Raw genomic sequence first — 525,999 nt, 5'->3', positions numbered from 1 at the left:
CGGCCGGGGCGAGGGCGGCTCGCGGCCCGCCCGACTCGGGGGGAAAGGCGGGAGCGCGGCGGCGGCCCCGGCTCAGGACGGGGGTCCCCGTGTGGCGGCAAGGCCGGGGCCATCCCCCACCCGCTGGCGGCTGCCGGTAACTTTCGAGTGACTTCCAAAAATAGTGGCAGGCGGGCGGCCCCCTCCCCCCAGGCGGGGGCTCCCGCAGCTAGCGCTCCCCTCCGAGCCGTGCCCCCGACCTCGCGCACCTTCCGCGGCTGCCTGCTGCCGGCATGCGGGGCCAGCCAGTCAGCCCGCCCCTGCCTCCCACCGTGATTTTTAATTTTTTAATTTTTTTTTTTTTTTTTTTTTTTAGTATTAAAATGGAGCACGAGGCCATTGAAACGCATCCCCGCGGAGCGTTTTCCGCGCTCCGAGTACCGCCGGGGCTAAACACGCAGCATCCCGTGTGCCCGCGGGGATGCGCGGCCGCCGAGCCCGGTTCAACCCTCCTGTCTCCCGCTCGCTCCCCCCACGCACACACAAAGCTGGCAACATGGCTACCTCCACTCTAACAAGTTCCTCGCAACTTGAGGCAGCTCGCCGCCTCGCCGATGGCGGGGAGAGGCGGCGGGCCCGGCTCGGCGCCCAGAGCGGGCGGACACCGCCAACTTTCCCCGGCGCCGGGCTCGGCGGGAGCGGCACATCCCCTCGCCCGGCCGGCACATCCCCTCTTCTCGGCACGGCGATGCGGCCGAGGTGGAAAGACTGCTAAATTGTAGGCGCAGGCCTGTGCAAAGTTTAAGCCTTAAATGCCCCGAGCTCAGAGCCCGGGGTTGCAAAATCCGTATCGGGGAGAAAAATTCTACTCACCTTCAGACAGGTCCTCTATGCACTCGAATGTGATTTCGAACTGGAAAGGATTGTAGAAAGGAGAAGGATTATCCAACACCACTACATTGTTCACCTGAACCTTTGCCATATTTTGGAAAAAAACACAAACAATAGGCAGAGCGTGTTAACGCCGCGCACTAAAGTCCTCCGTGCCGGGCTCCCGCACCGCACAAGCCCCCGCGCCGCTGCCCGAGCGAGGCTGCAGGGCGGCGACTTCCACAAACTTTTTTTTTTTTTTTTTTTTGCGCCCCCCCTTTTATTTACACCGGGAACGCTCCACACTGTTCGCCGCTTTCCCTATTTCGCTCAACTACAGCCCATTCTGCCCCTGCTCGCCGCCAGCGCCCGCCCGGATTGGCCACTCGCCGGGCGAGGGCCCTCCCTCCGCGGGCACGGCGGGCACCGGAGATGATCCGGGCGAGCTTGAGGGGCGCGCGGAACATCTGCTTCTCTGATTTCTAGGAAAAGGAATGAGAGCTTATATCTTTTCTTCTTATTTTAGTTTTTTTTTCTTATTATTTGTTTTCCTTTCTTCTGTGTGCATTAAAATGCGAGCAAGGGGAAAAATCAGGAGGAAAGATCTTATCACGCAATTAGTCGTCTCTCCATTCATCACCAAGAGGGACTCTGCCTTAATTCGAAAGCTGTTGCCTTGCAATGATTTTATTTAAAAGGAAAAAATTAAATCCTAAGATGCGACTTTATTTCAGTTGCTGGCATATAGCTTATGGGACTGTGTTTATCCTGCTTACCACAATAACTCTTATTAAAATTGATAAGGTTTAGATTCATATATAGAAGATACATCGTTTGTCAGTATATTGTATATAAAGTTATGAACCCTATGAGCTGAAGAAGAAATTAATTTCCTTTGAAAATGTTCATTGTAAACAATGTAAGACCACATCCAGCTTGGAAAGTGCCCTAAGCTGAAAGTTGAGGCTGGAAGAATAGTAGGGCAAAATACCATAACTAAATTAGAACCATGGGTAGAACAGGGACAAAACATAATCTCTTGTCCATTCAATTTAGACAAAACATTAAAGAAGCACTGTATCTCAACAAAACAAAAAACTGCTTGCAACTAGACCTCATTTTAAAGTTTTGTTTAACCTTATTTATAAAAGGGAAGATTCAGAAGTGTTTAAAAGAATCCTAAATGGGTTTTTTGTATGCTAAGATTGTGCAGTATTGTATAAACAGCAACTGTAATGCTGGCTGCTTGGGAAGAGTGAAAAACTACTCTCAGGCCAGCACTCATGATGAAATTGTTCCCAACACCTCCCAGAACAAGCACTTTTGCTGTCAGAATGCACAAAACGAGTCTAATCAAGTAGGAAGGTGCATTAAGCTTTCAGCATCCCCTAACAAGAATGAAAGCAGTGATTCACAGGCTAAACAACCTTGCCTGCGGGTCTCCATCAGGTGCGGAGGGGCACTTTCAGTTTGGGGCCATTTCAGCCCTTTGGGTTTTTGTTACGCTTTGTTTGGTGGGTTTTTATCTTCCTGTTTCTGTGCTGATTGTGCTGGGTGCTGGTGGGGTCTGGGTGCCAGGAGCACCCCCAGCTCAGGGCACTGGGCCTGGGCAGTGGTTCCAGGCTCTGAGCCCAAGCCTGCAGCCCACGGCAGTGACCTCTTGGCCGCTGGCAAGGGATATCCGTGCTGGGATTCGGCACCTTGCTGGCTGGGGAGCCCCTGAGCACAGCCAGCTTTGCTGGTGGGCACTGGGTGCCCCGGCTGGGACGGGCTGCCTGCACCACCCTGAGGGCTGCTGGAGAGGCCACCCGAGAGGGGCTGGCCGGGAACCAAGCGTGCCTGTCACAAGACCCTGCTGTCAGGAAGCCATCCCCTTCCTCTATCTGTAGAATGCTTGGGTGCCCTGAAGTGCTACGAGACAGGACATTTTGCCTGTGCAGCAGCATTGCCGGTGAGAGAGGGCCCTGTGTGCAGCAGGGGAAGCCATCCTGTGTGGTACATTTTGCCTGTGCAGCAGCATTGCCGGTGAGAGGGCCCTGTGTGCAGCCGGGGAAGCCATCCTGTGTGGCGGCAGGAGCCTGCAGCAGAGGCCATCTCATGGCTGCCATTCACAGGGGACAGCGAGGAGCAGAGTGACACTGCACTGCCAGTGACGGCCCTCACGGCTCAGGGCGAGAGCAGAAAGTGCCCATGGCTCCGGGGTGCAAGTTGTGTACCCCCACCACAGGATATTCAGAAATAAATGCATGGCCAGGCTGTCGTACTGCCTAGTACTCTGTGTTTCTGTAATTTGCTGTGTGATTGATTGCCCACGGCACTCGGCACACAGTCCAGGAAAACCAAGAAAGACTGGACACGGTGGAGCGAATTCCTTACTACAAGTTGAAGTACATATTATGTTATCAGGAAGCATTTAGTTCCAGTAACTTTTTGCTGGTCATTTGCAAACAAATAGGTACTGTGGTGGGCTGCACAGTGATGAGAAGGTCTTTGCAGCCTTGAGCCAAATGGTGAGGCAGGGGGGATTCTTGTGCAGGCTTTGCCATAGAATTCCAGGGGATTTGAGGCTGGTTGCAGCTTGTAAACTACGAGGATATTCTGAGCTGAACACTGGAATGGAAAAGAAGGGCTAAAAATAAAGAAGCAGGGAAATAGGGAATAGGATTGGAGGGAGCTGCACATACTTGCTAATGAGTGGTCGTTTCCACCATTATGCAGGAGTTTTGCCTGGCTATCCACCCAGTATTTTATCATATGTAGATTTACTGAAAAACTTTTATTTTTTTTTTTTAATTTCTTCCTTTTATTTCACCCTTGGTCATCTTTGGATTTTCATTTTTTCTTAATGCTTAGAGGAAACCAAAAACTCATAAAGAAATTTAATTTCCTTAGTTTAAGGGAAGAATTTTACTTTCTGGGGCCATGAGCTAAATGACAATTTAATTTTATTTTTTTACCCAAGCTTTGATTTGCAGCTCCAAAATTTCTGTCCATTTTAGGAGTTGATGTGGAGTCCTGAATGGGTCTGTTCCATGATTTTGCAATCTTTGCCTTTGCCCCAATTTTCAGTATGATCTGCCAGATCTAGTCTTAATACACTAATCTCTTTTGTTCATTTAACAAAGTTCTAAGACAAGTCACAGTCCAAGCATGGGAAGCTTAACAGAATCTGCTCCATAGCTCCAGGCTAGCCTACCCCAACACTAGTGGGATTGCTTGCTGGTAGCTGTGAAGTGAGTTATGTGGTAGAAGTATATGATGGAGCTTTCCTGCTGGTTTGCCCTCTGTCCATGGCTCAAGCCGCTGTGCTGGGTCCCTTTCTTTCCCTCAAGTTTACTCCTGCATTTTAGGGAAGAGACTGACTGAAGTATTTGATTCTTCAGGTTTGACAGTGACTGCTGTGAAGGAATTTGGGGAGTGGAATTTGGAAGCTGGAGCACTGGTGCTTGCAGATGGAGGCCTCTGTTGCATTGATGAGTTCAATAGTATCAAGGAACATGACAGAACCAGTATCCACGAGGCAATGGAGCAACAAACCATCAGTGTTGCAAAGGCAGGGTAAGTGGCATGTTAGCACATGTGAGAAAACAACATGAGATTTTTCTCTTGTACTTACATGTTGGAGGGATGCTGATTAAATATATCTGTTTTCTTCACTGTATGCAATAGTTTTGTTGTCATCAATATTCCTAAACTATACGAGTCAGCATTTCAAAGGACAGTGCACTGGACCAGAGGCTGCAAGCAATCAGAATAAATACATACCCTCTTCACTGCTGGGTTTTTAATCTACTGCTATAGGCCAGGGCACTTTTCTACAAAGACTTGGCATCCTTTTTCTTGCCCTTTGCTGCAAGTGGCTGTAATAATCCTATGTGAAATGAGAGGTTTTGTGACTTTTTTTGTTGCAACTCAGAGAGTGGAGCTTCATTTTTCCAAAACCACAAAATCACAGAGTCATTAAGTTTGGAAAAGACCTCAAAGATCATCAAGTCCAGCCTATGACTGATCACCACCCTGTCAACTAGACCACGGCACTAAGTGCCATGTCCGGTCAATTCTTGAACACCTTCAGGGATGGTGACTCCACCACCTCCCTGGGCAGTCACTTTTTCAGTGAAGAAATTCTTCCTGATGTCCAGCCTGGACCTCTCTCGGCACAGCTTGAGGCTGTGTCCTCCTGTCCTGTAAAATCCAGTAATATTGCTTAGTAACCAAAGCACATCAGGAGATTTCGAGGCTGCTGTATTTTCCAAGAGATTTGCAGGCTGCTGAATTTTATATGTTGGGTGTGGCATAAATATAAACTCCTGCTTACTTTAAATTCCTCCCTTTCTTTTTTCAAAGTAGTGTGTGTTCAAATCTGCTATCCCCCCACTACCCCTGCCCACCACTTGGATCTTTGAGCTCATATTTCAATTTGTCAGTAATATGCAGCTCTTATTCAGGCCCAAATTATTTCCTGGCTGGTATTTCTGAAATTTCTGCTACTCAAAAGGCACCACCCTTTCCACATTCCTTCTTGTCACCTTCCACTCAGCTCTTGCTCCAGTTGCATCTTGACTTCTCTAAGTGATCATATCCTTCCCTTATTCTGAGCATCTCCATCTTCTTCATCAGACAGCAGACAAATAATCACAGAATATTCTGAGTTGAAAGGAACCGACAAGGATCATCAGATCCAATACTTAAGTGAATGGCCTGTGTGGGGATTAAACCCACAACTTTGGTGGTTTTAGCACCATGCTCTTACAACTGAGCTAATCTCAGGGTCATGTTGCCCTCACCTGGGTAATTACCAGCCTTTGCCAGCTGGGCACAAATACTTGGGATCAATATGGTCCTGTCTCCTTAGTAAGGCAGGGACATATTTCAGCTGAGTTCCTTGTTGCAGTTGTTTAGATTTGATAGACTCAAACACAGTTTGCTAACTTGCACATAGATGCCCAGTTGCTCACTTTTAAAGACTACATATAATGAGGATTTTTTGAATAGTAACTTAGCACACATAGGTTCAGCACCTTGTTAATTTAGGTCTTATTTTGGTGCATGGGAGAATAAGTTGTTTTTTTTCCTGCTGGGTATAAGCTAGTGGAAGATCTGTGGTCCTTCCTCTCAGTTACAGAAGAACTTTGGACGTGAGGCAGCAGTTACTCGGGAGCTGACTAGAAATAGCTCACTGACAAATCAAAGTTAGAATGCTTCTGCTGCTGCCTTACCCAAAAGGAGTGCATTTGGACTACTAAAGCAAAAATAATCTCTCCCCACATCTACAAGCACATGCTAGGACATCATGGTTAAGAGTAGAAAATGGCTGTTTCAGTTAGTATGGCTGCCATCACTGCTAACTTGCGTTCATATTCTTGTTTATACACAGAAATAAAGCATACATTTATATCACATTTTATTTTGCTCTCTTAAAATGTGAATTAAGCAAAAGTGTTGCTTTCCAGCATTCAAAAGTGTTTGCATATTGTACAATCCTGCAATGTAATATTTATTTCTGAAAAGTAGTGTTGGTTTTCACTATTTAAGGATCTAGCTATATACAGAGATTATTTTGTGGCAATGTTGATTGGTGCCTTTTGGTATCCAGATCACTGTCTGTCTAGTTGCTGTTATCTGACTGAAGAATGCTGTACATGTAATAAATACTAATACAATAATTGTGTACATTATTTAGCTGTTATGGTTTTTCAAGATAAGATGTGCTCTTTATAGGATAAAACCACAAAAGTTTTTAAACACTTTGAAATCCTTTCTCCTATCCAATTTAATTCAACCATAATGTTCACCATACCTTTCTCTAGCTTGGTGTGCAAGCTTAGCACGAGGACAACTATCCTGGCAGCAACAAACCCTAAAGGCCATTATGACCCCAATGAGTCTGTCTCTGTCAACATAGCTCTTGGCAGTCCCCTGCTGAGCAGATTTGACCTGGTTTTGGTATTGTTAGATACAAAGAATGAGGAATGGGACCACATAATTTCATCCTTCATCTTGCAGAATAAAGGTAAGAGGAGTCTTTCTAAATCATAAGGTGTTTTGTTGGGTTGGGGTTTTTTGAGGGTGGGAGATTTTTGTTGGTTGGTTTCTGTTTTTGTTGCTTGTTTGTTTGGAGTTTTTTTGGTTTGTGGGGTTTTTTTTTCTTTATTTTCATCCATTGTTTAGTTTGCTATTCTTGAATCTTTCAAATGAATCAGTGTTTACATTTTTGTCATGGTGGTTTTCTGCTGTATGGTTGTTCTTCAAGTAGATGACTAATTAATTAAGAGGGGTGAGCTGAGAACCCTCTACTTTTACTCTGGGATCATTTGTAAGAGATTTCAGCCCAGGCTGCTCAGTAAGTGGATTGTTTCCATCTCACACCTTTACAGTGTTTGATCTGCAGATTCTATATGCCTTGCTGTTAATTAGAAACTTAATTCAGGCAGAACAGATCAGAGATGCATGTGCTGCAGGACTCAAAGAATGAGCAATAGCATTCCCCATGTGGAACTTTGTCCTCTGGAATGAGGGAGGGCAGTGTGATTTGATTTTGACCAGCCCCTTCCCCATCCTCATCACGGAGCATGGCTTTGATCCCCTTTACAGAAGAAGTGGTTAGAGGGAATTTCTTCAGCTAGCTTCCTTTCCTTTCCAAAATATTTCCCTACAAAAAATGTTCAGAATATGGCAGGTAGCTCTTGGCTCCAACAGAGGAGGTAAAACAGCCAGAGGAAGTGCATACATTTGTGTAGCATCTTTCATTTTAGGGAGTTCCTGAGCACTTGGCACTGCCTGTACCATCTGGTGGGCAGTGAGGCCCACAGCAGTTCTCTAGAAATTACTGGTGGCTTTACCGTGGATTTTGATAGTGGAGGGATGGGATGGTGTGTAAAATTCTGCACTGGAATTTAACCAAGGCCTTGAGGACTAGTGTACAGACAGCCAGTGTGCCCCAATAGTACAGTAATGTGTCTTTCATAGTCAACTGTCTATTTAGCAGGCGTTCTTAGGAAGAAGCTTGGTGTCTTGTTATAGAATTACTGACAAGGGTGTTGTAATGCAGGCTGCCCAAGCCAATCAGAAAAGCTCTGGAGCATGGAAAGGATGAAGACCTACTTCTGCCTTATAAAAAGCATACAGCCAAAATTGTCTGATGAGAGCAACCTGATCCTTGTTCGCTACTATCAGATGCAGCGTCAGAGTGACTGCAGGAACGCTGCCCGCACCACCATCCGCCTGCTGGAGAGCCTGATACGCCTTGCAGAAGGTAGGGCCTTGGCATTTTTATTTTTAGGCTAACAATTAACCTTTATGAAAGGAATAGAACATTATAATTATAGTGTAAGCAGAGTAGCAGCTTTTCTGTGGAAGTGGGGATAAGTGATTCTTGTATGATCTTGTTTTGTCCTCCTCATCTAAAAAGCCTCAGGGTTGGAGATTTTGAGTGTGAGAAAGGGTGTTACATTTAGACTATCAAAACCATTTTTAATTTTGATATTCTCATGTATTCAATAAATATTAAAACCTCTGGAAAAAGTCACATTCAAGAGAAAAATCTCAGAAATTATGTTTCTTTATAGGAGACAATCTCAGCATTTGCTTGGCTTCATTTGAGTCAAATATTTGCTTCTACTCTGAAATTAATATAACAAAATAAGGGTATTTTTTAAGTATTAATAATCCTAAAATTAATATCACATAAAATATAACATATTTTTTGTTTCTTGAAGTATTAGTAGTCAAGCCCATATTTTGCCATACAACTCAAAAATTTCCAACTCTGAGTTCAAGTCATATTTCATTTATAAGAAAGGACTCAAAGGAAGCAGTAAGTCTCTGCTTATTTTATTTTATAAAATGGTTTCATTTTCTAAAATGGCATATCAAATATTTTCAGGATGAATTTAAAATAATGTACTTTATTTTGTATAGCAAGCATAAATGGCAGTGTAGCACCTCCTACTTTAGATGTTTGTGTTTTGTTCTCTATTTTGAGGGAAAGACCTTCTCCATTTAAGTGAAAGACATTCCTAACTTTTCAAGATTCACATGTAGTTTTCCCATTCAGTGTTTCTTCCCTTCTTATCAGTTCATCAGACTGGGGCTTTTAGTAGGACTTTTTTCTTTCAAAGTATTATTTAGATGCTATTAACAAACCTGTCTTTCTATTGCTGAATAAGAACCGACTGTTCTTCCATGGCCAATTAGGAAAAAGGCTTCATGTGGTAGATTATTTGCATTATATCTATTTACAAAAATCACTTTTATTTTGCTGACTGATGAAAGAGAGGGAAGAAAGAAAATAAAGCTATTGTAGAGAAAAGCATTTTAAATAATACCAAATCTCTGACACAGACCAGGCAGAGAAATACATTTTTTTCTGACCTGTGATGAAAATTAGACCTTATTTTTTACTCTGTGGTGATGACATGTGCCTACGTAGATAAGGATATTTCATATTGCACTATTTGATGTGATATCCAACACTTTTCATTTTTTAACTGCAGAATTTTAAGCATCTTTATTTTGTCACTGTAACTGCAATTTGAAAATGCACCCTGTTGTTCACTAGAAAAACTAATCCTTCCGGTCTCTGTTGAAATGGACATTGAAATAAAAATCATTGTATTTATTTTTAAGTTATGCCCATACATGAATGTTTGAGGGCTGAAGAGATTTGAAGAAATATCTTGTTCCTTCTAGTAAAAATACAAAAAAAAATTGTTTTTTGACTTTGGTAACACTTGCACCCATTTATTTTTGATAGCTCATGCCCGGTTGATGTTTAGGGATACTGTGACTTTGGAAGATGCTGTAACTGTAGTGTCAGTGATGGAATCTTCTATGCAGGTAAGGTTTCTTGCAGACATTGCCATTGCTGCAATACCACATTTAAGGGATTCAGTTTTACATATAGACATGTGCCAGCTCCCTTCTTCTCTTTGGAAAGGATTCTATGGATTCATGCAAAGTAGGCAATCAGAGACTTTGACAAGTCTTTTCTAGTCCATCTTGATTGTTAAAATTCTTAAAAAGAGATTATACTGAAAAATCTGGAGTAGGATAAAGGCCTGCTACCTTTTTTAAACACTATGCAGTCTAAGTAAAGTTTTGGCATACTGTTGGCTTTGGTAGTCTACATTTTAAAGACATTTTGAGGCAGGTTTTTCTTCCGTGATGTTGTACAGTCACTCATTAATTAGGTATGAGAGAATCAAATAATTCTTTGGAGCAAGTTCAAACAGTTTCCTAGACCTACAAATTATTTTGCCATTAAATATTTTTAAACTATGTTGGTAGTAATAGTAAAACTTGGAATATTTAGAAGACAAATTTTATTCTTATAAATCTTAAAATTCCAAAACTTTGGTTGGTCTAGAAATCTTGCATTCCAATTATCACATGGATTTACGTAATGTTTCTATGCAAAAAAGCATTGAAAAAATGTGAAGGGTTAGATTTTAGTTTACTGTTATATTATTATTAGGATGTTGAAAAAGCAGCACATTTAGAATTAGTAAAATAAATGTGAATCTGAAGAAGGGGGTTTTAGTAGAAATATGGAAAATTATATAGACACACTTACTTCAGACAGAAGATTTTTAAGATAAATAAATCTTCAGGCTTTGGAGTAGGACAAAAATTACCATAAGCAGATTATCCAAAGTTTTATGCATGGGGTTTTTAGCACATCTGAAATGTTTGGGTTTGGCTCTCTCAGAGACGATGTACTCAGCTACTCAGCTGGCTGGCCTGATCCAAAATGGCATTTCCTATGTTCCTGTGTAGGTTGATTTAAATAGTTTCAAATAAAAACAGTTTTACAGAGCACCTATTAGTTCAATAGGCCTGAAAGGCCTTTGTGGAAGTAGATATGCTCCTTTTTTTGGAGTCAAAGCTCTTCAGAAGGTAGAGCACTTGTGGTCTCCCTTGTCCTTTCAGTGAGGGTTGAGAGACTAATTGCAGTTTGTGCCACAGATAATCTATTGCACAACGTTGCAAATGGAATTTATCTCAAAATTACTACAGGGCCTGACCTTATTAAGTAGGAAAATTATTTCACTGTCTGCTGCACTTCATCTTGCACTGTTTTGAAGAACTCAGCTCTGCAATGACAGCACTGCATCAAAGTTAAAATATGAAGCTGTTGAAACTGCAGAAGATACCACATTACTCTTCATTAGCTGTAATTAAACCTGTAATTAACTGGATGGAAAATTGATTGGACGATGGTTTCAAATTAATATGGTTTTGAATATAAGAATTCTGAAATACTGATTTTTTTTTCTTTTTGTAACATCAAAAAGTTAAACCTATGTATATAATAATAATAATAATAATAATAATAATAATAATAATAACAAATGTATCCCCTGTGTGTCTCTCTCTACCTGATCAGCACAAGTAAATGTAAAAGAATTGTATTAACTGTGGGTCACCATTTCATTTTTATACTGTCCTGCACTCAAGGGCTGCAGGTTGACCTGGCCAGGGTCAACCCACTACATTGTGTAACAAGTTTTTGTCTAATAAGAGTCAGTGAGAAGTTTGCCTGACTTATGACTGCAGAAGATTACCTGGGGGTACTTGGTATGCTTGCCATCTTTGTTCCACTCTCAGCTTCGTATGAGCAAGTAGGCAAACATGTTCGTTTTTGCTAGGAAAATGCAAATTTGAGCTTTGCTATTTAAGGTCAGATTTTACTTTCCTCCTGATAAGTATAAATAATCACTCAAGTAGTTTATTTTTGAAGGAAGTGGTTTATTTGTTTTATTAAAAAAAGATAGAAATAGTATGCAAAAGTTTATTTTCAGAAACAGATTCCTTCTCTAGAAAAAAAAAAAAAACCACAACATTTTGTACAGATACATCCTGTGTTTGCTGATTAATTGTCAGTCTCTAGAATGAAGTTGTAAATGGGGAAGTGCCAGTATTATTCTGGAAGGACTGGCTGCCACCTTTTAGCTCAGCAAACTCCCTCTTTGATGCTGTCTTTGCAACTTCTACAATAAGTCATGTTCCTGCCAGTATAAAATTGAAGTTCACAGTTCTTCTGTGACTGGGTATTCCTTGTGACCTCTGTTGGGAAGGAAGAATATCACATTTTCATCATCAACCAACTTCACTGTAGTTTTTGTTTTGTTTGGCCCTCTACTTCACCTTTATATTTCTCTTTCCTATTTTGTTTTTGTGAGCATGTTCCAACCCCCCTGGCTTGATCTTTTCTTTGCATCATTTTCTCTTGCTAGCATCATCTCCCTCCTTCTCTTGGTCATGTTTGCATCCTTGGTTTATTCTCTTTCCAATCCCTCTCCTTTTACTCCTTTTTATAATTTGTCTTTCCATCCCTAAGCATTTTACACCTTTCCTTTCCACTAACTTTTCCTGTAATACTTTCTCTGTTTAAGATCCTCTGCCCTCAGTTTGCAGTGGTTTTGTCATATGGTTTCCTTCCCCTACTCAAAATGATATCTCAGAATCTCAGAGGGGCAGGTATCTCAGAGACATGAGCTGCAGCACAGGAATTGAGCTTCACAAATGTCTTAAATTCACTTAGAATTTCACATGCACACAGAGTATTTAAAAGAAACTCCTTGTGATGGCCAAGCCAAGGACTGAAATGCCAGTGAAGGCAAGACATTATTGTAGCCCATGGCTGTATATCTCAGGATATACAACCACATAGTCCTCTTTTTTTTTTCTGGGTCCTTAGGTCACATGTTGACAGTACTCAGCCTGAAAGCAACTATCTTTTGTCAGCATTTTGCTCAATATTTTGTTTATTACCTGCTGTTGTAAAGGTAATATTCTCAATTCTTAACGTATTTTTCTTGGAATTCATCTCCAGTGGCCTTGAATATTTCAGAAATACCGATTCACCTATCTTAACACAGTCCTTGCGAAGCTATGAGATGGTGCTACTCGTCTGATCTGGAGCTGAATTATGTACAGTCCAGAAGAAATTGTCCACTAGATCATACCCCTGAGAGACCCAGTTTCAGAGTAGTAGCACTTTGAGTGTTTGAGCACATTTCCTGTTGTCCATAATTTCCTTCTGTGCACATACCACGTCAGGATCTCACTTAGAGATTTCTTTCTTTTCGTGGCTCTTTCTGAATCACAAGAACTGGAACCATCAGAATCTGGTCCTCCTTGTCTGCTTTTTATTGTTCTAACCAAGAGCCTGAGTCCCTGCCTCATTCCCTATGAACCTTCCTGAAGAAAATGCAGCAGGTGGATTCTGCTTTAGCCTTTTCCATGCCAAGAGACTAGTGCTTCTATGTGGAACAAATGTATCATGTTTCTGAAGTGATGGCTGAAAAAAACCCCCAAGTGGTAACTTCAGTGGGATGCATTAAAGGTTGCATGGACAGCCTTAATTTTAGCATGCTGTAGTTTTAGAGAGCTTTAATTAGCCACAGAGTAATGGTTTTCAGTGTAATTTTTTTAATGTAATATTTTAACATTGCAAAATGGAAGAACTGGAAATTACCACAATTGAAGATGTGTAATCCATGTGATGCCATAGGTAGCAATTTCTGGATCTAGAGACTTCAGTGACTTTTATTGTTGTGCCCATGGCACTTGATACACATCTTGTTCATTAGTTGTACTGAGCTTTCTACATTAGACAGGAATGGTCAGTCTTAACTAATCTGTGGCAAAATATAGGGTTTGTGGGGTGAGGTGTTTTTTTCCAAAGAACAATTAACTACAGAGCTATTCTAGATTATTTGTTGTGGAACAAATCACTGTGCAGATGCTCTGTTCCCAATAAAAACGAACTTCATTTTTACAAGGTACAGCAAAAATTGTCCCACATTAAAATCACTTACAATTCACTGGAATTATTCACAAGTAGTAAGTTATTCTTAAAATGCTATTCAGAAATATTTCTGCCCAATAATTTACCCTGTGTTGATAAGTCTTAATATCCAGGTCTTTTCCTTTAAGAAATTAGGCAAAGCTAATGAAAACTTCTAGCAGTCAAAACTTCTTCAGATAAAAAAATCCTCACATGAGCACAATTTTCACAACATATTTGGAAAAGATCTTCATTCTTACTTTTAATTTTCAGTCATGATATTCTCAAGCTTTAGGTGGACGTCCCATTCCGTATTTCAATAAAAATAAACAAGTATGAGTTAACTGCAGTCTTGATCATGTAATTGCTTTATGTTTATGAGCAATTTTGACCATGTGAGCAGATCTAATAGAATTATTTGTATAGATACAGTTAGAAAATATTTGCTGCCTTAAGCTTTAAAATATCTAAGAGAGAATAACATGTCTCTCTTGTTTAAATTTGGTGCTTAATAATAAAGGTAGTTTCCTATTTTTATTTTTTTTTATCTCCTTGGTGCCATAGGGGGGTGCACTTCTTGGAGGCATCAATGCCTTACACACTTCATTTCCAGAAAATCCAATGGAGCAATACCGAACGCAGTGTGAAATCATATTGGAGCGGCTGGAGCTGAAAGATCTTCTGCACAAAGAGCTACAAAGACTTGACAGGTTGTAATACACAAAATAACAAACTAATGCAGAAGGGAAACAGAATTTGTTTCACAATAATATCTACAAGGGACTCCTTCTTTAGAGGACATGGATAATCAGGGAGATTGTTTTAAAGTAGCACTCAGAGATTGTCACAAGATCACTTTTACCTCTGGGTTATAGAATTTACAAATATTTTAATGAGTTCCCAACTCATATCTTAATATTATACTCATAAGTTTCAAAAGTGCTTCTTAGAGTCAAAATACTAGGTTCTGTAGCTGAGCAAATAATTTTATATAACTTTTTGCTACTTGTTTGGTAAAATACAGCAGATTTGCTTCATGATTTTTTAAGCCACCTTTTGTATTGGGCTTGTCAGGATCCTTCTCTTTCTGTTAATAGAAAATGTAAGCCTGAATCAAAGTTCTGTTCTTTTGGGTGATTTTTCTTTTTTACATGCTGGAATTTTCACTGTTACATCTCTAGTTTTCAGCTCACTGCAATAACCTTTGGGAAAGATATTTGTTGTTATTAAAAGGAAACTTTTAATGAAAACTTTTAGCTTTTAACCTGAGAAAAAAACCCTAGAATTGGAAGGAAATAAAACTACAAAAAAAACAAAAAACAAACAAACAAACAAAAAAACCCAACCCCCCCCCCAAAAAAAAAAAAAAAAACAAAAAAAAAAAAAAAAAAAAAAAAAAAAAAAAAAAAACAAAAAAAACCAAAAAAAAAAAAACCCAAACCCCCCCCAAAAAAAAAAAAAAAAAAAAAAAAAAAAAAAAAAAAACCAAACAAACAAAAAAACACTAAAAACCCAAAAAACTAACAAACAAAAACTCCCCACATTTTCTTCCTGAAATGAGATTAGGCTTTAAAGAAACTTGTTTTTTCTTACCATTAAAGGAAGATAAAATATTAATTTTGTTGAAATTAATGGAAACAGCTGGCAGAATTCACTTTTCCGTTGAATATTTTTGAAACTTATTTTGTAACTTATAGTAATGATATGTTAACCACAGAGTCAACAGAAACAGATGAAAGTGAGATATCTTCAACAGACATACAAAAGCTAGTTTTAAAACAGAGGTAATTCATAGGGGTCATAGAAATGCAGGATGGGATGGGAGATCAAATACAAAGAGAGGATCAAGGCTGCGTTTGACCCTCCTGGCAGGAGCTCACATTATCTGCTCTGAAGCCTTCTAATGATGAGGATTTTGTGTTGCCATTCTGTAGTCTCTTCCATGATTGCTCCACCCAATGCCCATAAAGGTTTTCCCAATATCCCACCAAATGGCCTCTGCTGCAAATTAAGCTGATTTCCTCTTCCCTCTCTTAAGCAGCCTAGGGAATGTTAAATGCATGTCCTCTTTAAAACAAACTATCCTCTATTGCAAGACTTGTTCCATGCATTCCCCCTAAACTGTATTTCAATAAAACAAGCATGTATCATATATCTCATCCCTTCCTGATGAGTCATATAATTTCTGCCACCTTCCATTTAAAAATTTAAGAATATACATGTTAGTAAACAATTACAGTAATTATTCTAAACATGTCTATACATGTCTGTATAGTGTTGTATCTCTCTTAGAGCAGAGAAGCTGTTTAGCAAAAACCAGATTGCTGTCTGCCTTGGAAAATACATGTTTAGGTACAATAGACAGAACATCAGCTATTCTGAGATTGGAGGGAACTCTCACTCAAGCACCTCTAGTTTTGGAGGGCCCTGATAATACTGTTAGCCAAAGACAGTGGTAATTAAGATTTGTAAGTGATTTGAGATGCTTTCATTCTATCATGTTTTTGACGTGTTGAGAGTAGCGATTGTGAGGGAAATCCAAAAACAACCACTGTTCCACGTAATACCCAGGTTTTCTACTCCAGTAACTCATGTGAGACTTTACCTGTCTCAGGATAAGATTTAATTAGGTTCCTGTTCTAGAAGGTAGACTTACAGAATGTGTGAAACCTGTATGGGATTCTAGCAATGATTGTAAGTAGTGCAAAGCTATTTGTTTCATTTTTATTTTTTTCTGTTTGGTTTCCCAAGGAAATGCAGTTTAGGTGGTTGCTTTCTCTTTCCATCTGCCTGCCTTCTATTGGGGACACTAAATTCTGCCACTTACTGTCAAAGGTGCTGAAAGATCACAGACTGCAATACCAGCTTTCAGAGCTGTATGTGAAACTTAATAATGTACTTTCGTGACCTACATTATTTGTAGCTTTCCACCAGTCATGCATATTACGTATCACTAATGCAATGAGGAAAGAAAAAGGAAGAAAATTTATTTACTATTGTGTTTTTTTCCAATGTGTAGATTGCAAATGGAAAATTCATGCCAGCAGCATCCTGAAGAAACAAATTCCAATCCTACCATAAGGTGCTCAAATGAGGATGCCTTTGGGCAGTCAAAGCAAAGGTCTCAGTCAGAACCTTCAAATCAAGACGGGGATAACTCTGGGCCACAGACACCTTTGCTTGAAGGCAGCTGTGAAGAGAATATTCATCTAGAACCTTTGTGCAACCCAGCACATGGTAATGACAAAAATGCAAGCAGCCTGGCATGGTTTGACAGCATGGAAGAGAGCAGCATTGATGCTGAAGAAAATTCTCAGAGGAAGTCTCATGTGCCCAAGATATCTCCAAATAATTTGGCTTCAAAAACTTCAGGTTCTGAAGACAGCTCTGCTTCAATACCAAGGAAGCAAAATGGAATAAGAGAGTCACCAGCAGCTGTGGATCTGCATGCTCCTCTGAAACAAAAGGACAACGTTTCCAAGTTAAGGAGGAAAAGGACTGAAGAACGCAACTATTCTTCTTCAGATGACAATATTGCAGACCCAGCACCAAGTGCTAGTGTGCAGGATTCAGTTATTAGACAACATGCTTCTAGAAGCTGGAAGAGGCTGCACAGGGAGAAGTCATATGGATTCTTTACAAGTACACAGGACCCCGAGGCAAAGGCCCTTCCTTCAGTATTACCTGCCTCTGGTCTGCCAGATCTCTCAAGTGATGCAGATTCTGTGCTAGGAGAAGAGAACAGCATAGCAGTAGCAGCAAAAAGTACAGCAGTTTCCATAAGAAAAAGAAGTAAAGATCAAGTAGTGAAGGAAACAAAGGTAGTCAGTTCCCATGAGCAAGGAAGTGAAAGTCCCCCAGCTGCTAAACTAGCTAAATTTTCTTTCAGACCAAGGACAAAGCTTGGTCATTCTCCAGAGAAGACAAATGAAGAATTTTCTCATTTTCCAAGTGAAACTATTTTTAAGCCAGGAGAGCAGCTCCAGGGAGAGCAGCTTCCAGAAGAATGCTGCCCACCTGAGAAAAGCAAGATGACATTGACTCGCTTAGGAAAATGTGGTTTGGAAAAAAGATCAATTGATAATAAAGGGGAAGAAGAGCAGCAGAGTCGGGCCTTAGGGAAAGAGATCAGAGAAATTGAAGCAATGCGCTCTGATGTCAGTTTTGGTGCTGTGTCACCTCCACCCACTGAGAAGAAAAGGGAGGCAGAGGAAAAACTGGGTGGTCCAAGCACCGGGAAGGTGCGCTCCAGCACATTAGCTAAGCTGTCCACATTCTCCTTTGTATCACGTCCTGAGGCAAAATCAGAAACCTCACCTGCCATTAAGAATGTCACCAGCAAGGAAGGCCACAGCCCATCGCTGCAGGTGCACGTGAGCAATCCTAGCAAAAGGAGGAGTTTTGCATTTGGAAATTCTAGTACAGCCAGCGTGGTCACAAAAACATCACTGTTCTCCATAGCAGAGCTGGATGATGCTACATTAGATTTTGATTGGGATAAAGAGGTTAGGAAAAATCCAAGCACGTAAAATTTCTATGCTCCCAGTTATTTAACATGCAGTTCTTAATCTTCACCCTTCTATCATTTGTATCCATGGTTTTCAAAACATTTCAGAGAATCATCCTGGACCTGTGAACATCTTTCTTTAAGGGCTATATACTTTACAGAAACAAGAACTGCTTGTGCTGCAGGCCTGATTTGGATTTTAGTTTTCTAAACTCTTGCCTGTTTATCTCAGTTCATTGTTTTGATTGAACTGATGAACCCTAAAGACTTGAATAGCTATGTTGGTGTGTTCAGAGTGAATGATCTTGCAGAAAAACACTCTTAATTGACTTTGTCCTTTATTTCATGTAACACTCAGAACTACACATTATTCAGCTTGTCCTTCCAAGTGACTGCCACTTAGAGAAATGATGGCGCTCAAGCTATGTCATTATATTTTGTTCATCTGTATGTGCAATTTGTCTCAGCATAGTTACCAATATTGTGATCTATCATCATGCTATGGTAAATGTTTCTGTATTATGAATATCATGACAACTTTGCTTCATCTTTGATTTGTCACACAGCTGATGTTGAAAACACAGATTGAGAGCTTTTTGTTTCTGTTTTTTACCTTTGGTTTTAAATACACTGGTTCAGATATCTGTGTCTGTATTCTGGGTTATTTTATCAAAGTCCAACTCTGTAATAAACACACTGTTCCCCTCTGCAGAGACAATGAATTTCAGGTGATTGAATGGGAGTTGTCAGTAACCAGGGTAACTTTAATGCAGGCATTAAGCCCTGGAAGATAAACTACACTTCAAACCTAGCAGCACAGTGAAGAGCTTCCCTAGTGTAGCTGAGTTCTGAGTCAGATAATGTTTACTTGGATATTTTAATTATTATTAGAGTTTTACTGCATCTCATATGTAGTTTTTCTTCTGTAGCATGCTGCACCTTGTGTCCTACATTTGTTTAATGGGAAGTTAATCTACTAATGCATTACATGTTTGCAGAGAAAGGCAAGCCTTAATTTTCTTCTAGTGACTTGCCTGGTATGTTTCTTCTGTGTTTGAATTCTCCACAGAATATTCTTGTTATTACCTGCAAGGTAAACAGAGAATAGAGTGGTTGCTTACTGCAGAGTAAATCCCTTGGGAGACTTACTAGCAGAAAGATCTGATTCTCTCTTGATTTGCTTAGAAGTAGATCCTTTGAAACCAAGTGAGTTAAAACACTGCAGAATTTCAGAGAATTGAGGGAGTGTGAGGCCCAAGTACACCAGAGTGGTACAGGGAAATTGTGAGAACACTAAGGACGGTGTTGGCTTACTGTTCAGAGTTCAGCAAAATGACAGAAACATTGCTGTCCAGATTGATTGTGTGGTAGTTCTTCCACTGGAAACGTGCCATCTACCAAAACAAGTGGAATTCATCCACCTCCCTCCGAAAGCAGAGAGCCACCCTGTCATATTCCTCCTCACACCTATGCCAGGGTGAGGTTGACGTGCACCCATGACCTACTGCCCATGGAAATCAGATGTATCCTACGGGATGCTGTGTCTGCACTGAAAGAAGGGTCAAGAATTCTGGACCCATGAACATTTGTGATGGTCTTCCTACTTGAATTTTTTTGCATCAGCTGCCTGCATGGTGGTCTCTTACAGTCAGAAATCCTCTTTCCTAGTTTTTGGGTTCCGTGGGTGTTACTGGCTGGCCAGTGCAAAGCCAGAACATAGCTACTGTCTTTACTAGCCAAGCTTCCAACCTTCAAAATAATATGTTTGAGCACATTAAGATGAATTTGATAATGCCCTGGAGGCATTCCAATCTTTCTGGAAAGAGCATGGTTTGGTCACTATCTGCCACCTAGATGTGTTTTAGGCAGCTAAATCCAAACATAGATTGTAGAATTTAGGTAGAGTGAATTTGTCATTTTTGGTAGTGTCTTGCTGGTGATTAGTTTTTGTGGGATAATATGCAACTTTTCAGACACTCCTGATTAGAAATAGTCAGTGTACTACTTTATGAAATGGAACAGTGATTCTTTACTGAGCAGAGGTTTTTGATATTTCCCATTTAGAAGCAAAGAAAAGGAGGGAAAGGGACATTCCACTGAGCTTGCAGAAAGGCCCATCTTTTCTATACTGCTGGAGGAAAAGTACTGTTGCCTTTCCAAACTGTCTGCAAACAGGTCCTACTCACCCAAGTGTGAGGGGTAAGTAACCAAAGAATAAATTTGGAAAAGCAGATACTGCTGAGATTGTTCTTTACCAGACCAGTTGAAATACTACTGTTGTGGTACTGCTTCTGATTCATAGCATGAATTTGGAGCTTCCAAGATAAATGAGGAGCTCACAGTAACAAGAAAATGATACCTGCTGCTGATTTACTCTCTCCCTCACTGTTGCCATTGCTACAGAACCCATCTCTCAGTGCTTTGGCAGGGAACATTGCTAACTTCTTTCCTTTCCCGTTATAAACCGACTTCCCCCACAAATAATCACAAGTTTTAATGTTTTTTGAGTGCTACAATAGCCCAGTGATTGGAGAATTTAAAGCACTATGGCAGTGACAGTCTGCTGGGCTAACCTACAGATGAATTTTCTTTTTGAGTGCTTTGTGCAGTCAAGGGGCAGATGAGTCACTTCCTGCCAGCCTGTCTTCCTGGCCACGCACTGAGCCATTATCTGTTTTATCACTTTCCTCTCTGAATCTATGGTCTATCAAATAAATTATTATTGAATACACTTGTATTTTATTAGGCTGTGTCATGGAAGGAGAATATATATGCCTGGTCATGCAATGTCAGTGCAGCTCCCTCCAAAGCTCCCCTGCCCATCCTATTAAGGGACTTCTGGTGCAGATACCTAGTTCTTAAGCTTGCAAAACAACCCAGAATAGGAATCACTTGCCATGTAAACATCTTGCAAAAACAGCCTTCAGTTCTTTCCAGCAGTGTGAAAATTTTGAACATGTCACAAAAAATGTGGCAGAAGTTGAACTGAAAAGGGAGTGTGTGCCATGTGGCTGAGCTCCTCTGCTAACATGTTCTTGTGCTGACCCCCAGCCAGTCTTATTCCCCTTCATATGCTGCTTTTCATTCTAAATAGCTGGCAAGCAGAAGAAAACCCTACATGGCTGAGTTTGTGTGTTGTTCATGTTTTTCTTAAGTAGTCTGAATGTTGTGATTCTTGTTCAATACATGAGTTAATGAGTTAAATATCATAATGTGATGTGCACCAGGATTACAAAACCAAATGAGCTAAAGCCAAAGACAAGGCAAAGTCAAACTGAACTGAAACTTCTGATTAGTGGATTCCATGTGAACAGATGTCCCAAGTGAGGATATATAATATCCCATTCTAGAGAGAATGTATTTATTGATGGGAAGATGAGGTAGATAGAGTATTAAGTGCTCTGTATTTCATGTGAATGAGGCAGTAGCTTCATTAATAATGAATAATAATTATATCATCTCCCTTAGGTATCTGGTGGGCCTTTGCTTGTCAATACTTTTCTTCCTGTTAGATAGAAGAATATTAATAGTTCCAAGGAATAACATTGTCCTTTACTTAATAAGGAGCACTGCTATTTTAGAAAAGAGTGAAAATGTGTTTTTTGTCAAGTTTGACTATTCTGAGCCAATGTGTGCAAATACAGTTGTGCACATAATATTTCTATATGTATTACTGTAGAACTACATACACAAAAATACATGCAAAACAAGGCCATATTGTTTAAAAATGCATAAATAAGATGTTGTGCAAATGTATAAATAAGATGTATTGTTGCAATGCTGTTTACAAAGAGATGTCCTTTGGAGCAGTGACTTTGCAATCAGTAACATTTCCTAACTTAAACTCAACAGTCATGAGAGAGTTACCACATGTAAAAAGTCAAGGAAAGTATGTGTCATCACAGTCCCCAACAGAAAAGCTTGTACGAGCAATACCTGCATGACCATGATCACTCACAAGGTGTTGGAACCTTCTGAAAAGCAGGCACCAAGTTCCAAATCATCCTGTTTCTGCTGTCAGCATTATTCCGTTCTCCCTGGCAACTGAAAGCAGGGGTGAAGAACAGTGGGAGCTGCAAGTTCTCTGATGTAGTCATCTTCTGTGTTCAGCAGCATCCTTATGCTGTTTATCTTCATTGCCAGATCCTAGGTGAGTGCACCACATTTTTCCAGAAATGTTACTTGTCTTTCTCTGGAAGGGTTTTCTTTCTCCATTCAAGGCACCTACTCGCCACAACCCACTGTTCATCTGTCAGAACAAAACACCACAAGGAAGAAAAGGAACACTTCTGTGGCTTCAACATGAGAGAGGCAGCCAGCAGCTTGAGCAGCTGCACCTGCAGCTCTGCTTCTAGTCCATCTCAGTCGTCTGGAAGCACACCTCTACTTGAAGGAATCATGCAGCTTCACCAGCTTCACTCCCACTCAACACTAGCAGGACAGCAGCTTTACTCCATTCCCACTTTCACGGCAATATGGAGGTGTAAAAATGTCTTTGAATGCAAACGTCTGTGTGCTTTACAGCCGTAATTTTTAAGAGGCTCTTTTGGATCACAGATTGACCTCAGAAACTTTTGTAGTCAGAGTTAGAATAAATCTCCCCTAAACTTTCCCCTGAATTTCCCTATGGCAAATTAACTTTTTTGATAAAAATACTTTTTATTGTGTCTGGCTTATAGTTTCTGAATATTTATGTCTGACATCTCTGCTATACTCTATAGCTAGTGATTAACAGCATCACTGAAAGATCTTTTTAAATAAACAACAAAGACCCAAAGAATTGTAAGAATCTCAAAATTATTTTAAATACAGCATAAAATGTTGGGAAGATTGAAAACTTTAGTCACTAGTGGGTTATTCCAGTTTTTGCCAGAATCAGAAGGAATATTTCCAGTGACCACAGTGGGATAATTTTCTAATAATCTTCACAAGATTCAGCTCAGCAGCATGTACTTATGGGTCCATTATCCAGCTTTCTAATCTTTTGAAAGAATGCTTTTCTTCAAGAAAACTGGAACTGGAAATATTCTATGCTATCTCAATGAACATAGAGAAAATAGAAAGGGTTTTTTATTCTATATTAGCAATTAAAGAAATGTAAATTGAATTGTTAAAAAGTTGAAAGTTAAAGTTCCATCTCTAGTCACCTCTCAGTGTCACTGAAATGATGATATAATCTAATATAATCATTAGATTTGAAATTACCTTATTCTGTTGAGTGTTATCTTGATTTAATCAGCCATTCCTGTAATTACATTATTGCTGTCCCATTAATATTTTATCAGCCTTATTGAGAGCTGTATACCGCCACTGTTAACATTTCTTTTGTAGGATACAGTTGATGTGCAGAGCTCAGGTTCGTTGGAATTTATGGCAGCTTAACTGTGAAACCAGTGTGTTTTAGCTACAAGAAAACAGGAAGAAAAGTTGTGCAATCTATTTTCAGGCACCATTCAGAAAATACTTGGATATAATGAAATTTTACCTCTTAAAGTTAAAGACCCTGAGCTCTCTTTAAAGGTAATGAAGACAGTGAAACCTGAGCAATATCTTGGACAAGGTCTGTTCCTGATGTCTGTGTTCTCTCTGTTGTTTGGCTGGTTTTTAATTGGGTGCACGTGAAATACCCATGTGATTGGGTTGTGTGGCATGGTGAGCCATCTTAGAACAGCAAACTGAACTGAAACCCTATAGTGCCATTTACATACATGACAGTAGGAACATGTTTTTTGCATAAGAATAAGGGAAATTCCCGGCCATGTAACAGCTAAATGAGGTGTAGAAAGGATGATTTTGTGCTGTGTTGTGCAGTGTTTTCATGAGTTCTGGCTTCCTGGTTTACCTTGTTTGTACTTAGTAAGGCAGACTCTAACATGTATAAAAGCAGTCACATAACATGAATGCACACATATTAGGAATCTGTAGAAAAATGGAGTGATAGGGATATATGCTCCCATTAAATACTTGCATGACTATGCATTTGCAAATTCTGAAACTAGACATAAAAAATAAACCTTTTATCTCTTTGTTAGAGGAATGTCAGATTTTTCTCCAATATAACATCAGCTACCACAGACACGTGCTCCAATAAGCTGTGTAGTAACTTTAACTTCAGGTATTGTATTAAAAAAAAAAGAAGATAATTATTTAAATGATAATGAACAATCAGAGAGAAGGAAAAATGATTGCCTGAAAGTTGCCATAGAACCAGCAGAGGGAGCTCCAAAATTTCAATTCTCTTTTTGTTGAGGGAAACGTCCTTGGAGCCGACTGTTGAGAAAAATACTCATCAGTCACTGAACACGATGGCTGTCTGCGCTGCTTCTTCCCTGGTCCCAAGAATCACAACAGCAAAATTTATATCACATTTTCTTGGGTAGGAATACTCTCCTGACATGCTAAAAATGTAATTTAAAAGATCTCAGAGTACTACTGTTTGTTGGAAGAAATAATCATAGTATAATTGTAAGAATCTCAACTTATCAGAGGATATGCTAAACTCTTTCTTAATGTATTGCATGACAGCACTGCCCTTGTTAACTGAAACCATTGCACTTAACAGTAAGCCGTGATGAAGACACAAACTTTGACCTTAAATACTCTTTTCCAAACTAAGACGTGATATTTAAACAGAGTGCCCTGGCCTGGGTCACACCATAATTTCTTATTTTTAGAATTAGTTGCAATATTATGAGTGCACTGAGGGAACATGGAGCATGGAGTCTGCTATGGAGTGCTTTTGTCATATGCTACATCAAAAGAAGAGTGGCCAGCAGGTGGAGGGAGGTGATTCTCCCTCCTTTTCCACTCTGGTGTGACCCCACCTGCAGTGCTGCATCCAGCTCTGGGGCCCCCAGCTTATGAAGGTTCTGGATCTGTTTGGAGCAGGTCCAGAGGCGGTCACAAAGATGATCAGAGGTCTGAAGCACCTGTCCTCTGAAGACAGGCTGAGAGAATTTGGGTTGTTCAGCCTAGAGAAAAGAGGGCTCTGGGCAGAGCTTAGAGCTCTGTTCCAGTACCTAAAGAGGGGCTTCAAGAGAGCTGGAAAGGGACTTGATACAAGGACAGTAGTGACAGGACAAAGGAGAATGGCTTCCAACTGAAAGAGGATAGATTTAGATCAGATATTAGGAAGAACTTGTTCACTGTGAGAGTAGGAAGCACAGATTGTCCAGAGAAGTTGTGGGTGCCCCTTCCGCAGAAGGGCCAAGTCTCAGCTGGATGGAGCTTTAAGGAACTTCCTGAACTAGTGGAAAATAATCCCTGCCCATTGCAGGGGTTTGGAACTAGATGACATTTGGGGTATCTCCGAATCCAAACCATTCTGTGGTTCTATAATCAGGCCAAAAACCCTAATATACCTCAGCAGTTCTCCCTGGCATGGACTCACACAGACCTGGACATTTGGGCATTACACCTTCCTCCGCTCCGGACAAGAAAATGTTTTGACCAAAGAGGAACATTACTGGAAATTATTTCACTGTCAAAATCTCAGACTGAAAACCCACGTGATTGCAGAATGAGCTGGTCAGGTATTCTCCAGATCTCTTTGCTAATGCAGTTAGCAAATGGACTTCTTCTATCCTTAATTATTTCTTTCAGGGAAAGGAACTGGAGAGACAATAAATATCCACTCACCACAATGTGTTATCACTGGCAGCTGCACAATTTTAAGCTTGTCAGCAGTGTCCAAGGCAAGGATGGCTTTGGTATCTCTCATCCTTTCCTCAATAACATGCTTATGCATTAGCATGGGCATTAAGCTGATTAACATGAGCTTAATTGGTAGCAATCCAGGATCAAGCTGAATCCTCTTGAAAACTCATTCTCCTTGAATACTATGGTGGGAGATAACTTTTTTTTTTTTTTCTAATTTTATTTTCTTTTACTGATACCAGCCCACAAAAGTTTCTGAGTTACAATCAAACAGCTTTGACCAGTACTATGATCCAAGACCTTAAGAGGGGTGTTGCCAACTTCTCTGTACCATATGTCTTTGCCAACTTCCTTCTTCCAAGTTAAGACAATAGTAACATACTTTCTGTACCTGCTAATATTTGTATTCCTTTGCTCCTGGTTTCTGGTAAAGTAGCTAACACTCCCCAGTTTTCTGGTGGCCCATGTATGTTTTAGCTAAGGAGTCTGTTACTGAACCCTAATACTTCTCCACCTTTTGTAGGTGATTGTTTGGTAGGTGATTAAAACTCCACAGAATTCAGCCAGTTTGCTCCCTGCCACACTTATCTAACACCCCCAGAAGTGATGACAGTCGGCTCATCAGCAAGGCTGGGCTGGGACCTCTGGGATCTGGGGACAGCATTATCAAGGCTTTTGCCTTGCACTAATGTGAGGTGTAAATTGAAACTCCAGCATCTGGATTGTATCTGTAATACAATCCTGGTTGCTTTTAACTTCACTTTAAAAGTTTCAACAGTTTCTTGATCAGTGGGCCTTCACTGCTTTGCTGGCAGTTCCTCCCAACAGGCACCCCTATCCTGCTGGCTGAGCCTGCCTCTCAGCTGTGCTGGGAACCAGCTGTGCCTGCTGCTTTGGGCACCTTGTGGTCCAAGCTCCAAGGAGCAGAGCCTGTGTCTGACACTTCAGCACAGGTTCCAGATATTCAGGGGAGGTTCAGGTTGGACATCAGGAAGAATTTCTTCTGAGTGGTTAAGCACTGGAATGGGCTGCCCAGGGAAGTGGCAGTGGCACTAACACTGCAAGTGTTCAAGAAATGACTGCGTGACAGTGCCATGGTCCAGTTGATATGGTGGTATTCAAAAGCTGGACCTAATGATCTTGAAGGTCCTTTCCAGCCTTAGTGGCTCTGTGATTCTGTGTCACATCCAGGTGCAAGCCTGAGGACACTGCTGATCTGCCCACCAGCAGATCCCTGAGGAAAGCTTTGTGCAGGTGCTTCCAGCACAGAGTTCAGCCATCAGTGACCATAGAGAGACTGTGGCAGTGTCAGCACTGAAGGTCTGAAATTAGACAAGGATTAGCCTGTCTTTGAAGGGGGCAGTGCACCACTGGGGTCACTCCAGAGATTCCCTTCCTCTGATGAGGGAGAAAACATAAATATCACAGGTGCCTGCATATATAGAAGTATCCCAGTACAGATAAACCTTTAGGTGCTGTATCCCATTGTGCTGTGTATTTGCCAGCTGTGTGCCTTGTAAAAAGAGACACAAGTTGCAGATTGTTCAGTTCATTATTCATTCACTGAACAATTCCCATCCTGAGTAAATGAACTCTGTTTATACTCACTGTTCAGGATGCAAGATAGCATGGTTTCTTTTGAGAGTGTGAGTTAGTGTGCTTTAAAGATATTCCTCATATATCCAAGTTAAATTTATGTTCCCAACAGGCTTTATTAGAAGTTCATGAGTGATGGATATGTTAACTTCAGATCACTAACCTTATCTAGTTTATTAAGAAATGTCTGATTTAATCTAATCATCACACACATGTGTGATGATTAGATTAAATCCACATATAATCTTTATTTTTAGGCTTAACATGCTGAATTCATATCAAGGAATCTAAATTACATAAAAGCAATTTATTCATTAATTCACAGTGTTCCCAAGTTGATATTGCTGATAGATTCTTGGTCTAATTTAATTTTACTTCTTCATCCAAACTGCCACTGTTGGAGCCTCCTAACTGTTCTATTTGAGATGTCTAAACCAGACAAACAATACAAGTAATATTACTGGTTCCTATTACTGCCACAGAACCACCACCCTCCCTAAACTGAGAGTGTTTGTGATGCCAAAAAGCTTAATTGGGTCATGGTGTCAGTTTCAATTGTATAGGAGATGAGCATTACATGTTTATTAAATTTAACTGTCTGTTTCTGGATCTGGAATGTCTGTTTGCTAGGAGAGAGCAGAAGCACAGACACTGGGTTTTAAATTAATCAAAACCACTATTCTGAAATTCATGCAGAAAATGAAGTGTCAGTCAGAATCACACTATTTATTGTATTACCTCAATTATAAGACCAAGCAGAAGCTGAAGAAAGGGGTGGCTTTCCAAACTGATATTCTGCAAGCATATAGATGGCTTGTTCTGGCTGCAGTTTGGAAAAAACTGACTAGATAAATCATAAAAAAGTCATGTGAAAGAACATTTTTGTGGTGTATGCAACACAAATTTGCAGATGTTCCTTAGGTACTTTCAGCAATGTCTAAATTATGGGACATAGGAGCACTTCTATGTCCTGAGTCTAGGAATGTGCCCCAAAGGCATCCCATCTTTGTCCTGTTTAGATGTTAGCATGCACCATCCCTTTCATTAGTCCTTATGCTTGATTTTCTGTGAAAAATCTGGATTCACCCCTGAAAGGCAGCACTACAGGCTTCTGTCAGGAATTCAGCTATGAAGTCCCCTGAAACATAGAGGTTAGAGCACTCCATCATAAAGTGAGATCTTGATTAATAATACTCCTTCTTAAGATTATTACACAGTCCCTGAGAATTTATCATCTTTTTTTTTTTTTTTGGTTTTGGGGGAAATAAATTTGACACTTAACAGTGTCAAACAGCCTTTCTGCCCCAATGTGGCTGAAGGCTGAGGAGAGAAGTGCGGAGAAAGTGACTCCACTGGGAACCTTCTTGTTCATGATATTGCAAGGGGAGGTCATAGGAAATCTGTTTCCTTCACTGCAGCTCATAACATCTTGGGATGTGAAAATTTGATGCTTTCTCTCTTGCCTCATGTTGCAGAATGTCCTGGTGACTAGGCTGGTGATCTTCTGGGGAGAGAATAGAGGTGAACTTGTGAGAAATAAACTGGAAAGGAAGAGTAACTTAAACTCAGCTAAGTTTAGTTTTAAAAGCTTGATGGAATCAGTAAGAATAGCAGTTAACATGTTCTTCCTGCACTAAAGAGATTTATTTTCTGGTACTAAATATTGTGCATGGGCTTATTTTTAGACAGCATTACGCAGTTTGTGCTCACTCGGACAATAAGCTCTGGGGCATGATGACAAAAATGGTTGAACTAAAAATAGATTATTTTCCTCTATATTCTTTCAGCTTCTTGGAAGTGGATGTTTCTTAAAGAACTGGTGTGAAAATAAACCTGCCAAAGTGAAAAGGCCAGCAGTCAGCATTTCTCTTTCATGTGAGCTGATAACTTGCCCAATGTGGACTCTCCATTCTCTTCTTCCAAGGTATGTTCTACACAGTGTAGTCTTCCAAGACTTGTAATCAGACAGAAGCTGCTGATATATCAGCATCTGATACCAGCTTCCTTAAAGAATTCTTGTCACTTATTGTCACACATATTGTCACACTCTTTCTGTATAATCCTTATTTTTGTTAGTCAATATCTAGTATGCAAGTAGGTACCCTTTGCTTTTGGTGTCTATGAAACAGAAAGGAAATTATTGACAAGAAATAAATCAAATTTAGCTGTTGCTGTATAATATGACTACCAGGAATTTACCCTCTGGACATGACAACAACAGCAACAAGAACAACAACATCTACCAGTGAACTGGCAATATCTATTTGCCTCTTCTGGCTTTTCAAAAATAACCAGTGTAGGCCTCAGTTGATCTGTTATGAGTTTGCACAGCTGTCATCCCCGGCAGAACTTGAAAACAAAGCATCCTCCCCATGCCAGGGCCTCTCTGAAGAATACCCACAGTTTTGGGGGGCAGCAAAGTAGAATACAGTCCCACATACAGGAGCCTGGATTCAACATCAGGTTGGATGGGACTTTAGCAACCTGGTCTAGTGGAAGGTGTCCCTGCCCATGGCAGGGTACTTGGAACTAGATGACCTTTAAAGTCCCTTTCAACCCAAAAAATCCTATGATTCCATGGATTTAAAGGTCAGTCCATCAATTAGCATTCAGGCTCTCTCAAGCAGATCAGTTTCCCGTGCTATCCCACCCACAGATTTGATTGAGCAGGGCAAAAGAACTCCCAAAGCCAGATGTGATGGAAAGGCCATGCAACAAAATATAACTCTCTGAGTCATTCTTGTATGTTGGAAATAGAACATGGTGGCGGGAAGTTAGGGAAAAACACCTGTTTGGGAACAGCAGCCTTCTGTTCCTTGGGGCTTTCTGGTGGCTGTGCTGTGCTGCTCCAAGCTGCAGTCTGCCTGAGCAGCTGCTGGCAGCTGCAGCCACCAGCTGTATCCAAGGGGATCCCAGGAACGGACCCAGCTCAGCAGCTGTGAAAATAGTACCCTGAAGACATGAAGCAATTCTTAGTCTGCATGCTGGAGAGAATCAGTACTGACTGAAGGGGAAAATGCACTCTTCTGACTCACTTTATGTATCCTGTTCTCACCATTTGTGTTCATTCTTCTCCTGTGATTAAGTATCAAGGTGATACTTTTAATAGTTGTATATTTCTTTTGCACTTAAAGAGAGAGGAAGGATTAAAAGGATGAAACTCCTAGAATTAATGCACATTGACCCCTAATCTTAAGCAGTGGCATGACCCTTCTGTAAGTCTATCCTCTGTAAGTAACTGTACCCAAGAAATAAATATTAGTCTTCAACAGCTGTCCTGGAGATTACATCCCTATTACTACTCATCTTGAACAGAATAAACTAAATAAAGTTAAATGAATTGATCAGACGTGATCTTATAGTCAAAGAACCAGTGTCACTAAAATAACACTATAAATTCAGCAGTCTAAGGTAATTATTAAAGTGGAATGTGGTCTGTTTAGTAGTGTATTGATTTTAGCCACTCTCTCTTAATTTGTGCAGTAGCACAAATTTGTGCAGCATCAGTGCCTTGGCTGGCAGTGGGTTGGACCTCTTGGTATCTTTACATCTTGGTCATCATCTACAATATAGCAGTGAATAATGTTAATGACCAAAATTTATCACACGGAGTTTTCAGATTTGCAGCAAAGTATTTAAACCCCACATTAAAAGGGAAGGCCTGTACTTGTGGGAATAAATTATGAGAAGTAACAAGAAGCTAGAAAGCATGAGGCACCTCTTTTTCTTGTCTAGAAAAGAAAAAAAGTAACTTCTCATGATCCTGTCTGTGTAGGTTGATGCTGGGGGAGAGGGGGGAGTCTCAGAAAAGGGACTGTGAGATGTGGTGGCATTCTTCCTTTGTCCCTCCTTCCTGCCTTTGCTGTCCCACCTTTAATTCCTTGTCAGTGACCCCATTTTTCACTTTTCACATAATTTTTCGCTCTTTAGTGCTGCCCTTGTAACCTCAATCTATGATTCTGTGCTTTTATGGCTCTTATTTTTACATAGCTCTTTCCACCCTGGATGACTCCTGAAAGCATGTACCTGTGCACATCCCCAAGAATTCTCTTTCACTTCTCATCTCTCCCACCACGGGTTTGTATCCATTCTATATAGAATGCACACACATATATTTGTGTATATGCTGGATCTCAGACGATGATCGTGCTGGGTTTTTTAAAAAATCCCTGTGAAGCTGAGCATCCCCAGGCTTGCCAGTGAGCTGTGCCAAGTGTGTGGCACACCAGCCTGGTTAGGCAGCCACTGAGCTAAATGGTGATGCTTTGAGCAGAGCAGCTGATACATTGGGTAGCTGAAGCCAGGGCCTTGCGCGTCTGCAGATAAAAGGCTGGAAGAAAAAAAGGACAAAGCTGATAAAAACTGACAAAAGACCTTGTTGAGGAAGGCATTTAAATGCATTTTGTGGTTGGTAAAGAAGAAATCTCCTTCCACTGTGTGCTTCATCCTGTTCTAAGACTGTTCAAAACACCCTGCCTGAGCTGATGCGCTTCCAATGTGCTCCAAGCTCTCATTCCAAAATGTTAGTCTTGCAGGGCACCCACAGCTAAACCAGGCATTTGGGGCACTTCCCAGTTACATTTACAGATACAATTTTAGGTGTGAACTTATCACAACTGTGTCAGCTCTGCTGCACGACTGCCATGAGTTATTGCTCATGTGTAATAACAATAATTGTTACTCATGAGTTGTTACTCATGTGTAATAATTACAGTGTTTGGCATGATATTTGCAAGGCTTGTTCCTGCAGCAATGTTATTGAGAATGTCCTTTTGTATTTTTAAACAGTAATTTACTGTTTAAAAATTGTTGATTTGGTACAGAGAAAATAGAGGACCAGGGTTGTGGTGGGAGAAGCTTTGTAAGTATGAATTCCTATGTTCAAAAAAGAGAGAAAAAACAGCTAAAGAAATCCCACAGGTAGTACAGTCAATCTTTAAATCCTGTTTGTGTTTTTTTTTCCAGTTGTGAAGTGAGCAGTACTGGTTTATGTGCATTTGATCTTCTTGGGTAAAGAGGAAAGAAAACTCTTCTTCCTTGATGTCACACGTAAAGTGAAACGTGCAGTTTATTGCTGAAAAGGTGGTGGTTTTTTTAAGTGTTCGTGGTAGGTGCACCGGGGGAAAGCAAACGAAAAGAAACTGCTTCCAGCAGAGGGAGCTCCAAAATCTGTTTTTATTTATTGTTCCTTTTTCTTTTTTTCCCCCTTTTTGTGTATGAGCGTGACAGATGGGGCTTTTCTCTGAAATACATGATCTTTGGTAGAATCCTATTTGTTAACATATAAATCCTTTGACGATTTTTATTCCCTTCTCTTAGGAATTCCTCTCTCTCTTAACAATCCCGAACACTAAAATGATATCAGAATTTGTCACTGCATAAGGATATTTTTTAGACTGTCCTAATATTTTAAAGCAATTTTTATATATTTAAGTTAATTTCAACTTAAATTTTAAGGCAGAAGTTGGCATAGTTTTTTTGCATACCATTTATTTAAAGTATTTCTGTTCAGCTTTTCTAGGAAAACAAATGAAATCACAAGAATTATTTTTGTGCATTTTCCTAAATTTCCATGTGAAACTTCTTCCAGCTCAGCAAATCAGCAAAGCTTATTCCATTATATGAATTCCATTTCATGTGTTTAATCTTCTGGTTAGTCAAGTCAGCTAGTCCCAGTTGAAGCAGATTGTATAAATTTAAACTCTCTTCCTCATTGTCCAAATCCATTGAACAATGCTTGCAGATCTTGATGCCACTTTCTTGCTTCTGACACTGCTTAGCTCCTAATCTATTCATCTAATCTGAGGTGTGGAAGGTGCTATTCATATGCTACAGCTCTCACAAATGTCCTGGAGTAAATATGTTTTATTTCAGTTAGCTTTGGAAAAAAATTCAGTATCTTCTTCGCAGCTCTTAAACCTTTGTCTCTGTGGAGAAGCAGATCCCAGCCCTCACTGGCCCAGTGACAGAAATGTTGAGTAAGTGAAGTGTGGACAGAAAACCCTGCTTAGCTCTCCCTTTTGGCTTCGTTTTAATTTTCTTAAATTTCCCAAGGCTTTTTGAGCATCTGGAACTTGTAGAAAGCCATGTCTGCTGCCCTCAACTTCTATCACAACAAAGACGGAAGACATATGGCATTTTGCTCCTGGTCACGTCATGCCACTAAAATATCCAGTCTGATGGGGATTCTTCTTTTTCTCGGGTGAGACATAAGGGGAGCAAGCTCCTGAGGACTGGCTGTGCAGTCCTTCATCAGCTGCTCTCTGTGTACGAGGGCTCCAGATGTGGGGGTGATGAACGTCCTTCTGAGGCAGCGTGGCAGTGCCCTTGTCCTGCCGAAGAATTGATGTCCTCCTTGCTGTCCCTCCGTGTTCTGCCAAAGAATCGACGCCGTGCTGCACTCCTTCACGGCTCTGCTGGTGCTGAGGCAGCCCCAGGTGCAGGGGAGATCCTTTTGCAAACAAGAGGCAGTAAATGTTTGATTTGCTGCCTCCTGCTCGATATCTGCACACTCTGCTCTACAAAAAATAAAAAGAGAGCTGGAAGCCATTTGTGCAATTTGGAGCTTCCCATCACCAGCTCCTGATTGCGTGGTGACTGCGTTGCGCCCAAATAATCAGAAAGCACGATCTGCCTCCAACAATCTGTTTTGTTCCCCTCTTCCCCTACCCTTTTGATTTGCTTCCAAGAGCTTCCTCTGGAGTCAGGATGATGGCTGGGCACCTTGGATATCTCAAAAGCATGCCACTAATTTAGGTGTAAATTTAGTGCTTTAGGCTTATTTTTCAAGATGTTTACTGATGCCTGGGCATGCAAATATTGAAAGATTATTTGTCACACTGCAAAGAATAATTGCTAAACAGTTAGGATCTGATTTTTTGTGCATTTAAAATGTGTTAAAATTCTGTCACAAACTATTTCTTTTAAATATGGTGCTTTCCAAAATCAGCCTTTCTTACAAATAATGGAGAAGCAAAACTTCCATCTGATACCTTCAGCTAAATGCCTGCTCACGTCCCAGCTCCTCTCTCTCTGACATGGTGCCAGACAGAGCTGGGAGATCAGATTAATTCCTGGAAGTCCGTGTGGTCTCAAACCACAGCTGAATTCCCTCTTCAAGTGCTTTTCAACAAGACTAATTTCAGGAATTGGTTGCTCAAGGACTCTGTCTTACATCATGTCTGCACAAAGGAATATTTTTTCTTAAAAATCAAGGTGTTTTCAAGACCATTTTTCTCTACAGCTTTTCCCTCTCTCCTGCTTCCACCATCCCATCAGTCCAAGATCAGTGTTAAAAAGGCAAATGTTCACTTCCTTAGGTATTTTCTATCCTTGCTATTTTCTCTTCCTGCTCCTCTTTTTTATCAGTTTAGAGCTTTGTGCCTGGTTCTTACCTACTTTGCAGCTGTGTAATCTCCAGTACTGCAATTTTCCAGCTCACTGTATCTGAAATACTCACTTCAACAAGCCTGCCCTCTGAGCACAGGATTTGAGGGAGAAACACACAGCAGAGACCTTGCTTTGGATTTGTCTCCTCTTCTCTTACATTCCCACATTCTGACCTGAGCCCGTGACAAACGTGGGCTCCAGACTCGCCCCGCACAGGGCACAGCTGGAATAGGATCCCTATAGGTGTCTCCAAATGCCACCGTGCCTCTGCAGGCAGCCCTGGCTCTCCATCCCAAGCACCCCCAGATGGAGTACTTTCTGACTGTTTAATTTCCATTTTTCTTTCCCCATGCATACCCTCTTACTCTGGGAATGTGTAATTTAAAAGCTTTCAGCAACCCACAAACCATTGCACTAATGCACTTCAGGCCTTTCAGTGGAGAAGCTCCTGCCCTTCCTGAGGGGATATGGGCTGTGCCTGTGGCATCAGCGCTGGTATCATGGAATCCTAATGGAGTTGTACTTTTCTTTTTCCAACAGAATGCAAAAGGTAGATTCAAAACTGAACTGACCCTTAATAAATGCAATTAGGCACATAGTTTTTCTATTATTGTTCTCGCTAGTTTTAAGCACTAAGTCTAAGAAGCCCACAGAGGCATAGATTTGAGGTTTTCAAAATGAGGGCATCAATAGTCTGAGAAGCTGAGGCCATTTTCTTGGTGGTAAAGCTCTTCTTAAATTCAGCAAGTTTTGAATCCAGCCAGCAATTTGTGTGTTAGCAATATTGCCAGGAGAATGAGAGAATTGTATTTTATCCATAATTATTTCTGGTCTAGAGAAATACAGAAAACCAAAAGCTCAAAAATATTTCAGCTTTTCTCCTTGGTTTCTATATAACTTTTTAGAGGTTATAGGAATACGCAAAATTGTGATTAAAAAAAACAACAACCAAAAACCAACAAACCAACCACATGTACAACATCCAACAACATGTGTTTTTCCAACAACATGTGTGGGTTTAGCAAAACCAGCTGGGGGTGCACCTGTAATATCTCTGGAAGGAATGGGTGAATGGGGGGATGTCTCTGCTGGAGCTCATCATTATGACAGGTCTCTGCTGTTGCAAGTATGTTAACATCCTAACCCCAGGATCCAGTGGGGACTGTTCACCAAAATTATCCCATTTACTTCTTCCAGTTCCTTCTCATTTCCAAACCTCTCACAGACTAGGCAGCCATGGTTATTAGTTGTTTTCTAACATAGCTTCCTCTTTGGTCATTTGACATGGTTGATGCGTGATACTCTAAGAATTGTTCATGGCTCAATGTTTTCAAGTGAAAGAAGCCCTTTATCTATTTATGAGTGAGATGTAAAGCACTGCTGTTTTCTCAGGCAAGGTCTGAGGACCCATTGGTGTCAGCAACTAAAGCTGATAAAGTATGAGAGAGCCCCAGAGAGCCTTTTAAAAGGCTTTAGAAGGCCATAGAATGCCCATAGGCTATGTCTCTGTACTAGAAAGTAGAACAGGACCAGGGCACTGGTCTGCAATCATGTGTCTTGTTTAATTGTTACAATGCTCCGTGGGACAGATTTGGTCCATGCCAGCTAGCAATATTGCTGGAAACAAAAAGGACTGGATGCCTCAGACCTTTCCTAATGTGTGTTCAGATGTGACCATCATGTCTGGAGGCAAAAGGGAACGGTGCAGATTTGTGTACGTGTGCCAGGCCATGCTGCATTGCTTCAGGTCATGGAAAAGCGTCTAGCCTGTTTTATTTACTACTGGGGATGTAGCCTCAGAGTTTTACTCTTAGTGCTGCCACTCATTTTACAGAACAGCATTGGTGTGGGGCTCTGGACACCTGTCATGCTGTTACTAGGCTGCTGGCATCTTTTAATGCTAGGTTAGATGCATCTGCAAAATATGAATCACAGCAATGCCTGTACTGTGGATTACCAGCTTGCTGGTAATCTTCAAAAGGTCACTTTATTTTTTTTTTTTCTGCATTATTCTCTTTATTATAAACCTCTTTGTAACTGTAAATTCCTTGGTAGCACTCTGCTGTAATTCAGTCAAGCTGGTAAAGAGATTCCCCATGTAGGAACACAGCAAGTCTGCAGAGAACAGAGCCACCTCCATAATTTGTTCCAGACAGACCTGCCAGGAATCAGTTGGTTTGTCCTAGCTTTGGTAGCTTTACCAAAAATCAGGGAAATCTGTTAGAGTTCATATAGTAAAACAGTGGTAAAACATTGTTAACTACTCACTTATCTAGTAGTGAAGAAAAAATACCTCTACTAACTAAGGTCCTGCAGAGAGAAGTGTACTCACAGCAGAGGCTCCCTGGGTTACAACATGGAGATTTCAGGTTTGTGAAACTTGTCTGTGTTAACACTCAACATTATTTTCCCTTCCGGACCTTAAAGGGAAGTTTTTTAGAAACCATTATATCAAATAAAATGTTATTGTGACTAACATTTTATTTTATGCCTCAAGAGAGGCAAAGATGATGGATTTTTGAAATAGACAAGCAGGGCATGAATTAGTTAACCCTCAGTGCCTGGTGGTTCCTTCCCTGGGAGAGAGATGTGTGTGTAGCACTCTGGCAGAGCATTTTCCACCTCCCGCAATGGCCCTGCATTCAGGGCTGCCAGTCACATGGCTGTGTCCCTTTTGGAGCCCTCGGCAATGCTAAAAGAGGTTTCAGAGGGAGATTTTCAGCCTTGCCTGGCCATGCTCCTTGGCACACATCCCTTCCTCCTGGGGAAGGGCAGCCAACTGGATCCCCAACAAAGGCACCACTTCCAAAGTGGTTTACAGGAGTGCCAAAGAGAAGGACGGTTTTTCCCAGACATGCTGGGAGAGACTGAAGAAAAGAAAGGCCAAAATGTCTGTACTCCTTGTTTTCTTGCTGTAACTGCTTGCAGGTATGCAGGGACAGAATGAAGGGACCTGGAAGGGTCAGGGACAGACATACATTAAAGCAGTGATGGAGGACCTGACCAAAGGCCTGGCTACCCCAGGCTTTGTGTGTCAGCGAGCTGAACAAGGCCATTACAGAAGGAGTAGATGCTGCAGAAAAATCAAAAACTCTGAGAAGGGAAATAGCTACAAGATGTCAACAAGATGCCCTGAGGTGGTAGAGAGTCAGTGAGTTAGTGCAAGTGCTTGCTCCAACAGGCAGACAGAGGCTGACATGTTGTGGGAGGACCAGAATATGGAGGACCCCAAAAAATGGATCTGCTTAGGCTAGGAGAGAGTCCTGCTGTGGCAGGAAGCAAATGAACTGGAAGAACTCCTGGAGAGAAGCAGATGAGAGGCTCAGAAGTTTACAAACAATGGACTGGACATGGGCTCCATCAGATGGTGAACATGCCCAAGAACAACATAAAGAAAGGCTCATGGGGTGGGATAAGGATGGGGCAGATCACTCATCAGTTACCATCACAGGCAAAACAGAGCAGCTTTGGTGTACACCTGACACCCACACAGGGACCACAGCAGAAATATAATTGCTCTTATGATTAAAATAAACTTTGCACCACAAACAAAAAACCTGATGTGCAGGGGAAAAAAAAATCTACCTGCTACTTTTTGGTATTTGTTTGTTATGGTATAACGACCATCTGCTTCCCAGAAGCTGTAAAAAGTTTTCTTTCTGGACATGTTTTTATTGCAATGGATGTCAATATGTTGTCTTTCCTGTTATCATGGCATTGGACTGTATTATCTGTTACTACTGCAAACTGATTGGTTCCTAACAATAGAAAATAGGTCATAAATGAATGTCCTAATTTTTTTCTGAATTGGGTACCAAAAAAGTGGAGCAGATTTAAAAATACTCATAAGGTTTATATCCTACAGGGAGAGATGGTGGGGATTTTTTTTTGGGCCTAAGCTGCCTTAAAATGTTTGTGAGCATGTGAAATTTTTGGCTGCTACTGATAAATGGCTAAAAATCTGTTTTCCCTTGTTTAAAGTAAGGAAATAAGGAGGTTTAGATTAAATATTAGAAAAAGATTCTTCACCCAGAGGGTAGTTGAGCACTGGCACAGGCTGCCCAGGTAAGTGGTAACAGCATCAAGCCTGACAGAGTTCAAGAAGTGTTTGAAAGGCACACGGTGTGATTCTTGGGGTGTCCTGTGCAGGGCCAGGAGTTGGATTTCAATGATCCTTGTGGGTCCTTTCCAAGTCACCATGTTCTGTGATTCTATGATTCAAAAAGAGGTCCAACTTTTAGGCTGCTTGGATGGTGGTAGTCACCAGGCTGTGCACAAGGTTTTGCTTGTTTAAGACATCAGGATCTAAGTGTCACACAGCAAAGTAGCAGCCTCTGAAGCCCAGTCAATTTGAAGTTTAGTACATGAAGAAACACTAAATTGTTTGAGATTTTACTGCCCCTCACAACTGACTGAATTGATGTGGAGCAGTAGCTCACTGCTCACCAAAGGTTTGTTGAACATTATTGTATTTTTTTTATAAAGTGGAAGTCTACTCTTTAGAAAATCAATAATGGTAACTGCCAAGGGGAAAGAGAGTATTTACAAGAGCATGTAGTAACAAGACAAGGGAGAACAGCTTCAGACTGAAAGAGGGCAGGTTTAGATTAGCTATTAGGATGAAAATCTTTACTGTGAAGGCAGTGAGGCTCTGAAACAGGTGGCTCAGAGAACTTGTGGATGCCCCATCTGTGGAAGTGCTCAAGGCCAGGTTGAATGGAGCTCTGTGCAAGGTGGTCTAGAGGAAAGTGCTCCTGCTCACAACAGGGGTGTTGGAACTAGATCTTCAACGTCCCTTCCAACCCAGGCCATTCTATGTTTCTCTGGTTCTGTGATTCTGTGATTCTATGATTCTTTGATAAATGGCCACACCAGAATTTCAGTCTCTCCTTCTCCTGTGCTGATGCAGAGGCAAGGAAAGAGCAGACAACATGCAGCTGGAGCCCAATCAAGGTATTTGTATATGGAGAAGCATCACTGTTCAGCAAAACAAATGTTTGTTTCCACCTTCCTTTAAAACCACAGAGCAGGGACAACAGTGCTGTTCCTCTCAGTGCCTGCAGGCACAGAGTAGGGTGGGTGGAGGTGTCTCTGAAGAGCCAGGAGGCTGCTGGGCTGCAGTTCTGTGTTGGAGTTCAGTGCCAGGACCTTGCTGCTTTGGTACAGTCACTATGAAAAGGAATCCTGAGTGAATGGTGTCCTTTTCATGAGCCCCTTTTCCTGCCCATATTTCACAGGCAGGTTTTTCAGCCATTTGTGTCTGAAGCTGTTTTCTTGCTCTTTGGTTTCCTTCCAAGTATGATCTCTGAAAGCTCTTCACTAAGCTCCCATTTGTAGGCTGTGAAATACATGGCAGGTAGTGGGGAAAACAGGAAGTTTCAATGTAATCCCCAGAGGTGATGTGTGGGATTGAAACCAAAAACTGTTTTATGTTTGTTTTGGCTGATGGAGCTGGAACCTTGTGCTGTGGAGTTATTAATGTGCAGCAAAACATTCCAGTGAGTATGCACCCATGAACCTGCTGGCTTCTTGTTACTGTATTTAAAGAGATGCTGTAGAAAATAAAACCTAGTTTATCCAGTGAACTTTAACAGCACTGCATCTGTTCAGATGACGCAGTTTCTAAGAATATGCTTTTTCTAGAGCTCCTGTTACTTATCTGATCACTCCATGGGCCAGGGCATAGAATCCTTCATGCAAATACAGTTTCCTACATTCCCTGCTACTCATTTATCTGACAGGAGGAAAAGGGAGAGTAACAACTCTATGAATTCACCCTCTTCAGGACACTGAAGATTCTTCTCACATGGAGTCTTTCCTGGAGTTATTTCCTGCCATACAGCATGGGCTACACTCCAGCATGGTGGAATTTTGTATTTGCCCTTTCATCCACTTTGGACCTCTCTTTGCAAATGCTTTTTTCTGCCTCACCTCCTGTTAAACGATACTCTAATTTCTGGCATTTTTTAAACCAGAAAACAGGAGTCAGTGTCATGCATGTTTTCACTGCTCAGCTCTGTGGCCAGCATGAGAGCATGAAGCAAAAAGATTGGCAAACAAAAAGGACATTAGCCAATATCAAAGGCAAAACTCACTCTGGTCTGTAATGAAATCATCTCTAGAAGTTCTCTCCATCCCCAGAATTAGAGTCTGGGCTCTGTTCTGAAGCATGAGGAGGCAGAGATATAATCCTCAAGTTATTCTGATACTGCTGTGAATTAGGGTCTGCCTAGAACTGCACAGTGAATGTCAGCAGTTGGCTCCTGTTGGAGACTAGCAATGTCTTGTGCCTGTCCAATGGAATTTCTGTGGCTAAAACCTCATCCTGGATTTTGAACTATTTTTCCAGTGATGATTACATGAAAGTGTACCCATTACATATAATAACTAGCACTCATTCTGCTACCCTCTGAAGCATTTAGAGCTGGAAGCCAACTAGAACTTGCTAGCCCTTTTGGGAATGGTAGCACTTTGGAAGAATGTATTTTAATCCTTCCTGTTCAAGAAACTACTGGATGTGGCACTTAGTGCTGTGATGTAGTTGATATGGTGTTCTGTCAAAGCTTGGACTAGATGATCTTGGGAGTCTTTTCCAACCTTAATGATTCTGTGATTCATATTTTTTTCCCTCAGCTCTATACTAATGCCCTGGGAAGGTGTGAGAGATAATTGAATTTTGGTAGAAGGTGGCTAGAAACTGGGGAAGGAGGGTGTTCTTTCATCTTCACTGCACACTGCACAGTTATAAATAGTAATTGGTATGAGCAGTTCAAATAAAAAAAAAAGATATGCCCTACCACAGCTTACCTTAAGGTTTTTACCTGCTAATTGAAATTTATCTTTCACTTAACTGCCTTTCAAAGTCATTAGCATTGTTCAGCTGGGGAAATAGCTAAATTGTAACTGAGACTGGTGGACATGAGAGACAAGCATAAAAAGCAATCAAGCTCTTTTCAGTAACTGAATACCCCAGGCTTGCAGCAAAGTTTAAACTAGGTGCTTAATGCTGGCTGATGAAAATGTCTAATATTGCACCAAGTCCTGAGGTAAAGGGCAGCAGAACTTATGGTGTTCTGTGTAAACAAGCAGGATACTACCAAAAGTTGAATAAGCAAGAATAAGCAGGACTGTGACAAAATATGTTGTTATTGCAGTTGATGCAGGCATGCCAAAGCCATCTTAAAACTAACAGCTTGACAACTTTCTGAGCTTCTCCGGTAGATATTGCAGCACACATTAGTTTCTGCACTTCCACAGCTGTCCTGCTAACATCATGAAAGCATCTAGTTGAAAACCAGGTCTGTCATGGCCATGGCACTCAAAGTTGGAGTACAAAACTGCTGGTTTCCCCAGACAACTAAAATGACCCTTTAAATCTTAAAAACTAGCTTGGATGTCAGGGCAGAAAGAGATTCTAGTCCATACACACATTTGTGGGCACTCCTCCTGCTCCCACCAAAAGTGGGAGCTCTGTACCAGATTGGCTAAGTCTTCCCTTCTTAGCACTGCTATGTGTTTTGAAGAAGGAAAGTCCCCAGGATGTACCTTGTCAAAGTCACAGAACTTCACAGCCACCTCCAGACTGGCAGGACACAATGCTGGTATGCCCATCCTTTATTTCAATCGTGACCCTGGGCCTGGTTCAGAGAGCTGGTCCTGCGCCAGTCACTCATGACAGTGAGACCCAACTTCCTTTGTGTGGATGCTCAGAGGATCCAGTCTGAGGGTTGCAGCATTTCTGAGTGTCTCCAGTGCCACTGGTTCTGCTCTTCCAGCTCAGCGAATCTGCTGTTGGGCCACGTGCCATTTCTAAAAGTCATAAAAACATGTTCATGGATGTGCAGGCAGCACATTTCTAGTTTCGGATAAGGATGCCTACTTTTCAACTTTCTCCCAGGAAATCCCCTAAGCTGCTGCAGAGACTGTAGTTTGAGGACTTCAGTTCGCTTACAAAAAAGGAGATGGGGGGGCTGGTGGTGCAGAAGTTACTATTTTTGCTCCAAGGAAACCAAGATTTTCTTGTAGTCTGACTCCATCCAGCTGACCTTGCTGCTGTCCTCATCTTATCACAGGCTTGTCTGAGTGACCTCAATTCTTGTCCTGATTGGAGAATTCCTCATAGTTCTGTCATTAGTTACAACTCAGGTCATAGCCCCAGGAGAAACCACAGTGGAGACACTGCAGACAGCTGCTGGTCTGTGACATAGAGGACCATGTTCCAAGACCAGTTAGCCAGCGCTTCTGCCTCAGCTTCCTCCGACAGATGTGAACAGCAGCATTTATTTCCATCCCTGGCATACAGCTTCTTGTGTTGGTTTGAGTATCCTCATCTCCTTTTCTTCTCATTTGTTCATATTCTCCCTTCATTGTTCACGCTTTTTTACTTGTGTCAGGTAAGCCAGCACAGTAATGCTCTACATAAAAGAATTCTCAGACTGTGAGCACTCCAAATGTGGCAGCTGTTAGTGATGCATCCTCCTAAAAATCCATTCTTAAATCCATAAACCCTCAGACATTCAGCAGAATGCTGGAAAGTTTTGCTTCAGCATGGATGTTTCAGTGACACCATCTGGGACTTCTCTAAATGTATGGTGTTTTAAAACACTTAGCTCAATTTTATGCATTTTACCTGTAGGTCTTGAACTATTATAGCATCTTTTCTCTCCTCCAACACTTTTTTCCTATGCTCAGAATGAGAACTGAGGGCAAACTGTGCTTGGTTAGTGAGTTGTTGTGAGAGAATGAAAGAGCAGAATGAGAGTAATTTTGAGGAGTTCAGGTTATCTGTGTGCAGGTGCCTTGGATAATCTGGGCTTGTTGATGCTTCCAATGTACCCCTTCTTGCTCTGTCCCACTAAACTGAACAAAATGCAGCATCATAATTACCTGTATGTGGCGTGGTTGAGGTATTAAAGGAGTGAAGCTGCAATATACTTTGCATCATTTGCATCTTTTCATCTGAGGAACAAAGTCTAATTATACAATCTCATTTATAAAGCCTGCTCATCCCTACATAGGAAAAAAAAAAAAAGCCAAAAACCCAACCACTTTTCATTTCTGTGGGTTGCAATAAATAATACTCGGAAAGGAACTTTAAAACTGTACACCAAATTCAGGTCCCATGTCAGTGTGCATTGCTTCTTCCAAAGTAATAGAGAATGGATTTACCTACAAGTAAATCCTGCCCCTATATGGCTGAATTTGGCCAGAGACTTCTGCAGCCTCTCTTAGGTCATCATTCAGGTTAGGCAGAGCCTTTGGAGACCACGCCAGTGGAGTGTGGGCAGCAGCAACCAACACTGTGCTCCAGTTTCACAGAGCCACATGCAGCAGCAGGGGAAGCAAAGATGACAAATCACACTTGCTGGCACTTCAGTGAAAAGATTAGTATTAATGGATTAGGAATCCAATTAGCCACTCCTCTTCTTTTAGCAAAAGCTGGCATGTCAAAGGTTGCTGTCTCTCATGAGAATAGTGGGGTGCAGATGGCTGAAAATCACGACATGCTTTGATGCAAAATAAAATTTTGGCCCCACCTTTTTGTTTCCAGCTTTGGACCTCCTAAGGAAAGCAACCCTGTCACTGGCTGGCTGGGCTCCTCCACACTGCCACTTCCATCTGTAGCCATCTTTCCATGCTAATCGAACAGATTTCTTCTCCAGATTGCTATCTGTTTGCCAGACAGTGTTACAGGGCTGTCAACAAATGGACTGCAAATCAGCTTTATATTTGTTTAAATGAAGTTTCTTCTCTTGTCTTTCGCACATCTTCAATGAAGCTCAAGGTCAGCAGTTAGATGATTTTTTTAAAAGAAAAAAAAAAAAGGGTTTCTTTTCCATTTTTTTTCTGCTTTCCCAATTCTTTTTTTTTTTTTTTTTTTTTTTCAGATGGAATTTAATGCTGGACTACTTTCAATATAGTATCTATTACATAGCAGTATTTCCTATTCATCTGAGAATTCCCTTGTACCCTTTAATGAGGAATTCAGAGGGCTTTGTATTTTGTTAAATACGTGATAGACCAATAATGACCAGAAAATTTGCAGAATTCCTAGATGTTAATCTGGCCTCTGTTGGGCTTTGCAGTAGTTGCAGAGGGATTTGTCAGAGAAAATTAGTGCTTCAGTCTGTCACACAGAATGCCTCTGGCATCTTGGAACTCCAGAAGACAATGGGCATATCTTCCCCATTGTAGATCGAGCGTCTTTCCACAAAATGCCCAGTTCATTGCAGATTTTTCTCCAGATCTTAAGGGTGATCAGCAGTGACATATGATTGGTGGTGGGAGGGAAGAGGGTTGCTTTCTCCTTACCTCTTTTTTTTTTCTTCTTGCTTATATTGCCCAGATGCTACAGAAATCTTCAGAGTATCGACCTGGATTTGTTAGCAGCTGCCAAATCACTTTGAATCATGGCTTGTGTGATGTTACTGATATAGTGGGGTACAGGTAGGAATCTAGAGAAATCTAGATGGTTTAACCCCAGCCAGTCCTCTACAGAGAACTAAATTTGTGGAGGTATTCTCCAGGAGCTCAGAAGGGAATTAGTAGGCATATCACAATAGAACTTCATAGGCAAAAAACCATCCCAAACATGCCATGGAAGACCACCAAGTGTTTACTGTTACTTTAACCTCAGGTTCAGGTATGAAATAGGGTCTCTAGCATGGTCCTTGTTGGCTGCCAGCTGATACCAGGCTCACCAAGGAGACAAGCTTTCAAATTCTCTGATTTATCTTTTTCGCATACAACTGATGAAAGGCACTGACAGAGGGTGCTGTTCTTGGAAGCAGTCACAGTGCCTTATTCCCTTTCCATTTTCTCGGTATCTGAAGAAGATAAAACACTGAAAACTGAATCTCCTGAATATTTCATTTGTTCTGATCTTTGTTCAACTGTACTATAATCAGAGATTTAAGAATTACTTGAGTCTGACCAGACTGTCTCCTACACCTGCTATTAAAACTGACACTGACTTTTGTAGAATCAGATGCAGACTGCAGTTGATCTCCCTCAAAATACAATAATACCATGCCATTTAAAAGAGAGACATTATTTTAATTCAAATGAGATCAATTTTCTAAACCAGCTATCCATGTACTCCACAAAGTTCTATGACCATGGAAGTGCTACGGAACAGAGTGGATCCACACCAGCTGTGCTGCCTAAATCTTTCTAGGCTGCAGTTATCAGCATCCAGAGACCTAACAATGCCTTTTTCCTGATGGTCATGGCCAAAGACCATCAGAATTGTAAAACTGATAGAAAAATAAATCTTTAGTTGATGGCTGGGGTAAAACCATGACAGCAGTGCATGGAAAGAGGCCCTCCAAGGTAGTAAAAAATGAAAAGCAATAAACAAAACAATTTAGGATGAAAGATAATATTTAACATGTTTTTATTGTTTTGGTTAAATAATCTGTGCTGCAAATTGAACAAATTCTGTATTGAACAGCCAGTAGTATATCCTTCTTATAGTCTCTAAAATTGATATAATTATATATTCTTGTAATTATAATTCAATATCTGTTAGCTTGTTACACTGTCTTTGGACAACTCAGACAAGAATTAATAATGTCTATTTAAAACCTAATTTAATTTTCAGTGATTAAAAAATAATTAACACCAGTTCAGGCAATCTGCACATCACATTTCTTGCCATCACTTTAGTTTTCTTGGAACTGAGAAAAATAACAGCTTTTTAAATTAAATAAAACAAATGTTGCTTTGGTCTTTCCAGGCTGTTCACGGAAAGTCCCACTATCTTCATGTTTGTTATTAGCTGCAATAGTTTCAGCAAAATCCCTCACTTCATATTTAAGCACCACTGCCATCCCATTCTCTGCAGGGGGGTTGTGAGCTCCTCCTGGGCAGAGCCCAGCAGCTGGAAGACATGGACATAAAGTTCAATACTGCTATTTTTACCCTTTTTTACAAGCAGAGGATTTGACTTCTAGTTTATCTTTTTTGTTCCTTTCTTGTCTGTCTCCATTGTTTCCTACTTACAGATATGTGTGTTATGATGACCACTTTTCTTTGATGTATATCTCCTTCCTTCTTTTCTCTTTCTTCCTCTCTCTCTTTGTTTCGGTTTTTCTGTTCAGGCTTTGTGTGATTGTAACCAATTTTGCTTACAGCGATTATGTTAAACCACGCCACCGCCCCACACATCAGCCCAATTTACTGCCAAAGCTCCAATTCTGGTTCTGTTCAGCCCAATTTGCTGCCAAATTCCAATTTGAAACATGTCTTTGATTCCAGCAAGTTTAATGTGACGCTCATCTGTACGAGAGGAGAGACCCATGGCTATCCCAGCAGCCTCCCACTCTGAAATCCCTGGGACAGCAGTGTCCTGCAGAGCCCTTTCACACCACAGAGTAACAACAGGGACCTTGAGAGCAGAACTGGGCCTTTGCTGCCAGAGCCTCTAGAGAGAATTATCTTTTTCATTTTGTGCCATACAGATGTAACTCTTTTTGGTAGCACAGAGTTTTTAAATGTTAAAATACATTTTAAGCAGCTGATACATTTTCTAAAGGAGTCAGCAGTAATAATTGCTCTGCAAGCAAATACCTTTGCTAATAAATCTTTCCATCCATGTGCTCTAGGAAACAGAGAAGGAAAAGGACCAGCAGACCTGATTCCTGTCACAGTTGTTTTTATCACTGTCCTGCAAAATTATTTCTGGTAAGTTTTTTCACAGCCCTTTTCTGATCAGATTTTTGCCAGTGTAGAATAAGAATTCCCAAATGGCACCATTCTACTTATAATACTGCTAGTAAAATTGTTTACAGAGAAGGTCCTCAGACTCAGGGGATTCATTAAGCAATAAATGTGACTTTTACAGCTGTTGGGTACAGGCTTTTTGTCATCTGGCCATTAAACCAGATGATGAAAGGAGTTCACCAATGTGGGACTCTCTTTAGGAGTAACTTGCATTTCATTTTGATGGTCTTCCTTGGCCATACACTACAGAAATAATGGCCATTCCTTACATGGAAATAGGTATGTTTGGAAATGTCAAGTGAATATATTTGATGTGGTTTAATCCCCCCACTACCAACCAAGCCCCACAAATCTCCAGGGGGAGACGAAAGAGAATCAGAGGAGTAAAAATGAGAACTTGTGGGTTGAGATAAAGTTTAATAGATAAAACAGATAAAACAAAAGCCGTGTACACACAAGGAAAGCAAAACAGGGAATTCATTCACCACTTCCCACAGGCAGGAAGGTGTTCAGATACCCCCAGGAAAGCAGAGCCCCATAATATGTAATGGTTACCTGGGAAGACATATGCCATCACTCTGAATGTGTCCCCTGCCCTTTCTTTCTTCTTTCCCTTTTATTTACGTGCTGGCCATGATGCCATGTTGGATGGAATAACCTTTCTGTCATTTGGGGTCAGCTGTCCCAGCTGTGCCCCCTCCCCACTGCTTGTCCACCCCCAGCCTACTCACTGGGGGAGAGAAAGGCAGAAAGGTCTTTATTCTGTGTAAGCCCAGCTCAGCAAATAATAAAAAAATTCCTCCTACCATCAGTAGTGATTTCAGCACAAATCCAAAACACAGCCTCACACTATATACCATGAAGAAAACCAACTCTACCCAGGCCAAAACCATTACATTCTCCACCCCTTATTCCATACCATTTACATCCGGTCAGATCCCACATTATCTAATACATTGTCATTAACCAACATGCCCCTTCCCATCCTTTGGTGTAATGCACAGGTATCATTCCTTTAGTTTATGGATAAACCCTGTAAAATGTCCATAAAATGTCCACAAATGTCCACTGAGCTAATTTAGTCCATGGTTTTGTGCTCCCTTGGTTATGGTGATTGCTCAGGGTGGGGGAAGTGCTGTGGGTTTGTTGTGTGGAGTCACTAGGCACCAAACTCAGCTTGGGCTGGTGCCACTGCTGCACTTGCACTTCTTGTAAGGCTTCTCCTCCATTGTTCAGGTGGGTTTGGTACAGTAATTCCTATAATAGCAATTTAAAGGAATATCCATTACAAGCTCCGTTCCTGGTCCCCTTGGACCACGTTACAGGGCTTAACATTGCAGTGAACACTCACCAGTAAACCACAAAAGTAAATGTCCAGTAGTTAAAAGTAGTTAATTTTCCTGTCTTTCTTTGTATCTGTAATTGGGCTCTGAGGACTTTATTGCCCTCAGGCAGAGTGCCTGTCTCTAGCAGTTGCACAAAGAATCACAGAACCATTTGGATGGCAGAGGACCTTTAAGAGCACCAAGTCCAGCCATTAACTGAGCCTGACTGTCTCCAACATGCACATTTCTTACTGTTCCCACATCCTGCACTTCCTAGTTTCTTTTCACGGCCCATTGCTTAGCAATTGATTTTACTTCACACTGTGAATTCTCCATAAACAAAAGGTGGGCAATAACACTTTAATATAAATGGTCAGTTCTTGTGACTTTTCTGTTTATTCACTTAATCAATAACTTACAGCTGGTAAAAAAAAAATCATTGTCAGGAAGTTCCTGCACTCCCAACCTGAATTTATTCCCAGCAGTTGCAAAAAGACCCTACAGCCAAGGGTGAGCAGTGGGAGTTACAAGTGATTGCCACAGCACCCTGTCTTTCTTTCTTTCTGACTTACCTCTGCCTTGAAATATCAACTGGCAGGCCCAGAGTGAATTGGCCTGGATAGGTGTTCCTGTATTCATTTATGTTGATGCCAGAGAAATCATGATCTCAAAAGTCAGCCTCTTACTTAGGCAAAACTACCTCAGCAGACAATGCTGGCAGTACTGCAGACAAAGTACCACGTACTGGGGTGTTGGCAGAGAGAAGCTGCTTCAGGCTGCAGCAAGACTGCTTTTTAAGTTAATTGCTTCATCTTTGCCACTGCAGGATCATGCACAGCAATTTATGCCATCATTTTGTGTTGGTTATTAGTGCTAAAATGTGACTTTTGTCACTTGAATAACTTTCACATGATTTGAAGCATATGCTATGAGTTTGAAATGCAAGGTGTATCTAAAAACCAGAAATTACTGTCACTGGGAGTTAGTGGAAGAGGGAAGCAAGCTATTGATGCCAAAATTCCAATGATCTATGCTTTAAATCCTTGGTATGATCACTTGTTAATATTTATTGCTTCACTTTGAAGCAATATTGTCCAATGCTAAGAATCTCAGGGAACAATGATAAACAGAATGTGACTGAAAAATTGGATTAAATATAACAAGAGAAACATCATAATATTTTATTAGCATATGACTTTGGGGACGAAATTTTATCTGATATTTTTAACTGATAAAAGGTATTTGAAGCCCTGATTCAGCAAAAGCCATGTAGTCCTTCAACAATGAAGAGAAACATAGAATACGCCTGGATTTAGAAATACAAAATGTATTTTTTAATGTTTGAAATAAGATGGAATTTGAGATTCTCTATGTCTGTAAATATTTTTCCTACGTCTCTTCAGAGACCTAAGTTCTGACAAAAGTAGTGGGTTGAGAGAAAGAGTGGGTTTAATTGGAGCATAAGCTTTTCACATTAAGTTCACATTTCACATTAAGTTCTGCATTTCCTAGAAATAAGCTTTTATATATGGTAATAGATCCTACCTTTAATTTTGCTACACCATAAAAGAATTCCAGCACCTAAATATGTCCTATAGGTAGCATTTTGTCATCAGGTGAAGTGGATATGTATGTTGAAACAAATTTGATCTCCATGTCTGATATTACCCCATCAATTCAACACCATTTCTTAAGTCCTTATGGAGATCCATACATAAAACCCCCTCACAGATATGAATAAAAGTGCTATTTAATAGACATGTCTTCTCTGAATCATTACTCTACAATTTTAGGTTCTATGTTTGCCTCCCACTAAAAGGGAGTTTATTCTACTGAATCAAATATTACGGGAAGAAACACAAGAATGGGCTGCCAAAACACTTTGGTGCCTGAATTTTCAATGAGTTTTCACAAATTGCCCATAACAATCAAATATGTCTTTCAAGTGAAGTCATACTCAAAAGAAGCCTGGGGAATACTGTGAGTTGCACTGGTTCCTGTAAATTGCAAACAAAAAAAGACCAAATTAAAAACTTTTTCATCATACACAAAGTGGAGTAGGATCAATGATTCCTTCTCTCTCATGTGGTCTCCACAGGTCTCAAGAAATTTAGGAAAGCACAAAAACTTAAGTTGTCAGTGAAAACAGTGTGATTAACAGTGCAAAGAGCAAAATCATAGAAGTGTGGCCCTTCCTGAAAACTTTCTGTATAAAGACATCTTTTAAATGAATGGAATTTGAACTTGTGCTTAGACTGAAAAAGGTCAAAATAAACAGATACATAACAAGCAAAGTGAAATAACAGAAATATAACAATCTGACATTCCACATTTTGTGTTCTTGCTGAGGTCAACAAAAGAAGTGGGATTTATTTTCTTTGTATTGTACATATTTTTGCATCACAATGTTAGTGTGGCCACATTTCTAAAAGTCACTGTAATTTTTTAACCATTCCTTTACAATGCTCTGAATTATTCTAGTGAGACAAGCCTTTCTGCTTTTCTTCCTTTCTTTCTTTTTTTTCCCCTGTAAGATGAACTGTGGGGATTCCTGCTAAATGAGTGATTATTTCCAGCTGTGTTAATAAATTTTCTGAAAAGACGACAATGAATTGTTTAGATGTTGTGTTTTAACTGCCCAAAAATCAATTTTGAATTTTTCAAGGAGGTGTCTCTATTGGTTCCAAAGAAATAGCAATTATACTGTGGGAAACAAATCTTTATGAGGAATGGAGAAGGAGCAGCAGTGAAACATTTCTGTGATTCATATCTTCTTCAGAAGTCTTTCCTTAAGAAGGGCACTTCAAATGAAAATCCTTCCCTTTTTAAAAAAGTGCAGGACTTTATGCCATGTTTGGTTTTAAACTTACCCTTGTCTCTTCCCCCACAGTGAAGCCACATGGTTTGAATTAAAGAAACAAAGTACAAAGCAATAACTGTATTTTTAAAATGTTGCTCAGGAATGCATCCATTAATGAGAATAGCTAATGTAAAGAAAAAGCTTCACATAACAAAAAGGCTGAACTCCAAAACAATTCCTTATCCATTCAAAAAGTAAACTTGTATAAACACCTATTTTCTATAAATAGTACTATCAGCTCCAGAGAATCAAGATTTTAATATGAATTCCTGTGGTTTGCTTTTGTTTCAGGCAGTGTTTATCAAATCAGACTGTTTAGAGTAATTATTTAGTCCACAGATATTTGTGTCTGCATCCAGTGAACTTCTAGAGTCTCCACTTCCAGAGGTAAATTATAGACCTGAGATCCAGCTCTGCTTTAGGTGTTTTAACAGAGAATGGTTAGAATTTGTTCCAAAGAAAAATTTGTTCCAAAGAATTCGTTCCATTTGTTCTGGTTGTATTTGCAGTAATCTTTATTTGGGTGAGGACAACAAGGTGTTTCACCAAGTGAAAGGAATTGTATAAATGCAGTGGAGGGATCCACAGGCAAGTAATGTCTTAACATTACCCAAATGCAATCAGTGGTAGCTATTTCAATATTTATCTTAACAATAATTATCTGAACAATTGTCTGGATCCCAAGAGAAAGTGGCAGTGTGTAAACCCCATTAATCCCATGAGGAGACGTATCTACTAGCAAGGAAACATGTTTCAGAGTTTCACTTAGCCTCAAGAGTATTGCATCAGAAAAACAAAGACTTGGGTATCAGAGTTAAAAATTTATATCTTCAAAACCCCTGTAGTACTTCTATACACCACAAAAGGGAGTTCCTCCGTGCCAATTTTCCAGCAGAGAAGTTCCCTCAGGAGTTAAGTGTATGTTTTGTGTACAGTCTGTTGCTACCTAGTGCATGTAGCTAAGCTACACTGAGATCTCTATTTTAAGCAAATATCTACTGAACTCAGTGGTAAGACCAGGTACATTTGGTATTCCATGAATCTGGTTCAATGTACAAGATAATTTGCCCTTTAAACAATAGTTCAAACACCTGTGTTCAAGTTCATTTTCTGGTCATGAGTTTTTGAACTCACATCTATTATGAATGCTTAAATTAGCTACATAATGCTATAGGATGTAGTTTTAACCCTCTCATTGCAAAATGGGATGGCTTTATATAGTAATTAGAGAAAGGCAATAACTTCAGGACTAGACCAGTTGTCTAGATCGGGGGAGGAAAAGAAGACTTAGGTTCTTCCATCTACTCTTGTGAATTATTAAATATCCAAACAATAATGGGTTTACCCAAACCCAAGTGAATGCTTAAACATCAAGAGTAAGAAGAGACACAGTGTAAATGTCTAAATATTCAATGCAAAGAGCAACAATTCCAACACAAGGAATTAAGAGAACCTCATCCCATGCTGAGGCCAAAGTTGGTACCTCTTCTGCAGCTGTCTTGGCATCTCTTCCCTGTGAACTGAACTGCTTGTAACAGTTCAGGTGCCTTTTCCTTTAACTGTTGGGGTTTTCATGCAAGGATTAGATCTCTGAAGTTAAATAGAAAGCCAGTCATTTAACATCCAGGGTTATTTTGGGAAGCTGGTCCCTAGTATGTTGCAGCTGGATCCTCTTTCCCCTGTCCTGCTGCAGGTCAGCTACATTCCTGCAGTACAGCTCAAAATAACTGGTAATGCTTGGCCAGAGTGATGGGCTGAGAGAGAGGACAGGACAGCTGGGTGAACTTCCACAGAGGGTCAGCAGTGTTAAACTGAAGAAAGAGAAATGATGGCTATACCTGAAAAAGCTGGGGGGACAAGGCGAGAGGGGAGAGAGCAATCATGAAGATTGCATTATACTGTACATTCTGAAGGGAAGAATATGGGAAGAAACAATCAAAATATATAATGGCTTTTAATTTTACTTTTTAGTAGGGCCTGTAGCAATAGGACAAGGGGCAATGGTTTTAAACTGAAAGAGGACACATCTAGATTGCATATAAGGAACAAATTTTTTATGGTGAAACATTGGCACAGATTGCTCAGAAGGTGGTGGATGCACCATCCCTGGAAATAGTCAGGGTCGGGTTGGCCAGAGCTCTGAGCAACCTGCTCACTTCAGGGCGTTTGGACTACATGACATTTAAAGGTGCATTCCAACTGAAACTGTTGTGTGATTCTAGGAATAAGAGAGAAGGGAGGAAGCTGGAAAATGAAGAGTCACTTGAAAAAGAAAGAGAGGGTTAAGGCAATAAGAAGAACCCAGACAGGAAAAGAAAGGTGAAACTCAAGAATAAAAGGACCTTTAATTCTGGATCAGTTACAGAGGTGTCTGACTTGTCAGGGGCCAGCCTCTTCACTTCAGTCAGTGAGTAATATCCACCATTCTTGTCAAGTCATCTGCTACCATTATCTGCTGATAAGACTACCTGTAGTAGAGGTGGGAGGAAATTACTACTTTTTGTTTGCGTTTGCAGGTTCTTCAAAAACTGGCAAAATTACCAAGGGTGTCAAATGAGCCACACAGCAGGTGTGCTTGGTGCAGGCAGGGGTTCTGTGGAGGCTCAAACCATGTTTTTCCGGACACTGCTGCTCAGACTATCAGCAGCAAGGAAAGACTTTCTATATTTAATGGGAAAAATGCAAAGAAACCAGATGGATTTCTACCGAAGGTAGGTAAAACTTCTCCTCCCGTGCCTTTTGACTTGTGTTGTGCAAGACAGCATTGCTAACTTGCCGGCACAGATGTTTCCTTTTACATGTGTGTCTCCAGTGGTTTTTAGTCTGACATGTAGCTGTGTAAGCAGGACCTCCTGGGGTCTGTGTCACACAGCTGACTCAGCTTGCAAGCAAACACTTTTCCCTATTCACCAACCCTGCAGAGTCAGATGGAGTTCCTGGAGGAATTCTGCAAGTTTCTTGACCCGTGCCCAGAAACACAGGTTCTGTAGGCTAGATTTGCCCTTCAGCAGTCCTGTATTACAACTGCTCTTTTCTGTAATTCTGACGTCTTCTGCAACCACAACATCTCTGCAAGATTTTTCAACTGTTCTTGCAGTTATAACTTAGTTGTCAACATTTCATCCACTTGCCTGAATAGTTTGTTGCTCTGCTGCTAATCTCTACCTTATCTAACTATTCAGTGGGTATTAAACTGAGAGACAAAAATGCAGAGCTGAAAGTATAAACCCTGGTGAGGCAATCCAGTTATCAAAGACACGTCACATGCCTGCAGTATGTGATGCTATCAGAGCTTTTCCAAGAGTTCCCCGTCTTACTTGCATATTTCTGTGAGCTGGATATTAGTGGCAGCTTTCTGCATCTGTCAGATGCTAATTCAGAAACAAAAAAGAGATTGTAGCTCCTGTCTAAAAGGCTGTGGGACACTGGCAAGGATTCAGGGAGCTGTCTGCCCTACTGTGAAACCCTGTTTAAGAAGGTAGAAGCGGGGTCCTGATTAACTTATGGACAATGTTCTGCCTCAGCAGAAAATGCAAGGGCATGTGGAGATGTCTGTGGACCTATTCAACCCCTGAGCGTGCACATCTCTGCCACACTGCAGCAAAAGGCAGGGCAAGAGTTCATCCCTATGTGATAAAGAGGAACTTAAGGTCAGTATTACCTTTAATAAAGACTGTGAACACCTGTCCAGATAAAATCGGTGTTAAACAGTAGCAGTCCTGGGGTTCTTTTCATCTGTAGGTCTCAGAGCACTTCACAGAGGTAAGCACTGCAATCCTGAGCACAGAGCTCTGAGCAATAAAGCCTTTCCACAGACATATTTCTAATAGATCTTTGTTAAAGTCACTTCTCTCCACACGGCGTCAGTTTAAGATTTACATGAAAAGCACAAGAAGGAGGGGAGGCGGCTGCCTGTTGTTGTTACCAGCCCCGTGCTGAGTGCCTCTGCACTTTGCAGAGCGGGGTGTGAGCTGCAGCCGTGCAGCTCTCCCGTAACCACCACCATTTCCTGTTGCACTCATTTGAAAAGACAATGTTCCTGAGGAAGTTATGAAGACGGCAAGTAAGTTGCTGCCCTAATTTCTGTGTGTTTAGTTAAGAGTGCTTTCTTATTTATGCTGGTTAGAGCTTATTTATGGTGCTTCTCAAACATTTGGAGGGATGAGAAGTTTGTGCTTCCAGGGAACATATGGGCAAAACTGTGTATTCTGCAGTCCCCTCAGCATGTCGCTCAGAAACAGCTGCAGAAGATTCAAGGCAGCTCTTTTTTCACTGGTGCTGAAACTGTGAGGGAAGTGACTTAAATATTGAGTTGCAAGACACTGCTGCAGCTGTGATGTCAGATAAGAAAATGTAACTATTGGTAAATCTGCTGTATGACAATAAATGTTTCTTAAAGGCAGTAACTGGAAAAAGCAATTTCACGTTTAAACCAGCACGGGTTTTTTAAAGTGCTTAATTATTTACGCCTTCAGATGGCCTCTCCCAAGAGTTGTGAAGTAGAGAGCTCCCTCGCAGTTCACAAAACAGGGCTCTCACTAGGAAGGATGTCTGTACCTTTTTGCTGACAGCCATGGCTTCCTGCCTTTGTTTGGGGAGATGATGCAGTGGAGGGAAGCACAAGTTTGCTGTCTGCCTGAGGAGCAGATAACCTGCACAACTTGCAGCGGGGATCAGGGGACTGGTTTGGCTTTGCCTGCCCTCTCTGTCATGACAGCAGTTGCTTTGCTGGTTACAGCTCCCACGTGTACAGCGGGCTGGACACAGCTCTCGAGCAAGGGGATTATCCAGAGAGAATATTAGGTGCAATCCTTTTTTTTTTTTTTCCTGGGCACACAGGAAATGTTGTGGGAAAAGCTGAGTTGCTAGGCAGTTGTTTTGCTGGTAATGTGGGAACTAAGCCAACACAGAGCAAGCCACAGAGGGGCCGTTCTTCTCCAGCCGCAGAAGAGCAGAGCCTCAGCGTGTTCTTTGCACTCCCAGCTTTCCTCTGGCTCTGAATGCCTGGAAGCCCTGGATGCCATGTATCACCGCTTTTAAAACTGATAAATCAATTGTGGCACTCTTCTTTCCACTCACCAAGAAAGTTTTAATTTCTTTAACATGTGTCTGATCACTTTTAAGTTTCAGTTTGCTCAAGCAAATCTGTTGCTACTTCTAGAAAAAGTGAGACTTAGAAAAGGAAAGAAAGCCATTAACTTTCAAAGTGGCAAATGCAAAAAAAAAAAAAAAAAGAGAGTAAAAATTATTATGATCTTGTGTGTAAAATTAATAATACAGAAAATAAATTTAGCTGTATGCTCATCAGTGATACTTAAGGTTTTGTTGCAGCATCATCACTTTAAGGATTCATTCTGCTTAAGGTTAAGTAAAGTAAAATACTCCCCTAAACACACTAATTTGAGCCATGAAGTGGCATGTGAAGGCCCAAGACAAGCCCTGTAGTTTATGTGAAGAATTGCAAAATGCAGAGACTTATAATGATAGTCTTAGTAATGGGCACTAATTTCCATTTCTGAGACCAAGTAGAGAGAAATGCACAGCCCTTGGGCACCACAGTCTATTTCAGTGAACTGTAAGAATTGGGTACTTCAGCTGCAGAACTAGGAATACAATGCCAGACAATGGGAAGCCAGGAGCTCTTCAGGAGAGTCACAGACTGGACTCTCTGATGTGAAGAAGAGAGTTTTTCAATGTCACTGCTCATCTTGTCTCCCCTGTCTCCTGTGAGTGTCTAAAAGGCTTTGTGTAAGAGAAACTACCCTTAGGTTTGGTGCTCGTGGGCATCACTGCTGACTGTGCCAGCAGGGTCTCATGGTCAGACAAGTGTGGAGAACAGGATCTTGCACTCTGAGTCACCTTCCTGCTGCCTGGTGGCAAATTTTATTTTAAAGGATTATTGTAGCCTAGCATTGGTGGTGCCAGCCCAAATCTCGGTCATTGCCAAGCCTGGCAGTGATGAGAAAGGTTTGCCATGAATGCTCAGGAGGAGGATGAGTTTCATGCAAAAAGGAGCTTTCATTCCTGCTGCCTTTAATGCACAAGCTCTTTGGCAGCCTGAGAAACCAGAAGCTGGGTGTCACCTTTCACCATTACTATATGCAACTTCCTTCATTTGCTTTGATGTGCTGCAGTCAATATTTCCCAAGCAGTGGCTAAGAAATTACGCCATCTTTTCAGCTCATGTTTGTTAGTTTCAATTTTTGCTGGCATAGTAGCTGAATATAAAACCTTATTTTCTCCACACAAGATTTCAATTTCTTTCTTACTTCACTTCATAAATAAGTCAATGTATGGAATTGTATTACAAAAGCCCTACTAAATAATAAATAATGCATTTGGTCTGCCACATGATTCTGTGCTTGTCTCTTTGCCCAGTGCTCCTCTAATTCACAAAATGGGTTGTGTATCATAGTGCATGTAAGTTTAGATTCTTTGCTGTACCTTTCATAAAACTCATGCCTGCTGTGAACTAGATGCTTCTGCTAAGCATTCATACAGAGCAGTATCATACAGAGTGAAAAAATCTTTATTTATTTTACAGAGTCTCTCTGAAGTTTTAGTTATGTGATGTACTTGTTTTTTGGGGTTTTTTTCTTATGAGATAATGAAGTTTGGAGTTGGTAAGCCCTCTGACTCTGCCACATACAGATTCTGTTTTGGAAGAACTTGTGAAGGTGCTAGAGGAGCCCAGAGTTTAGCTGTTCTGTGTCTGTTGTGGGCCCCATCTATATGAAATCCATCCATATTATCTGTGGGCTTCAGGAGACCAAATGGCTTTGCTGCAAGGGGTCTAGAAAGCAGTTTGAGAGAAATGTTTGTTTGCTGTTTGAACTATGCAAGTGCTGAGAGCTTGCAGGGGTAAGTGCAGCTGAAACCAAAACCCAGTATGTGAATGATTGTTTCTCTTCAAAAGCTTCTACTACATCATCTACATTTGCATTATTATGCTCAAACTAAATAGAAAATTGATCTGAAAAAATCCATCTGCTATTGACAGTGTCATGAGTGATTCTTTCCTGAAACTCACTCGACTCTTGTTTATGTCAATGACAAAGGTTCCAGCAGATCTCCTGGGGCTTCATAGCAGCACAAGCAGCGAGGGGAAATCAAGGCATTAGCAGAACATGCCAGAGATACCTATGACAAAACTGGACTGTGAGAGGATGGTGAGCCACAAGCTTTTGGCACAAGGCCAGAACAACATGCAGAGGAATATCTAGAGGTCCTTAAAAAGTTCTGTCTTGAATATGCCATGAAAGTGATTAAGGTACCCCCAATAGTAGAAAATATCCTAGCCTGTGAAAAGGCAGAGGCGGGAACACGGTGAAGGGGCATTCACACTATGAGTGGGAAAACCCCCCAAACTTTGCAGAAAATGCAAGCAAGCAGATAAACTGGAAATAAACTGGATTTTGAGGAACTTTGAAATTGCAGAAAAAAATCTGAAATTGCATCTTCAGATTTTTCAAGGTGAGAGAGGTATTCAAAGTAGTAGGGACTAATAAGGAAGCACTACAAGGCAGACCCCAGAACACGAATGCTGAACAGCTGATATCTCAGGAAATGACACTCTAAAGACAAGATAATATTCAAAATATAGAAGTCTGCAAGCAGAATGATGATGAGGAGATTGAGGATGTAGCAGTGAAAGTTAAGAGTGCCATCCAGAAATCAGTGAAAACAGAAGGTCCAAAGAGTGGGTGGCTCTGAGCAAAATGACCCAGGGGAAGAGAAGCTGGTCTGTTCAGGAAGGTACATGGGCTATGTAATACACAGAAAGATAGGGAAAAAAGGAATTTTAAATAAAGAATGAGAAAAGTCAATTCTGCTGTTAGTGCCTAAGAAAAGTGTGCTGCTAAGTTGCACAAGCCACCAGAGATGGCTAATCGGGGAAATTAGGTCCTTTTCAAGCAGCTGTGAGCTGTTCGGTCACACTCAGCTGTTAGTGAAGCACTTTGTGCTTCACAAGCACTGCTGGAATCAGTAGAGGCAGGTAAGCTTGGCTCCCAAAAACTTCTCAGGTGTGGTAAGATCAGTGATCTTGACAAAAAAACACAAGCAATTGGTTCAAGGTGATAAGTAGCACTAGACAGGATGTCTGTTATCTCTCAGCACCTTCCCAGCCTTCTTGGGGGAACTCATTAATGGAGTTAAAGTGGCAGAAAGGGTCCCAGTAGGAAGATTTGTTTTGTGAACACAGAGAATGGAGGTTTGAAGAGTAAAGGCAACAGCTTCTGCAGACTGGTGAGTTGAAGTACTGATCAGTATGTAGAAACCTGGTAAAAGCAGCGACAATGGAGAAATGAGAATTACATGGAGAGTAACAAGGCAGTGCTGTGGCTGAGGTGGATCATCTTTTGTGCAAAGGCAGCTTGATCACAGAGAATGGAAACTGTTTAAGGAGACCATGAGGGATTGTACAGGGGAGGTTTCTTGACTTCTCTCCACAGAGGGAGAGATTACCAACTTTCAACCTGTGGTTTACAAGTCCCTGGGAATTCGTGGACTAATGGGCACTGGAACAGGGAAATGGTCACAACACCAGCCTGACAGAATTCAAGAAACATTTGGACAACACTCTCAGGCACATGGTGTGACTCTTGGGGTGTCTTGTGCAGGGCCAGGAGCTGGATTTAATGATCCTGATGGGTCATTTCCAGCTCAGTTTATTCTGTGGTTCTGTGATTCTAAGTCCATGCAGCACCTGTAAAAAAGCAAGTTTCACTGTCAGTGAACTTAACATTTGTGAATGGTCTTGAGAAACCAGAGAAGAGGATTAACAAAAAAAGGATAGAAAGAGTGGCATGTGTTGCAATTTAGTTCCACCTATAAATTACTGGGGCAGATCTGTTAGATCTTGCAACTCTCTCTGGACCCTGTAACAAAAGTTGCTCTAATAATACAGACCTAGTGTTTGCTTTCAATCAAAAATGTTGCTACCAAAGATTTTACAGACCTTTTTTAATTTTTCAATGTGTATCATCAGTACCTAAATTGGGGCTGCACTAAACAATGCTTTCATCATCCTCCATGTCATTCCAGGCACTGATCTTTCCTCTGTCTCCTTCTCAATAGCCTGCCAGGAGGTAGAGGATCTTATCCAAAGACTGTTGCATCTACTGCTGACTCTGATGGAAATACAATAGCAATATCTTTAAAATACTGCTGACTTGTGAGGCAGGATAGCATTTGTTAAAGTACTCTTCTGTCTTATTTAATTAACTTGTATTACTTAGTGTTATCATAGTTTTAATTTTGCCATCTGCTGCCTTTAGATTTATGGGCAACAGTATGGTGTCCCTTCTGAAAGAATTCCTTGGAATAGTTTGTGCAGTGATGTCTTGTGAGGAACAAGGACACAGGGCACTGAAATCTTGTTAGTCCTCACATAAGCTGAAGTGTCTTCTGAGAGCTTCTTAAAAGCAATAAAATGTCCATACAGCAGATTGGTAGGAGGAGCACATGCTGGATGAAATGCACAGGGGAGAAGAGACTGCACAACAAAAACCTCAGTGAAGTGCTAAGAATTAAGTGGAAGTAGCTACCTTCCTTTTAAGCTTCTCACTTTTATAACTCCCTTCAAGCAGAGACGTAGTTTTGCCCACTTTGTCCATCACCATTTACATCCAGAGCTGCTTGCTGGTGGTCTGAGCCATAGCGTCCCTTTCGAATGCTGATAATGCATTTCTGCTCTCATTTCCTCCTCTGCACACACATCTATCACACACAAACACCCTATGGTTGTATTCTGGTGAATCCTCCAAGATAAAATTCCTTCCCCTACCCTGGGGAAGGAATGAAATAAAATGGCTCCAAGGATTGGAGCCTAAAGTTCCAAACAACAATAAGAATTTAAAAAGTGATGCTAAGGGAAGTAAAGACACTTTAGAAAATTAGAAACTGAGCCTTCATTTCTGACTGTGGTTTTCAAAGCAATAATAAAGGGTTTCCTTCCCTCACTCTTCTCAGCACATTAGCACGTATTTCCCTCAAAATAGCAAATTATGATGACTAGAGTTCAGAGAGAGAGCCAAAGGATTTACTAACATATATTCTATGCATACCAGTGGTGGTTATGTCATAGAGAAAAAATGCCGGGGATTTTTTTTCCCCAGTTTTTGTAGCAATAACCAACAGAGGTCAGGGCATTTCCTAAAGATTTAGGGACTGTTTGGAGTTAATATCCTTCACCTTACTTATGGACCACCATTTGCTGCCATCCAGTCATTAATCTGCTGGAAACACTCTGCACAACAGTCACCATTTCCTATGGAATAGCAGCAAAAATCAGTAAAAATGGTGTTTGGGCAGCTACCCTGCACGTAAAATGCACGTCATGTGCAAGAATAAAGGCAGGAAACAAAAGTCTCCTGGACACAATCCTGTCCTTCTGCTGGATATTCAGGGAAACTGGTTCACCTTTTCTGACCCCTTTTTACATAGCAGCCTCCTCACTCAGTGTTTCAAATAACAGAATTCAGTTTTATTGTAATTTAAATAACAGAATATTATAAAAGGTTAAGCACAAAAACTCTTGTAAAAGAGCTCTGTTTTCAGGCCAAGATGTGTCTTTGCTCCTGCAGAGGCTTTGATGCTGTAGAAGTGTGTCTTTCCATCTTATGTAAACTGCCTGGCACCTTTCAAAGTGATGCTGTCCACACTCATTAATTCAGTTTTCCAAAGCTCCTAGGGGCAGAGCTGGAGGAGAGCAGAGAGGGCCATCAGTTCAGAGGTCCCATAGCAAGAAAAGCTTGTCTGAGCAAACACCCAAGCAAGGCAGGTGGGGAGAAGGTGAAGGCATGACTGCAGAAAAGGGCATCCAAGCAGAGTGAGGAGGAAGCTGCACAGAGAATGTGATTACCTAGAGGGGCAAGGGATGGGGAAAAAACAGCCAGGCTCATAAGAAACAGAGCAGAGAGAAATATAATGAAAGGGTTAGTCTCAAAAAACATCCATAAAATACATGCTCAAATGATAGAACTTCTGGTACATGCCTGAATATTTTGAGCAGTTATTTCTTAGAGTATTGAATAAATATTTCTAAAATCCAATAGTATGATTTTGCTGTTATTATCTTATTATTTAAAAGGTTTTTGTTTAGTTCTTCTGGACAAAATCCAAATAAGATTAGTCATGTGCATTTAAATCCTTTGTTTTGGAAATTATCTTACACACGTGAAAGAAACATCTCTGGTGAACAGTGTTGCTGGAGATGGTGAGGAAGGTAGCCCTGTGCTGGTATTCCTGCTGGCACTACTCCACAGGCCCCAGCCAAGAGACTGAGATTATACAGACACAGGGTGTCAGAAAGAGTCTGCTTTGGAGAGGGGCTTTTATTCTCCTTTCATTCCATGCTTTTAAGCCTGGGAAGCAGAGCAGATGCCATAAGAGCCACACTTCCTGCATCAGGACTCATGGCCTGGCGCTGGCATCTGGAGAGGCACACATCCCAGGCTGGAGGCCAGGGGATGTGTAACACCTCCAGGGGGTTCTGTGACTCAGTGTGGGGCACCCACCTCACCCTTCTCCCACAGGGCCAGGAACCACTGAGATCCCATGGCTGTGGGAACACAGGGAAAAACTGCATGTTATGTGTTAGAATATGGCAGAAAATAGTATTCCGAAAACTTGAAGCAGCATGCTCTAGCGTGGCAATGTATTCTGGGACTGCTCTGGCTGGATTCTCTATCTGTGTGTCCAGCCAGCACAAATGTCCACTCAGACTCTCCTTGGGTTTAACTGATAATTTCCTGGAATTTTACATCAGTTATATCAGGAGGAAAAAACTTTTGACAAGCATTAAATCAAAGATAATTAAACCCTCTTAAATGGAAATTCTTTTATTTGTTTAGCTGCGATGATGATAGGGCAGTTCAGTGGAAAGTCAGGAGGCGTGCAGGAAACAGGCTGCTCTGCTGGGCCAGGCTGGGGCCATCACTGGGCTGCAGCAAGTCCTGAGGAAGCAGGGAAGTGAGTGGACAAACCAGGGAATGGGGACAAGCTGAGCCATGGGGCAGGACGCTGAGCTTTGGTGCAGGGGAGAGCAGAGGGAGAAGCTGGGTGGGAGAGGAACTGAGTGCTGGTGCTTGTGTGGATTACTGGAGTACACGTCCCTCCTCTCCTGTTGCTACCTTAACCTGTTAGTGCTACTGGTTTTGTTTTTGCCGTGGCACAAAAGGAAACATGGGGTTCACCAACTCATATGGTTTCTAATTTAGGTTGTACATTAATGCATGCAACAAATAAGTGAATACTTAGCCAGGAGGTGAATGTATAGTTCATTAGCTACTTTGAACTATATTTTTATGGGTGTTCTTAGTATACAATATATATTACAGTAAATAACTCTGCTTTCCTAATGGCTATGCAAAAGCCTTGTGCAGGTGAATTTGTGGGTTGCAAATTCACACTCTGGCTACTGCACACTAAGTTACTCACTGCAGACAGACCCCAACTTAAAGCAGCAGCACTCCTTTGCATAGATTGAATTAATTTGCTTGAGCTTGTAGTTCTGCTATGATCAGGCATCAGCTGCAGTGGGTAGCCCTAAGTGCTTTCAAAATAGAAACAGAAAAATAACAATAACTAGTTGAAACTGAATCCATTTCCATTGATGGTCTTGTCAATGTTAGGTTTATGGTTGTAGCTGATGATCTTAAAGGTCTTTTGTGACCTAAATGGTTCTGTGGTTTTGAATTGGTTGTGTCATTGTAGGTGTCCTGTCAAGATGAGCTTTGGCAGCTCATAAATGGAGACACACAAAGGCCAAGTTCCAAGTCTTTCATAAGGCACATTCAGGACGCCTGTCACACCTGAGATACAATGTTCCATCAATGTTCAAGCAGTATTTTGTGTTTTGGCTGGAGCAATCTGCTATTTATGTTTCCTGAGCCCTTCTTGTGCATCAGGGAACTTTTGGCTCACATTGACTTGAAGAAGTAACTGTGAAGCTCAGACAGGAAGCATTTTTCTTCAGCCTATTCTCAGTCTGGCCCAAGCTCCTGGATTTGGAGGACTTGCAGAGCTAGAGAGCAAGAAAGCTTCTCTGGAGGCAACCAGTCCCTCCTTCCTCAAACTTATGAAGAGCCATTGCTTGGAGGCAGTGTTCAGGGAGAGGATTTTAGTGGGATAAGCAAGCACCCAAAGCAGTTCTCTGTATTGAACATAGAAGGAAAATAAAGGTTAACTTGTTGGAATTAATCACAGTTATAAAGGCTGAGATAATTAACTCTGTGTTTAATTAGGAGATCATATCTGTAAAAAGGGAGGTTTCATGTGTTAATAGTTTCCTGCAGTGCATAAATGCTGGGACCAAATTAAATAGCATGGTAAAAGTAAATCCTGAAGTGAAGGGGTAAAAACACGCAGTATGTAATGCACATGGGCTTGTGGTAGCAGGAATTTATTTTGCCATGGAAAATGACTGAAAAGGCTTAGGATGGTGCTGTGCAGGGCTGGAGTGGGACTTAATGATCTTTAATCGTCCCTTCCAACACAGCTTATTCTGTGATTCTGATGAGTCCAACTTGATCAGTAGCATGAATGGAAGTGTAACACAGTGGGTAATTCCTTTTCCATGTAGCCAAAAGGACTTCCCAAGTTCAAAATATGTTCCATGCAGATTGAAAAATTGCTACCAATAACTGACCAGAAGAAAAATAAGAGAGTCAGAGAATGCAGTATGTATTTACATGTATGAACTAATGATTTTTCTTGTCTCCACTACCTGTATTTGTGTTGCAAACCTTGTGCTGTGCAACCTCTGCTTGAATGCACCACCCCAACACAATTCCACTGGTATACTGCAGAACTCCACATCAGAACTGCTCCAGCTGTGAATGAGTTGTGCAGGTGTGGTGTCAAAAACAAGCCAGGTTTTAGGGCCTGTCTGTCCTGTTAGAAATGTTTGATGGGTCTAACATCGCCTAGTGAATCTATGAGATGGATCCATGCTCCGTGACAGAGGCTATGGAGAGTGCTTTCCAGAGGGAAAACATTGGGGGCAGTGCAAAGCAGTAAAATTCCAGAGTTAGTATTGAGTATTGTCTCAGATAGATCTCAGGGGCTTGATCTTGGTTTGTCTTACTTGGTTTGTCTTGGGTTTGTCTTACTTCATTCCTACTTTTTTTTGCTGCTAGGAGAAAGATACTGCCCTGGACTGGGCTGTTATTTTACAGACCCCAGGTCAGCATATTGAGGTTCTGGAGTTCCTTGAGAAGTGCTAGAAGCTGTATTCTTCAGGACATTTGAGACAATGCTGAAGGCAATAATGTTCAATTTTAAAAAATCACTTCTTTTTTTTTTTTTTAAGGGGATTAACCATGTCACCAAGTAAGTTGCTTCTAGATATACCTTTTGTGTTTCTTTGAGCCAGAGAACAGGACCCTAAGTGAAAACAATATTATAGAGCTTTTAAAAAAAGGTAGTATTTTTTTTAGTTCCAGCAGTACTAAAGAAGATTGAATGCGAAATTGTAATTGTTGCCATCATTGTTTTTTAACTGAAGTCATACTGTAGCTAGCAAGACACTTATGTAACACTGTCTAAAATGTCTTTGTACTCCGAAAAGGTCATAAGTACATGACTTTGAAGCTTAATCAGTGGAAGTACGTAACAATTTCTGAATTTCATTACAAATCTAGTTTAAATGCAGTGAAGTCAGCAGAGTTACTTGGGATTTACAGCAGAGTAAGTGTGTGCAGAATATGGCTCCATGATTTTAAATGTTTTATTTCCACTGTGCAGATATTATACACTTGTCAACAACTTGCACTGAACAATTTTAAATAAGAGACAGAGCATGCAAACCCATAAAATACTAGCTATAGGACAAAAAAGTGGAAACCTTCACATTGTTTCATATACAAAAATCTTTTCTAGTGTTCCTACAGCAGTGTATAAAGCTACTGAACATTTCATGTAGGGATTACAGTACATAGTTTTGTATGTAGGGCATTTTTGAATAGGATGTAAGAGTAGATACCTGTTCTCTTTAAAGTTGTGGTTATCTTCTTGATCCATTTTATATATATATATATATATATATATTTTATGATCTGTAGAGAAAGACATAAATCCTTTGGAGGAGGAGCAGCTCTCCACAGGACCCTGGTTTATGTTCCTTTTGAGCTAGTTTGGATCCCTGGGTTTGCTGGCTTGGAATTTTTGGTAATCAGATGACAAAGCACTTTCACCACCTCACCACCTCAAATAACACAGAAGAAATGGCAGGGCCCTTCCCTTTGCTTCAGGATACAAATGTGCCATCGATCATGCTGGGCAACCAAAGGCAGCAGGAGGAGATGACTTTCAGCATAAGGGGGTCTGTTCTTTTTCTGGAGCAGCTGAAAATGAAATTTGATTTGAGGTGTAAAACAAATCCTGCACTTCTGTATAACTGCTTATGAAGAACACAGTAAAAGGTGCAAATTGAACAAAGAACAAAAATCATAGAAGCATAGAAATCACATTTGGCTTCACAAGTGTTATATGTAGGTCTGCACCAAAACTTTCACAGGAGTCTCGGAATTTAGATCCTGGTTTTTTAAGCCTGTTTTTTTTCAGTACTAAGAGGAATGAAGTAAAATATAGAAGAGGGGAAAGCAACCAGAAAGTGCAATAAACACTATTAGTGCAATAGACATGTAGTCCATGTAAAACAACATCTCATTCTTGGGATTCCTGCATGGCTTTCTCTAGATTGGACCTATGGAGTCTTACCACTGCTGAGCAAACTGCAGCTCCTGCCTGTCTGCACTTCCTGTACTGTACACTGTTTTATTACAAAAAATGCTCCAAACCTGGCCCTGGAAGTAAAAAATAAAATGACAGGAAGGTTTTGTTCAGTGCACTTGTTTTAAGAGATGCTTTAGGCTGTGCAGAATTCAAAGAGTGGTTTTTCCTGTTTATTTTCTAATGATGAATGTTACAGTGTGCAAATATGGGAGGTGCAAATATATGAGGTAATTTTTCCTGCAGAAGCATCATGGAACAGGCAGATAAAACAGTACAGGAGTATTTAGGAGTGTTATTTAAAGGTAAAGAGTTGAACAACACAAGTGACTGTTAAATTCATTGCCAAACACAACAGCTTTTGTGAGTGCTCCAGAACAATAATCATAGAAGTATTTTTGTGAAATCTCTTTTGTTTGTATGTTTTTCTAACTCACTACAAATTAAAAATAAAAAAAAAAATTAAAAATTTAAAAAAAAAAATCTCTTCCTCCTGGGAGAATTTAGTGTGACAATCACTTTTTGAGACAGACCAGTCTGGAAGACAAGGTGCAGCTGTGCACCCTAAGGAGCAAAGAACAGTTCCCAGGCGTTTCCTGGCCCAGGAGCAGTACGACTCCCATTAAACAGCCCACTGCTCCAACTGCAAAGCTTGTCCCTCTTTTGGTTGGACACCTTTCTACACCACAGTGGCTCTGCCAGGCAGCAGGAGCAGTGCTGGGGTGCCTTTCCAGTAGGAGAATGCTTGATGCACTGGCATCGAGGTTTTCCACAGCAAGATGTCCACTTTCAAGTTCAGCAAAGAAGCAAGTGAGGAGGCAGCCTGGCTCAGAAACTGCCTTTACTCGTGATGTGGCTCTCTGCCTGCTGGCTCAGCCTGCTGCCAGGCCACCCATGCTCCAGTGGGCATCCAGGCAGCCCAGGGGGCAACTCTTCCCCTGGAAGATAGGTCAGGAAGGCAGCTGTGGGGAAGCTTTGGGACCAGGGACTTTGTCAGGAGCCAGACTCCCCAGGACCCTGTGCAGCTCAGGGAAAATGTTATCTGTTATGATACCCAGGGATCCCCCTATCTCACCTGAGAACAAGGCCACATCCAAACTGATCCTGATTTATTTTCTTCAGCAAAAAACCCCCCCAATATAATTAAGTGTTATCCCACTGATGCTAGGCATCAATAAGGGCACTAATAATGCAAATCTAGGAATGGGTGTTGAACATTTATCCCTCTCTTTTCTAAGATTAGTCTAGTCCTCCTACGCATGCAACACTTTCTATCAGTTACTTGATAAGCCATCATTATGAATTACCCAGTGATTTGTTGATTTGGTGTGTATGCAGCGATTCCTCTGGTAAAGCAAGCCAAGAGAATTCATTTCTGACAGGAAGTTTCTGAATAACTAGAGATGGAGTGCCACTAGACATGTATTCAGCTTATTTCCTTGTGAAATAGGCAGTAAAAAAAAGTCTTTTTTTACTAGGCTTAATACTGTATTTTCAATGCTGACATGGAAATCAGATTGAATTTCATTAAAGGTCTGAGAGTTTTGTTGATAGTGATTCTTTGTTTTAATTACAAGAACATCAATCTACATAAGTATATGAAATTGCTGAAAACAAAACAAAGCATAAGAGCATCAGACACTTGGGTCTTGTCTGCGTGTTCTGGTGGCAGGGCTGGGTACAGTGTGAGGAACATGACCAGAGCAGCTGGTTTCTGTCAAATAGCATCATGATGGCATAAAGGAAGGTGCACTGGGCCCTGCTGGCTCTATCATTCGTGCTCTGCAGCTCAGTTGATGTAATTTTCTCTGATGGTTCTCTCTCCTCTCTGCAGTGTCCTGGAGAGCTGCACGGCATTGCCAATTCATGCTGCATTTGATGGATAGCAAAGTGAACAGGAGTGCACCATCCAAAAAGGCAGCAGTGCTGCCTTCCCATTAATATTCCCACGTATCCTTCTGGGGACCTCTAGGGGTAAAAATCACCAAGTCTGGAACTTGTTACCTACTAGGCCTGGAAAATGTTACTTTACAGATGTGGCAATGTTGATGTAAGGCCTTGTGATACTACAGGCTTTGCAAAATAATGCCATCTGTCCACTGGAAATGAGGCTAAGATTAAACACACGTCTCTCTTTATAGACCAGTGACTATGTGTCAAGGGCAGCATCTTTTGTTCACTGACCTGTAACGTGATTTGTAAATGCATTTGTCTCATTTTATGTTCATGGGTGTCCTTTGAGGGTTCTTCTAGTATACCAGGACCTATGTAAATACACTTAGTGAAGCAAGCACCTTGATTAGATTTTGGCTTGTGTAAATATTTTATCCTAAATTACTTCTTCCAAATAACCACATTTCCTTGCCTGTCCAATATAAAAACTTGCCTCACACGCTGTTGCTTTGGTGCCAAATTACTTCAGCTTTAACTCTCCCACAGAAACATTTGTGTGCAGAATTGGTTTTGTGCATGTTTTAAAACTGATCATGCAGTAAACTCACTGTTCAGCGAGTTCTAGAATTTATTTAGCAAAAAAAAAGTGTGAAAAAATGTAAATATTAAACAATTATATGTCATTTAAGAGCCAAAGCTATACCTCATCATGATTCACCAGAAAAATTTTGTCTAACAAAAAGCCAATATGTAATGGTATACTGTAATAATGACATAAAGGAAAGACAGGAACAGAAATTTCTTAACATAAATGAAAATAACTTCTGAAAGTCAAATCCTCGATTGTTTCTGCTTAAGTTTCGTCTTCTTTAAGAACAGCAAAAAATTTTCACTAAATTCCTCCCTCTCCTTCCCTGAGTTGTCGAAACTCTGAAGGAAGCAGGTTTTAAATAAGCTGTTAGATCATTTTTCTGTAGCCAAATAATTATCTTTTGTTTAGAATCTGTAATCAAATGAAACTGGGTTCTTTTTTAATCTGTGTTGTCAGCATGAAATTAAATATGGCTGCTGTAAGTAACATTTATAATGGATGGTACTGCAAAAAGAGCAATTTTGAGTGTCACCTTGACTGGCTAGATATATTCCCTATTTTTCAGTATGAATCAAATGAGAATGCAGGGCATAAATGCTCAACAGATCTTTTAGACAGCAACTTTCAGTCTAATTGCATGAAGAATTACATGCAAAAGATCATTACACAACACATCAGTCAGAAGAGCGTCATCCTCATGGCATTGCTAAGGGCAGATCACAGCAACCATCTTGTGCCTTGTCTAAGCTCTTTATTTTTATTTGGCTCTGGCTTGAAAGATGTAAAAATTCTAGATTATAAACCCAGTGTATTTTGCTTTTGTGAGTAACCCAGGTTAGTTTTAAATTGCATAGGTTCTGTGGCTTGTTCTGTGCATCCTCAGATTATCACCTACAAGGATATAAAGGAATAAAGCTGTGGGCCCCTGTGCACGTGTCAGATCCAGAGCAGGTCTGTGGCAGGCAGAGCCTGGAGCTGGCCCCTCTCCCCTTGTGGTGCCAGTCTGTGCACACAGCGGCCAGGCACACACACAGCCTTTGGGATGTGACCCAGGCTGTGAATTCCTTTTTAAAAGGTTGCATGGTGGCAATTGTCTTCAGCTGGGAAAGGGTTTGCTGTCTCAGCAGAGGACACTGAGCCAGATAGACAGAAAAGCATAGTCAGGTGAAGTTGGTAAGTGATATAAACCTGGTGAAAGGGTGAGTGAATGCAAAGTCTTAGAGCCATACCTGTACAAAGAGCTTGTGTTGTCTCCTGGGAATGCAGTCAGACACAAACCATGGACACCATTCTCAAGGGAGGTTAGAAAAAAAAAAGGGGGAACTTCTGGTTCAGATGACAGTACACTTTCCAGCCTATTGACTGTCTTCTTGCTGCAGGCTATAAAGCTGCATCTAAATACAAATTAGTCAGAGCAATTAGATTTTTCCATACAATCTGAAATCAAGCATCCCAATTTACTTTCTTATGTGGAAAACTGCACGTTTCCCAAATAAACCCCAGCTGGGTTTCTGGAACTCTGCTTGTCAGGAAGGTTTTCATTGGTGTGCACTGAAAATCTGGATCCTGTCATGCTCAGTGCCCATACTCTGTTTTATAGCAGGGTTTTTCTTTCTTCAGGCAGAGCTGGGAACACTGACATTCACCCAGCATGTTTCCTCTGTGCTCAATTCCTCTACGTTGAATGACTAACAAGAGACCAAGGAACACTCTGAAGATATCTTTTCATTGCTAATGCTCAGCTTTTCCATTCATTGCCAAGACACAGCATCCATTTCCAGCAGTAAATGTCATGCACACAATAGCTCTGCTGTCGGTGTGAAAACCTAACTTAACTAAAGGAGGAGGCATAAAAGATCAGAGCATATCCTCTGTGTGCAAATCTGTACAGTCCAAAGTACATTTCAAACTCCCAATTTGAAATAGATGGATTAGACACGGTTGTGTCCTAAGGTTTCATTATCTGCCTTCATCAAATGTAACCTTTCTATTTTTTTAATTTGAATCATCTTTACATGTTGAAGCATTAAAATGGATTATGGTCCTTATTTGGCCAAAAGAAGGGAGCATTTGTAGGAAGCTTTGCAGACTACAGACCTGACTGCATGGTCTTCACCTGGATGAACAGTGTTTGTGGCAATGTTAGGATTCTTGTTCTTAGCTTGGAGAAGACATCCCAGAGACTGTGTTTAAGCAAGGAGGAGATACCAGGGATGGCAACAGAAGATAACATAGGACAGAGGAAAGCAGAGCCAGCAAAGTCTCAGTGAAAAGCAAATGTTGGGGAACACGTCTGAGGTCAGTTACTGAACCAGAAGCAAGACCCAAATCAAAATCTGAATCTGCCTTGTAGATTGATCTTCAATGCATAGCCTGTAAATTGATTCCAAAGTGGTATAATTCCTCAGTGCAGAAGTGTTCCATGTGCATGAGACTATTTTCCCAGCTTTATATAGTCAGAGACAGATAAAATCTGATTTGAAAATAATATAGCGTGCAGTGAATAAATTATATGCTCCGGCATTTGGTGGTGTTTGTGAGATATAATTCTATTTCTAGTGCAGTGTAGGCTTAAATAGCCAAATGGTGTTTATAGGAGATGGGCTGCTGCATTCCTTTTCAGTTTGCTAATATGCACTCGTCTGCTGAAGCAAACCAGCTCTGCACCGAATAAACACATGGGACTCTCTTCATCTGTGGGATGATGTGAATAAACCATCATGTCTTCACTGGAGATCTATGCATCATATCTTAAATTGTGAAAAAAATCAAACAACTTAAACTGACTATGCTATTTGGATGCACTTTCAGTCTGTATGCTTTAACTTACTGAGTTGAACCTTGAACTAAAAATAATCTGTAGCTGGAAAATCTTTATGATGGACACTAGAATTCCAGCAAGATGGTTGAGAAGTGCAGTTTGTTTTTGTAAAGGCTTTAGGATCTTTGTTTTAAGTGTGTTTAAACCACAAATGCTATTAAGTGTTTGTTTTACTGCTGTTCAGCACTTTCAGGGTTGCATTAGGAAATGGGGACATGTCATTTTGACTTGATTACCATGGAAGACTTTATTTTGTACAGTCCTCCAGGCAGAGCACTGAAACATGAGTTCTGTGCTGAAGAAGTGGGGCTACCTTGCTGTGTAGTGCCACCACCAAGCAGTAAAGAGGTAGGGAAAATATAATCTTTTATGATTGAGCTGACGACACTCAGTCACTGGGAAAAAAATAAAGCTAAGCCAATGGAGCAAATGTTTATGATTCTTCTCTTCAACATAATTTTCACTGCTACAAAGTGATTCTAAACATAAAGCACTTTGGGAGATTGTGATAAAGATTTGCTCTTGGTTTTAGAGTGGTTCTCTTTCTCTACAGTGATCTGCACAATCCCCAAAACCAATGTTTGAACTTGTGTAGCTGCAGTAGTTATTGCAGTTTTAGAAGGCATCAGGCTTTATTCAGAATCCTGCTTTCAGTCTCCAAAAATTCAAATTCTGTCTGGATAAGGAAGGTGCTGAGCCAAAGCCCTTGATCCTTTCTTCTCAGATCTTGCTAGGGTAGTAGCTCAGTGTAAAGCTTCACCCAGTTCTGCTCAAGCAGCTCCCCCCTGCCCTTTTACTGAGAATCATTTTAGCTGAGATTGTTGGTGTGATCAGCTAATTAAGCCAGACAGAAGCAGGCAGAAAGCCAAGGCATGATTTTTCACTTGCAGCATCTAGGTCTTGAGAAGGAAATTGTTAACATGTGGTTGCTATCTTGCCACTTGGAAATGAATAGTTGTGCTTGAACACTGTTTCACTATGGAGGGGGACTCTGTAAATGGAATTGCAAGCCTTCCTAACAGGAGCAAGGACAGATCACAAACAAGGTAACCAAAGTAACTGCTTGATTCTTCATACGAATGCCCAGAAGGGAATATGTCTATTAGGGTTTTTTTCCATGGCTTTCTCTATTATCTTTCTCTCATTTAGCAATGATCCGTATACAAGTAAGAGTATGGACAATGCAAGTTAAAGGAAGGAATTAACTGTCATTAAGCAATGTCCTTTTGCTTTCAGACTAGCTGGGATTGTTCTTCATCTTTCTCAGAAATCCCTGTGTATAGACAGTGAGCAGGGCTGGCTGCTTGGTTTGAATTTCTCTTTGTTTACAGTGATAAAAAAGACCTCAGCCTGTAAGCAAAGCACTGAGCAAGGATGTGTCCTGAAGGACAGGAACAGCTGGGGCTTCTGGAAGCTCTGCTGGGTTGTGTGGTCTCCAGGCCAATTTTGCTTACAGTATGCGAATTATCTGCATATCCAATTTTATAAATTATTCCAAAGAGGAATTAGTATAATGTTACTCTAAACTTCCCTCCTACCCTCTCCAAGCTGAAGCAAATCTGAAGGTTTTCAGAGCTTTCTTGTCACCCTTCTTCTGTTTCTCCTTTTCTCCTTTCTTTCTTTCTACTGACTGCCCAGACTTCGTGAAAGCAAGCAAGAAAAGACTTATCAAGCTACTTATTATTCTGCCTAAAACTTTTGCATCAAAGAAAGTTGGAATAGTTTCTGAACTGGAGTTTTTGAAGAGAACATGAAAAGTCCAAAACTTGATACTGTCACATTCCTACTACTTCATGGTACATATATATGTTTCTGCGTAGCATCCAGAGCATTACATTTGACTGTTGCTATTTACTGAGAACTGACAGCACACTTCATGCTGTTCAAGAGGCAAATGAAAATTCAGACCTCCTACCAGGAGCCTGTTCCTTATTTCTGAAAAACTAACTATGCCTTAATTTTAGTCTGGGAGTTCAGAATTGCCTTCTTAATTTGCATTATTCCTCTTCTGCAGATGTGGAAAATTACCTTTTTTACTATATCTCTCACGACTCTCTTCATTACCATCTGCTAAGGTTCCAAAATCTGTTATGAGCTTGCTGCTATTTTCAAACTCCTTTTTTTTTTTTCTTTTGGGAAGAAAACCAAAACCAAAGACCAAGTTTCCCCCCTCAAAACCCAAAGAAACAACCCCAAAAAAACAACCCAAACAAAAAAACCAGTCCATCTGTATAGCTGCTGAACAACTTACCAGCAGTAAGAAAGAACTCCTTTCAGAGACCCAAGCCAATACTTCTGCTTAGGTCAGCCAAGTGAATTGTCTTTTCTTGGGTACATCCTATACCCATCTCTTCTTTCCAAGGGAAAACAGTTTTCACTAGGCAAGGCTGACACTCAGCCAGCCGGAAAAACCTGTGCTGTTTGAAAAACTAAAGCTGTCTTTAATAAAAATCTTCTGTCTAATATAACCATTCTTTCTCTATTAGCCATCTGGGTAGTATTAAAGGGTTCAGACAACAGTATTTAATTGTACTAAGAAAACAGTAATTTTCTAAAAAGTGCATTATTTTTAAATTGTATCTGTTCTTTGATACTTTTTCTAACAGCCGTGCACAGCATAAAGGTATCTGAACTGCTTGGATCCTCCCTGTTCATTTTTAAAGGAATTGAAACTGGTTAATAATAGTGACAGCACTGTTACAACAAAATCAATTTTAATCAAAATGTCAGTTCGTTGAGCTATGAATAAACAGATCTATGGGTAGTAAACACATTTAGCACAGTCTAACAGGAAAACATTAAAACTGGAGAGCCCTGGACTCCCTCCCTAACTCCATGTGGGCTGCTGTGTGCTGTTTTCATCATCTTTGAAATGGCCACAGCAGGATTCACTCCCACAAGTTTGGATGTGATGTCTGAAACTATAAGGCAGAATAAGAGTGAAAGATTTTGAGGAGAGGCTCTATACCATGAAGGCCTGAAGGAACAGATATTTTACACCATCTCTTTGAAAGCCTCAACACACACCCACACACGGATTTTCATGAATAACTCTGATGATGCACTTGCCAGCTATTCTGCAGATACAAGCAAGCCAGTAAATGAGTTGCCTACTCACTTGCAGTGGTTGAGCAGGACTGAAGCTGCTGGCAGTGCCTGCATCAAAGCTGAAATATGATGAAAGGATTTGTGTCACATGTCCTGAACAGGGGTAGCCTGCATCACGCTCATTTGCTGTCCAGCAAACGCTATTTCCTGACACCGTGACATGCTTGCAGGGGCAGGTCTCCCTCTTTGCTGTGCCGAGCAGCAAGTCCAGCCAAGTCTGCCGCTCTTGTGTTTAATCTGTAACAGTGTGACCAACTGTCAAATCTCAGGAGATTCTATGGAGCTAGCATTGTATTTAAAAATAGAGCTGATAAGAGTGTGGGTGAGGGAAGAGCACATTCAGAAATCTGGCTTTTTGTTCTTCATGAGAACTCTCTCTCTCGCTCTCTCTCTCTGACAGATTTTGCAAAGAGCTCACCATATGGGGGATGAGGGCTTGGGAAAACCTTACCCTGAATTCCTTCAATACTGTCCTCTGCTGGGGTGGTAAACTGTATGATTTAAGTTGCACAGCTAAGTGGATTATATGTTCTGTGGCCCTAATGTGCTTATTCATCCTTCATACAATCATTGGAGTCATTACCAAGGTCCAGTCAGTCAAATTGGCAGCACAAAGGGTGATGGCTTTAAACGGACAGAGGGCAGGTTTAGATTCGATATTAGGAAGTGGTGGATGCTCCATCCCTGGCAGTGTTTGAGGCCAGGTTGGACAGGGCTTTGAGCAACCCAGTCTAGTACAAGGTGGCAGGAGGGTTGGGACTAGGTGATCTTTAAGGTCCCTTCCAATCCAAACCATTCTGTGATTCTGTGGTTCTACGAAATTCCTTTTCAAGTCTTTACAAGTAGGTATGCAAACCCTGCATATGTATCAAGCAGAGCTTCCCCACAGACCAGTGGGGAAATATAGGCTGGATATTAGGGAAAGTTTTTCACAGAAAGAGTGATAAAGTTTTGGAATGGTCTGCCTGTGGATGTTGCGGAGTCACCATGCCTGAATGTGTTTAAAAAGAGACTGGATGTGGCACTTGGTGCCATGGTTTAGTTGAGGTATTAGGGAATGGGTTGGACTTGATGATCTTGAAAGTCTCTTCCAATCTCGCCATTCTGTGAATTCTGTGAATTCTGTGAATTCAGTGCCACAAGGACCTTGAACCCTTGCCCTCTTCAACACGGAACCAGTAACTCTTCTATCCGCCCCTTTTTCTCTGGTAAATCCAACCACAGGACTTGTAAGTCCATATTGTGCTGCTCTGCATGGAATCACCACCAGGCAGGGAGGACCTGCAGTACACAGCCTGAGGCCTGTGTTATGGAAATGTTTGATGTGGCTGAGTTTCAGGGGCTGTAAAACCCTATATTGCAGTCACTACTTGGAGAGCAAAAAAGATTTCTGTGAGAAATCCTTGCAGCTGGAGATATGGTTGATCAGGACTCTACGAAAACCATCCATTTCAGTGACTGTTCACTTGTATTTTAAATAAATGAGTCTTTAGCGGAGAGTCTTTTACCATATGGTCTAGTCTGAGTACCTATATATACTTCATGTAAAATTATATTTGAAAGTCATATGAAAAATTATGCTAAAAAAACCCAGGGAAAATAAGGGACTTGTTAGATAAGGAAACACAATTCACAACACCTCAAATTAAATATCTGGATCTGCTTATCCAACTTGGCTCACTTGCCAGCTCCATGGAAGTTACTGTATTTACTAACTTATCTTCTCTTTTTAAAGAGGGAACTAATCTTGCAACATTTTCTTTTCCTCTCTGCTCATACAAATTTGAACTCCCAACAAGTTCTGTTTCATTCATGATGGTGAGCTCCAAGACAGTTTCAATATATTTTTGTTCTTTGTATTTTTTACATTGGGAGCATATACCTGATGGAAACAAAATACTGATAATTCATCTGTACTTCAGAAGTTCTTTGTGCTTGAGAACTGATGCAAATATTTTTCAAGGTGAAGTGTTATTCTGAACATTCAATGTGCCTCATTATGGCATTTTTTTCTGGTGATTTTTCAATGCTTTTGTGGAGGCAGTTTCAGCAATTAAAGCACGACACAGCAAATACTAAATATAGATTTGAGTGGAATGGCTGGTACTTTTTGTTTTACACAGCTCAGTTTCCTTATCTCTGTGCAAAGGAGACTGGTTTACTTAAATTGGAATGTATAAGCTCAAAGATATATAGCATTGAGTACATACAGTTATGTTGTAGAGCCTTTAGAGTTTGTAACGTACTTCTAGGGCTTAGATATTTCAGTTTACTCTAGAGGTCTGTTAGAGTCAGCTTTCAGAGGTTATGTGTTCCTGCCTACCAGTAACATCTGACAGCAGTAACATAAATGCAGCAAATGTGTTTTGGAAATACTGACTCAATTTATCATTTTTAAAATTAGCTCCTGATTTCCTGATTTCTATCTTAACATGATGCAACATGCATGGGTTTTGGTTTTTTTCTTTCTTTCTTTCTTTTTTTTTTTTTTTTTTTTAAATCCAAATTTTGAGAGTTTATCTTTGCTGCAAACATCTTGGTGAAAGACAAGGAGGATTTTCATGTATTTCAAGATACTTCATTATAGCTGCCTTCTTCTTATTTCTTTCTTATTTTTCCTGTTCTATCTGTTAAATGCAGTGGTTGTGCTAAGTAAAGATCTTGTCATGGTGAGTGCTGGGGCTGTGTTCCAGCAGGGCCAACACCATGAAAGGCTCAGTTAACATACTGTCAGTGGTGCCATTGAGCAAGGACTTCCAAGAATGAACTGACTTCATGGAGAATTTGCTGGGGCAATGTGCAGATGGGAGTTGTGTGTATGACTGCCTCTTGCACTTCCTTAATGAATTTTTGTTGCTCTCCATTTTGGCTTCCTGACTGCTTACCATCTCTTATTTCAGTTTTTTTGTTTTGTGTGTGTATGTTTTTTTTTTTGTTGTTGTTGTTGTTTTTTTTTTTTTTTTTTTTTTTTGTTTTTTTTTGGTTTTTTTTTTTTTTTTTTTTTTTTGTTTTGGTTTTTTTTTGTTATTTTCATATTGGAAGCTTGTGCATAACATTGTTTCTTGGGTTTTTTTGGGTTTTTTTTTGGTTTTTTTTTTGTTATTTTCACATTGGAAGCTTGTGCATAACATTGTTTTGGAAGGATGCAGCCAGATCCAGATTTTTAGTTAAGCTATTTATCTTTTCCTATTAATGCATTTTGTTTGGGTCTTCCAAGCTTCTTACCTTGTGAACAGATGGCACTTTTCACTCAGAAGCCCTGGAGACATTCTCATGTTTTGTGTTGATCTTCTGATGCTTGGCTCAGAAGATAGCAAGACCAAGAACTAAATGGTCAAAGTATAGATATTTGTATCATACTGTCCTGCACTAACCAGAAAATTGCAACTGTGATTCTTCAGTTTCATTTTAATTGATTTAACTGGATATTCTTACTCACAATATTAGAATGGTACAGCAATGCACTGCATGATGTGCAATTCTTAAACCATGGGATTCCTAAATGAGTGGGACTGTCCCCAAGAATCCAAGCAGCAATACTTAAACTTCTATGCTTCTTTTACTCATATATATTGAAAGTTTCATGCTCACTTCGGAGCTTGATTTCTTGTTGTTTTCTAAGTGACCAAAGATCAGGTTACATGTTTACTCCTCCCAGATCAATTTGGTCACTCAAGTAATGTGTTAAAAGTAGAATGATCTTACAGCCAAGCCAGAGCCGCAAAGTTACTTTTAATAAGCACTCTTGTCTGTGTTAATTTTAAGTCAAAAGCAAAACAGGCTGAGGACACTGTGGTGGATTCATACATGTCATATACTAATCCTGAGGTGCCATAAACCAAATCTGATAGGCACTGTTGGTCAGTACAAACCAGTACAGCACAATTTGTGCATTTCACTAGTTTTCTACCTTCTTGGGTAAAAAGGGTTTATCTAAAAATGTGTTTTCTATGTGTTTATTAGTTTACTGCGGGAAAGATACAAGGCACAAGACATAAGCAAATTATGCTTTACAGAGGTAGGCATATCAAAACCAGAGTGTTTTCTAAGGCTGCCTGTCCTGCACATCAGGCAGTTCCCAGCAGAGCCATGGCTGACGGCTGCTGGTCCTTGAGCATTGTACAGGAAACAGCCTGGTTCTGAGACATCTGTGACATCTTCTGAGACATCTGAGACATCTGGTTGGGTGATGGGTGGGTATAGAAGTGCCCAATTAAACTGGATTTTATTCCACCAGCATACAACATCTTGTCATTTTAGCTATGGAATTCCCACTGCTGAGAGAGAAAAAAAAAAAGTATTGTAATAGTGATACATTATTGTAGCATATAGTACGTAATTAATTGTTCTAGAATCAATGTCAGTGATTTTTGTAGAATAAAAGTCAATGGAGAAAAAAATGGGGTAGGGAGCCTCATTAAGTTGTAGTATTTATAGTTACAGCATGAAATAAATTTTTCCATCCGACTTTTACGTATGGGCATATGACAGTACTGAGCTGACTAAACTAAGCACTGGCATAACTCCATTGACTTTACTGAAATTTCATCCCTTTGCAGCAATATTGGGTTTGGCTCAAACACAAGAGACCAGATAATATTCTGACTGGTAATGCTCATAGCTTGTATTCCTGACTTCGAATAAACAAACAACATATTTCAGGCTATAAGCAGATAATGACGGCCACTTGGAAGAAATTTCCATTTTCAAGTATTCATACAACATTGCATCGCTGGCTGGTTGTGCTGCAGATTGTTCGGCCTTCCTGTAACAGTTACTTATCATTTAAAATTCTGATTTACTGCAAAGTTATATAATTCACCAGGGATGTTTCTTGCAAAAGGAAAACGGGACTTACTCCTTTGAACACTGAGGCAGAAAAAGGCCAGGAACCTGAACTACATGGTATGATCTATTGTTTCAGTGACTGCATACAAGGGGTTGCTTTTTGATTAACCTTTAAAGCAGGTAGGTTTAAACAGCTCAGGCTAAATGCTGTTTTTGTGCTTCTAATACAGAAGTTACTTCATATTTGAGGTGGAGTTTAACATGCATAAAGAAGCCTAAGAAACCCTGCAAATTATTGTGTAGTGATATCATCCAGTTTTAGATGCATCATCCTTCTGCACTCTTTTGTTTGTGTGTAACATGGAGTCAAACAAGTCTGCCTTGAAGAAAAATGCCAGCTATAAAAATTTGAGCATTGTCAGTGGGATCGAAACCCTGAACTGCAGCACTGCTGGGGCTTCCTGGGCTTTAGCATAAGTTTTAGCACAGAGAAACAAATACAAAAAATATTGGTGCTCCTAAACTCAGATTTCTGTGTGTTCACAGAAAGTTAGAGTAACTTAAGGGGGCTCAAGAACAAAAGAACTTGAGATTCTGTGAAAAAGTAATGCAGTAGAGTAAAAGAAACTTTTTTTTTTTTTTTGAAAGCATAATGTCTTGCAAGAAAGCTGGATATGTCAGTGAGTCCAGGGGAAGGGAAGAGGCTCCCTGGCTGCTCTGCTAGATGCCCTTAAACTTTATAGGAACCAAACTGGAAGCCTGGAGAAAACCTGCCTCCAGCCTGTTGGTTTTTACATATTCTCTCCATCTGCTCCCAAACCATTTATATTACCTCTTTTTTTCTACTGCCTTTGGGAAGGAGGAAGGATGGAGGGAAGATGGAATAGCAGAACTCAAAAAATTTCCCCTTGAGAAAAATATACTTGGGAAAATCCTGTTTATCTTCATAAGTTACTGGTTAAGACACCACTGGATGCCACTCCTGCATTTGTTCTTCCTGCACTATCTAGTTGATAACAGAAAGTTGATTTAATTCTCTGTAATTTGTTTTAAATTAATATGATACACACACATACACACACACAAAAAAAAGAAAAAAAAAAAAAGGAAGTCAAAAATTCCTGACACCAAAGGGTCTTTTAGCAATGATGTAAATAATTTCTCAGGTGAAAATCTGACTCTGAAAGCTGGAACATTAAGAAGAATCTGCAGTTTCAGGATGTTGGTAATAAACCATAGCTATGTTTATAGGTATGGCAACAGCGAGCTGCTTGGTTTGACTCTCTCCCACAGTGTAAGCTGTTCGTAAAAGCACAGTGCAAAGCCAATTCAAACCAGTATCAACTTGTGCTCCTCTGTCAGACATGTGCATTATTTGTTTGTAGAAGGCAAAAATAAGAACATGGCATACACAGTGTTACTTCATGATGCCTACTTTGCAGATGTTAACAATTTATTGTTAAAGCTGTGCAGTGCACTCTGTGTACTTTGAATAAAACATTTCAGTCTTTTATAGGCCAGCATGCCCCTACCAGCAGGTGTGCAATTTCATAGGTAAGCTAATCTGTTCTTAATTATAGTGACTGCCAATACATAGTTATTTTTTGGAAAACAAGAGAAATTGTTCTAAGGCTTCTTAAAGGCTGCTAAGACTTTGCTAGGACACAGTGTTCAACTGTAAGAGTTGTGGGTGGAGGGAAAGAATTGCTGTACTTAGTGAAGCAACTCAATAACTGAAAATTTGTGATTTTAATTTCAAAGTAATTTACAATGTAGATATGCTTGCAGAAATACCGCTGTTGTTTTTTGATAGAATGCACACATGCCTAAAGTCTTAATTAGATAGGGGAAATGGTCTGCATTCTCTTAGAACAATGTTTAGGTATTTGCATTTGGGCTTTTTTAATAATACTTTAATTTTATTAAATGTCAAAGCAAGTGTGTAGAACAAACATTGAATTTATTTTTGGCTTTAATCAAAGGAAAATGCTGCTTTCACAGATTATGCTTCAGCTTATTTCCACTTCAAGCATTACATTTTTACTGAGGGGGAAAAAAAGAGATGTGATTTCTGAACCTAGATCCACAGACCATTGGATAAAACATGCCCCAGCTGACCTTAGTGAGACAGCATCTGCCTAGCACCAGTGCTTAAATTGTTACTTTCTCTTGTTGTTTTCCTCTCTTCATTCTGCCAAGAAGGTGGAGTTTGTGTCAGAAAAAAAGGAGGTGGGGAGAAGGCTTTTCAGACACTAAGAAATTGAGTCCCTTCACTGTCTGGAGAATCACATTTCACAATAATTACCTGGGGATGCAGGCTGTTTCCACTTACAGTTTTATTTACGTGTAAGGTTACATGAGTTTCCCCTCATACTCTGCTGCTGCTTTCCATGAGTATCAGGACCTTGATACCCCTCTTGACTGAGGCAGCACTGAAACACAGATTGTCACACTCCTAATTCTTATCAACCCAAGAGATGTAAGAGGTGACAAGCTTAGCAGTTGAACTGGATGATCTTAGAGGTCTTTCCCAGCCTTAATGACTCCATGTTTCTACTCTCATGCAAGTCACCTTAGTGGAGGTGTAGGTACACTCCCTTTGGACAGAGGGACAAAGGCACGGCAAGTCGACCAGAGCCACTACATCCCACCCTCTGCATGGCTGGGCCTCGCAGGCAGGACAACAGACATGACCAGTCATCATAATTTTCCAAGAGATTTTTGAAAATCTAGAAGAAATACTGCTCTGGGTCTAGAACTGTATACAGAAGCAGACTGCAGCTGTAAAACATTGCTGGATAAAGAATAAAGCACTAACAAGATAAAATTTATTTATAGAGTAAAATTACTGGCTTCAGTTTGGCCTGGTTTCCAGACAGATACACTGTGGTCAATTGAAGTGAAAAAGCTTTAAGAATTACACTCAGTTTCTATAAAAATAACTTAAAATCCAATCATAACAATGAAAGTGTCTCAGGTTTTCTTTATCTGATTGCTTATACTTGGTTTTATACAGCTGGTTTTTTCTTTCTGCTCTGAGCAGTAGCACTGTCTAAGCACGGATGTCCCGGTGGGGACACCTTGGAAGAAACATCCCTGTGGTCAGAGGGGATTCAGCCAGGCTATCTGGCTGTGTTCTGCCACCCTCATCTTGGCCATTTTATCTTTTTTTTCATCTGTAGTATTGCTCATGGCTAGACAGGAGATACATAAGGAACTGTACAGCTTCCATGAACGGCAATACAAATTACATAAAACCACTGCAGTGACATTTATTAGACGATAGAAGAACAGTTACCACACCTTTTCCAGGCATGCAGCTTTCCTGCAGTCATGATATGCCTCTGGATTCTTGCAGCTGCATTTCAGGACAGCACCACAAACTCCAGAGCTTATCAGTCATGAGGCAGTTTTTCTTCTCCCCAGTCTTAAAATTCAGTTTCCTTACAGCTCATCGTATCCTCCTGTAAATATGGTAAGTACTCCAGCTAATACAACAAAGTAGTATGCTACAAATGTTTACACATTGTCAAGTCCTTTAAAGAGGCCTTGAAATAAGCTGTTTATGTGTTTCTTTGTCTTCAAAGTTTTGCAATATACTTTAGCTTTTATTTTGTCTTCTGATATTCACGTTTACCTACCATGCATCCCTCTTGCAAATATTCTTCAATATTAATGTTAGCTTCAGGGTTGAAGGCTGGACACTTTCACTGAGGTGGTGTCAATGAAAATTTAGTTCCTGCTTTGGTGTTCTGCTGTAAACCAGTATTTGTGGCTTCTTGAAAATGCTTCTGACCTTTTACCATTCAAGGACTTCTAGCAACAGTCTGAAGGTTTTGACAGGATCTCCTGCAGTTTTACTATTTGGGTTTTTTATTCAGTATTTGGTAACATTTAAAGTCTGTGTTTCTACAACTCTGCCTACAGAACACCCACTGACACTCTGAAGTTAAAACAAGCTGGTGAGGAATGCACATCATGTCAGGTCTTTGGTGAGTGTGCAAGGGCTTTATACAGATAAGAAAGAGGATGAAAAAATAACATTCAGCATTTCTACATGCTCATGCCAGTACTTCTGAGGCCTGTTTTACTGAGTACGTTATGAATACCAAGCTAGGCATAAATAAAACATGTATTGTGCTGAAACAAAACATATAACTTTCTGAAGAGATAAAAGCTGTTCTGTGATCATTAGCTACTAATTAAAAATGCATTGGGTCAGCAGGAAATGTTTGAATAAAATTTTATTTATTGATTGTGAATGTCTCCACGCAAACACAGAACGTATCCTGTTTCACCTCACCTCCCTAAACTATGATGTCCATGATAATCTACAGTGCTGTCTGAAGCATCGCTTTTCTTCTTTTGGTGTGTGTGCATTTTGTAATCTTGGTATGGCTAAGCTGAAGTTAGAAGCTGACCAAGTGCTTTCTCCTTCTCTTTGTCTGATAAAATGGATTGCTGGTTGAGTCAGGGTCTTGTTCAGAAAGCAGTTTACACGGGGACCACTGGGCTGCAGTTGCAAGCAACAGCAACAGAAAAGCTGCTATTGCAGAATTATCTTTTGAAGTATTTGGAACAGACTCAAAGCAGCGTGGAGAGGGGATGCGCCTCTTACTGGGTTTTAGTTATTGCTGACAAGAGCATTTTGTTCCCAGTCCTGTGGCTTAAACTTTTTGGTGTTACTGTGGATCTTTTGGTGGAACTGATCGTTCAAACGGATGTCACGATTCTTCTTTATTTCCACATCGTTTTCTTACTAAAACAAACATAAGCAGAGGAAAACAGTGATTTTATTATGACCTCTACTTACTAAGGTCTGTGCATACTGGCCTTGGGCATTTCCAATGCCGCAATTCTGGAGTCAGGCATTTCACTTTCCTTTTCCGATTACCTTTACATCACGCTAAGTGCTGTCAGTTCAGTGTTTTCCCCGGGTACGGGCACACACCGCTGCACAGAAGCCCGTTCCCAGAGCCCAGAGTGAACCGGCGGCAAATACATGGGCAAACGCCAGCCCAAAACCACCTCCACGGCCCGGCCCGGCCCGGGCCGGGTTGGGTTGGCCCGGGCCGGGCCGGGGCGGCCCCGGCAGAGTCGCCCCCCGCCGCAGCCCTCGCTGCAGCTCGCCCCGTGGGCCGGGTTATGTAAGCGGTTCGTCCCCGAGCAGCAGCCGCCGCATCTGCGGCGCTCCCGCCCATGTCCCCGCCCCGCTGCCAGCGCCGGAGAGGCAGGAGGCGGCGGCGGCGGCAGCGCAATAGAGCAAGTTTTGTCTCCGGCGAGGGGCGGCCGGGTCCCACCGCGCTCGGCAGCGCCGGCAGCATGGCCGCGCCCGCGCCCCGCGGCCGGAGGGGGACGTGGCGCCCCGAGGGGGCGCGGGGGCCGGCCCGGTGCCGCTGGCGCCGAGTCGGCCCCAGCCGGGGGATCAGCGTTTCCTTAGCTGGACCTTGAAGCGGATGACAAAAGCTGAGCTTAACCTACATAATCCGTTTCCATGTTTGAGCTTTCTCTTCCATCCCCGATTTATGGCAGTATACCCTTAAGCAGAGTCTGGAAGCGTGCTTCTCTTGTAAATTTCGTTGTAAATTTAGACCGGAAAAAACGGGTCGAGTCCTGTTTTGTTTTGTTTGTTTGTTTTTTGGGATTTTTTTTCCCTTTCCCTTTGTTTCTCCACCACTTTTCTGTCTCTGGATTAATTAGAATCTAGTTCATGCGGGCTGGCAGGGATGCGTTGAAATGGTAATGCTTGGAGTTAGGTTGTTCCAGGGGAAACACCTCTGTGCAAGCGATGGGCTGACTTCCCCCGTCACGGCTGTCAAACTGGCAGAGCAAAAGCAGTGAATTGGCTGCAGAGCCGTGTGAGCATTGCTTTTGGGCAGGTAAGGCAAGGTACCGGCCCTTTAGGATGCCTTTTTTAGGATTTGAAAATACTACCGTCTGTATCACCTGTCTTGCTCTGGCAGGGCTTCTGCAAATATTTTGTCATGTTTTGATTTATTGAAGCAATTGATCACAAGTGGAGGTCTGTGGTTTGGCTCTGCCATTGCAAGTGCAGAGTGAGTAGTGCTGTTGGAGTAATTTCTCTCCTCTAGAAATTTGGATTTATATTTTAATGTTGGGTTCGCAAAAGATGACTGTATAATGTCTATACAGTTAGCTGATGTATTTAAATGGCGAGATTGTTTTGCTTACGACTGACAGGGTTTTTTTTTGCAAATACAAGAGCTGCTAAGATATTCTCAGCAGCTGCCTGAATCTCTACAAGTAGGCTAATGTTCATCCCTATAAGGTGAAAGAAGGCATTGTTCTTTTTTTCTGTACTGTGATTAAGTTATTAATTTCTGTGTATAATACGTTTGCCTTGTTGAAGCATTTTAAGAAATTATTTAGTGCTTCCTGCAGAAGAATGGAGTTACATTATCTTTGTACTACAGCTTGCAAAGATAGTGGGTATTCTGAACAATAGGTGTGGAGATTTCAGTTAATTTAATGAAAGCTGCAGGAATTTAGGGTGTTCCAGTTCTTGATTGTTGTCTTTGGGACAGAAATATTAAAAGGGTATATCATCACCATATAGTCTGACACTGACCGTTACAAAGGTTGTTGGTGTTCATTTTTCACTTGTTTCAGAAAACTTTAGATTGTGACATTTGATACATTGTTTTCCCTTTTGTTTGGGGTCAAATAAAGTGTTTTAATGTTGCGTTGAATTAATCAGCAATCCCAGTGAATTATTGGATTAATGTTTTGCTTTGCTTGTTTGTCAGAATTGTGTGTAAGACTGGAGAACAAATTATGTGTATTGCTTCTAGTTCCTCCTCCATCCCTTCTTTTCTTTTGAACTTGTGTTAACCCTGAGTGTTTAAATGTATGTGTCTCTCTAAGCAGTAGAGGTGTAAAGTAGCGAAACTGGTAGAAAAAAGATCTAATTTGAGATAACTGACAGAAAGTGGTGGTTAATTAGAAGGCAAGTAGGTAGGTTTAACCTTGAGGGATGATGTCTGCATTATAATTTCCAGCTGAGGAGTGCCCTCCATCTCCCCTACTGGGAAACAGTTGAGAAGTTATTTTGTGTGGTTTATAATCAGTCTGAAGATGTGGAAGTTATTGAGCTCCATGCAGGTATTTTTATTGAAGGAATGACAGCTACTAAGCTCCTATGCTATTGTTACTGCCATGTTAGGTGTTTTTATTTCTTTGTAAGGAAGCTGTCCATGGGAAAAGTGTTTTGTAGCATAAAAGCAGTGTCCTACTAGGAAGCAGGAGTTTAGATACTTATTTCTTAAGCTGAAGGAACCTTTCTTCTGCGAAGATATGTTTAATTCTTCAATGGCAATTCCTTGATGTAGATTCCAGTTGGTGTGGGAGTATAACAGTTAATGACTCGATAATTCTTGGTAAACATATTTTTATAGTGAAAAGTCTTCGGATTTGCTAGTTGGACTCAGTTATTTGTGGATATAGGTATTTAAAATCTTACTTTTCGAAAATCACTGAAAATCATACAGGTGAAAATCATATAATTCCCTTACAAAGCTAGGTGCTTGCTGAGTTACAGTATTTACACAGGGGAATTACCAGTTTTTTAGTAATAGATGCAGATTAATTCTGGTTGTCTTAAAATGTAATAAGCAAGGACACTTTTGGAGCATATTTAATTTGTGACCTTCAGTTTTTCTCTTTCTTCTCATTTCCACATGGTACTTGCTTTTTGGTTCAATAGGAGTGCCTTCTCTGAAAAAAAAAAAAAAAATTGCCGTCTTGTTTGTATCCCGCTGAGATTTTTTCTTTTACATCGGTGTTTCTTGTATAATCAGTGAATTTAATGACACAGTTTGCTGCTCATGCAAAATAATTTCAGCTCCTTACAGTCTCAGTGTCTGTCCTAAAAAATTAAATTGCTGAAAAATTAAATTTGAAATGTGATTGACTCAAGTCTTTCAGTCTTCTTATACATGTGACTATTTATGAAACCCTTGCAGCATAGTTTGTACCTCTGTAAAGACAGCAGTTACTCACGTGCTGTAGAAATTTAGCTGCAGTGAAGGGCATACAGCATTTAAATCCCTTTGCTTATTTATCTAGACCAGCCTTTGAAAGGCACATTTGGTTAATAACTCTTTTAAGACTATGAAAGTGTTCATCATAGATGTGGTTGGGCCATGTGTGTCCAACAGATGCCTGTGGAAAGTGAAAGAAGCACTCTGAATTGAATTACTTTAGTAAACTGTGCCACCTCTAGTCAAGCTTCTTTCCACTGTTCATTATTGCCTGTTGGTAATGTTGGACATCAAAAGGATTTTATTGACACTCTCTAAAAATAGTAGCCTGCACCTCTCTGCTCCTGGAGCCCTGGCAGTGTGATTTGCCCTGTGTTCCTTACTTGAGCCTCACTGGCAGCGTGACATGTGGGTCTGAAAGATTATTTAATGATGTCACAAGCAAAGTGGCAGCAGCAATAAGGTCCCACACATTGGAAAGCCCGTGTGGCACTGCTTTCTTGGGGTACATGTGGGCTTCAAAGACAGCTTCCTAACTCAGCCAGGATGCGGAGGATAGGGCTGATGACACTCGTTTTCATCCTTTGAGGTGGAGGAAGAGACAGAAGTCCAGTGGTTTTGTTTCTGTAACAAGTTTTCTTGCTCTGCTATTGGAGATGTGCAGCCAGGGATGGTGCAGCTTTGGAAGTATCTTGGAAAGGCAGATTTATCTTTACAGGCTAGGCAAGGCAATAAATGGTGAGTTAGTTCAAGAGTAGATTTCAAATTGGTTACCAGTAATAAGTGCATAAATGTTTGTATGTGGTGTATTGTAAAGGTTGTTCACCCAGACTTAAAGATGTAATGTTCCAGCTGCAAGACTGGCTGCTAGAATGGCCTCTGCTGTCTTTCACAGATTGCTGTGGGGTCAAATGACATTCTGTGTTTGAGTGATGGTGAACAGGATCTACTTAGTTCCCTTCAAAAACAACGTTTTTATATTTTCCTTCCTCCAGGCAACTCACTTTTATGGATATAGCATCCACTCTTTTAATATATGCGGAACACTTATGTCTTAACTGCTTGGCAAGAGAAGAATGATGGATGTAAGGGTTTATTATAGTGTTGGATTTGGAGGTTAGCAGTTATTCTCATCTCCTGTATGTTACACTTTAACTGACTGAATATAGACTTGTGATTGCAGTAATTCTTTGCTTTTAAAATTTTAATTAAAGGAAGTTGTTATTACTTGAGTAATTTTGAGAAGAATGCATTTGTTTTAAGGAGTTTTACAGAATAAATATGTAGTAGAAAGCAGCCTGAGCCTTTCTGTCTGCCCTAGTGGGAGGTGGTGAAGGAAGTGCTAGTAGGAAAACAGCACCCGTAGATTCTCCAAATAATGTCTAGAATTTATGTCAATCAGATATTGATTCTTACAGTGCAAAATTATTTATGCTAAGATTTTAGCCAGGCACTTAATAAAATAAATGCCTGGCTAAAATCTTAAAGAACCCATGTATTTCAAAATATGATGCATGGTGGTAAGAACAGCTGAAAGCCTCCTAAATTGCATGACTTGAGGTTGTAGCCGGAGGTGATCATCTACCATTGTTAAAAGCAAAGCTTGTTTGTTGTAGACAAGTTAGTTAAGGAGAAGAGAGATAGAGCGGTTGATATTGAACAAGAATAGTACTTTCTTCTGTACTCTTTGGATGCTTGTTTTTAAGATACAGCTTGCCTGTGGTTTAGAAGTTAGAGAGTTAAACTAATTGTCATTTCCTGTGCTGGTGGTTCTTTGGCTGAAAAAGTGCTGACTTGCTCGTAGTTGTCAGTAATCTCTTGGGTGGCCAAATGTGTCTTAGAATTTTGTACACTGACAATGAAACAGTCTCATTGTGGTTGTGAATAGCCTTAAAACACATTCACTGTGATTCAAAAAGTGGCTTTCGTACTGGCTTTTGCCACGGGTTAGCCTTGGCTCACTACTCAGCAGCTTGCTGCGCCCAATCCTCAGTGAGACAGGAGAGAAAATGGGATGGAAAAGCTCGTGTTGAGATGAAGAAGAGAGATTGCTTGCCAGCTGCTGTCACAGGCAGAGCAGACTTGGCTGTGCTGTCAGTCCATGTCAGCTCCTCTTCACTCCTTCCTTGTGCTGCTCCATCCCTTGCCCTGCTCCATCCTGGTCTCTCTAGAGCCTTACAGGGGATCTCTGATCAGAGCTCCTGCTCCTCCTCCTCTGCCCCTGCTCTTGCCTCTGGGTCCTCAGGGCTGTTTCTCACACTGTTGTTCTCCCTCACTCATTGCTCATGGGGAGTGTTTTGCTCTTTCTGAACAAATGCTTTCCCTGAGGCACTGCCATCATGGCAGCGGGGCTCAGCTGAACCCTGCTGTGGCTGCCTTGGAGCGGTCTGGAACTGGCTGTGTCCATTGCCTGGCAGCCCCAGACACTCCTCGCACAGGCCTCCCTGCAGCCCCTGCCAGCAGCTGGGCAGCTGCACTCCATAAAACTTCTTCAGGAGGAAGCCATTATATTTTGATATTTCTTTTCTGGAATAATCTAAATATAGTGTCCTGAAATTTATTCCTGCCAGCACTGAGGGAAGGTGTACTGAAGTATAATAAGTTCTGGCTCTTGCCTTATGCTCCTACATGAAGTTCCTTGCTGTCTTGGGCAAGTTGGGGAGGCACTAAATGTGGCCTGTGGGACGCTGCAGATCAGCTGCAGAGGCCTAGGCTGGAGAAGAGGAGGAGAACTTGCAGCAGGGAATAACTCATGTAAATATGCTCACAAGTGGGTTAGTCCTGACACATCATGCCTCATAGTCCCAGAAAGTGCTGAGCCCTGTGGAATTGCCCCTGAGGATGCTAGCTTTTTCCCTAGCCACTGAGCTCCACTGAGCATCTGGCTGGGTTGCCTGGGTGCGAACATCCTATTGATTACACAGCCACGCTCAAGTGACCTATTTCTCTGCAGCCAGCCGTGCTGTAAATGACACTGCATCTTTCTGTTCCTCATTCCCCAGGGATCTCTGCTGTTTTTTGAGATTTGAAAGACCCATCTGTAAAAAGAGCCAGTAACACAAAGAAAAGAGGCTGTGTTTTGAGAATTTTTTATTATTTTTCCTTAAAAGTGTAATAGTCTATGAAATATGGGAAAATATGGCAGGTAAACTCCCCTTTTTGCCTGAAGGGGTGTATGCAGGTGGATTTCAAGGTGTGATTTCATTTTGCAGCTGAAATAATCTAGTGAGTAGTTCCTCCCAGCTTCCTGTGTATCTCCGTGCGTATGCCTCCCAGGTACCTACTGTAGCACTTGCTCAACTAACTGGGGAAGCTGGACCAGGAAAATACTGAAGTTAAATGCTGAATGAGAGATTTACAGTTGACAAGAATCTGCAGGAAACATCTATAGTGTTGTCTGGCAGGTGTGGGATATTTACAGTGAAATGGACTAGCTCTTCAATCAGCTGGTGGACAGTGGAAAAATCTCCCAACCCAGTCTTGGTTTGCTGCTGCAGATGACATCAGGAAGTATATAGTTAATCCCCAGACTTACCAGGAAGGTCAAGGAAGGTTAAATGAGGATCAGGAAAAAGTGACATTAATTCCATTGGACAGTGTAACTTCCACCAATTAGTGGACTCACAGGTTTAAGCAAGTCCAGAATAATGGGTAATGACTGAAGAGGTGGTAGGAGGCTCTTGGCCTTGCTGAGGAAGGGCAGTGCAAGTGGTGATAAATAGAGGTCTTAACTGCCTCTTATTTCTTAAAATACCTGAAGTAGTCCTAGCAAATGCATTTAAAAAAGAAAAGATGCTTTCAGCTTTCTGATACGTTAGAGACCAGTGGTGTGGTATTCAGATGAGAAACATTCTTGAATGATCCTGGAGTCAGATTTGAGATTCCTTATAAGGTATCCTTATGTTTTTAATGTTTGTTTTACTCCTTTCCTAGCATAGTTTCCAGATGGTGTGGAAAGCTGCAACTTTTTTGAATGTTTCAAAACAAATTAACCTTTTTTTTTTTTTTTTTCAAGCCTGTCTTTATTGTAAAAGATGGTGTCTTCTCTACCGAGTGCCTACCTTCAGCATTTCAGCCTTTTGGCAATTCTCAATGCCTCTGGAGACATTCTTATAGTTAAGAATTAGTGCTTTGTATAAAAGTTCAGTGGCTAACACTGATCAAAGACCTGGTGATTCTGTGGGTAATAAGAAAACAAAGTATGAAGTGCACTGACCTAACTAAAAGCACAAAAAGACATTGGAAATACTATTGCTCAAAAATTTATCGTTTTTGCTACTTAGCAAAACCAAAGCTAATAGTTACAGTCTTAAATCCTTTCTGTTCTCCTCATCATCTGAAATTACCAAACGGATTGAGCAAAGGCTTTTGTGTGGTTGGTAGAATTATTGTAATGTAAAGCTTTACATAGAAAGTGATTGTAGTTGTGAAAACAGAAACACAAGTGCTGGTTTTGACTGAAAGTATCCTGAATAGAGTTTTTGGCGTATTGTGCGAAGGATTATTTTTTTCTAACTACTACTTCTCAGTTTCCAGGGTATTGTCCTTCTTTATGTTGAATAGGTGTGAGAGGAAGCTGTAAAGCTAATTGTGGGGAAAGGTTGTGCTCTGTGACATGGGCACTGGAAGTTTGTAAGGAAAATCTCCTCATGTTTTACACGAAGAGAGAATTTCATCCTTTCCGCTGAAATGTAACAATGTGGGAACTCCCTTACGTAGTTCTGTTATTCTGTGCATACTTCTGTTAGAATGCACAGAAACCTATAGCCTGAAGGCTCAGTTTTCTGATACTTGCACATTAAAGTAGGTCCTGTTGTGTTTATAATGCACATTAGACCTCTTTAACAGTGCTAAGTTTTTTTCCTTCATTTTTCATACTTGAGCAAAATATTTCAGTGAAATTTTATTTTGGGAGAGTCTCTGTCTTCTCCATTTATTTTAGTGTCAAGAATATATTTAGAACTGATATTTGACTACAAAGAGAAGAGAAATTATGCACTTTTCTAAAGTAAGACTGTTAGACTCTTATTTGTTCCACTTTGCAAGGTGTGAGAGCTACTTAAAACCATTTAGTATTTTTTGACTCATTTTAGCAGTTAGGATTACTTCACTTTTCCCCACGCACAGAGGAGATTGAATTAAGCCTTTAAACAGAGAGAGAGAGGACAAAGTAATTCTGTAAGAAGAGTGTTAGCATGACAAACAGCTTGGAGAACAGCTTACCTGGTTTTGAATACCAATAAAGCTAAGCTGTAAGAAGGGGTGAAACAGATGATAACTTATGATCATTACATTTTTTTCATAGGAGGATTGAGCTGATTAACTACAAGTGCACAGCTTTTTTAACAGACCCTAGAAACTGACTGCATATCCTGAGGACTTGCAGTTTAAAGTTTATATTAACTTTAAGTATAACTTAATGTGTTTATTTTCCTAGGTGTTCCCCTCTTCATACTGCAGTTGATAAACTTTCCGAGTTTGAAAGGTAGCCTTCTCCTCTGTAGTTGCTATATGGAAGTGGATGGAAACTAGAAATATCATTTTGTGTTTCCATGGGGTGAATAGTGCATTGAGTCCAAAAACAAAGAGGCAAGCCAGCATAGCAGGCATGAGGTAATAGTTGTAGTCTGTGTGCCAAACATGAAATAAGAAACATCTGCAGTTTGTATTTTGAAGTTCTGTTTTATGCAAATGTTCTGTCTGGAAGCAGAAAACTCACAGGAGTGCCATCAGCAATTGGGTTGAGTTTTTGGTCTTGCTCCTGTCAGTGATGAAATGAGAGCAAACCTCTTTCTTTCCTGTCAAGACTGGAATTTAATCATTGGTTTGATGCTAAATAACTACAGCTAAATGCTGTCCATGTATGAATTATAAAGTGTGTTATGAATTTGTGTTTGGTTTACATACTTGCTAGAGTAGAAGTCAAGGAAGGCACGGCGCAATATTACATACCTGTGTCAGTTTAAGGATTTTGCCATCTTTTTAGTTAACAGTTGAACACAGCTCTCTGCTGGCTGAACAGATTTTGTCCTCCTCAGTGAAGGCATAAAGAGATTTATGCATATCTAGCTCCAGTTTAGAATCTGCCTCAATGTGCAGTTTGGCAGTAGGATAAGCGGTTGCTGCTGGGCATCAGACCTGTATGTTCCCTCTCCCTCCCTGGCATTGCTTCTTGTCTGATTTCTGGCTGTGCAAGCTTATAAAGTCAAATTAGCAGATAACCTTTTCCATGAGCGAGGACAGTTTGTTCCTGACCCACTTGCTGTGGCTCTGGAGTGGCAGGGCTTACGCTGGGGAAGCAGGATGAGTGTGTCTGGGCAGCGTGAGCAGCCTTTGCGTAGCAGCTGACCAGTAGGTCCAGTTAGCTCTGATGTCAAACAGCATTCCCAGATCAGACCCATTTTAGCCAGCAGCATAAGCTGGCCAGCTGGACTCTCTGATGGAAAGACAGAGCTGTTCTCCTCTTACTTTCTGTAGATTCTGGTGGGGGGTGGGTTATAGAGAGTGAGCTACCTTCTCAGAAGCTCATCCATCCAATTGAATTATTATTTTTAGTTACCATTGTTCCTTTAAATTGCGTACTTTCCTGCATGGGATACCTTGTAACTTGTTGTTGTACAGTCCTGTGCACATTTGTGTAGTCATAAAAATCAAACCTTGTAAAGGTTCACTTTGAAATACTGTTTTGTGTAGTAGACAAATGTTTTGTAGTTGTAATTATCTATGATGAGAGATTGTACTTGTAGCCACTTCTTTGGGGAAAAAAATCAAAACTATTTAACCTTTTTTAAGGAATTTGAGAGGCAAAAGAAGCTGGAGGTTTGGTAACAATCTGCTTAAAATTTAGCTCACAGGAAACTGAAGCACAAGTTTATGTTCATTAAAATATGACCATAGCCTTTTTTTGTAAAGGCAGTTTTGATACTGCCAGTCAGGTGTATGTGTACTTTGAGGATTGTATTTTGAATATTTTCTTTTTAAGGTTTCTTTCTTATACTTTAATTTTTTTCCTCTACCATTTTATGTTTTTCTCTCTCTCTAGTAGATGAATTCTTTTGCACATTAGTAATACAGAGGACAGGCATAAGCCTTTGTATACCACACTGTGTTATCAGCCTCTATAAGTGAAAATGTTGATAAAAAAGTCTCTCTCAATATTCTTCTGTTTAAGCTCTCACATTTCTATTTTTCTTCTCCTGTTTCCCTCTATATCTGTGCATTTTTATCTTTCTTCATGCTTAGAATTGTTCTAATCTGTTTGTAACTGGAAAGCTATGAGAACTTAGTTAAATAGCTTGCAGGCTCTGTCAAGAAAGCACATTAATAAAGGATATGAATCCTTAGGATGAATCATACTTCAGCTATCTGACACTGTACTTTTGAGAAACTGAAATGTAAAAATTAAATAGTTCAGGCTGTCATTTCATCCCACTTTACCCTGCTTCTTATTGCACTTTGATTAAACGGCATCATCCACCTACTCTCAGCTGCATTTGCGTGAGAGGAGGGGCTGGGACCTTCTGGTATCTTAGTTCATGGCCAGCTGGTAGAGCTGTGAGTTTCCACCACCTCCAGAGCATTTGTAAAAAAAAGGATCCTGAAACTGTCATCTGGCCACCTTCCCTGGAAGCATTAGAAACCTCTATTCCTAATGTTCTGCTCACCCTGGAAGAGAAAAGCCTGCATTGTAGACCTGGAACTTGTTTTGGACATTTCTATTAAAAAAACTTGCAGTTTGTTTTGCAAAAGGACCATGGAGATGAAGTGGACCTATGAAGTATGTGTCTAGGAAGTTAGAGTTGGGATGCCGTTTTTTAAACACTATTTTTGGAAGAATTTATGAAGTAGTTACTTATCAAAGTAAGGGGTTTTTTTGCCTGTGTGTGGAAGGAGCACTGACATGTCAGGATCTTTTTATTGTGTCAGCGTACCAGGCTGAATAACTGCACCTTATCATTCACTTCACCTTAGACTGAAGGAAACTGCTGTCACACCATTTTATTGCTAGCTCCCAGCTTTTTTAAAAGCCCTGTATAAATGTGTTAAAGTGTGACATCTGCTGTTGTCTACTTTTAGAAAAGCTTTTTAGCATTTTGGGTTCCCCTGCCTCCATCGCCTTTTCTCACTGTGTTGTCTTTCCAGCAGTTAAAGAATATTATCTATGAAGGCTTGTGCATGAAACACACCCCAGAGTGAGATTTTCTTTAATCTCGTGGCAGTAATCATCTTGCAGGTATGATGAGTAAACAAACATTTCCCAACCAAAGTAAATTTTTTCTTATGATACATCAACTGCATCATTGAGAGACCATTTATGGGTTTGTTTGTAGACTTTTTCTGTATGTGTGGTTATGCAGCCCTATGGTACAGGAGAGAAAGTGAAAGAGAGGCCATTACACCTTAAAGAACTTGTTGAGAAGGGAGTGTGTAGAAGATGCAATCGGAATAAGTTCAGCAGTTTCAGTGGATTATATGAGTGGATGTGGGAGAACTGGCTTGAAGGTGGGGTGACTTCTTTCAAAATACTGTCATGTGATCTTTGTGCACAATTAGCAATGTTTTGGGTAAAGGTACAGATGGTGAGGGTAAACTAATTAACTATGGCAATGTCTTTGGGCTGAATGCTGACTCTCTTTCCTTGCAAGGGCTTCAGGCAGACTTCAATGCCATCCTGGCGTGAAATACGATTGTACAGCCTGGTCACATCCATGATGACCAGAATGAGCTTTGCGTAGTTAGTTTTGATAGTACTGTAGAGAGATCTTCTTCAGAATCCTTTGACTGTATAAATTTGCCCTGGCTGTCATGGGTGTTTCACTTCTGGTCACAATCCATGTCAGTCATAGTGTGGAATAGAAAAACCAGTATTCTTAGTTCAGGATGTATCTGCTGTGAAACCCAGTTAAGTCTTTTGCTGTTGCTTTCCATTCAGTGTCTAGGTAAAGTAACAGTCTCATAGCTGTCACGTAAAATAACAATCTTTACATTCAGGCATATTAGAGGTATTTTAGGAACCAAATGTAAAGATGCTAATGTTATTATTTTGCATAGGTACATCACAGGGGGTCTGTGCATGCCACTGAAATTAGGCATGGTAATGATCCAGAATTAACTGTGAGGCTTTCTGACAGCAATAGATGTCAGCATTCTGTAACACACAGAAAAAAGCTACATGTTTTTGTGGAGTGAAATATCAACAACTGTTCCCTTTTAAAAAATAATCTACTTCCTGCCCTTTATATACTTAGTTGTAAAGGGATCTGTTTTAAATGCCTAGGCTGAAAACAGAGGACTATGTTGGTATATTAAACTGACCAAATTTAAGGATGTATTCAACCGTTTGTATAAACAAGGCTTATTTTGAGATTTGTTTGGTGATCTTATATGTATTTTGTCATGTTTTTTGGTGGAAATTGCAGCCTGGTAGGATGACACTACTTTTTTCTCTCCTAATGAATCCTATGAAAGGTAGATTTTTCTAACCCAGTAAAGAATGATCCTAGACAGATGCTAATACGCAATTCAGCAGCACAAATATTGATTAGAAATTTTTGCTTGCTTTTCTTACTCCACTCAGTATTTTGGGCAGATGGATGCTGGCTGTTGATTGGCAGGTTTGAGATCAGAGCAGCAGGGTGAGGCAGGTGTGCTGGCTGAGCAGTGTGGGGGCGACTCCTGTGTCAGACTTGGTTCTTTTAGTGTAGACTGTTTGCTGTATGAAAGATCCTGCATTTGCTGAGAGCTGTCCAAAAAGGAGATGGGGAGCATAGAATGGGGTGCATAGCAACTGGGGATTCCTCAGGACTTGGCTCAGAAGGTGAGTTTCAAATAAAGAAAATAATATATTAATTTTTAAATAATGTCTTGGACTAATGAGGTCTGTAACATCCTATTTTATGGGTTACTTACTGTTGAGGGAAGTAACCCATAAAATAGTATATTTGGGTTTCTTTTTACTGCCGTGGTGCTTGTATTTGGTTGTTTATGATACAGCTTTTCAAAGGTGATTGAACTCACTTTCTCATGCAGACACTTGCATATTTGTAATGGCCTTCTCTGACATATAATCTCCATTAGGTCTGCAAGGTAACACAATTGCGTGGATGTGCCATGAAACATTAAAAACTGCAGACTCCTGGATTATGTCATTAGCTGTCGTTTTTAGAAGAACAAAAAAGGATTATGCTTCATGTCAGGGGACAAAGAGAAAGCATTTTTTGAAGGACACACATGGGGCTTGGTGTGTCCCCAGGCTGTCTGTGTGTAGGTGTAAAACTGAGAATAGATTACAGCAGGGTGTTTTGTGGTGCCTGTTACTTTCTCTCCTTACAGTACCTGCAGAGATCCCGATGGGAATGACTGTCTGCCCCCTCTAGTATGTTAACCCTGTTTGTTAACTGAGTCTAGTTGCACTGGCTTGTTGCATCTTTTGGGGTATATTGCAGCAATATGTTTGGAACATGAGAGACTCTTGAGATGTTTGGAAAACTTTTTTGGAATGGAGGGTGGTGAAATGCTGGAGGAACCAGAGAGGCTATGAAATCTGTCCTTGGAGGTGTTCAAGACTCAGCTGGATGGGGCCCTGAGCAGTCTGATCCAATTATCTTGCTTTCAGCTTAAGGTTAGAGTACGTGACTTCTTAAAGTCCTTTCTTAATTTACTCTCATTCTGTGGTATTTTTAGCTTTTATTCTTCAAAGTTCCACCAGAGTGAAAAGTAGCTCTCCCTTTTGAGTGTTTGTATATGGATGGTTGTAGGTTCACATGCTGAGCATTTCTCTAAGAGATCTGAAGGGTTTCACACTTAATACTGTCTTATTGCTACCACTACTCCATATTAAATTATCTGGTGCATTTCTTTTAAAACCTCTGTAAGACCGTAAAAGCTGAAATGTCACCAAAGAGTTGTATAGTGGAAAACGGCATAAGAAGGGGTGAATCCATCTAAATTTCTGTTCTATAAATGTATTTTAAAGGTCTCCTAAATCAGAACTGTCTCTGATTTAATTAGCTTGGCATTCCATAAGTCAGTTTTACTCTTGCTTGAATAGCTAGATGCAGCTTGAGAGGGATGAAGTGGAATTCTTCTGGAAAGTTGCCCTGTTCAGAGGGAGGTGTGGTAAAATTACTGTTCCTGAAGTAGCCAGAGTATTAGTGAAAAATGTTCTGGATGAAGAGAAGCAGAAATGTCCCAGTTTCCACTAGCTGTATGCAAAACTGTCACACTTGAGTACATTAGATGATGACACAAGAGAGTGTGATAGGAAGGATGACACCTGGAGTGGTATTCCATTGGAATCTTGGCTGGGACCCCTTTACAGGGTGTGACTGGTAAGCCATGGGCACGTGTGTTCATGTCTGGCTCCTCTGGTCTTCCCCCTCACCCGTGGACTTGAAAGATACTCACTGGAATAGTTAAAGAGACTTCTGGAGAGGCAAAACTAAGCTTAAGGAAGAGAAGGAAATACATTGCACAAGGTGTGGCTGAAGTAGAATGGAGGGGAAGGAGAACTGGGTGATTTTGAATTACAGGGAGAAAAGGTAGGCAAATATGCTGAAGGGAAGAAGAGGCAGTAATCTCAACAGAGAATGAAGTTGAGGCAAATGAGATGGACAGGCATATTTGAGGTCTCCAAGAGCCTACCTACAAAAAAGACTGTATTAGATGTCATGTTCAATAGCACATGCCATAAGGAATTTAGTGTGTAAGTATTTGTGTTCCTCAGTTTTCAGCTGGCTTGGCAAGCAGCTGTTACCACTGCAGGTCTCTAGGTCTAGTGATTTGGCTGCTGCATGGGAACCATGTATATATTCATGTTTGTGGGAGTGGGGTTGTATATGTACCTACATATTTAATTTTTGCATTGTTTTCTGAACTATTTAATTTACTGGAAAACAAGTACAGCTGGAAATAGCAGATGTCCTTGCAGAGGCAAATTGCTGTTACGACTTCAGATGGACACTGCTGAAAGTGTTTAAATGATATAAAAATAACGTCATGTAGCATAAGAGACATTATATGTGAGCTGATACTTCTTCATGAATCATTTCCTGCTGAAAGTGCTATACAAAGCTAAGTGCTAGAGGGGCTGTATGTATGTGATTGTATATAAATGAAGAGCAGCCATGCTTTTTTCCATGGTTTGTTAAGTGCCTGTGCCGGTTCAGAGTATGAATGTGGTGATCAGTATTCTGCCTTTAAACAATGCTCACATTTAGATACTGGCTATTGGAAATTGTAATGGTCTTCTGGGATTGTACTCTGTGATAAATTTTCCCTTGAGGTTGGCTGTGAGAATATGTGGCCTACTTTAAAAACTCCTTGAACAGAGGAACTAGTTGCTGCTCTAAATTATGTTTTAAAATGTAATATTTTAGCGATTATTTAAATGAAAAAAATAACCAAAATGAAACAAACCACTAGATGGATACATGTCTCACAAAGGCAGTTTATGTGCAGCTACATAAGGAATTACTTTAGATATCAGTGTTGGCAATTTCATTGCTGGCTTTATCACCTAGGTCATGTGGTTTATGTACAGTAGAAAAGGACTGTATCTCAGTGGCCGAATGTTCAACTGGTTTCTGTCCTAAAATTCATTGCTTTGTATTTGAAAGCTTGCAATGCAAAATTCTGCTGTGAATTGAGAATCAGTTCTAGGATAGGAGTCGTATGATAACTGTCTTGTTAAAGAGTACAAGAAAAATTTTAAGTAGTAAAAATACATGTGTTGGAATTTTGGGGAAGGTTTCATCTAGCAAAAAGATTTTACTTAACAAAAAAAAAAATCTCTAAGACACATGCACACTCTGGCTCAAGTTTTATCTATGAAACATAGGTTTCAGTTTTCATCTTGACAGGTATTTTGTTGCTGAGCTTTGTATTGTATCTCCAATGACAGACTTCTGGCTTTCTCTTTCGTAGGCTCGGATTATTCCTCCGTGGGATGGTTACCTGGTACTGAATCCCTGTGGCAGTCCTCAACAATTTCATCAAGCAATCAAAACAATCCTGTGAGAAGACACAGCATAGCTTCTGACAGTGGGGACACTGGGATTGGTACCTCCTGTTCTGACAGTGTGGAAGGTGAGTTGACACTGCTAAAGTTTTGTATGTTTCTGAGAGAGAAACAATCCAAAATGTTTTAAAGACATTTTGCACAAGCTAACCGTACTTTTGCAAAGCTGTTGAGCACATGCAGTTTTTTCCTTGCTGGAGCCAAGTAATTGTTTTGGTAAGGATTGATTAATTTAGTTCTGCATGAATTGTATGCATTAACTTGCATCTCTGTCACAAAGGGGGTGCTTGTGTTACATGTTTTGATAATTGCAGTTGCAAGAAGTGCCAGGTTTCTACAGAGGAGTCATGTCCTGTACTACAGCTCTTGATAAACAAGTGGGGGAAAAGCAGAAACTTTTGAAGGGGTTGATAAGAGGACAATGCTTTCTGGTATTCATTGTGTGTGTCACATAGTGTATGTCAGAGCAAAGAAAGTTTGCTCATATTGCGTGAGGAAAGTGTGTTGTCTCTTTTCATCTCCTCTTCTGGTGGGAAGGAATTCACATGTTATTGCATGGCATTTGACATATAGTTAAGGATCTTTGAGAAGAATCAACAGTGTCTAAAGATTGTCAGAACTTAGTTTGGATTAAATCATTATTAGTCAAAGGTGATCTTACCAGGGAGGGGTACAGCCTCTACAGTGGCAGTGTTTCCATAACATTGTCACCCTCCCTATGCAACCTGTCACTGGAATTAAGCCGGAATGAGAGAGATGTAGTGAGACTTAAGGTTTCCTTCTTGCATTGACTTATTTCCCAGTAAGATTTTCGAGACAGATAATGAATGACAGCAGGACTGTGATATACTTTTCTCCAGCAGCTTTCTATGCCTGATAAATATTGCAAAAGGGGTAGCTGGAATGAGGAAGAACAGGAAGAATTAGTAGAAATGAAGTAAGGAATGCTGAATTGGTGTAAGACAGAAGACTCTGTGGAGGGGTGAGCATTCCTGAGGAGAGGTCCAGATGCCACAGTTAAGTCTGTCAGGCCTCTTTTGCACATGAGAAAATCCTTTCCACCCTCTTTCTGTTGCATCTGTCAGCTCATAACTTGTTTTCTGCTTCCTTTCATTAGTAAGCAGTTGTTGGCTTTGGCAAAATAAAGGTTTTGCTCAGATATTCAAATTCTTGGGTGGAAAACTGAAATAGTAAATGGTTATTAATGCAGAAGTTTTTTGGTATTTTTTTTTCCCCCAGAGATGTAAGGGGGATGAAGTACTCTCATGGTGTGTATTTATATATAGCGTTAATCACTCCCAGCCAAATGCTGCACAATAGTATTTTAAGATGCAGCATTTGAATTAAAACCATGCCCTCCCCTCCCCGCTTTGGAGGGCTTCCCCATTTGAGGGGTGGGATGAAGGAGAGGAAATGAAACAGCAGCTCCTCATCAGATGGTCTGTTCTCCTTTGTAGGCAAGAGAATAATCTGTTCAGGGCTGGGTGGGGGGAGACTAAAATAAAGAGGAGAAAGGTTGCAAGGTTGCAACAACGGATAGTTCGTGATGTTTGTCTTTGGCAGTGCTTTACAATGGTCAGTTCTGCTGCATCCTTAATGTTACACATTTCCTACCAATTTGTTTGAAAAACTTAAGTAGCAGAAAAGAAAGTGTTAAAGAAAAAAGGAGGGATACTTAATGGTGAAATGAAGGTTAATGGAGGAATCATATGACAGGCCTGGCAATTGATTGTATATTTTTAGTGGAAGGGGTTGATGCCTATGATACCTAGTTGTCTGCATCTCTCAAGCTGCCCCCTGCACACATCCACAAAAAGAAAAGAGTATCATTGTCATCTGTGGAACTGTCAGGCCAGACTGGTAATTGCAGTCTTGATGCTGGCCATCTGCTCTCGTTGTGGTGCTTGGGAAGAAGCTCCTGGGGATTTTTCAGAGGGGAATTTTTTTCACAAGTTGGCAGATTATTACAGTTTTTAGCAATGCTCAGATAATGAATTGAGACCTTGCTATTTCCTTTCTGTTGTGCCCACTAAAAATAAGAAACTTAATTTGAGAATTAGCATTAACATCTCCTTTAATTCTGAAGGCTGCACCTGAGTTAGTTTGTACAAATATATGGTTGCTAATAAATACGCTCATGCAGGGAATGGACTGCAGGTGCATTTAAAATATATTTTTAATGAGATTTTTTCATAACATCTTAAATGTTCTTTCAAATTAATCTTCTTATTCATACTTATTTCAGGAGCATTCATTCTCTTTGAAAATGCAGGGTTTAAAAAAAAAGACAAGTAGCTCTTGTGTTTGGCTCAAACCTGTGTGATTTGGAGGGGAGATGGGTTTTGACAAAGACAGGAGAAAGAAACCTTTAATGTTAAAATGTATTCAGTTGATTGTATATTATGCTGTGCAAAGGTAGGAAAATTAGGAAATGAAATAGGGAATGGAGTTGAAATTGAATGATGTTCATGTGCACTGTGGGACCTGAGGACAGAAATTTATAAACCTTAAATGTGGGGATGTTGTGGTTTGGGTAGATCTGACAATTTTAATTGAGAGTGCTCTAAATTTAAAGACTAAAAGGCATTTTATATCTGTTTAAACTACAGTTATTTCTGTTAAAACTACAGTTAATGTGTTTGGGGTTTTTAATGTTTCCTGTCAGTTTGTGTCCTGTTCTGGATTCACATGAGCTTTTGCGCTTCATTTTTAGCAACTGTTGTTAAAATACCTGTGTATAACCATTCTTTCAGTAGCACTTACAGAAGAAATACGAAGTTTATATTTTAAGTGTTTTTGAGACTTTTTTTATTTGGTTTACCTAATTAGAGAATCAGGGACTTGGCAGAGATTAAATGGTTTCTAAACCCCAGCAGAGCTCTTTCTCTTGTGCACATTCTGAGTTTAGCCTTTTAGAACAGGAGTAATAAGAACCAGATATTAATGTAAGATACAGGGCTCATGATTCTTGCAGAACATTTTGCTTCATCAGATAAGCTTGTTGTGCTGTGGAAAGTCCCTACATCTTTCTCCCTTATTGTTACATGCAATTAATTTAATATTTCGGGTTGCAAACTAATAGTGTGAAAATTCATAGAACGTTGCTTTCCTGGAAGAAAGAGATTGGACACAGATAATCAGAGTTACTACTTTTTTAGGAGTTGATGTTTTGCCAGTTTAATAAATCCCCTTTTCTAATAACCTTCCAGCAACTTCTCTGGAATGCTTAGCTGATATAATTGGAACTTGTTTTGATGTTATGAGACCCAGAGGTCTATCATTGTCTGTCATTTTTAAGGGAATATATTATCTTTTTAAGGATTTAAAAAATCCTAATTACTTCAGTTGAATTGTAGCATTTCTTCATATGCCAAGGATCATGGAAAACAAGAATCAATGTTACTTCGTTTTCCTCTTTCAAGCACTCTTTCTTCTACCAGGTCCCATTCATGGTCTTCTAGTGCTTTTTTTTTTTTTGCTTTTTTTTTTCATTAGGGAGAAAAAGAAAAGTTAATAAATATAACTATTCAATGTAGTGAAAGGCAGAAGTGAATTTCAGGAGGCAAAATTTAATCATGAAGTATCTTGAGGGGAGTTTCCTTCAGCTGCTAAAGATAACAGGATTGACAATGCGTAGGTGAAATATGCAGATTGTGCTATCAGTTTGGTATCACAAAAGTGCAATAACACAAGGATCCTAGATCTTGATAGCTGGCAGTGCTCACTCTCTACTGTGTTCTGTGATTTTGGAAGATGATGGATTTTCAGAGAAGTTCCTGATTTTGACTGAGTTGAGGTTAATCTCTATGTCTTTGGATCCTGGCAAGTACTGGCATATGTTTGGTGAAGTAGCTTGATTATTTGGAGGGTAGAAAATAATCGTGTTTGAGGCATTTTTCCTTGTTTCCTTCCTTTCTGCTTGCCAAATCTCACGTTATGAAGCGGTGTCCAGCCCTCTGTGAGTCACAGTTACCCTGTTACTTGGATATTATCTACCCTGACAATCAGAAATGTGCACTGCACTTAAGGCTGTATTGGTCTCTAGTCCTTGTAAGTGGTATTGCCATGCTTGCTAGAATCAAGTGTCTGTATAGGTGAGGAAAATATAAAGATTTATGCTCAGAGTTTGGCTGTTAATTTTCTTGGAGGGGGGGTAGGATTAAAAAAAAAAAAAAAGGTTATTTCAGATTCTAGTAGCCTATTCCCAGGATTTAACAAATAGGAAAAAATTATGCTAATAATTTTCCACTAAAATAAGATGGAGAAATTACTTCAAGTAACAGTGACATACTCCATGTGAACTTGTGTACTCTGAGTTTGAAACTTGCTTGAACTAAAGGCTAGTTTCATACATGAATATTCTGTAGATACAAATAGCCACTGATTTAACTTCATATTTTGCCTTCTTTTGTGACGGTTTCCCCATAGGAACAAGCTCTCACGGTATGCTCAGTTTTCCTCACATAAAAAATACCAGCAGGACTTTCCTCCTGCTAGTGGGAGTGTTCTGCACAGTGAACTTGGTGCATTTTGCCTTCAGCTAACATCAGTAGTTGTTTCTCAGAAAAATTATTTCTGTTGTTCTAATTGGAAATAACTCTGTGAGAATAAGTTCTGCTTACTTAGAATTTAGTGGCATTCTCTTGGTTACTGTGCAAAAAGTTATTTCTGTCATACGATGTATTTTGGAGCTATGTCACTGAGTTGTACCAGAATGTTTTAATGCTGAGATGGGGAGAGGATCAGAAGGGCAAAAAAACAAGGAAAAAAACTCCCAAACTTCAGGTTTGAGATGAAGACAGGTTAATAATGAAAGAAAAAGTGAGTGAACATTGTGATGTAAATGCACCACAAGGAGACTGATGCCCAGCCAGTCTCTGAGTGACAAATACTTTGGAAGAAACCTGCCCCTTAGTTACATTGCTGAGCATGACATTATATGGTATGGAATCTCTTTGGTATTTCAGGTCAGCTGTCCCAGCTGTGTCCTCTCCCTTGTGCACCCCTCACTGGGGTGGCAGAGGCTGTGGTGCCGTGTAAGTGCTTCTCAGCAAAAGCAGAGACAGTGCTATGTTCCCAAAACAAGCACCATAGGGTCTGCTGTGACAGAAATGACCTCTCTCCCAGCTAAACACTGCAATTTCTGCTTCTTATTCCAGGTCATTTGCATCATGCTCAGGTGAAATATCAGGTAGATGTTTTTCATGTCCTGTAATCTGTATTTTTTGAGTGTGGTGGGTATCTGGTATTCTGATGAGAAAAACAAGGAACATCGTACAGATCTCTCACCTGTACTTAGGTTAATATCATGAGACCTGGGCATGCTAATTATTATGCGTCTTTGCTGGGGGATTTCAGGGAGGACCTTTCACTTTTCCTTGCTACTATAGTGTCAAAGAAGACTCTCTGGCCTGTGTTCAGCAGTTCTGTAGTTCAGGTTTTCATGAAGGGGAGCAGGAGTCAGATCAGTTTCAGAAAAGCCACAGAGAGGAACAGTTGCAGCCTTAGACTGTTTTTCTGTGAACACTGAAACATTCTGTGGCTAGTCAGTATTTAATGTACATATTCAAGCAGCCTTTGCAGCCTTATCTGAAGAAGTCATAGGACTCATTTTTAATCCTTTCCACTGTAGAAAGAATAGTGCACTTGGTGATGGACTGTAGGCATTTGGGATATAGGCCACAAGTTCCTTGCAGCCAGAAAAAACCCATTGCCACTGCCTGGAGTCCTAGCCTGGGGCTTGACAAAGCAGATTATTTGTATCCCCCATAGAAAAGTTCTTAAATCTCTGGTTTTTAACAGTTTTACAAGACTATCCATTTCTGGAGGGCTTATACTGCTCTTTCTTAGTTTTTATTCAGCAGACCTGTTTCTGCTATAGTGTATGCACAGATTAAACTTTCTTCTTAGTGCAAAGTCCTGTTAATGTATTTAATGTCATCCTTTGTTTTAGCCATGGTTTCAGTGTGCTGATAATAAGTGATTTCTGTAAAAGTTCCCTTTGAAGTAGCACATAAAAGCTCACTGTTACAGAAAACCTTTTTCAGGGCCTTGCTTGTGTTTCTGTGATAAGTCAGATGGAGTTTTGACATCAGTTTTGGCAGCATGAAAGCAGCAGTGAGGAAGAACAATGTGCAGAGGCCACTTGTGCACAAAGCATGGTTACTCCATCTCACTTCCTTAATCTCTGACTTTCTTCACGTTAGGGGAATGAGGGGTCTGTAAGAGGAAGTGAGAAAAACGCAACAAATGACAAGTCTGATCAGTTAGACCAGGTTTGGGGTAGAATGAAACAGTTTGAATAGTGGGGACTGGTAATGGAGGGGGCAGGGGTAAAGCCTCAAGAATGCTTGCCTGTCTGCTCATGGGGCATTTGTTTGCAGTAACCTCACTTGGGCGGTAGTTGTTAACAGCTGCCTGGTCTTTTTCAGGCAGAATATGAGCAAGTTTGTTGCTTTTGATATGTTAAATTCCTTTGAGAAGTGTGATTGGTTTGTTTTAAAAGCTATTATTATTAGTATTAGTAGTAGTAGTATGGTGTCTTTTTTTTTTCCTTTTTACCATCTTAAATGCTTCTTACCCCATCAGATTTAGAAAGAAAACTGGTGTGGGTTTTTCCCAATGCAAAACATGGTGAAAGAAATCTCTTGAGGTTTTTTCCTTCCTCTTGGAGGGCTGACAGTTAAGATTTTGCTATGACAATGACTCTGTTTGTGTCAGCGGCAGTCATGAAAGTCAGCATTGTAGAAGTGTTGTCAGCTACACAGAGGTCGCTTCTTGGCCCCTGGAGCGTGTTCTAGTATAGTTGTCCTGTACAATAGGTTAAAAAGATTATGCCTTATTCGGCTTATATAAGTAAATACAACTTACACAACACATAGCTTTGTAGTGAATACTCAAGCTTTGTCTGCAGAAAAACACTTCTGAGGCGTCCCAAGTAGGAAATGTTGGTTGTATAAGTCTAAACAGTATTTTTTGTGTATGGGTGTATTGTTTTTAAAATGTCTGTTAAGTAGCAAGATCAGAAAAAAAAACCAGAAGGCAGCTTAGGTGTTTGTGTAGGAATAAAATGAAGTCTGTCCTTGAAGGCAGAAGGACAATTGGCAGGAAAAAAGGCAGTGTTCAGTTCCCTCTAATGCAGAAAAATGTCTCTGACATCAGTCCTCTTTGCAGTTCTTTCTAAGTTTTTTGTAATAACAATGAAAACCGGAAAACATACTGAAGTAACCTTTCTAATTTTATGTTAGTTTCTTCTTGGTTAGTTTCCAGAATTCCTGTGATGTTCAGGAATTGCACCCTCTTCTGTTCCCGGTTCCCTGTGCTGCTCTTCTTCCCGGCGCTTAATCCTCGAAACAGAAAAAGCAGTAACAAATATGTTTGGAAGGAATTAGTTACATTTGTGAATGACATAAACATAAATTAGCATCTCCCTCCATGTTAACTGTTATTACATTACAATTTATGCCTTGTTCCTCAATATGACTGGATTTTTTTTTTAAACTCTTACTGCATTGAGTAGAAAGTTTATAAGGGTGTTGCTAAAAAATTGAATGGCTTGCAGAGGTTCCTGTTTGTTTTGGTTTTTTTCCTATGAGCTTAGTGTTCCAGAAGAAATGGCATTCCCATTTTGAATTTGCCCTTGATAGTACGGCCCTGAAAAAGGAATAGGATTGGAAAAAAATTTGCTTTCATCTTGCCAGATAATAATACAAGTAGCAGTCATGGCTGTCATCTCTTAAATAAATGATACACCTGGTCCTGAATGCCAGTGTCATATTCTACCTGGTTGTAGGTTGGCTCCTTGTAACTCAACTAGTATTTGATAATTTAAATGCCACTGCCTAACTCATGTGAAAATAGGAAGGAAATTGTTTAGTTCAGATATTTTTAATGCAAAATTAATAAGGATTTTAGCCTCCTTGAGAAAGAGTTAGTATATTTTCATGCTATTGAATCATAGAAATGTGGAGAAGACTGCAGGAGACTTCTGTTTCCAGCCCTATGCTCAGAGCAGGATCATCACTAAAATAGACCACGGCAGCTCTGACTTTTTCTGGTTCTTGAAAACCTTCCCAGGTACCTCAAAATCTTTGAATAACCTTGTCCCAGTGCTATAAGATGTCCTTGTGAAGAATTTTTCCCTGGTGTCCAGCCAGAACCTACCAAGCCATAGTTTTTCTGTTGTTGGCCCTTATTTTTGTCTGTTACTACCAGGAATAGTATGTCAAATAAATTTAACCAATTTAACTATCTGACATCTCTGTATCTTTTGAGGAGCAGGGAAACATGTGAGAGTGGGTTGTTATTGGTTTTTTTGGGTTTTTTTGGTATTTTTTTTGGGGGGCCAAAACTGTGTACCAGTTCATATTATCTCCTGTTGTTTTTAGCAAATCTAGAGACTACAAACCAGAGTTTAAATACATGTATATATTTTTGATATATCTTGCATTGAATGTGTCCCTGTGTTTGGGCTGCTATTTTTAAGCGCACAGGATGATTCTAGTCTTGATGTTGGTCTATGAATCAGAAGACTGTATTATGTGCATTTTTCTTAAGTTGTATATCATAAACTCTTAGTGGCACATCCTTTCCCATCAGGGATTAGTCTATCCCTGTCAAAGGCTAAAAATATTTTGTATTTTCAAAAATAGAACTGTCTTTCTTGGTTGATTTAAACAATGGCATTTATTGTATGAAGTGGCAGGAGGTTTTCGTTTTTTCTGTTTGTAAGTTTTAACTTGTAGGAGTACCTAGAGATTCTACAGGAATCCTACAGGATTATAGTTTATTGTTCTATCTTACATAAAAATTCTGAAGAAACACATACTTTTTAACTGGGTGAGAGGTGTTTCTGCAGTAAGCTTTTCTTTAGAGAGGTGATATGGTTAAAAGTACTTCTTTCTTTTTCATTGCATCAGCCATCTGTATGCAGTCTTACTTTGCTGTTGAGAGTGGTGGCAAGGTTTTAATTCTAATTAGCTCAGCTAGAAAACTGAACTAAAAATATGTTCGGAGTGCATAGAAAGGGAATTGGATTCACTAGGGCATTCATAATGGGGTTGTGCTTCTCCTTGTGTGTTAGAAAAATCTTCATAGACAAAAGAAGTCTAGTTGATAAAATTTTGGAGACTAATGAGAATTCAAAAAAGATGTACAGAATTTTTGTTTTTTACTATTATACCTGTCTTAGTTTGAAAAGACAGGTGTCTGTTAAGGAAGGCAGGAGGCTTCCTTGGAATGGCAAATGTAAACCCCCTCACTCCGAATTATTATAATTTTGAAATTAAGAGGCTCTCAGGCAAAGATATGGGAATAGGAATAACAGTTCTTTACTGGGAAAATTAAAAATACAAATGCAATAGTACAAACAACAACAAAGAAAACCCCACTGACAGAGTCAGAATACAACTTGACAGCCTGTGGGTCAGGGTGTTGGCAGTAGTCCCATTAAATGGTGGCTGCAGTCCTCCCGCAGTGACAGATGTGATTCTGTTGAAGCAGTGATCCTGTAGAAGGGTGTAGTTTTCCTCCAAAGGTCCAGTGGTGGTGTAGATGGGCTGGGTTTTCCCTTGGGAATCCAGTGGAGAAGAAGGCTGCTCCTCTGGGAATCCAGTGGAAAAGGCTGCCTGCGGTGTTCCAAATCTCAGGTTATATCCAGGTAGGAATGCTTGGCTCCTCCCTCTGGGTGGAGCATCTCACAGTGGGATGATATTATTTTATCAGTGAGACTCAATGGCCCGTGAACAGCAGATATCTCTTGGAAGAGCTAAAGAAAAATTGCCCAGTTAACAGAAGATAACTGCCCCACCTCTAAGAGATGAAAATAGAATACACACCTCCACCATCCATCTTGCAACCCAGGACAATGCCCTATTTAGACTAGGAGAAAAAATGCTCATTATAAAGAAAAAAAAAAGCCCCATGTGAAGAAAACACACTTCAGAGAGGGTGGAACAAGATCATCTTTGAGACCAAGACGTTCTCTGATTCTGTGAAAACAGTGCGATTTTTTGCGGTGGTTGCTTGGATATCTGTTGTCTAATACAGCTTCTGAAAGGTTCTGAGTGAAATGATTCATGGCTTTTGTAAAACTGAAACGTGCTCTCCCTGGGACATGTCTGAAGGGAATCTTAGGTTGCTTTCTCTCCTCAATTCATATCAGTGTCCCCCGGTTTGGTATTCCTTTTCAGGTCTCGGTATTCCCCTATCTCCTCTCCTCAGTGGAGTTCAGGAAGAAGAGCGGGAAAACAAATCTGACTTCAGCCAGCCCACAGAATAGATATGCTTTCCATGTTCAGGCCTTTACATGAAATCTTTCTCACCTTGATCAGGTATTCAAATGATCTTACTAGCTGACACTGAGGAGGCTATGACAGAGGACTTCAGTACAGGAGGCCCATATGGCTTAGTTTTATGTAGACAACTGCTCCAGTTTGTTGGTTTTCTATTTTTTAGTGTCAATCCCCCACAAAAAAAAGAAAAAAAAAAAAAAAAGAAAAGTACTATAAGGTTGTTCTGGCCAAGTTCCTGTTTTAAAATCTGTGATTTCTGCTGTTCCAAATGGCTCCATTCTTGTAACACTTGGGTCTTCACTTAAAAAGAACAGTATGTTATGTAAATAAAACAAGGAACAGTCCGTGATTTATACTGGTAGTATTTCAGCTTTTTGAATATCTTTATGAGATGGTGCAGTAGTACTTTCTTCCTTCTGTTCCTGCTGAATTTTTCCTTTTTCCTTTGTGAAATAAGGTCTGGGATAGTTGCATTGTGTTTTCTACATATTAAGAATGATATCAGTAAGTGATGTAGCCAAACTCTTGTGGAATACGAAGAAATGGTCTATATGTAGACATGATGAGTGAGTGGCAAAAATTGTAGGTTTTGCGTTTACCCATGAGATTAATTTAATCTTGTAATGGAAATCAACATTTATTTTATCCTTAATGGAAATTGTAATGGATTCTTTTGGAAGGAGGTGAGGAATATGAAAAATTTAGAATCTCTTAGTTATATGCTTCTGAAGTTTTGGAATGAAATGGGAGTTCAAAAGTAGGTGGGAATGTTATGACTATATATGAGTATTTACTTTAGTTAGTTCTGGCAGGTAGCATAGTCTAGTAGAATTAATAAAACATGTGACTTATGGCCAAAAGTTCATGTTTATGTGGTTCTGGGAGTACTGTACTCCTATAAGAGTAGTATAGCCTTAATTTACTGTAAAAGTTAAAGAACATTAATTAGACTGATGCTTACATGGGTGAGTGTTATTTCAGCTGTTGAGAAGTAAGTGTGGGACTTGATCAAGCAGGATACGCTTGGTGGAGTTCTCTGTTTCAGAAGTTTGATACCAGACTTGAAAAAGCATGGATTCTTTTTTTTGTTTGTTTGGTTTTTTTAGTATTTTTTTTTCCTGAAGCATACTGATTTGTAAGGCTGATTAAATCAGTTTATTTTATTACATGTGCTTATATAAACAGATTTATTAATATACTTTATACGAGAGTTTCTGTTTGCATATATATATATATATATATACACAACACTTACCATGCTTGTTTTTCCAACATCATTAATGGTTTTGACCTATAATAACTAAAGATATAAACTAAAATCTTAAAATAAAGTGCATTACAAAAACACAGGGTAAATGAAGATATTTGGAGGTTCTCTTAAGAAGCCATTCTTGCATTCAGTGTTTATAATAGTTATTGATGCAATTATTTCTGCCGCTTCATTATTTCAATAATGTAATCGTGTCTGATTTGCCTATAAGTGTTAGCCCAAGATGAAAAAGGGAACAGTGTGTGATGATAAAAATATTCTGTGCAAGGTGAAGCCTGGCAGTTTTATGATTATCAAAAATCATTTGTGTTGACCTCTGTTGTGAAGCTGAAGTGCATCAATAACCTTACACCACTTGAGCAGGGATGTGAAGATCTGTCTGTAGCTTCTAAAATTGCTACCCTTTGCAGAGTTTCAGATTTCATCCTGGTAGCTGGGATGTGGGCTGAATGCCATTACAGTTTGCTATGTTAGGGATTTACTGGTGCTATTGGGTAACTGATGAACACTGTGGGTACTGCATTGCACAAAATTACTGTCTTGCATTTCTCTGGGGTGGAAGATGACTTCAGTTATTAACATAATTAGACAGACTTAATTTTTTTTTAATTTAAATGCTTTCTGTAAGTATACAATTTTGACTTTATTAGCTAGTGGTTATGGAACTGACTTTATTTCAGAGCCAGAGATCAGGTCTCAAGTCTACCATACTAACTTTTATGACAGACTTTGGTCCCTGCTTGTTCCAATCAAAAAATAAGATCTGAAGTTGAGCCTACCTTTTGAAAAGAGTTCTGTTTCTAACTACTGGAATGTGCTGTGCTGGTAATACCTTAACTAAGGTGTTTCTTAATAGGCTGGAGAGCGGAGAAGAAACTGTTTTGTTTTGTTTTCTTTTCTTTGTGAGGATCAGAGCACTGCTGATGTGCTTGGATGCCATAGTGATAAGTACTATAAATATCCAAATGTATGAGCCAACAACTGGAAGTAAATTTGTAAACACTAAAGTCTTTCCATTATCAAAGGCAGCAATTGAAACATTTTCTGCTCTCCCACCTCTTGCTCTGTACATTTACTTGGGCACATCACAGAAGACAAAAAGGGCATAAAAACTCTGTCTTCAAGTATTTCTGGGGAACAGAGAGAAGTGATCACTAAAACCATTGGAGGAATGTAATTCAGATCGTTTGTGTCCAAGCTTGTTAGTTGTCAGTAAACAGTGAACCACGCTTCTGTTTAAATAAAGTCTAAAACTAGGTGGCAGTACAGGTAGTAGCACTTAAAATAGCTGCAGTTTTTATGTCATGTGATATGCTGTGTGTAAGCATGATGGGCTATGTTCAGTGGTGTTAGAGATTCCGTGGGTACTTGGGGAGGCGTGTTGGCAGTGAACCAGCATCCCCATTCAGGTGCTAGGTAAACCTTGCTGTGGGAATTGAGATGCCAGATTGGTTTCTAAAATTAAGGTGATCAAATCCCAAACTGCACCAAGGAAGGACTTTTTTTTTTTTTTTTGGTGTGTGTATAGCATCTTCTTTTTGTTTGGAATGCTTTAGCATGTTTTGTCTTAAATGACTGCTGAGATCAACTCAAATATGCAAACTGAAGTTGGGTTAGAGTTCTGTTATCTACAGTAGATCAAGTCTTTTCATCTGGGACTGGTGATATAATTTGTAGCAAGTAGGTTTTATTCCAGGGAGGATTAATTCAGTGGACCAAATGGTGCCTGACATACATATGATTTGGCAATGGAACGTCTGGTCTTTCAGGATGAAAAACGTTCTGTTAAAGCATTTTTCATAATTAATTACTTATATTTTCTTGCTTTTATGATTTAGTTGAATTTATTGCTTTCATTTAATTAGTGTGCTAATCATAAAATTTTCCAAGTCGTTGTAATGTCAGGGCACTAAACTCTTTTGGCATAGGAAGTGGGGGGAAAAACAACTTTAGAAATTGATTACAAGTGAAAGAATGGGGAAGTTCTAAACTGCTGTTAATTTTTTTAAAATTTATTTTAGAAATTATTTACAAAGCTAAATCTCTTCAGTAGGAAGAGCTGTGATAAAAGACTCTGCTGGTCATTACGTGTTTCTCTCCTGATTCACTATCAGTTTATTTAAGCATTGGTTATAGTTAAAATCAGATCTTTCAGCCAGTCTTGTCAAAAGGTATAAATGGCCTTTAATTTTCAAGATACTTCTAAAAAATGTGACATACACATTCATTTTAATAGTATAGAACTGTCTTTATGTTACAGACAGACTACTTGCAGTGAAAACACTCTTAAGAATTAATGCATGCATGAAGTTTGGGTTGTTTTTCCTCCAGCCTTTAAAATTATCCTCCATGGCTTCTTTGTGGATGGACATATAAGGAGGTAGTAGTTCCCTTCTGGAGTGGAGGTTTGTTTTTTACAGTACAGAAATGCTCCAAAGAGTGTGAGATTTGGTTCTAAATACACCCTCAAAATTAATGCACTTAATTTCACCTTTGTAACATTAATTTTGCTCAAACTGTCCTCCAAAAAACAGCAAAAATTAAGTCTTCAGGGTGTGTGAAGGTTAGAGGTCCTGGAGGAAGAGTTGTTTATGGACAGTACAGAGCTGTGAATCCCTCTCCTTTGTTTTCTGCTGTCGGTAAATTCTGTATTGGAATTGGAACAACTCTGTTACTAATAGTCTTAGTGCCGTGGCTCCACAGGTGTGCCTGAAAAAATAGGATGTTAAAAGCTGGAGTCAAAAGAGTGAAAGCCAAATGGTGCACAAAAGCAAAGGGTTTTCCACATCTGTTTATTATATTGTAATCAGTTTTGTGGGATGGAATGCAGAAACTCTTTCATATCTTCTTGTTTTGTTGCCACTGTTGCTTTAAGGAATGTTTCTGTTAGTAATAGGAATCTTGCTTTAGGAAAATGGTGGGAGTTCCAGGTGGGTCTTGCACTCCTTTCCCCTAAGTTTATTATTACTTTGTTTTGCTTGAATTTGTGAAATTTAAAAAGCTAGCCAGGGTAGCCAGTACCACTCAGTGTAAAGAGCAGTGGGAGAAAGCAGGTAAAGTTTATAAGTGACACGAGTCTAATTGTTGTAAGAGTTTGTCTCCTTTTTTTCCATTTGTTTGGAAAATGCAGATAATGATACTTAATTTTTGAAGTATAAAATGTGACTTCTTCTGTAGGATATAGAGCTGTGCAACAATCCAATTTAGCGTTAATCCTCTGTGACCTGAGCTGAGTTCCAGATGGTGACCTACATGCGGAGTAGGCTGTTAATTTGTTATCAAAGCCCTGATGTGTCTAACAAACTTTAAGGGAAGGTGGCATTAGTGTATGGTAAATGAAGGGTAGAGTAGCAAAGCTAGGAATATAGAGGTTAGAAAATAGAGTGCTAAAGCTGCTTCTGCAACATTGTATTGTACTTCTTTCTGTATTTCTTTACATGGTTTTAATATATTTTTTTCCCAATTCTTATTTAAATTTCCCCCATTTCTTATTGAGGTTTTCCCCAAATCTTAGTAAGTAATTAAGTAGACTGCTAGGACTGCAACAGACCTACTCCAGTTGAATATTAGCTACTCTTGACATATTACCATCTCTTTTACCTTTTGGGGATCAGCATCAAAGAGAGAGACTTCCCCAGTGAGTTAAGTTACTCTCGAGGCACCAGTTGAACTTTTGGGGTTGCTAGGGATGGTTTCTGTCCCTTGGAAGGTATTACTGCTTGATGCAGGCATTCCCAAAGTGTATTAACTAAATTGCTTGTGGCCCAAGAAGTGCTTCCAAGAGGTGCACAGCAGCACCTCGCTGCTGCAGTGCTGCAGCGAGGCAGGCTGGCTGTGCTTGGCGACCTGGGCTGACCTTGGTCTGCAGCAGGAGGAAGGAGTCAGACAGGGACAGTCCTGCTGTGAAGCAGGGAGGGCCAGAAGCAGTATCCTCCTGCCTCACTGGACCCATGGCAGCCTCGCTGGTGTGGCTGCTCACAGCACCTGCTTCTGCCTGTTAAAGGATTTCTTTTTCCATCCGAGTAGTGTACATGTGTTCTAATTGTACAGAAGTCTCTGTGATACTTGGAAGAGTCACCAATTAAAGGGCTGTCGGATACTGGAACAGGCTGCCCAGGGAAGTGGTTGAGTCACCATCCCTGGAGGTTTTCAAAAGATAACATGTAGATATGGTGCTTGAGGCCATGGTTTTAGTGTGGAACTTGGTAGTGCTGGATTAATGGTTGGACTTAATGATCTTGAAGGTCTTTTCCAACCTAAATGATTCTGTTCTATGGTTATGGGTTTGGGCTGGGCTTCTGAAGTGAGAATACAGAGGTAAGCTGGGAGGATGACTGCTTTGCAAGGCTCACAGAATGGGAGGGAGATCAGTGGAGGAAATGAAGCTGAAGTGTGAGATTGGGAGCAAAAATGAAGGCGTGTTCTCTCTTGCCTACTTTTGTGGCCGGGCATAAAATTGAAGTGTGCTGCTCCTGTTTAGAGCTATTCCTGGTGGGCTGTGAAGCAAGAGATCCACTGCTCTGTGGTGAGGAGAACAGGTACCAGTTGAATCTAAATATTTTAATATTTAATTAATTTTTAATTATTTCAATATGAAGTCTGAGTAGAAAGAGGGATTAAACTGTCATTAGTGGGTAATTATCTCAAAAACATAGCCAGAAACTCCAGTGTCCTTGAAAGTGAGATTTAACCGTTTAAAGTTACTTGACATTGAATTGAGGGCTCTGTTTCTACCTGTAGTTAAGAAGAAAATGTGGGTTGTTGATACATACCTTGGTCAGCCACAGAGTTTTAACTCTCTGGAATTATAGTGCTCTCTGGGAGCCCTCAGGTTTTGCTCTGGTCTCTTGTGTTAGAGGGCGTCTCTTAATGTGAGTTTGTCTTCCCTTAAGCATCCTTTGCCCTTCACAGCTTAGTGGAGGTAGTTTTGCTGCTGAAAGGTATCAGCCTAGCTAACCTGGGAATATTGTTGTGGGAGATGGTATCAGAGGCAAGTTGAGAGTTGGGGTAATACAAATAAGTTGCCTGTGGAGACTGAGAACGCACAGCTTGCGTCTGTCTTGGTATAGGAAAGAGTAGGTATGTTCTTTGACAGAGAACAAAAACACCTAGAATTATCCCCTCTGGAGGGCAGGGGTGGATTTCTGTTCTGATGGGCTAAGGTACTCTAATTTTTTGAGTCATCCCTAGCTGGGGATGAGAAAGTAATGCCAGCAAGAGGGGGGTATCTGATGGCTGTTGAAGTAGGTATTTGTGGCATGGCTATCTTGCAGATAGAGAAAGGAAGGAGAACAGATATATTGTGGCATCCACTGTATTTTTTCCCCTTCAGCCATTACTTTTAAAGAAGGTCCTAGGGGGATATTTGATTTCTTTATGTCTTCACTGTTAAGTGCTTGTTGTTGGAAAATGGAATTGGAAGCTGTAGATGGCCTTCATAAAAGGGCAAATGCAAGTTAAGATCTAGATTTCTAAAAAATGAGACAACTAACTACAAAAGAAACTCCCTGTGGCAGTATAGGTTTTCAATCATGCTTCTGTTTCAGCGAAATCAAGTTGCCCGTTGACGTGACTGCTGTTCTGGAATATTGCTTCATCCTCTTATCTGGGGGGGTGAAAATAGAACCCGTTAATCTAAAAATTGTTCTACTTAGTTATATAACTTTCTTAAAAATAGCTCTTAGATGGCTGGAGAAGATAGGTGCTGTGGGATTCAAATTTCGCTTGGTTTGTGCTCTTCTGCATAGAGCATCCACATCACATGCATAGTATTTTTTACTATTTTGTGGTGGCCAGCTGCATGTAGCTCACGTGTTCACACAGGGGCCTGTGAACATCCTATAGCACAGTTCTCTTTCAGGTGCCATACATGTGTGGCTGCAAAATAGCGCCAAAGCTGCAGCTGAGTGTAGAGAGGCACATCAAGAGGACACATTGAAGATAGGATGTTTCTTTGTGTTTGTGTTTCACTTACTGCTGGGAAAGTTTAGCTTTTTGAAAGTGGTTGTTCAGAGCATCCTTTATTCTGTTGTATTTCTAGAAATGGCTATTATATTTGACAGTGGGTTTGTGATATCCTTGGTTGAAGAGGCAAAGTGCATAAATCAAAAGGTTTATTGTACTCTGGTAAAACAAGTTCATTCTTTTAAGACATTCTTCTATCTTAACATGCTCAGTTTTCTCATCTAAAGAGATTTTAATGTAAGTTAGGTTAGCCTTTCTCTTTACAAATTAGCAGATGGCCATTGCAAGCTTGGACCAGTAGCAGTCATAAATAACTTGCTTTCAGTGACTGATATGGTGTAAAAATTTGCTCTTGGGCTTACCTGCTGTTTGCTTTAGACCATTTGGTCAGATAAAATCTGTGAAATATTTTCTGCTTCAATTAAATATCCCATGGTATTGCATTTGTCACTTGTTCTTTTAATGAATCTAACATTTATTTGAATTCTCTAACATTGGTATCTGGAATAATTGAGTAGAGTAGGGAAAACAAGAATAGAATCTTGCAGTAGTTGACTTTGCTGCAATTTATTTTTCTCAGCTGAATAATCTTTTCCTATGAAACAAATTTTGCCTGCTGCTCTTTGAAATGTCTGCCTGTTCATCAGAGCTCCCTTGTTGCACAGGACCGATGCCTCACTTCATTTTGGAGTGGCAGCATCTCACCTCTATACACTGCTACTTTCCTTTACAGTCCCCTGTTATATCATCTTCGGAATCTGGGTTTCATTTAAGTGAGCTAAGTTGACCCAGATCTGGCTCAAGAGTTACTAAATTTTTTTGAAGATGCTTGTCTTTTGGAGTTGTGGATTCCCCAGCTGAGTATTATTAGCCTACATATTGCTGAGTAAATTGGCAGTTCACAGAAATATTAATAGGAAGTACTCTTTTTTTTTTTTTTTTTTGTGTGTCCTGAAATACCAGTTACGCTAGATCCCTTGGGCAGGACAGATATACTTGGTGTGTATCTGGTATGTTGGGGGCTTAGGGGTTTTCTTTTTACTCTCTGCATATATATTCCTAATGAGTGTTAAGACCTCACATGCACTTGCCTTTTTCTGTTTGTTTGTGAAGTTTGTATTTGTTTTCCCCTATCAGAAACTGTTGCACTGCCTTGGTACAGTGTCCCAGAAGTCAACCTTCGCAAAACTCAAACTGATGTTGGAAGCTTTTGTTAAGCTTTGTTTGTTGAAACACATGTAAAATTTTATTATTTGACTCTTATAATTGGTACTGCCAAACAGCTAATTTAAAGAAGTTTATTTTAAAGCAGAATGTGGATCATTTTACCCAGTATTTTCTTGCACAAAAAAAATTTGAAACCCAAACCAGCTATATAAGTCAGGGAAATGTGTATTAGCTTTTAATGAGGAATGTTTTGGATGACAGATCATTCTACCAAATGTATTTTAATGTCAATTAGTACTGAGAACTTTCACCTCAAATCTGACTGCAGTGGCACATAGGAGTAAACAAACACTTTCTACAGAGCTTGTCTCCTGTGTAGTGATTTTAAATGATCAAGTAGGATCAGAAAAGCAAATGTTATATCTCTGTGTGCTTCATTTTGGTGGTGATTTTGTTTTGATCACCCCTGTGCAGTTCTTTGGGAAGATGCTCAGATTGCCTCTTGTCATCCAAATTAAGTGATGGAATTGAGAACCTTGGCTCTTGAAATAGGATGTGGAATGCAGAGGTTGATTTGTAGTGCTAAGGTGAGATCATATGAAGGTGTGGCCCACTGTGTTACTTAGTTGTGTGCTCTTGCTGCTAGAATCTCAAGAACTTTGCTAATGAGGTTTTTGCCAGGTCTGCTATCTCGGAAGGCGTGGTGGGAACCTGATGTTAAGGTACAGGGATGACCTCTCAAGCATGGGACAACACTCTTTAAATAAATCAAAGCTGGTGAGTGTTGGCTGTGCCCTAATGAGACTTGATCAAAGCGCGGATTTGTGAAAGAGTATTTCAGTACCAGAAATACTACAGCTTAATACAAAGTAGTAGCTCCTCTAAGGCACGTTCCTTGTCAGTACTGTGTGCTAGGGAAAATACTGTGTTTTCAGGTAAATCTAAGTGAAGCAAGGCAACCTTTTACACAGTAAGACAAAAACAGGATGGGAATAATGTGAAAATAGGGAAATACAAGTTGTTTTCTTTGAGTAAGTATTTTTCATTTGCTCAGTGAGGAGGTATAATTTTCTCTTGTTCAGTGACAGTTTCTTTGTTAAGCTTTAATAAATTTTAGAACACGTTTCTCACTCGACCTTTTTTTTCTATTATTTGCAAATTGAGAGTGTTGTCCTCATTACTTACTCAGAGTATGATTGTTGCTACCCTGTTACCTCTCTGTCAAACAAGGGAGAAGGTATGTTTGCCTCAAGGCTGTGGAAAAGAATAAGAAGTCACAAGGGGGGGAAAAGCAAATTCATTAACCATAGAGGAGGAAGATAAGGAAGATGGACACCAAATGGCCAGGTCTTAATAAATTAGGTGGGATATGATAAGTTTCTATATGTTCATATGTACACAGCATTCCCTTTGTTTGTAAGGATGTCTAAGAAGCTGTTTGCCATTTGCTGGAACTCTGTGTTACCTCTGCAATTCTTTCCATAAGTGTGGATGCCATCCTGGTACTTACGAGTGCAGCTTTTACTCTTTCCAGCATGGCTTTCTGCTCTGCTTACTAAAAATCCTTTAAGCTTGCCTTGTAATATTTTTGGATATCTGTACGTTGTAGGAGGCCTGTGAGGCTGTCCTACCATTTATTCCTTCTTCCATATCTCTGTAATTAACATTGCTGAGGAATAGTACCTTTACCAGTATTTCATCTGAAACCAAGTCCTAAAAGCAACAAAATTGCTTCAGTTTTTGAAAATCCCAGCTCAACTTCAGGCTTCTAAGTTCACATTCATATTACTCAGCATTGTACTGTTCAAATTATTTGTGAATTACATAGCTTTTAAATTCCTTCACCTTTTAAAACTAGCAACTTTTTCGGTACAACTTGCATTCCTTTGGTATGCAACACAGTAGATTACAGAAAATCCCTTACAATTAATGTGAAACAAAGTAGAACTGACTTGGAGTTTGCAACCCACATCTTATGTAAAAGAATTCTGATTGATACTGGCACTACAGTGATGGTGATGGTGGAAGGCAGTGAACTTCCTTCTTTTTTTCAATTGACATTAATTGGACTTGCTTCTAAACACCACATGACTGTTTCTGCTTTGAAGGCATAGATGTTTTACTGGCAGTAAGTATTTTAGCATTTAATATTACTTAACATTAATTACAGTTAGTGTTACATTTTTCCTGTAGTAAGTTTTTTGTTAGTTATTCTTTTATACTAGTTCCTTAGTTCAAACACAGAACTCTATAAACAAGTAATGTTTAGGAATTCTTTCTCATGCAAAACTTGTTAAATGTCTGAACAGTTCCCTGCTTTGTCTCCAGTGCTTCCTTTTCTGCCACAGCTTTCTGTGATGCATCTTCTGATTTATTCTTTGGAAGAGAGTTATTTGCAGAGATTCCTTCCTTCATTCAACTCATATTTTGATATAGTAAACATGAAGTAATATGAAAAGGGCCTGTAAAAAGAATGATGAAGAATTCTGGACAGTACCAAAAAAACCCCAAAACAATACACCCAACAAACCAGCCAAGCCAAACTGTTCCTGTGAGTGCTGCTGCACCCTGGAAAGGCATGCTTTTGCTTCCAGATGCTGATGAGTCAGTCTGCTTAGGACTTTTTACAAGAACGGACCTACTTCCTGGCCACTTTGAAATGTCTCATTTGGCTCATCAGATTATCTCTGTTGCATTGAGGCCTGTCCATTTTGTGAGTAGGTAGGCAAGGAGGAGCACACATCAATAAGCATCAATACTACTATATTGGCACATCATCCCAATGTCTTTGTCTTTCAGCCAAGTCCCAGGGGAGTTAGACACTTCCGTTGTTGAAAACAGCTGTTTTGGAGATTTATGGGAAGCACCCACATGCTTGCATGGTAGATGGAAGTCCCATGGCTCCTTCAGTCCTATACTGGATGCTGGAATTGTTTGTGGCCTGTTGCTGGGGTCCATGCAGTTAAGAGCTACAGAGCAGTTCAGAGGAACTGAGGCCCTATAATGGATGCCAGAGCTTTTGTTCACTGAACCACAGCCAGATTCAAGACCTTCAATTCGTATAATGGAGGCTTGACTTCCCCTGTTTATCTTCTGCTCAGTTAGTAAGAATAGTTCCATTTATTTTCCTGGACTGGAGTAAACTATGTCAGTGTTTTGGGGAGGTGGGTGGGAAGGACAGGAAGAGAAGGTCAGCTGCTTTTAATGCTGATGTTTTTCTCCATGATCAGGGCATTCTAATTATACCCTGGATAAAATATCAGATTTCAAAGTCCTTCGCACAAGGAAGGTTCACTGATTTTCAATGGCATTAGATGCACATGCATCCTATAAACACATGCATCAGATACATTTTGATTTTGATTAATTGGGTAACTGTATTAGCTGATTACTCTGCTATTGTTTAGTAATATCTTACCTGGAATAGTGAAGGATTTGTCAGAAGTGTATCTTATATGGGAGTTTGCATAGTACTGTATAATTTTGGAGCTTAAGAAGTTGTTGAGGGTTGCAGTGAACCTTTTCTGACTTGTGTGTTTTGACTGACTTTTGGGCAACAGATAAGGATTTTAAGTAGCTACATGAGGGTGGTGTGTCTGGCCTGAGAAATTACTTCAGAGGTTTTTCTTCCAGTAATTTAAAAAGCATAGCACAAGAAAATGCAAATGAGTAGGAGGTGTTCATTGACTTTATACTGAAGAGTTTCTTTCTTCTACCCCTTTTTCATAAGAAAGTGCCTGCTGTGCTCTCTCTTTGTGATTACTTTTTTATTTAGACCAAAATTGGTTCTGTTTCATAATTTTCTATGCCAGATAAGCAGTAATTAAATATTTCAGAAGTGTAACACAAGATGGTAGGAAAGCCATAGGAAATGTTCTTAATTTTTTATTCCATCTGCTGTTATTGTATCATAGAAGTCTTGTGATGTGTTTTTAAAATAGCGTGCTTTCAATTCTCTTGTTTATGTGACTTTGGAAGTACTGGATCAGGTATTAAAATGTCATGCTTACTAGAAAAGTACTCCAGGGAGTTTTGTGGTGGGCACCAAAAAAAGTTATTAGGATGATTGAAAAGAAAAATTGTCATATTTATGCTGAAAGGAAAACCAGTAGCATCTAGCTACTTTTTTATCCCCATGTCGCTTTTGGCTTTCATTAAAAAGAGCAGTTTTAAGCTTTGAAAGGCTCTGGAGACACACAAGCCATGTTTGAGAGTGTTTGTAATCTTCAAATAAATACCAGATCAGTGAAGTAAACCCCAAGTAATCCCAAGGAGAGAGCGCTTTCAGTTCTGAACTGGCATTTGCGTACCCCTGCCTGTATGGAAGGGGAAAACCTGCTGCTTGGATGAAGTTGTCTCTGACAGGATTTGGCCAGTTGGAGCTTATTCCTGTGTCTACAGATGAAATAATGTCTCTTAAGTTTCATGATGCTTTCTGTATTCTCTCCTATTTTCAATGAAATCTACGAATTTCCTGCTTTTTGTGTTGTGAGATGTTTCCAAAGGCAGACTGGTTCTCTTTCCAGCTGAGCCTGCAGGCAAGGCAGACTTAAGCAATATGCTCTAAGAAAAAGTGTGAATTTTCTCATATGTTTCAGTGAGCGTTAATGGGAAGACTAATTAGGACAACTTGAAGCCAAAATTACTGTGTTTCTCTTTGAGACAAATTATTGGAGACATGCATCAGCTGTACTTGGCTATAAGTGGCATTCCAAGTTCAAATCTGCTTGAAGAGTTTAGAATTGGAAATTAAGGAGTTTAAATCTTAACTCAAAATTAATTATTTTTAAGTTTAATTAAATTTAGAAGAAGGAAAAATAAAAATCTACCACATATTAAGAAATCTGTAATCTAATAACTGAAGGAGATAATGTATTTCTAATTATTATTGGTTTTAATTTCAGTTTTAAAACCATGTATGGCTAACACTAAGTCAGTATTTTAGATGGAAAATGCTATATTAAATACTATTATGTATTTTTTACTATTTTAAGTTTTACGGATACATGTATACAGGATTTCTTTTACCTGTCCCTTGCATATGTAACATTTCTACTCCTAGAAATCTGCATAGCCTGAAACACAGGTCAGTTCTTTTTGAATCCTAATACATTCTTATTTTCTTTGGATATAAAAAGGCCTGGGACTGCTGCCTTTGCTGGACTGACTTTGTGCTGTGTCAGATTCAGCTTCTGGGTAAGGTTCAGTACAAAGGTTAGTTTTCTTGAATGTTACAAAGCCAGCAACCTCAAGCTAAGGAGTTACCTATACAAGAGGAGATGCATTTCTTTCTTCTGTGCATTTCCATCCCTCCTTTCCCTGACACTCTTTTCCTGAAGAAAAATATTGTAAGAAAAGTAATGAGAAATAAGAACCAAGAAATGTGCAAATGAAAACAACTGGTGACCCCCAGCTGTCTGTTGCCTGAGCAGCAGCCCCCCAAACCAGACTTCTCTCCAGTTTTATTGCTGCCCACTATTGTTGCCATAGGATACAGAATATCCATTTGGTCGGTTTGGGTCAGCTCTTCCAGCTGCATCCCCTCCCAGCTTCTTGTGCGCCACCAGCCTGCTCGCTGCTGGGGTGAGAAGCAGGAAGGGCCTTGACTATGTGTAAGCACTGCTTAGCAGGCACTAAAATATCCCTAAATCACAAACACAGTCTCCAGAACAAATTCAAAACATAGCCCCATACCAGGTACTGTGGAAGAAATTAACTCTTTCCCAGCCAAACACAGCACAGGAAGCATACTTGGAAATTGGTGAGATCCAGAATGGCTGAATAACTCTGTCCATTAAAAGTGGACATTTTTAAGTCCACTTAAAAGTGACCATTGTTAAACTGCCTTGTCTACAGCACTGCCATTTTACCAAGTGCATTTATTGAATTGTTCTGCCTTCAAAAAATGAGAATAGAGGTGATGGAAGAAGAACCAGTCTTGGGGCTCCTGAACACCTCTATTGTTTGTGGTATAGAAGCTCCTTACTATGTGTGGGGTGGGGGAGAAATCTATCCTGCCACCTTAAAGCTGGCAGTTGTTTCTTTGGCTCACAGGCTGAGAATTCTGTCTGATGCTTCTGTTGCCAATGCTTAGTGCGCTTTTCTTTTTGTTATCATGATACCTGAGCAAAATAAACTTGAAAATCTCCCACTTTAATTAGTTTCTATTCTCATGGTTTATAATGATCTAGAAGGCCCTATTTTGTCAAGAAACGTGTTACCTTCTATTTTTGCATTTCACCTTGAATTTGATATTTTGTCCTATCTGAACTAATGTTAATGAGCTCTGTGTTGCGCTTACTTATGTGATAAATTTCTCTTCACAGATCATTCAACTTCAAGTGGTACATCATCATTTAAGCCCAGCCGATCACTGGTTTCTATTCCCACTGCCCATGTGATGCTGTCTAGTGCCAGCTCTTCACTTTCCAAACACAGGGAAGCTTTCAAGTCTGATGGCTCAAAATGGAGTACAAGCTTTGTACGGTCAGGAGGAGGCAGAAATCAGGGAGCCCTGGACAATTCTCTTGACATGAAAGATACAAGACCTGTGAGAAAATGGTCCTCCTTGTCTAAACTCAGCTCACCAAATAATTTCAGCCAAGATGGAAGTAGTCATTCGGTGGAATACAGGGCTGGTACAGACAAAGCTGTGCCACCTCAATTAAGGACAAATGGGCCAAGTTGTTTGCATGACAGCATGGAGCTGCTAAAAATTGAGGACAAAGAAATGGGGAAAAAACGATCTTCTCTACTGGACTGCAAATACAAATTTGAAACGTGCAGCAAAGACGACTTTGTTTCAGATTCCCCAAGTAGGAGACATGCCTTAGACTTGACCTACAGTGCCTTACCTGAAAGCAAACCTGCGGCAGGCGGCTGCGAAGCTTTCGGCCAGAGATACGCGACACTGGGACAGCAGGCTGTGAGCGGGGCTCCCATACAGCCGGCAGTGAGGACTCAGATGTGGCTCAAGGAGCAGCTACGGGCAAATCCCCTGGACTGCAGGCCTGCTGAGGAGCCCTACGGTGTGCCTGCATGGCACATGCAGCAGCTTGAAGACTTTAGAGTAGCAGGTGACCAGCCTGTGCAGGTAAGGCCAGAGCTTGGTGTTTGCTGCCATCATGTGGCATCCTGTGTTGTACCTGAGGAATAACAGGCGGTTTTTAATGAAACAGGAGGCTGTTGCTGCTTGTTTCTCAATATTAGTTGTTTGTTGGGTTTTATTTCATTTCTGCTGTGTGCTTACAGTTTACTCTGATTCATTGTGCATGTCCGCATGGGACTAACGTTTTCATGTGAAGATGGGCACAGGAAGAGGTTCACCAAGTAGCCTTTCTAGTAGTTTTAGAGAAACTCTATAGTGGGGGAAATGTGAAGGTGTTTTGATCTGAAAGGGATTACAAAGAAGCTGCATTTATGCATTCAGCAAAGTAAGAATGACTTTTGTGTCGTGCAAAGGTGAATGAGTATTCAATCTCCTTATGAGATTGAAAACAGAATTCAGTTTGATATTACTGCTTATTTTTTAGCTAATAAAAATCAACTAACAATAGTCAATGAAGTTTATTTAAATAAGGTAGTATGTGTGGTTGATGCATCATACTTGAAATATTTTTATGTCAAGCACATAGTTTTTAGATATAGGCAACGCTTTCTAACATTGCAATTTGCAGTCGTTGTTTCCAGCTCTTCCCCTAATGGGGAAGTACAGTTTGTGAAGGAAGGCATTATTTAAAATCTACGTGTTCATGTTTACCTGTGTAGTAAGTTTGACTTGTCTTGACAAAAAAATCCCAATATACAATATATAAATATATATTGTATACAATACATAAATATTGTATACAATATATAAATATATATAAATTTATATATATATAAATTTCTCTGAAAGGCATTTTAGGGTTAGATTAGGATGTTACCTCAGCAGAGATAATCTAGCAGTATGTTCAGATTTCCTGTTTTCTTCAGCCTGAAGTATACAATGTAATTTAGAAAGAGTTATGCTCAAGTGTTGTTGCTCCTTTTGTTGTATATTGATGGAAAGAACGACAAGTTTAGAGATTGTTAACATGCAGTTTTGCTCTTAATGGTGGTTTGGTTTTGGATTTTGGTGGCAAATTGAGTTTTTGTTATGTTTTTGTGGGGTTGGTTTTTGTTGGTTTTTTTTTTCTTTTTAACTAAAGATAATTAAAGCCAATTAATATGGCCAAACTAATAGTAATCTCTAAGGGTTTGTCTAAAAACTTGACATTGTTACAGCTAGCCACCCTTTACTGCTGCAGAAACCCTCATCTTTCTCTAAGCACTTCAAAGATTCTGGTGCTGATAAATTCCCCAGGGAGGGATGTGGTCCTCTCAGAACCCAAGTGACAGAGATGGGCTCAGTGCTGAGGCTGGGCCCAGGGCACTGCCAGCTGGACTCCAGGCAGCTGGCACCTACTGAGTGAGGGACACGAGGGGCTTGGGAAGCAGCAGCAGAGTACCATGAGGGAGCTTGCTCTATCCATTCATCCAAGTCTTCCCAAACACCTGAGATGGATATCTGGCTGCAGCCAGCAGTGGTGCTATCTGTGAGATTTGTGATCAGGTTACTGTGCCTGGTGGTTCTCTTCCTGGATTTAAATATATTGAATGACAGAATATTAAGGATTGGAAGGGACCTTAAGATCATCTAGTCCAAACCCCCTCTGCCATGGGCAGAGATGCCTCCCACTAGACCAGGTGGCTCAAAGCCTTATCCAGCCTGGCCTTGGACACTGCCATTGCTGGGGCATCCACAACTTCCCTGAGCAAGCTGTTTCTGTGTCTTCACCCTCACAGTAAAGAATTTCTTCCTAATATTCAGCCTTAAGTTTCCCTTTTTTCAGTTTGTACCCATTACTCCATATCCTATCACTACAGTTCCTGTGAAGGAGCTCCAGCAGGCCCCCTTCAGATAATGCATGGTTGCTGTGAGGTTTCCACTCAAACTTCTCTTCTCCAGGCTGAACAGCCTCACCTTCCTCAGCCTGTTTTCAATGGGGAAGTGCTCCAGTCCTTTTACCAATTTTGTGGCCTCCTTTGGACTTGCTCCAACAGTTGTACATTCTTCTTTGCGCTGGGGATACCAGACCTGTATGCAGATGTTGTTTCACAAGTTTTATTTTCTTATTTACTTCATTTAGGCGTAGGTCTCTTCATCATCTTATATGTGCCTTTAAAGGCACTTTGTTTAGGATGGGTGTTTTAGAAATTTATTTTTAAATCAAAGGATTTAAAAATAAATTTTAAAATCAAAGGAACTCCCAGCTTTTGGCCTTCAGGTCTCAGAAGTGCTTTCTCCCTCTGATCATGTCTAAATACAGTGTGAAGGCAAAGTTAAATGTTTGAAACAGATGAAACCCTGTATGTGTTATTACTTTCATCCATGCAGGCATTGCTACTGAGCTGTGTTTGGAGGACAGAGCCAGCAGGGGGAACACAAGCATCATTTATCTTTGATTCAGAAGCAGTGCTGGACCTTTCCAGCCTTTTGAGATTTGACATTTTGCCTAAAATTGGATTGTTTTGTTTTGTGGGGGTTTTTCTGTTTGTTTATTTTTGGGGTTTTTTGGGAGTTTTTGGGGTGGTTTTTGTTTGTTTTTTGGGGTATTTTGTGGTTTTGTTTGTTTAATTTTGTTTGTTTTGGGGGTTTTTGGGAGTTTTTGGGGGGGTTTTTGTTTGTTTTTTGGGGTATTTTGTGGTTTTGTTTGTTTAATTTTGTTTGTTTTGGAGGTTTTTGTGTTGTTTTTTTTGTTTGGTTTGGGTTTTTTTGGGGTTTATTTTTTTTTTTCCACCTGTAACTTCTACATCTCTGTAGAAGAAATTCCTTATGCCCTTAGCAAGCACTTCCATTGGCATGATCTGGAGTCATATTGCTGAGCCTTGAAATGGGATCTGTTCTGTGTCCCCAAGTGAGACGTGGTTGTGAAGTAGGACCCAGTGAAGGTTAAAGTGTGTGCCAGAACAATGAGCCTTTGGGCTCTTAGAGGCATCCCCTGCCCTCCTGTTTTTCTGACAGAGAAGCACCTGTAAGGAGGAGAGATGCCAGAAGCAATGAAGGGAATGAGAATGGTTCTTCCTGTCTTGACACCTGTTTTTTAAAGAAACCTCAGCATCATTGTGCTGTGGCCTTTGGTCAGAGATCATGTGTACGTGGGAACTGGTATTTTATTATTTCTGAGAAACCAAGAAAACTGCAATTCCAAGTGGAATATATATCTAAGAGATAGACTAGGAGACATAAGAGGAAGCTGATGATTTATAAAAAGGGCAAAACCCACAGCTCTATGTAATTTTTTAAATTATTATTTTCCTTTGAGGATTACTTTTGCTTTTTTGCTTTTAATATGTATATATTCTGATGGAAATGTAGTGATTTTTCTAGGACTGAAAAAAATCAGTTTATTATTATTTTTCTTTAAAACTACTATTGCCATGAACAGAGAATACAACAAACTTTGCTTTTAACTGTTAACCTAGAGCAGCTTTGTGCATCTTTAAGATAGCTGAACTCTGCAGCCTCCCCTTCTTCCAGCCTATCACTAATGAAGTAAGAATAGACAGCAGCAATTTTCTGATTTGGTTTTGAGGATTGATGGTTCAGGAACAGGTGTTGGACTTAATAATACACACTACAAATGAGTTTTTATGTCCTCACAGACTAGTATAGACAGTTGACCATAGAAAACACAAATTAAGAGTTGATTTTTTAATCTTTCTATTTGTTTACTCTAAAGACTAATGGGAAGTATAATGTAACACCCAGCAAAAGCTGTTCCAAGGTGAATCACTTTCAAACTTAAGAGTCTCTGCTTCCTTAGCAGTCTGAAGCTGACTGAACTCAGTGGTTTTTCTTATACTTTTCTTCCCAAATTATAACACCTATCACGTGGCTTTTCCATTCCAATTGGAAACCATGGGCTGTAAAATAAAATTTCCTGTGCATTGTAAGGGAAGCTTGAAATGTTGGGTAGAAGATCTACAGCTGCATTGTGGTTGTCCTTCAGGATGTGGTCAGGTTTGCAACTGGAGAAAATGTGCTGTGGAACAACAGAATGCCTCTTGGAGAAGGTCCATTCTTCAGCTGGGGGTGTGATGTTTGTGCATTTCGGAAATAAACCTAAAGGAGAATCTGGTCTTTGGTTATTGTGTAACATCATGGAGTTGCATCTGAAAATTCATTTCCTTAGCTAATGTGAGTTATTTAATGCATGCTTTTTGAAAATAAACATTCTCCTACGCATTTCCTAGGAACAGATTTTAACAGTTCTTCAGTTTATGGAATTCAGTTTATAACAAAGAAATATTGCTTTAATGAAAACAGTTTCCATGCAGAATTTATATTTCGCCATATACTTAATTGTTCAATTGTTTTCTATATGTAGCTGATTTTTGGATAAGGAAATGTGTGATAAGGACTGTATTAAAAGAAAAAAAGCTTATAATACACAAAAATATTTCCCATTTACTAAACTTGGAGGCCATAAAATTTAAATTAAAAGGCTCTGTTCTTTCAAGCAGTGGCATTTCTTAAAGTCTGATCCTATTATATATCCTATTATCTGAATGCATGTAGGTACATGCTGTGTGCTAGTCCAAAAATTAGATTTAAAATGAAAGCATGCCATGGAGATCATATAATAAGAAGGAAAGCTTCAGGAGATTGCATATTGACATATTAACTTTGTGTGGTGTTGCAAGTATTGCAGTATGAATCGCTTTATTCCAGTGTACAGAGCATCTGTATCATTTCTGCATGGTGTGCTAAATTGCGTCAGAATATTGCAGAGATAATAGGTGCAAATTACTTAAGTGCATCTTTTCTCTTTAATGTACCAGGTTTAGTGGGTTTTTTTAATGAGGAAAACATTGGATTGATCATACCATGTATATAAAAATTGCTGGAAATTAAGTTTTAATGCAGTGAGAAGTTTAGAGTTATTAGAACAATTTTCGTTGCAATGCAGTAAAGGAAGAAAGTAAACTGCATGCATATCTAAAACTTGGTAAACAAAGCTGTAAAACTTTAATTGAAAGAAAAGTCATAACATTCGTCAGGTAACATTGTTGCCATGTAGAGTTTTGTTCTTAAATGTCAGCTCAAAGCTAGGGGTTTTTTTTACAATCGTGTCAGATCAGAAAATTAAAATTATTAATATCAATATTTTTCCTATATCACATTTTGCCGATACCATACTTTTCAGGAATAGAAAACTTTTTAACATGAGGCATTATCACTTTCAGCTAGCAGAGTGAACTCCTTTACTGTGAGCCATAACTAAGCTTCTATGGTCTATTCCTTTTGCTGTGAAGTTGGTAGCCCAGCAAATGGGATTCCATTCTCTATAAGGTGCTTGTAGGTTCAGTCTGGAGTGCTAGCAAACAGCATGATCGGAAACCAAACTTGGACTGTGCTTGGTTGCAAAAAGAACCTTGGCATTAGTTAGCGGATAACTTTGCCAGCTTTATATATCATCTCTGGAAAATGCATGTTTCAGTTTCAGCAGTGTGTTTCAGCATTTGTTGAGGATTCTATCATGTTCATTGCTGGCTGAGAGGAGGCTCCTGGGATTGTGTCTGGGGATTGTTTCCCCATACTCTGACAGCAAAGTTTCTCATGGACTTCCTTGGTACGTCATTTTTGATCTGGAAATACATGCTCATTGGTGGCAGCTGGCTCATCTTCCCCAGTTTATTAAAAAGGAATATGTGATTTTTTTTGTTTTGTCAGCTGGTATCACAGTGGTTCTTCTAAGATAAAGAAACTTCTGAATATACAGAAGGTCATATAGACAATAAACTTTGGGTAGTCCCAAGCAGTATCAGTGAATAACCATTTAGTTGGGAAAACTGTTCTTACTCTGCTTTGGGCTGGAGTGGGTTTCCTGTTTGTTTTAGTGGTTTTGGTGTGCTTTGAACCATCTGTGTCAAGCATCAGCAGGAATTCCTCTAAGTAATACAAAACTATGTAACCATTACCACATATATCTCTGGTATATAAATTTATAGATTTTTTTTTAAAAGGACAATATTTCAAGATTATAAAAATAAATGATGAATTGCTTATTGTGATGTAGCTGTGCAATGTTTTCTGCTTTAAATGCAAACAGCTTGGAATTCATACTACTGTGTATAACAGCTTCAAAAGTATGGGTATGTAGTTTGCAGAAGCCATTTCAAATGATTAATGCACATATTTCAGAGCAAGTGAGAAAAAAGCTTTTGTTTTAACTATCTGTGCTGCTCTACGCCATTGTGCTGGTTTGGCTGGGGCAGAGGCAATTTCCTTTGTATTAGCTACACTTGGGACTTGTACTAATCCATAGTCCCATGCTAACTACTATACCATGAAGAAAATTAACTTTATTCCAGATAAAACCAGCACACTGATGCTCTGTAAGCTTTGGAGCAGGTAACATAGAGTGGAATGTGGATACTTATTAATGGCAGGACTTCCTTAAGTTTTCGGGTTTGCTGGGCATACTGCCTTTCCTTGTGAAAAGTGTGTTCATAGATCCAGTTTAGATGAGTCTCCTGCAGATAAATGAATAACAATAGTGATCATATGGAAGTTCTGTGTGTGAACATGAATAGGTCAGCTCTATAATGCACTCAGCAGTATATGTGCTGAATCAGGGCTGTGCTGTTGGCAGTAGGAAGCTGGAGCTTCCCCCCATCCATGAAACAACATCTGCCTTTTTTGCATGTGTGTAAATATGCATATCTATGGCAATAAATTTACTGTACAGTATATATTTTTTGGTGCATGCATGGTGGTTTCTGTGGTTGGTTTCTGTGTTTCACTTGGCAAAGTGAGATGCTAAGAGAAAGTTGTTTGGCTCGAATGTGATGTATGAAAATCTGCATCTGGTCCCCTCCTTTCCCAGCACTTCTCATGTTTTTAGCTCTACCTTCTGGAAAATCATTCCAACAGAAGTGTGCTCTTGTTGGTCAGTCTTCTTCCCAGGACCCTGTGGGAAAAGTACATCACCCTTTAAAGAGCCACAAAAGCAGGTCCTGTAAGAAGTTTTTGCTGCATGCTTAGAGGTGAGGACAGGCTATGGGCTGATGATTGCACTGGCAAGTAACAAGTGGTGTGTCAAATACGGCTGGAGGGCTCCCACACTGCTCACTTGACCTGTGCATAAGTGGTAAATCCCCTTACTGAAGCTGTAATGCATCTTGGGTTGGTGCAGCAGTGCCTACTGCTGGTGTATGTGCTGGTGCTGAGGGTTTCCTGGCCAGAGTTACGATAACCCTGGGTAATGGCCCTTTGTTTTTCAGTTGTTTTGACAGCTGCTTCTTTTGATATGATGGATAACAGAAGGCTTCTTGCTTTTAAGGTGTTGCAGTGAACCCACAGGTGGTCAAAAAAAGGTCTAAATAATAACGTTTTCATATTTGACCTTCACTTATCCCCATCCTCTGCTACTGCAAGTTGCTTTTCAGGGATATCTTTGTTTCCATTCACAGCATCTGTGCTTTTCTCTCCACAGGTAATTTGATGTGTGCTGTCAGCTCAAAGCTGGCGTTTTGGTTTGCCTTCGTGCTGTTATTTCCAATTAAATATATGTACTACAGAGATCCCGTTTTAAAAATTTGATTTCTGCTGTCCCCTTTTTTGCAGAAATTGTTCCTTGAATGCTGCCAATAATTTGAAGATCTTTAAATAAGAATCAGCTGTAGCAATGATAAACTACAGTATCTGCTGAAGCATTCTTGGGTTTCTTCAGGTATTCAGTGAGGCTGTAGGTGCTTTCTTCTCTCAGAAGCAGGTGCACAGCTTGTGCACAGCTCTTAGGATTGCTTTCTGGTAAATTTGGGTGTGAACGCATTCTCTGTAACTGTCAGATAATTCAGCCTCTGCAGTCTTCACATACTTATATTCAGGTAGTCTAAAGTGTCTACATTATCATTGCAGAATCCACAGGGCCAAATCTGAAAAGGCAGCAGGGCTTTGCAGATGTTCACATCAGCTTCACAAGGATAAATGCGAGCACTAGAACCAAGACAATGAGCAGAAAGTTAAGTAGCAGGTTGAGACCTCTGTTGTTGGCGAGATCCATAATGTGCGTCAGTCTGCCCTCTTGTGCCTGCAGCAGGCTCTTAATTGTAGCTTAGGGCTGCTCCTTCATTAGTAAGCCTTGTAGATTCACATGAATTTCATTGTGTCCGTAGCTCTTTCCCTGATTTTTAGTTTCTGCCACTTAAGAAAAAAATTGTATGCTTGAAATAGCTAGTTGCTTGGGGTTTTTTTCTGGAAAAGTATTCTGGATGCTCCTACAAGCCTTTTTTCTCAAATACCTTAAAAATAAAATGAAATAAAATTAAGGTTAATGACAACTTTCATTCCAGTACTGAAGAAATTCTGAAAAACTAATAGTTGGAGGAAGGACTTGAATTTTCTTACACAGTTTGGCACTTCATTGACTTTATTAGTGTGTATGGTACTTCTTAGGCCGATTGAATTTTCGAAAGAATGAATGTTCTCAAGATTTGGTCTCTTTCAGCAACAGACTGTTGAAAATTTACTTCTAAAATACCTCTGTGAAACACCCCTCTGCCCCCTGTTTTCTTATCTGGGCAAAATGTCTGTCCGTTATAGAAGTATTTCCTACCCTTCTAGGGTTTGGCATCGTGCGCTGCAGTCATGTCTAGCTGGCAGTGTGCTTTGTACGGTCCATTGCAGTCTTGCAAATGCCTTACCAAGAATCTGGATTGAGCTGGCAGAGGATGTGTCCTTAGTGCTTTTAATAGCACGTATGCAATTGCTTATTTTAAGATAGCATTAATAACTTAACAATTGGGGTTTATTTATAGAAATATATATACATAGGTGAAAGGAACACATAAACCCACTCAACCCTAATACTGCCAACATCTGCCAAAACTTGCTTGTTATAATCAGCTACATTTTTAGGGAAGATCACAAGAGGGCAGTGTTTTGTAGTTTTACATTTTATACAAAGGTGTAACTTCTGGCATAATTTTGCCTTAAAAAAAAGGAAAAAGCATATAAAGCAATCAATTAGATATTACTACAGTAAATATAGGGCTTGTGTTAATTAATTTAAATTACCAGGGTTCTTAATGAGGGTAGCATCAGTTTTTAAAAGAATCCTTATAAATATGTTCTGAGTTTTGGTTTGTTTTTTTCTTCTTTTTTCCCCACTTTTTATCAAGGAGGTCAAAGCTAAAAGGATTACATTTGTTGTTAATTAAGACATCTCTAGATCTTGCAGGATTTAAAAAAAAAATCCAATTGTATTCTAGGCACTATTCATTAATAGCTGTACAAATACAGGTATCTGGTCTGTAATCTATAGTGTGTTTATGTGCTTCCAAATATAAATGGGAACACTCTCTAAATGAATGTGTTCAATTACTCTGCTCTAATTTTGGCAGAGAGGATATAGTTAAAGTATGTTTCAGCATACATTAAAAAGTGTATACATTTTTTATGATTATTGTTCTGTCTGTATCCCAGAATGGATAAGGTTGGAGGGGACTATCATCTTCCTGCTCAGGCAGGGTCATCCTACAGCACATGGCACAGGATTGTTTCCAGGTGATGTCTGAATATCTCCCATGAGGGAGACTCCACAGCCTCTCTGGGCAGCCTGTTCCAGTGCTCAGTCACCTACACAGTGAGGTTCTTCCTCACATTCACATGGAACTTCCTGTGCATCAGTTTCTGCCCATTGCCTCTTGTCCTGTTGCTTGTCAGCACCCAGCAGAGCCTGGCGCCGTCCTCTTGGCACCCTTTCAGATTGACATTGATAAGGTCCCCTCTCTCATTCACTTCTTCTGGAGGCTGAACAGGCCCAGCTCCATCAGACTTTCCTCATAACAGAAGGACTCCTCCAGAGCCTTAATGATCTTTGTCATCCTCTGCTACAGGACCTGCTACAGGACCTGCTACAGGAGCTCCATGTTTCTCTTGTACTGAGGAGCCCAGAACTAGACCTGGCACTCCAGCCTCACTGGGGTGGAGTAGAGGGGCAGGATCATCTTCCTTGACCTGCTCTTCCTAATGCATTCCAGGATACCACTGGCCTAGTTATACCATTGGCCATTGGTGTAGTTGTAGCAAAACTTAGATACACATTTTTTGTTCAGGGGATGGACAAACATTTTGTGCATGTGAATAATTTTGTTTAAGGCTGTTTTACTCTTGTCTGTACAATTGTGGTTCAGTTCTGCCAGGAAGGGAACTTCTTGCTAAATTGATGTAGAACAGTTATTAAAGAAATGCAAATATTGGCTGCCTTCTAAAACACCTTCTGACTAGTCTTGGTCAGATCAAAGTTTCAGTTTTTAAATGGGTCATGTTTTTACATATAGACTAGTATCAGTTACTCAGTTACTAAATCAATTGTGTCATTTTTTGCTGAGGAGCTGGCTGAGGAAACACATCTTTAAAACCAGTATATTATGGTTCCTGATTCAGCTCCTTCCCAGTATAAAATTGTCATGGAAGTTGGTAATTTTTTTTTTTTTCTGGAGGAAGAGTAATACCAGATTGTTGCCTGTTTAGCTGTCTTTATTCTTTATTAGTATGTAAAATGACCTTAGTAAAGAGATTCAGGCTTGGGTAGAGTGGAGCAGAGAACTAAAAACGTAATGAAAGCTACTTGCTGTACATGTTTGCAGTTTTTATTATGACTCGTAAAAGTGCTAAACTTTTTGATTACATTTGCAGAAAATTAATTAGGGATAGTTACAAGCACTAGCTACTGAGTGGAAATCAGGTACATGTAAGTGACCTTTGTAAGGTCACAGTGGAAAGACATTGCAAAATAGTAAAGATTACTCCTGAAAACCAAAACAGAATAAATAGAGATTTAGAGAATTAGAAAGCTGGGTGATGACTAGCTTCTTTTCACGTAACTTTAATAAGTAAGTAATAGAATGGATGCTTCTTTCTAAACAATTTGATATATTTTATGCATTAATATTTTTCCTTTTATTAAATAAAAATACTGTAAATACTATTTTTTAAGCTTGCGTGAGTCTACAAAGAAGACAGTATTATGTACAAAAGTGTTTTTATAAAATTTCTGCGTTCAGTTGACAATTGGTGATACAGAGGATAGTAACAGATTTTTTGATCAACAGGAGCCTAAGACACAAATGAACCATACAGTATATGCAATATATCTGCATTGCTGTAAAATAGCAGTAAGGCTTCCAGTTTATTGATAACTTGGTTTTGTTCTTGTTTGGTTATTGTTTTAAAATAAGTTATGGGTTTTCAGGTACATAAGAGGAAGCTGGAGGGCTTGTGTTTACTGGGCTACATTTTTAGCAATGCTTTTTACTCTGATTCCTTTATACTATTGGGTTGTGAAACCTCTAACCCAAACATGTCCTCAGAATGCAGTGCTGATGCTTTACTCTTAACATTTTTTCTTCAGCAAGTTTTCAGTAATGTTAAACTGTTGTCTATTTCCAGTTGAATCTCTTGAAACACGTCCAAAGCAAACTAAAGCTAGAAACTCTATCCATCACAAAAATACAGATTCGAAAAGAGAAGAAAAGCAAGAGGGATTAAAAGGGAAAATATGCTTGCTAAAATGTCATGTGTTTGTGAGAGTTGTCAGAATGCATGAAATGGAAATTGAGATTTACACTGATAGTTCAAATCAGTAATGTTCATATACTAACTTTCAAGTGTGAGGGTGTGTTGCCAGTCTCATCAGTGCTCACCCTACTCCTCACACAAGCAGCTGTCTTAATTTCCTCTAGTGGGTAACCTTACTTCAGAGTCTGGTCTCAACACACCTACTCACCAGATAGGAAGTTCACCACTGGATTTGCTTGCATTCCATTGAATAGAGTTTTTTTCAAAGATCTCTTCCCTTCCTGCTTAGCTATTCATTGTCAAGTTCTACGTTTCTACTCGTGAAATATTAAGTCTTAAAGGCAGAATACCAGATAAACTTGTTTCGATTTTCTATCGAAAATTCATCAGTAAGAATGTTTACATAGAATGGAATAGAAGAATATCTCTTTAAAAAATGGATGTTTGACCTCTGTCTGTTGATTCTTAAGCTTTCTTTAAATTTGAAAAGTGTATCGAAGTTCTGAGGATGTTGCTTAATACCAGCAACATGTAATAGGGTTAGTAGGGTTGGAAATCTTCTACTCAGTCTCGTTACTCACAATTTCTGGAGCAGAAGTGTCATCTTTTTTGTGTATAGTCTATGGTTTACATGTTGAAAACATATTTCTGCAGTGCTTTTCCTTCCTGTGCATAATTATTTGCAATGAACTTTTTAATCTGTCATTTATTTTACGAAAATGTTTACGTATCCTCTATCAGGAATTTGCAGCTGAAGATGGGGATTTAACTTATATGGTGCACTTCAGTCACAACAGTAATGGTGACCTAGACTTTTCTCTTTGCCACATGAGGTGTAAGCCACCTCATGTGACATTTGCAAGTTCCAAGTTTTTAGTAGTTTTAAACTAAGGAAATTACTACATAAATTAGAACAGGCCTTAATTAAGTTGTCTAAAGGCAAATGTTAAGAACTCTTGAGAATCCAAGTTGTGCCAGTTGTCATGGCAGTCAAATGACTATGGAAAACAGTATTTTTTATTTCAGTTATGGTAGTGTCAATTTTTGTCTGCAAAACATAATGGAAAATCTTTCCACATGTCACGTATATAAGATCCCCTAAATAGGGAAAAAACCATATGAACTAGTTTTTCCTTTCTGATTTAGAAGAGATTTTTGGTTCATTCTCATATTCCTTTGAAAAACATTAAAACAATTTGAAAGCCTTCAGCTGATAGTGCAGAGGTGCAGCACTTCGCACTAAGCAAGAGCAGAAACTTTCCCAGGATGTGTTGTGGGCTGTGTACCTGTAAGCTCTTCTTTGGGTAGGCATGGATTTGGAACCCTTCAAAGGGCTTAAAGATTTTCAAAGAAACCTAAAGGTACTTAGGCCCCACAAAGTGATGGTGGTGTTTATATGACTAAAACTTTGAATTTACCAGCTGCTGGCTGTTACTGCTCAGAGTAGATAATCTGATTTACTGATACATTACCCCATGTAGTGAAGACATCTCTTGATTGAGATGGACAAATTGAGTCATGCACAACTTGGTAACTACAGGCTCTAAACACTGTTCTGCACAGAAAACGTGTTTTTAATACATGTAGCAGGCAGTAAGATAACAGAGCACTGGCTGGCACACGCTCTAGTCCAAGTGCTAGCCCCTGTCACATGAGGATCCTTGCACTGGGAGTTGCACGTGTAGGTCTCTCTTCCCCCTGGGGTGACTTTCCTAGAGGACAGGGCAGAGAAGTGCTGGAACTTCAGAGAAGCATCACAATGATACAGATCAGCAAGAGGCAAATTAGAATCAGGCAGAAATTCACAAAGAGCTCTTGGAGCCTTTGGCGTGCTTGTGGGTTGACCTCAATAGTTGAGGCTCTCCTCAGAGCGGAGCGGGTCATGTGTTGGACCTTCTCCATGGCAACAAGAAAGCAGAGGGCACAAATCAGAGGTTTTAGGAGTGCAGGAAAGAAGAGCAGTGGTCAGGAACAGTGCAAAGTGCTTAATATCTTCTCTTTGTTTTAAACAGCCTTTGCGGAGCTGGAAAGCAGGAAAGCAGAGAATTAGAAGTGCAGAAGTGTTTTTGAGTGTAAATAGAGATTGTAAAAGCAATCTGATTATTTCATACTTTTTAGAACTTTAAAACAGCAGTGGCTTTAGGTTAAAACTGGATTTTAAAATTTTGGGGTTTTAATTTTAGATTTGTGCTGTATTGTGCTTCTACTGAAGGCTACTGAGCGCCTGCTTCTTAGCAGTGTTGAGTAACTGTACTATGGAAATTGTGGATATCTGGGTTTTGCCCAGATTATTGCTTTAGATCCTAAGCTCTCTATCTCATGTGGTCTCTGAAAAGGCTGTGGCTGATTGCCTTTCCACACACACCTCTCTGCTTTATTTGTTTGTGAAGGCTTGATGATAAGAGTAGGGTCACAGACCTTTCAGCCATGAGATCTGGATAGTCCTGCTGATTGGTACTGACAGGGCAGATAATCTGATTTACCAGTACCCTTTGCTGGAAGGGAGGAGAAGAATTCTTGTTGAAGTATTTCCATTCCAAGAAAAAGTTCTTTATGGTGGGCAATTAAAACCTAATGCATCACCGCTGTAGGGAATTTTTGTAGCGTACTTCTCAACAGACAAGACAGAGTCTTGTCTTTTGTCAACAAAAGGACTGAATCTTTTTTTATGCATGTTGGACAATGTGTTATAAATGTGTGTGCAAAGGCAGAGGACTGCTGTGAGGAACAAAACAAAGGATTTATGCAACTTTGTATTTATGTAACTTTGCTACATTTAAAGTGTATTTTTCCTCCTTTTTAGTGGCAGATGGAAGGACAGGGTATCAGTTGTTTTGAAACACCAAATAAGTAGTTGCAACATAAAATCCTCCTGTACAAACCTTCCATATCAAGAAGCTGGCTTTGATACATGCTTGTTTAGCTCATGGTGAGTTGGTTTCTGAATGTAGGCGCTCAATGTGAAAACTTGGTTTTTAAAATAATTATGTCCTCAGATACATGCATCTGTCAGACTTTGTTCCTAAAGCTGCACTTACCCCTAAACATTTTATGAATTTATTTGTGTTTATATATTTCACAGAAGGCCTCTCCTTGTCACCACTTAATTTTGTTTTTCCTTTTAATAAGTTAAATTATATATGCCACACAGAGGAAAACAATTGCTTAGATGTCTGCTGCCCAAATTACATTACGATCCTGACTGAATCAGATATTTTGCCTATGAATTTGTCTCTATATGTGGCTAAATTGAAAAAACCTTAAAAGGAAATGAAAGTGCCTTTCAGACTCTTCCTTTTTAATCCTTTCATGTTGGGCTGTGGAGTGAAATGCTACTGTATGAACAGAATGCATGTGTTTTCAGTGGCATTGTTGGTATTTAAGAGTGACTTTCAAAAGCAATCCGATTGCATGTGGTTATTTTAATACCCTTAGAGGACTCCATGTGATGACATCTTCTCAAACTGAACTTCAGATTTTGTTATGATTTTTTAGCTTTAGTTGATCTTAAACTTTATTGCAAAAAAACCACACCAGAACATACTCTTATAGTGACTACAATTTTTTTCATCTTTGTTTGACTTTTTGCTGTACCTGTTTTTGTCTATTTCAGCAGTTAAAATGCTTGCCAAGTATATTCTGCTTAGCTCTTTACTAGTCATGGTCTGTCCCAAGTGCAGGAAAAGCAAGACATGCACAGGAATTCTGAAGTCTCTTGGCTGAATGCACATTCATTCTCCCAGCCCATTACAGGCTGGAGTGCATTAGACTGTTTATCCTCTTGCAGACAAGCCCCAGTAGATGAGCCGCAAATGGATTTTCTTGGATAGATAGAGAGGAATTTTTGTAACCAGCTTCTGTGACAGACACTGCCCAGAGAACAGAATTTCCTGTGGATGACTTCATCATGGCATTCTTGGTCATTTTTTCAGTGTCAGGCGTGTGCAACTCTTGGTCTTTGGGCTGTGTGTGACCTACTGCAGCAACATTCATCTTTCCAGTTTTGTTTTTTTTTTTTTTTCTTGGGGCCCACAGAAGGATTGGAACAGCATCAATGTGTACTTGTGCACATGCAGAATAAATGTAAATTCCATTAGATTAGGAACTAATGCAACCCTACTGCATTAGGTGTAACGCACTTGTGCTGGCACTTGTACTGCAGTGTTGCTGCGTATGTTTCACTTGCATGACTCAAGGGGCAAGGCCCTGGGGCTCTGAAGTGCTTCCACAAAAAGCAATATTATCTGGTTGGGCATCATAGATGTAAGGCCAAAATAGATATTTGGACATAGGTGACCAGAAGGGGATACAAAAGCATCTTAAAAAGTTGAAGTTAGCATAAGTTAAAAATCTCTGTACATCATACAGCTAGAAGACATTGTAGAGAAGGGATGAGGAGAGAACAAAATAGATTGAATTTCTTGATTTAATAGTTGACATGGTTTTGGAAGTTTTTGAAACATCTGTGTGTTGTTTAACCTCCTACACGTGTCTGTGGGGTAAGTTTTCTTGTAAGCAAAGGAAGCCAATTCTATGTCTGTATTTCAACAAGTTTGTCTTTACAAGTGCTCGAGTTCAACTAATAAACACATACCTTGCTTGTTAATCCTCCATGGCGCTGTCACCCACCTAAAGCATGCAGAAAGAGAAACAGATTCAGTAACACAGCTGCATACAGGCTATCAGGGTCAAAATGGACAGCTTGGAAAATAATTACACAGAAACAAAGACTGATCATTGTCACAAATAGTAGCTGCTCTCTGCTGTTCAGTCCCAGGTGTTTTAGGCCAATATAAAGAAGAATTGGACATGCACACGCCACTTCTTGAAACTAAAGTGCAGCAAAAGGGCAAATTATATTTGATATTTTTTAGGAGACACAAAGTGTGACTCACGTGACAAGAATGAACATCACACAAGAGGAGCAGTTGGCTTCATTGCTGTGCAATTTTGTTTTATATGTGCTGTTAATGGATGCGCAGAGCTTGTCTTAGGCACAGAGTGAATCTGCAGGAAGATGTCTGGTGGCTGACCCTGTATGTTACTATGTAGGGAATCCCCTATACTTACAATCCCCTCATACTTCAGAATGAGTCACTGATCAAAATTATTGCTTCCCACTTCACTGACATGTGACTGTTTCCCTGATTTGTATTAGGTTATTTTTATCTTTGTTCCTGGGTGCCCTTCACAATGAGAGGGGGTATGTGACCAAAGTGAAAACTGTGGGCCATGCTCATTCCTGGTGCAACTGCATTGACTCCTTTGAAGTCACACGGGATAAATTTGGCTCCCTTGGAAATGCCACAGCCTGTTTCCTGTCATATGTTCACTAAATGCAGCAGTGATATCAATGGAATAGAAGAAGTTTGACTTGCTTGAATTCTTGCAGTTCCACATGACCAAGCGAAGCCGTGAGGGGCTGTTAAAGTTACGTTGCATAAGTCTATTACATAGATTTTTAAAATGAGATGTCCCAAACCCCCAGTAATTCACTTCTATCCATTAAAAAAAAGTCTTAATAACCATAGGGATGGAAAAAGTACTATATAATATATAAAGTACATATATAATTATGTTGATTGAAGATTTAGGCACTGATTTCTGGCATATAATGTTATTTTCCAATCATATGGAGACAGCATTTCCTTGGGATGGGGAAAGAAGCAACAATTCAGTTCGTAGTCTGAGAAATGCTGATAACAGGAAAAACAAACTAATTTTATCTTTACCTTTTGTCAGTTTTGTACTGAAATGTCATGTGTGTTTCAGAGAGCATAGGGGAACACTCACACTTCAAATTATTTTTTTTCCCTCTCTTACAAATTCATTGTTTCTACAATCTTCCTTCTGAGCAGCTTTGATGTTTTTGGTGTTCTAAGAAACAAGACCAACTGTAAGAGCCTCTACTTGTATTTCAAGTCCATGAAAATGTGAACAGTGTACGTGACAAGAAATTACAATGATGAATAGTTGAACACACCAGTAATTTTGGGTTTTGAAATTTATCTACATATCTTGTGGATAACTGGGACGTCTATGTATGCTGGTCCATTAGAGTAGCCTGGGAGCCAGTGCTTTGGGCTAGTTTTTAAGTAGGTTAAATTCCCTGCAGCTGCTGCAGGACCATACCGTGACATCTTGGGCAGGTTCTTCAGTTTCCATACTCAGGGGTTCCCCTCATCAAAATAAAACATGAAATAACTGTATACCAGTTCCAGTCTATTGATGTGATCTGCCTTTTACTTAGTAAATTTCTTTTAGGAAATTAACTCCACCTTCTGCTGTGTTCACTGATTACCTAGCAAGTTGTTTCATACTGAGTTTTAGCTATGGTGGTTCATAATGTCCCTTTAATAGGAAATAGTCTAAATGCAATTTGAATTAAAGTAAAAATTGAGATAAGTCTAGCATGTATAAAAGGTGGAATTGGAAGGAGATGTTCTAAGTTTTGTTTTTAACCTTCTAGCATGTCAAGGAACAATGATATGGCATTGTTTGAGAAGAGTATAATAGAAAAATTTACTTCTGAGAAGTTACTTGATGCCAGGAAGGACCTGTTCAGCCTTTTTTCAATCTCCAGAAAGCAAAAGCAATCTTCAATTCTAAAGTGTCTTCTAGTTTTAGGGAACAGAACTTTACTTCCCTGTGAGATTTTTTATTTCTACAGCTGGGGTACTTTTCTATTCCTAAATCAAATTATTCTTAAAGCAAACAAAAAGTTCCTGTGGTTCTGTACATGTATAAATTTCTGTTTGCTGATGGTCTGAGAAAGCAGTGAAAATCACCTTTAAACTACCAGTTACAAACTGATGATTTCAGTGACTTTCCTGTTGTACAGAGGAACTAACTTTCTCAGAGGATGAGAAATAAATGCAGCTTTTAAAAATAAAAATGTGGTAATACATGAATTTGAACCTCTTTTAAATAACAATTGCATTGTTGTCTTGACAAATGAGTAGCAAAAAAAAAAAACCCCAAAAACAACAACTTGCGTGCTGTAAATTAAATGCCTAATTTCACATTGATTTGTAACACTTATCACCTGTCCTGTAGCACATGACTGTAGGTTGTTTCTCAGGGTTTGGATGTCTGTGACATGGGATGTTATAAGTGTGAAACTTTAAAATTTAATTTAACAGCTGAGCCACTCCCTCATCTACATTAAATTACTGAACTCTAACCAGATAAAATTGAGATGATGGAGCAGCTGACCTGCTGTAGCTATGGGATGCATTCCAGTTTCCAGGGAAGAGCTGCCCATAGCAGTTAAGTGTCAGTGTGTATGTTCAATCTGTGTGTGTACTTTTAAAGGTCTGCATATGCAGTATTTCTAGTAGAAGATAAATATTCTCCGGGTGGTAGAATACACCTTAACTCCTCTGTTCACTTGAAAATACATTTTATGTATAACTTCAGCCTTGAAAAAAATGTCTTGGAACCTTCTTGCTTTTTGTAGGCACTGGGAGGTCTGAAGTGCTGCTTCTGCCTACTTAAAACAACTCCTAGAGAACTCTGGACCAGATTGTTTGCCTTAGGAGTAACAGCATGTTCAGACATTTCTCTCACTTGAGTAGTCAAAACTGGCACAAGGCTGCTGAGCACAAAACCAAGCACCTGGATCTATCTTTGTCTGATGCCTGCTAGTCACTGAAAGGAAAAGGTATTAGGTGTATCTATTCTCTAACAGGGAAAACATGCCTCACAAAATTACAAGTCTATATTAGGTTTGTCTCTTCTATAACCATATGTAGACATAAGTAGTAAGGTGTCAATTGATGAAAGGGGGGAGCAAGAATGTAAGGAGCCCAAGTACCTTAGAGACATCCATATTCAAGAATCGTATTTATTTTAAAAATATTTGTTTATGTAAATACTGTATGTTCTTTATGTGACATGTTTCTCTCAGATGCACCTTATTTCAGTGATTTTAAAGCTGGGATTGTATTTCATTGTACAACATGTCTGTGCTTCCCTTAGAAATAAATGGGTTCTTTTCTGCATTTGAAATTCAGTTCATGATGTTACAAATCCTAGCTGAATTATTTCTCAGTTATTAGAAGCAATCTAGGACAAGTGTTGTGTTAGTTACAATGAACAACAGGAGAAAATAAAATTTTAATGGATGTCAAAGCAAAAACACTGCATGGATTCTGTAGCTTGAACTGCACTTAGAGTAATATGGTATAATTTTAGTTCTAGTAGTGCTATAAATCAGTTAAATTTTTTAATTATGGATAATTTTTCATCATACAGAAAAAAAAGGTTTGCTCTCTCAATGTGTTAGATCAGAAAAATGTTTTACAGAGTTAATGGTGAAAGAGCTTCTTTACACTTGCTGGTCTGTGAATAGGCAGCTTTGGGAAAAAGAATGCCTCTACAAAACTTTAAGAGAATTATTCTCTTTGTAGATTTTGGATTAAAAACCAAGACCAAACAGACAAAAGAAAAAACAAGCAAAAGGTACTAAATTGGAAAGGAAAGACAGGTGTGAGAAACATGATGAAACCTTCTCACCTTCTTGTGCAATACCACCTGTATAAATCATGTACCCAAGGACAGCGGGTGTCCTATGAATATATAGGAAATTATGTTGCCTTTACTGTTGCTGAAAGGCTCCCCACACAGCAGTATATGTTTGACTCAGAGCTGTAATGCCTATATTTCCATATTTTTGATAAACAGTTAAAACCAGCTGTTAATTTGAGTAGAGGAGGTTTTTGTAGAAAAGTACAGTTACAGCGTGCCTTGCTACAAGATTTAAAAGATAACACAGAAGAGAGGTTCCTTACCCCTGGTGTGACAGTGAAGCACAGATGAGCTTGCTGCAGGCTGTGGGACGAGCCTGTAGATCTCTGGCAACTTTTCCGAGTCTGTGACCAAGTTGTGGAAACAATTGAAGTAGGCTGAGGGGAAAAAATAACAAAAGTTTCAGAGGCAGGACTCAAGGTGTCACTCAGCAGCTCACAAGTTGATTGGTTCCATTTGCCTTCTGACACGGGCAGTGGCTCCTCTAAACTTGTTCCCAGCAGTAATATATTAAACATGGGCAGCACCTCTCTTTTTGTGAAAGGACCTGTGTGCCAGGGAGACCACCTGCTCAATCACAGGATGAGGGAATCTGGGAAGCTGCATGCTTCAGTAGAGTGGCAAAGGGAGCTGTTCCCTGACACACTGCCTTTTTTTAAACAGGAACTTAAATGGGAACTTACTCAGGGAGCTGCTTTGGATGTGTTATTTTTGCTACTTCTGTTTTTTCGTTGTTAGGAAACCTAAATACTGAGGGCTGACACATTTCTTGTGGGTGTTTGACTTGGAATTATTTTCTTTTGTCCAAGGTATTTTTTAAACTACACTTTCAATAATATATAGTTACATAGCTGGTATTCAGTTTATAGTGTATGATGAATGCTTCCCAAGATAATCTTTCTTCTCAGAGTGCTTAAACTGAAATAACTTTTCTGTATTTCATGTCTCTTCCAAACACTAATGGGTGGGGTTAGAGGATTTTTTTTCCCAAATTTGACATATGTAAATTCATCTCTGAAATTTATCATTACTATATATTTTGAAGTATTTATCTCTCCTTTAAAACCCACTTCCACATTTTTTCTTCCTCTCCCACTTTTCTGTGGCTGGAAACTATTTAAGTGAATTTTTTGAGAACCCTTTCTCTTTGTTTGGATAGGAGTAGCAGCTTGATGCTACTTTACAATTTATCTTATGTATACTTTCCTGTGTTGAGAAGTGACAACATAGTGTGTATGCAGAGTAGGTTTTGTGCATTGGGGAAGTGAAGGATTTACTGGATGCAAAAGGATTAAGCTGTCAAATGAGAGCATCCAGCATCAGGCTTTCTGTGTGGATACAACGACAGCACGGGCCTTTTCCTCATTGGGAAATTGCAGGCAAAAATACAGAAGCTCAGCCAAACTCTGAACACTTAGAGATTCAGTTTTGACAATAATTGTTTAGCATAGATGAGTGCTTGGCTTTAAGCAGGAACCCAGACAGGGTGGGTTTTTTGGTTTAGTTTGGGTTTTTTGTTCCCTGGAAGCCCTGCTGCAGTACATCATTTAAACCAGAGACAGAAGGGCTTTGGGGCTGATGTACAACCTTGTTTCAAGTTGAGCTCTGTTTTTATTTTTGTAAATAGCTCTTCTGCAAATTGGTTATATCACAGTTGAAGTTAGCAGCTTGGTTTTAGTATCATAAATCTGCCTGCTTTCAGTTGTCCTTTAGTATCAAACCCAGGCAGTCTGGGATCACATATTTCAGTTGAAAGTTAATTGAATATCTTTACAGTGAGGAGTGATGGTTCTTTACTGGTGCAAAGTGTTTCATAATTTACTTATAATGGCATTATTAATGTTATAAATCTCTCACAGTCAAGCAAACTGTATTTGGCTTTTTTATGAGGGAAGTTCCGTGTTTTTATTGTATGCTGTCATCCAAGAGAAGTGCTAGCATTTGATTGTTTGCCTTTTTTATGAAACCTGTACTATTGAAATTCACTGTCTATATTTTGTTATGAAGTCCAACACCCAGCACTACAACAGCTGCAGTGCCGTTCCTCCCTTTTACAAAATTGATGTAAAATTGTCATGTTATTTAGTTACGCTACCCCAAATTCTTGGCTTTTTTTTGTTAATGCATTGGAGCTTTGTAGAAATGAGATACCTTAAGAGAATTTGGTTTTGTCTGTGAGCTGCTGACACAGTCGTAGCTTGGTCTCCATTTTAAAGTGATACTTAAATATACAAATTAAGGCACTGTAAAAATACTAGGATTTCATCAGAAGCATGATACACATCTTCTCTAAATGTCAACTCTGATAAGAATTTTAAGATGGAAAATGTATTCGCCAAATAGCAGTAACATGTACAAGTTCAGACCATGTGAGTGTTGTTAATGTTGTATTAATGTTGTTTCTCTAAAAACAAGCTTGTTTAGGAACACTCTCTTGAGAACATTTTTCTAGTTCAGGTTAGTTATAATCCCTCATGTAACTCATGGAGGTTTTGGTGGGATTCTGAGGCAGATGCCAAAGTACTGCTTATGGGACATGTCAAGTCTGACAAGTACAGACACGATATATGAGCACATCATTGTACTGTTTTCATTCACTCCTGGGTGAACAGGTCCAGACACCCGTGGATATGAGAAAGGAAAAGCTTTAAAAAAGGAATCTGTGTTGAAGGTTTTGGTCTGCTGCATTTTGTTCTGGGGAACAAAAATGTGCAGCTGTTGCCTTCTTGACCTTAAATGGAGATGATCTGGGCTTTCTCCAGGGGAATTAGGAATCTACCACTAGAACATGTTTCTTCTCAGAAATTATTTAGAGATCCGGTTGATGTTTGGGATAATGTCTAAAAAGAGACGTGTTATACTTCAGCATACGAGCTCCTTTATTTAAATAATAATTGTGAGACTTCTATTCACATTGTTAATAATTTCCTGGATTATTTTTGCCTTTCTTGTGCTAGTTTTCAAAATTCCAGCTGTAGACACTGGCCACCTGTATAATCTGTAAAGAGTTTAATGTGTCACTGTCTGGTCTGCTGATAATCATGACTCTGTATAGAAATGGACTGTCACCCAAGTCCAATTGTTTGTAATATACTGGTAAAGAAATTCAGCAGTGGAGTCCTGGAGTTAGTGAGTTTTTTCATGATGCTGTTGCAGTTTTCTCTCACACTGCAAAAGTGCCTGTGTGATCTCACACAGCAGAAGTTCTTGTGTTGGCATGTTTGGTTTAACAGTAACAAAAAACACACAGAAGGGAGATGTGGATGCTCCCACAAATGTGCATTAATTTGTGCGTATGTGGGACAGAGTAGCAGAATTTGGTATTGAAGCTGAACTCTAAAATGAGATCTTTCCTTTTTATATCCAGTAGTTTTCTGACCTGATTCTGTGATGGGTAATTGCTTGCAGCCATTCAGGTGTTAGCAGATGTGGCTTACAGGACCCTTTTTAAGGTTCTCTAAAGAGGATGAACCCAGCTAATGTATCCTTCCGTTACATTTGTGCTGAGAGCCTAATACACCCTAAAGGAAAATGAGTTTTTCCCTCCTTCAAAAGTACAGAAAAATCAGTATTTTTAGTGCTGATGTGAATAGCATTCCAGAACCACACCAGACAGGGTGACAGCCTAATCAATTGAGAGAGAACTTTTTTAATGCATTTAAGGTTTTTTACTTGAATTTGATTGACTTACAACCTGTTTGCTTATATGTTTTACCTGATGCCTCCTTTAATGATTATCTGACTTAAGTGAATCTTACTCACATCTGTAGTCTCAATATCTATTTTCTGGATTTATGTGTAGGAATTTGCCTTTCTGAGGCTGCAGGTGTTCCTGCTTTTTTGTAGTGAGAGTTATGGTCTTTGTTAGTGTTATAGGAAACAGCTCTGCTGAGAAATCTAGGTTTTGCATAATGGTATTTTCCTCTGGGACAAGATGTATTTACTTTTCCTAACCATTGGACAGATGTTAAATTAGTTTGGTCTTCACATTTTTTTCTTCTATACAAGAAAGATAAAATTACTTTTTGAGGCAGCAGCTTATAAGGCATACCATTGCAAAGTGATTATGAAAAAGTACAAAATAAATTAGTAAAACTTGGTCTGAAATATTTCTCCTTTTGGGAATGGTGAATGCTCTGGTGGTACTAGTCATCGGATTTGTTACTGACCAAAGACATTTTTTGAAAGGTCATCTTGAATGTTTTTGTTTCATTTGCTGTTACTGGCGCAAACCTTACACTATTAAAGTAGATTGCAGGGTGCAGAAGCCTGTCACGCCTGTTTATTGTCTTTGGTGCTTTGACCCGATGTTAGAAGAGAAGGGAAACAAGAAGTTTTGCCTGGCTCTCACTCTGAAAATCGGCTGTGTCCTTCCTCTTCCCAAACACCATTAGGAAACACTTATTTCTTGTGGAGACAATACAATTAGCACAGATTTGACCCATGCAGATGGTTTATTTTGCAACTAAATATTGACAGCACAAAAAGCTGTGTTCTTGTAAATACCTGGTGGCTTTCACAGTGATGAAGTTTACCTTTTTACTAGGTTAATGAAGGTCAAATAATATACTAGTAGCAGTTATCTTCAACGGTTCAAAGTGTCTTCAAAATGGCAGCATGAGGCAGGATAGGAAATTCAATGATCTTCATTACAGGGAAGGTTCTTTATTTCTATGAAATGCCTGGGAACACTGTATTTAGTGCTTACTGGTGTCCTCAACTGGTTAAGCTGAACAATGTGCCTTAGGTGGTGTGCCGAGATCCTTATACCTAAGAAACTGTGTTGAGTGTCTTTCAGATAAACTGTTCTGGGAAGCACAGAGATTAGTTGTGTTATTTGACATGTTGTGAGTGATAGATGAACAGCGGGACAAAGGCACATGAAGGAGAGATAAAGTTGGAAGACCACGTTTCAGTTGCCAAGTGGTGGTGCTGGATTATCTCCACTTGAAAGCGTAACTCGAGAATTGAGGAGAAATTATTGGGCTTTAGATTTTGCTGCTACGTACCTTCAACTGAAAGTTGTCCTAACAGAAACGCATAAATATTGCCCAAATGAGGAAAGTTTTGGCATAATTTAGAAGTTGAAAGATTCTCTTGTGCAGACTGTTGCAGTGAACACCCTCAGGTAGTGTGGAGGAGGCAGCAGGTAGACCAGTGGCCTCAGTGGGGACCTTGCCACCTGGGGCTCTTCATTCAAATCAACATGGAGATGGCATAAATCAGGCTTTTAAAGAGTTTTCAGGCTAATTTTCATGTGGCTCTACTTTGAGAAGTGGGAGTCAGCAACACCTTTATTTCTCTTACTTGGTGTAACAGAATGGTGTGTGTCTTTTCTTCGTTTCTTTTGTCAATTGCTCTGAAGTTTGGTGGGTTTTTTTCCCTTCCCTCTATTGAGTGACTATAAATAAGACAAATTCTCATGGTGAGCATCAGCTATCTATTGCTCCATATCTTTGCTTCATGCAATTTATAGCTAAAACAGGGGGGAAAGCATTCAGCAAAAAAGCACCCTAGAAAGCTAGGATCCTGAATTTCATTACCTGAGAATTTGAGGTACAAAACCTCATATTTTTCTTTATTCTCTTGCAGAATATGCCAGATACAGACATGGCTCTACTCCTTGGTTCAGACCAGCTCTGAATAGCGAGAACAGATTTCCTGGTCTTGCAGATATTTTCTGACTATGTATTCTGTTTCAGGCAGCTGCTTTCTCATGGAAGTTCTGTTGTCAGTCGCTGGAGCATGGAAGCTTTGTCAAGTGTAGTGTCCAGACTGTTTTGTCTGTAGCTTCCTGAGCACTGAGGAGATGTGGAGAGCCTTTTTCCTGCTTTTATGACTCCATTCTTAATAGAAAAAACTATTTGCTTTTTTCCTCTTTTTGTGGCATTTATTGAAAATTAATTGGCTCTGTGGTTTTGAAATACGGTCTTCCGTATCAATTGGTTATGTGAGTACTTGGTATAACATTATTATTGACATCTCTGTGAATTAGAAAATGAAAACAAAAGTAGCTCATTCTGAAACATGAATTTTCCCACCTTCCAGATGAGCCTACTTCAATCAACATATATTATTTTTCTTTAGGTAGAGATAGTCTCATTTGTGTTTGTTAAAAGCAGTATTTTGCTTACAAAATAGTTTCCACACTAGAGAATCTGCTGTGTTTTGGTGCTTTTTGAAGAGACCAGTTGTCTTTGTTTTTGTCTCACTTTCCTCTCTGTGGATTAAGTCTAGTTTCTTTGTAAGAAACTTGGAGACCTACAAGTGACGAGTACTAATTGCTGATGATGAAAGTGATATTTATTTTTTTTAGTGTGAACTTCTGCCTTTTCTGCCTATATAAAGAAGGTGCTAGGGCTCCCCCGAGTTTATCTTGTAAGGAAGGAAAACACCTTCACACACTGACACGGATGTTTGGATGCACCCTTACATCATACTGCTGCTTTTGCTAGAGACAAGTGTGTTTCAAGTACCCCTCATAAACTCAAGTGGAAAAGGTTCAATCTGGATTGAAGCCAAACAGTTCAAATATCCGTCACTTACTCCACACACAAATTATGTGACTACCTTCCATGGTTGTGTGGTTGCTGCTTTCACACGCTGTGCAATGTTAAATTAACAGCATTTCATCTGTTTATCAGTGATGCAGATGTTTCAGGTTTGGATTTTCAAATGTCTGACTTTGGAGATTCCAGGATCCGATTTGCCAGAGGTGCAGAGCCTCTGTAAATGCATCTAAAATTCATAGAGTCATGCAAGTACATGGTGTCTCCTTGTGAGTTAAAAAATATATATATACAAAATTCCTTTTTTTTGTTTTTCAAAGTTCTGGGGCAAGTGACTGAATTGTCTGCAGGATGATATATCAAATTTGTGATGCTGTACACGGTGGTAGAATCTTTGCTTGAAGCAATTTAATCTTCACAGTAGGTCCATGTGCTCTTCTGCTTGGTTTGCTGGCTGATACAGCTAGTTCTGTCTGGGAAGAATTCCTGGAGTTGGGACAGAAAACATGAGTATGCCTCTAATTTTCCCATCCATGGAAGTTTTTCAATGTAGTCACCAATAAATGTGAATGAATACCCTACTCACATTGTGCAGTGCTCTGATGGCCACAGATATCACTAACTCTGCATGAGACTTAGTAGAGAACTTGGTTTGGTTTTCCAATCCCCACTAAGGCAGCTTTATTAAGTCCTCCACTTGCCGCTGTTTATAGAGTATCCTTGTCTTTTTTTCCTTGTTTTTTAAATCTGCGTTTGTGGTAATAAGAGCTGGAGAAGAACAAAGGTGTGTGTGAGAGGATATCTTTGTTACTGCTAACAGTTTTGGTTTTTCAGCCTAAAAGGAAGTGGAAAAGAGTGTATTATCTAATAATTTCTTCCCCATCAGCTGTAACATGTGCAGAAGTTGAATGTGCAAAACTTGAAGTGTGCGTGTTCCAGTAATTTCACTCCATTTTTTCTGCAAGTGCTCATAGAGACCAGTTCTGAATTATTGTTTTTAAATGAAATGTACTTTCTTGAGTTTGTGAGAATACTTGGATTTGTTCTAATATAAATGTTTCTGCTTTATTTTTGTGAGGTTTTTTTTGTTTCTTTTAAACTTCAGTTAATTGTGCTGAGTATTACACATATGGCTTATGTTTCTTGTAAAGTCCAGAAAAGCTAAAGCAGATGGAATGCAGGAAAGGAGAGGCTCAGTTTTCTGGTTTAGAGGCCAACACCCTCCACAGAATCTCAACAACTTCAATTTGAAAAGTCAAGACCCTGGATAAAGAAATTGCAGAGCATCGCTTTTCCCCAAATGTATGCTCTTTCTTCACATTAAATTCATAGTGGCTTCCCTCTCTTTCAATATGTTTGCATGTTTCATTAAGAGAATTTGGTGCTCTGTGCTTATAAGGTTTTTCTAAGTTTTCTTCTCCAATTACTGCGTAAGTATGGGTTGTTGGTTTTTTCCCCTCTAATATTCATCCAAGTTGCACTCTCTTTTTGTTACCTTCTTGTTACAGGAGGACTCCAGTTAGTTTCTGTGCAAGATTGATGGCCAGCTCTGCTCATCCTTGCAAAGTTTGTGCAGGCTGGCAAAAAATAGCTGCTTTTTTGATTGCTTTCTAGGTCACTTTTTGTATCCACTTTAGCCATGAGCAGGCATAGTGACTAATCAATGAACAATCAAGACTGGCATTCAGTAAACTGGTATTTGTAGGTATTAGCATTAGCATTAGTATTTTAACTTAAAACTTTTTATAAATGATCACAACTTGGTTGAGGATGTCGATTTTACATGTCCTTCATGATTGATTTTTGCCAGCTGTTCCTTTTTTGTAAGTTACTTCTGTCTTACTTGTACAGTTGATAATTTTTTTGTAGTGACTAACATGCCCTGTATTTATTGAGCACATAAAACAATGGTCTTTTTGAATACCTGTAGTCACTTTGCTTTCCAGGATGGAATAAGAAGCAAAAAGAAATAATGAATTTACCAGTGAAACTTCAACTAATAGTCTTAAAAAAAAAAAAAAGTTGTTCTTGTGGAAGTTCCCTTTCATCTCCAGATGTTTAATTTTTTTTTTTTTATAGTAAAGAACATTTGAATTTCAATGCAGTGGGAAGATAAAATGAACACTTAATAAAACAAGTGCTTCTATACTTAGGAAAGACCCAGTTGTTATCAGTGGAAAATTCCAGGCACTGTTGCTTTTAACGTCATATTAAGTGGCACCTAGAAGTGTTTTGTGTTCATAACATTTGCCAGAATATAAATGGAAAGGATTTATGACAAAAATAATATTGGTGTTGCATGGAGTATGAAGGAATGTTATAAGAACATATAAAAGCAAGCGAAGTGTGGCTGTTCAGGGGAAGATAAGCAGAGGAGGGTGTATCATTATCCTGTGTGCAGCTCCGGGAGTGCCGGTCTCACCCTTCAGGAACCTAGTGGCTTAGGGGACAGAGAGGAGGGGTCAGGAAAGTCTGGGAGGACTGCTGAGTGGCTGCAGCCTCTTCTAGGATACTGCCCTTGTCTCTGCCCCAACAACGTGCTAGGGATGGTGCAAACTCTTTTCAGAGTTAATCTGTTGCTTTGTCGTTGGAGACTTTTACACAGTACCATCAGGGATGCTAGAAGGAACAAAACCTTGCCGGTTAAGAATTCCAGTTCCCTTCCCTTGCAAATGCCCTGCTATATGTCTGCTTTATTCAGGATCCTCTGCTGAATGCAGATTTTGAACACATAAGGATCTTACACATGCAGTCTCTGACTGTAGGCTAGGACTGTGCCACTGGTCCTGGGTGTGCTGTCATAATTCACAGAACCAACACAGGGAGGATTATTTTGAAAATAAAGTGCAGGAGGCTTTTGGTTTTATTCTGTTATGCCATCTTAATTTGTAAGTTCCTTTTCTTGAACTGATTGCTTACCTAAACACCAGGTCTTGGCCAGTAACTTAATGTCATTGCAACTGTATAATACGGTTTTTTTCAGAAGCTTAGAAAATACTCAGTCTATATATACACTGATACTTTGGAAGGGATTGGCAGTGCCTGTAGTTGAGATAATTCAGCTTGTGGTCGTGTTCACGCTAATCCAGCACAAAGTTGTGCCACTGCAAAATGTGTTGTCTTGTACACTCCTGTCCCGCTTAAGAGTGTGTGCAGTGCTAGATCTCACATGGCCTTCAGTGCAATGAATCTGATAAGAGTCTGACCGAGATGCAAATAACCTTCATGTGTGTAGGATGGGGGAAGAGTGTGGGACTGGGGCTGTCAGGAGGGAGCTGAAAGGTATGAATGTTTGAAGTGGTGAGAAGAGGCAGGAGAACAGGCCCCCTCCCTTTGATAGCAGCGTACGTTTATGCCACATTTAAGTGACCACGCAGTTGCTATCAAAATCCTGTAACTATGCCATCAGTAAAAAATCTCTGCTTGTTTGTTATTTATATAATTTTTTTTTTTCCTCCATGGTGAATAGCTACCTGACCTTAGCTTTTGTTTTCTCCCATCTCGTTGTATCCCAGCAACCATGTACTTGCTATGCTTTGCTCTTAATTCATTTGTAAGCTGTTGTGCAAAGGGATCATGTCTTCCTCCCGTGTTGTGATTATCAGACCTGACCTTGATGAAGTTCAGAAGCCTCAGCTGCAGTATAAACAATGTTGGGGAAGAAGTAAATATACAAATAACAGTAAATTGCAGGACTGTCAGATTTCTCCCAGGCTTATGAGAGTAAAATGTATGAGGACTGAGTTAAGTGTGTTGCCCTGTCTGCAATGGGAATTTCATTTGTGATGGAAGTTTGAACAAAGGTGTTAGTAAAAGTGTAATGACTAGAGGGAGTGCTGCCTTTAGGAGGCATGCGAATGCTATTACTGTTTATTCTTCCGCATTTTGAAAGCCTTCCACTTTTTCAAAGTTTATGATGATAGTGGTGGTGTCTGTAAGTAGCATTAGCATTTTAATTTTTTGTTGGAAAAGCATTAAAAAGTCATACAAAAGATGTAGCATCCATGCAGTTCAGCTCTGGCTATATATCTTTGAACTGATCCTCATTTTAAAATGAATTTTGGTTCTTGAATTTTTGTTGATGGGGTTGGTGCCTAACTGTGATTGTTCTGCTCTTGGCATAGTGTAGTCAGTGTGTTGCTAGTCACAAGAATGCATAATTTAATCCTAACTCAGAGGAAGTCCTGATGTGTCATCAAGTAGGAACTGGCTTGCCCTTTAATTCCTAAGCTTCATCCAGTGCAGATTCTAAAATCTTAAAATTTGGATCTTCTCTCAGTCGTTTATGATATACTTTTGCTACTTTTCTCCATCTCTTTAGTTGGTTTGATGAACTTCTGTTGTTTGCTGTTTTTTGTTTGTTGGTTTTCTCCAACATGAAAATTGAGATATGGCAATCTGGGTTATCCCAGATTGCCATATCTCAATTTTCATTCTCTCAACCTTAGTTTGCGTGGTCTCTCAGCCTGGAAACAAGGTATTTGCTGTCTGATTTCATGTCTCTTCAGCCTTTGTGATATTTTGCTCTTTATCATAAATCATTCTGAGCTTTTTATCCGTGAAAGTTTATCTTCTTTGGACATATTTTACTGTTCCAGTGACTTTCTGGTTCCTCACATTGTACTACCAGACATACTCTTGCAGCTGGGTTTATGCCAGAGCTGTTTAGAGTCACTGCTTTATCCTTTCCCTCACCCCCTTTTTCTGTAACCTGACATCCCATATGCAATCCTAGCTTGCATTCAGCTGATTTTCAGGCAGGTTAAATCGTCAACTCCTGTCAGGTGTATTTTCCCTGTTACTTGTGGTCTCTCTTACATTAACTACTTTGCAGGCTGCATGTCTATATAAAGTATGTGTTTGGGATTTTTTTCCAAACCTTACTGGTTTTTATTTTGCTGTTAGCAGTGCTAACCTCTCTACAATACACGTGTATTTTTGAGTACCTCATCGTTTGATGGTGTTTCAATGTTGATTTTAATGATGGTTTCCACATTAAAGAAATTCCCCAAAGAACACCACATACCATGGGTGGAATGAAAGTGCAAGGGCATGATTAGATGTTCTTTCCCCTGTGACTGCTGGAAATTTGTGAAAGCATAGGCAAAATGTGATACAGCCTAGGTGTTGCTGCCAAGAATTGTAGTGATTATATCCTGCTGGGCAGAAACACTATCTTCCCTAAAAGGCAAAGATAGAGCAGAGTACAGCAGTAGGTGGTGAGGTACAGATACCACAAATTGTAAATTCTTGTCTGTAGTCTTTAGCTCAGAATCTTTTACATTGTGGAGAATTCAGCTTTTTAGCTGTGTTTCTAGTGCATTTCTGCAAGGCACAGCCTTTCTGTATAAATCATTCCTTAAAATTAGGGCCTTATTCCATGGTTGCAGCCTTCTGTAGCTTTTCCTGCCTGACAGCCACCGTCCCTGTTTCACCTGCAAAAGGATAAATGATCTTTTGAGATTGTCTCAATTATGGGAGCTGTTCTGACCTGAAACTGATATTAGGAAGAAATCTGTGTGGGGAGGAAGCGATGGGTTAATTGTTTTTCCTTACCCAGGGTGGGGAGCAGTTACAGAGCTCCTCAGTGGCTGCTGCTCTGCCTGTGCAGATTAAACCTTTTCCCATCACAGGTGACCCATAGGCAGGAGGTATCTCCATGACAAGAGTGCATTTGGCCTTGCTGCTGCTACATCCACCTCTTCTTTCTCCCACATTATCCATTCAGTGATGTCCCTGAGGCACAGCCTTAGTGGTCATCCATATTTGTTTCCTCAACTGTCAGTCAAAAACGGAATTCTTAGCTCCTGCTAACATTGCTTGTGTTGATTCTTTGCATTGGATTAGCTGCAGATGCAAGGAACTATTTTTCTGTTGAGTAATGCCTGTTAAATGCAGCAAGAGAGGAATGATCCCTATGGACAGGAGTTTATGATAGCATAGGGCAGTGTAAGCAGTTGTCCAGAGGGAATCAATCACCTGGCGTAATTCTTGGTGCTCTGCTAGTTGTTAATAATGGACTGAAAATTTACAGTTGTAGTATGGACAGCACTAAATTATTTAAGCTGCATCTTTCATGAAAAAAAACTCAATTCCATTGTTTGTTTTTGGGGTTTTTTTGAGTTTGTTTGGGTTTGTTTTTTTGTTTTTAGATTAAGTATTATATTGACATTTTTGGACTTCACCTTTACTTTGTGATGTAGTAAATGACATCATTTGACACGATACAGCATGTTGCACATGGAATGCTGAGCTGCTCTGTGTGCTGAGACCCTGATCCGCTTCAGGCAGAAATTTCAGGCATGTTTGAGAAGATAATTTTAATTAGCACAATTAAAAACCCAGCTGTGTTTGACCTAAGTTATCTAAATATTGTTAAACTCTGTCCACAGAAAAATTGTTTTTCCACTGATAATAAGCGTGAAACTATCAGTCAGCAATGTCTGTTCCAGCAGTAAGTATTTGCATCTGGGTTAGTACAGCAAAGATTTCTTATTTTATTTTTTTTTTCCTCAGCAGCTGACTTTGCCTCAACAGTGACTTGAAGGTTTGCCAAGCCTCTGTCACAAAACAAGCTAGTGAGGACCTTTGGATCTCACTGTGCAAAGGATACTGTTCTAACTGAACACATGTTCTCAGGACAAGGCTGATACTCTCAGAAGAGGTGCCAGGTGACAAAAATAGTTGTATTTTGTAGGACAGATAGAAAAGAATGCTGTGTCTTTCCAGATGGTATTTTGTTTTGTAGTTGCAGACGATTCAAGTTAAGGGCTCAGAGTTGTGGATGGCTTTCTAAATATGACTCCTGGAAGTGTATCTGGTCTCATTCTTTGGTTTGATATCCTTAGGAGACAAGATACTCAAACGTAAGCCGACTGCCTGTGTGTTACCATGCAATTCAAAGCAGCTAGAAAGCTGTTTGTAGTAGTCAACACCATGTGCTCATAAATGAGTGAAGTGTCTTGTTATTTTGGGAAGTGCTAAGAAGTATTTTTAGTATATTCTTTTTCTTTTTTTTTTTTAATTGGATGAAACATGATATCAGAATCAAACATTTTTGTTTGTTTTCATTTGTTCAGAGTGAAAAATAGAAGCACACAATTTTAATACAAAGTAATATTTTATTTGCTGTTACATATGTGTATACAGCGTGTGTATATACACTCAACAGGATTGGGTATATTCCAAAGTTTAAGCATCTCTGTGAGTAATCAATGGAGGCTTTATGTTTTAGATTTAATAAAAGCCCCAAATGAACACACTATTGTTGGGATATAATTCACAAAATATCACTCTGTTCTTAACTTTGCAAAACTCATTGCATTGCTTTTCAGCAGTTGCAGTATTTGATTTGTATACTTTCTTATTGTACTAAATTTGAAGGGATTTTTTCTGACTTCAGTGCAAATCAATGTTTGCAGAGGTGCTAGATTGAAATAAAGCATTTGCATTGAAGAATTCTCTTAAAGAAACCACCAGTGAGTTCCAGAATGTCTTCATTCTTAAATAGGTTTGTATTTAATTGCTGTCTTTAATCTCTTCATTTTTATAGTTCAGTTTTAAAGACAAAATTAATCATGCTCAAGAAATTGATTTGGCTTTATAAAGCCATATATTTCCTGTTCATCATGTCAAATGCGTGTGAGTTTTCTCTTGAGGAGAGAAAGAAATTCTGGCTCTGAAAAGTAAAGATCAAATCCGAGCTGCAATGAGGACTCTTTCTTTCTTCTGACTGTAGTGTCATGGTGTTAAGGTGGATGTAGGAAAGCATTCATCAGTACTATAGTGGGAAAAGCAAAGGAAAAAAATTCATAACATGAAGTCCTGTGATGGTTCCTGATGTTGTCACTTTGTACTGCATGACATGGCATGGGTCACTGAGAGATTTTAACTGGAGTAGGTTTGTGCTGGTGCCTCTCAATTCAGCCAGTCATATGTATAACTAATACAGGGCAGTATGTGAGAATCCCAAGGTATTCTGTAAGCACCAAAGATGACTTTGAAGTGATGTGGTCTGGATGGAGCAACCCAGGCAAAATAAACTTTAGATTCCATAAGCTGTAAGACTTTACATATGTGTTACTTACAGGAGGAATCCTGACTAGGTGTCTTTCCTGAGTTTAGTAGATCACTGCCCAAACAAAAAAAAAAAATATTATATCACCAGTTCAGATTTTGTTTTTAATTGGTGTGCAGTATTTAATGTATAGAACTGTTGATGGGTTTTGTGGTTGTTTGTTTGAGTAACTCATAACTGGTCTTACTATTGAAGCTGTCCAGTTTGTTAAGCAAAAGAAATATTCCCTCAAGCAGATAAATTGGACCTGGGGGGTTGGGGGCTGTGGTGGGGGTGTAGCAGTCTTGAAAGATTTTTAGAAATGGTAAGTCTTGTCATCTTACCTGGTTTTAGGTTATAAATTAAAAGAGAATAAATGTGCAGAAACACATCAGTGATCAAGCTAGGGATTGAACTGAACTAAACTGAATGGGAAGAAATACTTTTTAAAGTTACAAAAGAGGTTATAGTTGTGAGGAATTGGCTCCAGACTTTAGTACCTCATGGTATTGGGGTTTAAGCAATGAATTCTTTCCATTCAGTGTTATAATTCATAGTAAAACTTTGACCAAAAGCATGGAGTGCTTGGCAATTGTTTAACTTACTTTAATTGTTGATCATATGTCTTGATCCTAATACAGTTTGTTGTAATTTCAGATGAAATTTAAAACATTGTGGCGCTATAAAAGAAAAAAGAGTTTAAAGTACTTTTTTTTTTTTCTTAAATAGCCATGTTTTCACTTTTTTTCCTTCTGCTCTTTTTCAAAAACATAGAAAGACAGCATTGTCCAGGATGCCTCTCAGAAAATAGAGAGAGTTACCTTTTTTCAGTGATTAAAAAAAAACTGGTGGAAGATTGAATGATACTTCATGGCAGCTGGTGCTGGGGCCCCTCAGTTTGATCTCAGAAGCTCTAGCTTAAGCCTTCCCTTACCTGAATTCCTGATGCAAATATTTGTAATAAATGCTTTCTTGATAAAATGTCCCAGTTTTTTTACTTTTCTTCCAAACCATGATGTTATTGGTTCATATTTAGTTCAGCTGTTGTCCTAAGTTTGTTGCGACACATGAAGCCTGGCTTTTGTGAAAATTAATAGAAAGCCTGAAGCCTGTTACTTGTGAAAGTTTTGTTCTCTTACAATTTAGCCAGAATTATATTCCTATATTCTGTATTTTAAGTGCACACACGTGAAGGGAAGCTTTTCTTTCTCTGTAAAGCAACTGTCAGAGGTGGGAGTTGAACGGGGCAGTGGCAGCTGTTACCTGCCGTTACCTGCGGGTCTGAACTTACCCAGCCCTGTCCTTTGAAGTGCTACAAGGATTGCAGCAGGTTATGAGCACTTAGCGGGCTTCCCCTTGATGAGGTGGTTAATTCTAAGTGAGCTTTTCATTCCAAACTGCTTTCAGAGCTATAAATTTTTTTAGTAGAGAAATGATGATATCAGTAACACTGGGCTGAAGTTTGTTTCCAGAAATTTGTTTAGAAATCCAGTTGTTTTGTACAAAGCAAATCTGAATCAAACTGAAAAGCAGTCCTTAGAGCAAACTGCTTTGTAAATGCTGTAATATGTAGCACATTATTTACTTTCACTGTTTTGGGGCCTAATCCTACAATTATTTTATGCAGGTTTCACCTGGAACATCTCGTTCAAGTTACCCAGCTACAAGCTATCAGGACTCCAGCAACTGGGAATCTCTAATGAAAATCAAAGAAGGGCTGCTGAGACAGAAGGAGTTTGTGATTGATAGGTAAGTACCCAGCTTCTCCTGCATTAATCAGATTAAATGAAGTAAAACCTACAGTGTAGAAGCTGGTTTTCAAGGAGAACTACTTACTTAGTAAAGTTGTTAGGTTTCAGTCCAGCCACTATTTATGCACAAGTATGTAGGAGCTAATCCTGCTAGGAGAGAAGACTGGCAGCTGGCCTGAAGTCTTACACAAAGTTGGAAATGTATTTCGGAGGTTTAATGCCTCTGGAGTGGAAAAGGAGCAGTGAGCCCAACAGCACTTCTGCTGTCAGGTTCCCCTCTTAGCTTCTCACCAGGCTACAGGTTTGTAAAGGACATCTTTCTGCTTGCAAGGTTTTGGAAGTGACTTCCAAGATGAAAATTGGTCAACTGCATTGTGCTGATTTTCCTTCCCATCACAAGTACAGAATTGCATTATATTTGAAGCCAGTTGATAAAGCTTTGAGAAACTGCCCTTTGTAGTAATACTCAGCAGTACAATCCTCTTCAAGTCCTCGTACAAATTGTTCCAATAAAAAAAATTAACTCATTACATCCAGAGTCTTTATATCAATAAATATATAGCCTCATACTAAAACTGCTGTCAATATGAATGGGCCTTAATAGCAACTCACTGCCCAACTCACAGTTTCTAGTACCAGGAGGTACTGAATCTTGCTTGTGCAAGATCTGTTCATTCCTCTCCTGCAACAGAATGAGGAATTGCAGTGGCTGAAGGTGTTTCTGTCCCTCAACACTCAGTAGCTGTGGTGGCTTTTCAGTGATGGAAGTTGGCACTGGGTTCCCCAGTTGGATGTAGCATGTTAGTGTGTGTTTGCTGCCTGCTGCAGCAAAGATGGGACAGTTAGGAACCAAGGCATGGGCTCACCATCCCCCTCTGCCAGCTCTCCTGTGGAGGTGGTGATCTCCCAAAGGAGTGAGAAGTTAAAATGGAAAAAATCTTTAGCGGTTGTTTACATCTCCTCTCTCAGAGCCTTTTGATCAGCTGCTTAAAGGCCATCTAAATTACAATGTTTTTTTTTCAGGCTTGCTATGTCAGTAGTAATGCTGCAGTAGCAAACCTACAGCCCACCTCCAGGGGGGCCCAGGCTGTCAGCAGTGTTTGTGAGTGCATTGCTCACGATGGCTGGGGTGGTCTTCAGTGCCTCTGCTGGGCTTGCCATCCTGAGCACTCTGCATGAAGGCTTGTTACACGCTGGCAGCTAAAAATGCAGTTGGTGTTGCTCTTCTCACGCTGAAAGTGTGTTTACAGTTCAGGGAGAATTTTCTGCAGTGAATGTTTGCAACCTGGCTGCCTGCTCGTGTTACCTGATACTGTCCATGTGGAGGAAGAAAAGCTATTTCTTGATACCCAGTGACAGTGTGCTGGTCCTTTTCTTGTACAAGTAATTTCTTTTGTGTGACTTTCTGATAATGAATACCGTTCTTTCAGGATTTCTCACCAGAAGTCCATTAAGATAATTTCTTTTCATTCAGCTGAAAAGGCAGAATACAGTTTTGAAGCTATTGAAATGGAACAGACCACTCAGTGATGTTACATATTCAAGTAGATACTTGGTGTTAAATATTGTAATTTTTAATAATGCAGTGTAACAATGCATCACAGAACAGCCTTTTCTTCGAATATTGAATTTCCATTTGAGCAAAATATTAGCCTGAAAAGGTATTTTAAAATGAAAATGGAACATCTGTGGATTTGTATTTTCAAGATTAGTACAAATTGATGTTGCATATTTACAAAATTTTAGCAACAGATTGTTTATTTTAATTTTTTTTTAAGAAGAGGTAGTGATTTGGTTTCACCCATGAAGAAAATGGTACATATCTGATGTGCAAAAACCTTGAAATAGAACTCCACTAAAAAGCATTAGTGTTACGTTTCTCATTAGATGGGGTGTTAATAAGGCTTAAGTGTGAAAACTACCTTTCTTCAAGACACAAAGCAGCACTAAATGAAAATGTGGTGTTACACCACATTTAGCACATGGGAACACAGGGTCTTCTTGCACTGAGCTCGGAATGGTATTTGGAAGTAATCCTAAGTATTCCAGCTCTTGGTCTTCCTGAGCTTAATTTAAACTTCTTTTCAGAGTTTAAATTTCTTTGGGAATAGTGAACTAAAATTAAAAACATAAAGTTTGCTAAAGTGTAGTTAATTGAACATGGTGGTAGCTAAATTACAGAATAAAATTTATGCTTAGGGGAAGTGGAGAAGAAAGTAATTTGTTGAATGAGGTTAGGTAGGAGGTTTTTGCTGAGAGGGCTCTTTGTGCCTGTGGTTTTCCTGGAGTTATGAAAGGTGTAGTCTCCTTAAGTCGTATGCTGAATTTACAAACTGGTAGTTGAGGGGGCAGAAGCTCAGGAGAGAGGTGTTAACCTCCTGCTGCCTGGTAGCCAGAGGAGTGGGACAGCAGCTGGCATGGTGCCCCAGACCCAGCTGTTTGCTGCTGGCAAGTACAAAGAACAACTGGGTGGAAAGAGGCACACCAGGAGTGCCTCCCTCTGGCCCTTGTCACAAGCCTCCCTTTCACCCACAGGGTCAGTAACCCTTTTTTTTAAGGTTAAATACTCTTTTGTTGGGAATTGTACTGGTGTCCCACTTATTGAGGAAGTGGAGGAGATTAACATCACACACCTTGTTCTTCATTGCAGTGCTTAAATCTGTTGATAAGAAGGAAATGGATGCACTGTACAGGCTGTTGTACCTTGGTCTTGTTAAAAAAGGGAGGAGGAGCAGAAGAAGGAAAGTGAAACATGCTTCCTTCCTTTCCTTCTTTCTACACAAAGATAAAAAGGCAAAAAAATTCAGCCCTTTCAGACTAGATTATTAAATTTCCTTGTTTTGTATTGGAAATCTACTAGATAGGAATAGTTACAAAAACAATTCAAGGAGTAATACCTAACAGTGTGAATCATAATATTTGGATACTTTGTTGTGTCACTGGAAATGGAAGCATTTTTAAGTTTTTGAAATCCCAAAAAGCCACCTGAGCCTGAGAATACAACAAGTACTTTGATTTTGATCTATATGCTGTGTTGAACGGCAGATTTAGTAATAGATAAATTAAACTGATGTATTTTGTGTAGTCTGTTTAGCACTTATTTAAGTAATACACAGCATAAATGAATGGGTTTTAAAGTGGTTTTGGTTTGCTTTTTAAAACTACTCTATCAGTCACTGCTAATTTAATAAGTAGAAACCAGAAATGCTTTTTAAGTCTAGTCTTATGAAAATGAGGGGAAGATTCTACTTTCAGGCAGTGGGAACACAGTGCAAGAAAGCGAGCCTGCTCTGTGTGTGTACCAGAACACAGTGGCATTTCTTTAAGGTGTGTCTCATGTTTTTTTTACATAAGAACTGTTGCACAGTCCATGAATGAGGACTTAAGGATTTAGTCTGTAAGAGGAAATTTCCTGCTGCAACACTTATTACTGTAATGTCTGTCACCTGCTGTACAAAATAATTGGATTATATTGTTGCCTTATTTCTCTGGCTGCTTAGTATGTAACACTGCATTATATTTAGCACCAGAGGGAGCCAGCAGTGTTTGCATTGGTTTAGAAAATCACAGCATCACATTTTAATTCTTCATGTTGCTCCTCTGTTCAGTACATTACCACCACTGAAATGGCAGTGTTCGGTGCAATGCTGAATGTCTCTTGAGGCTGACCTGCCACTGTAGATATCTCTAGTGTGGTCCTGGCAGAGTTTGTGTGGCAGGGGCTGCATGAATAAATGCCAAATATCTGGACATATCACATAAGCTGCTGAGAATAGTGCTGTGCATGCAGTGTTCTCTTGCAGACAGCATAAGAGCATTTGAGCAGCTTTTTCAGGAAAGGTAGGTTTGGAAGTACAATTTTAGTGAATAACTGTTATCCCTCAGAGTGAAACAACATATACATTCTTAAAACACTTGCTAAATCATTAACTTTTAAATCCAAATCTGAATTAGAAGTTTTCACTGAGACAAGAGACGTAGATTTTCTTTGTCTTGTATCAAATTGTCCTGACTTCAGTAGATGACGTGAAGTGCTCTGATAGTGCTCATTTTGATGCTACTATAAAGCTGTAATTCTTTTAATTTTAAGTCACTTGTTAAGATATGCAGCATTAGCATAACCACCTGAGTGATAATTTGATGCCATTTTTGAGAAACCTGAAGCTTCATACCACCCATATGGTGAATGCATGTTTGTATAACAGGGTGTCCTGTGCAGAGAGTGGGGCTGTAAGGAGCCTCCTCAGAGCGCTTTCCTGTGTAAGATACACTTTGCTTCCAATAAAAGTGTGAAAAAGATGCCTTCATCTTTTTCCAGTATCACCAATCACCCAGGTGACTTGTGGATGAGACTTCCCTATGTCTTGAGCTGGTAAATGTTCAGGAAGGTTTTGTTACACAGTAGTTATTTTAGCTGTTTTAAAAGGTCACTTTTCCAGATGTGAATGCTAGTTACATTGATGAAATTAGTTTTCATCTAATAACCTAAATCTTAGCAATAAATAAAGGATGTAGGGCTAGAAAGAACCTATTTAACCTGACTACCAGGCTAGGCAAGCAGCAGTGCTGTCACTAGGTGCTTACACTATTGTATGTGTAATACCAGGTGTTCTGTAGCCTTTCTGGGTTGGTCCGTTTGGTGATTGTCTCAGACATTCGAAATTTTTCCTGATATGACTTAGTATTGTATGTGTAATACCAGGTGTTCTGTAGCCTTTCTGGGTTGGTCCGTTTGGTGATTAATTGTCTCAGACATTCAAAAATTTTTCCTGATATGACTTAGTCTTTCCTCCTGGGTAATGCTTTTTAGTAATCAAGTAGTTTTTGTTATTCTTTGAGATCTCTCCAGCTGATGAGCACGTCTTCCCTGAGGTGTCCAAACTGGCCATTGAGGCTTCCCTCAGGCTGAGTGCTTGTCTCTCACCAGCCGTGGTTGAGTGGTGTTTACTTTTTGCAGTACAGCATTGGGGAGTTTTGGTCAGATGCTGTCCCACATACTTCTCTGTGGAACTGGTGCTAAACCACTTTGTATTCCATAGATTTAAATATTTGTATGAAGTTCTTGTATTTGGCAGAGAACTATAGGGGAGGTGCGAGAGTTGCTCTGTGTTTGTCCTGGCGGGAGACTACAGAAGTTGAAGAGCTCCCGCCATGGGAGGGAAAGTGCAGTCCTCTCTGTGAAGTGACATTTGTGTCTGTGTCCCTCTCATTCCTCACCCCCATTGCAGAATTTATGCAGTTCAGAAAAGTCATTCAAAAATACCATGAAAAACCAATCCATACAGATCAGAAATCATGTCTTGACTCCCAAAGGTAGTGCTCCCCTCTTTCCTTCAAGATAAGTTCTGCTTTGACTGGAAGAAAGGTTCACTTAGAGCAATTTCACAAAAAAAGGAGACTTTATTGCATAGGAAATGTGAGATCTTTTCTCATAAGCTTTGCTGATGTTGGCGTTCTTTGGCATTATCTTCTGAATTCCGGAAAACGTATTCACATTGTTTTTAGGACTTTGTGTACTAAGGATCTCTTTCCCTATCAGTACTCTGCACACTTGGACTTCTGGTCCCAAGAGATCGTGCCTCTAAAACAAAGGGATATAAAATTTGCATCCAACTTGTTAAGCAACAAAACAAAGCAGCGTACCTCCAGCTGCAGTATGGAATAAACTTAATACCTGTAATTCAGAGGGATCCATGTTGTATTTTACCTTGTATCCTGATTCTGAAGAAATCTGCTCAAACATTTCCACCTAAAGCAGCAAATTCTTGTCAACTTATGACTTTTGACGGTAAGCATCAATTTTCATTTGGTTTCTTAACAAGTTACTAAGTGTCCCCTCTGTGGTGGGGGAAGCTTTGAAATCCCTGAATTGTTTGAAGATACTGATCTTAGCTTGACTTGAAGTGTGGGACTTAGGTTTATGCTAATTTAAAAATTAAAATTAAGAAGCATAACTTAGCAGTTGGGGGGATGAAGTGCTTCTCTGGCATATGTGGGTTTCTAAAGGCTCTTTCATGTTAGAGTAAGTAAGGGATAAGATTGGCTTATGCAGAATGGGTGAGCTGGTCCCAAATTTGAGAAATACGGTTTATTTCTAGATAAATGCATATGTGAGTGTCTGTATAAGCATGTGTCCATGCTTGTCCTGCGTAAATGTGAGAAAATTACGTGAATGTAAATTATGTCCTACAAATAATTTCGAGACTTAAGGAGAAGCAGTTTGTATATTAAGCAGTTTGTTAATGCTGGTCTCTGAAGACAGTCCAGGCTTGTGCACATTGAGCTAAGTGCTGTTCTCTGCTATCACATCCTCTGCACTGACTTGAATTTTCAAAGAGGATTGTTTGAGCTAAATGACAGAACTGCAATTGAATAAAAATAGAGACCTCCCCCTTATTCCCATTGATACTTCACAGTTATGGTTTCAACTTTGTTTTTGCTCATTTCAATAGAATCAGTTAGGGTCAAGTAGCATTAGAAGTTTTCCTCTGAATTCTCAACAGCTTTGTAGAGTCACAGGATGGGGGATTGCGAATGGAAGTGTCTGTGGCAAGCAGAAAGACAGATAAGGAGTACTACTCTCCTTAAATGCCAAGGAAACAGTTACACAGAATCATCATCTTTGATAGCCTAATCTGTAGTGTTAGGATTTCTTGTAGGGGTGGTAGTTGGTAATTCTGGGAAAGGCGAGAGAATGGTACAGTCTGCCATGACAGGTTTTCAAGTTTTTCTTCCTAACAAAATGTCATTGATCTGAAGTAGTGAAACATGACTGAAGCCTTGAAATTTTGTTTGCAAAACTAAAGAATGTTGAAGGTAGTGGAAGACCAGGGAGCAAAATACATGTTTATAGGACCTGGAAATAAGCCAAAGTCATTACTTTGTGAAAATGATAGGGTTTTCTGTAAATAATCTAGCTAGAATAGCTAACACATGGGAACTGGGACATAAATCTGGTTCAGGAGACCACAGAGCAGCACACAGCCACCACCTGAGTCTTGTATGTTGGATAACCTGTCACTTCTGCTGAGTTCCCGCAGAAAGAGCGCACCTAGGAGCAGTACAGGGAGGATTTGATCTCAAGTTATTTATAAATGGCTGAAGGTTCTAAAAAAGGGGTGAAAAGGCATAGTCCAGTATATCGGTGAAATAAAAAAAAAAAAGAATATGAAAATATAGCAAGCAGGTGGTAGCTTCTGAAGGAAAAAAAATCCCTTTAGATCATTATACCTGAAGAAAAAGACAAGATGTCTTCAGTGCAGAACTCTTCTGTGGGTAACTGTGACAGTTTTCTGTGTACCAGGCAGTCTTTTCCTACCTTGAGAGGCGTTTAGATCCTCTTTTTGTCAGTTTGTTTCTGCACTGCCACCCCCAGTTTCTGGAAATAATATTACACCTTGAGGGACAGTTGGAAAGATTCGTGTCAGAAGTGTTTGTGAAAACAATGTTATTAGTCTCATGTTTGCATTAATTGATTAGATAGACTATTTACAGTTTATGCATCATTTAATGCCATTTCCTTCTGGAAGATCAGTTTAAATAAGGAACACTAAAATGTCCCTTCCAAAAGGATGGTTTTTGTTCCTGCCTTTTCTGATTTATTTTAATTTTTTAACTTTTATTTATTTTATTTGAACAAAATTCTCAGCTCTGAGTCCCTTTGGTTGGTTGATGACTTTGGATCAGGGTATTGCCTCCTGTTTTCTTCTACTTCAGTCTGAGTGTTAAGGGAGGGGATGTGTCAAGGCAGACACTTCAAGTAAAATAGTGATTTTTGCATTTGGACAAAGGGGCTGAATGAAACCATGTGAAAAATGCCATGACACTCACACAGTACACCAGTAACTCTTCCTTTGCTGTTGGCATAAAATTGTAACATTCACATGTTACAAAAAAGTAAGGGGGAAAAAATAAGGACGTTGTGAAGGAAAGCAGTTTCCGTGGTGCCTAGTACGGTATTTTCACTGAACCCGCTGTGAGCTGGGGTCTGGTTTATGTGCACTGGAGTCTGAAGGCTGGATTCCTGTCAGATTCCCCCATGCCCAGAGCTCAGGCCACAGCCTGTGCCCACTTGTACTCAGATGGCTTCTGGAAGCACTAAAGGTTGAGGAGCTTGACAGAAACTTGGAGGCACCTAAATGCTAAAGGCTAATTGTATTTGGTTTTGCTTTTTTAAAGTGCTGGGCTGATAGATTGCTAAGAGGGGGGCTTCTGGGGACAGTGTTCCCACTGTAATAGGCAACCTGTGTTTTTGAGAGCAACTGAAATTTCTAAATTCCTTTTGAATACAGCTCGGAGTCTCTGGTTATGCAGCAAAATGTTTGTTTCTGAGTGCCATGAGATTAATGCTGTTTTCATAGAGGCAGTTAGTTATGTGAAGAAGTTATGGGGTCTGCACATAAACATTTGTTAAAACATTTGTAGAGAGTGTTTTTTTTGTTGGCAAGGTTGTATAATGAAATAAAAAAAAAAAAGGATGGAGAGTTATATAATGATGGAGAGTTTCATGCTTTGCAGAGGGAAAAGAAGCAAGCAAGTTAAACTCTGTGTTCTGTGTCATCTTGGATTGACTTGTCACACTTTTTTTGCAACAGGGATTTGGTAGGGTAGGGAAAGGATTCTGAAAATAATTATGGTAATGTAGTTCAAACTACACTGATAGTTCAAAAATATTTTAAAATGTATTCTCCAGGCTGTAGTGTTCAGACTCTTGAAATGCTGCCTGGGAAGGAAGGCACTGCTAAATTACAATCGCCCATAAACAGAAAATCATATAGTGCTTTCAAGGGGTATATGACAAGTGAATAAATAATTTTCAAACACATAAATAATTTTAAAACAATTAAATTTTAATAGATCTGTGTAGGAAGTAATAAGGTGAAAAAAAATAAAAAACTGCTTTAGTTCATAGGTTTGGATAACTCTTACTAAATAATTTTGTTCTCTGTGACCAGGCATGCACAGAAGTCATTGAGACTTCATATTTTCTCATATAATTGTACTAACTCTTGGGCTTTTATAAGGTCTCTTACAAGTTAAGAGCATATTCCTTTACCTAATCTTCCAAACTAGGTTGGAAACTTCTTGTTTGTAGTGCCGTCTTACAGATGGCAACCAGAATTGTGCACAGTCTTCCAATGTCACATACTCCTCGTACAAGATATTGTATTTGTACAAGCTTGTTCAATCTCGATAGTACAGGGAACAGGGAAGCCTCAAAATCACCTGTGCTGATACAAAATATTTTAAGATTTGCTATGGAGTCATGTAAATACATTCACTTGCTCTCCATTAATGTTGAATAAATTGTTCTAAGGTACCAACAAATGGCAACTTACATATACTGTTTTTCCATTCATTGCTGTTCTTTATAGATATAAAAATTGGGAGACAGGAAAAAAAATGTTCTCATTATGTTTTCTTTAACACATCTGGCTGAGAAATAACTTCTGCTATATTCAATATTTTTAAATGTGATCTTGCTTTTATAAACCAAATAATAGGGCTACAGTTGGCTGATGACTAGCTAGAAGAATGTGAGTAGCTAAAATGGTCCCTTTAGCTGGGTTTCAGTATCCTATTAAAATTTGCAGTTGGCATCTTTTCAACTACTAAATATTTCATATTAGTTTACAGTTTATATAATGCATATTTTGTGAACACCCGCTAATGTTTCCAAGATGAAAACACAACCCTTCCAAATTTTAAAAAAAGCAAAAGATTTTGATGTTTTTCCACATATTTTGCAGGATTTGCTTTTCCAGAGTGTGCGCAGGCAGGTTTTTTCCCTTGAAGTTAACCTATATTTACTGTTTCTCTGCTCTTAATATTGGGTTTAGTCACCTGGGTTCAGCATCATCGTTTTCAGAAAAACCAGTCATGCTCCATGCTTAGAGGTGAAACTCTGAGAAAAAAAAAATCATGCTTGCATGCAAATATATCCTAGAGTAAAAAAGAGGGAAAACTACAGAGTGCACAAAATTGGTTTTAAGATTATTGAGAAGGTCTCTGTGTGTTTCTGGTGGGTGCTGACAGCTCCACTCTGGGGTCAGGTTTTGAGGTGCCTACTGCTCCATGGAGAGTTACTGCTTACCTCGTGGGTCTGTGACTTGTGCTGGGGCAGAGACCTAGCAGGTGTTTGTCCTGCAGTCCTGCCTAGTTCAACTGCAGTCATGATTTAAGCAGTGCTACAATTTGTGTTATAATTAAATAATGATACAATGCTGATACTGTTCCTGCTGTACACTGGCCAAGCAGTTGGTGCCTGGTACTTGTTTTAGCGCACAGTGCAGTATTTTACCCTAGGGGAAGGTATGTCTTATGTAAAGCACTTGATTGAGAAAGTCTTAAGCAAAGCAAAAAGCAAGACCTTGCAGGGAAGCTGTGCTGACTATCTTATATAATGGCATTTTCTTATTAAGTTCTTTCTGTTCCCCTTGATTTGTAAATCTTTTCAACTTTTGTCAGAAGTCAGTTCTGGTAGAAAGAGGGGCCAAGCAGAAGAAGTGCAAGTGAAATGAAGGTGCTGATTTTGTTTGGTTTTGTTCTGTTTTCTGTATGCTTTTCCCTGCTTATACTTCCAACCCTAGCAGCAGATGGCAACAGAAGCCTCCCTCAACCCACACAAAATTGATAAGAGTTTTCAAATTGTATTTCCACAGTTGCAGTCTGGCTGCAGTGAGAAAAAACCCCCAGCTGGTGTAGATCCTGGATAGTTGAATACCCCTGTTAATGTATTCCTCATTATAAGTCTTAAGATCTTGTTTTTCTAATCTATGTTCCATTCCTTTTTTTTTTCCAAATTAAATTTGCGTATTACAGGCAGAATCAGCAAATCAACAGTTTACATCAGAAGATAAGGGAGAATGAAATACGAGCTCAACACGCTAGACTGAGCCATCTTGTGAACTGCGAAGAGCCATACCTGACTAATTTACAGGTAGGGTGAATACTTTTCTTTCAGCAAAGCTTTCCACTGCCCAGTACCTGCCACCTAAAAGCATGTCCACAATTTTCTGCAGGCCAGAGTATAGAGGTTTTGTGATTATTGATGGCTGTGTAATTGCATAGCTGCAAATTGTGTAGAGAAAGCCTTCTCTAAGTGTTGTAGTTTACCTTATATTTGCAGAAATCTAAGTTCTGTTAAAATCTTACATACTTGAAGTCTGATAAAATTAACATAGCAATGAAGAATTGTGACACTATAAGAGCAAGATTTTAACAGCATTGCATATATGGTAGACCTACAGGGAGATAGTAGGAGAAAAAATTAGTTTGATAGGAGAGTATCTGAAACTAACCAATGAGAGATTTTCTGAAGAGGAGGAGGTACTGCTGCCCTGGTTAGATGGTTAGATTTTATGGATAAAATAAATGGAGGAGATGTGAGAAGGCAAACAGACTGGAGGAATACCTTTTGACAAGAACCTCCAAAGGATATGGGTTAGTGCTCCTAGGGAGCACTTAGTCTGAAGGGGAATGTCTGGTGGTATTTTGAGAATACTTGTTCCAAGTTTCACCTACCTAGCACAGGTACCAAGTAGCATAAGGATGAGGTACCAAAGGTTCACCAAGAAATGCAGATCAGTGTGTGGACTGTGGCTGCTTACAGCACACAAATTCAATCTCCAGGCCTTGGCATTTCTAAAAGGCAATGCAGCAAGGGATTGCTAAAGGCAGATATGCAGAGAAATAGCTTTTCTGTCCCTCTTTTATTATGTTATCTTTTTCTGTCACAAGCACTGCAGTAGGATCTCAGCTAGGGTACTTCAGCATGACATTATAACAGAGCTGTACATCAGGTGAGCGTGTGGTTTGTGTGACAGCAGAGAAATTCAAGGGGAGCCTCAGCTGAACTTAGGTATACAGAGACTTTTTGAGACATGTAGGAATGTCTAGGCTTTTGTTGCTTCCAGATCTTCTTTTACAAAGTACTTTAAAATTTAAGGTTTCAACCTAATTTGTAAGTTAAGAATTTTTTGGGGGAGGGGCCGAAGGAAGGGAGAGAAGATGCAAACAAAAAACCTAGACAAACAAACAAAGGAAACAATATTGCAGAAGCTGAAATTTTAGTGCACATCTTAGTATGTTATGCTTCAAATAAAGCAGCAGGTGCATTCCTCTTTCATAATTTAAAGAAGATTGAAAGTTTATAATGTATTTGGGTTTCTGTTTGACTTGTATTTGATTTTCTGCTTTCCTTCTATAAGACAAATTTATAAAAGCAAATCTAGTTTAATGAAGGTTTTAATCTTTTAATACTTTGCTGAAGGCGTGTCACTAGTTATTAGTTATTTAATAACTAATTAGTTATTAAGTTAGTTATTTAATTAAAGAAATTATACAGACAGTATTATTAAAGTTAACCAATTTATGTTATTAAAATAATTTTTAAATTGAAAGCCTAATGGGATGCATCTCCTTTTTCATCCCACATGCAGCCAGCTTCCATTTTGTGCTTGTCTGTGTCTGGGCAGTGGAAATGGAAGTTTTGGTATACAGAACAAAAGACAGGAGACCTGCCTTCTGACTACAGCTACAGCTCTAGTCTCAGGCTTGTTCCTGAGTGATAGCTCTGAGCTTTGACTAGTATTGATGTTCTGCTTTAGGAGGATCTTGAGATTAAAGTGTCTCTTACTTCAGTATATTCATAGCAATTTTAAAGTATTTTTCTTCTGAGGACATGATATGATAATACATTGGCAGTAATTTGTTTTGAAAATGCTTTTTATCTGCATTTATGGAGATTTATTTTAGGATCACACATCTTCCATAAATCTGAGGGGGAAAGTAGCCACACAATGTTCTTGTGCATTTATTATGAGTGTAAAGGTGTCCAGTTTCTTTGTCTTTTTGCTTCAGATTGCTGAAACTCATCCTGTTGCCATGTATTTCAATGTTTGAAAAATCAAACCCCACCCTTCCTGACAGCTAAAAAAAAAAAAAAATGCAGGACTGTTTTCTGCTCTGCAGTTCAAGTGTACAGTGGTGTGCGTGTGTTCATTTGTGTGATTATTTTATTTCTTTTCATAAGCAACCACAGTATGAGAGCACAGCACTGCAACCTCACATTTCAGAAAGATCAGCATCCCACCTTGAGGAGCTTGAGCGAAAGATTGCAGCAGCTGAGAGCAAGGAATTGCAACTCAGTGAAATTGTGAAACAACTTTCAAACAAATCTAGTGAGGAGAAAAAGAAGATGGAGGAGAAAGTAAGTGTCTTTCCTGATCCACATTTCTTCTTTGTCACTGTTGCAGCAGCATATTTTTGCTAGAAAGCAACTTGATATATGGGTGTTGGAGTTATTTTCAAAAGATCACTGAACTATCCGTGATAGAAAAAGAAGATTAATGATTTCAGGTGTTGGTAATGGATAAATCTGGACTTGCAGAGAATATATCCTAGAAAGTGATACTAGCTAAAATGGTAATCAAGGTAACAGTTTTAATCAGGTATTGGTTAAGCTTTGGAAAAAAAAAAAGAAAAGATGCTCATTCTTGTAGTGTTTATTATGTAAATAAAATATAATTTAAAAACATAGATTGTGAAAATTAAATCCTTATTTTTAGTATGGTTTGTAAATGTGGCCCTCAGGCTTTGAGATGCACTTACCAGCCTGTATGTGCCTATTTAGCAGGAGTGATTCTCTTGTAGCTTTCTTAGAATGTGCAGAGTGGACTTTAGTCTGAGACAAAGATAGCTGTGTTCTTGGAACTGTTTTGACAAAGGGTTTCTTAGCAGGCGTAAGGAATTCCCAGGGATAGCTTTGAATGTACTCACAGCCTTCCTTTATTGCAAGCAGGAATGTGTCATTCACCAAGGGGTTTCTGATTAATGTTTTAGGGATCCATTGTCACTGTTACCTCATCTTCTTTGATTACCGGACTTAATTTATATTAAATCAGGTTCAAGGGATACAGGCAACGTGACGCAGTGAAGTGCCAGGTGGGAAGACAAAGAAGAATGCATAATTCATCTCAAAATTCTGCCTTACCATTTCCTTTGAACCCTCAGTATGCTTTTCACTGAGGCAGGAAGACCACAAGTTGGATACTGCTGCTTCCTCCTTTGTGAGCTTTTCCTGCCTGGATTGCTCTCTGTGTAGGAACTGGCAAGTGGCAGTGGTGAGGACCTGTGCAGCAGTGCTTGTGTTAGCAGCATGGTCTGTAGGTTGGACCCTGGTTCCCTGGTTCTCTGCACAGTCCTGATTTGCCCCTCAACACCCATCCATTCTGTGCACTGAACAAAAGGCTCTCAAGGAGAGAGAGGGCAGGGAGGGACAGTGGAAAATACTCCTTTTTGCTGCCTTTCTTTCCAGTTTTTGGTCTAGGTAATAAAGCAAAAGAAGTACCAGGACTACAAATAAATGTAACGTAATACAAAAAGTCTTTTCCAGGCTTATGGAAAATTAAGGTACCTACAGAAAAGGTGCTTAAGAAAGCAGCTATTCTGATCTGATATCCTGTGATGTGGTTGTCAGACTGCATCAAAATCAGGGTTTTGGCTTCTATTTTTGGTAGGTTAAGTTATTGGTCCTCATGTTCTAAGTTATTTTCCTAGTCCAGAGGAACTAAAATGTATCCTGATTGTTTGTTGCATATGAACATCTCAGTGGGTGAAAGAATTAACAGTATTTTAAGTGTTGAACTTTGTGTTTTCAGTTCATGAGGCACATGGATTGTTCTGGGCAGAGGTGAAGCAGCTGTGCTTTGAGGACACGTGTGGGCCTGTAACTTGAAGCTGTTGGGATTAATAACTTTGGGTTTTGTTTCCTGCTCTTAGCCAATGTTTTCATGCAGCTGAGAGTACAGTTCTTGGAGAGTTAACAGCCTCTGCTTCCAAAGCAGGCTTATTTTTTACTGTTATCATAAAGCATGTACTCTTTCTTTCTTCTAGCTTAAAACTAGAGACCGATATATTAATAGCCTGAAAAAGAAATGCCAGAAAGAGACTGAGCAAAACAAAGAAAAGCAAAGACGAATTGAAACATTAGAAAAATACTTGGCTGACCTTCCAACACTGGATGATATAGAAGGGCAGACTAAACAGGTAAGGTAAATGGGGTTTGATTTACATTTAAAAGATATAAGTCCCTAATGTAAGATTAACGATACAAGCTCCCTAATATCTGTTCTCAAATCTTTTACTGTTTCAAAATCTCCTTTTTTTCACCCTTACATTTAGGAAGAGAAGTATTTCAATCTTTTCGAGAGCACTGTAGGTATTAGGATTTTCTCACAGTCAGATAAGCAACACTAGTGTGAAACTATGCAGCAGGTCACTGCAAGGCTGTGGTCTGACACAAGGCCTTCTGCTGGTGTGACACTGTGTCTGACTAATGTAACCTTGTGTTAGCTTCAAATTCTAGAAGAGAAGAACAAGCAACTTCAAGAAACCATGGCTGAGTTGGAAAAGAAGCTCGGAGAGGCCCGGTCACAGTGCAGAGAGAGAGAATTGCAGCTGGCATCGCAGAAGAAAAAAGAAAAAGAGCTGGTCACAACAGTGCAGAGGTATGAGCAGCTGCTCAGGCTGTGCCCTGCAGTGGGTGTGCTTCCCCACCTGATGTCAAGACCTAATCTTATTTGCAGTCTTAATCTATTACAATGCTAATGACTTTTTATGGTAAGGGTTTTACAATGTGCTTTGTGGCAAGTTGTAATTAATACCACAGAGAAGAGTGAGCCCAGGATGTTCTTTGCTATCTGTCTTTAAGGGTGTGGGACACTCCCGCAATGGCATCATGGCCTGTTGGCAGATAGAGGATGGAACAAACTGGTGTGGCAAGGGGCATTCTGTAGAAGCTGTCAGTCAGGCTACATAATAACTGATCCTGTCATGAGCTGTGGAAAAACTGGATATTGGCTGATGGGTATATCAGGGAAGGGTCAAAGATTTCAAGAAATTCCGGCAATTTCTTGCCTTTTCATCAGGGGTGCAGGTATTTACAAGAAATTTTGCTGTAGGTAATAGGTTGTCATTGAACTTGCCTAAATATGAAAAAACAAATGGGACAGATATCCAAGAATATCCAGGTAAAACTTTGTTACTATGTTCTGTTTTAGATCAGGGGACCTACTTAAACAATTTTTTTTTTTTTTAAATGAAAGGGAAGAGTGAAGCAGGGGAGAATCACTTTTAAGTATCTGTGGATGTTCCTGCAGTTTGTTGTCCCTCCATTGGGTAAAGGTGCATGCCACAGGAGTCTGAAAGGTTTCCATGCTGAAAGGCGAGCTGGCTGGGACACCTTGCCAGCCAAATTGTTGACACATTGTTTCCATCTTACCAATGGAAGGCCTTCGTGCTCTCCTAATCTAGAGGGGGATCATTCTGTCTTTTCTGAAAGCCTACAAATAGTTGGGGTGACCTCTGGTTTCTAAATTAGACAGCAAGATTAGCACTAATAAAGTGTATTTCCTTTCTGAGAGAAGGTGAGCAGACGGAGGCTGTAGCTACACATATGGGTTGAGTTGAGCAATGGAGGGTCTGAAGGCCATGCCCTTGTGTGGGAGCATTCCTGATAGGAATGACCTTGGGCTCCCCATTACAAGTCACAGGGGGTGATGGATGGGGCACCAGCACTGTGCACAGCATCTGATTCTGGACTGCACTTTGAGCTGTGTGTGCCCCAGTGAAACAATCTGATTTAAAAGCTCCCAAAGCTGTGAAGGTTCACAGGTGCCTCTGATCTGTGCTATGCCTCCTGCAGTAGCACAGAGCAACTGTGAGCACTGCAAAGCTTTGCTTTGCTCCTCTCTGCCCTCTCTTCCTGCACAGTACTGCTGGAGCTGTGCTGGTTGGGAGACTCAGCACGGTTTGGCAGATAAAACTTGCATTCATCTGCATGACTCTGGCCTTGTCAGTGCCATGGCAACTTGAATAGTTTAGAATTTTTGCATCATTCATGCACTCTTGGTGCATGAATTACATAAGGCTGGATTCTGCTAAGTACAGTTTTACAGTTCTGGTTGGGAAGATGGTGCAAGTTTCTGATTTTTTCCTAGAACACACAACCCTCTGGTTTCTATTAGCCCACTTAATCTTTCTTTCATGTTTAATGGCAGTTTACAACAGAAGGTAGAAAAATGCCTGGAAGATGGTGTTCGGCTTCCTATGTTGGACACAAAACAGCTTCAGAGTGAGAATGAAGGTCTCAAGGAGAAAAATGAGAAAGCCAGTAAGGTTAGTCTACAAATAATCTGCTGGTGGCATCTTTAACCTTAAGTGCTGCACTTTTTTTTTTAATTTAGAAATAAATATCTCACTAAAGAATTACATATTTGTTGCTGATCAGATGACTTTTCAAGACCTGCCTGTCTCTGTTCAGAGTATTGATTTTGCATGAATTTTGTGTTCTGTCAGAGTTGAACTGTCTTGTAGTTTGTTTTTTCAAAATGCTATTTAGAATCTATGTCTGCACATCTGTAGGCTGATTTTTAGACAATGATATGAAGAGATTCCAGCCTTCTAAATTGCTCAATTTTATATTCTAGATTATAGACAATCAACAAAATCAGATAACTGGACTGATTTTGGACATGCAGGTAAGGAATAGTTTATGTTCTCTTGTTTACTGTTGCATTTTTAGTTCACAAGAATGACATAGCTAGAGTTGAATTTTATTATTTTATCTTTCTGAATAAGAATCACAGGGTGAAATGCCAAAAACTTAATCTTACAGATGGACTGTAGTCAACCCACATTCTCTTGCAGGCTCATGGTGTAGTTGTTGTGTCTCTGTGGTTTAGCACTTCACTGGTACTCATCAAAAAGTGAAAAACTGTTGCTATGTTGCATCCTTATCCTGCTGGCCTAGTGGATCATCCAAAGTACAAAAGCAGTGTTGCTTAGGGGCTTCATTGTTCAGTTTGTTAGAAGAGACAGGTGCCTTTCTAAATTACCTCACTTCATCCTGTTCAACTGGTTTCTGACACTTTGATACCTTAACTGTCCTGCTGGATGTTCGGCACCCAGCTTGCAGCCAGAGATTTTTCTAGACAGCGGAGGTTGTCAGCTAGGAGTCAGCTGCAGCTCTATAGATCTGATTAAGAGAGTGTTGAAAGTTACTCAGTGACTGCTGTTTGTTGTGGGGAAAAAGAAACATTAGACAGCTTTTAGAGAGGAAGGTATTTCTTGCCATAGAAAAAGCTGAGCATTTAAAAAAACTCAAAACATCTGTTTTCACCAAATATTGAAGCCAAACTCCAGTTTCCACGTTCCTCTTCTAGGATGTCATTTGTCTATTAAAAGTTGTCTCCCTCTGCCATGGTAAATAGGAGGCCTGATTCCTGTCAGCAACCATATATTTGTTTGATTAGATTGCAGTGAATGAAATAGGTCTGTAGAGAAGCTGTAGGAGAATTTAAGTTGCAACATGAGGTACATATGTTAACTGAAAAGGAAATTGACATATTCAGCTTCTCAAGGTTTGAAGAAGACTGATTTTAACAAACTGTGATGTTTGCATGGAGCAGACTGGTACGTGCAAAAATTGTGATACAGGCAAACAACAAAACCTGTGATACAATAAAACCTGTGATACAGGTGTTATATAATAAAAAAGAAGTTCAACTTGAACTTCATAACTTTTTGGAGGTTCTCTGTGCCTTTTTGTAGTTAAGATTATTTACATATGTACTCCATATATATGTTGTGCTTATCAGAGATACACACAACTTGCTAAGTGTGTTATCATCAACCTAAATCTTTCCATGTTTCCTAAACTTTCTGATCTTTTTTCTCACCATCACCTTTATTATCTTGGGACCAGTGATCTTCAGTGTTTTGTATGCTTAGCCTGACATGACTTTAGGGAGCTGGACTGGGAAATGCTGAATAGTTGTGACTATCTGTGAACAGGGTACTGTTCTGTTCTCCAGGACTTTCTCTTGCTTTTCCTCTTGAGGTATTTTATATGGGGACAGAAAATAAGATTTGAAAATAGTGTCCGCCCTCAAATTACTTGTAGACTCTAGGAGCTTCTTCGTATCCTTGATCTCCTGGCCTTCCATACTTGTGACCTGTGAAGCATTGAAAATTAGCTCATTTGAAATTGAAATCCTTTATCAGCACAGAGATGCAATTTATCTTCTGCTAAGATGATCTCATTTTATTCCCTGTCTTCTGCCACATTGTGAACTTGTGCTTGGGAATGTATTTCAGTTCATTGGTTTTAACTTGCAAGCTGAAAACAAATTCTGTTTCAGACAGCAATTGTATAAAGCAGTATTAGTTTCTATTTGCTCATAATCATGGTAAAGTTATTGTGATCTTCCTGGTATGGTTTTACTTCATTGATTTGTTGTTCTGAGTGAAAGGAATTAAAATTTTTGTTGGTCTTGGCAAGATGCTGTACTGCATATATAGTGCATCTTTAGAAAGAGAAAAATTGTAGATGACAGTTGTGTTCTAAAAAGAAATTTACATGATTAATTTGGACATCACAAAACTAACAGTTTTGGTACAAAAAAAGAGAGTAGAAGTCAGATTGTACAATGCCTATGTTACCCAAGGTATGTCTGTCAATCTTGTCAGTCACAATAAACACCAACTGTGCCAGGCTGGGAATATTGCCACCAAATTGTAACTTTGGAAAGCATATGGAAAAATTAAAGGTGAAAGTATGAGGAATTCATAGCACCATGAGAAACATGGAAATCTTAGCACTATAGGTCCAGTCAAGCTGTTAAGCATGTGTTCTTTTTCTGAGCTTTAAGATGAGGGTGACAGAGAATGACAGATCTTAGGTGTATCTTTTAAAAATAAACACTGATTTCTACTTCTAGTAGTTCCCATTACATGGAGCAGTTCTTGAGCTGAACATGTGCACATTGCATGGAATATTCTAAAAGTTATTTTTTGCTTAGTTACAGACTCATGTAAGTTTAGTGGCAGATATAGTTTGAAAATATACTGGGAAAGGTTAATATTTCTCCCCCTGTCTTTCCTACCACCTCCCCCCTTCCAGAAGGCTGCACAGTCAAACCTTTTTTGTCTGTTGTTGACATGAACATGAAACATGTCAGTGGTAGTCCTAGTGCATCTATCACAGCTGGGGCACTGGATGTCCCTGAACTTGATCTTCAACAATGACTGTTAAAATTGGAAGATATTTGGAAGCTGGGAGGGTGTTTTTGGCATTGCCCTGTTCACTTCGTGCTTCTTAAGTATGACATCTGTATGCCACAGATGGAGCTTGAAGGACCTTCAGTCCAACCTAGTAATGGCGATTTTTCTCAGTAGATAATGTTTGTAAAAAATTAAAGACAACAATTCAGCATCACTGCAGGTTCTGCTCATCTGCAAGCACGCAAAGGAAATGCCTGAAGCAGTTATTTCCTGCCCTCTCCTGGCCCAGGGTGTTTCCTTTGCCTCCTTCCTCCCACTGGTGTGTGTGGCTGTGCTTTCTCAAAGAGCTTATCTTTAGGATACACGTTACTTCAGCACTTCCTTTGGAGGGGCATGCTGTGGGTTAAAAGAGCAGCAGGTCAAGTGTAGGAAAATGGTTTTAAAAACAAGTAATCATATCTGGGTTCTGCCTGCTCATTCCTACTGCTGACGTGAAAATAAAGTGTTGGGGGTTTTTTAGTCCACGTTAAGTCTGTAAGTGTTAGCACCATTTTTTTTCCAGTTTTGCAAAGAGTATGACAGAGTCCCCACTGCTTGTGTGGTGTTAGCTGACTGTGCAGGGAAATTTTGTCAATGCTGCAACACCTCCTGTGACCAGCCAGGCCTTTAAAAACTTCAAGTAGTGTTGCCTCTCATTACTCCCTGCCTTCTCATCAGTACTGATAAATCTTACAGGTGGCAAGTTACAGCTGAAGAGATCTCTCTGTTTGAAAGCACCAGGAGTTTATATAGTGTCTATTTATTGTTAGTATTCAGATAAGATGGCTTGAATATTCCTCTTTCTGAATTTTGCCAGATAACCTGAAAAGACATATCTGCAGATTTAAAAGCCAAGTAGTGGAATAAATATGAGTACTTTCAAGAGTAAAGGCACCTGTGCTCATGCTGAGTTCACCCTGAAAATTCCATTTGGGCAGTATCTCATGATTTCTCAGTTTGAGCTCTGTGGGTGAAAACTGGGGAATTGACAGCAAGTGATTCCATGTTGCAGTGGGTTTTTTTATTTGTTGTTGTTTAAGATCATTAACCTGCGTTTTCATTCATTTCAGTCTATGCAAGAGAAGCTTTCACAAGAAAAGCTGATAATTCAGAAGATGACAAATGAGCTTGAGGAAAAAGAAAGACATATAGAGCAGCTGAATAAAACTCTCTCTGAAGTAAGTAAATAGCACCAGTAACCCAACTCCCCACCACACCAGAGCCAGGAAGAACCTTATAGAATGATTACAAGATCCCTTGGTAAGGCTTTATGAGCTTAATTACATACTTAAATATCCTGGCTCCCATGCATATATATAATGTTTACCACCCCTGTCTCAAGAGGTGAGAGCTTAAAGGGTGAAGATGGCTAAGTAATGATAACGTGAAATGGCCGTATAAAAGCTGTCTGTATACTGTTCTTTGGAGGGGTACAGAAATATTGATTATATGTTTGTAGATTAATTATTTTTAATTGTACTATTTGTGGCTTGAAATTTTCTGCTACAGTGAATGCTGCAGACTAACTTTCCCCTTTTTTCCATTTGCTTTTCACAAAGAACCAAAGACTGATGGAAGAGAATGCCTGCCTGAAGGAGCAGATGAGGCTGGTGGAGCAGTCCAGGCAGCCAGTATCTGAGAAGATGCCTGTAGCAGACCAGTTGTTCAAGGAAATGTCCCACTGCTTGTTTGACTTGAAAGCACTGTGCAGTATTCTCACCCAGAGAGCTCAGGGCAAGGAGCCTAACCTTTCATTACTGCTGGGAATCAGATGTAAGTGATGTTGACTTTCCAGTGTTTAGTAAGTGTTTTGACATAAAGGAATAACAGTTTAGCTAATGTGGTGCTTGAACTTGCCAGCTGGACAAGCTTGTGTCCCCTTGCTATGCAGATGGGAGCAGTGGTGCATGAACTCATGGAGCTCCCTGGAAAAGCTGGGCTCTTAGTGCCTCTGGACCACTACAGGCATGTGACCACACAGGTCCTTGCCAGTCAGGAGAGCAGGTAGCTGGCTCTTCATGTGGACCCAGTCGTGGATATGTTCACTGCTCTAGAAAAGAAAGGTGGTTGGCCAGGTGTCTTTCCCTCCCAAGACACACTGCAGTCACTGTGAGAGTTAACAGATGCTAAACGCATCTTGTGCTCTTGTTTTAAAGCCTTTGGGGTCAAGTGATAGGAATGTCCATCTACTGCATGAATATGTATAGGTCTGGTTTGGGAATGGGGGTGTCCAGGTGTTTTAAATAAGCCTTGTGCCTGGTAACTTCATCTCTTGTGCTGTTCATTTACTAAGCTGTTAAATTTAACCAGGAAATGAGAAGCATGCCCTAAAGCCAGTCAGACAAAATTTATGTCAGTTCTTTCCTTCTTATAAGATGGTTGTGTTGACCTGAATGTATCACATTCAGATGTTTTCTGAGTGTTAATTAGAATTCATCAGGTAGACAGGTTGCCAAACTGAAGCATCAGCAAGGTAGAAAGGTAAAGTACAGCGTTTGTGCAGCAAGAGCTGCTACACACCTGCTAGCCCTCTTTTCTGAGTGGCTGTAGAAACCCTGAAGTCTCTAGAAATGCTCTATTTATTTTTTTCCACTGCTATTCTGATTCATCAGACTTCAGGAAGTCTAGATCTCGGTGCAGACAGAAAAGCATGTCTTTCAGAGAAGCGCTGATGGGCTCTGAATTGAGTTTTAAGTTCACATGGTACCTTATTTTGTAGACTTTTCATCACGCTGAAGCGTGATTTGTCTTGATGTAATTAAAGTGACCTGCCTCTTATTTCCAAGGAGGTGACTAGTTGCGGTAGTCACAGGACACAGTTGCTGGAGCTTTAACCTTGGGTGTTGTTTTTTGTAGCACTGAGCTGCTCATCTGAAGAGAGTGAAAATTACCACAGCACAGAGACCCTTTCGAAGAAGCTCTCGGACGTTTGCCAGCTGCGGAAGGATATTGATGAGCTAAGGACGATCATGTCGGACCGTTACGCTCAGGACATGGGGGACAACTGCATCACTCAGTGACAGCACTCCGTCCTGTAGCAAACGGCTTGCTAGGTCCTGCTGTGTCACAGGTCTTTGCATTTCCATTAAGGAGCCATATGGGAAGGCTGCAAATAGCACCAGACACGCATCTCCGAGGGCTGTGTGTAATGGATCTCGGGAATCTGGTGTGCAGAGGGCAGTCATCATGTGAACAGTGGTACAAACTGCAAGAAGTCTGTTCTCCAAACTACTGAATGTAGGAACAAGCTGTGAAGAATGATTCAGTTGGACACTCTGTTTCCTTCATTTGGGCTCATTTTATTGCTTTGCCTAGGTTTTGGATCCAGAGCTTTGGAACAGCCGTGCTGCTACAACTCTCAGTCCTTTCCTTCATCAAGGGTTTGTGTGGCATTATCTGAGTTCAGATATTAGGGGAGAGGGTTCAAGAGCCTATGCATGTGTATGTCTGGCTGTACATGATGAAGCCAGAGGCTTCTGCCACTGCACTTCACTCTAAGAATTGCAATTAGAACAATCTTGGAACACTCAAAAAATAATTGCTTTCCAGGTTGTCAAAAATTAGGATATAAGAAAGATGTTTTTAGTAATGGATGTCTACTTTGTTTGTCCAGTAGCAGAAAAAACCCCAGGTTTAACTCCTTTGTGCAAACGAGTCCATAAAATATAGCTGTATCAGATAGTTTGAAATACTCTCATGCTGCTGTAAGAAGTTTCAATCGTTCAAAGTCTGTGATAAACCAGAGAAGCTGTAAGACATAAAACTGCAGCATATTCCATGGCTATAAGAAAAAATCCCCAAAACAACCAGCAACTGTATTTTAGTGTTTGTACTTATTTTTCCCCTTAGGTCCTTTCAATTTCCAAATGTTGCTGTATTTTGTTCCTGAAGGTCTCTCATAAAGGTTATGCACCACCTCAGCCATTTTTAGCACGACTACAAAAAGGGTGTTTGACTCTTGGCAAAATTAAGGCTCAAAACAGAATGCTTCCAGCTAACAGTACAAAATACTTGGTTATCTGAGGACTGAAAAATTTTCCACATTGTTTGGAAAATCTTGATTTCTCCATTTTTGTAGGAAGCAATTATGTAAAATAGTAAGCTCATGTTCCATAGCTTATTCAGTGAGTGTCACTTGGCAGTGCTCTTTAACTCCCATGGAACAGATGATGTTTCCAGGAACATCGCTGCAAGTTAGTTGCACAGTTGTGCATGGTGGGAAATAGTATGTAACTGAAGGAAACAAAAACTTGCAAAGTGTAAAACCACTTTTAAATCACACTGTTAAGAAAAAAATACATGCATCACTTGTATGGTATTGCAAGAAGGTTTCAGATCCTTAGGGTGCAAGTCAGTCAACTGATCTGGAGTGGGGATAACAGCAGAAATCTCTTGGAAAGCTTAGCAATTCAAACCAAGTTAATTCTAGGGTAACATTTTTATGGCAAAAGTGAATATCTTCAGTTTTCTGATTTGGTGATGTGTTGCTTTCTGTTCATTGTTTAACAGTTACTGTTGATGTTGTTTCTATAATTTAGTGGTTTAATTGTTTTTAGCTGTATGAATTTATTTATTTGACAGTTTTCTCTGTCCTGAAAGTAGACTTGGACTAATTTGTGAAAAGTAGTGTTGCTATTTATATGACTGCTACGTGCTGTGATCAGATAGATTAATCTGACTGATTCAGCTCCTGTGGGCACTAAAACAGTGTCTAGATAAAATCACAAGTGAAGTTATCTAGTGTCTACTTCAAGGAAAAAAAACTAGGCCATTTTATTTTAAATTTCTGTGCTCTTTCTGTAGGCACACTTCAGTCTCTCCATCAGGGCATAATTTGCTCCAGTCTTCCTTGTCCTTCTCAGTGGTGTGATGCAGGTGGAGTTGAAAGTATAATTGTGCTCTTCTCATTGATATGATGAGTTCTGCTATGAGTGGGGAAAAGATGTTCTGAGCTAATCTGCATTCTTAGACTGCAAACAGATCAGTGGTTGTTGTCTAAAGGAATTATTTACTCTGGTAGCTCATTAACAATATCAATTCCACATTAATACACACCTGCATCAAAAGTGTGCTTTTATACTAGTGCAAAACTGAAAACAAGGATCTTTGTACCAATGGGCTTGCACAGTTTGCTGTGCTTCTGACAGTGCTGGCTTTTGTGACTAAGGCTTCAGCTCGTTCCTCTGGTGTGGTTGGTTGGGTTTGTCCCTGTAGTGAAGTAGTCTTTAGTTTATGGCATCTGTCTCCTACCAGAATTCAACAATAGCATTTCAGATAATAAATTAGAAATATTAGGGAGAGAGGAAACACACAAGTTACACATTATTGCTTCCTTAGATGGCGGTGTTGTACCTATAAAAAAAATCACCAAAACCCACATAAATCTACATTTGATAGAATTAACAAGGAGTTTAATAGAGCAATTACAGGGGAGCAGGAGATCTTTTGAGTCACTTCGAACTGTTAAGCTTGTCACTTGGCTGGTATTTCTCCACTGTCCCTCCTGCTAAATTGTGATACTGTACTGCAAAGTTTATATTTGCCAAGCACTTCAGAGCTTTTATGCTCTTCAAGTATTAGTTGAAAGTCCCTCTGGGAGGAGATCCCATTTTATTCATAATACTTTTGATTGCAGTGCTGTAATCTTGTGTTCTAATGGTTTTGTTACAGAATCTGTAATATTTATGTTGACTTGAAAGCACTTGATTTAAAACCCCCTAAGTTTATCTGCCTCATTCAAATTAAAGTAGGGAGGTAAATGATGGATGTGTGAGCCAAAGAAGCAGACTACCAATTGATTATTTACAGCGATACTGTACTTTGCTTTGATTTCTTAAAATTTGGCCTGTTGTAGTGGTAGCAATTACTATATATGCATCAGTTTACAGATGCTTCTAAATGGAATAAGCTTTGTCTAAGATATGCATGACTGTTTAATTGGTTAAAATGTAGTGTGTGTGGTCTCATTCAGCATATTTAATACAGAGGTGATTAACGAATGTTAACATTGGAATTGCTTCGATTTAGTCATGACAACTTTTTGCTGTAGCTATTAGACAATCCCAAGGGCTGAAAACAACTGCAGATGAATGGATACTGTACTGTTCTGGCTGCCAGCAAGCTATACAGTAACATTTTGTACAGTTTCAGGTAGAATTTATATGATCCTCTAGAAGATACTTACAGTAACTACTGTATTTAAGAATGTATTTTGAAAAAGACATGAAAAGTAATCGTCATCCGACAAGCTATAGATGATGTATTCACTATATAGAAGTATTTACTATATAGAAGTAACACAGCTCAGTCATGTAAATGTGATTTGGGTTGCTGAACTCTGCTGTGCAGCTTTGTGGTGTGACAGGTGTGTGAAATTATGGAGATTTGCTGTAACCACCCACTCAGGCTCCAGCATTTGAAACTGACGGTGGTCATAAACTCATTCAAGAGCTGAAATTCCATCCTTTTCACTTCAAAAGGTTTCCTTCCTTCCTTTGCCCTTGCTACCTGTCTTTTGTTTCATACATTTTTTTGGTTTTTCTTGGGAAGGATAAGAGAGCAAGGAGAGGAAGAAAGCAAGAAACCCTTTTCTCCATGACCTGCTGCTGTAGCACGGGCAGTGACAGCAAGCTGCGGTCTCTCCATCAGGGCATAATTTGCTCCAGTCTTCCTTGTCCTTCTCAGTGGTGTGATGCAGGTGCAGTTGGAAGTATAATTGTGCTCTTCTCAGTTCTACCATGAATGGAGAAAAGATCTGAACTAATCTGCATTCTTAGACTGCAAACAGCTCAATGGTTGTTACTAAAGGGATGATTTATTCCAGTAGCTCATTAGCAATATTAATTCCACAGCTGCATACCTTTGTGCCTTTTTAGCCTGAAGTAAATGTATGTCTCCCTGGAACTTTAGATAAGTTGTTAGCGTGCTGATGACTGCACCTTGTTTTCTTCTCACCTGCCATTACTTTGTTAATAAGCTTTTTTAGTAGGAACTCCTGCATAATGTCTAGAAAAAGAAATACTGAAACTAGGTACTAGGTGTACACTTGGAATGTTAGGCTGGTTGTTGTATGCAGCTTCTTTGAATATGATGTGTGAGCAGGAAACACAAATCATAATGTGTTTTTTCTCTGTATATTAATTACAGTATATCATTAGTTCAGTGGGGAGGAGTGTCTGGAGCTCTCTTTTAAAAGCACAGCTGACATATGTACTGGATCAGTCCCTGAAGACTGGTAGTTTTGTGTATTGGGTTCAATTTTTGAACTGCTCAGAATACCTCATATGTAAATAGAGTTGTCATGACTTAATCACAATGTGTTCATTGTAAAAAGTAACGGAGCCACTGGCTGGCTCAGCTTTAGGCTTGTTGTTCTTGCCTCTTTTTGTAATTTTTTTTAAAGTAGGGTTTACAGCTAGAATTTTGAATGCCAAAGTTCTATTTATTAAATAATAATAAAAGTTTTCATTGTTAATGACTGGTATTTTTCCACTGGAATTTGTTTGTTGATGTTTGGGATTTGTATCCACAGAGCAGAAATAAATTTTGTTACAAAAGTGAATTTTTCACAGTTCTCATTTGTCCAGTATCTGGCATGTGACAGAAGTGATCAAAGCTGGAGGCAAGAAAGGAATCATGAAACATCTTCCCAACACCCACCCCAGCTTCTCTTAAGAGGTCTGTTCTGCCGAAATACCAGTTGACCAAGGTCTCTCTTCCTGGCCTTATGTTTTGTTCTATTTCCTTCTAAATCAACACCTTGATTTAAAACCTATTATTGCTGCATGATAAAAGGATTTTAGAGCAGCATTCCGTGATGGTTTTTTAGATAGATGCTTCTGTTGGCCATCTTGGATGCTGATCGGAGAGATCACAGGTAGGTCTTAAAAGACTAAGCACAAGTTTGAAAAGACTAAGCACAGGTTTAAAAGACTAAGCACAAAATTGCAGGCAGAAGTCAGTAATCCCTGTTGCATGAAATACTGCAGGTCACTATGGCCCAACACAACCCAGCAGCGCTGACTTCCGTGTCAAGTTACTCTGAGGAAAAGTCAAAGGATAAGGATTTTAGTCAATCTGACAGGAGTCTTCCAAGTGTAGAGGGAAGTGGGGTCACCCAAAAGGTTTTTTTTCACAGTTCCCTGGGATAAATCTTGGAACCTGTTTGGAGCATCAGGTGCTGAATGAGCTTTGCATGTAGAGTGGTCTCCCTTCCTCACAATCCACCGTGCAGGGCACAAAAGCTGGCACTAGCTTTTCTTTTCAAAGGCACTGAGAAATGCACTCCAGTTAGGCAAAGCATTGTATATGGTAGACATCACTTGCTTTTCTCCAGCTTTGCGACTGAAGTTCGTGTGACGGGCTTCTAACTCAAAAACATCCTGTGCCCTGTGTAAATGCGGGTAACAGGCTGCACAGATGCCAGCTTTTCATAGGTTGCTGAGGGTGGCCTTTTGTGAGCTGCTCAAAGTCAGGTTTTGTTTCAAAGTACAAAGACTAAAGTACTGCTAGCAGCTGTAGTGGTAGAAAATATTCTGTTGCCTTTTATTCCACAAACAAAATACAGCTCCACATGTGGGCAAAAATGAAGCCTTAAACAATAACACTGCAGCATCTTGAATGAGGACAATTTGCAGCAGGTAAATCTTCGGTACATTGCCTTATGTAAATTAAGTCTACGTGCCGGGTTTTGTAAATGAATGGGTTCAGTATAGTTGGAAAATTTCCAAGTGGCAAGGTATGAACTATGTTTTTTAACTACATTTTAGTATATGCGTATTTCTTTTCCGGCTTTGTGTCAGTTACTCCCCCTTTGGGGGCAGCTGCTGCTTTTCTCCTCCTTTTCTTGGTGTCACAGGTCTGAATTTCGTGGAGATAAAGGTGCGCTTCAAGTCATGGAGTCGGAGCCTGACTGTGGAAAACCTGATAGGTTCAGCTCATGTTTTGAGGTGCTTTGATGAGCAGTTTGGCAGCTCTCCTGAAGAATGCAACCTGTAGGTATTAATAGACCAGAAAATTGATTTAATGGCCTGTGTGCCTGCGAAAGCATTTGCCTGAAGGAAGGCAAAAGGAAACCATTGTATAGATCTGGCTGGGAAAAATGGTGTCTCCTGCTGGGAGGCTGAATTGTGACACTAAATGTGGGTGTAAGAGAGTTTTTCTGGCTGAAAACTCCTCCTGTGTGGGACCTGAATAGAATTTAATATCAAAAAAGCTTGTCTCCCCTACTTTAAAATGTAGGAATGCAGGTAGCCCCTGACTGCTGCCAGGGAGATGCCAAAACCCCTCCCAGACCGAACAGGTTGTGCTGAGTTTGAGGTGGCCCCAGGTGCCAAAGGAGGGAATTTCTGAGCCCCACTGCTGCCAGCCTGTGTTGGGGGCTCAGCCATATCCTTTCCCAGTGCTGGGCCAGCTCGCTGCCAGCCCGGCTCCCAGGGCTGAGCTCTCCCCTGGGGAGCATCAGGAGCCACCCCCGGCCCCAGAGCTGGTCACGGAGCTTCAGCGTGAGCTGGGCCAGAAGCCGGATTTTCCTGGTGCCTCGAGAAGCCCCCTCACCCTTTGCAGCCCTGCTGAGATGCATTCACAGGAGCCAGGCAATGGGGACAATAGGACTTAATGGACCAATGCATTTTTTAATCTTCTGCTGGTTTTGATCTCATAATAGTTAAATCAGATGATGCCTAATTTATTGTAAGTTAATTGGGGGCAATCCAGCAACGGGGAGGGAGAGACCTCTTATCAGAGTGGGTGATGACACAATCTTTAAGATGATCCATCTTCCCTCAATGCAGAGACACTTGAGCTGTTCAAAAACTGTTTTAAGGTGGCCTGAAAGTAATGCTGGTGCCTGGGACAAGTCCAGACCTGCAGGGCAGCCTGCAGCAGGACAGGCTGGCCTGGTGAGGACCCTCTGTCCTGCTGCAAACACATCCTGGCTGTGAGATGGGCCCTGCAGTCTGACACAGCTGCAGTCTGTTAATCTGGGCAGTGCCTGATTGTCCTCTACATCACAGCTGGCATGGGAGGACCCAGTTTCTGGAGCCTCCTTTGGTCAGAAACTTTTTCAATAAATGGTTTACTGGCAAGTTAAAGCCGCAAAGCAGCCATCTCCCAGCAAAATCACCCCTGAAACACTATAACCATGTGCGGAAAATCATCCCAGTTTTCATCCCGGCTTCTACACCCCTCATGGGAGCTCCTCACTTTGGGGAGAGACAATAAAGGTCACAGCTGGGAGGGAGCTGGCACAGGCATACACTGCCCTGCTGAGAACTCTGCTGGAGGAGGGAACACTGCAAAGGACCTTGATTGATGGCATAATCCCATCAGCCCCCAGACACACCTCATTATACAAGCCAGTGACAATCAGATCATTAGTTACATTATCACCCACTGCCTTGGTGCCTGGGAAGTAGCGAAGATAAGTAATGGGATATTTTTAGTTTAAATTGTGGTATGAACATTTTAATTAAAAGCCTATTATAATCAATCTGTTTTTAACATCCTTTCCCTCACCCTCATTCATAAAAATTAATTATCACCGTGGAAGGCCAGTGAGTATATATATCCTGCTCCTGGCCAGTGGCAGCTTCAGAGCCTGAGTTTGCCACTGCCTGGGTGGCTTTGTGCCCTGAGCAAGCCCAAATTGTGTGAAATCACCAGGGCAGTGCACGAGCCCAGTGCTGGCCCGGTATGGGGGGTGTTGCTAGTCACTTAAGCAAAAGTGATGATCTGCTCAGACCTGGCTCTCTCAGACATCCATTTATATCTTGGAGATGAGCAGAGCTGAAAACACCTAGACTTTTAAAAAGAAAATTGTCTTCTCAAAGTGCTACATTTTTAAAATGTCCCAAATCTTCCCCAAAGTTCTGATGCAGTGGCTGTAAAGGTCAGCACAAAAAATGACCCCACAAAGGGCTGAGAGAGCAGTTAAGAACATGGGGGTACCAGGGAGATTAACACTATGCATTTTCAGTGTTGCTCCAAAACACATTGGGAGTGTAAGAATAAGTACAAAATTGATCATTTAAAAAAAAAAAAAAAAAAAAATTGACTTTACCTTGACCTTCTTAAGACTCATCACTGATCCCAGCTTTTATAAACAAAAGGAGAGTTAGGCCTTTAGACACTTCATTTGGGTATTAAACTTTTTCCAGCAGCTCTGGAGTTCAAAGCAGAAATGTTTCCCCTTCCAAAGAAAAATCAGCAATTTTAACTGAAGAATTTTCTTAATTGTTAAAAAAATATATATATTTAAAAAACGTAATTCTAGTGTTATTATCTCCTGGGAAAACCACACAGTGTGGTGTATCTATGAGCAGGGCTCATACACTTACAAACTGTACAGTTGTCTGAAGTCCCAATAGATTGGTTTGTGCGATGTGAAGCTGGCAACAAATTATTGCCACAAATTAAATAAAATCGGATTCTTTGTAACGTACATTGCAAGTGGTGACTTTACAAAGTAAAAAGGGTAAGTCAAAGACCTTGATCACATAAATTAAATACATCTATTTTGGTAAAGAAATACAGTCTCTTCTCCAATGAGAAAACAACTACACTGTTACAGGCTACCAGATAAATTAACCAACAGCTGCAATAGGATCCAAAATTCAAGTTTGTCCATGAGGATGTGACAGGAAGCGGTGCTGGAAGGCTTCCTAAGCTCAAAGTTATATCATCCACTGCTCTCCTCTTCTCCACCAAGCAAATAATTTGGTTGTTTTGTTGTCTGTCAGGTCAGTCACACATGGTTTCCCCTTCATAAAATCCATGCTGACTACTCCAAAACACTGGTCTTTAGTGTGCTCAGAAACAGTTTTCAGCATAATGTGTTCCATCCCCTTCCTGGGGATCAAGGTGAGACTGACCAGCCTGCAGTTCCCTGCAACCCTCTTTCTTGCCTTCCTTGAAGATGCCAATGACATTTGCTTTCTTCCAGTCTTCAGGATCCTCAGAGTATAAAGATTATCAGGAGTGGCCTTGCGGTGACATCAGGCAGCTCCCTCAGCATTCGTGGGTACTTCCCATTGGACCCAAAGATTTGAGCATGCCTGGTTTATTTAAACACCTAACCTGTGCCTCCTCCACAGTGGGTAAATCTTCGTTGCTGCATAATTCCATGTCTGGGAAATGAGCTAATTTCTGCTGGCTACACTTTTCATTTATTCACATGTAAGAGTCTTTCCCCAGCTCCTGAGGGTGGCAGGCACTGCTCGCTCAGTTAGGGGAGTTAAAACTTCAATGGATTTAGTAACTGATGACGCTAACCTGATTTTGTTCCATCTTTCAAACAACTTGACCCCCAAAAGTGAAGTACAACACTCTGAAAGTTTGTTATTATGAACAGAAACATATGTCAAGCAAAAAAAACCTGTTAAATTTGAAGAGTTGTGGAGGCTGGATGTGCCATTTCTGCACTTGCTCATTTTTCCCTCCCCATTTTGCCAGCTGCCTGTTCACCCCTCTGTTCACTGCTCAATGCTGGAGCAAAGCTTATCTGAACCTTTGCAGGAGGCACACCGTGTTGTGGGGCACTCCTGACATGATTTTAAACAACTGTGTTTCTCCAAGGAACTTTTCTTCCTATTTTTAAGGGATGGGAGTTGTGCTTATGAGGCAACACGAAGACAAAACCAAAGCCCAGTGTCACCTTCCACTGCTGGGTGCTCACGGAGGCAGCCCAGCCTGTTAGGCTGGATACACAGGAAAAAGGTAAATTGTTGCTTCTCTCCTCCAGCCTGGGGTGGAAAGATTAAGGCAGCAGTGAATCAAGTGCCCCAAGCACATTTGATTGCTTGTCATGACCTTGTTACATAGGTCCTTTTGGAACACATCTTGGTGGCTAGAAGTCACACACACAGATATATACACACCTACAGAGCTTGCTTTGCAGCTGGGATCCCTACAGTACCCGGATTATTTGTATTTTGGTGGTGCTTAAGCTAACATTTCTCCCTGGTCATCTGTAGCAGGCTGAGAGAAGTCCCTCACGCTGTGTGGCAGGGAACAGGAGGCTTGGATGGATGCTGAAACAGAGAGCCAGGGGAGCACAGAGCAGCTGGTGGAGCAGCTTTTCTCTTTACCCAAGGAGAAAAGGGACAGGGAGAAGCCTTTACCCATGACAGATGGGTTCCACAAGAAGAGCATGGCAAGAAGTCAAAGCTGAGCCCTGCCCTGGGTATTTGGAAACAAACCATTTATGTGGCAAGTCAGTCTCAAATGATTAAAATGGGGATAAAAGGAGTTCTTATGGAGAAGTCGTCTGAGGCAGCAGTAGTGACATTTTCTGTGTCTTAGGTCTAGGGTTTCACACAGATGTCCAGAAAGAATATCTAAAAATATCACACCAGCATAGTACAATAATTTATGTGCACATTAATACAGAACACAACATGGTCTCTGTCTAATTAAAGCAAAATATATATTACATAAACTGACCTTCAAATAAAAAGAAATTTATTAGCTCTGTACTTATATATTCTAAATCTGACTTTGGAATGCTTTGAATTATTTCAGTGTACACAGTGAAGAAATTGTTTCTTCTTGACACAAACAAACCAATCATGCATTCGTGGCATGCCTGAAATGTATTTCAGAGGTACCATGTCCTGGAAAATAGGCACAAAATGTGCAAATGCAGTTCTGGCTGTTCTGATTGAGCTGAGCTGGATGGTTTTGGGCAAGTATCTCCTCTCAGTGCCTCAGTGTATGTCAAGTGGAATTACATAGGCTCCCCTGGAAAGCAACTTGACAGCCCTGGATGAAAACTTCCATGAGAGCTAGACAGCATCTCCACTAATGAGCATTCACACACTTGTCTGTGTAAGTGAAATGCTAAAAAATTAGATGCTAAAAAAAATAGTGGTTTTCAATCTGACCACAAAACTGAGATGCTATATCTCCCGTCTTGAGTCCCCTATCACTCCATCTCAGTAATCCAGGAAAACTGTCCCACTTCCAGAGATGAGATTACTGGAGTTGCGCAAAACTAAATCCATTCCTCATGCAATGAACGGGGGAAAAACCCCAGGCTTCAAAACCATTCCTGACTAGTACCCGAAAAAAAGTTGTCATTTCATTTACGTATTTTCATGATTTTCCTGAATCCACAGGTTCTTTTGCAAGAAGACCTGGGATTTTTTTTTCTCCTGCTGTAGAGCTATCACAGTACTCAAGTTTTCTTTCATCAACTACCAAACCAGCCTGTTATCCATTAAAATCTGTGCTGGATTCCCCGCATCAGGGTCTGCTAAGCCCTGCTAAGGTTCAGAGATTGTCACCCTGTGCTGGTGCATCACGGTGGAGTGTTATTGCCTCATGTGCCTGCAGAGGAATGGCCAAGGAAGGGGAAAAAACTCGTGCTTTGCTCAGGCATCTCACTTTTTTGGGAACTGGCCCGCTGGGAAGGGAGCACTGAGGGACAGCATCACTCAGCAGCTCGGGGCTGTGTTGCAGGGATTTGCCTCCCGCCCACTGCAGGCATCTGACACTGCCTTGCCCGCCCTCCCTTTCTCTCCATCCACCCCTGAATTTACAGAGCAGCAGCTCCCATCAGCCCTTCCCAGCTGGAGCACCACAGTGCTTTTCCTCCCCTGTGCCAGTGGCCACTGGGGCAGGGACAGAGCACGGAGCTCCACCACAGCCATGGCTGCTGCTCCCACTTGTGCTGTCTGGGATTTAATTCTGATTGAAAGGCCCCTGCTCACGTGTTCTGTGCTCTGACAGTGCTTCAGGCTGTGTATGTGTAAATGAAAAATGAATATAAGATACTATGAACAACTTCAAAAGCTCAGGTACAGCTGTTTGGTCCCGAACCAAGAGTGGACACATTATACTCTTTCATTCCCAACCAGGAGAAGAAACATCAGGATTGAAGAAATAAAGCAGTTTCACAAGGAAGAGTCCTGGCCAAGCAGACAGAGATCTGCAGCACTGATGGGGACAGAACAAAATGTACAGGATTAGTTGCAGTGGATAGGCCTTGGATTATGACAATCACAGGTGGTTTATTTTCAGTTATAGATAAAAAGAAAAAAACAGTTGACTTTGTCCCTTGGTTTCACACTTGAGCACCAGCTTCTTGGGATATTATCCCACTCCATGGGCACAAAAGATCTAGCAGGAGGTCCTTCCACCTGTGTCTGCTACTCCATTTTATGGTCCAGCCTTTAGCTGTGGTAGATGAAGAATTCTATCCCTGTTATAAGCTAGACTTCCTGCCCTGCCCACGTGAAGGGTGTCTGGTGCACCTCAGCAGCAGCAGATGCTCCCATGCATCAGTGATTCCTCATGGGGCAGGAGCATCATGAAAGCAGGGGTTTGGCCTCAGTGCAGGCAGGTGACAGCACTCATCTTGGCCGAACAGCCACACTGAAAATATTCCTCAGCCATGACCCAAGGATTTTTATTACTACTTAGTAATGCTTTCCTAAGCTTCCTCTGACTCCTTGCCCTTGCAATACAAGGAAGCACAGCCAACCCTGAGTGCACTTCCCACGTCTCACTGCTGCCATCCTCCTCGGTGCTTGCCAGGCCCTGGGTGTGCACACCAGTGTGTCCATTGCCTCTGCTGCACCCACTGCAGGAGCCATGGGTAGAGGGAAAGGGACACTTGACTCGATCTGGTGTGAGCCAAGGAGTGGAATGAAGCTGTGTGAGCTCTCAGTGCCACTCTTGGCACAGACAAACTTAAAGCAAAGGTTGAAACCAATCCTGACTTAAATCCCTGTGCATTTTGCTCTCATGCACCTTTTTCTTGTCCTATCAATCACTCTTCCCACCACTTGACATTTTGCTAGCTAATGAAAAATATGTCTGGCCATCTCCCAAGGCAGACTCAATAGCACAACCCTTTCCATTTACCGTATGTAGAGGGAAAAGGTGACACTCTCATTTCAGAAACATCCAAGTATCTCTGGCTGAAGTGTCCCTTCACAGAGGGGTAGCCTTGAGGAGAATACCTTTTATTGGCCAATCTAGCCATGAACTGCATCTTCAAAATGGAGATTTTTATTTTTGAATGCTTTCAGTTCAGCATTCAACATGGCACTCTTCATTTGTGCTGTCCAGCAAGGAGTCTGTCCTCACCGCAGACCACGCTTCTACCACTGCTTGTTAAAATTGTGTCAATACTGACCAGGAAGAAGAAAACTTCCTCTGCAAGTGAATTATCAAGTTATTGCAAAACAGAATCTGGAGAAATGACTATGAAGTCTTGAAGACTCACATCAATTCGTTAGCATGTAAGCATCTGTAACTAACAAGATCTTTATGAGCTGGTGGTACTGCTCTTTCAATCACTACTACAAAGTTTGTTTAAAGCAAAACAAACCAAATTAGAATGGAAAAAAATGTTCAGCAGTACTACTAATAAATACTTAATTAGATTCAAGAGGAAATAAAGCAAATTCACCTGAGAAATAAAGACTAACCACTCATGCCAAGAAAATCCCCTGCAGTACATATTCCTCATTCAACATGCAGGCAGTACCTTTCTAACAAGCAGATCCTATTCCTTCACCAAAGGGAGAACAGGAGAAGCCGACAGACATTTCAACAAAAACATCACCAGCACAGTAGTAGCTGGTTCAGTGCATGTCAGAATTGTTTGTGCCTCAGTGTGGCTCATGGAGAGCTTTGAAGCACAAGGGATCTTCTTGAGATATCCTCTGTCATTCAGGGAGTTGTCACCTGCAAGTGAACACACTTCAGGAGAGGAAGGGAGATTAAACAAAGGGAAGAAAACCCCAAAACACCCATTTTCAAGAAGAACCTTGAAAATTAGAAACCTGGAAATTATGAGCCTGATGTTTGGAAACTCCCAGACTAAGGCTGAATGTGTGTGTGTAGCTTCCTTTGTGCCCAGCAATTTTCTCTGAGTACCCAGCAAAACTGTTCAGAGGCCTGGACTTTGCAGTAAGAAAAAGAGGGATTGGATCATCCCAGTGGCTTTTATTGTTGTCACTTAGTCTTATTTTTCTCTTTATTGTTTTTAGATTTTAACTTCTTTAATTCCTTCTCCTGTCTCCTTTCTTCCCTGATTTTGGAATTTTAGTGGGAATAATTTTTGGCAAATTTCGGTCCTTTTCACTGCACCTCATTTCATTTCAGTACATTTAGTTGTAGTCAGTCCATTTGCAAATTTTCTGTGTTTGTTCAATTGAATTTTATTTGATCATATCTCCTTGCCAGAGAGTTTGTTCCACTTTGTTATCACTTTGTCATCACTTTGTCCAATTTGGAAGAATTTCCTTTTAGGAAAGGGAATAAAATCTTGCCATTTCAAAGAAGATAATTTGGGATCACTTTTTGTCTTGGGTGAACATTTCTCTTTATTAGGGATTTATCACCAGTCACTGTTTAATAACGAACATTTACCCTATCAATGGGCACATCAGTTAATTCATTAATGTGGGAAGAAATTTGGCTCCCCCACCCCGCTATTCTGTTCCTCTTGCAAAGACAAGAGAAAAAGTGTTTAAACCGAGTCTTTTGTCTTTATTTATCTCCATAACAACAGCTGGAAACTTATTTATCCTGGCAGCAGAGTGGGGTGCAGCTGGCCAGGCTGGTGTGTCCCATGCAGCTCCCAGGCCCCTGCTGGTATCTGGTGCAGAGAGGGGATACACAACTAAAGTTTTTTCATTCTGACAGCAAGTCAGCACTTCAGGCCATTCCTGCTGGGAATTTCTCTTAGTTGAATTTGGGCAACACAAGAAGTTGACATATTTCACTAAATCATATATAGGAGCATGGTCCCATCTCAGTTCTCCATGAGGAGGTGCAGTAGCTTCTGGAGATGTTTGACACCAGCCACCATCCATTCCCACCACACAGCACAACCTGTTTTCTGCAAGCGTGTTCAGGGATTGCTACTGTTTAGCAGTGCTGTAAAAAAAAATCCACCTTTATTTGCAGGAGGCTATTTATAAACCTGTCCTTTCAAATCCAGGTGTGCAGCAAAACAAATGATGGCGGTCACTGCTTGTTCCTGGGAGGGTTCAATCTCTCCTACCTTACACTTCTGCAGACAAATATTTGGGAAAAAACCCACACCATCCTCAGGAGACCTTGGAGAGGGCAGGAGCTGAACACCCCACCTATGGCTTGTGCAGCTTCTCCTCAGGCTGCCCTATTCCCCAGCGTCCCAGCCATCCTGCCCACCCCTGGGCTGAAGGGCACAGCCGAGTCCCCATCACTCCATCCTCACCACCACTGGGCTCTGGAGACACTGTACCTGGCCCTGGCAACAGCCTGACTTCTGGCCTTTTGGTTTTTGTCAGGAGGGAGTGGGAAGAAGGGAGGAGAAGCAGCCTGTGAGGGGCAGGCACAGCTCATACACATTTGTATAGCGAGCACTGCTTCTCTCCCTCACTCAATTTGTGACCCCTCTGAGAAAGTTGCTCCTCCCAAGGGGGCAAGCACAGTGCTTTCTCCAAAAAAAAAAAACCCAAAAATGCAGCATTTGTGCAGGATGACCCAAATTTCTCTTTTAAAATATGCATGAAGCTTTAATCTTGTTCTTTCCCCTGACATATCATTTAAATTCAGAGCAATGAAGGTGTCTATATCCTGGCAGACACTCAGCCCATTTCATTTCAGGTATACATAAAAATTTCACGCACTAAGAATGGCTGACACTACAAAGAGCAATTCCTACATAACTGTAGAAGGTATTATGATAGCACTGACATTTGTATATTATTTGGCAATATTTATTTATTTTTTTTTTACTGCCAGGGCAGAAGATGATAAAAGGAAAAAAAATAGGATTGAACACGAGTACAAACAAGTTCGCGTGAAGCACCTAAGCCTTCACCCTGTATGCTACTAACAAAATATAATCTTTTTGCTCTACACATCCATGACTAACACTTCTCTTTTTCAGGTACCACTTGAGTAGCCCAGCTGGGGTTGCAGTAGCCCACTCTGCCTGTCTCAAAGCACCACCAAAGTCACACAAAGAACTTACCATAAGAGAAGCCACCACAGCAGGACCATGAGATAAGCACAAAACGGAGGAATTTGCAAGAGGAAGGTGCTGACTCCAGGCCTGATGGTGAGACCTGAGATGAGAACACGAGGCTCTCCATCACTCCTTGTGGCTTTCAGGAACTCTTCAATTTCTCCACGTACTACACACGTTACCTGGGCAGCATCCACATTTTTAGAGCAGAGGAGAGAGGAGCTCTGAGCTGGTAAGACTGTCTTGACAGGTCTAAGTCCAGCCCATCTAGCCCCCATAACCATGATCAAAAAGGCATCTGAAATCCATTAATTAAAAATCTGCTCTCTTGCCTCAGTGTCATTGAAATGCAAATCTCAGCAAAACACGGAGGCTAAACTGATGATTTCCCCTTTCAATCACACAATGGTGCCATTCTTAGAGAACAATTTCTTTGACATAAAGCGCCCAGGCTCTGGAGACCTCAAAATCTACCAGCACTTAAGCTTATGAATGTTAAAATTGTCACATCAAAACATGAGAAATTAATTGCTACTAACTGCAGGACTTGTCTGATGCACTCAATTTAAATATCATTTTAATTGCTCATTTAACAGAGTTTTACATGGGAAACCATTGTAGCAACACCTTTATGATGGCAAATATTTGCAGGAGCTTCAGCAAAAAGCACACTACTGCTGAAATAATGTTTGGAACAGCACAAAATTTGTGAGATGGGATAATTTTAAACAAAATTTCCATCCTAACAGAAGCAGAAATAGCCAACTGCTTCATTTTTCAAAGCATAACACCAAAAACTGAAGTGTCTAAATTGTTAAATATCAATATTTCAAAAAGTCCACTGCAAATAAGAATAAAAAAATCTGGCATAAATAATACATTTACAATTGTAATATATGATGTATAAATATGTAACATAAGTGCATGTATACGTACACATATACTTAAGTAATTATGTAGGCACAAAAATGTCTAATTAAAAAAAAAAAAAAAAACAACAAACCAACCACTTGGGACGTGAATTAGAGATTCTTGGCAGAAAATATAAAGATGCCTGAGTATGTATGTAAAGATGCTTGAGTATGTAAAAAGCACATTCCAATTTGATCTTTGATCTTTCTGTATTTGTTATCTATATGCTTATATCTAATAGACTTTTTCTTATTTTAAGGACAGCACTTCTAAAGTTCTTGAGTTTCTTCAGTGCAAGTTCTTTGCACTTTATCTTAGAGAGAACTGTACCACATGAATTGAAAAACTGAGAACAAAGGCCCTAACCCAGTGTGCTTCTTATCAGTGTGGCCCTTGGAGTTCCAATGAGCTTTTAATGTGTTAGGAAGCACCACAAATGTGTCCTACAGGCAGGTTGTCTTCTTGACCTAATGCTCACAGTCACTTTTTTGGTGAGGACAGGCATGAAGCAAACAGAGAGCAGTGATTCCAAACTTCCAGAAAGAACCTGCCACAGCAATAGAGAGCTTCTGGGTGGAACTGTGACAGTGCTAAGGAAACACAGAACAAGACCAGTGAAAAGTTGCCACAGAGTTCCCAGCCAATGCCACCTCTGTTCCAAGAAAAATAGGACAGCTGTCAATCTCTGACTGATGACATCTCGCATCAGAGGCACAGTGTAATTCTTTAAATTCTACTTTAAAACTTCTGGGACTTTTTTTGACTTCTGAAAAGCAGGAAGTAGATCAGGGCAAATTCACCTGTGGCGTAAACCTATTTATTTCACTCGATTTAGATTAGATATGAAATTGGTTCCTACCAGGATTTTAAATTATGATTAGATTTGAAATGTCACTATCAGGCTTCAGAAAAGCGAGTAGAAAGGAAGTGGCGCTGAGCACCTGGAGAGCAGCTATCCATCTTCCTGAAAGAAAATCATTAAATTCTTCGACCAGAAACCTATCAAGGTAGAAGACTTCTAACAGAAGGACTTCTAAACTTCTGGGTGTCATACTTTCTCTCCCTGAGAGTGGCAGGACTTGCCAAATTTCATTCTGGCCAGGATACAAGAGTTGGACAGTGTGTCCAAAGATCTGTGGCATCCGTACAAGACTTGTATCAGCCACTGCTTGGAGGAGGGCAGTAATTTCTTTGTTCAGTGGTGCAGCTGGCTGACAAGTTTGTGACACCATTCCAGCTGTTCAGCAGCTCTCCAGGTAGTATAAAATGTGCAGAGGTTCTTGTGGCCTGAACACCTTCAGTGCTGACACCAACCTTTGTCCAGTCTCAGCCAGGTAGCTCTCACCACTTCAGTGGTGCTCATCAGTGGCACCAGTGGGAAGGAAATGCAGTTTTGACTTGTTTAGAGTTGCTCAGCATGATCTAGACTGAAGCATCCTTCTTTGCATTGTAAATGAATCCTTGTGGGGGGAGGAAAATATGAAGACCTAGTGACTGTCTCCCTGTAACCCTGAACCTTGTCTGCAAACATATTCTACTTTAGCAGCAAACAAAAACAATGCTAACTCTTTAAAATTTTGATAAAACTCCTACATATAAAGCCCCATGAAACTACTAAGACCTAAGCTTACTCACAGCTGGCTTGTGAGCAGCAACAGAGATGTTTTTCTTGCCTGAATTCTATTTTAACCTTGCACAGTGCTGTTCAGTGGGTGCATCTTCTCTGAGTGCTGGGTGGATGGTAATGAAATGTTCTGGAGGCACAACTGCCCCAGAAGGCCTCAAAGGCAAAATGGATTGTCTGGGAAAGGTGCACAGTGGGCATGTGGGAATGCTGGGGGAGTAGGAGCAAAAGGGGAAACACTGTTCCATCAAAGTTTGGGTGAGTAAGTTTTCAAAACATATTTAGGGACTGACAAATTATAGGATCAATATTTGGGCTAGATGTTTTTAAAAATTCCTTCAAAGTTTTTCCAATTTGGCCCTCATAAAAATGAAAGTTTTCCCATAATCCATGATAGGAGAAATTTTTGAGGTTAGTGTTTAGTTCTGTTTTGAAACAGCTCAGTGGTGTTTGTAACAGTTCAGCAGCAGTGTCTGGTGTATTGAAACAGTATAACTCAAAGAGAGTTATGAGGTAGGTAAAAGCAGGGATAAATTCATGTCTGGAGTGGTATGCAGCTTTCCAGGGTGGCAAGGAGAGCAGTGGAAAAGTTAAAATCAAATCCACAAACAAAAGGCAATACTATTCTACTTCATTACTTTTAAATTTAAAGGATTATAATAAAGATATTCACCTAAAGAGTTAATCTTGTCAGGAAAACAAAAAACCTTATCCTCTCTTCTAGGCATCTGCTTCTAAATGCAGGAAACCTGGCTATGAGTGACTTTGTTCTGGACACGAAAAACCTCTCTGATTAGTCTAGCAAATAGGAAGCAAAGTACAGACCTGTCCTAAGAGGAAAATTAGAAGATGCTAGGTCAAGTTAAAAAAATCTTTCATCCAAGTGCAAGACAGAAGTTCCTACTGCACCTGTGTATAAAACACCAGGTAGGCAGTTTCTGTTTGCTTTTAATCGGATCGATTTTCATCTTTCACTTTGGAGTCTCAAACACATTACTAAATTTCAGACAGGGTGCTAATCACTGGAACCAGGCACCAGTGAGTTTTGTTTTTGGTTTTTTTTTTTTTTTTTTTTCCCCCAGAGAAAAAAGAGATCAGCAACAAGCACAGAGAAGGCTAGAAGCTGAGATGTGTTAATTAGTCCTTCCAGTGGCAACCTTATCCAGAAGATGTCACCAAAGCACAAGTAGTGCTCGTAGTCCCTAGAACAATGAACATAAATGGAAGGACTTTGGACTTGTACAAAAACCATTGAAAAATCAAGAGGGATGTTGAGAGAACACCTCAAGTGTGTGATAGCTGGCCCTAAGCCACAGCAAAATCCAGATGGTTGGGCAAGGTAAAACCAGTGCCTGGAGCAAAGGCTCTCAGCACTTTAAAGAGCTTGGTCTGGCGTAGCAGCAGTATGGACACGGCTGCAACCTCAAGCAGATCAGCAATTACCAGATGATATCTGAGAGGCTGAAAATAACTTCACTTCTTTGTGACACCTGAGTGCAGGTATGAGCCAGCATGACTCATCCTGATTAATGCACTGTGGTTCAGAGCAGATCCTATTGCGGGAAAAGGTTCAACGTAAAGAACACAGATCAGGACATCAAGCAGTAGGAATTGTCCTGAGTCTTGAGCCTCGTGTTTAGGGGTTTTCTTCACCCTCTGTGGCAGCAGATGAACCCCATTCCATCACATTTATTCCTCTCTAAGAAGAAACCCAAACAAATCCACCTGATAATGGCAAAATCCGCAGGTGCTGTAGGACTGACGGTGTGTTGGAGTGCATCACACCCTGAGTACCTCTCTCCACAGACCTCCTTGACAAACGTGTTCTAGGGGCAATTAGAGCATGAATAACAAAGCTTTTAAACTCAACAGACCTTTATTCAGATATTGTTTACACCATTTTGAGCAGAGGGTTAAAAGTAAGACTTGCTTCACTGGTATTTTTGCTATTATGGGAAAAGATTTTTTAAGAGGTACTCCTAAGAAATTGTGCATAATAGTTACATAATATGAGAAATCACATTCTCATAACATCATTTGGCAGGTTTAGCCTTATTTCTTGGAAACAGGCTAATGGAAATTGTGTCCTTTCAGATTCCGTATTAATCAAAACAATTCAATGAGACCAGGTCTACACTAAAAAGTAATCTGAAGGTATATCTATATGGATTTCCAGTATTCTGAAGCAAACTGTAGTCTAAATAATTTTTGTTATATTATATATATACACACACACACACACACACTATTAGGAACAATCTATATCCATAATTAGATTTTCAATCTACGCAATGCTGTAAGGAAGTCTTCAATAAAAATGAATGCTACTTTAAAGTCTGTACATCTAGCACCTGCATCCAAAACATTTTTCAGTTTCTAAAAATTTACAAAAAATAATTCAACAAGTACTGAGGTAAAAAGAGAACTTCTTTAAAGGCAGAATTAATTTGCGTTTCAAAAAATAAATATGAAATGAATGCTTTTTGGCTGAAGAAATTCAAATTACAGACAGGGATCTTAAAAAAAAAATCAATTCATGGCACCTAGCCTTGCTGTTCGTGTCTGAAGAATCAAGCCACTGCTTTGTTTCAGATAAAAAGAAACAGTTTCCTTAGCAATCTCAGAAAGTTAAAAAACACAGCAACAGAAGAAGAGGTTTAGCTGCACACACATGATTAAAGCAGTTACAAAACTGCTGTTCTACTACCTTGTCAGATCCCAAATAATGACAAACAGACAAAATCAGCATCTTAGACACCCCATAGTCCTGAAGTGCCCTACAGGGTGTAGGCTCAACAAGGTAAGAGGGTCAGGAAGTTAAAAGCACTCCTGGGAGAAATCAGCTGTCTGGTAATTCTCCAATCTTGTGATAATTCTCCAGCCTGCTTCAGAGACTCCTTTCCAGAAAGCTCCTCCGATTTGCCTCTCTCTGTGAAAAGGGATTTGCTTTCTATTTCTCTGAGAATAAACAGAAGTGGAAGGAGTGGAACAAGCTGAATTTTTTAGCATAAGCTAAAACTGGGCATGAGGTCTGGTTATGAACAAAGATCCTTCTGTTTGTCACACTTTGAGAAGGTCATAAAGCTTTGCTTAAGGTTAAATTGACATCAAAAGCCAATGCCTGATTAGGCATAATTTGGGAGATTAGGCAATGTAAAGAGGCATCCAGCCTTTCCGTGTAGAGCAAAATCACAATTTCAGCCTCTGGAAATCTCTGTCTGAGGGTCTACCAGCCAATAAATCACTGGAAATGCACAGGCTTTTTTATTACAACAATCCTCCTTCATTACATAAACTCATTTCTTCCTCGTTTTGTCATAAGCTAAAAGGGGATGCTTGACAATAAACACAATTATAATTTTTGCTGCTGTTTGTGCAAAACCTCCCTGGCTAAGCATAGACCTGGACAACCAGGATGATTAGGAAGTAAGATGATATTAACCAGGCAGAACCAGCATGGTTCAACTAGGTAACGGAGGAGATATTTACAGTTCTCAATTTGAATAAGATTTCATTGTATAATTCTGTGAGCAAAGATACTTAGAGAAATTAAAACAAGCCAAGTGATACTAAAACCCACTTTTCCCTCTTTTGGTAATTTGCAAGTAGATCCAGATTCTATTCTGTGTAGACATTACAGTTGGCCTTGATGGTAGACCCCAAGACTAACCTCTTAAGTACTTCCAAATGCAACTGGGAGCTGCTGTAAGCTATGAAACTATGTGCAATTGAAAAGTCCCATTTTATTTCACATGCTGATCTACCCTGCTGTATTTTCAACCTGTGCTTAGTAGAGTTTGCAGGTTGTCATAGCAATTAAAAAGAAGCCCTCATGAAGAGAAAATTACTAGTTCTTTACACCCAATTTTATATTCTGTACCGTTGTCTATATTCCTAGAGGATATGATATTACATACTGCTCCTTTATGATGTTTTATCACACATAGCTGCCTGTTCAGATTTCTTATACTCTAAGGAATTACAGTCTTGGAGTTTCTGTAGCAGGACAGACTTCTTAAAAATGGCATGGAAAATGTAAGTAATAAGCATACCTTTGATTTAACTCAGAGTCCTCCTTCTTGAGGAGGATGCATTAGAGCTGATCTCAGTTTCTTTTCTGAGTGCAATTGAAATCTCATTGCAGGCAACAAAAGAGACACTTCAGAGCCACACTATTGTGGTGATGGTGATCTACTGCCAAATTTGGCACTGGTTCCAGGAGCAGAGATTTGAGCTGACACTGTCACAATGCCATTTAAATTAATCTGGCATCAAACATCAGAAAGGTTTGTCATCACTTTCCTGTAACACAAGTACAGCAGTCTGACAGACACAGTAAAGGCTGTGGCACTTTTTTCCGTCAGCCTGGGTTCTCAGTGTTCATTTTTCAAACATACCTCTGTTATCTGTGTTGCTCTGCTGGAGCTCTTGGAGGGTGCAGAGACAGTTCCTACTCAAAACACAGTGGGTATGAGACTGGGTGAGCTCTGCCTCCTGGTCCTGGCTGTACAGCCTGCTCCCTCAGCTGGAGCATCATAGCAGTGATCAGAAATAGCAGAACTGAGGGTGATATGAGAAGCATCTGTCTTTCGCTGGTGAACAATTTTGACAGTGTCTCTGGTGAGATGTGGCTCTGACAATTGTCACCTCAGCAGCAGCAGTACATCTTACTACAGGGTTTGCCCCTGAATCAGGAATTTCTCAGGTATTTTCTCTCAAAATGCAGTGAGGAAAAAGAAGTCTGAGCAGCACCATAACTAATTAGAGACTGCTACTAGGAAAAATGGAAAAGAAGGTTAACTGAGCTCCTGTGACCATTCAGATGCTTAAGGACTGGTAATTAGGATAGGCTGTGGATAACTCACAGGCTTAACCTGAAGTATTTGGTTAAGTACATGACTGCATGGAAGCCTGCATTGTCAGCCACGGAGACACTGGAGCATTCTAGTATTTAAAACATTTTGTGGTACAGAATCCTCTCTACTAAAACCTGGAGCTTTTATGGGTCTGAACCTGTAATTTACTTTATAAGCAAATCAATGGGGAAATTTAGACTTCCATAATTTTCTCTTAGTGTGAGTGTAGGATGGTTTGAAATAAATCACAGCAAGCAGGAACGTACTAGACAACCTATAGACTTTCATACCTCAACTTACACATCTGTCTTTAAAAAACCAAACAAGGAAGCAGAAATATGCATGATTGTTACTTTTTTAATTTGGTAAATGACAGCATCATTTCATATAAAACAGAAAAAGAACCATGCTGATCAGCCACCCACACACTTTCTTTAAAGCTCTCATGAATTGGATCAACATTTAGAAAGCACAGCAAGTACTGGCATTTAAGTGATATTATAAAAACAGTCAAGCTGTGATAGTGAATGCGTATCCAGCCTTTGTATATTAGCTTCCCTATGCACACACAATGTTATGAAACACTGCTCAGAAATACAGGAATATGCTTTTCATGGGAATTTCACAATCAGAAATCACCTCTTTACATATATGAGCAAGACAGTTAAGCTCCCCCTCTCCCCAGCAACAACTATTCATGGAGCTGCTCCTTCATCCTATCTCTGATTACACAGTTGTGCTGTGAGCCCAGCATCTGCATCTTCCAACGCAAAAGGCTGGCCCCAAGCTCCTGTGCACAGTCTACTTGGTCCTCCCACACCAGAATTGGAACTGAATTCAATCCTGACATAACTTGGGAATAGCTACAGCTCTTGCCATGCTGTATCCCTGCCTCCACCAAGGTTAATTTCTTTTTAGGTGATATCTTCTGCTTACAGAAAATGACAAATTAAATACTGTAAGTCCTTTGCAGGATTTGCTCAACACCAAAACATACAGTTGCCTTTTCATCCTTTTTCTTATAAAAGGCAGCTGCATGAAAACAAGCTTGGGTTGGTTTTGTATTCCAGGTATCTCCAGAGCCACTGTCAGTTTCTTGTTCTGCTGCTCTGGCTCTTGTTTAAAATTTCTACAGTGTTTACATTCTTCTACATTGATTTTCAATGTAGTTTTATCTTGAAACACATACATACACAAAAACTCAGCTTTTAGGCTGATTGAGATGCATTATTATCCTTTGCAAGAACCCCAAGTGTTTAATATTTACCCTTTTTGTTGCCAATTCCTATTTAGCACCAGTCTGACCTTCTCCATTCGATGGGGTGTTGTGGAGGTGAAGGGGAGGAGGTTTTGCCTTGAATTTTCAATAGAGATTAAATTTAGTAATTCATTGTGATATCATTACTGGTCCAGCTGGATCTCTCTGAGCCAGTAAGGGTAACCCTCGTGAGATGCACTGCCCAGGAGTGTGAGCTGACTTCCCTGCTCCTGAGGCACCCCAGGGAGGGCACAATCTTCCCAAGAAGCCACCTCATGCCTGGCCCAAAATCTGAGCAGGAAAGCTTAACACACACACCAGCATTAGCGTATGCAATCAGCTTGAGTCTTCAATTCCCTCATATTTCAAAGCTGGGATACTCACCTTAAAAATGGATTTGCTGCAATTGTTTGGGTGGTCAGTTTCCCACTGACATCCTTGTGCTCCCCTCTGGAGCACATTGGCTCCTAATGCAAGGTAATGATCAGGCTTTTCAGTGAAACCAACCTTTCTTTCAGTTTGCATCCCAGTATCATTAGCATCAGAGCTGTTGGAGCTGTAATTCTGATTTCTTTGATCTGTATTGTTTGCCTGCATAATCGAGAGACAGGCAAACACATGCCTGGTGAATGAGCAATTGCAACACACAACCTTTGTTTTTATTCTGTCAGGGAATGCAGTGGCATGAAGCAAGGTCTTTGAAGCCCCTCATGTGAAGCCTCCAGGATGTGGAAGTAGCACACCCTCGGCTGGCTGAGGAAGGAAGATGAACTCACCTGATGCTGAGGCTGGGAGGAGAATGCCCAGGACTGCAAGGCTTCCCAGGGGGCAGAAAGGAATCCCCTCTCCGCACTCCCCAAGGGTGGCCAGCGGGTCTGGGCAAGAACATTTTTCCTCCCAACCACCCAAAGAGGGGCACAAAGGCTTCTGTGTCTTATGAAGCACATCTATGGGAGTTAGGGAATGGCTGTGGCTATGGTATATTCTTTCTTTAAATAGAAGTGGCATTGGAACACCAGATCCTATCATTTGCACTCAGGGCAACAACCATCCACTCATTAGGTGACCCAACAGGTTTGATCCACTTGGGCTAAGCAGGGACCATGCAATTCCTTTTGCTCAGAAGTGGAATTTAAAGCAGAGTTTAAAATTGCAGACCCAGAAAATTGATCTTAAAAAAACCACTCAGCTCTGTGAAGAGCTCATAAACCTAAAATTAAAGCTTTAAAATAAATGCAAAAGCCATCATCTACTGCATTATGTTTCTCAGTTATACCAATTTAAAATTTTCACACCGAGATAATCCGAGCAGCCCAATTCCATGTCGGTAATATCACCTACACTAACACTCTGCAAGCACAGCAGCAAACTCTCCCAGGCAGGAGGCCAGGTGCCAGCACCAGCCACTGAACTTGAAATCAATTTTGTCTCTCAAGTGTAACTTTATTCTTGTACTCTATGAATATATCACTGTGTACAGGGACAGCTAAACACACATTTTCCAGAGATAAGTAAGATGAAACCACAGACTTAATAAATTCATTTTTTATAGACGTAACCGTACTTCTGTGCAGCTGTGTAACATGGAGTGGGACTGAAGCAAAGTACTACAAAGCAGGAAGAAAGAAAATATGAAGAGATCTTTAAGATCTTTTAGAGTTTCTTCCTCTGAAAAGGAAATCTCATCTCTGTCATGTGAGCTTTATCATCTCATTGAGGGGTTGCTTTCAGGGTTTTAATCAGTGTGCCTGAGGGGAGTGGCTACAGGCTTCATTTCTCATCTGTCCCCCTTGCAGGCAAACCATTATTTGCATCCCCAGTTCTTCCATGTCACCAAAGTTTAGATTTACCTGGTCTTCAAAGTGTCCCAAGATAAGCTGAACTTGTAATACTCTTTGCAGCTTCCACAAACAGAGGAAATGACATTATCCTCCTCTAAGTTAATAGATGTAACTAATTGATTCTCATATGGAACAATGGCATATAAATTCACTCACGTATTTACTTGGAATTGAAAAAGAAGACAATAAAGAATTAAAACAATTTTCAGAATAAAGATAGCTGACTGCAGAAGCCAGAAGGTACTACTCAGGTAGAAGCAGGCTGCATTTATTCTAAAAACTAGCAAAGTGGGAACTGCAAGTTTAACATAGCACTGAAGTAGTAGAAAATGCCCTTTTACGGCCTTCTGTTTAGAACCACACTGTTAACAACCTGAACACCTCTTTTTTCACCCATAATAGACATTTTCTAATTCACCACGAGAGTTGGTTAATGGCTCCCTCTAACCCTGGGGTCATACATCCCAGCTCGAGATCACGCTTTCAGCAGAGGCCTCCCTCGCACGAGGCAGGTCCCTCAGCATTTGCTGTGACCATTTGATGCTTTTAGAGCAAGCAGAGGTGTTGCTCAGGCAGAAGTGCTGTGGTTGTCCTGCTCTAATGGCGCTGTTATCTGGCACCGTGCCTGGCATCTTTTGATGCCTCGTTATCTTGTAAAAGCAGAGCAGCCGCACACGTGGTGCAGTTTTTCCTATGAACAAGTCACAAGACTTCCAGAGGTACAACTGGTGAAAGGCTTTTGAAATGCTCTTAGAATTATAATGACAACTTATCAACACTTGGAACAAAATCATCCTTTTACTGATTAATTTGCAGGCTCCAGGAAGAGTGTTTGCTTGTGAAATCTCTTCTGCCTTTTTAGTGTCATTTCTTCTTTGTTTTCTACTGGTGATCTCTGAAAGAGGAATCTTAATAACAGCAGAGTGCAGACTCTTTTCAGTTTAGCTTGTTATCAGATAGCTTTCCTGGGAGACCAACAGATAAGAGCAAAGCATGTCTTGTCTCACCAAATAACAACTGCTTTGACATGCACAGTTTGAGAGATCAGCTGCCTGTGCGTGTCTTCCTCTGCACACCTGTGATCTTTCTACCACAACTCTGCTGCCCACCGGGTAGCCAAGTCTAAAATGTGAGCGTCAGCCCCCCTGTGACCATGCAGAAAAGGAAGCTCTTTAGGTGTCTTCAGCTGAGTAGAGATTCCCTCATGTGAGAGCTGGTAATAAAGGAGAGATCCAGATAAAACTGCACCCTGCTTTTATCCGCAAGGAATAGGGAGAGTCTGTATTTCAACCAGTAGCCATCAATTAGAGTTCCCTTACTCAATGCACTCAATCTCAGGAAAAAATTAATTTCTGACCTGTGCTTCTTGTTAGCAGATACTCAGCTGATGGACTACTGCCTCTAAAAATTACATTCTAAGCAAAAAGACATGATGAGCAGAGGACACTAAATATTTGATAAATTTACACAAGAACTTTTCTGACAGGCCTGAGTCACACTGGCCAGGGACAAACAACTCCACGTGCTTTCCAAATACGCTGCAACACAGCTTGCTTCAAGCAGAGGAATGACACTGAAGGTGCCACTGTCACCACGTCTGGCTGTGAGTCCTTCAGAAGTCACAGTGATACCCTCCCTGGCTTTGAACTCTGGATGTTGAAAGCCAGAGCGAACTTCACACTTCAGGGTGCTGGACAACAGGTGATTTTCATATGTATTTAACCCAAGAAGTACAACAACAGGGTTTATATATGCTAATTAAAAGGTCCTCTATGGTAAACCAAAAAATGCCCAGAAACAACCCCTCTGTTCAAAACCCAGTACAGGGGGTTGTTGCAGAATAACTCCCTCTTTAGGAAAGTCCTGTATGCTGAGACCTGGCCAGTGCCCAGGCTTGTTCTGTTTGCAAACAAATCATCAACAGAAGAAAAGAACACAGTGACATGTTTCTTGGAAGTCAGATTAGAGGCTAGGAGCACTGAACCAACATTTGCCTTGGCTGGAAGAGGAGGTGTGCCCTAAAGACAAGCTGCCAAGTTTTATCTGTGGCACTTGTGTCCTGCTAGGGGAAGACCCTCAGGCCCACACTTTATGACGACACCACGGTGGCCACGAGGTTATCAGAAGTTTCTTGTTTTCAGGAGTGCTTTTCTCTCCAGGTCTGGCTACAAGGCAGGGTAAGGGCTGGCAAAAGATCACAGCATCTAGAGGAACTTGCCTCTTTGAGGAAAGAAGTCCAGTACACAGTTTGCCAGCCTTTTGAAGATACATTTCTAGAGGGGTTCAGAAAGCACTTTGCACAGTCCCCCCAGGACAGGGATGAGCATTTCTAAGTGTTGAAACCTTTGTATCACTCACTGCTCTGGTTACAACTTTCCACCTCTTGAGCTATCTGAATCTGAAATCATCTCTCATCTTCACTTGTCCTTCCAGTTGCAAATACTGAGCCTTATATTTTGGTTTCTTTGCAGAATACCCTCTGCTTACTGACCACTATTTACCAATGGTAAATTGTCTGCAGATGCCCAATATGTGATTAGGAAAGGTTAAGCAGTGTGGGCACAGCTTGCAGAATCCCAAATGCCATTGCTGATGGTGCACACAGTCTTGGGTTTATCACTGAAGAGGGCACATCAGTAATGCAGCTGGTACTGCAACTCAACTTAAAAATTCTCTGGTAACTAACAAATCCTGTAAATACCTTGGAAGTTTTGGAAAATAGAAAAAAAAAAAAAACTCTTTAAAAATCTTTCTTGATGATGCCATTCCCTAAATTTAAAGGTTTCTTTAATTTCTCAATTCCCACTATCTTAAATAAAGCCAACATCTTTCTCAAAAGAAAAAATAAAAATCTCCAATCATATATAAAAAATAGGCAAAGAAACAGCTCTCCCATCTCTAGGATGAAGGACAGGAGTTTCTCCCTAACTGGTTTGATCATAATCTCTCCTGGCAGCCACGTAGCATGGGAAGCACTATCAGTGCTGCTTTGTGCTGAGCTCTGCAGCAGGTGAGTGTTGACCCACTGCTCACCTTTCACTGGTTTCTTTGGCATTTTGGCTGAGTGGATTTTATGGAATTGCCTGCAGCTTTTTTGTTTATTTTGGGTTTTTTGGGTTTTTTTTTTGCCTCCCTCCTCTTTAACTTTCCTTATGCAGCCTTTGAAAAGGCTATGATAGAATGATACCACACTGGTAACAACTATTCTGCAGCTGTTAGCTGTAGTGAGCTCTTTCATCTCAAACCTGTTTCCAAGAACTGAGGTACATATTGATTAGGAACATAAATTGTACACTCTCATTTGAACACTGACTGCAGTTAAGAAGACAAAGGATGTACTTTTTATAGTGAAGATTGATTTTGTTCACTCACACTGCAAAATACTCTAAAGGATGTCTTGCCAGTACCAGTAGGATACTTAGGCTTTTAGTCCCATTAAATCAGGCACTGGCTTCTTTCTAAAGAAGAAAGCTCCTCCACACACTGGGCAGATGCTCACTAGAGTCTAAGCCTTTTTTTTTTTTTTTCTTTTTAGCAATAATTGACCTCAATTAACTGCAAGAATTTTCCAACTCGGTAAAACCCAGAAAGAGTGAGGTGGCATTACTAATACAGGAAGGCAAATATTATATTAGGATATGAAGTACAGTGAGCACCATGCACATAATCTGAAAATCACAGCTCAGTGCTGACTTCTAATGAGATTTTGCAATTGTGGCAGACGAGGCTTCCCCAACAAGGGAGTAAAAACCTGAGCCGTTTATCATTTACTAATGCATACTACAACTGTTAGAGACAGCTTCGTCAAAATCTAATATTGCCATATCTATTTTGACAGCTGTAATCTTGGGTAAACAACACTGAACATAATGTGATTAGCAGTTATAATTTCCGTTTGATGTGAATGTAATAACCCTAATTCAAATCTAAACCAGAAAATGAGGAACTGTGAAATTTTCACCCTGACAGCTCTGGAAATGAAGTTAAAGAGACAACCCATCTCCATGGTGGGAACTGTCTGGGGCTCTTGAGACTGGATCACTTGTACCTCAAGAAATACCACTTCCAATGAAGCCAATATAAGGATCTAATATAAATTTGGCTGTAAATTACAAAGGGCGCATATGTTAACAAAATAATTAATTTTTTTACACTGCATTAATTAGCATAGGAAGAACTGTATTTCCCGAGTAACAAATGTATTATTATTGCCAAACATCACTCTTGGAAATCAAAAACAACAGGTAGGTTATTGACAGTGTGGTCTAATCAAAAAGATTTTCTTATTCTTTCTTTTATTCTAATTTCTATTTTTGATCATTTTTCTTGTGTTTCTTTAAACAACCTAGCTAAGTAATGCAGATTCTTCATAATGTTTTAGGAAATCATTCTGATTTGATAGGTAATAATTACAAATTTACCTGCAGGCTAAGTTTTTTGCAAATTAGTTTACTGCTACTAGTTTCAGAATCTCTCCTCTCTTTGACAGTCAAGCCTTTCAGACACAGTTATGGGCAGATAATGTTATATTACCTACTTGTATAAAGAAGACTTATATTTTTTTTTCACATAACCAATTGCCCTGCATTTCAGACATTCCTGACAGTCTCTCAAAACTTCCTACCCTTCCTGCAATTACACAAATTTCCCAGAACAAGTTCTTTGTAAGTCAGAGATCAGAGCCCAGTGTTAGCACAGTAGTACATAAACCAGCCCTGGCTGAACTCTTCTTAATTACAGAAAGCAGCACACCTCTGAGGAAGGCAAAAACGTTTCCAGAGGTTTTTTTTGTTAGCATTTTTTTCCCAAAGTGAATAACATTTTTCCCCTCCCTAGTTTTTCACACAATCTGAAATTAAAGAACACATTTTACTCTCTGAAAAATGAAGTTGCTATTGGAGAGTGAAATAAAATAAGCCCCAAAACTGAAGGGTGAGTCCTGGAAAAGAGGATAAAAAGTATGTGCAGAGGTTTTCCAGTAGTCTTATATGATCCATTATGCATGTAATATAAGATTGCAGATAGAAGTTCAACCCTCAACTTCAGAGGTCCTGTGAGAGCATCAGCAAAAGATAACTCCTCCATGTTCTGAATATGCACTGTGGGAAAGTGACAGTAATGGCTATGACAAATTGTTATCTAAGAAGCCTGTAAAAAGCCCTGATTCAGGACCAAAGCCCTACACAACCCTGCAAGATACTCTGTACACGTAGGATAAATTAATCTTTATTTAATAAAGTCAAGAAGACAGCTCCACTAACACCTCATTCCCATGTGTCAGTCATTGACCTTTGCAGCAAGCCACAGGCACAGTTAATTAAAAGAAAAAGAGCAGCATAAAAATTTAGGAAGAATTCCACTGAGCAGCTCAGGTAGCAGATGTGATGCTCTAGCTCCTGCCAGAGCAGAGCACACATCAGATACCTCTTGCCAACAGTGGTGTGCATGTGCCTACAACTTCTGCGTTACACATTATGTCCTGTTCCTTCTCTTGCTTGGAGGGGCTCATTGTGTTTTGTTTTGTAGATCCCATTCCTTGTGACTCAGGGGCACTCGGAGAATGTTAAGTGGGAACCACAGCCAGAGAAGACTGGTGCATCCCACATCTTACATTGGTGTGGAATTGATGTATAAGAGGAGCATAAATGCAGCCAAAGCCCTTCTGACTCCCTGGTCATATGAAGCCTCTATACCCTCCATAGCTTCTTCCTTTTTATCTCTTTTTCCACGGCATGCATCCCTTCCCTCGTCCTGTCGTTGCTCCTTCCCCTTCATAAGCAGCTGTATGGTGTTTAAAGTGTCCACGTTGGGCATGTGGGCTGCTGCACATCCTTGCATGACTACAGTGAAAGAAGGGAGATCCAGATACACACACAGCCCTTCTGTGTAAAGAATATACTTGTCTTATCCTATAAGATAAAAGCTGGACAAGAGATGTTGCATCACATGTAAATGCAAGAGGCTACATTTTCAAGAGGTGCTGTGTAGGTCTCAGGTTTTCATACATCTGTAACACTTAAAGTCAGTCAGAAAAGCTTTTCTTTTGACACTTATCAAATGTCAGTTGTCAGAAAGACTCTAGCCAGAAATGATTCTGTATCTTAGTATTTCAATTTTTCTGCTGCATTTCTATTAAAACCAAGTCATGTCTATAGGGCACTAAGGCACTCATTTATGAACTTCCTAAGGAACAAATCCTCTGTTTGAATAATTGCAAATGAAAAGTTAAATCCTGCAATTCAATTGCAATCTGAGTTTTCACTGCAGGCCACAATGTTCTAATAACCTAAACATTAGAAAAATGGAAAATCTACATAGTAATATAATCTCCTTGGAGAAAGAAAACTCCAGATTCAGAACAAGTGCTTTTCTCTTAATATTAAACACATCTTATTGGAATTTATAATCCCCCATTGTAACCCTATGTTAACTATTTTGACAGAATGAATAGTGTTTTCAAGCCATAGAATTCTGACATCAAAACAAAACTATTCAAAACTGCAACAAATAGAAAGCAGATGAAAAGCCACCATTAGGTCTCAAAGTGAAGAACGGTGCACTCTCAGTTGTTGTGCAGTAAACAATTAGAAGTGAACAGAGACAAAAGCAGATTTAACCCTCACTTGTCTGCCTTTAATCACAGGCAATGTGAAAATGTTTCAGGCTGAGCAGCTGATGGACAGAAGATTACACAATGCTTTCATTAACCCACAATGTCCTCAAATGACATGTTTTCCCAAAGTGAGGTAAGGAAATGTTATATTATATATTATATTATATAAGGAAATGAAGATATTACAGTAAGAGAACTGAAAGCTATTGTTTTGTAGCAGGAGCAGGAAAAGAGTTTTGGATGGAGTAAGTGCAAGAAATTTGAAAACTCAGTGATGCTGTAGAAAATAGCCAAAGAGTAACTGCACAGTAACAGCCGCACACATCATGGCAATTACTCTTTTTTGGTTTTTTGGTTGGTTGGTTTGGGGGTTTTTTGTTTGTTTGTTTGAATTTTTTGGGGTTTTTTTGTTTTTTTTTTTTTAACCCCTAAGCAGATAGTTTGGGTGGAAGTAGAGAGTTCTGGGAAGAGAGGTAAAATGTAGAGATTTCCTGGATTAATGACTTTTGTTTTTAACTGTTGGAATCTAAAATGAAGATGTTTTATTGCTATTGGGACTGGAGTCCAATTCTTTCACTGTTTCAACACCATTGCAGATAGTTGTGAGTTTGCTTGCTTGTTTGTTTGTTTGAATGTGTAACCCACATATCAGTCCAGTAGAGAAAACTCAGTGATGCTGTAGAAAATAGCCAAAGAGTAACTGCACAGTAACAGCCGCACACATCATGACAATTACACTTTTTTGGTTTTTTGGTTGGTTGGTTTGGGGGTTTTTTGTTTGTTTGTTTGAATTTTTTGGGGTTTTTTTGTTTTTTTTTTTAACCCCTAAGCAGATAGTTCGGGTGGAAGTAGAGAGTTCTGGGAAGAGAGGTAAAATGTAGAGATTTCCTGGATTAATGACTTTTGTTTTTAACTGTTGGAATCTAAAATGAAGATGTTTTATTGCTATTGGGACTGGAGTCCAATTCTTTCACTGTTTCAACACCATTGCAGATAGTTGTGAGTTTGCTTGCTTGTTTGTTTGTTTGAATGTGTAACCCACATATCAGTCCAGTAGAAAGGGGCACAGAGTACTCTAAACTGATTAGGAGAAGGTGTAAAGGACTTGTAATGCAAGAGACCTTAAGTTCTTATGCTTTTAATATTTCACTTTTTTTTTTTTTTTTTTTTTTTTTTTTTTGCTGTTGTGTTAACAGCAGGAACTTCAGGTTTGCACTTTAGTACAAGGTAAGGCTAAAAAAATCAGGTATTAAGACTCATGCAAACAAAATTCTTCTAAGTCTTGGAACATTTAGAAGTAAGGCACACAGTAATGGGGGCTTTAAATGATCTTTCAATCACTGCTTTTCATGTCTCAGGAGAAATATTAGAAGTTTTGGGTCGGAGAGGAAGACTGTACTGTCCTTGCAAAAGAACAGCTTAAGGAAGCCAAGTTGGAGAGAGACCCAGAATATATATTTTCCACCAAAAGCAGCAGTCAAATTATTTATTTATAGTGGAAAACAATGTCAGAACCAGACTTTCTTCTGGAGGGAATGGGGGAGTAACCCTGCACAGGACAGGATACTGGGTAAGGAGCACCTGCCTCTTTGCCACACGTGAATGAACGAACACCTGTGGTACACAGGTCTCTTTATGGTAGCAGTTACTTCATGTATTTGAGACAATACAGCCAAAAACTTTTCCTGTTTGAAACAAAACAGCCAAAAAAGGCAGTTCCTGGATGACCCACGCTCTGCTCAGCACTAAGAGTATGGTCCTTTTCTCCAGGCAGACTCAGTGTTGTGCAACTCCTGCACACAGACAATTGCAGCTGACCTGCTGTCAAGGCACTTCATTTCCAAACCAGCTCCATTTCCAAACCAACCACTTCATTTCCAAACAAGCTATCTACATAAATGTCTCTCTGTTTTTATATTTCAGGAAAGAAAAAAAAATAGTTGTATTGGAAAATTGTGAAACAAATGTTGTAATTATTTCTGCTCAAGAAATAACTTCCAGCATTTCAAGTTTCTTGGCTCTGGTGATTTGTTTCCTGTTCATGTTGCCATTTTTTAAGGGTCCTTGCAACAGGGGAAGTATAATCCAGTCATGTAAAAACCCAAACAGAACTGAAACCCTGTACATCTGGGTTATGTCCTATGGTTTAAACATTCACATACCAGCAAAAGGCTAAAGACCAAAATAAATCACCATAATTGCAAAATTCACCTCTATTTCTCCAGTCAGACTTTAGGTACAGAAATATTTGTAGCAGAAATACCAAGATTTTTCTGAATGTGTCAGCCCATGTGAGGGCAGTAGAAGAAAATGAAGGGTTAAAACAATAGGACATAACCCTCAATAACCAAGTACACAGGCAGAGCAATCAGAGAAATGTGTTGCTGTTGGGATACAGGTCTTCTCATCTAGGTATAAACAAGATGATGTGAGGTAACAAGGCTGCATCACATGTGCCATTCTCACCCCTCTCACACAACCAGAAATCAAGTTACAGCCAGAAAGACAACCAAAATAAGGAAATAAAGGCAATGGGTAGCAACAGCACCTAAGAATAATAGAAGATAAGGTTAAGAGGTAAAAGCTCATCCCATAGTCATTTTTGAGTCTTCAGACTCATCAAGTCTATCCAGAAATTAGTTTTCTTTCCCAAGAGATCTGTTGAGGAAACCGAAATCTTAGCTTCTGGTGTCCTTCAGTTATGATTGTGGGCAGCTTGTGAAAGTCTGGAAGTGAATAAGTGCAGCCCATGAGACAGTGAGTGAGACTGGTGACAGTGTTATCTAAGGTATACCTTTCCCTTTCTGTACAGCCTTACACAGACTTCCATTAATTTACTACAGGATTTCAGGTACTAGAGGATTTCTCTATTTGAAAGGAAACAAGTGACTAGCTTCCTTTAAAAAGAACCCCAAAACAACATCCATTTGTCTGATGCCAGTTGAATACACAACACTTCAGTGATACACAGCGAGGAGCCTCTGCTGCTGGAGACATTTGTGCTAATTACCTTCCCCGCTTCTTATCTGCAGTGGAAGTGAACAAGAAGTGGAATTGATCTCTTAAGCGCTGTGCCCAAAGAACAATCTTTAAGGAGATATTACCTTAATTAAAACAAGATGAGCAGCAGCACTTCAGGACAAAACTGCACAGCAATGAAACAGAGCAGTGCCTTCAGGACTGCAGAGTTCACAGTAATTAAGAACAGAGGTGAGCAGCTCCGGTGGGAAGAGCCTGAGCAAGGCTTAAGTCACATTGTCACCCACAAAATGAGGTTAGTGAGACAAACAGATAGTTTAGTCTGGAGATACGAAGCTGATCAGCACTTGAGAGAAAGGATTGGGAGTATTAACTTGACAGACAGTATATGAACAAGTTTAGTCATGGATAAACTGCAGAAGGAAGACAGAAAGTGACCAAGATTTAGAGGAGAGCTGGAGGGAGCACAATTAAGAGCATTCAGAGGATAAGTTGTAAAAGCGAGAAGGGCCAAACCAGGAAGACAGATTTTCAGATCTCAGGGGAGCATACAACTGCCAGGCTGACAGATTTTCAAGGTGTTTGCCAGTTAAATGCAGGGGGTAGGTGCAACATCAGAGATGTGTTCATAAAGATCTTCCCAAGGGCTGAGCAGGAGCCATCCTGAAGCTTCAGCACCATCTGGCAGCTGGGAAGAAGGCAAGGAGATTTGCTACTGCCCAGCAAACATTTGCACAACATGCCTCCAGAAAAGGTCAGCATTTGAAGCTGTTATCGAGTAGTTTCCTGTAGAAGTTTTTCCAGGTGTACAGATGCCTGAAGGCATCGTCCATCAGGGGATTGAAATGGGATGGAGGCATCCAAAATGAGAGAGCTCATTTAAAGAGAAACATCACTTGACAGCTCAAGAGTGTAATGCATTTCAAGAGTAATTTGTCTTTGCATATTTGCCACAGTTCTCTGTTCTGCTTAGATATAAAATCTGTCAGGTTGCTCCTATTTTTCAATGCAATACACAGAACATCATACATTCATTGGAGAAACAAGTATAAATGTGGAAACGTCAGTAAGAGCAATACAGAACTTTTGGCATTAGTTTATACCTCAACAGCATGTTTAAATTTTAAAACCATATAAAATAAGGAAAAGGACAAACATATTTCAAATACTTAGTCCCTTTGACATTTTCAATTGTGTTCTCTAGGGCCTTTTAAAAGTATAGGACTTTTATATCTCAAGTATATTCCAAACAGAGATGTAAATATACAGAAAAAATGGTTGTTAAATCATGGCAGGTTAAATTATTAAATCATCTCAGTGACAAGACCCAGGAACAAGACTTGGCCCTGCCATCACCCAGAATTAGAACTGATCACTTGCATCAGCAAAAAGATGTATGAAGGCTCACTACAAATGCCACCCAAAAGATATGTGGAGCAGCACTTGATATACAGCTCTGCAAACATAATAGAAGCATTCAGATCTAGTTATATGTTCCTCCATGTGAAAATTCAAAGTCTTAGTCTTTATAAGAAACAAAGAAAATATTCTCTCTCTTGAAGCCCTGCTGGAAAGCCCAAACATCTGCAGAATGCAAATCAGCACCACCTGCTGCAGCCCCAACAGGCTGAAAAAAAATTCTGCTTGTCTCTAGATAATATAAATACAAATGGTTGTATGTTAAATTGCTAAAGTGAAAATCACTTCTGCATCTGGAAAAGCCAGGTTCGACTGTAAGCAAGTCCCCTACAGAAAGATTTGTTCCGTAGGGCTGTGGATAAATGCCTTTGCCTCAGAATTGCAGCAGCTCCCAAGGAAAACGTGTTATCCCAGCAGGTGGCATTGCAACCTGAGGACAGTTCTGCATAAACATCATCCATTTGGGGATTACACCTTCTGCCCTCTTCAGTGGATGGCAGGATCATCTGGGTCATTTTCTGTGCACCACACCTTTCATTTTAATGGAACTCAGAACACCAGAGCATTTCAGCTCCACTGTTTGTTCAAAACACATTAGTGATGTTTGCTGATTGGGGTAGTTCTTGGTTAGTGGCTAAAAGCTTTTGTTCAGTGTGCTCTAATATGTTCTGCTTCACTCTTTTTTCTTTATTTGCATATTAAATATGAGCATCCTTAGACTCTGATGCATCACTAGGTAAATGGAGAGGAGGAGATCAGAGCAATTGAGGTTTTATTGCTTTATGAACTCACAATTATAGAGGTTAAGCCATCACACAAGATACCCACAGAGCCCCAACAGTTTTTTTTCCCTTTATTTCTCTCCCCCCATCTTTTCTCCTTCCTGATAAATGAGCAGTAAAAGAAGTGACATGTTTATTTCCTGGCTCTGATGCAAGCCAAGTATGAGGCAAGCAGGGGAGAAAATGTTGAGCATAAGATCTGGGAGTTGTTTTTGTCCAGAAATGTTGATATAACAAGACTGATTTATTTTATAAGTCTTAAAATTCTTCCAAGCAAAATATTTTTAAATAACCAACAGAAGGTCCCTGGCATTTCTCATTAGATTAAAGTGTCAGTGGCAGACTCCAGACACTGCTCTTACAGTGCCTCAAACACATTTACCAATTGCCATTCAGCTTGTGCAAAGAAAAGTCAGGACACAGCCAGTGGCAACACTGGGAAACACAAAAAAAAAAAAAAAAAAAAAAAAGAAAAAAAAAAAAAAAGAAGCTAGGATGGGTTATTTCTCTCTGTTCAGACATATTAACCATCTTTCATGATGAGAAATTGCAAACACCCCATGCAGCAATAATGTTCCCTCATACACTGATAGACTTTTCAAAAGTCAGTGTGGGGTGGTGGCTATTTGTGGGGGGAAAAAAACCAAAAAGCAAGACAACAGCAATATCTTGTCTGACAACAAAAATGAAGCCCTTTTTCACACTGTCCTTCTTGCTTGAGGAGTTTTTCTTCCATCTTGAATATCTGGGAATGGTTGCTCATTAATGGGCTTCAGCAGTGTCTGCTTTAGGTTCACACACATCCAGCACAAGCACCCCAAGGTGCAGCTCCTAAGGAGAAGACACCTATTCTATTTTCATTGTGCTGTCAGAGCACATCTCCCTTGCAGATCCTGCTGATCAGGAGGAGAGCTAAAGTCTTGGACTTTGCAGTGTTTTGCAGCAGGTGAGACGATGAACCCCTGTCCCACTCCTCTCTAACCTCTTAAATAACCCTGGCTCCAAGCCATGGTCCCCCTATCCCGGCCTTTCTTTCCTTCACAACTCATGTTACTTCTCCAGCCCTTCTCCATCCCAAGAGACTTCCCTCTCTTTCTCTCCCTCTGTCCAAAATCACCACTTTCCTCTCTTTCCCATTGCCATACCTTTACCTTTCACAACTGTAAGTCTTCTCCCTCACCATCACAGGGTCTTGCAGGAGACTGGAGCTGGCCTTGCAGACACATTCTTGTCTAGAACACTTCCAGGTGAGCAGGGTGTAAGGTGAATTTCATGTGACTGAAAATCTCTTGGGCTGCCAAAGCCTTTTTTTTTGGCTTTTCTGTATCTGCATTTTGCTCCAAGGTTCAAATGCTGATGTGGAAGTGTCTTGGCACCATATAAAGGCAAAAAGAATGGAAAACTCACAAGGAAAAAGCACAAGCTTAAATGGGAGCGCTAAAATGGGTATTTTTTTAATGACTGTGTAACTGCTCCCTGATATTTCACGATGCACACTCAGAGCAAAGCCCATCAGTATTCCCTTGCCATAATGAAACACCCGTGCTGGAGCTGACAGGGATGTTTACCCCTCTACAGCAGCAGAGAGAAGCCTGTGCTAGTGCAGCTGCTGCAATTATTTCCTTCAGATCAGCAGCTTACCACAGTAGCTCCAGTTAAAGCAGACCTGTGGCAGGTGCCAGGCTGCTGGCTCTGCAGAGCACGGCTCTGTATCCAGCAACTAAATCTGAGCTCAAGGAGCTGCAGCAGGACAAGTTTCTCATGCTGTCTCAAGCACACATCCTTCCTCCTACACCCAGGGGAAATAAAAGGAGCTCAGCTGGATCTCTCCATCATCTCACAGAAATGAAATCTGTGCTAGAGGTGAAGGTTGAGGTTTGGGGGTGAGGACTCACAGTTCTCCCAGTGTGTGAAGACAAATGCCAGCTCAGCCACTGTTCATGTTTGCACTAAATGTAGCTCAAAGGAGGCATTTGTACAGGGAGAAACAGAAGCAGTTATATGTTAGATAAACACTTCCCTTTATTTTTCTCTCTTTTCTTATATTTTTAGTGGAATTAAGCATTTTCTTGGTCAGACCAGGTGCAGAGAAGCTGGAGAGGAAAACAAGAGCTGCAGGAGAGGAAGTCAATATATGTAAATAAGTCATCAATGACATCTCTGTTAATAATTTAAATATTTACAAGCTGGGGAGACATTTTACTTTTATGTTTGTCTTTTCCATGAGGACAGAATTATATGGATTACCCTCACTTAGTCAAATTATACAACTGTTTTTGTTGCTGACTTGTTAAAGCCAATGAGCTGAAGGGTACCTGTAGCTCATCCTCCACCAGCCACTCTTCTTTCACCTTCACTGTAAATCAAATGGCAGGCAAATGCACATGTGTTTTGAATCTCCTATGGCTGACTTCATACCATACTGCCTGAATATCATATAGTTGAAAGCAAGCATTTTATTTTATTTTTTTTTTTTTAATACCTCCAATTGCAATGGAGCGGGGCTGGAATCTGACTTTTTTACAGAAACTGAAAAAACCCCTGTTCAAATATTCTGTGACCAGTAGCCTCCGTGTTAAGGCCAGGATCCTCTTTGGCTGGACTACACCAGCAAAAAAGCAGCAAGATGTTTGTATGCAAGGTCAGTGAGTAGGCAGAGGAGCCATACTCAGGGCCAGACTGGGAGGGAGAGGCAGGATAGCTAAGGACCTTGAAGCTGTGAATGAATTCATTTAGGTCAGTGATTCAGAAGGGAGTGTGAGTAACTTAGACCAAAAAGGTGAAGATGACCTTAGTAGTTGTTTTGGCCACATGGAGATTGGTGGATGGTGACTTGGGGAAAAAGATGGTCAGACAAACTGGATAACAGGAGTAGGAAGTTAAGTGCTATCCTGCTCTTTTAATATATACTTGTTTCACTTTAAATCCCTGTTTGCTTTTGTTGTATGTTATATTAAAGCTCAAGGCTAAAATAAAGACTTAAATTTTGCATTTTCCAAATGCTTTGCTGGCTGGTGTAGCAGCACACATTATCCAAAGAGGTGGTGTCACCTGAGGATGCAAAGTCAAGGCAGGTCCTGCAGCACCGATGTTCCTTGTCAATTTAGTCATTAAATCAATCCTGCTGCAACAGTTTTAAATGAAAAAAAAATTGTGGGTACTCTCCTTTCTGTTTAATTACAGTGTAGGCTCACAGACAGTGTATGGGGACATAAAGACTCATAAAATATGTGGCTGCATACATGTGTGACCTATTTAGCATCCAGAAATCTCTTTAATACCAAGAACTACATTAGATAGTTCAAGCCACTGCTCAGAGTCACGTAACGAGGTTCTTCAGATTATTGTTGTCATTAGCCCATTCCCTTCCCCCTTCTCACTTAGGAAGTTCATTTAGGCAAGCAGTCATTTCAAGAACATGCAAATGCTGATTGCTGATTTCTATGGATCTGGCAAGCAGCCAGGTTTCTGTGTTGCTGGCTACTATAGGCAATGGGAATTTAAATATGCATGACCTCCCACAGCATTGATCCATGGGCTTGCAGGCGTTCTGCACCTGTAAAAATCCCAGCTATTATGCATGCAAAGTGTCTCTGGTGTTGCCATTGAATCACTTTGTGCTTCAGTGCGCAGTGATCAGGTAAACTCAGCACATGTTCATTATCTTTCTCTGCTTTGGTAAGGTCTAGAATAAAAAAAAGTCGTTATTTAATAATGGTAAATCCAATATTTTTCTCCTGACAAGCATGTTCATATTGCACATGGGAAGGAGGAGCTGAATTCTTACTGACAACTTTGCAGTTAAAATCTGATGAGTTTGCTGTTATCAAGATGTGGGGAACAAAATGCAGTAGTTAATATAAATAATGTATTTAGCAGTAAGAAATTAATAATGCATTATTAAGATCAGGGTAGCACTAGGAAATTGCCTGAGGACATTGTGCACAATAAGGAGTCACAAAAAAAGTCAACTATAGCTCAAGGTTATAAACCAGAATCTAAGTTGAATAAAATTTATAAATCTCATAAAATCAGCTTCACCTAGCCTCAACCTACAAATATAGTATGTAGGACTGACAATATCTGTAGTCTTAAAGAGATTCCACACATTAAACTATTAATAAAGGGCCAAATGTTGACATCATGAATACCAGAGGAACTTGGGGCATAATTTCCAATTAAAAATGGAACTTCTAGGATAAGGAAAAAAAAAAAAAACCCACTCAAATAATAGCAAATGTATGGTTTTAGAGCAGAAAGCACCACACAGAGTGCTGACTTTTCACTTCAGATGTCAAGATTTGCTTTGAGCCAGTTTCTTTCCTCCTACTGGATGCTGTATCATAGCAGTGGTAGCAGGGGCTCTTCCTCACCGAGGGAAATGCCCCTGAGAGGCAGCACAATGGTAGTGGTTGCTCCCTGCACCCAGCCAAGTGACATCACTGGGATCATGGGGCACCTGTGGTGGTTTCTAAGGCTGTGGAAGATGTTCTGAGCATCAGAGTGATCACTCTGAAAAAATACTCAGGGCCTTTTAGTGAAATTGAAATACTAGCAGAGCAAGTTATCTGAGGGTTACCACTGGCTTTTTGTGGCCAATTTGTAGGGTTTTGTCTCCTGTTGGTGGCTCACAGCCAGTCCGTGACTAATCACTGATTAGTGATCCCTGCCATGGAGAATTAGTATCTTCCATACAGCAGGATTTTTAATAATAAATACCACAGTGCATGAGCCTACACTTCAAACAGGAGGAGGAGGATGACAAGGACAACGCTCTACTCCAATATTGTCATTATTGCTGCATTGCTGGCTTTTGGTATCCACTTTACAATTGCTGAGGGAACAGGTCAATGGCTGCGCAAGCAGAGGTGCTCCCTTTCACAACGGCTTGGCTTAGTTACTGTTTATGTGACAATTATTGTGCTTATAATTGCAGAACAAACATAACAAAACAACCTTTCTAGCTGTAAAAGCACTGCTTCCTTGTTTGTATGCCACAACATATTGCTGCTAAGCATTCAGCTTTGGGTTTGTAATGTTTTGGAGAACTAGTTCTAAATAAACAAAAACAAAGGGAGACTGGCAGCTTTAAGCTGATTGAGTGTCCTTCAGTGATAAAATGTGTTTTATTTAAGAACAGAAAGATTCATTAATGCCTATTTATGATCTATTTTTAGGGTAATTCCATGCAATTACTATTCATATGACTCAAGCACCCAGGCAGAATTTTAGCCAGGCAATAAAAGGATAATTTTGTAATGCCAGAGAGTCTCTAGAGAAGATTTAGAGGAAAATGCAAATCAACTGTTAGTATGATCAAGCTGTGCAAGCTAACTCAGTTTCTGGAGCTCTGTATAACGTAGGAGACATTCACAGTGGAATATCAGACATGAACCAGCACACGGGTGCAGCACATGGGTGCTGCTGGCTTTGTAACATCTGGGCTCTGTGCAGTTGCAGTGCAGCGAGTGGCTGGAAATGAGCTCACCACTCTCCATTCCCTTTTATACTCCCAGCAATGAAGTATGTGAGAAATACTGATGCCAAGTTTCCCAGGGAGACATCAGGCAAAGAGGGATGGAGAGGTGCATATGCTGGCAAACACTCCTAGAAGTGAATGAATACATGTTTATAAAATGCCTTGCTCTCACACACTAAGGATCTTCCTTTCCTGTCCAGGTGAACTTTCAATGAGTCAAAGTCTTATTTTCCTTCTTATCCTAATTCTGCTCCTCCTGACATTCCTGTCCCCCCAGTATCTAAATTTTGTCTCCATCCTTTCTTTCCAGGACTCAGCTGGGTGTATTGTTGCTGTGTAGGGCAGCCTGGGAGGGAGGGCTGGGAAAGGCAGCTGCAGGCACTCCGTAACCTCTGCCAGAGAAGCCCTTCAATACCATGCACTTATCAGATTAATTCTACACTGATTAATTTCCCCAGATTAATTCTAGACTAATTAATAATTTCTGGAAGGCAGTGGAGAGAGTGGTTTTGTCTCCAAATGAGGGCAGTGACAATCAGGATACCTGAGCCAGCCCTAGGGAAATGGCAGGTTAAGACAGGGTATGCAGGAGTACTCTTATCCTTCTGGACGAGCGCTCTGGGGACAGGCAAGATACTTGAGGATGCCTGATGGCAGCTATTCTTAGACACCTTGGAAAGAGTTCTGGGTTAACACCTCACAAGGAGAAGAAGCCCTGAGTACAGTGAAAAACTATTCCCTGCAATTCAAGATTTACACTTCTGAAAAATCGTTTAAGGCTATGATAGCAGAAAGGAAACAGTCAAGAAACCACCAACCCCGCTTTCATAAAGCATTTATTTTTTTTATTTGAAAACATTATACAGGCATTACATTGCCACAGCCAGTCCATATAGGTGCATGCAAATATCAAAATGGAGAAAGATTTATTCAGCTTCTCAATGCAGGATTTGGGGTTGGGATTTTGTTTGCCTGGTTTTGGTTTTGGTTCATACTTCCATCTGCAGTGTCAAGATTAGTGTGCTTTATTATGGCATTTAACAATAAAATCCTACCCATGGGGTAAAATTTATATTTGTAGCTAGCTCAGGAATACTAAATGGTTTTCAAAAAAAAAAAAAAAAGAAAATGATACTACACGCTTGTCAAAATGTTAATAGCACAAGTTAGCAATCTCTACACTATACATTGAAACTTCTTCTTATGACACAGTGGTGCAAAATTTTCAATTGCTTGGTCTATCGTTGTGTGTTTCAAAACTTTATAGCTGGAACAAAGACCAGGTCTGTCTCCCAGTGAGGGTGTTCATCCGGTATCAGAAAATTACATCAGTCTTGCTAAGGGCTGCCCAGGACCAGCAGTATCAGAGAGTTTCAGTCTGTCCAGGCAAGGAGCTGTGCAGAGCTAGAGACGTCCTACGCAACACGGAGAGTAGCTGCCGTTAGATAGCTGAGCCTTTGCTGGTGCACACGGAGGGCTCCAACTGCAGAACAGAAACGGGCAGAAGGAATGCTTTCCTCCACTGACCTAGTTTTTCAGTCAACACAGTTATTTGTAAAGCCATACTACTGTTTTCCTTCGAGGTCCATCCAGGACTAGCGCACTGGTGCTAATCCGAGCACCCACCTTTGCTCATGGGGAAACACAGAGAGCGAAGCAGCCCCGCTTTGAACATCAAACTCCTCCTGCACCAGAAGCACAGGGCATGGTGGCTGGCTGCAGAGCGCTCACTGAAACATTCATAACTTATTCCTGTACAGCAGAGCCTTTTAGAATAGCCTGGTGGCACCTCTCAGCCACCCGTGGATCGCAACCCCTCGTAAGGAAAAACTCTCAGCCTGTGACCCGGCCGGGAGCTGCCTCCTGCCCAGCTGTTTCACAGAAGACTCTAACAAACGTCTACAAGTTAGTGTCAGAAAAATGAGGAGGGGGAGGCCGAAGGACTACAAACATTTGGCTTAAAAATAAATACTAATAAGGAAATTAATCAAAACAGTTATGCAAAAGGAAGGAACTGTAAACATGAAACACACACGCACACAATCCTCAAGGTTCTCAGACCAACACGGGGACTAATGCTCAGAGAAAGGTATTTAATTGGTACAAAAGGTAGCAAAAAAGACTGAGATGACAGGTGTCCACTAGTATGCCTCTGGATACTTGAGTGAGCCATGATTGTAATCAGACCCCTTCTCCTGGGGAATGTACGAAATCCAGCTTAAGTCGAAGTTCTCACAGGGTTTGACTCAAAGATCTTACCCTGAAGTGTCAGGTAGTCTTTCTTAGTGTGTTTTTTATTTTTTTGATTTAGACTTTCCTTAATATCCCCAGAATACAGAGTCTGTTTTTCTGCAGGAATCTAGTGGGGGTTTTTTTGTGTTTTTTTAATCCTCCATAGTTTAAGAAAAAAAAGTTCGGATACATGAGTGCTAAAAAGATTTAAAAAAACAGAAGGCAGGGGAAAAAACTATGCATTTGTTAGTTTAGTACCAAGGCATCTTAACCAAAGCTTTTGGGCATGATTTGGAAATTCTGCAGAACCTTCCCTTAGGTGCAGCAGGGTTGTGGCAGACAGCCTAAATGCATTGGGAAAGAAATGACCTCTTCTCCATTGTAAGAATAAGACACAGCATACTTCTCCTGTTCAAGAGCATTTTGACATTTGCCACTTCATGTCTGTTATGCATATATAAACTTCTCTCAGTCTGCTTCAGGGAAGTTCCTTCTGTATCAAAGCAGAACAGGACTATAAAAAATGATTGTTACCTCAGCAGAAATTCATCCTGCTTCGTTAAACTGCGTGACCTTTCTAATCTCCAATGTATAGATTGACTTTTTTCTTCTTTTTTATATAGAAATAGGTAAGTTGTATTTTTCAAACATGAAGGCCTACATTTTTGCTTGAAACAGTCTTTTTTCAGCAGAATAACATTCAAATCAAATTCACCTTCTATGCCCACAAGCAAAATATTCATCAACCATGCCATAAACTCCATTTTCAAATACGATGAATGTATACACACTTTTACAGCACTGTTATGTACTTCTTAAGCTCCTTCTTTCTGAAGATCCTAAAGCATTTTAAAATGACTTGGTCCCATAGCACCTCTGTGAGGTAGGTAAAATGTCATTATTTCCATATATACTGATTGGAAACTCAGCCACACAGAAGGTAAGTCATGCCCAAGGATTCATGTAAAGATGTGGCAGATTGGTGAATGAAACCAAGATCTCTCCTAGATTCCTCACTTACTGTTAGACACAGGAACACCTCGTCTTTCTTAATTTTAAATTACAAATAGATAAAGGATACTGAAATAATGATTTCCTTGTACTGGGCTCTCAGAAGAGCAAACATACAGACAAAGATGGATTTTTCATGGTGGCTACTAAGATTTTCCCCATTCTAGAAGGTAAGGCTCCTGAGGCAGAAGTACAGTTGTATACAGAAGTGTGGAGCACACCCTTACTATTTTCACACGTCCCCAGGAATGTAAGAAAACTGCTGAATTCTTCTGCTTGCTTCACAGTTAATGAAAAATAATTGGTGCCTGTAAAATGCCTTTGTGCTACTGTGGCAACACCAGCAGATGGTCCAGTCTTTCTGCTCATGAATTCCTCCCTTAATCTTCCTGATTTTTACAATCTGTGGGTTTTGGTGAAAAACTGACACATTTCTAAATAGCTATTGTTAGAATAATGAACCATGGGAGACTAAGCAAACTGGAAGAGCAGAAGGCACCCTCGATGCACTGAGTATCTAAAATAAGTGCCCTGATCCACATGATATGCCATCTTTCCATGGAGAGGTACAATATATAGGAAACTAGAAAATGTATTTTTCTTTCTACAGGTTAAAATTTTAAAAGTAAGAAATCTGTGTTGAGTCATGACTACAGAGAAATTGACTCCCTGTCATCTGATGCAGAACCTTGGCCACTAGGAAATCTGCCATGGATCATAGAGAGGTCAATGCTTGAGTACTTCACTTCTGCAAATATAGAAAGGCTAAAATGCTTGCCTTATACCTATTCCTAGAATAGAGACGGATATTGGAAGTTGTCCCTTCTCTGGATTCATGGATCAGATTACCTAGAAAGGGCAACTAGACAGATAGCACAGAACTCATTGTATTTCCCTCACCAAATCCAAGGTGCTAGCAAAAATGTATCAGGGGGTTGTTACCACAACTAACCCATCTGTTTTGTGCAAACAAACAAATTTTAGAGAGAAATTAACAGTGACTGCACAAAGTGTATTTGCTGTAAAAAGGCGTTTTTTCCACAACTGGTGTGGCTTAGGCATATGATCACTCTGTGTATGTAAAACACCCTTCTATTAATTTCCTTTTTTTTTGTAATTTCATCTTACATATTGAATATCTTTCACAGGTAGTTTGACATTAACTGATTCCTACACAGCAGCTTGTATTGCAAACATGCTGCTCATGTCGTAAACAAGGGACTGGCATCTCCTTGCAAGGAACACCCTGGAACAATTAATTTGTGTTTGTATGAGCTTTCCTTATTTGCTACCTTGCAGCTCACCAGTGTAACTGCACCTGGTAAATACCTTTCTCTATGTACAATACAGAGATAATGGATATACGAGCTCCACTGTCAATAGGTGATCAACAGCCCTGGGTTTAAGCAACTCTAACGTGAGGCTCCTCTTCTGTCTCCTGCCCCAGGCTGGTGTATGTCACCGAAGGCTCCATCTGGCTGCTGGCTGGCAGGTCTACAACAGGTCCGGAGGGATTTCGGAACTGCTTGTACACCCGAGGATCCTGGGCTACGTAGGTGGACGTGGAGGAGTAGAGCATCAGCCCAACAAGGATCGTGAAGAATGACAACAAGTAAAGTCCTGAAAACTGAGCAGAAATAACAGCAGAGTCATTAGACACAGCACCAATTACCCTGAGTTCATGAAGACCCATAGACAGCGTTAGGCACACATCCTTGTTTTGGCATGTGCTGCACAGAACAAACTCCCTGTCATTTGGATGATGAATTTTTATGGAAATTACTCTTTGAAAATTAATTTACTCCCACCAATTTCCCTGTCCTCTGTAACCAAGAGCTAACTAGTGCCTTCCCCTGGCCAGGCATGTTAAGTATTGACTGCCTGGGACTTGGGAAAGGTGAGTATTGGTCATGGATCCAAAGCTGATTTTTTCATGCTTTTGGACAAGGCAGCTACTCCTCCAAGTCCAAGTTTCTCCAGCTCCAGTGTGAGGTACCATAATTTACAGTTTTCAGACAGGCAGTGGACAAATCTGAAGACAGTTACAGCTAAACCATGTCTGTGAAGTTAACATGCTGTTAGAAATATAAAAATATAATTAAATAATAATTTCAATAAGAATTATATATTTTTTTTTAATAAAGGCACTTAAAAACTACCCTGTCTGCAGTATTTCTTGCTTGTGAATAGAAAGCAGGTGCTAGAAGATCTAATGTGAGTTTGGATAAGATGAACTTCAGCTGTGAAACGCGCTCTGGGTCAACATCATGAGGTTTGAAAGTACACATGGAGGGCAGTTAACTGAAAGCTCAAGTACACATATTTTGGCACACAGCTTCACTAGATCAGAGGTCAGCCTGAATTTTTTGACATATACAGACTTGTGTCTGAACTAAAAATACAACACAAAGAACCTTTCTGGCAACTCGTTAGCCCTTGCAGATAAAGCTAAAGGCAAAGACAGGGTTTCAAAAGCGCAAATCACTGGGTACCAGCTTTAGATACTGGGTTCGGCTACAGGGGACACAAAAATGGCTTTATGCCCATATGACTTGTCTGCTGATCCTAGACTACAAGTTATTTCTTCATGCATGCTCTGTGTGTGAGAAATCATGAAGGACAAATTGCACAGCCACCTTGTTGAGGATATAAATGATTTGTATTCAGTGGAACTTCCAGAAGTGCCTGTATTCTGCAGCTGTCAGGAATCTGTACCTGAACACCATCAACTACTTGCAACCTGCTATTAGCTGCTCCATGAGGTACTTCAAGATTTTATGTAAAGGTGTCTGCAAGTCTGTTAATCCTGACTGACTCTGCTTTGATGGATGCCCACTTGTTTCCTCTGGATCACCTTAGCACAGCACAAAATAGACAGAATGGACTGTATTATCTTGGAATTTTTTGAGCAATTCAGCTTTTTATGCGTAAAGGAATTATCATTGTGGAGAAAACAAATTTTGCTTAAGCTAAATTTGTAGTGATGTTAATTTGTTACTGTTTCATAAACCTACAAAACCTCCATCCAGCCTCCTGCCTGAGGAAGCATTTGGACTTTTTACAGAACCCTCAGTATCTCTGAAAGGGGACACATCACCCATGCTGATATGTGTGTTTCCCACACCCAGCGTGCATGTTCGACAGGGAAAATACCATAATGGGGAAGGTTTTTAAAGAATGTGAGAAGGATTAGAGGGTAGGAAGAATTTTGCTTTTCATCAGCTTTTGGTTTTTTTTTTACATGTATGCCACCAGGCCCTCATGTGTTGTCTGGCAGCACAATTTGATGAAAACACCCAGCTGTCCCAGAGTCACAGAGACACTGCTGAGCCTCACCGAGAGCCTGCTGAAGGACTCCTTCCATGTGACACAGCTCTGATAGGACTGTTTAAGCTTAGATCTCCCCCACGTGGCAATCAAACACAAGTCAATAATTTCAAGCTTCTGGCTGATTTTTCCCCCTCCATTTTCAGTACAATTTTGTTCTCAGCACTTTCTTCCCCTCTTCACTTTGTATTTGAACTTGAGCATCACTTGGCAGCAGTGAAGCTGACTAAGCTTGAGAAAATCTCAGGAGCCAAATGCATCTTGTTTCCCATCCCTAATTTCCCACTGTCCCTCATTCCCACCTTATGCTCGAATTTCTCACCCCAGCCCGCCAATTGGCTTGGCCCACTGCATAGCCAGAGTGCCAGCCAGGTCTGTGATTGCTTTGTGTCCTGCTGTGAGGAATCTCTGGGGCTTCCAGCAGCAAAATGTGCTTTTTTTTCTTGTTCTAGGAGCTGCCCAGACAAAATCAAATCATTTTTGCTTTGGTTCGTGGCTCCAGCTCCACCATATCCCCTTTCTCCTGGCCATACCTCTCATTCCTCTCTCAGGGGCTTCCTGCCAGTGGGTTCTTTTGGCTGAAAGTATTCTTTCCATGCTAGTGTCCTCCCTCATGGCAGCTCTCCAGCCTGGGAGAAAGGGTTTGGGCAAGCTTGGGGAAATCTAAACAAAGGTCTGTTTGTCTTTGGTATCTGTGCACAGCTAGTTCAAAGAGATGTGGACTCTGACAGTCCTATGACAATTCCTTCCTTTTTACCTTCCTTAGAAACAAGGTTCAGGCTGAATTCATTTGTGCAGCAGCTCTCTGCAACACTGAAGTAGAAAGGTAGATAGTGAGGTTACTATAGGAATATATACTGAAGTACATGACAAATCTGACAAATCTGTGTTTTTTGTCAATACTCTGTCAACCTGATCTAAAACCCTTTGAAATAAATGGATATTTTCCTCCTATTAAAACAGCAGTGAATCCATCAGTGCAATGGAAAGATGCAGACCTAGCTCCCAAAAACAACATTTGATGTTCACTGTACTATGCTACTCAGACTCCAGCTGAAACCTGCATTTTATGGAAGATAAGATTTCCAGGCACACTCTACTGCTGTGTAGGTTTTGGAGGTTTTTAAAATATTCATATGTAAACCTCATCTACTGAGATTTGCTATTAATAAGCAGGAAAAAGAAACACATTTAAAACCAGAGAAAAGAGCCATTCCTAAGTAACGAAGTGAGGGAGGATCACTTTTCATTGCCACTTTATGCAACTGCAGAACCAAAATGTAGGTTCTTGGGAAGTGTGTAATTCCTCTCTCTGCCTAAAAAGCTGCTTGAGAATGATACTGTGCTTCCTTTTACTGAATTATCTCTTTCTACAGAAACATATTTCCTCTTAAAAAAAGTATTTTAAAAATATCCAGATTTGTATGCCTCTCCAAATCCTTCCCTCCATGCTAAGCAGGATAACTGCCCAAAGAGTTACAAGGTGAAGAGAAACTGGTTAGCTCAAATTAGCTAATGAGTGCCACACATCCTAAGCAGACTAAAAGTCAACTCATGTTTCCATATCATTAAACAGTTTTACTGTGGATTTCATATCTACATTTATAGGTACATATGTATTACATATGTAAACTTGCTCATCCATGAAGTTTATTGAGAGACCAGATGACTTTGCAGTGGGGTCAATGACCTAACATTCTTGAGTCCCTGAATTTGATTTTCAACCTGTAAATTTATTTTGTGAATCAGAATGATTTTAGATGATCCTCAGTTTCTTACCCATTTAAAAGAGATAATTACACTTGGTTACTGAATAAAGATGAGTTTACAGAATAAAAATGGGGAATAGGGATCCTCTGATGAGAAGGCAGAGAGCTCTTTTTCAGGGAAAGTGCCTTACTTACAATATTTCAGATTTCATCACTGACATGAAAAGCACCTGCCAAAGCTTTTTAAGCAGTCAAATCAAATAGTTAAATCAGCTGTACAGATCTGATCATGTCTGCTCTGCTCTGACATCTGTGTGTCTATAAATGCTTCCTCAATCAATAGTATTTAATATGGATCATACAATGATAATCATAAATGTTAAAAAATTAAGAAAACACAAAAAATATCTTCTCTAGACACCATTTAGTACCTGTGGTAAGAATAGCCTACATTAAACTAACATTACCTTTCAGCATGTAAAAGGCACATCTTTGGTGCCTGTCAATTTGAAGATAAACACACAAAGCAAAACCTAGACAAATATACCGAGATAACATGCTTAACAAGATTTGGTCAGCCTATCAAAACAAGCACAGATTGTGGTGAGTGGACATTTCTGGTATTTATCTGAGTTGATCATTAGGAACCCAGGACTTGAATGGATCTGCTCAGTCAGGTTCAGCAGATGAGCTTGTGGAAGCTGGTGGCTTGGCCGCAGGAATAGGGGCACCGCTCCAGAGTGTGCAGAACCCCACCAGGAAAACCACTGCAGCAGCAAGCTCCAGCTGACCACAGCAAATGTAAGGTGAAATTACTCCTTCTGTTATCTATGCGCAAAGTCTTTGACTTTAAAAAAGAAAAGAACCCAAACATATCTGCAGTGCTACAGACAAGTGTAGATGAAGTTCACAAAACAAAATTTAGCTTATATATATAGCATTTTTGTTGCAAGTGAATGAAAATTATGAGTAAGTCAAGCATCACAAGGTTCCTAAAACAAAGAAGATGAGTATAAAGGCACCTGAAAATTTAGTATTTTTAAAAATCCAGAATAAACTATTAAACCTTTCAAAATTTTCTCCCTACTGTTTTTATCCTCTATTTTTTCTGTCTGTCCATGTGAAACTTGTCTTTCATATATCCTGAAATCACTATAGGTAAAATGTTTCTACTATTTCCTCTTGAGACTTTTACGCTTTAAAGAAATCCACTTGGAAAGGTGGGAGAAAAGGAAGTTTCTTCATCGGGAAATGAGTGCATCTGATGAACAGTGATTAGACAGTAAAGGAGAAGAAAAAAATAGAAAGAAAAACTATTGAGAAGGTAGTAGATTCATGCCTTGGTCTGGAGAGACCAGGCCATTCTTCAGTACACAGGTCATGAATATAGAAGGGAAAGCCTAAAGAAACATGCATGGAAAAATCACATGGAAAAATCAGCACAGAAAAATCACATCTAGGAAAGGCTGTGCTGACTGACTCCTGCAGAGGGAATCTGCAGACAAGTAGTTCTGGCTGTCACAGATGTCCATGTCCATGTTACCACTGACACCACGGCAAAACAGTATCCAGAGTGACAAAATGAGACAGATGTGAGTCTGCAGAAAAGCCCACGCAGACAAAGAAATTCAACGATTTGCTAATTTTGGGTTCTCGCTCAGCCATCATGATAATGATCTTGAACATTATTGCAATGGTTATGAAAATGCTAATTCTGTTTTATTCAGTCCATTGAACTGGAAATAGTTGCAGGAGCAGACTATTTGAGCTGCAGCACTCCAGCATTCATTTGTATTTCAAAACAGCAGCCACACACTGAATCTCTTGGTAGGTAGTATGAACCCCCGCTCCTAGCCTGTGGCAACTCAACTGTGCTTTTCAAGTCTTTAAAAAGGTGTTTTTGTTAAAGTACTAACTGAAAATTTATAATTGTCGTGTTTCACATACTCAGTGATAAAGTATGAAATGGAATAACTACCTTTTTCTCTACCTCATCTGGCAGTTCTCCACATTTTGGCATAAATGAATAAAGAAATCAGGTCCATTAATTCAAGTTTTAAATCTCAGAGAAAAGTGACCTCCTCAGAATCACACTGATGAAGAGGGGTAAAAATATACATATCAGGTGGAATTAATCTAGTTCTATATTTTTGCTGGCACAATCCATGCTCTCCAGACAGGCAGTTCCACCACCTTCTTCCTTCTCATTGTGAGTTTGTTCAGCGCAGTGAACTCTGCTTTCCAGATTGATTCAGTTTGTAGCATACACTGCACAGCCCATCAAAGCTAAGGCCAATAGGTGTTCTTTCACTGACTTATGCCTTTTTCCCCTGAGTAATTTCACACATGAATACCTGAGCAGACTGAGTGAAGGGAGTTCAAACCAAATTTCACTCATTACGTTTTATATAGCAAACAGACATTTCCACTCTGTTTGATAAATTGATTGAGAGGCTGAGCTTCTTTCCACAATTTTCTATTTTCACCTCCAACATAGCAAATGAAGCTCACCGTGACCAAGTGCAGAAGTTGCACTGTGGGATGCACACACTCTCCAGCCAGCAGCAGTACCAGCAGGCTGAGGGCTCTGAGAGCTAGGAATTCACACAGTGCTTTCACTGGTGTGGCTGGGTGCTGCAGCCATATTACTTTATTAATAGTAACAGGAGCCAGCATCCTAGTCATAGCTCTTTGATGACTGCCTTGGATCACACCCATGAGGATCTGACTGAATCTGCCTTGGATCAGCACTGTGACTTAAACTACTGCTGACTATTTTTGTCCCAGTCTAGGAGGAAGATACCTCTTTGGGATTCAGAGCTTTATCTGCTCGTGAACAGAAACTGAAGCAGCCCCCAGCAGTGAAACACTGTATTTTGTAACCCCAAATGGCACCACACACCAGAAGGTTGCTGTGAGTTTTCTACACTGCATTGAAACAGAAAAAACAAATCCACCTGAACATTTATGAGTCCTGCCAGACTTCTCAGAGATTTTTAAGAAATCTCCAAAGGGACCCAAATCACTGAGGTATGGTTTAGAGTGCCTTCCCTGCTCACCAACTGCAGAAGCTGGAATGTCTGAGCAGAAATGTTGGTTCTCTTGCTGAGAAGGGCACGAAGGGGCTCTGGACAGCTTCAGTAATGATGATAACTTCTGGACAGTGAGTCTGTCCACTACCAGCAAGATTTCATTATCTTCACACTTAAATGACCTCCAGCTATTTCTTAGGCAAACCATGAGGATAAAGCCTTAAATGATGACTTAAAGCCCTATCTTGCCCTTTGAACACAGCTGGGATGAAAAGTGAAGTGTGTAGCTAGTTACTCCACATCTTTGATCATCACTGAATGAAGGAGGTTTGTCTCAACACATCACTCATGCCAGCAGAACCCAAAGCAAGAAGTATCTGTTTTGCCTGAATGACAGTGAAAACCTGACAGTGAAAACCCTTTTTACCTTTTGGTGAAAACAAAGAAGCCAAAGGAGGTTTTTCCTGTCATTTCATGCATGGCAGAAAGGCCATACTTCTCAGTTCCTGATGCTTTCTTGCACTCTCAATATGATCTAACTCAGATGAAATGCTGTCCATTACTATGGCTTATGCTGAATTGCAAATGTTGCATAGAAACCGTGATGACTAGGAACCAGATGACACATTTTCTGTATTTTCCAGCTGATTCTGTTCTACTGCTTGCATGTTTTACTCTATGTAAAACATACTGATCTATGCTTTCTGTCATACAGCAGCACCTTCTTTTTCAGTTCTTGAATGATATTTGCTGGTGGGTGCAGTTTAATTGGTAAGACACTGGTCAGTGGGAAACACCTAAGTTTTCTTACCTTTTAGATGTTGAGGTTATCTACAAGGGAGAAAAGTTAGGAGGTTTTACTGGAAAACTGTGACCACAAATTTTATTAAAATTTAGGAAACTTAATAGATTTCCTGGAATATATTGGTGGAATGAAACAAACTTATGCAGAAAACTAATAGCATTTTGGGAAAAATCTCTGATCTTGACATAGGCAGCTGTAAGGCAAATACTGATTTTGCACAAAGCTGCACAATTTCATGCTTCTCAAATGTCACCCTTAGAAAAAGTTAATAATAGTCTGTCCTTTCTAAATACATGCCTCATAGGGCAAAATATTTGTGTGAAATGGCTTATCTTCATTTCCTGAGTGCCAGGAGAGATGGAAATGCTGCTTTCTCTTCTCTTTCCCTTTGTTGCCTCTGACATCAGATGTGGAGAAAAAAGGAGCCTGTGTTCAGTACCCCTGCGGTACCAGCAGTCTGTCTAATTAAAAAGTGCAAGGTAGAATGAGTGCTGCAATCTGTTTTAATCTTATCTATGTAAGAAAGAGATTTTTATGTGTAGTTAAAACACTTCTATTACATTTCTCTAATTTCCTGTGAGCATCCTTACTATGGCATAAGGGGGCTTCATTTCTGGTTATTTTATACCAATTACTTGGCAAGAGAGTGGTAAAGGACCTATGGTTTCAGATGTTCTCAATACAAAAAGGAGGAGCACAACAGAAAAGCTTATAAAATCAATTTTCCCTTCCCACTTTTACCTTTCAGTATTCTTTGTTGGTTTTCTCTTTCAGCTGCCAGTTGCCATGTGTCTTTTTGGGTTTGTGTGTAAGTATTTAATATAGCAGCAGCTGTCTGCTGTAATGATTCTCTATTACTGGACATGAGGCTAATTGTGCTCAGTGTGTTCAAAACCGCAGTTACAATAACTGATTCATCTTGGATTCTTTGTTTATATTTTTCTGCTGAATGTAACAATACATTCCAATAGAAATTCCTTCCCAAATGATGTTCTTTTCTCCTGGCGATGCAAATGGGGGGCACTCCTACCCTGAGAAACAAGGACTATGCAGCTGCAGCTACCTTGCCATGAGTGACCATGCCAGCTGTCTGGAGGGAGTGTGACATGGCTGTTTCATGTCAGGGCTCTCTGTAGTGTGACATTTGTTACTGGCAAGGAGAGGTCAAACTTCAGGAGCTCCAAGAGCTCCCAATTGAGTCGACTCTCAAGGCAGGTGCATGAGGGAATCAGAATGGAGAGCATGCCCTAAGCTGTCGAATCCAAGCCCCCATTACTGCTTAAAATCAGATGACATATTCCATCTGGCAAATTCTTCTCAAGCAAGCATTATTAGGGATCTTTTTCCACTTCCCACTAACCTATTTGAAATTATCCTGGAACCTCCCTGTTATGATAGCAAAAAAATCCCTCTAATTTCAATACATTCTCAGTTTCCACCCATACATTCTTGTATCATTAGATCAAATAATTCTCATTTTCTCCCTGTGAATTTATAGATTAATTAATATATGTTAAGGTACCATAGTCCCTCCCAATCCATCAAAGCTATGTTACAGACAATAGATTTTTTTTAGGGATCTGCATATTCAGTACATTGTTAGGGGCCATATGGTTACTCTGTCAAGGCTTTGGAGAACATAAGAGAAAAGCTGTGTTTGGCAGACTTGAGCTGACAGAAAAAAACCCTGTAGCTACAGCTAGAAAAGTGCTGTCCCTGAGATGGTAAGTTGTCCTGTCCTATGGCATTAGCACTTCTCCATCAATACCAGAAATACCTAGACAGACTCATTTGGAAACAGCTTTGTCACGACTGTGCTCAAATTCTTCCCATCTGTTGCCACAGACACTGCCTCGCACTTTGTGCTTCACAGCATTTCTCAATGTCAGCCAGTTCTAGTTGCCTGATTATTCTAATTCTTCTTCCTACTGAGGGTGCCAAATCTATTACTGCAGTCACTACACAAGGCTGGTCTTCAGACCAGCTCTGGGACCTCCATCAGCGAGTTCCTTCGAGCATGCTGTTTCTCTCAGCACATTGCCTTGTCCTTTATCCTCATTAGCTAGTTTCTCACCTGGCTTCCAATCTTTACATCACTAATCCTGTTCTTCACCTTAACTGATAATTTTCTGTGCTGCACTGCACAAAAGCCTTGCACATGAGGTCTACCATTTGACTTTTCCCTATAAAAATCTGTTAAATTATCGGACAGACATCAGATTTAGACAGGATTATCTGTCATGTGTGAACAAGCTTGCATTTTATCCAATATTCCATTTATCTCAATCTTCCTAATGATGTCTTTTTCCGATTTTATTGCCTACTCCATATCAAATTTGAAGCATTTAGATTATTGTGTTCTGTTTCTACTTCTGACATAGTAATTTCCATTCTATTGAAGATAGTGCATTGTCTTCACATTTAACTCTCATCCTTACTGAATATGACAGAAGGTCCCAATTTTGTTTTGGTGCCAAGTGAAAGGTTGTTTAATTTTTGCCTCCACTGTCCTTGCACAGCAAAACTATTTCTTCTCTTGATAATACAAGAACTTTTTGCTGCTTGTTTCACTTTCTTCTTCATTGCCAAGCTTGGTTTATCTTTTACAGTAATTAGACTTCACTTCCTCTCTTTTTTACCTGCACAGTATTAGTTTTCTTTTGTGATTCCTTGTTTTCTGTTTATTTCTAACAATTTTTTAAACAGGTGTTTTGTCCAGTTGCATCTGAAGTTCTCCCCTACAAGGTGTCCTCTTGTCCTTAAGATATAAAATTCAGATTACTGTAAGTTAAAGCTAATAAAAATCTCCTTCAGATCCATTATGAGCCTTTTTAACAGTATTCCTCGCTAAACTTAATTCATGTAGGTGGTGGGAATTATTCCAGAAGTTTAGTCCAGCTAATAAAATTGCTTGTCAGCAGTGTTGATGTCAAATATTTATCCCATATCATGGGTTTGAAAGCTTCCAGTTTAGTGGGAAGGGGGAGTTTAGATAAAAAGACATTTTTGTAGACGTTATAGAAGCTAATACTCCACTGCTTAGACTGAAAGCATGTAAAAGCGATGTTTTCTAACTGATGTTTTGTTTGTGTGTTAATCCAATCCTCCATTCTGGTAGGAAAGAGAAGCTGATGTGGATTTTTTAACCCTGTATGTCAGTGGCATTCACTGATTTGGCTGGTAGGAGGCACAACTGGAACAAAGTCTTCAATCCAGTTGTATATCAAAACAGATTTTATGTATGTTCCTTCCTTGCAGCTCATAGACCATGGCATAATTTGTAGGCCACACATAATTCTTTGCACAGTTCCTAAATATCCTACCTTATTTTCTGGTCACTTCTTGAAATAGAGTTTACTCAGTTCCATAACAAATTTATAACGAAATTATTGCATTTAACCCTTAGCATTTTCTTTCAAATATGATTCTGTCTACATCTCTGAGGGACTTCTACTCTTTGTTTCCCTATACAAAGGTGAAAATAGCATCCAATTCAAAGAATCATAATTTCAAAATCTTGCAGATTTTCAGTAGCTGAACCTTGTTTAAGCTTTTGAATGCAACTGCTGCATTGCTAATTCATGATTTTTTTTTTTATTTTTTTTTTATTTTTTTTTTTTTTTTTGCTTTCTCTCCTGGGTTGCAAATTATTGCTGAGATATGTAACTCAACACATTCATTGTACTCCCTTGTCTTCAAAATATGCTTGTCTTGGGAAATGCTGAGGTTTTTATTTATGCTGATTTTTTCCCCCAAAAGTAATCACAAAACTTAGCCCCTTGGTCTGCTTTCATATTCACTGAGCATCATTTAGAAAAAGTACATTGTCAGTAAGATCCATCTCTTTAGATAGGATGGCTCCATTATGCTTTTTCTGTCTGCACTTTTTCTTGTGATAAAGAAAAAGATAGTTATTTGCTACAATATTTTTTGCTCTCTGCAGTTTGCAATCCATTTGCTGGTTCTTTGATATTATGTATCTTTATTGCTGTGATTCCCCCAGATTTCCTTTTCCAACCCACATTCACCAGCACCTTTAAAATCAATATGGTTTTGTTGAAGATTTATCATTCAAGAGTTAATTCCAGTAACAGGAAGAGTTCCCCTAATATGTTTGAGCTCTCATACTGGGTAGGAATTAAAAGCTATTTACTTCCTTCAGATTGTAACAACTACACTTCCCAATGTACTCTTGTGGTATACTTAAGAGATCTCTGAACCATTCCCTAATAATTTCTTCACTAATTTAATAAATTTTACATTTTAATACTTGAGGTATGCAGGAAGGTGTGACACTAAGAGATAGAAAGATGTGATTCAGAAGCTACCCACGATAAAAAGGGGGTGGTGGTGGTGTTTGCTTTGGAGCATTCTATGATCAATTCTAAGACGTGTTCACTTAGCATTCCTGTTTTGATAATTAGGCATTTTCAACAAAAATGCATTTTCCTAGAAAGTTTCAAATCAGTTCTGTTGTGTGCAGTCTTTTAACATAAGACCAAATGAAAAAATCCCAAGCTAAAAGCACAGAAAACAAGCTAAAAAACTTTACATTTAGATGAGCTAGTGTCTGAAAAGTATATTTGAAATCAAAGCTTTTATCATAACTTCTGCAATATGAATGCCACGTCATTTACACCCTTCTTGACGCCCTCCAAAAGTGAATATCCATGTTTCACTATTCATGCTTTGCAATTAATGAATCTATTGCAAGATAGCACTGGGAAAGGAAGACATCCTTTGAAAAATGCAGTATTTTACAAAGCTGCCATATCTGTGCTGTGTTGTTAAAAATCTGTCAGGTTGTGCATCTTGGTGGGAGGCATTTAGTTTTCCAGCTTCTACTCTCTTCTGTCATTTTATTTCATGGCTTTTTTATTGTGCATCACAAAAAGGTGATCCTGCACCATCACAAAAAGGGTGAGTGGATGGGGCCTTTTCTGTCACAGGAATTTGTGTGACCAAAGACACACTTAACTCCTTTCCACCTCAAGGCAGCTCTTTACATATAGACACCTAATTATTTTTTAACTGAGAATTTGGAGGAGGAAATTCAAATAGCTAACCAATGAAATAAATAAATTTACAGAAATTTGAAAATGATGTTGCTTAGATGCAAGGCATGTAGCCAGTACATCTTCATGGGAGCGGAGCTGTTGAGAGGGACTCCTACTATAAAAAGTTTAATACATTGGAAAAGAAAAGGAAACATGAACATAGGGGTTTTTTTGCACATTACCAATGACATAAAGAATTAGTAATATGACTTATCCTCATTATTATCACAGGCTTAGAAGTATTCAGAAGGATAAAAGCCCTGTGTGATTAAATTCCATTAAAACAGAAAGTTTATGGATCAAACAGCCTGCATACCTAATTTAATAATATACCTTTAAGTGTATGACTGAGAAAGTGATAGTGTAAAAAGCAGCTTTTTAGCCTGCACTGCCTGCTTCCCTAGAAATAATGATGCACCACTGACAGCACCACTGACAACACCACTGCCGAGTTTAAAATAGGTAGGTGTTAGTTCCCTAACAAGTGCAAGCAAAGAAGAGGATCTTACTGACTTCAGCTAATACTTTCAGGGAAAGTTAAAAAAAAAAAAAGGTGAGAATATAAACTGAAGTATTTTCTCAGTTAGGTCAGAGGTTTGGGAGAAGTCTCACAGATGTTTATGGATGGCTGCCAAATAAAAATCAAAGTAATTAACAATCCTCCCCCAAACCAAACCAATTTTGTTTAACTCCTATCAAGCCACAGACTTTGTATCCATCTTGCTCCAAGAAAATCCAGGATTGCCTGAAGCATATAGAGTCAAGGTCAAAAATAAGGTTTTATCTTCACAGTCATGAAACTGTGAATTTTTCTAAAGATTATTCCTTGAGTGGCAGGGTTTCCTAATTTAGGAAAATGAACTGAAGTGCACCAAAGACAGCAGAAAAACCTCACACTGGCTTCAATATATATTTCTAGCAAGGGTCAAATTTTCACTACAGTGAAGACTCTGTAAATCCCAAATTCACAGGCACTGCTCAGGATCTGTGCTGGCCAAAAAAAACCAGAAACCCCCTTCCCCCAACCTTCACCTTCTCTTCTCCATCTGGAAAAACTCCAGTCTTCATGGCTTGTTTGATGTAATGGGAAGATTGTCTTCCCATTGGATGAATACTGTTAGAATTAGCATTGAGAAGTAATTTTTAGAAACATCACTTACTATCAGCAAATGAGGTCTCAACTAGCATAATTTCAGATTTCTGGTCCTGGAAGGTTTTGAGTACCATGTTTATCTGTCCATTCAAATCCTTCATCACAGACATTCTGAGATTCTAAATGAAGATACATGACTTCCCTGATTCATTATGAAATGCATGCATTTTCTTCATTTGGGAATTGCTACTGTATCCAGAAATTCTGAATTTTTATAGCTGCATCTTGGATAAAGTCATGAATGAATTTGCCAAGGCATAATATAATTGATTGTGCTCGGCTTGCTAGGTAATGATATAATATAGTGTGACTCAACCTGCTAGTCCAGAACACAATCAGTATTCATGCTCTAGCTGCTGGAAAATATAAATAAACTGCTTAGATTATTTAGTGAGAACCTAATTTGCTCAGAATGACTAAAGACAACATGGAGCTTGCAAAAGAAGTTAACAGAAAAGAGCTAACAAAAGAGCTAAGGCTGAGAATAAAAAGTGAAAAAGAATACTCCTACGAAAAAATGACCCCATATTTATAGAAAAGCTCTAACTCTGTGCACCCAGAGAGGTGGTCCTGAATTTTTTAGCATCACTGGTGTCCATGTATCCATAACAAAGAATGGCCAAGGACAGTCCTATTACTTGTGCTAAAGAAGGTAAAACGAGAACAGACCAGCTAGGAAGGTTTTGAACAAAAAATTGCATAACATATCTCAATATGGTGAGAATTAAAAAAGAAATAGTGAAGATATGATGCTGTATACTTAAATGCTATGGCAATGGTGGATATTCAGCTACCAAAGAGGCCAGATACATTTCTCCATCCGCTGGAATATTTGAAGTCAACTTTTGATTACAGAAGAACTAAAAACACGTCTTTTATTTGGGGGATGCAAGAACTTTTAAGAATGATGCATTACAATCTAGTAATCTATCTCCAACTGAAAGCTATATATTTTTACATTTTAATATAAAAATTCTTGAAAAATTAACATCTTGAATCACATGTATATGACCAGAATTGTGTCAAGTTAACAGGCTGAATTTCCAGCTTCTGTGGGCCTGGGAAATCTTCAGTGTGCAAAGAAGATGCCTGCATGTGGGGTAAGACTAGAGATGCAGCTGTTTATAAACTCACTCGTGTCCTGCATGCAATGATGTTGTAAGGCTGTATTATACAAAAATGAAATGCTAATGACTCAAAACACTTCAAAGACAATCTTCTCTTCAGTTTGGTTTCAAAAGGTCTAAAGCTCAGTTAAACTAATTTCCTGCATTTTCCATGGATTTTCATAGGTCTGTTGCTATAGGTGCAATAAACCTGTCTGGTGATAAAAGTAGCAGCAGAGGGAAAAATCACAACTGTTTCTTGAAAGCCTCATAAAATGATATTCTGCAAGGTACACTAAACCACTCAGTTGATCCTACTTGAGCATAAACCCATTTACTTCCCAGTGAAGTGGGGCGGTGCCCACTGGCCACTGCAGAAAAAAGCAGAAGGAGCTGCAGGAGATGTACAGCTGGGCTAGGAACAAAACAGCTCTTTAAAATCTAGGAAACAAGCAAGTGTACACAGTCCTAGGAGGGGAATTAATTCAGATCACTTCATGCCAACATATTAGACTTCATTATTGAGAGCAAGTCACACATTTAACAGCTCCACTTCCTCAGATGAAATGATACCTGATAGCAAACCATAAAGAAAAGGGGGAGGTCATCTGACTGTGAATAGAAACATGGTAACTAAAGAAGAAATCAAGTAACTAAGTGGACTTTAAAATCGACATAATCTTTGCGTATAGCCTCTCCCTTCAAATTTCATCTGCAATGTAAGTTTGAAGGGTGTGAAAGGAGACGCTGACAACTTGAGAAATTGATGCTGCACTTCAGGTAAAGGTCCTTTCAAAAAGCCTTGATAAAGGTCTTCTCCTTTTCAACACTTCAGCTGGGAAGAAGAAAGGAGCGACATGTGAGTTGCATGGAGCAAAGGATGAGTATAAATTACAAAAGAAACATAGTGATGAAAAATGTCAGTGCTTGCTTGCTGTCTATGGGGTAACTGGCTTCCTAGAGAAACAGAGTAAAAAGCATTGCACCAGGTGCTGGAGGGACCAGGACGTGGAGCTGAAGGGGCTGTCTCAGGGAGGATGAAATCCAGCCAGGTGAGGTGCAGAGAAGGGCTTGCTCTGATTAGTGAACTAAGGCTGAGAGACGATGATTCCTCTCTACTGATGTACCAATGGAGTAACATGCCATGGAGATGGGCATTCTTGGTGCTAAATGGATACTCTTGGTAGAAGGATGAATGGACCAAAACCAGACACAAGTAAATTTATGCTGGAAATAAGGTGGTTTGTAACTGTTGGAGAAGTAATGTTCTGAAGGTCTTCCAAGGACAGCAGTGGAGGTAAAAAACCTGGATAGGTTTTAGTAATTGATAAGTATATGAAAGCAAAAGCATGATACATACAATAACCATAGGAGGATAAGACTTCCCATTTTCTAATGATTAGAGCAAGGGGCAGAGGGGACCATCAGTTACTTGAGATGTGGAACTCAAGCAGGACACATACCAGGACACATATAGAGATGGATGCTTTCAACCAGAAAACCTCTCCATTCTGAGCCTTCTACTCTTGAGCACTTTTTCCATACAGGTCTTGGAGGGAGACCAAGATGCCATTATGGATAGGAGCTGACATGCACTTACTGTAGAATGATGGGGGTCAGTAAAGCTGAAAATTCTGCCTTCCTGGCTCTGCTAATGTATCCATCAGACACAAGGAAGAAATTAAACCTTTAACTCACCTTTTGCCTTTCAAGTGTCTGAACTTTAGAGTTTGTGCTTGCAAAATTGCCTTTTTTGTTAGATTTGGGCAATGCTGAGCACAGAGCTGTTCACCTTCTGCTGCCTTTTGAGTCTTTCCTCTACTGGAGTTTGATTTTGCTAGTACACTACCACCACTATTTTCAGAATAACATTTGTCTTCCACTGTGTAATGTAGTAACTTTTCTCAGGAACAGTGGACTAATGCACCTAAATATATTTGTCTGTGTGTATCAAATAATACCAATTACAGGATATAGTTTTCAGATAACACCTAATGTCAAACACTTTGGGTTTGAAGCATGAGGCAGAAAGAAGGAGAAATGATATCACCATGATATAGAGCTGCAAAGCAGTAGGCAATCCCTACATTGTGTTTTCAGTCAAATTTTTGTTTCTATTCTTGCTTTTCTTGTGCCTGCAAAATTCTCAAAGCCACAAAGCCAAAATAAAAGACAAACAACTTTGTGTTGAACCCTGAAGATTTGAACTTTCACTGTCACATTCAGATTCATTCAGGTACTATTACCATAACAAAATCTGATTTGAGTTGATTAGACACTCAGAATTTTAAGGTTTTCTTTTGCCTAACACTTCTAACACAATTTAGCCATCAAGTAACCTCCCTCCTGTGAATAAATGATGGTAGAAATCAATTGCTTCCAGCACTGCAATGTTATTTTCACAGGATGGACACTGGCGGGGGATACTTGTGAATAATGAAGTGCCATTCCTCATAACTGGAGGTCAAATGTGGTCCTGTATCACATGGTGTTTTAAATATTAGGGGACCTGGGAGGTCAAAGTTTAACTTAACACAAGTATGCTGCACATTTTGGCATTTACAATAAGAGGCAAGCCACTGGTATGTCCAAGAGAAAGGTGTAATTTATGAACAATTTAGTTATGAATTCACAATGAGTATCAATGAAACAACCTTGCTCCCGGGCAAAAAAAGTCTGTGGGAGTTTTGGAAGAGTCCTTCCCTTCATGCTGCCACCTTAGGTCTGCTCACAGCAGTTGAAAGTAACCTTTGATAAGTAACATGAAATTAATGATACAGTGGCTGATGAACAGGTACTCAAATCTTAAAACTTGTAACAAAAAGACCAAATGAGCTCTCTCAGAAAACAAGAAATCATAAAATAAAATTGGTTTTAGTGCATGAAGCCTGAAACTTGCACTTTAACTGTTTAGATCTAGCAAAGCTTGGAGGCTTCTTTTGTTTCCTCGTCCTTAACTGATGCTTCTTGAGGCACACTGCTCTCACCCAAACACATCTCTCATTTCCACGTACCTTGTAGTGGAAGAGGAATAATCCACAGAAGAGGCTGTACAGGTCAGCCGTGAGCAGGGAGAGGTTGACAGCAGTAGCACTGGTTTTCTTTATGACCACTGGCATGAAGCTGTAGAGGCCAAACATACAGGCACTAAAGCCAACGTACAGCAAGCCTGAAGGGGAGAAACAAGAAGGAAAGTGACCTCACAGCCTGCGAAATTACTTCGTTGGGAGGAAGAAGGTTGTGCTTTTAGGAAAAGAAAGAATAATCCTTTTTCAAAGAAAAATTCAAATTAATAATGTACACATATATAGAGAGTGAAAACCATAACACTGGACATGAGGTCCTTCGGGATCTTCATAATAGCAGAGGTGTTTCAAATTGGTGTCTTATACTACCAGTGACCAGCTCATGTCCAACATAGATTTAGACATAACGATGCATTTGAACGTATCAAATCCAGTCTCCGCAGGAGCTGAATATCCCCAGCACCAAGTGAGTTCAGCTGAGTTGGATGGAGCACACAGTATTTTCTGGGAATGTACCCAAAATATGAATGCAATATTATTTGCAGAGGAGTTAATGAGCAAATGGATGAATGCATGAGGACAGCACTCAAGTGTCAGAGGTCCTAGTCCCATTTTGCCACCAAAACTGACAACTCACTTTACAGTTTTGCACCTGTGTTCCTCTACTCTTTTTTTTCTGCCTTCCTCAATAAAACTTTTGTCAGCTGAAACTCTTTCCTGCCACATGTTTACAGAGTGCCTCACACAAATTAGATTGTTAGACACTAATATAATAAAAATACATTACAGTAAAAATCTAAATTAATTAAAAAACCTAAATAACTTACTGGGAAAGAATTCATTGCTTCAGTTATTACTTGATAAATCCCTAGGCAAATTAATCAATATGAAGTTAAAAAACCAACAAACACTTTACTCATCTGCTCTCATGCAAATGATATTTCTTAGGCTGCTGTATGCTGAGAATCCCCAGCTGATATAAGGATAAGCCTAAATTTAGACTCATGCCAGCTCTTCAGAACATGTTATTGACTAAATGTTGTAGAAAATCTGATTGCCAAACTCCTGAAAGGAATTAGAAAGGATTTAAAAAAAAAAAAAGGCATATAATGGCCATATATCTGCATGTGGATCCATTTAGTTAAAAATTCTTTAGAAAAGCTATCTAAAGGACAAAATCAGCTGTGACAGATCAAGTCCTTTGGAAGCACACTAGCTGAAGTGTACATTCAACTGAAACAAATGCAGCAGACACAAACTATCAGTGGCCATACATGTTATGGCATGATAATGAATTTGAATTTATATTCAGAATATGGACAATCATGGTAAAAACTGCTTTTACCCACAGGTAGCAAATTTATAAGGTGTACATTGTGAACTGGAAACAGAATTAAGTTGTAGGCAGTGCTTGAAAGTTGCTTTATTTAAACTCTGTGACTCTTCTGTAGTCAGCATTGTCAAAGTACTCTCTGCAAATCATCAGCTGGTCCACCAAGTCTCTGGTTGTCTGGATTTAACACAGCTTTGCTGGTTTATGCACTTAACTTACAGTATAATTTTATGGTACTGCCTTGGTGTTCATATTATTTGACAGCCAGTTTCACAGGTTGCTTTTCCAAAGGGCATTTCAGTTCCAGAGGAAAATTGCTTAAACTGTAGCTGTCCTAGCAAAGGTGAATATAAAATGGCATTTCATTTACAGCTTCAAAATATATGTAATATCCACTAGCGCGGTGACATTTAGTGGTGACAATAAACAAGTGAAATTAACATCATATGATTTTCAGGTACATATGCTTCTTAGAGGACCAATTTTGAGACTGAAAACATGTTTTAAGCCAACAGCTTGAAGCCTCAGCCTCCTCAGGTACCCATGCAGTGCAAATAGCAGCCTTAGGATTTGCTTCTAGTGCTGCAGTTCCAGCAGACTCCAGAACCTCTCGGGAAACCTGCTCTGCTGTGTGCCTGCCCTCAGTGTGAAGATGATTTTCCTTATAGCCAGTCTGAATCTGTCATTTGAGCTTCTGTCTGCTGTCTCTCATCCTCCTGCCATGCACCTCTGACAGAGCCAGGCTCTGTCCTTTTGATAACCTCCTTGTAGGTAACTTCTTTTCCACAGGCTGAATGAGCCCCAGTCCCTCAGCATTCCTCAATTTCTCTTTACACTTGGCGTCCTTACACAAATAGGCAGGATCTGTCCCTAGGGATCACTCTAATACAGCCCAAGTAGGACATAGACCAACATGACTTGAGAACTTCTGGTCTTGTTCCTGAGTAAGGTGGTTGAACGTTGCATGAATGTTGCCTTTGTGCTTTTACTCCAAAAGCAAATGTTTCATTGGCATGAAATGGAATCAGTTATGATCTTTCATACTGTCTTGGAACAAAGACCATTCAGAAATACTGAAACCCCCGGTAAAAAAGGACACTTTCTTGGAGCTACAAACTGGCTTTTCTCTTAAATAAAACTGATGTGAGTTTATTTGTTAGTATTTCATCTATCACTAGAAAACTTGTCATGGTCTCATATGAAATCACTCTCTCAAAACTGTAAAATCATCCTCCTTTCAGTCTGGTTGTCAGCAAGTATTAATACTTAAGCCTTCAAGGATACAAACAGAGCTACAGTAATTCACAGTAAGTGTGAAGATGATGATATGTATCAGGGCAATTTCCAAAATTAACACCAGGAGGGACACAGCCTGTTTTAAACATGATAGACACAACAGATTGGCTTTAGATCTTTATGTTCAAAAATCATTTGCATCAGTTAAAAGATAGCTCATTTGATCTAAAAAGCACAATTATGGCAGATGGCAACAGGTCACCTTGATTTATTTATTAGGCTTCCTGCTGTGACTTTATCACCACCATTCGGGAGGCTGATGATTTAACTCTGCTGGACTGCAGCTTTGAGTCTGTCACAGCGGATAACTACTCAGGACAAGGCTGTGAACTCCCTGATACAGATTTGTCAATCACTTTTTGACAATCTTGTATCACTGCCAATGCAATGCAAAGTACACCAGGTGCAGCGGAAGCCAGGGAAGAACTACAGAACTGTCACCATTTAATCCATGTTCAACTACATCACATTTCCAATTATTGCTCTAACAAAACAAGTGCATATCTATGATGTTTTTGCTAAGATGATCTCAGCCTTGTGAAGCATAAGGACTCTTCAGAATTAGTAATCAACTTTCAGGGACATTTTGGCAGCATCACAGATGAAGTAAGACCTTATTTTAATAGCACATTTCTCTGATACTGAGTCTGAACAGAAATCTCATGGAAGTATATATGACATTTACATGGACAGTAGATTAATTCACTATGACCACTGGTACCATCAGTACCAGATTAATTATGTCCCTAAGCTCCTTCTCATGAAATATAAATAAACACTGATGCAATTATGCTAACTATCTCAGATTAAAGAAGGCCAATACACTTATAGTACACAGTTGAGTGTGTTTCTCCATGGATACTTTAAATTGATTTGTCACTTAGTTTTACAGCTCAACAATCAAATTTCCAAGATTTCTAGGTGCAATGTTTTGTGAAAAATGTGCTGTATTTATCAAGGTTTAAGATGATGAAAGGAAATTGCAAACCAAGTTTAAAGAAACCAACTGTATTCCACAGTTTGTATCCCCTCCCCAAAGGGATTCCCCACATAATCAGTTGTTTTTGCACACTTCTGAGTTGTCATTTTGATGTTCAGTCTGAAACTAGGTAAAGAGCTATTGTCAATGGGTTGCCAAACCTTGAGCCCCCTGCAATCAATCAGCTCAATGCGACTAGTATTCTTTTATTTCTTTTATTGTCATAAATAGTGAAGGAGTGATTATAGGGACTCCCCTAAATATCGATTTGCTTTTAAACCAAATAATCCATTGGACTCATTAGAAGGAAGTCATAAACTCAGCTTCCAAACTGAAAAGGGAAAATGCAATTCCCTGCTTGGCAGAACACCATAACTGCTTCATTGGGCACGATGCTCCCAAAACTTGTCTAAAGGACACATCTGCTTTATTCCACTAAGACTATTTGGAAAGCAATTAAAACACTTCCATACAGAAATGCTCCTCCTGGAAGTGAATTTATGAGGCTATAATATGCACTGCGAGTACTTTTTTAGGTTATTTTTGTTGGGTTCCATTTTCTTTCCTTGGCTTTCATTGAAAAGGTTTGGCTCTTAACGACTGCCTCATTTATTGCCCCAGTGTTGCATTGAATCTTAGAAACGGAACCACATTATTGTTTTACTTCATGGCTGTCTGAATGATTATCTTACAGCATTCATATGCTTAACCTAATTGTGCAAGGAAGGCATAACACAGCAATGGAGGGCAGATCATTTAAGAACAGTTATGAGGCTCAACCTTTGGTAGTAACCAGTGGAAAAGTCACAAACATTGGCTCCCCTGAACTCTGTGCCCGCCTCCCCAAACGCTGGCTGTCTCCATGCCTCCTTTAGCAACCATCTCCCATGAGGTAAAGTGTGTTCTTACCTATTTGCCAATCCCAGGGGACTTTCAACAGCTCTTTGTGTTCCATGATTGCACTAGAAGAGAAGGCAAAATTTGATGGAAGAGAACAGAAGTTAAATTACTTCCACTCATTGAATTAAAATGCTGGACAAAACAACATAAATAACCTTATAACAAAAAAACTCTGTAGAAAACAAATGCAATCAGGAGTTTGCTAATCTACTCTGGCATTATCCCTGTGTCTGTGTATTTGAAAGATCTTCAGGGCAGTAATCAGATGTGATAGCATACAATTTCTCCTGGTTTATTTCCAGCTCTCAATATACCTGCTCTACATGCCCATTCCCCTAAATTTTCAATCCTCTTGTACTTTTCTGACTTAATATTCTGAAAGCTTTTGAACTCTAATTATTAATAATATATCTATCTGAGTTATTCACACTTCAGAGTAGCTCTGCAGGGTAAAATAAATAGATATCACAGGCTGGTTTGGGAATCATGCTGTGATTTCTTACACACTGAGAGAAACCAAATAGTCACATCAGTGAAAGTCAGGATAATAAGCAAAGAATGGGCAAACCTGCAAAAGTCCACTCTCAGTAACTTGTAAATCTTGCACAGTACATTAACATCAAAGTCACAGATCCATAAAATTCTCAGGTGGCAACAAGTCAGCTCTTCCCAATCCAGGCAAACAGACCCTTGGAGATAAGATATCTCCCAAGCTAGGTCTTCACTCAGCTAACTGCTTTCTCTGTCTGTATGATTTCCAGATAAATCCAGCTGTGCAAAACTCTGCATGCTGGTCTGGACACTATTTTAAACAAGTATAAAACATGGAATTATACAGATTGAAAAACAAAGTACCCAGTAGGAAAGGTGGCATGTGGAAGACCAAATCTAATAGTAAAACTACAGGAGCTCAAAACCTTCCAGATTAATCTAGTCTAAAGAGTTGCATGCTGGAAATTTTAATTTGCTTGCTGCTGATGTGAGGCAAATCTAATACTGTGTACAGAATAATAAGACTATATTCTCTGCAAAATAACTAAATTATAGGTGTCTTTGCATTCATAAGGTATATGTCTCTTTTATCATTCCTGAAGAATATAATGAAAACAAACTCCAATGTCTCTTGGTCTGGAAAAAATTTTTCACATAACTTAAACGTAGGAACATTGCATTCATATTACTGCTTAGCCAATACAAAATACATATAAAACAATATGCTATGGCTTGTGATTCCTTATGATCTGTGAAAAAAGAGGGGTGAGGGAAATTTTGCCAGAAGTGGCCATTTAGTGATGCCAGAGGCACTGAAGAATTGGAACCACAATGATTTTGAAAGGTTGTGGTAGTTGAAGGAGGTTCCTGAAAACTGAAAAGAGACAAATGCAACATTCAGTTTAATACAGAACAAAAGGTGTAGCCTGCCAGCCTTACGTTAACCTTTGGGAAGATTATGGAACAAATCTACCCAGAAGCCATTTGCAGGAAATGATGAAGATGGTTCCAGTGGGAAAAGCCAACACAATGCTCTCAAGAGCAAACCTGACACAACTATTGCCTTCTATAATGAGGTGACTGGATCAGTAAATAAGGGAAATGGAATGGATGAGTGGATGTGGTGTAACCTACTGTTAGTTTAGCAAGGTTTCCAACATGATTTCCTTAAAGATCTTCAGAGACTCAAGAGGTATGAACTAGATAGGTGGACTATGTACAATGCTGTCTAAAGAAAAGAGTAAGAAGAAACATCATGAAGTTCAAGAAAAGCAAGTATTAACTCCTGCACCTGGGGTGGAGTGACACTATGAAACAGTACAGGCTGGGAGCTGACTGGATAGAAAGTTGTTTTCCAGCAACAAGACTTAAGCGTCCTGGTGGACATCAGCCTGAACCCTATGTGTCCCTGGAGCAGAGGAAGGCAACAGCATCCTGAGCTGTTGTCTGGCCAGAAAGCTGACGGTTGTGATTTTTGAGACAACAGTAGAGTCCTGTATCCAATTATGGGCTGTCCAGAACAAGACAGACAATAAAAAATTGAAGGGAGTACAGTGGAATTCCATCATAATGGTCAGGCAGGTTGAGGACAGGATGTAAGAGGAGATGCTGAAAGAGCAGAGTTTGCTTAGCATGAAGAAGAGAAGGCTAAGCTGGGGGAAAGGAGGACACAACGATAAATTTTCCATCTTAACTATGCAATGGGTAGCTACAGACAAGATAGTCATACTTTTCTTGGAGGTGCACAACAAAAGCATGAATGACAATTGACACAAGTTGCAATGTGGAAAACTGATTAAATATCATGGGGAAAAAAAATGTCAAACACTGGAACAGGTTGCCCAGCATGACTGGCAGTTCCATTCTTGGAGATACCAAGAAATCAAGTGAACAAGTTCCTAAGCAACCTGATGTAACTTTGAAGCTAGCTTTGAGTAGGAGCTTGAACCAGATGACCTTCAGGGACCATTAGAAAATAGGCCATGTTATGATTATGCGATTCCATCAGATAACCTTATCTCCATTTGCTGGGTAATTGTGACATCCCCAGCTCTCGGAAACTAATCTCTTATTCTTCCTCCCTTCTTTAATCATACTCAACACACTAAACTTCTTTTTCCACCATGTCTGGGTAATTAGCCAACTCATTAATTCACTGTTTCCCCTGACACCTTAGCTGTTCCTCCTTTGCTGTACAACAGGCATTATGTGTGTTTATTTTATGTTACAGTCTAAGACTCCTTCAGTTCAGAGGATCTAAAGGTCCTATATTGCACCAAAGTGGCCAGTAGTATTTCAAAGAAAGAGCCTGCAAATTTAACATGAGGAATTGGTTTATCTTTGATGTAAGTGTTATAATTAGTTACATTAATTCTCTGTGAACACATAATTGTGACTTCTGCTATTCATTACAGGTAAAGGTAGGAAAAAAGGCACAGGTATGAACTAAGTGTGGTTGTGTCTCTAGAATGTGCCCAAAAAGCACCATCAGCAAAAAGCTGCAGAGGCTGGTGGAGAAAAACCTGTTGGAGTGAATTTATAGGTCAAAAATTGAATAGAAAAACCTTAGGGCTTTCAGCAAAGAAATGGTTTCTTATTATTTCCTTCCAGATGTGACTTCTTTATACAAAGATGCCTTGCTCCAAAACAAGATTCTCACCAGCAGAACAGCTCACAGATCCTGAATTGTGACTAACTGCTTCAGTCAAGAGGGAGGAATGGCACAACAATTGAATTCTGGAACACGAGACATTTACATGACAGTTCACACACACAGAGCAAGACAAGGGCACTGCTTTGATGTCCTCAGAATGTTAGTAGCTACTTAATCACAATCATATAAAAGAATGCTTTAGCCAAAGATACTAGGCACATTTATGTGCCCTTAAATTCCATTTTTTTAAAGGGAACTTCTTGTATGGCAGCTAGTTAATATAAATAATTTTAAGACACTTGTTCAGATCCCAAATAAATATATTAAGCTCTCTAGCTAAAAAAAATAAAACTATTGAAATAGGAATTGATGAGCTGTGGTTTTTTGATCAGTCTCTGTTCTTAGGAGCAGAGTAGCTTAGATCTGTAGAAAAGCAACTTGTTTTGGACCAATAATCAAGTCATTCTGTGCTACAAGCACCAGTGACAGACCTGCACAAAATGTAGCAATCTTGCAGGGCTACTTTTACATCAGCCACACTACTGCAACACTGGAAGCCACCTTCCAACTATTAGGCTTGCAGTTGAGATGCTCATTAGGTACATGTGGATATAGACCAGACTCCGTAGATGCCGAAATCCATGCAACAATCTCCTATGTGCTAAATATTTTGAAGGAAAAGGCCATTTTATTAAAGGCTTTTTCAAGATTTCTACCATATCATAATGTAGTTACACAGAACAAGCAAACCAGTAAAACACCTTCTGACTGGATGTGTTTTCCACCTCTTTAGAAATCAAAGAGACTTTTTAAAAGTATATAACAGAACCAAAAGAAGCTGTAGATTTTGTTATTCACAGTTCAGAATAATACATGAAGCATCCACTTGTCCTCCAGCAGCAAGATAGTGTGACATGTCTTCTCCCTCTTTATGTGACTACTCAAGGACAATGGTCCTTGAATTAGAGTACTTGGGTAAAATTTTGTGTTATTATTCAAATCACCAATTTGAAATATGAAAACCAATGCAAATTCCAAGATTAGAGGAATTTCCTGCTCTCCACCGGAAAGGGCTAATTTTGAATGAGTGGTTAGTGTATCTCAATGGATGCCACAGCTGCAATTATTTGAGCTTTAGTGAGCTCAAACCTGTCCACTTACAGCTGAATTCCACTGAAGAAAGAGCCAAAGAGTCCAATCATGCCCAGGAATTCCACTCGGCTCAGATTTCGGACGATGTACTCCTCACAGACGTTGGAGATGCCGTACAGAGTTGCTCCACCAAGTACTAAGAGGTCCCCTATCAGTTTATTTTCACCTAGGGATAAATAGAAAAAAAAAATCAGAATGCCTCAAAACAACCATCTTCTGTCCAAAACCATTGCATGTTCTTCCCTACAGTCACTACATAGCCCTTATCTGGGTTAATAAAATGAATGCAAATATTCTGTCATTCAAACAGTTTTCATTCAATGCACCAGTCTCAGTCAGACAGAGGGAGAGCATATTCCTTGCTGTAGAAAGAAGAAGCCAAAAAAATCTGAAAAACTTGTAAAAAAAAAAGTATATAATCCAAGTGGAGATCTTCAGAGACTGATCCTTTAAACTTTATTATTACTACATTTTCTTTTCTTTGCAGAGAGAACGTGACTCAACTTTATAGAGCAGTTTGCGTCTCATCTTGAAATTTCACCAGTCTAAAACAAGTTCAGTACTTAGATCTGAGGACAACTGAAAAATTCCGTGTACCTGTGAAATGAGTGAAGAAATCATTACAGCCTAATATTGACCTCATTCTCACATGGAGCTGTTTGACAAGAAAGGGAGGAGGAAGGATGTGGTGTAGACAGGGTGATGATAAGGACAGATTTTTAAAAGAGGTTCAATTAACATAGCAGTACCTAATGCATGCAAGGAACACGAAATTCTGTATACCTGGAGGTATTTTCAGTACCTCCAGGTATACAGAATTACTAAAACATTTTGTTATCAAAGACTGCTTGAAATCTTTTTAAGTCTTGGAAGATTTTATTATTGGATGTTGGGGAGAGCTGCAGTGACATTTGATCAAGATCAAGTTCCAGCTTGAAAACTGAGGCCCTAGCTTTGCAAACTGGTGCATGCAATTTCCTCTGCACATATGGCTTGTTAAATTATTTCTACAAGAGCTACAGCTTCACAAAGCTGTCAGATATTTCTGCAGAACCATATTCAGAAATGTTGGATTATAATGGATTTTTCTTTGAAAAGTTTCAGCAGAAATGCTGAAGTATGACACAGTATTTTTAAAAAAGAAATCCTGTTTTCTTTTAAAAAATCATGATTGACTTTTTATGTCCCTGTCTTTTAAAGTTTTATTTCAATTGATTTGTAAAATATACACTGCAGTAAATAAAAATGGAAACCAAACATTCTAATTGGTTCAAAATTATCTTTTCAACATTTTTCTTTAAGGAGTTCTTTTAAGCCTTCAGTTATCATTCCAAACTGCAGTGCTGAAATTTCTATGGAGAAGAAATTTATGATAATAAAAATGGTCATAAGAGGACAGACCAAGGGTTCATTAATCCTGTCCCCAACACTGGCTATAAGCACCAGAAAAGTATAAGCTGTTTAAGGACAATAGGAATGAAGTGTAAAGTATTCCCAGTAATACTCTCCTAGTTTCCAACATTTTTCATCTCAGAGGAGATGTGGCTTCTCTGTATTTAGAAAATACTACGAGATTTGTTTTTCACATACTCATCCCGCCTTTCACTGAATTTCAATTTTGAATGTTCCTTGATGGGAAAAATGTTTATATTTGACCGTTTATCTTTTTAGGATTTGGTTGTTCTGTTGTCGGGGTTTTTTTTCTTATTTTAGTCTTCTTTTGCAATCAGTAATGGAAGATGTTCTTCATTTAAAATAAGCATCAAGACTTTACAAAACTTCTTCATACCCCTGATGCATTTCATATTTCACAGTGGCTCCATTGATTCTTCACTGAGCTCACTTTTTTGGTATTTATTGCAGCTACTCACTGACACTTTAGGGAAGTATTGCTGCAAAAGCTTTTGACCTTAGAGCTCCTGCTAGGACAAAAATATCATCCTTTTGCATCTGTGAAACAAAAGCAGCTCAGAGGCTGAGTATTTTCACACAGATGGGATGGCCTCAAGCGTCACACCCTGATAGCTCTTCCCAAAGTGCTCTCATGCTGAGTGTGAGCCTCAGCCTTCAGGGCCTTCCCAGAAGAGGGAGCTGAGATCTGTTCAGAACACCAGACTCTGACACTGGAACCTCCTCTGGTACTCAGCAGCACAGGGTGGCTCAGGAGAGCACAAACAAATAAGCAAGTACAGAGGGACTTCTATCAGCCAGTTCTCAGTAGATCAGGCATTTTCTGAGATAGAAGTTGCATTAGACCATCACATTTAATAAACCTTGAGGGATTCTTCATCAATTTGTGTAAAATTCGTATATTTTTAGCCTACTATTAAGTACATTATGCTTTTAATTTTTTACTCTGAATACCTCAAAATCATATTAGTCATCCCATTATTTTCTGATAAATATTTAAAAATCACTCTGTACTGACCCTTTCCATATAATTGAAGACTTCATATACCTTTACAGGTCTCTTCCTTGCCTTTTCTGAGAGAAGGAATGTCCCAGTCTGGCTACAGTCTCTTCATCTGAATCCATTTTATGCCCTTGAACAGCTTTCTCACCTTTCTCCATAGCTTATACAGGTTTATTTTCTGATGACTTCTTTTTGAGATGCAGTGACTAGAGTAATACATGGTACACACGGAGTTAGTGCTCCAAAACTTTATATACTGGTGTAAAAATGTTGTAAAATATGTTTTTGCTTTCTTTCTTAGCAATTATTATTCTGGTTGTCAAATGCCTTATCTTTGCCTCCTTGAGAGGCTGAGACTTTGGGACTTTCTCCCAAGACTGACATATCCCTATAGACTTCTTTTCATGGATGCAATATCCACATGCATCTACTGGTTGCATTGCTAAGGAAACATGTGTCAACTAATTAGAGGCATTCTAAAAACTTTTAGGACAATAAAGTTGTATTTCACCAATTTAATGGTGTAGGTCATTCTTCAGAAGACACACAAGGCATAGCCTGGCAAAACAGGCTTTACATTAATGATTGTTACCATATTTAATATTCTGTGGAGAAGTTGTATGGTCCAGAGCAGAGTTAGTGTTTTGGGAACTAGTTACAGCATTATATTGAAACACAAATCTTTTAAATGTGAATTGTGTTCTGACACAATCTCTTTTCACACTCCCAAAAGGCCTCTTTGTCACATTTTTGCCCTAGCTCCTGCCATTAAGAGGTGTTTCTTTTTGCTTTTGGTTGTAGTTACTGATGAACATGATACCTAAAAATCACTCTCAATGTGTCCCATTTGAAATTGAACACTGATATATGTATTAGCAGGATTGATGTGACTGGTTTTCAGAGACTGTTGGAAGTTAAAGCAAGGAAGTGCTTTGAAAGACCTGGATGAAACACTTAGACCTGTGTGGCTTAGACACCTGTGTATGGCAGGAGCAGAAGTGTGAAAGTAACTCATGAGTGTTAGTTCAGAATAATGTTTTTTTCAGGTATACTTGGCATGTAAGATGATAGAGCTCTAAATACTTAATAGTAAATGTTTTCCCATTGAGTAATGTGCAAAATATCAGTGAGGATACAATTGAAAATTGAAAGCATGTGGGCACATTATACCTAATTCCTGCAGACAGTTTGGAAAATACCTTTTAATCTCTCAGTGATACACTTTAAATTCATGTTCCCCTACTGTAAGAGTTGGCAGGCTAAATTGCCTTATTATGTGGGTACCTAGCAGAGCCTTATGGCTCTTCTAATACAGTAAGCAGTGTGGTCAACAGGGGCACACAGGTATCAACAGTTCTTGTCCCCTAAAATATAAGATAAACAGAGACATTTACTGAGGACTAATGAAGCATCATTGCTTTTGGTGTCTTCCTTACTTTAGTTTGTCCAGTCCTAGGAAACATCCTATAAATGGTGTACAACTTCTTAATGAAGAGTTTAAATAATTTTGTTCTTTTTTTTCCTGCCATTAATTCTTTCTATTTGTACATTCTAATGTGTAGTTTTAGCCTTTTAAAGAAATTAAACTAGATGATCTATTTTACTCTGTTGAAGACAGCATCATTAATAACATTATTATGCCACTGAAAAAAGTAAAAAAGCTGCAGTCTCTCTGCATAGCAATAAGCATGGGCACAGTTTTTCATGTGTAGGTCGAATTTAAAAGGCAATAATGCATGTTAACAGATTTTTCTGGACAAATTTACTTAACAGCTATACCCATGCTTTAATAATGAACATGGCAAACAACACCTAATTACTGCAGTTGGATGGCAAAGTGTCAGTGCCCTTCAATCTGTTCCTTGTCTGCTTCCACTGCTCCACATGCTCCTGCTGATCCATAGCTCACCCACTCAAGCATGTTACTCTCTAGACTGCTGGGACACAGAATGTTTCTTCTGGAACCCTGGTTTGCAATCTCAATCCCTCTGAAATCAGCCATTCCCAACACAGCCTTGGCTGGCTGGTTACATAGTACAGAGTATATTATTTCATTTTTAGCTGGGGCAAGGCTACTTCTGAAGGAGATCAGTAACTAAAAGTCTCCTTTCAGGATTAAGGACAGAGATAAAAGGGGGTAGGGAGATACGGTGAGCACTGTCACAAGCTCCATTGTTTTATTTGGTAGCATTCTGGCAAATGCAGTTTTTACAGCACTTGCATTTGTATTCAGAAAGCTGAGTCAAGAATTTTAAATCCCAGTGTATTATGCTCTGCTCACAATTCAGTGCTTTTAATTAAGAATGAAAACTGTGCCTAATTGACAATCTTTGAAAAGAATTTCCAGCCTTCCCACATCATTTGGCTTGGCACTAGAGAAATCAATGTGACAGGGGAAGTTGATCGATGAAATCTAACTCTGTCTAGTCTGCATTAATAGATACACACATTATTCATATGATGCCACACATAAAAAAACATTTTACACACAAGGAGGTTCTTTTCAAAAACGTTACAGTCAAGTCCCAAAGCTTTAGGACGAGACTGTGTGCAAAACCCAACTGGTAGTATACAGGTTCAGTGTGTTTTAGCACCTACCAAGTGACCCCACCTCTGTAGAAAAACAAGCCAAGCTGAGGAGGGCAAGAGCACACAGTGGATGTGAGAGGAGCTTATGGCTCAGAAATGTATCCAATTTGGAAAGGAAGCTATAGAGGTTTGCAGTCCAACAGCTAAGCCAAAAGAGAACAAAACTACAAATATTTAGGTTGTCCCCCCAGCTTGCAGGGGGTTGTAAGACACAGGGCCCAAGAAGCCTGTTTGCAGCACTCCTGACTTGTAAGTGGTGACCCCTTTCTGCCCTTTTGACAAAGAGACAACTCTGAGTAGTGCAGTGCTTTGGATCCATGAAGGTACAGAGTTTCTTGCCAGATTTCTGCATTTTTTTGGCCCCGGTCTGACACACCCTGGTCAATGGCTTCTCTGAACAGAACTTGGCCACACAACCCATTCGTTCTTACTTACCTGCTCCTTGCTGTCTCCCAACGAGGACATCTGCTCCTGCCATGCAGCCCATGCCCAGAATGCAGACCACAATCCCAATGAAATGAACTGCCTTGTATCGTACCAGTAAGAAGAACCAGGAGAGGAGTATCACCACTGGGATGACAAAACAGTCTAAGAGCTGTCAACAGAGAGAAGAAAAATCAAGAACACATTAACGTGCAAGTACTTTGCCCTGAAGTACTAGGACAGATTCCAGCAGAGGGAAGCAGGGTTATTTAGTTTGTGATAGCACTTTCTACCAAGAGAAAGTGTATTCAAGTGGCTCTTCATACATCAGACACGGGGTAAGACTGTCCATGACAGTTCCATGAATTCAGGAGAGCTGTGCTCTATGATAACACTCAAACACACTGCACTTGGATTCAGATGCATATTTCAAAGCCACAGGAAGAAAATCTAGGCCAAAAGAGAGTCACACCACTCTGGTTCTCACCTCCAGTGATTAATAGACAAGGACTGAAGGTAGCTTTCCTGCAGTCTAGACATACACTTTAATTCAGTCATTCCAGGTTGAGATATTAGGAATGTTCATAACACACAAGTTGAATGGATTTATTAAATCTGTCTATATAAATCAGGGGTTTTCTGCATGCAGAATGGTTATGAAAAATCTGCCCCCTGTGGCCACTGTTATCTCTGTGAAAATAGAGTCCCATATGCCTTTAAAGGAAAAAAAAAAACCAAAAAAACCCAAAACCCCATCTTGCATGCAATGCAAGGAACTCACTCTTCTTGTCAATATACCCTTGGAAAGAACTTTCTCAAAGAAATGTTATGAAATGCAATTTTTTATTGTTTGTTTTTTTTCAGAGACATCAAGCAATAGGCCCAGAAAAGATGTGATAAAAAAAGAAATGTACCAAATGTTTGTGAGAGGACCTTCAGATTTTCAAATAAAAATATATTTTAGAAACTAAACTGCATGTCACCAGGAAACAAAAATCCTGTGTAAGAAACACCCAAAGAAACTTGACTTTAATCACACTTCCCAAAAGGATACAGGTAATGAAGAGTTGCAATTCTGTGGACTAATGATGGGATTTAAGAAATTGTGCAGGATACACTACTGTTCAATGCCAGTTGATACAGCATGCACCAAAGCTATATGACATGCATCTTCTTCCTAATGAAAATGTCTGGAACAACCAAAGAAGGAGAACTATGGACTGTGTCCATAGCTCTGGAAAAAATCCTCCAGATATTGTTACCTTTATTTTAGGTGATGTTGTTTGATTTTTCCTCCCTTTGAACCCATCACATATTACTTGCTTTCTCAGTGTGATTTAGCACTAAGGACACTGTTACCAAATAAAGATCAAACCCCTTTTAACTTCTTTGTCCTTCCATGTGTTATTTGAAGAAAGAAAGATTTTTTTATTATTCCAAGAATTTTACTGCTTAGAAAACTATTTTTTGCATGTGGGATACATATGTAATAAACACTGTATTTGTGGAATCAGAGGAAAAAAAATAATTTTGGACTGAGAATAATTTCCCTGAAACTTTCTTTGAAAAACAGCAGCATGCAGTGAAAACCCATTCATTTCAAGATTTCCCAGACAGTGAGACACAAAAGGCTTCAGAGGAAAACCAGTGTATCAGTGGGACCATGCTTCTCTTGGCAGGCTTAAACAGCTGCAGAACAGATGAGGGAAATTACAAATGGGAATGGTCGATGCTAAAAGCAGGTTCTGCATTTAAAGTGAGAGCGAACCATCTAAAACTCATGGTCAGGCCTCTTTACAGTGAAAATTTTCTGCAGCAGTCCTCCATCCTTCACTGACAGAACACAAAAAGGGACAAACTCTGAAAGAACTGGAACAAGCTTCTTTGCCTGCATGGAGCCTCTGCTCTGCCCCCGCAGCGCACCCAGCGCGTACCCAGCTCACACCTGGCAGCTGGGCTGGGCAGATGACACACAGGCAACACTGCACATCCACATCCACAGCTCCAGAAGCTGTGCTGCTGGGAGCAGCTGTCTCCTGGGGCAGGGACACCCAGCGCGTACCCAGCTCACATCTGGCAGCTGGGCTGGGCAGAGGCACACACAGGCAACACTGCACATCCACATCCACAGCTCCAGAAGCTGTGCTGCTGGGAGCAGCTGTCTCCTGGGGCAGGGAGAGCTGCTGGCAGGAGTACCGAGCACACACATTGAATCCTGGGCACCCTTCGGTGTAACCTATGGGATGTGGGCACAGTTCAGCAGCTCCTGTCTCACTCCACACTCACTCATCATGCCTGAACTCACTGGATGTCTGTCCTTCAGCAGCTGCACTGGCACACACTACATCCATCTCCTCTGCCAAAGGTGGTACCAAGCAGCAAGGAGGCAGGCACTTCTCCCTCTGCTCACAGCTCTCCCTGAGGGTTTGGATTCCTCTGCCACTTTCCCAGTGCAGCATTGAACAGATGAATTTAACTTACCATTTTCTGACCTCATCACAGTTTTCCATCACTTAATGTGTGGCTACAAGGACGATGGAAGCTCTTTCTTTAACAGAAATCGCATGGGGAATCATAGAATCATAAATTATAGAAGGATTTGGATTGGAAGGGACCTTGAAGATGACCTGGTTCCAAGCCCCCTGCCATGGGCAGAAACAGTTTCCACTAGACAAGGTTGTTCAAAGCTCCATCCAACCTGGTCTGGAATACTTCCAGGGATGGACCATCCACAGCTTCTCTGGGCAAGCTGTTCCAGGGCCTTACCACTCTCAGAGGGAAGAATTTCTTCCTACTGTCTCATCTAATCCTGCGCTCCTCCAGTTTAAACCCTTGCCCCTTGTCCTGCCACTACATGCCCTTATCAAAAGTCCTTCTCCAGCTCTCCTGTAGACCTCTTTAGGCACTGAAATGCTGCTACAAAGTCACCCCAGAGCTTTCTCTTCTCCATTCTGAGTAATCCAAATTTTCTCAGCCTTTCTTCAGAGGAGAGGTGTTTCATCACTCTAATCATCTTTGTGGCCTCCTCTGGACTTGCATCAATAATTCTATGGACTTCCTGCGATGGGGGTCCCAGAGCTGGTTGCAGTATTCCAGGTGGTGTCTCATCAGAGGGGAGTAGAACGAAGACAAGGGCAAGGAACACAAGTGACACTGGAAAAAGTTTCATCTCAATAAAGAAAGAATTTTTTTCACAGTGGGAACAAATTCCACAGAGACATGGTAGGGTCACCGGAGGTTTTCAAGATGGGCATGGTGCTAAATAATCTCATCTAGGCTCCCTTTCCCACAAAAGGCTAGACCAGTTTGGAGGGCTCTCCCAAGCTGGGCTGTTCTATGAGTCTAAATTGTTCTATGAGTTTAAAAATTGCTGTGCCTGCTGTGTGTGTACTTCAACATGCAAATTCCCACTAACAGTCTTCTAGAGGAAGATCTTGAAAATTCTTCTTGTTCCATAAATATTTAAACATACCTATGCTTTCAAGTGTGTGAATGAGTGTCTTTTAAGCAGTAGCATGAAAGGACGTGTGAACAGAACCTTTCACAAACAGACAATGCTGATAACAGCCAGAAAACGCCTCCTTGGGCTGGCAGAATAATTCACAAATTGTTATTTGGAATGCTCCATTATCAACAGATACAAACACGAAATGCAGGTAATGTTCACTGACATTATATAGTTCTTAAACTGTGCTTAGTTTATACCTTTAATTAAAGAATGAGGCAGACAGAAATAAATTAGGTTACTACAATGTAAGCAATAAGATAATCTAGAAAATATTATTAACTCTTTTTCAGGTATTGCTTTAAATTTCACTTCTCCAGGTGTAAATTCAGCCTGCTTTTCTTTTTTTCCTCAGATAAACCTGACTAGTAGAAGAAAAAAATGCACATGTATTTCCACAGAGATTAAAGGATTACCTCATCTGCAACAGGACTTTTTTATTGATGGGGGGTTTTTTTGCCTTTTTCTTTCTTTGTTTGTTATTAATTATTTCAGCTATTAAGAAAAAATATTATACCTAATTATAATTTTTTGTCTATAAAGCTTATACAGTAACAAAGACAGATTATGCTTAGCTGAATTTCATTTATAGTACATAAAGGTTAGTTGTTTATCAATATTTCTCAAATAATAAACTCCAATATTTTCCTTCCTTTTAATTGTTTATTTAAAAGGTATTACCTGTACCCCGTCATTAAGGTAAATTAATGAGTGGTCTGATTTTAATCAACATTCCTGTTAATCATAAAAGTTTTTATATCTCACTAACCTAAAAGAAAACATATTTCCTGTGTTGCCATGGGGTGGTGCAGACCACGTTCTTTGACACCGCTGTGTTTGTGGCTTTCTTCAGTCACAGCTCTGAATGGGGCTGCTTTAGAAGGCAGGATACAAAAATATGTAATCTATTGATATCCTGTCCTATAGAAACTTCTTTTTATTCTTTTTATTTTAAGAATGTTATGTTGTTGTAGGAATTGAAGGTTATTATTTGACTCTAAAAGATATCACACTGCATCTAAGTCTGTTGATGAAACACACTGTTGAAATCTATTTCCTCTGATTACTTGTTTGTTAAATTATTATCCTTGTGAATCAAAGACAAATGCTCTCTTGCTACCAGTAAAAATCCAGTCTCTGTTCTCACAAATTCAGCATGTCTCTGCATATCTACACCAAGAATGTTCTGTCAAATCATTGGAAGGGAGAGCTGGCAAGCTTTAGAAGAGAGGTCTGTAGTACAGAGTGAACTGCTGATCTGCAGTGATATCAAAAAGAAAAAAGCTGGTCAGCAAACGCCCTATGGGAACAGCTGAGCTGAATCTTCCTTTTTAAACATTCATTGGATTTCCCCCCCCCCCCCCCCCCCCAGTTACAAGCCCTTTTTTTTCACATTAGGGGTTTCTCATTAGCGCTGCCCTGCAGCAAATCATGCGGAGAATCAGCTGCAGCCTCCACTTCCCCTGCTCTCCAGAGCAGAGGGATCAGTACAACCAGTGTCGCATCTGTCAAACACTGTATGGTCAAGCACACGTGATGGCCACAGAATTCCAGCATGTGACCTGGAAATTTTAATACAACAGCAAGTGCTATAGCCAGTGAGAGACACAGCTTCTGTTATTTACTTTGTTTTTTTCCAAAGGAAGAAAGGGTTTGCTGCCTGTTCAAGGGCTTTTTCTCCTCCAGTTTTCAGACCACCTCCACAACATCACACACACTTGATTCAACAAATGCAGATGAGATGTGAACCCTCACAGAGCTGGATGCCAGCTGCCAGGGGAGCTGCATTGCAATTATGCTGCCCTGCAACCAAAATCTTCCACAGGAAAGGTATGGATGCTGACAGGGTTATTTCAAACAATTGACATAAAAAAAGGGAGCACTGTTTTTATCTTTCATGTTTCTATCTGCTACCTCATCACTACTTTACCACTTTCTTGCACGGCTTTTATTTAATCACAAAATTAATGCGAAACCATTAACCTTTCATTCAGTCAAAATGTGCAGTACTTCAGGTATGGAGACTGGTGAAAGAACCAGTGATGTAATTTGTTTTCAAAAAATTTAAAAATGTGTATTTCCATGATGTGGAAAAAACAAAAGTTAGAAGAGTGGTCCCAGTCTTCTCCACAAGATCTCAATTTTTTCTTTGCCCACAAGATTTTGCCCACAATTTTCCGTTTCTTCTTTGCCCACAAGATCTCCATTTTTTTCTTTATGCTTCTAGAACTGTTCCTTTTAGTTTCTTTAATCTTTAATTCTTTAATCAGTTCTCAGTGTTTTCTTTTTCCCTGTGGACACAGAAACTCTGACTAACGAAAGACCTTTACCTCTATTTGACTTGTATGTATCAAAACCTGAGATGAGGAATCTCACAGCTTCAGCTTTCTGTGCACATACACGGAGTTTAGAGGTTTCTTGAAGTTGCATTAAATGAAAGGTGGTGGTCACATCCAAACCACAGTTCTTCTGCTCTAAACTCTCTACACAAGGACATGCCTTACCACCAACATGAATAACCACACCTTGACTCCTTTAAAAAAATACCTCTTCATCATTCTGTACATGAACTCCAGGTGTACTTATACAGATCTGTCCAGAAAAACATACCAACAAACAGACCATGGAAACAGTCTCTCCTTTAATTGACTTCCTCTGATTCTACAAACTACTGTCAGAAAAAGATCATTGTAAGACAGTTCAGCCAGCAGGCATGTGTTTCTGCAGAATCATCCCCCACCCCCATTTTCTGTTCAGCTTCTCTCAAAGTAAGCTGACTGGGTAAGAGCTGGGCAGATCATTTTCTCAAGGCTACACATTAGAAACTTCTCCATGTCACCACCTGCTTTACCTATGTGGGGGATGAGATCCCAGCCTAAGATAATTCATGGATCCCTCCTACAGGAAAACCCCTGCTTTTGCATGTCACCTGCCAGAATATGCAAAATGGGCACAGGAGGCCAAAACCTCTGCTCTTGTAATGGGCACAGCTCCACTGAATTTAATGAGATTTTGCATATTTATGTTAGTAAAAACTTTGGCTTTGGGTGAATTTTGCCAGTACAGGAGCTCTGGATACTGAGAGCTCTGTTGACTTCAAACCCACATACAGAGACCGTGGATACTGTAGGACCCAGTTTGCACACCACAGATATGTAATAAGTTAAAAGACAGAAGAGTAACTCAAAGTCTGATAACAAATCAGATACAAGATAGCCTCTCACAGTAGAAATGTACAGTATGCAACACTTCCACAAAATGCTGATCTGCAAACTTTATTAATGTTGCTCTATTTCCTCACTGCCCTGAAGCAGAACAGGAAAGTATGGTCAATCTTACATTCATAGGATGGGAGAGGGAAGGGAAGGAGTGGGATTTATCTCTGCTTTTGGGATAATTCACATTAGCAGCCACCAGAAAAAGTGGATCAACAACTTCAACATTGCACATCCCCTGCTCCCTGCCTCCCAGATTTGCTTCAAAACCAACCATCTCAAACCTTCTTCCTCAATGTACTTTGAGTCCACAGGGACCAAGAACAAAGACTATTGCCATCCAGCTCTCCTATAATAAGTGCTTACTGCTGACTCCTTTCCTTTTCTGGTGGTTGTTGTTGAGATATGAAAACTGCCAGAGGTAATTGGAAGTGTGATGTACTGCTCAGCCTCACAGTGATCTAAGAGTTGAGAACATCAGACTCATAGCTTTATAGCCTGTCTCCTGGTGTCTATAAATCCCAGCTTTTACTACCTTTGTTTTCATCATGCCAATCAAAGGCTTGACTGCCCAAGGAATAAATTGCCAGATAAATTGCTATTTGGAAACATCTCTCTCTCCTTGACAGTGCCTCTCTTCTTATGACATTGTATGTATACTCTGCAGCAACATTATGCAAGGTGTTGCAGAAATAATCCAGATTTCTGTGTGATGTCATAACATAGAAAAAGGATAACCTCTAGGAGGTGCAACGTGAGTGTAATATGGAGATGGACAGAACAATGTATTGGAGCAAGGAGAGCTAATTAATTTGTGGAGAAGGGTGAGGGCAGTCTGCCTCATAAGACAGCTTGATATGATGAGAAAGCAAGTACTGGCAGAAAATATTATAATTGTTAGTACATAACAGGCTTAGTGGAAGACATTATGGATTTAGGAGGATGTGTGTATGTGGTACACTGTAAATACAGTACAGGCAAGTTGAAGTTAAAACACAGTTTCAAGGAAATTTAAGATCTAGATCTAAGTAACTGCAATAACTTCAGAATCTTTTAATTCCCTCTGGGGGACGCAATTTTATCTGCTGTGTAAAACTGTCTCTAACAGTATTTAAAACTTCCTTCTTGGACAGTTATTAAACCTTCCACAGGCTGTCACCAGGATTGTTGTCAAACCCATTAGGATAAATATGACATGCATTACCACAAGCAGTCTGAAAGTTAACTACATAGCTTTTAAAACTAATCCATGGGACCAGGTGCTAGTGTACAAAGGAGTGCATAGTGTATGATCTGTATCTGGAACAGCTGACATGCAAGAAGGCTGCAAAATGTACTGCAAGTCAAAGTAAGATAACAAACAGAAACTAAAGATCATTTCAAAAGTTTGAGCCATCTGGGAATCCACACACCTATGTCTGATAACATTAAGTGTGACTGATTTCTGGTACTTCTCAAAATAAATGGGTTTGGATATCAAATTGATCCACTTATAAACCCTTGTGTCTTACTTGACTCAGGTTTTTAAGAGTACCCTCTAGGAAACAGTTTTCATGTACTAGCCTGAGAATTTTCATGGCCACAGAAAGCTTGAATTGCTATGCCCTCAGCTGAGATGGAGTTAAGTCAAGCCCTTTCTGTGGGCCACTGCTTTAAAAGCTGTGACTTAATGAAAAAGGTGGCTCCACACTTACAATTTGGAAAGCACTCCAAGCTTTCTGCAAGTATTTGAGGCGTGCTAAGATCATATCTAACAAATTGAGCTCCTTGGTGTACTTTGATGTAGCAATACTTAGCTTTCGGGTTTTTAGTGGAGGTAGGTATTTAGGCATCTGTCTGCATCAATACAGAACCACTCTAGGCATGCAAAGAGCCAGAGCTTAAAGCTACCAAAGAACAAGCAACCTGATAGGCTAAAACATGTTTTCATGCCCCAAGATCATGATCTGAGCAGCGAGGGAAGGGATAATAGATGACATTTTATATTTGTAGACAATTAGATGTGAGTTTCTTGCATTGTTCCATTGAACAGAGTTGTCTTTGGATTGCACTGCTGGTGCCTAAAAGGGGAATCTTGGGCTTTATCCTTAGCAAATGACCAACACTGAAATGACTGAAACATAAATAGTGCATTGATTTTCAATCTAAATTCTACATCACCTAGTTTGTAAGGGAGGTATTTTAGTTGTTTGTTGAGGTTTTTTTAAAGAGGAAAATTATGTGTTTCTGGGCTTCACAGTACTTTGCTTTCATCTTATGATGAAACTGACTGCCACATTCTCCAACAGTAATTATAGAGTACATGAGGATTTGAAATAATCAGAAGCATGTCCAAAAGCAAAGGTTAGGTAACACATTCATTTCTGATTTGTGCCTACGTGTTCTCATTCACTGTGATTCTGAAGGCATTTGGAGAAAGATATGTAGGAAGGTTTATTAGAAAATCCTGTTTTCCCAGATCAAAGCCAAAAGAGAATCTTAAAATATAGGAAAATTTGGGGGTGAAACACTGAACAAAAGTAGGGTACCATTTTTAGTCTTTTCATGGAACCATGATGAAATAATATCAAATATTAAAAAACAAAAGGAGAGAGTAAAAACTAGAAACTCTGACAGTCCTAACAGTTAAAAGCTACTTGTCAAGCAAAGCTGTTGAATGTTAAGGGTTTTATGGTGAAGCTGAAATCAAAGCATTTGCAATAAAAGTGTATTTTTACTGTTAAGATTTGGCTTTCTGCTGAGACCAGTGTAATGTCTTTTTTTGCCTAAAAGCACCACAAGCACTGCACACTTGCATGTTAGTTTTTCATGGCAGAGCAGAGATGTCATGTGGAAAAAAGGACATGCTGTAAAACTGACATCCTACCAAAAATGGTGGTCCATGTACCACCACTATAAAAACACTCCAAAATTTCTCATTTACTCAAGTGACCGTTTCAAAAACTCTTGAAATTTATTTTCTCCATCAAAAAAGCCCTGATGTACATCCTGTTGATTATAAAATCCCCCAGAACTGACTTGAAGGGCTCAATTCTCAGCCCAGTGTGTACACAGGCATAGCTCCCACAGCTTTCAGTCAAAGCCATGCTGATTTGTGGCAGGTAGCAATAGCTTCTTGGGTCTCAGTTCTGAAAAAATTTGAACATTTTTTGCTGTGTGCCAGTAAGCATTTATGGCCTCACAGGTAGAGCTCCTGCAGGATCAGGCCTTCCAGGACAGAGAGATCCTTTCTCTTGAGAGTCCTTTCTGTCCTCAAAAATCAAATTCTAGGAAAAGTTTTCTTTTCTTCATCTTCTGTTTTCCACTTTTTCAGTCTTCATTTCATACAACAACACACTTAGACCAATGATGAATAATTCCCTGAGCTGCTTCTGTTTCATCTTTAAATGAAATAGGGTGTTTGGCTACATTTCAGAAAATGTGTCATTTGATTCAACATCTTAATGCATTACCTCATACTTATCCCATTGTCATCGTATCTTTGGGCTTGTCTCTTAAGAAGCTCATTCATATTAGGGCATGAAATGAATTTAAAATGCAGTAGGTATTCCCAGTCACTCCACATGTATCCCAGCAAATAAGGACAGCTATGGGAAAAGGTGACCCTGTATTCACTCCATGCCTGGAAAAAAGCTTGATAACATTTGAATTCCTACCTGTTCCTTCTTTCAAGCTACACGGGAAAGAAACCTGAGCTCTGTTGTAATTTTGATGTGGAAGAGGTCTAAAAATGGACATGACATTGTCTGTGCCCTCTGACAGCTCTCCTGATCCACCACTCCTCTCTCTCCCTCTCAGTTTAAAAGGAGAACACTGATGATTTCAGCTAACCAATTCCCTGTCGAGGCACAGGCAATGCCCTTGAACTCTCCTGCCCGCTTTCCTATCACACTGTAACTTTTGATCAGTTGACAGAATACACTAAAGGCCATGCTCATTGCATTGCTGGCTTGAGGATCTGCATCTTCTGGAAGTGGGGGGGGGTCACAGGTCTGGCCAGATGAACCTTTGGTACATGCTTGTTGGTGGCTTTGGGAGATGGGATTTAATGACCCAAATCATCCTGCTCAGGCCTCTATTTATACTTGCTATGAGTGAATCACACAAAAGAAGCAATTGAGTTTGCTTTTCTCTTTGAGGCTTTTAGTGGCAGTAAAATCAGAGAATATGAGATTTATGTGGATTTAAGCTTTATTCTATACTAAGTAATCAGATTTGGAAAAGTGTTAAAAACAATATTACATTGTCTGGGCATGATTCAATGAATTCTCAAACCGGGATTCTGATGCCAGAGGCACTTGTGAATATTTAGCATAAACCTCACATTCAGATTCCTTGAATTCATAGTTTTCTTCTATATTTGCTTCTTATTCAGCTAAAGAAGCTCAGGATTTTCCAACACTGATTTTCAGCTATGGAAGAAATATACTCTTAATTAGCTTTGATTCTGCAAAACATTAACTGGCACTCCTTTATTTTATTAACTCCAATGCAAACTTCGGGTAAGTAAGGTGTAGAATACATTGAACACTACCTAGTGTTACTCAGTTATTTAAAAATAATGTAAAGAGGCACTAGACTTGTTTTAGAACAAGTAGCAATTAAGTATTCAATGATTTCTTTCAAGACAGACAATTTCTAGCATCTTAATAATGTTTCTATTATTCATTTTTCCACTTAAATTGAAGGAGCCTGATTCTTTTGTGGTTTTATATATAAAATATCCAGATTGCATCTTTGAAGAATCGGTACCCTAGCTTTTGCCCACTGCACATATAATTTTTTAGCAGAGACTACACTTTTTGATAGCTGCAGTTGAGCTGTTATATAACACATCTAATGGCTTGTGCTGAAGTCAGACTTCTTCATAAAAACTGCATTCATTTTACTTAATGACAACTTTTGCACTCTGATCTAATTACAGGATCCTAAACATCTTCTATTTGGTTTGCTTGGCAAGGCTGTGACAGCAGTGACAGCAGTAGGGGCTGCATGGTGGCTTCTCTGAGAAGCAGCTAGAAGCTGACAGAGCCAATGCCAGTTGTCTCCAAGATGGACCTGCTGCTGCCCAAGGCTGAGCCCATCACTGACAGTGGTAGCACCTCTGGGATAACACAGGTAAGCAGGGAGAAAAAAAAGTAACCCTGTTCAACAGAGACTGCAGCTGGAGAGAGGAGTGAGAACATGCGAGAATAGCAACTCTGCAGACACCAAGAGCAGTGCAGAAGGAAAGGGAGGAGGTGCTCCATGTGCCAGAGCAGAGATTCTCCTGCAACCCGTGGTGCAGACCATGCTGAGACAGAATGTCCCTCTGCAGCCCATGGAGGGTCATGGTGGAGCAGAGATTCACCTGCAGGCTGTGCAGAACCCCGTGCTGGAGCACTGCCCAAAGGAGGCTGTGATCCCATGGAAACCCTGTGTTAGAGCAGGCTGCTGGCAGGACCTGCGGACCCATGGAAAAAGAATCCCATGCTGGAGGAGGTTTGCTGTCACGACTTGTAACCCTGGAGGGGACCCACTCTGAAGCTGCTGGTTACTGAAGGGCTGCACCCTGGGAAAGGGACCTGTGCTGGGGCAGCTTGTGAAGAGCCACAGCCTGTAGAAAGGACTTAGAGTGGAGAAGTTGGTAGAGAAGTGTCTCCTCTGGGAGGAATCCCACACTGGAGTAGGGGAAGAATGTGAATGATTTGACTGGTAATAAATTAAACTGATTTGCTCGAGTTGTGACTGTTTTGCTTGTGATGGTAACTAGTGAGTAATCTGTCCCTGTCATTACCTTGACCCACAAAACTTCCCTTATATTCCATCTCCCCTGGTTCAGCCCACCCTAGACCTTTATAAACTCAGATCTAATTAAGAAATTCTTAAAGAAGTGTGCTTGAATTTTCTCCAAGTACAATACAAAGTGAGAAAAGTATTTCAGCCAGTTTGAAATTATTTCCTCAAAGGATTAAATTATGTAGGTAATGGCAAAAATGTGATTATGAATGGTTTAGCACAGAGTAATAAAATGAAAGTGAGAATGTTTTTGTACAGTTTGGAAAATACTGATCAATAAAAATAGTCCAATATGACAAAAATGTTCCTTACAAGTCAGCATTAAAAAGTACACAGAAGTCAGAGGCAGCAATTAGCTATTAGTTCACTGAAGCCAATGGATACTACACCACTGACCCCACTGGACCTATTATCTTGCCTCAAAATAGGAAATCCTTTGAGTCCTTACCTGTACACTGGTAAGAGTCGTGTATTGATAAGCTTTGACTACCAGGTAGTTGGCTTCTATATCTATTATCCCCAGGATCATGTACTTCCACCATCTCCTCTTCAAAATTGCCAGCAAGTTTTCTTCTCCTGTGGAAGTAAACAAGAACAACTATGTAAGAGTTAGGTTTACATGCCCCAAATACCTGTTTGTCCAGAAAAATTATTTAGATCTCTTGCATTTACACTAAGCAGTTGAAAGCCACCATATACAAAGAGGCACTGCAAGGCAGTGAAAACTAACACGCTTTATTTGCCTAGCAGATATTAAAAGAGCCAGCTTGGCAAAGTAATATATATACATATATGTGCACATATAAAGTGCTAAATAATAGAGCAATTATACTTTTTATACTTTACATTTATACTTTCCATACACACTGATAAAATGTTGTATGTTGCACATATGGTGAAATGGGTTTTTGCCAGGGTGAGAGATTATCAATATTTTTAAATATGATGGAATATTAGAGCAGGAAAGTAACAGCATCACATTGGGGCACATGACAGATCCTGTTCCAAGGATGATTATTCTGATCCTAGAGGTTCAAAGTATCAGACTTGTTTTGAGAAAGGCTGCACTGAGACGTATTTGGGTGGCAGTTGCTCTGCTCCCAGAATCTTTCTTCTAAAGCAGGCAGGTTTGCTGCCTTCTGTGGGAACCCTGTCAATCCCCCAATATTTAATCTTCACCACTTGAAAACTGGAACTGCAATACAGCCTGCAGATCAAGCCCACAACTTTCAAAAGGTCAAAGCATTCCTCATGGTAGACTGGGGATTATTGTTCTCCATTCAAAAGCAAACAGCTCATTAATGAGGGTGGGCAAACCTGTGACTTATTTGCATTACAGTAAGTTCCACACATGATGAGACTTCACTGTGAAAGGGGCAAGCTGTGACTGAACACTGTATGACTGGAGGACTTTCAGAGTCTGTAGCCTAAAAAGGAATCTAAGTAGGGTTTACTTGTACTGCCAGAGTACTAAAAATTATATTTGAACTGACTTGAAACTTTTAAAGCAAGCCCCACTATTCTGAGATTTTTTCATATTGCTGTAGCTTTTCAAGTGCCCATGATCATCAAAATGGGTGATGGAAAACACAAAAGAAAAGGATCATAATTGTCCATTGCCACCAAAACTTGCTCAGGCTTCCCAATTCTCCTTCATCATTTTCCTCCATCAAGTGTGTTCACTCTCTGGTTCAAATGGACATGGTGATATCTGGGCTGCTATACCATGGCAGAAACAGCAGGCTCTCTATAGCACAGGTGTCTCAGATCTTGTAAGACTCAACTACAGTAAAACAGATAACTACTTCAAAAGTTAATTCAAAAATCATAGCTGTTAAAACTTGGCCCTGATGAGTGACTTGAATGGGTGTTTACCTGAAGGAAGCATCTGAATCATTTCATGTTTGTTCATTAACAGGTGTTCACACAAATACTCTTTCGGTGGGATATTATTAGGCAACAGCCTAATTATTTGTTACAGCAATAATGACACTGAGTGCAAAACTGAAAATGCTAGAAGTTTTCTTTCCCTTTCCTTCCCCTCCTTCCTTGCTTCCCTCCTTTCTCCTCCTTCCCTCTCTTTCTTTCAGCAAGCAGCAGAAAAATAGCGAAACAAGGTGGTGAGTAGAGTAATACTTAAGACAATGGATAATGTGTAAATACATTTGATCATACCACACTTCCCTGTTACACTTACTAAATCCTATCCTTCAGACATAATTATGACTACATTTATGTACTTTTGTGATGACTTGAGCATGTAGTATTATTTCCAATATTTAAAAAATATATTTAGGAAGAGGTTTTTAAAGGGAATTTGAGATTAGGTGTCCTAATTTATACTGAAATCAGTGTAAACCAAGTCCTTTACAGATATTGTAAAGTCCTTTAAGATATTTTAAGATAAATCCTTTAGAGGTATTGACACTGTAACTCAAGTTTTTATGCAGCCCAGTTGTTTTCCAGTTGAAGCATCAACTGTTTTCCAGTTGATGCCTTTAAAGCATCAACTGGAAAACAACAATGCAATGGAAAGATGTGTTAACGTTGCAGAGTGATTTTTCATTTTAATTGTAAAGATGAAGCCAAAAAAATCCAAGACATCAAACTGCAGTCTCTATTCCAACAGTGGAAATTGCACCTGAATCCCTTTTTGTTACTGTAGGACCTTGATGGTACCTACCAAAGCAGAGAGAAGCAGCAGGCTCAAGGACTGCACTGGCAGTAGGTTGCCTGAGCCAGGACTGTGGACACAAGTGAAGACCTCTTGGTGCCTTTGGTTTGCCAGTGCTTTCTTCAATTTCCAGCCACAGATGACCGTATTGCTCAGATGTGGCCAACTAAGTCAGCTTTAAAAGAAATGTAAGGCTATGACTTCTGGCTAATGGGTAAAGTTACAGTTTCCAGGGATGGGAATTAACTCTTCTACAATTTAAACTGGCACACACAGTTCTCTCTTTTTGCTTTCTTGATTCTTTCTTTTCTCTTGATGAAAATAAGAAAAATACTTGCTACATGGTAACTTATCTTTGATTTAGATCTCTGAGATATTCCAAACTGGAAAAAAGCAGTTTCTGCTGAGAATGTTGGGAAGAGCAAAAAGCTCAGGAGTCACTTCCAAAGTGGGAGATCTTTTGGGGAGATAGGCAGTAGGACGATGATCATCTGCAGTGACTGTCAGTCCAATGCTATGGACAGATCAAGGCAGAGGCAGTGGAGTCCTGGTTTTGACAGGTGGCTGAAATGAAATCACCATACTCAAATGTCCCAGTCTAGCAAAAAACACCTGATAAAAGGCAACAGTGGAAGATAATCTGGAGAAGGTGTGGGGCTGCCAGCAGTACAGGACCTCTGAACATCAATCACAGATTGAAAATTCAGTGAATTCAGAAAAACAAAGAAAATGGAAATTGGAGTTAAGGAGACAAGTGGGAAGCCTTGACTTGTGAAGACTAAAGGGAGAAACAGAGAGAATCAAGAGCTTTATTCTAAGACTCACATCCTGAATAGAAATAAACATTGCCTTTGTGTAAAAGCAATTATGGGAACACAACCATCACACATTATTAAAAACAAAGCAAAAAGAGATAATCTGAGTTTTTTCAAAGTATATGTCCCTTGATGACAACTCAAAGCAAACTAATTAGTCATGTCTTTTGAGTTGTCAGCATAGTAGACCAGAAGGACCAAATGTAGATGTCTACACCGGAACCAGCTGGTAAAGCATTTTAAAGGGTTTTTTTCAACTTTTTTTAAAACATGATTTGATTAGAATAAGATACAGTAGGAAGAGAGATTATTTCAGATCATGTCTTTTTGTTATTACTGCAATACATCTGTGACTAGGAGTTTCAGCCAGTCATATAAACAAATATTGAACCATAAAGTGTGCAGGTTAGCTTAAGGGCAACATTTCCCGTGAGACAAAGCACATATTGATGCCAGTGAACATGCATTTATGTAAGTGCACACAGCATTGCTGTCTTTAGACACTGCCTTCTTTTGATGGAGGTCCTCCTTCAAAAAACAACCCTCAACTTCTTTCAGCACTTAAGCTTCTGAAAATGTAAGTCTTCATATTCAGTCTAATCCAAATGTCATGTAGATTTAAAAGTAAGTTGCCTGTTAAGAATATTTCAAGATTCAGAAGTCTAGCATAGTCTTATTGCAAAGAAATAAAAACCTTCTCTTCTTGCTCTTTCTAGAGTGATATTTTAAGTTTTAATTTTTTTACTAATCTTGCAGTGAGACACACTTAACAGCTATATACACAAAGGAGGTTTCAGTGTGTGGAGAAAAGTTACAGCTTTGCATCTGCTGGCTTGAATAAAAAATCAACAAATAAGCTGCTTTGTAGAAGAGATGGTTTTACATCTTGTAATAAGGATTTACCCCTGGGGGGGCTACAAAATTAAAAATAAATTAGCGAGAAAATTGAAAGAGGCTTTAGCTGTGCAGTGTCTACCAAATATACAAATATACATGTACAAAACCCTTTTTACATTCACCCACAGAGCCACAGAGGTACAATAAAAAAACTCAACAACCATTAAGACAGCAAATTCCCAATTATTTGTGTATGGGCTTGGGACACAGGTAGAATAACAGCACTGCTAGACCAGAAAATCAGCATATTGCTTCTCTTTCATCCACTGCAGTCTCTCTCTTTTACTTTAGATGACAACTTGCTTTTTAGATCAAGGTCATCAAAGGAGCTGTGCTCTCCTCCTTCCTTACAGAGTTTAGCAGAAAGATCTAAATGAGTGCAGGAGACTTGCAAGGGGGAAGGCTGTCAGGCACTCTGGTCCTCCCCTGCCTCTCACAAGAGTGCCAGAGTCAAGAAGGTAAAGAAGCAAAAGTCTCACAAAGGATGAAGCTTACACCAGGATTTACTTATTACCTCACTGTTTGAAAAAGAATCTCGATTACAAATCAAAATTACTTGAAATTTCTTTTTCATTTTTGCCCATTATAGCCGGTCTTGCAGACACAGAGCTTCACCAGTATGAACGTTGTTTCTCTACAGAGTTTGTAGACATCCAGCCCTGCCCAGGACAGGGGGAAGGAGGCCGTCAAATGAGATTACACTGTGTAGGGGTAATGCAGATTATTTTAGAAAGCCAAAAGGCTCCCATGCCTGAACAATAAAACTTTGCTTGTCTTCTGCTTGGTCAAGTAGTAGAGACTTGGTCAAGGTTGAGGAGACTGAAGTCCTGCTGTAGCAGATTTTCATCTCAGCACAAAAGCTCAAAATAACTTTTTTTTTTTCTTTTTTGTTGCTCCTCTTCTGTGTGAGTTTACATCTCCTGACCCAAAAAGTTTTATTATTTCCTCATATTCACTTGTATTACTGATGACTACTTTATGGAACGCTGATGCCTAAAGACAAAACACCGACAAATTATTTACACAACAGAAAATGCACTCTTACAGGAATACTTCACTAGTCTGGCTTCCCAAAGCACCTGAAAATACTCTGTTCCTCTCACAGATGACTGCTTGCAGGCTGCACTGCTGTTGTCCTGTACCACATTTTCAGCAAGCCTTTGGGAGACTAGATGGCATCATTTCCCTTTGCCTCCTCAGAACATCTGATCTTATCCAACCTGTTCTCATTCACAGCTCCCTCCTGCTTCCTCTCTCACAGTGGGAAAACTGCGTTGGTGTAACAGCCTGAGCTGCTGCTGCAACTGGCTCTCACATGTTCCTGCTCCTTGCCCTGTGCCAGCTGGTGCTTGTGGGGCTGCACAGTGAGCCAGGGCAAAGACCTGCCTAAAACCAAAGATTTGGGATTTTCAGATTAATTTTCAGGCTCTGTCCTGAGCAGTCTGTGACCAAATCCATATTACTCTTGTGGGATGTGAGCACCAAGTAAGCAGATCCAGGCAAGGGACAAGTTTCGCCTTCTCTGATACAGGGCAGGCTTAGCCTATTAACATGACACAACACAGCATTCCCTTTACTAAATTAAAAGCCCATCTGAAGTGTTTTGACTTATTGCCATTTAGAGGTTTTGCAGAACAGTCTGTTTTGACTGTGGATGTAGATCATAACAGTAGAAGTCTGATCTAGGAATTTGAACATGCATTTTCATAAAACATGAAAGGATCAATTTTTGGTGCCTTGGTTTTGATCCAGCCTAAGCTCTGTTGTTAGATCTTATAATCTTCAATTGTCTTATTTCTTGAGATTACTGGTCATTACTTTAAGGGGTAAATTCCAGTTTAAGGTACACAAATAAAGTAGCTGATCATGCCTCAGTTTCTCTCCTCTTGCCTTCCCACTAAACTACATACGGTTTTCCCTTCGGTGGCAGACACAATGCTTGGTGACACTACCACAGGTTACTACAAAGAACACTCCATGTCCAGAACCATGTAAGACCTGAAGAAAGCTTGGAACAGTACACTGTTTCAAAAAAAATACAAAAAACCTGCTAAACTCCCAGCCTTTTAATGTGTCAAGATAAAACCCACTGTGCTATTTCTAATACACAATTTTTTAATTCAAGTTGGTTTATCCCCTAGCCTAAACTTAGGTAAGCACTTTCCCTGACATGGCAGAATGCATCTCACTCTGTAATGCAGAGGGACACAGGCACACTGAGAAGCTGAAGTCTTCCCCCAAACCTAAGAGCTGATCATATCTTTCTGAATGAAATCTTCACTATTGATTTCTGATCTACAATACTCCCAGTGTTAAGTTACCTCTGAGCTAATGCTGCAGTCTGTCAGCTTTTGGCTCACTTTCACACAGAACTACTTCAAAACAGGCTGCTGGACAGATGATCATCGTAGATCCCTTCCAACTGTAATACTTTTTCCTTTCTCCTTTCCTTTCCTTTCTCCTACTCCTACTCCTTTACACTCTAAGCTCTGAAGTCAGGCCCTTTTTCATTGCTTATCCTATTTATCTACTATGAAACTACTTACAGCAATACAGTGGTTTTCAGAAGAAAAAAAACCCTCATTTTCAAACTCACTAGGGCGTAAGTCAAATGTTCAAATGAAAGAAATCTGTATATATAGCTCTGTATATCATTTATAAATGTGTAATTTGCATGAATAATTTATCCTTCTGGATAAACTTGGGCATCTTAATCATATTCACAAGATTAATTAAAGTCAAGTAATCATAAAAGAAATAATATTCATTGTTTAAGGCAGAGGAGTCAGTTAGAATGCATGACTTTTTTTCCCCACCTTTCATAGACTCATTACAAAATGTTGGTCCAGCCACCTACCCACTCTGCGACATTTTTTCCCAGAAGACAGATATGAATAATGAATTACCTACTTGTTATTCATGATTCCAACAAATTTCATTTCCCAAAGCATGAGATTTGACTGAGATAGTAAAAAAAAAAAAAAAAAAAAGACCCAATGCAAATTTTCATTACTATTAACCATTCATACATCAAGAAGACTCAACTGAAATTGAATATATGAATATATGTAGCCTTTCTTTAAAAGACAGTAAGATAAGAATAAGGAAGTCAAGGAGTGTGTATCTTTCTCCATTCTCCATCAGTAATGTCTGAACACAATGATGCAATTTAAATCTAATCTGACAGAGAATGTAAAGATATTACTTCCTACAGATTTTATAGTTAACTGAGCAGAAGAAAGAAAACCAAACATTGCCACCACTGTGTACAGGCTTGGAGGTACTCACACTACTTACTAGGCACCAAAGTTAGGACTCTGCATCTTCTTACACACCAGCTACAAATCCCTAAGAGATCAGGGAATGCCTATTCTGGGGGATCACCAAATTGCTACCTTGTAGCAGGCACTGGCATGAAATATGAGCAAGGACAGTATCCAGGATATGGCACACATGAAGGAGAAGCAGGCTATGAAACCTAGAGATATCTACCAAAAAAGAAACCTCTCTGCTGATGACTAGCAAGAGGCCAGTACTATTAAGAGGATTACTATTAATAAGGCTATTGGTGAACATTGAAAAAGGGATTGTTGTTTCTTGTGGTACATACACACTCCAACCCTGAAAATTTTTAGTTTTGCAACAAATTAACTGACATTTAGAGGAGCATTTTCAAGTAGAATAGGATGGGAAGATGATTATAAAGAAGCAATGCTGGCAGAATTAGAACTTCATCTGGAGTCAATAATTTTAACCAAAAATATGTAAAATCCTAACAGCCATCACTATTTGATGTCATTACCCAGGGCTAAGGGGAGAACTGAAGAGTTCAGAATACATTATGACTGCTTGGCTCTAGACATATATGGCTTTACAGATGCACCATGATCAATAGAGGTATTCCAGCATTCTTCTGTGTTAGAAGTCTGCAAACAGACATTCTCCTTTTGGAGTATTTATTTGTGGTACAGCATCTAGGAGAATTATCCCCCTTCTGGAACTTTCCTGATACCACTGTTGGTGAACTGGAATAAAGTTTGCTAAACTTCCAAATTACATATTAAATATTATCCCTGGAGGAATGTAGAGGCTTTGGGCACTTGTCATCACCATGGTTCCAAACCCCTCACTTTAGAACAACCACAGCTTATACAAGAAGTGCCACTAATTACACATGAAGCAGAAAATGCAGGAGATGCCACTAGCTAAAGCAGTTGTGAGGCCAGTCCAGGTCTCCAAGGTGACCAGCAGTAGAGGCCCAAGGGAAGCACGCAAGACACACCAATCCATTGTGGCTCCTTCATTGTTGGCCACAGCATGAGCACGTTCTATGCACGGCAGTAATTCCAAAAGGCTTATTCAAAATGAGTAAACCCAGTTAAGCAGAGAAAATGCAGGCATGAGCATAAGAAATATGTGAAACACAATGGCTTCGTACAACAGTGAGAGCCGGTGCATTTATTTGCCTATGCCATGATACTTCCAGGAGTCATACACACCAGAAATTTCAATGTTCCATCTGTAATGATCAAAACTACTAAAAACCCCCATTGTTTATATCCCTTGCAGCATGACTAGTGAAGTATTATACCAAAAACATAAAACACCACTGAACCATGCTAATTAATTGGCATAAGCATCACATTGCCACCATGACAACCAGACATCTACAATAAATTCTGCTGAAGAAACTTGCTATTCTTTATCACAAAATCCTGAATGAGCTCTCAGAATGACCATTAAGATCAGACATGAAGCCAGATATATTTTTAGATGACATGTTGATTGGAGCAGGTGAAATTTTGTTGCATACCTGTTATGTACCTAAATCAACAGAGTCTTGATGTAACCCTTGAAGATTTAGCTATATTAGTATCAGATAAACAAATCAGAATTATACATCCATATGTCTAAATAAAGGAGAAAGAGATGTGGGAGGCAACAGGAACCATGGAGAGCAGCCCTCCATCCTGCACTTCTTGCCTGCCGAGCTGGCAGAACCAGACTAGAAAAACTTTACAGTGGGGTCAGGACTGTAACGTTTCTCACAAGTAAAATAGAAATTTTCCACAATTCAAACTCTATAAAATTACAACTTAGTAGGTTTATGAAGTTGAAAGCTAAGAGGTGCATAATCTCTAAGACGTGCATAATCAGAGTAGTCAACTTTTGTGTATTTTTTGTCATCTTTCACAAGCACGGTGGTCATGACCAGCATGTAAGTACAATCATACCCAGAAGGTATGAAGAAGGTGGTGAAGGTGGTGAAAGTTGATGCAATACCATTCAGGCATTGTTTTGCTCTAGGTAGAATATTAAATGCTAATTGAATGGCCAATGTGTACCAGTTTACCTTCAGTAAATCGGTTAAAGCAGGTTTGTATCGGGGATCAAAACTCACCTGGTCCTAGTCTTGCATAAAATAATGGCTGGAATACAAATATCCAAAACCCAAATCTACAGACAAAAGAAGTGTTGTGTCCCTGCTTAGTGCAGTCTTGAAGTTTGAAAAATACAGAATGTAATCACTGTAGCTGTGCTACTGAAACAATGAAGAGTTTGAGAGTGAGACTGATAAGATAATGCACTAGCAATCTGGAGGTCTGCAGTCCTCTATAGTCTGACAAAAGAGTACCTGCAGTGTGATGTGTAAACTGAGAGATATTTCATCAGTGCCATTATAAGTGAACTATGCATCTGATAGTGCTACTGATGACTGGAGATTGTGCTCATGCTTAAGGTATCAAAACAGTAATTAACTGAAGATAACATGCATTATCTTTCTGTGGAAGAAAGTGATAGCAAATAAAAGTATGATGGAGAAATCCAGGATCTCATAAAATACATACCATAAAGTTGTGTAGTTTGGATCCAGGTATCATACAGTAGGAGAGCTAATGCCACTATGCTGCTGCTTAATCAGCGAAAGACTAGTATTACATCTGGCAATTGTTATCCTACTGCAATAAGAGAAACTCCACTAATTCATCCAGAAACTGAGCTGTGTATCTTGGAAAAGCCAAGCATGGTTTTAGGAAGAGTTGGTACTAGGGGCAGAACCTGGAGCCAGCATATAAGCTGGTACCTCCCAGAATGGTGGTTAGGTGCCCACTGGGGCTCCGATCCCAGGAAAACTAGCAGTTCTGGGAGGGCAAAAAGAGATCAGTGTGGGAGGCAGCTACTGGAAGATGCAGCCAATACCCCCATTTTGGTATTCAGAATAAGTGCAAGTAGATCACCATGGTATTAAGAACACTCTGAAATAATCAGCTCTTGGTGTCTGTCATCCCTGGAAATCGCAGTCACTTTCTGCACACTCTTCTGTAATGTGTGTTACTGAATCATGCAGTGCTCAGCAGGGTGCACTGAAAATTAAACATCTCCCACTCCTCCTCACCAAGAATTCAAGAAAACACTGCTGAGAAGTATAGAAACTTGACACAGCAGCTGTGAGGAGTGATTGCGCCTCTCTTGATTCCAGCTGATTGCCACAAAGATCAAAAAAATCTCCAGTAATAAAAAAGCAGTGATACAATGAAGAAATGTATAAAAAACTGTTTCCTTTACCTGAATCCTGATTTATAAGCAAATTGCTGAATGTCTCACTGGCATTTATCCTGTCTTGCCCATGTTTTACAGTGTAGCCATTCCACACTAATGAAAAGTAACACCTAACTAGAAATATGTCCAATTCATTTATAGGAGAGGAAATATTTATGTGCCAGGAAGATATTCTGGCTGATAAGAGCAACATGAAATTCTATAATGTGAAACTCAGGGTTAGAATAAAAGGAACTTGCAGCCTGTGCAATTAATATCCAAGCAGAAATTCATCAACTGATGAGGTAGCCAGCCATTAATGTGTGAATTATGGCCAGGTATCACAAGTAAGGGATGCCCCCTTACACTTCCAGCTGGTTACTTACACACCAACAGAACATTTGATCTTGTCATCTATCATTTTATTCAGGAGCACATCTTGCACAGAAAGCATGCATATCTGACTCAGACACATATCCTTTGACACCAATCCAGTTGTGCAAGAGTCATGATTTTTCTTCCTGTCTCCATTCCACAGCTGGAGCCCAGTGGCAGTTCCATTACACAACAACTGTTCAGCACATGGAAGAGGGGAGTCAATGCACCTTCCTCGCATGAGCTGCTAATAAAAGTAACACAGCATTAGCTGAAGGCTGGGAAGCACAGACAGAGCATTAGCTTAGTTGGTTACAGCTGGGTGCCAATAATTCCAGGGTTCTGGCTTTGATCCCTGTATGGACCATTCGTTTAAGAGCTGGACTCAATAATCCTTCCAGCTTGGAATAGTCTGTGATTCTGTGTCTGACTTTTTATATTCTATATATGACAGTGATGCATCCAATACTGAGAAATGCATAAGCAAAATGATTCAAGAGAAGGAAACCATTCCAGATGCAGCGGTCACCTTAGCAATCCCATTTCTCAGAAAACCCATCAACACAGGCAGAAGGAAGGTACATCACACAAGATCAGGCAGCCAGAAAGGTTGCACAGGCTGTCTGACCCTCTCAGAGAAAAGATGTGTCAGTGTGGAAGACTCAAACTTCATAATAAAAGCCATAACAGGTAAGTATGAAATCTCGTTTGTCAGTAACATAAAGCATCTTCTGTGAGAAAAGTAGAATAATACCCTTTCAGGAAATGCAGTTAATAAAATAATTCCCATAAAACACTGGGTGGCACCTAGCATCAAGAAAATCTTCTTGTAAAAACAATGGATGGATTTTTTTTTATGGAAGAATATTTAAAGCTGAGAGTTCTGTAACCCATCAAACAAGAGTGAAGGTGCCATTAAACATCCCATAACTATTACCATTCCTTGATACTGAAGTATGCATTCACAATTTTTTTAAAATCATGGCCCTTATTTTCTGCAGCCTTGTGCCCAGGGAGTGCAATATGGGTGAGGATGAGTTACACCTGCTTTGTTCAGTGTGGCAATGGCTCCACAAAGTGCACAACAGCAGGGTTGGGGTTTTCTGTGATGTGGCAGCAGCAATGCGTGTCCCCAGTTCACATCTTCTACACTGAAATGTAGAAGCCTTCCTGTGTGAAGGCTCAGTCCTTTCAGCCAACTTTACCACTGACAGTAAGACAAGCCATATACAGGAAATGTGAGCAGAGGTTTCAGGTGAAATTTGTGCAGGGCAGCCCAGGTGAATTAGATAATTACGTAATTTTTCACACATTTGTGTATTTCTAGTTGCAAACACCAGGCTGAGCTTGTATGAAACTCTGAAGAAGCAACTAATGTTTGAAGGCATAAAATTCAATATGCCAGCCAGATGGCAAAGGAAGAGGGAGAAAATGAAGGTAGCATGTGGACATAACTGTGCTTGGACATATGACTTAATTTGTATGTTAAAATACCTTCACAATGTATGTTAAAACTATACATTCAGTACCTGCATAGTAAGTTGCCTATCTACTTTGCTAGAACTGATATTAGGCTTATGGAAGTAGAAATATCTCCAAAGATCCACCACAATTTATAGGCTTGTCATGAGATCTCTACCCATCTATCAGCAAGTACTGTTGCCGACTGTAACAACAAGTGCACCAGCAGGAGTTCAAAAAGCCCTTCTTTTTATTTTGTTTTCCTGCTCTCCATTTCTCTCTCTCTCCCTCTTAAGATTTTCATGGGAAACACAGTCAGCCTTTCCATGGTCTGACAGAATGCATCAATTTATTATCCTGCTCTTTACCGTCTTCCAAGCATGTACAGTAACACTAACATATTCTCAATAATTTTGTTCTGGCTTTTGCATAGAAGATCTTTGCTATTCCTAAGTGAGCTAGAAGACAATTCCAGTGGGATGATTTAGGTTGTTTATGGGGTTAATAACAATTTGGTTTTGTTTTAGGCATATAAATTAAAATTTGTTTTCTAAATAGGGAAAAGTAACAAGCCATTTTTAGTGCAAAAAACAGAAATCATCATCTTGTGTTGTGACAGCAAAAGACTACAGAACCCTCCTGACAACCTCTCTATTTTTTGGTCTCTTTTTATGCCTTGCTCTATTTATTGTTGCTGAAGAGGAATGCATAAAATCTGGCCATAAAAAATACAACATTTCTCCTTTAGGAGAAAGAATGGGCTAATATAGTTCATCCTGTATGATACATATATCATCCTTACAATTGCATCCAACACAGATAACATCCAGGAAAAATAGCTTTAAATAAACAAAGAAACAAACAAAATCCTTCGATATGTAGGTCCAGGAAGCATATGCTTTAGCATATGTGTAGTCAAGATATTGAACTACATAGGCTCATTTACTGCCAAATTCTGAGTTTCTTAAATGCACAAGATCCATAATAACTATTCAGGTCTGCCATGATCTGTCTCATGCATCTCCCCTAAAAAATTCCTTCCTCTAAAAAATTCCTGCTTCAAAAGAAAAGACTGCATTTATAACTGCTTTCTTGTTCACATAATTTGCAAATAGGAAAGGCTAAAAAAAAATCTTCCTGGGATTCAGACTTCTGCATCAATTTCACCAGTAAAAAAACCAATAAAATTTGCTTAGACAAAATGAACATATTTTTATGAAAATTGATTACAATCGCCAGTTACAAGAATGTGTAAACATTTTTGCATTAGAATTCTGATTTATTTGTTTTACAAGTTTGAGGTTTCATTTTGACTTTTAGTTGATTGATTTTGTATGGTTTTATTTTATTTACATAGTTTTTAATAATTTCAGAGAAGGTCAGGAGAAGCAATGTGGAGACTCATGTCCACATGTGATGGACCCGTGAGTCCAATGTGATGGACTCATGGTCTGATATTTGTAACATAAAACCTGTCAATAGAATAGTTCAAATACTTAAGCATTTTTATAATATTGTTTTAATAAATCATATAATAAATAGAGACTCTTTGATTTCAAAAAAGGGTAAGATGTATCAAAATAAAATAAATAATATTGCAACTAATCACTAGTCAGAATATATACAGAATATATCCTGAGATCTGGCTTCATGTTCTCAGCTCTTGCTTCAAACCTTCTACCTTCCAGCATACAGTACTCTGTCAGAGAAGAGGGCTAAGGCAGATGGATGGCTTCACCCAGGCAGGAAGGATGTAATTCATGCACTATTCCTTATCATCTTATAGATATTTGTATCTATATTTACCTATCGCAAGTGCAGTGTTAGGTAGAGAATTTAGACTAAATGTTGGAATGGAGTCTCTTTTGAAGGAGAGTTTGATACCAACAAGCCTTTAATAGCTCTTGCAATCAGCATTTTGTGAGCTGGGAATACATGCAGACGCTTCCAAATGTTGGTTTGATCTGTGGTCTGAAAAATTCCAGCATTCAAATGCAAAATACTCCCCAAAATAATTACAGTCTCTTCTTCTTTTTCCAGTTCACCTTGTATATTACTCCCCCATTTGTACCTTTTTTCCCTACACGCCCACTGCAGCTTTACCTTTGGTTTTTGAAACTCTTTTGCTATATTCAAATATGAGTGTATCCCACATTCACACGCCTACCCTTGTGGTTAGCCTGCAGCAACTGAGGCTTACACCTTCCACCACACCATTTGATTGCTTGGTAAGTGGCATCAGCCTTGGGCCTGCTATTTCACCCTCTGTGTCAGGAGCTGGCACATGCCTTCATGGTCATGCTCACCAACTCAGCAGTTTTACCTGCCCCAAACAGAAAAGAGCTGTGCCCAGCTTCTACAAGAGAGCAGCAAATCCCCTCTTTGACAGTTTAATTGACAAGCATCTAGGACCCTTTCCAACAATTATATAAAGTTTTCCAGCCAGCAGAAGTTATGTGGGCATGTCTCTGAGCAAGATGATCTAGCTGAAGATGTCTCTGATCATTGCAGGGGGGTTGAACTAGATGGACAGGTCCCTTCCAGCCTGGACTGTTTGATGGTTCTGTGATTCCAAATGACTCGGCTGTTCACAATATCCTCAGCACCTGGAGCATCACAAATGCTCTGGCTACCTTTTGCCACCCCCACCTTCCTCACCAATGCTGCTGCTCTCAAAAGCCAGAGAAAGCTACTAAGCCTCAGCAATCAACACATCATAAAAATTAGGATTTTGGTATGTAATCTTAAAAGCTGTTTTACTGATACATGAGTTTACATTCACCTCATTGCAAAATACCAGGAGGTGCTTAAAGAGCAAGACACAGGACCAGACAATATCCCTTCCATCACAAGCCCTTGTCTGTAGCAAAGAAAACATATGCTGAGAAAAAATCTGCAAGACCAAGGAGCTGCAATTGGGACTGGTCTTGGGAAGCATCAAGGGCGAAGGAAAGTTCCTGCACAACTACAGGACTACTGAAATGCTAATCTGGCATGCCTTCAGTATTTTTATTCTTTACATTTCTATTCCAGTTAAAGATAGTGGGTTTTCCTTTTCCCTTAATCACTGCTTCATACTGTAGCAAGAAAATCTGGAAACCTGGGGTTTCATGCATAAACTTACTTTAGACAGGAGTGAAAAGAAGTGAAGGGTACTGCCTGTGATCTGAAAGGTGAGTGGGGTGGTAATTATACAGAGAGAACTGAAGAACCACACATTAAACACCACAGTGCATTAGTACCACTACCTTCAGCTGAACCACACTATAATTTCATCACATGAGATGAATGCAAGCTTTCCCATCCAGCTATTCCTGTTTTGCAATCCTGTTTTCTTTGAGGCCGGTCTGGATATGAGGAAATCAAGAAAGGGGAAGCCCAAATTCCCAGGCTTCTGGACTAAAAAGGAAAAATTGTGTGTTATATGGGTTATATGGGAAATCCTGATTGGGACCATGCAGGTAATGAATGGTGAATTTCTCAGGTCATCAGTCTTCTAAGTAGGTGAAAAAGCATATTTCAATTTTCCCTTTGCGTTTCCTTGCACAACAGCTCTTCCTGTGGAAATGTGTCATTCCTGACTTTCCAGCAGTGCCTGTATGAAAAGGCCATGGAGGCCTGAAGCCTTACACCACCCAGGGTTTGAAAAGCTTTTCTGCTGTTTCTTGCAATAGGTGGAACTTCTGATGCCAGGTTGTCAGCCTAGGTGTACTCTGACAGAGTTTGCTCTGCAAAGTTTCCTGCTCTTCCTTCATGGAGGTCCCACTGTCACCTGTCTGCTGGAGCTGCCTGGCTCCATGCCCTGCAAGACACCACTCCTGACAACTCTCCCATCCAACCCTTCCCTGATTTTATAAATGACAAGTCAAAAAATGCCCTATGCTCATATTCATGTTTAATTCTCCCTCCTTAGACAAGCCAGGCAGCTCATGGGAGCTCCCACTGACATCCCCTCCATGTCCCTTCAACACAAGGCAGAGACTGAGAAAAGGAAGACGTGTCTATCCAAATATTGCTATGCCTCCTTTATAGTTTTACTTTCTATGTATCTGTTTGACCATCAGCCTGAGCAGCAAGGTGCAATTTAAATGAGCTGTTGTCATTTATACATGAGCTGCCATTTAGCTGCTCATTAGAGGAACACAGCTTTAAAAGATTGTGATGAGTCTGTTAGCTTCCCTTAATAACATCTTTCAACACCAGCAGTGATATTGTTCTAAAAAAAACCCTTTTGTACTTCAAACTCCCATCAACTCTATCAGTCCTAAGAGCATTAGCCAAGGTTTGAGCAGTTCATCATCTCTATTACATTCATTTACATGCTATTGTGCTTGACACTGGATAATAAGAGCTTATTCAGCAATACTTCATTTTTTGATCTGGTAAATTTACTAGAGGCCTTATTCTTTAAATTGATTTTATTTTATGCTTATTTTTTTCCCATCACTTGCCTTCTTTTCTTGCAGCTTACAACAGCACAGACTTCTGAATATAAAATAGTAGGGGTAACATTGATCTTCCAGTTATTATACTTCCTATACTTCCTGCTCTGGTTCTCTTGACCAAAGGCTTCCAGTCCAATAACAAAAAGACCTTCTGTTTCCTTCAGACTTGGTGTGAAAGCTTTTATACATAAGCACCATTTACTGGACGACAGACATCAAACATATTTCCAGTGTTGGGTCTATTGCCACCAAACATAGAAAACTGGCAGTGGGACCAGAAAAGATCATGTTTTCCCACTGAAATTCACACCCATGTGTGATCCAATTTAGCAGCATGAACTTGCCATGACACATGGGTCCCCTCTGAAAAATGTTCATCTGAACCCTTGGAAATGTTTGTGATCTGCTTGTTGTTTAGCAGCTGCCTGCACTGTGGCCATCACCAGCCTTTGGGGGTACTACAGGCAATTGTTTTGGCTCTGTAAATTAATTTGGTAGAAAAGGACATTGGTTTAGCCATATGGCTGATATTCTCTTCTCCTCTCAAGATAAATAAAGCACAGTAACTATGCAAAAGGCAGTTAACAGCTTCCCTTTGGGTTTTATGGAAACAAACTTATTTTCACAACACCATAATTATGGTAAAACCCTTCTATAAAATGCACACCAGTGTATTTAATTAAAACAGGGTCATTTGTCTAGCTAAATCTGCAAAATTCAAGTGCTACCTTCTACAGACTAAATATATACAGACACACTGAGCCTGGGTAGGGGCAGTAATTATATTTTCTGCCATTAGTCTGCAGTGCCGTGTATGTGATCAAGACATGGCTTTTGAGACACCTTCATCTTCTTTCCCTACAGGTATGTTTGAAGGAAATGGGAGTGATCGCACACTTGTTACATGCTAGGATATGAGACTGAATAGGGAAGAAAATTACCTGGTCTTTATGATTACCTCCTCTTTTACAGCCAAGAATCAAAAATACATTTAGATTACTTCACATTTGGAACAATCCTGCTACAGAAAATGAAGGCAAGTGGATTGCATCTGCTAGGTCAAGCTTCCCATCCCGCATCCCTGAAAATCACCAACCCAAATGTCACTTGTCTGTGCTGGTTCTCACAGAAGGCAAACCGTATGTTACATTCCCAGTGTCCGTACACTCCTGCAGCTCCTAAATAGCCGACTGCCCCCAACGGCTGTTGGCCAGACTTTGGTTCTCTTCCAGCACTGAAAGGCAGAGAGGGTAGGAGATGTCCTGCTGCTACTCTCCTTTCATTTAGAAAATGGAGAGGCTGTCTGGCTGCCAACTTGTCAGTGCAAATAAGTCCCCTCTGCAGACTTTATCAGATGAATCCCAATGTGAAAACTTTTTACATATGAATTGCTTTGCAAGGAAGGCTCCACTCTTTTAAGAACAAATAAGGAAATGAACAACATAAAGGAAGTGAAAAAGTAAAGAACCTGCACTGAAAGGTCATTTCAAAGGAACAAAAGTCCACATGGCTTCTTTCTCCTGTTCTCTTTCTTTTTTCTTTTTTTTTCACAATTGGCTCTCCAGCACCTACATGCTGCTCCCCTAACTGCAGCACCTTAGTCACCACAAGCCTCATCAGTGTACGATTAATTACTCCTCTTAATCAAAGCTGAAGGGCTGAAGGAATTACAGTGCCCAGCAGATCAGTAATGGCCAGAAGCCCACCAACAGCCCACTAGGTGAGCAAAGACAAGAAGAGCTCATAGCTATCCAATTTTCAAGCTGAAAGGAGTCTGTAAAAGACAAACACTTGTCCTGGAAAATCACCAGCACTGCAAATGGTAGCCAGGACTGTGGTTATATTAAATCAATATTGTCAGTTACATTATTAAATATTAATCTAAGATATTAAAAAAGGGAGCATTCCTCTGCCTCTGCCAGAGACAGCTTGTGTAATCACACGCAAATCACTTCATTTCAGTTCCTCTCAAATTCCCATCTGTAAAACAGATAATAATATTTTCAACCACTTTAAGCAAGCTCGTCTCTCTGGGCAGGCTCCCTGGCCACCTCTCATAATGCACAGCCACATCCTCACAGGGACAGGCACCTCCAGAAGGCACTGTCATGCTACAGAAGAGACATGGCACTGAAGCTCCAGGGTCTCACCAGCTCCTGCTGCTTGCAAAGGGGGAAGAGCCCAAGGCTAAAAGAGCAAAACGGTAGATTGGAGTGCTTTAGGTAAATTTTTTGTCTTAAAATCAACTGACTCTGAAAAGCAGTGTCCTCAGCCACTGAAAACAGCTGTTGAGACAGACACTGAAGTGTTATTAGCTCTCTTGGAGGATTCACAGTGCTAAGGGAATGCAATGCAAGAATGGGTGACAGTGACACAGAGTTGTCAAAAAAACCCTATGCAGGAGCACACTTATTTCTGTCACAGAAAAAGGAGTGTTAAGGACAGGAGAGAGGCACCAGATATCACATTTAGAGGTTCCCTGCTCCTTGCTAGATTATGCTGCCCAGGACTGCATCTAGATGGCTCTTGAGTGATATTCTGACCTAACAACAGGTATATATGAGAGAATATAGACAACAAGTGCAAGTAAACCACAAAAATGCCATCTCAGCACATACATACTATTTCTGCCAACAGTATTTTAGCACCCCAGAACACTGCTGAAGCCTAAACTCCTTATTAAAGTCAAGCACTTGCCTAAATTGCCTGCTGAATTGAGATGAGCTTATGATATGTGATCCCAGAATATAATAACTGAAGGGCAAGGAAATTTTGAGCCTAGACACAGTCATGAAGAAATCATGTTCTTTATGCTCTTGAGAAACTCCTGTACCATATTTATTGCTGTCTTCCTAAGAACATGCTGTGGATGGAAAGCCAGGTGAAGTGACAGTGGCTCAGCAGGGGGACACTGGGTGAGGTGGTGCCCAGGTGTGACTGCACATGACCCAGGCAGAGTCAAGCTTGGATATCAATGCATAGAATAACTTTACAATAATACCTGTTTGTGGTGATAATTACAGTTCTCTAGGACAGGAGTCTGTATTTTTCGAGACTTTGTGATTTTATGGTGGATTCTTAGCCATATATTAATAATTTGCAAAGAAAGAAAACATGAGGGAAAAGGGACACTAGTGTGACTGCTACTTTCTTTACTATGGCTGATTCTGTCCATTAAAATAAACTTGAATCTGAACAGAAACAAGCAAGCTAATGTCTGTAATACAATAATTGCCGGCAGGGCATCTACTTTATAAATCTGCATGTGAGAGATCTAAATCATAAAAGACAGATTAGTTTTCATTACTTCTCTCCTAACATGACAATCTCAATGGCCATTTCAATTTCAGTTATTTTCTAACGAGTTTGCCATAGGCATTGCACAGAATTTATGTCACTTCTTTAAGCCAAGACTCTCACAAACACAGATGTCAAGGTCTGTATATGTTACTACGTCTCATCTGAAGGTCAGGATCAGTAAGAATAAAACTTTCAGAAATAGCTATTTACATGGGGTGCTAAAGCACTCAAAAATAAAGAGATGCATAGTTGCAGGTCAGTGAAAGAAAATTTTGGCCACTAATTAACAATTAGTTGAACAAAAAGGCCTGAGTGCAAGATCTGGACTTCAACTGGAAAGTCTCAGCTATTAATGATTCCACACCAGACAGGGTCAGACTGTTCCCAGTCTCTCTCAGGGGGAGAATGGATTTCTCTTCTTTGGGGGGCCTCTGCAAAGGACATGTGGGAGGCGCAGGACTCATCTCCCACCCTGGGGAAAGACAGCAGGAATGAGAAGGACTGCTTTGAAGCTATGGATATGCTATTCCAAGCCATGGTGTGGACTAACTGGGAAAACACTCGTGCCACTCTCTTCATAGGTGGGTTGTGTCATAAGGATACATCACCCTCCAGCAAAGAGCAGTCAGCTGGCGCTGCCCAAACTCAGCTGCTTACATGGCTCTGCACCCCTGCTGCTACTCTGGCTGAGGTGAGACTCTCACCACTTCTGGGACACAACAGCAGGACAGGAGAAGACATCTATTTTCTTTTGAGAGGGATTGGCTGGAGAACTAGAGAAGAAGAGAGTAGGGAGCACCAGCTTCACATCCAGACATCAGCTAGCAGCCAGCCAGATTCTGCTCTGGTTTTGTGGGTGGACCTCCCCACAGTTGATCCATCTGAACTACTTTCCCTGACCATTTGGCTGATCCCAGCATTGCTTCCCAGGCTTGCTGCCCATCACTGAGGGCCAGAGGGCTGTGATGGGAAAGCACCAGCCTAAAGGGCTTTTATTGAATTAAAGAGAATTACAATGGAGGTTCCAGACGTGAGGAATGTGGCACCAGTCCTATTTCTACCATTTACTGTATTATTTTTTTTTCAGTTTGTCTTTGTCCTACCTCTAACTGTAACTATTAAGATACATCTACAAATGCTGGCCCAGACTTTCAGTGAGCCCTTTAAGACCTAAAGGTTATTCCAACCTAATAAAATCCTCATGTCTCTGTAGAAAATGACAACCTTCTGCCTGCTCACCTGACAGTGGCACCATAAGCCACTGTAATCGAAGCCCAGAAGCAAGCCTGACTAAGAGATTGGGGGTGTTTTTTGCTGCTCTCTATCAAAACAAACAACAGAACCAGCGACAGATTTTCCTGCTAAGAACTAACGTAATTTACCCACAGGTTCTTTTGTTCTGTTCAGTGCTAACCTATATTAAATTGTTCAACAGACTTCTGACTTTGAATGGTATCTGGCAGGTAACTGCTGCCTAGACCAAACTTCTCCCCAGTCCATAATGACAGCATATCATTGGTTCTAGTACCCAATATCAGGTAAATTTCTGAAACTTATGAAATCTTATGAATGTTCTGCATTAAAATTAAGTGATGAGATCCAGCAAGTATTGTGCAGTTTTTCCTTCCACCATCTCTGTGTTATCCCCAACCTGGAATGCTGTGAAAGGCAACAGCCAAATTGGTCTCCTGTGGGACTGCAGTCTTTAATTGGGAATGGGACCGATTTCCCTCAAGGCTGTTGTCAGAGGAGGGAAAGCCCCAATTCAACTCTTGCTTTTCCCCAAGGGAGCGAAAAAAAGAAGGGAGCCAGGGTAAACAATAGCTTCGATCAGTCACACACACATGAAACAAAGGGAATTTTTTTTTGCTGCACAGCCAGAAGAGGAGGGGTCTGACTGGCATTCAGACTTTGCAGCATCTCACTGTGGGAGAGAGGTCTTCTGCAGTCATTACTCTCCTATGGTGCTTGTTATTGACAGCGCTTTCAGCTGACTCTGGCAGAGAATAAAAGTATCCCTCTCAATAATATCATTCACTTTCCCTGCTTGCTGTTCCCCCTCTCTGTGCCTCTTCCACAGCACATGTGCAGCTGACACTGAGTGAACATGGTGAGCTCCTCTGAATATGCATAAATGCTAAGGATTGTCTGATTTTTTTTCTCTGCTGCCGTGGCTGGCTGAAGCAATAGCCTGGCCAGCATTTTGCTGATGAAAGAATGCACCAGTTTGCAACTGTTAGCCCACAGATGGCCAACTCATAAGTCTGGCATCCAGGCTCATATTTAGTCTCATAAGCAATTTAGAAAGCGTATAGTTAAAACTGAAGAGACATTGATGGTCAAATAATGTGTATCTACTTTTATTTTCTTGAAACAGTTGAGAGATACATCAATGTGCTGAGCACATGACTAGATAGCAGGGACAAGAAAATTAATGTTACCAAATTTTTTTTAGAATTTAGGTCTGTAGTGTTGGCAGTCAGAGTGTGCATGACTGAAAGTATATTGGATGTAAATGCAGATTAAAGAACAGGCTTTATTCCCACTGGAGCTATGTAGATCCAATACTGCTGAACTTCTGCAGGTTATACACATGAAAAGGCAGATTCACCATGTCCATTCCTTTAAAATCAAAATGGGGGAGTCCTTGCAATGATAAGAGCAAACATAATTAATTTCGCTCTTGATTGTTGAGCACAATGCTCTTTAGTCGCTTTCTGCTTTTTAGCATTCCAGGTTATTATCTGAAAGCATTTTCTTTACCCATGAAAAGTTAAAGGCTCTCTTTTTAGTTTTAATAGAAAATGATTGTTATATTATTTACACTTTAAAACCAGAATATCTAAAACAAACATAAAACTGATTAAAATACCAGAAGAAATAGTATTGAGGTCTGCTGAGGTTTATTTGCTCTTCTGATAGTCATTGTCATGAGGAAGACAAAGAAAATTAACAGTGCCATTGTCTGATGAGTGCATTTACACTGGATTTGCTTCAAGGATTTTATAGCACAAAAGTAAGGGTTCAATTAATCACAGAAAAAAAATTAAGAAATCAATAAGTCAGTGAAGTATTTGGGGATGCCACTGTACATTCGTTACTCATGGTCTGCCTCCTTGTAGGATAAAGTCATTCTTAAGACATCTTTATATTGCTCTCCTCCCACTTTTATCAGTGAAACTTGAAGAGTTCTTATATTCCTTTCATTTGTGCTTAAATTCTTACTAGTAGGCTCACACAACCTGTTTGCCACTGACTCCTTGGCTGTTCCAGCTGGAATAATACTTCCAAATGCCACCAACAAAGAGACCTCTTTACTAATACTAATATTAATACTAATACTAATACTAATAAAATTCCCTTTACAATATCTTTCAACCATCCAGTTATTCCCCATCCCTTAAACCATTCATCCAACCCCCCTGTCAATTTCTTCATGTTATCCTGTAGTTGTTTGAGTTTTCTGTGCATGGAGGCAGAATGGTCAGAGAGGTTCATACAACACATTCCTTCAAAATCCTCACTCTTCACCCTTCTTGGGCCTGTGATTCCTATCACTTGCAACAGGTCTCCTGTAAACCCCATCAAACACCCAACTCTCATCTGATACAAACTGCTGTAGATAAATTAGAGTAACTGTTGATTTATACTATGTAATTCATAACTTAAGTCCTTAAATCCTGAACACAAATCTTGTAAGCAGCAAGAACAATAACAAAATTTTCCTTGCAAAAGCTTAAAAATAATCTAGGTTTCCATTGTAGGTTGCTTGTCATTCCTGTTGATTAAAGTCTTGGAGCTTTTGTAATAGGAAGGTAGTTTAACAGAGTCAAACACAAGAATATCATGGCAGGGATGAAGGATCAGAAATCATCTCTGGTGGTCAGTATTACTGCTAATAACTGACATGTCTTAAGCAAATGAAAATAGTTAGGTGCCCAGTAAGAGAAAGCAGAGGAAGCAGGCAGCTGGGGAATGGGAGGAAAAGAGGCAAAAAAGGACCATTTATAAGGATTGTGTCAGGAAACAGAGGTAAGGAATTCGTCAGCACTGAGGTTTTTAGTGAGCTTTCTCCAAACTTGCTATTATACCACAGCTAGTTAGATAAAGTGAAAAAAACCCAGCTGAAAAACCCCACCAGTTTATTTGTTCTACTAACAGCACAGTGAAAGAAGAGTCATTGGCACAGCTTTGTTGTCCAGAAAGAAGCGAGCATCTGACATTCTGCTGTGACCCCAAGAGACACTTGTCCTCTTAGAGTCTGCACTGCAAGGTCCAGATAAGATGCCTGAAGTGTTAGCCATAAAAGAAAGAAAAGAAAAATTTAAAAGCTGGAGAGCTTGGAAAGAAAGAAAAAGCAACCCTCTAATAAAACTAAATTAAAAATAACAGTCAAAATCTGATCGTTCATTACCAAGGCTAAAATTTATTGAAAACTTTAATAAATAATTAGCATGTAATCTTCTTTAACTGTTAAGCTGCCTTAAAAATTTGTGTGACATAGCAGCCATGTAGCAATTCGTCTGTTTTGTGGAAAATACAGACAAAAAGTGTTACTGACAAGTTCTGTAAATAATCCTTGAGTAGTGGTAAGAAATTAAATAAGTCAGGTTTTGTTCCACAATTAGATATGTAATCCAAGGGCATGAGATGTCACATTATTCATGGCTGCATAGTATGTGACTTGAAAGAACCTACATCCAGTTTATTTTGATGCAAAAACTATATATTGCAATTCACATATAAACCCAGTTTCATTTTGGAATATATTGAAAGGGTCATCTTGGGCTTTTAGAGAATGCAACAGTGTGAAACATTTGAGAAAAATAACAAATTCCTAAAACCTTTCACTGCTGCTGATCAATATTTTCTTTGTATAACAGTGCACGCACAAAGCCATCCCTTCATTTTACTTACAGTATCTGATATTTTCCTCAACATTCCGTTTTTGGCATAAATTAATTTTACTTTTTTTAGAACCTCCATCAAAACCTGAACCCAAGAATTCACTTCATTTATGTGTATCATAAAAGTTAAAACTGGAGATGAGTGAAAAGGTATCCCTTTTCTTATTTGTAACTTGTTCTTATTTTTTATTATTCTTTTTATATGATTATTTTTACATTTTTTTACTTGATTTTTTTTAAGATCAGTTTCACAGTGTTTGAGGACTTCAGGATGAAAAATCTGGTACCATAAACACAACAGAAATACAAATCCTGTTTCCACGGGCTATAAATAATGAACCAACCATGAAATTTTTAAGAGAAACAAAAATAAGCATTGTTTTCCTAGAAATCATGTCATTTGGGAACATTGAGAATTATCACTAACATATTAACAAGCTTTCTGCACAAAAAGAATATTTTCAGGGGAAATAAACTCTGTTCCAGCCAAAATACCTTTGAACTCAGGTGAAGGTAAATTTCAGGGTTTGTTTTTCAATTTATATTTTAATTAAAGAACTCAACAAAATAGAAAGAAATTCAAAACAATTTATATATTTTAGCAATAACATTTGAAAAGTAATCTAGCAAACAATACAAATAAACCAGATCTATAAAATAATCTTCTCCTATAGAACTGCAAAGGCAATTTTGGGTTTCATCAGAGGAAGATGAAGGAGCTGCAATTTAACACAACACTGGCTTATATCTTCAAGTGCAATTTTTCATTTGAATTGTTTCTAGTAACAGCTGATTGTATTCAAGCACACAGCAGTAAATTAAACAAATGAAAAGAAGTAACTGAGCCTTCAAAAATCAGTATGTACAAATTGTCCTTTTAATTAGTGCTAACTGAAGACAAAAAGAAAAGGTTGGCTGACGTTGATTTTTAAATCAAGGGTCAAGTCTAGTTGTTGACCAGTGACAAAACAATTCTTGTAGGACAACTGTTATCACTTCCATGATGAACATGTCTAAGCCAAAACTCTGAGTGAACTCTGTGGACAGAGCAACTGCAGAAAACTGGTGTTAGTAATAGCTTTTAATGAGACTGGTAAAAATCCCAAACAAACAAATGTAATGTTTCTTTGTTTTTCTTTAATTTCCTAAAAGGGACATTTTCTCTGCTGAACAGGTGATTAATGGACTCCCACTAGAAGGCAAAGGATGCATTTTGACAAGGGATTTGTGAAACCTGGCCTGGTCCCAGCCTTGGGCTGTCTTCTCTCTTTCACACTGCAGAATCCTGCTCACACATATATCAGATAGAAAATGAAGCTTCTTCTTGATAAGAATAACCTTAGCTGATCCCAGACTTTATGTGGGAATAAAAGTGCAAGAAAAAGGAAAGATAGAGCAACACTGAATCTGATGTGGGACAGATAATGCTGGAAGGAAGGCACCTTTCTGTCCTCTTATGTTGGGAAGCAGTAGGCACAGCTAGAAAGTTCTGGAAATCTCCTTTAATGTGAAATTCTGGATTCAAACATCTACTGCCTTAAAACCCTGTTACTGAACACTATTTTCCCTGATTGGTGTTATGTGTTTTATAGATCAGGATTTGAAGGACTATATTGTGCATGATTTTCTTCCATAATTACATTCTCTAAATCTGCACTGCACTATCACAGAAGCCAAATGGTTTCACAGCATTATTTGGATAGGCCTCTTTGTATTTCAGACATACTTGCATTCCCTGTGTGTTAGATTACAACATAATAATCTATTTTTAATGGTGTAGTTCCAGTTTCTTGGTCAAAAAAGCACCTTTAACACCCATTACATAAATAAATGCACTTTGAAAACAATTTTAGCATTTATGTATTGGCAGGCAACATTTCTTACGTGCCTATGTTCTAAATTTTAAATGAGGATAGCAATTTTTATTGCTTTCATCTCAAAGAGCTTTAACTGATGAGACAGCCGTGAATGGAAACCTATCCATGGAACCGTATGTTGAGCCAAGTATGTCCAACAATCCACTACAGAGATAAACAGAAAATGCTTCTTCTCTGTCCTCATAAAAAATTCATTGTATATTTATCAGCTATTCTACAACCAAACTCCAAAAAGAAGCTGCCAAACTGCAAACCCCTAATAATCCTCAAGGAAAGTTTCAGAATATTCTTTGCAATGCAAATATGGATGAACCATAAGTCAGGAGTACCTGTCTTTTGGAGTGCGTCCCTTCTTGAATGTACCTTTATAACACATGGTTCAGTTACAGCATTCATTCCTGCTTTCACAGACTACCTGTCTGAGAAACTTAGCCAGTTTTCATAAGGATTTTGTCCTGGAAAACTTCAATGGGCTGCTCTGTTTTGCTCTTTGTTTAATTTCCTCTCCTACATTACTTTTTAATCTCTCTTCTTAGAGTAACTACATCACAAAAGAACCTCATGGGCAGTTTCCATCACAGTCCCCTCAGGACTGCTTCTGTATCTTCTGGAAAAAGACTCCAAACAAAATCATATCTGTGTGAGAATTCAATTTCTGATACACTTATTGTGCCACCTTTGCAGAATTTTGCACAAAGCTGTGGGCAGAAGTGACAGTCTCTCAACCACAATTTGTTGACTTTTGTATTGGAGCACACCAGGAAACCACTCATGATGTTCTTAAATGCAATTAGGGTATTGGCTATATTGGGACGCCCTCAGGGTTTACAAGCTCTCTTAGCATGAGACCAATTTATGGATGCTTAAGCTGTAATGAAGCAGAAAAAGTGTAGAAAAATAAACAATTTAAAAATATTTAAGTCTCTGGAGCATGCTTCTGACATATTTTCCAAGTAGCAGAGTACTCTATGATTTAATAATAGGCTTTTTTCTTGAGAAACACTAAAAACTTCTTTAAAATTAAACAGTAGCATGTAGAAGCTGGAAAGGCAGGATGATATTAAGAGAATACAGCAAGGGACTTGACCCTTCATCCAGCCCAGAAGCAATAATCCATAAGAGCTAAGAAACTCTAGGTAATAAAGATGAAGTCCAAAATTTGATCTTTAGAGAAGCTGTCAAACAAAATCTCATTAGATCCACAAGCACTGAAAGTTCTTGAATAGTAGACATGATGCTATAATTTCAAGCATTTCAAAAATGTGATGAAGTCAAAAGTTCAACTTTTCCTTACAAATTCTGCTGTGATAATTCTGATTATGGTGCTCAGAAGAATAGCACTTTTGTGGACAAATTTTTTTTTTTTTTACAAGAGTAGAAAATAATGAAGACATGATGAAAAAACATCCATTAGTAGTTTCATGAACCTGAACAGCAGACTGGGGAGTTCTAAAAGACCTTCAAGAAGGGAAGATATCAGGCATAAGAAGTGTTGAGAAAACATTTACGTAACTAAGCTGTAACCTTGGAGTCAGAAATCTAAATGTTCTTTGATATTAATGTTTATCACAGCTTGTGCAAAATTCTGCAAAGGTGGCACAATAAGTGTATCAGAAATTGAATTCTCACACAGATATGATTTTGTTTGGAGTCTTTTTCCAGAAGATACAGAAGCAGTCCTGAGGGGACTGTGATGGAAACTGCTAAAAAGATGACCAAAGGCAAAAGCCAGCTGCTGGGGCAGTGCTGTCACCTGAGCTGCAGCAAGGGTTGCTGTCAGGGTTGAAACAACAGGCTGGGTCATTCCCTGCCTCTCACCTTCTACTTTGTTTAAAACATGCCTTTAAATTCCTTTTGAATCGAGTGATCAGTACTGACTTCTTTTCCCTCTCTAGTGCATTTAGATTATTAATGTGGGAAGAATGCCCAAGACTGATACACAGTCATTCTAGGCCACTTAATTAAATTTCATTTTATTCTGGTTGGATGATGAGTATTGACCAATTTGCTTGCAGTTAGCTCCTGGCCTATTTAATTCCTTTCAAAATCCTGCTCACCAGCACAGTGTATCTCCTTCTAGCTATTAGCACTACAAGGAAATATCCCATTTTGATTTTGTGAGCACTCTATTCTCACCAGAGTTAACCTGCAGAATTGATGTTGTACCAGCTGACTTGCACTAGAGATCCAGAAACAGAAGAAATATCATCAGATGGTGGTACAGGCCTACTGGGAGGGAAGCTGGAGATGTGGAGTGATGCACAACAGGAATAGCCATCCAGTCTCCTTTACAGTGCACAGAACAAACCTAGCAGCAAGTTGCAAAGCCAAATGGACTATGCTTTATACTCAAGAAGGTACTATCAATTAAAAGCTGCATCTCTCTTCTCCAAAATATTTCCCTATTTATAGACTAATACTAATAATTCTACAAACCAGCACAAACCACAAGACAAGAAGAAGCTCATTTGAATAATCTGCTATTGAGAACACCATAACACATCTCTGATTTGCTTAAATGGTCCCCAAACTCTTTGAATCCAGTTCTTTCTTCCTATTTATTGCCTAGTTTGCAGCTAGCACAGCAGTCAACAGAGTCAGATTACTGAAAAGAACAAAAGTTTTACAATCTTATTTTGCACTAGAGAACCCTCTAAAGAGAGCATGGAAAGTACCCACAGGAGAGGAAAAGCTGTAGGATCCCCTCCTTTTATTCATAAAGAGGACTCACTAGAGAGACTAAAATGCTTGCATTTATACAGTGCCCTTAAGTGTAATTACTTATTACCATTTATGTGATTACAGGCTGTGTTCGTAGCAATAAAATAAGGCTAAGCTTGGGTAGTACTAATAGCCCAGCTAATTACACTGCTATAAAAGGTTTATGGGTGGTATAAATTTCAATATTATTACTACCATGGCATGACATTCACAGGCTCTGTCTAAAGGAAGGTGTTGGAAAGCCAATCTCCATGTGCTCTACTTTTACTTTAATTCACAAGCAATTAGTGAAGACACCAGGATACAGGACCATTCCCACCTGGCTGTAGGACCAACTTAAGTCATGTCTAATCCCACAACTGCAGCAGAAAAGCATTATCACTATGGATTCCTGTTTAGAGATAGAAAAGATCAAAAGGGTTTTTTTCTCATTTCTATGGTCATTTAAAATGCCAGCAGTGTTCCTTTAGCTGTGACCAACCTTGTCAGACTTCAAGAGCAATCTACGATATTCACCTGGAAAATTAAAAACTCTCTCATCTTCTACTTTGTGAATTTGCTCTTATTAAGAAAGAGACATGACCCTGCTTTTATCTACACTCAGAAATGGCACAAGATCTATTTAGGAAGGATACACACCACTTTTAATGATATTGCTTTGTAGAATACTTCACAGGTTCTAAGTCATATTACAGATAAATTCAAAAGGTCAAAACGATGATATTTGATGTTAGAAAATAAAGAAACCTTCCCAGTGATTATTTCAACTCCTTTAGTAAAAGTAGGCAGTTGGAGGCAGAAAATATATCATGGAACCTCAAATTTCTATAGGGTACAAGAAAGAAGACCCTGAATTTGTTCTACACTGTTCTACCTCCTTTATCAAAAGAGACCTGCCAAAAGTGGATCATTGCTGTTTCATCAGTAGGGGAAGGAATCTTCTAACAAGACAGCTAGAGTAGCCAGTGGGGCACTTGAACCAAGCAGGAGGTGTGAAAAGGAAACACAGGAGAGCTTCTCGATCAGGTGGCTTTTCTCGCATATCACCACATAAATTGAGCTTTCTAATATGATCGATTTAACTAGGCAACTGGGAACAGCAGGGAAGGAGGAGCTGCTCACTTACTGGAGCCAGAAGACAAAAGGCAGTCTGCCAAAGCCAGACAAAAAAATATTGACAGTGTTCATCCAGAGTCAGGAAATGAGGATTCACTGTTACTGGAAAGAACACACTGCCACATGCTGCTGCTGAGTGGGAGGGTGAGATGGCAAAGTCATTATACCTGGTTTTAGAATGAACAACTGGGGCCATTGCTGGGGCATCAGGCCACCAAGACTGAAAAGGAGCTTACAGATTGGATTGGAAATGCATGTCACCCAGCAGATATCTGTACCTACATTACCCTTTGCAAGACTAAAGCTGCAAGACCTGCAGGATATTCTGATACTGGAATCCAGCTGCAGTGCCTTGTGACCCACAGTGGGCTCATAGGTAAATACAATTGCTTTGTACATTCCTAAGAGCTCATTCTACAAGATAACTGTCTAAAGTGGCAAATAGCATCTTGTCCACCTTCACTAGCTGTACCTGATGCCAGCAGATTTTCTTCCTTTTACAAGCAGAGGGAGCAGGCAGCCATCTCAAAAACTCTTCAGCAGGCTGTGTGCTTTTGGTGGCATGGGACACTTCTGCACTCAGTGAAGGCTCCTCTACACTCTATTATCCTTCTAAAAGCTTGGATCAGTGCACAAACTGCATGCATTGGGCATAACATCAGTGGCAATGTTCAGTCTTTTCACTCATTTGCCGTTATTTTACCGTCCTCTGGCCAAAAAGAGCACAGGCATGTGTAGTCTCCTTTAAAGAGTGCCAGCTACCAATCCTATCAATCAGGCAGGCACCCTTCCCACTACAGTCAACCACAAACACTCAAAAATTTCTTCAAATGAAATATCTCATTTGAAATATGAGAGAGGGAGCTTACAGAATCTCATTATGCTAAACATAGTAAACTTGATGTTATAAGAAGAAATTGAGATTCCATGTTTGAAAACTTTTCTTTGCTACCATGTAAGAAACACAGTTCTTATCAAACTCAGAGGAGGTATTTTCAGTTGACAAAACTAAACAAGGGTTTTAAGAAAAAAATAGACATATTTATTACCATGAATCTCTTTACAACAGTGTTCTATAAAAGCTGGCAGCACTGTTCTGTACAAAGCACAATGTTTGGCAGCTCGCTTCACTGCCTCTGCTGATTTTCTTTCCTGTTCACAGCAGAGAAACAAGAATAAGATTATACTTTAAACAACTTGTTCAGTGTTACACACTGAATCAAAGCTAGAAATAGAATTTTGACACTTTAAATTTGTTGCGTAATGCATTTGAACATATGGCATCTAGAATAAAACAGCTTTTAAAGGCACTCAGCAACCACAGTAATGGACGGATGGACAGATAGATAATCTGTGTGTTTCTGGTGTGATTTACTGCCTTGTAGGAACCTGTGCTGTACAGAACTGAATGTGCAAATTCCTTAAGACCGTGCCTGACTGAACTCTAACCACCAGGGGCACACCTTTCAAACATAACTTCATTGGTTTTATTTCCATGGCAGCAGCTGTGAAAAGGTTATCCTGCTCAGATTAACTGCACCAGTATTTGTGATGAAATGTTTAATCATCAAATCCCTATCAGATACTATTCATATTTACTATATTTCAAAAAGATAGAAATGCAAATTTGTCTGTGTTACTAGAGCATATAGCTCAAAAGCTGATTGGACTCTTCTGTGTTAATAAAATGCCTGACTTCAAAATAGTCTATGTTCCCTCAAAAGTCATCTATATGAAAAATTCTCATTACAGCTTATACATAAATCAAATCCTTGTGAAATTTCATTCAATTTCTGTCTGTATTTTGGATATGGATGCTATCTATTACTGACATAGTGAAAATGCAACTCTGACAGAGAAAACATTCTAAAAGGCAGGTACTATTCTTTTTTCTCTTGCTCTGAGGTACATATTTCACCTTTATACATTTGATTATTTCAGACAAAGGCCCTGAGAAATTACCTCATAATTTGGTCTTATTGTATCATTTATTTTGATAACAGCAAGCCTTGTACAACCCGATATTGCTGCTTTGATGTTCATTTCATTTCTCCTTCTAAAAATAGTAAACAAATTTTATCCACATGAAACTGTATTGGAATAAAAATTGTTCCCACCACATTAATGTGGAGTAAGTACAAAAGAAGCTAATGCCTCATTCAGAATCAAATGCATAATCTGAGAATAATTTTAAAGATCAGTTAAGCAGCCATTCCCATCTATAGGTAATATTTGGAATAAATTACAAAAATGCTTCTAGGATGAAGACAGGGGAGCAGGGAGCGGAGACTAACACAAATGAAAGGATTCAAAAAGACCAAATCAAAACTAAGAAGAGAAATAAAGCTCTGGATGGCACTGACACTAGGACAAGCAGCATAAAAATTATTTTGGTATGACAGGGATAAATGCAGTCAGCAGGGAATTCCTCTTATCACAGATGCGACACAGGGCTCTCAAATTACACAGAGGACGTGAACTGCTGTTCTCCAGGCATGTTGACTTACTCAGCTTTCTGAAAGCCTACCTCACTGTTTTGGTCTCAGCTCCCACAGCTCTTTACAGCTTTGTTTCCTTGATTTACATGTCTGCTTGTCTGTTCAGGCAATGTCTTCACAGATTTCATTGCATGCAACCTCCAAAATTTTCCAGAAGGCTAGAGAAAGGTCTTAATGTATCTATGTTCTGAAGTTAAAATGAAAAATTGGTTTCTGCTGCACCTTGTTTTTTGCCAGGTTCAACCAAATTCTAAACACAAATTCCATGTTCATTCTTGTGGATAGCTCTGTTTCAGCCTCAACATCATTCAGTCTTTTCAACCAGAACTGGACAAGATCAAAAGAAAATTTTTCTCTGAACAATTATTCCCTGAGGGAGTCAAGCGCTTTGAAAGGGGTACCATCAACTCTCATCCATAAACTGCCAAACCCCTCACAGATTTGCAATTTGGATATGGCTGGTCTGGTTAGTAATAATATAAAGCCCAAAGAGCCAGCCCCCATGTAACCATCTGGAGACTGTGCCATCTGCAATTACAGGCATCTAGAGCATTTGGTTTTGCAGCCCGTGCCTGATTTTGAGTTTGACACAGGCAAACCACAGATTTCTATTTCCACATGCAGGAACTGAAATCCCTTTTGCTGCTCTCAGTCATCTCAGCACTGGAAAGAGGGCAGTTTGAACATTTACAAGAGATGATCACTGAGCAGTGTCACTTTGTGACTCCGGGGCCATTCAGAGTTGAGAATCCAGAGATCAGTTCATCAGGAAATAGTTCTTGAGAAACTGTTCTCTCTGTGTGCTCCTGTCTGCAGACCCTTCCCCCAGCAGTTCCCTCACAGAGTCCTTTTGTCAATCAAACCAACAAAACCAGAGTTCCAGCAGTGATATTTCAAATCCTTTCTGCAGTGACACAAGGCTAATTGAGTACCACTTTCCCATACTGGGAACACTTGACCACTAGAGGGGAAGGACGACCCAGGCAGGTCTCAGGGAAGAATCTGAGCAGTGCTGGTGGAAACCCTCCTGTGTATTCTCTACTAAGAAGAAAAGGCTGACTGCAATCTTTGGAGGGGTCTGTCCGGTGACTGTACAGTTCTGCCACACACCCAATGCCTTGCTGCTTAGGGGATAGTGAAAGGACCAATACAACAAAAATAATCCTCTTGCTAAGGATGCTGCTGGGCTGCAAGGGTGGTTTCTGAGCTTTCCCACCTTATAGATGTCTGACAATGTTCCTAAAAATTTCTTCTCTGACCATGTCTCCCTGGAGCCTCACCAAACTTAATTTCTCATGTTAATATTTTCCTTACCTACTAGATGGTACCCACAATTGAGAGGAAGCATTGGTTTTGCTTGGCAAAAGATTTACAGAAATATAAAGCTCCTAACTGAAATCCTTTCAACATGATTTCTTGTATCTATATATTAGCTCTAGAAGAAACTTTTCTAATACTAGTTCTTAAATTTAGTAGGTGAATGCTGTGCAGTGAGTGGTTCAGCTGGGTCACAAAATCTCCTCTGCAAATTTAACTTAGGAGGTCTTAGTACTTTTTATGATCATATAATCATCACTAGGCCATATAATTTTGGAAGAAAATGAATGAAAAACATTTCTCACTATCATTTAAAGCTCTGAAATACTTATTATCAGTATTACTCTATTGTTGATGATTCTTCTCTGTGTGTGGAGACACGAGGCTTGACTCCATTTCAGAAGGCTGATTTATTATGTTAGATATTATATTAAAATGCTACATTAAGACTATACTAAAAGAACAGAGAGATCAGAAGGCTACAACAAGAACAGAACAGAACAGAATAACAAAAATCCTGTGACTCCTCACAGCCTTGGCACAGGTGGCTGTGATTGGTCATTAATTGAAAACAATCCACATGGACCAATCACAGATGCACCTGTTGCATTCCACAGCAGCAGATAGTAATTGTTTACATTTCTCTCCTGAGGCTCCTCAGCTTCTCAGGAGAGGAAAAATCCCAACAAAGGATTTTCATAATATCATAGCTACACTCTATTAAAATACGTATTGTCCTTGCTTTGAAGTTAGCAATAGGTAATTTAATAAGTAATAAAGTAGGTAATACAATAGGTAATGTTAATAGGTAATAAAATTAAGATGTAATGAAGAAATTTAGTTTACTAAATTCCTTGAAAGGGGATCCTTTATCCCTGAATGGCACTGTTGATATGGGATCTGAGTTTCAGTTGCAAATCACTATCAGTAATTTCTTCATAAATCTTCACTGAAGATATAAGTTTTGGCTTCTAAAACTAATTAATTCCTGTTAACAAATATTAATCTTTGTCTATGAGACTGCAAAAGGCAATGACAAACATCACTGCTATTGATCCCATCACCTGCTACTACCTTAATTCTACAGCTTTTTTATACCTGCCAATATCCTCTTTCTCAATACCCAGAGAGATAATTTCTTCAGTGAAAAATTCTGCATCTTTAAGTGTTGCTTACATCTATAACCAATAATTGGTCAAGTCCATTAAATACACCTCTGTACACAACAGATTAAATCCATAAAACATTAAAGAGAGCTCAGGAAAGTACTAAATAGAAGCAACAGTGGAAACTATTAATAGTATGATAGATAATTTTTTAAAAAACATACTCAAGCAGTTTATCTCTCAATACTGTCATTAACAGAAGATAGACTGTTCCCTCACCAAAGCAGGATTCGTTAAAATTATGGAAATAAACAAAATCTTCACCAAATGCATATGAAGAAATGTCTCTGTAATGCACACAGGGACAGCTGACAAGGAGTTTCCATTTTTATATCACTGTTCAAAATATAAAGAAAAAAGGAGATGCCATTTTGTCAGGTTACTGACAAAATCTGAAATATTGGACTAAAAAACCTGATTCTTTTGTGAAAAGATAGAGAAGGAATGTTGATAGAACCCAAAAATTTGCAGTAAGCAGCTTCCAATCTGGAATGAGTTGCTGCTGTACTATCAGGTGGGCATATAAAGAAAAATGAAGGTAATTGCTGAAATTTCAAGCAGAAACATCCAGTGTAAATTTGAAGATGGCATTTTCTTTCTTTTGGCAGTCGGTTTGTGCTTATTTGACTGTTTAAATTTGAATTTCTGGTGCACATAATTAGAAATTATGTTTTAAATACCTGATGTGTACATATACTAAAAAATACCTATTGATAGAAAGCACCTTGTGCTTTTCCACACAAGTTCATTGACACAGCACCTCTACATTTTAGTCTCCCTCCTTTCTGTAATAAGAGGGCTATCACTGTCTTCACTGCTTGACAACTGAAACAAGCACCTTGCTTTTAAATCAAGATTGTTTTTGCAAAGGTGGTTTTAAAGAGAGATTAATCAGCCATAAAGATGACAAGTCTTCATTCAGCTTTAGGAATGGATACAATCCTTATAGACAGAGACACTGAAATACAGCCTTATGTATGAAATGAGTCAGCCCTGCTAAAAATATTTCTATCATCAAGGCATAGCAACGGTGCAACTCTTCCACAGACACTCTGGGAACTCTTCCTTGCAATCACACACTTTTGTTAATAGAAAAGTAAATGTATACAAGGGGAAGTAGTTATGTATATATGCCCAAACGTCTGTGTTGCATTGTGTTTTATGTTTATTTCAACAGGCTCCTGAAAAGATCTGGGTGAGTGCACTCTCTATTTTGAAAAAGGATTCTATTGAGCAGTCATTATATTACTGGCAAGAAATACTATCATAAATATCCCCATCATTTGTCTTCTTAAAGGCGGGTTGTTCTGAGATATAACTTGAGTTCTCTCACCTTGAAGCATCAACACATTTCTTTTCTGCAGTGTGCCATATCCTTCAAAGAAAAAAGAAACCTACTTTCTTTTTTATTGGTTTTATTTTACTCCATGCTTCAGAGAAATAGTCTTCTGATAAAAACAGACTATTTTATATTTTCTAGGCAAACAATAATAGAAGAAACACATCCAATACGCTTGCTAAATGAAAAGTGGCTGGATTCCCACATTTTTAATGCTCCATTCACCAGAGAAAAAGTAGGTGGGTTTGAGAACACAGATCTCAGACAATCATGCACTGCAGACTCACAAGCATTCCCAAGTATTATTATCCATGCAACTTCAGTGTTACAGCTGCAGTAGGGAGAAATGTGAACATTTTAGTCCTCTTTCTGCTCAGTAACTTCTAGTGATGATTACTTTCCCTATAGATCCTCAGTAGAGCACTTTCCCAGAGAGAGAGGAAGTCTGCCATAGGTATAAAACACCAGTGGGAAGAGGAACACGTCACTTGGGATGTGTCACTGGTGTGTGCCAATCATGCTATCATCAAAAGAGGAACTAAAATATCAGGGCATATGCTTTTTGATGCAACATGCTTGGCCATTGGCAGGGTTTCTCGACCTTGCCCATCTGACATGCTGTGGTTCCTCACACAGTATGTCCAACATCTACTTCAAATTCACTCAGACTTCCTACAGTGAAGCTGCTTCTGTAACTTCAGCTCCTGCCAGCCTACCACTCCCTGAGTTACCTGCTTTTCTTAGAAAGCGCTCAACCCAATCATCTCAACCCAGTGACTGCTGGCCACCTGACTCAACAGCCAAGTTCATGCAGACCTCTTATCTCCAGCTTTTGCAGGGACCAGTTCACAAAAAGCATTTTTGCATCAGGTTTGACTCAGTCATGAGAGCATTAGAAGTTCATAGGAATCCTTCAAGTTTTTTTGACGCACTCTTCAGCTTTGGAATACAATCTTAACACAAGACATTTTGTCTTAAGACAAAATTTAACCCAATTTAGTTTCAGCACACTATGGCAATAAATCCCATTGGGTCCTTCACCAGCATCTATGCATTCTGGAATTCACATCCATTGCTGGGAAGAGCTCACTGGTGACTTGGTGCCCATGGAAAGCTTGGCAATTGGCAAGTTTCTGTTCCCCTTGTGGCATTTTATCTCTTTGAATTGCTATAAAAGCTGTGAGTAGACAGGAAATCTTCCTAGTCATGCTGTGATCTGTTTCTTATTATATGCCTGCCCAAATGAGCATGAAGCCTAGCTCAGGAAAACATGAAGTTCTGGGAGCTTGAGATGATAAGCAATACAAAATAATTCTAAAAGTAAATTCTACCAAGAATACATACTTTGAGTTTTTTTGTATGTACACATGAATATAATTAGACATGTGTGCATGGAAAAACTCTATCAATATAAACCACCTCAGGGCCTTTTAAATGAAAACAAACCTTTCACATGCCAACTTAATAAATAAGGGCACTAATTGCTCTTTTTCTATACCAAGCTGTTGAAATCTTAATAGGACTCTTGAAAGCACATTCAAACCAAAGATTCTGACGAGCAGTGAAAACAAACAGCATATATCAAAATTTGTGTTGATGAACATGACACTCCCTCCCTTATGCCATCAATGATGCAAATCACTCCAGATCCATTTTATTAAAATAGTGACAGGCCACCTCTACTCTGGGGTATCAAAACCTCCTTCAGAATTAGGTAAAACAAAACCAAGTATCAGATCACACAGAGATAATCAGAGCAGCATGGACAAGTGATATTGTGTAGACATTCTAGTAGCTTCTAGAAGCAAGTTCATTAATATTTGACTCAGAAAAGGCACAGATGCATGATTTTCCTTTGAAACCGTATTTGCTATATTTCTGTAACAGTTACAAAAATATCCCTGTGAATTGATAGTCACTGTGATATAACTAAAAACTAGGGGTAAGTGCTCCTTTGAGACATGCACATGGCCTCTCCCTCCCCTGTGTGTTTGGAGCACTCACTGCTGCTGTCAGCAGAACTCCCACCTTTACCTCAAAGCTCCCTCCTCTCATCAGGGAAATGTGTGCAAGAAATGGAGGAGGCTGATAGCATATATTATCCTCATTTTCTATCTTTTTAATGTTAAACCAGGAATGATAATAACAGGGGGATGTTCAAACAGAGTTGGTTGCTAATGACCTTGAGCTGCTCTGTTCTGTAGTGAATTGGGTCTAAAGCATCCTCAAGGTTTGTGAAGCAATTTTGCAGCCAAAGGGATTAAGAGGTGAGTCCCCAGGTCCCTGCATCCTGAGCACCTTCCAGAAGTGACTTGGTGTCCTGTGACCTGTGCTTGGCAGCTCATGAACAGAGGGGAGAGCACACAGCACAACTGCAACTCGAATGTTGAGTGCTACATTTATAAACATTCTTTCAGATGAAGCTGCAATTATTATTATAGCACTATCATCCAGAAATGTAACAGGAATTCAAGGCCACCAGATGCCAATAGCTAACAGTTCAGCCAAACACAAAGGAAAAAAAATGCTTACAAAGTGGTAGATAAACTTACAGGATATTTGTACGTTTTTGCCTCAAAGATGTATTTAGTTGCAAAAATAAATATATGTATTATCTTGGTAATAAGGGACATTAAAGAAGACAAAATCACTGCTTGTGTCAGGACTAAGTATTAAGTGTGAGGCAGAAGAATAAGTTCAGAATACAGCTTTATCCTACTGGCATAACTTTTTATTCCCTTGATTCATGCTGTCTTGTAGTCCTTATTTTAGAAAAGGTAGTGCTTCCAAACCTTGAGAAAGGATGTGATCTTCACAGGGACTTTGCTGCAAGTCTTGTGTACAGTTTACAACTGGGCTCTGCAAAATGGGATGCTATTGAGTCTTTGATTTAACGAAAACTTAGGAAGTCAATTCAATTCACTGCAGGGGCTGCTTTGTTCTTTCATTATGATTCCTTTTTAATGAGAAAGACGATTGCAAGGATAAACTCTATTCCTCAGAATTTTTACACTAATTACATACAAAGCACCGTTCTGGCAGAGCGGGACTTATCTCCTTCAGGCAATACAGTTATCATCTTGTAACCACACTTCAGATCTCCCACATGAACGCTGGAGCTACGTGTGCTGAATGTGGATCCTGCTACCCTGGCTAGCTGTTTGGCCTGATGAATGTTTAAATATTCCATAAATCACAGGGAAATACTGATACTGCATGAAGTGGCAGAGACAACCCTTGCATTCTGCTTACAGCTGTAGGATCAAGGCTGCACTATTTTATCAGAACCATTAACTTTCCTCATTGAAGTGGGAAGGGATGGTTGGTTTTGCAAACAGTAGTTGAGAAGTTTATGTATTAACAAGAGCCAGACCCATATACTACCTCTACAAAGGGCAGTTATCCCTTAATTCTACCAAAAAATCAAGTGTTTGTGATTCAGCTCACATCCTTATGAGACAATTTATTATTTGACATACTGTGAGGCAATCTGTGCTACATAGGGAGCTTCATCACCCTCAAATAAAATTACTGAGAACATTCACCCCTCTGCAATAACCTGATACTGTGGTGTAAATTTCAAAGCTCAATCTGTGCTCATGGTCATGGTATCTCACCACTTGCAAGGCTGTGCAATACAATATCTTGCTTTCTACCTGCTCAAAAGCCTTGATTCTGTCACCTGCAACACCTGTGCTCGTACCTGAGCCTGTGGTACAAAACACATGTAATGGCACCTGCAGAGATGGAGACAAAAATCAAGCAGCACGATGCATGAGGGGTAGGTACAAACTGCGTTTTCTCAGAGCTTCCCTGAGCCTGCCCACTCATCCTTCTAGTGATGAGGTTTATCTTCTCAAACAGGAACTCACAGACTTGTGCTCAGATTGGCACTGCCTTCGAAGGACTGGCAGGGCTCCTGGAAAAGTAAGCAAGGAGGGAGCTTTCCAGGCTCAGCAACAAAATCTAAATCCTTATCCAAACATAAATGCTTGCAAATATGTGTTGCAGATTTGCCTCTCAGACTTAGGTGCTGGCATCACTAAGAAAAGCATGACAGGATGAAATGCCACATTGCGATGATTTTTTGATTCTGCTAAATTCCACTAGCTACCTGTGATTTTGCAGCTGTGAGCTGAGTAACTGCAATGTTTCCCATTTTATTGCATCTGTGGTTTCTATTTATGGACTTACTGGCATGAAATGGCCACAGCTGGCTAAATGCTCCTAAAATGAATGTACATTTACCTCCAGGGTAAAACTGCCTTTTTCTCAAGTAGTACACTCAGCATAGACATTGCCTCACAGCAATGATGCAGCATCTTGATGCAAACATGGTTCATCACCCAGGACTTTGGCCAGCCTAAAGCTCAGCATCCCTTTCACGCTCGCTGCACTCAGTGCCTGTAAGGTTTGCTCTCATAAAATATGCACCAGTCTTTGAACCGCGGTGCAAATCTGAATGCTGTGTCTGGAAGGTACTGGCTGAGGGCATAAACTTGGCAGCCAGAAAGATGACCAGGTCTGAGCTTCCTGAAGTGAGAGTGGTCTGAACTGCCTGATTTGAATCTTCCAGGACTTTTTTACAAGTAGAGGTACCCCTAGTGCGACTTTAGAACAAATTCATTCTCTGTATGGACAAGACCTCCCATTCCCTCATTTAGGTCAAGAGAATGGTTAGAGAAATCCCCTTTTTTTCCCTGTGCTCTTGTCTGCATCATGAGGCACAGGAAAAATGAGGTGTTCCTCTCCTTTCACACAATGCCCTCTCGCAGTTTTTGTCTCTGATGGCACAAAGGATACTTCCTTGAACACCAAAGCTATTTTGAAAGCAACCTAGTAACAAGAGGTCTCTCAGGGTTGAATGAGCTGATTCAGGGATCAAGGGATACTACTACAGAGAATGCTACAGCACGGATGCTTGATTAGGCCAGGCCTTTATTGCTTTGGGGTTATCATCATTGTATTAGTGATTGCATCATTAAACCAGGACATACCGTGCTCATGCTTAACTGCTGCCACCTCCTTCCTAGAGGAACAGTGCTTTTCAATTTTCAGCTTGTATGTGCTATGGGATGATTTATTCCAATGATACCATGGAGGAGCATATAATGTGCTACTTTGGCTTGGATGAAAAAAAGGAAAGATATTTTGTAACACATTATGCATGCTGCGGGTTTGGACAGCAGGTGCCTTACCTAACTATCAGGAGCACCTTACTCAGAGAAATAACTCTAGAAAGAAAAAGCTGAGGGGCTTTTTGAGCTTTTACCTGCCATTTTATTTGCCCTATCTTTGGGGTCAGGATTCCTCTCTGTAAGTGTTTATTTGTACCTTGTTAAACAGCTGGCAAAGCAAAGCACAGGTGATGGAAATGAAAACTGACTAAGCTCTGAGATGCCTGGTCCTTTGTGTGGATGGAAAGGAGCAGCAGGGCCAAAGCAGAAAGCATTTGTTTGCTGGTCAGTGTAACAAGAACAGCTGAAAGTAAAAAAAAACTCCTGAGGATTGAAAAATGCCATCCAACATCTCTGTTAGGAATAGCCAAACAAATCAGAACAAAAGACAGAGGTCAAGTCTATTGGTTTTAACCCTGTCTTTGTATCCCCAATATGGCTTATTTTTTTTTTCTTTTTTTTTTTTTTTACCCTGCCTTTCCAGCTATGTGGAATAGTCATACTGTGCTGAAATTTCATCTGTTTTAGTATTATGGCTAAGAATGCAAGACGATTTCACTGGACTGGGAAGGAAAATTCTATGTTTAGAGCAACTATCATAAAGAAAAAAATCCCAAGATTCTGTATGAAAACTTTACATACCTGAAAAGTTTGACACCTCACTGAATTGTTATCACCTACTGAGTAAAATAATGAAGGCTCATTCAGCAGCAGCAGTCAACATTTTATAGAAGGAAATTTTAAAAACTCAATTGGAAGTAGAATGAAAATTCAAACACAATTATTATGTAAATAGAACTGAACAGAAAACTGGCTCTAGTCACACTGTTTTTTTTCCAGCTAGCTTGCTGTGGTGTCCATGATATGATAGGCAAATCCCAAATACATAAAGTATCATAATCCTTGCTCCTCTGAGCATGCTATCCAAAACTGAAAATTGCACATTACAAAAAAAGATCTCTGCAATTTGAAGTGTCTGTAAATAGGCAGCATTCTAGTTTCATTTCTCCTAAAGTAGAGAATTCCCTCTGAATATGAAAAGGGCTCTTCAAATCCCAAACAAAGGGACTATTTGGCTGACTATTTTCATAATAAACATATCCCACACGGTTTGGCATCCCTAATTAGAAGCCCAGAGTAATTAGGAGAAAGTACATTGCAGACAGCAATGTTCAACACAGCAGGGAGATTGTGCAGCACTGCTATAAGAATACCAAAGACCTGAAGGTCATTATTTTTCACTGGTTCCAAGCCACATTTGCTGCTGTGCTTCATTTTTACAACCCAGAATGATCATGGCCCCTTGCACTGGGAGGGCTGTGAGAATCAGAGAATCAGAGAATGGTTCGGGTTGGAAAAGACCTTGAAGACCATCCAGACACCCCTGCCATGAGCAAGGACACCTTCCACTAGACCACGTTGCTCAGATCCTCATCCAACCTAGCCTGGAACACTTCCAGGGATGGGGCATCTAAACCTATTTTCAGTTTAAAGCCATTTCCCCCTGTCCTGTCCTTACAAACCTTTGTCAAATGGAAGAGATGGGCCAGCTGGACTTGCCCTTCCCTGTGGTTCAAGGGCAATGTCACATCTTCTTGCAATGTCTGCCACGTGTTTGCAAGCCAGAGCGTGGGCTGAGTTGTTGCTTTGAGAATCCAAGGACCCCTTCTATCACAGATAGATAGAGCAATAAAGCTACTTGGCTGCAGCTTTGAACATTTTATTTGACTGGAGGGATACCAAGCTCTTTGTTTTACAGCAGTAGCATGAGCATGCTTATGAAACTGTACAGTGATGAAATGAATCCTTTCTAATCAAAATCACTCCCTGTCATCCTCAGTGAAGAGGAAATTCTGACAGGATCAATGCCTTTCCAGAAGACATTTCATTTCAATGGTACAACATATATTGTCCAAAGTACATGATATCTAATATAGTTTGATCAGCTTAAATAATATACTTTGTTTGTTTCCCAGAAAAACAAGATTGTTCTTACTGGCAATCGACAAAAAAGAGGTGTTGGTTTAAAAGAAATTCTGTTATGTCTACCCAAGTTAAGTGCATAATACTAGCTTTGTATTAATATACCTTTACTAGTGGAATGGAATTAAGCAAAAAGAGACTTTTACCCTTTCTATCATTAAATAAATAGCTGACAAGCACTGCAGTGAAAAAAAGCAACTCCTTTATGGTGCTCTATTTTCCTTTAATTAGCCAGTTTTGGTCAACTTTGGTGAAGTAGGAGTGATGCTGGGGAGGGGTGTAGTATTGCATTTTATTTAAATGTTATGCTCTGTCTCACCCCTCCAAAATGTATGGTACATTCCAAGCCTGTGGTCCTGCCCTGAACCATCATGCATCTGTAATCCCATTGGCCCCAGTCTGATTCCGTGCCCATTTTCAATCCCCTCTTCAACCATGTGAGCGAGATCAGTCGCCTTCTTAGCCTTTCCCCTCTCTTATCCTTTCTTCCCTCTTAGCCCTCCTCCTCCCCTCTTGCCGGTGCCATTATCTAAATGGAAATACATACTTGGATAGCAGACACATCAGGAAATTGATGATATGGCTGAGTTACTAATGGCATAAACCATCCTGAGATAGAAATGCTTAAAAAAATTATATGCCACCAAGAGGTCTGCAATCTTACCACTCTCACAGAACTCTCTGGCTTACTCAGGGGCACAGATCACCTTTAATTATATGTCAAATCTAAGACATTACAGTTACTGTAGGGAAAACTCTATTTCTATTGACAGATGATATAACCTCATCACTTGGCCTAGAAGCGGAATTCATCCAGACATACAGAAATTCATAAAAAATGTTTCTGAACAAGCAAATTTTTGCCATCCCTTAGTATTGGTGGGCTGAAAATACTCAGTAACTTGTTGCACTAAAATGCAAGGAACAGCTTGCAATGCGAAGCCCTACTGACACAGAATCTGGCCCTCAAGGCTTTATGGTTCCCGTCTGTTCAGAAGACACTTCCATTGCTCCCTCATTTCTTTTTTTCCAGAATAACAAAAAAAAATAGCAGTTTCGGGGGTTTTTTTCTGTTTTTAATGATGTCTAGTAGATGTGTTGTTTTCATTTGTAGCATATGTGACGTGGCTTTTAGAAGTAATTTATTTTTGGTGGCAAGCTGCTGATGCTTGCTCCCATGTTGGCTGTAAGCAATTAACACCTTCTGGTCCACTATGGACAATTTCCCACTTATTGCTTTTTAAGGTGTTAAAACTAATCTCCACCAGCTCTATCTCTCATAGCTCCATTTCACCTCATTTGAGGCTTTTCTCACTGATAGCCAAGGTTTTTCTGTTCCTCCACTAATAATGACATAGGACTCAGAGGATACAGGCAAGTATCCCTACATGTTTTTGTTAAGCACAGCCCTCTGCTAATGAGGAGACTGAGGTGAGATAATATGTGTTAAAACCTTCTCAGAGGTGTTACCATGGACAAACACAAGTTTTGGCTGTGAAAACAACAGGCGTGAAAAGAAGCTACCTCAAGAGAAGGAACTGAGGATGACCTCGTTACCTGTTAAATGTTTGGCAGATTTATTTTCCATCACAAAAATCCAAGTTTAGACAAATTCTTCCACTTTTTCATGATCTGTGCCTGAGTGGTATCCATGTTTTAAGGCCCATATGAAAATCTCACAAGAAATGATCTCCTTCAATGCTTTTATCACTTTTTATTTCTGATCATGAGAACAAAGTTGCAATGATGATGAAAAGCCTTACTTACAAGGACTTCACTGCTTGAAACTATTTAGTCTACTTTTACTCCTTGAAACTTTTTTTTGGGGGGATTTGGTTTTGTTTTTTGGGTTTTGTTTTGGGTAGGTTTTTTTTTGTTTGTTTGTTGTTGTTGTTTTTGTTGTTGTTGTTGGTTTGGTTTTTTTTAACATGGAAATGAAGCTTTAAAAATTCAGAGATTCTGAAACCTACAGGACTGTGCCTCTCCAGTAGCTGATGATATGCTGATTCATTGCAAGGTGACAATCCAAATCTATGTATCCATTAGAGCGAGCACTGTGGTAAAATTATTTTGGAAAACAATCTCAACTCAATATAAAAATGTAGTGGACGCTGCTGATCCTGGGCTAACTTTAGCTGCTGGAAGCTGAGCACTCACTGCAGAAGGCTTCAGTCAGAAAAGCTCAGGAGCTTTAATCCTCTGTTAATGATGATTTTCAGACACCAGTGCAAATTCTACCTTTTCATTTTCACTCAGGGAGTATATAAGAACAGTGAGGGACAGCTAAGTCAAAGGGCATCCAGAGTAAATCAAAATTTGGAAGAAGCCTCTAAAGAAAGAGGACCTTTTTATGTCTTGAGGAAATTGTAGCTTTCAGTCCTAGAGTAAATTCAGGGGTTTTTTGTCTACCTCAAGTGACATCTCCTTAAACAGTACATTTCTGCAAAAATCCCAAGGATTAATAAAGCAATGAAAGAAAAAGACAAAGGGATGTAATTATTTTTACTGCAAATCAATTATGATAGTTTGATTTCTGAAGGAGAAAGAGAATGGTTTAAAAATTTTTCAGTCTTTCATAAAGAACCATACTTGAAAAAAAAGTTTTTTGATGATGTCAGCACTCAGAACAGAACCATCATTAATATTATTATGTGATTTCCATCTTTTAATGAAGCCCCATGATTAGAGCCGCTAGAGAAACTGCCTTAATGGAACAAACAAAGATAATGGATTTGAATAAATTCACAAGCAAAAAGACAATGTCAGGCTCAGTCAGCTGGCAACATTAAATGCCAAGTAAATAAATAGGCTGTGTAGTGCTGTACTGTCCAGCAGGAAAGTTATGCTGAATGCCTGGATCACTGCTTTCATAGCTTCTGTAGCAAATTTTATTTTGGATTTTTCTTTTTTGATGAAACCATATTTTTAGTGTTTTTTTGACAGCTCTTTTTCCAGACAATTCCATTGGTACCCTTTACATGTGCTCTAGTTGTTTGTATGGTCTGTAATCAACCACAGGCTTTTTCAAACACCTTCCCCAGCTCTCTTCACTTGTCCAGAAAACATTTTCCACATATTCCGAACACTTTATCACTAGCTCCCAAATCTATCATATTGGCACAACAGGTATTTCTGACAAACTCCCTTTAGTCCACCACTATATTTTTAAACAGAGTCAGAAAATTATTTATAAAGTACCTTTTAAATACATATTTATATATGAGTAAAGCAGAGTGCTTGAGAGAATTTTTTAGATGTCAATATACACCAGGCATCAAACATTATTCCAAATCAGCCTCTGTAATGCACAGCAGAATGCAGTATCTATAGGGGTATACCCTCTCACAAGCATTTTCAAAAAAGTAAAATCTATTTAAGAGTCCATATAGGGGTTTGCCTTCCACAGTATCTAAATCAGTCCAGAGAAGGACATTTCTGGGACAGAACTTGTGAACATCTAGGCAGTCCTACACTCAGAATAATTATTTTTAAACACAGTTCTCCAGAAAGCTACTACTAATAACACATTTTAAATCTTTGGCAGATTTATGTGGTGATATTTCCCCCTACACAAACTGAAATACCAAGACAGTGAAACAGTGCCTGAGCAATCTCTCCTTATATAAGAGTCAACATTTCCTTTGCACATTGGCTTTTATCACCTCTGCAAAATGCCAATGGGGACCAATGTTTATAAAACTTATGTTGTAATATGCTTAAGTGCTTTGTGCTGGAGTATTTAAATACAGAAGTATTTTTTTGCCTGTTCATTTTTTGCATAGAAATTAAGTCCTTGCTACTTTGGAACTCTTTTAGCATTGTATTACAAGATTGTACTATGAGTGAAGAACTTAAGCTTCAGGGTTGTTCCCAAAACATTAAAAGATCAAAGAATGATCCAAAAATCATTGTTCCTGTAAGAAAACATGAGCTTTTCAGTATGCTGATAAATGTACCACAGCCTAATACATTTTGTAGTTGTTATCCTCCACAGAGCCCTACCCTCCTTATGTCAGGAGAACACATGATATTTTTTCTCTTTTATTTAGCTTCTAATCTACGTGTTCTGTGAAGGTGAATAAATAAAATTATTACAAAAAAGACGAGTGGCTGAGAAATGTACTTAAATGCTTTCATTTCCCACACCTCATCTAGAAACAAAATCTCAAAGAAGGGAAGGGATGTGCAGGAAAGACACAACACCCCATAATATATATAGACTGTCAAAGAGAGCATCATTAGATAAACAGTACCAAAGCATACTGTAATGAATTTCTCATTTTGGAGGTCAGACCTGTTAAACAGGCCCCATGGCTAAGCAGTGATAGGGCCATGGAGCTGCTCTGCCCAAGCCTCCCCCAGAGAGAGAGCACCCTGAAATCTCTCCCTTCATCACCTACTTCCCAAAAGCTAAAAGTTGGTTGCTATTTCTTTCTGTCTAGTAAGTAAACTACTCAATTGCCATGATCAGCATCTAGAACTAGCAAGCTCCTCTTTGCTTGCATCTGAGCTCTCCTTAGCCTACGTAAGACATAAAGCGTACTAGTATTTCCCAGCAAGGCAAGAACAATCAGAATTCAAAAGTACTGATGTTTATTTTAACTTTTAGGTAACACCCCAGTCCTTGAGATCAAATGATTTGTTCCTCACTAATGAAGATTTGTTGGTGTTTTTTTCAGTTCATCCAATACGTATTTCTAGGTAATGCATATATGGAACAAATGTTAGTGGGATATGTTTATAAATCATATTGCTAGTTGTAGTTCTGCAAAAGCCTTTATCCTCACTGCTTTCTATAAACAGTTTCAGAGAGACACTCACCTTGTCTGACGGCTAGTGTTGTCGTGTAGACCAAGAACAGAAGGATATAATTGAGGAAGCTCTGAAAAACGGGTGTGTTGGCATGGAAGTCTTCTGACAGATACTTGCTTGTGAGACCAATGCCACAGATAAGGAGGGAGAGTACCTGGCCAAGTGCCACAGACAGCAAGAGATCCCTGAAAGGAATGAGAATAACAGACATAAAACACTCAGCCTCTTCACTAAGGAGGAAATGCTCATCCTCCTCGAGGAATCATGTTCAGCATTTCTGGGACATGGAACAAACATGATGCTTCAGTCAATGAGGGAACCTGTTGGGTATAGCCAACATAACATTTCCATTATTCCTGCTCTTATCATGAGCATAAACATTGTGCCAATATAGTAGCTTTTATTCACATGTTAAACAACACCAGATGGCACGTCCCTACCATTTAATTTTGCATTTCACATTTCACAAAGGATAAATGATAGTTTAAATCAACCAAAACACAGTACTGCTTCCTTTGAGCATCCTCCTTCACAGAAAGACCCAGGGTTATCATTCAGACACAGTGGAAAACACAGTTCTTTCAGGACTTAGCAGCCAAAGAGAAAAAGAAGATAAAGGAACATGTTTCATCATCAAGATGAATATACATTTCATCATATAAACTATTCTTTCCATCTACTATGCAAATATATTTATATTTTTTTCATCTTTCCGACTGCTTACTTTATCTTCTGCTTGATGGGAACAGGAGATTCTAATTTTCCCCTTTCTGTCTCCTTTTGGTTTGTTAAGATACATACTTTCTGATTAGGCTTTTTGTTTTAATCTGTTTTTCTTATTTTTCATCTCCAGTATCTTCTGCATTCTCCTATTACAACCCCATTCTCTTTCCCCACAGGTCTCAAATAGTTTGTTCTTTTGTGCATGTTCTCTGTCTTCCTATAATCTTCTCTTTACTGCAGAAACTGCTACATCTGAAAGACATTTTCCCTCCAAATACCTCCATCTCTTTTACTCTTCTTGTAGAATTTATTATCTAATCACACAGTCCAGCAGAGTCCAAACAATCCTCCTTTTCCAAATTTTGTCACAGGATATCCTATGCCCACAACACAGGAATATCTGTATTTTTTTAATTACCTTTAAGAGCTTCCCCAGGTCCCTCCTGTGTCAATACTCTCATGCTGGCCAGGCTTGCTCTACAGCTACAGCTTCCCATGCAGAAGAATGAAATGTAAAGAAGTGCTGCTCTGGTAGAAAAGCAAGCAAAAACAATGCCAGAGAGAGCAAAAGGGCATCCAAAGGGGACATCTAGTCTGAGCCTTGCCCACTGCTGCTGTTGCTGTCACCAGCCCCCAGAAAAGAGAAGCTGAGCTCCCTGGGGGAAGACATGAAGGAGAGGAGCATGCTCTGCGATGTCTCATTTGAGCTTGGAATGAGGAAAGGGAAATAGGCAATCCTAAGGGAGTAGAGGAAGGAGGGCAGCACCCTGCTCAGCTATAACACTATTTCATGTGTGTTCCCTGCCAGACAGTTAAAAAAATTATTGCTTCAAGGCTGCTTTGCTTTCCCTGACAGATTTCCCTGACCTCGGCTCTGTGTGTTTGGCAGTGATGAGCATCTGTGCTCCCACAACTTGGTAAACTCAAGTGTCAAACTAGTTTCCTTTTTTCTCATAAACAATCCTCCCACTAATGTGTTGTGGTGTCAGTCATGGCATGATTTAACCAAAGAGACACTGGAAAGCACAGGAGGCTGGGTAGTCATATTCAGCTAACATACCTCGCTGACAAACAGCCTGACACACAGAGTAAAGAACAAACTTTTTTGTGCTCAACCCTGTGTTTTGATGGGAGATTGCTGGAGAAGTAGCAAGTAAGACTACTACTGCTACCTCTGCTCTCACATTACTCACTCTACTGTGAAACACAACCAAGGGAAACAAACACACTCAATAGAGGTGACATCCAAGACCATGATGCAGATGCTGCCTACACTATTGATCCTCAGTTCCTGCTGTTACCTGCTCTGCTGTTGACATCGAATAGGAAATTTGAATAGTGACGGCAATTTAAATCCACATATTAATCTTGCACCCTTGTTTACAGTTCTTCATTTAGCTGGATATTGTTTCCTACATCCTTCTGTAATTAAGTTTCATTCAGGGTTGTCCTCTTGCCTACTGCCATTTCTATAGTTCCATTTCATGAGTAAATTAGATGTTTGCAAATCGGTTGCCAGTTTACATGAAATGCAGGTGTGTCCCTGTATGTGTCTATGCCTGTTAGTGAAAGTTATATTACATTCATTGGGGGACTGCACCTGCTCTGAAGAGAAGCATCTTGGATCCTGCTTAGATTTACATAAAGCTAAACACAGGAAAGGATTCTCACAATAAAATATTTCCTGCTCCCTAGGGCTATTAGCTACAGGAATCACACTAATCATTACATTTTTTCAGACTGGTGGGAAGTTTGATAAGGTCTTTCAAAAGGCATATTTTTTAGCTCAGTTCCCTATATTCAGGTGTGTCCCCAGGTCTAACCAGTCTGTACTGACATTTTCATTAAAAATCCAACCAATAAAACCTGAAAAACACCAGGTAAATTCAAAGCTGTGTTTGATAGCTGTAGCCCTCTCTGGTGTATGTTTTGATTCTCTCATTGCTATTTTGCTATTTATAAAACAACTGTATTTTTTTATAGTCAATTCTTTGCCAAGTCATTCAACCACATCTACAAGTGGCAGTTTTCCTAAAGAGTCTACAGCACACACACACATAGAGCCTGTCTTCAGCTTCCGTATTTTACAATTCATAAACTTATAAACAAGAAGGTAATTCAAATTTTATGGTCTTATTCCTGAAAAGTCATTGAGAATATCTTTCTATGTCTTCTGTCAATTTTAAAATATGTCCAGAAATCCACTTGCTATTGTATTATTGCAGTCATCAAGGAACTAAGGAACACAAAGGAGTTCAATTTATGGACAAAAAAAAAATCAAGGCTGTGAAACTAAACACCTCCAAGTCTGTAAGTAAAGGTTGAATGTGTATAATGTCTGTAATTTGAAAGCACTTTTGAGTAAAAATTGTCTTTTAGAAAAAAACTGAATGCAAAAACTGCAGAAAACTGCTTCGTGGGAGTCCAAATAATACCATCAATATCACTGTCTTTCAAAACACTGACTACATAAATGATACTGAATACACACATACTGCTTGTCTCTGATTTTGGCACACATTTGGTATTTCTGATTATGTAAGAAAACTCATTCTGAAATCAAGCTGTTGTGCTTCTCTTCCAGTCAGGATTTAGTTAAACATTTCACAGTTGATGGATGACACAGAAATACAAATCTTTTATTCTTATTTCATCAGTGCAAAGAGTAGCATGTTAGATGTTTAAGCAGAACTAATTCAAGCGCCCATTAAATGCTCAGACTTGAAGCATTTAAGGTGATCTATTTTACAAAATTTAACTGTTCATGCCCACATTAAACTCTCCTGCCACACCTAGTAATATGCCCATTCCAGACATGAATGACAAGCAGTGGCACAGAAGATTTTGTGTCCTCCCCTTCTCTCACCACTGTATACTCTGACACACCATTGTCATGGAAAACAATAATGAAATGAAAAGTAAGAGAAAGCAAATCACAAGATCAATAAAATGCTCATTTTTGCCTTGGCTGAATGGAAGAGAACAACTCATCTTTCTCCAAACAGAAAAGTAGAAACAAATCTTAAATTACTTGTTTAAATTGGTGACAATGTCAGCAGCAATACAGAAAAATACAGTTTTTCATAAACTTAATAACCAATGTAAGATACCTGAATTTTATAAAAAATGCTGGTAACATTAACTGTATTTAATTTTTTTTTTCCTGCAAACGATGATCTAATAATACAAGAGTCTTAATTCCTGAGCCTTTAATACCTGAATAAGAATAATAAAATTCCCATTCTTTTTAAGAAGAAGCATCAAGCAAACACTGAAAAGAAGATTTCAATGGCTGTGGAAAACCTACTATTTCCTTTAGACAAAGTAAAAAGACAATAACTCAGTGCTGTCATCTCTGGCACTCATAAGTATCTTCCCCAAAAATCATAATACTGTTGAAATATGCAACATGTCTCTTATCTGCAACACTTTCTGTGTTGCTTTTCATATGCTCCACCACTCAGAGACTGGCACAAAGGATGATTTCTTCCCTAAGCCTTTGGTCTATCGTGCTGGCTTCAGTAGCACATTCATTTACTGAGGAAGCAACATTCATTCATATCTTGAAGAAAGGCTGTGTAGTTTGATGGCCTTCAAACAGTACACCAAAAAGAGAGTCTCAGTACAAAAAGCTTTATAAAAGTGAGGGTTTCTACTTTTCAGGATCCAATTTCTCTTTAGCTGAATGCTATTCTATTTCTCTACTTGTATTCTATTTAAATCAAAACACAGCAATTCTTCAAAAATCCCATTTTCCCTCAGTAACACCAACAGTACATTCTCAAACCAAGTTTAAACAGGGAAAGATCTTCAGCTTGTAGTTAAGGTTTGATCTCATAAATGCATAGAATCATTGAATCATTTAGGTTGGAAAAGGTCATTTAGTCCAACCATTAACCTAGGATCAGACTGGTATTTTGAAGTGAGAAGTAGGTCAGAATTACTCCTAAATCTCCAAGTGTCATGTTGCTAAGTAGGTTTTTCACAGCATACTAACAGAATTTTAAAAATACTTCTTTATTGTCTCTTTAGAAGTGGAGGCAGAAGACAAAGCCTCATCTTGATGTTGGGAGCCACTTAGTTCTGTTTAAATGTCTGGGCTGGTAGCTGCTGTGCATCCTTTTTACTTGTTCCTCCAGGCTTATGGAAATTTCTGTCACTTGAGTATCTCCTTTATCAACCATGACAAAGCCAAACTTCTGAAGGCAGACATTCTCATATCAAAGAGCTCTGGAGCTAGTGCTTGCTTCCTTGCACACACACACTGGTGTAATAAAGTGAACTAAACAGCTATCTGCAGGTTATCCTGTAATTATTTTTCATGAAGTTAAAATATTTAGTTCTGAATACTAGTTCATTCCCATCTCCTCCCCAGAACACAGAAACACTCTTCACAAACAAAATCAAGGCAGTGCAACATTGAGAAGGAGCCACACAATCACAGCTGCTGTCTACTGGAGAATCAGTGACATGCAGAAGGTGGCCAAGTGATTTAAACATTCAGGCCTATTTAATTTACACTAAATTCTGTTTTAAAGCACTATCCATGTCAGTTTAATTTAACTGCTTTCCCTCCTCTCTTTTGCACTTTATTTGGTATCTTTCCACTGGTAAGTCTCCACTGCACCAGTTTTAGAGTATCTCAGATGGTAAAGAACAGAGGCGACCACTACTTTTAATCTCTAGCATGAGGCGTGTTAATCCTTCAGCATGCCGCAGGCTCCAGCAGACAAGAGATTGGCAGTCTGTTTCCTGAGCCAAAATTTCACTAGAGGAGCATATCTGTAAAGTCTGCTTTACAGCACTGTTAGAAAGGGCCTGCAGGCAGGATCCTATTTTCTCCAGGGCAGTAATGACTGCAACACAAAGTTACCACTCCAAATGTTCCAAGCGCATGTTTAAAAAATGAAAAAACAGACACACTTCATTCAGAGACTGACGACTGCTATGCCATAGTGAAGTTGATGATGTCTGTCACAGCACTGTGATTTTGCCAAGCTTCTTCACTTGAGTGCATTTTACCGTGTTTCTATAAAAGCGTGAGGAGAAATAAAACAAGGTCTTAAAAACTTCACATTGATTCAAAGTAAGCTGAAGTTATGCCCCTGTATCCTGTAGAAATCCAGTCAAGTTTATTTAAATGCTTACAGATGGATGTGGGATCTTATTTTAAGATTCTACTTATCTGGTAGAAATGTTGATGCATATTACCATAGAAAACACAGGAACAGCACATGTCAAGATCACAAATACTAACTACCATCACCAGCCTGGAATGAGACTGTTTCCACTGCAGCTGAGTTCCTAAGTTCCCACACCACCCCCCACTTGAATAGCTGCTTAATGAGGACACGGACATTACTTCCATATTTTGTGGTTCACACTTAACAGTGACACAGGCAGCTTGTGAAAGAATAAATTAACAAGATTTGTTCTGGACAATCAACTGAGCTCTCTCTGAAAGCTAAAGCTGCAGATTTTCTAATAGCTTTGAAGCATATGAAGTCTACTATTAGTTCTGCATTGCTCTGAAATTGATTGCATCTAGAAAACAAGATTCTACACTAATTTTGCATGGAAACTTGTCTTTTCTTATTTTCGCCTTATTCTGACATGCCTGATACACAAGGGAGAAATTCTACAAGTTGGCACATGCAACCCTTCCCTCCTCTCTGTCTCTTTTAATAAAGTAAGGATTGCAGGAAGTGTCTTCACTTCCTATGAAGTGCATCAATGCATCAAAGCTGCTGTACACTGCTTTAGAGCAATTTACAGAAGCAGTCCCAACACTATATAACTAAATGTTCACAGCACTAATAGCAACCACATCACCCAACACATACACTGATAATAACATCATGGGCTGCTGTGCCATGGTATTCTCTTGGTCAACTACTCCCACAGTCTACATTCCCTGCAATCATTCTAGATGACATCTCAAGAAAATACAGTGGATTTGTTGGTCTAAAGAAAAGACACTTTTAATATTTCTGGCAAGGAAGAACAAACTGACGTAAAATACTTTCAGAATATAGGTATCAAGCCATTGCTGAACAGTGAAATACCAAAGTCTGGATCCCAACTAAAGCCACACACTGCATTAAAATACAAACAACACTAATATTAATCGACAAATCAGGGAGAGAAACCCATGCAACACCAAGCCTATCCATCACTTAATTCCTATTGAGTCATTATTTTGAAATCTTTATTGCATTTATTTGTACAGGCTTTGTACTGGATCTCGGCACAAAGGGTGGGTTTTCCACACTGTGAGTTGCAGACTACCTCAAGTTCCCACTGAGGCTCAAAAGAAATTCTCTGTGCCATAAGCTGGGGGTAGGAGAGGAGCTCTGCACCTCCTTGTTCTCATCATCCTCTCCTGCAACCTCCTTAGCAACTTGTCACTTGCACTGCAGCTCTGGATCAAGCTCCACAGCTTCTGTGTTCAGCAGGGCCCAGCACCTCATTGCAGCATCCAAGGGACAGCCCTGAGGAGCAGCAGAGGGACAGCCAGACCTGGACACACAGGCAACACTTCCCTAGAGCTGGAGAAGCTCCAGCAGCCACTGCCTTGGCTGGAAAGACATCCTGGGCATGGGGAGAGCTGCCCATGTTTCTTTACCCTTGCTTTTTGGCTTTTCTAGTTGCTTTGAGGTTTTTCTATTGAAGACACTAAGGGTCTAAGTAGTATTCAAGTACAACTGAACTTGATTTTAAGAGCCTTTTTGGGACATCACTTAAAATCAAGGTGTAGATACATCTGTCTCACAGCTGTGGCAGACTCAGGCTCTGCTGCTTTTCAATGATAGCTTGAGGGACCAGCCCAGATTGTTGACTTTGGATGAAAACAAAGCAGAATCACATTCAGCAAGCCTTGGGAGTCTCTGAAGCAGTTTCTTAAGATGAGCTTTTACTTAATAAATTTCCCAATTCTTGTATATTGCCAGTTACAGCAATTCTTGAAGATGGGTTTAATTCACTATACGCTTATAACCCCAACTTCATACACATACACACAAACATGCTCATGGATATTGTGTTTCACAACACCTTAGTAACTGGAATTTACTGGAATCCATCTTGATGGAGTCCAGTGCTAAATCCTTACAAGCAAATTGGGGACATGGTGTGTGTGTGTGTGTGTTGATGCAATTTGCTTATAGTCATCTTCATCCTACCAGTGAGCTAAGAAAGAAAATAAAACATGCTTATCCTAAAAACATGCCTAGGTTTTCAAAAAGCCATCTGCCTTCCAATCAGCAATTTCCGTTCCTTTTCAGGTAAAAATCATCAGACTTGGAGCCCCAGAGGCTTTTTCTCTTTAAGAATGATGGTCTCTCCATACACAGTTCTTGGCAATTTCTCAGCCTATACTGGGTAGACTGAAAATATTTCAATCTTTGTGATGAAATCAAAAGTATAATTATAGATAACCATGAGATAAAAGAATGGTATTTCAGGTTATTTTAGTCAAATAAATTGACTGAAGCTAGCTGCAGTCCATAAATTTTTATAAATTTCGCTGTCTAGCCAAGTATGACTAGAGAAATTAAGATATATAAAATATAAATATGTAAATATTTGATCTAGATAGGAATAATAAATTACAGAATTAACTTTTCATACGAGAGCTCACAAAACTAGTTACAAACACGAACTGCTGAATATGGTACTTTTGAAATACTAACTTCTTCCATCATTATCCAAAAATTACTACAAAAGTGATATTTCCAGTCTTAGAAATAGAGTAAGAGACTCAGTTATGTATTAAGAGTGAGCTGTAATTTCTCAAGCTAGAAATCCCTGTGACAACCACTGAAAATACCACATTTTTGCCAATGAAATCTAGGCAGTCATTGGGCTGCTGATCAGTATTTTTATCATTCAAGAATAAAGCACACAAATAGATGTGGTTTTGAGATAGATATTCATCTTTACTCTCTTCCAAATGCACCAGTCTGAGCTTTAAGATGTTGAAAGTAATGAGGATGTGGAAGGACTGATGGCTCTCTGTTTCTTGTAGAAAAGAAATTCACTGTCAAATTGCATTAGCTCATCTCACTTGCAGTGGTTTTTACGCCTAAGGCTCAGGACATTATAAATACAGTGACGAATATCTTTTGATAATATGAGAAAGAGTTATAAAGTTTCAGTTCAGTTAAGATCATCATCAGTTCCCAGTTTTCTCAGAGGAGCTGAAAGCCTACAGTAATAGACCTGGATGACTCCCAACGCCAAGAAAAATAGCTCACCAGTGCCCAAAGTAGTACAACATCACTTCTTACTGCTCTCTTGCCATTACTGTACAGTGCTAATACAGTTTAAACTGATGGGGGTTTATGGACTCTTACAGCTATTGAGAGACAGTTGATAAAGGAGGAGATGAAAAGCATTACACCTCCTGCAAACCCCTGCCACTGATAAGCCAATCTTGATTGAATGGTCTGATGGAAAACAAGTTCATGTGACTCAAGATTCCTCAAGTGATAGATGCTACTGTGACTTAATTCAGTGTTGTCAGAAACACAGAAGTACGGGCTTGGAGTTCCTAGAAAATAGTATGTATGTGAGTCAGGATGATGGATGATTTCAGATTTTTCCTGGTGCTCCCGAAAGTGGCAAAAATTGTTTCTGAATTTCTGTCTCTGTAAAATTCGTAACTCTAAGCATATGCACATGAGAATACTGACTGCTCATCTACAATTAGGCAAGTACAAAAATTATAGCTTACTTGTAAAACTGGAGGTCAAAAAAAGACAGGTGTTAATATTGGAAATGCAAAAATGCATCTATGAATATATTATGGCTGGCTTTTGGAGAACTAAAGCTACTAATTCAATTATTACAAGAGGTAGAATTTCTTTTCTTTTTTTAATATCAGTGCATTTCCAAAATAAATAACAATGATTTTTCATTTTAGAGAGCACTTAATATCTATTATAAATATTTAATTTAAAAATCAAATTTATCTGCCTGGATTATGCAAAATCTTTTGCTTGGATAAAACTAACTACATTTAAAACTTCAGAACACAACAGTTTGGTTTTTTATTCCCCTGCAACTCTTGAAAGTTGTTCCAGAATTCAAAAAAACCCCTGCTTCTGTGGGCGACATTTTCTCCCCAGGTAGGCACATGCAATTCCCATAAGTTTGCATCGTTTTTACAGTGTGTTTCTACTCCATAATCTATATGCTTGAAGCATGTAAAAGAAACCTTAAGAAAAATGTCCTTAAAATGGTCCCTGAATATTGGCCTTTTGATTGCACTCCTGGTACAGAAAGACAAAGGATACCCACATTAGCATTTCATCAAGGACAGCACCAAGCCATTGCACACTTTTCCAAATTTCCATCTGCTTCAAAGGAGAGATGCTCATGTGCCTGTGGCTCATTCTAACTTCAGCTCTTTAAGGCTCCGACCTTCTTTTGCTTTTTCCCATGTGTGGGTTGTATTGCTGCTACCTCATTCTGCAGGCCCTCAAGCAGGAGCAAAATGCTCAAAGTTGCTTGTTCATGGATATTACGACAAACACAAGGACATTAAAATTTTATGCATTTTTTTTCCCAACAGTTTGTTAATCCATGGAGGCCAGGATTTTCCGCCTTTGGGTGAATGGCTTTCTCTATCCTGTTCTTGCCTGTGAAACCTGCATACTGGGTTTCAGGGTGGCACAACTTCATTATGGAAAGAAGGAAAACACCCTCAATAGATCTACCACTAATCTGGTGGTTGATGCACCACAGGAGGCAGAATATGTGAGTGCAAGTCCTCAGAACAAGACCCCTGAAGCCACTTAGGCAAACAAGTTAGGAGTTTGGCTGCTTTACTGAGCTGGGTGTCACCTTCTGGAAGAGAACTTTGTGCTCTGGCTCTAGAGAAATTGCAGAGGCACAGCTGGAGAGTGAATTCCTGGTTTGGGTCAGTAGCTACTCCAGAGCTCCAGTAATGATGGGTTTCAGCAGGCAACACCCTTCCTGGCCCAGCTGGATCAATTGCGAGGGCCCCACTTGCAGGACTTGAAAGGTGTTGAGTTTTCTTCCCAGTCTGCTCCTGGTCCTTTCTGAAAGCAAGGTCCCTCTATGGCATTTTTTAATTGGGTTCAGCAGAATTTCAGAATTGATTCAGCAATAACCCAGGGGTGCTCTCACAGGTCCTCTCTGCCTTCCTACTTCTAAGATACAGAAGACTCTTGCAGGAAAGGAAGCACTTGGTGAAAGGGGGCACGGCAAAACCAGCCTTACAGAGAGGTGGAGTGCAAGTACTTCTCCTTTTCCTATTCCTTGCTTTTGGCTGTTTGTTCAATACACAGCAGTGATAAAATCATTACTCAGCCAAAACTACACAACAGGTCCAAACTTCTGCAGCTGTATTCTTCTGCATTCTGCTTACAATTCAAAAAGAAAAAAGCCATTTTAAGTGGAAATTACAGCTGGTGAAAATTCAACTCCTGCTAAATGAAAAGTCCAACAACACTAAGTTCTTCATTTTTAGGAATGAGTGCGGTGGTTCTGGTTTACTGCTCTGCCCTTAGGCTCTAAGATCAATCTCTCCCTTCCTCCCTTTCAATTCGGTGAAACAGCACGACTGCCTCTGTCAACACTGTAAATTTACTACAGACCTGACACACAATGATGGGACAGGCTCAGCTGAAAAAACTGATAAGGCCACTGATCTAATTTTTCCTGTTTTATTAGAATTCAGAACTGCAAGGTGTTTGAAATAAATAAAAATAAATAAACTGTAAGTGGTCTGGGAAGTTGCCAGCTGCAGATTTTGAGAGTCAAGACAGAGAAATTCCTGACTTACGGGAACCAGCTGCAGTGCTCAATGTATGACTGAAGTCACTGATGACCTAAAGAAGGAGAGTGATCAATCACTTAAATTAAAATGAAAACTGTGAAAAAATGGGAGCTTTAAAGTCCTCTTGAACGAAATAAACCAAGTGACATTTGCCAGAGCATTGCTCCCTGCCTTCCCGGTTGCTTTATTGCAATTTCTTCCCAATAGTAGCATCTAAATTTCATATATGCAAAAAAAGAGAAGAAAATTCAATAATGTAAAATATTTTCTGAGTGGGTACAATTTTGCCTTGCTGGCACTGAACTGTAGAGTCATGCAAAGGCAATGAGCAGCTGAGGGTGTCCTCAGTGTGTGTAGATGATGTGCCATCTCCTGCCCATAAACAGGGCAATAGCATGCCGAAACACACCCTGACCCAGGAGAACCAGAGGACCTTGTGCCTCCCAGCCATACACAAGTGTGGTCACAACCTTCAGCTGGCAAGTTTATTTTATTTCCCCTCCCAGCATGATTCATATCTGTGCTTGGAGCACAGAGAGCAGGGGGTCAATCTGGCAGTTGAAAAGTGTGAGGAAAAATCAGGGATGAAATCATATTCTGTGTAAGCATGACATTTGAGACACTTTGCTTTAAAGATTTAGACTGCTACTGTTACAAAAATACATGCATAAACCTATCATTAGCATTAAAAAGATTAAGAAGAATTTCCATGTTATTAAACAGCATTTGCTCTGCAGAAATCACCCTTCTGAAAGGCATCTGAGGCTGTAGTTATAACTGAAAGACAAAATCTCAGTCATAGCTCTCCATTTCCTTGCCTTTTGGAATTGAAGTTAGCCATTAAATCAGATTTCACTGTAATGATATGCATTATGTTTCCCATTTATGGCTTTTTATTCTTCCTAGTAAGAAATAAGACAAGTTGAGAAAAGCCAGAGAGAAAAACTCTCATAGCTGCATAAGTGAATCAAGTGGCACACCCATCACGTACAGTGCACAGCTGGGCTAAGTGCTTATGTTCATGTGGGCCATCCTGAACATGACTGCAGATATCTTACACATTGCTTTTGAGCAACATGCTCTGCTTCATTTATGTGTGGAAGGGATTATCTGAAAAGGGCCATGCAGGGCTGTAAAGTACCTAAATACTTCAGAGATGTAACAAACTACCTTTTGATTTACTGCCTTCATTTACTTATGGAATAAACTAAGACTTAATTCAGTTTGAATTAAATTAGTTTGTATAAGTCAAATGCTCTTGTTTATAAAGCCAGGGTTGAACACGTGGATCATCCATGGTTATATCTGAGTCAAGCAGGTGCAACAGGCCATGACAGGGCTTGCTGGACTGAGGAGCGGTGAGGACTTTGGAGTGAGCTTTCCTAAGGCCACTGACCGCATCCGTGTTTCCCCCATGAAAATTTTGCTGCAGGTCTAACATCCCAGTGGTCTGCCCAAGTGGGAGCAGGGAAATCCAGACAAGACTGAAAAGTTGGTGATCCAAACAGGATCTCATTCTGCTTCTTCCGATTCTGTCTGAAAGGAGTAAGATGCCTTTGCAAACAGACTATGTGAATCTGCTTGTAGATAGGGCCAGGTACTTATAGAGAAGTAACAGAGTAAACTACTAGTTCTGGAATATGTTACTAATCACCATGGATTGTTGCTCAGCCAAGGCCATGTTAAATCCTTGAACCTAGAGAAAAAGAACAAAGACTTAGTAGAATTATTGAATTGCTTTTTTCTTTCTTTCTTTTATGTGAAAGAAGGGTGCATATTAGAGGGGAGGACAGAGTAGGCAATTCAGGAAGTCTGTGCCTTCCGAGTACCTCTGCCAGTGGGGAATAGGAACAGGGTGATGGGGCTGGGAATGTAGGATAAAACTGGAGCTGTGTCACCCAACAATTTCAGAGACCCCATGAGAAATGCCCCATAGCCTCTCGCTTTATTCAAATAAAATTACAGGAGTCCTCTGTCCCCTTTTTGAACATAAACCTCTGGCATTGTGGATTAATTTTCCTAACATGTTCTTTATCAAGATTTATTTTCTTGGGAAGACAGATGGAAAGGACATCATAGGAGACTGTTTGCAGATGCAAAAATATCTTTACCAACCAAAAGCAAATTTGGCAGGACAATAGCCCTTCAAATGTTCAACTGAAATTGATGAGGATGATTCTTCTCCTAGTGAATATTTTCCATTTCTCCCTAAGTCTGGTTACTAGGCCAAGCACCTGGACAGACACCAGAGGGCCTTGCAGGGGAAATTATCTGAACAAAACAGTGGCACTCAATGAGAAAATTTTGGTAACAAATCATGTCATATTTCTGCTACAGCTTCCTTACTGCATGCACAGGTGGGCAGTATATGGCCATTCAAAGTGGACAGCAGTCTGAGACCCAGACACTATTTTTTGCTAGTTCACAGCTTACACTGTTGGGAAGTATCACACTTTACCTGTGTGCACTGTACTACTACATGAGGTACAGAATATCATCAGTATCATGTTAAGGTTATATATAAATACATTTATTAAAAAATAATTTCAAGCTCAACTAACATGATTATGAATATGGAAGAATACTTGAGAGATATCATGCGACCAGATAAGAACAGATTCATCTTGTAATTAATTGTGTGATTCAATTTAATTTATATGCTTTTATTATTTAGTACCTGTGTCAACCACTTAATCTGCCTGCAAATCACTTCTTTATATAATATTAATGAAACATTCTATGCTGAAATTCATCAAACTATGGAAATCAGATATTAGGAACACTCATTATATCATCAATTTATCCTCTTCTAGTTTAAAACAGTTCAAGACCTGTGGCTTCAGAAAACACTCCTTCAAGAAGAGTATTTCAGTTCAAAAAAAGAGCACTCATAGCAGAATGAACAATGTCTTTTCATAGTCAGAGATCAGAATTAAAAATCTAATTTACACTGTGGAACAAACGACAACAAGACTTTGAGAAGGAAGAAATAACAACAGTAACATTAATTTCAACACAAATCTTGTATACAAAGGTCATTGATTTTACAGCTCTGTACAGATGACATTCTGAGAAAATGAAGATAATAAAGATTTATGCAATAAGAGACCTACTAATTTATCTGCACAGCCTGCTCAAAACATTTCATGCCCAAAGATGGAGATGGGACTGCTTGGGGTGCTGAGGAGCTGCTGACTGAGCACAGGGAGAGATCAAATCAATGAGAAACATCAAAGTAATCACTTGTCTAATCTTTGCTAAATTGCTTGCTTAATCTTTGGGTTAGTCTAATGAACGTTTAGGGCATTCCTGAACTACTCAGCTGGGAGGGTGCACTGCTGTATTTCAGAAGAAATGCCTGGAAATGAGAATAATTGGAAATTGGCGCTGTTGTGAAAAGGAGAAGAAATAGCTAAGATGAGAACAAACTGCCTACAGGGTCTTTGGGGGTCATCCTGGATCTGGGATCAATTACCTACCTTTGTCTCAACCCATGAATTTTTTATCTTACTTTCTCCCCTTGAACTGCTGAAAAGGAGTGAGAGAGCAGCTTGGTGGGCACCTGTCAGCCAGACAAGGTCAATCCACCACAGGAGTGGAAAAGATCTTGTTGTACCTCCTGTCTCACCTTAAAACACTCCTGCCCTCCCTCTGCCTGCGCCCAACACCAGGAACGTGGAAGCTGTTGCAGCAGCAACCATGCTGAGGCCACGCTGTCTGCTGAGCTTGCTCATACAAGAGTCAAGCAGTTAAAAAACCAGCAACCCTGCACCTTCTGACCCCTTGGTGGCAAATCCTTGTTAGACTTTCTATTGTGTCTGATTATTTCTGCAAGGTCAGACAGATGAAGCACTTCAATAATCCAGGATGGCTTGTGGGATGGACACTTGGTCCAGAGGTCTTACCTACTCTTGCAGTGGGGATCAGGAAAAGAAGGCAGAGGTCTATAACTGTGGGATTTTTTCAGCACACCTACTCCCAAGTTCTACCACAGACCTCCCATGGATATCTTCAGCTCTCTCTGCCTCAATTTAATCTCCACTGTTGTGTCTGTTCAGGTAAAAAAATCTCAGGGAAAAGATACCTTTCTATATTAAATGAGCCTCTATTAAATGAGCCTGACAGAAAACCTTTATGTACGAAGAAGAATAGGAACAGAGGGGCAACACAAAAATAGTCTCCACAAGAAAACCCAGTAGAAGATGCCTTCCAGTGTTGGAGGTTTCACCCCTTCTAACTCCTTGAAGGCAAGACCTTCTTATCCTGCAAAAAGTCTATTCTGTTGTCTCTTTGTAACTGCAATTTATTTTTTACTTGGAAAAGCTGGCGCCTTACACTCTCCTCTTTTCCACTTTCAGCAAACCTTTTGTTGTGTGACACCTTTTGGTTCTTTGTAATAAAAATGCTTTCACTGCCTGGATATATTGGTTTTCAGTTTCCTGAAGCTTTGTGCTTTTCTTCTATGGTTTCACTGACACAGCTTAGGCTGAACTTCACAATCCCATTCCCCTTTGCTCCTGACTGTAGAAACAGTTCTCATCAAACTGGATGAAGATCACCAGGCATTTAAAATTTACATCCATTCAGCTCCAGCCCCCTCTTTTGTCCATTTTTTCCATCTCTTCCATCCTCCTTCCAGGGTTGCAGGACAGAAATTGCATACAATTTAGACTGGTTTTGTTTCAAAAGGAAACCTCTACCTTGCTGAACTTCTGCAGGTAACTGGCCTGTTGAGATAGGACAATGGATAATGGTTTTAAACTAAAACGGGGCATCCAGACTAAATACTGGAACAGGCTACCCAGAAAGGTGGTACTAGCTTAATCCCTGGAAACATTCAAAATCATGCTGGATGTGGCTCTGAGCAACCTGGTCTAGTTGAAGACTGCCCTGCTTACTGCAGGTGGGTTAGACTAAACAAGATTTAAAGGTCCATTCCAACCCAAACCATACTGTGATTCTACTTTGTGATGCAAGTACAACAGTTACAATTGTGATCTATACACATGGGATTTTATAGGCAATTTTTTTCCCTCACAAATATACAGGTACTGGAGTCAGAATGTACCTTGTGGAAAATTCAGTGATGGCATGTCCAGTCTCACTAGAGTGAACATGATGTTATGTCTTTATTTCTTACTTCAATCAATTGAAAAAGGACACAGATTCTTTAAAGTGAAATCTGACTCAGGTTGAAAGTCTCAGCAGCCAAACATTTTTCTTCTCATTGTGAATACCCTGGAGAAAATGGTGACCCAGACTGCCAGGGTAAGTGCTTTTTTGTTTCATTATCAAGCAAACAAAAATCAGGTGTAATTTCCTACCCAAAGTATGCAAGGTTCAAAATTTGAGAGGAAAACACCCACAGAAAAAAAAAAAAAAAGTTCTTCATACATCTGCTAACTCTAAATCTGTTAATAAAACCTAACACTTTAATATTTTCATATTTCGTATTTTGAAGATTTCCCTGGCTACCTGCTAAGTAAATACCTTAAAACTCATCTCACCATACCTATTATCTCAGAACTTTTAATATTCAATATTTAATGCTTGGATCACTTTAGAGAAGAGTAAACCATCACAGCACAGATGTAGACAAGACAAAAGACAACCTCCACTTGTATTTTTTCTTCATAAATAACTAATTCCTCCTTAAGAAATCCCTTTGAGTTTCTGAATTTTTTCCAACAAAATTCTCTTGATCCCACTTCTAAAATTCAAGCAGCTTCACATCAAACAGTTAACTCCAGCAGTACAGGGTATTTAGAAAAATACCAGCTTGATACTTTACATGCTATGATATTATAATTAAAATGGAAACAATCCATTCATGCAATCTAACCTTGGCTATTACAACCAAAATATTCTACAGAGCAACTCTAGAACTGAAATCAGCACTTCTTGCACAAAATCCTCTTTCAGAAATACATCCAGTTTTATTTGACTTCAGGGCATGGGAACCCATCAGATTCCTAATTAAGTTGTTTCAAGGAAAGGTTATGTGAACCTTATTGAACCTAGCATGAATTTTCATAGTTCAACTTTCTACAACCAGGTCATATTATGGCTTTTGTCAGCTACCTGCTGTATGAAAAGAAGTTAAAACCAGAAAAAGAAAATGATCCACAAACTACAAGTTTAGGTGATAAATCAGAAATAAAGCTCAAATTACATTGAAGAAAAATCACTTTATCAGAAAAGCTTTATGAGGGACCAGCAGCTGGCTGACCCTGTAACCAGTTGTGCTTGGCATGACCTGGCATCCTGGCTAAGCTGCTTCTGGTTAGGAAACTACTGCAGAACAATTTTTTGCAAATAAAGGTTCTTCCAGTGAAGCTGTCTGTTACAGTGACAGCTAACATGCTTGAAATGAAAATTTAAATTAATACAATTATTGCAGGTATTTATTCTATTTTCTTTTTTTCTCCCTTTTATACTTTTTTCTGCATTAGACTAGGTTGAGGTGTAAGTTCCAACAAAAGAACATAGATATAGTAAGCTATAATGTCATCAAGGATCCACATGTCCTTTTAGTTTTACCTCCAGCATAAGACAGACCATAGGGCATCTCAAAATTAATGCCTGTTTGAATCAGAGTATGTATTTTATAAAGGTATCCAATACTTTCCATTGTTCAGCAATGGAGAGACTTGAGAGTCTTGACAAGCTGCTCCAGAGGTTAATTACCTAACTACTAAAATCTGTGTCTATTATTCCAAAGAGGAATTTAGGTAGCATCAGCTTTCACTCTACTGCTGCTTCCTGATGCTCTACTACCAATTTTTGTTTAACACATACAAAATTCTATCAAGTCACTTTCTAATCTCATTTTTGTTTAATTAAGCAGGCCACGCCTTTCACTATAAAACATTCTTTCTTTTACCACTCTTATTGCTTTCACTTAAAACTTCTCTAGTTATCAGTATTCATCAGTCTTAAGCAATGCAATGGGACAGTGTCCCAAAGCCAATCATAAAATAAGCAAGATCTCCTCAATATTTCCTTGTTCACATATCAAAGATCTCATTTTCCCTTTTGCATCAGACACTCACAGTAGGGGTCACAGCCTGTTAATTCCACACACAGTGTCTCAACCTTTTCTGATACTGCTTTCTAGGACAGAGAGAACAATTCTATCAGCACAGTCCACAGTATTTACTCCTATATATAGTCCTTTTACTTGGCCTCATATAGATTCTGTCTGCTTTCTTGAATTTTGTCCATAGCCATCAGAGCAGATCACTCTGTACAACAGCTTGTTCTGTTAACTATTACCACAAACCCTTAACTTTGTGTCATCTGATGACACAAAGATGACTTTGTGTCATCTGCAAATCTTATGTGGAATAATTTTCTCTCTTCTTTCACATCTATTGATAATAGTATAAGATAGCACACAACTCATCATCCTCTGTGGAGAGAAATACATTTAGGTTTAGAAACTGCCACTATGCCAGTTTTAACACCACTTAATGTGCATACAATGTTGATTTTGTATCATTCTACTTTCTTAATCAAAATGTTGTGTATTAGCAAGTTGAAAAAGGCCGAGAGTTGAAACAGATGATTTCAAGACTGTCCCTAAACTAGCAACAACCTCAGAAAAGGCACAAAGCTATTTTAACGAAAGGTATTCACCCTAAACCCACACTGATTAAAACTAATTACTTCAACCTTTCCTTTATATTAATCAGATGGCAGATCTGCTGCAATGTCAAATCAGTGGCAAGGTGATAGGGCAATGAATATTTGAATCACTTCTTTGGTCTTTAATAAACCAATATAACAGTAACTTATTTCCTCTTCTCTGCACCTCCTCACTGCCAGCCAGCACCAACAGCACAGAGCACTCCTTGGGATGCACATTGCACAATCTTGCTCATTTCCAGATTCTGGATATCTTCCTTAGCTACCTCTGGAACAGAAAGTGTTTTGTTGTTGCCATACACCACACCACACCTGGATTTTTCAGAGAATCCTACTTCTTTAGTTTCTCTCTTGAAGCAAAAGGACCAAACAACTTCCCCCCTTCCCTGCAAAGACAGCACAGCCACCTACCCCCAAGCAAAGCACAACCACTTCTCCCCCTGCTTTCTGCCACTCCTAGCCTCACATGCTTCCTACTGTCCTCACCTTTTGCTGCACATCAATTCCCATCTGCTCTCCTTTTCTTTCATTGGTTCTACATTCTAAGTCTTTTTGTTCATTTTTTAATGTAGCCATGAAAGCACAACTGACTGGAAGGTAGAATATTTTGGGTGTTCTTTTAAGAAATGCTATGAAACGCTTTTCAGAAAAACTAAAAAGAAGACATGAGAAATAGCTAGAGAATGTGCTCAGTCAGAGACATCCATTCAAATGCAAGTAATGTCAAGACTGGTGGCATTTCTCAGCTCCATCAAATGTTAGGAAACTTTCAACCCCAAGAAAATTTCACTGTAGTCCAAATCAAATTTGTTTTACTGTTCTGCCTCTGTCACAACTTTTCACTATATACTGTGACTGAATACTGTTTTCCAAAATACAATTTGCATAGGGATGAATACTCTGCTATGCTGGACCACAGAGACTGTGCTTTTATAGTTTAGACTCTGAAGTTTTTCAAGATAGGTAAGAGTAACTCTTTTTAAATAATTCCCCACGGCAGGTAAAGAATGTTAAAACTGTGAGAAGGGTTATTAGACTTACATGAGTCTAACTGAGATGTCCTGTAATAAAAGACTCATTTTCTTTTAGCAAACTAGAGATTTTGCACCTGAACATGTAAGAAGTCTATACTTTTTAAAATTTTTTGCAAATTGTAAAAATTATCTTTAAAGAAAGAATGAGCAAAATTAATTTGTACATCCTGCTTGAGCCACCAGAGAAGGACTTAAAAGGAAATTAATTGCTGGAAAGTTCTTGTGAGGCTCTTCATGCCATAGAATGAAATCTTGGTTTCCCTAAGATCAATAAGAGAGAGATCAATGCTGACTATTGAATCACAGGGATTTAGCTCCTTATTATGGCCTTTTAAATTTCATTGTAACAACAGTTGGATTCAAATTAAAATCTTTCTCCCTACTGCTCCACTGAAATAATAGTTGTGGTGCTCTTCAGTGATACAAGGAAACAAACCTCATTGTCACTGTTAAAAATAATGGCACTTTACCAGCAAAAATGTGAGTTGATTCTGGTTTACTTTTCCTCTAAAAATAATGGCTTATACTTTGATTTTGAGAAAGAGCATGTAGTGAAAACAAAAGCCTAATTTATACATATTTTACTGAGAAGCCACAGAATTGTAGAAATATTGATTCAAAGGGATGCCTGCACGTCATCTAGTCCAACTTTCTGCCTTATCATCACAGCAGATTAGATCAGTTTTAGTTTTGCTATCCTAGAATTAAAAACCTCCATGGATGGATAATCTATAACTTCTCGAGATAACCTGTTCCTGCACTACAGTGCCCTCCTAGCAAAGGATTGTTCCCTAATGTCAAGTCCAAACATGTCAATCCACAATTTGTTCTACTGTGGTTTTTCTGTTGGAGTGATTCAATGTACTGGAACCAAATATGTGGCCCAGTGTCACAGGACACAGCTTGCCATACCCACCTACATAAGTGAATGGGAATTAAAAAGCACTCAGGCTCTCAACAGAAAGTGGTTGTCTTCTCAGAGACTTTTTCCATGATTCAGCAGTATGTATTTAACATGAATAATGCAAAGGCCATCAGTCCATATTTCCACAACAGCCAAGTCAAAGCACTACATTCCCCTGTCAATGCAAGTCAATGCTGCACTTTGGGCAGGGTGCAGGGATGAGCTCTGTTTTTGTTCTAAAATGGCTCAAAAGGCTGACAGCTGTTTTCTTTCATTCATATTTCCATGAATAATACCAATTATTTTCATGTGCAAGGCAGAATGTTACAGATGTGTCATCTTTGAAACAGGTGTGTGCTGTTCATAGTTACAAAAGCAACTTATATCTCACTTGCCCCACTCATGTAAACAAATGCTCTTGATGTAAGTGAATAAATATGGCCTTATACACGTCTTATTCTCTGCTTTCATCACTCTTAGCTCAGTTTGCTGGCATGCACTAAAGGAAAGAAATAGTACGCCAAGATGTGGAAACCCATAATCGTGATAAAGAGGATGTTGTTCAGCTTCTATGGGAAGTTTAGCTGATGGAAAGAGATGAGAAAAAAGCTCCTTTATTCCTACTTTTTTTTTTAAAAAACTGTGCCTGCTACATGGATATACAAGACTAGCAGTAAAGAGTGAAAAAAAAAAAAGAAGAAAAATAGCAAGGAGATGAAGCAAAGCATGATCATGCAACTCTTATAGAGCTATCACTTAGAATGTAATTATTTGTATTCCTGATTTCAGCAGTCCTAGGAAACAAATTTCCCCTCCTAACATTTTCAGCTTTTTGAAAGGCTACATAAACACCCAAAGAATGTGCCACTGCATTCTGGGCTGATAGGTCTTCCCCAGCATTACTCTCTTTTGTCCTCCATTTGCACTCAATGTGCTTATCTGGTCAGCCCTCAGCTGAACTACAGTCACAAAACCAGATATGCTTCAAGGGGAACTTAAACAAATATGAAAGTTTTATTTCTCTTAGGAAAAGGCGCTGAAAATGAAGCCAACAAAACATATGAAAGGGTATAAAAATGGGTGTGATAGAAGGGGGATTCAATCATCTGTGCCTCATCACTTTCAGGAAACATCTCCAGCAGTAGGGGAGGATGAAGCCTAAATGGGCATACCCCTGTCCTCATGGGTTATCGTTTTTTTTTCAATTCACAGACTTTATCCTCCAGTTCATAAGCATCACTGCGAAAGGGGCCATGATCCACATTTTCTAAAGGCAACTAACACATTCCTGCCTTTCTTTATCCTCTTGACACCGGGTCTGTTCTAAAGGGAAACATGAAGTGGCTTAGCAGATGTAGTGAAAAAGAAAATTGATTAACCATGTCCTGGATGAATTATCAGCAGCAATGAGTGAAACCCATCTGCATGCAAAAAGTCTATAACACTGCTGGACTTCTTAAGCGTGATTTGACTGGTGCCTAGGCTTGCTTTATTTATCTTTTCAAATGGATGCTCTAGTCCACCTTAGAAAAAGTGAAAAAAGAATTTTGGAGAAAATTGCCACTTGGCACCTTGTGAGAATTTGATAATTAGTAAATGAAACTGAAATACTCCCTAAATTATGTGAATCCTACGCAGCCATAAAGTCCTCTTCTTTTGGGGAGCAACAATAGATCTTTGTGTGGAACGCAGCAATATTTCAATGAACAAAACTAAAAATTTTCCTTTTGCTCTTGGTGAAAGGTAATGATTTTCCTGGATGAATAAGCTTTTGACATTTTAATACTTAAGGAAGTATTTGCATATGGTGTTCTGCCTCCATTTTCTCCCTGGTTAATGCTAAGCTCTGGCTGTCCCCCTCCTCAGGCTTTTCTCAGTGCTGTCCTCTTGCCTCACCAAAGTCAGTTTTCCCATGTTGTGATCAGCTCAAAGCACAGTTTTCTGGTCTGAAAAGGAAAATCTTTCCACTTAGGAAAAAGGATGGTAATTATGTTAAATGAATGTTAACGTCTTGCTAATGAATGCATTGCATGTCTCCTAAACATTTCTGGAAAGAGAGGCAAGCAAAGAAACAAAAAATAATCAGACATGCCATTCATTTACTAGAAGTATTAATTACAAGTAATTAGAAAAAGTGACTCATTTTTGAAGCATACAAGATTCCTACAAGGAAATACAAAGATTTCAGCAAGAGCTGAAGAGATATATCTGTATCAAGCGGATAATCATGTGCAAAATTACAATATTACATACATAAAGGTTTTCATTTTGAAGAAAAAAAATCCAGTTAAGACTTTGAAATTTCCACTGATGGTAATTGACGGTTGCCATTAACGATTAGTATCAGATTCTTTTCACTCTCCAAGATCTAGTTTGCATTTACCTTGACTCATTTACTATTGAATCTTGTCCACCCTTGTTAAACTAAAGATTTCTCCACCATTATCTCCTGCCATTTAGGTCTCCACTTACAGATAGCCCCTAGGAGAGTTATCTTTTCTCTCTAAGGCTTCTTCCTTCCAGCAAACATCAGGCAAATTAAGAAAAAGTTTTATTTTTTTCCCCTTTGAATACTGTTCAAAACTCTCACGGAATTTTAGTAACATCTCTTACATTGAGACTGATTTTCTACAGTTGTTGAATCCAGATAAAAGTTAAACTGGATGGAACAAATTCATCAAACCTCTCCCTTTAATATTTCCCAGTCTCTTTTGATTATTTTCTGAGTCACCTCCATGGTATCAAATGCCTGGCTGAGCTGTGGCTCAGCTCCCAGCAGGTCAGTGTGGCTCTGAGACACACAGCCTGGCCTGTTTTACCAATACCATCATATGCCCCAGGAAGATCCAGATCTGCCCATCCCCTATAGTGTTCAATCAGCAGGCACAACTCATCTCCTTTCTTTACTGCTGGATCTCCCTAATAATAAGGTCCATGTAATTTCCCAGTTTGCAAGTATAACATTTTTTAATCCACTGGAACACAAAACACTTTCAGCAGACGAAAACATAAGGATATATTAATCACTTCACCTTGTTAAAACCCCTTCATGTTAACTATCTATATTGTGAAAATTCACAGCTGTTGAACAGCACTGGGCAGCAGTACAAAATCAGGCAGGAGAGAAAATGTCTGGCCATGCACAGCAGGAACTACAGGGGAGAACTCAGCTGGAGAAGCTGCTGTGCAGGATGAGATGTTCCTGCCTGTCTCAGCCCATGTGTCTTTTTCAGCAACAGAGGTGGGTGCAGCAACCCAAAATGTGGCACTGAGGTGCCCCTGCTTAAACATTCTCATGAATGTTTAATGGCTCTTCTCCCTTTACTGAATCTTTAATGCCAGTATGCATAGCATAAACCAGAGAGCAGGAGCAAAGCTGTCAGGTATTTTAATCTTTGCTGCATGTGAGTTTTTTCAATACCCACCAAAAAAATAAGAGTTTATGTTCTAATACTGTTGTACTTAAATTTCTATCTAGAGGACAGAAAAATAAATGAGGGGACTGGGGGTGAAATGCACTTACAAAACAAATTGGATACTCAATTATTTTGCTATAAAAATTGTTACAGCATCATTTTGCTCTGAATGTGATACCAACTGAAAAAATCACTGCCTGGCATTGCAAAGGGGAAAGGGGAGATCTTTTATTGGTTCTGCATTTCCTTGGGGCTTTATTCACTGTGTGAAGGACTTGAAATGGGATCGGTCTTCTCCTCAGAGATCCTGGTGGGAATAATAAGGCTTTTTTACAGAACTGCAGGATGAACGCTTCCAAAAGTGTTAGAAAGAGCTCAGAAAATGCAGTAGGGTTCTTAAAATACACATACAGCACAACTCTATACAGCAATTCATTGTACATTCATTTGCACAAACATGGAAATGTGGAAAATAGTGAATAATGTCAAATGCAAAAAGGAGAGAAATGCAAAAATTAGTATTTCCTATCAATGCTACTTAGTTTAAGCTCACTATTTATTCATAGAGATATTTTGTATTTTAAATCCAGCATGTTCTTCCAAACCAGATTATATTGAGACGTATGAGAGCCAGCCAACCAGGTAACTGATAGCATTGCTGGACTTGTCACTGTGACTTCCATTTGGAAATATTTTTTTCTGCCATGACTGCTCAGACAGAATGGAAAGACATTATCTGACATGAAAAAATATATCTACATTTTATCCTCAATAAATTTGAAGGAATAGAGTTTCTCTTCATGGTTCATCCCCTTTATCTGGGAGGTTGATTTTCCTACATGCAGTTTTATTTGTTCAGCAGTTTAAGATGAAAGGAACATGTTAAACCATCACTAGAGAAGGATTGCACACAGTCACTGAAAGGCTTCTCCTGTCAAATGCTCTGTCCCAGAAGAGGAATGAAGTCTGCACAATGATTATTTGCTTTTGGGTCTCACTGCACACAGCAACTCTTCTTTGATAAGTTAACAGTATCAAACTACATGCTTTAAAATAATTTCCAAAATCCACAAATTTTTGATGAGCAATCAAAACAAAAAAAGTTTATTATTTAATTAATAAACTTGCTCTCATCTTCCTACAACCATCTGTATGTATTGAGCAGGGATGGTGTTTTGAGATCACATAAACATCCCTGGGCTTTTGTCAGCTAAAACACCACTGGTTCCCTACTTGTTTCTATCTTTCTACCCCTCAGTTTACTTGTCATCACCACTATCAGTTACTGTCACAGCTTGGCTGCTTTGAAGTTCTGTACTCAAAAGCCTGGAGACGTGAACTACATCATATGTTATCAATAAAATTAAATTCTGCCTTTTTGACCATTATTTATCAAGTTCTCTCAGTTATGCTAACATAATCTCCCTGCTACTTTAGCTGTGGGGTTTTTTCCCCAATCTTTTACAATCTCTGGATTTGTTTGGTCATGTCTCTCACTGCTGGATATCAAAAATAATATATAGGTGTGTGTATTTATATACCTATATATAAATCCAATTTATTTACCCATGTTTTGCAGTCAAAATCTCATTACTGAAAAGAAACAAATCTCTATTCATACTGAGACCACAAAAAAGACCCAAAAACCAACTAAGCATAGAAGAAAAAATAACCCTTAGCTGAAATATACCAATAGACCAAACAATGATTTGAAAATTTCACCTTAAAAATCAGAACTATTTATAGACCAAAAAAAAAACTTAACTTCAGACTCTGGAGAAAATGATTGTGGTACCTGTTATGTGTAGTTCACACATTGAAAAAATATTGCTTTTCTCCATGGCACCCTCAGGAAAGTACAGAGATGGATTTCAGTGGGAAACTACAATCCAAGGACATTTCAACAGGCAACAGCACTCGTGTTGTTGGCTAGCACAGCTCTGAAAGATTTGGTACTTTTTTCCACAGCTTATAAACTCTAACACTGTAGGCCAGGTTGTTAAGCTTCATGTGTAAGTGATCCACTCCATTAGGTCCACTGAGATATCTCAATTTCAACCAACTTGAAAATTGTACTTTCTTACTTGTGTTGACATAGTAATTGACCTTGAGAGGCATCTTTTATACCCTGAGCACAGAACAGATGAGCGTAATGACTCTTCTTTCACGCACTGCAAATGTGTGTGTGCCCTGAAGGACTCTCAGGTGGCTCTGGACCTTAGCAAGTGTACATTTCCAGAGGTCCATATCCAATCTCCTATTTGTTAAGGACAACCTTTGTGTCTCTGGTGTCATCCATTCCTGTTTAAAATGGGAAAGCTTGAAGAAAACCAGAGATTGGGGGGTTTTTTTCTGTAAGAAAGGAGAACTATTTCCCTGGTGTTCTGTCCTATCAGCAAGTGTTGAAACTCTGCATTATGCCACAGAGGCTCTGCTGCTCCTGTGGGGCAGACATCGTCTAACAAAGCAGGAGTAACGCCCTCAGCAGGGCAGCTGAGGGTCTCGGGAGGCCTGCTGTGGGTCAGAAAGTTTAAGGTGCTAGTGAATGCAGTACGGATGCTGCAGAGCCTCTGAGTCAGCTCTAAAGAATGATATTTGTATGTCTAATAAGCAGGATGAATCAAAACTGAGCTTTCTTATTCGACCTACTCAAGCCCTAGTCTACCTCACGCTCTGCTCACGTGAAGTTGGTCACCCATCTCCTTGTCAGTCTTCAGAGCTCTCTTAGGCAACCCGAGTTCTGCATTTAGGTATTCCCTGATTTACTAGTTGCCCACCTGCATTCTCAAAGTTAAAGGCTGGAACAGGCACCTGTGATGTGACAGACTGGAGTATGATCCCTCATCAGCTTTGCTGAACCTTCTTTCCTGAGCATGGACTTCTACTGTGACCTGCTGATGTTGCAGTCAAAGGCACACACAGCAAAAACTAGAGTGTGAATGGATGTTTGTGTATTCCTTTGGGTACATTAAAATTTCAGTCACATGTAGGGTTGGGGGATTACTAATTTCCCATTTTTAAGATTCCTTTTAATGTGATCATTATAACTCTTCCTCTCCCCAGGTGGCATTGCATGTACTGCTCCGTTCTTAGCAAAAATAATTTATTTTCTCCTTCTTTGTAAATACCTCAACCTGACACATATTCTGGGAAACAGAACTGCCTTTTTATTATCTAGCCTCCAAAACAATGTGCTTTCTCCTTCTTCTTACTAATGAAACTTGGAAATGAAGACTTAAGAGATAATATGAATAATAACATAAAAGACGAACTGAATAGCAAGAGATTTAAGATTTTGTCATGTATAGCTGGTACATTACACAAAAAATTCTATTTGTATATCCAGAGCACTATACTAAGTTACACAAAAAAAACCCTGCAGCTTGACATATACTTCAAAGGCAAAAGATGAAACATTTGAAATTTAGTGTTCTGATTACAGTGCATAGCAGCCTCATTTAACTCACTTTTTAATTACCATTTTGAAGTCTCTGCCCTTTATTTTCAGTGTGACTGGTCAGCCTGCTTTAGAAGAAGCTGAGTACCAACATTATTCTTTCCTCTATCACTTTATACATCTAAATGGAGAATTAATTCTATGTCCATTCCACTGCTTCTTTTGACTGATTCATAACTGATATAATTAAGCAATAATACATGGCAAAAAATACCTATGGGTATCAATAGCATACCACAAATAGCAGGATAAGATATTAAATTTTAACCACCCAAGAACTGCTGCAATTTTCCAGAGATAGTTTGAATTTCCTGTGCTATTATTAAGAAGAGGAATCTAACAGACATTGAAAAAATTAGGAAGACTGGAAGGTTTGTGTCATGTACTTTCACAATGAGCAGAGATGGCTGGGTCAGCTTTCATGGGAGGCAATGGGTGGTATGCTTTTCAGCTGTGCCCAGCTTCGCCTCTCAGAAATTCCTGCTGAAATCCTCTGCTTCCACTTTCTCTGAGAAGCTTGCTAAAAACCCTCAAATGGAGCAGATGAGGCTGAAGGCATCCAGAAAGTCCAGCACTAAACTCCAACCATCTACTTCAGTGAGAACATTAAAGATGAGAAGTAAGCAGCATCACAGGACACAGCGCTGAGGGTAACCTTTCGTTAAAGGTTCACCCCACTCTTCTCTCACTGTCCCCAACAGCAGGTTTGCAGATTCATCACTAGACAACACTAAGGATGCTGTGGGCACAGAGTCCTGGCTCATAGCCAAGGGACCATGAACTATTCATCCAGGAATTATTTGCAACTGTGTAGAGAAAACTAGCGGGACTTGGATCCAAACTAAAGCGTGTCAGTGCTGAACAGGAGCTCCACATGCACCTATGGACCCCAGGCTTGTATTTCTGTGGGCTGCTGCCAGGTGGGAGGGAGGATATGACTGCTGCCCAGAGGCACCAGGAGTCCTCAGAGGCAGAGGGCAGGCAGCTTGTGTGTGGAGAAACAGGAGCATTCCTGCCTGTGATGGGCTGCCAGGCAATAACACAACTTGACGAAAAGGAAGTCAGGTGAGAATATTTCCTTTTGCCCATCTCATGGTGACAGCAAGCCCAGAGTGATTTGGCTTAAAGAAAGAGGTGGGTGAGCAGGAAAGGCCTGGGGTGCATGGCCTGACCTCTGTTATTTGTAGGAGAGCAGATATTGGTTCCAGTCCATGAACTGCTCTCATTTTCAGAGCACAACCCTTGAGCAAACCTAAAACATGCCACTCTACAAATAATTACAGAGAGCAGGCATTTGTCACTGGTCATTTATTTTATGACTAACTAAAACACAGCAACAGCACAGAAGCACAGGCAGCAAGTCTCCTAAGACTAAAATTTTGTCACATTTATTTTCATATAAAACCCTTACTCCTCCTCTTGGCTGACATTTCTCCTGGAAGAAGCTCCTTTTCACAAATACCACCCCACTTCTAGTTTAGCATTAAATCAGGTTTTTTATTGCCTTTTAAATATATCTACTGTTAAATTTCTAAAGCCCAAACTATCCAAGGTCCTGAAATTCAGGCCAATACACATTCAGAAAGAACTTCAAGAATTGCCCACTGCATTTCTTTCCATGGTTGTGTTGCACAGGTGTGCACAGAAAAGGGACTTACTCCCCCACCCAGCATTTTTCTTCAACGCACCTACAGCAGCTCTGACACTTGCAACTTGACAGCTGCATCTACCCACCAAGACAGCTGGATTCTCTTTTTTCAAAAGTAAAATTTTGCATAGAAGATGGCATTTGTCAACACCAAGATAAAACATCCTGATGATGAGCCAGATTGTGCTCAGGCATTCATACTAACCAGAAGAAAAGAAATGCGGAGGTGGGGGGAACCAACAAACCACTCAGATTTTCAGTCTAGGGGGAAAACATTGCACATTCATTCAAATTTGGGAAGCAAAACTCATTTTTTCTCAAATACAATAGCAGTTGGCCAAATATACTTGAATAAGGACTACCAAGCTGATCATTTATAACATGTGGACCAAAAGGAAACCCCGAGCAGCTGTAGGCAAGCTAAAGTTTGTTTCAGCCAAATCCTGAAAACACACTTTCCATCCTTCCATATTACATATGAGTTAACACTATATACATGCCAAAACACATGCAATGCATTTTATATTTGGCAATTTGGCATAATTATCCCAGCACACAAAGAAAAGGGAAAAGAAAGAAGAAGGAAAAAAGGCAGCCCTGGCTGGTTTTGGTCCACCAACATTTTCAACAGGGTTAGCAGGAGAGAAAAATAAAAGGAAAATTAGGGGAAAAGGAGAATAGAAAGAAGCCTTACAAACGTGTCACAGTGTCTTCCCACTATTTTAGTGAGGATGCAAACAGTTCTGCTTCCAGCTGTAGCACAGCCCTATCTATGTGCCATGGAGCTACAAGTTAGCTTTATAGCACCCAACAGAAGAGCAGATGTCATGTACAGTGTAAAAAATTCAACAGTCACCGACAGGAAACAGCAGGGATACAATGTCTAGCACAACGACAGTGAAGTCAAGATGAACACCCTGGGCTTCTGAAAGGGGATTAGTCCTAACTGACTGGACATACTGGTCCTGAGAATCATAGCAGGCTGTCACCAGGCACACCAAAAGCTGTGATATTTGTAGGTGTATTGCCCTTAGCAGGTACCATCAGTCAAGTAAACTACAGAGACAAAGAAATCAGGTGACAGCAGAGCCACCAGGCACTGGGCACATCCCTAGCAGAACTCCTGCTGTTCCATCACATGCTGGGGCTCTGTGGTTTCCTTACTGTGGTACAGCAGCTGAACCTTTCTTTCAAGACTGTACTGTGAACAATGCACATTGCTGGCTTAATGAAAGGAAAATTGCATGAACTGTGCTTCTGTCCTGCCCTATCCTCCTAGCTAAATAACTGCTGAGTCAAGCTGCCATGCTCTTTGCTCCCACAGTGCTCCATAAGTCAGCTAGGTTCAGGCTAGTGATGCTTGCTCTGCTCTTAATTCAATCCAATCCAATCCACATAACAGCTACAGTATATTTGTGAGTAGACTCCTCACTATGCTTCTGGTGTCTTTATGTTGCTCTGATGGTGACCAGGAACCATCTCAGCTGCACATCTCTGCTGGAGCACCCTTAAGAACAGATGATTTCTCTGCCCAGTGCTACTCTACTGCCTCTTGACCTCTGCCTCTGAACCCACCAGTGTCAATATCGTCTGCTCAAACCCACTGGCTCTCCACTCCTTTGTGTTGCTATCACATTGCTGCCACTTCATTAATGCTGAATGACTTTGTCCAAGTTTTCATAAACAAAAGCAGAAAACAATTATATCACTTATGGATCAAATAATAAATAACGTATAAGGCATAAATGCCATTCTACATCCAACAACATTGGAGAAGTATCAGATTATGCTAACAGAGAATTTCATTCTTCATATGAAAATTTCTCATAAGTGTAACACATCTCATCTGTCCACATTTTAGTACTTTTGATTTGGAGTTTCGTTGCATCATATAAACAGACAGCACAGTAATCTCCAATATCCTTACAGTCCAAATCCTAATTTTCCACACACAGAAGATTAATCTCACAGAAATCTGAGAAATGTTTTTTCTAAGCACTTCTGTCTCACACCATTTCTTATATTTTAGATGTTATTTAAACAGCCATTTCATCTACCCTGATATCTTCAATGCCTTTACCAAATGAAGAAAAGTACTAGGAAAAGTGATTAAAATAGCCAGGTAAGAAGGCATTTAAAAGGAAACCTGTAAGTCATCAGGCAATGCACATTTGGAAAGACAATATAAAACTGTTACATTTTACTACCCAAGAGAGGGTCTTCTCCCACACCTCTCAGATTCCCTTGAAGCGTAGCCTCTTCTGTTAGGTCCTATTTTCACAGCTCAGCAAGCACCTTTGACTTGAGCTCTGCCTTACCCTGCTGGTGCAGTGCACACTGCAGCCCCACCTTACACCTGCCCATCTCACACTTGCCAATGGCTGAGGCAGGTGGAATAAAAAATTACCATAATTAGACTGCTTCCTTGTTGAAACCATGAACAGGTTATTATTAAGAATAGCATATTGGTTAGTTTTTTTAATGATGAAAACTTACTTCATCTTACTTCGTGAGAGAAAATATGTCTGTGGCAGACACAAGAAATGGAAAGGAGGTGCAGAATGTGTGCAGTAGCTGCTGCTTACACCTGGAGGCAGCAGGAAAAGTTTTGCACAGAACAAATTTAGCATCCAGCAACATTAAGTTTTTTCATCCTAGCTAACTGCAGTCAAAAGCAATGTACTGGCAGCTGCAGATGCTTCAAGTACAGGCTTCAGACAGAAAAGATAGCTATGAAGTGAAGCTGTGCAAACCCTGAAAACAATTTCTCCAAGAGCTATTGATAACTGAGTCTTCTTGCAGCACTGTGGCTGTTTTTCTATCTCAGGAATTGAAGGATTTTACCTTTGATCTCAAGCAGAGCTTTAAAAAAAATTCAATTCACAACATTGTAACTTTTAAAATTCGTTTCCACCAGATAAGCAACTGTGCAGCTAGTATCATCACGTATTTTTCCATCTTATAAATAAATACTTACTGTGTTGCTATTGCAACACCCAATCTGATGATAGCCAAAGGAATTATAAAGAACTCAAAAGAAATCCATCATTTACTATAAAATCCTCTTTTCTTTCTTTCTTTCTTTTTTTTTTTTTAAATAATCCTTTAATACAAAGACAAAGAAAGAAAATAAACTGGGTCTTATCTCCTCTGCTTCCAGAAGGAAAGCATGCCTTCAAGTCCATCTTACCCAGCCTGGATGAAGAGGCGCTTCCCAAAACACCCACCTCATCCCCACTCCCCCTAAACATTCTCCCATGGATCACCCATGATCAGATGAATGAGATAGGTACAGACAAGAGAAACAGATGTACAAGACAAACAGATGTGGGTCATTTTTAGAGCATTCTCTGTCTTGAGAAAACAGATTCTTGACTATATATTACAGCCCAGGGAAATAACACTTTAAAAGCAATATTCACCCAGGCTCCATTTTTTTTTATTCCTGTCAGAAAGGAAGGAAAGCCATGTACATCAGGGTGGATGAAAAATGGATTTGCAGGAACAGAGTGAAAAGGTCAGAAATATTTAGTAGCTTGGTAGATAAAGCAGTATTTTGGAAACTAAGAGACATTTGGACAAGTCTCATCATGGAGAGTAAAGAATTCATTAAATTACTAAAATAAAACTATGTAGCAAATTATTCCAATAGAATTAATGTACCATTTTGTGACACATGAAGCAACGTTCCTGACAAACTTTTTATTCCCTTCCTCTTCAGTGTTAGGCAGCTCTGATTTGCATGCTTAAGAGTCTTGAGTCTTCAGACCCAGAATCAATGGGATTGGAGGGCTTCATCCAGTACCTACAAGCTGTACATGTGTGTTAATGCACAGGAAAGGAAAATGAATAAGGATGTGGTTGATTTTCCGTGCCACTAGGAGGGGACTTTGACTCCCACTTCTTCAGGGCAAAATCCAAGAGTTTCCAGTACTTCCATAAGAGGATTTTCTTGACCTATTGTCATTAATGAGGGATCATTTAGAAACTGAAGGTTTCTAGGGTCAGTGCTGCTTAGACCACTACAATGGCAAGATTACCATTGACTGAGTAAGAGCAAAATTAAGTCTTCCATTGATAAAAATGTATTTATTACACCGTAAACTTTTTCTTTCAATTTCTATGCTTATCTAGAACATTCACATACATTTTATATACAAAAACCTCCCAACAACAAAACAGGTCTTGGTATTAATAAGATATGACCTGTACTTTGCTGTGAACATTCAATGCAGCATGCACACAATACAACACATGTGTGCACATGTGCGCATGTACATTTTTGCTGCTCAAAATGAGCACACAAGGTCCCTACACAAATAAACACATTGTGACACCCATCAGGATTACTTCACCATGCAAGAACCAAAACATAACTGGAAATACACTTTCACTTGTACCTAATAGTGACTCATCAAATATCTTATTTGCATCACTGTCCTTTTTGGTGACTTCTTGCTCAAGAGTGCTGACCCAGGACTGCTCATTGCCATTGTACATGCTGATTTTGCTCCTCGTATGTGAAAAAAAGAGCAGAATGTGGCATTGCACTGGCTTTTGTGGCCAGACTCTGTGACATGCCTATTTGGCACCAAGTGCATTTCGGTTCAAGATGGGACAGCACATGCTGCTGCTGTGACTGAGATTCTGGGTGCCTGGACATTTATCCCCTGTCAGTTAAAACACCTACACCTACAACTTCTTTGGCTCATCAGCAGCTCCTGCCACCAGAAGCAATGACAATACCCACTGTTCTCTGTACATGCCTGAACTAGATTATCCTTTTTTTTTTTTTTTTTTTAAATCCTACACCAGAATCATGCATTTGGATGACTGAGTACTCATAAGCAAAAGACAACAGCAGCCTGTGGCGCTCTGAGCTGCCCTAAAACTTGAGGCCCCCTGCTCCACTCAGGAGAACAGAGAAGGAGAAGAGCAGATAGACTCCCAGCTCCAGAGATTCCTCAAAAGGCAGCCTACAGTCCTTCCTCAGCGACACCCAGCTCAGCTGGGGGGCTGCTGGACATCTGTAATTCTGCCCACTGTGCACTAGATGCCACTGCACTGATTGTTTTAGCAGGCAAAGAGCCATTGCCTTTCCTCTGGCTGCCACACTCTACCTATTAAGACGCTACTGATTACCACTGGCTTAGAAGTTCGAGACAGTCTAGCAAAACTCCCAGCACTCAGGACAGGGCTACCCTTGCTTTGCAGGTGACAAACTGGAGTACAGAGACTACAGCATGATTTAGCCATGGGTTGAGTATGCAAGGATGATAGTGCACGGACTGAGGCAGCAGTCACCTGCACTCACCACCAGACTGAAGTGCCAGAGAGATTGGATTTCTGCCTCTCTCTCTTTGCCACGGTAGAAGCCAGGTACAGACAGGAGATCAACAGGGAGGCAGGGTGGAGCAGATGGAGCATAGTGGTCACATAGTGTCACCAGCAATGTAACCAGCTAATGGCAGATAGATTCCACACTGCATAGAGGTTCCCACAGCCAATCCATTTCTCAACTCCCTATTGCATGCTCATACCCCTAGACATCTTCACAGGAGCCACTTCCACAGGTCTCACAGCCAGGCATCCTCTTGCCTCTGGACACATCTCCAAGTTCTTTCAACAGCAAAACTGTCTGGTGATGAGGAAGGAGAGGCATCAGGAGAGATTTCCTAGGAAGACTAGAATATCTACTTCTCTCAAAGTTTTTAAGAGGGAGTTAAAGGCAGCAGAAGACGGTGTTTCCAGATTGTGACACATTCCACAACCCTACCTCCCCACTCCCTCCCTTCGTCCCCGCTTCCAATATCAAAGCAGCTCTACGGTCTGGGATAAGGAAGAGCTATTGCAACTGCTAGTGGCTCCACAAAGCAGCTGAGGTGTTGGGAACCTCTGCAGTACATGATCTCTTTCAGCTTCATTTTCCATTGACTCTGAGAAGGGACAGACAGATCATGGCGGGACATCAGTTGTTCCTCCTCTACAGATTTCCTGACAGGACACTGTCTGATCTAGATATGGCAGCTTCTCACAGATGCCACACAGCAATCCCAGATGCCTTCCACACTCTCCCTCCCACCTGCCACATTGGGCTTTTTTCCATGAACCTACTCAGGAAAGATATAAAAAGCCTTGTGAATCTCCTTGTCCAATGCCTGACACAGTCAGTGATAGAGCATGTTCAGCCCCTGCTAAAGGCTGTGCAACATCTAATTAATAACCTGTCATGTAGCTCACTGGAAACAGCTGTTTACAGCTGTGCTGACAGGGTGCCACTGGTATTTTGAAGGCATTTCCTGCAGCAAGAGTGGGTGAGCCCTGGCTGAAGGGGGCACAGCTTTTCAAATGTTAAACCCTGCTTTGCCCCTCCCAAGACAAACTAAACTCTTGGTTTAGGGACAGACCAGAAAACATGGCTGTGCATTATCTCAGTGCCAAGAAATACAGCAGCAGTCCAGCATCAGCTGAGAGCATTTGCACACCTGCAAGGCTTTTTTAAATGTGCTCTGCCAACTGAGTTCATTTGCAAATTCTGTTTCTATGGCACATTTTTCTGTCTTACAGGAGCTGAGCAAATGAAATTAAGGACTCTTGACAAAAGCAGGTTTCATCTCTAGGCTAAGCTATATGAAATAGGAAACAACCAAAGTCTAAATTGAGGTCTTCCTCTAGGTCTAAATCAATTAACCATAAGATCTGTCAAACTTAGAGCTATGTTAAAAAAGATTCAGCAGTGATAAATACTTGAGTCAGCTGTTTCTTGCCCAGACAGTGAGATTTTAAGACATACTTTTATGGCCATGGTAATCTGCAGTTCTGTTTTTGTTCTTTTTTATTTCTGCTCAACAGCTGTAAAGTCTTGATTTTCTTTGTTGTGTGAATTTTAAAGTTCACCCTCTCTTGGGCAGCCACTGAGAAGGTCCCCATAGTGGAAAGAAGGCTGGTCCAAGAGGTTTCCAAAGGCTGAGGGACAGTGTAACACAGCCATATATGTTAGGCTCAACCTGGGCAGCCACAAGACCTAGGACTGTACTGCAGGTGGGTGAGCAAGCCTGGCTGCTAACGGGACTGGGTCCAGCAGCCCCTCCTTACAATGCCCATAGCTCCTCAGTGTGGTATCATCAGTAACTCCCACCACTGCATTGCCCCACAGATCCTGCATGTAGCTTCTTCCCATGGGGCCTCCCGAATTTCCCCCTTCCCTCCTAAGCCTACTAGAGCCAGCAGCCATGTGCTGGAGCCAAGCTGGCTGACAGGACATATGCTCATCCAGGCTGGAAAAGATCTTTAAGATCATTAAGTCCAACTTTAAGTCAGCATTGCCAAGTCCACCACTAAGCCATGTCCCTAAGCTCCATACCTACATGATTTTTAAATATCTTCAGGGAGGTACACTTCCCTGGACAGCTTTTCCAAATGCTTGACAACTCTTTCCATGAAGAAATTTTCCTAATATCCAATTTAAACCTTCCCTGGTGCAAGTTGAATTTCCTTTCAGGTACCTGTACAGAATGATAAGGTTGTCCTTTTCTTCAGACATGCAAGTGTCACTCCATGAAAGCTCTCTCTTGCTCTTTGCTTGCAGGTAAAACTGCTAAACCCATCTGACATTCAGGCCATACTGTTACACCCATCTGACATTCAGGCCATAAACAGCTCTTGCTGCTCAACAGGGCATTGTAGAAAAAAATACAAAGCAGCCTGCGGAAATGCATGTAGTATTTTGAAAACCTGTAGAAGAAAGAAGGCAAAGAAAAGTGGGAAAGCCTGTAGGCAAATATTCTTAAATGAAACAGAGCGAGAGAGAGAGTAGTTACTAGAACAATAAGGCTTTTCTTATGTTTCAACAGTATGTCCAACACCAGCATCCAAATTATGAATTTTACCACTCAAAATCAGAGTGACACATTTAGTGTCTTGTTGCTTTTGAGCTCTCTTGTAAAATTTACAATGCCAAACACAAATCACTCTCAACTTGCATTCCAGAGCACAAAACTGATTGAATCAAATAAGTCCAATGGCAGTACACCAGTGTTGCCCTAAATATCTGACATGATTCAGTGTCTTTTGTAGTGCATCCAACTCTTATGGAAGTTTTACTCCATGTTTTACTCCACTGCAATGCTTTTAGTCAATGTGTCTTATCCAAGTGCTGGCATCAGCACATCAGCCACAATTGAAAAAAACAACAACAACAAAAAAAAAACACTACAAAGGCCAACTGGTAAGCTTTGTGTATAAACCTTTGGTTATGGGTTGTAATGTATTTTAGGCATGGAAATTATTTGGAGCCTGGGCCAAACAGAATAGCCTCCTACTTTTTTCTCAGTCATCATTTCAACCACAAAGCAAGGACCAGAAAATGCTGCAAGCACTTCTCTGCTATTTCAAACCTGGCCCAGCTTCTAACAGCTCAATTAGGACCAGAAAGCCAGTATCAATCAACCAGAAGAAATGCCATCATGGACTTTGATTGTTCCCTCCAGCAGGTCTCTGGTTTGTTGTACTTTGGTTTCTTCACATTCTGTAGTCCAGCAAGGGAATGGAAATTACCATGTATGAATCCATATGGATATGCAGGCCTGGGGTCACCTTCTAATATTTTTCTTTCGATTCTTGTCCTGGTTTGGGGCAGAACAGGGTTAATTTTTGCAGTGTCTAGGAGAAGGCATGGCCAGATTATTCTATCACCTCATGTCACTGCCTGGGGCAGGAGAAAGAGACCCTCTTTGGGGAAGATGGGGTTCCTCTCAGCTGAGTAGGTGTGGTGGAGGGACCCTGGACCAAGCATGCGTGTGATGCAGAAGAGAAGCGAAGTCCTCTCAGATGAGACATCTGTGGTGGCCAGATTGCAGGGCAATGCAATACCACTTTGCAAAAACACTTCTGAAAGAGAGACAAAATTTCTAAGCTACAGCCTGCAATGCCCACAGCTTCAACAAGACTTTTGAGGTACTGCTAGAACAGTTTTGACAATTCCATCACTCAATGTAATTTTATTCACTGATTGATCCATTTAGAGCCTAGAGTTACTTGTCTTAAGGACTGGCTGCACTGTGGTCTTCTCTTTTTTAATATCCCTATAGATGTCTCTTGCTTTTTTCCCCTCTCATCATTTAAGTGAACACACCTGAAGAACAAGCCTTCTAGGCTGCTGACCATGAAGAAGCCTTTTGCATAATCATTTCACTTATAAGAAAGGAAAGACAAGGACTGACAACATTAAAAAAAAAAAAACAAACCCATCACATACCAAATAGAAAACCTGACACCTGATGACATCAGTGAAATCCAGCTAAGAGCTTTAAAAATCCTAGATGTCATCTGTCAGTGTTCTTTTGAACTCAGGGCAATGAAGATGTGTATTATTAACGTGTGCCTGTTTAATTCACATGGGCCAAAAGTGAACTGGAAGTCTTCTGTCCAAATAACAAAATGTACAGGAGTGCATTCAGTCAGACAAAATAAAATTAAGTTACATCAAAATTATATACATTGTAGAACAATTTCACTTCTGCCCTGTGAAATGCAACACAGCTCTTCTCTTCAGGCTATGTATGTTGTGTAAAAAAGAAATACATGTCTGTATGCAGGCCTCAGTTCACCACTATATGCCTAAAGAGATTATATTACATTAGAAAATCTCCTAATTAAGAGTTCAGAGGCTTCATGCAACACAGCAGAAAACCAAATGAATATGTGTTATGAATGCACACGCACACACACAAATACTCTGTTAGTCAGTGGTCGCCTGACAATGCTCTTTGCACACCTAATTATGGCATTAGTCATCTTAACGTTTTCATTACTCTTTCTAATGCATACTGGGCTGCAGTCATCTAAGTCGTACAGCTCCTATAGGAAAAACATGTTTTATGGAACCACTGTCTCCAGTGTACAGTTTAATAATGTTAAAAAGATATCAACATAAAATTAATGACTAAATTTTTCATGAAGGGAGCATTACATTCCCACCTAATTGTGGTTTAAGCAGTTATTTCTCTATTATTACTACAGTGCTGAAACTAATGTTCAGTAGCCCATTGTATAATCCGATGGAGAATCCAAATGACTCTTGGTGATAATGACAAATATCCTTAGAGAATAAATATCTTATGGACATTGTGCCAGTTCTAATTTGACTGATTGCATTTCAGCTCGTGCAATGAAATATTTTCTGGCGGTGTTTGAAAAGAAACAATTAAATAAGACTTCAGTTACTTTTCTGTCAAAGGAAATATTTTCAGGCTCTGTAACTTCAAGTCACTACAAAGCACAAACTTCCTAACTGGTGCTGGGCTTCAATGTCAACATAGCTGGCATCAAAAATCCAGCACATTTACCCTCGTGCAACTGCACAAGAAGTCAAGAGCAGTGTGCTGCCATGAACTATGGCTGCCTTTGCTGCAGTTCTCCCGTCCCCTAAAGGGCAGAGCAGTCTGTTCTCAGCACCATACAGAAAAGCCAGAATGGTCTAAGCAAGAAAACAGTGTTTTAACTTCTTCTGAAATGCACATGGCAAGTGTTTTACATTTCATCTGTGTTTAATCTAATGAATCCAAAGGTATTTTAGGTATTATATTACCTATATTCTGTCATGCATAATCCAACAGTGAGTATTTGTCATATAAAGGGAGGAAACATTTTGCTCTTCTTTCTCCCATTCCCTTCCATAAAGTGCAGGAAGAGCTGACCCAAGAGTCTGAAGAAACATGTTTTGCATCTCTCAAGAGGAGACACAGCTTGGAGAGCATGTGCACAGCCTCTCCCACACAGTCAGACCAGGGTGCTTCTACTCCAGAGGGATGTAGATAGCCCCTTTCACCTCCTCATCCTTTCCCAGGAAAGCCATTTCCAACCTCCTTAGCCACTGCATCTTCAGTTCCTCCACACATCCTTACCTATGTCTTATTTTTACTGATCGTTCCTAAAATCTACCCTTCCCTTCCCCCACTGCTCACATAGCATATGCTCCCATTTATGCCTCTTTCCAAATGTGATTTCTGTGACCTTGTAGCCTTTCTAATTCTACATTTTACCTCATTTATAGATAAAAATAGATTTTCTTCATAGACATCTTACTTGCCTTTTGCTATGCTCACATTACCTCCTTGTTCTTCACTGATTGCACTCCTCACCTTAAAATACTTTCCTCAAAATATTAAATATATCTTCTAAACACTCCTTTTCCCACAGAGGCTATTTTGTTCCCTGCCACACAGAGATGGATACTGTCTTACAGCTTTGTTTTGCACATTTAGCTCACTATGTCAATCAGTGTCTTTGGTTACTTTAAAGTTACTTTTAAACTTTAAAGCTGCACAAGTTACTTTAAGCCACTGTTTTCTCCTAGAACTGCTCAACCTCCACCTTCCCTAATGACTGCAAAGTCCTAGGTGACTGGCAGATCAATCATCGTGTTCTAGCTTCTCTAAGTCTAGTACAAGACAAAAAACACAGAAAAAAGCTATTCCTACACATGAATTTGCAAAGATTTACCACCTAATTTACCAGGTACAAAGTCTGTGATTTCCCACTTAAATTTGTAAATAGCACAAATGTTTTTCAGGACAATACGACAAATATTTCCTGCAAATTTACATTGTGTATGATGACTTAGAGATGCTTTTGAACAGAGTGACACCTCCCACTCTTTTTGTTAAATATTTGCTTTTATGTGACTCATTTTAATTCATTACATTTCTCCACATTGATATTTACACTTTTTCCATCATTGTCTTAATCACAATAATTTATTTCAAAGGTTTAGCCCAACTTAATATTGTCTGTGATCCAGTCCTGCAAGAAGACAGAAAGCCTTTACCTGACAGGCTGCCCAGGGAGCTGGTGGAGTTATTGACCTTGGAGGTGTTTAAGAAAAGACTGGATGTGGCACTTAGGGCCATGGTCTGGTTGACATGGTGGTGTTTGGTCATAGGCTGGACTCCATGATCTCCAAGGTCTTTCCAGCCTCACTAATTCTGTGATTTTTTTCCAAATGGGCAGAACTATACCAATTAATAGCTACCCATTCATATAAGGATTTATGTACTTGTGTCATTAGGAACAAAACAAAATGTTTTTAACTGAATAAAATGAGCTGATTTATTTTATCAAAGTGCCAGAGTTAACACCAGTGCCCTTAAACTGGCAAAGAGATGCACACTATAACCACATTCTGGAAAAGCTGACAGAAAGAACAAAAAGTTCTTTTCCCTCCAGTTTAAGTTGAACTCTTTCCACTGACTTGACTGTACTGGGCTGGACTGTACAGCTCCCTGGAGGCTGAAGAAAGAAGATGTCTATCATGCCTGACATTTACAGTTTGAAACCTGAGGAGGGAAACAGGCAGTGACATTTTACTGAGTGTATGGTCCCATTCAACAAATGGGCTGAAGTCTTGCTTCATATTTTTCACTTTTCAAAATTAACATTTTTATATAAGAATCCCCAAGGGATTGGATAAATCAGCCATTGTTCATTTTTTAAAATTATATTAGAAAAACAAAAATTTTTGTGGCCAATTCAGGATGCTTCAGCCAAGCTGTAAAACAAAGGGTGCCTTGAGCTATTCCTTTGTCTGAGAGATCATTTGCTTCATGTAGGATGCTTTTTCACAGCAGGGAGTTTGTAGCCCAGATCCCCTTTAATTCTTCTTGACTAAGCCCAAAGACAGAGCCACAGGAAGTAGAAATCATTGCAGAACACAAGTGACAATGACCTAGCGGCTTAGTTAGTGGTAGAGACGTCAAAGTGCAGCCCACTCTCCAAATGTCCCCCTGCCACTTGCCATAAGCATGCATTCCTGTAATAAAATCAAGACTTTTAAGTCCCATCAGAGCACTTGGAAGGGTGGCAAAAGGTGGCAAACCATGCAAGACTACTCACAAACTTTATTGGGTCCACAGGACAAATGGCGGCTGTAAGGTGATAGTGAAAATATCAATAAGGAATAAGGACAATGATTTCCCCTGTAAATCAGATATACACACTGCCAGCCTGGTCTGAGCTCTGACCTAATGGTCAGGTTTTTGGGAGTGGTTTAGGACCACAACACAGTACTTCCACTGAGACAAAATAACTCTACAGTGATCAATGTTCCCACACTACCTACCACAATGTTACTTAACTACTGAGGACTTAAGGGAAGTAGAACAAAAAAGCCTCTTGGACTTCTGACAGACTTGTGTCCATGGATGCTGGAAACAGCTTAGCCATGGACCTTAAATCAAGCAAAATGAGAACACAAAAAATTAATGAAAACCAGAGATGACACCTCTTCTGCACCTCTTTAACACCTCTTCTATCCATGGGGGAAGCAACCAGAAGATGTTAAAGGGTGTTTACTGACAGTGTAAGCAGCTTTGAATTTTAAAAAATATACTTTTTTTTTAAATTCCCCTCATACCTTAAACTTTCAAGACTTCCACTTATGTTCTGGATATTGCAGGCAATTCAGAACTTTTCCTACATTTCCCATCAGTTCTTGCAGGTATTTCCCTCCAGTCCTCAGAGCATTGCAATAGAAAACCAGCACAGCCATATCCCCTGTCAGACTAAAAAAACATTTTCTTCCAAATCAGTTGGCAGTAGCCCTGGTGAGATTAGTTTTTCTCCATCTTATACCACACAATCTCTGCTCCTAGAAGTTCAGGCAGCAACTGCAAATTTTCTTTGCCACACATCCTAGCAAGCCTCTGCCAGCAATGCCTGTCTGATCCGACAGGGTACCACAATTAATCAGAACAAAAGTATATCAGGCCAGCTGACAGCAAGGCAGGAAGAAAGAGTAATGTCCCAACCATGAAATAACGCGGCAACAAATTTTATGTATGGTTTTTTCATTTGTTCAAGTCCCTTTTCTTGCTGACATTTAGACCTATTTCTCTAGCTTAATTTCTTATAACATGAGAGTATTTCTTGAAATTTCAAGGTCAAGTGCAGTGCAGTCTACGTATATTCCTTGTACTGGGTTCAACTTGCAAGATCTCTCTGCTGAAAAACACAATTACACCAATACAAGTTATCCTCTTTTTTTGCATGCTAAAGTTCATAACCCATTATTTCAGTAGTGTAGCTGAACTCACACAAAGGCAACAAAAAGATTTTAATCGTATCCACGTTATGTATTACTGCCGTGAACTTAATTTTGTAATTGCAATGTAAAAGAATAAATTGCAACTTTTTTTTTAAAAACCAGAACTGTTTTCATGGTTGGACAAACCACTCAAAGCAGTTAACTGTATGGGAAAGAACTGGATTATTAGCTTGAAAAAAATACTTCCAAACCAAACTGGTTTTTTTGGTACATTAACTTCTCTTCCAAAATTATGATAAAGATGGGAAAGGGAGGAGCTGGGTGGAAACTGTTTCTAGATGTGGCTGGTCTCCTGTGCTGCACCAGCCAAGTGAAAAAATGAGCTTCAGAGAAGTGACCTGGAAGAAAATCATCCTTAGGCTCGCTGTTTCTATGGGCCAAACAACACCAAATCTCCTACTGGGGGTAAGTCTGCTGAGCTCTGACACAGTTTTGCTCAAGGCCAAGTGCCCAGGAAGTACCAGCACCTCCTCTGCACCTGCATCTACACATACATAGGTGGGGCCAGCATGGACCAGTGCTCCAGCACCTCTTCTCTGCAGCCCCACAGCCAGACCCCACCAGCAACACAGGCCTCACATTTCTAAAACACATATCCTGATGTGATGCTAGGGCACTTACAAGGTACCAAACACAAATTGCTATCCAGCGGGAAGTTTTTCTGAAGTTTTCCTTTTCTGCAAATAATGTCTCTGAGATTTTTGTTTGCACATGTCTTCATGCTGAAGTAATTTTCCTGTAGAACTGTGCCTGTTCACTCCTTGGTGATTTTTTTTTTTTTTAAATCTCAAGTTAATTGACTGCCAATTAACTGAAGCTATTTAGAAAAACAAGTCAGAACTCTCCCCAAACATTTGTAATGGTCTGTAAATATTTGTAGTTTGGCTTAATCTGATCCCCAAGGTAAAGTAGAAATGTTTGTAGTATACATTTTAAGATTGCTATAATTAATGGTTGACTGACAGGTTTTCACTGTCTGGAGAAGCTCAGCATTGAGTTGGTTTGCCCTGTGGCTTTTTAAACTGTGCGGGTTTTTTTGTAAAAACACCAGAAACAACTTCTGAAGCTCCAGCTCTGGGCCTACTTCTTTATTTATTCAGCGTCCTCTGATAAATTTTTCATTTAAAAACTTCTGGAATTTAACTATAATAGATCCCATAAGTACCCAAAGATAATTTTGAGGACCTTAAATTCTAAAATAAAATTTAAAAATTGTGCACCTGAGTAGTGTGAGATACACGAAGCCATTTTAGGATTACCCATAAACCAGAACACATTATGTATATAAACAATCACAGAAGTATTTTGTAATTTGTGTTACTTGATTATATGCAACCTCTAGATTTTGAACCCACATCCCAGTGCTTTCTACAATTTATTAATGTCAAAGCATGGATATATGCAATATCTTGTTTCACGAGCATAAATACTCAGTTTACATGTATGTTTACCTACTTGATTGGAGAGAGGCATGGTGCATGCTGCAGTAATCAACTTTTCTCAAGTTACCAACCAGAACTGCAAGAAATTCTTTCTCCATTCTCATATCAACAGACCCTTTTGTCAAGAAGGTAAACCTAAAAGGGTTCATACCGATTTTTGTTTTCTTTTTTTAATCAAAAGTTTCTCTCTTCAACTCTACCTAATGTATAAAGTAGCTTTTTTCAAGCTGAGAAACACAAATGCCTTCTTGAACACAGTGAGTGGACAATAATCAGATTAACTGTGACTTTTCTGTGTGGGTGGAATCTATCTTTATAATATCTAAATGTAGTAATTTACATCTTCAGTACATAGTTAAAGATTGCCGCTTAAGTGCTTTCTCTTTATATAGACCCACATGTATATCCCCATCCATATAAAGTAGTTGATGAGATGGATCATGAAGCAAACAGAGAAGAATTTTCCAAGAACAGATAGTTACTCACCTTTGCATATGGTTGTTTCCCTGAATCTCAAGACTGTGATGCCCACTGTGGTTAAATGAGGATTATTTCCAGTGACTTCCAAGGTAGTAATAAAGAAATCTCTATGTTTACATGGAAGTTCACTAAAATGCAGCTATATTTAATATGCTGTTTAGATTAACCTACTACTGTTGCTTTGAGCTGGTGAAGTGATAGAAACACATAACACTAAGAATAGTATACATAAGAATAATTAGACCAAGTTGCTTAAAGGGTATAATCTAAGCATCTGCACTCCCAAATGTTTTGGTTTTAAGTTTCCTACTAATTCTAGCCTTATGCTGTTACTGATATGCTCTTACACAGAATGATCAGAAGATATATTTAAAACATGAAAATATTAGGAAAACATCAATTTCAAGCCCAATTAGTCTTCCCAATGAAAGATTATACATTTTCCCCTCACATTTCATTTACTGTAGCCACCTGACAGTCAAATCATACAAGCTCCTCAGGGCTGTTTAAGATTTACATTCATATGTGTCTTATAAATGTATTACCCATTTTAGCCAATAATGTACAGGAATGACTCTTCAGAGTCTGGAATATTTTCTTGCTGGCCATAACCAACAACCCATAACCAAGATTCTGACTTTCTGACAATCCTGTTAGCAAAGCCTTGGAGTTCCATAAAAAACAGCCCCAGCAGCTGAAAAATGCTGGTGGACTGTGCTTTCCACAAACCAGAAAATAGACAGAGAAAGCAGAAACCAGATGCCACAGTTAATAAGTATCTGCCTCTTATGACAAAATAACTGCTTGCTGTATTGTGTATAACCTTTTTAGAACTGTAGAGAGAACCTCAGAGATAGGTAGTTGGAAGAAACAGGCAGACTAAGGTGTTTAACATCAACTGCACAGGGGGCATTTAATCCTACAATACATCCTGGAAGATTTAGGCTATGTGTTTTGGGACCATGGCTTTGATGAGGTTGATGCTGTGATAGTCTCTGGGGTTTTCAGGATAACACCCACAGGGCTGACAAGACCCCAGAATTCATAATCAAGTTCTTCCCTGATGGCAGCTTAGACAATAACGACAGCAGTGGCTCTACCAACATGCACTCACCTATTGTAGCAGCCATGAAGCCTGAAAGTTCTCATGGAATCCTAAGACTTCACCTTCTCCTGACTAACAAAGCTTTTTTGGCTCTGCAGAAAAAGTCATCAGAACCCATAGCAGAGAAGTTTGCTTCAAGCTACTCCAGTATCTGGAAAGACCACAGCAGTCTCAGTTGTGAGTTGTAAAAGCAATACAGACATGCCTTTTTTTAAAGTGAGAACATCTGGAGATGTCTAACACAATTATGTTTTTCCTGGTGATGAAGCATAAGGTTAAGTGGCACAGCTTTACCCATTGATGTGAGCGATTTGTGCAGCCTGTCAGAATTGTGCATCCAGTTGAACAATAGACAATGGGTGGGGAAGGGCTTCTTAAATGCCATTGTGGAACAAATAAGATGTAAAAGGTGTATTTAAGAAGCTATTCTTTGTGCAACCCCCAAACTCTCTTCTCCCAGAAGGAGTCCATACCTCCTGAAGTGAACCTCAGCTGCTGAGTGATGTCAGGAGAGGCTGTCCCATTGACTCCCCGTTGTGGAAGCCACCCCAGCAGCAAGCACACGAGGAAGGAAGTGCCATCCATCCTGAATAAGCCACCAAAACAAAGAACAAACAGCAAGTGGGAAAATGAAGGAGCCAGCAGACCCACACCAGTTTTGTCAGGAAGGAGATGTGTGAAAGTAGCTGTAGATGAACAATTCCTATTCCTAAATCAGGGTGGAAAGACCCATTTTTGTGAACCCAGAAAGAGGAAACCCAATACAAAATAACTTGAGGAAAAACAAATTTTGAGGGCATATGAGCTCATAATTCAAAAGAGCTAAACTAATTAAAAAAAAAAAAAAAAAAAAGGCAGTTGATGAAAACACAGAGCTCTAATGAAAAAACCAGGCTGCAAAATCCATTACCCTAAAAAAATAAACAGAAGGGCTGTCAGCATGTCTAAGATATCAGCAGCTTCCCTTCATTAACTCTGATTGCTGTGCATTAGTGATTCTAGGTGATACACAGATGATGGAGCTTTCAGTCAGGCTGGAGCAGAGGTGGATTCCAGGCACCTACCTAAACTCCCCTTTGATCATTGTTAACATCAGCCTTACCCCATACAAACCATACTGGTGGCAAATAAATAGAATTTCTGTGTGTTCTTTGAATTTTAAGATGCAAACACCCTTCACCAATGCTTGGCCAATGGAGCAACTGGAGATGTTTTCACAGCTGCTGGTTCACAGCTCACAAATTTATCAGGTGAGTAGATGAGACTGCACTTCTGAGTTTGCAAGTATGGGGTGGGTTTGAAGACTTTGCACACTCATGTACAGACAACTGATCTACCTCTGAAATAGTATTAATGAACTTAGGTTAAAATATTTATCAGAAATCAACCCACACTAATGAACAACATACAGCACAGAACTACTTGTCTTAAATTTTGATTTTGCTCCTTTGTGCATCTGGAGAGTATTAGTACAGGAAATTATTCCAGCACATGATTAAATCCCTCTGAAGTAAAAAGAATACAAGTGCAAGCTTAAAGTTAAGTGGATAATTATGTAGCCTTCCTAGACAAGGGAGTGCAATTGGGGCCACAATCTTTAACTGTATATTATGATCCTCTATTCCTCCAGTGTTATGACATTTCTTAAAGGCTGATAAGCATCTATATCACATGCACTCTTTGGTTGGAGTCAAGCATAACTCATGAAAGTAATCTTGTTTCACACTAAGTTATACTTGCAGGTCCTTCTCTAAATTAATCAAAATTAAAGTGTCAATGCAGGCTGGTTGCACACAGAGCCCATTTTGGCTCATACCCCCTGAATTATCATGGCTTTACAGAGAGGATTCTAAGACTTAACTGTCAGCCCCTCTAAACTGGGGAATTCTGCTGTCAAAAGACCTGTGGATACACCACTCCCAAAAGCAATGTCATCTGGATCCACACTGCAACAGCTTGTGTAGTACCAGTGCTACTTCCCAAAGATTGCAAACATTTTTCTACAGCCTACCCTTTTTTCACACTATTTTTTGATCCGTGATACCTCACCAATGGCACATATCTCTTCTGGACTCTTTTTTAGAAAGCTGATTTCCATTCTCTTTCACCCCCGCCTCTGAACATCTCAGAATCAATGATCTTGCTCAGAACAACAGTATCCTGCAAGACCTGCACTTGTGCATATACATACACACACTCACACATATATAACCAAAAAAAAATCATGGAAGAACCACTCAAAGATGCCACTCAAATGGATCAGTGCTATTCTTGTATCTGCCTTTTGCACAGAAAGATTATTAATTTCTATTTGTGGAATCAAAGCAACAGGCTGCTCAACAAAGAAACTCAGTATATTAAGGGAAGAGGAAACCATACAAGTACATCCTTGAACCAGGCTTGACCAGCTGTGACCAGCCAAGAAGAATGGTGGAATGTTTCTAGGTCTACCCAGCGGTCACCAAGATATGTTCCACTGTTACTTAGATTGGAGGCAGCAGGATTGCCAAGCGAACTGGGGGGTTCACAAGAAAGGACACCTTTCTTGAACATCTGACCTAATCTTTACTTCTTTGTCTGAAGCTATTTAAAGAGCAAAGAAAACAAAGAAAGATGAGAAAAGAACGTGCCCTGCCACCATTCATGGAGGCACTCCTACTCAGAAGCTACTATCAGGCTTAAGTAACAAGCATCATCAGCTCCAAACATTAACTTCCATATCTTCCAGCAAGAGCTTTTAGCTGCTCATAAAATGGAGGCAGAGTACAGATTATTTGTAAAGATTCCTTCCCTTAGGCACCCCCTTCTCACCTCCAAGCAGGTCTTGGACCAGACCCAAGAGTGGGACTAGTTTGGGGCTGCTCTTTTATGCCGCAGTCATGCATGAATAGGGGCCAGATACAAAGGCAGCATTGTATCAGCTTTGCTGGGGAGGTTGCAGCCTCACTTTCCTCCTCCAAGCCATCCTCCTGAGGCAGGCAGCCCGTGTAGGAACACCGTGTTACGGATGGAGTATTTTTAAAGTTCCAAAAATAATTCCTGTGAAGAGTGAGAAATTGTGTTTGAATCCCGACAGAGCAACAGACAGGCGGAAGCTGGATGGAGGACATGCAGATCAGAGACAGAGCAGTCACGACAATGCTACTGAATATCAGAGGACCCAGACAAGGTAGAATATCTGCAGTCTGGGGGAGAAGGAGGCTTTTTTTTCCCTTCCTTTCTTTCCTACACAAGGCTAAAAAAGAGAAAAAAAAATAGCAGAGGAGTCTTGATAATCACAGATTTCTGAATTATATCTGCACTGAAAGCACACCGAACAAGTGCTAACTTTTTTGATGGAGTCTTCAAAGCCTGCTTCTAAAGAGGCTTGAGGACAAAGAACACTGCTGTTAAATAAAAGGCAATCAAGCCTATCAGAGAGGCACACCCAAAGCATTTCATATAAACATCCCAAAAGGCATCTACTCAAAACTTAAGAGATTACTTTGGACAATTTTTGAAAAATGTGACTCACACTTGAGCAGATAAATAAGAGAGCTGCAGACCATGAGACCAAAGAGCTGCTAGGCTTAGGTCTCCATTGCTGTCTCAAAAGTTGATTTGCAGGTATGGTAACGTTGAAAGCAACTTTCCTCAAATTGCACGTTCTGGAGTTCATCCTCCCATTATATTTTCATTGCAGTGAAATTGAATTAAAACTGATCAAACAATAGCTGTGGATTACAGAATATTTTAAGAGGATGTTCTTTCATTTTGAGCTAAAATGAAATATTGCCAAGGGCTGGCAGAAAAACAGCAAAGAAGGAACATAATTAAAAAGGAAAGCACTATTACAAAGACAAATGGGACATTCTGAACGTCGGCTATTTAAGATACTTACAGACCGTATAAAAATAATACACTGAGCTACTGAAATGGTGGTTTTGGGCAGGCATATGAGATTACACAAAGGCACTGGGGCTATTGAAATGGGAAAACCCTTCTCCTCTAGGCAAGGAAAATCAGAGAAAGGCTTTGTAACATGCAATGCTGCCAATCCGTCAGGGCAGAGAAAGAAACCATCCCAAACAGCAGCTCTCACTGAGGTGTCGGGGCAACACGTCTTCACGCTTCACTTCCCCTCTTAATTCTTGCTGGCGTGACCCATATGCTGAGTCCCCATCTGTGCTACACATGCAACATCCCATTTCCCCTGTACTGGGTGGGAAGTGAAAAAAAAAGCAAGAGCTGGTCCAAAGGGCTGGAAACCTCTCTCACTGCAAAAAGTAATGAGCAGAAGAAGATTGTTTTATTTCCCTGCTTTTTTGAAGGGCTGTGAAAATTTTAAAAAGGTATTAAAAAGAACATAGGATTTTCCATTAATCCTTTAAAAAAGTTCATTAACACCTTGACTAACAGCTCTGCTCATGGTATTTTTTTGGGAGTGCCAAATCCTAACAGCATTAAAGTATGATTTGACCTTGGGATTTTTTTCTGTTTGCTGGTACATTTTTGAAACTCAGTCAGGCAGTAGGCTTGGTGGCAAATCAGAGAACTAGGCTTTCAGCAGACAATTTTGCTGAGTGCACCCCAGGTGTTTCTAATGGGACATCCAGGTGGCAGTACTAACCTGCCCCTGAAGGGATGTCCAGGCAGGCAGTGCCACCTCAGCAACCAGCTGGGATGGATGGCAGAGAGCAGAGCTAGAAACCCCTGCACCACCATCCAGCACAGCTGTACCACAGCCAACATCTCATCACTTATTAAGATAAAGAAAACCTATTTAGCTGACATTTGCTTTGTGTGCCATTAAGCCAGACTCTGCCCTTGCCCACACTTGCCCAGTTGGCACGTATGTTAACACACAAAAGAGTACAGACAGGCACCCACACTGCAGCAGCCTTTCCTTTCAAAAAGGAGCTAGGCCTGGCACTGCCACCCCAGGTCCTGCTTTATTCCAACTGTAAATGGCTTTTGCAGCATGCCCAACTGGCACGTCCTTTAGAGTTGCAACAGGGGGTGGGATGGGGGGTGTTGGCTTTCCTAACTGAATTAATCGGCTCTAAAGAAGCCAAATTTGCAATTCAGAGAGCCAGACTTGTGTTAAACTGCAGCCTGGACAAGGGAAGTGGGAGGAAAGCAGCCTTTCCCACACCTTCTCCCAGCACCATTCAATGCCAGGTGGAGGCATGAGGCCAGCCAGGGTGAACGCTGCTCCTGCCAGCCCAGGTGGCAGCCCAGAACCACACAGGATGACACTTTCTGTCATACATACACAGCTGTCCTGGAGCAACCAGGCTGCTATCACCCACTTGCTCACCCCCAGACCTAGAACAGCAGCCTAATAACAACCTTTGTTGCTCATTACTGCTTTAAACCAGGAATTCAGAGGTGGAGGACTGATTGAATTACTACCTCTCTGAACTAGACTGCCTTCAACTAATATTGTTAAAGACTTATGTGGAATAATACAGGATGAATGTGAACCTCTTTATTGGTTTCTGGGTAGGCAGCTTTAAATGCTAATCATAGAGAATTAAATTATTTCATTTGCCTCTGCCAATGGGTCATGTGATAGGGTAACTTTGGAAGACAGTGCTCTTGGAGGCTGTGGCTCTTACATGTTACGCCAGGGCAATGTTAATCACCAGAAAATGTAATTACCTCATTGTTGCTATACTCATCTGTAAGAAGTAAAAATGAACTCCAGCAACAGGAAGACATAAAATATCCAACTTCTTGAATATTTATATCATCTATTTAATCTCCTCTGAACACTGAAATCTTGGTTAATAGGTAAAGCTCACTGCAGGAGAGGAACATGTTTATAACCAAACTAATATTTAATATATTTATTAAGAAGTCTACCATGTATCTCCACAGTGCAGAGAAGTATCCCTTGCAGTGAACATTTGTTGCTGCCACCTCAAAATTTCAAAAGGTCCTTGCCAAGAACAAGCACCAGCTTGGAACTCCTCTCCACAAGACAACTTCTCACACTCCACATTATTGCACAAAATATTTTTCACATCTCTATTCTGCATCTGGACAAGCTGAGGCAGAGACATGAAATCCTTTCTCTGTTGCTTCTGACAGAAAGGCTATCAGCCTCTGGGCTGAGGTCTCTCATGAGATCTTGGGCCATGTTTTGCTTGCACCCTTCTTCCACATGACATTCTGCATCAATACTGATATGAAAATGTTTCTGAAAGATGACTCTGTTGAAGTCAGAAATAGGAGTCATGCACAGATCATTGGCCAAAAAGTGTTATTTAATAACACCATGTGAATGGCCACTGAAATTCATCGCTCAATTTCCATCTCTGGCAACTGCCTGCTCAGGAAAACTCCTTTCCATTGCCACCTGGCACATTGACTGTTACCAGTTACAACAGCACAACTTATTATTCACATAGCAGGGGGGTTCAGCCCATCCATCTTTGCCAGGGCCATCAGCAGCTCCCCAAGAGTACCTGCTTTCTCTCTTTACCTTTGGTTGGTTGGTTTGGATTTTTATTTAATGTGAGCATTTGTTCCACTGTTCCCTTTTCCCAAAAGTGGAATTTTTCACATAGTGGTATTTCATTCAGCTGTCCTCTCATCTTCTCCAACACACTGCTGAGCATGACTCCAGCTGGGCTTGATCATTCATTCTGTCTGTCCTGTGTCCACCACAATCACTCTCACTTCCACTGGAACCTCATAGACCATCTACAGTCCTGTCTCTGTTAAACTACTGCCCATAATGTGAAACACTGAGGCCGCAAGCTCTGAAAATGAGATTAGTACCTGTCCCTTCCCACACCAGCAGCAGGATTCCGATGCTCTGACTCCATTTAAGAACGTGATACAGAACCCTCCTGCTCCTGTCTCCTAACCCATCCAAATCCTAATAACAACTCCACATCACATGGCAGCTGGGAAAGGAAGTGCACACATCCAGGTAATTCAAGATGGAGAAAACTTGTGCAGAAAACAATACTCAGTGAATCCAGAGGAAGTAACACCCTCCACTGGCACAGCCTGGGACTCTCACCAGTTACTGGACAGCAGTGGGGTTCTCTCATAGTCTGCAAGTGATGGCCTGGCAGTGACATTTCTGAAGCACATGAAAACACTATCCCCTGAAAATTAATGTACATATATATTATATATCTATATATGTATAATCCCTAGCTTTCCCTTTCAGCTGTTTTAGGAGGGCATGCAATTTTCACAATTCCTTTTGTGTGGAGAGAAACAGGAAAAACGTTGAAGAGTTGTTACTTTGTGGTATCTTATTAGCCAAGAATATAGTGAAAGAACCTCTTTCTGATAATATGTCACTATGAGGCACTTTTAATCAAGAGCAAACTGACTAAAATGTTCAGCCTGGATTAAAAAAATACTCTTTGGCCTTAAATATGTAATCAATCAAAGCGACACAATTACCTGGCTTGAATTAAAACACTTGGTGATTTGTACCTCAAATGCAGATAACTCCAGAAATACAATTATCCTGTTAATATTCAGAACTGAAGCAAAATGCTTCTGAACACTTAATAAATCTTCAGATGGAAAATTTAACGTTCAGTAACATGTTTTATTGGTTTTGCTCCCAGATGTATAAGTACCAATTTGTCTTTTCAAAAAGAAAGGCAAGACTGACAGCATTTCTTAATTGAGTTGGCAACTTTGCCAAAGGACTCCACGCCACTTCTTCATACAGGGTGAGGGCAAGGGAGGGGGAACCTTCTTCAAGCAGAAACAACTGTGCTAGGCCAACTTTGAATGAACAGCCTGCACTGCAGAGGCCCTGGAGAAATCTCAAACTCATGACAATCTGGTGAGGACAGAGCAAAGACTCTAGAAGTCTAAAATCTGGTGCTATTCTGTTTACATACAAGGATACTGGCCAAAGCAGAGTAAGGCACCTTGGCTTGTTTTTCAGTGATATTATCAAGCTGCAGAAGAGAGTTTCACCTATTAAGGTAATAATGAGATACATGCTAATTGTTTAAAATGTGGTACATAGCTTTTTTCTCCATTATTTCTTCTTGTTATGAATTATAAAATACAATAGTAACTGTTAGAAATTGTTGCAATTAGGGTAAAAAGACACATTCTTGCTTTCACCACCAAATTAACCAAATGCTATCTCTCTGTCAACTAGAAATGAAAACATGATCATGCAGAGTATTAATCAGCATTAATAGAGAGATTAACTGTACTTAAATCACTAAGCTCAATATAAATGTTAACTTCAGTTACATGCCAGGGACCATACATCACTGTCACAGGAAAACAGCCAGTTTGCAAGCTGCAGATTAGACGATAATGAACAAATATTATTGTGATCAAATACAGCCCTCAGCCAGAACACAGCAATTTTAAATCAGCAATGAGGTTTAACTGAGAGTATTTGAGCAAGTTCTTTTTCAAATTTCATAGAGTGATTTGGGTTGAAAAAGGCTTTAGAAATCATTTAGTTCCAATCTCCTACCACGGGACGCCTTGTATTACACCCAAAAAAAGTGGCTCAAACTCCCACCCAGTCTGGATTTGAACACTTCCAGGGATGTGGCATCCACAGCTGCTCTGGGCAACCTGCTTAATTTGTAAAATAAAATTTTAAACCTTGATTGTAGCAGCAATCACACAATGTCTATGCTTCTATAGCAAGACTGTACTTCTGAGGGAATAACAATCCCAAATGACAAAACATCGAACCAAATTTGTCACATTTTAAAATGTTCTTTAGAGTGAAATCTTAGCAGGAAGGGCTTTGTTCATTGGGGAGTCCATCATCATGCTGCCTCTAATGACTGCACACAAATTCTCAAGTGGTGGCAGGCAGGCAAACCAAAAGGGAAAGCAGAGCCTAACACACCTGTACATCACATTTGTACCAAACTATTTCTGAGTAAAAGCCAAACCCTCATTTTATTTGTTGCCAGTTCTAGAAAGTGAGAAAGGGGGTAAGAGTCTTCACTGCAGATGAAAATTAATCGACTCCATGCATCAGTCCCAGGGAGCGGGGGGCAGATATCTGCTTCACCCTGAAGGGATCAAACAAGACACTCGGCTACTTTCTCACAGCAGCAATCCTGTGACATGATTTACATCATGACGCTGCAGCTAAGAGGAAAAACTGTCTCAGTACTAGGATGTCAGTCAAACCTAGTAAGTGGTAAAGAGATTTACAAAATGCAAAGCATTTGACAAAAGTTGACAGCAAGGATGCGGGGAAGGCAAATCTTTTTGAATCCTTAGGGAAGACTATTTGAAAATCTTTGAGTGTACAAAATTTCTAAATATCTGATCAACTTATCTTCCTTTAGAAGGATAAGTCATCATGCACTACAGCACTACACACCACAAAGTTACACTGGACAATCTTAGTTATTTTACACACAAAAATATGGCTTTGGATTAGAGTTTACCTTTGTAATTTGTAATTTAGCTGAGCTGTAGAAAGAACATGATCTTACAGGTCTTAGATAGCAGCTTTACAGCTGTAGCAAAGTCTTTTTGCACTAAGAGTTTTTGGTGTGTTGAAATAACATTTATCATGTAAAGAGCTGAATTGATAACCTTTGCAAAGATATAGTCTCTTTAATAAAATGTGCTGTAATCCAGTGCTTTTGCACACTTACATAAAGTAATAATCCTCTCCAAATCTAATCCAAAATTATAATAATGTAATCTTTTAATTAATTGATCTGGGATCAAATAAATATTTGTCAGTTAGAAATGCAGAAATAGTAGCTACCCAAGTCACTCAAGTGCTAAATAAATTTAAAAGAAAACCCCAAACAAACAGGAGATAAGAGAGAAGCCAGAGCCAGGGCTAAGCATGGGAGGAAATGATGCTGGTGTTTTTGTCAGAGGCAATGCTGTGCATCCTTGTGCTGCATATCTTACAATCACAGAATGGTTTGGATCGGAAGGGACCTTAAAGATGTTCTATTCCCTGTGTCTATAACCCTGTGTCATAGGCAGGGACGTTTTTCACTAGACAAGGCTGCTCAAAGCCCCATCCAACATGGCCTTGAACTCTCCCAGGGATAGGGCACCCACAGCCCTTCTGGGCAACCTGTTCCCAGTGCCTCACCACCCTTACAGTCAAGAATTCCTTTTAGTATCTAATCTAAACCCATCTTCTTTCAGTTTAAAGCCATTACCCCTTGTCACAAGTCCCTCTCCGGCTCTCTTGCAGCCCCCTTTAGGTACTGCAAGGTGCTATGAAGTCCCACCAGAGCTTTCTCTTTTGCAGTCTAAACAATCCTAACTCTGTCTCCATAGGAGAGGTGTTGCATTCCTCTGATCATCATGGCTTTCCTCTGGACTCCCTCCAACAGGTCCACATCCCTATTTTTGTCGGGGGGCCCAGAACTGGTTGCAGTATGCCACATGGGTTCCCACAAGAGCAGAAGAGAGGGGCAGAATTACCTCCCTCGACCTGCTGGCCATGTTTCCCTTGACCCCTTCTCCAAAGACTCAGAAAGTGCAGAAAAGGCTGTCTAATAAAGAGCCAGTAAAAAGGCTACAGATCTTGGAAAACACCTCATTGTGAAAGTGTAATTGGTTTAGTATAAAAAAAAAAACCTGATTATGCTCTATAAATGCTCTTATAAAAAGAGACTATTCCCTGGCAAAGTATTCTTTAATTAAGTTGAGAAACGGGGAGAAAAGCCAGATAAATTGATCCTAGCGGCTGAGGCAAACAGCTGAGGAAGATGCCATATTTTCCAGCTGCTCTCTCTTCAAGGCAAAGCTGGGCACCCTTCCGGAAGGCATGCCTGACTCCAAATCAAATTTGTGCTATCACAAAGGGAAAACACAGCAAAATTGTCTGTCATGAGTTTTCATCTCATCAGCATGACTTTTTGGGTTGAGCACCTCTTCACCCAAACAGACACCACAGGACTGTCTTCCTGAAGACTGGCAGCAGAGACTCCTCCTTGGCTCTCACACTTCTCATCAGCAAAAGCACAGAGCAGACAAGATAGAGTTCAATAAATTAAACAGACTAAGAGAAAACAACCAGAAAACAACAGCTTTGTGACTTTGAAAAGGCTTTTAAAATGAAAATTTTAGTTTTTTAGTGGCTATGGTATGTCACCTTCTAGAGTGAAAAGAGAAAAGGCAAGTTCACTACACAAATTGCTTATAATAACGGACCAAGAACTTCTAAATCCCACTCTTGGACAAATTCACAGATTCAAAATTTAGCTCAAATACAGGCATCCTTCACATTTTCTGCAGATTTTTATTATAGATTACCAAAGCTAGTCACAGTATGGAAAACATTTCCATTTAACTTTTTAAAAACATTACAGCAAATTTCACCTTAAACACCTGAATACTTTTATTCAAAATTTTTCAGAATTCTTCCTCACAGTCTTCCTCTTACGATTATTTGACCTTTTTTTAAAAAACTACAACTGTTATTAATAATTGCAATAATTTCTGTGGATAAGGAAGAAGCTGGAAGTCTTAGATTTTAGGCAAGGTAGTTGTTCTTCTGTATCAAAGATATTACAGTCTATATATTACATTATACTGCTGGTCTAATTGCCTTCACTCCTTTCTGTTCTGCTCTCTGCCATAATAGCTCTATGCTTCATTGACCTTCCCTTATTTTCATAAACTGTACCAGCCATTTACCTTTATTTGCTCCTCTATTGCTACATTAAAACGATTCAAGAAGATTAACTATCAAAGCACAGGCTGCTTTTGCAGAAGTCATGATATTTTGACCCCACCTTATCATGATTTTCCGGCTGCTAGATAGCAGTATTTTCTTTTTCAGTTTAATCAGTTTGCCAGATAGTGATACAGGGCACATCAGTTTATGATAGCCTGGATCACCTTCAGTGCCTATAAAAATACAAACACAGTGTGCTCCTTGCCAGTGCTCCAACACGCATTGTTTTAATTGGAAATAACACAATTTCATTAGTCAGCAGGAATGTTCCCCAAAGCGTATTTTGCCAAATTCAGCGCAGAGACCAGGCTGCTGCTGCTCTGTGTATCTGTAGCAAATAGTACATCAATAGTTATGGCTACAGTGCAGAAAGACAGCATGAAGAAACCAAGGCTGGTCCTGACAGAGCTCCCAAATCAGCAGCTAGAGCACTGGAAACAGAGCTTGGGCAGGCACCTGGTTGACTGCACTGTGCTGTGCACAAGCCCTCAGGGGACAGCTGGGGTGAAGCTGCTCTGTGTGGTCCAGAGAGTTACAGGAGTTGTTGCTGTCATGTTTCATAATGTACTTTTCTTTAGAGCTGAGCAAGGCATATGAGCCACATGTAATTATACAGGAGTCTTTGGGCAGTGGTGCTGCCACACAGATCATGGAAACTTAGTGTCTTACCAAAATGTTGGCAGAAAATTCCTATACTGCTTGCCATTTCTAGATACTGCTTATCAGAATCTCCATCCTCTAAAAATAAGCCGTGGGTATTGACGAGTTGGGGATCTACAGAAAGAAGAGCTGCTTCTCAGTAACAACTGAGCCCAGCAGACACCACACCAGGGCATCTGCTCAGCCCTACCTGCAAAAGGCAACATGGTAAACCTGTCTGGGCAATTAATACTGGTAAGTTTGTAAGAGCTTGTCAAGAAAGTTAAAGCCATCAGAAAAACCAAAAAAAAAGTATATTAAACATTAAAAAAAAAAGTCTTCATTTTCAACATTAAAAAAAAGTACAGGTAAAGCACGGCAGGTTAAACCAAACATTTATCCAAAACCATTTATTTTCTAGTCTGATGAGAAAACAAAACATAATTCTGCAGCTGACCTGAAATATTTTTATTTCCAGTTGAGTAAGCTAACTCACAAAAAAAAAAAATTTATTCACAGAGTATTATTTCAAAAATTTGTGTATGTGACAACCTTGCCATGTTTCAAGTCTCTAGTGCAGACCCTAGCATTACAAGACATTTTAATAACTTTAAAATACATTTTTTCTAAATCTGCTATAATATATAGCTGAATGGCTATAGAAGTCAAGCAAGCAGAAATGAACTCCCTCTTAAACCCAGATTAAGCTCCCACTGACAGAGGCAATCAGATGGGAAAACTTCAGCTCATTTGGTCAGAAGTTACAGCCTAGCAGAGAAAACCAACTTCAAACTGACACCACTAGGTAATATCAGTGACAATTATGATGAACAGTGAGATACTGCACAAACCCACAATGTGCCCCAATGCACTGAGCAGCTGTAAGGGATCCCTCACCTGACATACCTGCCACACAGTATTTCTGCAGCCATTAGAGACTGGCAGACTAGAAAATCATCCAAAGACTATTATAAGGCTGTGGCAAAAATATTTCTGAAAGCAGCTCTTCTTAAAGTTACCAAGTCAATAATTCTTTTATTCCAAAAATCCCAAAGAATCTAAATCAACAGACAAACGTTATTCTTTCAGGGCACATTCCCAGATGGAAGCTATAGAGACTATGCAAAAACAGCTAACTAATTAATGGTTAATTAAAACTTCTTATTTACTTTACATTCATAACTTTTAAAGAAGGTCAAATTTATTCTTCCTTCACTTGTCCTTTTTTAAGACTCCAAAGTAAAGTGCTGGCCTCTATGAGGTATGTCATAGCAGGTTTGTTAATGCTGTTCTTCATCAAGCCTGTGCAATGCCTGACTGATTTTATCCAAATGACAAACAAATGCACATTTACATTGTCAGGTGTCTAATATATAAATGCATTTATTAACTGGACCCCATAATCGGCTAATAGTGTGCAGCCATTAATGATGCAATCACTGGGAAAAAATAGGCCTATGAATCCATTAGATAATAGCCTGTAAAATAATTAGCTGCTTCAGAACATTTCAAATTACTGCACTCTAACTCCTTTCAAACCTTCCAAACAAAACAAAACAAAAACAAAAAACCACCAAAAACAAAACAAACAAACAAACAAACAAACAAAAAAAAACAAAACCAAAAAAAAAAAAAACCACAAACCCCAAACCTGAATCTCTGTGTGCCTAAGAGTATATATTTGCCAGAGCTTTATTTAATTGAAGCAATGAAGTGAGATGTATTCATTCCATTAGAAAAACATACCAAATATCTTCCTCATCAACATCTTAAGATGATTGAAAAGTCTCATTTTGAAAAGCATGGTTTTTCAGACACATTTTTTTATCCACCACTCTGGATCATTAGTAAGCTACAGGCGTAAAGTTGTGCCATAGAAGCTGCACAGACCTGGGAAGAACTGGTGACAAAGTGTTCAGCTGGGCTGATTTGAGCCTACAATTTACACATCAAGTGTAAAGTATCTGTATCAGTAACAGGGGTACAGGCTATGCCTATAGGCCTGTTTAAATGCCTGTCTACCCTGGAAAACGCTCCTTTCTATACTGCCTGGCTATAACAGAATAAAACCTCACTACACATCCACAACAAAGCAAGGCACAGAGCAGATATTGACCTGAATTGTCCAAAAAAATGGCACTAGTGAGGAGAGTGAAAAGGTCACTGGGGCATTATACCCTCTCCTTGTGGCTCTCCTAATCAATCTAATGGAAATACAGTATGACCAAGTTCAGGATGTACATTTTTTTCAAGGCAGCGCCTGGAAAACTGATGTAATTTTTCTCTTTGTAATTACAGCATCTGCACTGCAGACTGATAAAAGTTACAACATCAAGTGTGGAACTACAGTGAACCTTGTGATTTATGTTCTCATCTGAGTACCAGAAACTGCACAAGCATGTAATTATTTATCTGCATTGGAGAAATACTTCTCAGGGGGCAGAAGTGGAGAAAAGAAGGGGTTTTGGGGCAGAAGAGCACATCAACCATCAGAACCTTTCTCCTAAGAAGAAAGAAGCAAATTTCCTGATGGATTTGAGTGGTAATATCTGGAACATTAAAAAAAAAAAATCAGAATCTCCATCCTACGACTTGGATTTATCCTCTATGGCCTATGCTAACATCTCAGAAGACTGACTTTGAAAACCTCCTTTACCACTGCTCACATGAAAATTACTATAAAGATGTTGTGTTCAAGAGGTTACAACAGGTAAAGTTGCTTATTCTCATAACTTGTTTTTACTGCAAATGCTCTTGTTCTGTGCAGAAAACACATGGCTTTGTTTTTTGTAGAGCTCAACCTAATTTCTTGTACATGTTAAGAATCTGCTCCAAGGCAGGAATGCTTTCAGGTGGGCTATACAGGAAAGATGACAAAAGTCTCATGCTACTGCAGACTGTTTCAAATATTAGGTTTGAAAGCACTAGTGTACTTCTGGCACTCTTTTATTTTGAGCTGGGAAAGTACCAGTATTCATCAAAACACAGCAGGAGTCAGTTCTAAAGCCAGGTGCCTGACATTTAATCTGCCAATAAAATGCTGCTGGTGTACAGTGTTTAGGGCAGCCAGGTTAGCCGATAAAGAGCCCTTTTCATCCTCTGGTGCCTGTAATTACTGCATTCCTGTCAGGAGCAAGCAGAGCAGCCCCTGTCCTGCACATGCAGCAGTGCAAATAGAACAGGGTAAATTTAGCAAAGAAAACCCAGTTTAAAAGGAATCACCTACATCAGAAAACCTATTAAGGAAAACAGATTATTGCTACAGATCAACAAACATTACACCTACTTAAGTGTAACTTTTCTTGGCCAGTAATTCAAATCTTTAGCAAAGTAGTTGCTTCATAGCACCTGCCAGCAGACATAGAAAAGGGAACAAGGCAGAAAACAGCACACAAACAGAGAGCCTGGCTATGCTCCAAATGTGGTATATGAGGAGGATTCTGGATCTGCTTCCTGAGATGACCATTGCAGACCTCCTCCAGCTTTCTGCAGTGTACAATGCTGGCTGCAGAAGAGAGCTTCACTGAGCCAAGACAAAGAGCAAGACTTAAAAATGAAAGCACAGAATACAGATAAAAAGGGGAAAAAAGAAAGACACAACATTCAAGAATTTCATCAATCTTTTACAGCCCCGCCCTCTAAATACAAGATACACAGAATTAGTCTACTGCACCCAAGAGAAACTAAGCATAGAATAACCACGTATGTCTAATTTTAGTAATTTTTGGACCACTGAATACAGGAGCTTTCAATGACATAATGAAATGACAGTATTCAACTTACCCAGTGTCACTACTCTTTGCAAGCGGGACCCAGAAATCTGCTTCTGAACTGTGCAGTAAAAAATGAGTCACTTTGGATGCTAATATGAGACCTCAAGGAGCTCTGGAGAAACTAGTCTAAAGCATTATAGGGCAGGCATCACCTTGCATAGTGGGCAGAAATCTATGGCACAAAAGCATGTGGAATGTGCCAGTAATGAAGATCTGGTAAGCTAAAAGATCTAGTTGATCAGCAAACTAAAAAAGTGTCTATGGATTCTCTTGTAAATCCTTTTAATAGAATACAAAGAAAACTCTTCATCCTATGCCAAGGGAAGGTGCTCCCAACCACAAAGGTCACTAAAGCCATGTTCTATATTCTTTTCTATCACCCTCAAGCAAGTTTGAATTCTTGGGTCAGTAAGGCATCATAGGTTTCAGTCTTGCAAGATGTTGTGGTAGAAGAGCTGTGCAGGCAGTTTTACTCCAGGTCCTAAGAAAATTATTTTACTAATTAATCTTTGACAGTCTCTCAAATTTAATTTTAAAACCAGCTAAATTTTTATTTAGTCTAAAGAGCCAGATCTATTGAGCTCCTGGGACTTAATGCAGTTTGGTAGTCTGCAGACAACTGAAGACAGACTCCATAGAGGTGGAGATGCAAAGGTATCATCTACCATTTTTCATGAAGATGTGTATCCCAACTTCACCAATTTTGAATTTAAGAAAGACTGGGTAGTAGGAGAGGAAAAAGATGACCCAAGAAGGAAGGCAGGCAAACAAAGAAATGAATAATGTAATTACAGAGAACATGTGGTCAAGTATCCTCACATGAAAATTCTTTCTTCAATGTCCTCGTACCACTTTCATGAAAACTTGTTCTGCCTCTTAGTTACCATCCCAAGTAACAACCTGAACAGCAATCCCTGTAGGCCTTCTATCAAAGCACTATACTCAAGTATTTTTCCTCCAGTTGACAGCATGAGTGACAAGAACAGTAGCAAGGCTCTAGATGTATCAGTAATTTGATTCCTGAGGAGCCAGCAATCCATCGCAAAACTCTTTGGCTTAGCCCCCACCAAAAAGCTGCATAATCTATTTCTGTGACACCTCATGCTGAACAGCTTAGCACAGGTTCCAACACAGCACCAGTTGTCTTTGCCAACTTCCATCACACTTGACATTTTATGGATGCTCCTCTGAAAATAATCAGTCACAAAAATGTGATAAATAGGTAAGGAATCTCAATACAGTAATCAGGCCAAAAAAAAATCATGTAAGTTGTACTTGTGGCCTTCAGAAAGACGTAGTTTCTCAAAAGAAGTTATTTTAAGTGTGTAGTCAGTGGGAGTCAGGAGCTTATAAGGCCATGCAGAACCTGCCACCAGCAGAATACACGCTTTTATGCAAAGAAAAATTGATACTGCCTTAGAATGCAATATATGGAAAAAATTACTTGGTAATGGATGGGCACTGAGAAAGAGAAAGCAGAGCAAGAAATTTGTTGCCTGGAGGAGGCCAAAACTGGAAATGCTCTGCTGCTTTTAAAGAGAATGACAAATCTCACAAGGATGAGCGCCATCACCTGCTCTAGTGCTCTGCTGTTCTTAACATGAAAACTAATTCTGCACTAGGTCCACTGATAAAAAGAGTACCTTGCAAAGACATTATTCAACTCTTTCACATGCTTATTTACTTCTAGCTAGTTCCTCCATCATGATCCATCAGTTTTAGCAGATAATCTCTATTTCCATTTCTGCTTCCCTGCAGCTTGGCTGATTTTGTCAGGTATTTAACAGAGACTTCATTTATGCACATTTTTATATGAAGTGATATCTGTGTACCAATTTAAAGCTTGAGGAACAGAAGCATCCTCTAACTTAACAGGTAACAGTCCCACCATCTATGGCCACCCAGATGAAAGTGGGAATTCAAAATTACCTCTCTGATATAGTGTGAGAACGGAAGTTTTCTGTTCCAAGTGATCTGTTGCTAATCTTTGTGTCTTTCAATTTCATCAGAGTGACTGGAATAAAAACGCAAATCAGACTTCCACTAATACTTTCAGTAGGCATGGCATTTACAAAGCAATTTCCATTAGGGGCTCCTAGTCATGTACTGATAATTTCAAAAATAAATCCACTTCAGATTTTAAATTTCCATGATTTATTTCTTCCCAATGTTGTATACTTTATTTGAAAATCTGGAGAGAGGAACTGTACAGTTAAGAGGGTGGAGGTTTTTTCAAGCCTTTAATACTTGCTAAATAAACAATAACCATATTTTCAAGCTATCAATCTTCTGATTTCTGATGCTTGGCATACTGAGGCTTTCTCCTCAAAATCAAAGCTGTTAATCTTGCTACAGTCATGTGACTGAATGGGGAGCAGGAAGCATCCAGACACATCCCCCTCTCCCTGTTTTCTGAGGCTTGCATTGCCTCCACACACCACTGCCAGTCCCTGCCCTACAGCAGTGTCACGGATCCATCTTCTGGTCCCACCCTGATAAAGACAAATTACTGCATCAAAGACCAACAACTGCACATTCAAAGAGTTCAAACATTCAAATCACTTGAAAGGATATGGTTAGCGCCAGTTTTATCCCTAAAGTAAGTTAATTATCAAGGAGTAAGGTTGTATGCTGTTTTTTCCCCAATATTCTACTTATCAAATCAGGAATTGACAACACTGAGTTTGGGGGTTTTTTACTGATTAGGAGTTAAATAGAAAAGGAAGTATTAATAGACTCCCATCAATAGTCAGAAGTGTCAGTAAACTTTTGAACAACTGTTCCACTACTGATATTAACTCAGCCTTATTTTGTATATTTAGTATTTTTTGTCTTGCTTTTCTCATCAACTATACATCTTAACATTGTACTACCTTTTACACTATTTAAAAATAAGTGAAATGAGACAACATTAACCCTCATAACACTGTTGCTGGACTCTTACTCTCTGGTGTTTAGTGATCTGTCTTTTTGCCTCAGAGTTACATTTACAGTTTAGTATCAGCACTGCTTTGATCCTGAGCAGGTCCACCTCCAGCACCTGTTTCTTATGGAGCCAGCCTGATTTCTGATCATTGACTGATGCTGGGCCTTCCTGAGTGAATGCTCAGCTCTCAGCACAAAAGACCTTCAGCCCAGATTGTGAGGAAATTTATGCATCTAAATTTAAATATATGTCTTCTTGCACTGGCATTATTCTCATATAGGTAAATATATGAGAGATCAAGACCAAGAGCAGGCAACCTCACTTCATTTTTGTGGAAAATCATGAGCTGACACCAGCATTAACTACTTCTTCCAAGATTTTTTTTCCAGTGAATGATGAAGTAAGCAATGTTTTCACAAAATCCTTAACAGAGCCATGTGGGAACAAATTTGTATTTGAAATATGATTTTCTCATTATGTCCAATATATTTATGAAATTTATTTAAGAATACAGTTAAAAACTAAGATTTTGAAAACATGCCACAGCAATAATTTGCAATCAAAAGAGTATGTCAGGCATAAAATAAGAGTTATATGAAGTAGGTGCATCAGTTTTAGAAGAAATGTAGAAATAAAGTAAAGCAGTGCATAATAGTGTTAGGACATCATAAAATGCAAATGGTTTATAATGAAAATATAGAATGTAAACTATGTTTCTGAGATTGCACAAGAAAAAAAGTCTACTGAATATAAGTAGCTAATAAAAAGAACAAAATCAAGACTATTTCAGATAATGGATTCAATTTTTATAGTCATCTGGTGCCCAGCCTACAGAAGATGTGATATTTTACTTCAAAGCCTGAAAATATTTTAATGGAAAAGATTATTCTGGAAGGTATTGAAAAACACCTGGGAGACAAAAGATTCATTGGTCACAGCCAGCACAATTTCATGAGGGGAAGTCCTGCTCATCAAATCTAATTTCCTTCTATGACAGGATAACTTGCCTAGTTGATCAAGGGAACCCAGCTGATGTAACCTTTTTGGACTTCAGTAAAGCTTTTGATACTGTCTCTCATAGGATCCTTCTGGACAAAATGTCAGGCACACAGCTGGATAAACACATCATGCCGTGGGTGAGCAACTGGCTCACCAGTCAGGCATGAAGGGTCATAGGGAATGGGGTGACATTGGACTGGTGACCAGTCATTGACGGGTTTCCCACAGGGCTCCATCCTCAACCCTGTGCTCTTCAATATCTTCATAAATGACTTGCACACAGGACTGGAAGGGATGCTAAGGAAGTGTACTAATGATACACAATTGGCAGGAGCTGTTGACTCCCTCAAAGGCAGGGAGGCCCAGCAGAGAGGCCTCGACAAATCAGAGAGGTGGGCAATCACCAACTGTGTAAAGTTGAAGATGGGCAAGTGATGGATTCTGCACCTGGGATGAGGCAATCCTGGTTGTGTGAACAGACTGGGGAACAAGATAAACTCTACAATGAGATTGATTCCTGCTATCTGCAAGCAACTTTGTTAGTAACATGTATCCCATTTTGAAGAGGGGAGAACAAGGAATAGCCACCAAAATGCAAAGAACAAGAGAAACATCATAGAAGTTGTAGAATCCAGAAGAAAACCTTTCAATTGGCAATGCCGCCAATTAGTGTAAAAAGAGCAAGTCCTCCTCAGTATCCATAGAGATCCTAAGAGCAGTCCGTATCTTGAGAATGAAGTGAGGAGAGTGATAGTAAGACCAAAAAGCTGTAAAAGTTTAATAAAAGTGCTCGGTGTTTGACACTGGCTGTCAGTCAGGAAGAAGAAGCCTTACCACTGTCACAATGGCAGCAAACCCTTCGTGGAAAAGTCATCCTGTACAAAGGAGTCAGACTCTCAAGAAAGCCACTGCTGCCAGCAGAACAACAAAACCAAGAGCCCTCTTGTCATTCCTTGAAGATTTGCAACAAACATATGGACTCACATTTGCTCGCTTGCACTGCGAATCTTACTTGAATATGTAGATTGAGTGTCTCCAGATTTTTATGAAAGGCCATCATTTTAAGCCTAAGAATAAACAATCTGGGCTCTCTTCCAGAAGATTTAAATTGTTTATTTTTCATAAGAAGGAGAGCCTCCTTCAGTATAAACCAGTCTCAGCTGCCATGTCCACAGGCAAACCTTCTTAGAGGAATTTATGCCAAGCCAAACAACTTTACCCACAATGGTTCCAGGTAATTTACCAGGGAAAATTAGATTTTTTCTGGAAATATATTTAATATCTTCAGTGGCTAGAAATCATCCAGCATTGAGCAGAGATTAACAAAAACCAAATCTAAACTTCAATAAAACTTGTGACTCTCTACAAAAAGTTCAGCCATTCCCACCTATGACTGAATTTTTCCTCTCAAGGAAAGTTTCCTGTGGTCTCAAGCAGAAAACTCATGCCCCTGAGCAGGGTTCAGGCTCAAGTCACTGTGTTTAAAATGAAACTTTTCCTTCTTTTTACATTAACTGTTTCAGCCTGACAGGCTTGCAGCCAGCCACACTACAGTGCTTCCTAACAAGTGTCCAGCCCGGCAGAGCGCTGCATCCATGGCTGTTTGGAGCCATCAGCAGGGCTGGTGGCTGGAACCAAACTCCTGCCATTGATATTGATTCCTGCTTCTAAATTACAACTTGCAGATCCATATGATGTGACTCACTGAATACTTGCTAAGGTACTATCAGCATTAATGAAAACCAGAGGTGGACAGAGACAGAGATCTAAGCATTGTGTGAGACCCAATTATCCCCTACACGTAGGGGTGGGTAACTACTTGTAAGGCTACCATTCCACTAGGCATCCTTCTTCACTCTGCCAATAAAAGTACCAGGTAATAAAGCTTCTGGAAACCTGCATGTTGCTTTAAGTCCCGTTCCCAGAAATAAATTTATTTTACTTTCAAAATCAGCATAATCTCCTTCTCTCTTTTAATTCTTTCCAGTATTGGAAAGGTACTTGACACTGCAAGCTCTTAGCAATTTTGAAAGACTACTCAGAAGTGCTTTCAGTGGCATTAATTTGAACAGTTTTACCAGTAGCCCAGTAAAACACTTGAAAGAAAAGCTTTTTGAGGTTTGCATTTTGTTGGTTCAATCTGATCAACTGTTGGTTTAATTATTTTACCAGTGTCTCCTGCCAGAACTACTGATACTCTCTGACTTTGCCTACAAAAGTATGTTGCTAGCTTCCTGTATGCAAAAAAAAATTAAAATAATAACATCTTTATCAAAAGGGGAGATGCTTTTCTCCTTCAGTGAAAGTAGAAAAAAAAATCACTTTTCACACAAAGTAATTGAGAACGGCATTAACAATATGAACACTTTGAGAAAACTTGAAGAAAGGTAAAGAAAAATATACAAAGAAGGCCTGAGGATGGTAGAGAAAAATGTATAAAGAAGGTCTGAACATTAGAAGAAAATAACAAAAAAGTTCTTTTCTTTTTCTTCTTCCTACTGCCGTGTAGTATGTGTATCATTAAGAGCAGTAGGCACCTTGTGATAAGAGTCCATGAATCTTGCACACAAGATACTCCAATATACAGAAAATAAAGAAATAATTTATTGTACTCATAGGAAAATATGGAAAATTACTGTGAGCCATGAGATTTTTTGGGGGAGCAATATGCTAACCCCTTTATTGACAACATGGTTATTGTATGAAAACATCTACATGAACTGCAATCATATTTCCAATAAACAATTAGAAGACAGACATCACTGGGTCGAAGAGTATAAATTAGCTTTATGCAGTCTAAGCTGTAAAGCTGAAAAGCCAAATGCTTAACATCATGTCTCCCAAAGCGACATTTAGTTCATCGTTCCCATCTTCATTTGCTAGCTCCATATGCTGGCTCTCACTTCCCAGATTTCTCACGTTCACCACTTCACGAGCGACGTCTATAAGCACACACTAAAATCAAACTGAAGAAAAATCCTGAGTTGCTGCATTTATGGAGCTACTTCTGCCCAAATGGGAGACTAAGTGATGGCTTTGAAACTCAGGGATGCAATGGAAAGGCAGGAGAGCTGAGATGGGTGGCACTGCATTTAAGGATCAGTGTCTCCCTAGTGACAACACAGCGACTTCTTCCAAGGTACAGGGTCTCCTTCCTATCCTTGAACACTACATGGTATGCAGGACAAACCCGTGTTAGCTGCAAAGCTCACACCTGGAAAAAATGCTTCCAAATCTGACAAAAAAAGACAATGTAAAACTTTTCTACTAACTGATATTTGGTGATTTTCAGAACTAAGCAATGAAAGCACAATAGTGAGGATATTTTAAAAGGTTGATTTGTCACTAGTGTCTTTATTTTATTTGGAAGCAAAGACACAAGGATCTCCCCAAAGATTTTGAGTCCTTCTATGAAGTGACTTTCTGATTTTCATTGATGTTCAGTTTCATCCAGGTGCCTGAATTACCTCCATAATTTTAAAGTGTACTCAGAAGGCAGAAAAGATTGTGTCAATTTCAATAATTCCCGGGGTTTTTTTCAGTTTTATCATAAATAAACCAGACACTTAAGTCTTTATGTTGAAGTGGAAGATCCAAACTAAAATGAAGTCAAGCCTAAGATGCTATAGCAAATAAGCCTGTCTAGTAGCTGAACGAAATAATCCAGGATGGCTGGGTTTGCCTGATGTTGGATTGCTTACAGAAGGACTCTTAGAAGCAGAATGACATTGTTGTGATACAACACCTACTTTGCATTTAAAGAAAGTGATTAGACAGAAATTTCATACACCCAAAAGCTGCTTCAAAACTCATCACAATTTTACAAATGCTCTTTTTGCCTAATTCTAGCATATTCTACTTTATTATGTACGGTCATGCTCTTTTTAAATGTTCTATTGATTGAAAGTCCAAGTAATCATAAAGGAAACTCTAATTTTGATTTGTGTGTTGTGGAAGTCACCAGTTTTCATTTTCATTTCAGCCCTTTGACTTAGTGACAAAAAAGGCATTGTTCTGTAGGAAATGTATTAAAATAAAACAAAAACTTTTTTTAAAATGGCAAGGCTCCAAATTCTGTGCCTATTGCATACTACAATAAAATGAAGCAATTGTAATAGCAGAAGGGAAAAAAACCCCACCACTAAACGCACAGAGAAAAAAAAAAAGCCAACTCCATGTAAGAGAAGCAAACTTGGAGAAAAATATATTAGATCTGTACCATAAGAGTAAAAATCTGCAGTGAACCTAAGTGCCACAGCAATCACAGGCACCAAACTGCTGTATCACTCCAGGCAAAGGAGGACCAGTACTGCTATTTAAGCAGGACAGCTGAACACCAAAGGCCTGTATTCAAGCAGTGTCTGTTGGGCTTCCTTATTTCCCTGGGGTACATATGCAAGGGTGCTTCAGCATGTAATACAGCATCCTCTTCCAGCTCCCAGCCCTGTCAGAAAAGAGGAAAGGGCAACCAGTGCTGCTGTCACAATCCAAGCAGCGCAATCATGAACCACCATGCTGCAGATCAGCATTGTTATGTGAAAGTTTACCAAATTTGACTCAGCTTTAAGGGCAGCCTTAGACCTAGGGTAAGTACAAAACGGTTTTCTCTAAATAACTCACGGTCCACCTCTACCTTTTCATTAGTTTCCTTTCATTAAATTTCTCTTTACCAGCTGTAGTTCCTGCTGCATGAGCAAATATATCCAATGTAATACAGCACTTGGATGAGGGAGGCTACAGAGTCCTAGGGGCCCTTGGCTACAGCGTCTTGCTTGAGGTACTGCTGTAGACAACCCTGAAGATTCAGGGGACATGTTCAAACTAGTCCCAGTTGCACAAAGTAACATTATGGCTCATGTAGCAATTAAACAGAATGGAATTCAGTTCAGCAGGGATCTGGAAAGCTCACAGTTTTGAAGATGTCCGTGCAAACACAGGCGTAACACGTGCACTGAACACATGCCAGGGAGGAGGAAAGGTCCCCCTTGGGTGGCGAGGGCAGAACTTGCACAGCTGCAAACCTGACAGTCACACTGGTATGAACCAAAGCAGCAGCACACTGATGAACCAAAAAAGTAAACTAAACTTTCCTTCCCCCTAAAACTTCAAGGGAGTGATGGAGCACTGCTGCAACTTAGCTAGCTTTTCTAAAAAAAAAAAAAAAGAGCAGCAGCCTCTAGGCATCCAGTAACGTGCTGGCAGCAACATGGGCACCAGCCAAATCAGCCTGAGAGTGAGGAGCCCCTGCCGGGGCACAGGATGGAGTGTGAGGGACTACTTTCTGTCCTCCCTTTCAGCACTAACTCACCTTAGAAATAGGAGTGAAGGGCATTGCAGGATATTGCTAGCACAACTGAAAACGTTCATCTAACAAGTTCACAATATTCCCGTTTCCAGCCTTTTTCCTTTTTTTTTTTTATTCTATCACAACAGCATAATCATCCTTAAGAATCTTTTGCCTTATGAACTCTACAAATTATTTTTAACACTTATTATCTACAAAAGCAAAATGATTCCTTCATGTCTATTTGCATATTCTTTTAAAGTGATAAAACCTTTATTAACAGGCCTTCAACACACAATAAATGGAAAAGACAGTCAGACTTAAGTAGTAGCTATTACTCTTTCCCAAAGCATCTGGATTCTGTTTGTTAAGAAAAAAGCCATTCCAAGAAAGGGATTTGAGGGGGAACAACAAGGAACCCCAAAACATACAAAAACACTATTGATGCCTTTCATTTGTTGAAAAATAAGAGGGGTAGCACAAGATCCAATTAGCTGTCCTGAGATACTAGCTTTATTTCCCTTGGTTCTGAGAACATTTGGCTAGGCTTTTAAGGATTTTCCTACAGGAGCAAATCTTTCATATGAATATTGGACTCTTTATATCCCCACTGCCAAAGTAATAGAGAAAGGCATTGCAAGGTTCAATATGCCCTCCTTGGCTGAGCTGAATTCCTATTAGATGCTTAAAAGAGAAAAACCAAGGGAATAAAATGAGAACATGTACTAACAATGCTAACAGGAGTCAGCAGATGGATTAGCTTCACAAGGTGGGACTGGTGCACAACAGTGAAAAGATGAAACATCTTGTTCTCCAGCCTTGAAAATACCTTTCAAGATGACATGACAGGAACTGTAATAGTAACTTATCTTTTATATGTGTGTATATATGAACACAGGAAAAGCCAAAGGAACAGGACTTTATTGATGACCTGAAAACATTTCCAAACTTTGTGCAGGAAAACAGCCTAAAAACATAGCAAGAAATGGGGAACCAAAATAAAACTGAAGGAGATAGCAATACAGGAAAGACAAGGAAAATAAAGTAGAAGTTTTTCCGCATTCTCTCAACCTTAAAAAAACTTATCATTTCTCAAATCTTTTAACACACCTGTATTTGTTTCAAAATTATTTATATTGTATCACAAACTATCTGTCTGCATCAGCTCCATATATCTATATATGTCAAGTCAACAAACGAGGCTTGGTTTACTCAAATTGGCTGCAAAATTAAGAAGGCAGTTCCAAAATGGGAAATTAAAAGCTGCCCTCAGCAAGCAGCGCTCCCCTGGCTGGTGCTGCACTGCTGTCTCCCCACTCCTTGCAGCCAGCCTTGCCTTGGCAAGCAGCACTGGAAGCCGAGGTGGAGGCACCAAACCCTGGCTGACCTCCTGCCCACTCCACCTTCACTCCAGTCAGTTTGTCCTCCTGACCTGACCCCAAACCCTGCCCATACTCCCATGTCTTCTTTTCCCTCCCAAACCAATGGATATTTGTTTGGCTGGCCATCCCTATATTAAAGGAGTAGTTTGAAGAAAAAATATTTACTTCCCCCTGCTGTAAAAATTTTCACAGCAGCTTAATTTCAACTGCAACCTTCCCCACATTAAGAGGCTGTGGCAGTAAATGAAAGGTTGTGCATGCCTGTAGTCCTGTTACAGACAGCTATACTCCACAACCTCAGGAGAGGTTTGGCCTATAAAGAAACAATGACTACCTTTGATCATATTGAGTGACTCTTGGGATAATAAACAGAAGTCATTGCTAGAATGAGCAAAGGAACTTTACTATTTAATGTGTGTATAAATGTGGAATGGAAACTGTTCCAAGACCAGGAAGATATTATGGGCTTCTGCTGTAGAGACACAAAGTAAATTTTTTTAAAAAATAAAATCCCAAAGACAAAAGAAACAAATGTGAGAGAGAGACAAAGAGAAAGTCTTCCAAGGGTGATTCAGAGCAAAACCTTAACTCAAACCAGGACTTCACCAGATACTCCATGCAGCACAAGGAGGAGCTGCAGCCAGAAGGGGTGACCCTGCTCCTTCCTCTCACCCTCATTCCTGCCCCTGGACCTGGCACTCTCACAGCTGTGAAACAGCTCAGGCCCCACCAGCTCACCCAGCTGAGCCCCATGCAGCAAGACAGGGAGCAGATTTTTCTTCCTGGGCACCTGCTTGCTCCAAAATACTCTGCAATACACACCTGCTGGATTTACAGTCTTTCACCTAACAAAATATTTTTCTGTTAAGTGTTTAACATTTTTGTTAAGAAAATATCAGAGAAAGATATTTAAACAACTACTTGGTTTTGCTTTGAAATGAGAAACTTGAAAACAAATCTTCTCCCACAATTTTGATTTCTGTGAATCAGCAATTTCAGATAGAAAAAAAAAACTCTGGCTGGAAAATTCCTGACAAAGTTTATTTAAATTGTGCAGCCATGCAGTTAGTGGCTGCACCAATACTTTATCTGAACTGCAGCACCCGATTTGTTTTATAGTTTCTTCAGCCACATGCTGAGAGGTTTGATAATTTATTACTTGAGCAAAACCCTATTGACTTACGAGTAAGGATTAAGTGGTATTTCAGCATCCTTAGTTGCCAAGGTTACCGTTGTCTTTGCTGTCAGAACTGGAGAGCAGTTGAAGTAGTCTCTCAATCCCCCAAACCAATCCAAAACAAATCTTGCCAAATAAATGAAATGCATCAGTGATCCATGGATAAGCACATGCTTCTCCAATATAGAACCACCTCTTCAGTGCTCCTTGCCCCAGTATGAGCAAATCTAATTCTAATCAAGTGCTGGTGTCATGAGGCAGCAGAAGTTAGTCAAGCAATGAAGTGGAGAAAATTAGTTGTATTAACAACTAATGTACACATTCGTTTCATATAATCCTGCACAAACTAGAACTGAAAGGGCACTGGAGCAGAAACAACAATGTTGATGTCTGACCTGGCAGATTTAAACAAAGAGAACTACTTTACAGATCCCCATACTCTATTATTATTGCATTAAGAAAGTAGAGAAAAGCAAGCCAAAAAAAAATAGCATGAGGTAGAAAAACAGTGTCTCATATGGCATTTTTGTGTGCAAAGTCTTGAAAACTTCTATTAAGATCAAAAAATCAATATACTATTATTGACTGCATAGTATTGGCAGTTTTATGCTTTGTGTCTAAGAACACTTGCTTATATCTTAAACATCCCAGATACTATCTACTACTTTTATATTGCCTTGGCTGACATGTTCTGCAACAGTAAACAGAAATGGCAAGGCTCAGCAAGTCGACAGTTAATGACATACAAGGAAAATGCAGGAGAGAAGCAGCACAATGTACTTCTCTGCTGCCCCAGGAATGCCTGAAAGCAGAGCAGCAGCCCTCCCCGCTCCCTAAACACACATCCGACTTGCACAGAGAGGAAAGTGAGCCATCAGACAAGGTTGATGAGGCTCAGAGAATGCACAGAACACAGCAACTTCTATGCACCATGTATGTAGCAACCCAAACTTGAAGAAAAACAGGAAGAGGGTTTCAGCAATGAAAGAAACTAAGATAAATGTGGCAATTGGGTAGCTCTCTCTCAGCAGCTCTATTTAACTTTTGCGTGTTGTTGTCTAAGCTAATCTTCTCTGTGATTGGTGCTTAAAACTGTTCTAGCATCACTTACACTGCTGTAATTAGGACTTCTTTTCTAGGTTATCATTTCTGCTCCTTCAGACTCAGCCAGATCCACTTCCATCCACTTAGTAACATGTAACTTATGCCACTTCATCTGTCAGCTCAGAATCCTGCACAGTAACTTGCCTCCTCGTGCATTTAAATTGTGCTTGGCCTTCAATTTTGCAGTGCAATAGTCACTTGTTCCTTGCTGTGGCTCAGACATCTCTCATTTCTTCTTAGACTACAACAGCTCCAGCAAAACAACATTAAAAGGGTTGATTTGAAGCACTTCAGGCAATGAGTATCTTCTACAGGAGAGCATTAAAATAACACCACTGGACTAGAATAATGCCACTTCCACATTAGGGCTAACACAAAAAGCCTATGTTGATGATTTAAATGTAATTAGTAGGAGTTCGCAGCATTGCTTAAATCACTATCATTTAGAAGAGCCCTCTATACCTGCAGGTGGGCTTTTGACAGGCTCTGAATTTGAGAATCAGCAGTGACCAAAGGAGGAGTGTCCCAGAGGAGCTCACCAGCATGGGATGAAATCAGAGGGATGCCATTAGCTGATCACACACCAGACCTTGCTGCTGCTGTGAGCTCTGGCAGCCAGCAAAACGTGTTTGTGACCTGGAGCTTTGTAGCATGCTGGGAGGAGAGGAGGGGGCAAGGGGAGTTGTGCTCTAAAGGAGTGCTGCAATTCCTGCTCCTGCTTTACACAGCTGTTGAAGAGGTGCTGTTCCACTGCCAGGCATCCCCAGTATGGGCTGGTACCAGGGCAGGTGTCAAATTCCTTCTGGGCCACCTGAGAAGAATACACACACATCTCTGAGCAGGACTGCTGTTCTTTGTATCTTTTCCAATCTCCTGATTTTCTGTTTATTGTGATGAAAGCCACAGATGCTGACAATCTTTCCAACAGTATTCATTAAAGGTGATAATTATAAAATCTTCAGGAAAGTTCCTGAGCTAAAACTTGATGGTAAGCCACAAAGATTCTGCATCCAGAGTTAATGAAAGGTAGGAAGAAAAAAAAAAAAAAAAGATAATAGAGATAATAGTCTTCAGGGCAAACAAAAGAATATTCCAGAAATTAGTCATGTAGGCAGACTCATTCTAGAATTTTATTAACCATACATCTTTGGTAACACCAACACAAATCATAACTCTAAGTTGCCTTTAAAATGAAGTAAATCCTAGATTTCTTTTATGTCTTCTTCCAATTTCTCTGCTTCTGAACCTAATCTTGTCATATTCAAAATGTGCCTCATCTTTCCAATATAGTGCTTCTGAACTGCCAATTACTCTGACATTGATTCTCTTCCCACCACCCCACCACCCCTCCCCCAATCCCAAATCTAGGCTGGAATTTTACAGGCCTTTACTTGGTATAAGGAATGCTACTTTGGTTTTTATCTTTCTGGAACATCAGCCAGATCTTTTACTTTACTAATTGATCTGCTTGTACTTTACATCACAGCATACATACATTAAAATAAACTCGTAACTGAAAACAGAAATTTTGATAGCTTAGTCCTTACAAAGCTGCCTACAGAATAAAAGCTCGTGTTCTCTAAGGAATACAAGTCTGGCAGTCGCAGCACTATTTTGAATATTTTATTTCTTTTTTCTTCTGGGAGTTTATTTTCTATTCTCTTGATGCCCTGCAAACACCCCTCAAAAAAAGTCTTCCCTATAACCTTCAAAATTAGAATAAAAGAAATTATGCTATTTCTTTGAGGTTTTAACAACCTTTGATCCTGTTGGTTATGCAATGTTCACATTTTACTCTGGTGGGATATACAGAATAAGAAATATTTCTGCACTCTGCCTGCTTTCCCCAAAGAAAGGTTTTGGCTCAATAAAAAGGTGGAACAGCACCCACCAGACCCTCCTCTGTTTGCCACCTGCATCAGATCACAAGGGAAAAAAGTCAGGTTTAGAGCAATAAGAAATACGTGTCCTTTTTTTTTCTCAGAACTTGCTGCTTGACTTTCCAAATGTCTTCTTGGGGATCTTGGGCAAATGACAGTTATGTGCTGAAGAGATAATGAGCCAAGAGAAGGGGCATCTTAGTGGAATAAGGAAACCAACATAAAACACTACTGAAACAGAGAGAGGAAACTGTAAGTTTACAGGATTATTGAGTTTGAAATCCTGCTGCCTATCTCACTATTTCTAAACCTCCAAGCCACAATGACAGTGTCTTTTTTTTTAAATTTTATAACTGAGTAAATTTATATAAAATCTCCAGTTATCACAACATTTGTAATAGCTCATGAAACAGAGCACTCATACTGTTTTGGTCCTTCCTCTTCTGATAGATGGGTGGGCACTGCAGAGGAACAGTGTGTTAGGAAGTTACAATGAGTCTTTCCTGGATTTCACTATCCACACACCAAAATCCCAGGATGGGGCTGTAAATTTTGCAGCTCAAAAAACCTGGAGGCAAAACTGGTTTTAATTAAACTGACATATTTTAGACATTTTGCAAGATAAATTGAAACAGTTAGGAGATCTCAAAAAAGGTCTGTATGTCTTTACTTAAGGCAAATTTAATATGAATGATTTTCACAGCACCCTGAAAGCTCAAAGTGGTGATAGGAAAGGTGGTTTTCTGGGAAATTGCATGCAAAAGGATAATTATATGACATCTCACCCAATACGACCTTCAGATTCGGGAGCCATGAATCAGTTTAACACTGCCCTGTTCAGCATTCTTTTTAAAGTTCTTTCTGGTATGTCATATATGGAAAAATTGGCACCTGAACAAGCATCAAAGTCTCCCAAATTGGGGATTAGAGTGAGCTCATCCCATCATGGTAAGAACTAGTCTTTGTTCTCAGTGTGACATCTTGCATTAATAGAAGATCATTTTCTCACAATCACCACCATTCATCTGGAGTGCAATGGGGTCTGCACGGAACAACTCCTCATTGAATTGCAGAAAACAGGGAAATAACTGCCGAGTTTTCCCGGTTACGCTATTGATATTTAAGTGCTGTTCTCTGTGGGGACGTAACAGCTTAACTCCAAAGAGGCTGTGACCTATTTCCATGATTACTGCTGCACTAATGAACAAATGGTTTCTAAAAGGATATAGCCACAACACAAAACTCTGAGAGAGACAGACACCCCCAATAACAGGGTGGATTAGACAAAAAACGTAACTCAAAAAAAAGTGTTGCTTTTTTAAATCTGTGCTGAACACAAAGTAGATGTTGTGTACAACAACAAATAAATACTTTCATCTTGATACTGTGTTTTAGCTCCGAATCCTCTTGGCTTTGAAACTATTCTAGCAGCATCTTGGGTTCGGAAGAGATGAAAGGGCAAAGACCGGAAAACACATATATTGTCCACCTGTCCATTGCTCTACCATGGCTGTAGAGAGCAATCAAAGAAGTCCCTACTAGTGTCAAATATATCCTTTTCACATGACAATGTCTTCAGTGCTGCATCTGTTTCACTAATGAAAGCTTAAATCACAGACAAAAATCTCATTTTCATTGAGAATCTGGCTTTTCATACTATTTGGCACCAGAGATGTCCGGACTAAAAGGTCAACAAGATCATGGAAGCCTATGAATGAACTTAAAATAGCACTTGAGGTCATTCAGGCTCTGAGACCCTAGCTTTACACAAAAGAAGCATCCAACTTGCTTTCTTCATGAAAGCACAGTTACATGATGCAGTTCTTCATCCCTACAGAAATCATGCTCAGTCTCTCACAGCTGTGGATTGCATTTGAGCAGTACGAGGTGGGAACCCAGTTCAACCACATACGTGAAAAGCCACTCTCTCTCTCTCTCTCACACACATATGGGAAAACTCATAGATTACTAAAAATTTCCACATTTTACTTGAGGGAGCAGAGGCCTTCATGCTTCTAACCACGGGCTGGGATGAAGAGGTGACAGACAAGACATTGCTACATGAAAAATTTGCTCAGAACATAGAAGGGACTCTACGTCTGTATGTGACAGTGATTAAATGTTCTCCATAAGGTCCTCAATGACCATTTGCCAGGTGAATGTCACAAAAGTGCAACCAAGTCCAGCTATGCCCTCACTAGGGAGGGGAACTCTTCACAACACATGATCTTTAAGAAGCTCATTGTATCCATTTCTTTCCCTATAATTTTACCATGTAGTTTTCTAAAGCAATTTACATCCACAAAACATTTAAAGGAATAGACACTAACCATGTAAATATATGACAAAAAAAGAATTTGACCTTTCTGACTTCAGCCCTGCAGAAATTAAGTGTCTCACCTAAGATTTGCATCTTAGTTCATGGATAAGACAGATATCTCCTAGGGGGTTAATAATCTCATGTCTTGCACAGCCGTATCCACCACTACAGAGGAAAATCCTGGTTCCCCACAGATCTCATTGACTTGACCAGATAGTCCATCAGCACTTTAAAAGCCTTTCCTGCGGAAAGCATTACTAGGACTGCTGTGTTCCCCAAGATGCTGAGGTCCTGTAAAATCAGTACTTTCAAAGAAAAAGTAGTTTGTGAAAATATAAAACCAGCTCCCCTCACTTAGGCCTTTCTTGACAAGGAACTAAATCAGCAAACTTCTACAAACAGTTTTTTCAAGTAAAACAATTTTTAAAGGGTATTAGCAGTTCAGAGAAAATTCCCTCTAGTCACAAATTTCAGCCACCAGCCTGCATCCATTGCTGATCTTTTCTGCATCCCAAACAAAAAAGACTTGCTCAAAAGCAGCAATAACCTCTTTGCAAAGTGGCCTGCAACAATTCCCAGTCTGTGGATTTACATTTACAGGTTATTCTGCACATCTGACAAAAATGCGCCTTGGGTCATTTCCAGGCTAAAAAGTTGGAGAGTTGGAAGCAAGTCCTTTGCAACTTTTTCTTGATGGTAACGGATTCATTTCAAAGAAAACCAAAGAATATGCAATTTCTATGTTAACTGGTGGAGATCTGGCCAGCCCTGGAACAAGGTGTCCAAGAAGCTGTGGATTCTCTTGCAGAACTTTTGATGCGAACTACACCAGGCCGTGAGCCACCCGCTGCAGCTCTGAAGTCTGACTTTGAGCAGGAGACTAGATTAAAGACTGTCAGAGATCTCTTTCAACTTGATGTTTAAATGATCCTATAAGGTGTTCCAAAATGGGCTTATATTTTTTGATACACAGTCTCCGAACTGAGTTTGTCATGGTGGATGAAGCAGCTAACATTAAGTATAACAGTACTTGCTTAAGTTAACTGCTTTGCCTTCACTTCTATTTACACTTAAAATTTTTCACTGCTACAGGGTGGTGGTGATTTTATATAAAACAGCCTTTCGATATATGAGAATTGGAAATTTTAATTTTTTTTTAACCCATAGAACTTCATAAATATGCAAGAAAATGTATTTCTTTGAGCTTTTCTGTTTGAGTATAACATTTAACTCAAGGATAGAGAGCTTAAATAAGTAAATATATATGCTAGAAATGTATGTACGCTGTAAATTTTCTGAGATAGGTCTGTTTTCTCTGCATTTGTACTATGAAGCCCTGACTTTTCTGGGCCCTACAGGAGTTATTGTAAGACAAGAGTTAAATAACATTCCAGATATTCCACCCTGGTCACACTGAAGCTGACAGTTTTCAGCAAGGGTTGCAGAAGGCTTCAAGATTTCTGATTTGTAATACATCTATTCAGAGCTGTGTATGATCTCACCTCTTTGTGCTCTTTTCCTGCAATCAAGATAAAAAGCATAAGCACATACCTGTTCTTTAGCCCAGAATAAGTCAGTGAAGCTGAGCAGTTCAAGCTTTCTCCCCTGTTTTTTAACAGCAACCAAAAAGCAACAGTTAGACATTGTTCCTGGGTACTCTTTAGGGCTCCCATGTTCTGGGATGTTTCCTTGCTAAATGTCAGAAAAGGGATAGACAACTACATGTGAGCTATTTTAAAACAACCTTAAAATTCAGTGGTGATAAAGAAGTACTTTTAAGAAACAATTTATTAATGTTTCTTTTTCCTTCCAGTTTGCAGTGGGTTGACACTGGCTGGATGAGCATCAATCCCACAGATGCCTTCTCTGCACTGACTATATGGAACAGTCCAGACAGGACCTCAACTTTAGGTGTCTACCTCTATGCTGATCTTTCCCAGCACTTCTGCTAGTCTTAAACCGTGCATTACCTCTCCCAACAGATTTTTCTAATACATCAACTGTTTCTTAGCTCGGAAATGTGATGAAATAAGACCTTCAAAAAGTGGCTGGACAGAGACACTTTGGATGATTTTGCAGTATGCTGGGATACAAAAGTACAATTTTCCATATTTATTGGCACTCATTCCCATGCTGCCTGAACTTGCAATCGATTGGACTTTCTAGAAATCATTGCCGCACAGAAGGAAAAGAAAGAAGAACTTGAAATCATAAATGATTTGACAACACCGATGCCTCAATGTCATTAAATGGGAATCCCTTAAGCATTTTCTGACCTAGTTTTCCTATTTCAGTTGTGAGTTACCAGACTGCAGACAACCTTTGTGACCCTGGACTGAGAATCAAGGGATAATCCCTAAACGTTAGCAAAAGACTGGTGCTTCTGGGTATCCATCTTGACATATGGAAACAGGGACAGACTTTCATGAATCATAAAAATTTAGGTGTCTGAAATCACTGGGCTTTTTTCTAAAATCTTAGAGCATAGCCAGCTTATTGGCACATTTTCATGACATCAGCACATTTTCATGACAAAATGTCCTCATTGAACCAAACAGAAAGTGATATCAATTCTATTTTTGCCTCATTCTTTCCCTTTTACATTTGTGTTCTGTGTTACAGCAGTGCAGTACAGCTAAGAGGACCACTATAGCAAAAAAAAAAAAAAAAATACTCTTGCTGCTTCCTTTGATCAAACTCTTGCTCTCAAAACACCACCACTCATTGTGGGTTTGCTCAAAATCCATCCATGGAGTTTGAAAAAAGGCTACAGCCACTTTCAGTGCGGCACACAAACAGAAATTACACAAACAGATTACCTATGTGTTCAAAATCCTACAGTAACAAAACTCTTGGTGACAGAAAAATTCTCCCCTTCCAGACTAGATTTAACAGCCTGGTGCAATTAAAGATTAAAAAAAGGACTATGTAGCTAGAAGCAAATAATTTCCACCTTTCTTAGTTCCATCACAGTGCCAAGGTTTGTGTTATTCATCTCTGCCTCGAAGGCATCTCTGTCACAGCAGAGGGATGCCTTTCCCTTGTCCTTTCTGGGCGCAGTCTCCTGAGACACAGACTTCAATAAAAGCTATTGATACTCAGCAGGAATGGACTTTTGTTAACAAGTGGTGGAGAAATACAATCCTCAAACTAGTAACTTTGCTGCCAGCTAAGTGAAGGCATTAGCAGACTGATTCAATATATCCAGGGGAGCTGCATTCAAAGTGCCAGTCTGCTGGGACCTCCTACCTTCCCCAAAACCCTGCATTTGATCCTAATCATCCCTCTTAGCTGCTTCTCAGATTCCTTCCTCCAGTCATTTGTAAGGTAAATTCAGCAGTGAAAAAAATACATTTCACTCCTCGGATTTCATCTGCTCTTCCCAGCAATTTCATAGATGTCCCTTTTATTGGTTTTGCTTTCACTGAAGTCTCCAGCAATTCCTTCAAATTCAAGGCTTTGGCTTAGTCTCCATGTCCCATTTATGACTTTGAACAGTTCCCACTCAACACAACATCCCAATTCACACCATCTACTTTCCTACAGCTACTTCAATGCCAGAGTCTGGTCTAATGATTCTTGGTACACTTCTCCATAAAGCACCATGACTTCTCCATTGCTTCCTCCCTTTCACTTATCCTCAGTAAGTCTGGGATGAATGCTATCTGTTTTATTTATTTAGTTTCTCGAGGGAGTACATTATAAGGCTGCTCTGTTCTGTGCAAGTGGGATGCAGGAAGGGAGGGTCTCTGCCTGCCTGTTCCGAGCTGTGCATGCTGCTGGGGATGGAAGCCACTAGTGGGAGCAGAAAACTGTTCCTTCCCTAAAAGCAGCGGGCTATGCTAACCTGGGAAAAACCTTCCAAGCCACAGGTCATGCAAAAGAAAGACACATGGGAAGGATGGAGGAAGCCAGGAGAGCATCCTAGAGCAGCGTTCAGCCTGGCCTTAAACAATTCCAGGATGGGGCATCTACATCTTCCCATGGCAACCTGTTCCAGTGCCTCACCACCCTCACACACACTCTTAGAACAGACTAGATTATGTCCTTCTGTTTAATCTGCTCCTATTCAAAAGTCTGTGTTAACAGAGGTAACCGTGCCCTGGTCACTTTCAACATCCCTCAGTCAGTATTTGGGAAACCTCCACGTTCTCATTTTCCCAGATCCATTGCATGGAGGCTGAATCCAAACACTGCCCTGTTTCTCTCTGAAAGATGAATTCTATCCATGGAGACCCTCTGACACAAATTCCAGCAAATGCCATTCTCTCTCCTCGAGTCCAGAACCCTCTTCTGCCATGAATAAATTAAAATGTCACAGGTGTGATAAGGCACACATACCCATCTCAATCCTTCCCTACATTGCCCTGCAGATCTGAAGGTGGGCAGCAAGACACCCCCATTTAGGGGTCTATGCACAGGTGTCCAGGGATGCCCCAGTGTGTACACTACCAGTAGGATCCAGTCAATACAATCAGTGGACAGTGATTCAATTAATGTTTAAGTCAACACCTAAGGCACAACCCACTTGTCACCAACACTGCACATAGACAAGTCACTAGGCATAATTGTCTAATGTCATATTCCCTGGAATACCCCTCCTAGCTCCCAGCTGCCCATCCAAAAGGGCATGGAGCAGATCTCCTGCAAGCCTGTACAGCACCTACCTGTCCACGAAGATGTCCAGATCCTCTACAGCACATCTCAAATGCCACTATATGTTTAATTGAACTGAGCCCATCCTGGTAAACAGCTGAACCACTGCTCCCAAGGTTTTGCTGAGCACACAGGCTGAAAGCTCTGGCCCAGTACAAACTGTTACACTCAGGGTGGGTGTCTTCTCCTCAGCCCACGTCACACCTGCTGCATCCAGGATGCACCAGCAGCACTTGGTGCTTTGTGGCTGTCAAAGTAATTCAGCAAGTAACAGCAGCAAAAAGCATTTCCCCTTCTCTCATTTCATTATACAAACATTTACCTGCTAATCTAAAAAACAATATGGATGTTTCCTAAGGATCCATCCTGTACTTTGCTTATTAGATGAACAGAATGCAGAGTTTTGCCCTCGATGGCAGCAAACATCTGAAGCTGCTTGTAGAAAAGGAGAAATTCTTGCAAATCTAGCATGATAGATAAGTCACTTATCCTTCTTTGCATGAATGGATTCATTATGTGCAGATGTTCAGTGCACATCTACAAGGTTTTATGGATGAAAAAGTCATATTATTATTGTGTTATCTGACCAGAGATGAAGCATGGACTAATGCCATCAAGGAAATAAATAAATTAATTAAAGCTTCCTGTGTTTTTGAGTTACAACCCCAAGTGAATCTCAAAGATACATCCAAAAAGAGCAAGAATATACCTAGAGATTCTAAATTACTCCTGTGATGAGTAACAATTCCTGAGAAAATAAATCTGAATTTTTCATCACACTGCTGTCTCTATAATGTACTTTAATCTGCTTTGGCAATTTTACTACAACATCCAGAAAGTCACTTCAAGCTTTACCCTAATAGATCTTCTTCACGACAAAGGGGAAAAAAAAAAAACAACCCAAACAGCAACAACAAAAAAACACAACAGCATAAACTATTTCATTATAGCAAACAAGGAAACTAAGCATCCATGACAATTTTCTGATTTCATTTATGTCTTGGATTAAAAAGGGGCTCATGTGAGTACTTGCACTGGCAACTACAGGAAAAAATCTAATTATAAATTGTATCTCAATACTTTTTTTGAGTTTTATGACAAAGAGCTCCTTATTTTCAAATCTTATTGCAGCAGAGTACAAAAGTTGTCTTTCAGATACTACTGACATCCGTGCAAGTTAGACAGAACAGTAGCTCAGAGGCATATCCATGTACTAGCAAGGACTCAGACCACCACCACAACCGTTAGTTTTCTAATTTCTTCAACAACAGACGTGGTCTAAATAGCAAGATATTCCCTGGGGCAAAGAATACCTCAAACACTGCAGAAACGGTGCTAGGCAAGGTAGCTAATGAAAAAAAGTGCTTTATGGCCTGTAAGACTAGTGAATCAGTAAGCTATTTCTTAGGAGAGTCATACTTCAGGGAATGCAGCAGCATGTTCTCCCCACTGTCATGGCACAGCAGGAGCCAGGACAACTGGGAGTCCCCCACCAGGGCAGGGCTACCTTCCTCAGACTTTCTTTGGTTAGTCTATTTCCTCCTGAAATACACCATTTCCGAGGAAGAGTGTGAAATACACCATTTCAAGGAAATACTTTTTTTGCTAATAGACCGAACCCGGCAAAACTGAAAACTCCAGTCAACAAATGGAGTATACAAAGCAAAAAACCCCCTTTTTTTGTTAAAAAAAAAAAAAAAAAAAACTTTAGTAAGAGTATAATGCCATATTATCACAATGGTACAGAGTTAACTTGTGTGCATCCTGTATCTGACACTTAGGTGCCTCAGCAAAAGACCAAAAACATAAATAGAAAAATACTCCATTAGAGGTACCCAGCTCTGGCTTGCATTAGGGCATTTGGGTTTGCAGTTCTTCTATTTCTTTGCTTATTTTGGCATGTGATTCATGGTCAGACTCAAAGCACAGGCATGGTGATGCTGCACAATAGGGTAAGGAAAGGTGCTAAGTGGTCAGCCTTCAACTACAGCACAAGACAAAGAGCCAGCAAATTTATCCCCACATCCATGAACACTGTACATGGCAAATTAGCCATACCTACCCCCTGGCCACCCTGGTGTTGTACAAGATTTTCAGGACCTGTTCGTTCTAGTGATTGTCTCCCAATTGCATGCAACATGTACACTGCCTATCTACCAAATACTCCAGCTAACCCTGGCTCAGTCTAGGAAAGCACCAAAACAGTAATTCTACTGAAGGCAATAGATCCAGTAACAATGCTTAAAATTAAGATAGTGTCTAAAGGGCTTTTGGATTCCTTCCTATTAGAGCTTCCTATCATCAGCTAAAAAAACCCCCTCAAACAAGTGCTAAATCAAAGCATCCAATGTGAACAGAATTCTACTACACAGTATTTTGTTTCCATAACACAAGCCATGGCTGAAAAAGATACTAATTATGGCACTAGTACAGCTGTATTAATTACAGCTGCATTAATTAGAGCAAATTCCTGTAATTTAACTAGGTTGGCACTTAGAAGTGCTTGTTCAATTATGATACATTTCAGACCTTTGTCCATTTTTTCTCAACATGCTGGTGAACTTTTAAGTTAGTGCTGTGGGACTTACACAGGTACCCATCGCAAGGAGGTGATGTTTCAAAAATGTTATGCCTTCAGCTGCCCTTGAGTTATCAAGGGAGCTAATAAAACTGGATAGAGGGCAGAGCTCAACCTCTTTCTACCTATAATCTGCTGCAGCCCAGGATTTTGTCTCTCCTTTTGGGCCTGCCCTGACAAATATCAGTCTACAACATTCTGAATTGCTAAAAAATCCTCCTTTGAACTCAAAAGTGCTAATTATAACAGCCACCAAAAAATCACAGAACTTTCCTTTACAGGTTACATGAAAAAGGGTAGGAGAAAGAAAACCTCTGGGTCAAGATTTCTCAAATCCTCGGGATCTGCCAAGCTTTGAATTAGCAAATGCTCTTATTAGAAAAACTAAACACTGCAGGACATTTCCTATGCAAGAATGGGGTAAAGTAAGCAGGAGCTAGATCTCTGCACTTAGCTTCTTATCTGTGGTCAGCATCTTGTCAAGATTTTTATGTTTCAGTATATTTGCCAGATGATCCCAGTTCTAAGCTAGCAAGCAGCTAACAGGCTCCTCTTAGCCACTGAGACTTTGGTATACACCTGACGCATTTAAGGACCAGTAACACTCTATATCTTAATAAGGACCTGCATATAACATCTTCATAAATATAATTAAAATTTTAAAACCTTTGAATGTGTAAATAGATATGAATAATAACAGATGCAATCATAGTGTTTCATTAGAATCAGAGTTGTGCATAGGTGTATATTCTCAGATTAATTTTTAGCTAGACTACAATAACTCACAAAGACAGAAATCTGAAGGCATTCACTTTTAAATGGCATATAGCCATAAACTAATCTAACCAGACTTTGGGAAGTTGTGATGACTAATTAAGTATCTACAAGAACATACATTAACAGAAAACTCTGTGCATGAGTAAATATGTAGACTTGTCCATGTGCAATACCCAAAATCATTTAATGGGTCTCTGTTAAAATACATCTATACAAGAGAAAGCTAAGCAAAAATACAATCCCAGGCTTGACTGAAGAGGCAGAAATGAGGCTAAAGCTGTAGAAACAGAATGACAACACAGAAAATTATTTTACCTCCAAGTAAGTAAACTGTCAGGCAAGGGAAATCTCACTAATAAATATTGTTACTGATAACAGTTGACAAACTTTGCTTAATGAAATAATGACATAAATGTAAAGAAAAGTATGCTGTCTCAAGATACTACTGGCCTGAGAGAAAATACTGGCTGTAGTGAAGTTTGAGACATAAATTGCCCGCATGTGGCACACAGCCTACATGCACGTTGATTAACCTATTAAAAAAATCCAAATATGTATTTCCCACACTTCAGCCAAAATGCATAGGACATTCAGAACAGCATCAGGGATCCAGACAACCATTTACATGCATCTCAATAGGCATAAGGTATCCTACTCCTTTACATTATAAACCCCTCATAACAATGTACATTAACTAGTGGACAACTTAACACAGACATCTGTCTACTGTAGCCCTGATAGTCAGCTTAAAGTACAGCATTTAATATACCACAGATGACATGCTGTCTGAGGCACCAAGAGCAGCTGTTAATTGCTGGCATGGCAATGAAGCAGCAGATATGGCTATACCACCTGCTGGTCTGCTCCAGTTTAAACACAGGTAAAATTGTCATAATCTCCTGAAGTGTGACCCAGAGATATTAGTCACCTGTGCTACCTGATAGCTTAAAACTGTTTTAGATTTGAGCTGCATTGTACTTAAGAGAAGACAAGAACAGAACTCCCTATGCCACTAGATATAGGTAAAAACTAATCACTATTTTATACTATTGTAACCAACATAGGTTACGTGACCAGGCTCCCTACCAAAATTCACTTCTGGCATCTTCTGAATTGGCAGCACAAGCCACTTGTTTCTTCTATGCTGTAAATCACAGTCAACTACACAAAAGCCTTCAGGTCACTCCAGCTTGCCCAAAACCACACAAAACTTTAGCTATTATAACACTCTTCCCCTAACAAAGCCTAAATGTATCACAGTCATTACTTAAAGCACTAATGGGGCAAAATTTAATCGAGCAGAATCTGTTCAGGGATAAGGTCTGTGCAAAGAAGTATGATTAATGCTCTTCAATCTTAATATAAATTGGAGGCCCATAACTCCAGGAGCAAAAATAACCCACATTAACTGTTTGCAAAGGAGAGCTGGCTAGGTGATTTGTCTTCTGTGATCAAAACAATACACTGACTTTTTGCTTTGTTATAATCATTAAGTTTCCCTCATTCAACATTCTGAACTGCCTAGTGCTAATTCTGCCCTTTCCCGTGCATGCTAGTTCAGTGGCCACCTTCTTTTTTTCTAACTCTTACCTTGTGTTGCTGTTTCTCCTAGAGTCTTGACACACAGGGTCCACATCAAACTTCATAGCTTCATAACATGTGGTTTGTGTCTGGCTATCTTTCTCTTTCCCAGAAGGATAACAATCTCTACTGGTTACTCAAAATGAAATTTCTGCCCAGGACTGATGAAAAGAATGAAGCAGGTTTCAAAGTCCCCAGCTGAGAAATAGGAACAACCCTAGTGTTAAATTTCACCTGCAATTCTCTATGGAAAAAGCACACAGATGGTATTATGGTGGTGACATTTTGTGCACCATAAAGGAACAAATCTTTGCAAAACAAACACAGAAATTCAAGCAGAAGGGGTAGTTTCACCTAGTGGCACCACCAATGCACGTTGCACGTCCAAAATACACCTAAGCTGCACACACAGGCATACAGAGATTAAACTCCAAAGCAGAGACTGAGAGCTGCTGCTCATGAGCAGTCTCCAGCTGATCAAAACTGCTCCTAGTGAAACAAGAGCAAATGTGAGGAAAAGATGAGGCTGACTCCAGTCAGGAAAGGGGTGAGGTCAGGTTGCTGCAGGTAAGGAGGCTTAAAGAAGCCAAAAACAGGCATCTGTCAGATAACTGGGTGGCCTGAGAAACAATTCACAGCACTCAGATTCTTGCTTAAAAAAAAAAAAAAATCTGATGAACTGGAATTTATTTGAGACACAAGTCAGGTTTTTTCATCTCATATCCAGATCTCACAGACTAACTGTGGACTCATTTTCATTTATTTATCTGTTTTGCTGCCACTTGTTGATTGATACAGAAAAAAAAAATAACTGAATATTAGCACATGCTGCCTCTCCCCTGCAAAAATGAGAAGAATCCAGCCCACTCCCGCTTCCTCAGAAACCCAGCAGCCACAGCACAAAACTATGGGTCAGGACAATGGAGCGTGCAAAAACTCTTTATAATCCTGTCACCAGTGAGACTCCAGAGAAATTTAATCTCAAAGTCTGAAGAACAGATAACCATAGGCAGTCAACTAACAAACAAATAATTTCCTATCAGCATTACTGAAGTTAGTGACTTGCATCTCAGACATTTATTAACACACCAAAAACGGAAGAACTAGCAGATTTTGATGTTTTTAAATTTTTTAATTACTTCTGTAAATAGCACTAACTAAATGAAAATAGAAGAAAAGTTTTAAAGGATAATGTTCTCCTTTTTTGTCTTCAGTATAAATGCTAGCAATTCATTAAAGAACATGTGCAGGGAACCAGAGCCAAAGCATTCCTACAATGGGAGTAAGTGAACAGAAGCTAAGGTCTAGTAATTATATAGGACAAGGAACCCTTTCACCTTTCCATTTTATGGACCATTTTATGACTTTGGCATTACATGGGATACTGCTAAAAGGAAAAGAGAAGTACACAATACTTAAGCCCTTATTTTCTCTCTGCTTATTATCCTCTGGTGGCTAAAACTCTCCTGTTCTGAATTCCCCCCAGGGTGTTTGCATGAAGCTGTATATAGAAAAATGAAGCCACCACATACTGCACAGACTTCCAAGCAATACTAAGAGATCACTTTATGAACTGTTGCTTCAGCTGAAAAAATTGATAGGACACACTGAAAATTTCCAGTGACAGAAGCAGTGCTGCACTGCAGCATAGGTAGCATCGAAGCCTTCTTCCCACAATGACTGGCCAAAACTCCCCTAAAAAGAGTATTATGGGCCACTTCTGTTAGGTGAAGGTATTGCAGACTTTTAACCTTTTCATTCATACCTTCCTGTCTAAACATCAAAATCTAGATTACAGCAGGCAAGACAAGCCGTCTCACGTTGCCTCGCCAGCAGGTAACCAAACCAGCTCACTGCACACAAGATACTAGTAATTTTAATCAGTTTTTCACATTTTACTATGTAGTTTAGCTATACCATTTACCTTGGTAAACAAACTATGAAACATCTCCATTTTTAAAGATTTCAGTACCATGAAGAAAGGGAAGAAAGATGCTGAACACAGGTTTCTTTTCTGAAAGCATCAAACAAAGCAATGAATTTAAATAGGTCAGAGATTAAATATATGGTACTCTCCTGACCCAGATGTTACTGGAAGGATTTTTTTGTTGCTCCAGAGACTAGCTTCAATTGTCACAGCAAAAGCACCACCACTGAATATATCAATGACACTTGATTTTATACTGCTACATGCCTAAAAAAGACCCCAAAATTTAGTTCTAACCAGTGTAACACCATAACTGATGGAACCGAATAAACCAAATATAACCACAGATGCATCACTGAAAAACTATGACTGTCAAAGTAATAATTATCAGAGGAGACAACCCTTTGGTAGTTCAGACATAGCTTTCAACCACATTTCAGTAGATGACATCAAGCTTATTGTCCAGGCTGCTGTTTCACACCACACTGCATGTCTGAAAATTTCATTGTTAAAAATTGCCCACTGGAAAAACACAGAGCTGTAACACTAACTGTTATTGAAAGTTATTGTTATTGGAGGCATGATGTTGATTTTCACAGATGAAAATTTTATTTGGCTTGTCCCACATTTTGGAAGTTTGTTAATTGAAGCCAAGCCAAATCAGGAGCCAAGATGACACCAAGGATCCATGATCTGTAATGCATATTACAAGAGCAGCTCAAAATAAAGTGATGTAGTTGATGATGTTCCTGCTCATTACAGGTGGGTTGGACCAGATGGTGCCTTCAGAGACCCCTTCTGACCCAAACTATTCTTTGAAAATGCAAGCTTGTATATTTTAAGTTTGTTATTTAGATAGGGATTAAGTAAACTAATTTATAACCTTCCAAAACTTTATAACCTGTACAAATTAACATGTCCTGAATTAAGAAGTCAAAGTTCAAATGAAAAGTCTCTTTGAGAATAAGCAAGCTACAAGCTTTGGGAAGTTATCTTTTCATGTCCCTTGCAGGTATTAATACTTCTAGGAAAAATGAAATACATACTGAATGATTATTTCTCTGCAAGAACATGACCTTTGAATACAGAGTAAAATTTTCAAAGTCAGAAAAGACATCAAGATGCCTGACTCTCAGTGAAAGTCAAGAGGAGCTCAGTGTCAGATTGTCATTTATGTTTTATTCTAATGGAAAGCCAGACCTTAATTATAGGCCATCATGGAGCATCCTCAACATTCAAACTGACTTTAATGAGGGCAGGAGGAGAACAGGGTGGTTGGGCTTTTTTGTTAGCACTGCCACGCCCAAAACAAAACAAAAAAACACCCAGCAAAGCGTTGTGTACGATGTAAACTAATTACTTTCATGCAAAATTTAATTATTGTGACCCCAATTGGTAACAACTCTCACTGATCAGAGGGACTGTGCCCTCCCCAGATCGATTGAGCCCAGGAACACTAAATTGAATTCTAGCGGCTGTAGTGCCCAACTGATCTCCCACTCATTAGGAATCGTGCAATAACCAAGTGTCTGCAGTTAAGTACTGCTGTGAGAGTATCAAAGTCCTATATCCACAGGAAAAAACATATTACTGAACTTGGTTTTCAACACCCACTGCCTCTCCCTGCAAGCAAGCAAGTAAAAGTGGGCAACATCAGACCTTTGTCACTCTCTTTTCTTTTTTTCTGACATGCTATGAGCAAACCACAAAGCCTGAGTTCCTGCACTAACACAGAGCTGGCAGCACCAGCTCTCAACTCCAGTCAATAGGCAGGCAGGCTGCTCTAAAGTCCCACACCAACCAATTTGAGATGCATGAGCTCCTGGCAGCAAAATAATTATTTCCTCAGAGGTTCTTATTGTCTCCAGCACACCATGAATTCTGTTCAAGTTCAATGTCAATTTATCACTCTACATTACTAGCAGCAGCTGACATCATGGGTGCAATTGTTAAAGAAAAGGGAAATTATTTCTGCCCTCATACATTTATATTCCCTTCCCCTCAATAAGTGCAGTGAAGGGAAAAAGCTTTGAGCAATCTGAAATCGCAGAATGACTCTTTCTATAAAAGCATTGCACTTGTCCAGCAAACCTCTCTATCTACCACCACTGAATAATATCAGGTACCAGAGAGAGCTGAAAGGGAATAGAGGGAGGAAATATGACCTGCGAAAAGGTAGCATTTTTAGAGTACAATGTAGTTTTTTCCCCTCTAATATGCAGCACATCTTGGCTCAATACAGCGGGGTGCTGAGTGTCTGGCTTCTCTCAAGCAAAGCATGGCAGTGTGTGCTACTTACTAATCACAGCCTGGCACAAAACAAAGTGCTCTGCTGAGGGAAGACCTAAGTGCCAGCACCTCACAGGATGGAGCCCACTTGCCTTCATGTCATGACCCTGATGCCCTGCATGACACATGATTTTGCTTGGAAATTTTTTTTGTTGGTATTTTTGGCTTTTTTTTTTTTGTTTGTTTTTTTGTTTTTTTTTTTTTTTTTAATTACTAAAAAAAGTAGTTGGCTTAAATTTACTGAGATCTTCACCAAAAAAAAAAAAAAAAACTAAAAAAAAAAAAAAAAAAACACCACACCCAAAACAAAACAATCATGTTCACACAGGATGTGTTAACCAGTGTCAGTACAAAATTATTTTACCTTTGTGTACCATCAATATTCAACTCCAAAAAGCAACTCAGAAAGCCACCATTTCAACAGAAAACTACAACACTGAAGGACAGGACTCCTTTAAAATAATAATTCTGAAAGTCGGTGTTACTTGGTTTTTTTTCCAAAGGAATCAACTTTTCAGGTGTTCAGATGAAATGAGTATCAAACCAGTGCTTCTTCATGGGATCCAAAAATTCTGTACCTGCCCTTGAAATCTTGTAACCTGATTGACAATATGGAAACCTTTCCAAATGGCATAAGCATTCCCCAGCAATACAGGAGATGGAGGGGAATTAAAAGTGACAGGACTGAATCTGAATCACCACTGAAAGGGGGAACAGTTAAATTCAGTTATTAAATTCAGTGTGCTGAAACCTGCAGTGTGAATGGCACAATCCCCCCGGCAAGCAGCTGCAGCCCAGCTCTTCTCCCTGTGCCCACTGGCAGGACAAGGGGTGGTGGGTGCCTCCTGAAACATCTTAAGACAACTTTACTGCAAGAGAGGTCAAACACTGGAATAGGTTTCCCAGAGAAGTTCTGGAAACCTGACAGTATAACAGGCTTATGTGCCTATCCACAGTATTATTAAAATTTGATTAAAAGGATAAAAAGTTCTCTTAAAAGTTATCTTGCAATACCAGATATTGTCACAAGAGGCACAGAAATTCTCTTCTGTTAGGAAATTAATCTCCATGGTTTTAAAAACTTCAAAGATACTTCATTATTGATTGCCTAAGCTAACTTTCCGTGTCTTTAAGGCTTTTTTTTTTTTCATGTTCACTCTGGCCAGATTATTAAGCAGCAGCTTTGCCTGAACACAGTAAGTTTTGATAGCCTAACAGATGTCCACCCTCACTCTGTATTTAACATTACAAGCTAAAACACCACATCCATAAGTACTTGAATGCTTGTCACTTTGAATCCTGCATGACTCATCCTTCAAGGCAGCCTATGGCAGTCCAAACTGTCAAAGTATTCCTCTGCCACCCTGAAATTCCCTTCTTTGCTGCACGTTTTCCAGTTTCTGATCCTTGTGCTGGGTTGAAAAGGCAGCAGCTACCACAAAGCTGTAGCACAGTACCCAAACTGGTCCTGAGCAAATCCTTCTGCTTACTTACAGGGTAGGGAATTTGCAGTACATGCCTGTATTATCAGAAGCTCTGGTCTGGAAAGAGGAAGCAAATTCATCATTTACAGATCACTCATTCTGGCAACTGAGATATCTTTCATATGTAACCATAACATGTGAAGTTCCTCTCCATGTGAGGGTTTGCAATTAATAATTTAGATTTCCAACAACAAATTTCAAATCCAAAATGACTTCATTGACTATCCTGTTATGCTGCTGAGGTTCACTGGCACAGTGGGAACTTACTCATCTGCCATCTGGGTTAATGAAATTACTGAAATTGTTGTCATTCTCTTGGTGGATCACCAGTGCAAAGAGAAAACACTCTCTGCCATGAGATTTCAAGTTAGATGGAAGTTCAGCAGCGATGAGATCCAGAAAAATCATGTCCTCTTCCAGACCTGGACAACAGTACTGCCATGCCAATGTATGCTTACTGCCCACATCTGGAAAACATAACTCCTCCAATACTCTAGTCTTTGTCCTGTGCCCAGTCTCCATCTCCTCCTTCCCATTGTTGGATCACTCTCCTTTCCAATGCCCACCCATATTTTCTGGTTTCTTATTTTCACACAAATCCCCCTGACAAATTATCACCCTTGAGCGGCATAGTCTGTCTCAGACTTGCCTTCATCCTCCAAAAAAACAGCTTCTTCCAGTCCTCTACATCACATGCTCTCTACATATGAAGGGGGATGGGAAAGGCATCACCTCAGAGCAGAAATGAGCATCATGCCAAGGGGGACAAGTGCCAGGCCCCCACCATAGGCAGAGGCAGCAGCCCCAACCAACACACCTTCAGAGTCATTCCAATGTACCTTCAGCCTCATGGAAGCTCTGCCTGCCAAAAAAACACTCTTATCTTCCCCTTTTCTTCCTTTTCACGCTCTGTGCTAGTCAGAGCAAACAGAGCTTGAGTTGAAGGAGTGGAGCAGAGTTCAAATATTATGGGCATCCATGGGAAGAGTGTGATGGGAAGCTAAAGGACAGCCCTTATGTCAGGGATTCTGAGGTACACCTGGAAGTATCATAAAGGAGATTTACCTGTAATTCTAAAAGTAAATGGATAATCCCTTACTATGAAGGGGGGTGCTATGTACTCATCAAAACCATACCAGAATTTTGTATTGCTATAGAAAAGCAAACCAATCTCATCATATTTTTTCTTTCCAGTATTTACATAATTAGCCATTAGTACTACAGTTAATTAAAAACAAGCAGTAAAATGAAATGCAGACAAAACCAAAATTCATACATGCTGTTGTAGTACTTATTCTTGAAGTAGTTAGTAAGGCCATTTCTCAATTTACATAAAGAAGCTGGGAAACACCCAAATTCCCACCAAATCAAGGCTTTTTCTGCATCACTTTGGTTTAGTCATCGCCAGGCCTAAAATTTGCAGAGAGATAATCATATAACAAAGCAAATGTATGTCACAGGTAACTTAATTTATAGTTGCATGTTATGGAAGAATTTTGCAGATGAAAATAAAATTACAAATGCATCAGCATTCTGAGTCAGCAAGACTTTATGAAAGAAAAGCAAAGACAATCCAAGTATTTAGAATGAAAACTAGCTGCTTTCTGAAGAATAAAAATTGTACTTCTACTACATAAAAAAAAATTAAAATTGATGACTTAAAAAAGTTTATTTCAAGATTTGAGGCTTGACCTAAGGGCTGTTCTTACTGTTTGTAAAGCCAGGGCAATGCAAAAGTACAAAGGTGACTCCACTGCAGAGAAAAGAAGCTAAGTTTGATCTCCATCGAATACTGACTTTAGTCTCTGTTTTGTTATATATACACACACTGCAGTTCTCCAGCTTTTTTTTTCATCTAAATAAGCCTAAAAAAGACAGGGAAAAAATAAAATATAGGATATACAATAAATTCCCATAACTGCAAAATGGAAGATGTATAAACTTGTAACCCTGCAAAATCTATTATTTCTCCTTCTCACCACAGTCTTTGGCAGAAAGCTGATGTACATTTGAAACATGCATCAGTGAAACATCTTGGCAGTAAAAGGAAAAGTAAAGCCAAAGGAAACACTGTGGGAACAAACACTTAATATACCATTTTCACCTCCACGTTAAAAAAAACGCCAGAGGTTCACAAGCAACTTGTATCAATGTAAAATCAGCTTTGCATTGTGGTTCATGTTTAGTTTAGTGTGTATTTAGGGGGGAAAAATCCAATTATTTCTACCACATAATCCCTAAAACAGAGTTTAAGACAGTTAGGAGATTAAAGACACTGAAGTCTTGTCATATGCTATTGACAGGTGGTGTTTTGGTTTTGTTTTGGGGTTTTTTTAATGTGCAGAAAAACCCTCCATGCAGCTGGAGAGGCTGTGTTCTTCTAAGCTGGATTATGTGACAGTTGGTTACACCTATTTCTAGCACTTGCCTCCAAGATAAAATGCAAATACAAAATCTCCCGATTACCTACGATCATTAAAGAAACCATACCATTTTGGGCTTCTGTAGTCTATTAGCTTGGAGTCCTGGCCAAAATCCAGCATCAGTAAGTACACTGAGATGCATCCTGTTACCCTTAAGCTGCATTCAGCAGTATTAACTTGTTTTCATCTTCCTTCCTACAGTTACAGAGAAAAAGATGTTAATGTTGTGTGTCTGAGCACTGTGGAGAGAATTTTAGTGAAGTTCTACGCATGTATGGAGAGACCCTCCTTCAGAAACCTTTTCATCAAATCCATAAATCACAAACAATGAAATCTTGAGTAACCCTACTTCATATCAATGATTAAAACTATAATCAGTCTTAAACATGGCAAAGGAACACAAGCTGGGAGACAGCTGTAGCTACTGCTGGTGGCCTCCAAATGCTCCCAAATGGACAGGGATTATATTTATCACCAGGATAAATGAAAAAAAAAAATTATTTATAGTTCTCACCTGCTGAGTTAGAAGCTACATCCTTCAAAAACAGAAAGTGTAGTTTAGAATACCTCTGTGTGCATTTTAAATGCACTGAAGTCATGGGAAATCTGCAAGAGAGACTGATTGTTCTTTGGGTTTTATTTAGAAATTACTGTTATTCTTCTTAAAACAGTTTGGTTTTGGTAAAGAGATGGATATGACAAACTCATTAATTGAAAGGAGAGAAGCATGAAGATAACAGTGATTAAAAAGGAGGACAGAAAGGACCAGAGAACCCAGGGAGAGGTAGAAAGCAAGGCACAAAGATGGGGGGGGGGAACCACACACAGAAAGCAGGTCAGGACCAGGAGTTCACAAGGCAACCAAAAGGTACAACATTTGAAAGAAAATCAGAGATGGAACATGATGCCCCATATAACGTTCACCCTACTGCTGAGCAGGGAGGAACCCCAGGGAATGTTCTCCTCACCAACCACTAGAAAATCTTCTCTCTCAGCAGGTGGGGTTTTCTCTCACAAAGCAAGAGCCTAAGTGACTGACTCACTCTTATTATTTATTAGCATCCTGACAAAGGGACATCCAGCACATGCAACATGTCCTGGCAAGATGCTGGGCACAGAATCACTTCTTCCTGTGCTTCAATCACCACTGAAAGCAAATCACACTGTACCTGATCCCAATCCCACTAAAGCCAAGGAAAAGGCTGCTACTTCTAGTGACAATTAATAAAATCTGAAATGCACAAAGGAACACAAGATACTGATTCAGACCCTGCCCTGGGCTGCTGTCCAGGTGATGGGACCTGCGCCCCTTCACAGCTGCCTGCCCCACAGCACAGGTTGTGCTGCCTCTGCAAGTCTCTGCAGGTCTCTCAAGTCTCTTCTGAGAGCAATTTAAACTCTTACCTTGCACAAAAAATAAGACATAAATACTTTAAATTCATTTTGCTTTAAAAGAGAACTGCAGGGCATTTTATAATTAGCTACTAACCCAGGGAGCCAATGCTGCTGTGTATCTAGACACAGATACATTTTTATGAAATGGCTAACTATTTGGAAAAGGGATCAATGAGAATAAATCACTGTTTCCCATTGGTGCAGCCTGACTTTCCTGATGTCCTAAGATTTATAGCAGCCTGAAGACCTGCATTAGCTATGGACCAAGCAACCTCAATGCCTAGCAGCTTTAATGCCAAATAAAAGCATTCAGCATCACTTCAGCCACAGAAAAATACATCTTTGGAGAACTCACTGGACAAACAAGTAGTAATGATACTGGATAGGCAAAGGAGCATCCGGTTGATAAAAGTTTCTAGGAATACTGTATCTATTAGTGACAACTACTGCAATATGGCAAATGCTTCCTGCACACATGGTCCTTGCTTCCAAAGCACAAAACACATAACTGAACATAAAATTAAACACAAGAAGAAACAATGAGGGGAAGAAAATGTTCTTTCAGATCACAGGTTTTGATGTGGTCATCTATTACATTTTAATAGCATCAGAGTAAATCACTGCTATTAAAAAAATCCACAAAGATATACTTTGGAGTCTATAATATTTCTTGGAAGTATTATTTGCCTTTTATTCCTCTGTCAGCATGCATATCACTTCCCCAGCCTCCTTCCCATTTCCTTTCTCTCTGGAAAAGAACACTTCCTGCCTTGCCCTAGAAAGTATGAAACCTTTCGAACAGAAAAGCTCATTTTTCCACTTCATCAGATGCTGACCCTGTTCAAACTCGTCTCAAGAAATACTGCCTGTGTTAGCGGTCTGCACACTCTCTTATTTTCCCATGCCAAGAAGTCAGCTAATAATGCCAGAGACAGAATTTCTTCCTGCTTCTGTCCAGTTCACGTGAAAGTCAGCTGTGGTTGTTGTATAAAATCACGTAGAAAAGCAGGGGGAAAAGGGTGATGCCAACTTCAGTAAAAAGGATCTCTGTTCTCCAATGCAGCCCTTCAAGATTTAAAAAGAAAAAAAAAAAAAAAAAAAAAAAAAAACTAACAAGAAGAAAAAAGCAGCTGTAGCAACATTATTTTAAATTGAAAGCACAAATCAGATTCAGAATCCAATATAGCCCATAGCCCATCTGTGCCTAACATCAGAGGCTCAGGCCACTCAGTTATTTTATTGCTTTTGCTAGGGATGCTGCCCACAGCACTTTCACAGGTGCCCACCACTGGTTTGCCCTATCAGTACCAGGCCTGCTCACATCCACTGACAGCCCTGGAGGTGGGATTTTGTTGGCAGGAATCAGACCTCATACACCAGCACTGAAGCCTGGCAGCAAGGGGCTCCCAAACTTTGAACCATGTGTTGATTCACAAGAGTCAAAACCACGGACAGAAGGAGCAGGGAAGTAGTTCAAAGCCACATCTGGCTGCCACTTGGTGAGATCAGCCTGGAGAAGGCACTCTAAAACACATGCACATAGAGTGAAGATGGAAGCAGCAGCCAGTTTCATCTTGTAAAACCTCCTCTGGGGAATGCTGATCCCCAAAATGACACAGTGGATTATTTAGGCTTGCTGTGTGATCTTTACAGTACCCAAAATTTGTATGCAGGCACACAAAGACGTGTTTAGTCACGCACTCAGTACATCCAGGTGTCTACAGTTCAGCAGTTACTCCCTTCAGAGAAATGTGTTTACAATAAATGACAACTTCCCCTTCAGTAAGATTTACACCATATGATCTGTATTCAGTGGAGAAGAGCCAACAAGTGGGTTGAGTTACAGTTCCCCTCTTTGGGGGAGGAGTGTGGGGGGGAAATCACAACTTTTTAGTTCAAACATTTCGAAAACGTAGAAAATAGCCTGATCTGTTATCCCTCTCTTCTCAAAACATGCAGCGAGCACCCCACATTAGAGAAGTTCCAAGGAAAGGTTTCAAAGCTGTTGGTAGCAGCACACCCCTCTGGAGACTACACAGTACTCAATTTTGTTAAAGATAGAAACTGCTGCTCTAAATATTCTGGAGGGTAACAACTACATTTTACAGGACCACTGTGGAAATTTTTAAAAGAGGCTTTAAACTCCCACATGGAATTTAATGTTTGTTTTTTTTAGCATTGTCATATCTGTGGCTGGGTTGGTGTTTGGTTTTATTTTAAGACAATGATTAAATAAAATCCCAGTTGTAAACCTGGAAAACTTGTAATGGGACATAAGAAGAGTCCAGAGAATACAAAATTTCTCAAGATCTAAAAGGAGCATCATACCAACTCGCAGCTCAGTTTTTGCACTGTTGTTTGGGGGTTTTTTTATCTATCAGCATTTGCAGGTACTACAGTGTCAGAGAGCAGGAAACCCAACCCCTCTCTACTACTGACAGGATTAATTTGATTAATTTTTAGACTGGATGTTTTACATTCTTCAGAGATTGTGAATATTCTCTTTTTTCTTGTAGGGACATTAAACTATTAGAAAAATCTTTTGCTAAACGTATTTGGCAAGATAACAAACCGTTATTAGAATTAGCTACATTATTGCAGCTAAAGACAAGGGAGATCTTTCCTCTCCCAAATTTATAGTTTTATAATTGAGTATGTCAATTAAGATCTAACCAAGATTTAGCAGGCAGTAGCTGAGGGTAATTACTGCAAAGTCATTGAGGTAACGATATGTGCCTTATTTTTCTAGTAGCTGAATTAATTTTATCTAGCTGTTTTGTACAGCACCCATCTTCTTTATGCCACTTTGCAAGATACCAGACTTTACACTAGCAGGCCAGAGGATTGTACTTTCACATTATGGAAAATTTTATCATATGTGTTGTTAAAAATCCCCCCCTTTTATTTGCCTATGGGAAATCTGAATGCATTTTCCTTTTTGCACTCTCGTTACATTATTTATGGTACCACACTTCCAAATAGAAGTTACTAGAAGTTACTAGATGGACTGAAGTCTGTCATGGTGTCAGACACAAGGCACACTACAGCATATCTCATTGTGATTTGTGGTTTTTTAGACATGTGAATTTTGGCCAAATTCGAGAAAGTTTTCACCAAAAAGAAAGTGGATGGTGTCATTCAGCCTCCACACCAACTCAGTAGTAAGGTCTGACTGAAAGCTCTAAAAAGAGCTCTGTTGATGGGAGACCCCCACTAAAACTAAGAGAATTATTAAGTGACATAAGACTAATACTCACTGCTGCTTCTCCATAACACAGACACTCACCTAAACTGACCTAAAATTGACAGAAGTTAAATCTGAAGGAACACATTACCTATTAGCAACAAGGATTAGGTCTGCCAGCTTTCCCCAGTAACTCACTCACCAGCACAGGAAAGATCCTCACCTGTCTCCAAGTATGAGGCAAACCATGGGTTTATTTTTGCTGTTCAGAGCAGTAAGATTGTATCAGCTATACAACAGCCCAATATTATCACACAGCAAGGCAGCATGAAATATAGCAGAAGTACAGGGGCTGAAAGAAGGAAATCAATGGGTATTTAAAACACCATTTAGTTGATTTACCTATGGCATGAAGCACTGTCGTTTAAAAATCTCTCATGGAGATGTCTCTTCTCCAAATAAATGCCTGTACTGAGGAGATTATTTACTAAAAGGCTTTTAAATGCTGCCATTAAAAGCAACACATTAAAATCAATTAAAAGGTTTTATAAAAACACCAATCTTCTTTTTCATTTCCTATGCTCTTGCCAGCATCATTTCACCCTTTCATAGTCCTGCTAAAGCCAGTGAGGTGCTTTTTCCCAATTCAAATAGCACAGAAGGAACCATATTCTATCTCTTACAACAAAACCTTGTTCTAGGCACCACTCAGTTGTTCCCAGATGGGAGTGGGGGGATGTGTCTGGGGGCATTTTCATTAACTTTAGGACTCTCCTACATAACACAAGTTTACCTTGTGTATGTGCTGGGAAGGAAGTAGACTGACTCTCATCAAGTAGAATTTGTCAAAGATTTTTGATTGCCCCCAAAAGACAAGAGCAACCTATTAATTTAGGAGTGGAATACATCCCATCTAACTTAAGCCATTAAAAAAAAGGCTTCTCAGATCACTTCTCACTATTCCACAAAGAAGAGGGGAAGGCACATGTGTTTATTAAAAATGCACCTACACTCAGAGCTTAGAGTATGTAAATTTAAAACAAAACAAAAAAAAATCACACTGGCAATTCGTCAATGAAAATTATTCAGCTGTCAGCACTTCCCAGCTTACAGGAATAACTCATGTTCCTGATTGTGACAAGTCTCCTTCAGGTAGCTGAGCTTGCTTAGGTGAAAAATCACAACATTTGCATCAAGAAGAAACAATGGTAAAACTGATGGCAGCACCACAGCTGGCATCTTGAGATAGCAAAAAAAAGAATGGACTTTCCTTTATGCTTACTTTTTCTCCACCACTTTTTGCTTTGGCTAACGTTTGGGGAACTAAAGTGTTCCTCCTCTCTTCCAGCATGAAGATGTATACTCTACACAGCAGTTCTATATCTACAACAACAGAAATATGTCTACAAGGAAAACTTCCCAAGCCTCCTCTATCCATCAGCACCATGAGGCTGAAGGTCAAAGCATCACAGACTCAGGTCCTACAACAGTGGGGGGAAAAAAGAAAGAACAAAAAGGGAAGATAAAAAAAAGATGCAAGCTCTGCATTATTTTTTCTGCTTTGCACATGAAAAAGAAGCAGCCAGAGGAGGCTCAAAGGAATAAAATTTAAAATTCCATTTAAATCTCAAACTAATTTAAGAGTTCCACTTGCAAATCTCAGAAAATCATCTTGTGTTGAGACTTGGTGTGGTAATTTGAAAGACATGTGATTCTCCATTCATAGCCAAGCAGGTGGATTATCTGCTTTGGAAGAAAAATTCCACTCATTCACAGCCTTGGAGCACAACTGGGGCTTCCATAAGAAATAATAATTAGAGTGGGGAAAGTGAGACCTCAAGACAGTGGTTCTCTGCTAATTTGATCAAATTTCACCCCTTTGTTCTAGATGCAATATTTGCTCTCAGGCTGGTAGGCAACAAAACACGTACCTCACACTCCGTTCGTTTATTGTTTGGTCGTTTGGCTACTAGGACATTGCCATTGTTCCACATTTGTGTTTGGGGGTGAAAAAACAAAACAAAACAAAACAAAACACAACAACAAAAAAAACCCAACATACTACTACTTTTTGTCCGGCAGGTTCTTGGGCTCTTTTTTAATCTTTCAAAGCAGCCACAAAATCCTGTTCCACTACCTCATGCAGCAGGTCTCTGCTACGTTTCTGCCTCCCAATGCTCGTAACTCTATGGAAAAGTCCTCAAGGGCCCCCGAGTTCACGCAGTGCTTTGTGAGGATACATTGCTTTAACACAAGAGACTGAAAACCCCAAAGCGAGTCCGAAGAGGCACTTCCCACCGGCTCAGATGAAGCGGCAGAGGGCCGGGGCGGCGGAGGCCTGGATGCACTCGCACAAAGGCATCACCGCGCTTTCAGGCGGGCTTTTCTCAATGAACCCAGCGGATTCCAGGCGCCGTTCCCCGCGTTGCCTAGCGGAGGGGAGGCTCATTGAGGCTTTCTTTCAGCGCGCTTCAGGTGCCACAAAGGCGGGGAGCGGGGGGCCGCGCGGCCCGGCAGCGCCGCTGAGGGCCGAGCCGCCCTGAGCGCCGCTCTGCCCCCGGCAGCGCAGAGCCCGGGCTGGCATGGCACCCCGCTCCTCACCACTGCTCCGGGGGAAGGGCGACAACCAGAGCCCGCAGCTCAGGGTCTTGCACCTCCCCGGTGACAAAGTGTACTCCTGTGCCAAGGGAAACAGAGAGCGGCAAGCCACAGTCACATTTAGACCCGATGCTTCTTATACGGATCCTTCATCCCTCTCTTCAATAACCTTAAAACGTCAGTTTTCACAAAGAGCTATCGATATCAGAGCTACAAAGGATGTTTTATATCGTCTGTACCTCTCTCTTCCTCCCATCAGCAGAGAATTATTTCCTCCAAATGGGTTTGGCAGGGCTTTCTATGATTTAGTTTGGATGATACCTCTTCTTCTGAAAGATTAGTCCACATATAAATAGACACCTCCATCAAATCCTGCTTTCTACTACCTAGTTTTTGCATCTATCCTACTAGTTTTAATTATGTCTTTTTTGAGGTGCTCCAAAAGCCTTCTGCTACAGCACAGAAAGGAGTAAGACTTTCAGATTTTATCCCTTAAAAATAAAAACATGAGGTTGGTTAGTACATGTTCTTTCGCCTCCTTCAATGTCCCTACCAGAAAATAAATATAACCTTTTTATTCTAAGAGCACACAGAGCTTCATAGGGCTCCACAGAAAAAGATGATATCACAAAAACTTCTAGTGAAGGGAGCAAGGAAAAAAGTTAATTAAAAACTAAGGAGCTTGGGGGGGCTAAATCAATCTTTGACATACTGAAGGGTACAAATCTCTTTCAATGCATTTTGTGGCTAATTTTTATTCTAGATCATCCACCAAAATTCAACTCAAAATGTAGAGAAGTAATATTTTATTTAGGAAGCTAATAAATTGTGTGTTAAACTTATTGCCATAGCACATGGTGAACAGGCAAATTTTGTGGTGAAGCTAGTTTCTGTGAGTATACCACACCACCTCACACAGAAACCAAGACACTTGGGAATTGTATTCTTATTTTTTACCGTCTTCAGACACCAGATAAGATGGAAGTATTGATTTTTCCAAGATCCATAGGGCCAAACATTGGAAGTTTCAGTACAAAACACATGTTTTTTCTAACATGCTCCACAGTGATCTCTATTTTCTACATGCTGTAGACAACCTTTATCAAATATTTAAAACTAAAATTTCAGGTTCATTAACTGCAGTTAACATGAATTTGCCAACTCTTGTCTCCTTGTTCAAACAACAGTCTGCAGAAAATTTCTGTAACCTGAAATCTGAATCCCAATCTAGTTTATCTGGGCTGATGAATACACGTATTAGTCTGTCATATCACGGCCAGACCACTGCATTTGTAGATGGCTATTTCCCTTTGACAAGGGAGAAAATTGTGTTCCATCTCTGAAGCAGTCAAGATAACAATGCCTCAGAGATTGGAGCTGAGGCATGGAACAGAGGTTTCCACAAGTTAAGGAGGATGTGGATGTGTTGCAAAGTAGGCAAAAAAATGCTCTTGCAGACACATCTGGATTTGAGGCTGGACAAAAACCTTCTGTCCAGGTTTGTTTTACTGTTACTGGGTCAAGTTTAAAATGTAAAAGCTCTAGAAGTACTATGTTTATAAAATACTCTCAATTTTACTTCTGTTGAGAGGGTACCTTCTACTTAAAACCACAGAGGTCATTCTTATTGTGGCAAGCAATTCCAGTGGTAAGAAAACTGAAGGAAGGCAGTGAAGCTGTCAGCAGACTGGCTTTTCCCATTTTTGGGGTTGAACCACATGCATTTATGTGGTCAGTTAAAGCAATGAATATTTCAGATGAAATTCTAGAATACCTACCCAGCTGAGCCCACTACTAATTTAAAAAGTCCTAGCAGTCAAGGGATAATTGTATATAATCACGCCATGCAAGCAAACAAGGAGGCAGCTTATTTACAAAGACTATTCTGTTGGCAAGAAAGAAAGCATTACCAAAATTAAACTGATAGAGAACTAGATGCCAGTATTATACATAATTCAACAGCATCCCAATTACACTGCCCTTTCATGTTTTCCTGAGCTTGCAGTGAGAGATAGAAGAGACTTTTCCTTGTCTGTGCCATGGTCTTTCTAGCCGCTTGCTCTCTTTGCCAGCCAGTATTTACAATACAAATTAGAAGCATCTATAAATATATTTCCTGTTTTTTTATTAAATAGTCCCAGTCTCCTGATGAAGGGTTAGTGTTTGCATCCAAGGGGCAAAACCAGAAGCAAACCTGGAAAATGCCTTGCTCAAAAGGCAGGGACTGCATGTCAGAACATGGGTTAAAACTAAAGCTTTTTTTCTTTGTTCATACTACTACATTGTAATTATCCCATTACAGCATTAATCTTTCCAGCTACAAATAGCTGATTTTATGTGTACCCTTGCTATGTTAAAACTGCTCTTCCACAAGAGGAGATGCTGTGCCTCGCCTGATTTTCTCTGCAGCTGGAAGATCTATAGCTGTGAGCAGAAAAAGCCAGAACAGGAGTGCAAAGCCCTGCAGGTGAGTGAGGCTGCTGCCACAAAGACATCATTTGCAATCCAATGGTTGCCATATCAGACAATTTCAATTGCAAAAAAATAAAATCTTAATGTAAGTTTGCTTTTATTTTTAATTAGACACGTTGCTTTTACAGGACCTTCTAAACAGATTAAAGCCACGGGAAAACAGACCCAGCTCACTTCTGCTTTCAGAGCCCCTTCATGCCTACACATTTAAGTAGGGCCAAACAGCTCCATGAGAGCCCAAAGAAGTTGGGGGAGAGGACACAGGCTAGTGACTCCTCCCAGCAGGCACCTAAAGCCACTGTGCTATTTCTGTCTCAGAATCCTGAAGTACTTTCCCCGAGAGACCTGAGCATCTGACCCTTGCCTAAGAATATCTTCCTCTGTGAGAAGGGCAAGAAAAAGAGGCAGCCAGGCTGGGGAGAAGAAAGAAGGGGAAGCTGCAGGTGAAGGGAACAGCAGCCACACAGGGAGCAGGGGAAAAGTGACAACTAACTCGTGCTTCACAAAAGACAAAGAATTAAAAGGACAAAGATAAAATAAAACTATTTCCCAGGGCAGATGGAGCTGGCACAATTCTGCAGGGCTCTGTGCTAAAGCCACCCTGCAGGAGCAGAGCAGGGCCGTGGCTGGCAGCAGTGACACAAGTGGCAGCAGCAGCTCCTGCCATGCACCACGGTGGCTCCTGCCAGACATCTGGTGGCCTTAAAGCGTAGAGAACCCAGAGGTTTTAGTAGTGAGAACTCAGGCGGTATCAAACAAGAGCAAGTTTCTTCTTGCACTGGCACCAGAGGTAAAGAAGTTGCTATCTGTCATTCTGCTGGGCTTCAAGGTCCTGCAGCTGGAGAGCACTCTCAACTTTCTGCCATGGCAGCAGGCTATCTCCTCCCAGCCTCCAGGTACAGTCCCGCTGGGACCTGGAGGAATGTCACCCAAGAAAAGCCCCAAAAACCTGGCCCACCATTTCCACAAAGGGGAGTCCTGGCACTGCAGTGGATGCAGGAGGAGGAAAAGAAGTTTCAGGACTTCTGTAAGGATACACAGTGATGGCTGAATAGGATGCACTGCACAGCAGCAGGGCCTGTGTAATCACAGTGATGTATTCAAGGCAAGCACTGCTCACATATGCAGGGCTGATTGCAAGGACTCCATTGTACCATTACATTGCATTAAAGGGGGAAAAACCCAAACAAACACATTGTATTGGAAAAAAATTTAAAGATACTGGTTTGAACAGAGTTTCATGGGAAAAATGGAGCAAGAGGCTAATAGTTTGATAGTCCTGGCAGCAGCATGGGTGTGGGCTTACACAAGTTCAGGGCTTTGTCTGGATCACAATCATCACGATGCAGAGCCACTACACGTATGACAGGAACTGAAACCTTTTCTGTCTGATATTCCCTGCAAGCCAATTCCAGATGCCAAAATGGGGCTCTGACTGTCAATGGCAAGGCAAGACCAGAGGATGTTATTTTCCTCTCTGAATAGTACCTCCAGGGCTATTAGTAAGTTGAACAGGTACTACCTCGAAAACACCACCTGTCTTGGGGCCTTTCACAGTCCTCTGCTGACCAGAAAGAATGTAGACTTGAGCAAGGGTTTTCCATCATGAAAAGGAAGGAAGGGAGTGTACTGCTATTTAACTGGTTCTTCTTCTTCCACACAGGAAAGCTGATCCTGGAGGATACAAACTGAATAAACAAGACCTTAGCCTGCAGGCTTTGAAGCAGGAATCCTGCACATTTCCAGTTTAAAACTCTTTGATAAGGGAAAGAAGTAATGGCTGCAGAGGCATAGACTGGGGGTTGGGTCCATTTTCATTGCTTCTCCTGCAGCTGCTCCAGCTTGACCAGTTCTGAAAGATCATACATATTTGCCATACACAAGATGGAACACAATTATTTCTTCAGCCACAGCTTAATTATCAACAGTAGTACCTGATACTCCTCAAGTACTGAAATTACAAATGAAAAGCAAGCCAATATTATACACCTATGATGGCAGATGGCACATTCATGTCTCTGTGACCAGTGGGACAACATTAGTCCCCCAAAACTAGGATGTATAGCATGCACTGAGTGCATACAGCTATTAATACTTCTGATAATCAAAGTTACCTAATCTATTTTAGCACATTTGACTCTGATGTGACATACCAAACAATGACAACATCTTGCCCACTGTCTCCAGTAAAACCAATTTTAAATTTCCTCAGACATATGTTGTGTATACAAATGTGTTTGTATCAAGGTGACATTCATTAAAAAAAAGAGAGACTGTGCTGAATCACACCTCTCCTTTTGTTTAAGGTTAAGGGAGAACATTGTGCATTTGATAATTTATCCCTTTAAACTTGATTCCCTTCATGGGGTTTGGTTTTGATGTTTATTTTCTTCCCTGGCAAGCAATATTAAAGGTAACAGAGACTTTAGTGCCTTCAAGGAAGAAAAAAACTTCTCAAAGTTCTGGACATATTTTTCCAACCATTCTAATAATGTACTGAGGGAGTTAGGACTGCCTTTCCAATGAACAGGGCTTTAACCTACAGGAAGATTTTTAAGAATATTTGCATTCACTGCTGTTCAGGTTTCTGGACTAGTGACATGGGAAACCTCTATTTCTCTCCCGTTACCTTGGCAAACAGGCAAATACAGAGTATGCTCTTGATGTAGGTTGAGACACCACAGTAATTCCCTGTTGCTCTTTTTAAGGTGCAAAGAAAAGCCAAAGACATACACATTAATTGCCTAGTGCAAACCTTCCAATAAAAACAAACACACACACACAAAAAATGCACGCATAACTCTTGAAGACTATACTACTTACATTTCCCAGGCACGCACAATCTGCTGGTCACATGAAGACTACACGCACAGAGCTGGAAGGCACCACATCCCTGTCTATTTTACAGCTGTTCTTCAGAAAAAAACGCATGTCTTATCACGCTCAGGAAAGTGAAAGCCAGTCTAAAAGCATATACCAAGTTACTCTGGCTTTTTCTACAAGTAGGAAGAAGAAAACCTCTCCATCCCATTTTTATGGGGTAAAAGCAAATAAAGGTGCCTGAAGAGCAGCTTTAACTAGTCTTTCAGGCAATTTACAGGGATCTGTAGTCGGCACCAGCCCTTAAAAGACGCGATTAATTGTCATAGCAACCAGGGCATGGAACCACACGCACTTGGGCTGGGATACAGGGACAGCAGTGTGCCCTCTTACCCACACACGCATCTCAAAAGGGTAACGGGCTCCTCGAGGGTCTGCATTGTCTGGGCACAGTTAATCCTCTATAATAGACCCTCTTAACCAGGCATGGGGAACTCTACCCTTACTCCCCCTTCCTTTACAGGAAATATTGAAAGCATGGTGCTGCTGCGGCTGTGGAGGGAGGCTGCTTGTCGGGGGAGGAAAGGAGAGTTGGACAGGCAAAGGAAACAAAACTGGGGATTATTGTGTACTTTGGGGTCCAGCTAGGAATTCATCTTAAGAACTGACATACCACTTTTTCCTGCATTGATGATGTATTTTTTTTACTCACACCATAAGTCTTTTGTCTTCCTTCCCCCTTTCAGGACTTCACCATCACTGAGTTTGTAAAAACAGCCAATGTGGTTGTACCACAGCACACCTGCAAGCTAGTTTATTGTCTATCTCTGCCTGACTAAGATCAGAGCCATGGTCATCAGTAGACACCAAAACAGCAAGAAGCAGGTCCTTCTCTACATGACAATTTATTTTTATGCCACAGAAGCATACTTGAACACAGGCAAAGTAAGGTTTTCATTGTTTTGCATTTCCCTACTCCCAACAAACACTGTGGGATTCAAACAGTGGCAGAATTTACCTGAAAGCTTCTTCCCTTTTCCTTCTTGCCCCTTCCCATCCTCTTCACTTAGTTTGGTATCAAAACACAAATCGCTGTATAATGCACTGTAGCAAGGTTGCTGGGTTTGGTGGTATTTCTTTGTGTGGTTTTGCTTTTTTGGGTTATTTTTTGGTTTTTTGGTTTTTGTTTTTGTTTTTTTTTTTTTTTTTCCTGGGGGTGAGGAGGGTGAAGTGTTGTTATTTTGTTTTCTTTAAAAATCAACAGAGCCTGTACTTCTACTAATAGACACCTTCCCAATCTGAAGATGATCACTCCCTTTTCCTCCTTACCTGTGCTTTTGGTGCTCTAAATGCAAAAAAAGCTTTGCTTCCTGCAGGAGAGAAGTTGTTGTGAACTGATACATTGGAACTGTGCAGCACCTCTATACAACAGTACTGCAAGTGAAAATACAACAGCTAGGAGCATACAGGATCAATTTGGGAAGCAGGACTAACAGAGAAATGCTTCCAGAAAATTATCTATGTCAGTACAATCTCACGACCATTCCCAAGGTGGCCACATTGGTGGGTATTTTGTTCCTAAAGAACTATTGAATATGAAATTACAGGATTGCAGATCAGAGGCATGGTTTTGGGAAGGCTTGTGCATGGCTGCTGGCTCCAGGAAGAGAGGTCAGGGAATAGCAGTAAGCCTCCAAGATCACATCAGCCAAATAAAAACAGCAATTCACACTGGACTATAGGAGAATGCTATAGTACATCACATGCCATCATGGAAAGGGAGACAATCCAGTTCAGTGGCCACCAATTTTGGCCACCGCTGATTGGGCTATTTTTCTAGTCAGCCACAGCAAAGAAGTTACTGCACACCTTGGCAGGGAGGCAGAAGTGAGTCACAAAGCACACAGGAGCTCTGCTGCACACCAGATATAATGATTTTAGACCTACTGAACATGAACACTGCTGCACACCAGATATAATGACTTTAGACCTGCTGAACATGACCCTGCTCTTTTATTTACTGTGGAAAAGAATCTGTTTCCTGGATAAGGCTCCCCTTCCATTTTCTATCAACAGGGAAACACAGAGCATGCTTACACTAAGGTTTTCACAAATGCCTATCATCACTGAACTCAGGCTTGCCTAAAATAAATAAATTTAACCTGTAACAAAAAAGACTACTGTCAATTTAGGGCTGCCTCACACCTCCACCATCTCCTCCAACAACAAGTCCTTACAGATGTAACAGCACACATTTTTCCATCACCCCCACTCACAATCACACTACCTGGCATTTGGCAACTTTCTTTTTCCTCTCTGCGTATACTCACACTTCTTCCCCCCTACCTGAGGGAGGAATTGGCTACAGCTGATTGTTTACCACTGTCAATAGCCAACAGGTCTCACATGTGTTCATTTCAACAGGAACATCATACATCACGTAACAAGAAGGCAGGAGGAAGCTAAGGACTTTGGCAGTAAGTAGTCAGCTCAAGCATGGTATTACAATACAAATGAGCCAAATAAAAAGCTTGAGACCATAAAAAGATATACTTTCCCTTCCTTCTTTCTAGTTTCTTTTACCTCCCATCCCTGTTTTCCTCACCTCCTCTGCCCTTACTTCTCTCTGCTCACAGCCTCCTTCCTTTCATTATCAGTCCAGGCACTAGTTTAATCAAAAGTTAGCTAAAAACCCATCTACAACAGCAACTTCTTTCAGCTGGGTTAATGATCTGTGATTTTAGTGATCTGCCTGTGATGGAAACCAGACCTGGCTTAGCAGAAGTAGAAGGAGTAATTTGGCCAGGAGCAGGGAAGAGACAGAAGTGCAAAGTCCTTTTGGCAGTTCATGATATTCTGTTAAGAACAAACTCGTTCCTCAGCCTTAGCTCATGTTCACCTTACCTAGCTCTGTAAAATGACTGAGAAGTTGAATCTTCACATGAGGTAACTTGTGACCTTCTCTTAAAAATTTCTAGGTATCAATGAAGGAGTGATGGATTTGGAAATGGTTTTTTCCCTCCACCACTGCATCTATTTTTTTTTAACAGTATCCTATTAAACCAAATCAATATGTATGCATGTGCATTATTCATATTGTGCACATATTCACATTGTAAGTATCTCAAGTAATAGTCAAGATGCAAATCTCAGAAATTATTACAAGCTAGTCTCTAGCACATTCTTAGCTCTGTCCCTTTTGTTAGCAGAATTTCACACACAATATGATGAGCTTCAGCCAGGATCAGCTTTTCACCAAATGACTGCTCTCTGCTGCCATACATGATTTCACTGTCTCCAGTGAAATCAGTGTAACTTGTCTTTGGAGGCAGGAGAAAGGGTTAGCTCACTAGCACACTTTCTGAGCTCTGTGATGTCACCTTTTGTGTCTGGGTAACATGGCTTGTGGGACCATCTCCAGTGTCAGGAGAATTTCAACTGCCCCAGACTCCACTATGTGCCAGCCTCAGAGTCCATGGGTGTGTAGCCACATGATAACCTAGACTGGAGATAAGATCCATCTGGAAACACAAACCAACAATGGCAGAAACTTTTCCCCATTTTTATCCCCTTTTTTTCCCATCTGAATCAAACCATCAACCTGTTTTTCAATGGTAACTTGCAAACAGTTCCATCAGAAAAACAAAGGGGGAAGAAGATGGGCAGGGTCAAGAATAAGAACAAGAAGATAGGAGTGGAGCAAGGAGCTCTTCTGCCATTCATGAGGTGCCTCATTCTGCAGCCCCAAATTCACCTGACACTGCTCTCAGTCCCAGGTCACTTCAGGTGCTCTTGGGAAACCTCTTGTATTTTGAGAGAATGTACCTGATGAAAGATGCTTTGGAAAAGCAGTCTATTCCTCATCTCCCTATATGTATTGCACACATTAATCATTTTGTTTCTTGGGAAAGTTTGCCCATAAAGTTTCAGAGAAGCGCTATAGTAACTGTAAACCAGATGTTTCTGAGTACTATTCTCTGTTTTATAGCACTGTGTAGCATTTCACAAGCATTAACTAATCAACAACTCTTCCGGGTAGTTAAGTTTAATTGTCCCCATTTTACAGGTGCTGAACCAGACCTAGCGAGGTTGAGAGATTCACCTAGGGCCAAAAAAAACCAATTGGTGACTAATTCTGGACTGTAAATCAGAAGCTACTATATGTAACTTCTCTCCAAGACCTTTAAAACACAGTATTTCCCCTCATCTGCTGCTCCAATACAGCTTATCCTGAAAACAAAACAGGCAAAAGCCTACTCCTCCCTGTCCTGCACTGCACACATTGTTAAAGCTGCATTTTGTCCATCAGCTGTCCTGTAACTTTTAGTCTTGCACAGTCAGGATGACACAAATCACCCTGCTCTGGCTTTGGTCCCAAACCCCACAGCTGGGTCAGACAGACAGCATTCAGGGGGCAACTCACCTCATTTCTGACTCCGATGCCTATTTCTGCATCATACTTATATATTATATTTTTGGAGGTGATTTTTTCCCCATTTATCACCTGGCTGATCCTTTTGTGCATGCTGTATTTCATTTATTAGACTTGAGTTTTTAATGCCTCACTGTAACTGCAGTGGTGCACAAGCAGCAGCTACAGCAGCAACAGTTAAATACAAGCCAAAAATTGGTCAGATAAGAAGCATACTCAGTAAATACAACTTTTACCGGAAAATAAGAAAGAAAGACTGTCCAGAGAAGACTGAATTTTACAGTTTCACCTTACAGACCACTGGATGATACATTATCTCTGTGCATATTTCTCCACATAAATGTCTGGTGAGCTGCTTAGAATTGTGTTTAAAGGCTAGGCTGAGACCAAACCGTCTCTGCAATTCTCTTCCTGAGAGTTACAGAACGTTTCTGGTCTGCCCAGAGGAAGGAAGGACATTAGCCCCAAACACCACCGGAGCTGTGATGGGAATAGAAATGCCAGTGTTAGGACTGTCTGAAGACTTGTCTCTCTCCCTGTCATCAGTGCTGCCTACCAGTCTTGAATTGCAGCAGAGGCAAAAGTGATCAAACAGCTTTCTAACCCCATATTTCTTCTGGACCCCACTTCTTTTACTTCTCACCATGAGCTTCCAACAGCTCAAGCTCTGGAAGCAAGTGAATGAGCTGCACATCAGTTGTCCATTTCAGCCGGTATTTGCAACTGCTCCTCAGCCAAACACTGCTGCTTCTGAAAGATAAATGCACGCATGGCCGCTGCTCAAAGGAAAACATGCAAATACAGCACATTTGGCAGGCAACTTAGGAGAAGTTACATTTGTACCTTTGTTCCCTCTCCCACTTTGGGCCTGCCACACAGAACAGCAGCCAAAATGCATCTCAAAGATTAGGTCTGGTCTCAGAGCCCTAGTTTTGCACACCTAAGTTACTGTTAGACCCAGTGATTGGATCATGACTCATTTGAAGCTTGATACTTGGCATTTTGTCCAAACAAGTGCCCAGATAAATGGAAGAAATAATCATTAAAGGACAAAGAAAAAAGACAAATTTAAAATTGTTGGAGTGCAATGCTTCACAATAAATGGCAGCTAAATACTCTTGAGTGTAACAGTGCTCTGGATGTTAGTAAGAACATTCATAAATGAGGAAAGAAATTGGTATTGATTCTGTGGGTTCATGTCTCAATACATCTATAGGTTGTAATGTAGGGATAAATCTAATAAATTAATCTAGCTGAGTAATAATAAGTTCCATTAACACAGTAATGCATACCAAATCAATATTTATGGACAATTTCAGACATCAAATTTAACAGAAATTCTTCTACAAGTTAGAATGAGCTAGAATTTATTTATTTATAATGGGAAGTTGATTTTACGTAACTAAAAGTTATCACATCCTTACACACAGTCACAGACAGAATTTTTCAAGTGAATAACTAGGGAATTACTTAGTGTCACAAACTCAAGTAACCTCTCTATAGCAGGACCAACTCAGAACCCGAGATTTTGCTTGGTTAACACAAATCCAGTGTAACTATTTCATTTCTGGCAACCCTTCCAGCACCATCATGGCACTGCATCTTACCTTGAACACTCTGCCTCAGTCCTTGAGGGCATTTCTGCTACTGCACAGTTGATCTGCTGTCACCATTATGTTTAAATGGCAGGAAACATGGAATTTGCCTTTTCAGTGCTAGTAAGAGGTGCCTTCATACATGTATGATAACCATCACACCACCTAGAAGCCCCTGTGCTTCTAGATTAAATCCTCCAAATGTTCTGGAATCTACTGAATGTCATTGAAGACATGATTCTCCCACCACAGAACGGACCCAAAAAGAAACCCTTTAAGTATACTGTCAAAAATTGCTGGTGAGCACGAGCAAAAAGCAGCTTTGGCAGAAGAATGTGAGGAGGCAGCAATGGAACAAGGTCTCCAGGGCTACCCACAGGTGCTGTCTGCTCTGGGACAAGCTGGACAGCACCTCTGCAAATGCTGAAAGAAAGTCCTTTTACTACAGTGTCCCACTCAGCAAATCAGGCACCTGACAGCAGAGGTCAGGTATCAAAATCTGACTGGAAGTTACCTGTGCATGTCTGGTAGGTTACGCAGGAAAAGGAGTGTCCTGGGGTGACTTTTTTGATGCTGAATTGTATCCCCATTCATCTGTTTAGCCCAGAAATAAGTTGTGTGCTTTTAAAGCTAGATCGAAGAGTGAAGAGGGTGAAAAGGAAAAGCAGTGGAGATTTTTCATGGTGTTTTCAAAAATACAGAGATAAGAGCTTTGGCTTTCCTTTTCATAGACTGTGTTGTCTGCAGCATGGACAGACAGCAAGAGAGAGCTCTCCTTTGTTTTTTAGTTAGGTTTTTTTAGCTAGCTGAGGCAGAAAAGTTCCCTGGGCTGTGGCTTTTTCTTTTCCTGGAACTGTTCAAACCTGCTCTGGACCAAAAACCCAGAAAACACACTGGGAGATCACACCAGTGTCCAGGGCCCAGGGCATTGCATTCCAGCACCTGAGGGACTCAGTGAGCTGAGAAACACCCACAAAGGACTCTCTCTGAACTATAGAAAGACTTTCTGAATTTGCCATCTCTTCAGAACAGCAAGAGGTTTTATTGTTTAATATTATTAAATTTTTTAATGCTTGTGAATACTTTGCTTGTTAAATGAACAGTTTTTTCAACTTTTCTCCAGGACAAGTGGGGGAAGGGCTGCTGAATTTTGCCCTTTAGGGAATCTTCCCTTTGGAAGTTCCCTTCCAAATTTGTCCCAAACCTGGACAAGGAGGCACTTCAGTTGATCATTACTTATATCTCTGTGATGGCTTTTTCCCCACTATATGGGATGAAGCTTGTAAACTTTTTCTGCCTAAGGATACTTAATCCTCATACCCAGCCTGATGAAAATTATATCTACAACATTAAAGTTTTACTTCCTTCAAGCATCAAATCCCATACCCATTAAAATATTTTCCAACTCACTGCTCAACTCTATCTATCCTACTTGCTATTTTCTGTCCTTTCTCACTTTCAACCTACCCCAGACATTCCCTACAGACCTCAATATACTGGCAGGAGGGAGTTAAAAAAAACATTCAAAAGCATTTCATGTATGTAGCAGCAGCAGAGAGAGAAAAGGAAAGCAGCAACAGGAAAGAAACCCTTAGTTTCATTATAGCACTCAGCTTCAAGTAAGAAGAGATTTCAGAAGGCAAATGGCCCAGATCAGACCCAGAAATACTGAGCTGTTTATACTCCATAAAGTACCAGGATTTAAAATAATCACAAGGTAATTAATTTAATTTAGTAAGTATTTTCTAGCATTTGTCTCGTCATCATCGGGCAAAAAAAAACCAAAAGACCCATACAGAATAATACTGCACCCTGGGAAAGCCACAAAGGCACCTGGGTAGACAAAGACTGAAATCTTGGTAAAAAACAGAAAGCATCGTACAGGGTACAGCTTATGCCTTATCCACCCTTGGAGCATTTGGCCCCTATCTTTCAGTGACTCACTTCCTCTTGAAGAGTTACCTCCTCTCATCAACAAAAAGGAGAGAGAATTCCCCCCACTTCTACCTTGCACCACTCTAATTCAGTCCAGCCCAGCTCCCTCAAACTCCCCCTTCCCCTGAAAAGCTCTGAGATAGCCACCTCAAGGCTACATTAAGGACCAGAATTTTAGTTATTAGGCAGGAGAGATCCAAGAGTGGAGCTGCAGAGCTCTCTTCTTACATGAAAGGTTGATAAAGAGATATCAGAGCAGGAACAAATTCTGGCATCTCCCTCCCATAATGTCAACGGCTTCTCCTCTATTTCACTAAAGAAGGGGAAAGATTGACACCCCTCAACTCATATTCCATTTCTACCAAATGGAAAGCAGAAAAAGCCAACTCCTATCAAGAAACACTTGCCAGATGAGAAAACTAATGAGACTAAATGTGGCCCAGAAGACATCACCATTTTAAAATCAGTGCAGCCGAATTACATACTTCTGGACATACACACATACAATAGTTCCTTTGACAAATGAACGCCAAAGAGGACTAAGTAAACTAATGGACATCACTAAAAGTGTTTCAAATTTTGTTTTCATTCCATTATCAACTAATACTGCCTTGCAGGTTGAAATTAACACTAGAGGTATGGTCTTGTTACTGGACATAAATTACTTCATTTATCTGTTTCAAGCATAGAGTGCTTTTGTAAATGAGGCCTTGAAGCCTGAAATGCCTTGGAAGATGAGCTGGGATGAGGGGGAAGCATCTTCCAGTTGTAAACTTTTAATTTTCAAAATTTCTCATGTTTTGCATCAAGACAAAACCATGCCCTTTTGAGGTTCTTCATCCCAAGGGAACCTCACAGTACCTGTCCTCACAGCCGCCTTCAGGGATGCAGCAAAGCAGAGTTAATCATGGTCTCCTACATAACCACTCTCATCATCAGATTACCATGAAGTCTTACTTGCTCTTCAACCCAAAAAATCTAGCCTGGACATAAAAAACCTTACTAAACACACAGTTTCAAGAAAGACCAACCCTTCTTGAGAAGGTTTTGACTCATCTACATTTTCTCTTAGGAAAAAAAAAGTTATAGCAAAAGAGAAAATTCATTATCCAGCTCCAAAGTTCCTACAGGTTTCCTGCCACAGGTCAGACCTATCTGAAGGTGGAGTGTGACCACTCATATTACGTGGGGAACAGGCAGTGTAAAGAAGCAAAGGTGACCACTACACTAAAGGGAATCTGAAATTATGGACTGAAGCTACTGTATCAGCTATAAACAGAAGACTGGCTTAATAAGCATCCCTATTTTTTACTATGGAGCCTGCACGGCATCATTTGTGGACAGACCTTTCTGGTGAGATCAAGGATCACCCACCTCCTCTAGGAAATTACTTGGTCATCCCCGTGTGCCATGGCACTTCCCAAAAAGCCAGCACACTCCCTGCAGATGTAGGGCATGGTGTTGCTGTATGGGTGTGCTCATCCAGCACGGCCAGGCTGTGGGGATGCTCCCTCCTGCACTGAGGAAAAGGTGGTTCATGGGAGTCAAATCTGCTACCTCAATCGTTTGGTGTCTCCAAGAAAAATGACTGAGAGTGAATATGTATTGAAGAAATGTTTTCTTAAATCATGAGAGAAATCAAGTCAGAGAAAGCTGAAAAACAAACTTCAAAACTTGAGGGGTTTTCAGTAAAAATCTCAGTTAGATGGATGACAGACATAAATAAGCACAGACAGGTAGAGTAGGCAGCTCACAACATGAATCTCAGAACTAGCAGTACTTACACACTTTACAGTCATAGTAATTTATGAGTCCCCATACAGCTGTTCTTGCAACAAGTGATTTCAGCTGAGTTTGAGCTCTGCTCACAAGCCTTTGAGCATGAGACTTCTGTTGTTGTTGGGCTTTGGGATTAATTTTTTTCGTAGTTTTTATTGTGAAGCTTCTTCAGCAACTTCTTTTTCCTAAGCTTTCCTGGTAATTAGCCCTAATCAGTATTCAAGTGCTAATCTGTAAGGCTATCTGCTGACTTAAAGGAAGGGAACACCTCACTAATAGCCCCAGTGTTTCCCTCTGCCTGCAGAAACAACCCCGATAAGGACAGAGACTCCAGCCATCTCCAAAGAGACAGAGCCACAAAGAGCCCTTCTGATCGCTGTTGGCATCTGGCCTTCCCCTCATTAGCACATTAAAGCTGCTCTGTCCATCCCATAAGAGCCACTCTGTCCATTCCTCCCGCTTTCTCTATGGAGCCATTTATGGTGCTGCTCCTTTGAAACCCCCCTAGTTCAAGAGGCAGTAACCCCTTCCCAAAGCCCACAGCACAGCCAGTGTCAAAAATTCCCACTTACAGACAGGCACCCAGTAAGTAGCAGCACTTTGAATGTCTTAGGTAGACAAAAGACACCCACATATTCTACCCTGCTGAATTGCCCCTCCTAGGGAAATCTTTTCCCACTCAGTACGGGGGCTGTCGGGTTTGGATTACAGTGCACTTAGGATATCACATCACTTCAAACAGTCCCTACTGCAGAACGGGACCAGCAAGGCTTGTATCTCCTGAAGTGCGCATTCTCAGGAGCAAAAACAAGGCAAGAGGGACAAAGCTTCCCAATCCTGGCTTCTAAACCTGTTAGGAAATGACACTCAGACACTTTGAAACCAAACTTGGACAGATTTCCAGTGCATGCTACATCAAAAACGTGGAAACTTTTTGTACTTTAGCTGATCTTTGCTCCTAAATCAAAGCATTTTGGGTGTGCTATGGCATGCCAATAAGTAAGTATGCATTCACTAAAATAAGTTGTTTGGAGAAGAGGAAGAGCATCTTTTACTCCCGTTATTTCCCTTATGCACCCTAATCATTGGGAACACAGCTAGTTTGCAGAAGTTGTTTGCTTACAAAATGGTGATTACAAGTTAACTAATGAGAAAAGGAAAGAATGGACAATTTTTCATCACTTCATTTCTTTATCCTCTGCCAGGATGCTTTCCTACAGGCAGACATGACCTTCCCACTTCCTCAATCAAAAAGAATAGTACTAACAGGCACAAGAAAGCCAACCTAGTTGCTTTATTTATGCTCTGATCTCATTTTCTTTGACTTACTTCAGAATGGTATAAATATTTTTACCTGAAAGGAGAACTGTGGCTATCTGAATTGAGCTCAGGCTCATTTTTCTACAATCACTGTTATTCTGGATGGACTTTGAGGAGCTATTTGTACTTTTTAAAAATAAAAATCCCAAAGAAGCAAGTTCTTTTGTTTTGAAGAAGAAAGCAAAGCAACTGAAGGTCATGAATACTCACTCTTTTTTTGGATTCATAAATTATATGTTTGATCCTTGACTTGCTTTTCATTAAGGAAAAATGCCATAAATTATTTGGTTTGTTTGCCTCTCTGATCAGTCAACTGAAAGACATTTTTGCTTTGGGGCAATTTTGTTATTATTCAGCTCCAAGTTCTTTTTAGTACATAAAATCCCTATGTCTGATTTATTATGCAGGTGCATGTTATTAGGAAAAAAAAAACATATTGGGTTATAGCTTTTGATGCTTGCAGGGCCATTTAAACAGCTCCCATCCCTGAAGAATTAGTAGCTTTGACACACAGGTCAAGTTCAAAGTTAGTCAGCTAGTGGGCCAAACTGTTCCTCAACTCCAGTATCAGGGAGGAATTGGGCCTGTAACACACTAAAAAATCAAAAGTTTTACTCAGACTGAACTCAAACATACAAGCTTTCTTTCAAATAGAACCTAAATTGCTTTTCTTCAGGTAATTTTGTTCAATACATCACTACCTAATTTAATGAATTATACCTATTAGAAACATTTTTATCCTCCTTTTCCTAAGACAGGGCTTTTTTCATAAGGCTGAAATTTACTTGGCAAAGTAAATAAGTGAGCAAAGAAGCAGAGAGAGTCACACTGCTCCATAGATAACTTTTGCAATTCACTAGTGCAGAGAACACAACTATAAAGCTATTTAAAAAGTGAGATGGGACTGAATGGCTGAAATAACTCTTATTCCATTTTCTGATTCAAGTTGAGAATGTCTCTAATATTCTGATATGATTTTTAGGAAAATTCTGAAAAATACAGAGTGCCATTCAGCAGCTGCCAGCAAGAAAAAGCCCATGAAGACAACCTTGAAACAGCAAGATAAGGCACAGACGGACTTTCTAACTCGTATTCCTTAAGGAAGCTCTAAAAGATAGAAGTGGGTAAACCCAGAAAAATGCATGTGCCATCCAGCTGTCTAAAAAAGTCCTTGTCAAGGAAAGCAATACAATAGCAGTGCCTTAGACATTTCTCTGGAGACCTGAGTTCATCGACACAGCTATGGGGTATTTTGTTTCCAGGAACAATCTCATTTACTTAGCTGAAATAACTTTGCCATAGTACCTAAAGATATTAATTCATTTTGCTTGCAGAAACTTCATTTTCCCTCCCTGTCCTGCTGCTCAAGGCTGCAGAGATAATGCCCATGTATAAGCAGGTATCTTGCTTGTTGGCTTTCATTTAGAGACTATTTGCAATAATCCCCCAAAGAGATTAGTCGGCAACCTGCTCCCCCTGTGTTTCAGCAATGTTTGTTGTCTGTCCAGTTCCTCTCAAGAGGTGACAACCACAGTTCCCAACATGAGATCAACGTGTAAATTAGTTCAAAAGGTTTCAGGGGCCACAGGAGAATCTGCCAGGTGAGTCTCTGCCCTTCAGATCACCCAGGGATGCAAGAAAGGGAGACAAGCTGCCTCTTGTGCTAGAATACAGCCAGATGGAGCAAGCTGGGACCCACCAACAGGTATCTGAAATACACAGGTGCTTGCTGGGGCGGAGGCACGGAGAACCACAGAACTCCAAGCCACATCATTTGTTTTCTATCTCCCCACTAGAGGTGGGAGTCGATGAGGAGTAATTAAGTCACTGCTTATTAAGTGGTCCTCTACAAACAGACAGAGTTTGTGGAGTCCAATTTTGGCTTCACAGAAATTTGGGGAAGCAAGTAATCAAGTAATCAAGCAGCCATCATTATTCTTGCTCTTCCCTGCAGCATAGCAGGGCACAGTAAGTCAGGGACACCTGCTCAGCAAATGTCACTCGGAAGGTACCAGGCAGGGCCCTGCAGATGGGATTTATGGACCATGGATGTGAGTCATGGGTCCAGGAACATATCTGCAGCACAACATTTCCCCTCTGAGTTGCTACAGCAACTCAAAGCCATCCTCACCCAGCTCAGAACTGTAGAATCATTAAGGTTGGAAAAGACCTCCAAGATCCTGGAGTCCAACCATTAACCCAGCACTAGCAGGTCCACCATTAAACCACATCTCTAAGCACCACAACTACTTCAAGAATAACAGCAAGTTTAATCCTGTTGCATCAGGTCCTGTTCACCATCACTAGCAGCCCAGAACTTATACACAAACTATTCCAGTAAATCCCATAATTGTGCTGAGCATCTCCAGTCCTTCATAATTCCAACCATTCACTTTTGTGTTTTAATTACTTTCTGCTTTTTCTGCTATGGACAACTCTTTTCAGAGTGCAGTGTTTGCTGTGATCACTGAAATAGACTTTTACAGGCAACCAGCTCTGCTTTCAGTGTGTTCTCTCCCAAACACCCTGCAGGGGTTGTTCCAGTGTTCCTCTCTTACCTTGGCGTTCTACTGAGTGAACAGAGAGGAGAGGTTGGAAGGTGAAGTTAAAATAAGCTTCCATAGCTTGTAAAACAATTTTAATTTAATTGTTTCATTTTAATTCCTGAATTGCCATGGAAGGCGATTCGGGAATCAGCAAGTGCCTGGGTAACCGAAGTGCTACAAAGAAAGTGAGAAAGAAACAATGATCAGTTTCTGCCAGTATCTATGTCCTTTCTCCTGATGTCTTGTTTCCTCCTTGACCACACCAGAGTCTGTCTCCTCCCTGGGCACAGAATTCTTAGCAGGGCCTCTTGTGACAGGACAAGGGTTTTAAATTAAAAGGTTAGATATAAGGAAGAAATGTTTTATTATGAGGTTGGTGAAACTCTGAAAGAGGCTGCCCAGAAATGTGGTAGATGCCTCATCCCTGGAAACAATCGGGGTTAGGTTGGATGTGGCTCTGAACAATTTAATGTAGTTGAAGATGTTCCTGCTGATGGCAGCAGGGGTTGGATTAGGTGGCCTTTAAAGGTCCCTTCCAACCCAAACCATTCTGCAATTGCATCAGCCAAAAGCAGGTTTCTGGCAGCCCCAGTTGCTGTCAACCTTTTTATTTTGATGCCTGCCTGAAGATCCCTTACTTTATGTAGCAGAAAACAGAAGCACAACGAATCAGTCAGGAGCCTTCCACTAATGGGTGTCAAGGAAATGGTGCACACAAAATATAGATAGCACAGAGAAAGTGTTACCTCTTCCAGGGGAAAAAAAATTGGAAAAGCCAATGTTTGGTTTGTTGGGGTCTCTACTTCTTTCAGGATATGGTATACATATTTCTTTATTTCCCACATGTATTTTCAGACTATTGTTTCCATAGAGAATGAAAATATAAACATTGCATCAGAATCCATTTCACTGTATCAACAGAAATACTGATGAAAGCTGTGATGTTACGTGGAGACATCAGTTCCCATGCAAAATTGAAAGAAACTTAAGGAAATCTAACTTTTGAAAAATTTCTGTTGATACAGAATGTGGAACTGGCTAAGAACTAAAACACCTCAGTAACATGTCTTCTCCTTCTCCATAAACCACATAAATTTGGAAAAAATTTAGGGTTATTTCATGTTTGAGGAGGAGGTAAGAACACAATCACGAAAAAGTGACTGACTCCTGTTCCTTAGGCTGCTCTTCTGGGCTATGGGAGATCTCATTTCTAGGTTCAAGTTTACAAATCAGAAGAGATTTGGACTTCGGTCACCAGAGCAAATTTCTACTCTTCCCCCCCTTAAAAAAAAAAAACAAAAACAAAAACAAAAACAAAAACAAAAACAAAAAAAAAAAAAAACTTGGATTTGACATTTTATCTATAGCTCAGTCATATACATGCATAAGCATGGTAACTGTTTAACCTGTATTTATTAATCCAACACCTCCATGAAGACTGTGGTCAATCTGATGACTCCCCAGAGGTCATTATTACCATCCTTGCACAGGAGAGCCTATTGCTTTTGTATCTGATCTCTTCACGACGTCTTCATGTTTCTCTTGGTGGCCCTGGGAAAACATCTTTTCTCTAGTGTCTTGTTTCAGGACTGACACACACCTCAAGATGACCAAGCAGAAGGAGGGTGGGATTTTGCAAGCACAGGATGCCTAAGATGACACGGACTGTCGGGTTGAGGAATTGAACCAATCTTTCAATAGGGAGACTTGCAAAATGCATGTGGTACAAGGAAATGTGTAACTGAGTTGAAGCAGCTCTTACTTGGTTCAACTTCTTTTCAACCCTTGTCATGTTCAAATAATAAAAATAAGTATTTCCTGTATCACTGAACCTTTGGGGAATTCTCCTGGAATGGTAACAGTTAATTAATTCCGTGTAATAGGGATGTTCTGAGAGCAAATAGCTTCACGTATTTTTAACAGTGTAACTCTTGTAGGAATTGTAATTTTTTTAATATTTAAAAGCTTCATCTTCAAATCTAATACACTCATTTAGAGCAGCTGGGCTCAGTAGCTCGTCCATGTTACATGAATCTGAAACTGAAGCCGGGACAATGAGGCCAAGACTGGTACCAACCATCCCATTGCTGCAACCGCTCTGTTTAGCACGTAAGAGTCATTAGGCAGAAGTGATGGCTCCAGCTGCCTTTTCAGACAGGAGCTCCTTCTGGAGAAGAGCAACCAGTTAGGCACTGGATGGACTCTTTTGCATTAAAACCCTCTGCCCTAATCAAACGCAATGCAAAAGAAACAACCGGCAGAGACGGGAGCGTAAAGGATTAACTAAGATGGTTCCAGCGTTTTCTTGTGCCTTCGGTGAAATAATTTACTCCGAGTACCCTGCAGTTTTCCCATCTTTGCACTGGCCGCTCTGAGCCACACGCAGGGGCGAGCCCAGCGGCTCGCCTCTCGCCGGCAGCCCCAGCGTGCTGCTCCGGGGGCACGCGAGCTGCTCGGGACCGGGCAGAGATCCCACACGACGCCACCCCGGGGCATCAGGCCGCGCCCGGCCGCTGCTGGCGGACCCCGGCCGGGAGCCCCGGGGGCCGCCCCTTCCCCTTGCCCGCCGCCCCCTCTCCCGCCGCCCGCGCTCCAACTTCCCCGGCGGCGCCTCCGGCACCGGCCGGGCTGCGGCAGCGGGGATGCCTGCTGCCTCCTCCCGCCGCCCCGCGCCTGTCCGTGACGGGCCAGGCAAGCCGGAGCCGGCGGGAGGCGCGGGGGCTCCGCCGCGGAGCTGTGCCTGTGGACACGGCAGGTGCGATCGGCACCGGCACCGGCGGGGAGGGCGCGGGCTGGCAGCTCACGCCGCCTCGGAGGCAACAATGGACCGGGGGAGGCTCCGCGCAGTCTCTCCCTGCCCGCCCGGGGCTTCTGTGGGGAAAGGCGATGCCAGCCCAGCCCAGCCCAGCCCGGCCAAGACGAGCCGAGCCAGACCGGGCCGGGTCGGGGCCCCTCCGACGGCGGCCCTCGGGACCTGCGCGCCCCAGGCGAGCGGCGCCGTGCCGTGTAGCCAGAGCCCCGCTCCATCCCCTGGCCTCACCTGTTCAGCACTTTCCTGATCCTCTGGCGCACGCTGGAGGAGGGCGCGGAGATGCCGCTCCTGCCGCCGCCACTGCCGCCCTCCGCCGGCAGGTTCTCGATGGTGGCCACGACATGGCTGGGCTGCGGCGGGTGGTGCGGCGGCGGCGGCGGCTGCGGCGGCGGGGGGTGGCGGTGGTGGCGGTGGCGCTCGGGGGAGAGCATCGCTGCGGGGCTGCGCCTCAGCGGAGAGCGGGGCGCATCCCGGCGGGAGGGCGGCGGGCGCTGCTGCCGCCGGCGCTGGCTCCCTCGGCTTCCGGGCAGCTCCAGACCCTCGCCCGCTCCTCCCTCACTGGGCTGCCATGCAGCGAGGGGCGGGATGCTGCCGCCGCCGCCAGCGAGTGCCGCTCACGGCCGACGAAGTGGCAGCAGTTTGGCGACCCTCCTCCTCCTCCTCCCACACCCCCCGCGCCCAGCCGGTGCCTCCCCCCGGCGGAGCCGCCGCCGCTGCGCCGCCTCGATCCCCTTTGTTCCCGCTCGCCACCGCCCCGCGCTCCCCTGACGCGCGGCTGCTGCCGCGGCACGGCCCGGCCCGGCACGGCGCGGAGCCCCCGGAGCCCCTCGCGCCCCCGCGCCCCGCGGGGAGCCCGGGGCAGCGCGGTGGGGCCGGTCCCGCGGGGGTCCCGAGGGCTCTGCCGGCGTCCAGCTGAGCTCCGCGCTGGGGGGAGAGGGGGAGCCGCGTCGGCGGGGATGCGAACTTTGCCCCATTAAATGCTCCTCGGTTTTCTTCGGGGTGTTTAGTTGTCTTTTTGGGGGAGTTGTTTGTTTGGGTTGGAGATGCTCAGGGCTGGGCGGCACGGCACTTCCTCCGCTGGCCGGTGCTCTGTGAACACCCGGGAGTTGCCGCACACTTGTCTTCTGAAACTCGGCGCGGCCGGTGTCGTCTTCAGCCAACTGGGAAAAGTGTAAAGAAAAAATCGCCTCTGAACAGCGCCCTGGCTCTTACACTGCCAGAGGCACGTAAGGGACTGAGGGAGGCATGGCAGTCGCTGTAAAGTTCAGAGCTCCATACATTTTTCATAGAGACAGTGCACTTGAAGTTCATGCCTGGGCGAGGCTTGTTAAAGTGTTGTGTTTGTCGCTTTCAAATACTGGGAGACTCCCCAAAGAGAAATGGAATGAACGTGGGTTCAATATTTCTTACTCTAAAGATAAAGATATTTCACTTCAAAAATTGAATTAGGCTCAGAGGAGGTGTCTTTTTAATCGATCATGTCTCTCTGAAACATATTACATGATAATTTTGCTAAGTCCTTTAAGTGACATACATTTGAAATTTCACCTTTTTCATTCTATTGTTCCCCTCTACTTATTTTTGTTTATATTTCTGTTTGTGTGAACCTTACACAAAGCTGTGAAAATGAGATGAACATTCATGGTAAGCAGGGAAATGTGGTTGTAAAGCCATGCAGTGTTTCCCAGGGAAATCAGATAGATGTGATACTCAAAAAAATTTTTTTTTAATTTTTAGGCTTCAGGTCGGTAATTTCTGTTTTATAGGAACTCTTCCTTTTGCCAATATCAATGTTTAATATGTCGGTTTACTCTGAGTACCTGAGCAGCCTCCGTCTAACAGGTCTTCGGATGAGATCCGGTGGAGCATGTTGCTTTACCAGAGGAATGCTTTTGAAGATGGGGCTCGCTCACTCAAAATCCTGTAAAGTTCATTCTCTGTTCTGGGCAAGCAGCCAGCTGTTTTCAGCGCGAGCCGAATCTCAGTTGAATCGGATTATGCTACTGAGAGATTCTCCTCTCTCCTATTCCCCCCATGGCAACCACATGCTTCCATAAGTGGAGAGAAGATGAGGTTCATTCTCCCTGGCAGCTCTTGGAAGTGGAAGGGGCAGAGGCAATGCAGTGCCCTGCAGTGGGGCGGTGCAAAGCTGGCTGCTGCAGTCCGTGCTGAGAGCCGGCACCGCCTGGGTCCAGCTGTGGCATCTCCCAGTTCGCACAGGATCTATGTCCCACGCACCTCTCGCACCTGTTTGCTAATGTTCCCGTGCCCTTTGTTAAACAGGCTCCACACTGCGGCTGGGTGGGTACTCTGGAAGCACTCTGTGACGGTGGGAGAGGGTTTAGGTCAGAGATGTGTTTGCTTCTGGGTGCTCAGTGGCCATTTCAGACTAATCTGACAGCTGAGCAGATCAGAACAACAGTGTTGGTGTAACTTTATTCCCGCTGATTGAACCAAATGAATGCATACCTGAAGTCCAATTTGGGATCTGCCCATAAACGGGGGGGGCTGTAGGGAGATGCTGTCCTCAGAGCAGCCCCTTTATTTGGCAGCCCCCTTTTTGGCAATGCAGAGGAAAACTGTAGGTCTGTGCAGACAGCCCTGCTGCCATTGTGACAAATGGATTTCTTGCACATGCAGGTCCATCATAAATACGATGCCAAACTTTTGCTGTGTCCAATGAAATTGTTTCCAATTACTTTTTACTTTTTCTCACCACCACACCATACCACACACAGAGCATTACACCAGCCACTGGCTTCATGCTGTTAATATTGCAGTTTAGCCATGCAGGGTTTTTTTCCATGGTTAGACAAAAGCACTGGGAGGAGCGATTATACAGGATGCATTCTGTTTAGTAATATCAGCAGTGGACTGCATCATACAGTCAGTAGGCACTGATTGAGAGCAGCATTTTTTAACATTTTAGCAATTGCTCTACATGCTGTTCCTGTGGCTCAGTATCCCTCAGTCCCAGCATTCCTGGCCTGATTTCAAACAAAGCGCTAAGCATGCTCTGCTCCCTTACTTCCCATGCTGACGTTCAACTATGGCACATCTGACATTTTCATTTATGTAACACCCAACTGGAGTAGTTTTACCAGAATATAAGCATAGAATCTGTATCATTGTGAAAATTTATTTTTTGTTAAGCGTTTCACCCCCCAGGGGAACATACTAGAGGTTAGTCCAATGACTCTTTCTTGTCATTTAACCTGAAGAAGCAATTCACCTTCCAGCATTGAATCTGATTTCAAGTGTAGGTTTTCCAATATTGTCACATGAGCTTAAACCCAGGCTCTCAAAGGCACTGAACTGCCTCAGCCTTTTTGTTCTCCAACAGTCTCCATGAATAAAAGGAGAAAATGCTCCATGGACACGAGAGTTCACAGGGGATCAAGTCCTTTTAACCTTTGAGTTTCTGTCAATAAAGGTGTACAAAGCTGTTAGAACAGGAAACTCAGCGACTGCCTAACACACTGCCCAGGGGTCTGGCCTAAACCTAAATCCTTGTGCCTGAAGCACAATCCTTAAACTATATGGGGAAGTCCTCTCCTGGGGCTCCAATCTTGCAGCTGTCCTCTGATCCCAGTTGAGACCTGGAAGGACTTGTGGCAGGACCAGATGCTAACCAGTAACTACAGGGGCAACACAGTACCCATAGAACTTGTAAGTAGGGCAGCTGTACTAACAAAGAAGAAATTTTTATACAGGCATGCCCCTATACCTCCAAGTAGGTTGAACAGTTTCCCTGGATGCGAGGACTTGGGCTCTCACCGCTGATTAGCCAAATTTTAGAGATCTTAAACTCAATTTTTCCTTTTCCAGCTGAGTCTCCTAGAATTTCTGAAGTTGCTTTTTCTGTTGGCACCCTTTGGTTCACAGGTCTAAGAAAAGAACCCCAAATTTCAATGGTTGCAGTTCTGTGGAAAAGCTCTGGGTGTTGTATGCTCAAGACTCTTTGTCTTGCTGTGAAGATTCAGCCAGACAAACTAGACTCCTCCATCACATTTTTTCAAGGATGGGAAAACTGAAGTACTGAAGCAGCTCTAGCCAAGACAGGGCATGCACTGTCATTTCTCAATCAACCACCAAGGATGCCAAGAGGAAGAGCCATGATCTCTTTTTCATCCCTCTGAATGACTCATATATTTCCTGTTTGATTTCTATAGAATATATAAATTTTATGTTGATATGTAATTTTTAATATTTTATATAACACTTTGTTTATATTAAGCCTTTTTATTTTATTAAAACATTGCTTGATTATGACTAAGAAATAAAATGTTACTTTTTTTCTTTATCCCTGGAATGAAATAGTTGCAGCTGGAGAGAATGAGATCTTTCATTAACACTCTGCTGCAACACCAGATGGATGAGCATTAGCTCATCCCACTTATTCCTGCATGGCGCTCCAGAGAGGGTTTAGTCATATTTCTGGTGAGTTTGGGTTGAGCACTATCCTGAAGTTGTAGTGCTTCTGTCTAGCTTATTTGAAAGAAATCCAGGTGTCTCTAAAGTCAGAGCTGCATTGGGAAATGCTGACAGCCTTTTTTACGGTGCTTTTGGGGGGAAAGCAACAGCCATGGAGGCAAAGTGTTCATGTCAACAAAAGTCCTTGGCTGAAAATCCTTCCCAGCCTCTTCTTGGGCAGAGTTTATTAGGATGGTCCAACTACTCCAACCACCTCCCAGCATGAGAAAGGTTCACAGAAGTGACAAATTTCCAACATGGGAGGTATACTATGACAGAAAAAAGGAAGGATAGAGCACAGCAGCACAACCATCATGTTATTCCTCAGCCTCCATGCTCCACTGTCCCACTTTGGCACCATTGTTACAGGTAATCATGGCCTCACAAGACAAGGGGTTACAAGATGAGAAGTCATCAGTCACAAATCATGAGCGTGGTGTGTCTATCCATACACATTAGTGGATCTATGGACATGTTAGATCATCGATGGAAAGGCAATGTAGCTGTGGAGAATATCAGCACACAACTCACACACAGTACCCAGCCAAGAACTCTGCATCTCATGAGGTGAGAGGAGCATGGAGGCACAGACAGAGCTGCTCTCCCCACTGGTTCTCTCTTCCTTGCCTTGCATGTGATGTGAGACACCCCACATGCATGGCAGAGGAAGGTTGTGGGTGGTGATATCTATTATTCACATCCATCATAAAAATACTTTATATTTTTCATTAGCTGCAGAAGAGAATATAACAACTGACTAATAATTTTCTTTCTTGTAGGGGGAATATTCACACACACGCGCAGAGACAGGGAGAATTGCATTGCAATGCCTTTGGAGCCTGAGACCAAGCAGCTGCATCCATATAAAGAAGATAGATTATACAATACAGAAAAGGTAAAATTAAATAGAATTTATTCAATTCCATCACCTTCGGTGAGCAGCAAAGGCACAATAAAAAGTACAATAAATAATCTGCGAATGCCTGAGCTTGCAATAGTACAAGGTTCACAAGCAGTTCAGAAGCAGAACATCTGGAATAGCTCTGTTTCTCTAAGGAGGAGAATGGGGAGAGCTCCTGCCTCACATGTGATTGCCTCTTCTTTGAGATTTCCTTGCTTCACTGCTTTGCTGCAGCAATCATTTCAGCACTTTGTCACAGCCGTGCAATCACCGGCAGCTTTTTGACAGTTGCAGACGTTTACCTACTTGTCCTCTTCCTAATTTGCATAAACATAAATGAATCCTGCAGAGATTAATTAAGAACAGTATTAACTTTCCTGCTTTGCTTGTAGCATAGGTCACTCACAGACTGAAAACCTCAGACTGGAAAGAGAGCTGAATCTCGAAAGCAGCAGCTCATCAGCTCATCAGCTCAGGAAGCTGCGGGGAGGCAGACTGCTATTTCCCTTGCTGATATTCTGTACTGAGAAAGCAAGAGGGAAGAAGTCCCCAGCCTGGTACCAAAGGAGAAATGAACTTATAATAAACCATGTATTTCTGGTTTTGTGCAGCTCAGCAGCATTTTCAATCTACTTGTTCTTTTCACAAAAACACATTAAGATTAATTTCTTTGATTGTGTGATTCCTGTCCTTCCTCATTGCATTATTAAATGTTAGCCTACAGCATGCCCTGACTTAAGTGTCCCTACTTGTCCAGAAATAACAAGTTTTTTAAATAATCCTGCTCTTCTATAAAAAAACCAATAACTCTTTTCAATGTTACTGTTCAGCAATCGGAAAATATGATACACAGATGAAAAAAATCAAACCAATTCCTTTTGATTTTGAGGAAGAAAGTCTTGAAAAGTCCATTTCAGGAGAAATATGACAATTTGATATTGCTTTATTTCCTCATTTATCTGTACTTTATAGAAAACTCCCCAGTCCTGCAGGATCTTCTCTGCCTGGTAGATTCAGTGAGCAGGTTGGAGGCGTGCTTCGACACACAACTTGGGAAATATTTTTGGAAATTATACACCTCACACAGAGGTGGTTTATTAGTCCATTTGCAAGCCAGATAATTATCAATTTGTCAAGGAGAGGCGTGGGTTTCCAAGAATGAAGTTGCCCTTGGACTGAGAGGTATTTCACTGCCCGTGTTTCAGCACACCATCTCCATACTGAGCAGTAGCTCAGTGGAATGTAGAGGTCTTTGATGTACATGAGATCATTTAAGGTGATCTTGAGGTCCTCCTGGCCATGCCCTCTCTGGGTAAGCAATATCCAAACAAAAACTCAAGGTGAGAGGTGAGAGATGCAGAATGATGGAATCACTTCAGTTGGAAAGGACCTTGAAGATCACCAAGTCCAACCATTAACTCCGTACGGCCAAGGCCACCACTAAAACATGGCTTCAAGCACCACATGTATATGTTTTTTAAATGCCTGCAGGGCTAGTAACTCAACCACTTCCCTAGGCAACCTCTTTCAGTGCTGAACAACCCTTTCAGTGCAACTTGTCCTGTCAGCCTGGTGCTATTATGTGTGAGAAGAGACCAACCCTCACCTTGCTGCACCCTCCTTTCAGGCAGCTATACACAGCAACAGGGTCCCTCCTTGTTGTCCAAGGCTAAACAAACCCAGCTCCCTTGGTTGTTGCTTGTGAGACTTGTTCTCCAGACCCTTCACCAGCTCCACTGCCCTTCTCTGGCCGTGCCCCAGCACCTCAAGGTGTCTGTTACTGAGGGGCCCAGAATTGAGCACAGGATTCAAGGTTTGGCCTCACCTGTGCCAGGTACAGGGGGACAATCACTGATTCTGCTGCCCACACTGCTTCTGATACAGGCCAGGACTGCCAGATTCCAGAGCAAAGTGACACAGCAGTTTTGTTGGACAAGAATTCCATCTGGAAAAAGGATTTCAACATTTAAAGAAAATCACCTCAGGAGAAAAATGAGAGTTCATTTTGTAAAGGAGAAAAGACATTAGATGGACTGTGGAGAAATTAAAGGGGCTTCCCAAACAGTAAATGTGTTAACCTCTAGAGAAAACCAACCATACACATTGTATGCCTTAGCAGTATTGTAATATATTTCATTGACAGACTTTTGTCCTAGTTAATAACACCAGAGGCCTCCAGGTTTCTAATTATTGCTGTCATATCTCCCAGGGGAAACAAAATGGTAGGGATGAAACCAAAATTAAACCCACTGTAGATGCACGCAAGGTCCCAGGGAGTGCAGCCCCAGCCCTGACCGAGTGCAGGTGCAGGGTGGTTCTCCCTCCTCCCCCAGGGCCATGGGAGAGGAGTCCAGCTGAGGACAGGCTGCAGAAGACAGGGAGCAGAAGGGTTGTGCTTTCAAGCAGTGGTTATGACAGTGGTAGCTTTTCCCTCTTCATTTCACCTGCACACACTGGCCATTTGAAATGGTGCAGCTGTGACCACGGCTGTGTCTTTGCTGGCAGCGCCTGCCCTTCACCATCTATTCAAACTTCTCATGTCTTCTCTCTCTGGCCTTGTGTACATCTAGTCCCACCTGCCTCACCTCCCTGCACAGTCCCACCCTCTCAGATCTTTGGAGCTGATCCAAAGATCTGTGACAGACAACACCGCAACACTTTAGTTAATGCTACAGGGGAGGAGAATGACTGACCTTTGCTCTGCCTTTCCTCCTTGCTGTGACTTCTATCTTCCCAAGACTTCCCAGGACTGTCAGAATTCTGGTTACACCTTGAGGCTGCCTTAGAATGTGGGAAATACAAGGACAAATTTGCTCTCTTTCTAGCATGACAATGCTCTAAAGACACCAAATCATAGCATCTTTAGCACAGAGATTACAACCAGCCAGATGCTTTATTATCTCCATCAAGTAATGGCACAGATTGCCCAGGATGGAAAATCTCCATCCTTGAAGGTTTTCAAGATCCAGCTAGTGAAATCACAAGACATCTGATTTCACAGGAGGTGGACCAGAGTCTTTCTGTGTTCCCTTCCAAGGAAAGTTATCCTACAGTCCAGTGAATTAGGATTTTATTTGTGCCAAGCTATGTTTCAGCAGTATGTGTATATGTACACGTAACTGTGGGGTCAGAAAAATCCACAAGGGAAAAGAGAAGGGAAGAATAACCTTTTCACTACTTCTCATTTTATTAGGATAAAGTTACAGAAAAACATGAAAGGATGAAGAGCTATAAAGTGACTTACTCCCACATTCTTCAAGAACAAAGATAAAATGTATGCAAATACAGCAACAACAAAGCGCCTGACAAATGCAAATTCTTAATTACTCAAATTTATTGGAAAGAATAGCAGAGATTCAGCTCTCTTGCCATATTCCTTGATAGGCTGGAGAGAGGAACACTTCTAGAATTATTACCTCAGTAAGATTCAGTATGTATGTGACTGACTGGCTGTTTTAGTGCATCCATCAGCAGGGGTAACAACTAAAAAAAACCAGATAAAGATCAGAATACTTCCTTTGGAAGCAGCACTCTTTAGGGATATTTATTATTGGTTTCTGGTTATATTTATTATTGGTTGCAGTTCTGGTGATTCTTTATATCTGGTACATTTTTGTGAAATGCCTTAATCTTTCAAAAATAAAGATTGATCTCCAGGTATTAACAAGTTCTCCTTTCAAAGTGTAAAGTGCCTTTCCATGTTATCTTTTTTTCATGTGTCCATTTGTTTTGCAGGCCTTCTTGGCAAGGCATAAATGCAGTTCTGTGAGTGAACGAGAGAAAGGATTGTTGTTAAGCCAAGTCCATAAACTAGTGTGCTGAAGGAATTAAAGATTAAATACATAGCATTTTGGGGCAAGAAAACCACACTTGCTAGTCATACTTAGCAAATAGGTGAACTCTTTGGGTGACTAATGAAAATTACTGACAGGTTCAAGGCTTTATTAAATTATTTTTTATTATATTAGTTCTGAATTACTGAAACAGAAGAAGGAGACATGATTAACAGGATTACTTGTGCTTAGGATGGTATCACCTAATGGGTCATTATGTCAACGTCATCAGCAGTGTTCAAGATGAAGAAGGATGCATGGAGAGTGGAATTATTTCCATGGCTAACCCTGATCCATTCCAGAAGTTAGATTTGATGATTAGAGAGTCACGTCCCACACAGAGTCTGAGAACATGCTAGTGGTTAATAAAGGATTATCTGAACGAGCACTGAATTTTGAAAAGAGATATGGAAGCCAGAGTCTATGGGCAAAAGTGTTGGACAAAATTCAGCTCTTTTTGCTGACTGGGTTGTTAACTTCTCTTGACTTGGTTTTTTTAACTTATTCTCAGAGCATGCTCAACTAGCTCCCATGCTGAACTACTGATGCAGAACTTGGGTGGAAATTTTACTTGGTTTAAGACTTTTGCTACAGGTGCATGAACTGCTCTCACAAACACAGATCTGATTTCTATACACATTTGTACCAAATTACAGAGCTGGAGCCTCGCCCTTCTCTGCACTTAGGATGGAGAGTAAGGAAACAGGATGAATAATGTGCTTGTCCTGGTGTACAAGCAGCCAGGATTTGCTTCTTCCTACACTGGGATTAATGAACATGTCTATCATATTCTGAAAAGTATTTGACTGTCATGCCGAAGAAGCAAGAGCTACTCTCAGTGATAAGAACTACTTAGCAGACAGATATAATGCCCGTGTTGAAGTAAAAGCAAGTAAATCCCTTCATAATGTGTTCCTGTACATACTGTGAAATCCTTCTTAAGGAAGCACAGCCTGGGTAACAGAGTTTAAATCCAGCTGAGATGTCTGGGACTGCTTTTCAGCTTTCTCTGACTCAGTAACCCAGCACAGAACTGGAGAGAAAGTACCAGAAGGATAGTATACATGCAAAATATTCACAGCATCACTTGAAGACTGACTTGAACCCATTAAATGTATTGTCTGACAACTAATCCTGTAAACTACTGCTTACTGCCCCAGAAAAAAAGCCTGCCAGATAATGCCAGCCTTTCTGCCCACTCCCCTTCCTTGGATGAGCACAGACTTCTTTTGCAGTCTGAGATTCAACTCCCTCCACCTCAATCTTTCCAAAGAATTTACCAGAAAGAAAAATGGGCAGCAAAGTTAATGTTACTGAAGGGGAAGTGTCCTTTCAAAATCAATGAAATGCACAAAGACATTTCAAATTTTACATCCAAGACTTCTAGTGAAGAGTAGAAATCTGTGATGCAATAAACATAACCCACCTTGTGCTTGAATCCCTCTGGATTTGAATCTGAGTCCGTTTGAAATTACAAGGAAGAGCAGATGGGTTGATGCAAGATGCAACCTCAGTACTGTGGTCCAGGAGCAAAGAAACCACAAGCCCCATGCAGCACAGCATCTGCCATTCAGTGAGTGTCAGCAATTCAATGCTTTGTAGATTAAAAGAGAGATCCTTCTGTTCTTCAAAATACTGTAAGTGGTCAGTACAATACCTGCACATGGCATATTTATGTACTCCAAATGAGACTCTCCTGTATGATAAAAATCTGCCTTGTGTCCAAGCCACATGTCATGACAAGACAGCAACTTGTTCATTCACATTGACTCGAGAGTGTACGAAAGTGTACAAAACCTGTACTGAAAGCAGTTCAAAGAATTTGGTGGATGAGAGGCTGGACATGAGTGGACAATGTGCACTTGCAGCCCAGAATGCCAACTGTGTCCTGGGCTGAGTTAATGGCAGTGTGGCCAGAAGGGCCATGGCGGTGATTCTGTGCCTCTGCTCTGCTCTGCCCTGCTCTGGTGAGACCCTATCTGCAGCGCTGCATCCAGCTCTGGGGTCCCAGCACAGGAAGGACATGGATCTGTTGGAACATTTCCAGAGGAGAGACACCAAGATGTTTAGAGGGATGGAGCACCTCTCATACAAGGAAAGGCGGAAAGAATTGGGTTTGTTCACCCTGGAAAAAAGACAGCTTGGGTGACCTAACTGCAGCCTTTCAGTACCTGGAAGGACCCTGCAAGGAGGATGGAGGAGACTTCTGACAAGAGCATGTAGTGACAGGAAAAGGGAGAATGGATTCAAATTGGAAGAGAGATTCAGGTTAGATATTAGGAGGGTTTTTCTTGTGAGGGTGATGAGGCAGTGGAACAAGCTGCCAGAGAAGTTGTGTGTCCCCATCCCTGGAAGCATTCAGGTCGGATGGGACCCTGAGCAACTTGGTCTAGATGAAGGTATCCCTGCCTGTGTCAGTAGTGCTGGAACTAGGTCATCTTTAAGGCCCTTTCCAACCCAGACCATTCTATGATTCTATGAATAATACCATAATTGATTATGGTATTTCCACCTGCTGGACCAGCTGCTGGGTTGGGTGTCCCTGTGGCTGACTGACATCCCCATATAAGGGGATGAGTACAAGAGTCCTTGACAGGAGCCATACTCCAGTCATTTTACTTAAAATAAAAGAATTTTACGAGTAAAATAAAAGCTGTGTGCCTGTCCTTCCCAAGGGGCTGGATTTCAGACAGAGCGAGACATTGTCTTCTTGCTTTGTAGACTATTTCAGGGCTGCAGTACCCAGAGGAAGTGTTTGCAATGAGTAGCTGTACATGAGCTCTGGAGCTGTGTTCAATGATAATGCAGCAGTAATCTGTGCACTGAGCGAGATAGAAATCTTGGTAGGCCCCTTACAAGCTGTGAGGTTATGTCACAGTAAGCAGTGCAAGCAGCTGCAGTAGCTTTCTGAAAGGTCTGGAGGGTTTAACAGCTACAGAATAGCAACAAAGCATACCCAGAAAATGTCAGTGTGGCAATTTTGTAGGCTTTCAGCGTAAAGCTTGGAGACACCCTGAGCATACTCTGGAAGCCAAACCTTTTTTTTTTTTACAATCCCTACCATGCGCCTGAAGGTCAGCACTGCTGTTTCTGACACAGAGAGCTCTTCAGGAGTCTCTGGTGGTGTTTTGGGATGATTTTGCAGCAGGTGAAAAGGTTTTTTTTCAGCACAGGGTATTGCCTATGTACAGCAAAAATTAATGACGAGAAATGGCAGCTGAATGGGATGGAAAATGGAGGTTCACAACCATCACTGCTGTCCTGAAATTTTCCTACTCCCCAAATCCTGCCCAAACTGTGTATGTTTTGCCCATTTCTATGCCTCTGTGCTATCTTCTTTCCCTTCTTCCACCATTTCACTGCTTTTTGCAACACACAAGGTGGTTTCAACGAGATCCATTTTTCTCCTGCAAAGGAAGAAAACTTAAGCTTTTACTTTTTTCCTTTGCCTTGTGACTTTGCCAGTCTGAGTACACTGGTTAAAAAAAAATCATGATTGGCATTCATGATAGGAACAGAACTGATGCAAGATAAATCAATAGCAACATGGGATAAACCAGCTTCAGTACATCTATCATAGTAATTTACCTAAGTTTAAATCAATTTAATTAAACTGACTCACTTTTCTGCTAGAGACAAGGCTTTACAGTGCGCCAACTTTAATCCATTGACTGAATTAAAATAATAAAAAAGGGGTAGCTGGAAACTTTCAGGTTCAAAATGATGAGTGACTGGTAGTGTCACAGAGAAGGAGCCATACAAAGGTGCCTGGATGTGATTTTAAGAGAGGAAGATTAATCAGAATGAAGAAATTTCTCTTAGAGTGCAGTGTTGTGTAGTAAACAAAGCCTGAATTGTTAACCCTGTGCATTATCAATATCCTTGTAACCCTTGCCTCTGGTGGACAACCACTTCTTAGCAGAGTAAAAAGCCTTGCATGCTGACAGAGACAGCGTAGCTGATCATTGCATATTAATAGCTGGCCACTTTACAAAGTAAAATGGTTCCTGGTTTAAATCACTTTCCCCTTAAAACCACTTGTTTCTAGGGTAAATCTCACCCCTGGCAAAGGTGGAATAATACAGCTACGAGTTTTACTTTAAAATTTATGTCAGTTTGGGCACCTGGAGATTTAGTTCAGCTCAGATTGTTAGAGAGAACTTCCTAAATAGTAGTTTGAGTCTCTAGGCCAGCCTAGACTTTGCTGCCTCTCTCCAATACTTTCAAGCAGACTGTCATGTACAATTACTGTATCATAGGATATTTTGGGACGCAACACCAGAGGTCTCTGGTTGAAATGCTCACAGGCATGGGAGGTTATGAAGCCCTGCCCTTTCCATGGAGAACATTTTGTTTATGGCTGGGGCCAATTTTACCAGACCCAGTTTTGTAGAGCTCATCAGCTGCAATAAGACAAGCAATGACTTTATGTGAGAGCTCTTCATCATCCTTCCTTTCCAGCTGACAGATGACCTCCAAGCCAACATCATTTTCAAGCCCCTCCATTACAGTGAAGTTGACTTATTGTCATGTCATTGTTGCTGGCAGTTCCTCTGCCTGCACTGTGGCCACTCAGAGGCTCACATCAGACACAGAGGTGACGTTATCAACTTAAAATTTTCCCATGTAGAAGGTTGGGAATTTTGTGTACAGACCATAATGATACAAACCTACTTGCTTTATTATTCCCCAGCTCCCAGAATAACATCTCCTTCTTGTCTAGTGCACAATCCTCTGTGAAAGCACAGGTAATTTGTATGAACCTGGTGGAATGTGTTACACAGATGTGGCTTTCTGTTGCTTTTCTGCCCTTCCTTCCTTGACCCAAAACCATGAGGAGAATTTGAGTGCCTTGATGACTGATGTTTCTTTTAAGACAAACCATTGAAGATTGTTTACATGCAGTCTCTCATTCTGGGTGAGGCTAAATTAATTTCAACAGGTGAGACTAAATTAATTTCCCAGGAAAAAACCCCAAACTATTCTAAACTCTAAACTAAAAAAAAAAACCCCAAGAATCAAAATCAGGGTTTTGTCTTTGGGCACATGTAAGATTCCACTTTAGCTGACAAATGTTCTCATACAACTACTTCTGTTTTCCTGATGGCTGATTTTATTTGGTCGACTTCTTCCTGTCTGGTTTCTGACTTAGTTTTTTTTTCTCCAGAGTCTGTCTGATGTCTAAGGAACAAATCACAGCAAATGGCTCCTGTCTTGTCCAGCTAATTGCTACACTGACACTCTATGAGCAACAGCAAAAGGAATAAGATGGGAATTTGAGCAAAAATAAAGTGAAATGCTTGGTAAAACAGGCACAAAAGGGAAAAGACAAGACTAGGAAACCATCAGTGTTGCACTCAAGTCCCTCCTACCATGTTTATAATTTTTTTCTCGTAGTAACAGAATTGATCATCACAGTGCCCCCTCAGGTCTGCTTGCTATCTTTTTTGCTTATTTGTATGCCACAAATAAGTACATTTTGTTAGTGTTAGACTCCTTAATGACTGACCACTACTATTGCAATAGTAGTGTGATGCATTTGTCCATCCTCTTCTAGGAAACGTTTTTCTTGTGTCCTACTTGCTTCTCTTACCCTCCTTGGCAACATGCAGCTGAGGATAAAATTATTTTGTCTATCATAGCAATGTCACATGTGACTGCTGCCAGTTTGAGTTTTGTGTGGAATGCATTTTAAAAGTTCACCAAGCTTTTGCCTTGATTGGCAAAAAATGAAAGTTTCACACTGAGTGTTTTCCATTATCGAGAAACAATCTTAAAAAAAGCTCCATCTCTGGTACCAGTCTGGATAGCTACAGCACAGGCTCAGATATTAGGACTCTTGGCAATAGCTAAGAGAATGCATCTAGAGTGCTGTTCAGCTGGGCTCTAAAAATTTAGACTGCTGAATGCAACACCAAATCTGGGTATCCTGGACCAGTAAGCTCAATTGCATGGAAAATTTTGTTTTCAAATGAGGGAGGGGCTACTAAAAGTTGGTGGCAGGTGGCAGTACCAGCCTGAAGAGTTGGTGGCCTCCCTTTCCTCTTCCTCACCACCCCATCTCTTCCTACTGTTCCGCTCAAACAGATTTCTGCCTGAGGCACTGTCGTTCCACAGCGCTGTGAATGAAGGAATCCACAGAGCTGCTCCATCAGTGTTTTCACTTGGTCATTTTTGGGCTGGGCCAGTTCTGAGCTAGGTTTTCATGAAGGTCTGATGAGTGAGGAGAGCTGGGCAAGCAGCAGCAGGCGGGCAGCAGCCCCTTAGCACCGCTGACCCTGCTGCAGTGGGGACTTTGTGTCATGAAACCACAGCTGAGGAGAGCATTGCCAAAGGGCTGGGTGCCACCAGGCTGCCAAGAGAGCCCCCATCACTCGTGGTTTTCAGATGTCTGCTCATTCAGTTGACACAGAGAGGCACTAAATTAAATACTTAAGGTCAATTAAGTGACCTCATTTGCAGGAGTGTAGCTCCCACGTGTGTCACATTCAGGGTTAGAAGCCAAATTTCTGGAGTTACTTTCCCAATACATGAGGCCAGGCTTGCCTTCTGGCAGAAGGACACCTGGCAGAAAGGGCCTTTGTGCCTGCCTCAGGAAAATCCTGCCTGCTGCCTGAGGTTTGAGTAAGGAGATTATCTCTGCTTCCTCACCTGTAAAAAGATAATTATACTCCCCAACTTTCTAAAGAACCTTTGCATCTCCAGATAAAATATACTACAGAGAAGCTGTGCTACATGAATTATTCAAGCTAAATTAAATTAATGAAGACTGTGGAAACTCAGTTGCTTTTGTTTCTTTTTTTAGTGTGCTAGGTTCAGATTCTGCAGTGGCCTTTGTGGTCTCAAAATATTCTGAAAGCAGAGCACTACTAGCTCACAGCTCTGCTGAAAATATTTTCTTCATTGTCTGAAAATATATTAATTTAATTATTGACAAGTCCATTTGTGAGAGAGCTATTGAAGCGTGACCAGCTCACCACAGTGTTTTCTCTAACCACAGAATGCCACAGGGAGTGAAAAATGAAAAGTCAATGCAATCTCTGTGAGACAGCCAGATGAATTTATGAGGAATTACAGGCTGGTTTATAAGGAAAAAAAAATTATCATTTGGGCAACAATGTAGGATTATAAGGAGAGGTCTTGCAGTGTCCAGGAAGGACCTAGACAGAACATGTACAATGTCACCCAGGATGCCCTAAATCCTTTGCACCAGTGCTTTTGGGTTAGCTGTGCTACCATCCCTGCTGTGGGCATCTCTAAGATCTGCTCTCCCTTTCTCTGTCCCCAAGAAGGCAGGAGATACATCCTGCATAAAATTCTGCATTTCTCACACCATAATTTGGGATGTGGGGTTACCAGCACTAATTTGCTGGTAGCCTGCAACAACAGCTTAACTGAAATAAAAATTATTTTTTATTTTGTGAAAAAGATGCACAGCTCTTAGTAGAACAGATTTAAGAGAGGTGCCTTACACATTATATTTGTACTCATCCTTGCTTTTCCATGATGGAACATAGGCAGACATGGTATTTTTCCGCAACATGGAGAACTGGAAGCTGGCTATCAGACTTTCAGCCTGTTTCCTGAGATTTTTTTTTAAACATATCTTTAGCCTGTCAGATTTTTCTGTTTCACATAATCCCCTGCCCTCTTTTGGAACCTTGGAGGTGTTAGGGGCTCCTCTGAAAGCGGACTTGGCTACTGGAGAAGTCTCCCTGCCTGTCTGAGTGGAGACAAGACATTGTTATCCTCACTCCTTTGAAGTTGAGTACCTGAGCCTGGCTTAACCAGGTCATTATATTACTTTTCCTTGCTCAGATCTGTAAAAATCCTGCTATTACCTGCTTTCAATTAACCCTGTGAATTCAAACAAAGCAGTAGGAAATGTGAGGAGGGGGCAGGAGGAGAAATATAGCATTAATCAAAGGGGGGTTGTGCTGGCATTTTCCCAGTTTGCCTCACTTTGTTACCACAGAACTCCATGTGATCCTGAAAACATGGATTCTTGCCTAGAGCCTATAATAAACAACCTGTCATCACTGTGCTTCTGTTTATTTAAATTAACAAAGGGATAATTTCTGTCTGGCATGCAGCAGAGCGGAAAGGCGGGAGGGGAGCAGGCTTGGCCATGCCACCCACTTCCTGCTGCTTGGGCAAGGCTGGGCTGAGTCCCAGTGCCAGTCCCAGCCCCTGCTGCCCCTAAACTGTGCCTGAAGCTGTGGACATAGCTTGGAGAAGGCTTCTGTCTTCAGGGGTTTTGTAATTCACTGCAAAGTACTGCCTACCTACCAGCCAAGCCAACAGGTTTATTTTTCCCAGAGGCATACCCCAGACCCAGATGTCAGACCCAGACACACACTGCACTGCTGGAAGGGACAGAGGGAGGGAGGGAGGTGAGGTTTTGCTCAGGGTGAAGTTTTGGCAGCTGCTGAGAGCATCCACTGCTTCTGCATCCACTGGTGTGAAAGTAGAGCTGAATCCAACCCACCTAAAATCTGAAGGGAAAGGATGAGGTTCAGGGAGACCCAGCTATCTATTCTCACTGCCTTCTGCTCTTCCTTTTCTGGGTGTGCTTCAGGTTAAAAGCAGCTGTGGTTTGGAGTAACTGTGCTGATCCCCTAGAAAGAGGCAGACTGCCAGGGGAGGACTGTCTTGTGCAGCCCAGCTCAGGTAGGTCTGCTGTGTTCCCATGGCAGAAAAATCAGGCTGTGGCTCAGGGCTAGTAGGGCTCCAGACTGTCTGGTCCATGGTGGGCATCTCTGAATCTGCCCAACACCTCAGCCACACACAGCAAACAAGAACACAAAGGCATTACATTTCAGGAAACAACATGATTTTTTTTTTTTTTTCCCCACAAAAATTAATCTCAATCATTAGGAATGTGTCTATAAAACCTGTTTGATATTTCAGTTTTGTTGAGGTGAAATATGAACAAAGTGGTGTGTGTGTATGGATGTTTTTGGTTAACTAGCTGGTGAGGAAAGGGTGCTTTTTACTCTCCATGTTCCCCATGCAGTGAGCACAACAGAGTTCCTCACACTCATTATTTGATCACCTCCAAAAATAGATTCCTGCATATTTCATCCACCAGAAACTTGCAGAGAGAGAAAAGACCTAGTTTTCTTTCTTTTTTTTTTTTTTTTTCCCCTGCCAGTTGTGCCTGAAGCAATGTCACACTGAGCAACTACTGGATAGCTTTCTTGCTTTCTTGTCTTCACAAGGAAATGGCTACACAAATGTCAGGGCCCTGAGGGCACCAGAGGCCCTGCTGCTCCTGCCCAGCCTTTGCTGGATCCACGTGGGGCCAAAAGCCCCATTTTAGTCTGATTTCTGTGTTGGGATCCCTGGGTTGTACATCACAGCCTTGTCTCTATCCTGCCTCCTGTGTCCTCTCCTTCAGCTCCTGATGGGAGCTCCTGGATGGTCCCTGGCCCTCATCACTTCCCGTGTCGGGGGCCATTGGTGGATTTTGTTACAGCCATTGTCTCTGCCCACCACAGCCAGAGCCTGTGGGGCAGCATCCTCTGGAGAGGACGTGGCCTGTGCCAGAGTCACCCACAGGCACCAGCTCGTGCCCTTTGGGAAGAGCTGTTCCTCACTGAGGAAAGCAGCTCTGACAATACAAGTGAGGAAAAGTGATGGCAATGAAGCACCTTCATCTTGCAGTATTTCTGTGTTAGGCAGTAAGGGACGTTACTGACTCTGTGCTACACGGACGGAACACATCTGCAGCCCAGGTCATGTGCGTTGTGGTGGCTTTGCACGGGAGCAAGGGGGAAGGGATGGCGCTCAGACTCCAAGGTCTTCCTGCTTTAGAGCCATCTAAAAGTCTTTAAAGCACCCATTTAACCACCTGTAATTTTAGTTCCATACCTTACCAGTTATTATGTGGCAATGCCTGGTTCTTAGCAAATAAAAGTCCTCTCAATCCTTTCCTCACTTGGTAAAGGCTTCCCTGACCATCCCAGACAATCCTCCCCTGTTTGTCCATCTCTCTCGTACTGGGGGACACAGTGCTCCAGCCTTGGCCTTGCAATTTCACAGCCAGGAGGAGATGCTGCTGCCCTCAGCCTGTGGTTTCCCTCTGTACAGCCCAGCCCAGCCCAGCTGCCAACACATATGTATCAGCGAGGCCAAATGAGATGTTCCTGTTTTCTGTGCCCATTCACATCCGCTCCTCTGAACTGTCTCCAGCTGATCCCATCTTTCCTGAGGATGCTCAAAAATAACAGCAATGCCCACCTGTGGAGCAGACATGCATCTCTGTGAGCTGATCACAAAATGGACACAAAGCTCAAAACCAGTTTGCAGAATACAAACAAGATAGCTATGGTGATGACAGATCTTGTGACAAGTCACCTTGTTGCTTCTCATTTTTCCCAAATACAGAAACCCTGACATTTCTATCTTTTCTTTAAAAAAAAAGTTGTATACCTTAAGAACAGGGGAGCTGAAGCCAGACCTCCATACCCTTCTTACATTTATTACTTTGTCAAAATAGCATTTGATAGAAGCAAGACTGTGACAGAACAGGATTTTTAAAAATATTGCCTAAACTGCACCCCTAACTTCCTCTCCTTTCTTTCAGCCTCCTTCCTATTTCTTATTCTCTTCTTTTCATCATAGTAATTTCCTTCTGACTCTTTCTTATATTTCTCAAAATCACTGGTCCTTCTCCTGGTTAATTTAAGCTTCTCAAATAGCTATGAAAAAGCTTATTTTCCCAAAGAAAAAATAAAATGCTGACATCAGAAAATAAATCACTTCTAAGAATGCTACTACTAGTATTTCGTATTCAGTAGTAAAAGACAGACAAATGACAAAAAGAAGTTAACTTTTTAAATGTTACTAATAGAAGTGTGGCTTAAGAAAAATATAAAATACACACACACATATGTATGTATAGATAAAAGAACAAGTAACTGCAAAATATCTACTAACTCTAACTGGGAAACAGACATCAGGAGTATCAGATTCTTACTCCAGTTCTTCTTTGTCCTTATGTGAGATAATTTTTTCTTCAAAAAGTAATTATCAAGCACAAAGCAGATATTCAATTTGTCTTTGATTGCCCGAAGTTTTCCCCACTGATACTGAATCAGGGAATATCCAGGGGAATAAATTGAGACTTGCATTGGAATGTGGGAAAGCAAAGAGAGCAATTATGAATGAAATATTAGGACTTGTGTTTTATATTTGCAAAGTCTTGTATTTTCCAAGTTTTACTCCAAGGATGAGATTCTCATGACTTAACTGTAGGCACGCAGGGCTGTCTCAGTTGCTGTAAAGCATCACACCAGTCCCCAGGTGCTGCTCCAAGCTGTGTGGCAAGTTTTGGGCCATGGCTCCCAGCTATGTGCAGATGTTTTGTGTGCCTGAAATGGCATGAGTTTCCTCTGCTCAGGCACTAGAATTGCAAAAGTATCATTGACAGCCACACACACTCCCTGTGTCAAAAAGGATTGATAAAGACCAAGAAACTTGCAGGCTTGTATCTCTCAGCTTACTTTCTGTATCAGCAAATTACTTCAGTAGTGTCATGAAGTGCAAAAGGAGTTGGATGCTTTAGGGATGAGCATGTGAAAGGCAGTCCCAGCAACTGTGCACAGCCAAGAACAGGTCCTAACCTCAGCCCAGTGCCCCTCTGAAGAAGAGGAAACCCACACTGTTCCTGCAGTAGCAAAGCCATGCCAGCCTGTTAAGCTCTACGCAGAATTTCAGAGAGGCAGGTCAACACAACAAGAAATGCAACCAAAATATCTTGTTTATCTTCCAGAGAGTGAGAAAAGATGCTACTGTTGGTTTCAAATTAAAATGTGCTTTAGTACTCCACTGCTCTCTGGGGAGTTTATTGTATCCATCCATCATTATTGGTTAGCTGCATGTCCTGACATACATTGTGTGTGCTTTTCCCAATTCCCAAATTGGGAAATTTCCCAAATTCCTAACATTTAAAACTATCTGATCCCCCATGGGATATCTGGATTTGCAATGCTATTGAGCATAAGTATTCCTCCTCAGCATTTCATGTAATATTGAGAGGATGAGCTACCATAAGGAAATGAAATATAACGTTAGCACATATTAAGAAATCACAGGGATGGGGCTTTCTTGCCAAACACGTATCTGCTTGATTTTGGAAACCCACAACTTCAAGGAGACTGAGTAGGAATGACAAACTGGAAATATTCTTTGCTATAAAAGGAAGGGACATACCTATATTTCATAAGCCATTAGAATCCAGACTGTGAATGCCAAGAGAAATAAAGGTTGTGCACTCTGCTAATTACAGATTAAGTTTACTGACACAACACTCTTAGCTGGGAATACTTACATCACCAACAGATTAATGCTGTCTTTAGCAACCTAACTTACAAGCTGCCAGTTTTGACTGTAATCTGCACAGTGGCTGTATGTCCAAAGGTTTGCCTGCCTCATGGGTCTGCTTGCTGGATGAGTAACTCCAGAGTGGAAAGAAAAAAGAGGAGAAAGGGAATTTTCAAGGGATCTGCTCAGTAATGAATTTATTCATCATGCCAAATTCCACAGTAATCTGTCTTGTCCCCATTGTGCCTTTTCTCAGTTCAAGTCCAGGTGGCACATGGAGCCCAAGTAAGTCAGAAGAGGACTCTTGCCCTTTTGAGTTCGCCACCCTTGGTTTAGTCTGTTGTTTATTTCAAACAGCCTTTTTCCACAGAGGGGGACTGCAGCATCCAATGTCAGAGAAACAGCACAATCCACTGTCTCTGGAAGAACCTCACAAAGAAAAAACAAATAAAATCCAGAGATCCATGGGCAGAGATACATCTCACTCCTCGCCCATCTCATTGAAGGCCAGTGGAACATGGCCACAGGTGGAAAGGTATTATGGAGGCACTTTTGTTCTGTTTGCATCCTGGAAAATTTAATTTTCCTTCCCTCTACGTAAATTCACTTGTAAGTTGTTAAATCTTCCTTGGCAGCTTTTTGTGGAGGTCAGGGGATGGGGGGCTCCTGGCACTCGAACTGGGATGGTGCATCCTGCCTAGGGGAGGGATTGATGCTGGAGGGAGCACACCTCACACAGCCCAGCATAGAAAACAGAGGCAGCAGAAAGTCATTTCAACCTGAAGAAGAAATTCTGGGTACCAGAAATTTCAGCTTTACTTTGGCCAAAATTGTTCTTGCATTTTTGGTGGCTCACCTCCATACCATAGGATGCACTGTAACATCAGCCCCTGGGGCTGCCAGCCATGCAAATCTTACAATGACAGAAGTTGCCTTCCAGGATAGAAAACTGGTATTTCTTCAGTGTCTGTTACTCCTCTCTCACTCTTTTTTCTCCTCTTCTGAGTATGTAACCCTCTTTTCTTCCTTTTTTTCTTTTGCTTTTTTTTTTTTTTTTTTATTTTGCATTTGTCTCTTGAGGAGGTACAAAAATCCATGGATTGGTGAAGCAATCCTGTGAGCCCATGGATTGGTTCTTTTTTGAACAGTTTTGAGAGGTGAGTATGACATAAGCAAAATAATTATTTTTGCAAGTAAAATTGGCTCAGTTCTGTCTGATTACTCTTTTGAAGCTACATTTCCATACACCTCTGATCAGATCAAGCATTTTTCATTGCACTATTTTTTGCCTGTGTTATTTTAAGCTTACCATGGGACGTGAATTCATTTGGAACTCATTAATAATCAGTATAATTCCCTTTCATTAGAAATCTCTTATTGGAGTAACCACTTGTTGTGACAATTCCCACAAAGTCACCATCTTTGTAGAGACGCAGCCTGAGATGATTAAATAATACGTAACTTTGTAGTAAACTAATATTCCCCAAAATAATAATGCCTTAACATATTCCATGCATAGTTAATAGGCGATCAGAGGGATGAAAGATACAGATAGGATCATTTTCTTGAATATCAGAATTCCCCTTTTTTAGTGTGGCACAGTAGAGGGATTTTGTGTTGCATATATATGCATCTTTCCCTGCACAGTGTATTTTTTTTTTCCATGTATAATGGAATTCACAACATGAAATGCTGACAAAGCTGATGAAGACAGCATCTTTCCCAACAATAACACAATGGCTTGGCAGTTCATCATGTCTGAAGAGAAGATTTTGTAATCAAAGACATTGGAAGCTTGTGAAAGAGAGGGTTAATTAAAAAAAAAAAAAAAAAAAAAAAAAGAGAGCATTTCTTTTTTTGGAGCATGGACTGCAATCTCTGTTTTTCTCTAAACTTTAACTGGGCAAATGTATCTGTATTTTGACTCTCTTTACAGGTCAGTGTTTTTGTAGAAATACTTGTACCAGGCTAACAAAGCTGTGCACAAGTATTCATGTAAGGGGTGTCAGTGTGTTGCATTTCTCAGAACAATAATAGGCTGCAGAGTGGGAAGAAATTTTAAGCAGCTTTGAAAGGACATGGAACAATTCCTTTGTTTTGCGTGTCTTCCCTGTGTATAACTACTCTGCCATGTGCAGAAAACTAACACAATAGTTCAGCTAAATTTGGTGAGACTAATAATTAAGGAAGAGCCTTTTCTACGGCCACACTTCTGATAACTTTCGAATTCTTTTCTGGAAGACAAGGAGGAAAAGGGTAGTCAGCTCAAGTGGGTCTGGAAGCAAATCCCCTTATTTGAAGGAGAATGAGGACAGGAACATGTCCTAAGAGCAATTAATTGTCTCTTTTGCTGTCCAGCCTTGATCCTATGTCAAAGATGGCAAGACTCTTGGGGCAAAAGTTTTTCAAATGTGGGCAATTACTGGTGGCATTTCTGTTGTTACAGATCAGAAACTCCTGATTGTCTCTGACAGTATTTGAAGGGTCCACATTCAAATTAGTTCCCTCATTTCTTCTAGCTCTGTGACTGGATGCAGTAGAAGGCTGCCATTCAGGATGCAATAGGAGGTTGCCATTCCTGTTGGCTTTAAATGTTGGCTTGATCCACAGGAAGATAAGTTCTACTGTACCTGTGACTGGATTAAAGTGGCAATGACTCTGTGCCAGGCAGAAGGTCTGCAACTCATGTGCCCAGGGCTAATGTGGACAATTCTCTGCAAACTGGTCATCTAAACCACTCTTTGGCTCATAGCAATGAGTCTTCTCTTTCTACATGGGGCATTTTTACTGAGTTCATCTCAAGTAACTGGAAGTTCCAGCTCCTCTCTCTGTTTCTTAGTGAAAACCCCGCTGACACCTTGGATGCAGGCAGCTGCCCTACGAGAGGCACTGCCAAGAGAATTCAGTCCCACCCCTGGTGATGCTGCCCTGGGACTTCCCTTTGGTTTTCAGCATGAGGAGGCAAAGCTCCTGATAAAGCAAAGAGTTTCCTTAAACTCTTTCACAGCTCAGACGCATTGTGAAAAAAGAGACCTTCGTCCTCCTAATGAGCGAATGTGTTCAGAGTAAACGCACTCCTTGAAGGGCGTGAATGCTTTCATCACCGCTGGCTAATGAGCCTGAACTTGCACCTTGTACTAGACGCTAATCAGATTCCTCTTGCTGTACTCTCCAAAGCACTGCAATCCGAGCTGCCAGCAGCCACTGATGCTATTTAAAAATAACCGCACATGGGTGTTCTTATTCAATATTTCTGTCGCAGGAGTTGGCAAAGGTCTAGTCCCAGGCAAGACTGGGGCTCATTTTAATATGCATTGCATTCTTAATTTCTTTTAAAGTTATTATTAACTTATTCCATTTACAAAATCAAATAAAAAGACCTTTAACTGAAGAGCTACTATTTCTTGTATAATGTAATTTGATTTTTTTCCCCTCCAAATTTCAAATTACTTTATTCCTGGTCTTTTATTTTTTTAATCATTTGCATAATCTACAAGTCTTTCAGGACTTTCTTACTTTGCATAAATCAATTTCACTTCTTGTTCACTTCATCATTTTCAAGGGGATTCTTTTCTGCTTTACTGGACTTAAATTAATCCTCTGGAGAAAGTAGTGTCATGACACGGCCAGCATCAAAATCTGCATAATGAAAGCAATTTTTTCCATTTAAATTGGCACTCAAGAATATCACTGCTCATTAGCAGACTTTAGATCTTTTATTTCATTTTAAGTGAGAAGGACAAGCATTCTTTCTCTAATATGAGTTTCTTGCATAAGAATTTGTTCAAAGACCTTTAAATTTATCGCAGCGTAAGTTAGGTGCCTAAACACCTTAAAAAAAAACCCAGTCTGTGTGATTTGTAGAGTATTAACACTGCTAGAAAGACTACCAGAATTTTCAGGCTTGATCAGAGTGGTGGTCTGTCTCATCTGGCTTCTCTCTGGGGTTAAAACTGATCTGAGAAGATGGTTGAATAATGGATGGATGTGGAATCGCTCACGATGAAAGGGGAATTTCTGACTAATACCAGGCACTCAGCAAATGCTTTTGCTGGTGATGATCTTAGATGAAGCTTAATATGAAATCTGTACTGAAACTTTGAACTGAGAAAAGTGCTCAGTATAACAGAAAGACAGCTTCAAGGGAAAAAAAATAGCTCTTATCCTGGAAAGGGGTGAGATTTAAAATATGTGTTCCTTGCCTCTTCAGAACCAGCACACAGCTGCAAAGCAGCCACATCTGTTTTGCTAGAAGTCTCGAGAGCTAGTTAGTCTACCAGGGTAGATGCTCTAACACTTTCCCCACAGTCTGCAGGCTTTATCATTAGTAATTCTGTATTTATCTTCCACAGTGCCAAAAGAAATATCTGTGTTCGGGGGAGAGGGGCCCCTCCTGCCCTTGAGCCTGTAGCACAGCTGCAGGATGGTGCAGGCTGAGCCCGGAGCCCCGCTCAGGCTCCGGAGCCCGGGGCTGCCCGTGGCTGGCTGGGCTCTGTGGCCTCGCCTGTCGTGCTCCACTGAGCTCAGTCCTTCCCAGACAATGCTGCTGTTCAGTGATTGCAGGCAGTCCCCACACTGACCTTTTCCATCCTGCCCTGTCACAGTTCCTCGCAAAATTCGGCCCACTTGTCAAAAATAGCGTTCTCTTTCTTTTTAAGATGAAGATTATTTTCCTTACCTCACCTGCAACTCGTTGTTTCCGTTTGAATATTTTACAGGATCAACTAGCAAAGATATCTGCTTGCCTTTTGTTAAGTTTCCTGTGTTATGAATGAATGTTGCTTTTGTCTGCTAAATACATTGATAAAGAGCATTTAAAGACTCAGAAGAAAGTGTTGATGCACCTATTTCTCCTGCATAGATGTGTATTTTCCAGTCATTGACTATTTCATTGTCATTGCTATGATGTAAAAGGAGCACAACAGAATAAATTGAACACGGGGAGCGTCTGATAAGAAAATATGTCTCAGAAACAGCATTGAAGGTTATATTTAATTTGGTAACATTTGTAAAAGACTTTTTAAAAATTATTTTCCTGCTTGGTATGTATTATTCCAAAATACATGCCTTTGATTTTAGAAATTGTCAAAGGAAACGAATAATTTCCCCATAATTTTTAAATGTCTTGTCTGTCTTACATATTCAGTGCCAAATAAAAGATTCTATTTATGCAAAACTTATTTATGCTAAAATCTGGAAAGTATTTACATGCTAGAAAAGTGGAAGACATGGTGATCTTTTTTTATTGATAGACACTAAAAACAAAACTTGTGTCTAACATATTTCAAGGTACACACTTCTGTTTTTTCTTCCATTGGTTTTCCCCTGATTCCCTGATCTGCTGTGAAATAAACATAAGAGCAAGAAATCGCTTTTGACCCTGGATCAGCATTGTTTTCTAGTTCATTTATCAATGTTTTTCAAATGAGATACCTTGGTTGGTCAGATGTATAACTGCATAGAATTAATTCTTTTGGAAAATGTATCATATTTATCCCAGTGTCTTTTGAGAGCTGCATTTTTGAAGGCACTCACATTTTCTGCACTCGTTCATGGACAAGATGCCTAGAGCTGGGTCAAGAGGAGAAGAGTGGGGACAGTGACAGTCCATCATTTGGGCATTGGAAGGGTGGAGAGGGGGAAGCTGAGTTTGTTTCCTTCACCCTGCCTTGTTTCAAAGCTCCTGTTGCAGTTACTGGATGGAATGCTTGGTGTGTGGCGTAACTTGGACCTAAATCTTTCACTTCCTTGGTGACTGTGCCTAATCCTTGGCAAGAGGGGAGTAGCCATTCCATTGACAGGCAGCAACCTTGCTCAGCCCTTGGGACAAGTGTTGGTAAAGAATTCTATACGTAGCACTGACCTGTGGATAGAGCCACCTGCCAAGGAGAGGTTGCTCTCTGAGCAGCATTTTCTTTCTGTCAGCCTTGAGCACCCTCCTGCTGACAAGATTATCACTAGGTGCTCCGGGCCCAGGCTGCTGTTTCCCTAGCCCCTAACGCTCTCCAAGCCTTGTACAACAGGGCTGGTGGTTCCCCTTCATGTTTGTACTTGAAATATTGAATGTCTCTGGCTGGGAATTTCTTTTCCTTCCACCAGCTCTTAGGTTTTTAGCCAGAAGAAAACCATTTGGCCATTTTATACCACTGTGAAGATCAGAACCCTTGGACTGCGGGAAGGACTTTATACTGCAAACTGTTAAAAATCCTACTGCAAAAAAGTTACAGGCACAGTAGAGCTCCTCTGGTCAGGATGGAAACTCCTTGTCTCCCAAGGTCAGCTGATCACAGCAGCTGGAAGCCAGAGAAAGACCCTGCTACACAGCAGTCAACTCTTTCAGACTCTAAAATTTCTTTCTTTCTATTTGTATAAGGTTTTCAAATACAAACAGCAAGCATGCTTTTTATCCCAGGAGTTTTCACTCTAATGGGTTGTTAATGAGCTATCAATTACTTATGCAAAAGGAAATACACACATACAAACACATATAATACTACTCCTTAGCTGAAGGTTTTCTGTGTTTAAATGTTGGGGGCTTTGCTTTCCTCACTTGGGTCACCAGCCCTCCATATATCTTCACCTGCAATCACTCTATTACAAGGTCTAGCATGTAACACTTCAAGAGAGACTGTATATCTGTGGATCAAGGGCTCATGCTCATGCTCTAATCTTATGCAGCATTGGCTGTTCCCTGGGTAAGTTGATATGTAGCACTTCTATGCTATCGAGCAGTGCCAGTGTATTAATCAATCCTCAAGCCCTCTTGTGAAGCTCACTAGCTGTTAATCTTATTTCTAGAGGCACCGTCTCCTTCTTGACTGAGGATTCTTGAATTACAATGGCTAAAAAGCATTTCTGTCCATTCACAAGAGGACCAGAAGCTAAACTTTCTCCCATCCAGCCTTTGTCATTCACACAGCGAGGACTGATCATTGTCATGAGCTTGACCTCGTAATGAAATCAGTGACCTTGAAGGTGGCAGAGGCAATACAAATCCTCTTGTTCACCCCAAGTTTAGAAGCTGTTTGCCTGACTCCTTTGATCAGCTTCCTCATGAATGAGGAGCCCCCAGCAAGACCTGCCTGAACCACTTAAGTCTCTCCCTCCCATATGGCGCAGAGGAATCATTTGTGTGGCCCGGGAGGATCAGGACACAGATCACTAAGCTCAGTCCCTGGGGCTCCTATGGATCCTTTTCTTTCCTCAGGCTCCTCTCCTACATTTCTCTGCATATTCCACTCCCCATTAACCCTGTAGCTGGCCCCAGGGTAGCCTCCAGCTTGGGGACCAACATCCTCCTACCACCCGATTGCCTTCCCTGGCCCATCCCTTCACTGCTGCCTGCCAGAGCTCCCTAAGCACGGGCTGGGCTGCCTGAGCAGAGCAGCGCGCAGAGGTGCTGGTAGTGAAAGTAAAAACCAACAGTAAAACAGGATAGAAAGCAATGTAAAAATGTAAAGAAATGTAAAAGTGCTAAACAGTATAAAAGGAGATTTTTATTTTTAAAATGCATTGTTTTTTCCTGTCTGTGTGCGTGTATATACATATTCGTTTGTGTGGCTCAGCCATGTCCAACAAGCTTAACATGCTGGAATTATCCAGCCTGCTAAGGGTTAAAGTATTTATGAACTTGTTAAGAGATGGGAACATTATGCACTGTTCACAATGTTTAATTTTAACTGCCACGCTAGAGAGAATCTTTGATTACATTATGAGATTATTCTCATTGAATGTAGTTGTTGTATTTTTTTTTTTTTTTTGACAGCGTTATTTCTGTGTTAGGAAATATATTGCTCCTAATTGACTGGAAATGGAGGATATTAATTAGCCAGGCTTTTCATGCAGAGGATTCCAGCTGCGGGAATCCTTGGCCTGTACAGGGTTAAATGTCAGTCTAGAAGATTAATGACTTAACTGAAAACATTTTATCACAGATACAGAAAATAAATCCCCTTCTCAGATAGCCACAGACCGTGTGTGCCACTGAGGAAGGGAAGTGCACAAACCAATAAAACCTGACTGCTGCTGCACCAGCAAACAGCAGCGATAAGACAAAAATCATTATGAGGATCAAAGTCGCTGAGCTCCTTGCCCAGCGCTGGCGCTGCAGGGCTGAAATACGAGGTGTGCTGCCTACCTGGGGTGACATTCCCCACAGAAGCTCAGAGCCTGTGCCTTCACTTGGCTTTCTCAGCTCAGGAAAGGCGGGATATGTGCTTTCATGTCAGGTTTATGTGCATGAGAATATCCTGTGCTGCTGCACGACCAGCTCTGAATTAAGCCTTAGGTGTCTGGCTTTTTAAATTTCCAATTTCTCCTCCTTCCTTAAAAGTAAAAAATCTTCCCATCATCTCACCTTTCCCCACATGCTTTTCCTTCCTTATATGATTCAGAGTAGCTGGCTGTGACTATAATGAGATGCAGCCAACAGTGCACCTCCTGACTGTCAGTGGCATCTATAGAACATGCAGGAGCAAAATGAACAGAAATCTCTCCTGGAGCACAAACGTTTAGCAGTGACAAAAACAGTGCACTGAATATGACACAAATGTTTGGCTGCATGAGTTTTAAGGCTTGCTTGCCCACAGGTAAGGAAATTAATCTGATGTTCAGATTAGGTTCGTGTCTACACACTGTAAGTACGGATTTAGTGTTTTTTTGGCCAGAAATGAAATCAAAGATGCTGAAACTCCATAACCTTTAAAATGTTCTCTTTTCCAGGATTAAATCCTTAAGGTTTTAATTGTTAAACAGCCAAAAATTTGTCATGATGAGGACAGAAAAATGTCACTCCTTCATCCACAGAAAAATGTGTCTTGGCTGGGTGGGTGACTACTCTAAAACTACTGCCTCACTGTGAACATTGACATGTTCAGGGGAAAAAGTACATAAAAATAAATCCTTCAGGGCAGGAAATTACATCATCTTACATTACACTTTTAATTTTTCAGTGTAAGACTGCTCTGTAATTTTGCAAAATCAGCTTTCAGTGATAGAAGCCACCTTTATTCTAGCAAGATTCCTCAAGAAAAGCCCTGTACACCAATACCACGGACATCTACAAAACACCCATCTACTTCAAAAATATTAATCTGCAAAAATGAGGCTCTGAAGAGACAAAGTGATGGTTATTTGTACAACTTGAATTCAATCCACTTGCTTGACTCTTGTGGCACAATCTTACACAACCTTTCTCACTTGGTCTTCTGCAGTTTGAAGTGCATGGGAGAAGGTAAGGCACTTTTTACAGGAGGTCAATATTTTATTTAATTTCATTTTTTTTCTCCAGTTTTAGCCCCAGGCCTTGTCTATGGCAGACTTTTCAAACCAGTTCTGAATAAAGATTTGTCTATTTTCCCCTGGCCTTTTCTTTAGCCTTATTACTACTTCTGAATATTTCAAATGCTGGTTTGGTTGCACTTGTAGGTGCTGCCTCTTTTGGTGGGTGAAGGGTTGAGACACTGGGAGATGAAGGTCAGGGTGGACATTCTTTCCCCCAAGCAGCACCCACAAGAGTAGGTTAGCTGTTCAGGACAGGGTTCCTGTGTAGTTCAGCTGCAGGTGTTATAATGTCTACAATGGAGGGGAAAAGAAAGGGAAGAGCTCCAGGATAATCGCATAGAAAAAAGGGAATATCAGATTCTTGACAATAGGCTTAAGTGACTGGGCTTTGCAGCGATGAAGGAAAATAATGGAAAGATGATTGAAGAACAGCCAGACTGCAGCTGGTACTGCTGCATTACGGGGTGCCTGGAGCAGGAGCTCTGCCTGGATGTACCGGGGAGCTCCAGACTGGGCCACGTCAGAGGAATTCCACCTGTCCCGATTCCGTGTATGGTTTTAGCTTCCCAAGAGCAAAATCCATGCAAGAAGACTTGCCCCAGCACACATCCCAGCACAGCTGCCTGCTCCTGTCACAGCTGGAGGGTCTCCTCAGTCAGGTTCCACCAACAGGAGATCTGCCCTGCAAGGGGCAAAGGGGCAGCATCACCTTGTGCGGGGAGGGATCCTGCTGGGACAACTTTGCATCCTAATTTTCCTCTACTGTTCCCTGAAGTAATGAGCTGCAGGAAGGAATTTTCTTTTTATAGAAAGTTATACAAAGGAATTACACAAGTTCTTTGGTTCTGCCTTTGCATCCCAAAATATACAACTTTCTTCTTGATACTGTATGATCTTCAGTTACCATACAAAAATAAAGTATTTGCAGGAGAATGAAGGTAAGCTGAAAACCTATTTATCATCCAACCATTATAATGTGGTTGATGATCAAACAACCTGTGAAGCTGAGATAATTTTCTTCATCTTCAAGTAGCCACTGGAAAGCCTCATTACATGCCTGAAGTTGCATTGCTTAGCAACAACATTTCAGAAATTCAAGTTATCAGCATGATCACTAATAAGACGGTAAGCTGCAAAAGAATCCTGAATAAACTAGATTCATTTGCATTTCAAAATAAATGGGAGTAAATGTCAGATTGTGTTCTGGAGTATATGAACTCTTCTTAGCACAGATATATTGTGTTTACTCAAGCATTTGTACAATAGAGACAAATGTGAAATGTTTCTAAAATTTCATAAACGCAGAATGTCTGTGGGTTCCAGATATTTTACTACTCTTCAACTCTTAACTTAAGCTAAAGAAGTCTGCTATCAGCAAAACATACTGTCAAAGTGTGGCACACAGAAGAACAATTAGAAATGCAATTTTGCATGGTAGGACAGGAGTGTGAACAAGGATAAAGATACAATTAATATGTTGCAGTGTACAGGTTCCATTTGAAGGACTGTTTGGTTTATAAAAGCATAGTTTTTGGGAACACTTTTTTAAATTTTACAGTTCCTCGAGGAGGAACTTTGTTAAATGTCATATGAAAAGCTTTCATGGCCTCTGTGTCAAAATGTAGACACTTAAGAGGGGCATGGTTCACAAATCCAGAGTAAATCTGGGATGTCTCTGTAACCCCAGATTTCTGATAAAACATACAGAAAACAGATTTGTGGGAGTGCTCAATGAAAAAGTGAAGTGAGCAATAGCCCAAGACTATCAGTGACATGTTGCCCTTGTCTGACCTGGTCACGATATTCATCAGCAATCAAGAACAAAAGTACCTGCCAGTGACCATGAAGCACTTGGTTTGAACTTTCTCTAATTCTATCTCCAGAGAATTGATCTCAAAACACTTCTTTCGTTTATTCACTCACAGAAACAGTATCTGTTTATTGCTGTTCCTTTACAGACAAGCTGTACTTACCTTGAGGGCAGAGGAAAACATTGTCTTAGCTCCCTGTAGTTAGTGGGCTCCTTCTCCAGTCATCGTGTGCATGGAGATTTGGGCACTTCCAAAAGATGCCACATCCCATCAGTGTAAAACTCTCTTTGGCTGCAGAGGAAGCCTGCCAGCCAGCTTTGAGTAAACAGTACAAAAAGGCTGAACTAGAGGAGAGGATTTTTTTTCTAACACCCCTTGGATAAACAAAGTTAGATATTGGAGTTAGATACTTCCTTCTCCACTTTCTCCCAAGAAAAGGAAGAGGCTCATCCTCCAGGATTTCTTTTTGTATTAGTTGCCAGCAAATGAGGACAAATTCCAAGCCAAGTTTTCCCTAGTCTAGAGGTCATTCAGTGGGAGAACTCTTTCTCTGCAAGGGAAGAACATGTATCCAACTGACAGGCAAACATACCTGAAGGAGGGAAAAAGAGCCTGACCTTGCAAAAAAGACAGAGGTGAGGCTGCTTGGATGCTTCAAGAATATGAAGATGCGTAGCTATAATGCCGCACTTCTTTCAAAGACTGTTTTGAAAACATTTTTGCACAGTATGGAATCATTGGTTTGCTGTAGTGTTCAGGTCTTTTCCAACCTAAAGACCTAGTCTACAGCTATTTCACCCTGCAAGCAGATATTATTTTAATTTTGTATTTTAGGAAAGAAAATAAATGCATGTGAAGTGGTGTTCTACTTTATTTCAAAGCCTAACATTGGAAATAGTTTGGAAAGTGCTATAATTTTGAAAACTGTGAAACCTTTTGTATTTTGCACCCACACACAGCACTTCTGACCTACAAAATAAGGTAAGAATGGAAAATAGCTCATTCTAAGCTTCAGTCATGTTTAATGCCAAAAATAAAACACATAGAGAACCTTATAATTCTTATAAATAATCATTCTAGGGTCCAGAGCAATACATTTGAAAACTGTAGTTTATGATAATGTATTCTGCAGTGACAGTAGAAAAATAGGTCATCATTTTGAAAAGGAGAGAATCAATCTGTCATGTTGAACACAGTAACAGGAAATTTGAAGTAGTTTCAGAGACAGTTAGCCCAAGATATTGCTCTTGTGACCCCCATGTCCCCCAGCACATCATATAAGTGAAGAGTTTGTGGTCTTCACCATGCAGGCAGAGTTACTGCATGCGACCATCTCAAGGCTTCTTATATCTGGTGTTAAGAATCAATCTATCTGTGTGTCTGTATCACAGATTTTCAATCTGGGTGCCATAGAGCAAACCACATCAGTTTTACTGTAAAAACAAAAAGGCAAGAAAAGGAGGGAAAAAGAAAAAAAAAGAAAAGAAACATGCTGAAAGGGCAGGAGTGACTGTCCTTAGCTGCGTGAAAGGCATGGTCAGCTGCAAGTTTCTGCAAGGCACAAACTATCACAGAGCAGTAAATCATGTTTTATATTTACCCACTTAAACACAGTTGTCCCCATAGGTCTAATCTGCCACTTTTTTGGGCATGTAATTAACACTTCAGTGGCTGGTCTCCAAAAAAATTGTGGATTACAGGGAAGAATTTATTTAATTTGCACCTCTCTACTAGCACTAAGAGAAGATGGCCAAGTCTCTGGCAGAATCTGCTTTTACCTTTGTTTTCAAATCTCAGGAATACATTTATCTCTGCAGGTTTAGGGAATGGAGGGAGGTTCAGTTCCACACAATAGGGCAGAATGCTGAGTCTGTGCTTTAATAAATATTTGACATAGATCTTTCCACCCAGACAAAAGCAAAGTTTTCTTCACCTAATTTGCTTTCCAAGTTGTCAGTGTCTGATTCAGTGTAGTCTGATGCTTAATTTTTTCTTTGATAATTGATGTATATGTCTTGTCCATTTTATCATTAAGTTGCAAAAGAGGAATTCATTAAATCTTATTTTATTGTACTTTTGTTTTACTTTTTTCCCCTTCCTCATCCCTTTTCAGCAGGCAAAATCATGCTCAGATGTTTCTTGGCTTTCAGCCTTGTTTATCATCTTTACTCAGTGTTCCTGAAAGTGCACTCCTTATTCAATACCTCAGGAATAGACTACTTCTGCACTGATCTCTGCATAAACTCACAGTAATTGGCCTCCAGCAGCAAATTTAAGAAGTTGGTTGAAAATCTTGAATTTCAACACCAATTTTGAAATAAAAAGGTTAGTAGCAAAGTCAAGTAATAACCATTTGTTACTAAGTAAACTGATTTGTCTTTAGCTGACTTTGCATCAAATACATGCCTATAAAAGATCCAATAATAAATGTGCATCATAAAAATTGTTCTTGAAACATGGAAAAGGACACTTCTGACAAAAAAAAAAAAAAAGGGCCTCTGCTCACCAACACTGAGTACCTAAAGGCTAGTTGTCTCAGTCAGTACTTGGGACTTTCCTTGTGTGCAGCCTCGAGCAAAGAGCACTTCCAGAGGACAATTCACTGCCCTAGTCCTGGATATTGCTTTTCTGTCGCAGCAGTGTCTGCACTCCTGCTTGGATAGAAATGGCTGATGTCTGTTTCATTCATGGCATTAGCTCCTTCTGTGCAAAGCTGTGTATTAAGAGCCCAAAGATATTCTCACAAAGCTCACCTGGGAGGAATTCTGATCAAATTTATAGAGGTGATATTGCTGAAAAGAGAGGCCCATGATGCAGTGGGATTGAGCTGTGCCTGAGTTATGCTCTTGTTTAACCCTGGGGATACTGGTGGATGGAAGGCTGGACATGACCTGGCAATGTGCACTCACATTTCCTCCAAGAGGGAAACAGGCAGGTGCACTGGGTCTTTTGTAATGGGAAAACCCAAAGGAGGAAGGAATTGGAGGAAAGAAACCCCTGAGACCTGACCTGTCAGAGACTTCTACATTCTCTCTGTCTAGCAGTGGGAAGGAAACAGGGCTTAATAAGTCTGGGAATTTCCTAACCCCAGGCAGGAAAGGCAGCCTATTTGGCATTATGGATTTATAGATACACAGATAGCTTTTTTCACAGTTGCAAAATAGAAATTGTGAGATTTCAGACTTCTCAGTATCTGGCCTTCAGATATTCTATAGGAGCAGAATTCACTCCAAGTTTTACTAGTTCAGCTTTACTCAGGTATATTTAAATACTATTTAAATCAATACTATTTGAAAGTTAAGTTCTAGAAATGTTTCTTTATATGTTATAGAATAGAATATGGATACCATAACAGTAGCACAAAAATAAACATTTACTATTTTACATCAACATCATCTCAGTTAGATTTGGAGTGTGTATGCCTAAGCATGGAACTGGGCAGCTGAGACCGGATATAAAAATCCATCTGGATTTGGAGGAAGTTGTTATCAGTGCCTAAAGAGCTTAAGAGAGAATTACCTCATATTTTTATTTCAAAAGCTATACTAGTCTGCTCTAAGGTGGACCTGAAGAGAGCAAGCTGCTAATAATTTTCATTTCAACTGTTTCCTCATGGCTATCTTGTGGTCTGACTAATAGGGCCCCCAGGGATTTTGGGGTTACTTCATGGATTTCCCACACAATATATGGTACGGGTTTGAATTTTTCCAGAGTGCAGATGGGCTTAGTTGTTAATCTCTGCAAATTCCTGCTGACCTCTTGTATGTGCATGGTTCTCTCCTGAGGAGGTGGTTCAATCTACCTTGTCTGTCATTCCTCTTGCAGCACTTGGAAAATGTTTTAATCCATTCTGGAAATCTACTGTTAGCGGTGGGTTCAATCACAAAAAAATACAAATCTCCCCCTTGTTTTCTTGTGGTTTTTTTTTGTTTTTGGTTTTTTGTTTGTTTGGTTGGTTGGTTTGTTTTTGGGTTTTTGGTTGTTTGGTTTTTTGGGTTTTTTTTGTTGTTGTTTTGTTTTGTTTTTGGGTTTTTGGTTGTTTGGTTTTTTGGGTTTTTTTTGTTTTGTTTTTGGTTTTTTGTTTGTTTGTTTGTTGTTTTTTTGTTTTTTGGGTTTTTTTCCCAGAGAATGCAGTTTCTGACCAGTAAGAATACTAAAGATTGTGGGGGGAGATGGTGTAAGGCACAAAATTACTTCAGAAAATGTCTAGTTCCTACTTCATTTCTTTCACAAATAAACTATGCTTTTTCATTTGTCTTTTTACCATAGGCTAAAATTCACTGTTTCTGTATCGTTTCTAGGCTCACTCTTGGAGAGCAGGAGGAGGGAGTATACTTCCTTTTCTCACAAGAAGATATTTTAAGCCTTTTGCTACAAAATTATTATTCAGGTAGTTCCCCAGGAGCAATGTCTATCTTCCCGTATTCCCCAGACGCAGACAACATTTCACCATTTCACATGGGAGACTCTTGAGCTCCATCTTCTGGAAAATGTGGGACAAACTTGTTTTTCCGAGCTGGTTCCCGCGAAAGCTGGGCGGGTTTGGGGCAGATGTGCCCAGGCTCCCAGCCAAGGCAAACACCCTCCTTGCACCTCCTTTTCCTGCTGCCTCGAAGGAGCACCAAAGCTTTTGCAGGACATTTGGGAAATAAGAGTACAGTTCTGATGCCGTTAGCATCCAACAGCTGTCAAAGTGCCATTGCGATTATTTTGGCATTAACAGCTGTGTCGTGGCTGGGTGGAAGTGGCCTCGCACACACATTAAGCTCGGTGCGAACATCGGCACGGGCAGGTTTCACCAAGCCAAGTGTGAGCGCACATAAATACCTTTGGTAGTGCTTCCCAGCCTCCTGGATGCTTTCTGGGTTTCGGCTTCCTTGAGTCCTTCAGCAACAAACTCAGTCCTCCCCTTGGGGCATGCCTGGAGAAATGCATTTTCACTGCTGTAGTAGCACCCAGAGGCACCAGAACTTGAAAAAGGCGCATCAAAAAGAGATGGTTATTGCCCAGAAGAACAAGATGAAAACTGAATATGATATGGGCATCCTTAAGTGGAGAGAGGTTATGTCCTTAAAAGGATAAACAGGGCTGGTTAAGGCCATTTAGGAGAGGAAAAATTTTTATTTTAAATACTTGATTTTCATAGGAGATGAGTAGAATCAGCAGGGAAACAATGCCATTAAAAGAAATATGTATCCAAAATTCCACTAAATCCAATAAAAATTTAGGTTATTGTGGGTGTCATGTAATCCAAATTATTACTCAAACCAGAGTCAGCTCCAAAGTTAGGTAGGGATCCCATCCCCAGGCTGCCTGGGGCATTGTTTAGTGAAGTGTAGCAATTCTTCAGGGTTGCAGAGGCTGCACCCTGGGCCCTGTTTCCAGCATGTGACCCACTCATTGAGACTTCTGTTTTCCCATTTCCCTGATATGTGGGTGGAAAGTCCCTTTCTGCATCTTGTGACTGTTACCTCTGGTGCTATCACGTACATCTCACTCTGTCTGTGTTTCCTCCGTGGCCCACTTCTAATCTGTAACTTAAATTTCAGAGACCACTCTTCATTCAGTGGAAAGGAGTGGAGAAGTGTCAGCAGCTGAATAGCAACTGCAGTGTCATCTTCAAATATTCTGTTTCCTTCATCTAATTCTGGGGAGAAAAAAATTTTAAAAAGGAACCAAAACAAAACAAAGCAGTGCTTTCACTGCCCGAATGTCCACAAGAATAAAATTTCAGTTTACCATCAGCCTCAGATTAATTCAGTAATTTTTACTCTCAACAACACCATTACAATATTATGTGGAAGATAACTCCACTCACCAGCCTGGGGCAACCAAAGCTCTTCTGATACAGAGTGCTGACACTAGAAAATGCTCTAGTATTGCCTAGAAAGAAGCAATATTCTGTTCTAGAAGAGAAATATCTGGAGTTATGTTTGAAAACTAAAATGAGGAGAGGCTTTTGTGAGGAGTTCATTGACTGCATGGATACAAAAATCTTGTACTGAACAAGTGCTGGATGCCTGCAAAAGAATTAACCCTCTCTGATGAATAATCTCTGCACTGCAAAAGCCACAAGATGTTCCTCTCAAAGAAGGGAAGGAAAAGAGAAAAAGGGTGTGGGTCTTTACAAATGCTGTCATAATTTGACAGCAAATTTTGTCAGGAATTTATTGAAAGTTTTAGGCCCTTACAAGACAGGGAAAATGAAGTTTGTCTGATAATAAAGTCCATGTGAAGTTTGAGCCAGTGTCTTAGGTAGAATTTCTTCAACCAGATCTTAGCTGTTGAAAACACTCTTGCTTAACCCTGACTCAGAAATCTGGAGGGTCAGGAACAATAAAAATAAAACATTTAGACAGGAATTAATTATTTTAGAAGAACACAAATATATCTCTCGCAATTTTTTTAAAATAAATTTAAGAAAAAAGTTAAAAACTGCAACATAAAAGAAAATTCCCTTTTGCATTCCATTTGTTTGTGGCCTTGCTGGCCTGGAAGTGCCCTGGGAAGTGCAGTGCAGCAGTGATGCCATCCCCTAACACGTGTTTCTTTCAGCTGTGTACAAGTTGTCTTCCTGACTTCAGAGCGCTGTTTCTCAAAGGCAGTTTGTCTTTTGACTAGTCATCTCTTTCAATCTCTATCTTTGTTTGCTTTATCTGTATTTTTCTCCTTTCTGCTTTACTAGTTTTTGCAGTAAATTAGTGTCCATGCTTTCCAGTACATATACAATTTCAAACAGAGAAAATTTCCAATTTTGTATATGCTAAATCTATTTGAAAAGCATCATGCTTCACTTGAAATCCCAATTTTTGGTGACATTCAGAAGCAACATCAGCAGTTTCAGCTACAATCCTTTTAATTACTTTTTCTTTGATTAAGACAAATTTATTTCCCAGAGTTATGTGTTTGTACAAAAATACAAAGTACAGAAAAATCCTAAATCAACAAAATGACACCAGTTTTGAAAATTACCCTGCCTGCAAATATTTATCACTTGAACATCTGTCAGAGCTGTACATCCTGGAAACATTTATAGTAAGTTCTTTCTTAATGCAGATGGAAGGAAAGGTGACAGAGGGAGCTTAGAGGCAAAATTACACAGCGTAAGAAACACGATGTAATCAAGTGTCTAAAGTATATAGATATTAATTTTGTCTCTGCTCTTTCATAAATAATGTTCAAGGTTTCCTCTGTTGTGCATTTGGTTTTGTTTTTTTAAGCTTCCTTCCTCTGTTGCCTCAGCTCAAGAGATGCTGATAAATTTCTGAACATCGTTTCAAATAAAAATAAAATGGATTTTTTTTTTCCAGTGGAACCCAGATACCAGCCAGACTAAATATTACTTATTATATGAAAAATATCACAGAAAAATTCCACAAAAATTCAAGAACATATCTGCACACCTGGGGAAGCAGTTGTTGAAGGAGCTGGTGTGTATCAGCTCACTCCAAATGACCCAGCTGTTATCCCGCTGACGCCCGTCTCTTGTGGTGCAAACTTCAACTCCAGTGCCTATGGTTAAAATAACAAATGACTGAAGAGTTTCCAGCTCGTGTTGTAAATGCAGTGTGCTCTCAACAAACATCTTGAAAAGAAGGCATTACCCAGATGTTTAGTCACTGAGAACACCTTGTCCTAATTGAACAAAATACCCAAAAGGCCTTCAGGATGTCACCTACTCTCCAGGCTACAACTTGAGATGCTTTTCTGGCCCTTGAGGGGAAGAGCATGTCAGCCAAATGTTTAATATGCTTAAGGAGATTTCTAGGTTTGCTCCAATAAGAACCTGAGAGTGGCACTGCTGGGTCAAACGCCAAGTCACTCAATATGCTGACAGGCCATGGCCTGCAGCAGGTGACATGGGAAGTTCTGTGTGACAGAATACGGTACCCTCCAGCCTCTGCTTGTACTCATCACCTGAGCCAGAGGTGCTTTCTTTGCATTTCTTTGAAATTTTGTTCAGAAGTTGAAAGCAGGTTTTAAATTCCACAGGTAAGGAAGACCAAGTCCCTGAATGGCCGAGCTGAGGCACAGCAAGGTCAATGGAATTGCCTCTCTCAAAACTCAGTGTGACTCAAGGCAAAAATGGGACCAGGAAACTGCTGTGCTCTGGCCACACACAGTATGCATGCCCAGCTAGAGGACAAGACACGACTGCAAAAAGAAAGGGCATCCTCTACTGGCATCTGAGTGCCAGTAGGGTTATTTTCCAAAAGCATGTTCTTGAGAGCTGAATGCCACTTTGGACTAGGGGTTTTTTTCCAGTATGAAGTGGGAGCACATGGCCAGTTTTCACAGCTTCCTTTCTGAGACTTTCTAACACTGTATACAATAGGGATACACCAGACAACAATCCCCATCCTCCTTTATACCCACAGCAGCCCTTTGATTTTATCAATGTTGATTTATAATGTTAGAAATTCTAGTGCTGAACCCAGGAATGTCAGACATTTCCCAAGACTTCCTACAGACCCAGCACATTCTCCATAACTTTGAAACCTGCTACACTGGGCAACATTTTTTCCCCCTATATCTTACTATTGCAACCCTTTGTTGACCAAAACTGCATAACAGGGGGATCTTGCATGAGTACTAAACCACAGGACCTGTAGCAGCAGGACCCAAAGCTGGCAGTTCCTTGGATGAGGAAAATTGCCCTGATGCTTGTGGTTTCAGGTTTGCTGTTGCTTTGGGCAGTGCAAAGGAAGGCACTGAGCTAAGGACAGCCAAGGCTCCACACAAATTTTTCAAAAATGGTCAGTAATGTTTACTCTCCCAAAAGACCTGAGTTTCTGGAAGAAGAAGCTCAGTGCTTCTTAAAAACTTATATTTATTTCAGGCTGGGTCCCTGACATCATTAATGGGTCTTGGCAGTTCATTTTTTGCAAGCAAGGGATTATTTGGATGCCAACTCAGCATTGTGCAAAACATAAAAAACAGTATTATGTTCTTGTCATGGAAAAAACTTACCTTTAAGGGTTTTTTTTTTCTCATTTTATTTATTTATGGGAGTGGGGATGGGATGTATTAGATCTGCAGCTCCTCTCAGCCAGCCAGAAAATTTTTATTCTTTTGTAATTTAAATTTCTGTCTTATCTCTAAACTTAACACCTTGCTATACCCATTCCCACTCACAATTGTTTGTTGGTAAAAAAAAAAAAAGTGTTAGTGAGCAATTTGCTTTGAACCTGCTCCTTCTTTTTTCCCTTTTAAGTATCACTAACTTTCATTTTTTGCATCTTTGCAGATTCTGCAGCATAGGATGCCCTCCTGTTGCCCTTCTTTCTGATGTTAAGAAATTTGCTCCATTCCTTTGCAAGTGACTTTCTTCTATCAGCCTGCAAACAACAAAAGAGGCTTTAAGGATGAAAGGAAGAGGAAGCCAGATTCACTTTTTAATAGTCTGGGGACTGGACACTATCCCCTAGAACGGTGGAGCTTGACTGCAAAAGCCTGGAGATGATTGAATTAAACCCACATATGTAATGTTATGTTCCCACAGGACAGCCCCAGGTGGACTTTCATCACGGGCCTTTTGCTAAAAAGATATATGAAAAAGTCCCCAAACATGATCTGGAATCAATATGATATTATTCTTTCCTTTTCCTGCTTTCCACTTTGCTGCTTTCAGTCTGACAATACCATAACCTTCACAGTCACCTCTGCAGAGATCCTGCTCCCTCTGGAGCAGCAGTGGATGCTCTGCAGCCAGTTGCTTCTTCCCCAAAATCAGATAAGAAAAGTTTCGTATCTGAACATTTGTACCTTCTGGTTTATGCTTCCTTTTTTTTTTTTTTTTTTTTTTTTTTTTTTTTTTTTTTTTTTTTTTTTTTTTTCTGAAATCTGCAGAATTTTGTACCTTAAAATGGTACAGATTTAAACCAAAGAATTTAATTTTCTCAGCATTCAACAGCCTTCCTAGAATTTCCTCTTTTTAGAGCAGTGCTGGTGCCCTCTATGCTCACATTAACACTTCAACATTAGCACTTATTTCTACACAAATGTCTTTTTCTTAAAAAGCTGGAGTTTTGCTTAACATATAATGTATTCTAACGTACCAAAACAATTCAAAGTAATTTTCTAAAAAAACCCAATTGCGCAATTTACTTGTTGACTCTTCAGACATTATCTTCTTAGATAGATAATCAACTCTATTAATAAGAATATGTAATCACACTGTTTAGGAATATTGTAGTTCTGCTTCAATGAAAGTACAACCTTTTTTTCACCTCAAGAACTAGGCTGAAAATAGACATATATTTTTGGGAAGCATTGTTCTAAACATGCCAAAACAGCAGTATTTATTCAGTATACAGTGTATTTGTATACAGTGAAAATTGAAGGTGCAGGATGATCATGCTGCAGTATTCATTTCCTGCATAAAAATAAACTGTGCACTACAGATTGGAGAGATCAGATGACATTTAATTGATTCCCAATTGAAGACGTGTAATGATCAAGATAAGCTGACACAATGCCCTGAAGGATAAGACTGTGAACAATTTAAGGTCAAAATAATGTTATGATCGGTCGCTTGTGGCCCTGTTGTCAGATAATATTTTCTGGCCATGGAGATTTGAGTTACCTGAGCCATCTCTTTTACAACCATAATAAAAATGAGTAAGAGTAGGTTATGTCTCCCATTCACTGATTTAATGTCAAAGCTGATGCTATCTGCTGGTGGATGTCTTACTCTAAAAGTCCTGGTGACCTGTATTTTCTAGTTGTTAGTTGCTTACAAAACAATAATTGAAGGTGAAATTGATTCTTCCACATTGGACAGAAAAATGCTGAGGACTTGAAGAGGAGATGTTCTCCTTGGGTCAAAGCAAGAGCTGATCCTTTGGGATACAGTAATACTGGGTCTACCCATGCAAATTTTTCAAATATGACCTTATTTTATCTTCTGGCTACTTTGTCCCAGTAGAATTTGGGCACATCTACCATCTGCCTAGTCTTTCTGGACCACTGACCTTCACCCTAGAGCTACTGCATTGTAATTCGGTGCTGTCCCTAGGTGACAGAAACAGGTTTGATGCTCCCATGGACACATGGAACCACAAAGATTTGCTGTGCCTGTGTCTGCATTAAACCTTGGGCTTGCAGCCAGGGTTGCACTTCTGCTCAGTGCAGACACCCTGAACACAAAGTGACAGGTGACAGCACTCATACTTCCAGGAATCCAGGGCTGGTTACTCCCCAGGCACACGGTGTGCTTTGAGAGACTCCAGGGGGAAAGGTGGCAGCCAGAGGCCGTGAAGCAGTTTATGTTGCCCTGGTCATACTGTGGATGTAGCGTGAGGAAATGGGATTCCAGCTCTTCTTCACATTTCTCCAATAAAAATAGATATAATACCCTTACAGGCACTGATACCAGTTCTTCAGATGGCAAAAAATACAATCAATTATTGAGTTTTGTCACAAGCAGACACATTCCTACTCATGCTCCCAAGGTCTGGGATCAGATGTGCAACAAGTTTAGGTGCCTAAAGGTGCAGGAGGCTGTTGTTGAAAGCAACAGGAACCTACAACACAGTGATTTGGAATTGTGATTAGAATGGGCATAGCTACATTGGCAAACTCATTAAAAACTGGAAAAGATGGGTAAACCTGACCCACACACCAAACACAATACCAGAGTGAGCCATAAGGACTGTGATGGCTCAGACAGATTTTGGCAGAGTGTTTGAAGCGGGAGAGCTTTGCCTAAATAGCATTTACACCTTCCCAAAACCTGTTTTAGCTGCATATTGCAGAGGGAAGAAAAAAATCTCCTGAAATCTCCAAAACATAAAGGCATTTCCAGGGCTTTATGCTATATAACAAAATAATGATATTATGTAAAGAAAGGCCTGAGATAAATCAATGCCTTAAAGCAGCCTGTCTGGGGTTTGGGAACTCTGAACATTTTGAAATATGGCACATGCTCAGATCTGAACACTATGAGAAAGAGTTAATTTTACTAATAAAATGCAAGTGACCCTGAGATTTATATGCTCTCTTTTTTCTTATAGTTATCTTTCTGCAGTTTAACACACCTATCACAGTAATGTATTGGTGGCTTGCCAAGGGCTACAAACATCATGTACAAGGAGCTTTCTAAAAGCTTACAGTTATTTTTCAGTGCTGATAGTTCCTTTCTTCTGTTGCTATCCTCACATACAGCTCTGACCTTGCAGGTTTACAGCACAGCAGGGCAAATAGCAAGGGCTGGGAAGTGGGGTAGAGTGCCTTAAGAGCTGAAAGCCTCGCTTCTGCTTTATGACTGGGATTGCAGCTCAGCTGTCCACAGATTTCTGCAATTACTTTCAGCAGTAAGTAAGGCTCTAGGAGGTGTTTTGCTGATTATCTAGCCGGTCACTTCAAGAAGAAAGGAAGCACTTTTGGTTCTGGAGTGTCCAAAGTGGGACAGTGAAGCTGGTGAACAGTCTAGAGTATAAATCATGAGGAGCATTTGAGGAAGCTGGCTGGGGTTTAGCCTGGAGTAAAGGAGGCTCAGAAGAGGCTTCATAGCTCTCTGAAACTCCCTGAAAGGAGGCTGTAGCAAGGCATGGTTCGGCCTCTTCTACCAGACAATTAGTGACAGAACTAACTGAGGAAATGGCAGCAGGGAGGTTCACGTCCAACATCAGGAGGAATTTTTTCACAGAAAATGTCAAGAGTTGGAACAGGCTGCCCAGGGAATTAGCGGAATCACAATCCCTGGAAACATTAAAGAAATGACTGGACACAGCACTTAGTGCTATGGTTTAGTAGGCATGGTGGTGTTTGGTCAAAGGCTGCACTTGATGATCTTGAAGTTCTTTTCCAACCTTAATGACTATGTGATTTTATGTTTCTAATCCAATTTATTTTTTAGTCCATGCACAGGACAACCTAACAGCTCTGAGGAGCTTGGTGTTCAAAGCCACTTCCACCTTCCTGGTCCCCAGCATTTTACAAACCTGAAAAAGAGCAGAAATTAGGAGCAAGCTTATTTCAGGTTTGTGGTCAGTAGTGCACTGCCAGCAGAGTTGTGGCAGAGGTTCCCAAATGTACATGCCAAACTCTCGTGCAGAGAGCTGCTGTCTCTTGTGCCTGCAGGTCTCCACAGCCTTCCTCACCTGCTGCCCTAGCCTGTGTGCAATGCAAACAGCTGCAACCATTGTTCCCATCTCTGTACATGCCTTGTGAAGGCAAAACACCCTGTAAGCAGTCTCAGCCACAGTAACAATCACAGGTCTTGCTTCTACTGCAAGAAAAATGGATTAATTTAACCTGGTCACAATAAAAACACAGGATAAATTGGGTAAACACAATCTCAGTGCATCAGGATTTAAATGCTACTACCAGTAAAATGAGGGAGAGCAGGAAGTCATAAAACTCAGCAGTATTAAACTCATTATGTTGCACAACTGTTGTGGTATTAATGAGCTCATTTTGCACATAGACAATGTGTGCAATGCAGCTGAGCTGGTGTCAGTATAATAAGTTTTATCTTTTTACTCCCATTCCTATGCACTTCTAAATTCATACAGGAGATGATGCATAAATTGAAATTTAATTTTCTTTTCTCTTTCAATTGAAAAGAAAGACATCCACCAAAAACTCATCTTCCAGCATTGCTGTCACCTCCCACACATTTCACATATTTTAAAGATTCACTATGAATAAAAACACACACATTCAAAGTAAGTCAGCTTTTAATTTATTTTGAAAAAATGAAAAAAAAAAAGCTTCTTAATGAGGGTAGACTTCTTAATTGGGAGAACTTGAAAGGCTTACTTGCAAGAGCTGCAGCTGCAGTATGAGAGGCTGCTACTGAGAGGGAACCTGTTGCCTGGAGAGGAGCTTCCTCCCGTGTCTGTGCCTGCACGAGGGGATCCTGAAGGATCAGGGGGCCTCCAAGGAAAGAGGCTGGTCTTCAACAAGTTGCCTTGTCAAGCAGAGACAAGGTTTGAGTCATGTGGGAGCAGAAGGGACATGTGGGACCAGTGGAGGCTTTCTGCCCACACAGGAAAAGCGTGGTTTTGCAGAGGAGGGCAAAAGGTGACAGGTGGCTTTGGGGAAGGGAGCTGTGGCTGGGCCACAAGGCACTGCCATGGAGGGCTCCTTGCTGATGCTCTGGCAGGCACTGCCCTCACCTCTGCCTTCCCCCCGAGGTATAACAGGCAGGCTCTGCCCAGCTCCCTCCTGGGCACAAGCCAGTCAGAGCACTGAGACAACACAACATTCAGAGGAATTGCTCGGAGCTGGAGGAGGCTTCAGGCTTGCAGAGCAGAGATTGTTATAGGCAGCCAGCTAAATAAAATGTGGTCAGAAGCAGCTACACGGAGATAATTGCAAGGTAGTGATCATCATCAGACATGCTGTTTATGCCTCCTGAATATGCCTGCACAGAGAGGCCCATCAGACTGAGCAGGGCTTCAGTAATGAAGCCAAGGGCTTGGAGATGGTCTTGCCATTGCTGGACATTGCCAGTCCTGCAAGTCTGGTGCCACCATCCCTGGTGTTGAAGCAATGGGGTGAGCTAAGTCCACCCCAGAGCTGACACAGGGTTTGCCAGGGAGCTTCTGGGACAGGCTGCAAGGGCTCTCAGTTGCTGCATGAAAGAGATTACAGATGTTTTGATCAGTTCCAAGTACTTTAAAATATATAAGCCACCCATAAAATTTGCAAGTTGAGTCTGTGAAAATCCAAGCTTCTGCTCTTTAAGATAGAGTGGACCAGGAGCTGCTTCTGTTGGAATGAGACTGCCAGGGCCTTCTCCAGGGCAGCTTCCCAATGTTTCCCTGATGTTTCCTCTGCAACCCTTAAGTATGTAATCTGACAATGTCTAAGGCAAAACACTTGGACTCCTTTCTGAAACCTTCCCAAGTTTTCCTTAAAGCTGCCAGTTCAGGGCACTGAATTACAGCAGCCCAGTTCTGCAAGAGACTTAGCAGGGATGAAGTGCTGGAAAAGAACCATGAAAAACCAAAACCCAAGTTGGACTAGATGATCCCCGGCCATCTTCCTTCTGAGCAAAATTCTCCTGCTATTCTGTAATTCTCATCACCATTTTACTGTTTTCTTTCAGTATCACTGTACTAGCAAGAATCAGGACCAGCACAGCGCTTAATTCTGTAAGACATTGTTATTTTCATAATGCCAGTGTCTTCTCCTAAGGTTCCAATTTCAACTGTGTGACTCCTCTGTCACTCTAAAAAGAGATTTTATTTGGATGTCAACTGAAAACATTGCAAATTGCAAAATGACTCATTATTTCAATTTAACAAAAACATCCTTGCACCGACAGATTTAGAGAGAGGGCCCCTCAGAAATTCCATTTGCAGACACCTTTATGCTTGCAAAAACATACTAGGCACCCTACCAACAAAGCGGCAACTTTTGCAGAATTATAGAATGTAAAGCCTAATGGGAAGCTTTTAACTTTGATAGCTGACTCAGAGAGAAATTTTTCATTAAAATCACAGCAAACACCTGCAGCCAAGTTGTAAGACAAATGTTTTGTTTCAGTTTGTAGCTACTGGGCTTCTAATGTTCGCAGAATCATTGAAGTTGGAAATGACCTCTGAGATCAAGTTCAACCTTTGACTGATCACCACCTTGTCAACTAGACCACAGCCTTAAGGGCAACATTCAATCATTTCTTGAACACTTCCAGGGATGGTGACTCCATCACCTCCCTGGGCAGCCCATTCCAATGCTTAACCACCATTTCTGTGAGGAAATTTCTTCTCATGCCTGGTCTGAATCTCCACTGGCACAGCCTGAGGCTATGTTCTCTTGTCCTATCACAATGACCTGGAAGAAGAGGCCAACCCCCACCTAGCCACAACCTTTCAGGAAGGGAGCCATAACGTGCCCCTGGAGCCTCCTTTTCTCCAGGCTAAACCACCCCAGCTCTGTCAGCTGCTCCTCACAGGACTCGTGCTCCAGATTTCTGTTTCCCTTCTCTGGACTCACTCCAGCACCTCAATGTCCTTCTTGTAGTGAGGGGCCCAGAACCGGACACAGGATTTGAGGTGCTGAGTACAGGGTGACAAGCACTCCCCTGGTTTTGCTGGTCAGACTGTTTTTGACACAAGCCAGGAAGGCACTGACCTTCTTGGCCACCTGTGCACACTGCTGGTTCACATTTAGCCAGCTGTCAACCAGCATCCCCACTATACAATAACATAGCATAGTTCACCATAATGAACTGTATTACAAAACCATTTATGAGTCGTATTTTGTTCCATTAAACATTTCTCCAAAAGTGTGTTTGGTATATAATCCATCCATTAGGGTCTCCTGCTATGAGTGGGCTTTTTGGGGGGGACAAGGTAGTGTTTTTGCAGGCCAGGGAGATGTGTAGAAAACTGAGAACTGACTGACTGCACACAGTTGGAGAAAATATGCTATATTAAAGCAGTAAGGCTTGTCAGGGAGATGAAAGAGCCCTGGCTTGTGTGTATTCAGCCAGTTACATCGTACAGCAAAAACCTCCAGGCGAACAGTTTCATTAAACATTAATTTCTGAAGCACTTCAAAGTTTAGGTTGAGGCATGCTTCTGTATAATACATGATATTATTTATCATCTAAAAAAGTTGTTTAGGATGCAATTAGGGAATAATCCTACAGCTCTCAGCAGTGATTCAATGGAATTCAAGGAGGTCTCACATCATTTAACAGAGACAAACATACAGCAGAGGAAGGGCTTGCAAGCCTCTCTCCCTTTTAATTTGGCAGATCTGAGGGAAAAAAAGTTGTGGGCTTTAAAGCATGGCCTTTGATTCATTTGCTTGAACATTTCAAGCTTATCAAAGTAGCTTAGCTCATAGAAGACAGTTAGCAGTTGTTTACACTCACCCACGGTGTGCTGAAAAATGGACAAATAGTAACCTTCACAGCAAGACTGGTTAGACGGTTTTGCACAGGATGGGTGACAACTCAGCCTTACTCTCCAGTCCCTTCCTCGCCCCTGAGCTGAAGCTGCCATTGTCACATTAAGTGCTTGGCAGCAGCAAAGAGAACATCTTTCCAAGAAGCAGATGACTGAGGGGGCCTGTGCTCCCCAGGGAAGATGACAGCATGGAAACCAGCATGAAGCAGAGCACCTGTCCCTGTGCCCCCAGGGCTCCCTGCACAAGCACTGGCTGGGCAGCACAGTCCAGCAATGCAGGACAAAGCCTACCTGCAAGGCAGCTGGTACCTCGGGATCAGCAAAGACCAAAACTGCCTGCACCTACCCTCTGATTTTATAGGTATACCTATCACTCAGAACCAGTGAATAAGTGCAAATAATAGTGAAACGTTATTTCAACAGTAAAGACAAAAAGATGTCATTGTCTTAAACATATGGAACTATTCAGGGCAGTTATGATTTCACATAAAAGCTGAATTCATGAAATACACAGGAAATCAAAGCAGCAGGTTCTATTTTCTTGTCGTTTTTGGGAAGTACTTTAGGAACACTTACAGATGTGCAAATGTGTAAGAGCATGCTCTCTTCTATAAAGAATGACCTTTACCTTTTACTCACTTCAGTCTTCAGCTCAGTGCGCCATGCTATGCTGTACAGTTGCTTAGCGCATGTTCATACAAGAAGTCCTAAAAAGCACTATAATTTCAAGAACTGTTTTGTAGGACTATTTTCTGTAACAGCTGGATTATTGTCCATGTCCCCAAATTCCCTGCTGTAAAGCAACTATTTCAGAATCTTATCTAACTCCTTTACCAGATCAACTACCAGGCATCACTGAAAGAGGAAAAAAAGAGGAAATCTACAGAAACATGAATAATTTGTTGATGAGAAGCAGTTATTCTGAAGGGGAGGTCTCACACTGGTGCAATTGAAGAATTTTCCACCACACAGAAAGTTCTAATATTCTTTGCTATTGAAATGGCAAATTAACTGCAGCAAGCCTCCATTGCTGACTATTAAAAACCAGCTGAGGTAGGAGAGCCCAGCAGCACCACACCTAACACTGCTGTACAGCCAGCTCCAGCTGAGGCTGGAAGGCATCTCTGGAGGTGATCTAGTCCTACACACATACTGATTTTGAAGGAGACCACAGCCTCTAGGGGCAACCTGCTCCACTGTCTTACCACACTCATAGGAAAAGGTTTTCCTGATGTTTCAACATCCTCCTGTATTTCAATTTATGCCCATTGCCTCTCAGCTTGCCACTAAGCAGCACCAGGAAGAGCCTGGCTGAGTTTACTCCCTCTTCCATCATGCATTTACGTGTTGGTAAGGTCATTCCTCAGCATCCTCCAAGTTGAGCAGTTCCAATTCTCAACCTCTCCTTGTATGTATGGAGGATGCTCCACTTCCTATCATCACAGCCTTTTGGTGGCCTAGGTTCATTAAATCTGTTTCTCTTGTCCCAAGGAAGCCCAGCTCTGAACGCAGCACTCCAGATGTCTCACCAGATCTGCAGAAATGATAACTCCTGATGTGCCAGCAACACAGCTCCTAACACAGCCTGGGAGACTGCTGGCCTTTGCTGTAGGCTGGCTCAAGGTCACCTTGATTCCCAGTACATTTTTAAAACTCACCTTAACACAAGCTTCCCCATTCTTGCTCAGCATGGAAATCACTCAGATTGCAGAGGCTTCTTCCACACCACACCCTCACTTCACCCTGCTCCACAACAGGGCTGGCAGGAGGCCCAGCACAGCCCATGGACTGACTCAGCAGCAGGGAGAGGAACCAAGCGTTTTAGTAGCCAGGAACAAGCTTAGCAAGTTCCCAGGACTATCAAAGAAATATTTTTACAGTAAATGCTTTGCTATGAAAGCTTTAATAAAAGCATCTAAGAAGTTGGAAGTGGCAGATGAAAAATTTGCCCAGTTCTTACACTACAGAAAGCAATTAAAGAATAGCATAAAAGAACACAACATTTGAAGTTCTCTACTTCCCCAGAATGATGTAGTAACACGAATCAGGCTACAGCGCCCCAGGTGAACTTCCAAAAGTATTCATGTATCACCATAGCCTGTAGAAAGATTATAGTCTTTTATTGATTTATTGTTTTACAGATTCAGCTTTCGATAATAAAGTTCAATAAATCGATTCCCTAATCATAAAAACTCATTTTACACATTATGTACAGGTACCCAAACATGTCACAGCGATAGCACAGACCTTCACACAGAACAAGCTGGGCAGAGGCGCTAAGGGCAAGGACGTACATTCAGAGATCAAGTCGTGGATATGCACAGTGCTTTTGGCACACCTCACTGAAGATTGCCCACACAGGGACAGTAAAATAATCCCAACTAAGTGATAACATGGATTAGTTCAACTACATTAATTCCAGGAGGAACACTTCATTCACAATTAAACTGGCCATCAGAAGAGATTTAAGTTGAATCAAATGCAGCTGAACTAATCATTTTAGTTTTATTAAGCAATCCTCTGTAGACAAATTCTAGGCCTTGAGATCTGTCTCCAATATTAAACACATCTTTTTAGCTGAGATATGCAGAAGTTTGAGGACTGAGGGAACTCAGGTATGAGAAGTATTCTTTGGCAGTTTGATACAAATATAAAAAATACATTATTTTTGAGGGCTAAACTAAGCTTTTCCCATTACTGCCAGCACCAGAACTGCTTCAGTGACACAGCAACACATACCGTAACATAAACACTACCTTGCATTTTAATGAAACAAAATTCATATTACAGATGAACATCAATACTCCAGATACCCTTCAACAGGCTACCCACTTCCCACAAAAATGTTGAACTTCACACTCAGTGGGAAAATTTGCCCATGTCCATGAGAGGGCCGAGGAAACATTGCACAACTGTTCACCTTCTCTGCAATACAGGACCTGGCACACACAAGCAACCAGTTGACAAAGTGTACTCAAAATATTCCAGCTCCTATGGAAAGCTATTTTATGTCAAAACCCTTAGTTAATTTATTGAATATCTCTTGCTCTTTTCTGAGATAAAGTGACCACAGTCTTTCTGTAACTGCAATCTAACCTTATGATGATGAAAAACACACAGCTAAGAGTTTATGCAATCTGCTTTATAACATTACACCAAGCAACAAGTTAAAATACACCATTTCACAATGAGGCAGACATTCGCTTAAAATCTGGCAATTCCCTTTTAAAAACAGTTGTCTTCCCTTCTAGTGACATGGCTATCCCAAAGGGGATAAAGCCAGGCTCAGTTTGAAGAGTGGGGGGAGAGGGAAACAGGAAACACTTCCAGAATGAAGCATACAACAGTTCTGCAGCCTGCAGGACAGAAGGCTGCAGTATCAATGTTTGACTCCAGTAATACAGATCTAAAGATATTGCTTTGCCCAAATGCAGCCATAAACTTGTAATTTTAAACTACTTGCAAAACAGGAATGTAACTCCAACAGGCCATTCCACGATGAAGACCATTTAGCATCTCTCAGTTATCACAGTGCTGAAATACTGTAGGGCAGCTTCACTTCATCTTCCTTCTTTGTCCGCTTTCTTCCATTCAAACTTCTAATGCTCAGTTCAGAACAAATAAAAATAAAAAAAGGCTTAAGCAGACTCCCTGGCTGGGCACACAAGTACAAGCAGCAAATCACATTTAGCCATGAAGATGACTCAGACCTTTTTCAAATCTTTCAGCAAATGATGCCAGAGGCTTTTCCTGCTTGTTACCTTGAGTTAGCATGTTATAGGGAGAACAGGTATACAAACAATACATAGTACTGTTTATGTTTATTCCCAATGGAAAACTGACTGAGATGTTGCATTCACTCAGGGCTATAGGAATACTTCCATTCCACCACTTAAAAAAAAGCTGGATGCTGCAACACAGACTGCCTAATCCACTTACCATGGAAGCATCCACCCCTTTTTATGGAATCTTCTCAGTATTTCTAGAACTTAACACCTACAGCTGGCTTAGTCATCCCAGCCAAGCTGCAGTCTCTATTTTCATTTAACAAACCCAACTTCTCTAGAATTCACATATTACATAGTAAATATATCTGAAGATAAACCATTGCTCTGAAATGCCTGACCATGAAGAATTAAGAAACAAAGATGGGAGTTCTTTCTTGGTTTTAAGGACCTTCAGGGCATGGACTCCTATTTACATTGTCCTGTAGAATTCACAACACTTAATTCTTGCATGTTCATTTTGACACTTGAATGTCAAAGTGAGGGCAATTCAACTTTGTTTTTAGTTACTGTCTTTTTCGAACAGGAAATCTGTGAACTCCCCTCCCCATAGATTCTCACACATTCACACAGACTCTCTAGAAAGGTAAGACACTTTATTGAATTTTTTTGATAAATTAAGAAAGGACTATGAACCAGACTTATGGGTAGCAGGTGCTTGTAAACAGACTTCAGTTCCTTCACAGAGAAAGCTTGACTCCATGCACTCAGCCCGAAGTCACTTTCCCCAGCGTTGCTCACAGGCTGCATAGTGATGGAGGGCAGAGAAAAAGTCTTCATAGCTGATGTTTAGGTGGGAAGGCAAAGAACTGAGAAAGCAAGTTAGAATCATTAAAATAAGCTTTTATAAACACCACACTATTCATACAGCCACTCAGGAATATCACTAAAAGCAAGCTACTGTCTGAGTCACCTTATGAAGTTGTTCTCAACATGGTTGTTGTCACTCAGCTCTAACAACTAAACACCCCTAAAGACCCAGTCACTCTATAAACCAAAGCCTCCCATTAGAGTACACAGGGCCCTTCAAATCAGTGAAAAGCTGGAGCAGCACAATGTGTCCACAGGTTTCAGTGCGCTATAAATGCTCTCGGAGATAAGAAGTTCAGCTCCTTCTAAAATTGAAAAGCAATCCATAGGTGTGACCTTCTTGTATTATTCCATTTCCCTTGTATCCTTAGTTTCCCTGTGAGAAACCTATAAGCCACAGAAAATCAACACTGATGTAAGGAATACTGTCAAATGGGACTGGACCACACAGTAGCTGGTGACAGAAGTTGTTCCTTCAACCTGAGGCATGAAGCCTGCTGTTGCCTTGTCAGTATTACTAAAAAACCAACAATGAATGCTTGACAGTTTCATTGAATAATTTTAAAATATCCTCAAATCTATCTCCAGACACTTGTTTAGCTGGATCTCCTCTTTTGGCCAGTTCCCTAAGTTACATCATAAAGACTTGTTTAGGTAGATATTTTTCATTCTAGTGTGTTTCATAACATTTATAAGAAACTCACATGATTTCTGTCAGTCTGATGTGCCACGGAAGGAATCCTAATGTGCTGTCCACAGGACCAAACTTCAAGACTAAATCAGGATCAGGAAATCCATTTGAACCTGTAATAACAAGTTACAGTAGGTTTTATTAAATTCATCATAGAATTTGTTTTAGTTCTAAACCCTAAGGCATCTGGTTTTTCACTGAATGCCTTTTTTTTGTTTTGTTTTAAATGAAGGTCCCAAGTTAACAATTAAAAGCCCAAGAGGACAGACTGGTCTTGCAACACCTGAATGACCAACTGAGCAAAAGCTTATGCAGCCACTGCAGGCCCAGCTGGACTGTTAATTTTGTCAGGTAGTTTTCAAAGACTTTCTATGGAAATTACAGGAACAGTTACATTGTTTTGAGTAACAGTAAACCCTAACAATGCTGTTTCATCTGACTTGTTCTAGTTTTGTCTTGGCAAACTCAATTTTAGTAGCACAGAACATGCTGTACCCTGACTCTACTACTATAGTCCTTAACTATGGAGAGCTGCAATCAAGTAGAGTGAAAGAACACATAAAAAAGCTTAAGGAAGTTTCACTGAAGAACAACTTGGTACCACAGACCATGAAGGAAAATAAAAAAACCCAACTTGTTAGATGACGTGTCTCTTTCTCAGCATGAGACCCGACAGAAATTTTAAAACCAACTTACTATAAAATTTCAAAGACACTGCTGCAGCTGGCATCTTTCTGGTTAGATGAGTGAGGAAGAACAGGGCAGTGTGTCTTTTTCTGTTACTGTGTGGACAACCTGACCCATTCTAGGGCAGAGCAAGATAATATTGATGAATTCCACTAAGTGCCCACACTCTTACTACCCATACCTTAAAACCCCAGCCAGTCATTTCCCTCATGAGAACATCCTGCCCATGTTCTGAGGCTGAAGACAATTAGTGATCAAACACCACTGCCTCTGTCTCCCTTCCATATACTTCTGCAGTGCCTAAGCTACTCCAGGCTAAAATTGACAGACAGGAAATAGGCTTAGAATGAGCAGTCTGAGTCCAGCTTTCCCTGCTAATTCTAGCAAGTTGATTAGAGCAACACGTAGAGCACCAGTAGAGCACCCCAAGGGGACCCAAGAAGCTGAACTGCTCCTCTTGCACCTACCTAGCTCATCTGAAAAGCATTCCAGCAGTCATAACCCTATTTTGCTATAATGCTGCAATTAGTCATGATTATTGCAGGTAATTTGTTGTCACCCCTTCCACTATCCACCAATTCTGCAGGTTAAGTGCAGGAATGTTTATACTAGGTAACGACTACCTTTAGCAGATAAAGTTTAATACAGCCTACTTGCTCCAAATGTCAATGTTATTTCTCAATTCTTTCCTTGTTTACTTAAATAAAATAATAATTAAACAAAAAAACACTTCAAAAAAGCAGTCAAGAGCCTTTTACAGTTTTCAGATTAGTTGTAGAGGAACTTAACTTTGGGAGTAACAGAAAAGGAAACTAAAGCCAGATTTTGCTCCACCCAGGTTTTGAAACTGAGATTTTTTTTAAAAGTTCACATCCTCCCTCCCTATTGAATCACCACAATAGCGATGATACCTTTTACCAGAGGTAAAGAAGCTGTTCTCCCCAAGCATGTGCATTTCTAAGGAGGGATAAAGTTTTAGATAGGAGTGTCTTGTGCCACAGTCCAAATCTCATCTCAAAGTTAAAAAAAAGATTGCAAAGCAAAAGCCACTTTGGTGTTCAGAAGCTAGCACGTTAGTATTCAAGAGCTTTGCAGGGAAGCAGTGAATACTCAGAAGGGGGGACTCTGGAGGAAGTGGACAACTTTACTCATCAGCTGATTCAGTAGCTGAGTACTCCTCAGCTGGTACAGCAGCAGGATCTTCAACACTGCAACGGCTTTTCAAACAGGACAAGACCTTCCCAAAGCCCATTTAATGCTAACATTTCCTTCTGGCTCTTATCTGAAGGAAAATGAAAATGCACACTAGTATTACTGTCACAACAGCCTACTAAAAACACAGTATGTGCTTTCCACTCTGCATCCAATTCTCTACCTAAACAGCAGTGCTACAGATAATTTACATGTGGAAGCTCCCTGAGAGCTGCTGGAGATACAGCAGTCAAGTTTAGCACACACAAGATACAAGGATTTGGGAGCAAACTTTAAAAAACAAGAGGCCAAAAGACTTGCACACTCAAAGGATGGCAATCTGGTCAGGGGTTCTGCAAGGGGAACATGAAGGAATTTTGGAGCTGACAACTCTACCCTTCTCCACACATCTTACAGGGCAGCTTGAGTAGCCTTAAATTGATAGTCGTGTTCTTTGCTGGAAGGCAAACAGACAGCAAGCAGAGAATATTAAAAGGCAGCTGGCACCTACTTTTCTGAAAACAAGCTGGTTAGCTGAGGCATTGCTCAGAAGAAAGTACTCTTACACTGCAGAAAACTCAAGCTGTAAGAATTAAGTGCATGACTGAATTAAGAACAAGAAAAGCCACATGACAAGCTAGAATCATACCATTTTAGGACTAGGCTTCAATAACTGCACCCTAAACATGAACAAAAAGTTTAAAAACTAAATTAACAGGTATTTAAATCAAAACGTAAACCCCCAAAGATTTACAGAAGACACCATTAATGCAAACTCTAATAATATAACTATTCAAATATTGCTTTCCAGAACATGCTCTCAAATCAGTAATGCACAAATGCTTACTTTCAATACTGTTCCATTCAAAATGCAAGCAAACTAAATTTGCCTACAAGTAAAACAAAGTTTAAAAAGCTACTGCTAAATAAGTAATGAAAGAATACTTTACTTCCAACAATGTCCCAAACATTAAGTAAACAAATTAATAAGGACCAGTTACAGGTATTATCCTTAATTATTAGCCACGTACATGAAGCGGTGTGTTTCAAAGTTTATAGTTTTGACAGATTAGATTTCTCTTTCTGTGCTGAGCTAGCATGCAATAAATCAAAAATAAAAAGATTGGGCCTAATACTTTTAATATATCCAGACAGAACATCACCAACAAGTTTGAAAAGCTCCAGTTAAGTATCACTGGCCAAAATAGACACAACAGGTAACAACTGTCACTGGTTCTCCATTAATTTAGTAATTGTTCTGAAGGAGTGATTATTAATTTCCTTTAATTGCCTTGGGGTATAACAGAAGAGATGTCCTAAGTTCTTTTTCAGGTGTCTTATTAAATACATTTAATAGTTCCACTATAGGAGGATGCTGACAACAGGGATGGAATTCAGTTTGAAGCGGCCAAACCACCACTGAAGTCTGTCTGCAGAACAATTCAGCTGATCACCCACATGAAAAAGAAGAAATCACTCTTTAAAGTCCCATTAATGGGGACCACACTACAATAATATGGCCAAAGGCATCCAAGTTCAAGTGTGCAATCTGAAACCAGAACCCTACCGAGCTAAGTACAGCTGCAATTAACATGCATGGATCACCTAAGCCAGCTGAGCAACTCATAATCGCTCCACAGCACCACTGGAAAAGTGCATGCTAATTCTAAACTTCTTCTCCCAGGTGTGATAGTAGGGCAGTCCTGCCCTTTCCATAGCTATTGCATGTAGCCACACATCACAGTGCAGAGTCAGTAATCTGCATCAATTAGTAATGAAGACAACTGTGGGTTATAGAGCAGCAAGAGCTCTATCATTGGCATTCAGGGTAGTAGTCAGACAGCAAGAACAGCTTTAATCGGTGTAACCAGATCTGGAAAAGACTCTGCCCATCCATATTTGCAGCTTGCAGGAAGTTAACCTAAATTACAATAGTCTAGTTTTAGGCAATCCCAAAAGTAGTTTTTTCAGAAAGCTCATTGCAGAACATACCACAGGCACTGTAAACTCTGATAAGCCAAAACTCTGCAATTTACCTTAATATTTCTGCTAAATAATTTTTCTGCTTAAAAAAACTGCTCAAAAGGCAATAAAAATAGAAATTTTTAGCAGAAGCCTAAAAGCAATAATCATAACTTACTCTTATAAACCAAGCATCAAGATGCATACAATCCAAGCAAAGAACACACTAGCAACCAAACTGTTATGAATTGAGTACTCTTTCCCCTCCATATTATACTTACTACTTAATAAGTTGTCTAACATATTCACATCCAGGTCTGAATGTGTTCTTTGCTGCTGTGCTACCAACTGACAGAAGTTCTGAGCAGCTTTGACTATGTCTGCTTTTCCATCTTCCGGAGACAGCACCTTCAATGTAGATTGGCAATTTAAAACTGAAAGTACAAAACATAGTTTAAAAGCAACAGAAATATAATTGTTTTGCATGTGCTTTAGATAGTCACAGATACAGCAGAAAGTAACTTGTAGTTTAATTCCTGTATTATAACTAGTCACAGATACACCTCACCTATCTCTTAGAGAAGTGGGTAAGAGTTTTCTGGATTTGCTGTATTACTAAAACACAAGCTTAAGGCAACTACTTTGAGAAGGGGCTTAATTCAGTCTTCAAATGTAGCTTTCCAGGAAATTTGGATTGGAGCTTATGCTGTCAGGCAAAGCACTGAGAAGAAAGGTGCCTGGATAGTAATTTAAGGGGTTAAGGGAAATTTAAAAAAAAAAAAAAAAAAAAAAAAAAAAAAAAAAAAAAAAACAAAAAAACAAAAAAACAAAAACCAAAAAAAAACCCCAAACAACCTACAAGCTAACTTCTATCCTAGAAGAGGAAGGTGCGCCTCCCTCAATCTGATCACAGCATCTTCATGCAAGAGTTACAGTAAGGATCTAAGATTGCTACACTGAAGCTTGGCCTACAAACTAATTTCTATCCTAGAACAGGAAGGTGCTTTTGACAGCTACTGTGTACATTCATGCGACATAATTATTAACCTTGGGGGCCTCCATCAATCTGATCACAGCATCTTGATGCAAGAGTTACAGTAAGGATCTAAGATTGCTACACTGAAACTTGGAACAAGATAATAGTTCAGAATTCATCTATTCACCTGCAATTATGTCTATGACTTAAGAGGACATTTCACAACAGTAATTATCTTAAACCCACACTATTGAGAGGCAAGAGTCTTCTCATACTACATGACTTGCACCATTGTCAGTACTGGTAAGGCACCTAAGAGGTAAACTTGCCAAAGAAGCTGAAGGCCAGAGATGGTCACTATACTGGCTTGAAGTTAAGTGGGTTAAATACCAAAGTGTCAACATTTCAGGCTGATACCAAACTTAGGATAGTTATAACCAGACAGTTAAAAATACGTTTCTTAAAACAGAACCTGACTGCAAAGGACCACACAGCACAGTCATGATTCATAAGAACACCTAAAACCCCTCAGTTCATCTATCCAAAGCCAACACAATGAAAATGATTGTTCCTTAATATTGCTGGATTTGCAAATTTGCATCAAATGTCCTACATTAAAAAATATTTAACAGTATCCTGAAATTGCAACACATGCAGTTTTGTTATTCAGAAGTGAAAAACTGCAGATAATAATAAACTGCATAGATGTCAGTTTGTTCAGTTGAAAACATGAAGCATCTGATCTGACTGTGAAGCCTCTGAAAAAAGAATGAAGAATTTAAAAACAGAACAGAAAACACCTCTGCTTTTCACAGTTTCCAGCACAAAAGGTTCCTGAGATTTAAATGCACTCTTCCCATCAGCAAGTCTGAGAAGTCTTTCAGTAGTTTGTTTGGTGTGAACATAAATATCTCAACTTAGGTAAGCATAGCTAAGTATGCTGGAGTTTAAGACATTCATAGGCTGTCTACCCCATCTTCTGCTGGTTATTTCAACCTTCACAGGAAGGAAAAAAAAAACAGCATGAAATCTGAGTTCTTCCATATAAATACAAGCATCTTAGGCTTAGCTGTTCATAAGACAAGTTCATGTTACAATATTATACTTTGTACTGGAAAACTGGCACAAAGGATTTTGGTATTCGGTCTGCTCTCATAGGGGAGGCAAAACTTGCAAGTAGCATTTTCAACGCAGCTAAATGCACCACAACTTGTGCAGACTTTTCATAAGTCTTTGAACTATGGTGATCTAAAAGCATAAGGGCTGTTTAGGGATTTTTTTACAAGACCTACTTTAATATTATGAGTTGTAGTTAGAAGAGCTGTATCAGCCCATCTCTCTAAGAAAAAGGCCTGATTCAAGTACGTGCCTGTGATTTATTATATTTGAACAGACTTCTAGCATTTGTCTTAGGGAGCAGATGAGTAAATGAGTTCTTATAGCAGATACTGCTACCTACTCCTGCCTTCCACGTCTAACTACGTGCAAAAGCTATTATCACATTTATTTTTTTAACTTGTGCCCTTTACCTTCCTGATGGCATTATACCTTGCCATGACAACCAGCAGTCTTGATCTTTCCCTTTCTCCTCTCCACTTTGAGGTGTATATTTGGAAAGATGGAAGCACATACATGAAGGAAAAGGTCACTCTACATAGAAATGTGTTTAAGTAAAAGCAGATTTATGATTGATATACAGCTATTTAGAGGCATACCAAGCCCCTCTTGTAGTTGATCTTACCTTGACCAGTTTTGTCGTGATTTGCAAATTCCACGGAATACTTGGAGCAATCTAGTCCCAAGAGTTCTTGCTGCTGTTTTAAAATTTCATCCATCAATCTTGAATTATTCCTCTTGAAAATACCTTTTAAAAAAAAAGTTGCATATCAGCCAACTCCTGTAAAGGATGTTACAAAATAAATCTGACACTAGGCAAGAAGAGAAAGTTAGTCAGAACTGGTTTCAGACCGGCGTTCACAAGTGTGGGTAAGAACTCAAAGTGACTGCTACTGCACGTGACTAATTTGAGTGACCTTGGAAAGACAACTCATGTACTTCTGTTCTTCTTTCTCCCAGCCTGATTTAAGCAGCAAGTTGCAACTGTGTAAGGGATAGCTTATGACTCATTTTATTGTCCTTAGTATGCTAGCAATAGAGAAAGCAATAATCAGCAAAGAACAACCAAGTCAGATTAACACCAAATTTCTTTAAAGCCCACGCTGCTTAAGTCTGCTACCACTTATCGCCATATCCCTAAGGCTGCAGGCCAACAAAGCAAGTCTCCACTACATCAGCATTTCAGGTCTCAGTAAGTATCCACTCTTAAGCCATCCAATAGCATGGATTTTCTAATAAGAGAATTTCACAAGCTGTATGTTTCAAGGAGTTCATGCAGTCCCCAAGGCCTTTTTATACTTACATATTTAAGGCAGACATTTCGAACACAGGAAACCACAAAAGCCTGCTTCAAACATACATGGGTTCCTGTACTAAAATAAATTCTATGTTCTGAGAAACATAACTCTATTTCTGATTAAATGCCACAGCAAAAACTAAATGTTACAGTTTAAATATTTACAATCCAAAAGCATGGCTAGGCATATGCACTCAGGAACTGGATAATGCTTTTATCACAGGATATTCAGAGGTTTTTACTGCACTTCATTCAGAAACCTTATGTGAAACACTTCCATTGACCAGTCTAAAAATGCCCACACACTAATCTTACAATGTAGACAGTGCAAAAGAATGTAAGATATGCAATTTGATGATTAGGCTTAGGATTCAGCACCACAACCTGACTACAGGATCTGGAACTGCTACAAGTGTTCCCACATTGGCCAAACTGTATTTAAGCACTGGATCAAGACCACAATACACTAGGAGTTAGTTTGCAATATGAAGTGATACAATGCATTTATTTAATATGCTAGCCTTTAGGCCTAATGAATTAGAACTTTTCTACAGGTTTCATTAGAGGTTTTAATAGGTGGCAAAGTATCTATTTTTCCTCTCATCATGGATACTTCATGTAAAAAAAAAACCAACTATTTCATTACAGAAGTGTTAGTGGTGCTTATAACTGATTTCACATGTTTACTGAAAAGCAAGTAGTAGTAAGGCACAAACCTCTACAGAAAAAAAGTGTGTTGGAATACTTCTGCTAAGTTTAAACTAACATTAAATTGTGCCTTCTTGTGCTCCCGCTTTCTAGCATATACATAACAGAAATTGAGAATGCTGCTTCAAATAAAACTGCTTGATACAACTCCGCTTGGCTTGGTCTGTTTCATGCTGGGGTTAGCACAAATTGTCTTCCTTACTCACAAGGTCAGCAGCAGTGCAGCCAATGCAATTGCTAATGCTGCACCCTCTTCAAGGAAGATCTGTACAAGGCTGCATGTGCCTCGCCTTCAGGAGTCACTTGACTTCCACATAGTCTTATTTCTCATGTCTAAAAGTATGTTCAATATCCAGACAAACATGTGACATAATTAGGAAAGGCTCCCAATCTGGGAAATAAGCTGCTGCTCTTCTTTCCCTTTCTCACTCAACATTAACGATAGGTGAAAGGTTTTTGTCTATTCCTGCCAAAGACTGGAAGAACTAATTCAAGACTCCACACTCCAGCTCTAAAGTAAATTAAGACATTGAGGACAAGTAGAAGAACTGACCAAGGTGTTTGCTTCTCAGTAAAAAGAGATACCATATACTGGAATTGGTCCAGCTCCAAAGTGAAGGTCCTTAACACACACACAACAAATACAGAAGACTTGCTAAATAACTGTGTTCTTAAGCTTTATCTGAGTACCACCCTTCTGTTCTGCCCGTTTATCTCACCCACCCCCTCAGTTGTTCAAACTTGGAGACTGCACGGCTCCTGGAATAGCAGTTTAACAAACAGGAAGCTGCTGTAGTTGTACCATGTAGTTGCAGCATGCCTTCCTTGGAAAGGCCTCCACACCTGAATTCCCACTGAACCATCAACCTTGACACATACACAGTTTTCCTGAAGAGAAGATCCTGAAGCACATCAGAAGGTAGTAAAAATTCAGACTAACTTAGATCTTAATTAAAAAACAACAGCATTTGGGAATACTCCTTCAACGTTTGTCTCTTAGTCAGTGCACAAGAGACTTATGAATGCACGTCACTGCAAATGCAGTCCTGCCAATGCAATATTCAAAGGCCAAATTCATATTCAACTTCAACAATTTTACATGGTCATGACTCAGCTATATTCTCCTTACCCTTACAGTATCTCAAAAGCCCATTTATCTACAAGGCTCATTTTTTAAAAACTTTGTAAATGTGCCCAAGTTAGTTCTGGGAGATGCTGTTGCTTAATTTAAACATAACAAATATAGCAAACAAGTGCATGAGTAGGCCAACTCAGTAACAGAATTACGTGTTCCTAGGCAGTGAAATTTAACTCTTGATTTACTGCTACCCTCCAGTTTTGATCACAAAAAGTTAAAGCTAGTCCATAATGTAATTTTAACATTATAAAAAATTATGGTTTAACAAAGGTCTAATAAATTTTAGCAATAAAACAGCTGTTTGCTGTTAAATGAAAAAAAAATGTGGCACTACTCATGTTTCTAATATGGAACACAAATATGAAATTGTCACTATTATTTTTCATCAGAAGATTTTCTGGTTTTGAGAAGCAGAAACATTTGTTTGGTCAGAACTCCGGAACCTTTGTAAGCTGGCGTAATGTGTATATTCCTGCAAAGGAAGTGTTCTAAGAATGATATGTATTTAAGCACTAAAATGCCCAGTGCAAGAGAGTATCAAACTCCATGTTGGTTTGTTTATTTTAACTACTGAGAACTTGTGAGCTGTTTTCAGGGATACTACTTGTTGTTTTTACAACACAAGCTGCAAGCATGCTGTCAGTCATCTGCTGCTATTAGAGCTGAGGCAAAGCAGAAGTGTTTTAGCTTCCTGCAGTAATCCTCCATTACACAGGTCTTTTCCAGGGCACACACCTTTTGCTCAGATTTACAGCAGCTACAAGCCATGCCTCTTTGCTTGCAACCATGGTGTTGCAATATTTTAGGGTTAGTTACTGACAAATGAAGTTTGTAACTAAGAGGCTGAAAATTCATCACGTGTAGAAGTGACAAGAATCTTGAACTGGAAGTGAAAAACTGGCACAGAGAAACACCAAGTGATGTCAACCATTTGTTTGTCTGACCAGACTACCACAGTCACCACCTGTTAATGCCTTAATGGCATCTCAAAGTTCAACATTGTTAATTTCCCTGCTTTTTAAAGCAGCAGAATCTGGTAAAACACAGAATAATAGTTAGCTCTGCCTTGCAAGGGAACACCTTACCAAAGCGGAGTACAAATCTCCACAACATTTCAGTTATTTGCTTTCTCAATTTCTTTCCAGTGCTGACAAGGAAAGAGTAACCAAAATTAACCTGATAACAAACTAATTGTTATCAGGTATTAACATTTTGAGAACAAATCAAATAATAAACCACTTCATTAACAATTTTTGTTAACCAAAATTAACCTGATAACAAAGTAATTGTTATCAGGTATTAACATTTTGAGAACAAATCAAATAATAAACCACTTCAAAGAATGCACATGCAAGAAACCATTTTAACACATGAACAACTTTTGCCTACGTCCTGTTGCCTCAGGAGGAAACGTGGAAAGCGTGGCCTTTACACTGGACCTCAGAGGATATGGAAAGCTACAAACACCTCCTTTATTCCAAGAGTCTTATTTCCAAGAGGAAAAAAGTAATCCAAGTTTGAATGTAGCTAAAGTCACTTAAATTTCAGTCAGATTAAGGCCATTTAAGACAGCACTAACCAAACAAAGAATTTGACTTAGAACTAAGAACTTCATAGGTGAACCACTCCTCCCACATTTCTTCTTGGAGGACCATTCTGCACTAAGAGAACAGGGGCTCATCAGAAATTCAGAGAAAAGATACCTCTTTCATATTTTCCATTCCTTTAAGGAGATCACCTTCTACAGATTAGTGTTACCCCTTTTAATAAATGTGGTCTGAGAACTCCTCTCAACTTGACACCAACACGCAACTGCTGAATGAGAAATTTCACATGGGTGAAAGCCCACAACAAATGCCATGTGATATTGGTATCTCACAAGTGTTCCAGAGACATAAAACGACAACATATTTATCTTGCCCAGTGAAATGAACATACTGCACACCCAGAAGATTTCATGGATTGATCAAAGTAGCTAAACTACCAAGTAACCTAGAAGAGACTAGAAGCCTACTTTGGGGCTAATTAAGTAATTTCTTTTGCATACTCTATCCTTCCTAAGAGTTTTTAAGAGAAAAGTGGTCAGAAGCAAAGCAGTTCACTAGAAAGCTAAATCCAGGATGAACAACTCCAAATTCTCTATACAGTCACGCTACGGGCTTTAAGAAACCTTCAGCGTGAAGCATCTAGCTAGGAGTCCAAAGTACCCAAACACCAAGATTCAGCAAGCTCCCAAAAAGCACTCTAGACTTGTCTTAAACCATAGCAGAAAAGCTTCACAGAAGTAACACTCCATCAAGCTCTCCCAAATGGCAAAACAACTACCAAAAGAAAGTTAAAGTACATACCACTAGTAAAAGGCTTCTGCTCCACAGAAGGTATTTTAAGTGCTATTACCTGAAAGCATTATCAATGCCTTCTGACTGCAACAAAGCTGCAGTATTTCCTCAGATAAGGTCTCGACAAGAATAGCTGGATTTCAACCAAGAAATGACTGGCAATACAGAAGTCAAGAGAAAAATTATTGATCAAAAGCCTGAAACTTTAGTTTGCATTATTTAACTCAGGTGTGCATGGTAGCATTAAATTTATTACGGCTTTGTCATGCTGCACAGTAAGGAAGATTGAGAGAAAGGGCTTCCACACGCCAGGGGCAGTAAGGCCAGACCACCCTGGGCCTCCAAACATGCTGAGGAAACAGCAAATGTCTCAGTTCTGAGCCCTGCACAACTCCAGCCAAGTTACCTTTACAGTTACTGGTGCAGCTGCTGTAACAAAACAGTGTGAGCTGGAATGCAGCTACTTGTTTTAACATTGAAGAATACACGAACAACCTTCTGTTTAGCAATTTTGGAAAAAAATACAGAAATTCATTACTATAAACAAAAAAAAACGCTTATGTAGCACTTCTTCTGTAAAGAACTTCATGCTTCCCTTTCCTCCTATGGAAGAGGCAGTTAAGGACGTATTTTGAATTTAATCCTCCTGCAGGAAACTGACACGCTATTTCTTGCGGAGAAGGCAACCATGGAAGACCAAGTTTGTGAACAAGGTTTCCTCTTGCAATCAAAAGTACTGCAGATATGCAGTGAAGGAAAAGAAACAAATTAACACATACCTCACCACATCTAACACTGATCCAGAGCACTCACAGCGAATTCTCCTTTTGCACCACAGCCAGCACCAGTGGAGACTTTGACAAATCAATAGTTGGTACACTTGTATGAACACAAACCCCCAGAAGCAGCTCAGCAGTCCAAAAGCACCACTCACCATCTGAGTGCATGGAAACAAGTGCACCCTGCAATTAAGGGTCACCCTCTGCTACTGATAAGAGCACGTTGTACCTGACTTCATTCACCTTCACTATTATCAGTGTTAGCGCGGAGGGTTCCAGACTCCACCACCACTGAGGACCGCACTTAGCAACAGCTGCAACATCCTACTTAATGACAAGTCTTTCTGGAAATGCTGTATGCTCAATCAAGGCACCCTAAGGAGCTTAGCACCACAAGAAAGGCAGCATATGTGCTATTACCAGCAGTAAGCATACACTAGAGCTGTAGGAATGACTGAAGCTGAAGTCAGGCTAAAGAGCCCAGCTGTGCACAGAGCAGTCGCAGCTGCTCTCCTGGACAGCCCGCTGAACACCTGTGTGGAACATGATGTGTAATGCAGGCTGTTCTCATCGACCCTAGAAGTTTGGCAAAAGCCACAGATTTAAAACTATTTCGTTGCTCTGCTTTCTTTGATTTTGCTGTAACAAACTGGAAAGCAAACTAGCAATTAAACTAGCACATTCTAGCACCAGAGGACCAACAGAAGAACAAGCTACTGAAAAATGTTTCGATACTGAAATCACGAGATAATAGCTATATTTTCAGATCTCAGAGGTGACAGCAAAACCTGTTAACATCTAACTTTAGAATGAAAAACTAAAATCCACACTCATCACATAACCTGCACTTAGAACAACAAAAACAACCAAACTAAAGAAAAAATTCCCAACAACAAAACAAAAAAATAACATGACACAGAAAAGCAAACAACATACATAATCTTAGATTGAATTAAAAAATACATGGATACAGCAGCAAATAACTCAAGATTTTCATTTTTCTGAACTGCCAGCAGTAACAATTGTTCTGCAAGGTTATGCCAGCTCTTCAGTGGACAAAACTGTAATTTCTGGTCATCATATTCAGTCTTCCAGCAGTCAGTCTTAGATCTGACTGAATTTCAACACATGCTGGTGAAGCAGCAGTAGGTTTTCAAAAAAATGATGTTTCAGACACTGCCACAGCTCTGGCTCCTTACTGTGAGGCAGGAGCTCAGCAACAGTGGCTACCCAAGCATTGTCTGCTGCCTTCTCCCTCCTCACTGCTGCACAGTAAGCAAGATGAAAACCAAGACGACCAAGAAACATGATTCTCAGCTTGATCTGTTCCTCAGGTCAGTTCTCATACATATAATTTGTGGAGCACAGTGCTGGAATCTAAAAAGGAGCTAAGCACATACATATTAGGCAATACTGCCCATAGCTTATTCGAGGTTTGAAGTTTAGGAGGATCCTGTACAATAAAAACATCTCTCTTCAAGCTTTGAGGGAAACTCTCTTCCCTTGGTACTGCTTGCTCTGCAGCATTTCACCTGGTTGAACGTGTTCCAAGTTAGGAATAAAAACTGTCAACATATAAATGACTTTTGAGAAGGTGCTGCTCTCTGTGTGCTTGAGATGTTACACAAATATTTTATATAATTCTTTGACTTCCAAATGAGGAAGCGCTCCTCCTCTTAAATACAACATAACGAAGTTCCACAACATCCCTGCACAGATGGCCAGTTTAAACTGCTAAATGACCAGTACTAAGCCCAGTTTCTCATAATGATCTTAGAGTAATTTAGTGAAAGTCAAGTCTTACGAGTCTTTTATCACATAGGAAGGATCAGCCATGAAACAAAGCTATAAATGGTGATGGTTTAAAATACAGCAAAAAAATTTTAAAAATCACAAATGTCTATGCTCAAGGAAAGGCCTGCACACCTTAGAAGCTTTTGCACACTTGACAACAAAAGATTTTGTGGGATGCACTGCTGGACACTTCCTGAAAGAGCACTAGAAGACAAGTGTGCCTCTAACCTGGCAGAAATCTACAGTTCACCTAAACTGCACGACGCCTCTGAACAGCCATTGGAAGTGGCTCAAAACAAGTTAAACCCTGGTCTCCTACAGTCTCATCCCTGACAGCAAGAGCACAGAGATCTTCAGGATGAAGTTTTTTTCCTCTGCAGGACAGAAACAGGAAACAGTCCATTTCATGTATTGTTATCCCTTCTGAGTTGACAGCTTGTCCAGTACAGGTTAGAGATCATCTCTCAATAGCTGGACAGAAAGCTTCAACTAAGAGTATCTTGAATATGGCTGGTTTGAGCTCCCCACTAGGGAAGGATCGGTATGAGGAAGTCAGATTTGTGCCATGATTTCCTCGCAGTATGTGAAATCCAAACTCTGATCTTATCTTTATGATAGTCAGTGACGTGGAATCAACATACCTGCAAGAGCCAGAGTTCAATGACTTTACACCTGAGACTCAGTAACAAAATCACACAGCAGATGTGAAAAAACACCAGAGCTTCCAGAAGCACTGGCTCAGAGTTAACTCAAATGCCAAGCAGGACCAAATATCACATAATTTAACTTCACAATACAGACAGCACACAGGACATACATGCTTACATTTAACTACTTGTCCATCCTGTTTCTTCACACAGGAGTACTTGAAAGTAAGAAGGCTATTTTCATTCATTAGCTTTTGGAGGTCCAGCCCCAGCTCACAAACAGCACTCACAAGAGCAGGTAACCTAAAGCTCTGCCCTACCAACAGTCCTGCCCTACACTTTCAGATGTCAGCAGTTCCTGTCAGCCCGAGGCTGTGGACAAGGCTCTGGAAAGCAGGCAGGACCGGGTCATCCCGACACAGGAGCTGGGCCAGAAGGGCAACCGGGCCATTCCCCAGGCTCCCCGGCGACAGAAGCTCTGCAGCGACCAAGCAGCTCCAGCGGATGGGAAAGGAGCTGCCAGCAGAGGCTGGACGGGCTTGGGAAGACCCCAGAACAGCGCGGCCCTCCGGCTCCACGCCAGGAGGCGCTCCCAGGGCGGGCGGGCACCGCCCGGGACTGGGACTTGGGGCACCCCGGCCGCCGCTCACCGTTATGGTCGTAGACGCTGACGTAGGAGATGCCCACGGCCATGCACCACACGACCAGGCTGGCCATGTCCGCGTAGCTCGGCTCCTCCTCGGTCACCACCAGCCCCACGTGCACCGGCAGCTTCCGCAGGGCGCGCCCGTCCGCGCGCCACCGCTGCCGCCCGCGCGCCGCCCCGCC

General features: G+C 40.2%; 6 protein-coding genes and 1 long non-coding RNA gene across 8 annotated transcripts in view; 2 read left to right on the top strand and 5 right to left on the bottom strand.

The window, feature by feature from the left end:
- Positions 1–1,289, bottom strand: part of ASF1A (anti-silencing function 1A histone chaperone) — a 10,952-nt gene extending 9,663 nt beyond the window's left edge. Inside the window, exon 1 of the mRNA XM_041423785.1 lies at positions 853–1,289. Within this exon, the coding sequence (XP_041279719.1) occupies positions 853–961 (109 nt within the window). The 5' untranslated portion in view covers positions 962–1,289. The remainder of the gene's footprint in view (positions 1–852) is intronic.
- The window catches only part of MCM9 (minichromosome maintenance 9 homologous recombination repair factor), a 48,591-nt gene extending 29,837 nt beyond the window's left edge, over positions 1–18,754 (top strand). Inside the window, exons 8-13 of the mRNA XM_041423783.1 lie at positions 4,233–4,407; positions 6,660–6,862; positions 7,901–8,104; positions 9,605–9,687; positions 14,207–14,352; positions 16,662–18,754. Of these exons, the coding sequence (XP_041279717.1) occupies positions 4,233–4,407; positions 6,660–6,862; positions 7,901–8,104; positions 9,605–9,687; positions 14,207–14,352; positions 16,662–18,171 (2,321 nt within the window). The 3' untranslated portion in view covers positions 18,172–18,754. The remainder of the gene's footprint in view (positions 1–4,232; positions 4,408–6,659; positions 6,863–7,900; positions 8,105–9,604; positions 9,688–14,206; positions 14,353–16,661) is intronic.
- Positions 18,755–68,985: 50,231 nt separating this feature from the next.
- On the bottom strand, positions 68,986–75,088 carry LOC121346296. Its single transcript, XR_005954060.1, has 3 exons — positions 74,991–75,088; positions 71,148–71,312; positions 68,986–69,302 (listed from the first exon to the last, which is right to left on the bottom strand). It is a non-coding gene; the product is annotated as an uncharacterized LOC121346296 (long non-coding RNA).
- Positions 75,089–98,406: 23,318 nt separating this feature from the next.
- CEP85L (centrosomal protein 85 like) lies at positions 98,407–191,465 on the top strand. The gene is made up of 13 exons (XM_041424029.1): positions 98,407–98,452; positions 101,560–101,721; positions 126,673–127,439; positions 163,678–163,799; positions 174,623–174,740; positions 176,835–177,011; positions 178,697–178,849; positions 179,156–179,310; positions 180,862–180,979; positions 181,291–181,341; positions 184,975–185,082; positions 185,464–185,677; positions 186,761–191,465. Exons 1-13 carry the CDS (start codon positions 98,407–98,409, stop codon positions 186,922–186,924), a joined length of 2,355 nt encoding a protein of 784 aa, XP_041279963.1. The 3' UTR covers positions 186,925–191,465.
- Positions 138,013–148,067, bottom strand: PLN (phospholamban). Of its 2 annotated transcripts, XR_005954062.1 has the most exons (4): positions 148,053–148,067; positions 147,749–147,862; positions 143,551–143,585; positions 138,013–140,979 (listed from the first exon to the last, which is right to left on the bottom strand). XR_005954062.1 is itself a non-coding variant. In XM_041424048.1 (3 exons), the coding sequence occupies exon 3, from the start codon at positions 140,856–140,858 to the stop codon at positions 140,700–140,702; it is 159 nt and encodes a 52-aa protein (XP_041279982.1). In that variant the 5' UTR covers positions 140,859–140,979; positions 143,551–143,585; positions 147,749–147,953; the 3' UTR covers positions 138,013–140,699. The 2 variants fall into 2 exon arrangements, 1 of the variants encoding a protein (XP_041279982.1); XM_041424048.1 differs by lacking the exon at positions 148,053–148,067 and having other exon boundaries at positions 147,749–147,953.
- Positions 191,466–235,279: 43,814 nt separating the features above from the next.
- Positions 235,280–456,299, bottom strand: SLC35F1 (solute carrier family 35 member F1). Its single transcript, XM_041423795.1, has 8 exons — positions 455,985–456,299; positions 329,250–329,425; positions 280,269–280,396; positions 267,335–267,494; positions 261,907–262,063; positions 257,610–257,662; positions 253,081–253,235; positions 235,280–235,504 (listed from the first exon to the last, which is right to left on the bottom strand). Exons 1-8 carry the CDS (start codon positions 456,185–456,187, stop codon positions 235,280–235,282), a joined length of 1,257 nt encoding a protein of 418 aa, XP_041279729.1. The 5' UTR covers positions 456,188–456,299.
- Positions 456,300–509,611: 53,312 nt separating this feature from the next.
- NUS1 (NUS1 dehydrodolichyl diphosphate synthase subunit) overlaps positions 509,612–525,999 on the bottom strand; it is a 16,629-nt gene continuing 241 nt past the window's right edge. Inside the window, exons 1-5 of the mRNA XM_041423923.1 lie at positions 525,822–525,999; positions 517,095–517,217; positions 514,659–514,811; positions 510,551–510,650; positions 509,612–509,845 (exon numbers count right to left, since the gene is read on the bottom strand). The exon at positions 525,822–525,999 is cut by the window's right edge and continues 241 nt beyond it. Of these exons, the coding sequence (XP_041279857.1) occupies positions 509,755–509,845; positions 510,551–510,650; positions 514,659–514,811; positions 517,095–517,217; positions 525,822–525,999 (645 nt within the window). The 3' untranslated portion in view covers positions 509,612–509,754. The remainder of the gene's footprint in view (positions 509,846–510,550; positions 510,651–514,658; positions 514,812–517,094; positions 517,218–525,821) is intronic.

Source organism: Onychostruthus taczanowskii, unplaced genomic scaffold (genome assembly GCF_017590055.1).
Source record: "Onychostruthus taczanowskii isolate IOZ18803 unplaced genomic scaffold, ASM1759005v1 scaffold8, whole genome shotgun sequence".
Lineage (NCBI taxonomy): Eukaryota > Metazoa > Chordata > Aves > Passeriformes > Passeridae > Onychostruthus > Onychostruthus taczanowskii.
This window is presented reverse-complemented; position numbering and strand designations above follow the sequence as displayed.

Bases quoted from the DNA above. Each gene is read 5' to 3' on its own strand.
- CEP85L (XM_041424029.1), top strand. From the start codon at position 98,407: ATGGGGTGCATAGCAACTGGGGATTCCTCAGGACTTGGCTCAGAAG. The intron at 127,440-163,677 runs GTAAGGCCAGAG...TATTTTATGCAG, and splicing joins CAGGTGACCAGCCTGTGCAG to GTTTCACCTGGAACATCTCG. The intron at 185,678-186,760 runs GTAAGTGATGTT...TGTTTTTTGTAG, and splicing joins ATTACTGCTGGGAATCAGAT to CACTGAGCTGCTCATCTGAA.
- PLN (XM_041424048.1), bottom strand. From the start codon at position 140,858: ATGGAGAAGGTCCAACACATGACCCGCTCCGCTCTGAGGAGAGCCTCA.
- SLC35F1 (XM_041423795.1), bottom strand. From the start codon at position 456,187: ATGCTCTCCCCCGAGCGCCACCGCCACCACCGCCACCCCCCGCCGCCG. The intron at 329,426-455,984 runs GTGAGGCCAGGG...CATTCCTTTCAG, and splicing joins ATCAGGAAAGTGCTGAACAG to GGATCTCTTGCTGTCTGTGG. The intron at 280,397-329,249 runs GTGAGTGTCTCT...TTACTTCCACAG, and splicing joins AACACTAGCCGTCAGACAAG to GAGAAGAAAACTTGCTGGCA.